Source organism: Barbus barbus (genome assembly GCF_936440315.1).
Source record: "Barbus barbus genome assembly, chromosome: 5".
NCBI lineage: Eukaryota > Metazoa > Chordata > Actinopteri > Cypriniformes > Cyprinidae > Barbus > Barbus barbus.
Window position 1 is genome coordinate 12,417,767 of NC_136733.1, and position 576,716 is coordinate 12,994,482.

General features: G+C 39.0%; 19 protein-coding genes and 1 long non-coding RNA gene across 35 annotated transcripts; 9 read left to right on the forward strand and 11 right to left on the reverse strand.

Annotated features, from left to right (window-relative positions):
* Positions 1 to 6,074: 6,074 nt before the first annotated feature.
* Positions 6,075 to 25,331, reverse strand: LOC306869648 (rho guanine nucleotide exchange factor 15-like). Its single transcript, XM_079416494.1, has 15 exons — positions 24,582 to 25,331; positions 21,464 to 22,195; positions 21,014 to 21,056; positions 20,284 to 20,348; positions 17,936 to 18,183; positions 17,649 to 17,809; positions 17,371 to 17,523; positions 17,033 to 17,162; positions 16,849 to 16,923; positions 13,339 to 13,431; positions 10,811 to 10,965; positions 10,439 to 10,606; positions 10,244 to 10,323; positions 9,826 to 9,930; positions 6,075 to 9,750 (listed from the first exon to the last, which is right to left on the reverse strand). The coding sequence occupies exons 1-15, from the start codon at positions 24,973 to 24,975 to the stop codon at positions 9,599 to 9,601; spliced, it is 2,754 nt and encodes a 917-aa protein (XP_079272620.1). The 5' UTR covers positions 24,976 to 25,331; the 3' UTR covers positions 6,075 to 9,598.
* A 12,878-nt stretch (positions 25,332 to 38,209) lies between these two features.
* LOC306869826 (ran guanine nucleotide release factor) lies at positions 38,210 to 44,731 on the forward strand. Of its 2 annotated transcripts, none has more exons than XM_079416747.1 (6): positions 38,210 to 38,312; positions 40,210 to 40,288; positions 40,629 to 40,745; positions 41,599 to 41,761; positions 42,278 to 42,372; positions 42,543 to 44,731. In XM_079416747.1, exons 2-6 carry the CDS (start codon positions 40,224 to 40,226, stop codon positions 42,652 to 42,654), a joined length of 552 nt encoding a protein of 183 aa, XP_079272873.1. In that variant the 5' UTR covers positions 38,210 to 38,312; positions 40,210 to 40,223; the 3' UTR covers positions 42,655 to 44,731. The 2 variants fall into 2 exon arrangements, with proteins under 2 accessions (XP_079272873.1, XP_079272874.1); XM_079416748.1 differs by having other exon boundaries at positions 38,214 to 38,259.
* Positions 43,570 to 48,805, reverse strand: LOC306869824 (solute carrier family 25 member 35). The gene is made up of 5 exons (XM_079416746.1): positions 48,148 to 48,805; positions 47,368 to 47,433; positions 46,947 to 47,099; positions 45,508 to 45,642; positions 43,570 to 45,344 (listed from the first exon to the last, which is right to left on the reverse strand). The coding sequence occupies exons 1-5, from the start codon at positions 48,517 to 48,519 to the stop codon at positions 45,174 to 45,176; spliced, it is 897 nt and encodes a 298-aa protein (XP_079272872.1). The 5' UTR covers positions 48,520 to 48,805; the 3' UTR covers positions 43,570 to 45,173.
* Positions 48,806 to 77,352: 28,547 nt separating this feature from the next.
* Positions 77,353 to 88,180, reverse strand: LOC306870214 (zinc finger MYND domain-containing protein 19-like). 2 transcript variants are annotated; one of them, XM_079417342.1, is made up of 6 exons: positions 84,138 to 84,498; positions 82,606 to 82,665; positions 82,292 to 82,398; positions 80,850 to 80,990; positions 80,536 to 80,716; positions 77,353 to 78,863 (listed from the first exon to the last, which is right to left on the reverse strand). In XM_079417342.1, exons 1-6 carry the CDS (start codon positions 84,186 to 84,188, stop codon positions 78,720 to 78,722), a joined length of 684 nt encoding a protein of 227 aa, XP_079273468.1. In that variant the 5' UTR covers positions 84,189 to 84,498; the 3' UTR covers positions 77,353 to 78,719. The 2 variants fall into 2 exon arrangements, with proteins under 2 accessions (XP_079273468.1, XP_079273469.1); XM_079417343.1 differs by lacking the exon at positions 84,138 to 84,498 and adding an exon at positions 87,979 to 88,180 and having other exon boundaries at positions 77,355 to 78,863.
* LOC306870213 (B box and SPRY domain-containing protein-like) lies at positions 87,340 to 92,697 on the forward strand. The gene is made up of 6 exons (XM_079417341.1): positions 87,340 to 88,057; positions 88,962 to 89,060; positions 89,369 to 89,599; positions 90,434 to 90,459; positions 90,559 to 90,683; positions 91,479 to 92,697. Exons 1-6 carry the CDS (start codon positions 87,659 to 87,661, stop codon positions 92,012 to 92,014), a joined length of 1,416 nt encoding a protein of 471 aa, XP_079273467.1. The 5' UTR covers positions 87,340 to 87,658; the 3' UTR covers positions 92,015 to 92,697.
* A 6,196-nt stretch (positions 92,698 to 98,893) lies between these two features.
* Positions 98,894 to 107,059, reverse strand: LOC306870218 (ubiquinone biosynthesis protein COQ4 homolog, mitochondrial-like). Of its 3 annotated transcripts, none has more exons than XM_079417352.1 (7): positions 106,825 to 107,045; positions 105,929 to 106,075; positions 105,216 to 105,312; positions 105,009 to 105,111; positions 104,794 to 104,923; positions 100,726 to 100,819; positions 98,894 to 99,706 (listed from the first exon to the last, which is right to left on the reverse strand). In XM_079417352.1, the coding sequence occupies exons 1-7, from the start codon at positions 106,898 to 106,900 to the stop codon at positions 99,514 to 99,516; spliced, it is 840 nt and encodes a 279-aa protein (XP_079273478.1). In that variant the 5' UTR covers positions 106,901 to 107,045; the 3' UTR covers positions 98,894 to 99,513. The 3 variants fall into 3 exon arrangements, with proteins under 3 accessions (XP_079273478.1, XP_079273477.1, XP_079273479.1); XM_079417351.1 differs by having other exon boundaries at positions 99,063 to 99,706; positions 105,929 to 106,117; positions 106,825 to 107,059; XM_079417353.1 differs by having other exon boundaries at positions 99,063 to 99,706; positions 105,929 to 105,967; positions 106,825 to 106,933.
* On the forward strand, positions 105,935 to 149,298 carry LOC306870217 (TNF receptor-associated factor 2-like). Of its 4 annotated transcripts, none has more exons than XM_079417347.1 (11): positions 105,935 to 106,068; positions 131,023 to 131,243; positions 137,051 to 137,129; positions 137,288 to 137,386; positions 139,291 to 139,452; positions 140,030 to 140,104; positions 140,279 to 140,353; positions 142,941 to 143,294; positions 144,625 to 144,802; positions 146,082 to 146,230; positions 147,444 to 149,298. In XM_079417347.1, exons 2-11 carry the CDS (start codon positions 131,023 to 131,025, stop codon positions 147,660 to 147,662), a joined length of 1,611 nt encoding a protein of 536 aa, XP_079273473.1. In that variant the 5' UTR covers positions 105,935 to 106,068; the 3' UTR covers positions 147,663 to 149,298. The 4 variants fall into 4 exon arrangements, with proteins under 4 accessions (XP_079273473.1, XP_079273474.1, XP_079273475.1 ...); XM_079417348.1 differs by lacking the exon at positions 105,935 to 106,068 and adding an exon at positions 125,223 to 125,338; XM_079417350.1 differs by lacking the exon at positions 105,935 to 106,068 and adding an exon at positions 125,257 to 125,338 and having other exon boundaries at positions 131,023 to 131,473.
* On the reverse strand, positions 149,102 to 169,032 carry LOC306870215 (F-box/WD repeat-containing protein 5-like). 2 transcript variants are annotated; one of them, XM_079417345.1, is made up of 11 exons: positions 168,876 to 169,032; positions 167,084 to 167,152; positions 161,988 to 162,183; positions 161,533 to 161,690; positions 158,466 to 158,649; positions 158,232 to 158,380; positions 157,538 to 157,861; positions 153,896 to 154,079; positions 153,642 to 153,789; positions 152,839 to 153,051; positions 149,375 to 151,045 (listed from the first exon to the last, which is right to left on the reverse strand). In XM_079417345.1, the coding sequence occupies exons 3-11, from the start codon at positions 162,172 to 162,174 to the stop codon at positions 150,775 to 150,777; spliced, it is 1,818 nt and encodes a 605-aa protein (XP_079273471.1). In that variant the 5' UTR covers positions 162,175 to 162,183; positions 167,084 to 167,152; positions 168,876 to 169,032; the 3' UTR covers positions 149,375 to 150,774. The 2 variants fall into 2 exon arrangements, with proteins under 2 accessions (XP_079273470.1, XP_079273471.1); XM_079417344.1 differs by lacking the exon at positions 167,084 to 167,152 and having other exon boundaries at positions 149,102 to 151,045; positions 168,876 to 169,012.
* A 6,717-nt stretch (positions 169,033 to 175,749) lies between these two features.
* LOC306870331 lies at positions 175,750 to 176,856 on the forward strand. Its single transcript, XR_013784250.1, has 3 exons — positions 175,750 to 175,889; positions 176,391 to 176,471; positions 176,561 to 176,856. It is a non-coding gene; the product is annotated as an uncharacterized lncRNA (long non-coding RNA).
* LOC306870330 (delta-aminolevulinic acid dehydratase-like) lies at positions 176,785 to 198,008 on the reverse strand. Of its 3 annotated transcripts, none has more exons than XM_079417541.1 (12): positions 197,851 to 198,008; positions 188,370 to 188,492; positions 188,191 to 188,241; positions 184,786 to 184,882; positions 183,561 to 183,696; positions 182,675 to 182,758; positions 182,469 to 182,557; positions 182,326 to 182,381; positions 182,096 to 182,183; positions 181,836 to 181,922; positions 177,523 to 177,652; positions 176,785 to 177,314 (listed from the first exon to the last, which is right to left on the reverse strand). In XM_079417541.1, the coding sequence occupies exons 2-12, from the start codon at positions 188,486 to 188,488 to the stop codon at positions 177,256 to 177,258; spliced, it is 996 nt and encodes a 331-aa protein (XP_079273667.1). In that variant the 5' UTR covers positions 188,489 to 188,492; positions 197,851 to 198,008; the 3' UTR covers positions 176,785 to 177,255. The 3 variants fall into 3 exon arrangements, with proteins under 3 accessions (XP_079273667.1, XP_079273666.1, XP_079273665.1); XM_079417540.1 differs by lacking the exon at positions 197,851 to 198,008 and adding an exon at positions 190,625 to 190,834; XM_079417539.1 differs by lacking the exon at positions 197,851 to 198,008 and adding an exon at positions 190,255 to 190,390.
* Positions 191,486 to 192,186, forward strand: LOC306869230 (transmembrane protein 203-like). The gene has a single exon (XM_079415904.1). It carries the CDS (start codon positions 191,627 to 191,629, stop codon positions 192,050 to 192,052), a length of 426 nt encoding a protein of 141 aa, XP_079272030.1. The 5' UTR covers positions 191,486 to 191,626; the 3' UTR covers positions 192,053 to 192,186.
* Positions 194,088 to 221,011, forward strand: LOC306870329 (taperin-like). Its single transcript, XM_079417538.1, has 4 exons — positions 194,088 to 196,224; positions 215,861 to 216,059; positions 216,756 to 216,871; positions 217,919 to 221,011. Exons 1-4 carry the CDS (start codon positions 194,245 to 194,247, stop codon positions 217,979 to 217,981), a joined length of 2,358 nt encoding a protein of 785 aa, XP_079273664.1. The 5' UTR covers positions 194,088 to 194,244; the 3' UTR covers positions 217,982 to 221,011.
* Positions 221,012 to 221,311: 300 nt separating this feature from the next.
* LOC306869407 (microtubule nucleation factor SSNA1-like) lies at positions 221,312 to 224,842 on the reverse strand. Its single transcript, XM_079416175.1, has 3 exons — positions 224,588 to 224,842; positions 222,755 to 222,954; positions 221,312 to 221,434 (listed from the first exon to the last, which is right to left on the reverse strand). Exons 1-3 carry the CDS (start codon positions 224,637 to 224,639, stop codon positions 221,339 to 221,341), a joined length of 348 nt encoding a protein of 115 aa, XP_079272301.1. The 5' UTR covers positions 224,640 to 224,842; the 3' UTR covers positions 221,312 to 221,338.
* Positions 224,843 to 225,235: 393 nt separating this feature from the next.
* LOC306870268 (anaphase-promoting complex subunit 2-like) lies at positions 225,236 to 239,554 on the forward strand. Its single transcript, XM_079417434.1, has 14 exons — positions 225,236 to 225,484; positions 225,682 to 225,931; positions 227,236 to 227,560; positions 228,573 to 228,705; positions 229,577 to 229,778; positions 229,872 to 229,991; positions 230,069 to 230,186; positions 230,285 to 230,463; positions 230,811 to 230,952; positions 234,331 to 234,406; positions 234,553 to 234,756; positions 235,229 to 235,361; positions 237,274 to 237,515; positions 237,629 to 239,554. Exons 1-14 carry the CDS (start codon positions 225,419 to 225,421, stop codon positions 237,839 to 237,841), a joined length of 2,403 nt encoding a protein of 800 aa, XP_079273560.1. The 5' UTR covers positions 225,236 to 225,418; the 3' UTR covers positions 237,842 to 239,554.
* Positions 239,555 to 241,853: 2,299 nt separating this feature from the next.
* On the forward strand, positions 241,854 to 304,818 carry LOC306870269 (atrial natriuretic peptide receptor 2-like). Its single transcript, XM_079417435.1, has 22 exons — positions 241,854 to 242,802; positions 251,641 to 251,828; positions 253,378 to 253,491; positions 254,730 to 254,865; positions 256,049 to 256,143; positions 258,265 to 258,388; positions 259,073 to 259,157; positions 271,164 to 271,284; positions 272,762 to 272,836; positions 274,616 to 274,693; positions 276,256 to 276,360; positions 279,052 to 279,123; positions 281,851 to 282,010; positions 282,142 to 282,297; positions 282,378 to 282,546; positions 294,110 to 294,256; positions 294,853 to 294,976; positions 297,961 to 298,029; positions 298,119 to 298,293; positions 298,759 to 298,857; positions 303,447 to 303,538; positions 304,304 to 304,818. Exons 1-22 carry the CDS (start codon positions 242,115 to 242,117, stop codon positions 304,364 to 304,366), a joined length of 3,135 nt encoding a protein of 1,044 aa, XP_079273561.1. The 5' UTR covers positions 241,854 to 242,114; the 3' UTR covers positions 304,367 to 304,818.
* Positions 304,819 to 307,931: 3,113 nt separating this feature from the next.
* Positions 307,932 to 312,429, reverse strand: LOC306870521 (sperm-associated antigen 8-like; the record flags this gene model as incomplete). Its single annotated transcript, XM_079417826.1, has 6 exons — positions 307,932 to 308,051; positions 308,138 to 308,200; positions 308,325 to 308,439; positions 309,467 to 309,512; positions 309,957 to 310,116; positions 312,361 to 312,429. The coding sequence occupies 6 exons, from the start codon at positions 312,427 to 312,429 to the stop codon at positions 307,932 to 307,934; spliced, it is 573 nt and encodes a 190-aa protein (XP_079273952.1).
* A 47,563-nt stretch (positions 312,430 to 359,992) lies between these two features.
* LOC306870443 (pro-MCH 1-like) lies at positions 359,993 to 360,367 on the forward strand (the record flags this gene model as incomplete). Its single annotated transcript, XM_079417721.1, has 1 exon — positions 359,993 to 360,367. The coding sequence occupies one exon, from the start codon at positions 359,993 to 359,995 to the stop codon at positions 360,365 to 360,367; it is 375 nt and encodes a 124-aa protein (XP_079273847.1).
* Positions 360,368 to 378,511: 18,144 nt separating this feature from the next.
* Positions 378,512 to 381,692, reverse strand: LOC306869217 (G2/mitotic-specific cyclin-B1-like). The gene is made up of 9 exons (XM_079415887.1): positions 381,560 to 381,692; positions 380,984 to 381,124; positions 380,799 to 380,897; positions 379,928 to 380,110; positions 379,658 to 379,816; positions 379,340 to 379,576; positions 379,116 to 379,256; positions 378,925 to 379,035; positions 378,512 to 378,820 (listed from the first exon to the last, which is right to left on the reverse strand). The coding sequence occupies exons 1-9, from the start codon at positions 381,578 to 381,580 to the stop codon at positions 378,719 to 378,721; spliced, it is 1,194 nt and encodes a 397-aa protein (XP_079272013.1). The 5' UTR covers positions 381,581 to 381,692; the 3' UTR covers positions 378,512 to 378,718.
* A 3,712-nt stretch (positions 381,693 to 385,404) lies between these two features.
* Positions 385,405 to 404,393, reverse strand: LOC306869823 (proton-coupled zinc antiporter SLC30A5-like). Its single transcript, XM_079416745.1, has 16 exons — positions 403,978 to 404,393; positions 403,097 to 403,219; positions 402,923 to 402,989; positions 401,878 to 401,963; positions 401,692 to 401,779; positions 401,301 to 401,388; positions 397,988 to 398,064; positions 397,671 to 397,841; positions 396,836 to 397,124; positions 396,443 to 396,651; positions 396,054 to 396,211; positions 387,080 to 387,209; positions 386,672 to 386,909; positions 386,304 to 386,530; positions 385,849 to 385,977; positions 385,405 to 385,631 (listed from the first exon to the last, which is right to left on the reverse strand). The coding sequence occupies exons 1-16, from the start codon at positions 404,046 to 404,048 to the stop codon at positions 385,461 to 385,463; spliced, it is 2,322 nt and encodes a 773-aa protein (XP_079272871.1). The 5' UTR covers positions 404,049 to 404,393; the 3' UTR covers positions 385,405 to 385,460.
* A 66,291-nt stretch (positions 404,394 to 470,684) lies between these two features.
* Positions 470,685 to 498,179, reverse strand: LOC306870010 (phosphatidylinositol 3-kinase regulatory subunit alpha-like). 6 transcript variants are annotated; one of them, XM_079417024.1, is made up of 16 exons: positions 497,820 to 498,179; positions 496,353 to 496,893; positions 486,903 to 486,998; positions 486,729 to 486,803; positions 482,649 to 482,780; positions 481,067 to 481,268; positions 480,903 to 480,985; positions 475,359 to 475,461; positions 475,152 to 475,250; positions 474,853 to 475,033; positions 474,608 to 474,733; positions 474,333 to 474,475; positions 474,067 to 474,243; positions 473,864 to 473,938; positions 473,607 to 473,777; positions 470,685 to 473,431 (listed from the first exon to the last, which is right to left on the reverse strand). In XM_079417024.1, the coding sequence occupies exons 2-16, from the start codon at positions 496,681 to 496,683 to the stop codon at positions 473,242 to 473,244; spliced, it is 2,184 nt and encodes a 727-aa protein (XP_079273150.1). In that variant the 5' UTR covers positions 496,684 to 496,893; positions 497,820 to 498,179; the 3' UTR covers positions 470,685 to 473,241. The 6 variants fall into 6 exon arrangements, with proteins under 6 accessions (XP_079273150.1, XP_079273151.1, XP_079273153.1 ...); XM_079417025.1 differs by having other exon boundaries at positions 475,152 to 475,246; positions 475,355 to 475,461; XM_079417027.1 differs by lacking the exons at positions 480,903 to 480,985; positions 481,067 to 481,268; positions 482,649 to 482,780; ... (2 more) ...; positions 496,353 to 496,893; positions 497,820 to 498,179 and adding an exon at positions 478,073 to 478,494.
* Positions 498,180 to 576,716: the final 78,537 nt, after the last annotated feature.

Here is a 576,716-nt window from a genome sequence, read left to right on the forward strand (position 1 = left end):
CCAATCCAGTTCTACTAACAGCAGAAATGAGTCTTCATTAGAATTAGTTGATTCTGCCGGACATGCGAATAGAATGAAGCACTATGAGAGCGGAGGATCCATGATCCCATTCAGAATGATTGACAGTTGAGTCAAAGTGCCTTTAGGTGGAGGCAGTGGCTTGCTGCCTTAAAAGTGAGCCTTAAAAGTGTGACTGCGTCTGTGTTGGGCCTCCGCTGAGGCCAGGGTCTGTGTAAGTGTGTTTGCCTGTATGTCGGTGTGTTTATAGACATGCATGCGTGCTTGTTTCGATGAAGTAGATCTAGTGTCTGCCAGCTGGACTGATCGCTATATTACACAGAATAGATAATTAAAAGTTAATTCATTTGTTGGATAATATGTCATGGCTCCTAAAAGCTTCTCTCAGTTCTGGAGGTTTGTTTTTTGCTAGCGCAGAAATGGCGGTTGGATTCTAGCACTCCCTTTCAAAAACAGATCGATATTTGTACATAATCAGAACTCTTTGACCATAAACAGAATCAATATCGTTATATATAAGGCCCTAAAATGTCTTAAACTGAAGTGTACATACTTCAGGGTGATTAAAACAGGCTTGTACGTAGATTCTGATATTTTTTTAGGAGCCTTTGTGAAATACCCTAAAGAGAATTTAAATATGCCCTAGTAAAGTGCATTCAGGATATGTTTTGCTTATTCTGTCATTTTGTTTTTCTGTTGCTATAATTATCTGAAGATTTTGATGGAGTCTTAGAATAGAGCTGTGTCAGTCTCATAATGTAATGCTTGGGTTTGATTTTTATTTTTATTTTTAATATAGTTACTGAATTTGTGTAGATTTGATTCAAATGCAGAATTGACCTACACTACACCTAATTCCTGCCTTGCTGAGCGTATTTCGTTTGGTAGCGGGTGGTGATGGCGCAGTGGATAAGACGCATGCCTTCGGTGTGAGAGACCCGGGTTCGAATCCACTGTGAGACACCAATGTGTCCCTGAGCAAGACACTTAACCCCTAGTTGCTCCAGAGGCGTGCAAACCCCCCCCCCCCCAGAAATTGATCAAAAAAGAATAAAAAGGAGTTAAAGGCAAATCTTATTTAATTATATAAAATGCTTTTTAAAGAGACCTTGTCCTCTGGTGTGACATCTTTTTCCTGTGGTGTGACAGTACAGGCCTCACAACACAGAGACGTTTCAGCCTTTTTCTGTCAATTAATGACCTTGCTATACCAAGCTAACCTGTCATTAGTGGTTAGCAAGACATGTTTGCATAATTTTCCATGATTATGTAGTTTAGCATGCAGTTTTTGATTGGTGTGGCACCCCTAAATTATATTTTTAATTAAAGGACAACAAAACGTAACACTTTTGTAGTGGTTCCAAAAAAGTTAAACATTTGAACAATTCTGACTGAGACAAACATTTTCCATGTGCACATGTCACGGGCTTTCACAGGGGGCTTCAGTAACATGACCATGAATGAGGTCCTTGAACTAATTAAAGTTTTCTGTGGAATTGGCCGATTTAAAATCAGGATATGGTGTCATACCAGAGGACATGGTTTTCAGAGACAAAATGTATCAAGTTTGTAAGCTTTCAAAGATATATGGATGAAAAAAAATTATTGCCATTTACTAAAATAGACACTTGTACAATTATGCCGGAGGCATTTAGTAACATTTTTATGCTTTTCTTTTTAATTTATAAAAGTTGTAATTTACTGAACCATGCTTGGGACAGTCACCATAATTTTGACATTTGGCTAAATTTTTATTTTTTTTAATCGAATAACACTGTCCAACATGGACCTTTTGTTATAAAAGCTGCAAAGAAATGTTTAACCATTTACTGCCTTTTAAATAACGACAATATTAATTTTTATCTTGTGGGACAGTGAAAATGCCATGTCACGTCAACAACCCATTTATATATACAGTCATGGCCAAAAATATCGACACCCTTGGTAAATATGATCAAAGAAGGCTGTGAAAATCAATCTGGATTAATCCTTTTTATTTTTTTTATTTTAAAAATTCACAAAAATCTAACCTTTCATTGGATAATAAGAATTTAAAATGGGGGGTGGAGATATCATTATGAAATAATATATGGGGTTAATAAATGTTTTTTCTCTAATACACATTGGCCACAATTAACGGCACCCTTTTATTGAATACTTTTTGAAACCTCCATTTGCCAGTTTAACAGCTCTAAATTTTCTCCTGTAATGCCTGATGAGGTTAGAGAACACCTGACAAGAGGTCAGAGACCATTCCTTCATCCAGAATCACTCCAAACTCTTTAGATTCCCAGCTCCACGTTGGTGCTTCTTCTCTCCAGTTCACCTCACTCATTTTCTTCAGGGTTCAGGTCAGAGGACTGGAATGGCCATAGCAGAAGCTTGGTTTTGTGCCCAGTGACCCATTTTTGTGTTGTTTTTGAGGTTTGTGTCTGGATTATTGTCCGGTTGGAAGATCCAAACATGGCCCATTATAAGATTTCTAAAAGAATCAGTCACTTATTGATTTTTTTATCTGTTGGAATTTGATAGAATCCATGATGCCACGTGACCATAGAAGCCAGTCCCATTTGAAGTTCCAGTTGTGTCTGATAACTGAATATGCTGGAGTTTGTTTTTGGATGAGTGAGGAGAATTTTTCTTAAAACCCTCCCAAACAACATGTGGTGATGTAGGTGCTGTTTGACAATTTTTTTTTTTAAAGGTTTTCTGACCCCGAGACTCAACAATTTTCTGCAATTCTCCAACTGTGGTCCTTGGAGAGTCTTTAGCCACTCAAACTCTCCTTCTCGTCGTGCATTAGAACGATATAGACACATGTTCTCATCCAGGCAGTTTGACTGGAAATTCTTAATTATTGCCCTGATGGTGGAAATGGGTATTTTCACTGCTCTAGCTCTTTTCTTAAAGCCACTTCACTAATTTGTGAAGCTCAATTATCTTTTGCTGCATTCTTTGGTTTTTCTTATTGTGATGCATGATTAGGGGAATTTGGGCTTTGTTTTTCCCTCTTATTTATATTTCTGTGAAACAGGAAGCCATGGCTGGCTAATTTCATGTTCATAATCACCCTGGAGTGCTCAAAATTGTGAATATGAATGGGAATATATTTCAGAAATATTTTACTCATAAGAATTTCTAGGGGTGGCAATAATTGTGTCCAATGTGTATTTGAGAAAAACATTTATTTCATAATAATATTCATTAATCGACTGTTCATCGAACAGCACTTTTAGAGTTCATCCCACTCATTGATGTGAGCATAAGTATTGGGACAGTTGAACATAAGGCAGATATAAAAGATTAAAAGCTATTATTTAGTTGCAGATCTCTTGCACACAATCACAGCAGTGAGTCTGTGACCCATAGACATAGACACTTTAATGCAGCCAATTCCAATTGTTGCTTGTTTTGGGGAGTTTCTGCCTTTACTCTCCTCTCCAGCTGGTGAAATTCATGTTCAATCGGATTTAAATCTGGAGATTGACTTGGGCAATCTAAGACTTTCCATTTCTTTGACCCAAAACGCCCTGCCAGTTCAGTCAAGGAATTTATAAGGGCATTGTCCTGATGCAATATGAAGCACTTCCCAATGAATCTGGTGGCATTTTCTTGAATTATTGGAGGGCAAGATGGTTTTGTACCCTTCCAAATTCATTCTGCTACAGTCATCATACATTAAGTCATCAGTAAAGTTGAGAGGGCCTGTTCCAGAGGCAGCTATGCATGCCCATGCCACGACACCACTTCCACCATGCTTTACAGATGAGGCCGTATGCTTGGGATCATTGCAGTTCCCTTTTTTCTCCACATATTTGCTTTCCCATCACTTAGATAAAGTTTCATCTTTGTCTCATCGGTCCATAAACACAGTTCCAAAACTCTTCTTCTCTGTTTTGCAAACTGTAATCTTGCCTTTCTATTTTGGTGCTGGTCAGAGGTTTGCATCTTGCTGTGTAGCATCTGTAAGTCTGTGTCAAAGTCTCCTGAGGACAGTAAATTTTCAGAGCATCACCCCAGCTTTCTGGAAGTTGTTGGTGATTTTACAGACATGTCTTTTAGGATTCATTTTCACAGTTTTTATGATTTGTCTGTCATCAACTACTGTTGTTTTCTCAGCCAATCAGGTCGTTGTTGGTGTCGCTGGTGGTTTCCAAACTCTTGATTTCTCCATGCCCTTTGTTTTTGCAAGAGCTCTAACTGATTTCCTCTTTTCTTTTAGCATCCAAATTGCTTGCTTTTCTCTCAAAGTCAGCTCCCTCGCCTTCATCCTGGTTTGTGTGTGTCATCATCGAATGCAAGATTCAGAATACAGAAGTAATGGATATAACTGATACAACACATTCCCTGCTTTTAATATATGAATAATTAATGCAAAATGACACAGCTGATCACTTAGAAAGACCTGTGAGGCAGCTGTTCCAATACTTATGCTCACATCAGATAGAGGGATGAAACTCTAAAAGTGCTGAACTTCTTAGCTGGTAAAACATCTATGTGTTGAATCACCCAATAATAAAATGTGACATTCTGTAGTTTTGTCTCATATTCATCTTTTAATCAATTTTGAAAATGTCTTGACTCCACAGCCAACAGAGCAATTTTGTCTTTACTGTTCCAATACTTTTGGAGGAGTCACCATGTGTGTGTGTGTATATATATATATATATATATATATACATGCATGCATACATGTACCTAAATCATTGTGGCAATCACATGTGTTGGCAACACTAATTACAGTACAGCTAGATTTAAAATCCAGAGGATCACCTGTATCATTTGTTCTATTTTAAGGTGTTATAGATATAGCATTATGACTTTCTGTAAAGCTACTTTGAAACAAATGCATATTGTTGCTTTACAAATAAATTGATTTGACTATGTTGGGCCACTCAAACAGATTGTAGTTCATTTTGTTTCTGCTGTTGGTGCACATTTTACCTTTAAAGTAACAACAATATCAAAATGGACAATTATTTATTTTTATGGAATATTGAAGTGTGTACTATAAATAATTTATCAGTGCACATCATTGTTTTTAATTCATCTGCCTTCAATCTTTACTCAAAATAACTTGTCCACTTTGCTACCACATCTTATCTCTTCTCTGATAGCAGGTTCATTGGTGTGTGGATGGGACAGTAACCTGTCACTCAAATCTAATAGCAAATGACAATGTCAAGTCAGGTCACCTTTATTTATTTAGCACTTTATACAGTACAGATTGTGTTAAAGCAGCTATACAGTGTCAAACATGAAAATTGTTTTTAAATAATGCAAGAGGAAAATTACAAAGTAATTTTTCAGTTAAAGTCAATTAATTGATGATTCAGTGACCTCATCCAGTTCAGTTATCTTACAATAGTGTCCGTGCAATCAGTCACGCGCCCCCAACTAAGTAAGCCAAAGGCAACTGTGGCAAAGAACCAAAATTCCATCCATGACAGAAATGGAGAAAAACCCTTAGGAGAAACCTATGCAGGCAATGCAATGGCAAAAGCTAAACAATCTAATCAATTCCAGATGGACACCCAGATGTGTCACAATAGATGACAAGATGATCACAACTTTTACTGTGTTTTTTTTGTGTGTGTGTGTGTGTGTGTGTGTGTTTGTTGAGGGCCATAAGCTATCAATTCATATGATGTTTTCTGGTATTCTTTGGAATTGGGTGAGGATCTGAAGGAATGGAGGGTGGTGTTCTGTATACCAGCGCTCAATCAGGAGGGTGGCATGAGGGAGGAGACTGTTCCATTAAAAATAGCACACTTGCTGGGCTACCATATTAACATCACCAGCTCTCTCATTCTCCTACGTTGTGCCTATGGATCCAAACTGGCATACACGCTACAGGTCAAGAATAAAGCCAAGGATAAAGCAGAGATTACTAAAGTCATCTAGACACTGACTCCAGTTAGATGACTTTTCTCCACTTTTTTGACACAATTATTATTTTAAGGATGAAAGACACAACACTTTTTGTAGTCTGGATGTGATTTTCTGTGAGAATTAGTTCTGGCGGACACCTCTTTTTTTCTTTTTCTTTTTTTTTTGTACAGAAAATTGTGTAGTGTATGGTGAACACAGACTCCAACATTTATACATAATTGCATTTGGAGGATAATTAAACATGTTTGAAATCTAAAGCTGATTTTAGACACATTGTTTTCATTTAGCATGCATTTTCTTGCAATGAGGTCAATGTCTAGTGTCAATGTCTAGTGTTATCTAGGCATAACAATAAATCTGTTCTGATTTTAAAAGTTGTGAAGTGTATTCTAGCCTTAAACTGATACAATTAATCATATTCAGTGTCTGCATAATTTTTAAAAGTACAAAAATGGTAATTTTGAGTTCATTGAACACAATTATGACTGTTTATAGTGCAGTAAACATTGGAATGTATCTTGGAGGAGCTGGTTTCCTCTTTTTGCTTTGTTTCGTCTATTACAGTGTGTCTACTTGATGGAAGAATGGTGGTGATGGTCGACACAGATGGTGTTTCACCCCCAGTAAACCTCAATCACACAGCTCTGTTGGATCCTGCCTGTAGACCACTGGAGACTGATAATTCCAGAGCCATATTCAGTTTCTCCATAGACTCATGTGGCACTTTCGCAACAGTAGGATTTTAATATTTTGTCATCCTCTATATATAGAGAAATCTTGAGTAGTTTCTAGTTTATGCAAGGTCTAATGGAGGGCTTGTATTAATATAAGCCTTTAGATATTTTTTAATGGAAGAACTTTTAACTTGATATTTTGAATATCCTTGGGTTGTAGTAGCTATTTATTCAAAATGATGCTTCCTCTACTAACCAATTTTTGGGTTTCAGCAGTTATGTATAATATCAAGAAAAATATTTAGCTTTTTGACAATTATTATTGTTATTAATAGATATATCACCTATTTATAGAAATCCTTCATAATTTATAAACTTTATCCATAAAAATCTGTTTTACCTGCAGCATGATGGTGATCAAGTGATTTATAGAAATGAGGTGAGAAACATGCCTTTTCTTCCACACCTGAGACCCCTCAGCCAACCTCAACCACATTATAGGTAAAACCCCTTTATAATAATGTAATCATGAACTCATAGTACACAATTTGAGAGATGGATACTGACATCTGCCTAATTTTTGGGAGAAGTCACAGAAAAGACTAGAAGTGCACTGCAGAGAACGTTATATACACACTGAACAACTAGACGGGGCTTATGAGAAAGTGTATTTAGTAAACTATGAGAAGTATTGACTGTGGAGCCCTGACTAATTAGGCTAATTCTTTAGTAATTCTTTATTGAAGATTGGAATTTAGGTATCAGAGAAAAATGCTGTTTAAGTGTAAATGTGTCGCTCTGATAAAGTTTATTTATCTGTATATCCCTCTATTTACATTAGTAAGATTTCTGTATTTTTCTTGGGTTCAGGGTTCCTCTTGGGGTGTCCATCCGAAAAATGGAAATCGCACTCTTGCCATCTACCTGCCGTCCCATTCTCCTACATTTCTACCTATGAAACACACACACAAAACAGCCTTGCACTCACACTCAAGGCATCATGAGGGCAGAGGTGAGGAACAGATTAGACATTGACAAGATACCAATTTTAACAGGTAAATAATCTACTGAGATTGATAATTGGGTGTGAGGATGTCATGCTCTCGACAGGCAATATTTAGTATTAATATTTAGTGAAACACAGACATCACAGGGCATGTCACATTTTGGCATCTGCCTCCTTTGCCAAGTGCTAGATGAACTGACACCAAAGTACTGTTGTGTGTAATTGACCCTTCGACGGGAGTTGGACTGACATTTGATCTGAACAAATCATAATTATGAATCTACCATTTTTGTCTGACAAACAAACCAGACAGGAATGTAGATTAACATCGGTAGACTTTGAAATTGAAAAATGGTGTGTATTGATGTGTTTCCGTGGTGAACTAGATACCTTCTGATGTTCATTTGTTTATTTCGTGCTATAGTTAAGAGGAAGAGATGATCAGTTTAAGTGCTGCTTGAACTGAGGCTCTACAGCTGTCAGGACACAGATTAAAGAGCCACAATATGGTATTTATTGTTTGAATTTATTAAATTAAAACGAATCAAATCAAATTTAAATTCAAAATTTGAAAGCTGAGACTGTTTCACACCAAAAGTAACTTGCTCTGTCTTGTCTATAGGTGCATTGTCAGTGTACTCGTTCCTCCGCTATGTATCATTCACTCCATGAGAACATGTGTGGTGTGAGTTCACCAACACGGGCGGCTTTTTGTGAAGGGTCAATTGGACACACAACCTTTACTGTCCGTAACAAAAGATATGGGAAGTTTTTCCCTTCCTATTTGAAAGCTGATTAGTCAATTTATGTTTTTATCCTAGTTATTTTGCTATATACCATTATTTGGTTAGTTTCGATATATAAATCTCATGCTCCTTTAGTATTGTGTTGTGGGATATTCTATTGTGCTCTCACAATGTAAAAAAGATTACGGGCTAACAGGCTGTTGAGATTAATATAAGTTTATATACACCCATACTTAAAGCATTGATTTCTTTATTCGCTATGCTCTTACAGATCAAAAAATGCACTCATTGCCAGTTGGAGGATGACACCCCTAAAGGTAATTGTTTATACTTTTTTGAGAAATTATTAAATGTGCAATCAATATTTACAAAGGTAAAGGTAAATCTATCCCTTTTTTAAAAAAAATAATACACATATGTGACCCTGGACCACAAAATCAGTCTTAAGTTACTGGGGTGTATTTGTAGCAATAGCCAAAATTACATTGTATGGGTCAAAATTATACATTTTTCTTTAATGCCAAAAATCATGAAGATATTTTGTAAATTTCTTACCGTAAATATATCAAAACTTCATTTTTTTGTAATTTGCATTGCTAAGAACTTAATTTGGACAACTTTAAAGGCGATTTTCTCAATATTTAGATTTGTTTTTTTTTTACACCCTCAGGTTCCAGATTTTCAAATAGTTGTACCTCAGCCAAATATTGTCTGATCCTAACAAACCATACATCAATGGAAAGCTTATTCAGCTTTCAGATGGTGTTCAACATAGGCATTGATAATCAAAAAACTTTGTGTTCTGCTTTTATTCAAGGCGATAGGTCTCAGTAAAGTCTAAGACGTTTTATCAGCCAACACAGGCATTATCATTAGGATAAATGTGAGGGGAAAAATACTAACCGTGTGTTTTGTTTTTTAATAAATGTAGCAATAAAACTTGCCTGCACTGTTTCTACGGAGCTGAAGGTGGAGCCTGACAGCACAATGGAAGGGGTTCGTCCTGTTCGTCACCTCATGACAACAGCAGATCTGTCTAATAAAATTTATTTTTCACAATCCAGGCTTCCGTTTGAACATTTTAAAACTTCTTGATGTTTTTCATATTCTAAAGATAATGATACTAATTAGCCCCAGCTTCCAGCTTCTATAGGAAATAAGTGTTTATGCCAGACAACTTCAGAGTTTCTTTGTGATTGTGATTGTGACAGGAAGCTATTCAGGAGTGAGGGCGAATGAGATGGGCAGCAAGTATATAGGAGTCAACTTGGAGTGTTTTGACTGGTTGCTTTTGCGATTTGGTACTTCTCCCTCACGTTCCGCCGTCTCTGGTGATCAGTGGTTACTTCTGATATATTCTCTGCTGGAAACCAGCCCTTCTTTCCATCAGAGAGACGCATGCCTTCATACCAACCTTGACGAGCGAAATGGAAATCAATTTTAGTTTTGAGAATTTAAAATATATTAAGTGATTTTATTTTAACTGTACCTTCACTGGTTTTGCGCAGCACATTGATGACATCAGATGGCTCCAAGCTTAGCTCGTCTGCCTGTTTTGCTACATACTGACTGACGCAATGCACTTGAGGACAGTCTGATTGACACACACACACACACACACACAATATCATTTAAGAAGCTTCCTCTGTGTTTTTTTTTTTTTTAAACAGACCCATTTTTCAGAGCTTGACAGCCACAGGTCACCATTCACTTTTATTGTATGGAAATCAACAGTTCTGTTAAAGAAGTCCTTTTGTGTTACAGGGAAAAAATTGGTCATATATAGTATTCGATAGCATGAAGGGGAGTAAATGACCAATGATTTCATTTTTGAGAGAGCATTCCATTGCTACTACATTATGTGATATTTCCCACAGTGTCTGTGAGATAATGAATGGAAAGCTCACCCCAGTCCTCATAAATCTTCTCCTCCCCGAGGGCTGCTTTAATCGATGGGAAAGCAGCCGTCCACCTATGCATGTCTGACCTGGGGAGAGGGTGTTAAAAAGAATGAGAGAGGTCGGAATTATAAAAATTTTAAATGTCAGTTATTTCTGTCTTTGACTAGTATGAAAAAAACTGATGAGCTACATGTATCTTACTCTGTATTAGCCTTGAGCAAGTGTTCACAGGTGTTCCCCCGATGGTTTTCCAGGAGGGTCAAACAGAAACAGTGATCCAAGTGTGGCCCAAGTTGGTTTTCTGTGGCCTGTACCTGAACCAGAGACCGATGCGCATGATCGATCACTACAAAGCGGTCTGGACAAGCACTAAGAGGAGAGGGAGGCCAAAAAGGACACCACATGAGGCAGAAGATTCACTCACTAACTTTTTGTGTGCTCTTGCAGATTATTTTAACTCAAACTTTCCAACTGTAAATGAAGATGTTGATGTCATATGACTATGGGGTAAGAATTATAACCTTTTTTCCCCTTTGTTTTGAAGGTTAATCTCAATAACCATATGCCTCTAACCTTTTCTTTGTGGTGAGAATGAGAAGGTCATTGAAGAGGAACATGTATACAGGGGTACATTTGTTGCGGATGCTGAAGAGAGACCCTCTTTTACTTAGCTCTTGAAGTTCTCCCTGTTTTTCTAGACAGCGTGTTTTAGAAACAATTGGAATTGCCTGTAGAAATCAAGAAACACAAATAGACAAAAACTGAATATTTCTGTTTGCATATTGAAATAATATATTATTACCACAGAATTATTACTTGCGCGCACACACACACACACACACACACACACACACATATATACATATATACAGTGCTGCTGGAAAGATTGTGAACCCTTTAGAATTTTCTATTTCTGCATAAATATGACACCAAACATAATCAGATTTTCGCACAAGTCCTGAAAGTAGACTAAGAGAACCCAATCAAACAAATGAGACAAAAATATTTTCTTTGTCATTTATTTATTCAGGAAAATGATCCAATATTGCTATATTGATCGAATATTGATATCTGTGAGTGGCAAAAGTATGTGAATCGCTTTGAAATTAGAGTCCATCTGTGCAGAAGTGTTTTCAGTCAGTGCAATGACTATCAAATGTCAGTACGTGACCTGTTTTATTCAAAGAACAGGGATCTATCAAAGTCTGATCAAATTTGTGGAAGTGAATCATGTCACAAACAAAGGAGATTACTGAGGACCTTGGAAAAAGAGTTGATGTTGCTCATCAGGCTAGAAAAGTTTACAAAACCATCTCTAAAGAGTTTGGACTCCACAAATCCACACTCAGACAGATTGTGTACAAATGGAGGAAATTAAAGACCACTGTTACCTTCCCGAGAAGTGGTCGACCAACAATGATCACTCCAAAGCAGAACGTGTAAATAGTCTGCAAGGTTGCAAACGTTCCCAGGGTAACTTCTAAGCAACTAAAGGCCTTTCTCACATTGGCTAATGTTAATGTTCATGAGCTCACCATTAGGAGAACACTGAGCAACCATGGTGTGCATGGCAGAGTTGCAAGAAGAAAGCCACTGTTCTCCAAAAAGAAAATTGCTAGCTAAAGATCATGTGGACAAGCCAGAGGACTATTGGAGAAAGGTTTAATGGATGGATGAAACCAAAATAGAACTTATTGGTTTAAATGAGAAGCTACTATGTTCGGAGCTTAAGAATCTTATCCCATCTGTGAAACATGGTGGTGGTAGTATCATGGCTTGGGGCTGTTTTGCTGTATCTTGTCCAGGACAGCCTGCCATCATTGATGGAACAATGAATTCTGAATTATACTAGCAAATTCTAAAGGAAAACGTCAGTACATCTGTTTAAGAACAGAGTCTCAAGAGAACGTGGGTCATGCAGCAAGACAACAAAAGCACACAAGTCATTCTACCAAAGAATGGTTAAAGAAGAACAAAGTTAATGGGGTCATCGGATGCCCATTTTACGCAAGTTGATATGATTCTTAATGAAAAGTCTATAACATACTTTGGTTAAAATTTCTCAACACATTTACCCTGAAAAAATCAGCTCTGTTTTCAGCACGCTGATCTAGTTCATGTTTCTTTAAATGCTAGTGAGCTCTGCTGACCCCGCCCCTCTCTTCTGTAGAGTGACCATAGATATGTGTAGATTCAGGAGTAAACGATGACTGCTATATCCATTATTACATCCAACAACTAATCCCTTCAATCGCTTAATCGGAGACATCCTGTCTTCCCCTGCACCGGAGGTGGACAGCTCTCAGCTCACTCAGGGCGGGTCGAGGTAAGACGACCTCGTCAATCAACTCTCACTGGAGGGGCCTGTACAGAACTACATCATTAGGGATTTTAAAATAGGGATAAAAAAAAAAAAAACACTGGGTGGATTTTTATAATTGTAGGATGGATGTGTACACACACTTCCAACACACATTTATGTTCAAACAACTTTAAGTGAATTTTGCATCCGATGAGCCCTTTAATGTTTTGGAATGGCTGAGTCAAAGTCCAGACCTTAGTCCAATTAAAATGTTGTGCAAGCAGTTCCATAGGAGGAAACCCAACAACGTCACAGAGTTTAAGTGGTTCTGCAATAAGGAATGGGCTAAAACTCCTACATGTTATTGTACAGGACTGATCAGCATTGACAAGAAACTTTACCATCAGTTACTGCAGCAAAAGGGGGTCACACCAGATACTGAAAGCAAAGATTCACATACTTTTTCAACGCACAGATATGTAACACTGGATCCTTTTTCACAATAAATAAATGACAAAGAAAATATATTTTTCTCACTTTTTTGATTCGGATCTCTTTGTCTACTTTCAGGACTTATGAAAATCTGATGATGTTTTGGGTCATAAGTATGCAGAAGACAATTCTAAAGGGTTCACAAACTTTCAAGCAACACTGTATGTGTGTATATATATATATATATATATACATACATATATGTGTGCGTGTGTGTGTGTTTCGATGGCATTGGGCTATACCTTTGTTGAAAACTCTAATTTAAGAATATTTTTCATTTGTCTAGTTCAGTAATGCATTTACAGACCTTGAGCTTGTCAAACTCCAGTTTGTTAGAGATCTGAATGAGCTCCTCCATCTGTTTCATCTGCCCCACCTGTGTGTTTGCCTGTGTGATTAGCTAAAATTAAGAATGATGACAAGTGAAAATCAAAGCTGGATATGAATGACAGAATAAATGCAAATGGAGATATTTCACATTTCTGAATCATATTTGAAAAAGGTGGGGTAGATTTTGTGTTAGTTGCCCATTTTACAGTTATTTTAATACAGGGACATCAATAGGCATTATGTGAAGCTGTTATTAGATCATCAACATGACACATATGAACATTAAAAAAAAAAGCCAGGGCAAAACAACTCATATCAGAATGAAGACAAATTTAAGGAATGAAATTTGGGGGGTTGTGGGCAATCTGACAATCTTTTATTCTTTCACTGCTTATTAATATTTGAAAATCTTTTTTCTGCAAAAAATTAAAGTTTATAGTGTGGTTCAACTAACTGTCACAATTCTCTGGAGTGAGGAGGCGAGGAACTCTTCAAATAACAGACTTTTTTGATCCAAACATAGGGAACGCTGGAAACACAGATTGAAATTCAAGACCGGACCCCAGAGACAGGAAACACAGGGCTTAAGTAAGGGAGACTAAACGAGGATAAACTAGATAATTAATAACACACACCTGGAACTAATGAACTAATAAAACTAAACAGGGACAGGAACAGGAACTAACCAAATACGGACAAGAGAGGAAGAGAAACACAAGACACAGGAAGACAGGACTGACATACCCCCCCCCCGGCACCCATTCCAGGATCCATGGCGGGTCCGGAGACTCGGGAGGCCATGGTGGGTCAGGGAGCCTGGGTGACCATGGCATATGTAGGAGCTTGGGTAGCCATGGCGGGTCAGGGGAATTGGGAGGCCATGACCGCCTCCGAGACTGAGGCCCCAGCCCCCGGCCTCTACAGCAGGAGCCCTACTACCCTGATCTGGCTGGCGTTCTGGAGGAACGGGCACTTGGGGGCGCTCTGGAAGTGCGGACTCTAGAGGAACGGGCCCTGGAGAGGAAGGCACTGGAGGAACGGGCCCTGGAGAGAACGGGCCCTGCGGACGACGGGCTTGAGAGAGCCTCGGACGGCGGGCTTGCGTTGGCCACAGGTGGCTGACTTGCGTTGGCCGCGGACGGCGGTGGGCATGCGTTGGCCACGGGCGGCTGACTTGTGTTGGCCGTGGACGGCGGCGGGCTTGCGTTGGCCAAGGGCGGCTGACTTGCGTAGGCCATGGACGGCGGTAGGCTTGCGTTGGCTGCGGATGATGGCAGGCTCGGACACTTCCCAGAGACCTTCTCTCCAAGTTAGTCCAGTGGTGTCTGGGAGGTCTACGGGGTGATGGAAACTCCCCGGCATAATCATAAAAGGGGAGATTCAGATGGGCTAGGGCGGCAAAATGGGTGGCGGCTTCCATGCCGCGTGAGAAAAAGGGGAAAACAAAAAAACTTTCTTAAACGAAAACAAAAACGGAACGAGGGACGCCGCTTACTGCTGTTGGGTCCGGTCTTCTGTCACAATTCTCCTGAGCAAGGAAACGAGGAGGCGAGGAACTCTTCAAATACAGGACATTCAATAAACCTAAAGGGGGACAGGAACAGGAACTAACCAAATATGGGCAAGAGAGGAAGGGAAACACAAGACACAGAAAGACAGGACTGACACTAACATACAGATCCATGGAGAAAATATTAAATAATTGGACATTTTATAGACAATGATATTTTAGGTTGTAAAAATGGATGAATTAATTCATATTTGTAAAACATTTAATGATATTAAAAATATTTTAAAAGGATTTTGAAAATAGTGATTGTGACATGTTACTGATTCTTGAGATATGGGACAAAACATGTTTAAAAATGAAATTATTTTCAATGGTAAATGTTATGAGGGATTAACAATAGAATGTATTTAACCCAATTATTCCCTTTAATTGAATTTTATCATTATATCAAATCTATGACACTTATTGTCTTCTCACTACATCTGTAACAGTGTCCACAGAGAAGGGTTCAGTCATTCATATGCTATTAAATGGATAAAAGTTTTTATGATGAAAAATTGTTTTATCAAAAGTAACACTCAATATCTTGTATCAAATGTTTTTCAATGACACATGTGTTTCATAAGGTTCCAAAGTTGTGTCCCAGATTTTTGTCAATACTGTCTGTCATTAAAATGTAAAAAAAAATCAGGGTATTTCAGGGGCAGCTGTCACTCTAATGAACCCCCTTGCCATAATTCACCTCTGCAGAGTACATCAATGTCAGACAGGCTATGGTTGGTTTTATATTTTTAGAATATTATAAATCCTAATGTCAATATTTCCTGTGTCACAACCATGATTTGTCAACACCATCTTCCGATTTCTGAGGAAATTATTTGAAATGTTCAGATCGTTTTATTCTCCTGAAGCAGGTTCTATTAGCATCTAGCATAAACAGAGAAAACAAAATGGCTACTACATGAACTCCCTAATGTTTTGTGAAAGGAATGCCAAATTGCTTTTGTGGATTGATAGTCATCACTTCTATCGAGTTAGGGTGGAGGGAACATAAGATTCAGGGAACATACAGTAAGGCTGAGGGAACACAAACTCTGTCAGGTCTATGTCGCCTCCGTCAGAAGAATATTGTGATAATATTTGACTATGATATTTTATATTTGTTGAGGAATTGTTGGACACATGTGAAAATGTAATCTGTCTGCTATGAGAATGTGTTTTGAAATGTTAAAAACATCTTGATTGCTTGACTGCAAATAAAGTGATGGCAAGGTAAAAAGCACATTTTGATAAAAAAGAGAAAAGTTGAGAGGTTGCATCAAAGCATAGCTCAGTAGTTTGGTTCATTCAAGCGGCTGATTCATTCAGGAACAAAGCATTCCACTGTGTTAATGAATGAATCACTGAATCATTTTTTATCATCCGAGTCCTTCAAAATGCTGATTCATTCAATAAGTAAACACCGTCCATTGCTCAGAGACGCAAAACAGTGCTGTGATCTTTGTTTGGAACTATTTTAAGTTGGTAAAATTTAGCAAAAACAAGCAATATTATGTCTAAAATGTAAGTCACTTATTGCTTTACTGAACTTGAATTAATGATTATTAAATGTGTTATCATGCTGATGTCTGCAGAAAAACGGTTCTCTTCTGTGTGATATAGATTAAGTTAACTATATTAAATTATATAAATATAAAAGGCATACAGAAGCATTTTTGCCATCTAATTTAGAATTACTTCGTTACAATACACCACTGCTTGTTGCCCACAGGAGCTCACAGTTGTGCTGATATTTAATACAAAAGCACAATTGTGAGTGTGATAGCCTTAAAACAGTTAATATTGATATTTCAGACAGAAGTTGCTAAAGAAGCAAATTCGAAGTAGCAAACGCTAAAATGTTTTACTGCTGTTATACTAAACATTAGCACTCAGTCACTCAAACTCAAGGATCAATGCTGATTTTCTTCATTCTACCTTGGAGACTGAAGCCAGGGCCTTGGAAGCTGTTTCCTCCTCTTTAGTGCCCTTTGCAGTCGGCTTTTGTATATTCTACAAAAGGTTGAAATTAATCCAATTATTATTGTCTTATTATTTCACATTTAGTGGAAAAATTAGAGGAGCAAGTATTTTTTGAGAACATTAGCAGTGTGTATCTCACCTGTATAAGGATTTTGATGCGGGTGATTCGTTGAAAAGGCAGAAGCATAAAGGATGTGAAGGGCAAACGTTTACAGAGTGGAGATGACTCTAGCCGCCTCATCACAAGAGAAAAATCTCTGTTACTCTCCCTGCCAGGACCACACATACACATAAGTAACATGCCCTACAACACTGTTTAATTATCACTAATATATATATCTGTTTTTGGTCATCCTACTCCAAAAGTAAATGTATTGTAAAATGTATTTTATGCATTTTCAAAATGATTTACATTAAAATTATTATTATTATTATTATTTTATTTATTTATTTTGTAGGTACGGGTAAAAATCTCACATCAGTCTGCTGTAGGTTTTCTCTTGGTACTGCTGATTTCGGACATAATCAATAAAGACTGAGAAATGGTTCTCTGAGTGCTCATAAATGATATCACACACGTCAGATATCACCACACTCTCATCTACTCGCTTTAGCAGATCCCCTATAAACCTGAGAACAACAGAGATGTACATTCATGCCTGTGGGGTAGTACTTTTTTGGCTGAGAGTAAATAAATGATAACAGAACTGTCATTTCTTTCGTGTCATGCTCTTGAGCTTGTCTCTTTTTCTCACCTCTCGCTGACTTCATAGACCTGCAAGAGGTTGGAGAAGAGGGCCCTTCTATCATGAATGACCAGAGTCTCATTGAGTTCCCGTGACCCCAGGAAATGATCCTTCAGAACACGCAGGGAGCGCAAGTAGGAGGCCTCAGAAGTGAGCACCTCAAACATGCTCTAAAAACACATGATTAGTTTAAAATAAAGTTTAAAATAAGTTTAAAATAAAAATATATAATAAAGCTGAATTTGGCAAAGAAAGATGTTAAGATGTTTCTAATAATGGTAAACTATTACTCTCACCTCTTGTCTCTGTTTATCATTGCGAGTGAGTTTATGCAACACTCCACTTTCCTTCACCACTGGTAAATCTTGCCAGAGTGTAATCTTTTCAGGGCCTCTCTTGAATCGGGTGCCAACCACCCCAAGCCCTCCGGGACCCTCAAGACCCAGGGTTTCGCTAACACTCCTCCTGTTGCAATCAGGACTATCAGACTGGATCTGACTGGCTTCTTTCAAGACCTTTGCCTGGTAGATCTGATATAGAGGTTCTGAGGATGACACATTGTTTTCGATAATGTTTAGTTGAACAGCAAAAGATCCAAAGAAATGTTATTGCACCTAATGTTCATTTAATCCTGCTCCAAAATCTACCTTGAAATTCTAAAATAAAACCAGAAATAATTGTTTAACTGTTGTTTTTAGAGGTCTGAAATGGATGAAAATTTTTCGGTAACACTTTGTATGAAGCCCATATTTATGATACATTATAAGTGTATTCTTAAGGCATTATAATGAATGCATAATGTATTATAAAAAAACCTTATAATATGTTACATCATCTTATGAATATTCATAAAAACAGTTTTAATGTATTATAATATTTACTTATTTGTGGTAATAGCTTTTAAGAGTATGGAGATTTATAACAGTGAACATGTTGCATCCACTTAAGTTATAATGTATTATAAGTCTCATATCTTGCCGTCTGAAATGGATGCTCTGTTGATTCTTCGTCATCAGTTAGGAACCTAGGTGTGCTGTTTGAAAGCAATCTTTCATTTGAAAGCCATGTTTCTAGCATCTGTAAAACTGCATTTTTCCATTTCAAAAACATATCTAAATTTAATTAAAATAAAAATTTTAATTAAAACAATAAGTAAACAATAAATAAACAATTATCTCCTGGCCAGAGGAGAACTGGCCCCCCAACTGAGCCTGGTTTCTCCCAAGGTTTTTTTTTCTCCATTCTGTCACAGAGGGAGTTTTGGTTCTTTGCCGCTGTTGCCTCTGGCTTGCTCAGTTGGTAGCACTTAATTTCTAGTGATTATCGTCAATTTGATTTAGCAGATACTATTTAAACTAAACTGATCTAGACAATAACATCTCTGAACTCAATAATGAAATGCCTTAACTGACAATTGAGTGTTTAATCTTATTTTTATACATTACTGACACTCTATGCTCCAATTTGATACTGTTAAGTGCTTTGACACAATCTGAATTGTTAAAAGCGCTATATAAATAAAGGTGACTTGATTTGCCATCTTTTTTATGCTAGTTTACTTAAAGCAATCAAAGGCCACTTATAAGTATAGTAATAATAATAATGATAATAATAATAATGTTTTTTCTCAAACAGCCATAAGATCAGATGAATGTGTATATGACACATTTGTTTTGAACTATTTTTATTGTAATATCAGTTTAATTATTTTGATGGAACCCTTTAAACAGCTGTTTATAAGTAACTCTGCAACTACATGTCAACTAGCAGTCATTAGAGTATTAGTAGTATGTCTGCTAAATATATGCTGACACTTTATTTTGATGGTTCCCCAGCAGACAAACTGGCTATAAGTACATTTGCAAGTACGTCAACATGCTACCTACCCTAACCTTAACCTAACCCTACTAATACTCTAATGAGAGTTAGTTGACATGTAGTTGCAAAGTTGCTTATAGTCAATAAACTAAGGGGAACATCAAAAGTACAATTTTCAAGTAGATCAAGTAGATTTAATATGGTGTTCATTGTGTATTATAAATAATCATAATCTTAAACATTATAAGCAAAATTGTGGTTTCGTTCCTGTTCTCATTAATCGCCTTCATTTTGTTCACCTGTGTTGTATTAATCATCTCGTTAGTTCCCTTTGTTTGGTTCTGTCTTATAAGTCCTCAGTTCTCCCTTAAGGTCATTGCACACTGAGTCTGAAATTTTCAATCAAAATGCATGCTACGGATGCAAAAACGCAGAAAATCGAACCTGATCCAAAAAAATTTTCACGGACGAAAGTTTTGGAGGCAGTGTGCAAACATGATTGACACAACGTGAGGTTGTATTTATTTTTTAACGTGCGAAAATTTCAAACGAAAATTTCGGACTCAGTGTGCAGTGACCTTTAGTCTTTGTCCTGGATTGATGTTTATGAAATGGATTACAAATTGGAATTAAAGAATCTTTACGTTTACTTCTTCGTCGTGCACTATTGCTACAACCACGTCATGTGACAGATATAACATAAGGTTTTTTTTTATAATGCATTCATTATATTGCCTTAGGAATACCCTTATAATGTATTCTAAATATGGGCTTCATAGAAAATTTCCCTCTGTTTGTGTATTATACATTCACTTAATTATCTCACCATAGTCACTGTTTGGCTCCCAGTCACTGGAGATTCTCCGTGGGCTTCCTGTTTTGTCACACAGCCTGTAAGAAACCCACAACAGCTTAACCTGGCCACACATTACTAGGCTCAAGCGAATATCTATCAAAGATAAGGCCTAATGAAAAGACTGCCATTTTTAAAATGTCATTGGGAAGGGAAAAAAACTCTGGATATGTTGGGAGACAAAAAAGGGCATTCTCACCACTTCATATTTTCGTTTTGACCACCCTTTCCGGCTAGAAGTGAGTTAAAAATAAAACCTCTCTTTTTCAAATCCGTAAAGGTTGGTATGTCAGATTTTTTTTTTATTTCAGGGAAAGAGGATGTGTAAATTCAACTCTTAGCCTACTACTTTAAAGATGTTGCAATACAGTATGAAGGAAGCAGAATAAAAAGTTGTGGGGGTTTACATTTTACATTTAAGTAACCACAAATGTTAGTTTGCAAATTGCACCGAAAAGACAGTCACGAATGGAAGTCCTGATCATGTGAGGGGATAATTATAACTACAGACTGTCTCACTTCCCATTAGTAAAGATGTATTTGAGCGTAAATCAACAAAATATAAGCAGTCATTTCATTATAGATTTTAACACAATATCAAAAACCTTTAGTGTTTTCCTTACAATGTCTTTAAGGTACTCAAAAAAATCATTGGATAATTTGTGTACTTTTTAAGAACATCTTTTTGATGCTGTAAACTTACGCTTCCGTGTCAATAGACTCCCAGTCGTTAGAATCACCATTACCTAGAAAACAAACACAAAACTTTTCATATGTGTTTCTGAATAAAGTATTTCAAAGCAGATATTTTAAATATATACTCATGACTGATAGAGTACCTTGATAAGTAAGTAGGACATATTACTGGATCAACATTATAGGATAAGGTCAGGACTGGGGCTGAGGTTAGGGGCTTAGTGTTTTGGTTTAGCACTATATGTTTATATGAAACTGTTTATTTGATAAGAATGTTGTTTTAGGATCACGTTGATCCAAGATATTGATCCAAGAAGATGCTTGGCAAAATCTCTGCCATTTTTAAAAGAGCATGGTTAAAATATGGTCATGCACAATTTATTTTTCTCTCTGATGAAACTGCTTTGTGTACTGTACTTTAGTAAAAAGCAGTCTTTGCAAAGTCTTCTGCACTCACCTGATGGATTTTGCAAATATATGGGGCGAGACGAATTTCCTTTCTCACTGCTGCTGGTGTTTCTGATTGGTGGACCGCCGCCTCGAAGAGAGACTACACATGCCAGCGCTGGTTGGGAAGACCGTTTCTTTGTCTTTTGGTGGGACTGAGGATGTAGAGGAAGTCGTGGGGGAGGTCGAGGGGGGACAGCAGGAGGGGTAACTTTATTGTCATTTGATGGCAAAATATCCAAATACATATGAGCATCAGTGTGCTCCAGCTGTGCATACTGTTGGGTATTTTGATACTCAGATGACTGATAAGTCCTTGGTGGTAAAGGGGGTTTTGAATGGCTTTGAAAAGACTCATTAGCATATGCAAATCCATTTCCTGATAATTTGTGAGGGCTGTGGTGAAGCAGAAAGCTTTGGCAATTTATACATGGAGGCAACACTTGGGGTTTTGAATTGGGAGATGGGCTGTTTGGTGGCCAACTGACTTCATTGCTGGTTAAATGTAAAACATCCTGATTTCTCTGACCTCCTCTGTTTCGATGTTTGTGATTCTTTTCAATTGCAGTATCCATGTCATTTTTCTCCTCATGTAGAGGTACCCAGACTAGTTTCATACCAGGCCTTTGAAGATGGCAGAGGCAATGACAATGTTTCTGCTCTGAGTGGGTAGGTGGCGCAGTTGAGCCCTGATGATTCTCTATGGTGCCACTCACAATATTCACCTCACTGCCATCAGGAGCTGAGAGAAAGAAGGGTAGTCAGGTGCAATATTCAGCTTATCAACAGGCTCAGACAGAATCTACTTTTTTTCTCCCCACATTTTATTTTTTGTGCTGGTAAAATGGTATAGTGTGTTAAACAGAGCTGAGAGTTCTGCATCCTTTTCGGTAGGTGAGAGCATAATCTGATTAGCCAAAATATTTAATAACTGACAATAGAATGGGGCAGGGGTTTGTGATCAGTTGCCTTCTACAATGCTCAAAGCCAGTGGCCCTTAATTGATTTCACTTTAAGACCCACATTTAACATTTATCAAGTTGCAACCCAACAAAAATTTTATGTTGTACAAAAGCAAACAAAATTAAAACGTCTCTTGAATTTCAATGGTTTCATGCTCTCAGTAACCAATTCACTGCACATAACATGTTTATTCTGCTTGCAAGTTAATCTGCATTTGGGTCAATGACAAAAACAAGGTTTTTAAATAAAGAAAATAAAAATCTTTTGAAAATCTAATATAAAATTACAAACAAATCCTGTACTTTTTGTATTTATATTGATTTTATATGGTTTTAATTGAATGGCTCTAAACCAGGGGCATAGCAGCCATTTTAAAAGTGGGGGGGACAGCTGTCAGGTGATGTGACCCTCAAAGGCATAGAAATTACGTACATAATGTACAAAGTAAGTACTTGTAAGCACGGCCATTGCTAGTGGGGTGAAAGGTGGTGACGATTATAGGGGCCCACGGCTGTGGGGGGCCCCCCGGAGATCTCAACCGACTGGCTGAGGCCAACCTAAAAAGATGCTCAGGACAGCTGACAAGATTGTCCTCACTGCAGAACACAAGATCCAGGGAGCGTTGTTGGATCTAGATCCAACTCCTCCCACCTTACATATACTTGAACCTACCCGTCTCCACCCCCTGATCCCTAAATCCACCCACCCCCACCCCTAAACATACCCATCTCCACTCCCTAGATGTGGATCCAACCCCGCCCCCTGGATCTTTGTTCTGCAGTGAGGGGCTACTGCAGTTGATGGGCCACTGCTGCGCATCGTCACGAAAGCTTATCATATGTTCGTGTTTTTTTAAGCCTTGCCAATTTAAAAATTAAAAAGAGTTTAAAGCATTCAAACACAAGACGTGGAAAAACTCAACTGAGTACTCGCGTGCCATGTTCAGTGTGCACGCAGAGAGCTGCGTCTCACAGACAGCAAGCTCTACTTCACGGCCTCCTGCGCCTGAACGAACAAATACAAATCGCAGTTTAAACTTGCAAAAAGAAAAAGATGTGAAAGAGCCCAATTCAGCACCCGCCCACGGTTCTTCATACAGTTGCCTACCAGTAAAATTGATATAAAAAAATTTGGGACCAAAAATTATTCTGACACTTTGACCTGACCATGTTTTGCTTAAGTGTTTTTTTCTTTAATTGCTAATGCAACCTTTTTACACCACAGACTGAACAAAATGAAGAATTGCTTGGTAATTGGTCAACAACGTATTGATAGTTGTGTAAATATCGTCCTACTAACAGTTGTCTGAATTTTTGGTTGATTGTAATCTGTTACATACCTTTCTATCAAAGTTATGTGTCTGAATAAATTTTGGTTTGACTGTATTAATTTTTACAGTGAAGACTATGCAGTGCTATTTTACATTTGATTATTCGGTTTCTGTGCCTGGACACCTATTTAAACATTGTGTAACTAGCACAAATAAATAATAAGAACAAACATACAAATTAAATAATTTCAAACAGGGCCCACTGGTACAACCTGCACCGGGGCCCCGCAAACCCCAGCTACGGTCCTGCTTGTAAGTACTTATTCATGTTCATATAATAAATTCGAAATAGAATACCAATTGGCGTTTTAGAGCACCCTGGTTGCACTTTTGCGAAAATGCCATGATAGCTTACAGGAACCTATTTTGTGATATTATTTTCACTTTATGTCGGCACACTGCCCACAAGGCTCTCGGCGCTGACATAAAATATAATTTTCATGAAATAAAGATATTTTTGGACAATATTTCACTTACACTACACTTGAACAATAACTTTTATTTTAATTCTTAACAGTTGGACTTGGGAAAGGATAATTCTACTCCGGACGCGAGCAGCACGACGTGACAAAAGCGACGCGACAAGGTTCTTAATGGGTTCTATTGTCTTTTGTACCGTCGCATGATCGGCGTTACAGTAGGTTAAATCATGCAAGTGCCCCTCACCCCCTCCCCGCTACACCCCTGCTCTATCATGTGGTATCTACATGACATAAACCTACATCAAGTAATAGCAAACACAAAGTAAAACAATCACTGAGTACCACTGTTTTCAGCATAATTTCATATTTAGGCATATACATATGTTAGAAACAGATTCCAAAATGTTCACTACCTGATCGACCTACATCCACATCATCTATTGCCAGTTGAAGATTTCTTTCCCCCAGCATCTGTCCACTTTTCCCAAGTCTTGAAAATGAAGATATATCCTCTGCTTGGTCCTTTGCCCTGGGTGGACATGACAATCTAGGTCCAACTACCACAGACCTTCCATCTTGGCTCATATTTTTTGAGTATTTTCTCACTTTACTGTTGTAGTTTACTGCCGTTTGCTTGCCCGTTCCTTGTTCCAAGTTACGCAAAGCATGAGCCACTCTGCTAGAGGAACCAAAGTGGCTTGACTGGTGTGAAGCATTAAGGTTTGGTTTCGGTGGAATGGTAGGTTTTCCATTGGATGTGTTAAGGATTGACTTATCCATAATTTGATGCTCCAAAATAATTTTCATGTCCAAGTGAGAAAGATTTACACATCAAAATCCAGAGACACACAAATGCACCGATATTCAAGTGCAAAACGTAGACACTGATACAGAACAATCCCTGATTGTGCTGATTTCATAAAAAACAGTTTAGTGTCTTCTTGGTCAGTGAAGCAATGTTGTCACACTGTTCTCTTGTCATATCAATATTTTTAAAAACAAGAAAAGAAGCTCATTTACCTTTCATTGAGCATTCAGAGCTGCCACACACAATATGTAAAGAAATAATTTCCATCCTCCTGTGTGTTATCCTTGTGAGCAAAGTTGTTATGAGTGTTGTTAATAAATGTCACTAATGATGGTTACTTCTCCTTTCAGATCTTGTCCTCTGGTCCCTCACATGGCTTAAGAGGGAAGTAGGTCACCACACCAAATGGACTGTTGAATATTCAGTGACATACTGTAGATGCTGGACATAAGTTAATGCAGTGTTAAGGTCATTGCACACTTTGATTAGAAAGATTATTTCATCCATCCATCCATTATCTCCCGCTTATCCGGAATCGGGTCGCGGGGGCAACAGCCTAAGCAGGGAAACCCAGACTTCCCTCTCTCCGGCCACTTCGTCCAGCTCTTCCAGGGGGATCCCAAGGCGTTCCCAGGCCAGGCGAGAGACATAGTCTCTCCAACGTGTCCTGGGTCTTCCCCGAGGTCTCTTCCCGGTGGGACATGCCCGGAACACCTCCTTAAAGATTATTTGATTATCTCTAATTTCTAAGCAATGTAACACATAACGAAGTTACCTGCAGAGGTTTTTGGATGATGTTACTTGTATTATATTATAATGTATACATATTGAGTTATACAAAGACTGCTGTGGGAACTGAATACCACAAAAATGCATGAATTCCCATGTCTCGCTTTAGCTTTAAACAACTGAAAACTTCCAGTTCAACATTTCAGCAAGGCAGCTGATTCCAGACTTACCATAAAAGCGCAAGACTCTGCTTTCCTACATAAAAATATTTTGTTATTATAGTCAAGTTTAACAAGACTACTATTCAATCAAATGTATTATAAAAAAAAAACAATCTGTTGACAAACAGTAAACAGAATATGTTTTGAAATGTCTAGAAAAATATATTTTAACCATAAGCGTAAAAAAGGATCTCACTTCCTCTATGACATATAAGCTGATATGGGTTACTTTTTCAGTTCCTTTATTTTCCATTTACTAGATTTAATTCCTCTTTTTATGCTAACATCCTTCATGACCAAACATTCCCTCATGAAACTGTAAACGTACAAACACACGTAACATAAGTAATTTTACCTCATGTATATTACAATAATTCAGCTACATTGTAAAAAATCCAATTAACAAAACGTTGGAAGGGCAAAAATATTTAAATTGAACTAATTTTATAGCTTGGGCTTAGTTCAGAATACATACCATATTAAGTCTGCACATATTTTAAAAACATTAAATGAATGGTTATTTTCATATCCAGTTTAACAGTTATGTTTATACACAAACGTACAACATATAAAAACATAGAATAAGCATTGAATGATATGAGAATTTTAGTGAAGGGAGTGTGGTCTTTCACCTTGTTTAATCCATAAAGCACTCTCTTTTAACTTTAATGTCAACGTTAATGTCCAAATTTGTGTTACAATAATTAATTTTAGCTCATTTTGGCGTGTTGTATGATTGCGCGGTCTTGCTCTCTTTTATAATTCATTATGCTTAATACGACTAACGTTAACCGAAATCTATGAAGCTTGTAACTTAATGTAAACAACAGTAAAGCTTATTTGAAGTTAACATGGGCGTGTTGAATGGGTTTTTACGTGTGTAAACTTTTGCAATTTGGCCTTTGAAGTAAAAAGACGACATTAAATGTGATTAACAACAAGCCACGGAGAAACAGGGCGGATTACACGCAGTGTTGCCAACTTAGCAATTTTTTAAATAAATTTAGCCACTTTTCAGACAACCCTAGCAACTTTTTCTTCCAAAAGCACCTAGCAACAAGTTTAGCAATTTTTTATATTTATTTGGCAAATTTTGATAAGTGACTCAAACAAGTCAAGACAAGTAACAATGTAAATTGTGTCAAAGCAACTGCACAATATCAAAAAATGAAAACATTTTTGCAATCAGGTCGACGATGTCGCTGGAAATGAAGCGTCCCCAACTAAGCAAGCCAGAGGCGACAGCGGCAAGGAACCAAAACTCCATCGGTGACAGAATGGAGAAAAAAAACCTTGGGAGAAACCAGGCTCAGTCGGAGGGCCAGTTCTCCTCTGGCCAAACGAACCAGTATTTCAATTCCAACTGCAGCAAAGTCAGATTGTAAGGGCTCAACTGGGTCCAGTGGTCTTTCCCGATGGCTGTCTAAGTGGCGGGGTCCTCACTGGGGATCTGTCTCTGGTGCTCATCTCGGTGTCCTGGTCTCCGCTGACGTTCAGCGCTGTAGAGGTCGTCTCTGGGTGCTGATCCACCATCTGATCTGGATACAGACTGCATCTGGTGACTGCAGTGACCATCTGGGCTGGATATGGACCAGATCGGGTGGCTACAGTGACTGGGGATATGTCCCCAGGGCTCATCCAGGTGTCCGGCCTCCGCCGACGATCAGGGCCACATACATCATCTCCCGGCTCCGATCCACCATCTGATCCGGACACGGACTGAGAAACAGAATAGAAACAGACAAATATTAGCGTAGTGTCAGACCTCTGTTGTGTGTGTCTTGTGTTTCCACGTGCTCCCTGTGTTTTCATGCCCATATTTGACTTACGACGTGTTCCTTGTTCCTCCCTGCTGTGTACATCAGTAACGAGTACATGTGTTATGGGGAGTGTTCCCGGTTCCGGTTGATCTAATTGATGCAGCCTAACAATCCTTTAACGGACTTGATTAATAGAAGTGTATTAGTGAGTTATGTGTAAGCCAGGTTAAAGAAATGTGTCTTTAATCTAGATTTAAACTGATAGTGCGTGTCTGCCTCCCGAACAGTATTAGGTAGATTGTTCCAGAGTTTGGGTGCTAAATAGGAAAAGGATCTGCCGGCCGCAGTTGATTTTGATATTCTAGGTATTATCAAATGGCCAGAGTTTTGAGAACGCAGCAGACGTGGAGGACTGTAATGTGATAAGATCTCGCTCAAGTACTGAGGAGCTAAGCCATTCAGCGCTTTATAAGTAATTAACAAGATTTTAAAATCTATACGATGTTTGATGGGGAGCCAATGCAGTGTTGACAGAACTGGGCTAATATGGTCGTACTTCCTGGTTCTAGTAAGGACTCCAGCTGTAATTTGTTGATCAAGCGTGCAGAACAACCACCCAATAAAGCATTACAATAGTCTAACCTTGAGGTCATAAACGCATGAATTAGTATTTCTGCATTTGACGTTGAGAGCATAGGTCGCAATTTAGATACGTTTTTGAGATGGAAAAACACAGTTTTACAGATGCTGAAATATCATCAGCATAACAGTGAAAACTAACACCATGTCTCCTGATAATATCTCCCAAGGGTAACATGTAAAGCGTGAAAGGTAACGGCCCTAGTACTGAGCCTTGAGGTACTCCGTACTGCACTTGTGATCGATATGATACCTCTTCATTCACTGCTATGAACTGATGGCGTTCAGATAAGTACGATTTGAACCATGCTAATGCACTTCCAATAAAGCCAACAAAGTGTTCTTGTCTATTTAAAAGAATGTTGTGGTCGATAGTGTCGAACGCAGCGCTAAGATCCAGTAGAACTAATAAAGAGATACAACCACAATCAGATGATAGAAGCAGGTCATTTGTTTCTCTAATGAGAGCAGTCTCAGTACTATGATACGGTCTAAATCCTGACTGAAATATTTTTCTCTAAGAAAGAATATAACTGCGAGGATACTACCTTTTCTAGTATATTTGACAGAAAAGGGAGACTTGAGATCGGTCTGTAATTAACTAGATCTTTGGGGTCAAGTTGTGGTATTTTAATGAGAGGCTTAATAACAGCCAATTTGAAAGTTTTGGGGACATATCCTAATGACAGTGATGAATTAATAATAGCCAAAAGAGGATCTATGACTTCTGGAAGCAGCTCTTTTAGTAGTTTAGATGGAATAGGGTCTAACATACATGTTGTTGGTTTAGATGATTTAACAAATTTATACAATTCTTCCTCTCCTATAGTAGAGAATGAGTGAAATTGTTGTTCATCTATAGTGCACTGATGCGATACTGTAGCTGACGGCTGCATGGTTACAATTTTATCTCTGATAGAATCGATCTTGGAAGTAAAGTAGTTCATAAAAGTCATTACTACTGTGCTTTTGGGAAACGCCAACACCTCTTGATGCTTTATTTTTCGTTAATTTAGTGACTGTATTGAATAAATACCGGGGGTTATGTTTGTTTTCTTCTAGAAGAGACAAAAAGTAATCAGATCTAGCAGTTTTTAATGCGTTTCTGTAGGATAGGGTATTTCCCGCCAGGCTATACAAAATACCTCTAGTTTTGTTTTCCTCCACCTCCATTTTCCGGGCTGTTCTCTTTAAGGTGCGAGTGTGCTCATTATACCACGGAGTCGGACTGTTGTCTTTGATCTTCCTTAAGCGTAAAGGAGCAACTGTCTCTAAAGTGCTAGAAAAGAGTGAGTCCATAGTTTCTGTTACATCATCAAGTTTTTCTGCGCTGTTGGATATGCTGAGGAATTGATAAATCAGGAAGATTACTTACAAAGCAGTCTTTTGCGGTAGAGGTGATGGTTCTACCATACGTGTAACAAGGAGTAGAATTTACACAAGTCGAGTTTACACAAGACTAGATAATGATCTGAGATATCGTCGCTTTACTGCAGAATTTCAACACCACTGACATCAATTCCATGTGGCAGTATTACATGTAGAGTATGATTTCGACAATGAGTAGGTCCGGAAACGTGTTGTCGAACCCCAATAGAGTTCAGAATGTCTATGAATGCTAATCCTAATGCATCTTTTTCATTATCGACATGGATATTAAAATTGCCAACAATTAAGACTTTATCTGCAGCCAGTACTAACTAGAAAATCAGCAAATTCTTTAATAAAGTCTGTGTGGTGCCCTGGTGGCCTGTATACAGTAGCCAGTACAAACATCACAGGGGATTTATCACTAACACGTGTTTCTCTAGATAATGTTATACGCAGCACCATAATGTCAAACGAGTTATACTTAAAGCCTGCCCTCCGAGAAATACTGAGAATATTGCTATAAATTGTAGCAACACCTCCCCCTTTACCTTTTGGACGTGGCTCATTTTTATAGCAGTAATCTTGGGGGGTGGACTCATTTAAAGTAATGTATTCATCTGGTTTTAGCCATGTTTCTGTCAAACAGAGCAAATCTAGATTATTATCATTGATCAAATCATTTACAAAAAGTGCTTTTGTAAGCCAAGCTTTATCAATTGTTTCTCTGTATTGTAAAAAAAATTATTTGTTGAACATCAATTAAATTGTTACTCTTAATTTGGTTAGGACGTTTTCTGTATTTTCTAGTTCGGGGAACAGACACAGTCTCTATAGTGTGATATCTGTCAGATCCCTCTGGCGGATCTAGGGACTCGGGAGGCCATGGCAGATCTAGGGACTCGGACACTTGGGGGCGCTCTGGAAGCGCGCTGACACCTGGGGGGCGCTCTGGAAGCGCGCTGACACCTGGGGGGCGCTCTTGAGGAGCTGAGCTGGACCATCGGAGACGTAGGAGAGCTGGACGGGACCAGCGGAGACGTAGAAGAGCTGGACGGGACCAGCGGAGACGCAGGAGAGCTGGAGCAGGCACAGGAGGGCGCTCGGACAGCGCGGATTCTCGGGGGCGCTCTTGAAGCGCGGATTCTCGGGGGCGCTCGGATGGCGCGGATTCGCGGGGGCGCTCTGAAAGCGCGGCTTCTCGGGGGCGCTCTGGAAGCGCAAACAGCGGCGGGCTCAGGAGAGCCACGGACAACGCGAGCTGGCTCGGCCCTGGACGCTTCCCAGACACCGGTAGATATCCTTCTCTCCAACTCAGGCCGGTAGTGTCTGGGAGGTCCACGGGACAGTGGTAGTTTACCCCAAGCCAGAACAGCTTGTTAAGAGTGGTGTCATCCCACGCCATCGCCGCGGCGATCTTGCGGAATCCCTCCGCGTAATCATAAAAGGGATAATCCCCGCGGATCAGTGCGGCGAAGCGGGAGGCGGCGTCCATGCCGCGGAGGAAAAAACAAAAAACATTCAAAAAACGAAAACAAAAATGTCGGACGCCGCTTACTGTGTTAGGTCCGGTCTTCTGTCAGATCCCTCTCGGGGCACAAGGAGCGAGGAGACACGGAGATTCCAAAAGTAATCCTTTATTGAAATCCACATAAAGAAGATGAGCTTGGGGAGAGACGAACATTGATGACAATCAGACCGAACACAGAGGCAGGGAAACACAGGGCTTATAAACATGGGGAAATCAACGAGGAACAGATGAGGACTAATCAAACGGGGCTCGGCACTAATTAACTAATGATCACAGGAACGAGGAAGGTCAAATAGAGACACGAGAGGAGGGGAAAACAAGACACAGGACTGACATAGGTGAAGGAGTCTCTATGTGCTGAGAATTAACTGACTTCTGTGATGTGAGGCGGCTAGCAGACGATCGGTTTAGCCAGTCTGTCTGCTTCCTGACCTGGGCCCCAGGGTAAAATACACACACACACACACATGTCATGTTTTGTGGAAATGTTCTATAGACATAATGATTTTTCTACCAACTATTTTATGCCATAACTCTACCCCTAAACACAACCCTAATACAAACATTTATATATACAAACATTATTATAAGCCAACAAGGTCAAAAATGTCAGGTTTTACTATACTTACTGTTACTTACTATACTTACTTGATTTACTATACTTGTGGAGACATAACATAGGGTTTACCTGGACCCCCCACCCCACCCCACACACACACACACACACCCACACCCATGCTTAATTACCTAAATGAGGACATACTATAGGCTCTTGCTGTTTTAATACAAATAGTGCAGGATGTGTTACATACAGTTTCCCACTATGTAATACATTTCATACCCCCATTATTTGTATTGCTTTCTTTTAAAAATCCAAAACTCAGAATCAAAATTGTCACAAAATGTCTCAATGTAGTTTGTGGTATTTACTTTGTCACACAGAAATTAAAGTATATAAATTGATACTATTATAATTGCAAGAGACGGTTAATTTAGATAACCCCCTGATGTATTGTGCACTAACTGTCAAGCCCTCAGTGAGCGTTGTTTAACTTTATATTTACAGGCTGTTAATTTTCATTAACATAATTACCCTAACATAATTTTCATTATGTTAGGGTAATTTACTCATTTCCCTACGAATGAGTAAATAATTGAGGTGTTTAACAATTACAGTAATTTGTTCTTGAGCTGCCGAAACGTGGTGTCCTATGGTATCTAGCGCCTATACATTAGCAGCAGATTGGGTGTCCATGTGATGTAAAAGAAAACAGTATTCATCAGACCAGATGACCTTCTTCAACTGCTCCATGGTCCAGTGTGCCCATTCTAGAAGGAAGATTGTTCAGTTGCTTATATGCTCTTAGAAAAGTCTGTAAAAAATACAGCCCAATATACTGTGTCAATAGGAAGGATCATTCCATATTGATTTTTACAGGTGTTCAACCCATATTTCGAATTACGTATTGTATTTTGCTGTGGTAATATATTGGTAATTTTCTGCAAGGTTATTATCCGTTGTTCTATATATTTTTATTCTCACAGTGTAGCCTTTGGCTTAGCTCAGAATCAGAATCAGAAAGAGCTTTATTGCCAAGTGTGTTTGCACACACAAGGAATTTGTCTTGGTGTATGAGCTTCCAGTACAGAAAGTACAAACATAGTGCAGACAACATATAATTAAGGTGATAAAGAACACTAATGAAGAGAATATACAATAATTAAGAATAACAATAGTAATAAAAATAAAAATATACAGAAAAGAGACATGACCATAGACAGAACTGTGAATGTGCATGTGTCCTATGTACAGATGAAGGTTTGATGAGTTATTTACAGATGTACAGTACCGGGGTGTGTTATGTGTTGTTCAGGTGGGATACGGCCTGGGGGAAAAAACTGTTCTTGTGTCTGGCTGTTCTGGTGCTCAGTGATCTGTAGCGCCGGCCAGAGGGCAACAGTACAAAGAGAGAGTGAGCTGGGTGTGAGGGGTCCAGAGTGACTTTCTTAGCACTTTTCCTCACTCTGGAGGTGTAAAGTTCTTGGAGGCTGGGCAGAGGGGCACCGATAATTCTCTCAGCAGTCCTAACTGTCCGTTGTAGTCTTCTGATGTCTGTTTTGGTAGCTGAACCAAACCAAACAGTTATAGAAGAACATAGGACAGACTCGATGATTGCAGAGTAGAACTGTTTCAGCAGCTCCTGAGGCAGGTTGAACTTCCTTAGCTGGCGGAGGAAATACAGCCTCTGCTGGGCCTTTTTCGCAATAGAGTCAATGTGATTGTCCCACTTCAGGTCCTGGGAGATGGTGGTTCCCAGGAATCTGAATGACTCTACTGAAGTGCTGTTCATGATGGTGAGTGGGGGGAGAGCAGGGGGGTTTCTCCTGAAGTCCACTATCATCTCCACAGTTTTGAGCATGTTCAGCTCCAGGTTGTTAAGACTGCACCAGACAGCCAGCTGCTCAACTTCCTGTCTGTAAGCAGACTCGTCACCGTCCTTGATGAGGCCTATGACTGTAGTGTCGTCCGCAAACTTCAGGAGCTTGACAGAGGGGTCCTTTGATGTGCAGTCATTCGTGTAGAGGGAGAAGAGCAGTGGGGAGAGAACGCAACCCTGAGGGGCGCCAGTGCTGATGGTGAGAGTCCTGGATGTCAGTTTGCCCAGCCTCACTAGCTGCTGCCTGTCTGTCAGGAAGCTGGTGATCCACTGACAGATGGAGGAGGGCACAGAGAGCTGTCTCAGTTTGTCTGAGAGAAGGTCAGGTATGATGGTATTGAAGGCCGAGCTGAAGTCCACAAATAAGATCCTTGCATAATTCCCCGGTTTGTCGAGGTGTTGCAGGATGTAATGCAGTCCCATATTGACAGCGTCATCCACAGACCTGTTTGCTCTATAGGCAAACTGAAGAGGATCCAGCAAGGGTCTAGTGATGTCCTTCAGGTAGGCCAGGACCAGTCTCTCAAGTGACTTCATGACCACAGACGTGAGTGCGACAGGTCTGTAGTCATTAAGTCCAGTGATTTTGGGCTTTTTGGGAACGGGAATGATGGTGGAGCGTTTGAAGCAGCAGGGAACTTCACACAGCTCCAGAGATCTGTTGAAGATTTGTGTAAAGATGGGGGCCAATTGATCAGCACAGACTTTTAGACAGGCAGGTGAAATACCGTCTGGTCCTGAAGCTTTCCTAGATTTCTGTTTTCTGAAGACCCGGTTCACATCCTCTACACAGACTTTAAACGCAGGTAGAATGGTGGGGGAGGGAGTAAGGGGGGTTGCAGGGGGGGAAGGTGAATGTGTGAAGTGCAGATCAGAGCGGGTGCTGGGTGTCAGTCTGGCCTTTTCAAATCTGCAGTAAAACACATTGAGATCGTCAGCCAGTTGTTGATTCTCCACAGACTGTGGGGGTGGTGTCTTGTACATGGTGATGTTCCTCAGACCAGTCCATACCGACGAGATTGTTGGCTGAAAGTTCTTTTTTCAACTTCTCAGAGTAGTTCTTTTTAGCCACTCTGATCTCCTTTGTTAGTCTGTTCCTGGCCTGGTTATACAAGATTTTATCCCCACCTCTGTAAGCGTCCTCTTTGGCCTGACAAAGCTGTTTGAGTTTCCCAGTAAACCACGGTTTATCATTATTGAATGATAAGAATGTCCTGGTGGGGATGCATATATCCTCACAGAAACTGATATATGATGTTACAGTCTCTGTGAGTTCATCCAGATCGGTGGCAGCGGCTTCAAAAACACTCCAATCAGTGAGGTCAAAACAAGCTTTTAAATCTTGCTCTGCTTCATTAGTCCATCTCTTAACAGTTCTTAATACAGGCTTAGAAGATTTGAGTTTTTGCCTATACGTCGGTATGAGATGAACCAAACAGTGATCAGAGAGCCCCAGAGCTGCCCGTGGGACAGAGTGATATGCATCTTTAATTATTGTGTAACAATGATCCAATATATTACTGTCTCTGGTGGGACATGTAACGTGCTGTCTGTATTTTGGCAGTTCGCGGGAGATATTTGCTTTATTAAAATCTCCAAGAATGATTAAAAAAGAGTCCGGGTACCTTTGCTCTGTTTCAGATATTTGTTTGGCCAGCTGTTGCATCGCGGCGCTCACGCACGCGTCCGGAGGCACGTACACATTCACGAGAATGAAGGAGGAAAACTCTCGGGGTGAATAGAACGGCTTACAGTTTATGAAGAAGGCCTCCAAATTAGGAGAACACATCTTCTTCAGAGTTGTTACATCTGTACACCAACCTTCATTTATGTAGAAACATAGTCCACCACCTCTCGTTTTCCCCGTTAGCTCCGTGATGCGGTCTGATCTGAACAGCTGATATCCCGGCAAATGAAGCATGTTATCCGTGATGTCTTCACTCAGCCAGGTTTCAGTGAAGCACAATGCAGCAGAGTTTGAAAAGTCCTTATTTGTGTGGGTGAGGAGAAGTAGTTCATCCATTTTGTTAGGAAGGGATCGGACATTCGCTAGATGAATGCTTGGGAGCGCAGTTCGGAAGCCGCGTTCGCGGAGTTTAACCAGAGCGCCGGCGCGCTTCCCTCTTTTCCGTCTGAGCGCGCGTTTGACTAGGACCGCTGCCCCTCCGACCAAAACATCCAACAAAGCGTCTGAATAATCAAAAACCGGAAAAAAAATTGTCCGGTGTGTGTTGCCTTATGTCCAGTAGTTCGTCTCTGGTAAAACTGACAGTAAGAGAATGACTAAACACAGAACAAACAAACAAAAACAACAAAAGTACGGGAGCGTTCCACACCACAGCAGCCATACGCAGCGCCATCTTGTAACAAATCTGGGTACCAGTTCGGTTACTGCACCTTGGTTTCCAACATTCTTCTCTATTTTCTTTCGTGTTTAACAGAAGAAAGAAACTCCTATATTTTTAGAACAAACAATGATCATAGACATTTTGAGTGAACTATTTGTGATGAGAACATACTTGGAATTTGTCTTCTGCATTTATCCCATCCGAATTCACACACAGCAGTGAACAATTGGGTGCCTTGTTCAAAGGCACCTCAGTTGTGGGCATTGAATGAGGAAGAGAGCTGTTCACTTCCCCCACCTACATTTTCTGCTAGTACTGAGAATCAAACCCACGGCCTTCAGGTTACAAGTCCTCTCTAACCATTAGGCCAAGGCTGCCTAACTGGCAGATAACACATCCAGGTTCCTTGATGTTCTTAAACATCTTAGACTTGACAGAACATCCATCAAGTCAGTATTCTAGCTTATTGCATGTGAAGGTTTTTGGTCCAACAAATACAATTAAGCAGCAGGAAGTTACTAGTTATCCAGTTTTTAATATCAACTCTGCATTCCATTAGTTTTGTAAATTGATATGTTTTGTCAGGCCTCAAAGAAAAATAGTTTTTTAACAATACTTTCCCAGAGGTTCCACTATATACCCATTTAGTCTTTCTGTCATTTTATATGTTAGAGGGCTCAGAAGCTAAAATAGAAATGACCCTGTTTCTGCAAAATATGTATGTTTGTGGATGTATGTGTATGTATGGTAAAGACAGCTTGAAACTGATGAATGAAACTGACCGTCACTTACAATATATGGCATGTCAAACAAAAGTTGTAATTATGTTGGGAAATTCTAAAAGTATAACGACCTAACTAAACATGATGAGAAAGGCTGTTGCTTTGTTTCATTTCTATGCTCTTGGCAAATTCATGTCAGATTTTATGAAGGAAGTATGTTTCATTTCCACTTTATGTTTCATGAACTGAATCCTGATGATGTCTCCCACCCACATAAGGGACAGGACAGCCTGGTGAGTGTTTAGAAACTACAAACAGGTATGAAAACATGTCTGTGTGCACAGTTAACTCCAGTGAAGTGATTTGTTCGGACAATTCATGTAACGTATTATTTCTTTATTCAAAGCAGCCAAACGGGGCTTCTCTAAACCAGCTTAATGAAATGAATCCTGGGAACTATTATAACATATGCCTTAACATAAAAAGGTAATATTAATAATCATAAATTTAGTCAAGTATGTCCAAACATTTTTCAAAGTGTACAATATTCTTCTAATTTATCTAAATATAAGTATTGCATATGCATTCTCGACATCATCAATATACATTTAGATATTGTGAAATGGAGCTAAATAATTGGTACTCCTTCACAAATGTATAATTTTGTCAAATAAGTTCAGACACTCCCTGCGTCCCAATGTTCATACTATCCATCCTAAATAGTATGTGAGATCATAATGAGTGTGTCCCAAAGCATAGTATGTTGAAAAGAGTGTGCCAAAGGCCCCCGTATGGTCTGCTATTTCAGGTCGATTTTTGAAGTGTGGATCCGTGCGCACTCTACTGGCTAGTAATTGCCCACAATCCATTGCGCATTGGCAAAGGATTCGGTCCAGAACTACAAACACGAATAAAACGCGTTAGAAAAAAACTACAAACGTGGCGGATGCGCGCGATCGATGGTTAGCTAGAGAGGTTTGCAAAAAGGGGGTTGAGTTACTAATAATCAACATTTAACGTGATAAAATATTTATTTATTGTTATCCGTGTTATATTTAATCTGCAACAGCAATGTGAACTTTTATAGACATCCATATGGTCGTTAACTTTTAAATGCATCATTATGGAGAAGATATGAGCAGACTGGCAGATCAACGAGCTATTCTTTTCTCTCTAATACGGCAGCAGGTTAAATGAAATGAAATGTGGAGGATGTTAACTGTGACTAGATTATTGGCAGGCCAGTTTACAGTGACAGGGGGGGTACAGGTAAAGACGCAGTTGTGTGACATCATGATAGTCCTAAAGCTTGCCTGCTCTTCTACACACTCAAAAGTGTGTACTTTTTCTTCACCAAAAGAGTACCTACTTTTAGGGCGTAGTATAAGTAGGCACATTGGGACGCAGCAATAGTTCCATTATTTCAAGTTGATATTTTGTTACACCCCACTAGAGGGCACGCTTGACCTCAATTTACATCACATCCGGTATCAGCTGATGGAGGGAAGTCAACGCGGCTTGTCACTCGTGAGTCCTCTGAAGGGTTTACGTTGAAAGTATTGTTATGACCTAATTTTATTGTAAGTTGAAGTCATATACTTATCTTACTTTGTGATTAAATTACGATGTGTTCAGTTAAAAATTTGACGTTGTGTTGAGGACTTCAATGTTGGTCATTGAAAGCACAGTAGACTATACTTTTCTTTGATGAGTGTTGTAACGTTACATAAATTGTTAGTAAGGATAAAATCTTTGTGAGGCAGGGGGAGCTCAGACCCCAGACCCCATCACTCCTAGTAGCGCTGCATTTTGGGTAAAAACGGCGGAATTACATAATGAGTACTTCTCAAAGGAAAGGACGCATCCAATGTTGCCAACTAATTTTAAGGGAACGTTGCTAAAGGCAGGTTTTTGTTTTGTTTTTTTTGCTAAAGGCAGGTTTGTTTTTTAAAGGGATGACGTCATGTAACTATGACTCAAATCTCAGCCAAAAAGGTTTATTTATATTTGTTCGTAATGTAAACTATTTGTAAAAGTAATATAAACAACGAATTTTTATTATTAAATATTTTATTTTTCATATACAACATTGAATTGTTGAACAATTAGATTTGATTTATTTTCTTATTAACTAGTAAAACTACACATTATGAACAATTATAGTTTTAGCAGTGTTAGTACAAGTACGGCTCGCTGCAGCCCACAAGATCCAGGGGGCGTGGTTGGATCCACATCTAGGGGGTGGAGATTGGAAGGTTTAGGTAAATGTTAGGTGGGAGGAGTTGGATCTGGATCCAACCACGCCCCCTGGATCTTGTGGGCTGCAGCTAGACGCTGCTCAGTTAGTATGCTACACTACAGTTGGAAAGGGCTGGATTAAACTTCAAAAGGCAATGATGTCATTGAATAAATATGAGCGCTGCACATTTAAAATCAAAACACGACACGGATGTCTTTGTGTGAATGTGTCTGAAGGGAACCGGCTGTCTTCAGAAACGTGTTGGTGGCATTTTCATTTTATTTTACCTATAATGCCTGATAAAGCAGCGTTTATGTGGAAACTGCTATATTAAGCCGCTCCTAAAGCGCCACCGCGTGGCAGAGAATGAATTTGCATTTCCAATAAGCCTTTCCTGTATGGTCGGATCAATGCAAATATCGACCATTGTTTTTAAGCAGCAAGCACATAGAAGTTAATTTGATATATGTTTAAATAAAAAATGAAAAAATGTTAAATTAATGAATAATGTTCTAGCAGAAAATTACCTTTTGACATATGTTTTTCTTACATTGTACCTAACTGATCAACAATTATAGGTACTAATAACAAGGTGTAACCAGAGGCATTGAACGTATATCCTATAACATGTCTACAATCCTTTGCACAGATTCCAGTTCACTAAAAACGAACTAGCTGAAAATGAATTGACACTGAGCTTGTTCAATTTCATTGTTATGCGAGACAAAAATAAATAAATAAACAAAAATGAGGTGAAGGCATTAGGTTTTGTTTTGTTATAAATTAATCACATAATTCTAAACTGTGTGTAATGTGAACCACTGGGAAACCACAAACAGTGGTCATTACCTGTACTGCATTAATTGAAATTAAATTTAAATATAAAGTATTCTTCAAATTATAATTTTTATAATATTTTCGTGCCATGACTGCAGGAGTGGAAACATTTATGACGAAGCCATGCACACTTACTAGATCGTCTCATTCTAGCATTGCATTTAGTGATGCACCCTTCAGTTTGAAGGGTACCCATTGTATAAGGTGTCAGACAGGTTAAAGAAAAAAAAAAAGAATTGAAGGAGACCTGGGCTGCATTGTCTGTTTGTTCACACTCATCTATCAGATTGGCAGGGGTGGCAAGTTTAGGGGTAGCTGCTTTTAGCGCTGGCAGGTTTTGGGGCAACTCTCCCTGCCTCACAAAGATTTTACTCCCTCTCTAAATGGCATTATCATTGCAGCAGTGAGCACAGCTATGGCTCGGCCTCTGTTTGGCGGTGCATTATCAGCTGTTATTCCCCATAGTGCCCAGGATGTCAGGTAATTATATAGAAGCAAACATGAAAAAAAAAGTGTAAAGTAACATCTGGTGCAGTACTATGCACATATGTCACAAAGTGTCTGTTCTACATTAATCTGTCAAGTAAGTCATTCAGTTGCTTGAAAACCGTAAACAGCCCACAGCTGACAAATTAATTGTTATTTTGTGGAATAATAGTTGTTGTGATTATTTATATAATACAAGTCGACACTATGATTGTCTTTTATTCCATTGAGGTTGCCGCCATTTACAAACCCACCCCTGTGTTTGCATGTTGTGGCTTGAATTTATCTGATTTGTATATTAAAAACCCATATTTCTCTTCCCTATTGTTTGCAGTGAACTGAGACAGATCCCTGATAATCAAGAAGTGTTTGCTCACTCTCAGACAGATCAGAGTATTATCATTGAACTGCTGGAGTATCAAAGCCAAGTGCAAGATGCTGATGCAGCCAGGTAACATGTGGTCTCTTAACATTACAACATATATTGGTCTACATCTTCTATGTGATTGGTTGCTTGTAACAAAAGCAACTACTAAATGCTATGTAGATTTAATTAGTAAGAAAACAGCACACAATGAAGTCAAAAGATTTCAAAAGGTCAGACAAATTTAGATTTGAACTCCAACCTGCCTGCTGCCACCAACATTGGGGCTTATTTCTCAGTGTGTGCTTTTTATATAATTCATAGTACATTAGTCCATTGCCAGAATGGTTGCTTTAATCAAGTAATCAAGTCAGCTTTATTGTCAATTCTTCCACATGTACCGCACATACATACAGAGAATTGAAATTGCGTTACTCTCAGACCCTTGGTGCATACAATTAACATTAAACACGTTCAGATACAGATAAATACAGTTTAAACATATGTACATACAACTATACAAATATACAAATGAGGATATTGTGGAAAAAAATAAGAATTAGATCGATAAAGTGGCATAAAGCGCCTGGCAGATAGAGTGCAAAGAGTCAGAGTTCCTAGTGTGTTGCTGTGTTAAATGGGGGTGAAAGAGGGGAGGGGGGACAAGGACGGGAGGGAGTTCAGCTTCCTGACAGCCTGATGTATGAAGCTGTCCTTCAGTCTGCTGGTCCTCGCCTGGAGACTCCGCAGTCTCCTCCCTGATGGCAGCAGACTGAAGAAGCTGTGTGTCGGGTGGGTGGGATCACCTGCAATGCGGAGGGCTCTTTAAACTCACTATTAACTGTTCTCTGTCTGTTCACTGGACACATCAGGAAATAAATTATTGAATTACTTTTTAATAATGGGAATACACAAGTTTTTCTTGTTTTTGTTGTGACAGGTATCATTTTGAGGATGTGGCTGCAAGTAACAAGGCGGTAGAGAACAGCTCCTGGGAGGTCAGAGGAGCGGAGCAGGTCCTTCAGTCGGAGCTATCAATGCAGGAATGCAGCTCTGCCTGGCTGCTGTCTGGAGCTCAGCTGATCTCTAAATTCAATGAGGAGGTGTGTCTTTACTACATTCCATTTGCAGTGGAAATGTTAATGTGTCCCAGACAACACTGAAGTCAGTGACCATAATTATTTTACTAAAAACAAAGGTTCTAAATCTAGCACTGTGTACAAATGACTGTCCATTTAAAAAAAAAAAGGAAAAGGCCATACATATACACAAAAATGCTAATCAAGACGATTAATCAGTTAGACACGGTAAATCTTCAGTGTGTCCAACACCAACAGCATTTACTTTCTAGTTCACTCACTTTTTTTTCTAGTTGTTCTTTTGTTTTTTTTAATAGAAATAGAAAGTCCTTCAAAAGAAATGCAAAAAGAAATCCCTTAACTGAGGGTTTAAGATCCAAATCTGTCACAGATCACTTTTGCTTTGACCTCATGAATTTCCTCATCCATAAGTGATGATTCACCAGCTTTCTGTGGGTGGTTTAGGGTTATTTTGGATTGCAAAACCATAAGTTATTAATATTTGTTCCTTTCATCAGCTTACATTACATTTTTTCATAGGCCAAGAACACTGTGAACATTCACCTGTGCTTGTTTCGTCTGCCGCAGTACACCACTGACATCTTAGTGACGTTCAACGATCCTGTTTGTATCAAGTGAGTTGGTTAAATATATAGAGGTTAAACCAATAATTTTTCCCCATACACACTAGTATTACCCAGATGCTGTATAAAGTTTATACTTGTGGTGTTAATAGATGCTGAAATATAATCATTATCCTAATATGTATAGTGCGAGAGGGTTGATTTAAAATCTTCTCTCTCAGTCCCCTCAGCAGCAGTGCCGTTGAAAATGTGGCTGCTATACCATGGACACTACAGGACTTCAAGGGTGTTCTGCAGTCATTCTGTCTACTTGACCCTGGAGTGTTTGGGTAGATGCTTAACGTTTACATTTAAATGCAGTTGGTTTCCATTAAAAAGTTTTTTTGTTTTTTTTTCACAGAAGCTTTTACAGTTATGCCTTTACAATGACTGAACAGATTGAAATACAAAGTTAACAGGTTAAACAGGCTAAACTGGTTAAAACACAGCTAGAAAGCTAGAGTCTGTATAAAATATTTTTTCTTGTAGTGCAAGGCTTAGCAGTTGTCTGATTCATAAGACTGTACAAATATAGAATCTTGAGTTATTGGTAAAAAAACAAAAATAAATCATTTTTATAAAGAAAAACATTGTCTTCCTGAAACTGACTCGCATTTGAAAACCAGTGTTTTTACGCAACTTGTCGCATATTTATGCTGGTTCTTTCAGGAAAATTTCTCTGGAGTTTTCTTAAGGTTCTCTCAAAGGTTTGCAGTCTTCATTGTCTTTTGTTTGCAGATTCAAACATCTCCATTACTTGACAACAAAACTAATGTTTAACAACTTTACTGAAACTCTGTGTTGAAAATAAGTTTTTCCTGAAATGTAAGACACTTTCACTGACTTGTCTTTAACTTGTAAACACTAAGGCATATATAATTTTGGGGCCTTTATTTAAAAAAAAAAAAGCACAATCAGAACCAACAACAAGGTTATAAATCATAAACCTATAGGTACAGGAATCAAAATGATAACAAAATGAATTTTGACCTTGGGACCAGATAATTAAGTAAAAAAAAAAGGTTTAGGCTTATTTTCTTGTTGATGCCATTTGATGGTTTGATTAATACAATGACATTCAGACATTTATAAGTGTGAATTGAGTGTCCAGAAACTTTTAATATGAGATTATCAGTATTGTGTATTTGTACACTATGGATTTATTGCATTGTTGATGTCACGCTTATAGAAAACACAAGTCATTCTTTTAAAAATAGTTTATTCTCAAATTATATATTATCTTATGTTACAGAACCAATATGTACCTATACAATTTAAGTATTTTAGTAAATAATTTAATGTTACATTAATTTCTCCAAAGCATCAAAGAGCTCATTCAGTACAGCACATGTAATGTAAGGCAAATGGTGACCATTGTTCTGGTCCACTGAATAGTGTCTTATTCTCCTAATATTCTCTGCAAATAATGTCATGTTCTCAAAGAAGCTTGAAGAACATGCAATGAAACTGTTAATTGTACAACCAAAAGTGATAAGGTTTATATCTATTGCTTTGTAGATTTATGTTCCACCCAAGGAACCAAGTTTGAAACAAAGACATTTGAAAAGACATTCTTACATTAAAGGCATTGGCAAACAAGACAAAAATAGGTTGAGAAAATACTGTTGTTATTATTTAACCAGTTGAGTGCAACTTCATTCCAACTTCTAACTACTCAAAAGTCAGTCATATTCCTTCCATCATGATTAATAATTATAGTTGTCCAGTCAAAGGAAAAACAAAAAAGCAAATGAAAAAAAGTTGTGTTAAAGTCATTCCACGTAATCTCTGTATGAGAATTAAACATTTACAGTACATCATATGATTAACACTAGAGTAAAATAAATTTGCTTAGCCAAGTGATTCTGATGCAGCGGATTACATTTAATCTTTAAGAAAAGTGTCATTTTTAAAAAAAGCTGATTTAAAAAAAAGCAATGACATAAGTTCACCCTGAAAACCCATTTTATGCATAAGTATGGATTGTGCATTAATTATCAAAAACTTAATTGTTCAGAGTTATTCCACTTTATCACATTACCAATGATGTAACTGTTTGTAGAAGTTTCCTCTTTAAACACTCTTTTTTGCAGAACTGCTTCCTCAAAGCATCTTTCTCAAGATGCAAAACGTTTCATGTGATGAAATCATCTTGAACTGTAATGTTGTCAATAATTTAGAACTACTTTGTAGTCATAGAAAATTAATTACGCATTTGGAACATGAGCCGATCAGAATCAGGAATTCAAGAAATTAATTTGTATAATTAAACAGAAGTGTACATGTGTTCTGTCTCTATAAAACCATATGCAAATTTGCTGGAGTGTGATTGTATAACAGCATACTGATCAACTAAATACTCCATCCTACTACATTACATTCTAATTGAGTTTTATTAATATTATTATTATTTGGAAAAAAAATCATTCCACTTCTGGTCAGTGCAGCCTTCCAGCTGTTTTATTTGATCATATGATGTATTGTAATGGCTCGGTTTACCACATCACTGCACAGCTTGCACATTATTATTTTTTTGTTGCATAGCAACATTGTTATCAGGAACTATATCTTCTAGTGGAAGGCTGCCACATGAATGCTTAATTAAACAATGTTTTAATAAAAAAATCTTATTTTATAAACGCAATTAGCACTCTGCTGCACATTGTATCTAATGTCAGCATTTAGCTGTGACTATATTCACAATACAGCACAGGCCTATTGTATTCCTTAGTGCTCGACTGCTTCTTTAATCAGCAAATCAGGGAAACATTTTTGTTTGTTGATGTTTTGCTGTTGCAGGCAATAGCGAGATGCTAACTGTAGCTATGGTACAAAGTGCGCAGCTCATTCCAGAAAAGTAGAGAAAGGATGGTATGGGGTCCGAGGCGGAAGTAGGAGGCTCCGAGACCTTTATACAAACCAGTCATACCTTCCTTCTTCAGCGTCTTAGAGAAACAGTCCACAAACCCTCGGTACAATATGCCCTGCAGGAGAAAAGTACAGAGAGTGAAATAAATTCTGTATTTACCAGCTTCATCAATATGTGGGTGAAACTAGTTATGCAAGTGCTTAATGACACCAAGGCAAATAACTGCAGTAAAAGTTTGTGAACAAATTTTTATATGTTGATGACATCTGGTAGATCACCTTGCCAAGATGATCCACAGGCTGGTTGTAGAGTCGAGTGCTGACTACATCAAAAGGAGTCATAGCTAATACAACCACTACACTACTGATCATACCAGCACTCAGAGCTATTAACCAGCTGCCCTTAGAGAACACCTACAAACACAGAAAAAAATAAAACTGATTACTAACAAAACATGTCACTGTTTTCCCATAAATGACAGTTATTGTCATTGTCATCATGTACTCATGTTGCTTGCCTGCCACACTTCCTTTCCAGTCTTCTATGAACTGATGATGTTAATAAAACTGTATCTGTGGTGTAATTCAGGTGGTTTGTTTTTGCAGATTTCTTCAATTCTGAGGTCATTCTCAGAAAACCCAATAATATTTTTAGATAATTATACAGCAAACAGTAACCTTTTACATAAACATAAAAATCCCTAGTTGTAGTAAGATCAAGCAAGTGTTAAATTGACTGTATCCACGGCATAGCCTAATGCCCTAAATACAAGGTTTGCTTAAAGGGATACTTCAACCAAAAATGGAAATTCTGTCATTAATTACTCACCCTCATGTTGTTCCAAACCCGTAAGACCTTCATTCATCTCCAGAACAAGATGAGAAGAAAAGATGAAAATCGAGAGCTTTCAGACCCTCCATAGACAGGAAGGGTCCTACCACGGTCAAGGCACAGAAACATATAGTTAGTACTTTTTTATGCGCAAAGAAAACAAAAATAAAGATGTGGGTCATGGTACTCTCGATAATGGCGGAGGACTTTCCGGGGAGAGAAGAAATCATTGAATAAAGTCATTTTTGTTATTATTCTCATAGCTTCATAAAATTCAGGTTGAACCACTGACGTCACATGGACTATTTTAATGACATCCTTGCTACGTTTCTGTGCCTTGAACGTGGTAGGACCCTTGCTGTCTATGGAACGTCAGAGAGCTCTTGGATTTCATCAAAAATATTTTAATTTGAGTTCCAAAGACGAACAAACATCTTACGGGTTTGGAACGACATGAGGGCGAGTAATGGATGACAGAATTTTCATTTTTGGGTGAACTATCCCTTTAAAATATGTATTTCATGACGTAACTGTCTTTCCATTGTTGACATATTTTCAAAAGGAAGCTTTGGGAGGACATATCAAAGGACAATATTTCTAGTCACAATTTTGGCATGGGAGTTTGATTTAATGCGGTCCAAGGCTAAATAGACATCTCTACTAAGAGGCATTAAGTGTTTAAAAAAAACAGACATAATATGACTGAGTTGGATCGCTAAGGCTACTTCATGCAGTCAGTGTTTTGAAACTGACAATCATATTTATTAACAGGTGTTGCTCTGTTGAGTTTATGGGAAAAGCTTAGTGTCTGAAGAACAGATGTCAACCCCCTCTTCTATTCTTACTGTGAATAACTCTCAGCTGAAATTAAATATCCTATGCTCACCTGTAGGTCAGTGACCAGCTCTTTAGAGGCAGAGAAAGTAGAGAGCTGAGCAGCTGACCCCACACTGACCCTTGGGACTGCAGCACTGGCACCCCTCCACAAACCCAGAATTCCATGCTGTTTGTGGATGGCCAATAGAGCATGCATCATTCCCTGACACAAAGAAAAAGCAGAGATATACATTAAATATATAACAAACAGTCACAGTGTGATTTTTAGATTCAGACTGGTTCCTATTTTGCAAACAAAACTGCCATCGTAGTACATTTCCACATATGTGATGGGATCTAGCTTAAAAAAAAAAACCTCCACAACCCTAAAATCAGTTGACTTGAAGATCAAAGTTCTCAAGTTACATTCAAAGAAAGAAAGAAAAAAATCAGTCATGTTATATGATTCTGTGAGGTGACCATTAACTTACCCTGTGCTTATATTGGTGTCCAACTGCAATAGAGGAAGTAGATTGACTCTGGAGATGTGTTTTTACCTAAAGGAAATAACAAATAGAAAGTCGGAAACTGAAGCTACTTGTCGCTTTTTGGCCATTTTGGACCTTGGCAGTATAAATCATCTACTCTCAGCGTATATGGAACCCAAAAGTATGGAAAATGTTCTGAATATATTAAAATATTTATAAATAATCACATGTATAATTATCATTACTGTTTATTATAAAAATCATCATATAATGAATAATAATATAACAATTTATTCTAATTATAGAATGCATGAGGACCTTGGCAGTACAAATCATCTACTTTCAGTGTATGGAAACGTTCTGAATATATTAAAATATTTATAAATAATCACATGTATAATTATCATTACTGTTTATTATAATAATTATACAATAATTAAAAACAATATTAATTAATATTTTTTTCCTAATTATAGAGTGCATTAGTCTGTTTACGGTTGCTAAGCGACGTGCGAACTTGGAGCAATATAAAATACAATTCAAATGACATGCATTAGGTCACAGGTTTGAGTATATTGGCTATTTTAAAGGCGTTTGACTTCTTTCTCATCCACTCAGAATTCTAGACTCGAAATTGTCCATTTCGTTCACACCACTGATGCATTCTGTTCTTTTGAACAATTGTGCTGTCTTTGCGTTTATGATATTTAGATTGGCTGTCACTAAACACGTGCTTAATCCGTTGTTTACTAGACAGAAACGGAGACTATTCTCGTTACTCACCAGGTAAATCGGGCTGCCCATTACAGCGCCCACCACACCGGCAATGGCCCCGGACACGATGCTCTTCGTAGCGCTGACCCTTCCGTCCGTGTGAATGTAGCCCAAGGACTCGATGATGGAGTACGACCCTAGCCGGACCCCATTCATAAAAAACTGATAAACCAACCCGGGGACCAAACCTTTCTGAAGACCTGCCAGCCCATCAACTTTGCCTATCGTGTAAAAGGCGTGGAACACATTCCTATAATACACTTGGTAGGTTCCTCGGCTTTTAAGCTCTCCTTGCAGTTGCATTCGAGTTTTGACCACTTCCAGAGGGTTTGTAAAAAAGCAAGCGCCACACGCAGCGACGCCGCTTAGAACGAAATCCATGTTTCAATCGCGGAATTCCCGGAAACAGGTGCTGGTCTGGTCAAGTTCTTTAATTTCACTTTAAAAAATAAATTCTAGGCCTACTTCTTTTTTTAGCAGCCAGTGAATGATGCAGCGTATTAATAAAGTATTTGTTAAGATAATTCACAAATACCTTTACAATATCATTTTTCTACAATTACAGTAAACAGCAGAGGCGTATCTTCTGTAATCCTCCTCCGTCATGCGATGCGCGTGGACATTTTACCGAGTATGAATGTCAGACTGTATTCGCCGGTCCCAGCCTGACCTCTTAACCAATCAAAACAGAGGCATTGCCCCATCCTTTGTTACATGTCCTCTGATTGGATGGTTGTAAATAACGTCAAGTGACACCTTCAGGCAGTTGATGTGCACCCCAGCTGTGTTATAACCAGACTGTTAAAGGTTATAACACAAAGCTTCCCTGTGTAAAGAATATTCGGTTATTTACAATGTTCTTGTTGCAATTTATTGTTACTTAATAACAATAAATTACACACACTTACAAGAAACTAACCTGAAAACAAACCTTAATATTATAGTAAAGTACATGTTAAGTAATATTACTCACTAGTCTACTTAGTTGTGTTACACTGTAACAAGGGCACCTTACAATAAAGTCTAACAAAATGCTAATTATTAATGTTTAATAAATGCTAAATAGTAATCCTGATGTATTGAAATAGAATAAATTACTGTGAAAAACTATTAAACTGCAAAAAAGTACAGTGGCAGCTGATAATGTTACCAACTCATAAATTAAAAATGTATCCAATAAAATACAGCAGTTGAGTAAAGTTGAGTAGATACATATGACAATTGTCCACAATCCTGGGAGTTCAGTTCAACCTGGCACAAACAGCATCTTCCTATGATGTTATCTGTCTTTTTGTTCCTCCACCCTTCTCATCTTTCAGGTACACTCTTAGAATAAAAGCTCCTCTGTTTACTGAAAATGGCAAAAAAAAAAAAACCTTGCCACTGTGGTGCCGTCAACTTGAGAAACAGAGTGGTTTCTTTAGATAAAGGAACAAAAATGTGCCCCTGTAGCTGACTGATCCTATGATGGACTGCAAGGTAATTTTGACAAAGATCTTCAAAACTCGCTAACTAAAATCAAACTAGACACTCCTTTCATAGAACATTTGATTAAGCCAGTTGAGAAAGCAAAACAATTCTTAATATGAATTATTTCTTGACACACACAGTATATATTTAAATAGTTTTAACCAGATATAACAGAACCAAAATCACTTTTAGTTAGAAAAGCTAAACATTATTAATAAATTAAACATAAATTAATAAACGGTCTTCTTATTGGCCATTCAGGCTATTACACAAACAAAGGTTTGAGCTCATTCCATCATATCCACATATTGTGTGACTTTGGGATCTGCAGGTGTTGCAGGATTTTGTGGTTCTTCCTCTGAGTGTACAGTAAAGAAACAAATGGTCAGATTCTTCTGTCATGAAGTCCAAAATATAATGTAAAAAAAAAAAAAAAATACCCAAAATGGTATTTATATACAGTGGGGCAAATAAGTATTTGATACACTGCCGATTTTTCAAGTTTTCCCACTTACAAAGAATGGAGAGATCTGTAATTTTCATCGTAGGTACACCTCAACTGTGGGAGACAGAATATTTAAAAAAAAATCCAGAAAATCACATTATATGATTTTTGAATAATTAATTTCCATTTTATTGCATGAAATAAGTATTTGATACAATAGAAAAATAGAACTTAATATTTGGTACAGAAACCTTTGTTTACAATTACAGAGGTTAGACGTTTCCTGTAGTTCTTGACCAGGTTTGCACACACTGCAGCAGGGATTTTGGCCCACTCCTCCATACAGGTCTTCTCCAGGCTAGGCCACTCCAGGACCTTGAAATGCTTCTTACGGAGCCACTCCTTAGTTGCCCTTTCTGTGTGTTTGGGGTCATTGTCATTGCCACGATCCATCTTCAATGCTCTTACTGAGGGTAGGAGGTTGTTGCCCAAAATCTCGCGATACATGGCCCCATCCATCCTCCCCTCAATACGGTGCAGTCGTCCTATCCCCTTTGCAGAAAAGCACCCCCAAAGCATGATGTTACCACCCCCATGCTTCACGGTTGGGATGGTGTTCTTGGGATTGTACTCTTCCTTCTTCCTCCAAACACGGCGAGTGGAGTTTATACCAAATTTATCAAGTTCTATTTTGGTCTCATCTGACCACATAACCTTCTCCCATGCCTCCTCTGGATCATCCAGATGGTCTTTGGCAAACTTCAGACGGGCCTGGACATGTGCTGGCTTGAGCAGGGGGACCTTGCGCGTGCTGCAGGATTTTAATCCATGACGGTATAGTGTGTTACTAATGCCATTGAGACTGTGGTCCCAGCTCTCTTCAGGTCATTGACCAGGTCCTCCCGTGTAGTTCTAGGCTGATCCCTCACCTTTCTCAGGATCATTGATACTCCACGAGGCGAGATCTTGCATGGAGCCCCAGTCCGAGGGAGATTGACAGTCATCTTGAATTTCTTACATTTTCTAATAATCGCACCAACAGTTGTCGCCTTCTCACCAAGCTGTTTGCCTATTGTCCTGTAGCCCATCCCAGCCTTTACAGGTCTACAATTTTGGCCCTAGTGTCCTTAGACAGCTCTTTGGTCTTGCCCATAGTGGAGAGGTTGGAGTATGATTGATTGAGTGTGTGAACAGGTGTCTTTTATACAGGTAACGAGTTCAAACAGGTGCAATTAATACAGGTAATAAGTGGAGGATAGGAGGGCTTCTTAAAGACAAACTAACAGGTCTGTGAGAGCCAGAATTCTTGCTGGTTGGTAGGTGATCAAATACTTATTTCATGCAATAAAATGGAAATGAATTATTCAAAAATCATACAATGTGATTTTCTGGATTTTTTTTAATATTCTGTCTGACAGTTGAGGTGTACCTATGAAAACTACAGATCTCTCCATTCTTTGTAAGTGGGAAAACTTGAAAAATCGGCAGTGTATCAAATACTTATTTGCCCCACTGTATAAATATACCAAATTAAAACAGTCTGTTTAAACCATCAGGTATCAAAGCAGGAATAAAATATATACATTAAAATGTACAGTCAGCCTGTCATTATCATAAAATAAACACTTACAGGGTGATCAGGACCCTTCTAAAAAGCAGAGACATGGAAGTTTATTTTGTGATGACAGGTACTGACAGTGCATTATCTTACACAGCTACTAAATAATTTTAGAGACATGAAATACTGTTTTAAAAATATTTATCATAACTACTTGTAGATTATAAGATTCTAACATAATCCAGTACTAGTAGAAATTGCCCTAGCAATCCAGATAAACACTAAAACACATTACATTTTAAACACGTTACATTTTCTAAGGACTAACTTACATTTAGACACAATTTAACCTGTAATCTTCATCTGTTATTCATCTTTTTATTTTCTTCTGTATTAAAGATTTTGTACTCACTGTAAATGGCACCTGGTAAAGATTAACTTAATACTTATGTCCATGGTGCCAAATATATTGAGAGACATGAAAGTAAAGAGTCAAAATAAAGTTAATTTTTTACTGCGCAATGCCACTTTTGGCCAAGTATTTTATGAGCTAGATTGTGACCTACACAACCATTAAAAAAGAGAAATCTTTGTTAAAATTGTGAGATTGATATTTCAGTCAACATTAATATATCCATTCATAATTTTGAATTACTAAAAAAAAACAAGTAAAATTTACTAGGAGTGTTTCTGTCAGGAACATTTCCTGTCTCAAGAAATAACCACAAGTCTGAGCACTTCATGGGTTCCCAGCGAGTTACTGCATAGCTGAATACTGAGGAAAAAACTGTGCAGACCAAAAGAGAAATCATCTTAACTCACATAAATTATTTTCTTTTTAAAGAAATACTGCATTAAGCCTATTGTGTTTATAACACAGACACAAATAGTGTAATTTTAATGAGTTTTATGAGTCTTCTCTTGCATGATGATGAAAATGCATCAGGCTTACCAACAGACACTAGAAGGTTCTTTTCTGAAGTGCTCACTGTGCAAAAAATAAACCAGCTGTGCCTGGTTGAGAGGTGCAACATTTTCACCCAAAGCGAAAATAACAAAATTAGTTAATAAAATAAAATTATTAATCAGAGGTTGTATTTACACAGCTCACACTCAGATATATTTCAAGTAAATTTGCTCAGATGTTTCTCCCTTATAATTTCCTTATGAGAAATAAAACAGACACAAATAAGACAATTGTTACTCACATACACCAAAGTACTGATTCAAAAATAAATACGGATGGCATAATTCATATAAAATGACCAGAAAGAATTTGACAATAAATAAATAAAAAGTAGTGGTGCTCATACTGAGATCTTTGATTGGATAAGGTATCTTTGCAAATCCAAGTATGAGACAGATAGAACATAAAATTAAGATTGCTAATTTGTTCTTTCTCAGTAGAAAAATGTCATTCACAAGAGAACTTTGGCAAAATCAGTTTGGAGACCAATTCTCACAATATATATATACAGTCGTGGTCAGAATTATTGGCACCCTTGGTAAATATGATCAAAGAAGGCTCTGAAAATAACCCTGCATTATTAATCCTTTTGATCTTTTATTTTAAAAAATCCCAAAAATCTAACCTTTCATTGAAGTAAAACAATTTAAAATGTGGGAAAATCTCATTGTGAAATAAATGTTTTTTCTCAAATACACAATTATTGGTACCCCTAGAAATTCTTATGTGTAAAATATCTCTGAAGTATATTCCCATTCATATTTACAATTTTGAGCACTCCAGGGGGATTATGAACGTGAAATTATCCAGCCATGGCTTCCTGTTTCACAAAAATATAAAAAGAAGGGAAAACAAAGTCCAAATTCCCTTAATCATCCATCACAATGAGAAAAACCCAAGAATATATTTCTGATGTGCAGCAAAAGATAATTGAGCTTCACAAATTAGTGAAGTGGCTTTAAGAAAAGAGCTAGAGCCGTGAAAATACCCATTTCCACCATCAGGGCAATAATTACGAATTTCCAATCAACAGAAAATGTTATGAATCTGCCTGGAAGAGGACGTGTGTCTATATCGTCCTAATGTACGGTGAGAAGGAGAGTTTGAGTGGCTAAAGACTCTCCAAGGACCACAGCTGGAGAATTGTAGAGAGAGGTTGAGTTTCGGGGTCAGAAAACCTTAAAAAAAAAAATAGTCAAACAGCTCCTACATCACTACATGTTGTTCGGGAGGGTTTCAAGAAAAATTCTCCTCACTCATCCAAAAATAATCTCCAGCATATTCAGTATCAGACACGACTGGAACTTTAAATGGGGCTGGCTTCTATGGTCAGATCACCATGGAGTTATTGTAATGTAAGCACAGGGGATTCTGGGGCTAGTTGTCACAACAACTATATCTCAACAGCCTAGTCTTTAAATCAGAAGTCTAGTAGCATAAATGTGTTTCTTAAGCAGTAGTTTTGTATAATTGTTTCAGAAACCTCATTATTAAGCATAATTTTGTCCATTTTCCAGTAAATTGATTTTAAATAAGAGGTTTAACAGTTCAATTCGAACAACAGTATATTTCATAAACGTCAAATTGTTTGAGACAACACATGTTGTGTATGTTTACTGTATACAGGAAAATGGAAAGCCATTGGCCTCAATTTTAAATATAGATAGTTTGTCGACAATGGCTTTTTTTTCTACTCTAGGTAGTATTTCAAAGTACAATTTTCAAATGTAGTCATCTATAAACTGTTGTTTTGCATCGTGTTAAATGAACTTCATAATTTGTACGGGGCAAGAACTGTGGAAATAATAGTTTATTTCTTTAGTTCATTATATGTCTATACATAAAGTGGTTTTCATGAGACATACCATTAAAAAACATTCATTGAAGTAAACAGTGACAACATGCCCCGGAATTAAGATATGAAGGACATTTATGGCAGTAATTGAGGGTGAACATGTCACATCAGTATGGTAGCAGTTATGCATTTTGATATATACCCACCGGGTGTCATCATCAACTTTAGTGAGACCGAGGTTGAACATCCTGCTATAATTATGGACTATATCCTTCAAACTGGTGTAACAGTTTCAACAGCTTCACTTTGTTATTGTTGTTGTGAAACTTCCGCATGTGCAGCGAAGAAAATGTGAAATGAGTAACAAGCCAAAGATTCTCCTCTTATGGACTGGATACATTAATCCACTCCACGAATGAACAGACATATTAATGCAGGGGACCAATAAATTAAACATAAAACATTTATTATGTTTATATATATATATATATATATATATATATAAAGCATTTATATAAACATTAATTTAGGTAGTCAAGATGTCCACCATTTATTATGTGAGTTTGGTTTGTGATGGTATTTGATATCGTCTTCCTTTTTGCTGACTTTGGACCTTCAAAACCGTTTTATTTCTGAAAGTTAAAATGTATATATATTAAATGAGTATACTATGTAATACATGTATTTTGTGTTATTTTTATTTTACTAAATATTGATAAACATAGGTGAATCTGTATATTGTTAAACACAATTGACAAGCATGTTAGACAATAATTAAAATTCTCAATATGACGTTTATTAAAATAGGCTATGTATTATGTTTTAATAAAAACAGATATTACTATAGATCTCATTAGATTCGTAGATGGCTGTTAGTGGATCCCATTAGGATTAGTTACAAATTATAACAGAAATTCTATTAGCAATCCTTATGAAATATGGACTAGTTGATGTTGTTTTGTTCATTCCAGATTAGACCAACTAAACGAAACAGGCTGAAGCAGTCTCACATCCTCTGCTGGATTTAAAAGGAAATTACAGCTAAAATTAAATGAAGTGATGATTTAGTGGTTACATCTTAAGTCTGAGAAAACATGTCAAGACAAACTCACAGATTTGTTTGCTGATGCCTGGTAGTTTCTCTCTGGGACCTTTTCTGTCTGAGTTCCATTGCAGTCTGCCTGTAGGTTTAGCATTTAGATATTAGTAAGTATTAATGTGCATAAATTATGATTATTAAATTATGATCATGTTAAATACGAATTCAGTATTAAAATATTTTATGAGATGACACCCATATCTGGTACTTGCCTAAAAAGATGGGTTTATGATGTGTGTAGTTAATAGATTACACAAACATCTACTTTTAGCCTAATGTGCACATCAGTGCTTTCATTCTCTTCATTTTAATTAGTTTTCTATTCATGGTTTATCTCATAAAAATTACTCGTGGAACTGTACCTGGGCTGATCTTGGCCCTAAAGTGTCTGAGGTCCTCTGGAGTTGATGACATGGTCAAGGACCGGAACATGTGCTCAGAATGTTCCTGGTTAGGAACCGTAAGACAGTCAGTAGAGCTCACAGGAAACACACCAGCTGGACCCTGTCTGTATCTCTTTTTCAGAGAGTATTTAAAACAAAATCTTAACACCACTTACAAACCATTTTGTATTAACATTACATCAGAACAACAAGAGTTCCCTGATCTACAAGTTTAAGATTAACAGGAAAACGTCATTATAGGTAGTTGTCGCAATACCTTAGATGTGTGACTGGAAGATTGAATTCCTTTAGGACTACAAATCTGAACTGATGTTCGCCTTTTAAACACCAAAAAAAAAGGGATGCGAAAGTTTGGGAACCCCTTGCAGAATCTGTGAAAATGTGAATAATTTCAACAAAATAAGAGAAATCATACAAAATGCATTTTTATTTAGTACTGTCCCGAGATAGATATTTTACATAAAAGATGTTTACATATATTCCACAAGACAAAAACATAGCTGAAATCATTCAGATAACCCCCTTCAAAAGTTTGGGGACCCTTGGTTCTTAATACTGTGTGTTTCTATTATGTGGCTTCTATTATGATCTACGACGGGTTTTTGTTTGTTTGTTTGTTTTGTGATGGTTGTTCATTAGTCTCTTGTTTGTTCTGAACAGTTAAACTGAGCACTGTTCTTCAGAAAAATCCTCCATGTCCTGCAGATTCTTCAGTTTTTCAGCATCTTTTGCATATTTGAACCCTTTCCAGCAGTGACTGTATGATTTTGAGATCCATCTTTTCAATTGAGGGACTCATACACAACTATTAAAAAGGTTCAAACACTTACTGATGCTCCAGAAGGAAACACAAAAGTACTTCAAATAATACTTTGTAAGTTTTTCTCCAGTGTAGAGGAGTTTTTTTTTCTCTCTCTCTCTCTCTCTCTCTCTCTCTCTCTCTCTCTCTCAGTGGATGCATAAAATGTCCTGGCAAAAATTAAGAAATTACTGTTAATGATTTTTAATCATAATCATTTATAATAAATCATTTCTAGTTATAGGCCTCCTGCATGTTAACAGGTCATGCTGCAGTTTTCTGTAAAATATATTAATAATTATTATTATCAATAATTATTACTTTGTTTAATGTTTTATTTAGTTATAACTATAATCAGAATTATTAGTAGTCATATTGATCTATAAAAAGAACAAAATGTTTTGGTCAAATTGTGCAAATCTACAAACAGGCACAGCAAACTTAGTGTTCTTTATCGTTTCTGGCAAATAAAGAAAAGGTTCATCTGAAAACTTTTCTAGTTACAGTTCAGATTTTGTGTGCAGATTTTGCTGGTTCAGATTTTGGAATTGAAATGAAAGAATTATAGCGAGATTAAAATGAAATTGTAGTAGAAATGTAGTCCAAACGGGATCTTTATGGAGCCGAACAAAGGATGTTCTGAGTGCTATACATAATATTTATTGCTGTAGTATTAGTATTTGTTTTATAAATTCATGCCCATGATCACAGAGAGACTTGTCATATGTTTAAATTGCTATGACATTTTTTACACTAGGGGGGCCTATTTTCATTATCTTGCCTAGGGCCCCACAACCCTATGGGCCGGCACTGGTGTTATGAGTTTCTCAATAAAAATGTACCTATGTGAGTGAAGGTATTCATCCCGTGCTGTCTTCTTTGTGACCGGACTGCTTTGACAGCGCTCCCTGGAGGTGATGGCTGTCAAAACACAGGTGTATGCCATGTTAGCAGACAGGCGACAAGCAGTGTATGACCTTTCTGGGCCCAGGTACACCACACACCCATTTAGACTTAGCTCATATGTGAAGAGTCTCCCCAAAGGAGCGACTGGAGCTCCCCAGCTCTGCAGTTCATGTCGTCCCAGGACAACTACAGCGACTACAGATGGAGCATGATCTTGATCTTCTGCTGTCATCACCTCAGTTACTGCTCTAGGACCCTCTGTGTCCCCTGGACCAAGTGAACTCACACTCAGCTGATAGGAGGTACCAGGAGATAAACAGCCAACTGTAGCCCTGTCAGACAAAATAAATAAATAAACAAACAAACAGTAACACTGCAGTAACCCCACTATATTAAATGATCATTGCAAGAATATAATGATTATGCAAATTGCAGCATAATAAACAAAAACAACACTGAAGCAATGTAACTTACTGTAAAGGTGAAGTGTGTAATTTTAGTGTAAAACACATGAAATGCCTTTGTAAATGATTTTAATTCCATAAGTTTTTTTTTTTAGGACTAATAATGTCAACAGATGGGTCAAACATAGCCATTGTTAAATGATTTGTGAATTGGGGATATGGATGCAGACTTGACACACTTCAACTTTACATGTTATTATGAAAGACTAGCCTGACCCACCCCAGCAGAGTAGTGGTCTTCACCAGTGTGTCATTACAGTAGATCTGGTATGATTTGGGTTTGGCTCCTTTCTCTGGCTCTATCCAGCACAGGCGTACCTGTGTAGCTGTAGAGCCAATCACACAGAGCTCTCGTGGAGGCTTAAGTCTAGTGTCCAGCTGCTCTGGAGTAATCACCACAGGTTCACTGAAAGGAAATGTCACCATCAGGTGTAGACAGGTTGAGCTGTAGGGAAAGGGGCTCCATAGATTGCTTGGGAGAAACAGGTATAGTCACCTGACACAACAGGCCATGGTACAGCATGACATATTGTCAAAGAGACTATAGAAACCCAAAGAAAAAATAGTGATTATTAAAATATGCGCTTGTAAAAAAATTTAAGTAATCTAAGCAGACTGCATCCATATAGAATCAGTAAACCACTAATAGCTCCACGATAATGTTATTCAAGATCAAAATAGCAGCCTCTTTGCAGGTCTGCATTACATTGTTACAGGATCACAAAACAACCCAAACTGTAGTATGCCATGCAATATGTTAAAGACATACTATCACGTTTAGGGGATCTTTCAGAATAATCTGAATAGCGGCAGGTGCTACACAAGTTGCAGTTCACTTTAACACCAACTAGACCTTACTATTAAATTACACTCAAACAGAGTGCTGCAGGGATTACATTATTTTGGCTAACACAGAAGTTAGCATCACTCTGGTTTCCTCAACAAAAATATATATTTCTTTCCATCTGCATTTCAGTTATTGCAGAAAGCAAGCTCTGTGGCCAACAAAGTTAATGCTTCTTACACAAACTGTTCATCAAGATAATCTTCACAAATGAAGACAAATTTTTCAGAATGTTGAAGCCTAAACACAATTGGCACAAGTAAAAATCTAAATGTAGGCTTGTAAACAAACTACACGCTAATTACATCATGTACTTCAATGTCACCATCACTAAGCTTCCTACAAATCTTTAAATCTTAATTTAAAAAACACAAGATAAAAAGTTCGAGTTAGACTAGTTTGAAAGAGCATGAGCATAACACAATGAGACTGTGAGACTGTGAACTGTTCTGACATTCTCTGTAGTCCCATTTAGAAGTTCCATTTAAAATGCAAAAATATCTTACGGTTTTTTTTTTTGTTTTTTTTTACCACCTCATTTAGCTCATTTTCAGGTTTTAGGACTCAGTCCTGCAGCACTTCATGGTCTTTTTAGATTGGGGGTAAGAGAGTTTTGAGTTGCACAGCATGTTCTATAATACAACAAAAGAATGATTTCTTATGATAGGAAATAAAAGGAAAATTTGAAGTATTAAGAACTGTGGACGTTTAACCTGTATATGACCTCCAGGCCGCTTTCAGGCTCACACTTCTCCCATGATACAGTGCAGCTCGTTGATGAGAGGTTTGTAACCATCACTGGATGTGGTTTGAATAAACGCTCCAGTTTTCTGAGACACATGTTGACCTCCTCCTGCAGCTCTAGCCCAGTGGATGGTGACATAAAGAGAAACTGACAGCAAAGCAAATGACAGTTTTATCATGAATGTAATAAATACACAATACGTCAAAACAACATGCAAATGAGCACTGTTGTGTTATGAACCCAATGATCATGAAACCTTTAACTGCTCATGCAGAGGACAATGCATCCTGACAGGAACCACTCCACTCGGCCGGGACACCAGCATTCGCACTGTCCTGTTAGACAGAGGGTGGATTGAGCCTTTTAAAGTGAGTGTGATGTATTTTTATGCTACTTTTAATATGAATAGTTTCCCCAAAAATTAACATTCTGTTATCATTTACTCAGACTTGCATCGTTCCAAACCTGCATGACATTGTACATAACTAAATCTTTAGTCAAAAAGGTGGAAAATTAATTATCTAAACAAATACTGTCTATTTAATTATTCATGTGCTTTGAACAGTGGCAGAATGTGAGTTTAGATTTGCCTTAAAGGGGTCATCGGTAGGGATGGGCGGATCGATCCTAAAGTATCGATACTTTCGATACTGATGTTGTATCGAAATGATCGATCCTCACATAAAAATATCGATTCTAAAGTGCATTTTGCATTTCCTGAGCAGCAAATTATATTAGATTGATTTCTGAAGGCTTATGTGTCACTGAAGCCTGGAATAATGTTGCTGAAAATTCAGCTTTGATCACAGATGCATTTTAAATTACATTTTTAAAATAGGCCTACATTAAAATAGAAAATAGTTATTTTAATGGTTATATTTCACAATATTGCTGTTTTTACTGTATTTTTGTTCAAATAAGTGCAGCCTTGGTGAGCATGAGACTTATTTAAAAAATATTACAAAATCTTACTAACCCCAAACTTTTGTGTACATGTAATATTTATTTTAAATAGGCTAGTTTGTGTAAGTGTAACGCCACACCAGCAGAGGGAGCTCTTGCCCTAGTACAGACTGTTACTGCTCCCTTCTGCTTCTATGGTTACTTCCTGTTTGGCGGCCATATAAAGAGGGCCATGCCAAACAGGCCTTTGCGAAGTCTTGTTCCGCTGTATCTGGACATTTCTGAGCGTTGTCATTATCTTGTTTTTGCCTTGCCTGTGTTTTGGACTCTGGACTGTTCTCTTGGTTATTGATTGTTTGCCGCCTGCCTTGACCATTGCCTGTGTTTCTGTTTACTCTCTTGCCTTGCCCTGGATGTTATTGTTTGCTGGTGATCGACCCTGCCTGCCTTGACCACGATCTGTATAATAAAGCTTGCGTTTGGATCTTATCCCTGTTGTCACGCTCCAGTCCTCATTACAGAAGACTTCGCCTACCACAGATCCAGCAGCTTTACTATCAACCATGAATCCTGAGGATTGTCTCGTGCGCCTCCATCAAGGTGAGCTGCCCATTGAAGATTATGTGGCTAAGTTTTGTGAACTTTCCTACCAGACAGACTTTAAGGAAAGCTTCTTGAAAGACATTTTTCGGTTTGGATTAAGTAAGGAAATATCACGCTTAATGCCACGAAATACCCCTCACTGGACTCTTACTCGTTACATTGACTTTGCTTTGTGTTTGAGTGGCTCTGCACTTACTGTGGGGACTGCTGATGAGGAACCCGGCTATCCTCCAGCATCCTCCGCACCAGAGTATTTGAATGTCATGTCTGGAATTATTCACGTTGTGTCAGAGTCTACACAACCTGCTCATGTCATTCCTGCCAAGCCAAGGCGAGCTCACGTCAAGCCTAAGTCTACTCACGTCACGCTTTCCAAGCCACAGTCCGCTTACGTCACGTCTGCTAAGCCACAGCCTGCAAATGTTGCGTCTGCCAAGCCAGGACTTACTCACGTCACCTCTGTCAAGCCAAAGCCTGCTAACGTCATGCCTGCCATGCCAAAGCCTGCTAACGTCATGCCTGCTAACCCGAAACCTCCCAACATCCCGCCTGCCACGCCACAGCTTGCTAATGTCATGTCTGCTACACCAGGACCTACTCACGTCATGCCAGTTAAGTCACAGTTTACTCCTGTCATGTTTAACACGTCACCGTATGATTACATGTCTACCAACCCAGAGTCTGATAACGTCATGTCTGCTACCCCAGGGCCTGCTCACGTTATGCTGGCTACTCAGGAGATTATCCGTAACATGGCCGCTATTCAAGAGCTCCATCTTAAGATAGCTGCAACACAAGAGTCTCTTGGGAAAATGGCCGCAGTTTTAAAGCCTGCTCCCGTCATGCCTGCCCAGCCAGAGCCTGCTCCCGTCATTCCTGCCCAGCCAGAGCCTGCTCACGGCATGCCTGCCCAGCCAGAGTCTACAGGGCCTACTCCCATCACGCCAGAATACCTGGCCAAGATGGCCACCATGCCTGAGTCCTCTGCCAGGATGGCCACCATGCCTGTGCCCAGCCATGTCACGGCTGTCAATCCAAAAACTGTGTACAAAATGGCCACCATACAAGAGTCACATCACATCTCAGACGATTTTCCACAGTCTTATCAAATCACAGCTGATGTTAAAGAACCAAGTCAAGTCATAACTGCTACCAACAAACCAAGCCAAGCCACAGCTGATCATCACGAATCAAGCCAAGCCACAGCTGATCATCACGAATCAAGCCAAGCCACAATTGATCATCACGGGTCAAGCCAAGCCACAATTGATCGTCAGGAGTCAAGCCAAGTCCCAGTTGATCATCCCAAAACAAGCCAAGCCACAATTGATTGCCATGAGGCAAGCAAAGCCACAGTTGATCCTCGCGAGTCCAGCCAAGGCACAGCTCTTCAGCTAGAGTCACACCACGTCTCAGTGCTCCAGCCAGAGTCACTTCACGCCTCAGCTCCTCAGCCAGAGTCTGTTACCACAGATTCAAGGTCAGTCCTTCGAGTTCTGATATCCAGTGTGATGGACCCACCACTGATGTCGGTGCGAGTAGCTGGCATTCCCAGGGCCTCAACCTTGGCTGTTACAGAGACTGTTCCCCTGACCTCAGTGCTTCCCGTTATGGCGGTTGCCATTTTGAGTGTGTGGGCTGCACACTGTGCTCCTGAGGCCTCTCCTGTCCACGAGTGTGCTGCTGAGGCCTCTCCTGTCCACGAGTCTGTTCCAGTGCCTCCAGAGGTGGCGGCTTCCGCTGAAGAACCTCCCGAAGTGGTGGCACCTACTCCTGACCTCATGGTCTGCCCTGTCACGGCCATGGAGGTCGTTCCTGAACTCCCTGTCTGCCCTGTCACGGCCACGGAGGCCGTTTCTGTACTCACTGTCTGCCTTGTCACGGCCACGGAGGCCGTCCCTGAACTCACTGTCTGCCCTGTTACGGCCACGGAGGCCGTTCCCGAACTCCCGGTTTACCATGTCACGGCCAGGAGTGCCGATCCCGAGTCCCGAGAATCCAGTTCTCAAACTACGGCCAGGAGTGCCGTTCCGGAGCCTCAAGTGCCCGCTTCTCCAGAGCGCCCTCAAGTGCCCGCTCCTCCAGAGCGCCCCAAAGAGGCCGTCTGTGAACTCACGCCCTGTCCTGTCACGGCCAAGGAGGCCGTCTGTGAACTCACGCCCTGTCCTGTCACGGCCATGGAGGCCGTCTGTGAATCCTCGTCCTGGCCAATCACGGCCATGGAGACTGTCCATGAACCTTCGACCTGCCCGGTCACGGCTCCTGTGACCATGGAGACTCTCTCTGTGTTGTCTGTCTCTGTTCTCCCTGTGGTGTCTGTCTCTGTTCTCCCTGTTCATCCCTGATCCTGCCATGGCTTCCTGACCAGTCCGCTTTACCGTGGAGATACTATGCCCAGTCTACGCCACACTGGTGGGCTCCGGCTCCGTCTACTCTGCCGTGGTGGTCAGCTGTCTGGCTCTGGGGGTCTCCTGCTCCGCCCAGGTGGAATCTGGTCCTGTCCTGCCCTGCAACGAAGACTCTCCCAGTGTTGTCTGTCCTTGTTCTCCCCAGATCCCAGTCTCCGTCATGGGTTCCTGCCCTGTCTGCCTCCCTGTGGTGGTCTTCTGCTCGGGTCTGGTGGTTGTCTGCCCCGCCGTGGTGGTCTTCTGCTCCGGTCTGGTGGACCTCTGCTCCGCTGTGGTCTTCTGCTCGGGTCTGGTGGTCATCTGCTCCGCCGTGGTGGTCCTCTGCTCTGGTCTGGTGGTTGTCTGCCACGCCGTGGTGGTCTTATGCTCGGGTCTGCTCCGCCCTGGTGGGCTCTGGTCCCGTCTGCTCCGCCCTGGTGGGCTCTGGTCCCGTCTGCTCCGCCCTGGTGGGCTCTGGTCCCGTCTGCTCCGCCCTGGTGGACTCCCGTGCCGTCTGCTCCGCTCTGGTGGGCCTCTGCTCTGTCGGTCCTGACCTGGCCTCTGGCTCCGCCCTGGTTTCCTACCCTACCAGCTCTGCTATGGCTTAACCTGTCGACTCCTCCATGGACACATGCTCCACTGTACCACAGTTTGCCTTTGCTCCATGATCCAGGTCCTCCATTGCTCCATGATCCAGGTCCACTCCCTCTGCATGGACCTGGCCCTCCGTCCCACCCCCTGGTCTACTTCATTCCCACCACCCTCCTGGACTGTTTATTTTTGAGCGCCAGGAGTCGCTCCTTGAGGGGGGGATTCTGTAACGCCACACCAGCAGAGGGAGCTCTTGCCCTAGTACAGACTGTTACTGCTCCCTTCTGCTTCTATGGTTACTTCCTGTTTGGCGGCCATATAAAGAGGGCCATGCCAAACAGGCCTTTGCGAAGTCTTGTTCCGCTGTATCTGGACATTTCTGAGCGTTGTCATTATCTTGTTTTTGCCTTGCCTGTGTTTTGGACTCTGGACTGTTCTCTTGGTTATTGATTGTTTGCCGCCTGCCTTGACCATTGCCTGTGTTTCTGTTTACTCTCTTGCCTTGCCCTGGATGTTATTGTTTGCTGGTGATCGACCCTGCCTGCCTTGACCACGATCTGTATAATAAAGCTTGCGTTTGGATCTTATCCCTGTTGTCACGCTCCAGTCCTCATTACAGTAAGTAAATTTAAACTGTTGTTAAAAGTTCAAATGGATTCTGTTATGTTCTGTAATTGCTGTTAATACATCTGTCAGAAAAAAAAAATATGCTAAAGTTTCATCGTTAGGAGTACAGCATTCTGGCAGCCTTTTAAAAATAATTTACCATGGTTTTATTACAGTAACCACAGTTTACCACAGTATTTGTAGTAAAACTGTAGTAACCACAAATTTACCATGGTAATAATAATAATAATACATTTTATTACTTACTGTATGTAACACCATGTTTATTTTTTATGAGGTACCCTCAAAGGTGCACCTTTGTAACTTATCTATACCCTTAAAGCATGCATACTTGTATGGTACTAATATGCTCCCTTTTAGGGGTATAGGTGCACCTTTGAGGTTACTGCTCCAGTAAAGGGCTAAAATACAATTTTAGTATTAGTATTTATTTGTATGACATACAATTTAGTATGTCAATTTAATTTCTGACAACGTAAACAAAAAAGTGAAATGTAAAAACAACAACAACGTGGCTTTAAAATCTAATATTAAGTGAGTATAATTATTGATTATATTCTTTTAATAATTGAAAAGCTCATTTTAGTTTACAGGTATCGATATCGACGATACTGGGCTTGAACATATCGGTATCGGATCGAAAATAAAATAAGAGGTATCGCCCATACTTAGTCATCGGATGCAAATGTCACTTTTACATGTTGTTTGAACTGAAATGTGTGTTGGCAGTGTGTTTACACAACCACCGTATAACGATAAAAAATCCACCCAGTGTTTTTTTTAAAAATCCAGATAAATAATATTCCCTTTTTCAAATCAAGCTATTCTCAGATTCTTGGCTGTGTGACGTCACATGGACCCAGGCCCCTCCCACGATTGTTGATTTATAAGGCTGTCTTACCTTAGACCTGCCCTGAGTGAGCTGTCTTCAGTCCACCATTGTTTCGACGCCAGAGCAGATGTAGACAAGAATGTCTCCTAAGCAATTGAGGTGTTTTGTTGTTGGATGTAATAGCAGTCGTCATTTACTCCCGACATCTGAGCTGCTGAAGAAGCAGTGGATTATGTTTGTTTTTGAAGGGAATGCGTCCCCCCGATCTGCCTAAATGCATATATGTTCGCGCAAATCATTTGTGATTCAGCTTCACCTCCAGAAGAAATGAGTATAAGTTTTTTCAATTAATTTTGCAAATCTCCTTTCCTAATAATGTGCTAGTTAGCAAGTTTCACGATGAATGCAGCTAAAGTTTACAGTCTATCAGAGAACTATGCGTCAACCCACGGAGGGAGAGGTGCAGGGATAGCAGAGCTCATTAGCATTTAAAGGGAAATGCACTGAAACGGCTTGCTGTGAAAAGAGCTGTTTTACAGAGGTAAAAAAAAGTGTCGTTTTACTCTACCATTGAGAAATTTTAACCAAAGTATGTTATAGACTTTTCATTAAGACCCTAAAGAATCATATCAACTTGTGGAAAATGGGCATCCGATGACCCCTTTAAATATTTGTGGTATGCAGATTCACTTATAATAGAGAAGTGTAATTAGTGTTATTGTGCATGATATGCTACATATTTTTTGTTACTTTTTTGAACAATATCCTTAGACTGTCATTGCATACAACACTACAACTACAGTTAATTAAATAACCTACATAGCAGCAAACCAGATACTGTCTGGGTCTGGGCTCTGCAACAGCAGTAAAAGACCATCAAGCAATGCAGGGACAGAGGTGCTTTCCATCAGCAGAGCATGGCCATCTTCATCATTTGCTAAGAAGCTCAGAGCAAAGCACACTGTTTGGCCCATCTCCACTCCTGACCCACTCAACAGCAGAGCCTGCAGTCAACTAACCTTGTGAAAAAAAAAATAAAACAATACCCATAAGTGATGTTTAATTGATTTAAATCTTTACATGATCCAACTGCCAAGCAATCAAAACCTACGGAGAGAGTTTATAAGATTTCTTACCAGCTGACGCTCTTTGGCCACTCTCAAAATTAGGATCTTGGCTTGTCTGCTACCACATAGACAGCCAACAGCAAATGCTGCATTCATGGCTGTGTCTGCAATAATACAATTTTAATTTGATGTTATTGAATACTTTCACATTTTACCAAGCAACAAGATATTCAAAAAACAAAAACAATTAATGTGGGGTAATATTAGTTTAATCTTACAAATGTTGGGCTGTCAATAGATGAATCTCATTATTGATTTGGTATCGTTCATATGATTAATGTCAAATTTATCATTCTGAATATGTAATTACAGCATAAAGAGTACTGAATGATTTCTTTGTTTTTCTTCAGCAAAGAACTAATTAGGGTAATCAGGGTCCATTCATTTTTTAATTTATATTAAAAACTGGGAATCATTCGCACAGTGGTTCTGTGTCTTTGCTTTAAAACACCATTTTGTGAGACATCAATTAATGCTCAATATTAATTAAATAAAATCAGCGTATTCTTTAAAACAAAAGCTATGACTGCTGTGCATATACACTTAAATTGATACTGGTCTGCGCTCTACTACGCAAAATGCTTTGGCTCCGCGCTGTCCTTATCATTACATCTGTTTTATCTAATTATCCATTAATGAAGTTGTTGTTACTCTTCATTACAAATCTTTCTTTCCTAAATGAAGTAGGACACTGCCCTTTGTGGCTACACGATAAGCATTGTGTCAAACATCTGAATATCTTGCAGGCAGATGAATGGGATAAAATCTTTTCACAGGTTTCTTCACACAGGGACAGTCGAGCAAGAATGAGTGCTGCAGAGTTAACCGTAGTCTCTCTCTCATTCTCTAGAAGAACCGATAGGCTCTCAAGGACCTCACTGAACACACTTTGGATCTGAAGGAACCATGTCCGCCCTGATGTGGTTTCAACCTAACACATGAAGAAAGAGCTTTAGGATAGCTTTTAGGATAGACCTAAAAACCAGAAATGTGCAACAACAATTCGTATGGGTATTTGACTTATTTGAAGAGATTTAGATTCAATTTGATATGAATTTATAGGAAAAATGTACATATTTTATTATATTATACATTGCTTGTATATTGTAGATGCTGTAAATGATCACTATTAGGGTAAGATGGCGGAGAAGCCCCCCGGGGTCCTTTAATTTACCTCTTGTCCACAGTGGTGACAAAACTCACTTCAGCATATTTATAAATTGCATGCGCACTAATTCATTTTGACATTGATCTAATTTTGTGATATTTGTAAAAGATTAGTTAGTGTGCTTACATTACATTGAATATTTGTTCACTGCAGACTAAGGGTATAATAATTAACTTAATTAAAATAAATAACAATAATTATCCTGAGGAAAGAAATATATATATATATATAATTAACTTAAACCTGAGGAAGGTGATTTTACTCAAACAGGCTGAAAAGTCATAAATTAAATCATAATATGATTTAATGGTTTCTACACTAGGTAGATAACTGCGCAGGTAGCCTCAGGTCATGGTTGTCATAACATACACCAAGTTTGGTCAGAATATGCTAAAGCATTGTGGATATATAGCCACAATGCTTTAGCATATTCTGGTCTGGGATGCACTCGTTTTGCATGCTCTTCATTGTATTCATTTGCACTTTGTTCGAGAATGGTTTGACAAATCAATTGAATCCTATTTATTGGCATGTTATGAAGATGATCTGACCCAATTTTGGTGAAAATCAGACAAACTGTCTAGGACAAGTTTGAAAAAGTAGAGTTTTTTAAATAATTTAAAATGGCAAAAAATCTTGACCCATAGAATTAAACATTTTAGTATGTATTCGACTTCACATAAGCCAAGAAATCAGAGGGAGAAAAAAAATAATTTTGTGTTATTAGCATAAGTTATTAGCATGAACATGAGTGCAAATTTGAGCTGTTGGTGGTGCTAGAGGATTTGATTTAGAGATGTTCACTATGGTTAATGTCTTGTACCAAATTTCATAACTTTCCCGCAAGCGGTTCTATGGGCTATAGACTTCCAGAGTGGAAGAAGAAGAAGAAGATATCTAGTGGTTACAATAGGTGCACCTTCGGTTCTTGGCTCCTAAAAACAAAGAAATAAAATCTAAAAACACAGAAAAAATTCTTTGAGGGTTAGGGTTAGGTTATAGTCTTTATAATTAGCTCAATATAAAAACAAAAGAAGTCTATGAAATGTTCTCATTTAGATAGCCGCGCGCGTGTGTGTGTAAACTTCAAAAGTCATAACCTAAAATTGAGTAGAATAGTTCAGTCTCACTGCATTATAACCGTTGCTATATTGTGAGATGTTTTCAGTTTGTTGGTTTAAAAAGTGTTGAATGTAATTGCCTTTCCTGTAATTGATTCCTCTCTCTGTAACTATGCTTCTGCACTTAATTTGTCAATATGAAACATTCCATTTTAGTAAATGTATTTGTATTTTAGTAAATGCACAATTTTACCAGTTTAGTTAATGCCATTTGTTTTCCTGAAAACAAAAATGATTAGGATTAATTTGGCCTTCAGATAAAATGTTCTGTTAAGGTTAGATATAATATAAAGTTCCTGTATAATACAGCATGCATTATATCGTCAAGCAACCATACAAATAAGGCTATGGCTCCAACAGAATTCATCACAACATCAGGATCGTCTTCAGTCAAGATCTGAACAAGGTCAAATATGAGGTTGCTTTCCTCTTTAGTCCCCTTCTGAAGTTTGAGCACCATGGACTCATTTTCCAGCAGGACCCCAAAGATACAAGCTCCAGTACTACTCAGCCTGTACAAACACAGACAGAATAACTTGGACACAAACACAGAACTTGGTCCAATGACTCAACCATTTTCAAGAAAACACTGCAGCACCACTACAACTGTAGTGACAAATGCTAACTTTGTACATGTAAAGCAGGGCTCGCAAAATCGCTAGCCCAACGTCCCGGGGCTATTGTGTTTTCCAGTCGGGCTACCAAAATGTATCACTGCCCTGTCCGACGGGCTACCTTAAATACAGGGCTCCCACGCAGTGTTCCCTCTAAGCTGAGCGCACGCGCGCGACCGAGCACTTCTTCCACCACGGCCGCCCAGAAGAAATAATGTGCCTCGCGCACACAAAAATTAGTTGGGAAGCCATTTGATTGAATGCCGCCAGTAAAAGGGAAAGAATAGCAATGCTCGGGCAAACCGCTATAGAGCTGATGTCATGACAGAGTTAGAACCAGTGAATGCGGTTTACAGGTTTCATAGAAAGAGAACGATATGCATCAAACGAGTCGCTGTAGAAACTGAATACTTCAATGGTTGCGGTGCACTCAACACGAGAGCCAACGCAAACGCAATGACGTGAAATAAAACGTCCTCATGTATTAAAGAAGAGTGGCTTGATTAAGTGCTGGAAATAGTGAAGGACGGGCAAATAACGGTAACAAAACTCTGAAACATGTACAGTCACACACAAGAGTATTGTACAAACTGTACTTCATAACGATGTTTAGACAGCTAGAAGAATTCATGTTCACATTTTTTTTATATTTAACTTACAGATCTCAGCTTAAGTTTTGCTTCAGTTTCTATTCTATTCTATTCCATTCTATCAGTTTAAATAGTTTGTTTTGATAATATATTATGTTAGGGCTATATTATAAACCTGATAAATAATTAACCTTGTTTTTGAGTCTTTGACTTCGAGTCTCTTGCTCATCAAGGCTGTATTCATTTCAAAAATACAGAAATAAACAGTGATATAGTGAAATATTATTGCAATTTCTAATATTGGGTTCCTATTTTAATACCTATACTATAAAATAGCATTTATTCCTGTGATCAAAGCTGAATTTTCAGCATCATTACTCCAGTCTTCAGTGTCCCATGATCCTTCAGAAATCATTCTAATAATCTGATTTATTATCAGTGTTGAAACTGTTGTGCTGCTTAATATTTTTTTGGAACCTGTGTTACTTTTTTCTTTGATTAATAAAAAGTTTAAAAGAACAGCATTTATTCAAAATAGAAATATTTTCTAACAATAGAAGTCTTTACCATCAATTTTATCCATTTAACACATCCTTGCTGAATAAAGTTTATTTGACTTTCTTTAAACTCTTTTAAAGTATCTTTAAAAAAGAAAGAAAAACATTTCTGACCCCATAAAATAAAATAAAATAAAATAAAAAAGCAGTACAACTGTTTCCAACATTGATTAAAAATCAACATATTAGAATGACTTCTAAAGGATCATGTGACTCTGAAAATACTGCTTTGCTTCACAGGAATTAATCAAATTTTAAAGTATATTAAAATAGAAAACATTTATTTTAAATTGCAATAATATTTCACAATATTATTTTGTGAAATAATATTCAGTATTTTTTATCAAATAGATACAGCCTTGATGAGCACTTTTGAACTGCAGTGTATTGTACAGTAAAAATGTTTACTCAGATAACCTAAAATGTACATCATTTAGTTACAGCAAGGGCCAAATCAAATATAAATAGCACATTAAAGTTAAAAGTTACACACTTTTTTGTGTGCACGCTGTACAGGTCTGGTATAAAGAATGCTTTTGCTCAGGTGCCCGAAATGTCCACCCAATAGAGAAAAGTTTTGCTCAGCAAGAAAAAAAATTAGAGGGAACATTGCTCCCACGGGTCCTTAAATTTGATGCAACTAAATTGAAGAGTTTTTAAAGCCTTAGACAGTTTTAAATACGTTAAATGGTATAAGAAATAATTTTTCAAATTTTTAAGAATTGTGCAGATACCTTGTAAACAGAGGTGGGTAGAGTACTCAAAAACTGTACTCAAGTAAAAGTAAAAGTACTTCTAGAAATATTTACTCAAGTAAAAGTAAAAGTAATCGTCTGAATAGTTACTTGAGTAAGAGTAAAAAAGTATGAGTAACTACTCAAGTACTTAGTTACTAGTTACTTTGGGTCATATAGGTACTGAATATAGTCTATTTTTATTTAGATATATAGATTACATTTATGTAATGTGTGTGTGTGCCGTTCAAAATATTTTTATTTTTGTTTTATTTTTTAATGTAATTTATTTCAGTGATGCAGATCAGAATTTTCATCAGCCTTTTTCGCCAGTCTTCAGTGTCACATAAGAAATCATTCCAATATGTTGATTTATTATCAATGCTGCTCTTTTTAGCTTTCTATTCATCAAAGAATCCCGAACAAAATGTCACAGGTTCCAATAAATATTAAACAGCAAAACTGTTTCAAACACTGGTAATAAATCAATATATTATAATGATTTCTGAAGGATCATATGACTCCGAAAACTGGAGTAACAGCTGATGAAAATTCTGATTTGCATCACTGAATTAAATTATATTTTAAAGTAAATTAATTATGTATTATTCTATAACCTCTGACACTGAAACCTCTGAAAACGCCTCACATGACTGCTCTGAACATAACGAAACAAATGCATATTGACGGATCTTCTGTTCTGCAGAATGTAAACAAATGTAGCCTATATTTTTGCAAGTGTAAATATTGTAAAAATATGAATATTAATTGTGTCTAGAACAGGTCGCGCGCCACTGCGCAGAGCTAATGCGGGTTCCGCGGGTGTTCATTTCATACTCTGTGACAGCTTATTTAATGTATAAATTATACATTGTATTTAATGAGACTCTGCGCGTGCGGCAGGGAACTGAACAAATCATTCAAACTGATTCGCGAACCGATTCACTGGTTTGCCAACTGATTTGATCAAGCCTTCGAACAGAATCGACTCAAAAGAATGAATCATTCGCGAATGGGCATCGTTCATTGCCCAGAGAAAAGTAGACGGCGCGTTTGGAATAAACTTAAGCATTTTTAACTTGTATTTCATTAAGATACAGTAACGAGAGGAGAGTCGCCCACAGTAACGAAGTAAATGTACCGTTTTTTCTCTAAAAATATACTTGAGTAAGATTAAAAGTACCCATTTTAAAATATACTCTAAAAGTATTAGTTACCCAAAAAATGTACTCAAGTAAATGTAACGAAGTAAATGTAACTCGTTACTACCCACCTCTGCTTGTAAATAGTAAAATAAAACTCTTTCCTTGATATTCGTTGATATTTGTGTATTGAAAAAGTTTATGATTTACATTTATGGTCTTTATTTTATTTGGGCTAGTTAAATTAATTTTCGGGCTACCAAAATCTGAAGAGTACCTGCCCGAAGGGCTACCAGGGATTTAGAAATTTTGCGAGCCCTGTAAAGAAAATATTTTTTTTTTCATTTTTATATAATTTTTTACTAAAGTAGGTACACTGCTCAATATCAAACTGTAGATCAAATCAAACTGTAGAGGCAGCAACAAGACAACCCCCAAAAAGGCAATTGTTTTGCAGGTGGTTTCCAAAGACAATCGTTCTCTCTTTACCCTTCCTGACTGAGTTGTCACTAGTTTTGTGTTTGTCGGGGTCTTTCTCAGTACTTGTACCAAGAGGAAGTACCTGCAACCCAATCAGGTTGCACAGGTAGTCCAGCTCCTCTAAGATGGTATATGCATACGTGTCATCGCAAGGACATTTTGTGTGTCTCCCAGCATAATTTCAAGAGCATGGAGGAGATACCAGGAGATTACACGAGCAGAGTTGTACAGGGCCATAGAAAGGCAACAACCCAGCACTGCCAGAGCAAACTGTACAAAACAGACTCCATGAGGGTGGCTTGAGGGTCCGACGTCCTTTAGTGGGACCTGTGCTCACAGCCCAGCACCATACAACTCGATTGGCATAATTTGCCAAAGAACACCAGAATTGGCAGGTCTGCCATTGCTGCTCCAGTCTCCTCATGATTGAGAGCAGGTTCCCATTGAGTACATGTGACAGATGTGAAAGAGTCTGGAGGCACTGATGCCATTGACTGGCCCTTATGTTCCCCAGACCTGAATCCAATTATAGACATTTATGTATCGGTGCTTGAAGCTGCTATAGCTCACTGATGCCTGATCCAGGTCTCGGAGGAGATCCCTCCCAGACACCACCCACCATCTCATCAGGAGCATGCTTAAACAGGAGTGCATATAGTAAGCACTTCTTTCTTATTCCGAGGTCACCGTAGCCACCCAGATGCAGACTGTATCCAGATCAGATGGTCACTGAAGCCAACCGGATCCAGTCCGTATCCAGATCAGATGGTGGACCAGCACCTAGAGATGACCTCTACAGCCCTAAACGTCAGCGGAGACCAGGACAACTAGATGAGCCCCAGAAACTGATCCCCAGTGAAGACCCTGTCTCCTAGACAGCCATTGGGACAAGACCACATGCACCAGATGAGTCCTTTGCACAATCTGATTCTGCTGCAGCCTAGATTTAAACTGCTGATTTTGTCTGACCAGAGGAGAATGACACTATTTCGACACACTATCTCGCCGTCTAAATACTGTAAAGCTGATGTAAAGCCACCCAGCTTTATATCAAGCCGATGTAAAGCTGCTTTGACACAATTTGTATTGTTAAAGGCGCTATACAAATAATATTGACTTGACTTGACTTGACGTGGGGACGATACATAATACTGATTTACAATATGAGTTGATAAAAATTTGTAATATTACGCTTAACTTTAAGTTGTAACTTTTTAGTTGTAAACTTTTTAGTTTACATAACATAACAGATATTAAATTAGTCTTAGCAAGACAAAGAATTGGCCAGATTATTCCAGCAATGGAATAAAATGTAATTTCCATCACAAAAGGAATGGTGAATTGAGATGTGCTGTAAATGATGTTTGCTCATGATGCATGTGGCCCAAGACACTGTGGTTTCAGGATACTTGTTACCCAGAGGATGAGCAGTTTCGAGAATGGATGGATAGATGAAAACAATAAGACAGTAGGTATGGGACTGAGCACTTGCTAAAAAAGACTTCATGCAAGACTTCATGTGCTTCATGCATAAACCGTCTGACATTTGATCTAAGATCATTTAATTAATGTCATTATTATATAAAGAGCACCAGCCAATGTCCAAATCCTTTACTTGAGAATGGCAAGTGGCAAGACTCTGCCATAAGGAAAAGTGTGTATTCCTGCTTAGAACCTGACATGGTGCTAAGCACTTTTTCACGTCAAAGACCGTTTTTATAAATTTCAACATTGGCATGGATTTTAGCGCACAAACATTTTGTAAATGAAGGCCCTGGTTACAGAGCAGGCATGGACTGATCCTCTCTGGTGGGTTGAGTTCAATCCGAGGACACTATCAACAGAAAAGCAAAAGCAAGTTGCTTGTGCCTTTTTAATCATTTCACCCTTTCAGCAGAGAGAAAGACACTCATTATGCTTTGACCTCCTAGAGGTCTGTATTTGTAAGAGGTATTTGTAAGGAGAACCATTGAGCAAGATGACTCTCATAAATCGAACTTTATAGGCCGAACACAATAGGCTTTTGCTGTTGCTGAGGTGACCATTTCTAATGACTTGAGCTGAAAAGCTTCCTAGATGACATTTTGCCAAGCATTTTATCCTAATTTAATGTAAGGTTATCAATGCTGAAACAATCTGAGAGAAAATATTAAAAATGGCAAACACAATAAGGCACACTAGGTATTTTATTTAAGGTTTGTAGGCTGATAAGACGTCATTCTCAAAAGTTTCAAAATACTAATAATTTCTGTAGTGGTAAAACATTTTTACTGTATATACCTTTAAAAGAATGGTGTTTTGTTTTTAATAGCAGACCACTCTCATGTTTGTATGCATGTCAGGAAAACCACTAATCTGTGTGAAGGATCATTGGAATCACTCTTTGACCTCCATGAGAATTTGATTTATAATATTAGTGATATAAGTGATGTTGTGCAGTGGTAGTCCACATTTACACCATCCATGACTATACACATTAACTGCAATTGGTCAGTAGTGTGAATATTGTGTAATGTTAATGCACACCATCATTTCAGTTTTAACAGGTGTAATTTATAGAACCAATATTGTTTTAACCTGTTTGATGATTAAGATTGAAGTACTGACCATGAGGCAGTTGACTTCAGCAGCTTTCGAAGAGCACCTATGCATAATTCTGGGTTGCAGTGCTGAAGAACCTTTTCAACAAGTTCACCTTTGTCCTCCTGAGCAAGGTCAACAAGAATTTGCAATGCAGAGGACACATGATCAATGTCTGGACATAGAAGCCAGGTCAAGGCATTTCCATTATGACATGGAGCTGGACAGCATGCTGTTGATGTCATCCTTCAAAACACCCTATTATACAAACAAACAAATTAAGTAGTAAAAGGAGAAAAGTAACAGTTATTCTCACACTGCCTTAGAAATGTACTGGGGCCATATCATGACACAATGACATCGTATGTTGATGCTGTTACCTAATAACAGTATTAGTGTCATTATACGCTAATGCCTTGTAAAAATGTACTGTCACATGATAATAGTATGGTTATTTGATATATACCACAGTATTAAATGATTACCAATTATTTACATTGCATTACTCTACAAAGAATAGCATGGAAATCTGTAAGCACCTCTACTAGTAGTACCCTATGAGCAGTTCCATGCATGTCCAACAAATTTTGTGATTTGTGGAAAATAATTTTTTTGTTTTTAAGAAATTTTTTCCCTCGAATACAGTTGACTTTTGATTAAAAATTGCTATAATTCCGCACAACTGACAAAATAAACACTCACTGAGCGTCATAAAATAATTAATCTTACTGGCCTCGACGTTAATAAACTGGACGTCATCTGCTTTGTGGAGCTCCTCGTACCGTTAGCTTCTATTAGAGGTATGCAACTTACTGCTGGTTACATTTAGAGACCTCGAGACGTTTTGAAAACGTTTGCCTAGAGATACAACGAATGAAATAAGCACCCCTCAAGCTCCCATGGAGACGTTTGGCTAAAGGTTATTCACGACATCCTTTTTAGACACACATTAAACTGCAGTGCTTCTTATGAGAGGGTTCGTTCTGTACTTCAACCTACATCAGTGCCAAAAAAAAAGGAATTATGACACGTTTGTCAATATTTTGACTCAGGTATGGCAGAAACGAGCTTCCATTAACACGTAGATATTTTTCAAAATAGAAAGTCATACAAGTTTGGAACAACTTGGCATTATCTGATAATACATTATCAAACCAAGTGACATTAATAAAAGATCAACGCAATGAATTAATCAAAATGAAGACCAGATACGTGGTACGTGTTGTCAAAAGTCAGTTGAACGTGTTAATAGTGAATATGATGAACTTGGGAGTACTGACTTACATCGTATGCAAATTTCTGCCACAACAGCTATTTAAAAAACATTATATTCATTTAAAAAAATAAACTAGCTTTGCCATGTCAGGTACCACACTTCTAACATGAATGGCCATTTCAAATGAGTGTTTCTTGCAATCCATGTACCATGCTTCTTATCCATTTCAGGGCCACTGTACTTACTTTTAAAGCTTGGTTTTGACCCTTGACTCAGCGCTTTAAATGACACTCATACCAAAATTATTAAAATTGCACAGAATGTACACATCTTAATGACAATATTGTCCACATTTTTGGTTCAGTGGAAAGAAAAACCAAAGAAAAACAGTTTTAGACTCCTAAGACAACATTATATGGGCAAAACAGACACCATGCAAACAAATTAACCTTTACACATTTGAGATTCATTAATTTTATTCTTATATATTACAGTGACAAGAGATGGTCAGTTATCACAAACTTTATCCATTCACATATTTATGCATGTTTGTATGGTAATAGCTTAGAAAAAAATAAAAAGAACAGACACCCCCAACCTACACTAAACTCCCATTTCTCAGAAAAGAACAAGGATCAAAGTGAGGATATTCAGTGCACAGTGTTCAACCCCAACCAGATAAATAAATTATTTAGAATACGAACACAGACAAACGTCACATGTATGCATCTATTATACATGCTTATTTGTGAGTGCACGTCACAGTTTGGTAGTTGCCCTTGACGTAAGAGGAAGACACACTTGGAACTTGTGTGCACATTTTTGTATCAAGAAGAGAAACAATAAAAAATAAAAGAGTCTAACAAAATTCATGTGTTAAACTCACTTTGACAAAGATTTTAAGACAAACAAGACGACTAAACATTGAATGACTGGGACCCAAATGACAATTTTAGACATCCAAGAGCACGTTGACAATACGAATCAGTCAACTTTCCATGTGGGTTTTCAAGTTTTCCCAGGACATCCCTCTAACGGAGTGCTTGTAATAGTAAATTAAAATAAACATGAAATGAGTGTGAAAGGTAAATAGGATTGTAATGCATTTCAAAAACAGGTAGACGGAAAGGTGACATCCCCCCCCACCCCAAAGGCATTGTCCCCAACACTGCAACCCAAAAACAAAAATCCCATAAAAGGAAGGAAAAAGATTAAACCACTTTATCCATGTCCTTCAGTCAATAATGGCATTGCACACACAATACTGGTGGTGTGGTTTTGCACAGCTATTGGCTTTATACTTGATGAAGGTATGGCAGGTGAGTGACTATGTGCTAGGTTATGTGCACAAGAAGTCCAACTGGGAGAAGAGGAGGAGAAAGGGTAGTACAGTGAAGAGGTCCATATTCCATCTCATCATCTGTTGTACAGCAGTTTTGTCCCTCGACGGCTAATACTTCATGACAGAAGGGTGGATGGAACAAGCGAGCGCATGACTGTCAATACTCATATGCAGTCCACAGAGAAAGAGTTATGACGGCATGGTGTTTTTCTTCATTAAACACACATCCATAGCAGCAGGTGGAGCCTTTAAGACCTCCCTCTGAACAACAAAAAAAAACTCCATTTCCCATAATCCCCATAGGCAAGTTATGGAGATATGAAAGTTCTGGGAAGTATGTTTTTCCCCCCAATAGGCCCATCCAACCCACCAAAATTGTCCCCTATCCTACCAGTCAGTTTTTGAATTTCAACTCAGTCTCACCCCACACCCCCTGTGACCATCATTCTTCAAACTGGGATTGGGGTGGGATCATCGTTCCGGCTCAGACTCCAGCGCCAGAACTCGTTTACGCTCACGGCACTGCTTCTTATGGGCTGGCCAATCTCGCTGTTGGCACTGTGAGCCACAGTAGCGTGCCACTTGGCATCGTCCGCAGATGTTGAACTCCCTCAGCTGCAAAAGTACAAAGACAGAGAAGACACTAGTAGAATTGTCACAACTCAAATAAATGAGATAATCCCAATAAACATGTTAAAGTGAAAACTGTTTGGAATACGTATGCTCAATATTAGCTAATTAGGAGTGTAATTCCTTTGAACATGTTGTATACTTCTGTCCAAAAAAAAAATATTCATTTCCATACACACAGTACATGCTGCCATGCTTCTTGTGCTATTTTGCACACCAAGAGCATTGCGTTTTTTAATAAAAGTCTTATGTGAGGATTATGTGGCTGTGTTCTGTTCCAAAACTTTAGTCGCACAGGTATATTTGTAGCAATAGCCAACAATAAAGTTTTTGGGTCAAAATTATCCATTTCCCTTTTATGCCAGAAATCATTAGGATATGAAGTAAAGATCATGCTCCATGAAGATATTTTGTTAATTTCCTACCGTAAACATCAAAATTTAATTTCTCAATATTTTTTTTTTTTTGCACCCTCATATTCCAGATTTTCAACTAGTTGTATCTCCTAACAATGATAATATCCTAACAAACCATACATCAAAGGAAAGCTTATTTATTCAGCTTTCAGACGATGTATAAATTTCATAGTATTTAAAAAAAATTGCCCCTTATGACTGGTTTTGTGGTCCAGGGTCACATACAAGAAAAGCACCAGCATGTTGATCATAGTCAATCACCAGTCTCAGTTATAAAACGCACTGGCTATAAAAATGACTAGTAGGGTTGGGTATTGAAAACTGGTTCCGTTCACATTTTAATATGATTTAAAATTAAAGTGCAGGAACGGAAAGAACTTGCGCCCTGTTTGCGTGCAGCACAGACGTATGAAGTGCAAGCACGAGCACAGAGAACAACAGTGTCTGGGTTCCCAGTCTGTGTCCATTCTCAAACCCTTCCGTGCATTTCCACTGCAGAAAAGGTTGTTCTGGGCTGGAACTGGCTTCTTTCATATTTATTGACTAGTAGGCAGAAAACTACATCAGTATATCATCAACACAGCCGGGGTTTTTTTTGTCTTAAGTGAACATAAACAGATGAGAAAGAAAACACATGTACAGTATTTTTAGATCTGCGTGTTCAGTGTTAAAGAGACAGCAGTCTAATAAACATGCTGCCTGTCATTAATGTTAATCAAAGAACAGAAGAAAATCATTCACTTTAATAACTTTAATCTGTATTTTATATACAAAAAGAAAACTATGCAGTGTTTTTAAACTTTTAATTACAGTTTCTGTATCTGAAATTGGGGTCAGCTGTATTTATGCTATTGCTAAATTGATTAGTTTGTTCCTATTTTATTACTGACTTTACTTGTCTTTAACACTTTAATATTTGAAATTTATATTAAATCTAGTTGTTTATGCCATGGTAATATTGTTAAAACCATAGGCAAAGTTCCTCTTGTTGGCCTAAGTGTTCTGCAGGCTGATTTTTGCTTGTTATTCAGCAGCAACAGAATGCTTTGTAAAAAGACAAAAATGTTTGACTTCATTTTTTATATATATGATTTATCATCTTATTGGAATCTAAACTAGGAATCAATAAGCAGAATCTGAACCGATAAGATTCAAACAATACCCAACCCTAATAACCAGAATTCAAAAAAAAAAAAAACGCAACAAAACGACATTGAATGACTTCTCTACACCATACTGACCCTCCTCTCAATGAGCGAGCAAGGTGGGTAGTGACACTCGTAGTAGGTGCAGGAGCACTCCTCCTCTTCCACAAGCTCCCCGTTGGCATTGTAGTAACGTGTGCGACTCAACTCCAGGTACTGCTCTTCCACTGGGTCTGCTGGAACCTGCTGGATGGCCAGCCAGTACAACGACTGCTCTCTAGAGAGGACATTAGACAGGCATAATTTAGAAAGCACATCACAGCACAAGTTGAGCACAGTGGATAAGTTTTTTTGTTTGTTTCTTTAAAAGCTGTACGTCATAAAATCTAAATGTATTGATTATTTATTACCTTTGTTTGCTGGACAGTTCTTCTGGTTTGGGACTCCATCCCACAGGAACGAGACGCAAGTTGTCTAGACGGTTGTCCACTGTGACTGAGTTTATGTGAACTACTTGGAAACTTGGAGCAATTCCACCTCTGTGCTTTTCCCTGTGAACAAAAAGGTGGAGGGTACCTCAAAACACGCCATGACAATTAGTATTAAACAGATTATGAAGTCTGAAAAATGTGTCAAAAGGTGCATCTTAAAGGTGCCATAGAATGGAAAACTGAATTTACCTTGGCATAGTTGAACAATAAGAGTTCTGTGCATGGAAATAACATACAGTGAGCCTCAAACACGAAACACCTCCTCCTTATGTTAATCTCGTGAATAAAAAAAGACCACTGAAAAACAGGCGAATCAGAACATAAAACCGACTGTTACGTAACAGTCAGGATCACTAATAGTTATGCCCCCAACATTTGCATATACCCGCCCATGTTCTAGGCCAGCCGAACCATCAGAAGTTCTGCAGGTATTGTGAAGAACAAGCGAGGACAACTGCGAAAATGGCAGATCATGGAAATAAATGTTATGTTCCAGTCTGTGCAGGGGATGTGAAGTGCAGGGATGGGTTGGTGTCTTTATTCAGAAACGCACGGAAAGCAAACAACACGTTCTAATAAAATAGCACGAGCCACTAAAGGGACATGTTTAGCTCATTGCTAACTGTTGCCTGTTACAGTACATAAGATTTCACTTACCACAGAGATGATGACTGAGGATGATGGCGAATGATTTACAGATCCTGAGCACCACTGACAAGCATCTGATCATGTAAAATGTGTGGCAAGTACTGCCGCTCCATAGTATATACAGAGTACATGCGATCGCGAATCTCGAAACTGAAAGTAAAACGCAATCGTGCATTTGAAAACAGTTTCAATGCCCAGGCTCCCTGATGCCCGCATTTTATTTACAGTATAATTACCCAACGATATAACTGCGTGAGAAATATTTTCCCTGTGTTTCCTTCCTGTGATCTACTGAAATTAGCTGCACTGTGAAACAGCCAATCAGAGCAGAGCTCAACATTATTATTCATGAATCATGACCCTTCCACATAAGCCACATAACACAGATAACAGACCGTTTCATTCTGGGGAGAAATCCTAGGGTGGTAAATGGACATGCAAAACTGTTTCTGGAGAATTTTTGCTTTGCCGTTACCTAAGCCACATACCTTCTATATAGATATCAAAGAACAATTTAAAATATTGTATCAATGCATTCTATGGCACCTTTAAATATCGTTTTTATGCATTGCGTAAAAACATTTCATCATTAGTCATCTTTATGCATCAATCTATATAGATGTATCGTTACACCCCCATTGAGAAGGTTCATAAAAAAAAAAAACAGCGGAAAAAGCCATGGGAAATGCAGTAGGCTCTAACGGTACACTCACCAGAGTAACTCATGCAGTGGTCGACCAGCCCATCTACCCTTGCCGATGTCAAAGGCATAAGCAAAGATTTTTGCCCCATTCCCATCTGCATCAACTTCCATGCGTGCCTGAAAATAAAGACATTTGGGCATTCAATTTCACAGGACTAAATAATAGCATTCAAAGCATGTGACAGCAACAAAAAGAATCATTTGGGTAGTTGTTAAAGTAAAAGTTTTAAAATGTACTAGAAACACTAGAAATGGTCATAACACATAGGGTTGTTGGTTCAAACCCTAAATAAAATTCTCAAAAAAACAACAACGAGTTCTCACCTCAAAGGCATAGTTTTCCACCAATGGTATGTCTTGCTCATCAATCAAAGTGTACTTTGTCTGAAAGAACAAAATGGTGTTATAATGGAGAGTAAGTCAATTGAGACAACAATCCAAAAACATATCAGCTATTTTGCTTTCTCACTAAAGACTCAAGTTATACATAATGCGTTCCTTGGGGTTCCCACACTTTTTACCAAGTTTCTATTAGTTCGATTCGATTTTGAGAGAAATATGTATATAAAACGAAAAACAAACTTTAATATAGCATATACTTAATGTTTAAGTTTTCGATGCTCTTTGCGAATGTCAACCAAATGGCTGAACTATGTTGGTAACTTGCGACCATAATCTAACGATGTTTATGGGAAACGCACCCCAGACAGGTTTAACAAACCAGTTGAACCGATTATAATTGAAGAACAATCAAGTTTACAAATCAGACACTTGTTTCTATCTGAGAAACAATGACTACTCAAACCGCGCTTTCTGGTAATTATGAGTTTGTGGTCATTTAAAACAGCTTTTTCATCACTATATAAAAAGTCGATCCGTAGCTGCCTGTACAGTAATAAGGGTAAATATTTCAAATGTTATGCTTGCCATTACAGATTCCTGAATTTAATAAGCATAAAAAGCAGATGAAGAGTGCCTATGCAAACTTTAGCGATTATCACAAGAGAAACGCGTGAAAAGGCAGACCAGACCTAACCTATGACCGTCGACTAGCATGAGCTCTGTCTTATGACAACATAAAAAGGGCATCAATAAGACTGTATCGTATCTGCATCGCGTTTGTGCCTTTCATCCGACTTCTCACATGCTCCTATTGTTTAACCCCTAACGCTATAGATATCTGTTTACCGGCTGCCCTCTAGTGTCATGGCATGAGCGGCCTGGCATCCCAGAAACAGCTCGGATTTGTTCAGGATGACGCAAAGAACCCGATCAAAATAGTAAAGTTTAATAAACTGACAACATTTTGCAGAAGGTTTCGCGATGCATTCCAGATTAAGTGACTGCGCACATGTTTGACAGATAAACGGTGTAAGCACAGTGCTAAGGCTCATCACAGCCAACATGCCGGTTATCATGCTGCGAACGGTTCCTGGTTATGAGGCATTTTCAGACCTCTCTGAGCCATATTGGATGACAGTGTCATTACTGACGTGGATCAAGAAAACGCAGCAGTCTTGTGCTTAAAACCTTCTTAAACTGTAAACGGAAAAATAAAACTTTTACATTCCCTAGCTAACAAGCGAGCTCTCGCCCAGCCGTCTAGCAGCGCTGTAGCCACGCTAACTTAGCGGCACTACCACAGCAAAAGTAGGCGGCTCAAAAGGGACTAAAGCTACTCGGCTGATGAGCTGACCAGTTTAATTATAAAACCCACCCGTTTCGACGACAACTCTATGCCTATATTGCTCTCTGACCAAGGTCGATAACATCAACATTGACACAAGCATTTAGCTCACGGATCTCGGATCCCCTCCCCTTCGCGTCGCACATGGCAGCCCCAGGATTCAGCTCACCTTCCCGGCCACACGGCCAAGTCGAACAATCCCAAGCTTGAAATCCGACATTAGAGGGGATGTCAGGTCTGGGATGAAATGTGAGAGCAAGTACGACGGTATTAGGTTGGAAATCGGACCGGGCAAACCAACCCTGCATACAATTTTTAGTGTAATAGGGTCAGTCGTCGCCCGCGTCTTCCCCACCCGCTTCCAAACCACCGTGATGCACCGCTGAGAGGCGTTGGAAAAACCTGCCAGCTTCTGGGGGAGGGATTAACAGAACTTGGAACTAAACCAATCCTGAAAGAGGACTGACAGTGATTTGTCCAATCGGAGCTGTGCATAGTCAATACATTTGTGTTGGCCATTTAATTCTTATGCTGACGTATCACGGATAACCGTGCACGCGATCTGTCCAATCACAATACGACATTTCACGACAAAGCCCGCCCCTTGTATAACCACGCCTTTTCGTTACGTAACCAAAACACGACATTTTAGCGCGAAACGGTGCTCACCGGCAGGGCTGGTGTAATGGGAGCATTAAAATTATTCTTAATGATGTAGACGTTTAACTCTGTTGCGCCGCTGAAAGACATCATTTGTACAACTACATTTCCAGAAAAGTTGGGACATATTATAAATGCAATAAAAACAAACAAAGATTTCGTGCATTTATGCCCTTCAATCTTTGACAAAAGTTCAAAGAAATGATCTCTAATGTTTTCACTGACCAATTGAATTGAATCTGGTAAATATAAACAAATTTTGATGGCTCTAACACACTCTAAAAAAGATGGAACAATCCATGATCATCATTGTCTTATTATCTTCATGATTTTCAATAGCAAGATATATCTGGAAGGCAGGCAGCAGGCAAGTCAAGCAGACTCACTCTGTGTCTACGAAAATGCTGTTGTTGCACATGCAAATTGAGGCCTGGCATTTTCTCAGTCTAAATAACCATGGATTTAACCAAGACTCAATTCTGATGCCAGCATATGTCTCTGTTCAATCCCAATATATACCTCAATGGTACCTTCACACATGCAGTGGGCACTAATGCACCCCCATACGATGACAGATGTTGGTTTTTGGACCTGTCGCTGACAAAAGTCTGGATGGTCTCTTTCTTCTTTTTTTTGGCACAATAAACTCAATTTCTGTTTTCCCCCAAAACAAGCTGAAATGTGGCCTCATATGACCCCAGCACACAATTAGTTCTGTTCTTAGAAGAGGACTTGACAGCATCTCTGCATAGAATTTATGCATGACTTTCTTGCAAAACAGAGATTACAACTGTTACGTACAACCTGTATTTTTAAACCCCCAAAATGCCCATGTTATTGTATTTAATACAATAGCATAATGGTTTCTCATGCGGTGCCATCTGAGGGCTCATAGCACATTGAGGTTTCCTGCCTGTCACTATAATATGGCCTGAGATTCTTCCAGATTGCCTGAATCTTTTCACAATGTATGATAGATGTCGAAAGACCTAAAGACATTTTTGAATGGTTTGACAATTCTCTCATTAAGTGGCACAACACATTAAGATATGACCCATCTTTGTTTGCAAAGACGGAGACTTTGGTGGATGCTTTTTTACCATTATACCCTCAGTTCACTTATTGTGGAATGTTTTAAAACAGTTTAACTTGAATATTCTATAATCTTTTTACTTTTATTTTACTTCCATTCCAACTTTTTTAGAGTGTTTTCCAGCCATCAAAATTTGTTTATATTTACAAAATACAATTAATATTTAAAAAATGTTAAAAAGCATTAACATATCACATTTACATTACATTTACATTTAGTCATTTGGCAGATGCTTTTATCCAAAGCGACTTACAATTGGGGAATACAAAAAGCGATTAATCTTGAAGAGGCAATCAGACAGAGGAAGTGCTCGTAACACCAAGTCTCAGTCATTGTTCAAATAAGTACAAGCTAGTAGGTGGAGAGAAAGATAGAGGGAAAGTTTTTTTTTTTTTTTGAGTTTAGGATGAAGTCAAGTACTGCCGAAAGAGATGAGTTTTCAGTTGTTGCTTGAAGGTTGCCAGGGATCCGGCGTTCCGGATAGGGGTGGGAAGATTATTCCACCAGCCAGGAATGGTGAACGAAAATGTTCTGGAGAGTGATTTTGAGCCTCTCTGTGATGGTACCACAAGGCGTCGCTCACTAGCAGATCTCAGACTTCTGGAGGGGATGTAGGTTCGTAATAGCGAGTGGAAGTAGGAGGGTGCAGAGCCTGTGGTAGTTCTGTACGCAAGCATCAGTGACTTGAACTGGATGCGAGCTGCCACTGGTAGCCAGTGCAAGGAGATGAAGAGAGGTGTAACATGCGCTCTTTTGGGCTCGTTGAAGATCAGTCGTGCCGCTGCATTCTGAATCATTTGTAGAAGTTTGATTGTGTTTGATGGCAGACCAGCCAGAAGAGCATTGCATCACAATTATTTTTTTTCTGCATTTTACAAAATGTCCCATTTTTTGTAAATGGGGTTGTATACTCGTTATTAAGGGTGCATTATGGGATTGATTGAGTGCAATGTCCACTATGTTTCGGAACCCCTAAAATCTTGTCCCTTCAAATAGTGCAATATATATGTGTATAGAGGATTTGCTGACCGAGGGCTCATGTCTTTCATTCAGTTCATCATGTGAGACAGTGTAGTTCACAACAAGAGAAAGGTTGCGAAGTAACCTTGGAGCCTATGGATGTATAAAAATATCTGATGACCATGTAATTACCTTTAAGGATGTTATTAAAATTCTTAATTTATTTACGCTTTTATTGCTGTTCTATAGCTTAAAAGACATAACCAACAGTTTACAAGATAAAAAATATATTTGTTTTGTTGTCATTCGTGGAGAAAACACATGCTTAAACAATTGTTCAAGATCTCTTGCCTACATTTACAGAACTAAAAAAAAATAAAAAAATAGGACATGATGGATATGAGAATTGGACAGGACTTGTTAAAAAAATTTATGACTTGGTCCCATGTTGTTATTTGAAATACTATTACTCTAAATGTTCAATGAATATGGTTTTCCGTAATATATTTTAACTGTTTTTGTGATGACTGTGTAGCAAATAAACTCCTGGAGAGTTGGTGGAGAGTTACACTTTAACAGAACAGTGCTGTCCGGTTTCCAACCAATAGCCTACCAGACATGCTCATGCAAGATCAGATGACAAGCTAGCATATTGCTAAGATAGATAGATAGATAGATAGATAGATAGATAGATAGATAGATAGATAGATAGATAGATAGATAGATAGCATGTTGCAAGAACAGTTAAGTCTCAAGTTTAACTCGAGTAATAATACAGAAAAACGTATTTTCAGACTTGCGCATTCTACAACCAGTCCACTTCCGTGTTATACACCTGCGACAGGTAGGCAGGGCTCTAAAGCTGGATACACCTGCGCCACGGGTATTTTACAGATACATACATGAGCGAAACCAGGCAAACCCTTCGTATTTTATTCTGCCAAAAGTAACCAAACCTATTATTCTCTCTCGATACCATGAGCACGGAATACAGACTTTGTGAACTGGCAACGGTGTCCTTGCATGTCAATGACCCGGAGACTGACTCTCAACTGGACGACCCTTTAAAACATCAAGACCGAGTAGGAAATGTATGTGAAGGCGGCCGGCTGTTTTTACACACCAATGGCACAGTAACTGGAGAATCACGGACAAAACCTGTGCGTAAGTTTGAGAAATCGGATAACGCTGTAGGCAGCGGTGCTGACTGTTTATCATCGACTTCAGGAGAAGCGAAACTGTGTCCAGTACATGAACAAGAACTACAGTTCTACTGTGGTACAGAGGGAAGACTGACCTGCTCGAAATGTATGTCGGATGGATCTTGTCAGGGTCACAAGGTGACAGAGCTGGTTACTCAGGCAACTGTAGTAAGGGTGAGTCACGATTGGTTAAATAACATAATAATTAGGATTCGATGTATTAAACATTGACTAAAGAATCAATAACATAACACGCTCGCTATTCACGTTCGAAATGTGTAATGTTAGAATAACAGTAGAGAGTTTCAGCAGTAGGCTATTGTGTATGTAATTTGTATATTCATATGAGGAGGGCGTGGTTAGTTTCATTAATCAGAAGCGTTACACCCCGAGGTGAAGAAACTTCTAAGAAACTATATTTTTTTATCATTGCAATCAGATACATTTTATCTGTTCCCTTTTACAAAAATGTGATTATTGTTGTTATTATTATTATTTGTTTTGCATTTACATTTTTTCACAAGATTTATTCTGATTTCCTAACACTTTGCCTATTTGAAGTCTTTGCTGCAGATTTCCCATATTGTAAAATTATTTAAACTCATAAATAATAATAAAAATATATTTTAGAATTTACATTTCAATGCAGTGCTGTTCCTTGTTTGCAATTTTAAAAATACCTGCATAGCTCAAATCAACACTGGACTCACTTGTGTTATTCACTGGCCAGAAAAAAAGTCTAGTTAGATAAGAAAATATCAAACCAGACAGCATTTTTAGATAGCATTTTCAACCAAAAATGTAAATAAATAATAATTATAATAATAAAATAAATAAAAACAGAAATTCCAACATTTGTAAGCTTCCTTATACCATTGAGGACCTGTAGATCTGAAACTACTGAGCCTGTGTGATGAAACATTTCCTCAATACTTTTATAAACCCTTTTTTCAACAACAGATAAATTCAGATCATATCCACATGCCTTCACATTCCTTCCACGCACATACCACTAAACTGCTAGTTAAATGCCTCTTATGTGATTATTCCTCTTTGTTTCTTCTTTTTTTTTAAACAGAATCATTTGGTGGATGTCTGCGAAAAAATGCAGCTGCAAGCCCTGCGGATAGAACGATTCATTGACAGTACGCTTACAGCTAGAGAGAAAGCTGTACAGGTACCTGAAGAATTCACTAAATAGTCAGGACAGCTATATGCTATATTCTACACGCCGATGCTTACAAAATGTATTATTATTATTTCTATTACATTTACATGCGGTAGGCTATTTTTATTTTTACATAATAAGATATTAGACTGTGATATTATTGTAATTTTTTGGACATGGTAACTTATTCTGTGTTAATTTAAAATAATTTGTAATGGTGTTCTAAGATTACATCCCTGATGTCCAGATAAACTGTAGTTATAACAGTGTAATACAGTATGTTGTTGTAATTGCCTCTTGTGCTGTTTAATTGATAGACAGATGCAAACAGTGCAAGAGAACGTGTGTTGGCTCAGGTGAACGTGGTGCGTGAGGCTCTCGAGGAGGAGGAGCAGCGTCTCCTAGAGACCATACAGAGAGAGGAAGAGCGCGTGGAGCAGTGCCTGCTCACTCAGAGAGCACACTGGACTCACACTCTGGAGAAACTCACACACACACGCACCAGCCTGGTGCACACACTCACACACTCGACAGATACCATGATTGTGGTGAGTGAATGAAGAACCCAGGGGTGTAAAAAATACAGAGGATTTGTTCAATTTAACAAAGTATGGATACTTTGTCAACACTTTACACATTCTTCTCAATTACTAGTCAAAGAATTTGTCATATTAAAGAATTAGACAGTAACATAATATTTATGGGAAGATTGTTTTTTGTTGTTTATTTTTTGCATTACAGCAATGAGGATTTTGGGCAAGATGTGCGTCCATGCTTCCTTCTCTTTATGTATTCAAACAGTATAGTGTATAATTATGATCTTTGATTACATGTGGAATTCAATTCACAACTTAACCACTGTAAGTTAGATAAATAGTATTTTTTCTTGGCATATTCAAAATCAACTATCAAACTGATAATATTTTCAATACTCTATATTTTACTTTTCCCCATTTGTTTTTCGGATTAAATATAACCTGGATATTACTTGATCAAATTAGAAGAGGTGATCTCATTGAAGTAGTACACAAACTTTGTGTGTGTGTGTGGGGGGGGGGGATTACAAATGTGTTTAATCACAGTTTTCCCAGTGCTCAAATTTTCAAACTCATTTAGGAAGACAAATCAGTCAAATTAAAAGTAACTTGTCTTGACAGCATATCAACAACTAAATTGACATTTAATAAATAGAATAAAATAGTACTTTACTGAGTAAATTACAAATTACAAAAATAATACTTAAAATTATTAGCAAAGTATACACTTATGAATCCGTTTTTCAGTCAGTTTCTGAAAACTAGTATGTTTAGATGTTCATAATCAATTAATAAATAATAATGTGATATTCCACTGATTGTTGTATTTTTTCTTTATTTTTTCAGAGCTCTAATGAGGAAATAAATGACAGGTAATTTCAGTTGGGAACAAATGTAATAATATGCTCACATAAATACATTAAATGAGATAAGCTGGATATGAGAATTGATCGTGTACATGACTGCTATAGAATAGAGGATGCCGAGGGTGTTGGTGAACCTAGAGACACTGAGCAACTGACTTTGAAGAGAGGCTGCAGTGACAGTAAACTCATGGTGGGTTTATGGGCCAGTGCGTTACTGCTAGGACCATCTGGTAAGTACATTTCCATTTCCACAAGACAGGGATTCATTTAAGACAGATTCAGTGTATCACATGATCACCATACTCATGGGTTTCAAACATTTCGGTGCCGCAGACTCTCAAATATGATGACTTCCTTTCTAAAAAAACAAACTAACACAAACCTTTATTTTCATGTATAAATATCCATTTATATTGTGTAAATAAAAATATTATAAATATGCATTAAATATAATTTTGTTAGATGTATATACCTAAAGGAAAAAACTAATTGTGGCTGTCAGTTGAACAGAATAGTTGTGATTTATCTCATAATTTTTGTCCAGAAAGTATGTTGCTGATTAATAAAATATTTTAAATATATTAAAACATTTTGATAATTTTGCATACTATTTTTCCTTGTATTTTTCTGTGGACCCCCTTCTTACATGTTGCTTATACTGGAGAAAAAATGGTGTAAATAAAATTTTCATGATTTGATAGTACAATTGATAGTACATATTACACAACTGATAGTACATTTTACCCCAAAGTGGGAAGTAATACATTGAATTAAACATGACATTTTGAAGTAGAAAAACTGAAAAAAAAATTTCTTCTAAAATGTACTCCAATGATCTTTACAGTGTACAGTGTACTTTACACTGTTTCATTTTTGCAGTGTACATATGCTTTCCAGATGGGTAAAATCCAGTCTTTAATATTTATTAAGCGTTATAAGGGTAGTATAATATTTTGAAGCACTGAAATTCAACCTCTAATTTTCTTGGTCTGAACATTTTTTCAACATATTCGTCTTTCCTTTAGCCCATAGATTAACTGCACTACGCTTTGAAGCTCAGACGGTCAGTCCTCTTCTCTCCCTCTCCAACGACCAGTGCACCTTAACTTTCCTGCCCAAACGTCAGCGTCAGTTACCCCCCTCTGACCCGGCGCGCTTCGATAGCTTGCCTAATGCCCTCTGCTCCCCTCCCATGTCCTCTGGTACTCACAGCTGGTTACTTGATGTGGGCACGAGTGCTGCCTTCAAAGTGGGGGTATGCTATTCCAGCGTAGAACGCAAAGGGTCCGGCAATGGTGCACGACTTGGCTACAACACAAAATCGTGGGTGCTCTCGCATTATGATGGAGACTTGTCTTTCTGTCACGATGGATGTAATGTGGGTATCACAGTGGCTAAGAAGCTCAAAAGAGTGGGACTGCTTCTGGATTGGCCCAGTCAGACCCTACTGTTCTATGATCCCGAATCTACGTCTGTGCTGCATGAAGTCAGACATGCTTTCAGTGAACCGCTGCTGGCCGCCTGTGCTGTGGCTGATCAGAGTGTCTCTATACTGCACTGAACACACGATGAATGTTAATGAAGGCTCTGAAGATCCCGAGGACTTGAAGGGATGGTGGATGTAACATTATGCAATGTCATTTGAACCAATGATCATTTTTAAACATGTTTTACATTATCTATGCCATTGAAGACCAATATATGCAAACGTAAGAGAAAGTGTGATAAAATCAATCACATTGTTTAGTTATAAAGAAGCTAAGTAATCAGTAATCAGTGATTCCTTGATTTTGCAAACTTGCTTAAAAGAACTACAAGCTAATGCCAATGATTTTTTATATTTATAAATTATTTAAATAATTTTATTCTCCATCTCTTTCAAAGTATTTCATGTTTACGTGTTAAAATTATTTCAATTATTGTTTGACTGTTTATATTTATTGTCTGCACATCATATGAAATACTTGACAGTACCCAACTGATACTGATATGGCTGATATTGATATTCGGAGCAACTGACATGTAAAAGAAAATGTGATGAAACTCTAATTATCAGATTTTCACATGGTTATCGTTAAATCTGTCATTATGGTAACAATGTTCTGACCTTTGTGTGATGAGATGTTTTCATGCAATAAAATGTGTACTCATTTCCTGTTATCTCATCTTGTTAATTCTACCTATATCTAATTTTTCTGGTCTATGGTGGAGGAAAACACAATAAATGGCAGATTACCATAAATCACTCTAGAATCTACTCTCCCTTAATGTTCCTTCCTTCCTTCTCATCCATAATTGCATATATCATAGATTTAGATTTTATTAAATTTTTTTAGAATTGTTTGAACTGAAACAGAACTTGTTAAATGAGTTGAATAACTTTGTAGAAGAACTTTGAAATCCTATTATTAGTATTACATACAAACTGTAATGCCAAGCCAGCAGAGGGAGCCCTCACCCGAGTACTGACTGCACGCTCCCTCTGCTGCTTCTACAGTCACTTCCTGTTTGGGATTATTTAAGCTGAAACCATGTGCTTCCTCTTCGCGAAGTATTGCCAGTTACCTGTCTTACTGAGCGTTATTCTGATTGCTTTCACGTGTATGTTTCTGCCTCGTTTTCTGACCATCGATTTCTCGGATTACCCTATTTGGATTGTTTGCTTGTGTGGACTGAATTCAAGGTTTGACATTATTGCCTGGCTTCTCACTTTCTATTTACGGATTATCCCCTGGACTGTTGAACGATTGGACTGCTCTTTTGGTTTTGACCCACTGCCTGATTACACGTGTATGTTTGTTGCTGTTTGTAATAAACTTCCGCACATGGATTCTAACGCCGCCTCAGCGTCTATGTTACAGAATACTTCGCCTACCATGGATCCAGCGGAGGTTTCCAACTTGCAAGCAGCATTCGCTTACCAAAGTGAACTATTGAAGAGTTATCAAGAGCAGCTCACTAAACTACAATCAGTCAACGAACACTTGACGCACTACGTACGATCCCTTCCACCTCCCATGCCATCAGTGGTAAGCTTCGCTCTTCCTAATAAGTTTGATGGAACTGCTGAGCAATGCAAGGGTTTTGTTCGTCAAGTGAGACTGTATTTTGATCATCAAAGGGATCGATTCGAGTCTGAGGAAAAGAGATGTGCTTTTCTAATGACTTTGCTCACGGGAAGAGCCCTCGACTGGGCTTCAGCTGTATGGGATACCGATCCTCTATTCAAGACATCTGTCGATTGTTTTTTACAACAAATTCATGAGGTCTTCGAATATCCCGCAGGGGGCAGGGATATTTCGACTCAAATTATTCATGCTAAGCAAGGTAACCGAACTGCAGCTGATTATGCTATTGAGTTTCGTACTCTGGCAGCCCAGAGCGGGTGGAATGATGTGGCGCTCAAAGCCATCTTTTACAACAGTCTCAATGTTGATCTGCAAACAGAGCTCGCCTGTCGTCGAGAGAACTCATCGTTTTCAGAACTCGTTAATCTCACCATTAAGATAGACAATCTCATGAGGCAGACACCAAGGCAACGTATTAAATCAAGTGGTCATCGCAATTCCCCGATCTGCATTCCAACAATGGAACAATCATCTGTTGAACCCATGCAACTTAATGCTTCACGACTGTCTGAGGAAGAACGAACAAGACGTCGACAAAATCTTCTGTGTTTTTACTGCGGTGAACCAGGCCATCGTAGTGTGGGATGTCCACTCAAGGTCAAACCTTCATCAGGGGTAAATATCCACAACTTCTCTGTTCTAAGAAATAAATCACTTACCTTACCTGTTACCATAAGAACTGATACTCTGTCTCTTGATCTGACAGCGATGATTGATTCTGGAGCCACATTGAATCTCATCAATAAGGACATCATCAAGAAATATAACAACCCAACCATGCATTCCACCCATCCAGATCAAAGCTATCAACGACTCTCTCATCGATCATGGTATCCACTGCCAGACAAAAACATTAAAACTTCAAGTTGGTCTGTTTCACCAAGAAAATATCACCTTGTATGTGGTAGACTCACCCAAATACGAAGTCATCCTAGGATTTCCCTGGCTCTCCATCCACGATCCGTCCATTTCCTGGTTTCAAGGGGAACTAATTCACTGGTCACCATTCTGTGAGAAGAACTGTTTTTCCAGCCTGTTACAACCCTGTCTCACCACAAGCATTGAGAGCCCTGAGACACAGGTAAAAATAACCATCCCCAGTCATTATCAAGATTTATCTGAAGTTTTTAGCAAAACCAAAGCCACGCAACTCCCTCCACATCGTCCTTGGGACTGTGCGATTGATCTGCTTCCCAACGCCATGCCTCCTAAAAGTAGAGTTTATCCTTTGTCCAGAACGGAGGATCAGGCTATGGAGGAATACATTGATGAAGCTCTAGACTCTGGTTTCATCCGTTCGTCCACATCCCCTGCCGCAGCCGGATTCTTCTTCGTGAGCAAGAAGGATGGTGGTTTGAGACCCTGCATAGATTACCGTGGACTCAACCAAGGTTCAAGCAGTCACGGAATGGCCTCAACCCACTACCATCAAGGAGCTTCAAAGATTCCTGGGGTTTGCCAACTTCTACCGCCGCTTCATCAGAAATTACAGTACCATAGCTTCTCCACTTACCTCACTCCTCAAAAATAAACCTAAGAAACTCTGTTGGACAGAAGAGGCAAGTCATGCTTTCGTCACTCTCAAGTCAAGCTTCACCTCAGCCCCCATCCTTAAACACCCTGACCCCGATTTACCATTTATTGTGGAAGTGGATGCCTCAGATTGCGGGATAGGAGCTATTCTCTCCCAACGGCATGGTCAACCAGGCAAGCTTCATCCATGTGCCTTCTACTCCAGGAAACTCACTAGTGCAGAGAGGAATTACGACGTGGGAAATAAGGAATTGTTATCCATGAAAGCCGCCATCGAGGAGTGGCGACACTGGCTGGAGGGTGCTCGCCATCCTTTCCAAGTTATCACTGATCACAAGAACCTTGAATACATCAAAGGAGCCAAAAGACTTAACCCTCGTCAAGCTCGATGGGCCCTCTTTTTCACTCGTTTCAATTTCACAGTCACTTATAGACCAGGAAGCAAAAACAGCAAGGCAGACGCTCTCTCCCGCAAGCATGATCCTCCTATGGACAATCTCAAACCTGAACCCATCCTACCACCCACTGTCATTCTGGCTCCAGTCTCATGGGACATCATGGACGAAATTCATCGCCGGCACGAACAAGATCCACCACCACCACAATGTCCCCCAAACAAACATTATGTACCCCAAGAGATGCGTCGCCAAGTATTACAATGGGTTCATACCTCCCTCAGTGCTGGTCATCCAGGTATATCACGCACCCTACACCTGTTAAAAAATTCATTCTGGTGGCCATCTATGACCAAGGACACGACCGATTTCGTTAAATCATGCCAGGTCTGCGCCCAATCCAAGACCCCCAAGGAATTACCCTCAGGCCTACTCCAACCATTACCTATTCCACAACGACCCTGGTCTCATCTTTCCATTGACTTTGTCACTGACCTGCCACCTTCCAATGAATTCACAACCATTCTAGTAATCATTGACCGTTTCTCCAAGTCATGTCGTTTAATCCCTTTAAAAGGATTACCCACAGCCATGGAAACGGCCTTAACTCTCTTTAATCACGTCTTCCGTATCTATGGTTTACCTGAAGACATTGTCAGTGACAGAGGAACTCAATTCACCTCTCAAGTCTGGAAAGCCTTCTGCAAACAGCTGGACATTAACGTCAGCCTCACCTCAGGATATCATCCTCAGAGCAATGGTCAGGTGGAGAGACTAAATCAGGAGATCGGCCGATACCTACGTACTTATTGTAGTCGCGAACAACATAGGTGGTCAGAGTTTCTCCCCTGGGCCGAATATGCCCAAAACTCACTCACTCATGCATCTACAGGCCTCACCCCCTTCCAGTGCGTCCTGGGATTTCAGCCCCCCATGTTCCCGTGGTCAGGTGAACCTTCCTCGGTTCCGGCTGTCGACGACTGGATTAAGCGTAGTGAGAGGGTGTGGGACAGTGCTCATGTGCGTCTCCAGCGGGCTGTACGGGATCAGGAGATCCAAGCCAACAGACGCCGCCGTCCACACCCTCCCTACCAACCTGGACAGCGGGTCTGGCTTTCTACGAGGGACATCAAGCTGCGGCTGCCCAGCAGGAAGCTCAGCCCAAGGTATTCAAGATTCTTAAAAGAATTAATGAAGTAACCTTCCTGCTAACTACCGTATCTCTCCCTCTTTCCATGTGTCCCTCCTCAAACCGGTCCACCCGGAGGCTGACCCCGGCCAGCTTGCCCCAGAACCACCGCCACCCCTGGATGTAGACGGCATGCCCGCCTATCAGGTAAAGGAGTTACTGGACTCTCGGCGTAGAGGGGGTCAGCTCCAATATTTGGTGGACTGGGAGGGCTATGGACCTGAGGAGAGGTCATGGGTGGCCGCCAACGACATTCTGGATCCATCTCTCACCGAGGAGTTCCATCGAGCCAGACCCGACCGTCCAGCACCACGACCACGGGGACGTCCTCGCCGAGCTCCAGGAGTCGCTCCTAGAGGGAGGGGTTCTGTAATGCCAAGCCAGCAGAGGGAGCCCTCACCCGAGTACTGACTGCACGCTCCCTCTGCTGCTTCTACAGTCACTTCCTGTTTGGGATTATTTAAGCTGAAACCATGTGCTTCCTCTTCGCGAAGTATTGCCAGTTACCTGTCTTACTGAGCGTTATTCTGATTTTTCTGATTGCTTTCACGTGTATGTTTCTGCCTCGTTTTCTGACCATCGATTTCTCGGATTACCCTATTTGGATTGTTTGCTTGTGTGGACTGAATTCAAGGTTTGACATTATTGCCTGGCTTCTCACTTTCTATTTACGGATTATCCCCTGGACTGTTGAACGATTGGACTGCTCTTTTGGTTTTGACCCACTGCCTGATTACACGTGTATGTTTGTTGCTGTTTGTAATAAACTTCCGCACATGGATTCTAACGCCGCCTCAGCGTCTGTTACACAAACGTACTAAAGAAAGTCTAAATATAAATAGGAAGTCTACTTACTGTTCAAGGACACTTTTGCATACAGACATATGGTTGGTCTCTTTAAAAAACAAATCTGTTTTCAAAAAAAAGTTTTGAATAGTTACAGAAGTTTAAGTTTACTGCAAGAAAAAGTACTATACTAAGTATTGTGCTATAAAATCAAAGCTGTATGTCTAAATAAGTAAGCTGATGATAAAAAATGAGGTTCCTGTGAGATTTAAGCGTTATAACAAAAAATTGCCAGCAGATGACACCAAAACTCTTGCTGATTTTTTAAATGCATTTTCCTTTAACAAATTTATAAATTTCTGTAATATTATTTCTAATTACAAACTAACCACCAAATATGGAACCATGAGATGCAGAGCTTTCCAATAATATGTATTTGGTCAAAATTATTAAAACATTTAGATTCTAAAATATTGTAGTAAATTTTGTAATAGGACATATGACATCGCCTAATATGGGGAAGAGCCCGCTAAAAGATTTTAAGTACCATTTCCATGGTAACGCAATGGCCAATTTCAAAACGTTTTTCACATGAAGAATTTTGAGTGTTTAAGCTTTCAAATGATATCTATGATGAAAATATGTGAAAAAAGACAATTAAAAAGAGTGCCAAGAGACACTAGCTGGATTAAGATATCAAGTTTGAATCCAAACTTGTCCAAAGTGTTTGAAAAGCTACAATGTAAGGGAAAATCTGCATTAAATACCTGCATGTCTTCAGAAGATATGGATAATAGTGCATGATTTGTATGGGCAACATTTATAGTACCTTTTATGGTATTTAGTTGAAAGTTTTGGAACTAAACAGACAAAATCTTATAAATATATTCTGTTATGTTCCTCAAATAATAATAATAATAAATTAAAAAACAGTTTAGAAAGCCCTGTGATGCACTGGCCACCTGTGCGGGGCATTTTTCTGCCCTTGGTTCAAGATGCTGGGATATAGGCTCTAGAACTCCAGTACTCCTGCAACCCTTCAGGGCTGGAAGGATGATTGTTTGAGCCTCAACAGGAGTCATCAACTGTGGCCTTTAGCAAGACAGTTATGTGTTACCATCATGATGTAAAACTTCTCTTAATCTTTAAAAATGCACAACCAAGCTTTTGGCCTCCTGGGAAACAACAGTTTGCATGTAACATAATGATTACACTTGGTAATTCAGACTTTAAATAAGTTAAATATTTAAAGTTATACACTAAAACTCTTGGCAGGCACCTTCCGATTTAAACACCTATGCCCCCCCTAGATGGTAGCAGAGGACAATATTCACTTTCTTCTGGTTCACCAGAGAACAGACTTTACTCCACTGCTGCAAATTCGAAATGGATGCAAAATACATGGGTTATATTATAAAAAAATGTATTTATTGTTATATTATGCATCTTTATGTTTATTGTTATCTGAATGCAGACTACTTTGCACTGTTAAATGTATCAATATTAATTTGACAAATCCAAGAATTTAAAGAAATATCTGATCAAACTGACTGATTATTATTTTTCTTTCTTTATTTTGAGATAGTATTTAATTATAAATAAACAAACAAAATTACAAAATATAAGTAGCACCAATATTTCTAGAGGTACTATTGTCATCACTTCCACATATTTCATTTAATATGTTTAATAATGTTTATTATTATTAAAACATAAAAAAATAAGGATGTCACAATTTTGTTCATGTGCTGGTTTAACTCCATTGTAGTAGCAACAATGAACATTCTAGTATCAACAGTGAATAGATGCTTACAAAATGTTTTATATTAACTTCCTTTCTGAACAACCTAATTACTTCCCTATTCATGCAATAGTATTCTTACATTGTTTTTTTGAGGCATCATTTCCCATCATAGGAGGAAGAAGAAAAAGGTGAACTTTGTTGCCAATAGAATGTATGTAGATTCCTTGTGGGGTTCTCCCACAAGCTAAAACGTACAAACTTCCATCGGTTACACAGGTGAGCGTACTAAGAGTTTGAGGATGTATTCTTGTTGGATGGGATCAGATTGACAGGTGGTGGCTCAATGTTCAAATCTTGTATCAATTCATCAAGGTTCTGCTCCCAGCGCTGTTCATAGAAGATGCTCAGAATACATCGGGCACGACCGCCATTGCGCAGAGCCCATGGTCCCAGAGACTGAACCAGCAACTGTAGACGACTGACACCATCAACAAAGACACACATCAAATTTTATTTATTTACCCATACTGTAACATGATTTTATTTTTATTAAAAACAGCACAAGTTAAATAATATGATAACAAGTTATTATAACATGATTGAAGTTCTTGACGTTTTTTGAGTCCACACGTTTTTTTTATGGCAAATTAAAATACAATTAATCAAATATACTAGAAATAACATCACTTTTATTGCCCAGATACATTAATATCATTATTTTAGTAATATCAGGAAGAAATACAAAATTAACAAATATTTATTAGGATGTTTGTAATATCCTTGAGCTAGTAAAACTCTAAAACTGGTCACAGTGTACAGTATTAGATGAAAGCAAATAATGACAGCACTTGGATGTCATAATAATGAAACCATCTACTGGCCATAATGAAACATGAACATAAGAATGGGAAATACTCTGTGTGAGGTGAGGACAAATGTTGGTTGTAATCTCAGAAAATTTCAGCAGAAGGAATTCCTGGTATACAAAGTTTTACAGTTTGAGATGCAGTTGCAGTGATTAAGTGCTGAAGTGTGTTCAGTCATATGATATTAATATTAATTAAACTGATTTGAACTTGTCACTGGTTGCATATCTCCATAAAGGAATCTTCTTGTTTAATTGCAATTTAACCTCTACAGACCACATCTCTGTCATTCTGTCAGTTACCACAGACAACAATGTCAATCGCTTGGACAGTATGAACTTACAATCAAAGTCTAAGGGGCAAGACATTCTATAGGTTTACAATAAGATATGTGAAGCTTGTATTTTTGTTAAAGCATTTATATTCATTCTTCCATATCAAAATGTGTTATTAAGCTCTGAAGTTGTCCTTGTGGTTAGTCTTTTAAAAAAACAGGGTGTCTTGCTCCAATGTAAGAGCATTACAAGCATAAAGCATTATATGTTTTATGCTTGTTTGTTAAAATGATAGACCGTTTCTACAGTAACTGACATCATACTGCTGTACACAGACAGATAGCATGTTAACTCACCTGACAGACAGACGGAGGGGTCCAAGTGTTGCACCCAGAACACACATGGGCAGACCAGTCTGTGCAGCTTCAAACAATTTCACAACAACCTCACCTGTGGGTAAGAAATAACAGGAAAGTTTTTCACGAGCTGAAAAATGCATGCTATAATGCATTTCTGAAATGTACCGAGAGAAGAAAAAAGAAACAGTAACAAAAAAATCTTTAAAAAATATATTTATTGATAACGATCTAGGGCAGGGGTGCCCAACACTGTTCCTGGAGATCTACCTTCCTGCAGAGTTCAGTTCCAACCCTGATCAAACACCTGTCTGTAATTATCAAGTGCTCCTTCAGATCCTAATTAGTCGGTTCAGTTGATCACTGTCTAATACTTGATGGCTGCTCTGTAAATTCTTCGTCATCAGTTAGGAACCTAGGCATACTTTTTGATAGCAATCTTTCCTTTGAAAAACATGTTTCTAGCATTTGTAAAACTGCATTTTTTCATCTTAAAAATATATCTAAATTACTATGCTCTATGCTCTCAATGTTAAATGCAGAAACATTAATTCATGCATTCATGACCTCGAGGCTTTAGAATACTGTTTCTTACTTACTGCATAACTAATAAGGAATTATTGAAGAACTAATTAATTCATTAACACTTAACTCACTAATGTTAACTAAGGAAGATGTGTTAACTAATCAGTATGTAATACAATTTTATGATTGTGTTAAGTAACAGTTAGCTAATCAATTACTAATGTATTCTGTCATAGCTCCTGAAGAACTACTATTAATTATCCACTAGTTAAGGTTCAATGAAATTACACTGTAAAAAAAAAAAAAAAAAGTTGAGCCAATTTAAAATTTTAAGTTGGCTCAACTTTTTTTTCTTTTTTTTTTCTTACAGCGTACTACTACTGAACAGTTATACGCAAATAGTCACTTTAATAATCTGGTCTATGGTGTGGCCCACAAATCAAGTACTTGAGTAAAAGTACAGATACCCCAATAAAATATTACTCCAGTAAAATTATAAGTAGGCCTATTCATTTTCAAAATTACTTGAGTAAAAGGACAAGTACAAAGTACTACTACATTGGCAACTTTGTTACAGTCCACTACTACTATTATTAGCCTATAATGGAAATGAAATATGCATTTTGTTTGCTGCACATCCAAAAGGACTCATTACTATAATTGTACATACGTTTTTGCCTGTATGGTAAATAATTGCTTAGTGCACATCCGCTTCGGAAAGGAACCCCAACTCCACTGTCTTGCCATAACTATCCAACTTACTAGAGATACAGTACACTCTGTAAAATGGTGGTTTGTTTATTTATTTATATATTTATTTACCGAAACACTGGGATGAAGCTGTTGGGTCATATTTGTTATTTTTGTATTTTAGTCTTGGGTAGTTTTGTGTTAATGCCTAACAGCCCTCTCCCCATTCTCACTGAGCGCGGGCATTATTTCATCCTCTTCAGGAGAGGGAAGCTGAATTGGTGAATTTCTTTGGTGAAATACAGGTTTGTGTACATTTTATTTAATCTATAAAATCATTACTGTGCTGTAAATCAATTTATGTTCTGCAAAACAACGGTACACAATATCAGTTGCACATGCCTATTTCGTTTTACGTGATGGAAATGCCTGATCCTTTGCATAAAACAAATTATTTTATTTTTAAAGATACTAAATCAATATGCTTCGGATGTTAAAATATGTTCTCAGAGCTGTACATTGTTTGTTTATGGGCAGGTTACAATCAGTAACAGCATATTGCAGCTACGAGTGAAACGCAGAGCGGCGGTCTGCAGTTTCCCTGTGCCCAGTTCCCGCACGAGATCCAGCACCGCTACCGAGGAAACAGGAGACCGTTTGATTACACTTGAATTGCTTTTATGTTTAACTTTATTATAAAATGTTTGTTAAATTAGTTTAAACGTGGGCAGTATACATGCTAAATAAAGATCGTAAAAAAGTTGTTGTGTATTTTACAAAGTTTATGATTACTTTTATAGGTTTTTTTAGAGTGTAAGTTTGATTTGAGTCAAAATGATGTAGTAATTATTATTTACTAATAGGTTCACTTTAGAATGCTGTATCAGGTTCTAAGTAATTCTTGCTGAATTATCTAATAATTCTTTATTAAATAGGCTACTAATGGGTTCCCCTATTGTCACTTTAGAATAGGCCTACTGTCTCAGGCTCGAAATAAGTCCTGCCGAATTATTTGATAATTATTTTTTTAATTACTAATTGGTTACCTGTATTTTCACTTTCCCTCAGTCCTTGCCTTGCATACAGGAATTGAATTAATGGTAATGTGGTATATGCTGAGGAGGCACACATCCAGTACTGTATATAAAAAATAAAAACTAAGGTAAGTTATCGCATGGCACTGGAGTGGTGGTGAGGTTCCTATCAGAAGCTGATTTCTTAAAACTCACAAAATTCACTACATAGGCAAAACCTCTATAAACTTTATTGCATTTATTAACGTTACATTTTCATACTACTGCTACTACTACTGCTGCTAATAACATTTATATGAAAGGGTCACAACTCAATGTAATTGTGTATGACTGTTCATTAGTAGTTACTTCATAGTTATTTTTCTTGAACCTTAACTAGTGGATAATTAATAGTAGTTCTTCAGGAGCTATGACAGAATACATTAGTAATTGATTAGCTAACTGTTATTTAACACAATCATAAAATTTAATTACATACTGATTAGTTAACACATCTTCCTTAGTAGTTAACATTAGTGAGTTAAGTATTAATGAATAATTACTTCTTACTTCTGTTAGTTCTTCAATAATTCCTTATTAGTTATGTAGTAAGTAAGAAGCAGTATTCTAAAGTGTTACCGATTATTGTAATGTTTTATTGGGTGGTTGCTCTGCACGTTTAATAAACAAACTCCAGCTGGTTCAAAATGCAGCAGCTAGAGTTCTTACTAGAACCAGGAAGTATGACCACATTAGCCCGGTTCTGTCAACACTGCACTGGCTCCCTAATAAACATCGTATACATTTTAAGATCTTGCTAATTACCTATAAAGCCCTGAATGGTTTGGCACCTCAGTATTTGAGTGAGCTCTTATCGCATTATAGGCTTTCACGTCCGCTGCGATCTAAAAAATCTGGCCATTTGATAATATCTAGAATATCAAAATCAACTGCGGGCTGGAGATCGTTTTCCTGTTTAGCGCCCAAACTCTGGAACAATCTACCTAACACTGTTCGGGAAGCAGATACACTCTGTCAATTTAAAGACCCATCTCTTTAACCTGGCTTACACATAATACACCATCACATTTCTATAATTCAATTCTGTTAAAGGATTGTTAGGCTGCATTAATTAGGTCAAACGGAACTGGGAACATTTCCCAAAACACCGAATGTACTTGTTAAATCGTTACAAAAATGGTATCTACGCTAATATTAGTTTCTTTCTTATTCCGAGGTCACCGTAGCCACCCGATTCAGACTGTATCCAGATCAGATGGTGGATCAGCACCTACAGATTACCTCTACAGCCAGGAAACCTAGATGAGCCCAGAGACTGATGCCCAGTGAAGACCCTGTCTCCAAGACGGCCATCGGGACAAGACCACAGGAACCAGATGAGTCCTTTGCACAATCTGACTCTGCTGCAGCCTAGATTTAAACTGCTGATTTTGTCTGGCCAGAGGAGAATGACACTATTTCAACAAACTATTTCCTATTTCTGATGTAAAGCCACCCAGCTTTATATCAAGCTGATGTAAAGCTGCTTTGACACAATTTGCATTAATTACAAATAATAGTGACTTGACTAGTGACTTGAGTTGTGTTTGATCAGGGTTGGAGCTGATCTCTGCAGGAAGGTAAATCTCCAGCAACAGGGTTGGGCACCCCTGATCTAGGGGGCTCAATGTACTTCAGTGGCAAAATAGCTCCGATGCAGGATCATATTTACACAGAACCAAAAGCTTTTGAGGGAGTTATATAGGCATACACACTACAAGTGGTAATTATACACACCTGAAAAGTGCACATATTTTGTTATGATATATCAAACGCTCACCTAGCATATTGGTGGGCATACTAAGCAAGGTATGCAACAGGTCATGGACCTCACGATATCGTTGCATGACATACGCTAGCTCCTCATCGTCCACAAACTTTACATCAGCTCTTGAGTCAGGGGTGACTCTCTGAAAAACGTTGAGATGACAATGGTTAATTTGACCTATTGGTAAATGCTACAGTGATAATTTCTGTGTTTTTCATTTGTCTTACATTTTCTTCTAGGAAACGGAGATACTCTCTTCCTAAAGTCCCATCTGGCAAAGCAGACATTTGAGTGAGGTCTAACGTAGACAGACGGATCCTTGGACGCTCTCTAGAGACAAAATATGAACATAAAGATAGTAGTGAAGTTTGAATAATGAATGATGGAGCCATTAACAGTTTTAACAGTAGTCAGAGTAAACATATGAGACATACTTGAGAATAGTGTAACCTTCAGGGTCAATTCTCATCCGATTCCTTAACTTGATCAGGGCCTGGTGCCCTGTGGTTTCCCCAAGCACTGCAACCATATCTGTTTTGGTAAAACATGTCAGTATATATGAAAGTTTTGAATTATGGAGACAGAACAGAATTCCAGCTCACACAATTTAGAAAATATTATCCTCGGCATAAACAAAAACACCTTTGGGCCTGTTAAAGCAGGATGATGTTTGGTTACAGTTGGCACCAAAGCTTATCTGCAAATTCCCCATCTCTTGTGTTTGTATATTAAATACTTTGTCTACTTTGAATGCACGATCAATCACTGTAACTATGTAAAAATAAAACTTTTACGATGTTTAAATCCATTCCACCAAATTCTGAAGGTTTCCTTCAAACAGGTCTGCAGATTACATTTAGGTTGACGAGTCCAGGAACCAAGAAAATTAATGTTATAGTAAGAAGTTGGAATTCCTGACTAACTCTTTCTGGCCTGTGTTATTAATGAAAAATAATTACAAAGAGTTCTTATTTATTAAGTATCTTTTTCACCAAAACAACTGGACTTTCCACCGAGACTGAAAAAGAAACTAACACCTGTTAAAGAAATTTTTTTCAGGAAGCGCGATCATCACTTGACATTATGCAAAGTTCACAATCAGCCTAATATTTAGGCTAACATAATGACAATTAAATAACAGCCTCACCATGTCTGTAGGGGTTCTTCAGAGCAGCCACACCAGAACCTAAAGCCAAAACAGCCTTCTGTACAGAACTTGTTGGGATATGATTTGGATACAGCCTTCCATCGTATTGCTTTGAACCTGAGCTTGTGTACTGCTGTCCGGTGAGTACTGAGTGTAGGAGAGAGAGTGATTGCTCTTGAAGTTCAAATCCTGAGACAGCAATCACAGTTAACAGACTCAACTACTCTAAATCCATAGTACTGTGATTAACTATCACTCTGCAACCTTACTCATCGTGTCATGAAGCTATAACTTAATTTACTACAAAATGTAGACTCAGAAACCTTGCTGATGAGGGTACAAGTTTATGCCTTAGAGTAGGTTACACTGTAATATATCATAGGCTATCATATTTCAAACCAAAATAAAACAAGGAACAGATTTATATTTTGTATAACGAAGCATGTTTTAAGACCATTAGAATTACTTTTTTTACATAGTGAAATTATTTCCATGACAGTTAGCATATCTGCCGATATGTAATTAGTTAAATGAATAATGACCTGTTTTGGAATGACATTAGAGTAAGTAAAATGTTTTTTTGTTTTTTTTACTAAACCGAGCTGAAATAAGGTCGTAATAAAATATATTATAATTTAAATAAAATAAATAATTTGGTGCTGTCAGCAGCTGTATCGGTGAAATGTGTTTAAAGCTGTCGTTTGTTGACATGCAATAGTATGCAACCCCAAACACGTTGTGCTAGATGAGAGAGCATATAAACGCTTTCACAGTAACATTACTGGTTAGCCAATAAGCTACTAGCAAGGTCAGATATTTTTGCTGTAAAATATGCGTATTCTATGCAGATGAGCAGATTATATATAACTATGGAACTATTTAAACTGTAAAAATACCTCCATATGAACGTCGACAATAATATCCACAAGAGGTTTTGAAAAAACTAAGAAGAGCACCCGACAGACCGCGCATAATGGATTACAGGGGACTGCACGTGAGGTTGGTGACAGAGCGTGTATGGCAAGCCGTTTTAACGTTTAGCAGAATTCTTAAAACATACTAGCTAATAGAAGGCAAGCCTGCAACCATTAGCCGAAAAAGCGTAACGGCTAAAGCTAACGCTTCCGGTCTGGCTGTTTGTGGGAAAGGAGACCAGAGGCCGATTTTTTTTTTAATGAATGTCAATGGAGGAGAGGCTTCACTATGCTGAATAAACACCTCTTTAGAGGAAACGGGTTAAAGCATCAGGATCCATCTGCTCTCTTATGGCTCTCGTGGTACTGTGATGTCATACACTGATCATTCTGCGCAGTGCCGCTTCAAGTCGAACACACCTAATCTCTAGTACCAGCCAACACATCCTTGTGGGGCCCATAGGGGTTGCAACTGGGCCGATATGTGGGGCCCACCTGGGCTAACCAACTGGGACCCAGCTAATTTTGTCCTCAGTTTCCATGGTGGTCCTACATGTTAACCCAGATGGGCTGACGATGAGGTCCATATAGGGCCCATATGGGTTAACCAGGTAGCTCCCATTTGGTGCCTACATGAGTCTGCCTACATGGGTTAGTGATGGGACCCAGCTAGGTCTTATGTAGGTCTCACATCTTCCTGTGGCTCAGTGGTAGAGCATTGCGTTAACAGCGCAAAAGGTCATGGATTCAATTCCCAGGGAACACACATACAGATAAAAAATGTATAGCCTGAATATACTGTACATGTAATATATTGTAAGTCGCTTTGGATAAAAGTGTCTGCTAAATGCATAAATGTAAATGTCTTATGGGCCATAACAGGTAATCACATGGGCTAATATATTTGTCTGCTTGGGTTACCTTATTTTACAGTAAACCCCTAAACACAAACATAACATTAAATCCACTAAAATGCTAAAGGTATTCAATAAACAGAAACCAGTACAGTAGTTCGTCCTTTTAAGCAAAGTTTATTGAGAATAATTTAAACTATCATACTATCATAACATCTATAAATAAATAAATTAGTTATTTTTAAGCTTCCTGAAAAACTACAGTATATAACTTTTATTCTGAATGCTTTAAGCAAGGTTTCGTTGGAATAATTTTAACATGACCATTAAAACTTGTATATTTACAACTTTACAAAACATAAGTATCTTAAAGTTAAAGTGAAGCTCCTGACAAACATTTGGCATAACTTGTATCGTTTGTATATTCATATCTGAAAACTGTAAAATGCATTTCACAAACAAACAAACCAACAGTGCAGCTCCTCACTCCTCGCTCTCACAACGGCCCTTTGAAAAGATAACAAATAATCAACCACTGTGCCACTTTTTCAGTTAAAACAGATGTTTCTTGTCTTTTTAAAGATTATATTTCCATTTAAAAATCAAGAATATCTTAAGACTTACCCATCTTGCTCTTCACTACGTGACTTTGCAGAACAGTTTCCTCCCGTCACCGATTAACCACTTTGACACTGACTTTTCTGCCTCTTTTCTGGTAATTTGCTGTGTTAGAGATTTTTTTCAAGCTTCCTGTAAAACACAAAGAGCAAAGTTGAAATTCAAATCTGAAATTCTTTTAAACAATTATAATTTTTATCAGGTATATCTATGTCCTTTTCATTGCCATTACAGTGAAATAACTGAACAAACATAAGAGCCTGATAAAAATGTTTTTAGAAGAAAATTTCAGACGGTTTTTGCATCTGATGTCTTCATTTATTCTTATTTTAGTATCACTTCACTTGTATTAGTGTACACTCTAAAAAAATGCTGGGTTAAATACAACCAAGTGCTGGGTAAATATTGGACAGAACACATGCTGGGTTGTTTAACCCAACCTTCTGAGCAGTAACCCAACCGCTGGGTTGTATTTAACCCAGCATTTTTTAAGAGTGTACTTGTCTTTAATAAAGTTTGAATTTTATTATTTATTATAAATAAAATAAGCAGTACAGCTGGTCTATATTCTCATAATTTGGGGTATTGTTTGTCCAAGTATGGATAATTATTTGCATACAATCAAACTCATTTGATGCCACTGATTTATGAAGAACAAACTCAACTCTACCGAATAACCTCTGTTTGCACATGAATGTTATAAATAATCCAACAGCAAGTAAACATACCTTATACAACCTCAAGCAGTTTGAGCCCCCGAAACTCTTGCTTTCCATGCCAAAATTGAAAATTGAACTCTCTTGATAAGGGGTGGTCCAAAAGGAAGGCCATTCTTCTTGTGGCTTTATCCACAGTACTCCCTCCAATTTCTGCCAACACAGCAACCTAACGGAAAACAAGATTATCATTATTATGGGAGACAACACAAAATAATTAACCCGAATAATTGCAATTACATTTCCCCCCAAATCATGCAGCCATAGGTTAATCGATGGTGCACTGCTATTTTACACTGGAAGCAGGAGTGTGCAACGAGTCCATACATATATATATATAAAACTCACAATTCATATGGAACACTCCTATAATTCCTATGCAGTTGCCTCCGTAACAGATATTTTACACTTGTACTACCTGTGTTGCCTGTGGTACAAAAACATTCAGCCTCTGTAGCAGAAAAGCTACAGGACTGTGAAAATGTCTTAGGCCACCCACCATTATATTTGTTGTTTTAGAAATGGTATAATGACTATACCGTTAGAGTTCAGCCCTGCGAACCTGCTAAATGGTCATGTTAGAACATACCTCTTGTTTCTGGAAGGTGGGGTCTGCCAATTTCTGCTTCACTGCATCAACAGCCAATCCAATTACTTTCTGTAAGAAAAATGCTTATTACTTGAAAAAACAAAACAAAAAAAACATTATATTCTAATTTAGTTCATTTGTATGATTTGTAATAACACCTGAATGCAAACGGATGCAGATTTATATGAGGCAGAAACTCCTGTTTGCATGATAAATATGAAATATTGTTGTAATATGGTATTTTATGTATTGTTAAACTTACAACAGCCTTATTGTTTACTCTTCAAATAGAGATCTGTCCCAGACTAACATACCTTATTTACACTAGCTTCTCTGTTATTTTAGCCATTTGACCTCATCATTGTAATCTTCCTGTATCGTGAGCACACAGCCAGGTGCCAAACTTTGCAGTTTAAGTATGAGCTTTTTTAGTGTCTTTTACTTTTAGAGGGCCGTAGGAAACGCCAAGACATACAGCATTATCTGAGTATGATGTCTAAAATATAACAAGACAAAAATCCAAACTATGTCTCGGTTAACATTATGGTTGTTGGTAAACAATATCATTACATTTTCAGTTTTAAAAATTGAAATTCTTACCTTGAAGGCAAATGTCTTCTCCAGAAAATTAGTGAGTAGTGATGGCGCCGGCGCGATGCAGCGCATGGGGGATGAGAAATGTTGAGTGAGATCTCACGGGATCCACTCTGCTTGCAGCTCGAGGCAGGGCTGCATCTCGCGGTAGTTTGATGCTGTGGGGGATGGGATTGCGAGAAACTCTCGTGTCTGCACAATTCAAGTGGCTGAATTTTATTTATTTTATTTTTTGCTAAATGTCAGTGGAAATTGGGTAAAAATGCATGAGTGTTGGAATCATAGACTGTAAAAAAAGTTTTTTATTAAATTAAGTAATCCAAGTGTCAAAACAACAACAAAAATAATTTTAAAGACACATGTGTGCACTATAAATCCATGTAATCACCCTATATGGGATTAATTATGTTTGCACTTGTATATTTGATAAAACAAATAGGATCCCATGTGTAGCCCATGCACACATTTCCCATTAATTACCCATCTGGGAACCACATGGGGAGCCCACCTGGGTTCACCAATGTGGGTCCTAGCTGGGTCACCCAAGTGGGCCCCAGATAAAATGCCCATCTTGAGCCCATGCCCACTCTGTACCCCTGTAGCCCATGTGAAACCCATGTGGGCCCCACATTCATGTGTTTGCTGGGTCTCTATTTTCATGCTGCTAGTATTTAGGGCTGTCACCGTGAAGAAATTTTCCTTCCGGTGATTTTGAGTTGCTCAGTATCACAAAATGCGATATATGCATTTATGTATGTATTCATTTAGCTTTATATTTAAAGCTGCAGTCCGTAAGTTTTGCCTTTTTGTCGTCATCTATGTTTGAAAACCTGGAATTGCAGTTACTTATAGAATTATCTTGCTTGCGTGGGGTTGTACTCTGGCACAACTCCAACGTGGATGAATCTAATGTTTTGAGGTGAATGTGTTGCTGTCAGTCACCGCACCGGTGTGGATATTTACTGTACTTCGCAATCACAGATTAGTCTGCGTCTTGAAATATATGACCCAAATAAGAATTTTACCCAACTGAGGAAAAATGCTTTACCATAAATCGCGCTACCAATGGTGATTTAATCTAAAGACCGGTTAGCTCATATCACATCAAACCGTGCAAATTATTATTATTGTTGTACTTTATTCTCAAATGAACAACATCAGCATTGCGTGACTATGAGTATGTGTGTATTAGCGTGTAGATTTCAATTTCTGTACAGTTTAACCTAATTGTCATACCATTCAAATTTCATATTAAGAAATTCTTTTAACCCAAAAAGCAAACTATGCTCCCTTCAAACTGGTTTTCTTTAAAATCCAAATCTTGTGTAAACTCAAGCTATCTGTAATCAGAAGCACATTTAAAACTGGAATATAATTTAATTTCATTCACATGTGTTTCATAAACACATAATACTTTCTGGATTACAATCCGCTATCAAAATGATACATTTAATAATTCCCAGCTGCTGTGAGAAAAGGCTATAAACGATGCGTCACCTGCAGCATCCACACGTGCTATAGCCTTGTAATGCCAAACCAGCAGAGGGAGCCCTCACCTGAATACTGACTGTGCTCCACTCCCTCTGCTTCTCTTATCACTTCCTGTTTGGAACATTTATAAGCATGCTGACCTTTTTAGACCATGCGAAGTATTGCCAGTTACACTGCCTTACCGAGCGTTCATCCTGTATTTAGTTTGCCTTGCTGTGTATGATTCTGCCTGTTTATCTGACCACGATTGTTCTGGATTCTCCCTTCTGCTGTGCCTGCCTGATTCTTCTGATGTTTGTGTTTGGACCTTATGCTTGCCTACTCATCTTTGTCTATTGGATCAACCCTGTACTTGTCGACGGATCGGACTGCTATCCTGGTATTGACCCATTGCCTGAATTCTCGTTTCTGCCTGTTAAAAGTCTGCTTAATAAACTTCTGCTTATGGATTCTAACTCAGCCTCAGCGGCCTCATTACAGAATACTTCGCCTCCTATGAGTCCAGCGGAAGTTTCAAACTTACAAGCAGCGTTTGCTTATCAAAATGAGTTGCTGAGGGGTTATCAGGAACAGCTCTCTAGTCTACAATCAATCAACGAGCACCTGACGAATTACATACGGGCACTTCCCTCACCAACACCTAAGGTGGTAAGCTTTGCTCTTCCTGATAAGTTTGATGGATCTCCTGAACAATGTAGAGGCTTTATTCGTCAAGTGAAGATCTACTTAGATCATCAAGATGATAAGTTTGAATCGGAAGAGAAGAAATGTGCATTTTTGATGACTTTGTTGACCGGTAAAGCTATCGACTGGGCAGCCGCTGTTTGGGACACAGACTCACGGTTTAGATCCTCTGTTGATTACTTCATTCATCAACTCCAAGAAGTGTTTGAGTATCCTGCTGGAGGGAAAACTGTAACAACTCAACTCCTACACATTTCACAAGGTACTCGTACTGCCGCGGACTATGCTGTGGAGTTTAGAACACTCGCTGCCCAAAGCGGTTTTAATGATGTTTCTTTAAAGGCCATATTCCAGCAAAGTCTTAACATTGATCTGCAGGCAGAGCTAGCTTGTAAAGGGGAGGATCTACCATTTTCAGATTTTGTTACGCTCGCTATTAAAATAGACAATCTGATGAGACAAGCACCCAAACGAAGAGGCAACAGAGGCATCCGACACGACTCAATAATTCCACCCCGGGATTCGTCTACAGCAGAGACCAAGGCGAACAGTGAGCCCATGCAAATTGGTGTTTCTAGATTGTCTGAAGATGAAAGGACAAGGCGTAGACAACTTCGATTGTGCTTTTATTGTGGGGAGGCAGGCCACGTCAGCATGGGATGCCCACACAAGTCTCAAACCGCTCAGAGGGTGAATATTGAATATTTTTCTCTGCTCGATAATAAATTATTCTTGCTTCCCGTTACCATTAAGACTGAACATATTTCTCTTGAATTAACAGCGATGATTGACTCTGGAGCCGCTCTTAATCTAATCAGTGAAAACATCATTGAAAAGTACAGCCTTCCCACCCAACCATGCAACCCCCCAATTAAGATTAGAACCATCGACGAAGCACTTATTGGGGAAGGAATCACTCAAAGAACACAAACTCTCACTCTGAAAGTTGGACTGTTTCATCAAGAATCCATTACCCTGTATGTTGTTAACTCTTCTAAACATGAAGTCATTCTCGGTCACCCCTGGCTATCCATCCACGACCCGAACATTTCCTGGCATCATGGTGAGCTCACTCAATGGTCCACGTTTTGTATGAACCACTGTTTTGATTTACTGCCGCAACCTTGTCTTACAACCAGCATCGAAAGTCCAGAAACTAATAAGACTGTAAACATCCCTTCTTGCTACCATAACTTATCTGAAGTGTTCAGTAAAACCAAAGCCACTAGTCTACCACCACACCGACCAGGGGATTGTGCCATTGATCTTCTTCCCAATGCCATGCCACCCAAAAGCAAAATTTATCCCCTGTCCAGAACCGAAAGCCAGGCTATGGAAGAATACATCGATGAAGCTCTAAACTCTGGTTTCATTCGTCCTTCTACCTCACCAGCTGCCGCAGGCTTTTTCTTCGTTGAGAAGAAGGATGGCGGACTAAGGCCTTGCATCGATTATAGAGGACTCAACAATGTCACGGTCAAGTTTCGCTACCCACTCCCTTTAGTTCCATCAGCCCTAGAACTACTTCGTGAGGCCACCATATACACCAAGCTTGATTTAAGGAGTGCGTATAATCTTATCAGAATTAAGGAGGGAGATGAATGGAAAACAGCCTTTCTTACCACCAGGGGGCACTATGAATATCAGGTCATGCCTTATGGGCTTGCGAACTCACCAGCTGTTTTCCAATCGTTCATCAATGAAATATTCCGAGACCTGCTTAATAAGTATGTGGTAGCCTATATTGATGACATCCTAATCTACTCCAAATCAGAAGAAGCTGATACCGCCTTCACTTCCCTGAAAGGAAAATTCACCACAGCACCAATCCTGAAACATCCTGAACCCAATTTACCATTCGTGGTTGAAGTCGATGCCTCAAACTGTGGAATCGGAGCTGTACTTTCCCAACGTCATGGTCAACCAGGCAAGTTGTTCCCATGTGCATTTTTCTCAAGAAAGTTGACAGCAGCAGAACGAAATTATGATGTGGGTAATAAGGAACTTCTTTCAATGAAAGCCGCTATTGAGGAGTGGAGACACTGGCTAGAAGGAGCCATCCACCCGTTCCAAGTCATTACTGATCATAAAAATCTTGAGTATATAAAAGGTGCCAAACGTCTCAACCCACGGCAAGCACGCTGGTCCCTGTTTTTCACCCGATTCCAATTTACAGTCACTTATCGACCAGGCAGTAAAAATAGCAAGGCTGATGCCCTATCCAGGCGTTATGACCCTCCTAATGAAAATGTCTCACCAGAACCGATTCTTCCTCCTTCTGTTATCATTGCTCCCGTAACCTGGGATATTATGGAAGAGCTTCAACGAGAACAACAACACGATCCTTCACCTAATAACTGCCCACCAAACAAACAATATGTACCACACAATCTACGTCAACGAATTATGCAGTGGGTCCACACCTCCATCAGTACGGGTCATCCTGGGATATCTCGCACCCTCCGCCTAGTTCAAAATTCATTCTGGTGGCCATCCATGACCAAGGACACTACCATGTATGTCAAGTCATGTCAAGTCTGTGCACAATCCAAAACTCCCAAAGAACTACCATCAGGGCTACTTCATCCATTACCCATCCCACAACGTCCCTGGTCCCATCTCTCCATCGATTTTGTAACCGATCTTCCCCCATCTGATGGCTTTACCACCATACTTGTAGTTATAGATCGATTCTCCAAATCCTGTCGTCTAACACCACTCAAAGGATTACCCACAGCTATGGAAACCGCACTCGCCTTGTTCCATCAGGTCTTCAGAGTTTACGGCTTACCTGAAGATATTGTCAGTGATCGAGGCACTCAGTTTACCTCCCAAGTCTGGAGAGCCTTCTGTAAACATTTGGACATTAATGTGAGTCTAACATCTGGTTATCACCCTCAGTCAAATGGCCAAGTTGAACGCCTCAACCAAGAGATTGGCAGATATTTACGAACCTATTGCATGCGAGAACAACACAGATGGTCAGAGTTCTTGCCCTGGGCTGAATACGCCCAGAATTCCATCACGCATCCCTCTACAGGCCTAACCCCCTTCCGATGCGTCCTAGGGTTTCAACCCCCACTGTTCCCATGGTCTGGCGAACCTTCTTCGGTACCTGCTGTGGATGATTGGATCCGGCGTAGTGAGGGGGTGTGGGACAGTGCGCACGTCCGTCTTCAGAGAGCCGTAAGAACACAGGAGTTCCAGGCTAACAAACGACGTCGCCCACATCCCTCCTACCAGCCGGGACAGCGGGTCTGGCTCTCAACGAGGGACATCAAGCTTCGGCTACCCAGCAGGAAGCTCAGCCCAAGGTATGTTGGCCCTTTCAAAATTCTTCGAAGAATAAATGAGGTCACTTACCAGCTAGAGCTTCCTGCTAATTATCGTATATCTCCTTCTTTCCATGTTTCCCTCCTCAAACCGGTCCACCGGGATGCTGACCCCGGAACCGAGATCCAAGAGCCACCACCACCTTTGGACATTGATGGAAATCCTGCTTATCGGGTGAATGTGTTGCTGGATTCAAGGAGGAGAAGGGGTCAACTCCAATATTTGGTGGACTGGGAGGGCTATGGGCCTGAGGAGAGGTCCTGGGTATCTGCCCGGGACATTCTGGATCCATCGCTCATCGAGGAATTCCATCGAGCCAGACCCGACCGACCAGCGCAACGACCACGGGGACGGCCACGTCGAGCTCCAGGAGTCGCTCCTAGAGGAGGGGGTTCTGTAATGCCAAACCAGCAGAGGGAGCCCTCACCTGAATACTGACTGTGCTCCACTCCCTCTGCTTCTCTTATCACTTCCTGTTTGGAACATTTATAAGCATGCTGACCTTTTTAGACCATGCGAAGTATTGCCAGTTACACTGCCTTACCGAGCGTTCATCCTGTATTTAGTTTGCCTTGCTGTGTATGATTCTGCCTGTTTATCTGACCACGATTGTTCTGGATTCTCCCTTCTGCTGTGCCTGCCTGATTCTTCTGATGTTTGTGTTTGGACCTTATGCTTGCCTACTCATCTTTGTCTATTGGATCAACCCTGTACTTGTCGACGGATCGGACTGCTATCCTGGTATTGACCCATTGCCTGAATTCTCGTTTCTGCCTGTTAAAAGTCTGCTTAATAAACTTCTGCTTATGGATTCTAACTCAGCCTCAGCGGCCTCATTACAAGCCTACTAGCGGGACAACTTCTTTATGTTTACAGACATGACACAGTGCCATGCTCGAATTTCCTACGAAAACCTACTCATACCACTCAAATTAGAAAACATTATTATAAGATAACCGTTGTGAATCGGGCTAAAGTAAGACAATAGTTTTGAACACTGGCTGGTTATGTACTTGCTCAAATATTGATTTCGGATCATTTTTTAACCAAAAAAAGTTACGGACTGCAGCTTTAAGATTATTGAGAAATGTATAATTCCGATTCTCCAATCTAATTGGACAAGAGGCTTTCTAACAGTTTTGTTGTACCAGAATTCAGTACAGCTACTTGTTTATCTCTGTTCTCCTTACACCGTGTCCTAACTACATGCGCCGCGACACGCGGTAAGGGGTATCTTTTCCATGTTAATAAGAGTTTTTGTCCTAACCAGCCACTATTTTAGAAATGGTTTCTATTTCCGCGACGTCGCAGCTGGAGCAACAACATACAAACTATGACAGTGATAATCTCAAGTACTGATTATGTGCTTTATTCTAATTAAAAGTGTCTAATGTGAGTTTGAATATCATTTTGCTTGACCTTTATAGCCATATTGAAAGCAACAATAGATCTTGAAAATAAATTAGATGTACATTAAACTGTGAGCTCAACTGTGAACTCAGTGCAAACCAACTTGCGTATGGCAAAGATGGTATGGGTCACTCATTTAATAATTTTAAAAAGGTTTAATATTTATGAATTAGATTATAAACTTATCCATTTTATTGTGAGTGCAGTACTCTCTTCCAGAGAGAGCCCACACGCTTTTGATTGGCTGTGATATTTGATTGATTCTGTCGTGTCACGTTTTCTTGTCAAGTTTGGTGTGGACAGTCAAATTGTTTGTCGCTGGAATCTTGTCGCGTGTAGTTAGGACATATTAGATGTTAGACAGGCTGTCACTCAGTGCAGTTATATTGTTAATGAGTGAGTCAACTAATATGTTAAAAATGCATAATTATTCATGAATGTAAAAAATGTTAAAAGTAACAATAAAATAGTTACTAGCCGCTATTGAAAGAAGTATATTGTATCCAATGAGAATAAGTATTATCTAATGAATAAGTACTATCAAATGAATAATTACTTGTATATATTTAATAGCTACTAAGCTACTAGTATCTAAAGAACAAGTACCCATAACTAGTAATAAGAACTAGTAGGTCTACTTAATGGATAAGTAGTATACATAGCAGGTTTCCGCTGTTCAACTAGCTGTTGCTGATGCCTTTGACAAATGCAAGATGATTATTATTATTATTATTTATTGTCTGTCAAAAATGCAGTAGGCGCCTACCTTTAGCGATGCAGCACAGAGATGCTTCAGAAACGTGTCGCGGCGCCACTGGTATAAACATAAGCATTGACAAGAGTGGCCACGATCAGCTCCGGTGGCTGTGTCGGAGCTGTAACGCACTGAAGACATGTGCAGTTAGTGTATGCATCATGCAGCTTCACTGTCAACTTTAACTTTCCATAACTTTTATATAACTGAGGAAAATATAATTAGTAACTGTGGCATCGTGAGAGGTTGTGTCATAGAGGGAAGGTATGTGCCATCTAGATGACTACAAACCAAGATGGCCACCTGGTCCCGAACTACAGTTACCATGTTCCTCAACGGGGGAGCCACAGCTGTTGAGAGTGAAGGAAAAAAGCTGATGATGAGCTGGGAACACAGGGACTTTGGCCGTTTCTCAATATGCGTACTTGTCTGTACTTGTGTTCTTGTGGACTTGTGAAACGTCATCAGTCGCTGCCCAAGTACTGTTCCAATTCAAAGTTCACATCTAGCCAAGTCCAGTTCAAATCCCCGGATGTGTTCTTGATCCGCCCCTTTTACCGAGGATGCATCGAGAGATGACTTGTGCGGACTTGATACGGGCCATAACCCAGAATTCAGTTCGTCCTCCCGTCCTCGAGAGTTCGTTCTTCTGAGTCGAACTTGGCAAGTCCAAACTCGAAAGGACGAAAGTCCAGACTCTGCGAACTTGGTATTGAGAAACGGCCTTTGATTCTCCTTGTGTGCGAGTGTGGAGAGAAGCTGGAGGAGGTTTTCCTCTGTTGTAACTTTTGGCTTTTGGAGTTGATGATTAAAAGAAAAGAAGAAACTTTTAACTTGACCTCAGCCTGGACTCAATTTGTGAAGCAATCCCCACTTTGATGATACCCTACCTCTCACAATGCCACATAACTTACAATGTTTCTATTAAATTGTTATCATGTTAAATACTAATTTAGTCATATTAAAAACATTAGGCTGCTTTTAGCCTTATGCTGGAGTTGGTTCACTTTCCAGTAATGAAACTAAGAAAGTAAATAATTAAATAAATAATATAATATAATGTATAATTAATATAATACGATAATATTGTGTATCAGCGATCTCACAGGCTGACTATAGGACGATATGACAATTGAGCATATCACCCAACACTAGGTCAGTTAACACACACCGGTTTAAAATCTGGATATAAAGCATGGTGAAAAACGTGTTTATCTTTCATTTTCAATGTGTATATCATAATGTATTCTCTTGAAAATTCTTTATTGGCAAATGTGTGTTGAATGTAAACTCCTCTTAGGAATTTCATCATTCCATGTGAATTTATCTAAGAATATTCTTAAATAAGGAAATCTATTCAGTGATTGGTCCATGCCTAAGTTGTCATCCAAAATCCCATTTGTGGCACAGCAAAGTGTTGTGAATCATCTCTAAGACTGACACTTAAGATTTAGTCTTACACTTCACTTAAATTATGACTGAGATGCTTGACAACTAACTTTTAAACTTTGAAGATTTTTTATTTTTACACTCGTTTTTACGTCAATTCTTAGCAGTGCTCTTGTGAGTAATTCTCAGAGGCTTGATAAATACGGGCCAAGAACTTCAAGCCACAATTTTTTTTTTTTTCCCATCTGCAACTGCCCTCAACAACAATTCCAATGACCCATCACCTGTTAAACACTGCTCACAGGTGTATGTTCACTACTGTGTGTACACTTGGATGGGTTAAATGCAGAGCACAAATTCTGAGTATATTTGGCCACACACCACTTCCCTTTCCTTTTCCTTTTCCCTATATGTTTATACGTGAAATTCTGGAGGGCCATTAATCGATCTATGTACTATAACGCGGGGGGCTCCAAGATGGCGGCATGTTAAGATAGTAGCTCTGCTGACATAATATTATAACTCATGTAAACTGTCTACTTTCAACTGGTTACCTTACACATCCATTGTGTGTTTTATTAAGGCTGTAATTGTGGAATAATTATGCCAAAAAGTGCTGAAAAACGTAAAGAACGGGCGAAAAGTCTGATGGATGTATCTGTAGATATGCACAACTACGCACTTTCTGCTGTTACTGATCCCGGTCCTGGACATACTCCGGATACTCTTTGCACAACTTATCTTCGCGACACTCCAACTAAGCCTACTTCTAAGAAAGGGAAAATGGAAACTTTGGAAGACGTGGTCGCGATGTTATCATCCATTTCATCACTGATCAACGAGCACTCTGATTCTCTTGAAAAGTTGGTGAGTAACAACACTGTGAAATTTGAAGGCTTGAAAAAGACTGTGGACTTTGTCTCTGCTGAAGTCAAAGATGTGAAAGTGAAAGTTGACCACCTAGCTTCTCGGTTGCAACTCGGGGAGCAGCGAATTGAGAGTGAAACTCATTTAGCTGACCTGGAGAGATACTCGAGGCGCTGGAATATTCGGCTGAGAGGGGTTCCAGAAAAGGAGAGGGAGAACATCAGGGATGAAGTCATCCGCATATGTGAACAAACATATCCTGAAGGGAAGGGCAAATTCTCCTTTGCTATAGACTCAGTTCACAGATTGGGGAAAAAGCAAAATGAAATTGGCAACAAGTCTGTCCCTCGTGCTGTCATAGTGCAGTTTACCTCACGCTTTATCAGGGATGCTGTGTGGAAGGCAGTGAAGTCTTCGGCTTATCTAAAGGAAAATGGGATGCGGTTTATGAAAGACCTTACTCCACTGGACAGAGAAAGATGGAAGAAGTTGTGGCCTATGGTAGAAGAAGCACGTGCAGCTGGAAAAGCTGCCTACTACGTCGGTGCACGTGCCTTCATTAATGGTACTGAGATCCGTTTGCCTGCGTCTGCTGAAAAAAAAAAAAAAAAAAAAAAGAAGACTCAGACTTTCTTTTACGAACATAACTCTCTTTAGCGGACCAGTTTATCGTCGACGAACTTTACGATCTTTATTGAAGTTTTCGATTACCAGCTACCATCACATCTACAGATGATGCGTCTGTATTATTACAGCTCGGGTTTTTGTTAATGTATGTTACTTTCTTTCGGCAACCAGTTGTCATGTCTTGACGGTAGCACTTTCTCTCAGTATGTTCAGCTGAGCTAAGTTTCTCAGGTTTATACTTACTACTTGTTGTGCTCTTTTTGCACTTTAACTTGTTTTGTTCATTAGCTTGTTTATTATTTCTATTTCTGTTATCTCTCTAAATGCCAGGGATTTGAGAGATTCTGTGAAGCGTAAAGCTCTTTTTCTTTTTGGGAAAAAATACAATACCGACTTCTGTTTCTTTCAAGAGTCTCACTCAGCAGTTAATGACTGTAACTTCTGGAAATCACAGTGGGGAAATGATGCATGGTTTTCTCATGGATCTGAACATTTGGCAGGTGTTTTAACACTAGAGAATAAGTTTGGTGGTGATGTTCTACATTATTACTGTGACCCTTACGGGCATTTTATTTTTTTGGTTCTTTACACTAATAACATTTAATTTTTTTTGATTAACGTGTATGGTTACAACTCTTCAAATGAAAACAGGGCTCTTTTTGAGGTGATTGAAAACAAAATTGCCTTATGGCTAAACAAATATCCATCTGGTATAATTTGTATTGGAGGAGACTTTAACATTGCTCCAGATAATATGCTAGATCGTATGCCACCAAAGAACACTCCATACTTGCTATTAAAAAACTTTATGGAGAAATATGACTTAATAGACATCTGGAGGCAAAAATATCCAAATAAAAAAACATACTTGGTGTAATACTGATTTCTCCAGGCAATCAAGAATAGATTTTTGGCTTATATCTAGGAATGTTGACTTACATAGTATTTCTGTTGTGATATTTCCAACCCCTCTTACTGACCACAAAGCAATTTTTCTCAATATGCAGATATCCACTTATTATAGTCCTGCAAAATCATCTTTTTCAAAATCATCAATTCTTTACTGAAAATCAAATCAGTAAAAATAGAGATTACACGTCTCATTAAGTATTTAAAAAAAAGGCTAATACAGAAAAATTATATTGCACTAATTGGGAACTTTTTAAATTTGAGGCTTCTAAATATTTAAGGCATGTTGGCAGTCATCTTGCTAAAGTTAATAAAGAACAGGAAGATAAAATTATATTTGGAATTACCTCACTCCTAAACAAAGGGTCTAATAACTTTTCAGATATAGATAAAACAAATACGGCAGAATTACAAAGCAAACTAGACAACATCTATAAAAAAAAAAGGCTGAAGGAGCCTTTATAAGGTCTAGGAAAAGATGGCTGGAGGAAGGTGAACAGAATACCTCCTACTTCTTTAGATTAGAAAAGAATCACGCTATGTTAAATACTATTCATCAATTAATAATTAATGATAAAATATTAAAGGACCCTAACGAGATTTCAGAGTATTGCTCCACCTTCTACTGTAATCTGTATGCGTCACAATATGATGCTAATCTTTTCCTGCTTGTAACCCAGTTATTATCTATGCATGTTAAAAAAAAGTATTCTAAAAGGTATCTCAATTCCAAATAGAGAAATTACTATAAGCCAGTTAGCTGATGATACGACCCTTTTTTTTAAATAGTGACCAAATTCCAATTGCAGTTAATGTTATTAATAAGTTTTCTTGTGCCTCTGGTCTCTATCTCAATATCAGTAAGTGTGAGCTAATGGCTGTTAAAGACTGTGATTTAACAAGTATTAGTAACATTCCTGTCAAGGATAGTGTTACATACTTGGGTATCATTATTGTTAAAGACCAGCTGAAAAGATGTTCTCTGAATTTTAACCCCATAATAGATAAAACTAAAAGAAAATTCAACTTCTGGCTTCAAAGAGATCTCTCCTTAAAGGGAAGAGTTCTCCTTACGAAGGCTGAAGGTATAGCCCTACTAACATATGCCTCCTTATCTTTGTTTCTTGATAACCTTACTAGTAAAAATATTGATAAAATGCTATTTGATTTCTTATGGAAAAGTCGTTAAAAAGACTGTAATTATGAATACATATGAGAATGGTGGCCTTAATTTCTTAGATTTCACCACAATGAACCATACCTTTAAGATTAATTGGATTAAGCATCACTTAAAAAACCCTCACTTCTGTCTGGAATTTTATCCCTCACTATGCTTTTTCAAATATTGGTGGTCTTAGTTTTGTTTTGTTGTGTAATTATAATATAGATAAAATTCCAGCTAAGTTATCTGCTTTCCACAAACAAGTGCTCCTATCTTCGTCATTAATATATAAGCACAATTTCTCTCCGCATCACTGTTTCATCTGGAATAACAGAAACATTCTTTATAAACACAAATCTCTTTTCTTAAAGAACTGGTTTGACAACGATATTAGATTGGTTAGTCAGTTATATAATAAAGAAGGAACACTCTTTTCTTATGATGAATTCCTTTCTTATTATAAAATACCAGTCACTCAAAAAGAATTTGCAATGGTTTTTGTTTCCATTCCTTCTGGTACACAAATGCTATTTAGAGGTATTGATAAAGACCATTCTCCCGGTTCAGTGTCTTTTGATGTTACTAAAATTTATGTTGGTAAAATTAGTTTTTCATCATACCTCAAGAGTAATAATAGAGCTATTCGTACTCTTTTCCAAAGAGAATTTGTTACTGTACCTTATATTTTGTCTCACTGGGTCTCCTTATTAAATGGGAAATTGATTTGCTGGAGGAAAGTGTGGTTGTTACCACAAAAATATCATCTTAGAAATAAGGTTAAAGAAGTTTCCTATAAACTTATTCACAGATTTCATCTGTCATTATCAATCATTATTTGCAAAAATTTAAAAAAGGAATAAATGTAAATTGTACTTTTTGTAATGAATATGAGGAAACTGCCTTGCACTTATTTGGGCACTGTACATACTCAGTTACACTATGGTGTAAGGTCCAAAAGTTTATTAGTGAGAATATTCAGTGTTTAAAACCTTTTTCTCTCTTATGGGAAAATGTACTTTTTGGCTTTACTGACTATCCTGACCAAGAGGAACAGTACTTTTACTTAATTAATTTACTTGTTCTGTTGGTTTTGTTAACTGAAATATGTATTTATATCGACAGTATCAGAGACTGTGAATAAGTATATATGTATTTCTTGTTTTTTTTTTAAGTTTAATACTTTCCTCCCCCTGGCAAGTGTTTTGTTTGTTGTAATTTGTCTTTCTATCTCTTTCTTTTCCTTTTTTTATTATTTTGTTTCTTGATAACGTTGTATGTTATAGTTCTTCGAATAATAATAATAAAAAAAAAGTATTATAACATGTAAAAAGGGAACATGAAAGGATTATTCTAAAAGAAACTCATGTAAACACCATAATCATTATATGGTCTTATTCAGAATAAGGTAAATAATTAGATTACTGATGCCTAAACGTAGTCATTGGTTGCTGGTGCGCTACAGAGGATTTTAACATTTTACTTTTTGTTTAAAAATCATTAAATGGTATGGCTCCATCTTACCTTTCTGTTCTACTGACTGAGCACCACTCAACCAGATCACTCAGGTCATCAAAACAGAGACTTTTGTGGATTCCCAATAAAGGTTGAAATGTAGGGGTGACCATGCTTTTTCTGTAGTTGCCCCCAGATTTAGGAATGATTTGCCCATCTCGATTAGACTGGCATCATCTTTGTCTGTTTTTAAATCTAAGTTAAAAACTTTTCTGTTTGATAAAGCATTTTGTATATTACTGTTTTTATTATGTTGAAGCACTTTTCTTTTATGTACTCTATTACTGTTTTATACGGAGCCCCTTTGAGCTCATGGTGGTGGAAAGATTTCGGGGTGGGTGAAAAAAATTCGGGCTGGGAGGAAAAAATATTTTTCAAATCTTTTGCGTTCTCTTGTGTTCCCTCCAGAAACTTTGCGTTCTCTCGCAAATATTTAGAGAACGCAAAGTTTTACGAGGGAATGCAAACATCTTTGCAAGAGAATGCAAAGTTTTGCAAGGGAATGCAAACATCTTTGCAAGAGAACGCAAAAGATTTGAAAAATATTTTTTCCTCCCACCCCGAATTTTTTTCACCCACCCCGAAATCTTAACACCACCATGAGCTCTTCTTCTTCTTCTTCTTCTTCTTGGTTTTTAACGGCGGCTGGCAACCAACGAAAATAGGTGCATTACCGCCACCTTCTGCTCCGGAGTGTGGAACAGATTTTTATATTCTGTTAATCAATCCCGTCTCTCCCACCATGAGCTCTAAGGGGCACCGTAGTTTTAATTGTTTTTGTCTTTTGTTTTATTCTTGTTGGCAGCTAAAACAGGAGGTGCCCGAGCGCAGAAATAGCACGCTAAATACTCACTGCCAATAGAAAACGAATGTTAATATGGCGTGCCATAAATGGCCTTATCTATGCTGGCGTGTACATTGACGCTCACACGTACTGACACAACCACTGACGCTTAGTTTTTGGAAGTAACGTTACCCCCGTATTTGGTGAGTAACTTTTATATTCTTTTTAGTTGCTTTGAGATTCACGTTGACCGTATTGTTTGGAATTTGTAACACATTGCCTGTAGTTGGGGGCAGTGTATGCGTACTGTGCGGGTGCTCGAGTGAGTTGCCATTTTTTCTCTCACTGGGAGAGAGACAGGAAACAAAATACACTGCTCTCAGCTGCCGTTTGATTTTCTTTTTTTAATCGGTTGATTTTGTGGTAACGTTAGCTATAAAGACACTTGATAAATTCCTCTAGCGTAATCTGTTGGTTTTGATCATTAATAACGTTGAATGTTTTAGTGGCTGTAACTCGGCAACATTGTCAACACAAGGTGAACATGTAACCTTTAGGCCTAGACTAGATATGACTTTGAACAAACACGGAATTTTTGTTATTTTATTACTTCAATTGAATCAAGTTGTGGGCAATTTAAGGTTGAGAAAGTCTGTCAGTTGATACGTTGCGGTTTAAAACGGAGCTGATCATACTTCCTACATCATACTTCCTTTAGTGATTAAAAGTTCATTGTAATGGGTAAAAACGTACTATTCAGTGCACAGCTTAAGATCTATAGCCAACACTTTAATTATGCACTTTCTTTATAAAATGATGTTAGACTGTATTGAACAACAGTGTTACTTTACTTCAACAAATTGGCTAATATAGATTAAGAAAGGGTTTGCTAGTTAAATTAGAATAAAAAAAACACATGAATTTTGGGAAACACACAAGGTAATATTTTACTAAATGTTCAAGCTGCTATTTTACATACAGTTGAAGCAGATAGTAACTTGCAGAGGTGGAAAGAGTACAAAAATATTTTACTAAATGTTCAAGCTGCTATTTTACATACAGTTGAAGCAGATAGTAACTTGCAGTGGTGGAAAGAGTACAAAAATATTTTACTCAAGTAAAAGTAGTAATGAAATTTTACTTAAGTACAAGTAAAAGTACCAGTCTAAAAATCTACTCAAGTAAAAGTAAAAAGTAGCTCATTTAAAATTTGCTCGGAGTAAAAATTACTTAGTTACTTTTTAACAGTGGGAGGGATGCACAAATAGGATAGGCCAAGGGTGCCAAACTCCGTTCCTGGAGGGCCACAGCCCTACAACAGTATAGATATAACCCTAATTAAACACATCTGATCCAGCTAATCTATTCATTTAGGCTTATTTGAAAACTACATGGTATGTGTGTTGGAGCAGGGTTGGAACTAAACTCGGCAGGGCTGCAGCTCTCCAGGAACTGAGTTTGACACCCCTGGGATAGGCCTATAAATCTCAAACCAGTTGTTTTTAATTAACGGAATCAGTTATTTAGAATAATAAGACATTTGGGCTGTTACCAGGCAAATTAAATCAATATCAACAAAATTCGTCTTTGCAATGCAGAGGAAACACAGAAGCTTCATCTGAAGTGGCATTTAGATGCATTTACACCGTTTAATGCAGGACATGAATGCATTTAACCTGCAGTTACAAATGCAGAAATAATGTTTTTATATAAGACATAAAATGTTGAATACTCATAAAAAAAAAAAAAAAAAAAAAAAAAAGATAATTTAAATGTGAAATTAAAACCAGCAGTAGGTGTCACCAAGTCACTGTTAATAAGTGAGTCATTACGATTGAACGGAATCATTTAAACTGTTGAATCCTTCAGGAACTGAACACCGTCATGTTGCTCAGAGATGCAAAATAGTGCTGTGGCTGTGTTTGGAATTATTCTTGTTGTCGAAATAGAGCAAAAACAGGCAATATGGTGTCTAAAACGCAAGTCTCTTAATTAAAAATTTGAACTGTTGTTAAAAAACAAATACAGTAAAAATCTATATGCAATCATGCTGATTTTTGGAGAAAAACGGCACTCTTCATGTGATATTGATATATTATATGAAATGATATAAATATACATTTTCTGCCCCTATATCTTCAATTTTGTGATCATTTTAACAGACTGAAACACGCAGTGAAAGAACGGACTCTAAATGCGCACGCACCAGTCTAATCTACTAGACTTCAGGGCACTCTGTCAGTGTTTTGTTTGGTTTTTGGCTAAGTACTGATATTCAAATCGCACATCGTTAAAACAACAATTACGATATTATCGCAGACGATATGTATCGTACACCCTGCACCACTGTCTTTTTGGCTAATTTGTGCAAAACCTTTTGCTAAACTGCCAAAGCTTAATTTTAACCACCAATGCAATGATGCAAGTATTTAGCTTACATGCTTGCGAAGGGTTGATATCAAAAATTTTTAAGATGCTAGTTTGGTCTCCCTAGGCAAATACAGTTTACACTGCATAATAGAGCATAAACATGGTCAGGGGTTCACTTCATTTCCTTCGAGTTCAACTTCAGCAGAATACGACGGGGTTTGGTTTTCAGCTGGGTCTGCACCACTAACGCCTGTCATTTCCATCTGCATCTTTCTTGTGATTTTAGCGCCATTTTGTTCTCCTGCCCATTATTTACTACAGTAGTTTCCAGGGAGCGGTTTTTTTTACTCCGTAATTAACGTGTTTTAAAATGTAGCGAAGTACAATACGTCAAACAAAGTATACTTAAGTAAAAGTAAAATTACAGACTTGAAAAATTACTTTAAAAAGTAGAAGTACACAAAAAAGCTACTCAATTACAGTAACGCGAGTAAATGTAATTCGTTACTTTCCACCTCTGGTAACTTGTGGCTGACAAGCTCCAAAAAGGCCATACAAGTACCAGTTTAACCCTATTACACTCGAGTGGCCCGCTACCAGGTCAAGGGGGTAGTGGCGAAGATTTGTTAAGGCTAGAGTTGGTCATATTTGTTATATTCACTGTAAAACCAAGCTGTATAGGCTAGTTATCATCATGGCACTTTATAAGCACTTGCTTGACCAATACAAAATAGGTGTCATTTTAAAGCTTTATGACCAGCTCTTAACAATTGCTTTTAAATTTGAAAATCTGAAATATTAAAGGTGCTTCATTTCCATAACGTGAAAAAATTACTCTATCAACTTGAAAACTGCAAAAGAATCATACATAACAGATAGTCTTGTGTCATATATGGTTGAAAAGTTCTCAATCTCCAGAATATAAAAATTATACTTGTTTGTTATTTGTTTCACACCAAACTATATTGAGTTGTTGTCTGAAAAATCGTGTGGTTTCGTAAAGTATCTACTTGAAGGTTTTGCACCACATATTGGTTTAAAATATTGTAAAACATTAGTAAACTATAGTACAATCCCAATTCCAGAAAAGTTGGGCTGTTTTGTTAAATGCCATAAAATCAAGAATGTTATTTGTTCATTCTCTTTTACCTTTATTTAATTGACTAAAGTACAAGGTCATGTCATGTACATTACCATGCCAGTCCCCCCAAGAGTTGTCATGACAGAACTAAATTCTTTGCAAATTTACAGAGCCGAATGGGAGGAGCTGGAGCTCTAGCTCCCCCTTGCTGGAGGTAATGGGTGGAGATAGACACCTAACCACACCCTCACCTCACCCTACCCCTTACCCTATCACTAAACATAACTCCACCCATTACTTCACACAGAGGGGGAGCTGGAGGTCATTTGGCTCTGCAGTGAGCAGTACTTGGGAAATTTGGCACTAAAAGTGGTGAGCCACGATCCCGCTTTGCTGGCAAAGACAGGATGCTCCATATAAACCCAGTCATGATACCCTGACCTATTACCAATTCATCTGCTTATTGTGGACTGTTTCAAAACAGTTCAACTTGGTTTTACGAGCCCAAACACAACATAAAATGATACGTAGGCCTAGATCATGAGAGAATTCCTACGGAATGGCATGATATGCTACTTGGCTAAAGCTGTTGGACATTCTCCGTCAAAGTTCAACCGTTGTTAGCTTAATTTTAGGTATGGTGGATGGGTATGGTGTGTAGGGACCAATCAATGACACTTTTACTGAGGGAGCGCGCTTGGATTGGACTGATTGCTCAGATTGGCTGGCCTTGCTTTACCATGTGCTTAATAATAGGAGTTCATTTTTATAAAATAAAATAAAAATGAACTCCCAAAACTTACTGCCAGATTCTGGAAGATAAATTCTTGAAAGCATGGTACAAGAGGATGTGGTGCTGCTCTTTCAAGAATCCCTCAACTTTTCTGTCTATAAAGCCTATTAAAAAATAAGTCTTCATGGATTTCACAACACTTCAGCATGTTATTTTTATTAAGTTAGGGTAATTTTTTAGGATTTTTTACCCAAGCAAAGTCTCTGAGAAACTGATACATTGCACTTCTGGAGATTCCAGGTATGGTTGCAGTTCTGGAAAATGGTGGCACTGGAGACTAAATGGTTTCTGGTGGTTTCCCACCTAATTCTTTTGCCGTTGTTAAACATGTCTTTTCGTTTATATATAACACCGCGTCACCGCCGGCAGTTGGTCCATTACCACCGCGGTAATCGAAAGCCCTAATCAAAGTATTGCATAAGAGGTAAAGTTTAAGGTCCTTAAAATTTAAGGTCATCCTTTCCTATCAAAACGCTTGCAATTGATGCAAAAACGCAGAAAATCGAACCTGATCCGAATTTTTTTATGACGGACAAAAGTTTCGGAGGTAGTGTGTAAACATGATTGACACAATGTGAGGTCATATTTATTTCTTAACATGCAAAAATTTCGGACTCCGTGTGCAATTACCTTTAATCGCACTATTGCCAAAATCTCATTATAATCGCATTAAGAGGGTGCATGTAAATGCACTGAATGTGAGCCTCTGTTGTTGTTGCAGTCTCCACTATTTTGTTGTTGTTCTGTCTCTTTAGTTTTGTTTTCTATCGTGAAACAACAGGGCTAGTGTTGCCAACTTGTGGAACAACTGATTACTGCAAAACAAATTCAATGCGCATGTGCGACCTGCTCATACAAAGTACGCACGGTTATAAAAATTGGATGGTGCACATACAGTGCACGTGTACTATTCTAATGACAAAATTCGCATCACGCACACTGTATCCTGACCCTTGCATATGTGTAAAAGGTGAAGTATACTTTGGACTTTAGAAAGAAAATCAGAATTGGCAAAAAACGTAAGGTCAGGCATACAAAAAATCTGAATTTGGAATTGGTCAAGAACATTGCAATTGGTGCATCTCTAGTCTTGGATGAAAGTCTTGATGGTTCATTGATTCGATGGTGTTGGAGTCAAGTTCTTCTGGGCTGAAGAGTGACGAACTCCAAAGATTATTCTGACTTGGTGGTGGTTGGGAGAGTTGCTACTTTTGAGTTGTAAATCTTATCATTTAATGTTTCCTTGCTGCTATGGTAACCAGTGGCCTGGGTGTAGTTCACAGACATCCTGGCACCAATTCCAGTGGTTTGGTGAGGAGTCTATTGGGCTATTTGTTAAATATAACGTAAGAATGTGTCTGATTTGTCCAGCTCTTACACTGTGCACACAATAATGCAGGCGTATTATATTATATTTTCGAATGAAGTAAAAAATTAACATCAGTTTCACATTCTGGTGTGACTCCCTTTCCAAGTTTTTTTTATATGGTTGAATGTCCTCTTTCACTCATAAATATGTTATATGGAAGATAAATTAATTGTAAATTTCATGTTGATTTTAAACAAAGGTGTTAAAACGCATCTGCCATTTTTCTGATAATTTGTGCTTATTTATTTTTATTTTATTTTATTTTTTATTACAGATGTTCAGCACTGCCGGCACTGTGGGTAAATGGAAGGCAATGGCACGTCCATCTTTACCTTCTTCATTGGACTCCACATTACCTGGGATATCTCGAGAAGTGCTGTCTGTGTCCATGGAACCAAAATATCAATGTCAGCAGTGCAAAGAGATTCTTAGGAAACCTTTACAAGCACAGTGTGGACATCGCTTCTGTGTGTTCTGTTTCAAACAACTCACCAGGTACCCAGGGCAACCCTCTGCCTCTTGCTCCGCATTTATTGCCACCCTCTCCATGGACATTCCCAATCCCTTTAATCTACCACTGCACTGTAGCTAGATGGAAAATATCCCTCCTTTCGCTTGATGTTGATCCACTCTTTTGCCTCTGAACCCAAAGGGTTCTCCTTCAATCTGGATATACTATCTTCACTTACCTCTGTGGATATGTCCTAGGATATTTTCAATCTTTGGTGAGCTTTACCTTGCTGTCAGTCGTTTGGCTATAGTTTTTTGTCAACTTTATAGATTTTTTACTATTAGGACAAGTATTTTTTTGATACAACTAGTGCTGTCAAACGATTAATCGCGATTAATCGCATCCAAAATAAAAGTTATTTATTTACATAATATATCTGTGTATATAAAAACACACAAACATACATTATATATTTTGAAAATATTTACATGTACCGTATTGACCCGAATATAAGACAATGTTTTTTTTTTTTCTTGGAAATACATCTGAAAAACCTTGGTCGTCTTATATTCAGGGTCTAGACCAGGGGTAGGCAACGTCGGTTCTGGAGTGGCGCTGTCCTGCAGAGTGTAGCTCCAACCCTAGCACTCCAGGGCCGACGTTGCCTATCCCTGGTCTAGACTTTGACATGTCAATTATACACCCACAACAATCAGTGGCGCTAAATACACGTAAAACTAGTGTGCCATGAAATACGTGATGTAACGTGTGTCGTAAAAATCACGAGTGAAAACAAAAGAAAAAGAAAAGCTTACAGCGGCACGAGTCGTGACTGTCATATTATCCTGATAGGACCAAACTTCCTCTGTAAGTGATTTTAAAACGTAAGCTAGTACCCAGATTTGAAGATTACAATAAGATTTCACTTCTACTGTTAATAAAATGGTAGGCTACTATGAGATGGATAGCCTAAATGTTATATAATTCAGATGGGCTACCTGTTATTTTTATGGTATATCAAAAAGTGTATATTTTTTAAATGTGATTTGTTGGTACATTTTACCAGTATTTACCATATTTTCAAAACAAAAATTAAAATAGGAAAAATAATTTAAGAAAAATGTGTTTTACTGAGAAAAAAAAACAAGATTTGGTTTTCAAAAAGCCCTTTTCTAAAAGGCACATCTGGAAAAAAGGGGGGTCATCTTATAAGGGTTGACTTATATTCGGGTCAATACGGTATTTATAGATGCATAGTATATGTGTGTGTCCTGTGTATATTATGTAAACAAACTTTTATTTTGGATGCAATTAATCACGAGCAATCGCTTGACAGCACTAGATACAACTAATGTTATGTCTGAAAACAAGTTATGTGCTTAAAGAAAACTCATGAATGTGAATTACATTTTCTGTTTGAGAAGCTATAAAAGGCTATCTAGTATGAACAAGTGGAGTAATACACATTTTAAAATGAAGAGAGATTTATTTTCTATTTCAAATAATTTTCTATCTTTTAAAATAATGGATTTCATGAGAATCTGTATAGAAGAGTGATATAGAAATAAATTATTAAATTGTTGATAAGCATTAAACGAAGACTTGTCTTAAGTGGAAAAACATGTAATGCTCTGTCTTCCTGTAATCATAATTTATAAATATAAAGAAAAGAACTTAAAGCTTATAAGGATATACCACTGACTGCTAACATATCTAATATGTCCACAAAGAATTGAAAGTCATATAAAATGCATTGCCTAATTCAGGGGTTCCCAAACACGTTCCTGGAGCCTCCCCAACACTGCACATTTTGCATGTCTCCTTTATCAATCACACCTGATTCGACTCAGCTCATTAGTAGCAACTCCAAGACCTGAAATGGGTCTGAAATTTGTCAGACAAAGGAGACATGCAAAATGTGCAGTGTTGGGGAGGCTCCAGGAATGTGTTTGGGAACCCCTGAATTAATTGATTGTGCTCAGAACATATCCTTTGAATTCATTAACTTTACCCACCTACAAATTTAATTGTGAAGAGAAACTGGGCATGCTGAGGGGAGTGGGGGGGGGACATTATAGGGACTGTAGGGCTGTTTTCCATGTTTCCATAGGGGGAACAAATTAAAATATTCAATTGACTAATTTTATGATTAATATGATAACATTTTTAAAAAGTGTAAATAAAAAAATGAATAACAGCACTACCTCTCTTCCACGTATTCTAATATTCTGTGTTTTGGAGCAGCTCAAACTGTTTCTCATCACGCTGTGTGAAATACACTGAACAATGCCTCAAAACACCAAATCGCTGCATGAGCCTATAGGGCCTTTCGCACCGCAGGAACCTTTTCATAGTACCTGAACTAATTGTGGAACTACCCACTTTTTGGCGTGTTCGCACCACGGGAACTAGGAACGGTTTTAGTTCCAGGAACTCTGTTTGGAGGAACTAAATTAGCTCCTACTTCAGAGTAGGTTCTAAAACAGTTCTAGTAACTATCCGTGACATAAGTGTACGCTGATTGGCTAAATGCGTACAAAAACACCCTCACCCGCCATGATCTAAAACACTGTGTAAACATATACTGTGTAAACATTGTATCATACTGAGAGCATTTATAAACGGCATTTACCTGAAGACTTTGTATACAGCGTTTTGTGCTTCTATCAGCCTCAATGAAATGTAACACTGCAAATTGTTGTTGGAGATTCTTAGTCATCCTTTCCGTTCTTTCAATCGCTTGACGTATACGTCGAAATTCCATGTCCATTATTGTGAAACCCGCGAGACACAACAAAAACACCACTCCGATCACAGCATCCTCAATCCTCCTCTTGTTGTTCTTTGTTTACGTTGTTGAACGCCGCGTACAAATGACGTCGCTGTCGACCGGATTACCCACTGTCGATGCGACTGCAACCCTTTAAATGGTACTGGGAAATATAGTTTGTGCAAAATCGTCCCAGTACTTTAGTACTGTACTTATAGTTCTGGAGCTAAAGCAGTGCGAAAGGCCCTTATGATACGCAAACTACAGCTCTTGGCTGGATACAGCAAGCCAGTGTCACGCTAAAAGACGATTATAGTTGTATTTTAAGCACTCGTGTCCTAATTTGCGCTGTCATCACACTGATCACTATAACATCAAGTCAAGTCAAGTCTGCTTTATTGTCAATTCTTCCACATGTACGGCACATACATACAGAGAATTGAAATTGCGTTACTCTCAGACCCTTGGTGCATACAGTTAACATTAAACACGCTCAAATACAGATAATCAGTGATCAGTCCAATGCTGCACAAGTGACAGGTGCTGGTCACAGTTTTTAAGTTGTTGGGGGGGGGCAAGGACGGTAGAGAGTTGCCCCCCCTCATAGTGTCAGAGTTCAGTGTTGCATGGGGTAAAAGAGGGGAGGGGGGGCAAGGACGGTAGAGAGTTCAGCTTCCTGACAGCCTGATGTATGAAGCTGTCCTTCAGTCTGCTGGTCCTCGCCTGGAGACTCCGCAGTCTTCTCCCTGATGGCAGCAGACTGAAGAAGCTGTGTGTCGGGTGGGTGGGATCACCTGCAATGCGGAGGGCTTTGCGGGTGAGACGGGTGCTGTAAATGTCCTGGAGGGAGGGGAGAGAGACACCAACGATATTCTCAGCTGCTCTCACTATGCGCTGAAGTGACTTGCGGCAGGATGCGTTGCAAGCGCCATACCACACAGTGATGCAGCTGGTTAGGATGCTCTCGATGGTGCCTCTGTAGAAGGTGCACATGATGGGGGCAGGGGCTCTGGCTCTTCTCAGTTTGCGGAGGAAGTAGAGACGCTGCTGTGCTTTCTCATCATATTTGTGCTTGAGAACAGTTCAGTATATTCACGTAGTTGTCAATTATTTACAGTGAGTGTTTTATAGCTGATGCTCACCGAAGAAGCATGTTTTGAAGAAGCTTGAGGATCAGTGGTGTTTATGTACATATGGGCATCAGACGCTACCAACACAGACATGATCGCTTGTTGTGACATAGGAACTATTCATTGATGACGACCACCTTCATATTGCTGAGTTTCTACACATTCAGAATGTTTTCATTTTTAATTTGTATTTTGGTTTGTTTAGTGATTCTGAATGGATCTGTATAGTAGTTAATAAGCAGTCCTTTGACATCTCCCTGTGGCTTTGTGTGGAATGGCAGGTTGACTTGTACTTATTTGATAAAGTATGTTTGCAAAAAAGAACACTGAATGTTGAACAGTTGAATTTGTTTTGTTTAAAAACGGTTACATGGAATTGAAAAGTAAAACCCTAGAATACAAGGGTTTTTGTGAATAGAACGGTTGGGGGCCCTGCAGTATTGATTCTGAGAGAAGGTGTGCTTTGGAGTAAAAAAGATTGAGAACCCCTGATTTAATAGATTTTAAATTGGAAGGCAATTCACATATGTGTAAATTAGGTGGGCATAATAGGGTCAATTCCTACACCTCCTTTGCAATATGAAACATCATAAAAACATGGTAACAATTTAGTTTAGGGAACATTTCTCACTATCAACTAGTTGCTTATTAGAATGCATATTAGTGGTTTATTAGTACTTGCAAAGCACATATTCATGGCTTATCCTGCATGACTATATTTTAGATTCCTTAATCATACCCCATACCTAAACTTAACAACTGCCTTACTGTTAATAAGCATAAAATTAGGAGTTGGAGGCAGAAGTCATAGTTTATAGTTAGTCAATGGTGAGAGTTGGTCCCCAAACTAAAGTGTGACCATAAAAAAAAAACTCAAAATTTAGAAGTAATAGGTTATTTTCTATCCTGCTTTTGACCCTCTGAAACGTACTGTTTTGATAGGCATTCCGCATTCAAGACTCGGATGTAAACACCTAATGCTATGATTGGGTAACAGTTTTGCATATTAAAATAATAGATGGGTGTTGTCATCGACACTCCATTTGGGCTAGTTAAATTAATTTTCGTCCTACCAAAATCTGAAGAGTACCTACCCGAAGGGCTACCAGGGATTTGGAAATTTTGCGAGCCCTGTATTTGTTTTACCATTTTATTGCCTTTTACGTTGAAAAGTGCCTCTGGCTGTACTGAAATGGGTACAAGCATGGAAAAACTTTAACCAACATTTACATGTTGCTCAGATAAATGTCAGTTTGCATACCGCCTTTGAAGCTTTTTACATTATGTCAGCCAGTAAAGGATGTAAATGAGAACATCAAATTTGGTGCTATACGTTTATCCTTCCTCATGTTTCGCTTTTAATTATTATTGCGCACATGCTGCTTTCACTTCAATCTTTCCATTATCAAAGCACTACTTTCTTGTTGCAAATTAAGCTTGAAAACTTTCTTTGGGTAGACTTAATAAATAGCCCTCAGGTAAGAGAAGGCTGTATATTAATGCTTTCCCAAAACTGTGGTGTTTATAGTGTGCTTAAAGGGATAGTTCACCCAAAAATGAAAATTCTGTAATTTACTCCCCCTCAAGTAGTTCCAAACCTGTATGAATTGCTTTGTTCTGCCAAATACAAAGGAAGATATTTTGAAGAAAGTTTGTAACCAGGCTGTTTTGGGGCACCATTGACTTCCATAGTAGGAAAAAAAAAATACTATGGAAGTCAGTGGTGCCCCAGAACTGCTCTGTTTCCCACATTCTTCAGAATATCTTCCTTTTGTGTTCAGCAGAACAAAGACATTCATACAGGTTTGGAACTACTTGGGTGAGTAAATGATGACCAGAATTTAATTTTTTTTTGGGTGAACCATCCCAGTTCGATCTTGCCTTGCTCTGTTTTGAAGGCTGCACTGTTAAATTTAAAATGTTTACTGTTAAAATCTTTCCTCTTCATTAGCTCGGGGCCCATACCCTGCGAAGCCTGTCGTGCTGAGGGTATATTTGAAGAGGCAACGTCTATGCTCAATATTGGAGTGGTAAGTGCTATCGTTCTTATTTCCTGGTAACTCTTATTCAGTGTATACATTCTTGGCAAATGTACATGCACTGGTGTAATGTTTAACAGTTATAAGAATACAGTTTCAAAAGGTATTCATTAATGAAGAAAATTCCATGGTTTTTGACTACCCCATAGGCCTTTCCTGATAATGCAGCACGAAGGGAAATTGATAGCTTGCCAGCCAAATGCCCAAATGACGGATGTAGTTGGTCTGGAACACTGAAAGAGTATGAAGTAAGAACATTGTTCACCTGGCTAGTCATATCCCTCTTAAAATGTTTTACATTTCTAAATGCCAACTATTATGATGACATTTAACATTAGCTTATTTGCTTAACTGTTGGGTTAGACTTGAAGAAATATATACTGTCAGTTTAAAAAAAGAACATCCGCCCATGTCTGTCAGTATGAAAGTCAGCATTAAAGATGCGGGTTGGGTGGAAAGTCCCAAGGCTGCCTGGAAAGTACCGTGTTACCATGAATAGTGTAAAAGATAGGCTTTTGAAAATTGCTAGTGTAGTACTTGTCTTTTTAAAACTATGTTAAAAGCATAATAACCTATTACCCTTTTGTGTAAAGATAATGAAAATAATTTAGTTTATTTTAAACTTTTAAGCTTGGAAGGCTTTTTTGTATTGACAAAGGGTTTTGTTTTGTATTTGGTGAACTGTTTTCAGAGTTAAAAAAAGATGTATTGATTTAGTTTAAGGCATTTAGAGAGCTGGTGGTTATATAGTGTTATAAGTGTATGTGATTGTGTAAGATGAGAGTAATGCTTAAAGTTAAAGTTATTTATAACCTGTGAACCTAGATATTTTGGTTGCTGACAAAAACTCTTGCCAAAAAAACTCTTCCATTCTGACTTTCAGTCTTGTTTCTGGAAACCTGAAACCTTTTCAAGTTTAACTTGTTTTTTGTTTTTTTTTAACCTCCATTTAGCTGGTAAAAGTGTCGGTATGACCCACATTTTTCCCTTGTGACTTTGACTAACACTTAACAAAGTTAAATCGGTTCGAGTCAGTGATGATTCATCTGGTGACTGAACACATGGTAACTAAAGAAGTGAAGCAAGAAATTCCTCTAAAGTCTGACCATGTTCTTAGAATATTTAGAAACAATTCTTAGCTTGTTTCTTTGATATGTAGATTGATTAACTTACTTGATTCTGACCTTTTCTTTTTTCTCACACCCTTCTTGTTTAAAGACCGGTTCACACTGCACTGACAGATGCAGACAAATGGCAACAGACACGTTTGCCAGGTTTTGTCTGATCAGTGTGTTTCCCCTGTATGTTGGTTTTGGTCGACACTTATTTTCACTGAGTATGTTGAATCGGTGTTTGCCCGGTTTTGGAATGTCTGAGAAGTGATGCACTGTACTTGGTCGTCTGTCAGTGTAGTGTGAATTGGCCTCGTATATAAAGTTTGCATAATTAAACAGGACGTTTGCACAAAGACACACCAGCGAAATATGTTTGACCTTTGATTTAGACAGAGAATGACAGCTAAAAATATAAAGATGTAGTGAACTACTTAACTGTACTTAACTATACATAAATTATAAAACTTTATATTGGTTTTCTGTAATAGCTGTGGCTTTTCTTGTTACTTAAATGTTCATATAATAGAAAATAAAGCATATACACTGTGCATATACATAGTCATACATTTAACTTTAAAATTTTAATAAAGATTAACTAGAACATTTAAATGTCTCCTGTTCTGTCAGTAATGCGGGTTTTGGAACAACATAAATGTGGGTGAAAGAATTAGTTTTTTGATGAATTGTCCCTTGTGTTGCGGTTTACCCCAATTCACTCTACATCTCAGAATTTTGAAAATGCAAATCTGTATAAATTGTACTGATGAACTTGTTCTGTCTTGTGACTGTCTTGTCCACAAGGTTATTATGTGCTTTCAGACAGTTATGTCTTGTGATCATTTAGTAACTTAAATACAGGAAATGCATCTCATAGGAATAAAGGGCATGAATAACAGCTATAAAAAGCTTTTCATATTCTCAAAATAATACTGAATGGGGCACAATGTAAGAGTTGATTCGTACACAACAATGTGATACTTTTCCTTTCAACATAGCATTTAATAGAGAGATTTACAGATGCTTCTTTTCTTCACTAGGGCCAGCATGAAGGTCGTTGTGAGTTTGAACGTGTTAAATGTGAAGCATGTCAAGCACTCATCTTGGTCAGTGAGAAAGACCGCCACAATGAGCGGGAATGCGAGGCCAGAACCCTGAACTGCAAATACTGCAAGGTCACATTCAACTTCAAAGAAATTAAGGTAATCCATATCCTAGAAGTGGCCTATCCTTAAGTTTACCACTGATTGGTCTGTAGTTTGTGTACTTTTAATGTATTCATGAGTAAACATAGTCAGTTGGGGGATCTGATGTGTAACATTATATTAGGTCCGTGCATTAGGTCTTAATATAATAAACCTGCTGCTGTCTGTGTCATTAATGTTTACCAAACAACAAAAGAAAAGGGAATCACTTACTGAGCTTTAACTTTTGTCGTTTTAATAATCAGTTTATTTATAATTGATACACTAAGACTATGCAGTAATTTTTACATTTGAATATTTGGTTTCTGTATTATTTCTTACTTGAATGTTTTTGTTAAATAGATGAGAAATTTATTACATTTAATTTGTTTCTTATCTTTGTTAACAAACAGTATAACAAATACAATATAAAATAGAGCTATATTGTGATTATTAAAATAATAATAATTATTAATAAAACAGAGGAAATGCAAATGAAATGCATGGGGGTTGAAGCACAAAGAGTGAGCGAAGTAGTTGTCGATATCATAATCTTTACTGATTCTCGTTCCTACATTACTCTTTTGTGTCACAGGCCCATGATGAAATATGTCAGAAATTCCCCATGCAATGCAAAGACTGTGGTAAAAAGAAAATCCCCAGAGAGAAGGTTGGTCTGCGTTTTCAGCCGTACATTGTTTCTCCTTGAATTACAGTATTTGTCAGTATGAATGTAAACACTCTGTTAAATTCATATTAGCCTCTTTTTATTCACACAATGCTTCTAATCATTTGTTGTCATAATGTTGACTTTTTTTCTATGATTTTCTCTCCTTTTTTTCAGTTTCAAGAGCACATCAAATCTTGTGCAAAGTCTAAGTTGGCGTGCCAGTTCCGTGAGATTGGCTGCAGGGCGGTGGTATGCATTTGTTTCTCATGAATTTAGTTAAGTTCAGAATAGAATTGAGGTTGTGCAAGAAATTATTGTTCAAAGGAGATCTACGGCCTATTTACAGCACAGAAAAAATGCCAAGCATTGCTGAGTTGCTCAGTTAATTTGCTTTTTGAGAAATAATTGTTTTTGGGTTCTATCATACACTTGGTGCAATGCGGTGGCAGGCGTGACGCAAGTGTTTTTTGCTAGTTTCAGCATGACGCAGTTACCATTTTCACGTCCTGCACAACGTTGTTTAAATAGCGAATGCATTTGCGCCCATGGGAGTGCTGGTCTGAAAAGGAGGTGTGTTCAGGCGCATTGTTGGCGCGTTGCTATTTTGAGGCAGCTGGAATAGGGTGCGCCATTGACAAACTGAAACCTGGTCTAAAGTCAATTTGTTTTTTTTTTTTTTTTTTTTTTTTTTTTTTTTGAATTTAAAGAGCGCGTTAGTACTATGCGCCTATATGCGTGTTCTGAACTACACAGCACGGAGTAAATGCGTCATCTGCATCAGAATGTTATGATTGAATTATGAATTTCAATGGCTATGAATTGGTCCAGAGTAGGCGTCTTATGTCACCATGTTCTGAACTCGTACATCCTCATACCAGTAATCTTCATTCTGCATTCACACAGAGCAGATTACCGGTAATTTACTGGGAATGTTTCAGCTTCTCATACCAGTAAATTGCCAGAACGAATTTACAGGTAATTTTGAAAGGGTCCATGATCTCTTAATGGTAATTTACCAGTAAAGACTGTATGTGTGACAGGGGCTAATGTGTTTGTAATTGTTTACTAATGAACTTATTAAACATTACCTGATGATTAACATATCATTATTTAATGTAAATTACAATGCTTACAAATGTCATGAAATGCTCAATTCTTATGATCATGCACTTTTAAACAAATCTACAAATGATTTTAATGAAATTATACAATGATTACAAGCTTATGTTTAATGTACTTTTAAATGCTAAGAAATGTCATTCAGCTTCAGTTCACATATTAGCTAATGCTCTTAGCTTAATTAGTAAATTTAAGCACTTTACAAACTTTTCATTTTAATATAATACTTATTAACTCATAATTAAAGTCTGTAAAGGTCATATATTGGGTCTTAGTTTGTTGTGTAGACTTGTATTTACACACATTTACAAATCACATATTAATAAATGTTTTTGCAGTACCCAGTGAGTCTAAAGTTGAGACTATTCATTATTTTTAAGTGTTTATAAATATTCACTAATCATTCAGTACCTTTATGGGCATTGGACTTTTAGCTGCTGTAACAACACTTGTGTAAAGGGTGGTTATTTAAGTTTACTAAACATACATACATTAAACATAGATGCCAACGCAAGGAAGGCATGGAGAGAGAGAGAGAGAGGATTTGCACATCAACTAAACACAACCTGTTAGAACCATCAAAGAATTACATCACCTTAATCAAAAAGGGTCGAAGCCTAGAATAGTTTCAGCGAGAAAGTGTTTCTTTGTCTCACTTACACCTCATTTGCATGTTTTATGACTGTTCCGCTCAATCGGTGTAATTCTTCCCACAGTACAGTAAAAATCTTATGATGTATTTCACGTTCACATAGTGTACATCATTGTTTGAGAAATAAAGAGCAGATCATTTTGATATCAAGAAAGAGACATCTAACATATATTAAACCAGAGATCCATTCATACACTTGAAAATTAGTGTTTACAGCTTACTAATACAAATAATGAGTGGTCACTAGGCTAATATAATAAGGAAACACACAAACAACACATGCCTATACCAGATACCTTTGTAACTGAATAATTATGGTCTAAGTAAAGGAAATATCTCTATGCGTGTGTGTTGTACTCGTGGAGTTATTCCACTGGTCAGCCAGGCCTGGTACCGATGGTCATTTAGTTCTCTTGGAATGTGTTTGAAGTCCGATGGAGAGAACAGATAGTCAATTCTGCTTAGCATCTGACAGTGGGGGGACAACCACTGGCAATTAAGCACCCATGTAAATGTAGAATGTGGGGCCAGGTCTGTGAATTATTTAGCCAATGCCTAAGGCTAAAAAGGGTCTCTTAAGACATAAAGCCACAATGACCATCAAGGATCATAAACAGATGCTACACATACATTAACAGAAGAAAACAAATCAGAAAATTTGTTCATTTATCGAAGCAATGGTTCTCTTATAGTAATCAAATTGATCCCTGTACACTGTTGACCCCTTAACCAACCCATAAACCTACCCATACTACCAAACCTGCCCCTAATATTATCCGAATCACACCTCAATAGCAGCAACATTAACAAAAGCTTTTAATTATTAGATAACTACTGTTAAAATCATTTGATTTTCAAGAAGGCCTGCTAATAAGCAACTAGTTAATAGTGAGAATTGTGTGTTAATAGTGTCTTGCTTCAATTATGTGTTTAACCCTTTATTTCTCTGGTAACCACAGGACATTTTTCAACATAAATGAATAAAATTATGTAAAAGCATTTCTTTGATGTTAAAATGTATGTAACCCTTTTTAATATAGTATTAATATAAATATTTTTGCATAGGTTGACAATGGTAAGCAGCAGGAGCATGAGCAGACCAGCATGACAGAGCATTTGCGTCTCATGCTAGCCGTGCTGTCCTCTGCGCGCCTGTGGGCCGAGGGGGCTGGAGAGTGGCAGGAAGATTCCGGACTGGGATTGTATCGGGGACCTGAAGACGCATCTCCAGCGGGGGCTCATGCTGCTGGCCATAATGCAGGAAGAGGAGGCAGTCCTGGTGTACAGCAGAAAGTAACAGCATTGGAGAACATAGTGTGTGTGTTGAACAGGGAGGTTGAGCGCTCGGCCCTCACCCTTGAGGCACTATCCCGTCAACATCGGCTAGACCAAGAGAAGATAGAGAACTTGTCAAACAAGGTACTACACACACTTTGCAGAAAATTATACACTTAAATAGTTTTGAAACTATGATACGAGTAACTGACTGGAATTTTAAATCATTCGCTGAAAATCAATACATCTTGAATATTCAAGCATTCCTTTTAGATAAATGTGCAACAAATGTACCTAAAAGGTGCAGATTGGTGCCTATATGTACTACTATGAAACTTTTACAGGTAAAAAAGCTTCAAAATTGTTGCTTTAAGCGCACGCTGTACCCCTAATGGTATTTTTATCTTAAGCCTTGGTGCGTTACATTCGGGCGGGACATTTCTGCATCTTCCATGGAAAGAACTAAGTCATACAGGTGTTGGAACAGCATGGGGGTGTGTAAAGACGGCAGCGTACAAAACAATCGTTAGCAAGATTTGCTTCTGTTTGGCTGTTACTTGAGAAACGAGCGAGTGTTTTTCCTCCTCCAGCAGAAGAGCCTCCGCTGTCTCTGCCATGAGTCTTCATTCACATGGGATATAAAGTGGAGACCATCCAAGACTTTCTAATAACTGATCAGTTGATTAGGGAGTTAAGAGTAAATTAAGATGAAATGATGACAGAAATTGTCCTTTTTAAAGGAATAGTTCAACCAACAATGAAAACTTGCTGAAAATTTACTCACCCTTAGGCCTTTCAAGTTGTAGATGAGTTTTCTTCATTGGAACCAACTTTACGAAATTTAGCTTTACGTCACTTGTTCACCAATGGATTCTTTGCAGTGAATGAGTGTCCTCAGAATAAGAGTCCAAACAACCACAAGTAATCCAGTTGATCAGTTATTGTCCTACCTTTACCACCAAATGTAATTTGAAAGGCTGCTTGTTTGTAAGAAACAAATTCCCTGTTGTCCTAAATCAAAATCCAGATATGCTTATTTAGAGCTTTTTTGTGCTTGTAAATGTCCAGATTTAGAAGAGATTACGTCACAAAACTAACATGGATAGAATATACTCATATTTTAGCTGGAAGCAATGGTTTAAAGTTAAAAACACCTTGGCGATTAATTTGTTTATTACAAATGCATAGCTTTTCATTGCTGAAGATGTTAATTGATGGACTAGAGTCGTGTGGATTACTTCTAGATTATTATATGGTGTGTGTGGTAATTATCATAGATTTAAGTAAGTTAGCGACACTGGTATCGACAAATTATCTTTGGTTCAGTGGTGTCTATGGTTCTAAGACACACAGAATAAAGGATTGTGTATATATATCCTTTAAATGTTAGTATCTAATTACATTATTACAACAACATTGCTGTTTGGCAGTTTCTTAACCATGTTTCTCGTTTGTGTTTGGTGACTCCTTGAAGGTGCGACAGCTAGAACGGACTTTAACCATGCGAGATCTGCAGTTAGCAGAATCAGACCAGACCTTGCAGGAGCTGCAGTTTTGTACATACGATGGAGTTTTCATTTGGAAAATAGCAGACTTTTCTCGTCGCAGACAAGAGGCAGTGGGGGGCCGGGCACCTGCCATGTTCTCACCTGGTAAAACTAAAATCAAATTAAAGGACTGTTACAGGTTAAGCTTGATTGACAGCATTTGCTGCATTTAGTCGATTCTGTTTATTATTGGTATTTTAATATTTCTATGTGTTATTGTTGTTCAATATTTATTTATTTTTATGACCAAGGGGTGATTATTGAGAATTATTTTCAACACTGTTATCACATGCTGATAATTGAACTTTACTTGTATCATGGGAATGTTCTAGGGTCAATACAAAATACTTTGCATTTTGTAAATTGAAAGTACAATTTGTCTTGCTGGTCATCTTTGAGTGAGGGGATCATCAGTTTCATTCTGAGGGCCTTGAGCCTTTGTGGTACAATGCCCTGACTTGGAAATTTTTCAAGCTTATGTGAAGGTTGTTTATGTAGCAGACTAGTCATGGTCCTTTTATGACATTTGGAGCTTCCCTCTATTTCCAGATCTGCTCACTTTCACTTTTTTTTTTTTTTTTCACATTGAGAGCCCTGTGGTCTCATTAACCAATCTGACATTTACTGAAAAAAGTTGGGGATTTTTTTTTTTTTTTGTAAGAAATACAAAATTGTCATTTTTTAATGTTACACGCAGTTTAAAATGTTGAAAAAGATGCATCACAGTGCTGTGCTGCTTAATATTTTTGTGGAAACTATTTCAACATTGCTAATAATGATTTGTTACTTGTGCCTTAAATTAGCATATTAGAATAATTTCTTGTGACACTGAAGACTGAAGTCATGGCTGCTGAAAATTTAGCTTTGCCATCAAAAATAAATGAAATTTTAATGTATATCAAAATAGAAACAGCTATTTTAAGCTGTAGTAATATTTTACAATATTGTTTCAAGTAGATTTTTGAGAATATTACCTACCTCAACTTTTTAACGTGTGTGTGTGTATAAATACAAACACACTTGATAACTTGATATAATTATACCAATTAAATCATTCAATTATATAAATTAATTTTAATTATTTAATCTTGGTATAATTTATATTTTTTATTATATCATATATTATATTTTTAACAGTGTAAAAACTCAATATTATTTGTCTTATGTCAAAGTAAAGTTCAGTTCAATCTGTTAATTAAAACTAATTAACAATCTGAGAAGCAGTTTTAAATATTTGTGAGTTGTTGGGAATGATTTCTTCACATTGAGTGTTCAAAGCTGGTTTTAGTAGCATATTAGCATTTTAGTCTTAATATTTTTTTTTTCCCCTGATTTTATTTTTATTTTTTTAACCCTGCTTTTACCATTTTTCTTATTTTTCTAGCGTTCTACTCCAGTAAATATGGGTATAAAATGTGTCTGAGACTCTACCTGAACGGTGACGGCACAGGTCGGGGCACTCACCTTTCTCTATTCTTTGTGGTCATGAGGGGCAAATATGATGCACTGCTGAAGTGGCCCTTTAGCCAGAAGGTAAATGATCTGATACTATTTTACTTTCTCTTTTGGGCCTTTACTTACTCTTTCCTTTTCATCTTTTATTTAGTGATGTGATACCGACTAAAGCATCACAGTACCACTTGTGTTGTTTGGATGCATTGCAAACTTTTATAGCCGGGACTGAATGTTGTGGCTATTCTGTTGTACTATAAATATATTGTATTGAATATTACATGTACAATTGACTGTTACGGAGAATTAAGGTGGTGGAGGTTGTTTTAAGTAAGGCTTAGTATGCTGGGTTTTACCACCATTTTAAGGTGATGCTGCTACAGGGTAGGCCTACACATAAGCAGAAATATTATTCACTACATGTAATTAATATAACTACATGCACTTGCTATATGGTTAATGCAAGTGGTAGTGTTTGGTTTATGGTTAGTTACTTGTAATTGTGCTTAATTTACCATTATTTCTAAAGCAAGTACGGGCATGAAATGTCTAATCTTTTAGGCCAGTTTCACACCTCATGCATAAGCGAAGTATAAGCAGCGCATATTTTTTTCTGCACCTATTTTAAAAGGTTAGTGCATTTATACCACATGCAGAGCAAAAGCAGGGGCATGAGCAAAGCAGAAGTGGCAGTGCTGTGATCGTCTTTGCTGCACCGCTCACGCAAAGCCACATTGCATTGTTCTTAGTTTTCATGGCAGCTGAGCTCTATTTTAACCAACAAATTCACAATAAAATCAAATAAGTGAGGTGTTCTGTGTTTCACAATCACCCAATGACATTCAGCGCTGTGGAAAAAAAAACAAAACATGAAAACTCATCATTGCCAGGAGTTTTTGCCCAAACTTCAATGGCCCGTTTTAAAAGATTAAAACTAGAGGGTATAAATTTAAGATTACTTAAATTTAGAAAACTACATACATACAGCATGTTATATGCATTTGTCTGCGCCGGGGACTGTAGTAAGGGAACATGTTCGTATCACAGCAAAATATGCTGCCCATCAATCAAGAACACCTGAAAAACCGAATGGAAGATACTCCATTTGCAGTACACTGCAGTTCAGCTGCGAGCGACAAACGCTGCCAGTGTGAAAGTGTGCTGCTCCCGCTCTGCTTACGTATCCAGTGTGAAACACGGTTACTCTATTCTGTCATGTAATATAACTTTTAGAACATGAGCTTGGCATTACATGGATTGTAATTCCTATCACTCTCCTGTTCTTTCCTCCCAGGTGACATTGATGTTGTTGGACCAGAACAACAGAGAGCACATCATTGATGCCTTTAGGCCTGACGTGACCTCCACATCCTTCCAGAGACCCATCAGTGAGATGAACATAGCCAGTGGTTGTCCTCTCTTCTGCCCTTTAGCCAAGCTGGCAGGCAAAAGCTCATATCTGAGAGATGACACCATATTTATTAAAGCCATAGTTGACCTCACTGGCTTATAAAGCACTGGAATTACTCAATAATAATAATTGATGATTATTATTACTATTATTATTATTATATCTCAGCTGCGGAAGCCAAACAATTTAAATATGATAATACAAATGACAATAACATTTATATTTATATATTGATTTATTGTGAGAAATGTAAATTCAATTATAGCAATATTATTATGTGCATGTATGGTGTTGCTGTGCTCAAACAGACTTCCACAGCAATATTTGCACTATTTTGGTATAACTAAATATTTATTATAACATTAGTACACATTATATTATAATATATACATAATGTATTATGATACAGGAGCTTTCCTGTAGCTCAAATAGTAGAGTATGGCGCTAGCAACGCCAAAGTCATGGGTTCGATTCCCAGGGAAAGCAAGAGCTGATAAAATGTAAGTCGCTTTGGATAAAAGTGTCTGCTAAATGCATAAATGTAAATGATATGCTCTGCGACCTTAAGGTTTGGCTGTTTTATGCATTTAAGACCTAAACCTGTAATGAAAATACATACATTATACACATATATGTAATATATGTTTCATGTAAAAAGAAGAAAAAAAATCATCGCTATCATAAATATTTTTATTTAACATTAACTTTTCATATCAGCCGAGAATATTCCACACAAAATATCCCCTCAAAACTACCACATCACTGAGGTTTTTGGTAGTGTAATAAATTATTCTAAAGCAATATTTTCATTAGTGTTCTATCAGTTTTACATACTTAAATCTGCATATTTTTATTTACCTTTTATAAAGCCCCTTTTTTTTTTTTTTTTTTTTTTTTACTTAAATCACCTTTCATGCCAAATTATTACAATTTATCAATAAATTAAAGTCACTTAATGAATGGGTCATTGAGTCACATCGCGGACACCCTATTATAGAAATCAGCTTATAGAAATGAATCATTGTGTTGTTTGTTCTTGGATACCGCATGTGCATGAGGCCACACTATTTAAAATTTCACTTAGAAAAAGTCAGAAACCTTAGCAGGACTGAAAATACATCTGGACTAACCAGTGCTTAGCTTCACTGTAGTACTGGCCCATTTGTAAACATCATCTGATCTTGGGTCCAGTTCTTTTTGTTTGGGCTTGAGCATTAAATGTCTACAAAGGATAAGAGATGCAGACGTTTAATTCGCTTCAAACCCTGATAAAAGGGACCAGCATTTTTCCTGTAACGTCATTATACACTAGGTTAGCATGGGATGTTAAAAGGTGAATTAGATGCAGTACAAATCCTACTGCAAGTACTTGTTGCTTGGAATATTGGAAACATGGTTGTTTTGGTGGAAAGAAGAAAAAAGAAAGTGATAAATGTAACTTTAAAATTAAATTCTTTACTATTTAGCTGACATTTGTATTTTATCTATCAATCATATAGCAGATTAGTCAAATGGTGAGTTTTTTTTTTTTGTATTTGTTTAGATATTAATATACCCTTTGTATTATAGCTCTCTAGTACTGTAAATCATGCTAACAAAATGTGACAATTGCTCGTTTCTTTTCCTGTCATCTTAGCAGTGTGACGGGTTCAGTATCTAATAATTCTTAAATTCAATGCTGTATGATTTGTTTGAAATGCTATCCATTTGTGACATCAATAAACAGCTTGTGTTCTCTAAAGAGTTATGAATATTGTCTTAGTCTTCAGTCAAAATACAAACGTGGGATATAAAAACACTACGAAATTCACATTGCATCTGGTAAAAGAAAAATATTTAATGGGCCAAACAAATTTTACACATTCCACAGTACAAGACCTACTGATGTCCAATAGGCAAAGGGCAGATGGGAAAATCAGATGCACAAGCTCAAACAAACGTCACACAGGGAATCAGGTCCATTAAAAACAAAACAACTGATGTTCTCACAACTACAGAGATGAATGCTCCAACTACATTATTACAAGGAGATCAAATGGAAATCACTTGATGTGCATAAAAAAATGAACAAAGTCACATGCATGAGTAACATTACAGCTGAGCTTTACATACGTAGATCACATATGTGAGGCATGGGGGAGCATTTTAGAGTCACGTTTTCATGACATGGAGACTTAAACAAAAATGAGCACCTTTGCTGAATATTTAATGCTAGTAAACAATGCAAGCTCATGACACAGAAAGGTGAAGTGCTGTAGGTGATGGATATGAAGTAGCAAAGCACCCTGATGCTGCATAGTATCTCAATGCTGTGAAGTCACAAAGCTCACCAACATGAACATGTAATGGAAAATGAAATGGTTGGTGTTTGAGCTTTTTTTTCAGCTTTTTGGTAGTTTTAATGGTCCAACCAAAACAAAATCTCTTGAAATATGTCATACTAGATAAATATAAAATAAATATGCAACCATAAGAGAGGTGCAGCAAACCAAATGCTTGTAGAAACTAAAAGTTCAACATGAAGGCTTTGAATTTCTTTGGAATTTTTACCTTTTCAATATCGTATGATATATGTTAAAACCTGTATGACACAATCCATATGCACAGTGGAAACAACTGATTTCATTATATATGGGGTAACTCAGGAGTAAACATCTACATTGTCATTCTGTAATGAAGTTAAATCAAACTGCTCCTTTACATAAAACTGGAACAGAGATGAAACACCAGTGACACAAAATTGTAGCTGAACGTAGATTTTTCTCTGTTAGTATTTAAATACTTTGACCATGTCCTTTGTTCTGATCATCAGGTTGCTTGTATAACATCTACTTAAAAACTACAAATGTGCTTCATTCATTATGACAGGGTTAAATAGGCTTTCAAAGTACACATGCGACACGTATATATGAATGTGACCTTAATATCCTTGGTTCTTTGCTCTTGAAGTCACACGTCCTTTTAATGGCCGTCTCCTACATGTTCATGTGCATCAGCGATCTCTCACCAGTATGGAGTTCCAAAGAGACCATTTTCTTTTGTTGCTTCTCATCTTCTGGCTATCTGTTGGTCACAGCACATCCTGCAAAAGGGCCACACAAGAATGCACGTATCCTTGTTCTTCTCATAGAAACCTTGACCTTACGTGTCCCTCGGTTCATGGAGTGTCCTTCTGTGGTGCTTTCCTCTTGTGTTATGCCCGCCAGGGTCCAGGTCAGGGTTTAACATTCAGATTAGCACTTCTGCGGCCAAGCAAGGAGGAGAGCAGTTTGCGAGCCCAAGGGGGGCGCTGGGGTGCCTCTGCGAGGCGCACCATGCGTGGTGAGCGCCACACTTTAATGGTGGAGTCATCACTGGCAGACAGCAGCAGCTCCTGGTCTGCTGTGCTGAAGGCCACAGAGTTGACCACGTCATCGTGTTTCAGGCGAGCCAGGCAGATGTTGTAGTGCCTGTCCCAGACGTAACCGTGCTTGTCCTCTGCACCGCTGCACAGACAATTACATAAATTAGACAATTAACATTTCTAGGGCAGTTATTATGACTCAATAGTTGAGCATTTAATAATGGTTCAGATGATATATATATTTGTAGTAGTAGTCTGTGTGAGGCAGGGCAATGCTGCCATGATTTTTAAATGCATGATTACTCGTAAGTATGACAGAGATATTTGGATGATACTGGGAAGTTCAAATTCATTTCTGTGAATCAGTTATTTAAATGATCCATTTAAAATAAGTTCGATGAACAGTTATTATAGTGTCATTCAAATATTGATATTTATTCTAAAGGATGAGAGACAAATGAAAACAATGTGTTCTAAAACTGAAACATATCAAACATATTTGATACCCTCCGACTTGTTACTCCACACAATGTTCTGTGAAATCTGTCCTAGATAAAAAACAGATAAAAAATCAACAAGTGACTGACTCTGTTAGAAATCTTATAATGGGCCATGTTTGGATCTTCCAACCGGACAATAATCCAAACACAAACCTCAAAAACAACACAAAAATGGGTCACTGAGCACAAAACCAAGCTTCTGCTATGGCCATTCCAGTCCTCTGACCTGAACCCTGTAGAAAATGAGTGAGGTGAACTGAAGAGAAGAAGCACCAACATGGAGCTGGGAATCTAAAGAGTCTGGAGAGATTCTGGATGAAGGAATGGTCTCTGATCTCTTGTCAGGTGTTCTCTAACCTCATCAGGCATTATAGGAGAAAATTTAGAGCTGTTAAACTGGCAAATGGAGGTTTCAAAAAGTATTGAATAAAAGGGTGCCGTTAATTGTGGCCAATGTATATTTGAGAGAAACATTTATTTCATAATATTTCCCCCCATTTTAAATTCTTATTATCCAATGAAAGTTCAGATTTTTGTGAATTTTTTAAATAAAAGATCAAAAGGATTAACAATGCAGGTTCATTTTCACAGCCGCCTTTAATATGCATTGTAATATGCATAGCTAAGAACTTAATTTGGACAACTTTAAAGGTGATTTTCTCAGTATTTAGATTTTTTTTGCACCCTCAGATTCCAGATTTTCAAATAGTTGTATTTCGGCCAAATATTGTCCTATCCTAACAAACCATACATCAATGGAAGGCTTATTTATTCAGCGTTCAGGTGATGTATAAATCTCAATGTCGAAAAATTGACCCTTATGACTGGTTTTGTGGTCCAGGGTCACATATTCTGGTGCAGTAGAATTTCAGCGTATCTAATCATTTCTATTGGCTTAAATAACAGTATGGAGCCATATTTTACTGGTACCCATCACTACCACATCTAGCACTGTTGATATGACTGACTGAGGTTTTCAGAACCTCTAAAAAAAAAAAAAAAAGAAAACACTGAAATTCGCCTTTACTTTATATATGCATTCATCATGTCAAAACCTGAATGTAATTACAAGCTTACAATGACCTTAAAAGCTTAATTAGACATGCAAACATTCCTGTTATTAAGCACTCAAATGCTTTGACTAATTTAATCCAGTCAATGGCATTCCCACAACATAAAAAACCCTGCTTTTCAAAAACATTTTCCTGATGCTGCACCCATGCTGTTTGCTTGTCGGTATAAAGTTCAAGACCAGTGTTGTATAAGCCAGTGAAAGAATTGACTTAAGAAGAAATTACTTCTAGTGCATCTTTACTCTGGTTAATAGCACGTACTGTATTCCAAATGTCTGCCATTTGGAGCACTGGTTAACAGGCCAAAAAATCAGTCCACTACTGCGAATAAAATGTGCACAGGTGGCTGGGCTGTAAATTACCTGGCGACAAAGTCTCGGCTGACGTCAAGGAAAATAAAGAAGCACTCATCGTTGGGTGTGAAGGCCCGGTGGGCTCGAAGGCTGCGGCGTTCCTCTCTAAGACTCTTCAGATCAATCACATGCAGGTCTATCTCCTCTGCAATGGGTGGAGGGGACATGGGGTCAGAGATCACACAGCCTGTCGGCCACGCTCGACTGTTCACGTACAAGTACCTGTGAACATACAAACATGGTTGTTTTCCTTGATAATGCTTTGATATCAGCAGGGTTTTCAGGAGTTGTTGTCCATGATTTTCCATGGCCTTTTAGACATTTTATTTAAAACACTGTAGAGACTGATGAAGGGGAAATGAATAGACTGAAATTATTACACTTTATCAGTATCTTAAAAAGGTGCTGTATGTCATTTTTTTGACTGTACTTAAGAATACCATAACATGTTTCCAGGTATTTAGGAAACACTGCTAAGTCTGAGGAAGAGAGGGTGGGAGAAACAATACTCTCCAATATGTTGAATTTGGACTGCAGTACCCATTTTAATGGCTAGCTGTCAATATTACTTACTGCACCTTAATAATATGAAAAGATATAGCTTTCTAAGCCTGCTTGCGCCCCCTGGAGGAAGACAGTGTGACTTTGTACCCTATAAAAACACAAGAGCAACATCCTAGTAATCACTCACAGTACCACAGATAATATTGTACACAAAGCGATTATCTTTTTAGAATTTGAAAGGCTGTATGAACTTGCTGAGTAAACTGCATTAGTCCAAAATTAGTCCTCAACCCCTGCACAACACACACCTATGGTCAGGTGACAGACCCATGCCAATGATGTGGCCGTGTATGTCAATCACATGATCCAGTGAGTCGAAGAATTCATCTGTACTGCGCTCCTCTCCTAACACAGGACCGCACGTTGTCATTTGATCAGGCATTATCCGCTTGATTCCTGAAACAAACAAACACAGCAATTCAGGAATCCAGACATTTGTGGAATTAGCAGGTTAAGTAATCATTCATACAGTGTCCCATTAGAGACATAAGCGCATGCTCACCTATTTGGTGAGGCGAGTAGGTAAGGCTGCCAGTGGTGAAGAGGAGGTAGGTCTTGTCCTCTCCTTCTCCAGGAGCTGAGGGAGACACCAGGTTTGGATCAGGAGCTTTGGTGCGTCTGCTGCCCATCAACCTGGCCACCTTTGTCTCCAACTCTCGTTCACGAGCGGCTATGCTCTGACGACCCTAACGCCAGCAAATACAGAAACTGCACATGTAACTGACAACATACAATAACAGCTGAAGAGACGTTTTTAAAACATGGCTTATTGAAAGTCACGTTTAATCTATTGATATAATATTGATGGCTGTATATTTAATTTCATTATTACGTTTTAATTAAAAATTATGAACAATTTTGTTCACACTTTAGTTTGGGGATCAAATCTTACTATATTAACTATAACTTTTGCCTCAAACTCCTAATTTGCTACTTTTTAATAGTTGCTTGTAGTAGTAACTATAGTAAAGTACTTGTTATTTAGGTATGGGGTAGGATTAAGGGATCTAAAATACTATGTGCTTTATAAGTACTAATAAACAACCAATATGCATGCTAATAAGCAACTAGTTAACGGAGAGAATAGGAACTAAACCAAAGTGTTTCCACAATTAACATGTACAGATTAACTGCTCAGGGAACACTTAAGTAAATAATGTCAATTCAGATTTTTTGTTTTATAAATGCTGCTAAAATTATCTTTCACTGATAAACATTTGAATATTTGCAGTCATCTTTTGATGTGCATCCAAAATACTATGCACAATACTTAATGATTTTAACTTAAACATTTCCCATTTTCCAAGAACATCAATGATTTCTATATCTTGTAAGCATGGGAAAACTGGAAACACAATAGAATTCTTAATGAGAGATAGATATATATATATATATATATATATATATATATATATATATATACACACACACACAGTCATGACCAAAAATATCGGCACCCTTGGTAAATATGATCAAAGGTGGCTGTGAAAATGAATCTGCATTGTTAATCCTTTTCATCTTTTATTTAAAAAACAAATCCCAAAAATCAAACCTTTCATTGGATAATAAGAATTTAAAATGGGGGGGGAAATATCATTATCAAATAAATGTTTCTCTCAAATATACATTGGCCACAATTAACGGCACCCTTTTATTCAATAATTTTTGAAAGCTCCATTTGCCAGTTTAACAGCTCTAAATTTTCTCCTATAATGCCTGATGAGGTTAGAGAACACCTGACAAGAGATCAGAGACCATTCCTTCATCCAGAATCTCTCCAGACTCTTTAGATTGCCAGCTCCATGTTGGTGGTGCTTCTCTTCAGTTCACCTCACTCATTTTCTTCAGGGTTCAGGTCAGAGGACTGGAATGGCCATAGCAGAAGCTTGGTTTTGTGCCCAGTGACCCATTTTTGTGTTGTTTTTAAGTTTTGTGTTTGGATTATTGTCCGATTGGAAGATCCAAACATAGCCCATTATAAGATTTCTAACAGAGTCAGTCATTTTTTAATTCATTAGTCATTATCTGTTGGTATTTGATAGAATCAGTGATGCCATGTGTCTAAACAAGATGTCCAGGACCTCCAGCAGAAATATAGGCCTACAACGTCAAAAATACAGCAGTATATTTCATTGTACACATGGGGTACTTTTTATCCCTGTGTTCACCAAACCCATCTTGAGTGTTTGTTGCTAAAAAGCTAATTTTTTAGTTTCATCTGACCATAGAAGCCAGTCCCATTTGAAGTTCCAGTCGTGTCTGATAACTGAATATGCTGGAGTTTGTTTTTGGATGAGCTAGGAGAATTTTTCTGATGTAGGGGCTGTTTAACAATTTTTTTTAAGGTTTTCTGACCCCGAGACTCAACTATTTTCTGCAATTCTCCAGCTGTGGTCCTTGGAGAGTCTTTAGCCCAGGGGTGTCCAAACTACGGCCCGCTATCACTCCTGTGGTGGCCCGCGAGGGATTTAAAAAAAAATACCCTCCGCCAAAGATAGGCGCCAAGTCTAGCGTTCAAGCCGCAGAGCAAATACAAAATAAAAAATCTAAATAACTATATACACTACAAAACTGGCTCAATTGTAAATAAGTTACATGTTTTAAAAATAAGAAAGTGTTCATTTGTTTAGAAAAATGCCTTGTATTGGAACTGTTTTAAAAATGATTAAAAGACTATCCAGTATCAAAACAAATGCCAGTGTTATCCTGCTCACGGGTGCTGTAATTTTTTGAGGAAAACATGGAAATAATTTGTCGTTTTATCTTGCAAAGATATGATTTCTTCTTGTTTTCCACACACATTTTTATGAAAATGGATATAGCTATTTTTCTGGATTATAAATTGCGTTTTTTTAATCTGAAACGTGCCGTGATTTCCAAGGTGACTTATATAAAGTAATCAAGGTCAAGCGCAAAGCGCGCACATTAGGATTGGTGATAAATGAGAAAAGGCAAGTGATTTTGTATTGTACATTTTCCTGCAACCACGCCGCTCGTTTCAGTTTCGCTTCAAATATTTAGGCTGGGCGATTATAATATATGTTTATGGTGAATGCCACTATTTCGTTCTTTTTTCTATTCTGAACACGGCTAAATTTACAGGATTTTTTGTGGAGTGTAGGGGATATAAATACATTTTTCTAATGTTTGGAAACTTTCGTTTATTTTACATTATTTCTGAATGAAATGATAAAATGTGTCTTATACATTAATCGACTTGTACAACAATGCAGCTGATCTGTGTGTCATAAAGTGCTCATAAAAATAGGTAGAGACGGTACAAGAATAGAAGTGCCATGGATGTACAAGTATACATAGTACAGTAGTAAGTGAGTGTCAATTTAGAATAAAAAAAAATAAATTCAAAGCTTCATTTCTCATAAATACATTATGCGGCCCCTCACTTAATGTGGAAAACTTGATGTGGCCCTCGAACCAAAAAGTTTGCCCACCCCTGCTTTAGCCACTCTCACTCTCCTCCTCACCGTGCATTAGGACGGTATATAGACACACGTCCTCTTCCAGGCAGTTTCGTAACATTTTATGTTGATTGGAAATTCTTAATTATTGCCCTGATGGTGGAAATTGTTATTTTCACTGCTCTAGCTCTTTTCTTAAAGCCACTTCACTAATTTGTGAAGCTCAATTATCTTTTGCTGCACATCAGAAATATATTCTTTGGTTTTTCTCATTGTGATGGATGATTAAGGGAATTTGGGCTTTGTTTTCCCTCCTATTTATATTTCTGTGAAACAGGAAGCCATGGCTGGATAATTTAATGTTCATAATCACCCTGGAGTGCTCAAAATTGTGAATATGAATGGGAATATACTTCAGAGATATTTTACTCATAAGAATTTCTAGGGGTGCCAATAATTGTCCAACGTGTATTTGAGAAAAACATTTATTTCATAATGATATTTCCCCCCCATTTTAAATTAGATTTTTGTGAATTTTTTTAATAAAAGATAAAAAAGATTAACAATGCAAATTAATTTTTACAGCCTTCTTTGATCATATTTAACCAAGGGTGCCGATATTTTTGGCCATGACCCTGTATGTATATATATATATATATATATATATATATAAATAAATCTTTAGTGGCTTAAAATGTAGGTGCAGTGATCCCTATGTTTCTTACATGTATAACATGCTGAATCCCAGACGAATTAGATGAGGGCAGATGTGCGGACACTCTTTTTTCTCCTCGCTCCTCATCCTCCTCACCCTCCACGTCCTCATCCTCCTCCTCTTCACTGTCTGTGTTTCCCAGATCAAAGAAGAGAGGCTGGTGCTGCTGTGTCTGCTGACCTTGAGCCTTTGACTGAGCTTCATAGTCCAGAAGGAGGTCAGGAGAGTCGTGTCGACGGCAGTGGGCCACCATCACTGTGCGGATAGTGCTGGCATTGATGTTCTGGATCTTAAACAGACGCTTCACCACATTTACATTTTCTGACTCAATGTCCTAAACATGGAGAGTGAATTAGAGTGAATAATTAAGAAAAAAGAAAATCTGATAGCTACATAAATCCATACCCATTAGATGTTTAGCTATTGTTTTGTGTCACTGGCATAATTTAATTTGGCTACAGATTCTTATAATTAATTAACCAAAATGAAAATAAGTGGAAGATTATGATGGGTCTCATAAAATATTTTTTGTGACAAAGTCTATGGAATGAATGGAAAACATTGTTTTATCACTGGTTAAAACATTGTTTAATGAAATTAAATACATTTCATGGTCAGTAGGAAATATTTTTTTAAATTCATCAACTACACAACTACATCATGCACATCACTTTAAGAAATTAGAGAAATAAACACATCTGGACCTGGAAGGCTTTGTTGAGCCAGAGCACAGAGCAGGAGGTCATGTTGCCAATCCAGTGCAGGTTACCAGAGATTAGGTGAGTCTCATTCAGCCAGCAACCGAACACATCATATGGCTTGTTTCTCACACGGGACAGCAGAGTGTAGTTCTCTACGGATCCAAAACAACAACATCAATCAGAAATCTATTTACAGTGGCTGTGTGTGCAGTTGGTGTATGTAACAGCTGTTTCTACCCAAACTGATGACTGCAATCTCTCCAGAAGAGGAGTGATGTGGGCCCAGGTATACCCCTGACACCAGCAACAGTGTGTCATCGGCGTTAAACTGGGAGAACTGAGTGTAGCCCCAGTTAAACTGCCGCATGCTGGAGCTGTGAACCAAAGAGATGGTGCCATCTGATCGTTCCGTGTCCCAAAGCTGTAAAAGCACATTATGTGAATTTTTATTATTCAGTGAATAACAAATAACATTATTATTTTTTTTATTTATCATTTATCATGATTTTAGTCTAAAAGGTGACATATTATGAAAATCTTTTTCCATGTTTAAGTGCTATAATCGGGTCCCCGGTGTATCTACCAACCCAGAAATGTGAAAAAGAACAAGCCAGTAAATTTTTTTGGAAAGCCTTTCTCTGCAAGCTTGTGAAAAAACGAGTCACTTAGATTTCGCTCCACCTGTGACATAGAAAAGGGATCTTCTTATAATATTACCGCCCCTTAATCTGCAAGTTTCCACCCACGGCACTGCCATTCTGTTTTTGCAAGGTGTATCAGTTCTAACGCCACAGCGAAAGTGGAGCAGCAGCTCATTTGCATTTAAAGAGAAATGCCCGAAAACAGCTTGTTTCTGCTTCCACTCAAAATAGGCATTTTCATCTTGCTGTAAAAACCATTAATTTTACAATTTTTTTAAAACAAATATTTAAGTTAAATAACACTTAAAATATCAAGTAAAATATATTTCCTTGCACCCTAAAACGTGAATGTGCACATTAAAACCATTATTTTCAAAATCTTAAAAATACATTTTTCAAGGTAAAATGTATTTACTACAAATATCATAACTTACGAATTATCATAACTAAAATATCATTACGTTTTTGGGGTGTGGCACCACATAACATTTTATAACCTAAACTAACACTGCCTGACACAAAAAGGTCAAATTATCTGTTATTTTTGACCCCAACACAGTCATGACAGTCTACTGGGATTCTCTCTATGATATCAACATGTACAAGTTTTTTTTTTTTTTTAATTAAATGTTTTTTCTTCATTATAATATCAGAAGTTAAGTCATATGAATGGCATTTTCTGGGAATATATCTGGAACAAAAAATTTGTTGTCATGTCACTGACCTGTTAGAATTGCTATTATTTGCTTTGAAAAATTATTAAATGCATAACATGTCCTCATTTGTGCTAGGAACATCAAATTAATCAATTTATTAATATGATGTCGTATTAGGTTGAATAATTATTAAGGATTATAAAAAAAATTGTGGAACAACATCAGTGTTATGCAGTACTGTGACATGCCAACTATCCAGATGTTCTTTTTTTTTTGCATGTAACTATAGAGATTGCTTGTTATTATTACTGCCATATGCAAATAATTTCTGTCATTCAGACATTTATCTGCTGGACTATAAATAATAAATACTGTGTAAACATTTGAAATTCGAAGAAAAAAAATAATTAAATCTTGTTTTCAGCTTTATGAAGCGAACAGTAGGCAGTAGGAGTGCTCCGATTGATCGGGTATTGATCATTATCGGCCGATAATCGCTTTGGGATGTTTGATCGGCGGTCTCAAAAAAGGCGGATCTCAAAAACCGATCTCAAGCTGATGACGAGCCTGCTGTGAAAGGTTTGGCATGACATTCAGCAGCACCGTCTCAATCTCTGTCTGGTGCGGGTAAAATAATTATTATGCAGAAGGTGAGGTACAATTAATATTTACTCATTAAATAACATTAAGTAATTAGAAAATTTCTGTGAGACATAATTTCATAACCAGCCTGTGTGAATCAGCGCGCACTCTCTCTTTCCCTCTCAAAATGCGCAAATGGCTTCAAATCACATCGCGTCTACACTATAAGCTAGCTGCAGGCTGCATAGTTGACAGGAATTGTCACTTGCACAATAGAGGCAGTGTCGCATCGTTAATAAAGTTTATAAATTGTTTTTCTTGTTAATTCTTGCCAGTGTTTAACCATTCAGCACTCGCATGCTCTCCTGGAGACTGTACGCTCGAAGCGCACACACATAACTCCAGGTTCACATTATTATACTCCGTTTGCAGTGAATTAAAGTGACAGCGCATTGTTTGTGGTAAATATGAACATGGATTGACACGAAAATGTAGTAATGGCACTATAAATGCATACAATTAAAGTCTACTGTGTTTCACAGTCAACACATATGGCTTTTTGGCTAGGTTTAAAGGAAAAGAGCACTTTTAGATACACAAGGCAATAATAGATGGAACTTCTGGAAGTATGGAAAGCTAAGTTCTTTATGAACTGCAGGATTGTTTATAATATAGATTTAAGATACAAAAAATATTTAAATGCAAATGAAAATGCAGCAGAGCTGACTGTTTCTGCCAGTCATAAGTTAATTTAGAATGTTTGTGATAACATAAGAAAAGTAGTTTAAATGTTTGCCACTTGCTTGAGCAACTTAACATATAAATCTAGAAGTAAATGCAAAAGTAAAAAGCACTGAATTATGTGCTGCTTATTTTGCAATTAAACACGTCTATAAAGATTGTATTACTGTAAAAAAAAAAAAAAAAAAAAACTATGAAAGAATTTTCAGTAACAATGTTTGGATTTGAAATAAAAAAAATGGATAAATGTTGTGTTTGTGGTAAACAGATGGATCAGTAGTGGACTCCTGTGTGAAATCAGGCTTGTGCTGCGTGTAAGCTTTTCTGCAACAACTGCGCGATTGTAAAAACAAAAATTCACTGGATGATCAACCATTTAGATGAGATAAAAGTATATTTTTGAAAAAAAATCATAAAAAATGCCTCCCTCCACCCCTCAAATTAAAAATCCTCTCTCACAAGAGTCACCTAAGAGGGTAATTCCCCTAATTTTCAAAAAATTCAGGCACTCATTTATTGAAATGAAATTCAGGAATAAATGTCTAAAAATACTGATTGGATTATCAATATAAATAATTCTACATGAGAAAAAGAAGGCATTAAAAAGATCGGTATCGGCAGATACTGCTTTCTGTGATCGGCCTCAAAAATCCTGATTGGAGCACCCCTAGTAGGCAGTCTTACCTTAACGGTACAGTCTTTGGAGCAGGAAGAGAAGCGATGTCCACGGTGAGAGAAGGCCAAATGCAGGACCTGATCATGATGCTCCTTCAGAGTCTGAACCTCCACACAGGGAATGCAGTCATACAGCCGCTTGAACTCCCTGTACCACGACACAGCCGCTGCACACACACAGGAAACGCACTTTTACTTTCAAAATGTTCAGGGAGTGCTGCCACAGTGCGGCATTCATACATGAAGAGGGTAAAAAAAAAAGTGGCAAAATTTAAGCACTGTCACTTTTACCACTTAGTGGATTAGTAGTAAAAGGCCACATGTATATATTCCACTTTGTTTTAGCAAAATAAACACTTTATTACTTTTGGCCACAGATGTGAAGGTGTGTGCTTATTTATTTTACACATGAATTCATTGCCTATGATGCAGTTTATATAAAAGTTCAGCTCCAGCTGCAGTACCAGGGTGGCGAGGCACCGAGCGTGGGATGCAGTAGTAGTTGTAGAGGAGCTCCTTCCAGAGAAATTCATCCCGCGACACAGCAAACCACTGACGACAGGTGAACCCTGCGCTCAGCACTGCCTTATGAGGGAGATGCAAGAAGATTTCCAGCACCAGGCTGTCCGGCAAGCCAGGGCCACTTGCCATCCTGACATCCTGAAAAAACATAACATTAACAATGACTTTTAACTGATTACATCAACAAAGGCTATTTTGCTAGTGTTATATTAACAATGGCTAATGGCTATTCATCCAACCATTAACAATAGCTATTTTGCACTACTAAACATAAATAATACTAAACATGAAGGCCCACAATAGGACTCAGTCCACTTCCAAAGGAACACTTGTGCGGTTTGACTGAAATATGAACATAACACAGGCTAAAGAAGTCTAAATGAACAAAAACTCATATTTCACTACAGGTGTCAGAACTGCTGTCTCATTGCAGCAGATTTTTGTATGTGCAACAGAAGAATCCCTGGCACTGTTTTGACTCCTGTACACATTTTATTAGCTATTCTTATGTTCACAGCTGGTAAAAATATTGTCATAAATAAGCACATTTAGCCCAGCATGCATGGTTTTGGATGTTTGGGTAGTTACTGTCACAAAATATGTCATCAAAGCTGTCCAATCAGGCTGTGACCTTATCCTTACACCTTTTGTTTTGTATCTTTCGGTTCGGTCCATTTAAAAAAAAAAAAAAAAAAAAAAAAAAAAAAAAAAAAAAAAAAAAGACAGCGTGAATGCAAAACGAACCAGATGTATCAGGTCAACCCAAACTACAAGAGTGAACATGCCTTAGAAGCAATTGTTAACCGTTTCTGTTTTTCATTAGCCGACAACATTTTTTTTTTAATGTAATTAAAAACAATTGAAATTCAAATATTTTGTATTATTTTGGGACAAATCCAGTGAACCCTTCCCAGTGAAGCTTTGAGCAATCTTTATCATTACATTTGGACTGAAGTTCTAAGTCTAAGAAACAAGAATGTTTATATATGTCCATATACCATGTTTCCTATAGACCCTTTTTCTGTTAGTAAACATTGTGACGTTTTTCTGTGGGCGGAGCTTAGCTGGAGGCAGAAAGATTCCTCTGACTGCTTCACTAACGCTAGCTATGAAGCCTGCAGCTTGTATTTTTTAAGAATAACTGGAGAAATTCCGATTTTACCTGCATATGTAAGGTCACTCACTGTCCGGGACCATGATTGTTATTTGAATAGGTTAACTTTAACAGACGAAACCAGATCTGCCAACCCGTACATGCTCACTCAAAGCTTGGCCAATCTGACAGGATTCCCACCGGTTGAGTGACTCACATCTAACGTGTATAGTTAAGACAAACTCAGTGTCTATCTAGTCATGAAGATGTATATATTTTTCAATTTCAGCAGACAACTATTTTTACAGCTACATTATTATTCCAGCCACAATCAATCACAACAATATATATACAATTACATATGATTAAGCATATAAATTGCCAGTTTGTTGTTTACACACATGCACACAGACATTATTTCATACACGACATAGTGAGATGCATAAGAAATCTTTAGACGCGCCCATAACGACAAAAGACAATGCTCTATTTAACCTTTTCTGATGCGAGCATTTTTTTTACGATCGTTTCTGTCCAGTCTGCTCGTTTTATCGTGTTTAACCACAGCTGTCGTCTGTTTTTTGTCTGGCAGTGGCATCAGGTATGCCTTAAAATTTCAAATTGTAGCCTCTACAACATCGATTCTGGCACCCAACATCACAACAAGATGATATTTAAAGCTCCTTATGTTGCCGAATCTGTGCTGGTTTGAATTGGCCACCTCCAGTTTTCGCTTTGTTTTGCCTCCAGCTAGTGCTGTGACGTAATTGTGACGTCGGCACAAAAAGGGTTTATAGAGATCAACGAGCTAGGTGTCGGACCATTCTGAGATGAGACGTTTTCATAAAGAACTGTAAAACCCAAATTGATTGTGCACCATGAAACTGTCACGGCGTGAGTGAGGAAGGTGCAGAGTTGAGAAGGTGCAAACTTTTATTTTGCCACCAAAACACAAAATAACAAACAATATATAAGTGGCTCAAGGAAGCGGAGATTCCAGAGCTGGCCGGCAGCGTCTGCGGACCACACAAGCTGCTGGATCTCTGTGCTACGAGTCCTGTAGCACAAGGGAATAGAGGGTCAGAGAAACGAGAAGTGAGATTCTCAAAAAACACATAACACGAGTACGGACAAAATAATCTACTCACAACGAGAAACGGAAAAACAGGGACATATATGGGAGTGGGGGAATGAGCGACAGGTGGGGGAGAGTCAGCTCGTGATCCGTGCCCTCCCGCTGCACGATCAGCGCTGATTGCCCAGACCACAAGCTGCCGCACATGACAGGACAACACAGACAGCACGAGGAGCCGAGAAGGCACCCTGAACCGTGACAGTACCCCACACCTCAGGGACGCCTCCTGGCGTCCCCGGAGGACTCACCATGACGCTGATGAAACTGATCAATGAGAGCGCGGTCCAGAACGTCACGAGCCGGAATCCAACATCTCTCCTCCGGACCATAACCCTCCCAGTCTACCAGGTATTGGTAACCTCTACCCCTACGCCTCACATCGATGAGCCGCCGCACCGTATAGGCTGGTAACCCCTCGATGAGTCTAGGAGGCGGTGATCAGGGGCTGGAGGGGGGAGCGAAGGACGGGCTTAATCTTAGACACAAAACCGGGTGGATCTTTTTAAACTGTGGGGTTAATTTGAGCCGCACCGTCACCGAACTGAGCACTCTAGAAATCATACACGGTCCAACAAATTTGGGTCTCAGTTTACGCGAGGGAAGTCTGAAGTTGATGTCCTTAGAAGACAACCAGACCCTCTGACCACACACGTAAAGTGGGGGCTTGGTACGGTGACGGTCCGCCGACGCCTTGTTCCTCTCGCCAGTCCGAATGAGGGCTTCACTGGCGATCCTCCAAGTACAGAGGCATCTCTGAATAAACGCGTGCGCGGAAGGAACAACGGCATCGGATTCTTGAGAGGGGAATAATGGTGGCTGGTAGCCTAAACAGCACTGGAAGGGAGATAAACCCGTAGACGACACAGGGAGGGAGTTATGCGCATACTCGGCCATGGTTAACCTGGAACTCCAAGATGACGTTTCAGCAGACGCCACACAGCGCAGCACACTCTCCAAGTCCTGGTTGGCACGCTCAGCCTGACCATTAGTCTGCGGATGATATCCGGAGGATAGGCTTGCAGTCGCCCCCAGTTGTCGACAGAACTTTGCCCAAAATTTAGACACAAACTGGGGAACCCTGTCAGAAACCACGTCCACCGGGAGGCCATGAATACGGAACACGTGATCCAAGACAATAGTCGCCGTCTCCCTCGCTGAGGGTTATTTGGGGAGGGGAATAAAGTGGGCCGCCTTTGAGAACCTGTCCACCACAGTGAGGACTACCGTCTTGCCATTAGAAGGGGATAAGTCCATCGCTATGTGTGACCAGGGTTGGAAAAGGGACCGACAGCGACTGGAGTAGCCCTACTGGGGGTCGATTGGAGCCCTTACCCGCAGCGCAAATTACTCGACACGAACCGTCGAGTATCCCGCGCCGCGGACGGCCACCAAAAACGCTGCCTGTAGCACAAGGGAATAGAGGGTCAGAGAAACGAGAAGTGAGATTCTCAAAAAACACATAACACGAGTACGGACAAAATAATCTACTCACAACGAGAAACGGAAAAACAGGGACATATATGGGAGTGGGGGAATGAGAGACAGGTGGGGGAGAGTCAGCTCGTGATCCGTGCCCTCCCGCTGCACGATCAGCGCTGATTGCCCAGACCACGAGCTGCCGCACATGACAGGACAACACAGACAGCACGAGGAGCCGAGAAGGCACCCTGAACCGTGACAGTACCCCCCACCTCAGGGACGCCTCCTGGCGTCCCCGGAGGACTCACCATGACGCTGATGAAACTGATCAATGAGAGCGCGGTCCAGAACGTCACGAGCCGGAATCCAACATCTCTCCTCCGGACCATAACCCTCCCAGTCTACCAGGTATTGGTAACCTCTACCCCTACGCCTCACATCGATGAGCCGCCGCACCGTATAGGCTGGTAACCCCTCGATGAGTCTAGGAGGCGGTGATCAGGGGCTGGAGGGGGGAGCGAAGGACGGGCTTAATCTTAGACACAAAACCGGGTGGATCTTTTTAAACTGTGGGGTTAATTTGAGCCGCACCGTCACCGAACTGAGCACTCTAGAAATCATACACGGTCCAACAAATTTGGGTCTCAGTTTACGCGAGGGAAGTCTGAAGTTGATGTCCTTAGAAGACAACCAGACCCTCTGACCACACACGTAAAGTGGGGGCTTGGTACGGTGACGGTCCGCCGACGCCTTGTTCCTCTCGCCAGTCCGAATGAGGGCTTCACTGGCGATCCTCCAAGTACAGAGGCATCTCTGAATAAACGCGTGCGCGGAAGGAACAACGGCATCGGATTCTTGAGAGGGGAATAATGGTGGCTGGTAGCCTAAACAGCACTGGAAGGGAGATAAACCCGTAGACGACACAGGGAGGGAGTTATGCGCATACTCGGCCATGGTTAACCTGGAACTCCAAGATGACGTTTCAGCAGACGCCACACAGCGCAGCACACTCTCCAAGTCCTGGTTGGCACGCTCAGCCTGACCATTAGTCTGCGGATGATATCCGGAGGATAGGCTTGCAGTCGCCCCCAGTTGTCGACAGAACTTTGCCCAAAATTTAGACACAAACTGGGGAACCCTGTCAGAAACCACGTCCACCGGGAGGCCATGAATACGGAACACGTGATCCAAGACAATAGTCGCCGTCTCCCTCGCTGAGGGTTATTTGGGGAGGGGAATAAAGTGGGCCGCCTTTGAGAACCTGTCCACCACAGTGAGGACTACCGTCTTGCCATTAGAAGGGGATAAGTCCATCGCTATGTGTGACCAGGGTCGCAAAGGGACCGACAGCGACTGGAGTAGCCCTACTGGGGGTCGATTGGAGCCCTTACCCGCAGCGCAAATTACTCGACACGAACCGTCGAGTATCCCGCGCCGCGGACGGCCACCAAAAACGCTGCCTGTAGCACAAGGGAATAGAGGGTCAGAGAAACGAGAAGTGAGATTCTCAAAAAACACATAACACGAGTACGGACAAAATAATCTACTCACAACGAGAAACGGAAAAACAGGGACATATATGGGAGTGGGGGAATGAGAGACAGGTGGGGGAGAGTCAGCTCGTGATCCGTGCCCTCCCGCTGCACGATCAGCGCTGATTGCCCAGACCACGAGCTGCCGCACATGACAGGACAACACAGACAGCACGAGGAGCCGAGAAGGCACCCTGAACCGTGACAGACACAAGGTGGTCAGTCACCATGTTTAAACCAAGTTAAATAAAAAAATACCAATGCAGTGGTTGCATATGCAACTGAAAACGACTGTCTCCGACTGTGAAAAATACTATCAATGCAAGTGACCTGATGAACACATCTAAATAGTCACACATTTTATGTTTATTTCATGGTTATGTCTAACAGTATATGTTAACTAAAATACTGCATATTTCTCACTTGTGAAAGACTGGCAGTTACATATAAAATGTTTACTAATTAAACAATATATCAAACAAGTTTCTTTACCTATTGATAATTATTGTTTCCTGTGGAAGGCACAGCAGTACAACATTGTTTTTTTTTTGTTTTGTTTTTTAATCCACCAAATGGGATTTATTGGTTGACTTGATAATAAATAACTGTATCTAGTCTTTGTAAGTCTATCTTACAAGAACAGCCTACCTGCAAATCCATCCACTATAGTGGGTAAAAAGTGTGGCTCACCCCTCTCATTTCTCTATTCTAATTTAAGATTTGACAGCTGTAAATTAAGACTGTGTAACACAGTCTCTCCTTCTCCACCCAGATATTTATTTTTAGATGCATTTTTTTTAGCCGTAAAAAGAGTATGCTATCACTTTTTAATCTATAGTGTAGATTGTTGTTGTTATTATAAACTGATTTGAATCAATTGATCTAAGAGCATTTAGCACATAAAGGATACTTTTTTTACACACAAAAATAAATGAGTATGGTATGCATACCCTTTCACTACTGAATGTTGAAAGCTAAAACAAAAGACAAAAAATATTTTTAAGGGATGGATTATTGCACAAATTCTGATAAGTATTTAGTTTTGTTGTTTTGTCTGTTTTTAATAAGAAAAAACTGCATTCACACAAACTCAAACCTACAATTGAATCAACTTAGACTTCAAACTATAGATCAAAATGCAAAGTTTTATCATGAAAGATAAATTATGTATAAATAAATAACTGTAGTTTGCAAGCATGCAGTGATACAGAAATTCTGGGTTACCCACACATCCAAATTTATTTATTCATTCATTCTAGACTAAGTTAGAAGATCCAAATTAGAGCAGATTTATAAAATGAGATATATTATATGTTATTTTCTAGCAGGGCACCCATATACACATTTGGTAACAGGTTTTGATTATTGTTTTTATGTTATGGCAGATAATGAACATCTAAACTTGTATGCCTGTTTTTAAATGTAATTCGTTAATCAACGTTAACCTCGCATTGATGGCAATATACAGTTTGAAGTGCACATAATAAGCCTGATATAATGCAGCTATTTTAATATTATTTTTTGTTTGGGAGCTAAAGCAGCTAACTTAATAACATAAACTAAGCTCATTACCGAAGCTTAAGATAAACAAATAAGGGCACATTTTGTCAATGTATATTACAGATAAATGTTTAATTAAATTTTACATTACCTGCCAAAGACCACAACCTGTGGAAAACTCTGCAAGTTTATAGCTAAGGAAAAGATATCATCCTCGATTCGTTTCAGCTCCGGTGTTATGGATCAACTGGGAATGCGCGCTCGCACGCTGATAGTTTTACCTGACGTGCACGCAGATATTGACCGTCGACAGATTCGTCACAGGCTATTTTCTACAGAACAGATTTAAACGCTTTCCACATTATACGAAATGTACGTATCGTTATTGGGCTCTGTTGTTTCCTCTGTCGCGGTTCCAAATGTATCACATGCCGTTTAAGGGAAGTTAAAATTAGTTTTCATGTTGCTTCACATTATTTTGCTACATTCGTTTCAATGGAATTAGTTTCTGATGGCTAATGTAAGTCAGTTTAATAAATGGTTTTAATTTGTTTCTTTGCAACGTGTGTATATGCAGTTTTCTTTAAAATAATAATTAATTTGAGCACCAATTCTGCTGTGGTTAAAGGGATTTCAAGCATTTTTTATTCATTTATTTGGTTAAAATGCATACTGAAAAACACATCAATGTTCCTACAAGAGTGTACAGTAGTGAAAAAGTAGTTTAAATAAATTAAACATTAAATAAAATGCATTTTTCTATGTTACTACGAAGACAAATCTGAAAATGACCATCAATGTAATGTTTATATGGCAGAAATGAACACTAATATAAAAGTCTGCAGCATTATGTATTCAGAACATAAGGCAATAATTTGTGATCATAATTATTACAATGAACAGGATACATTTGCAGTTCTGTATGTTAATTCAAAGTTAGTGTCATATGAAGTTTAGGGGTTGTCATCTCTTCTGGGTGCTGGGGTAATCTGAAATCTTCAGCTGGATCCTGCAAATTAGTTTTTAGCTCTTCTCTATTTGCTTGTACCTCAGGATTCCCATCCAAGGTGAAAACAGAAAAGCAATGAAGGGTTAGCATCGCTGCAGTGTGTAGCATTTTAGGCAAAAGATAATTAGCATTTTATCACCAAGTACAAGGTTATGTGAATGTTGGCTAAATAGATGCTTCTTTAATCTAGATTTAAAATGGGAGAATGTCTGAGTCCCGAACATTATCAGGAAGCCTATTCCAGAGTTTAGAGGACAAATGTGAAAAAAGCTTTACTAGTTTAGTGTATTTATTTATAAATGTTTTTACATGAGGACACTGGACAAATGCATTAAATGCATGCAGGACAGATGTATTTGCCAGCTGTAGAGGGCCTGCCCACACAGTCCCAGTGGTACCACCTTCCACATTCAGTACATTCAATCTAAGGAGGAACAAACAAATACAATAGGTTACATGTTATGTGATGATTGAAAACAATAGGATTTTCGTAAACCAATTTTAAAAATGTCTCTTTTTTTTCTTTACATTTGAAGAGATGCTGCACAATCTAAACCTGCATTTGGAGACAGACGATGTTATCAGCTGCCCCCTGGTGCCAGAGACCTAGCACTGCGGGCCTGTGTAAGAGAAAATCATTCAAATTAAATAACTTTTTTTTCCCCAGTGTTCACACATTTCCTTTTAAAACATGATCTAAATTCAGAAATGGGCACTTTGACTAGACCCGTGTTTTTTTTTATTGTATGGAATGCTCCAATTGAAGTATTAGCATGGTTTTCTTTCTTTGCTGGTAGGACCGGGATGTGAAAGAAGGTGCTGACATGCTGATGGTGAAACCTGGATTACCATATCTTGATATTGTGAGAGAGGTTAAGAATAAGGTAATAACGTTTTTGCTACTTCATGTTATATTCTATACCTTCTGTGTAGATATCAGAGAACAATTTAAAATACTGTATCAATGCATTCTATGGCACCTTTAAGTGATTTCATAGTGAAATATGTTATGGCAGTACATGGTGTCACAAAAAAGAATTATAAGACGATTTAATAAGAAGTTACGAATAATAAGAAGAAGATTTTGTGCTTGTGTGAGCTCAGACTGTACCCTTGGAAAGTTAAATGTTGACTTGTGGTAATTTCCAGATTAATACAATTTGTGTACAATTAATCAGAGCACTTAAAGTTGCAAATATTTAAGCAAAATGCACTTTGTTATAATGCACTTTTGTCTTCATTAAATTGAAGAAAAATGCAGAGTTCTGTTTGTTGAGTAAATGTGTTCAGCATTAACTAATTGGCTCTGGCCCATGTATTTTTATTGAATCGTATCGAATCGTGTCACATTGTATCAAATCGTATCGAGACAGCTCTGTATCGACGTACGTATCGAATCGTGACCTGTGTATCGAGGTATGTATCGTATCGCCAGGTTCTCCAAGGTATACAGCCCTATTGACAACCTATTTACAAAGAGAATGAAAAGTAATGATTAGATTGCTAGCACAAATAACCATAACAGAGGTAACCATGCAAAAATTGACAATAAATCCTACCTCACTTTCTAGCTGTTTGCCCGGTGCCAGACCCATCATGTTGTTTGTGAACAACTTGTAAGGGCCCATTTTGCTCCACAACACTTGCTGTTTTTTGCCCTCCCATATCTCATTTATCACTAAAAGAAATTATATCACAGAGTAAAATACTGAGCTGTGGCACGGTCAAATATCAAACCACTTAATATTTACCATTTTCTTCTGAATTTGCTGATGCATGGAAGGTGTCTGGGGAGCAAGAGTGGGTTGATGGGCCCGATGGGTTCACTTGAGTCGCATTGGAGCTATCAGTGGGTAGCGGTATGCCGAGGTGAGGAAAGTACCTTTAAACATGGATTGGTGGAGGTGCTGTTTGGGGCTGACAGACCCTTAGTGGAACTAGGAAGAGAGGCAGGAGAAGGAAACCTGGGAAGAGGAGGACTGGCAGGAGGAGGAGGAAGAGGAGGACTGGGAGAGTTTGATGGCATCCATTTCTTGGGAATGTGGGGCTCTGGCTCAACATACTTTATCAAGTGATCTGTATTAAATGTCATTGTTTTTTTTTCCTTTCTTTGAAACTACATCAATTCTTTTTTCTTCAATTTTTACAACAGTAAATGGACCAAGCATGTCTGGGTCCATTTTTCCACCTTTTCTGTTCTCTTGTCGCACATTCCTCACCAATACCTTGTCTCCAACCACAAAGTTGTCCTCCTGCCCTCTTTCCATTTTCCTCTTCCGCACTTTGTCCTGGCTGTTTGAGATGTTCAGTTTTACAGCTTCCATGGTCTCCCTCCTATCACTCAACCCCTCAGAAAGTTGCTCAGCGGCAACCATGGCTTCCACTTTTCCATGACAGATATAAGTAAAATGCCTTCACAATAATTATTCATTTCTTTGTAGATCGTGTTGTTACAAAAACAAAGTAAACAAATCACTAACCTCATAATCCTTCGGTACCTCACATGGATACCGTGCCTCTCTCCCAAACATTAAATAGTATGGGGAAAACTTGGTAGTGATTTGTTTTTTTGTTCTTAGTGCAAACACTGTAGCACTTAGGTGTATGTGCCAAGATGAAGGATTTTCCCCAACCATTTTTGTCAGACTTCTGAACATGAGGAGTTAAAAAGGAAATCATGAAACGTTCAAAAACTACTCAACTTGTCATTTCATATTTAAAACACCTTTGAATTGTTCCATTCAGTCTCTCAACAAGGCCATTTGTCTGGGGATGGTAGGGTGAACAGAGACTCCTGGTAATGCCAAGTTTGTCACACAGGCTAAAATTGAGCTTTGAAAAAAAAAAAAATAATAATTACACACACACATATATACATATACATATATACACATATATATATATATACATATATATATATATATATATATATATACATATATATATATATATATACATATATATATATATATATATATATACACATATATATATATATATATATATATATATATATATATATATATATATATAAAGTTTATGGCCATATCAATACATTTTGAATTGATTTGTGTTAAACCAACCTTACAAACCCTCTCCCCTGATCAGTTAAAATTAGTTTTGGTGCCCCAAATTTGTAAAAAAAAAAAAAAAAATAGAATGCATTGCGACCTCCTCTGCATTTTTTTGTCTTGAGAGGATAGGCTTCGGACCACTTGGTAAAATAGTCCACCATAACACATATGTACCGGTGGCCATTTTCAGTGGGAGTCAACTTGCCAATAAGGTCCATCCCAACTAATTCTAGAGGTTCTGTGACCTGAAATGGAAATCAGTTTTATAAACACTCAGACTAAAAAGTAACAATAATTATTAATTTCTTTGTAGATCGTGTTGTTACAAAAACAAAGTAAACAAATCACTAACTAAAAGCTACTTTCTTGAATGTATCATACTCACAGCTATAGGATTGTATGCCACCTTCTCCTTTATTGACTTTCTCCTGGTCTGACACTGAGCTATCTGAAACAGAGGTGGGTCATAACCATTTTAATGCAATATTGCTTTAATGTAATCGACAACATGTAATGTGTCATTTCTAACAATTAACTTACCCATTTGCGGATGTCCTGCTCCATGCCAGGCCAGTAAAATCTAAGGATTATGGCATTATGGGTTTTCTCCACCCCACAACGACCACCAAGAGGGTTGTGTGTCTCCTTCGGTGAAAGCACAACTTTAGCCAAATGTTGGCTCTTGTCTTTTTTTCTTCTGCATATGTAATGCAGCACACCATGATATTTAAATAAAATATTGCATAAAAGTAACAGCTATATTACCTGTATGTGGTGAGACCAACTTAAAACACCCTTACCCTTCAGTGTGAAATTTTCACATCGTCTCTTTATATGATAGCGCTCCTTACTTGAGCAACTATCTGGATACTGGTTATCCTGCAAAAATCTTTTGATCTCTTGAACTTTACTTGGCTCCATTTGTCTGGCCTGTATGTGGCGTAGTAACAATGGTGCCAATTACTACAAAGACACTGTATTTATAGACTTTTTCATCTGTTCCTAATTATTAATAGACGAGAACACTGAAAGCACATGATGTGATTAAGTAGGAGAGAGAATATGTTATTACCACTAGGTTGATATCACTCAAAAATATTACTGGCACAATCCAAAGTTATAGTTCATATAAACAGACCCCCACTCATTAAACTGTATTTATAAATCTGACAGACTATTGTGTCATATTTTTAGTTTAATAAGTCTGCAAATAAGTAAATAATAAAGCTTTTCTTGTTCTAATTGATGTTTGGAGAGGCATGGTATTCATGTGATAAATGGTGATAAATGATTGTAAATGATTATGATAGTAAATGATTATGAGGTTAGTGGTGTCTTGTAGAATATCAGCCATATTTAAAAAAAAACAAAACAAAAAAAACATTATCATATCATATATTTTACTTATGTCATGAAAAGCTGGGGTTGCCACTTAGTGGTTGTCACAGGACTTACAAAAGACAATACAAGACTAAATGGAAGCTGGAAAAACAACCAGTCAGTAAAAAAGATCTCATAGCATGGTTCAGATTTAATTGTTAAACAGTTGTTAAAGACTTTATTTTGTCACCTTCAAAAAGTAAACATGACGTAGATGTGATGTGACATACAATCGAAAAAATACCTTCCTGTGTTCATCACACATATTAAAGTGTTTGGCTTACACTGTTGAATATGTGTTTTCTACTCTGTTCTGGCGAGAGACCAGAATGTAGGATGGAGAATAAAAGCAAGAATCATGAACTCGGACAAAAGACAAAGTGTTCTCTACATGTCCAATAAAAGACATCTGATTCACAACATTCAAATTCAAGCACATAACTGAGCATAATGTACAATAGACATTATTAATATATAAACAAACAGAAAATTCAGGTAATTTAATTGATTATGATTCTAACAAACTGCAATATTAGATCAAATTTGTTCTAATCATTCAGTTCTGTCATAATTTAGGCAAAAAATGAAATAATGTTCTGTTATTATTTCTAAGCCAAAGTGTAGATTTCAGATCAGACATAAATCCAGGATGAAGATTCCTGGAGTCCACTGGCATAAACAAGCCCTGCAATCACAACATCAACAGAACAAGCATTTTTCCCTCGTCAAGGTTGATTTTTCTAAGTGCCCAGAAAAACCTTTGTTCAAAGATAAGAGATAAGAATAATCCTTTTACACATAATAGAATGTGACATACATGATTCTGGATAAATCAGTTGCAAATGTTATCAGTGCATGTATAGATACCTTCATGAATCTATAGGCATTTTGTGTCCAAGGCTTTATGTCCAATGAAGAGGATAGGCATCAGAACTTCTTTAGGAACAGGCTCTCTCTCTCTCTCTTTATTATGACATCAATTAGAAATAACTTGATCACACACAATAAATTACAATTCAAATAAATCCATATGACGTTAAAATGGAAGGACTTTGCACTTCATGTGTTCTTTAGGTAGTCTACTGCTAATTTGAATTTAATATAGGTCTGTTGTTTATTGTGACTACAGAAACATGCCCCAAGGCTGAAAAGAAAATTCTTACAGATTTACTTCAGCGTGCTGGCAAGTTTGATCACTCATTGAAACGAATGTCCCATGTTAACGTGTGTTTTGTGAGCATGACATGACAACACGGTAAACTTTCTTGAAATTGCGTCAAATACGCAGGAACAGCCACTTCGAGTTCAAAGAGCTTTATTGTGCACAATGTACACAAGTGGTGAAACGTGTTTTTTGTACTATGATCCGCGTGGAATATGGCATGTGACGAATCTGTCGCAGTTCAACATCTGTCGGAAATTCAGGTAAACATGTTGCGTGAACGCGCATGTCCCCAGTTAACACGATCCCCAGTTGATCCATATTAACACCTGTTCCGGTTAAACGACTAGCACAATCCCTAGTCTACATGAATCGAACGTCGATGCAATACGTGTTGAATAGGCAAGGTCACAGTAGTCGATCACAGAAAATATTTACGTGCAGTGTGTCGTAGAATATCTCAGGTACATTAGATTATGTATTAGAGCACCCATTTGAATAAGACAAAATAAGCTATGTTACTATGACTGATTATGAGAGGTAAGTTAACCCTAAATTTAGCTCTCTAACAGTGTAATTATTTTTCTTTTTAATTATTAGAAACTTTAATCTTTCGAATTATATTATCTACGCAGGTTTACATATAATGAACATGTAAACAAACTACTAAGACTTTATTATTATTGCAACATCTAACTTAATGGCTTATTAAGAACATGTATGCATAAGAAATCTGACACTGCTCATATCACTTTACATGAGCAGGTAGTGGAAAAAAGCACAATAAGCCAGTCTTAATAGATGTGTTAAGAACCACTCTATAACTTATTGTATGTTGTCCCCCTAGTATAATGTACTTTACGACTGCATCCAAAATATTCCAATAGTACAGTACACATCGTGTCCATTTATTTATTTTCATTGTTTTGTTTACTCTTACCCAACAGTTCCATCCGTGTTCTTTTATCAAATGCGGATGTAATGGTGCTAGTATGAACACACAGTTGCTTAATAATGTGAAATATTATTTATGTGCTCAAGGGTTTTCTTACCTGGCTGAGAGGTTGGCTTCATGTCTTACATCCTCAAAAAGAGCCACAAACACTGGGAGACATGCTATCAGTAAGTAATATATGGATATTACTTTACAAATAGTCAAGAAGGATTCGGATAAAAGTTTAGGTACTTCTAATTTCTTTTTTGTTCTGCAGGACACCAAGTTTGGTCAGTCTCAAGGGCACCTCTACCAAGTCACCCTTCCTCATTCAGTATGGCTCCTATATAAGCAGCACTTTTTAAAATTAGAATTAAAACACTTAAGATAAATTCATATTTCCAATATTTTTCATATACTGACAGCAATGATGAATTGCCTGTAAACTCTTTGAAGGGGAGGGGCATTTCTGATAACCTGTTCAGTAAATAAAGCATAATAATAAAAAAAGATGTTTACTTCTTGCTTTATTCGTATCTTTTTAGTTATAAACATTTAGAAGATGCACTACATGAAACAATGTAAAACTTAAAGTGGAAATGCCAACAGGACTTCATATGTTAATGTGATTATTTGTACACTGATTTGAAAACTAAACAGCTGTAATTACAAACCTGAGGTCTATTTCCAGTGTTATAGAAGCACATTAAAATGACAACAAATCCGTGATGTAATCAAACACATTTAGGAAATAAATGACCGATTTAACATCTGTACACTACAAAAAAGACTAAAAAAATCTTGCCAAAATTAGAGAAAAGTATAAAAACCAAAGCTGATTGAATGTGTTTATAACTAGATACATAAATCAAATAAAAAAAATTGGAAAAAGTTGTTGATTTGTGTAGTAATAGTTGCTTTCAATGTAGATTTGGTATTATCCAAGTTCATTCATATAGCAGAACCAACATATTACTCTGTTAACCATGTGAGTAATTGTGGAGTGTAGTAGGTGATAATGATGTCAGCTCCTGAAAGAAAGAAAATAGTGTGAAAATACTTAAAGAGTATTTAGTATTACCTGTAAACCATCCATTTTTGAGGCATTAAAAAACATTAAAAAGTAAAAGACACCAAGGTCCTGCCCAAAAGCACTGCAATTGTTATATTCATGCATTTTATGAGAACCTGGCCTCAACAGATTCAAACAATTTACTTTATCCCTGACCCCCTTCTCACCTGCTCGACGGAAGGCAGTCATAGCCTCCATAACTGCAGTGCGCAGGTCAAAAGCTCCAGCTTCAGCTCCATGCCACAACATGGCAAACTCGCCTGATACATTATACACTGCCAGCGGATGAGTAGGGTGCTGATGGGAGATAGAGAACTCAAAAGTATTAAGACTAGCAAAAAACATTAGGCAAATAAATGACATTGTTTAGTTTTTGCGGCAAACTGTTTGGAGTGCTTTGAGGCACTTTGCTGTTAGAGGGCCACTGTCCAGATGAGCTCAGTTTCAACACAACTTCCTGTTAAAGTAAACTTAAAAAAACAGTGCATCCAAAAATGCTGGAAATTTACTCCCCTCAGGCCATTAAAGATTTAGATAAGTTTGTTTCTTCATCAGAAATGAGAATCCAAATAGATGATAAAAACATCACAATACTTTGTCGCGACTCCAGTCCATCAATTAATGTCTTGTAAAGTGAAAAGCTGCATGTTTGTGACAAACAAATGAACCATTAACTTCTGGCCAAAATGCAAGACCATAATCCGTAATAACACTTCCTCAAGTGAAAACAGCATCCCCTTTTTGCATTTTACATCAAAATTCACATATTTGTTTAGAACGTTTTTTGCTTATAAAGTGTGCTCGATTTGTGCATATTTCTATCCTGATTCAGATGAGATGACTTGCAGATAGCAATATTATGAATAATATCAGCTGTTTGGACTGTGTGTGTCATTTTGACGACACCCATTCACAGTAGAGGATCCTATGAAAATCTGTTCCGATTAAGAAACAAACTCATTTACATATTGGATGGCCTGAGGGTGAGTAAATTTCCTGCAAATATTCATTTTTGAGTAGGGATGCAACGATACCATTTTTTCAGAACCGATCCGATCCCGAAAATTCTGAGTATCTGCCGATACCGATCCAATCCGATACCAGCGTGTTTTTTTTTTTTTTTTAAATCGATGTACAATTTCTATACTTCTCTGTGTTGACCTGATCGTCACTCTTTTGTGTGTTAAACACAATTTACTAGATATAGATAACTTCATTTTAATGAAAAATAACAAATGAAAAAATTATAATCTATGACAAAAATACTATTATAAACTAGGTTAGTGGATAATTCAGCAGCAAAAGATACTCTAGAAAAATCACGGGCGCACAATAATTTGATAAAACCTAGTGAACCAAGTGAATAATTGTAGGACTAAATCTGATAAAATGGTACACATTGCTCTTTGTATTGTTGTAAAATACATACATGAAAAAACAAGCAAATAAAATTAAATTAAAAGACATTTCTTTTAAATCTATAGAGGTGGTTTCAATCCTGGTCCTCGGGACCCACTGCTCTGCACATTTTGTATGTCTCCCTAATTTAACACACCTGATTCAGATCATCAGCTCGTTAGGAGAGAGATCCATGAATTGACTTTGAGTGTGTCAGATAAGGGAGACATAAAATGTGCAGAGCAGTGGGTCCCCAGGACCAGGATTGAAAACCATTGATCTATAGCACAGTAATGAAGGCAGCAACATATGATAGACAGGACAGAACAAGAAAGACTTTTAATAATCGTTCATTGCGCAAAAGTATTATAAATAGTGCTGTCAACCGATTAATCGCATCCAAAATAAACGTTTTTGTTTACATAATATATGTGTGTGTACTGTGTATTTATTTTATATATATATATATATATATATATATATATATATGTATAAAAATACACACACATGCATGTATCTATTTAAGAAAAATATGTTACGTTTATATATTTATATATGATATAATGTATATGAATATAAATATATACATGCAAATACATGTAAATATATGCTGTATGTGTGTGTCTTTATATATCCTCCTGAGACCCAGCTATGGAGTTTTTGCCTCTGTAGTGGACATTCTATTTCAGTGAATTTCTCTGAGACCTCACATGTCACAGTTGTAAGTCTGGATGTCCTGTACAGAGCACATTCAGGGCTTTACAGAGATACTAAATGATTGGAAGTTTCACCATGACCACTCCCTCTCCTCGGTCTTTAAAGACGGCTAAATTTCATTTAGTGAAACATTTTACATCCTTACGGAAATATGATTATATTTTGTAAATGTCATTTAAATCTGAATAATTTTCTAATTGTTTGTCATAAAGCAACATCTCAGGAAAATGTTATGGGTTTTCAAATTCAAATATGACTTCCTGTTATGAAACAGGACATCATTTCATACATGTCCACTGTAGAGGACACCGGGACTAAAATTATGTTTATTATGCATTTTGGGAGACATTACAATTGAATAGGAAAATAAATTATATATCTATTTTGTTATTAAATATTAGATATTATTATGAAAATCTGGCCAATTATTACTCCCATTATGACAATTCTTTTTTCAACATCCTGTCCCAACAGCAACCCATTAATATGCAAATTAGATACAGTATAGATACACTGTGTTTAATGGGAAAACCAGTTTATGGAAATTTGTACAGACATATTGCATAAAACAAAATGGTATATCAAATCATTCTGTCATATATTTTATAACATAGTTGAGAATCATCCTTAAACAAAGTTTATAAGAAAAAAATCCTGAAACCTAAAAATGTATTGGTGATTTAAAACAAAATCCCATTGTTTTAGCCTTTTTGATGTCTATTCATGACATTTTATTTTTAGAAAAACTTAGTCCTAGTGTCCTCTACAGAGGACATAGAAAAAAATATTAATAAAATATAATTTTTCAAAAATGTTAATTTTAATTTTGTTTCTAATGCTCTAAACAATGTAATGACATGAAAAAATACTAAATTCACAAAGCTTTTTTGGGGGGGGGGGGGTCCCATATACATAATAAATATGCACAGTACACACACATATTATGTAAACAAAAACTTTTATTTTGGATGCGATTAATCGCGATTAATCATTTAACAGCACTAATTATAAAACGAAAGGCTCCAATACAGAGTGGCGCAAAGCACCGTGCGCGGAATGATGCACTTGAAACAACACGGAGTCACAGCGCGCAGGCTGTGCAGCCCTCCGAGTCCACACAGAAAAGTTCAAAATACAAAGGGAAAAGATATTGATGCGTAGTGTATTAAATCTGTGCGTTAGTTTATTAAGACTTTTCTTTTAGCAGTTTTAAACCTCAGTTACGGTGCGCTCTTGAAGAGAGTTTGACTGTAGTAACCGAACGCAACACGCAGTTTGAATGCTGAATGGAGGATGATGACAGACAGCCGCAGCAGAGAATAAATTCAAGTTAAATTCAAGTTTACCTGAACTTGAATTTAACGATTTAAATATTCATTTGTACCTCAGATTAAACTATGGAGCAGCTTCAGAACACTTGAAATATAGTGCACAAAAACTTTATGGTGCTTTATAATGTTTTTGTGCCTTTCGTGGGGCTCAACAATAACACTGAATAGTATACGCACAATATCGGATTTGGATCGGTCTCGTCTGATCGATACCGATCCGCAGAAAATGACCATATCGGAGCCAATACCGATCCTGAGTATCGGATTGATGCATCCCTATTTTTGAGTAAACTACTCCTTTAAAGATCTTGCTGAGCTGGTTCATGCGAGTTTCATCTGAAGCTGAACCTGCAGGAAAGTGGCCCTCCAAGAGCAAGAGTCTCCAAGAGTTTGCCATCCCTGTAGGCCTGCTAAGTTTACAAATACTTTTTGCATTCAGAAAGTTTTGTGCTATATTTTGTTAAACATAGGTTTGATATTTCATTATAAATTGCAAAGACACTCATGCATTTTTAAGGATGCATTAAAGGGATACTCCACCCAAAAATGAAAATCAGTATACAGGACCTCCAAAGTTGATGCTTCAAAAACCACACAAAATGAACATGACAGTAATCCATGTGACTCACTGTCTTGAGAAGCAAAACAATAGGTGTTTGTGAGAAAATACTAATATTTTTAACTATAAAGCACTGCTTCAGGCCAATGGTCATACTCAAGTTCATGAGTTCATGCTTGATGTAAACATCAGCACATTGTGAAGCGTGACGCAAGTATATTCTGAAGCTTGTATGAGATGAGTAATATGGAAGTTTCGTTTGCCTTGTGTGGTTTTTGAAAAATCTTCGTGTTCAACTAAAGAAAAAAGTCATACATTATGTCATGATGGTGAGTAAATGATGAGAGTATTTTCATTTTTTGGTGGAGTATCCAAAGTGTCCAAATACTTTTTGGCACTGTACAATGTAAAATAAGATTTTCTGAGCATGAAGAAAATGTTCTCAGAATATAACATGAAGCAAAAACGTTATTACCTTATTCTTAACCTCTCTCACAATATCAAGATATGGTAATCCAGGTTTCACCATCAGCATGTCAGCACCTTCTTTCACATCCCGGTCCTACCAGCAAAGAAGGAAAACCATGCTAATACTTCAATTGGAGCATTCCATACAATAAAAAAAAACACGGGTCTAGTCAAAGTGCCCATTTCTGAATTTAGATCATGTTTTAAAAGGAAATGTGTGAACACTGGGAAAAAAAAAGTTATTTAATTTGAATGATTTTCTCTTACACAGGCCCGCAGTGCTAGGCCTCTGGCACCAGGGGGCAGCTGATAACATCGTCTGTCTCCAAATGCAGGTTTAGATTGTGCAGCATCTCTTCAAATGTAAAGAAAAAAAAAGAGACATTTTTAAAATTGGTTTACGAAAATCCTATTGTTTTCAATCATCTATAAATTTATAAAAACTAAGAAGGTGGTCCACTATTACATTCTAAAGGGAATCATTAGAAGTACACTACCTGAATGGTCCATAGTAGCATGAGGCAAATTTAGCACTGTAGCTCAGCACTGACACCTAAGAAAGGACAAAGAGATTGAGTCAGTATCTGCTGTTTTCAATTTAACACTTTTGTTTGCACCCAGAAGTGAGATTTCTCTCAACCTTGTTGCCAAGATCATTGGCAATTAGAGCTTGCTTAATGGCTGCAATCCGTCCATCCATCATATCTGAAGGGGCGATGATATGGCATCCTAGGGGAAGAAAAAAGCATTGACAGAATGTGATGAAGATGACTTCTTTAAACCTATTACTCAAAAATGCACATATTATGTGTAATTGGCTACAGATGAATAGAATTTAGAACTAACCTGCTCGAGCATAAGCCAGAGCTACTTCAGCTAACCTCAGACAGCTGGCAGCATTATCCAAGCTGCCATCTTCACGCAGGATTCCTTAAAGGTGCCATAGAGAAAGTCACAATTCATAGACTATGGTAGTATCACCGTAAAGAGTTTATTTAAAAATACCAGGCAATTAATTATTTATGTTTAAAGGTGCAATTTGTTGTTTCACTGGCAGTTACAACAGTGCTCTTGGGCTCTATACATGGATGCTGCATCATGCTTAAGTAATGCTTTTGGTTAAAAATACGAATAGAATGAAAAATAAGACATTATAAGCCAGTAGTGCTCAGATGGTCATGTGATCTCAACATGGCAGCCACCATTATAGGGAGTCTTCATCTTATGTGAAAAAAAAAAATGTTAAAGAAGTACTAGTTGCTTTAAAAAAAAAAAAAAAAACTGGAATGCACAATATTGATTATTGGTAGCCTATTAGTTATCAGCCAATATTAAAGATTTATTTCCTTATTGATTGTTTATTAATGTTAATTTCCCCTATTTTTACAATTTGATTGCCTTTGCCATAATCAAACACTTCTTTAAGTAAGTTTTTTAAAAACAATTATAATTTAACAGCACTTTTAAATGTATGTTTAGAATCTTAATGTTTCTTTAGAATTTTAAAATGAACATTTTTATTTTTTTAATACTGTGCATTATGATGCCTAAATTCACCTGATGTATTTTAGCTTTTAGTGTTTTATTTTTAATTTATTAAGACAAAGTAGAATAGAAATTGTATTATACATTTTTGGTTGTAATCCATAACATGAAATAATTACTGTCTTACAATATTGGCCATTTCAATTGAGAAAAAAAAACGGTAAACAGATCCAGTACTGAAACTAACCACAGTGGCCATGAGAGGTGTAGGGGCAAAGGCACACATCACAGGCCAACACAAGATCAGGGAATGTGCTCCTCAGTTTCTTCACAGCCAGCACTGCAGGAGTGTCATCTGTGTCCGCCCCAGAGCCCCTCTCATCCTAGGAAAACAAACAAGACGACAAAATCTAGGGCTATCGATTCAGTGTTAATTTAATTAGTTCATTTAATCAATTAGTTATGGAAAAAATATCACATTGAAATTATTAAAGGACATGAAACCCCCTGTTTCAGAACCGGTTAGTTCCCATTACATTATTGAAAAATGCTACAAAAGAGAGTGCGGTGTGCTGTAGAGTGGAGGAGAGAAGAAGAGACAGACAACACAACAGCATCTTCGGATTCAGAGATTTATTTCACTCTCATTGAGTTAAAAGCATAAAGGCATGCTGTGATTCACTATTACACTGAACAAAATGAACATATATTTTAAACAAATACACACATATATCTAATTTAATGCACAAATAAATGCATAGGCAAAAAATTTCACCCTGCATGGAAAATATAGAATGCTGCACCCGCCACCAGTGATTTGGACGAATCGGGTAAACCAATAGGCTTGTTCAAAATCTGCACAGAACCAGTAATCACCACAAAATGCCAGTTAGAATTGTGAAGATATTTTGAAGAATATTGTTAACCACATTTTTTTGCTTACCATTGACATTCATTGTACGAACAAAAAAAATAATATTTTATGTTCCATAAAAGAAAGTCATACTGGTTTGAAACAACAAAATAAATGACGACAGAATTTTCATTTTTGAATGAGCTCTTTTGAATGAGCTACTCATTTAAAATCCATTAATCTCATGGAATTATTTATGCAATTGTAACAGCAGTATGCACCTATGCTGCAATAAATATCTTATTTAGATGCAGTTTCTGAAAAAAAAAAAAAAATAAATCATGGGCATTGTAGCCTAAAACTTTATGCGTAATAAATTCTATGTTGAATCTAATAAAATCTTTCTTTCTAAAGCTACTTTTTGTAATGTCTATTTGATGCCTCTCTCATTTAACACAATAATGACATTACATTTTCTTTTGGGGGTAAAGTGTTAGTCAAATTTGATGTGCAATTAATTAAATTAATCACCACATTGTGTAATTAATTTGATTAAAAATAGCTTTTAATAGCTTTACACCCCTAATATAAATGAAATTATAACAAACTTCTCACCGACCTTCACAACTTTTGCTGGAACTCCAAAAATCAGCACACACTTCAGGCCTTTATCCACAAGGGGACGAAGTAAACCCACTATCGTATTTACACCATATCTGAAAAATACACAAAAACATCATGTGTCATAACTTGACTAAGATGTCTTAACAATACTATGGTATGAGTTTTTTTCTATATATATATATATATATATATATATATATATATATATATATATATATATTAGGGCTGCACGGTTATGACAAAAATCATAATTGTCGATTATTCCCTTGAGATTGCGATTATTAATAACGATTATTTTTTAACAGATTTATGCCATTGTTTGAAGCTGCATGCCATATTTTTATATAATATATATACACATATATATATATATATAAAAGAAGGCTGAAAACACTCTTCCTGAACTTTTCTATAGCATTGAGCCTCAAATGTCAACTATACATTGGTTTGGTTTCTTCTTTAAACAACAACAAAAAAAAGATAAAATTATGCATGGTATAATAATGTTATACTAAAACTAAAAGAAAAAGAAAAAATGGTTTACTAAAGCTATACATTTAATTTACAATTAAACAGACAAATGAAACAAATTTCAAATTACAGTAACATTTTACAGTACAATTGGTATTATCAGGGCTCCAGACTAAAAAACATTGGAGAGCGGTGGCACCAGCACCTGATTTGGTAGCACTGAACATGTAAGATTACAAGTTTTGTCTCTTAGAAATGCACATTAGAACAGGATCTTGAGTTCAGAGTAGCAGGAGCTTGAGTTGGGATGCAGATGTACATTTGACAGTACCATTGTGAAAACTGTAACAGCCTCATCTTTTATACATAACCAAAAGTACAGCACCTCATTACCATGGTAAAAAAGTAGCCTAACTATATGGCTTCTATGATGTTTGCATTGATAAACAGTAGCCTAAAGACATTCAGTCAATTACAAATCCACATCAACTGATAGAATAATTAACACAATAATGTAATTATATTCCATTACTCCTTTAATATATTTAGTATATTAATAATAATCAATATGAATATCCTACTTTTCTGCCACAGTACCATTGTTACCGTTAGTGTTACTACAGTAAAACTATGGTAAATGTGGGTGATTTGTGGATCGTTGTTGCACTGTTTATGCATCAGTGTTGATGAGAATAACAGCTCGGATTTATTTGGCTTTAAACTAGTTTAAATTAAAGAGACGTGCTTTGCACTGGAGAACTCTGCGCTGAACTCGAGTGCTTCTTACTGGATTTCACAGCGTTGTTTAGCGCGTCATCGCGACTGGTCACATTCGCTCTAAGATCGCGCTGCTTTAGAGGCGAGCGGATATAAGTACCGCTATTTTGTTCCGCATATCTATCAAGCACAACAGAGTGACAACGACTATCAGTTAGACAAAATGTATTTTATCCAGTGTGTTTGAGTTTGTTAAACCCCGCGCTGCAAGCCCCAAGAATAATCCAAGTAGGCATCTTTAATTGTTTATTTATTTTTGTAATCGCGGCTTTGAACGATTATGTAAATTAATCGTGGCATCCATAATCGTAATCGCGATTAGAAATACGATTAATTGTGCAGCCCTAATATATATATATATATATCAGTGGCGGCTGCTGGTCTTTCAAAGAGGGGAAGCTCATTTTCGGCCTACATCATAAAAATTGTCCATTTATCTATACGTAAATTCTGCCCTACGTGTGCAGTTTGCTAGCTGGCTAGTTCACCCCTATGACGCTAGCCTGGCCTACTGTATGAATGAATGAACAAACGATCGAAAAAAAGATATTAAACTCGACGGAGGAAATGTGGGAATTAAGTTAAACTGAAACAAGGAATTTGGTGTATAATTGTGTGAAATGTATAATGCAAATTGGCTAGCAATTTCGCCAAGCAAATACCAAGAAATAGGTTGCAGCAGTTTGTCTTTTGACTACACTTGCAAAGTCCACTATGGGACTGAGCTGGAATAGCTTCAGCATCAGCGACTTCTTATAGTACAAAATCGCTGTCAATCAAAAGGAGATGCAGTCTTTCGACAAACCCTCCAATCATCACGCAGAAGCCCGGAGTCCAGCCCCGCCCACTCCTCCATTCACCCCCAGAGACGCTGAGCGTCCGGGGGCGGGACATAATCGCAGCATTTATCCAATGACCGTCTAGTTTCGAAGCACTGAAAAAAACTGTTCAAAGCAGCCCCATTGAAGTCAATGGACGCTAGGCTTCAACAGGGAAATACACTGAGACGCTACGGGAATATATGAGCTGATTCTGAACGAACTCGTCTTCGAGATGAACGTGTTCTAACGCATTTTTAATCAATAAAATGTTAACACAATAGTACATATTTGACCATACATTTTTGACATTATAGGGGAAGCCGAGCTTCCCTTGCAGTCTTAAAGAAATCCCCACTGATATATTATATATATATATATATGATACACTAGAGTTATGTGCCGTTCTAAGCACAAGTTTTAGGATATTACCCATTTTCTTCTAAAAGCAGCTGTAATGACATGATGACTTTTACAATTGCCAGCTGGCTCTTTTATTTCGAAGATTTACTAGAGCTGCCATATAGGGCATTGCATTCATAGTAATATGGATGAACCTCTTAGTATGGCATGGTCTTTGATGTTGAATTCAAAATGCTGTGGTTTACTAAATGTTAATTGCTGCATAATATGCATCGTTTCACATAGCAGTTAGTTTCAAAAAGTATGCAGTAACCAGAATAACAGCATCCCATTCTGAACACAATCTATATTACATGACCAAACACCCAGACCTCCTGACACTCACTACTTGTGCAATGCAAAGGGACTTAACCACCCAGAATAAACGGATCCTTGGTTTATCTTTGTGCTTTGTTGGCTACCTCCAGCTCCACCCTGCCTGAAGCTTATCTCAGAACACCAGCCCAACTTTACATGCATACATCTTTGTTATATCAACCATACACATCTTGTACATTTAAAAATGTTTACTTATAACCTTCCTTAGAGTCTATTATGAAAACTGCATTCAAAACATCAAAATTAAGATAACTGAAAGAAATATGATTAAACTAATATACATTATGAATTAATTAATTGCATAATCATAATTCATAGCTATTAAACTTGCTACCCCCTATCAAGTGATAACCTAATTTAGGTAAACTCTGTAAAAGTTAAAGTCCTCTTGATACTTTAAGAAAAAACTCTATTAATAATCCATTAAATTTCTTTAATCCAATAGCAAATTCAATGATACTTGTTACTACGTTAACAGATTACAGAAGTAGTAGTAGTTCAGTAGACTAACTGACACGAAACAGGAAGTAACACAAATCACATCTCTAAAATGTCAATGAGAAAATGTGTTTGCTAGCAGTGAAGAATGATACCTCGCTTGACCAGGTAGACTTGCAATTGGTTCCACTGCATCAGGACTGTCACTGTTAAAGTCATTCAGAGAGAGACATAATAACTATTTCTATTCATTCAAACGAACTAAAAATAACAAAAACATAACTCCTGAACCTATATACCATCATCAAATAAATATATAGAGAGAAGTCATTACGTGATGAAGATAGGATATATGAGGTTATCTGGTCTGAGGTCTGAAGCACAGGTCTGCCAGTATCGGAGAGTGGGGTGAAAGTAACCGCTGTGTAGAATTGAGTCTGCCGGCTGTGACATTGTCCTGTAGATTCAAACAGAAGACAAACAATTACTGACACAATCTACATAACTGCAGAATTATGAATCATAGCTACATATGTAACAGAAATAAACACTATTAATCATTTGCTTAATCATTTGCAAACAGCACCTACATCACTACATGTTGCTCGGGAGGGTTTCAAGAACAATTCTCCTAGCTCATCCAAAAACAAACTCCTGCATATTCAGTTATCAGACACGACTGAAACTTCAAATGGGACTGGCTTCTATGGTCAGATGAAACTAAAAAATGAGCTTTTTAGCAGCAAACACTCAAGATGGGTTTGGTGAACACAGGGATAAAAAGTACCCCATGTGTACAATGAAATATACTGTTGTATTTTTGATGTTGTGGGCCTATATTTCTGATGGAGGTCCTGGACATCTTGTTTAGACACATGGCATCGCTGATTCTATCAAATACCAACAGATAAAAAAATCAATAAGTGACTGACTCTGTTAGAAATCTTATAATGGGCCATATTTGGATCTTACAACTGTACAATAATCCAAACACAAACCTCAAAAACAACACAAAAATGGGCCTCTTCTATGGCCATTCCAGTCTTCTAATCTGAACCCTGTAGAAAATGAGTGGGCTGAACTGAAGAGAAGAAGCACCAACATGGAGCTGGGAATTTACAGGGTCTGGAGTGATTCTGGATGAAGGAATGGTCTCTGATCTCTTATCAGGTGTTCTCTAACCTCATCAGGCATTATAGGAGAAAACTTAGAGCTGCTAAACTGGCAAATGGAGCTTTCAAAAAGTATTGAATAAAAGGGTGCGGTTTATTGTGGCCAATGTGTATTAGAGAAAAACATTTATTTCATAATGATATTTCCCCCCCATTTTAAATTCTTATTCTCCAATGAAAGGTCAGATTTTTGTGAATTTTTTAAATGTTCAAAGCCTAAAATTATTAAATTATTCATTTTACTCAGACGTTTACATCATTAAGCATTAGAAATAGTGATAATGACAATGAAATATTGATTTGGGGAAAAAGAATCTATTAAAAAACTATATTCACATTCAGAGTGGTTGGGAGCAATTCAGTTTTTCTGTCCGATGTTTTTATAAATCTGAATGAATGAGCAAAGAGACTCTGACACGTTCTAGCCATACAATAGACGCAAGCATGCAGAAATGCTCTCTTTGCAGACAAGAACCATTCATTCACCCGCTTAAGAAAACATATTTAAAAGAAAGAACATCTCATTTTGCACATAAAAAATATTTATGGTCAATCAATTATCTACTCAAACAAACTTGAGATGTACATGGTATGTATAACTTACTTAAGTGTTTTGGAGTTTGGATGCAACCCACACCAATTTTTTTAATATATATATATATATATATATATATATATATATATATATATATATATATATATATATATATAGGTACACTAATAATAGATGTATGTAAATTAAAAAATGTATGCAATGGTTAAGCAGGAGATCTTAATAATGCAAGCATGCATATTGCATAAGTTGAACTCGTGACTAATTTTTCATAGCTAAATGTTGAAATGTCAATAATCGTGAAACGGTTAAACAATCGTCTTACACTCTCGGTCTAACATCTCTAAGTTCCACTTAGTTAATAGTGATCGTTCTCAACACTGCATATAAATACTGTATAATGTAAATGTTACAGATACACGAAGCTTGTAAAAGGCATAATAATTCAAGCATTTCTTAAAAGACGTAAAATTATACAACTGAGATTAACTTACTTTGTGTTTTGTCACCGCTAATGGATCTTGCTAACTAAAGTATTGCTCCTCGAACCTCAAACGCATGTGCATTTCATTCTGAGAGGAGAAGGTTGCATGCGGTCAACTGTTTCCTCTCAGAAGAAACTATTCCTCCAGGTGGCGCTTGATGGCTCAAAAAGGCAAATTCTTCATTTAGCTACAAATTTCAATACGTTTTTATACTATTTTTTAAATATATATCTTATAAATATTTAAATGCTATGCTCTTGTATCTGAGATATAAATACAAATATCCTCCCGCAAGCTTTATATAATGTTTAATCTTTATAATTAAATCACACGCCTGTAACTTAATTGATAGCGCGGCGAAAAATAACAGGTAACTTACCAGAGTGATAGCGCTGTATGCGTTTTATTTCAGCAGTGAACTTTAATGATGCATCATAGAAAAGAAAATACAGAGTTAAAATAGTAAACTAGCTGGGACAGATAAGCCCCGCCCGTTGTCTCATTCCTCAGTTTCATGCTAGTCATTCTGGCGCTTATCCCTTTTCTGGCATTTCAGTACTCTTTCTGCCTCCGTAGACAATACTCTTTCAAGGATCTCGCGATATTTCTCACGACTCGCATTGGAGATCTCGCGATATTTCCCCTTCCCTATTGGAAGGTAAATAGCTCATCTCAGCTAGCTTGTGTTCTTTACAGCTGCTTATCCACCGCTGTCAACCCACCCGTTCATGACCGAACCTTTGAAAATGTAGCTTGCGGTTATATATTTGTCTTTAACCATCACCGTGAACGATATCTGTGAGGTAAAAGGTTTTTTCAGTATATTATTAGCACATTTAATACTCGTCATCATATGCTAACTGACAGCTCGCTTGTTTATACTTAACGTTACACATTCAATTCAGCAAAATGATGGACGTTAATTGACTAATAAAGTGTTTATCTGCATAGTGTTAACCTGGATTATGATGTATATTAAAGATGCAATAGCTATGATGTTGAGGATAGTGACTGTATTGATTTAAATGTTAATCATAGTCACAGAAAACAGACAATGTGACTTAATCAAGTATACAATCGTATCAGTTGATTTACATACAATGATTTCCGAACTTGAATTGTAGTTGAATTGTTTTTGGTCTTGATAATGAACTCTTTTTCTTCCTTTTTTCAGGTTTTGACAGTCAAATGCATCAGAAGTCATAAGGTGGACCTAGTCCATCTTCAAAAGAGCATGATGCTGCCAAAATAGTGAAACACTCATAAGTGGAGGATTTTTCATAGACTTGAATGCCCCTTAAATGCTTCTCTTCCAGTTTCTTAGGCTAGTGTTTTGACCTTAGTCTCCTAGTAAACAACACTCCGTGGTGTCCCATTAATAATGCTGTTCTCTCTGCGAGAGCTGGTGCAATGGCTGGGCTTTGCCACATTCGAGCTGTTCCTCCATTTGGGTGCACTGCTGGTCTTCAGCGTGCTGGTGGCCCTACACATGGACGTGGACAAGCAGACTCTTGAGATGAGCTGGTGGCTTGTCTTCTCACCCTTGTTTGCAGCTGATGGCCTCAGCACTTACTTCACAGCCATTGTATCCATCCGCCTCTATCAAGAAGGAGAGAAGCGGCTGGCGGTCCTGCGCTTGCTGTGGGTGCTGACCGTGCTCAGCCTCAAGCTGGTGTGTGAGGTGCTGCTATGTCAGAAATTGGCCGAACAGAACCAAGCACAAAGTGATTTGTGGTTCGGTCTTATCGTTTCCCCACTTTTCATCCTTCTGCAGCTGCTCATGATTCGTGCTTGTCGTGTCAATTAAAGGACAAAACGTCTGCACACATGCCAGTGGACTTGTGTGACTCCTGCAGGTGTCATTCAAACCAGGAGGAGTGAATCGTTGTGAACTGCAAAATCATTGTGAACTTTTTTTTTTTCTTTTTTTTTTGTATTCAAATGGCATCATAAACAATGCTTAAAATAATGTGCAATTTTGATTATTATTATTGTCCTTAAGTGCTGTGAGAGATTTGGTCTGGATTTTTTCTGAATACTGTCAATGTTGCTTTATCTGTGTTAATACATTCTATTGTTTGTACAGTTATAAATAAACGATCAACATTCAACACTTTTGAACTTCCTTGGTTTGTTATGACCATGCCTTGGAGTGACCAAAATTGATTTGTTTATTTAGAAAAGTTAGTGGGTTGATTGAGGTTTTTGAGAGGAAAATTCTAAATAAGCCGATGTGTAAAAAATATATGTAAATCCTATATTAATCACTAGATGGCACTATAGACTTATTTAATCTTGCAATTTCTTATTTGTCTCATTATAGGAGCCCCACTCAGGACAAACCATGCAAGTATACATTTATAAAATGTTATGATGTTTGGGGTACATTTATATAATTAAAGAGCAGCTAGTTTCAAATTCATCACATACATATCCTTACGGATGTAGTGAAACATGTTTTCTAAAATATATAATTTCTCAAGAAAAATAGAAAATGATCTCTAATTAAAATTAAAAAAGCAATATTCTATCGTAAACTAAAGGGATAAATAACATCTAATGCAAACAACACTCCTGTTACAGTGTCTCAATATTAAACAAAAAGCATAAAGGACATCTGATGAACAACCTTCCTGTTACTTTATATAAAAATATCATATACTCAGAAAGCATTTATATTTATTACCTGTTAGCAAGGCTGTGTTGCTGTAAAATGTTATTTTTTGGTTTGTGATAGCGTAAAATAATTTCCTTGAACATATGTTTAGGCAGTTTTGAAATCATGAACTGGACATGCAGTAGGCCTACCTACTGCAACCCATTGTGGCTGTAAATGCCAACAGCTGTACTAAAGGTCGTACACCCTAATCTTAAATGAACAATTTTTCCTGCCGTCCCTTCCTGATTATGAGGTTATCTAAATTTACAGAATGCTCAGGTGCATAATAGGCTACAGCCTATGAATAACTTGACGCGCTGTACTTATGATGCCTTGCTATAATCTTTATTTCTGTGCCTTTTAATTAATCTGATTAAAACCGGATTATGAGAGTGACGAGGACATTAGTCGCACCACGTCATTATATGGCATATTCTACTTTTTAAAAAATCTGATTTCTTTGATCAAACAATCCGTTTTCATCCTGTCAGTCACCTTCGTATTAGTTGCATTCGAAAAACAGTAGGTCTACTGTAATCATGTATTTACACATATATTTATTTATTTTGTTATATTTATTTTCATTTTTTTCGGATTAAAACTAGATTATAACAGCGACAAATAGTTGCACCACCCCATGGTCAAGAGAACATTACAACTCTCCGTATTTGAAATGTAGATAATAATAATAATAATAATAATTGTTTAACATTTCTTACATTTTATTGCTTTGTTTCTTATGAAAAACCTTATGTATAATTTATTGCCATTTATATTATTTTACATAACATTTAGAACAGATAATTTATTAAATTCAGAATGCGTTTTATTCCCCAAGTGTCACTTCATCACACACACACACACACACACACACACACACACACACACACACACACACACACACACACAACACACACACACACACACACAGGAAATAAAAAAATATTTTCCACTTAATGTTATCTTGCTTATTGTTTATTGCTCCAAACAGCTTGTAGTTTTGCCTCATAAACCATTCCGAAATAATGAAAGGGTTAAAGATATGAAATGGGCGGGGCTCGCTGTAATCTTCACAATAATAGAAAGTAGGGGGCGGGGCATATGTTAAAACAAAAGGTGTGCCTCAAGTCAAAATGACCAAATGAGGTGTCCACCCTGAGACGAAAAGCTGACGTCACACTCCGAGGGCGGGGTCGTGTCGGTAGACTGGTACATCATCATCATGCAGGATACATTGTTGCGGCTGCTATGATGTACGAGTACGAATAAGAAGAGGCGCTGCAGGTACGGCGAGAAATTATTTGGTTTCACACGTACCCTATAAAACCCGTTAATCCAATATGTCGGGCGGGGATCTTCGCGCTCTTCGCCAAGAGCCAGGGCAGGAGAGCCCGAGGATCCCGGCCTGGAAACGCGAGATCCTTGAGCGGAGAAAGGCGAAGGGCGGTGGGTCCGGAGCAGGTGCCGAGTCCGTCGCATCTCGACTTAACGGCGAGGTAACGGCCAGCAAAAGCAAGGATGATATTAGCAGCGCACATTCTAGCAGGAACTATACCATTACCGCTGCCAAGCGCGCGACCAAAAGCCCGGATCTGTCACCGGTGAAAACAAAAGAGCACTGGCCATCCGCGGACCCGAGCCGCACGGAGGAGAGAACGGCGAGAGACAACGGAGCGCACGAGAGCCTGGTATTGCAAGAGAGCTTGGGTCCGCTGCAGGAAAACCCATTCATTAAACTGGAAAAAGAACGCAAGAAGCGTCAGAGCCAAGAGAACGCCGCGCGACCGGTTCAGCACATCCTCGAGTTATACGGCGGCGTTCCCGGGATACGGACTATACGCGCTGAGAATATCATCATTATTGAATCCGACCCGGAGTACTTCTCGGAAGGATGTGGTTTGAAGCATGCATCGAAACTTCAGCAGAACGGCACGGTGAGCGGATACAGCTCTCTTAATGACCTGTTAGACCGGAGAGGTAGTCCGGTAACGGAGATACGCGCCAAGGAAGTGGTCATTTATGATACTGCGCTTAGTAAAAGCGAGGAGAACCTCAGCACGCTGGGACGACCGGCGTCCGCCCCGCTGGAGGGGCAAGGAAGGGTGAGTCGCATGTTACAGAAATTTGACAGGAATTATGGCAAGTTGCAGGCCAAGTCACGCAGCACGGAAAACCTCCTGGACTTGGACTCTAGTCCTATCAGGCCAAGCTCCAGACCCAAGCCAGATGTGGTGCCAAAATACCCAGTGTCTCCGCAAGCCGGCTCTCCGCACAGCAAGGTCTTCCAAAATGTCCAGTCTTCCATGAGCAACCATCACGCCTCTCCTTGTGACTCAGGGAGTAGTACACCCGTTTCTGGATCCCCTCAGTTAGTGTCTTCCGCACGTAGACATTTCGAGGGGAGCGGGGGACAAAGTGTTACTGTGTATCCCAAGGAGGACACTGAGAGGTCTCCGTCCAAGCCTGTTAGAGAACGGGACTGGGACAGCACAGATGGGGCCTCTAAAGCCAAGGTGCCATGCTCTCCGGAGAGCCACCGCTGGACTCGTGCCGACTGTACTCCTAGCCCCACATCACCCCCCTTATCACCCAGCTTTGAGATCCGCCCGTCCCCTCGCCCGGATCTTTCTCTCCTTCCGCCTGGTGATCTACAGGCCCGTGCACTCGCCAACTTGCGACTCCAGTCTCGCAATTCCTTTACCGTCGTTCCCAAAAGTCGCACAGCCATTTCGTCACCTGGCAGCACCGCCCCATCCAGCCCTGTCCTTTCCCCCCCATCTCCACGACTCCTGGTGGGTGTGGCAGCTTCAGAGCCTGCAGTGCCAACCCCCTCGCCCGCTTCCTTCATACCCTCCACACCAACGCTTACAGAAAAGGTGACCATAGAAGCCAAAACAGGGTCTCCTCAACATACCCCACCTGCCACACCCACCTCTCCAGCCCCAGTTTCTCCGCCCTCAATTGGCTCACCCGTCAAATCAGTCCCATCTCCAAAGGAATCTCCGGTCGATAAGCTGCCTATCACAAACATTGATGACATAGTCGTGGAGACCACACCACCCGTCCTGAGCCCTGCGGTGCAGAGGCGCAAAGGAAATACGTTTACAGTTGTTCCGAAACGGAAGCCTGAGGCCCAGTCTGGCCCTGCTGAGACCCCAGAAGTCGTCAGTGAGTCTCAGAGCACACCACAGGCCCCTTATGCCCATCTGGGAACCCTGATTAAAAAGCGTTACCCTGCTGCAGAGGAGATAGAGGTCATAGGGGGCTACCTCTCCCTTGGGCGATCCTGTCTCTCGAAGACTGGCTCAACAGGAAAAAAGGTAAATATAGTATCATATTTAACATAATATCTACATTGGTCATTTACTTTATAGACATGTATTAAAGAAATAGGATGTCTTTATGAAGTGGCTTAGTAGGTATCGTTTACCCCAAAACAAACATTCTGTCATCATTTACTCATCCTGATGTCATTCAAAACCTGTATCACTTTTTTCTTTTGTGGAGCACAAAAGGCAACATTAGGCACTCCCAGTCACCTTTCATTTTCATTCTGCCTAATATCTCATTTTGTGTTCCACTAAAGAAACAAAGTCATATGAGTTGTGGCACCACATAAGGATAAGTAAATAATAGCAGAACTTTATAAATTTTGGGTTAACTATCCTTTTAAGAAGAATGCACTTTCCGTCCTGGCAAGTGTCTTGATTAAATACATGTTTAAATTCTGGTTTAATTCTTGCCATTAACAAACTATTAACTATGACTTTTGCCTCAATAACTTCTAATTGGCTCCTTATTAATAGTGAGGTAGTTAAGTTTAGGTATTTGGTAGGATAAGGGATGTTGAATATGGTCATGTAGAATGTGCTTTATAAGTACTAATAAACAGCTAATATGTTAATAATAGGCATGCTAATACCAAGTAGTTAATGCTGAGAATTGATCCCTATACTAAAGGTTTAGCAGTTTGTTTTTAGGTTTGAAATTTGTGCAGATACACAAAAAAAAAGGCTTTACAGAGGTTTTTCAGACATGTTTGTTGGGTGTTTATGACCTGTTCAAAGGTTCACCGTATTCTTAACCACTGCATCATTCAAGACGTGTCAATATAGCTGTTTGGATGTTCCATACACGTCTCATAAAACATGGATTTTGTAGTGGTCATGACACATGCAGGTTACATTGAGATACCTGCTGCTTACCTCCTGCAAGACATCAGTCCAAACAAGTAATAACTTTTCTTGTTTGATTCTATGCTATCCATCTTATTTTGCAACACGGAAGTAAACTGTTTTCTGTGAATGTGCAAGACTTCTGATTTATTAGCCGCAATAGATAAATAACAAAGTGTATTAAAGAAGAAGAATAACAAAATGCATTAAACTGTAAAACTATCGGATCTACAAAAAAAGTGTGTTTATGATTATGATAATATATATTATGATAATAAATACTAATTTGCAATATCACTCAGCATAACACACTTTCAAGTTACAAATGGCAAGCAACATTTATTTGAAATAAAAACAGTATAAGCAAGCACACTTCTTGAGCAAAATGTTTCATTAAAAAAAAAGATATACCATTAAAAATCAAGACAAAAGTTGTCAAATGTTAATATATCATGTTTATACTTAATGTGATGAACTACAGTGACACCCATGTGAACTTGATAAGAGCTTCATATATCCATATTCATATGTTTCTTAGAAAACAATAGAAGCCGCTTGGTTTGATACTTTGTATCTAATGAAATGACATTCGCAAATTTAGAAGGACAATTTAAAGTGCAAAACTGTAGAACACAAGATAGAAAATGCTATCTGCAAGTAATATGGAAAATATAGTTTGTTATGGACACAGCCTGCAGTATATGCTCACATTGCAACTTTAGTTTATAACCAAATGTAAAGAGCAGTAAAAAAAAAAAAAAAAAAACTTGCCAGAGAAGGTCAGGTGATTTATGTAGGAAAATGAGTCACGTGGTCTGTTCGGAGTCCAGTCTAGGAGTTACTGAGGTCTAATAAAGGTCTTTGCAAGGCCGTACTTGAGATGTGTTTCTGACTTGTTACATAACATGCTGCCATTCACAGTCAAAATCGATCTCAAAACAGGAAACCAAACTAGCAGCAATGATCCGTTTCACTTCCTCTGCATAGTGGTTCTCAAACAGTCATGGAGTCTTTGCTGATTAATATCAAACAAGGTTTAGATTCATAGCATGTATCAAAAGGTGTAATGATTCCGGATGTTTGAGTTTGTCAGTTAGAGTTTCACATCTTTCTTTTAATTTTTGTGTTAGATTTAATATTTTAGCTCTACTGCCAATGGGAATGAAATAAGAAACACTGCTTCTCTGCAAGGATTTTAGCCTGCTGACAGCTAGTTGTGTTAGACTGTCTGCACCGTAAACTTTCTCTGATAAGCATCACTTGTACTGCTAAAGCAGCACTTTTGTGCTTTAACAGTAAATGTCAAGAAAATGAACATCTGACTTTCCTGTTATTGATTTCATTCATGTTGCATTATCCATATAGGTTTTGGTTTATTGTGTACTCTGATGATTTATGATGCTGAAGTCTTGCACCTTTGTTGTTTTTAAGACACTATGTCAAGTTTAAAGGAGTTTATATTTTTCTTTCTGTATAAGCATGCGTCCTGTGCCTTCAAAACGTGTCTCATTACAGTGTGGTGGACATCACCCTACAGGGCCGTTTACACTATAACTATAAAATGTTAATAATCATTCTAATTCCATGAGAACAGGGAAGTCCAAACCATAGCTATAACAAAAACGACGCAGAGTAATGATATCAGTTGATGAATGATGAACGCGTTGAGAATCACAATCCACCCGACTTTAAAGAGCTTGAGCATTTGTGGTTGCAGATGACAGAACTGCTGTGTGCAGAAACAGAAAGTTATCATCAGTTAGTGTGGCTGCTAATATAGTTTATGTTGTACTCTTCGTGGTTGGTGTGAATGGGCCTTGAAGACCTGAAGCTTCACTCACATTTTCTTCAGTTACCTCAATTTGAAATGGATTTGTGAGGTTACACTCTTGAAAATCTTCAGTTTTTTTTGTGTACACTTGAATCTATCATTGGCAGAAAGTCGTGGGCCTCTCCTCTGTGAAACATCCAGACGGTCAGGCCCATTTTGGGTTAGGTTATATGCTGCTTTTGTTCTCGCTCTCTGTTTTATTTGTAGGTGATTGTTACGTGTTTGAGGATTGGCTCATGCCACACCTTTGTGTGGGTTTCAGAGGTTACATTGAAACCTTTTCTGGTCTGGAGCTTAGACAGGGCAGCAGCAATTATGGCAACATCAAGGCCATGCCATTTGTTTGGAATTCGCTCACTATGACTGTGTGCATCTCCGTTTCTTTCTCTCTCTGTGTTGGTCTCTGTTGGTCCACAGTCTTTATTTCTGCAGCATTGAGTCTTTATGGCCTACTTACTCCAAAAGTTCCTTATATTCTTGAGGCCAGGGCTGTGTTTTTTACATTTCTAAATGAAATGGTTGCCTGTGTATACTCATAGAACTCTATTCGGTGTATGGTTTGAGTTTATTCTTGTATAGTGTGTACACAAGTGTAAAAATCCAAATTTGTCAAGTTAGTTCAGCTCTAAAAGAATAATTTGGCAATAAAAAACATGGTCACACTCTAGTTTGGGGACCAGTTCTCACACTTATTATTATCACTTTTGCCTAATTTGAGACTTATTAATAGTTTGTAATGTAGTTGTTAAGTTTAGGTATGGAGAGGGATCTAAAATATGATCATACAGAATAAGTGTCAGTCCTCTGTCATGTGTGTCATGTGTTCCCGCCTCTTGTGTCCATATTTGGTTCATTTCCTGTCCTTGTTATATGTAATCATTAGTTAATTCTTGTCCAGCTGTGTTTGTCTCGTTATCTATGATTTACATGTGTATTTATAGTCCTGTCTGTTGTGTTATATTTCGTCTGGTCTACTCGTTACTCCCCGGTGTTTGATGTCTGCCTTGCCTTGTCCTGCCCTGTCCTGCCCTGATGTCTTCATTAAAGACATATTTGAGTTTACATCCTCGTCTCCGTGTTCCTTGTTCCTCCCTCGTGTGTGCACCGTGACAATAAGGTATTAATCTGCGCTTTTTACAGTAGGTACTAAAGAACAACCAGTATGCTAGTAAGCTAGCATACTGGTTAGTAAGCAGCTAGTGAGAATTTGGCCTTAAAATAAAGTGTTACATTTCCAAAAACATTTTCAGGATAAAAAGATGCACTCCCCAACAAAATCACCCTAGAATAATTAATTCCTTCCAAATATAACTATTAAAGTATATTTTTATACTGTGAACAAAATATTGTGATGTATATGTAATGTAATATAATATCATCTGGGTTTTTTTCTGATATTGTACAGCCCTAACAATGTAATATCTTTTGTGTTATTACATAGTTATAGTACAGTGTTTTATCTTAGACTGTTAGCATCATGGTCTAAAACAGCCTGAGAAGCCTGGATGGGGTCTGTCAGGGGCTTGTCTTTTCTTTTGGGGCCTTGTGCCAGAGGTGTTGAGGAGGTTGGGCCAAAATCTCACCAATGATCTTAGCATATTGTCTGTCCAGGGTCAGTTCATTATGCTCCAGGCTTGACTGGATTCCACTGTTGTTTAGAATAGTCATGATGTTATGACCTTTAATTTTGCTTGTGCCTTGAAGTTAAACTTGCTTTAAGTAACGAGGGTGAATTTGTTCAAGAACCTATCTATAGATCCAGGTCTGTGCGGAACCATGGTAAACGTGTAATAATAAATATAATTAAAATGAGCTGATTGAGTTTCAGACTAAAAGCTCAGATGTCTTTTGCAGCAGATGTATGCGTGTAGCTTAGGAAGGTCTGATTTCATGGGAAAGATCATGTGATATTTGCTGAATCGGATGCCACATTTACTCTGTATTAATGGAATGGAAGAATGTGACAGGAGATAGGAGACAATAGCCATAAAAATGTGTGGATTGTTGACTGGAAATGATACATAGCAATTTGTCTGATAATGAATCTCTACATGAAATACTCCTCTGTGCTCATCAAACATTGCATATACAGGAATCCAGTCAGCATACAGAGAACATTTATAACTAGATCTTTGATCTGAAGATGAAAATGCTTATTTTTAATAGTGTGTTCAGAAAGTTAATATTATTAAAAGCCTGAGGCAGAATATGTCAGAGGATTTTCGCCATGCTTTAATAATACTAGCTTTTATGTCTCTCTGCTCATTCTTGAAGCCCTTGAAGAAGGAGTGTTTTAATGAACCTCTGAAGGTTTAATTTGACATGGCCCAGCTTTAGAAAATGTGCGGGGGCTTTTACGCAAGTGCTAGCTATGCTGATGTGCATAAGTGTTGGTTGGCCATTAGTAGACTCTAAGCGTATAACTCCCCATCTCTCTGTTTGTCTTTGAGGCTGTGGAGAGTGGTTTTATTAGTGTATTATTCACTTGCAGCCACAGCCTTTCTGAACAAGGTACTTAAAATCTGACTTATATAGGTACACTTACCACGATAATTGTGGTCATGAGCATGAATGGCACAAGTGTGGATTCACTTTTCTCAGCAATCAAACTTATGGGATATTTCAATCAAAAAGGAAACTTATTATGCCATTTACTCACCTCAAAAAAGTTTTTTTCATCTTTTAAAGAAAAATTAAGTTATTTTTAATGAAATCTGAGAGTTTCTGTCCCTCATTTCACCAAAACGTTCAAGCTTCAGAGAGTTTATAAAGACATCGCAAAAGTTATAATATCGAGCAGTTTAATCCATGAGGTTTGTTCTTGCAAGCAAAATTACTTGTTTTTGGGGGCATAATGTCAGCATGTCAGAATATCTCCTGATTTTAAAATGCCTCAGTTTTCAAGGTAATTCTCGAAAACAAACCATATTAAGTAGGTTGGAATAATGTACTTAAAAAACAAAACAAAACAGGAAATGATGTCATAAAGAGGACCCTATATAGGACAATATGTATATTAAAATGTCAGATAATTTGACCTTTTATGTTAAGGAAAGGTTAGTTCAGGTTGTTAAATGTCATGTGGTACAACTCCCCAAGAATGTAATAATATTTGCATAGTTCTATTTATGATACTTGTAAAAAATACTTTTGACCTTGGATTTTCATTTTGATTTTATTTTTTTATAAATAAGGCACTCGCATGGACCCATAACAACTGTTTGGTTTGGTCAACCTTTATTATGCAGTGTACAGTTAAAAATGTAATCCAAAATTTCCCTTACGTTCGAGGTTACACCTTTCCTTGCAGATTCTTTTAGCTTGCAAGATTTATTTCAATCCGTAAAATGTGTACTTTTTATGATGTGTGTCTTACAAACATACAAGGAGGTGGATGGAAACCCTCCTCTTCCCCTGTATGTCCTGCTACGAGTGTGAAAGTCCACCATGTTTAATTATTGACCAGTCAGAATTCCGTCTCCATCATGCCCCACACTTCTCTCTCTCTTCTTATCCTCACTTCCTCCTTTCCTCCCCCTCCCCCCGCCTCCCCTCTCTTAACCTTACTGGTGTCCTCCAGGAAGTTCTCCTTGCAGAGAGACACAGGCTCCTTGCAGACAGACACAGGCTCTTCAGCAGCTGTGTGTTTTTTTTTACTTTGCCCATAGTATGCACCATTGTGTCGTGGACTTTGAAGTTCAGATAATTGAATGATGTGTCCTACAGTCTTGACGCCATTGTGTAATCCCATATGGACCACTTCTGTGTGTGTGTGTGAGAGAGTGTGTGTGCGTACATGGCTGCAGTGTCTACAATAGAGTCGATGTAATTAGAATTCAGACTGCAAAGCGCCACTGTCACTGTCATGTTTAATTCAAGAGTCACTCCAGCATGTGTGTGAAAGACAGAGAGAGGAGCAGAGAGAACTTAAGAGAGAGAGAGAGAGAGAGAGAGAGAGAGAGAAAGTTGTAGTCTGTGTGAATGTGAAAGTGTTACAGCAGCGTCATTGTTGCTTAAGTTAATTGTATCCTTAAAGAAACAGTCTAAATCCATATGCTGTTAGTTTTTCTCTGGAACACGTTTTGAATAATGTATTGTGTGCTTGTTTCCATGTAGTAGCAGTGAGTGGGGGGACCAACAATTTCAAGCTTCAAAAATGAAAAAAAAAGAGAAAAGAAATCTATGATAAATAGGGTACAATGCAATGCCTATCAAAATTTTTTTTGGTAACACGTTCACTTAAAGCCTTTATGTATAATGCATTATAAAAGTAGTTTTAATGCAATAATTATGCCTTGTAATGCACCTTATAATGCATTGTACAATCTCATGAATAATTGTAAGCAGAATACATTGTAACACTTATCGATTCATTGTTATATTATGCATTTTAAATTGTTATAATTATTTACGAGAAGATATCATGTATTACAATGCACATTATGAATAATTATAATGCATTATAAACTTTAATAACTCTTTATAATGCAGCATACATAAAGGCTTGAAGGAAAGTGTTACCAATTTTTTTTTTTTTTTGTAATTAAGAGTTTTATTCAACAAGGACACATTAAAAAGTAACAGTATAAAACATTTGTATAATAATGTTACAAATCAAAAGCTTTAAAATTGAACATAATTGCTGTTCTTTTGAACTTATCAAAGAAAAACATGAATCAGGTTTCCACAGAAATATTAAGCAGCACAATTGTATTCAACACTAATAATGACTTTGCAGCCTAAAGTTATGGCTGCTGAAAATTCAGCTTTGATATCACTGGAATAAATTACATTTTAAAACCGATAAAAATAGCAAACAGTAACTTTAAATTGTAAAACTGTTTCACAATATTATTGTATTTTTGATTAAATAAATGAAAAAAAAATCAAATAAAAAAAATGACCGACCTCAAACTTTTGAACGCTAGTGTATATAAATTAGATATTGAATATATATTGGAACTTCTATTGTGCGCACTTATCTGACCTTATATTTAGATGACATTTTCTGTCATCCAAACACAAGTTAATCTTTGAAAACATTAATCATTTCTAAAAAAGTTATACATGTAACACATAAATCTTAAATGAATCTTAATCTCAAATGAATATACATTTTTTTAAATTAATTTTAATAGTGTAATGCCTAAATTCACTTTAGCTTTAATTATAATGGGAGTCCTAATGCCAGATTCATCCATGGGTGACTTGTTTCTTGAATTAATTTTAACCTGGAATATTCTTTTAAATGACACAAATTGAAAGACATTTGTGTGAAATATTTGTGCTTGTGCTGACTTGCATGTATGTTTGCACATATGCTAATTTGTTGTTTGAGAGTCAGACTTGAAATAATCAATGCAAATCTTATTCAAATAAACCTTGACCATAGGCTCAAGCTGCACAAAAATACCAGCTGACCACTGTAGGTCATCACAGAAAGAATGATATGACAGAGGATTTATGTCTTGATACAGGCAGCCGTGTTTTCCTGTCCTGGTTTTCTGTGATAAGCCTGTTGATAAGAATCTTCTTTCTCTGTCTCTCACTCTCCCACCGTTTACTACTGAGAGTATAGCATACTTGTATTCTCGCTCTTTGCATGCTCTCTTGCTCTTGCTATATTCTTCCTCTGCTCTCTCCTTTAAAAATAGCCGTGGTTCCTGTCGCTGAGCAACAGAGACCGCAGCCTTTCTATCCTGTCATTAGAAATCCCAAATTAGGTATCTGTGCATTTTTGTTTCCAAAACACTTCCTTCCCTCCCTCCGCCCTATACTTGCCAATGATTTATCAAACCACCCATATCAAGCAGTGTTACACACCATAACAACAGTTTTGTTCATGAGTGCTTATGTTAGGAATGATTAATATTTCAACCCTTTCCATAAATTAGAGCATGCCTCAAATCTAGGCCCACATCTATTCTGCACACTTTTTCACATTTTCTATGCTGATTGTGAGGGGAAATCTTTGGGATTCAGTAGAATCCAATAAAGCTCAACTTGACTTGACTTGAATACGTTTTTGTGTCTTGTGCACCTATTTCTGTAATCTAATGGTACACTTTCATTGAGTGTGCACAGTGGGGTTACATATCATAACCTGGAAATATACACTACCATTCAAAAGTTTGGGATCTGTAAGATTTTTAATGTTTTGTAATGACATCACTTATGCTCAGCAAGGCTGTATTTATTTGATCAAAATACAGTAAAAACAATAATATTGTGAAATATTATTACAATTTAAAATAATGATTAAATACTTTCAAATATAATTTATAAAATTTACAGTCTTCGGTGTCAAATGATCCTTCAGAAATCATTCTGATATGCTGATTTATTGTCAATGTTGAAAACAGTTGTGCTGCTTAATATATAAAATGATATATAATATATATATATATAGTAAGTATACAATACACAATCTGTATTGTATAAAATGTTGTATATATATATATATATATATATATATATATATGAATTAGTAAATGCTAAATAGAAATGGACTTTTACAGTTCTGGACTCTGGATTTTAATAAATTGAGCAAAATTGCAACTGAACATGCTAGCCACTGATCATCATGCATTTTAATTTTGTTTGAGCAGTTTTGAAATTTTGATGTAGGGATAGACTCCAGGGTCCCTTCAATCCTGAATGATTACATGATGACAAAATTGACAATTTAAAGAAAAAACAAAACAAAACTGTTAATAAAACAAACATGTAAAGCATTGTGGATGAATTGCATTTGACTTTTGTAGAAATCTGGAGATTCCATCAGACCTACTCGTATCCAATTTATTTTACAATTTAAAGAAAAAAACAAACTGTTAATAATTCAATTCAATTCAAGTTTATATGTATAGCGCTTTTCACGATGCAAATCTTTCCAAAGCAGCTTTACAGAAAATGAAAGTTTCTACATTATATTTAGTTATAGTATCAGTGGTGACTGTCTCAATTTAAGTCCATATGGCAGAAATGCACAGTAAAAATCAAGCAGTTAGTTAATGTCATGTTATCAAACAGACGGTGAACACTATTAACAGCAATGATTGTATGTTGCAATCAAACTTATGGGAAAATATGGTAGTTTTGTATGTTGTCTGAGGGTTAGCATCATCTGAGGTCTTCTGGGGGTTGGCATCATCTCTTCTCAGGTGTTCGGTCATCTCAGGTCTTTGTAAGGGCTGGATCCAGACTGAAGCTTGTGTAATTCCTAGTTACCACGGGCTAATCCAGTGTCAGAAACAGAGAAGGTAATAGAGACAACATTAGTGTAGCTGCTGTTACAACGAAGCAAAAAATTATGCGTTCAACCCAAGCAAAAGAATGTTAATATGCATTTGATCAGATGTAACTGAAGTACAAGGTTATGAGATACATTATGGGAATGCTGGGCTAAAGAGATGTGTCTTTAATCTAGATTTAAACAGATGTGTCTGAACCCCAAGCATTATCAGGAAGGCTATTCCAGAGTTTGGGAGCCAAATGTGAAAAAGCTCTACCTCCTTTAGTGGACTTTGCTATCCTAGGAACTACCAAGAGTCCAGAGTTTTGCGACCTTAGAGAGCAATGATGGATTGTAGCGTGACAGAAGACTAGTTAGGTACGCAGGTGCTAAACCATTTAGGGCCTTAAAAGTAAGTAAGTAGTAATATTTTGTAACTGATATGGAACTTAATAGGTAGCCAGTGCAGAGAATGTAAAATTGGGTTAATATGATGATATTTTGTTAATAAAACAAACATGAAGTACATTTGGCTTTTGTAGAAATCTGGAGATTCCATCAGACCTACTCGTATCCAATTCATTTATTCTGTGATTAATGTGTAGAAACATTCTTCTAATCCACAAACAAAACAATGTGTTGTAATTTCTGATGCACACCCAGAAGCTGTGTCCTAACCAGGCATGAAAAGATAAAGTGATAAAATCTCTTCCATTTCCATTTTTCATCTTTTAAGCTGTGACCACAACAACACACTGGCTATTTGTATATCTGTCCTATATAGTATGTGAAATTACAGTTAGCGTCTCCCAATTCATAATTTAGTGACATTGGCCAAAGTTGCCTAAATGCCATTAGCTTATTAGCTTACCCACAAACCCTTGTGCAATAGAAGATGAACATAGGAACAAGAGTATAACCTAGGTAGTATGCAAACTGTGGACACAGCTATTTTGTTGGATGCTTTTCGCTTTCAGTGAGAATGTTAAAATTATGTTGGTTAGAACACATACGTGCCTTTACAGTGCTGTTGCTCTTGAGAGGTGGTGTTCAATTTGATAAAGATTTTAAAAGCATTCCATCAATGAAAGCATGCACTTAGTCATTGATGCTGTGACTGCAACATTTCTCATGCACACCTTCACATTACCTGCTGCCAAACCATTTGTATAAGGGTTGTTGTAGTATACTATAATATTATACTTTTCATATATCTATATATATATATATATATATATATACATACACACTCACCGGCCACTTTATTAGGTACACCTGTTCAATTGCTTGGTAACACAAATTGCTAATCAGCCAATCACATGGCAGCAACTCGTGCTAAATGCATTTAGGCATCTAGATGTGGTGAAGATGACTTGCTGAAGTTCAAACCGAGCATCAGAATGGGGAAGAAAGGGGATTTAAGTGACTTTTTCAAAAACTGCTGCTCTACTGGGATTTTCACGCACAACCATCTCTAGGGTTTACAGAGAATGGTCTGAAAAAGAGAAAATATCCAGTGAGCGGCAGTTGTGTGGACGAAAATGCCTTGTTGATGTCAGAGGTCAGAAGAGAATGGGCAGACTGGTTAGAGATGATAGAAAGGCAACAATAACTCAAATAACCACTCGTTACAACCAAGGTATGCAGAATGCATCTCTGAACGTACAACACGTCGAATCCTGAAGTTCCTGTCGTTCCTGTCCTGCCGCTCCTGTCAGCTAAGAACAGAATTTGGCATCAAGAACATGAAAGCATGGATCCATCCTGGCTTGTCTCAATGGTTCAGGCTGGTGGTGGTGTAATGGCTTGGGGGATATTTTCTTGGTACACTTTGGGCCCCTTAGTACCAACTGAGCATCGTTGCTGACCATCCCTTTATGACTACAGTGTACCCATCTTCTGATGGCTACTTTCAGCAGGATAATGCACCATGTCACAAAGCTCAAATCATCTCAGACTGGTTTCTTGAACATGACAATGAGTTCACTTTACTCAAATGGCCTCCACAGTCACCAGATCTCAATCCAATAGAGCACCTTTGGGATGTGGTGGAATGGGAGATTCGCATCATGGATGTGCAGTAGGCTTGCTGCGATAGACGGTGCTGGCGGTGATACCGGTGTTAAGCCGCAAAACACCGGTTACTTCACTTGCCCACCGCGGCACCGCCCCTCATCGTAATTTAGATTTTTTTTTTAAATAGTAATAAAAATCATTTAGTTCAGTTAGAGAACAGACACTACAATTAAAACTGAACACGGCTGCTCAATGCAACACATCGAGCGAACGACAGTCGCGCATCACAGATCAGATTTCATTGAACACGTGAGGAGAGTGAGCCGAGGTGACTGACAGAAGAGTGAGGTGAGACAGACAAGACGATGGCAGAAGAATTTCAAAACGAAATGTAAAAGCGCCTGTTTAAAAAATTATTTTGGATTTTGAAAAGCCTGTTGACCTGCCATTTATCTAAAGTGATATTGGAAGTTTTTTTTTTAACATTCGTTTCTCATTTATTTGGTTCCACAGTATTTGCTAGTTTTTATTTTATTTAAACTGTGCGATTTTCCCCCCAAGTGAAAGTAAAATGCGCACGGTGCTTTTACAAGCAAAGGAAAGTGGGAAAACTCAAACAAACTAAAAACAAACAACTGCTTGATGCCGAATTGCCGCAAATTCGAGGAAAAGAGGGAAAACTCAAACGACCCCACCACCACCACGGTAATACCGGTATTACCGGTGTTGTCACACGTCGATTAACCGGTGGGAAAATTTCCTCACTGTCACAACCCTAATGTGCAGCTGACAAATCTGCAGCAACTGCATGATGCTATCATGTCAATATGGACCTAAATCTCTGAGTAATGTTTCCAACACCTTGTTGAATCTATGCCACGAAGAATTAAGGCAGTTCTGAAGGCAAAAGGGGGTCCAACCCGGTACTTCATTTCATTTCCAGCGATATCGTCGACCTGATTGCAAAGACACTATTTAAACTGAACTGAGCTGGATGATGAAATCATTAAATTCAATAATGAAATGCCTATAACTGAAAATCTTTTTATTTTATTTTAGATGAAACACACTATTTTCCTTTTTTTGATATTGTCCAGTTGCTTTGACACAATTTACATTGTAAAAAGCGCTATATAAATAAAGGTGACTTGACTTGACTAGCAAGGTGTACTTAATAAAGTGGCCAGTGAGTGTATATATGCAAGATCATGGGAGTTATGATCATACAACAAATGTAGGAACTGTTTTCTGACTGTGTGTGTGCATTGGATTTCTTGCACAGTTCTTCTATAGTGCAAATGAAATGTTTCAGACGTGAATGAAATATTCTAATCCAATATCATATGATACACACATTTACAGACATTTATCACACTGGATCGCCCACATCACACACTTATAGAACCATATGTGTGCGTGTGTGTTTATGTTTCGTAGGTCTTACCAGCTGTACTGTGCTGAAGGATTTCTAATATTAAACACCCTGGCAGCAGATTAGCTCTAATCAGGCATCTGCTCAGTCTGCTCAACACTTCAATGAGAGACTGCAACAATCCCCCCCTACACACACAGACAAACAGTTTCTGCATTTACAGTCTGCTGCCAACCAAGGGTTGTAATTCAGGGAGAAACCCCCAGTATGTACTGTGTGTTTATTTGTTTGTTTGTGTTTGTGTGTGTGTGTGTGTGTAGTTGTGCGGTCTCAACCTGGTTCAAATCAGGACAGAGTCTCTGGTAAAATCTGCTCTAATAGATCTGCTGTCTCTCCCTTTTTTGCTGTTTTAAAATGATTAATACAAAAGATACATAAACTTGATTTACTGGGAAAAACTGATAATATTTTATTAAATATTAGACTATTATAATTTATTATTGTTATTTATAAAGTAATAAAATTAATAATAATAATAAAGTAATAATAATAACAATTAATTAAATGATTGTTCATTTTAATTGCAATTAAGGAAATTTCTGAAATGGAATATCTCTAGTTGTTGAAAAACATTATATTTAAGTACATATTTATATATACAAACCTCTGTGATAATCTGAACATCGAGGATGAAATGAGCTGCTATCATGACTGCTATTTAGGGATGGGTATGGATAAGGTTTTAACGGTATTACTACTCTTACCGATACTGCTTATCGATCCGGTACTTTAACGGTATTCTTATCGGTACTTTTTGTTTTACTTTGTTTCTTTGTTCATATTCTTACAGTATCTTATCTTATGTATATAAAACACTAAAAATGCCTGCACTTCATCAATTTGTAAATGTACCAGTGTGCAGGTATTTTTAGTGTTTTATATACATAAGATAAGATACAGTAACAACATGAACAAAGAAACAAAGTAAAACAAACTGACAAATACAATAAAACAAACACACAAACGAAATGAAATAAACAGTGCTTTCATTTTTCCATGAAGGTCTACTAATATTAATGTTCAGGTAAGTAATAATTACAAAAGTAATCAAATGTAAATGAGCACTGCATAGTTTTCACTGTATGTACTGATAGATTTATGTTTATTAAAGCTATAACGTTGTTCAGATTAAGAGCTGTGGGTGATTTTCTCTTTGCATTTTGTTCTTTGATTAACGTTGATGGCTCAAGCTCCAGTCTGACACTTTAAGACAATATACTGACACGCATCGGATTTTCTCCCAACTGTTCTCGTCTACTTAAAACATAAAAGTGAAGACTCTCATAACCGGCCATTTTGACACATTGTGTGTGTATTTTTTGGCATATTTTTGTGTGTTATTTTGACGCGCCCGAAGCTCAAAGTGTACTTTGCTTGTCCGTTTTGGAGCACACCGCCGCGCAGGCACACGCGCGCACACAGATTTCAGCCTGGGGAACAGCATTACTTGTACAGATTGTACTTTCAACGTTTTACTATCAAATATGTCCTGCAATGCCCACTGCTCCGGGTGTGTGTTCACGGTGTGTGTGTGTTCACTGCTGTGTGTGTGCACGTTGGATGGGTTAAATGCAGAGCACGAATTCTGAGTATGGGTCACCATACTTGGCAGTATGTCACTTCACTTCAATGTAGCAACAGTAAAGACGGCATTTTATAACAATCACTGATTGAGCTGATTCAGATGTTAAGTTTTGGTTCGGAGGAACGAATCCGCGCCGCTATGAAGTGAAGGGAGTTGTGCTAGAAGAAATGCGGCTATAATCCTTGGAAGCCAAAATCGAAAAAAAAATAAAATACTTAGCTTAATATAACAGCCACAGGCCTAAAGTGTGAGCAGATGTTTGAATAGTTGCTTCTCTCTTCTATCATAATTAAACAGGACTTTCATGTTGCGTGTGCTGAAGCTCCTCCGCGTGAGCGCGATCTGGCTTCTGAATTGCACATAGCAAAAATGCATCATAGACAAATGTTTCAATATTATTGCACATAAAAACAGCTGGCGACATTATATATACATATATATATATATATATATATATATATATAGAGAGAGAGAGAGAGAGAGATAGAGAGCAACAATAAATGTATGTGTGTTTTCTTAATTTCTCCAATACCGACAGAAGTACCGATAACGTCAGAGCTTATCGATACTCCGGTCTTTCATAATTTAGCCCCGAGACGGATTTAATACCGAGTTTCGGTACCCATCCCTACTGCTATTACAGTTGTATAACTACGTCTATAAATGTAAACGTTAAAATAAGGAGAGTTTGAAATCCACCACTGTAAACTCTTTCTCAGTAATTCAAGCTTTTAGTTTCCTTGATATGCATGGAGAGCAAAATATGGAGTGGATATGGAGCATCCTTTCCAATGGTCCTTATTCTTCTCTGAAAATATTTTCATAATGATTGATCTGCTTGAATGGAATTTAACTTTTTCTCACGCCAAATAATTTTTAGATTTTTTTTCTAGTATATTTATAAATTGTGTTTCTGAATTGTGATGGGAAATGGTTGAAACTGCCTGCATATCATGCTGTGCTTAAATTTCGAACGCTGGCTGAATAGTCAGGAAATATGTCAGTATGAGCCAAGAATGACCAAAGAACTCCACACTGGAAACTTTGATTGTTACTGCCAGTGACTTATCCAGAGTTTGGGTAAATTGTGCCTCAGAAAGCAGTAGGTTTAGTAGCAAGAAACTACAGTAGTTGAATGGGAAAATGGCTATGGTCACATGTGTTTAATGCTAAGGCTAGTGCTAAATTTAAATACTTATGTAAATGTAATGTGATTGCTGCTCCAAAACCTAGTGAGCTTCTCATTTCATTTATGACAGAATAGATGCTTAAGAGACAATGAGTTTCAAAAGCTAGACATCTTAATTCTGTCTTCTAAGATACCTTGCATTGACTAATTCTGAAGCAGCATCACGTCCTTTGCAAAGAAGCCAATCACAGAATGCCTTGAGATAAACTCAGTGAAGAAATAAATCTATAGTGTCGGATGATTTGTTGTGCTGCAAAATCAAATAAAAATGTTTAAGTGGAATTTTTCCTATTTTAGTTTTGCTATTACTATTTCTTCAGGGATTTGGTCAAAGTATTAAACTTGTTAATTTAACTTGATTTTCGCAAAAATATGTATTATACCTCAGATTATGCAGCTTTTTGAACAGAGATGTGCCATTATTTTAAATTTTCTGATTTAATAAAGACGTAGAATATTGTTGCAGTGAGTTTTGCAAGGCTGTTTTCTTCAGGAAAACATTAATCTCTCTTTTAACAACCTTAAATTAAAAATCTCCGATAACGTAAAGATTTTGTTATAGGTGGAAACAAGTTTGTAATAGCACTTCATATTTGGGTGTAGCTAAGAAAAATGTGTTTGGTAGGCCAGCATTTTAGACCTTGAGGGAGAATGTGGCGAACCAAAAAAGTTTTGTGACCTGATGAGGCTCATATTAACGTGAGACTTGCATGTTTGGCGCAAAACAGATACATCTAAACAACCAAATAACACATTAACTATGGTAGCTACTGGAAGAATCATGCTTTAGAGTTGCTTTCTAGTAAAGGAAACTGAAAAGGCTGTTGTTACCATGGGTAACTTGGACACAGCCAAAATACAGGCAAATCTGTAAAGAAAACCTGATTCAGTCAGCCAGAGATATTCATTTTGGGTGGAGATTCATTTTCCCATAGGGCAATGACTCAGAACACACAGCAAAAGGCTGTGAAGGAATGGATCAAGGAAAGTGATTATTATGGAAAGCTTGAACTCAAATCTAATTGAAAATCGGTAGTATTATCTGAGAATTATAGTCCACAGATACTCTTCGTTAACTTTAGAGCTGGAACATATTTGCATTTGCCTGTAGGATTAGGCAAAACTTTCAATGTGCTAAACAATGTGCAAGCAAAAGGCTGCAATTGCTGCTAAAGGACAATGAACATAATTACAGACTACAGTATATATTTCAGGAAGCACAACATATAATGCAGAGAATTAATCCTTTAGGTATCATATTCGTTCTTGCGAAAACTTTATAAAAAAGAGAGACAGAATTGACACCTAGTCTATGTGCATTGTGTTATGTAACCACAATAAATTTTGAGACACTAAGTTACTAAAAGAGAGTAAAGGATAGAATGATGCTCAAAAGTCAATGGCAACCCTGTTTACTGCATTCAACCATAATTACATATGAGAATACAATTTGATAGTAATATGCTGATTTGAAAACAGCGGTAGAGCTTAATAATTTTACATTTTTTATACATTTATAAATATTTTTTACATATCAACAATATTTTTTGGCAATAATATAGCAGTCTTTACTGTTTCTGATCAATTTGAAATGTCCTTTTTGAATAAATAATTTTTCAATGGTAGAATATATTTGAAAATAGGCCAGAGAAACATTAAAAGAAACTGAAAGGAAACCGACAAGTTAAATTCAAAAACACATGATGGTTAACAATTAGATGGTATGTAATGTAATGTTTATTACACCAAATAAACATCACCCAATTACATGTGGCCTTTGTCCAGTCATTTTACTGGGTGTGCCATGTAGAGCCACGTTCACAGCCTTCGTAAATGAAGCGTGCGTATATGTTGTTGAGTAAGGACATGTGATTGAGATTAGAGTATATTTAGGACAGCGCTGACACACACACACAGGGCACAGACATTGACCAGGGTGCTTTAGAACACCATATACTTACTAGGGTATAATATCTTCTAGTTGCCCTTCGCATTAAATTTGAATCAGACAACACGGTGTTTATTTGTCTGATACGTCCTTAATAAGATTAACATAATGTTAAGGTGTTTTAGGTGGTTTCTAGAGCATTGATGTGGAGTCTTGAGTGTTTTTTTAGTATGTTGATATGTGAATGCTAGGCTGTTCTTGGTGGTTTCCAGGTGATAGTTTTTTAAAAGAGTCCCACTTTCAAGTCTATTGATATTTTTTTTTAAACCAGGGGTCTGGGACCCATTACGGGGCCTCAGGAAGGACCGTGGGATGCTTTAAAACTGTTCAACTGGTTCTATTATTAATACAATTAATATTAATTTAGCTATGAATATATAATTGCTCTTGTTTATTTCCCCATTTCTGTATTAACAAAAAAGATTAAAAACAAGTGTCATATTTATAGAAATACTGGCAGGTGTTTTTAACAACTATGTACTTCATGTAGGTTCATTTTTTTTTACAATGTATAATGTATAATGGGTGGTGATGGCGCAGTGGATAAGACACATGCCTTTGGTGTGAGAGACCCGGGTTCGAATCCACTGTGAGACACCAATGTGTCCCTGAGCAAGACACTTAACCCCTAGCTGCTCCAGAGGCGTGCGACATCTGACATATATAGCAATTGTAAGTCGCTTTGGATAAAAGCGTCAGCTAAATGTAAATGTAAATGTAATGTAGTATAATGTATTACCTATGTATTACATAATAGGTGCATTGTATCAGAGGATGAATTTAAATGTTAGTACATAGTATGAATATGGTGATCATTCAGTGTTATATTTGAAAGTATCATGATGCTTCTCCACTGTCACGCTATTTCCGTAAGGGTGCTTTTAGTTCATTTGAGTTTCCCAGCATTGATATGTGTTAGCATTTATGCTAGATATGACTGACTAGATTATCTGGCATAATCAAAACTGGTAAAGCTTAAATAAACCATAGTAAGGAGTGAGAAACAAATAAAGCAATAAGGAAACTATGATGTCTGTTAATGCTTAATTTGCCTTTCATTTACATTAAGTGAATAGTAAAAAAATGTCTGCATTTGTTACCATAGATCCCTGGTGTAGATAAACATCAAGTGCACAGGCCTGGTGAAGTTTTGCTAAACAAATGTTTGTTTTGGTCAGGAACTGCTGTTCTGCTATAGTGCCATAAACCAGATCGGACATACCTCATATTTCGTTATTACTAATTTACACATTTCATATTCATTTTAAAGTCCTCAATCTACAACATAACGCAAACAGGAATTATAATAACTAAGTAGTGATGGTAAAGGGATAATTCACCCAAAAATGAATAATTAAGGCGCATTTTTGGGTGAACTATCCCTTAAAAAAAAAAAAAAAAAAAAAAAGAGTTCACATGTAAGCTAGACATGTCCTTCACTATCCGCTCCAATTGTATGGAAATCTGCAGAGCATTAGTAGATTCCATGCATTTCTATTTATGATTGGTGTGAAACCTAACAAACTGTCCTCTGCTTCCACCACAGCTGAAAATATCCTTCAACGAGTCCAGTCTGCAGAGCACTTTCGAATACCCGTCTGAGAGCAGTGTGTGGGACAGTGGAGAGGATGAGGAGGAAGGAGAAGAAAAAGGAGGAGACGATGATGGAGGGATCATTGCAGGGAGGATAAGGATTCCTCGTGCCAGCTACACCAGCTCACCCACTCACTCCAACAACACCACGGGTGAGTAAGACGAGAAGAATGCCAGGAAATGGATAGAATGAGAGGAAGGCACAGAAACCATGGATGAGATGAACAGGAAATGGATCCCTTTCACACACTAAATATATGGACTTTTTGTCCTATTTTTTTGCAATGCAACTTTTAGAAGTCCAGCGAAGTTTACTATGAAAATTGGGTTCTGTTTCTTGTGGTCTTGCAAGAAGTTTGATGGAAAAAACTCTGTAGCAGATATACAGAGAAATGATTCACTTTCTATATTGTAGTAATGCTTGGTATAATGGTTGAATTGATGATGGTGATTGTTGAGATGATCTCTCAGGTTCATCCTTTCGATAAGGCTCTAGATTTGAACAGTGTTGACACCTGCTGGTCAGTCATGAGGTCACATTTATTGCATTTGGATAGTTGACAAATAACATGGACATGAGCTTTTTTAAGGTTAAAATGTATATAAATGTACAAGGGAAAATGTAAATTAGAGATATTTTATAATATTAAAATGTATATAATTGTGTGTATATATATATGATATATAATTTTGTAATGTATAACAGTAGATAAATATAATTTCTTTAAATGAATATTCTATTTTAATACATTGTATATTATTTTCTTTACATTTAAAGTGTACAGTAAATGGAGTAGTTTCTTTGATAGTCTGGAGTGACATTAATGCCTTTCTTCTCTTGTTCTCAGATCTTTCCAGTTACACACCTAAACACTCGATGGAGTTTAATGCCTGGCAAGAACACAAGCTTGATGAGTCTGCTCACCACGGGGAAGATACCTCACAGAGTACAGAAGAGGTCATGGTAAGAAATAAGAATATGTCCACAATTGTGGTGTAAAATGAGAAGAACATGATATTGGTTCCTGTCCATGTAAAATGAGGGCATTATGTGATCTCTGAGGAATTGCTGAGGGTTTGCTTTCTGGCCCAAGCGAAAATATCCCTCCCCCAATTCTCTATGGCCTCTATGGGAATGACTCATTAAAATCCCATCAATTATTATTATTGTTCTTTGCATCTACAGAACGCAGGAGTCACTCTTAAAATCACAGTGGGTAACAAAGATAACCATACAAACATTTAGTACATTTAGAAACTGCAAACAAGAAGCACACTACCGTTCAAAAGTAAACAAAGACAGTAAATACATTTATAATGTTACAAAAGGTTTCTATCTCACATAAATGCTGATGTTGTATTTGTTATTTTATTTATCAAAGAATCCTGAAAAAGCATTACAGATTCCACAAAAAATATTGAGCACATTAAGCAAATATTAACTGTGATAATAATAAACTGTCATAATAATAATAAAAACATCCTTGCGTATAAAATCAGCATATTAGAATACTTTGAAAATGTAGCTTTATTATCACAACAGTAAAGAAAGCAGTTATTATAAATTGCAATAATATTTCCAAGATTACTGTTTTTACTGTTCGATTAAATCAATGCAAATGTAATTTATTAATGCACAAATAAAACTGAAAAAAAATCTTATCAAACATACAGTTGTAGTGCCTAAAATATTAAGTATTCCTATGAACATTTTAGGGGTTGTGTTATTGTCAGTTATTTTTGACCAAACTAATATTAGTGACCACAGATGTATTTCCAGTCATTTTAGCACATCTCTCTTGAACAAGCCAGATGGTTTGAGGTATTGATTACTGTATTTCCGTTGCACAAATGGTACAAGACAGGTTTAAATACTTCAAAATTTCATACTTAGGTTCAGAAGTAGAACAAACCCCTGAGCAACAGTATAATGTTGTCCTGTAAAGAACCAAATCCTGACAAAATTCCATATTTCATCAATGCATACTCTCTCTCTTTTTTTGTTCACCAGCTGACACCTGCTGATAGCTCCTCTCTGTCAGACTTCAGCAGTGAACCAGCCCTCTACTTCTAAACCTTCCAGATGTTTGGAAAATACGGGACCAACCATTGCCTGCCAGCACCAGCCTGGATGCAAAGAAACAACTTCCAGAACAATGGGACCAGTAGCAACCAGCACGGACACATATACATTCCGTATTCTATGCTCATACACCATCATCGTCAACAGCAGGACTGTCCTCATTGCTGATCCACACAGCGGATGTGTCACTCACATTTAACCTCCTATTGCCACCGATTGTGATGGACATGGAAAATGGCTCAAACGGCCATTCCACTCTTGAATTTCACTCTTCCATCACATACTTGATCTACGTATGTAATCCTCACCTCATGAAAGTGACCAAATTTCTAAAAGAGAGAAAGATGAGAGACTTTTCTTAAAAACAGAGAAGGAAACTTGGAGTGTGTGTATAATGGGACTCCAGAAAGAGACAATATTAGGGTGAAGCAACATAAAAATGAAATAAGTGACTTACGTATGACTGGTAAAAGAGTGCCACAATCCGTGTTCTTTGTGATGTTTTTGTATGTGCATGTGTAGGTCTGTATTGACATGACTCCCAAACTATAGAAGTCCTCCACTTTAGTCTCATATGTTTGCTTTTTATGTCTGTGTTTCATTCAAGGTATGCATTTCTAATGCACATACTGATAGACTATACAGCTGAAATGCTAACAACATGCTAGTGTTGACTTAATGATCCTAGGTCTGTTTTAAAGAGCAGATTTTAATTGGCAAGCTGGTAAACACATTCAATTTTGCTTTTCTTTTTTATGGTAATGGAATTTATTAATCACTCAAAATTTTAGTCATAATTCTGATCACAAATGAAATCATAAATGCAAGTCAATCTTGTGAAGACATGCCCAGGTTAAATTTCACCCCTATAGCATAAATACAATGAAGTCTGTTTTTAGGACTACCATTGTGATATTAATTTTTATGACATTTTCCTTCCTTATCATAACATGTTTTTTCCCCACAATATTCTCAATAATTCTCATTATCATAATCTAATGTTTTTACAGTAAACAAAAATCTGCAATACAGTTTTCATTGTATTATTATTTTTTTAAATTATGGTAATGATAATTTCATTGGGATGGGTTGTACCTTATTCACCTTCTAATAATCCTTCAAATACTGTTTAAGGAAAATGTAACATAAGCATTATTCCCTCACTTTTGGAGTGCAATATGACCTGGAAGTGTTCTTGACAGGCTTTGTGAGATTTATGCTGTGCAAAATTGCATCAGTTTGTCAATATTTGTGCTTAGGTTTATGTTTTGAACTGGACATTCTTGCAGTACGAATGGGGAGTGGTCAATTTTAGTTATGATGGAAACATTAGTTTGTGGGTTTGTGAGTGGGCACGCTGTATGCATGGGCCACGTGTGTGTGTGAAACATGAAGACTACATACACACAATGCCAACTGACTTGAGTGTGTCATATCTGTTAAATGACTTTGGCGTATCTGTCTCCTCAGCCTCTCCGACCAGTATTGATGTATAGTTTGTACTCTCCAAGATGAAGTTTTCATAATTTATTTCATGCATCTTTTATCACTTTTTCATATTTGAGTCACAGGGCAAACAATAGCACCAAGGTGCTTTCAGATTTTTTTTTATTTTTTGATAATTTGACATCATCTACAATGTACATGAGTGTTGTTAGGACAGCTTACATCTCCTGTGCTTTTGTATTCATTCATTTGCACTGTTGTTTTTGCTTTATTTTGCACCTTATGCAGCTCTTGGTTGGAATAATGCCTTTTAGGGATTTAATATAACTTTCATATTGTAATTTATTTCACAAAAAAATAGCATGTGCATCCATTGGGAGCATAACTTGAAGCACCAGCTATCAGCTCAAAACTGCGGATCAATATTTTCTGCACAATTTTAAGACTCTGGCTTTGTTCACACTGCACATAATTCTTATTTGGTTTCCTTATTCAATCTTTAGAACCGATTGTCTGTGCTGTTATTTTGAAGGTGGTGAATTTGGATCCATTTGTTCAAACAGTGTAGTCAATATCTGGCATATCCAATGACATCAGCTTGTGTATGTCAGGTTTGGATTGTTCTTGTAAAAAAACTTTTTTTCCCCCCACAGACAAACGACTAAACATACACTGCCGTTCCAAAGTTTGGGGTCAGTAAGATGTTTGTTTTTTGAAAGAGAATAATACTTTTATTCAGCAAGGATGCAGTAAGTTGAGCAGAAGTGACAGTAAAGACTTTGAAATTTCTGTTTCAAACTAATGATATTTGAACTTTCTATTCATCAAGTATCATGATTAAGCAACAGTTCTCAATGACGATAATAAGAAATGTTACTCGAGAAGCATATTAGAATGTTTTCTGAAGGAAAATTTTGCTAAACATTTGGTTTATCATAGGAATAATAGTTTTTTTTTTTAAATATGCTAAAATTGAAAATAATTGCAGGTTGCAGTATTTCACAATATTACTGTATTTTTGCTAAATGCAGCCTTGGTGAGCATAAGAGACATGTTGCTTTTTTTTTGAACGGTAGTGTATTTGAAACTCGCTGCTTGTCTGAACAAAGCCTTTGAACCCATGGTTTTTCATGTCACATAATTAAGGGAAAATTTTATGCAAGAGAATGTTCAAATAAGGCTGTTTCACCGAGTGTTAGAATTCAACCATGTCTTACGGTTCATTCTAGTTCAGTATGTCACTGTAGCACATTCCAGTCTATAACAGATCCTCCAGATATTCTTTGCAAACATTAAATATTCTTGAGGGATGTATATTAGATGTTTAGAGGGTTGGGAACTATTGCTTTTGTGTCTTACAAAATGTAATGCCACTTCAAGTGCTTCATTAGTTCCTGTAACTCTAGTCAAGCTGCTCATTGCTCTGGTGGTTAATGTACTGTATGTCAAAACTTTTCTTCATCCTTTTTGTTTTCTTCATCAAGAGAATATTAAATGTACAATTTGGTTTTGATGAATTTAGAGGGGAAAAAATGTCAAAATACAAGGAAATGTCAAATAAACAAATGAAGGCTATGAAGTGTTCACAGTTTATCTTTAGTATAATATTTACATAAAGAAATTCCCTTTTAAAACATCAGAAATTCACAATATATCTTTATTAAAACATTAAATTTAAATAAAAACATTACATTAAACACCAATCTATATCAAAACAATTTATAAACCTATACATTAGATACAGAACTTCCAAATAGGAATGAGAAGTTACCTTCTGATTTTGTGTGGTGATTACAAGAGGGAAGGCTGATAAAGATGAAAGAAGAAGTGAGATATATATATATATATATATATATATATATATATATACACACATACACAAATAGAAACATTCAGCATTATTCAATGATCTTTGCTGCTTCTTGGTTCAGTGGCTTTGGTCAGATTCCCTGTTTCCTTCTTTAAAACACTCAAAAGTGTCTGAGAGCTTTCAAGAATCTGAGAGAGATAGAGAGGAGAGGTTTAGTCAAACTAGAACACCACACAGATTAAGAAAATGCACTGAGACTGAAGTTCATCAGTTTGGCAAATGCAAGAAAAGTATAATAATAATAATAAAAACTGATTTATGTAACTATTTTCTGCGGTTGTCCAAACACTGGCAACATTATTTAAAAACACACTAAAGAGGCTAGAGCTTTTTAAGATGTAGAATTGACTATATTAAAGTTTGAATATAATAGAAGTTTGGGATATACATATGTAATTTTATTATATTAATGAATTAAAGATGTTCAGTTTGGTTCTGTACACACTGAATAGAATTTCTGCAAATGCGGTTGACACTGCTTGCTTTTTTTGGAGTCAGGTCGGTTGTAGAATGCGGTTGTTGTTTGCGTAAATGGCTGAACTGCGTGTGTACAGAACAGGATTAAGCATTAAAAGGTGAAATGACAAGCGAATTTAGCTGAAGTGTGTACATGGCCATAATCAGCTAATAATCATGCTTAGCCAATTTTAGTATTGTATTAATTTGAAGTACCTAAATTAATTAATTTTAAAAAGTTTGTACAAGTTTCATTTAAGATATTTAGTTTAGAATTTAAAAAAAAAATATATTAATTTTCAAATCCTCTCACTGTTAAAGTGCCCCTATTATTGGTAATGAAAGGTTCATATTTTGGTTTTGGGAATCCCCAACAACAGGTTGACATGCATGCAAGTTCAAAAAACACTTTCATTGTCTTAAATTTTTTACCTTACTTGCTCAACGACTCCCAAACGATTCACTCAGCGATTTATTTTTCCAAACCCCTCCTTTGCGTGACGCTAATCTGCATGGTCCGTTTGTTCTCATTTCCATTTCATCTCGCCTGTAATGCCTGATAAAGCAGCGCTTGTGAGCACAGTGCTGCTTTGTGTACAGCGTTACCGGGGAAACCGCTATTTTTACCCTAGTGGCAAAGAATGAATTTGCATTTTCATTCAGACCAATGCGAAAAGACGTGGGCGGCCAATATGCGGCTTGGGATTTGTTTTAAAAACAACTCGTTTCAATGATTCAGAGTCGACTCTTTCTTTTGAGAGACAATAAGTTTATACATGGTGCACTTTCAGATTTAAAACTTTGCAGGATGTTTTCATTCACTTAGAGCTGTTTTACACACTGCATGAAAGGTCATTTTCAAAAATCCATAATAGGGGCACTTTACGTTCTCACCTGTGCAACATTATTAAAGCTAGTTGTTGGTTTTTCTGATCCCTCCCAATGAAGAGAAAATGAAATATTAAAAACAAGTTGACTGTGTCCTTCCTTACCTTCATGTATGCAGCCTCTGTCTCCGCGATGGTGCGGTCAAAGTCAGCACGGGCAGCGAGGCGGCGTGCCAGGCTCTCGTTCACACGACTCAGCTTCTCTGTCAGCACACGGATATCATGCTGCAGACGACTTTTCTCTGCTTCCTCCTGCTGGATCAGCCGGTTTAACTCTTCTCTTTTGGAGCACAGTTCCTCTATGCCTGAGAAAGACAAGGAGAATGAAAGGGGCCATTATTTAAGAAGACATTAAAAGGCAGCTTCAGGCACATGCCGAAAATATGTCTCAGTGTTTTCCTTGCATTTCTTTACATTCATGTTGTGGTAGTTGAAAGGGAGTGTGTATAAACTGCAGATGAGGGCTTGCTCAGCAGTTCCTCCTACTAATTGAAGCAATAATGTGCAGGACTTTATCAACCACTGATTCAAGCTGTCAGGTCACTCTATGTGAATTATAATGCATCACACCATGTTCAATAATTGTGAAACAAAAAATGTTTTGATGGACTGGCCATCGGTTCAGTGTGTTTCCCCAACTTGCAGCTCTAGACCCTACAGTTTGTGTGTGTATATATACACTGCTTTTAAAAAAAGTTTGTGATCAGTAAGGTTTTTAATGTTTTTTTTTTTTAATTTTAAACTCTCTTATGCTTCTCTATGCTTTATTTTATTAAAAGTACAGTAAAAATTGGAATATTGTAAAATATTATTACAGTTTAAAACAACAGTTTTTTATTTTGTTTTTAATATTAAAATATAATCTATTCCTGTGGAGGCAAAGCTGAATTTTCAGAAGCCAATACGCTGGTCTCAAGTGTTACAGGATCCTTTAGAAATCATTCTATTATGCTGATTTTTTATCAACGCTGGAAACACTTCATATTTTTTGGAATCTGTGAAACCTTTTTCAGGATTCTTTGATGAATAAAAAGTTAAAAAGTACTTATTTAAAATAGAAATATTTTGTAACAATATACACTGTTGTTCAAAAGTTTGGGGTCAGCAGTTTTTAGTAAAAAAAAATGAAAATAAATTAATACTTTTATTCAGCAAGTATATGTTAAATTAATTAAAAAAATGAATGTAATGGATGAAAAGTTAAAAGTTCAGCTTTGCCATCACAGGAATAAATAATATTTTAAAGTATATTAAATAAGAAAGAACACAGTTATTTTAAATGATAATATTTCACAATATTACAGGTTCTTTTTATGTATTTGTGATCAAATCAATGCATCCGTCATAAGCACAAATAAAAACCCTTGAATAAGCATAAGAGACTTCTCTTCAATATGAAATACAAAGTTTTTTTAAATCATTAAACTAGAACAGATGTACTGTTCAAAATGAATATAGAAAATGTTTTGTTACACTTTCTGCTTGTCAAATGTTGGTGAATCATGTTCCTAGTATTTGTGATGAACTGTGGTTACTCTGCTGGGAACCTGTGTTAACTTTGAAAAGAGAACTGACCTCAGCTCTGACTGACTTATTTAATGTAATGATACCGACATACACGTGTCCAAATACCTTTTTTAAACCACTGAAGCTTTAAAGGACACCATTTTTATGTGTCTCACAAAAACACACGTCTTCTTTGCCCTCAGTTAGTTATAAAAGCTTTTCTTTCGGGAAAAGAAGAAAGGCACAGGATGGCAGGTGCCACACTAGTCTTCTAATCACTACTAAGCTCGTATAATGACTACAAATGAGCTGCACAAGTTTCATCTACCTATGACAAGTACAAACAACTAGAATAAAATAATATCAAAAAGAAAATCTAACGTTGTGTTCCCCCGAAAGCAAAATCATACATCTTGGTCGATGGCTACTTACACTTGACAAGCTCATTGTTGTAGGTTTGCAGCGCAGCTCCTTGCTGGGTCATTCTGATTAGCAGGCTAGCTCGCTAACTACAAGAAGAGGCCCTCCTGCACTAGTTTAATCACTAAGAGCGTTTCATGCAACTTAGCATTGAAGTCTGTGTGCTGGTTGTACCTTCTGAGTCAGATTGTTGCTTGAATTAGCAAGCCGCGAACTTTACCGCGCGTTAAATGGAACACATCTGCGAGGGGAGTAACTTTAAAGAAAACATTCCAAAAACCCAGAAGCGGTTAAGTCAAGTCTCCCTCCTGTTTCCATGGGAACGTTCAAGAAGCATTACCACGTCGGTTTCCGTTAGACTTTTATTTTAGAATTTAGGATAAAGTTGTATAAAAAACAGTTTTCATTATTAAAAAGCTAAACAACAACAAAAAAAATACCATCAGATACATTTATGTATTCATCTCTGATAGTGCCAAATACCTGCGCACCACCTGTAGGTGTGATTATTTATTATTATTGTTGTTGTCGTTACTACTACCACTTTTATTTTTTAAATATATTTTTTAATGCTTTATTTGTTCAATGACACAAGACTACTACTTTTTTTTTGACTACTACTTTTATTATTATTACGATCAACGTCGGCGTGTCGTCATCATTGCGCGACAGGCGTTTGACTAAGAGAGCTATAATTTGTGAGACGGGTCTTAAATGGCTTTGATCATATGATTTTGGACTAAACAGTCATGGAGTAAAATGAAAATCCACGTATGGTAACAGCACAGACCATTATTCGTGTATCCCAGGATATATGTCTATTGTTTACAGCCTGAGAGAGGAATGGACGAGGCGCAGTCAATGCCGCAGGGACTTTCAGCAGCCTGGGACACAGTGACATCTGCACTGGTGAGTGTTAGATATAATACAGTGTAACTAGGCGGTAAAAACGAATGCTGAAATCACTTCCGATCCAAATTTAAGCTAAATTCAGCTTCTGGTGGTTGCTACATTAACAAGCAATTGCCTTGGTACTTGGACATGGTTTTAGATTTGATGAAGTACCTCTGAGTGCCAAAAGTTGAAACCCAACGGTAACTTTCTAGGTGTCTCCTGTGCCACCAAATGCTTCGACTGTTCTTTCTGAAGCCTTGGCCCTGCTGGCTGTACATGGACTGGGGCAGTATGTGGAAGGCTGGCTACTGGAGACTCTGCAGGTGCGTTTGTCTGCTTCTGTTGCTCCAGAGTTCTGGACGGGGCTCAAGCAGCCAGAGGGGGAGTCACAGGAGAGGGACAGGGCAAAGGCTTTACTAGAAGCCTTCCGAAACCTTCTCCAAGAGCTCCAACCTTTCCTCGGTATGTCACACCCTACTTGGTGGCTACTGTTTTTTTTTTTTTAATGTTTATTAGCATATTAACAGCCTATGTGTATTTGAAAAACAGATCTTAGACAGGTATAGTGTTTTCTTATTGTTGCAGTTGAACAGTTGCATTTTATTAGAAAAACTATACAAACTACACTAAACTACATTAAGTCAGTGTACTTTGTGTTGCTGGTTGATACACAATAATCAAGATGTATCTCTCTCTCTCTAGTAATACGTATTATTGATGTCAACTGGGAGTGTTAATATAGGCAAATTAGCCACAATTCAGTTCAGGTTTAAAGAATTGTACATTTTTCAATAAAAAACATTAGTTATTGAGGGGAAAAATAAATATGATTTCAGTTTACGTGTCCTGATTCTGTGCTTTTTTTAAATTAAGATTGTTTTAATATATTAATGCATTGTAATATCAATGCAAATTAATAATATTCATCCTGTAATAATAAGTCATCCTGTCGACCCTCTAGTTGGCCCTGCAGGTCTTAAAATTGTCTCAAAATGTTTAATACACTCTTCCACAAATTAAGGCCTTAAAAGGTCTTAAATTAGAGCTGAAAGTCTTAAATTCATAAAGTCGTGGCATTAAATGTTTCATTCACCACACACACACACACACACACACACACACACAAAAAAGTGTTTCCTCTTGTTTTCCAGAACAAATATCTAAACAGCCTTATACATTTACAAAATAAAGATATGAATGCTGAGAAACAGAACAATAGTAAGTGAGTTTATGCTTAAAACTAGAACAAATAAGTATCTGTCAGTGGGGTATGAAAACTTCATATTATAAACTTGATCAATTGAAAACAAGTAAATGTATCTTGATTTATGAATCTTTAGACATTTCAACTAGAAAACGACAAAAACACTGAGGAAAAACATCACTTTTTTGCATTGTGATCAGAGGGTTCAGTAAAGGTTATTTCCATATTGTAGTATTTGTGAGCAGAGCTATTCAAGTTTTGAGCTATTGTTTTTGTAAAATGAATAAAAAATGTGAAAAATGAGTTCTGTAGTAAGTTGTATTTTCAAACTTTTAAGGTTTATTTAAACAACTCATTGTTTTCTTTCTAGACATTGAGATATTTTTTCCTTGAATTTTAAATTTCCATAATGTGAAATCTAAAAAGTTCTGATGTCTTAATGTATTATTTATCATTTTTATTTTTGATTTTAGGGGGAATTGTGACCTTTTTGAGATTCATCCTGTCCAGTGTTTCTTGAGTCTACTGTGTAAATCTTATTTTCCCTCTTTTATTTTTCAAGATGGTCTTGAGAGACTGGGCTCATGGCAGGATGAGAGCCATGGGGGTCTGTCTGGTCCAGGGGCCCGTGGTCTGACAGAGAGAGCTTTCTCTGTCATTCGGGCCATTCTTCTGTTCTCCCCTCCACCTGTGCTGCAAGAGCGTGTGTTGGAGTTTTACAGTCGCACATTCTCCGTGCACATGAGTCAGGCAGGGGAAGCTGTGGAGGCTGAGGAGGGCACAGCGGAACATGATGAAGGCGGTTTGTGCCCAGGCTGTGCCGTCCTCCCTCACCTGTGTTGGTGTCAGGAAGCTCTAGAGCAGCTTCAAGAGCTCAGCCACATACTGTGAGTTGAAGAGAAGTACCATTCTGATAATACTACAGATCCTGCCCTTTCCTTTGTTGTTTAGTCATTACTTACATAATGCGGCTGTGGTGTAAGAGTTCTGTTTGTCTGTATAAGTTAAATTGTGGCAATGTTTGGAATGGAAAACTAGCATGCAGCATATTATACAGTACATACTGTTTACTACTAACAAGCTTTCCAAAACAGATTGTAATAGCATGCAGTATTCCAAGTAGTGTTTTATACAGTATGTTATATTTTACACGTTAAAAGAGATGTTCTGATTCCAACAACAGGAGAAGCAATGTGCTTAGTGCAAAATGTTTTAGTTTCACATCTTAATCAGTATCACAACAGACAGTAGTGCTATGGATTTTATTTATAGATGTATTTACAATATTATATCTAATGAAATGGACTCAAAAAGTTCTTATAAACTAATTCTTATAAACTAAATAGCATAAAACATGAATGTGTGTGCTAACATTCATAGACATCCACAGCTTTGTGGAATTAGAAGAATATCAAATACATCACGCAGGAGAAGTGTACACTGCATAGGTGTGTTTTTATTTGTTTTTTCTTAGTTTGTTTTTTTGTAAAACAAGTGATATTCTCAATAATGTTAGCTTGCACGTTATTAAAACAACAATTACTGTATTATTGTAAAAATACATATTGTACAACCCTACTTTTAATCCAGGTTTTCTTTTCTTTTTTTGTGAAAATGTTATGATGTGTTATGACAGTCTGATCAAATGAGTTAAGAGATGCTGATAATGGGTGATATTAGTTCTAGTTCATTCATCACACTAATTACAGAAGGTCAAGTTGAGCTGTTTGCATTTTTTCATTATTCCACTCATGCAGAATATTTGCATATTATGTGATATATACTTAATAGCATAAGCAGTGTTGTTGCCTTTCATATATCCCATTGTGACTTTGTTGGAGAGGTGGATTGCTAGTATATACAATGTCTTCATAAATGTCTTGTCTTTGTTCATTTTAGCTCCACACTACAGCTGTTGGAGCGTGTGAGCTCAGAGGCCGTGACCAGCATCCTGCACCAGCTGATAGAGCAGAGGATGGAGCAACGCTGCAGAGGAGAATACGAGAGCTCTTTTCTCACAGACTTCAATGATGTACGCACCTTTCATCCAGCTACACAGAAGACGTTTAATTTTATATGATCTCGAATGTTGATGCTTAGAATTAAGCACAAGGATCCATGTAGATTTGAAATGAGGTTGATTTGTCACCACAAAACCTCGGCCAACTTGACTAGAAGTGTGTGCAAATTCTGATGTGTGGCAGGTTTAAATAATGATAATTTATATCATTACATTAACTTTTGATCTTTTGAAAAGTTATACATGTGTAAAAACACTACAGGTTTTTTATTAGGGTTTGGGGATGTTCAGCAGACCCTGAACCCAAAGTATGAGCAGCAGTCGTATTCAATAGACCCCACAAATATGGGGTAGGGGTTGTCCAGATGTAAGAAGATAAGAATATTTAATTTCTTTATTCCACTACACAAATTAGTGAGACATTCTCTATTTAAAATGGTTGATTGGTTAAGAAACAGTCAATCGTAAGAATCATAGCTGCACTTAATTGTAAACTATGCTCATATAAAGCTTACTTAAAAAAGGAATGAAGAATACAAGGTAACTAATTTAAATTGAGTTTAGGATCGGGGTTATTACATAGATATTAAGATATTACGTCTTAACTTTTGTAAGTACATAATATGTGCCTACAAAACAGGATTGTGAAATAAAAACCTGCCAAAATCGTAACAAATTTATTAAATGTTCATAGTGGTTTGTTTTCATTTGTGAGCATAAGCAAGATTTTAAGCAAATTAGCTTCAAGCATATGGTGGATTTGTTTTTTGTTTTTACAATTTTATATTCAAGTGTCTGTTTAAAATAATGTTAATTAAGAAATTGTGTTTAGTCTCATTGATGGACGCACATCTAAATAACACTAAAAAATCACTGTTTCCAGTGGTTGGGGAAGGTTTTGGGATGGCTGAGCAGGGTGTTTGCCAGTAAGGTGGAAGAGGTAGGCAGTAATGGCACACCTACAGATGGCACAAGGGGTCAGCCAGCCAATGCTCTTCTCCAGCGCTGGCACTGTCACATGCACCAGTTCTTCTGTCGTATCTACGTAAACATGAGGATCGAGGAGCTCTTCAGCATCATACGAGGTGAGAACAAAACTCAATTTATATAGCATACTACATGTAATCTCATCTTGGTTGTTTCATGGGAAATTGTTTATTTCTGCTTAATTGGTGCAGATTTTCCAGAGTCTATTCCTGCCATTGAGGATCTTAAGTTCTGTCTGGAAAGGACCAATCAGAGACAGCAGCTTCTTGCCTCCCTCAAATCAGCCTTTGAAACACGACTGCTGCATCCAGGTCATTGATTCAGGACATTGCTAAATACTCGTGTGAAAATGTTTTGACTTTCATCATGTTTTCTTTTCTCACTTCAGGAGTCCATACATCTGACATTATCACGGTTTACATCTCTGCCATCAAAGCTCTAAGAGAGCTCGACCCCTCTATGGTGATCTTGCAAGTGGCCTGCCAACCCATTCGCAGATATCTCAGGTCACTGGGGTTGCCTGTCTCAAGATAGTTGTGCTTGATTGTAAACCAGTTCCATTACTGAAGTATTTAATCCTTTTTTGTAATGTTTGAAATTGCAGAACGCGTGAGGACACTGTGCGTCAAATAGTGGGCAGTCTGACGGGTGACGCAGAGGGTTGTACTGATCTAGCCAATGAGCTCTCTCGAGCTGACCCTGTTACCTTGGAGACACAGGATAGTGAAGATGAGGGGAGTGATCCAGAGGACTGGACCCCAGATCCCACTGATGCTCTCACAGGTTAGAGTTAGCTGGCAGCTGTTTTTTTATTTTATTTATTTATTTATTTTTTGAGGAATTTGTGACACATTTATTCAGGATTATTTGCTGAATAAAAGTATTTATAAAATATAATTAATATTAAAGTAAATAAATTCTAAAAAGTAAATAATGCTAAATGCAGTTTCATGGCTAGTTTAAGATATTTCTGGTGGAATATTTCTGTCAAATTTACCAGCCTTTCGCATGTGTGTAGCATATAGTCAATACAGAATACATACAAGTCAATGCAGTCTGCAGTCACAGAAATTTGGGTTCTAACAGGTAATCAACATTTCAGCTCTCTCTCACTGTCTTTATCTCTGTAGATAAAACTGGCTCTAAACGGCGCTCTTCTGACATCATCAGTCTGCTGGTCAGCATTTATGGGAGTAAAGAGATCTTCATTAATGAGTACAAGACTGTACTGGCTGACCGACTTCTGCATCAGCTTAACTACAACACAGCCAGGTAACCCACCTTGCACACATGAACATATACACTTTTCCCTCTATAATCCTTCACTTAATGCTCTTAAATCATCTTATTAACTTTGGTTTGGTTTAAAGCAGTCATATCATCCTCTCAAATCGTTTTTACTGCTGTAGCTTTAAGACATGTGAGAACACCCTTTGTTATGATTGAAATAATATAAATCCTTGCTCATTGACTGCTGGTTTGTTATTGCAGTCCAAAATAGTTTGCACTGCTCCGTCCTTCAGTACGAGCCTCTTTACTTTGCTTTACATTGATTGTGATCAAATTTTATTGAGAATTCACAACATTACAAACAGTCTACAAATAGGAAAAATACAATAAATAATTAGTATGAATACAAATAAAAGTAAAATAATGAAATGGGATGTTTTCAAATAAATATATATAAATAATATTTTGAAATCATTGAGTAAAGACCAGTCTTTTTTCTTCAATTCTTCAAAAAAAGCTCTCTTTCTTTACACTGCTTTTTAAAAAATATTAAGGAATGTTTGAAATTTAATTGATAATTTCATGTTCTAATGATCTATAACAAAAGATCAAAGACATTTTAAAGCAAAAGAGAATGAGAAGTGCTGTTTGTTTTCCAACCCGAATTCCGAACATTTTGGGATTTTTTTTTTTTTTTAATTTTAATAAAATGAAAACTTTCAAATCACATGAGCCAATATTTTATTCACAACAGAACATAGAGAACATAACAAATGTTTAAACGGAGAATTTTATGCACAAAATGAGCTCATTTCAAATTTGATGCCTGCTATTGATGCCTGCTTTGATTTCTGGAGTTTTGGTGTTAGAATTTAGTCCCATTCTTGCCTGATATACAGTCATGGCCAAAAATATCGGCACCCTTGGTAAATATTATCAAAGAAGGCTGTGAAAACTAATCTGCATTGTTAATCCTTTTGATCTTTATTTAAAAAATGCACAAAAATCTAACCTTTAATTGGATAATAAGAATTTAAAATGGGGGGAAATATCATTATGAAATAAATGTTTTTCTCAAATACACGTTGGACTCAATTATTGGCACCCCTAGAAATTCTTATGAGTAGAATATCTCTGAAGTATATTCCCATTCATATTCACAATTTTGAGCACTCCAGGGTGATTATGAACATGAAATTATCCAGCCATGGCTTCCTGTTTCACAGAAATATAAATAGGAGGGAAAACAAAGCCCAAATTCCCTTACTCATCCATCACAATGAGAAAAAAAACAAAGAATATAATTCTGATGTGCAGCAAAAGATAATTGAGCTTCACAAATTAGTGAAGTGGCTTTAAGAAAAGAGCTAGAGCAGTGAAAATTCCCATTTCCACCATCAGGGCAATAATTAAGAATGTCCAATCAACAGAAAATGTTTCGAAACTGCCTGGAAGAGGACGTGTGTCTATATCGTCCTAATGCACGGTGAAGAGGAGAGTTTGAGTGGCTAAAGACTCTCCAAGGACCACAGCTGGAGAATTGCAGAAAATAGTTGAGTCTCGGGTCAGAAAACCTTAAAAAAAAAAATTGTCAAACAGCACCTACATCAGAAAAATTCTCCTAGCTCATCCAAAAACAAATTCCATCATATTCAGTTATCAGACATGACTGGAACTTCAAATGGGACTGGCTTCTATGGTCAGATGAAACTAAAAAAATAGCTTTTTAGCAGCAAACACTCAAGATGGGTTTGGTCAACACAGGGATAAAAACTACCCCATCTGTACAATGAAATGTACTGCTGTAATTTTGATGTTGTGGGTCTATATTTCTGCTGGAGGTCCTGGACATCTTGTTTAGACACATGGCATCATGGATTCTATCAAATACCAACAGATAAAACATTAATAAGTGACTGAATCTGTTAGAAATCTTATAATGGGCCATGTTTGGATTTTCCAACTGTACAATAATCGAAAAACACAAACCTAAAAAAAAAAAAAAACCCCACAAAAATGGGTCACTGAGCACAAAACCAAGCTTCTGCTATGGCCATTCCAGTCCTCTGACCTGAACCCTGTAGAAAATGAGTGGTGTGAACTGAAGAGAAGCACCAACACGGAGCTGGGAATCTAAAGGGTCTGGAGTGATTCTGGATGAAGGAATGGACTCTGCTCTCTTATCAGGTGTTCTCTAACCTCATCAGGCATTATAGGAGAAAATTTAGAGCTGTTAAACTGGCAAATGGTGGTTTAAAAAAGTATTGAATAAAAGGGTGCCATTAATTGTGGCCAATGTGTATTAGAGAAAAACATTTATTTCATAATGATATTTCCCCCCATTTAAAATTCTTATTATTCAATGAAAGGTTAGATTTTAGTGAATTTTTTTTAATAAAAGATCAAAAGGATTAACAATGCAGATTAATTTTCACAGCCTTCTTTGGTCATATTTACCAAGGGTGCTGATATTTTTGGCCATGACTGTAGGTTTCCAGCTACTGAAGAGTTTGTGGTCATCTTTGACGCATTTTTCGTTTAATGTTGCACCAAATGTTTTCTATTGGTGAAAGATCTGGACTGCAGGCAGGCCAATTCAGCACCCGGACTCTTCTACTATGAAGCCATGCTGTTGTAATAGCTGCAGTATGTGGTTTTACATTGTCCTGCTGAAATACACTGAAATAGACGTCGCCTGTATAGCGCTTTAGTTGGCATCTGTAAAGATTGTGTTTACAGACAGTAGTTTCTGGAAGTATTCCTGGGCCCATTTAGTAATGTCAATGATAGAATCATGCTGATGAGTGATGCAGTGCCCGAAGACCACAGGCATCCAACAAAGGTGTTCGGCGTTGTCCCTTACACACAAGAGATTTCTCCAGTTTCTCTGAATCTCTTGATGATGTTATGAACTGTAGATGATGAGATTTTCAGAGCCTTTGGAATTTGACGTTGAGGAACGTTGTTTTTAACGTATTCCACAATATTTTTACACACTTTCACAGATTGTAGAGCCTCTGCCCATGTATACTTCTGAGAGACTCTGCCTCTCTAAGACATCCCTTTTATAGCTAATCATGTTACAGACCTGATGTCAATTAACTTAATTAGTTGCTAGATGTTCTCCCAGCTGAATCTTTTCTAAATTTCTTGCTTTTTCAGCCCTTTGTTGCCCCGTGTCAACTTTTCTGAGACCTGTAGCAGGCATCAAATTTGAAATGAGCTCATTTAGTGGATAAGTGTAAAATTTCTCAGTTATACATTTATGTTCTATTGTGAATAAAATATTGGCTCATGTGATTAAAGTCTTTTAGTTTTCATTTTATTCAAATTTAAAAAATGTCCCAACATTTCCGGAATTCGGGTTGTAATATGTACAGTACTTGCATAATTTAATTCCCTCTGTATTTGCTTTTATAGAGAGATTCGCAACGTAGAGCTGCTAAAACTGAGGTTTGGCGAGTCCCACATGCATTACTGTGAGGTGATGTTAAAGGTATGCTTCGTGCTTTTCTAAGCTCTAGTCCACATATTTACTTCTCTTAGTTATCCGTCATCCTGTTATCATGATATGTGACCTCAAATGCATTTACTTCCATTACGTGAGCTATTTATACTATTGAACGTGTCTTTTCTCTGCAGGATGTAGCAGACTCTCGGCGGATCAACGCTAATATTCGTGAGGAAGAGAGTCGCCTTCCTGTAGAGGAGCAGTCTACATTACCGCTGTCTTCCATGATCATCTCATCTGAGTTCTGGCCTCAGCTGAAGGAGGAGAAGATGGAACTGCCTGCGGTCATCTCTAAAGCCATGGAGGACTACACACACCGCTTTGAAAAACTCAAGGTACTCCCAGTCCATTGGTTCTCAACTGGTTTTGTGGTAAGACCCAGATACTATGTTGAGCATCAAGTGTTCACCCAATGCAGTGACAAGAGTTTGTTTAGAATCTTCAGTTCTTCATGATTTCCAAATCATGCCATTGATGATTTTTCTTTATTCCAATGTTCTGTTGAAAATGCTGGTCGCACTTTATTTTAAACTCCAATTCTCACTACTAACAAACCATTAATTATGACTTTTGCCTCAATAAACTCCTAATTTGCTTCTTCTTAATAGTTAGTAAGGTAGTTTTTAAGTTTAGGTATTGGGTAGGATTAGGGATGGAGAATATGGTCATGCAGAATATGCTCTTTATAAGTACTAATAAACAGCCAATATGTTAATAATAGGCATGCTAATATGCTATATACTAAATAGTATATGCCCTATACTAAAGTGTTACCAAAATGCTTTTCTATTTCTTTTTCTTTTGCAGGCCATGAGGACTCTGAGGTGGAAGCCTCATCTGGGTTCTGTTACGCTGGATGTGGAGCTGGAGGACAGAACCATCGCAAACCTCACAGTGACTCCCATCCATGCTGCCATCATTTTACACTTCCAGGACAAAGGTGTGACAAATTAATTCACCAAAATATTTTTTTCACCCTTAGGTTGTTCCAAATCTGTATAACCTTCATCTGTGGAACACAAAGAAAGTTATTTACCTAAATGCCTGCTATTTTCCACATAAAGTGAAAATCAACTCCCAAAATGACAAAAAAAAGTACTATAAAGGTTGTGTATAATATTCTCAGCTTTGTATTATCATACAGTAGTTTTTTTATGAAGAGCAGAATGAAAGTCATTATTCACTGAAATCTTTTGAAAATATGACAGAATTTTCATTTTGCGTGAACAACAATACAGTCAATACACTCTGACTTATGATGCATTTGGGACTTTGCTAGGATTTTAATACTTTATGCAACATGGAACTATTTGGGAGAAATCAATGGGAATGGGATCAGATACAGACCGGACTCAAACCAAAATAGGCCAACGCCTGGTTCCCTCAAAAGAAAACCTAATAGTGTTTTTCCATTTGAAAAATAGCTCTGTGACCAACAAAAGTTGATGATGATTCTTTCACATTTTGTTCATTTTGATAATCTTCACAAATGAGCATAACTTAAGATTTGAAGCCTAAATACAATCAGGTTCAATGTCACCATCACTATGCTTCTGACCATGTTTCAGAAACATTTGGCCTGAAAGCTTGAGGTAAAAAAGTTAGCAAAACTTTGATTAGAAACACAAAAAGTGTGTGAAAGCGGACAACTGGGTAGACTATATTTCTTGTTTGGCGTGATATCGCGTAATGTCCTTGACAGCCTCTAGTGTTCCATTTAGTTGCACTTATTAATAACGTTATTACTGGTGTATTTTATGTAGTACAATAAAACATGAAAATACTTTGATATTGTGTTAACCACAGACCTTATTTCCCTGTACTGGTTTCCAGGTTTTGAATGATAAAAATATACCTGCAGCAGTCTTATGCATTATGAGCACGTGCACCAGTGTTGGGCAGTAACTAATTACTAGTAACTTAGTTACTGTAATAATATTACTTTTTGCAATAACTAGTAGTGTAACTAATTACTAATAAGGTTTCAGTAATTATATTACAGTTACCATCCATAAAACAGCTTAGGTACTTACTTTTGATGCCTCAACCCTGCTGATTTAAAATCCAACAATCAAATAATTCCTTGATTTATTTTCATAATTTTCATGACTCGCACATACATTTGGCGTCCCCAGTGTAGCAGGCAAGCTTGGAATATGGAAAAGTTTACATTCAGCAGATATAAATATTGCATTATATTGATTTTGTCAGGAAAAAAAGATGATCTGAACACTGTTGTGTAAGTTGTGGCTTTACTTTACTCTGGCAATACATCCCACCCACGTCCCTCTGATCAGCATGTGGAACTATACTATAATTAAAAATATTTTTGAAAAATTAAACAGTTTCTTACAAACTTATGTGATTTGATAAAATGCATAATGAAATATTTGTATATGGGTAATGGAGAAATTACAATTAGCTTCAAGCTACATGACAATGAGATGAATATAACACTTCTACTTGAATGTCACTATCAATCACTATTGAGTGTTTGTAATAACTTCTGACTGTGATCCAATGTGGATTTTGGTCAAATGATGAGGTAGAAATATGTTATTAGTAACATTCTAGAATAATATTATGTGGAAGATACACAGTTACAACTTCTGTGGGGTGTGAAGAAAACGTAATGTAACTAGTAGTGTAACTAAGTCATTACTGTTGCCAGAAAGTAAGAATAAAAATAAAAATATTACTTTTGAAAGGAGTAACTAGTAAGGAGTAATACATTACATTCTTTGAGTAATTAGCCCAACACTGAATGTGCACTACCTAGTGTGCGAATGAATGCCACAATCTTGATTATTTGTTGGCTTGAAGTCCTATTACTATTTGTTTTCCTTCATTAGGCACATGGACATTGGAAGAGCTGAGTAGTGTCCTAGGTGTGCCACAAGAGATGGTGCGCAGGAAGTTGGCGCTGTGGCAGCAGCAGGGCGTGCTGCGGGAGGAAGCCGGAGGTCGATATACTGTGCAGGAGACAAGCTCCTGCAGAGAGAGATCAGACAGAAGTGTCATGCTCATAGACAGTGATGAGGAGGGAGACTCCAACACCGCAACACAGTCTGAGCAGAGAGAAGAGAAACTACAGGTGATTTTTACACTTACAACTCTTGTCATAACGCAATAATGTTACACTGCTCAGGACCTTTATTTGCCATGTAATGCTAAAACAATTCTAAATAGTTTTCCCTTATTTCTCAGCTGTTCTGGGCTTACATTCAGGCCATGCTGACTAACCTGGAGAGCATGACTTTGGAGAGGATCCACTCCATGCTGCGAATGTTTGTGGCTGCCGGATCTGGGGTCACTGAGATGGATGTGAATGAGCTGCAAGCTTTCCTGCAGAAGAAAGTCAGGGCCCACCAGCTTATTGTGTCCACTGGTGTCTACAGGCTGCCCAAGACCACTCAGTAGTCAGAAACCATTGACTGGAGATCAGAAAAACAATAATCAAGTACAATAATCTATTTTATTAGTACAATAATCTCATAACTTTTGTCCCAAAACACAAAATTATCCTGGTTGGTTCATTGTGCAAAATAATAAAATGACAAATTTTATAATCACATCTTGCAGTCTTTTTGGTATGCAAAATATAGTGATGTGAAAATGTTTTTGCCACCATCCAGATTCTTTTTTTCTTTTTGTGTGTATTTCATAAGAAATAGTTTTAGATTTTCAGATGAAATGCAAAATAAAACAAAGGCAAGAGTAAACATTTTAAACCTCTTTATTTGACCCTCTAACTCTACTCTCTATTCAAATTCTATTTTATCTATCTGTCTTCTTTTTATTTAAAAGAACACGCACACTTGACCTTCTATCAATTGCATATTTATTCTCTAACTGCTAGCTTTTCTTGAAAAACTAACACTAGCGTTCTTTTTTCTATTCTATCTACTCGTTTCTTGAAAAAAACACAACAACAAAAAACCCTAGGTTTCTTTTTTCTATACTTTTCTATATCTACTCGTTTTCTTTAAAAAAAAAAACTTGCTATGTGTACTGCGTTAGGCTAACCGAGACTTGTTATAGCCTTGGATGTTGTTGCTCTTTTGTTGGTTTTGATTGCTTCTATTGTCCTCATTTGTAAGTCGCTTCGGGTAAAAGCGTCTGCTAAATGGCAAACTAATAGAAATGTAAACAGCTTTTATTACTGATTTTTTTTTTTAAAAAAAGGTAAAAAAGTCAGCCAACACTTATCACCCATGTGAAAAACTATTTGCCCCTTAAACTTAAAATATGGTTGTGCCCCCTGTAGCAGCAATAACTGAAGATAAGTCTTTCATCGTGTTGTGTTGGAATTTTGGCCAACTCTTCTTTGCATAACTGCTATAGTTCAGAAACATTGGAGGGTTTTCAAGCATGAATTTAAGGTCTAGCCACAGTGTTTCAATTAGGTTCAAGTCATGACTTTGACTAGGCTACTCCAAAACTTTACTTTTGCTTTTTTGGAGTCATTCATAGGACTTACTCCTCTGCTTTGGATTATTGTCCTGCTGCATAATCCAGCTGCGCTTGAGAACCCTTCCCAGAATGTATTACAATCAGCTTCTACCTCATAATTTCTGAAATTTCTTTCACCTTTGGCATAGTGTGTTACTAGATAAGACATTTAAACCAACCTCATGCTGTTGAAAAAGTTCTGTTTAAATACTGATTTAATTAAACAAGGTTGTCAGTAATCAGACCTGATTGTGTCTAGTCCATCTGAACAGAATGGAATTTGTAACTACAGGAGCAAATATATTTTCACACAGGCCCAGCTGGTATTAGATAGCTTTTGCATCAATAGTTAATATGGTCATTTAAAACAGTATTTTGTGTTTGCTTAGGTTGTCTTTGTTTTATGTTCGATTTAGTTCTCATTTCTGAAACAATTTAGTATGAGACATTCACAAAAACAGTAAGAATTTTAATGTTTTTATTAAGAAAAAATCGAATATTTTGAACTATTATTGAAATTTTTTTTTTTTTTTTTCTGTGATACGATTTTCATCAGCTATTATAATTCTAAATCATTCTAATATGCATTTTTATTATAAGTGTTGAAAACAGTTGTATTGCTTAATATTTTTTGGAACCTGTGACACTTTTTTTTCAGGATTCTTTGATGAATAAAAAGGTAAAAAGAACAGCATTTATTCATGTATTATATTTTATTTCCTTTAAAAAAAAGAAAAAAAAGAAATGACTACTTTTATTCAGCAAGGATGTGTTAAATTTATAGAAAGTTATAGTAAAGACTTACATCGTTAGAAAATACTTCTATTTTGATTATATATCCTGTATAATTTGGGTTGTTCCTTTTTTGCTTTAATGACAGCAGCATTTGAGTAGCATAGCATGAATGTTTGTTATTGGATTGGGCCACCACTTGATGTTCAGTGTAAATCCAGCTGAGAACCACTGCTTTAAATGGACCCTGATGTCTTTGCGAAAAAAAGGCGGAGATCTTTTTTGCACTCTGTGCTCCAAAAGTTGCCCTAAAGGTTCAAATATATTAATCTGGTGATTCTTGAAGCAGCAGTGGATGACCAGCATGTGAACCGAAGGCCTCTTCTGACTTTCTCCCAATGTATGAAGCTGGATGAGAGCTGACTCATCAGACCACACTGCTTTTTCCACTGCTTAATGTCCAAGATTGTGCTCTTGACACCAGGTTATGCATCTGGGTTGGCCTTGGATGAAAGTGGATTCATGGCAAAGATGCTGCAGTTTCCATCTCTTTTTCTAGATCAGTGGAGTTTTTGTTGATTCTGGATCACAGAGGTGCTGTTTTAATTCTTTAAAAGACATGAAAATGATGTGAAGTGTCTAATTTCTCCATGACTGTTGACTTCGGACTAGTGATTTTTTAAGGTGTAGTTCATTATTTCTGAGATTGTGTGTGTGTATGGTAAAGGTCTTCCCTAGTTACAAATGAACTTGTCTGACCTCTCTTGGCAGCTTATAAAATGGCAATTCCACTGTTTATTGTTCAAGAGGGATTTGATCTCTTTTTGTTGCAAATTGTTACTTCCTCACCACCGTCACCATTTGATTAAAGAAAAAAAAGTCACATTAACATATGCACAAATGTAAGGGTGCCAACGTGCTCCCAACAACTGCAGTGTATAAGTAACGTGCCACATACAAAATGTACTGTAAAATGCAATATACATATAATTAAATACAATATAAGCGAAGGCAGGTTGTAATGTAGCATATTTTGTTTCAACATTTTGTGTCTCAGACTTTAATATAATTTTAATATATTTATCTTTTAAAAATAATTCAGAAATCTACAACAATTACCCATCAAACAGCTTTTTATCCCCATAATATTCTGAAAACATTAATTTTAGGTTATACAATTAAATCTAAATGAACCATTAGCTATGTTCTGTAGGATATAGTAATACAGTTAAAGTTTACAGTTTCTGCATGAATTTATTGTGATATTCAAATTTACTTGTCCAACTGAATAGCTATGTCATCACCCCAACCCACCTCCATTAAAGTTTAAGCGTTTTAATTGTTAAAAATGCTTTAATCATTTCCTCCTTGGCTTATTGATGAGTCAAAAAAAAGTTTGTTTAGGCTAATTGGGTGATCAAATTCAGTTCAATTCCATTCAAATTTATTTAGTGCTTTTCACGACGCGAATCGTTGCAAAGCAGCTTTACAGAAAATGAAAGTTTCTACATTATATTTAGTTATAGTATCAGTGGTGACTGTCTCAATTTAAGTCCATATGGCAGAAATGTACAGTAAAAATCAAGCAGTTAGTTAATGTCATGTTATCAAACAGACGGTGAACACTATTAACAGCAATGATTGTATGTTGCAATCAAACTTATGGGAAAATTTGGTAGTTTTGTATGTTGTCTGAGGGTTAGCATCATCTGAGGTCTTCTGGGGGTTGGCATCATCTCTTCTCAGTTGTTGGGTCATCTAAGGTCATCTCAGGATTGGCATCCCATGGCAGAAGCAGAGAAGGTAATAGAGACTCCAACTAAGCAAAAAATTATGTGTTCAACCCAAGCAAAAGAATGTTAATGTACTTCAGTTAGGCTACATCTGATCAAATGTACAAGGTTATGGGATAGGCTACATTATGTGAATGCTGGGCTAAAAAGATGTGTCTTTAATCTAGATTTAAACAGAGAGAGTGTGTCTGAACCCCAAGCATTATCAGGAAGGCCATTCCAGAATTTGGGAGCCAAATGTGAAAAAGTACATAAGTAGCCTATGCAATACAGCTGGGAAATTTAGAATCGCTGCCTTTTAAACTGTCATACAGTGATAAAGCCCTGAAATTGATGCTGAACATGAATATTTTCAATATTGAAATTCACCCTAACTCCCTGAAGGAGAATATATTTGACCTGCAGACAGAGGGAGCCGTTAACTAGAGGATCGGTTAGTAGCTGTCATGACGCGTAGGGGCAGCGCGAGGGCCGCGCGCGGTGAAGGTGCGCTCATCTGGCTCTTTACACGCGAGCACACGCGCGCTGACTCTCACCGAGGAGTCCATCACATAAAGCACCAGGAGTCTCTGCCAAGCAATATAGTTGGACTACAAGGCGCCACGAATGGATCGTACTCTTGATTTGACAGAGGATGTTTCTCATTGAACTTTGATTTGAGAAGAATACATCCTATTACCTGGCGCGCTTACACTTGATTTGTTTGTCAACTTAAGATGGGATCGGGACTTAAGATGGGAAGTAGTTTTTTCATTGCGCTACTTATATACGTACTCGTACAGGGATGCAGAACAGAAAAAGGGAATATTACCGTAGCGGTGATGCTGCCTGACAATTTGAAGTATTCGTGGGCATCGCCGCGCGTCCTCCCCGCGATCCGGATGGCGCAAGAGCAAATCCAGAAGAGCGGACTTTTAAGGGGATACACCATCAATCTCCTGAACTACAGCACAGAGGATTCCTCTGGTTCTTGCTCCGAAATCGAGGCGCAGATTATCGCTGTGGACACAAAACTTTACAACAAACCAGACGCGTTCATCGGACCCGGCTGCACGTTCTCGGTCGCGTCCGTCGGACGGTTCGCGTCCCACTGGAAGCTCCCCCTGATAACCGCAGGAGGACCAGCTTATGGCTTTGATAAGTCGGACGAGTTTAAAACTATCTTCAGGACGGGCCCGACTGCCATGAAACTCGGAGACTTTGTCAGTTCTTTGCACGCGTATTTTAACTGGAGCAGTCGCGCGCTGATGATCTTCCACGACCTCAAACAAGACGACCGACCTCATTACTTCCTCTCCGAGGGCATTTACATACTTCTGCGAGAGGAAAACATCACCGTGGAGGCTTTCCCTTACCAAGATCCGCAGACAGACATCATCAAATTTATAAAGGACAACGGGAGAAGTAAGTTTAGATTCAGTTCGACAAAGATTCGATTAGCCTATGTTTCAGCCACAATGTTTCAGTTCTTTTTTACTCCACTCCAATCAATGGCAATGGCCAAGTCAAAAATACAGGAAACATTTCCATCTGATTTATACTGTACCCCACAAAAATGTCAGAAACACAATATATACATATACACATATATAGCCTACATATGCATAATGTGTCGGTTTAACTTTATTTTTACCCAAACTGACAGTCAAGAAATTACTTTCATGTTAGGTTCATTTAGAAGTTACCACATTAAACGATAACATAAACCTTTTTATGTTACATGGCAGTAGGCTATATTTTATACGGTATATGTGTAAAATTCATAATTCTACAATAAGGCTTTATTCATAAAATTATCTCTAAACTTTTTGTTATAAAGATAAAAATACGCATTTAGATTCCGTTTATTTCTATTTTATGCATTTTATTCTTACTGTATCCTTTTGTACATTAGTACATCACATGATACTTAAAAGAAATAGCACCATATGGGTATTAACTTGTAAAATACCGTACATCAAAATACCACAGTATTACTATCTGTTTCGGTCACTGTTACCCCTTCCGCCCACATGCACATGCTTTACCTTCTTTAATCAATAAAGCGTGTTTGTGTTATTGCTTAAAGCATCCATCCACGGCAACCACATTGATATTCTTGATCCAATATATCTAAAATCTGAAGACAACAATGAGGCATTGATATCTTTGGTGTAGGACTGACCCCACCTGTGTTCCCCCGGGCTGTATTTTTGGCCCTGTGGTGCCCTGTGTGAGTTATTTACAGCACCACCAAAACAGGAGGGCATGCACCCTATTCACTGTTAATAAAGCAATGTAGTCAACATCTTTGGACACCTTGTGTACAGCAAACACTTCTTTTTACAGTTCTTAAAATTTCTTTAACTGAAAATTATTGAAATATGTAGGCAGAATTCAAAAGATACTGTATCTTTTCAGAAAAAAAAGAAAAAGAAAAAGAAAAAGTATTTCTTAAACAATAGAATAAATTAAGAACTTTTTTTATTTTTAAATTCCTTTCAAAACCACACATGAACTGGTGTTTCAAAGACCCCAGAAACCAAAATCCCAATGTTCTTTTTTTGTGTTAATTGAGACAAAATTAGAATTAAATGATTCTTAATAAGTAGAGGGTTCTCTGTTGAACTTAAGGTGATGCACAGAACTCTTGAAATTCATTATTTTTTGGCTTGATTACTTGCTTTGTTACAGTGCTTGACATTTTCATAACCCTTTGAGCTGTCAAACATAATTATTGTGGCAGAACTGCAATAATGCATAGAATGAGGAGAGTACATTATGTATGTCACTGAGATCTTTGTGTCTACACTCTGTCTGGATATTAGGGTCTTATTTTTATTTAAGTCTCTGACATTACAATATATTAATGCACTTTTATTAATTTCTAAAAAATAATTAATAGTAAATAAGAAAGCACACAGCTGGTCACTTTGTAGTGCGTCAACACTGATTGTGTAACGATACTAAAGGATATGACGCATTAAGTCCAGATTTCTTAGATTTTGTTTATATGCAAAATGCTGTTACTCTATAATATCACAGTTGAATAATACAACTAGACAACAAAATTTTTAGATGGAAGTGCTCAGAAGAAGAAGCACTCGGTAATAAAGGAGTGTTGCAACAAATAAACAGATTTTCACATTTAGACTTTTATATATATATCTTTCACTATTGTTTTTTCATATCTCTTGCTAAATATATACACAAAAATATAAAAAAATAAATACACGTAAAGTTGCCTTGGTCTTATAAACTTAATTTAGGCATTGCAAAAAACAAACAAATTATTCACCCCTCCTGGATATCAGATGCAACTAAAGTTTTTGTTCCCAGCATCAGGACAATTTTGAATTGATATGCAGTGTTTCTGTGATTGTAGAGCTGTACCAAATAATGATGTTTTGTCAGCTGAAAGTTGCTCAGATATTTTCACTTAGGTAAGGTAAGTTAAATGGGGCGTTTGGAAACTGGAAAGGTTTGGATGGGGCACCAGTGTTGCATGTGCCTAGTTTCTGTTATGACAAATATTTGTCAAATAAAACTTGTTGAACTGCGGACATTTAGGATACAACCCAGACACTGACATAAGCACAAAATATTTCATATTGATAAGTTTATTATCTCCGCAGTGCAGCTCTTTTGATTTCAGTGACACATAAAATCAATAGAAGATTTTGTCTGGTTAGAAGCTGAAAACAGCTGCAGCTAGCAGGCAAGATGCAGTCCATTCAGTATCAGACCACATTTACTGGTTAGATGTGTCACTGTTTCCCATTTTGTATTTCGGGTGATTTTAAAAATATGATTTTTTGTAAAAAAGAATTACTGATTGCATTGTATTTGCCAGTTAAGTCGTTTTCCATGAAATATCAGATGTGGGAAATGCTTTCTGCACACAGCCTGAATGCACTGACCTAAACGCAACCTCAGACTACTCATGAACTTGTAGCTTAGTTGTTTTAAAATGTCTGAATGATTCATGATTTGGAATTCCTCATAGTTTACGAAAAAGGTTTGCACAACATAAAAGACTCAAGTCTTACGTTTTAGTCATTATAATGTTACAAATCCAATCATAAGAAGAATGTTTTCATGTTCTATGCTAAGTGTCTTCGTCAAAAGTGTAGTATTTATTTGAGTTTGGGAGTATTCAGTCCTTAGTCTAAATAAGTCAGATCAATGACATTCGTAGCTGAATCCACACTGCCATGGCAACACAAATCCATGTCTTCCAGTGTCTCCTTTGAACATTCAAGGCAAAGGAAAGCCCCATGCATCTTACAGCTTTTAACAAAAACGTAATTGTCATTTACAGCCATGTCTTTGGCAGTGGTCGATAAAGAATACTTAGAATATGATCCCTCAACATCAATAGATAAAACAATTAAAGAAGGTTGTATTACAGCGATGTACAGTTTTATACTCTTACTAGACTGCCCCCAGATTACTGCTCTGATCATAATAACCTCAGTCTGTCATGTTTGGTTTATTAGTGCTGTAGCCTATGTTTACTAAAGTAAGTACGTCACCAAAATAAGCGATATCATCAGCACATGACTTTTATCTGATAATATTTACCTTATCGTTTAGTAGTCTTTGGGAGCAGTTCAACATACCTAGATTGACATTTAACTACCCTGTTATAGTGTGTGAAAATTTAGAACACTTTTATGGCTAATTGCTTGCAGTTGGCGTTTTACTGTTAGCTTGTTTGGCTGCTCGCAGATCCTGATTAGCCATGTCTTGTACTCACTGGTAAGATGCATTTATTAACATATTGCAAGACAGCGCCATGACCTTTTGCTCTGGATTTAACTTCAGTAATGCTAAGGTAATGAATCCAATATGAAATAACCTTTTTTTATTTTAATAATACAAGCTGTGTCAGGGCATGCAGTCGATGTATTTGTGACAGATAAAACACCGGCTAATGTGCCCATACAGTCTGAAACCTGACTTATTTCATGTCCTAATCCTACTCTGCCCCCCTCTACCCCATCTCTCAACAATCTCAAAAATAAAAAAAGTATAGAAAGTTATAAAAAGTCAGACTGGTGGTATAAAAGCAAGCTTAAGCATATTGTTATAAAGGGAATGGGCCATAAGGGGACACATATTAAAGTGTATTGTAAATAGTCCTGTGAAATAAATTGCAAAGGCATCTCAAAATAACAGTGGTTTACATCCAGAGACATCAAAATGTCTCTCTCCCCTTATTCCTCAATGAGTTTAGTTGCTATAACCCTGAGGTCAGATTAATTCATGTTTTTGGTTGTTGTTGTTGTTTGGGCTTGTTCAGTTTGTGATCTCACATTCCATGCATTGATGAGATAATGATCTGCCTTAGGCTGTGAAGTGTCATCACAAACCCTTTCTCCTTCTTTTTTTTTTGTTAACAACTTTTTATTAAATTTTCTTCCTGAAACGGCAGTAACAAACAAAAAACAACTGTCCAAATTCAGAACCCACCCCAACCCACAGTAAAATAATTTTCACATGGATTCCAGAAAAGATGACACAACATCAAATGCTGAATGACACAAACTTATAGTTTCCACACTAGATCCATGCACATGAGAAGTTGAGAGTTCCATCTAGACAATGTCCAACAAACACACAGTCCAGGTTCGTCCGTCCATTGTGTGAGGAGGACTCCAACGGTTGGCTAGCAATTTTTTGCTGCTGTGAGAGCAGCTAACAGTAAATGCCTTTGTTGGACGGACAAGGTGAAGTCCCAAAAGTCATTCATAAAAAATGGCGCGGAGTCAAACATATCTCAGTACCCAACAAATATAACAGGTCCTGTGAGAGCTGAGACCAAAAAGATGAGAGAGAGGGGCACTCCCAAAAAAAATGAGAAAACAAAATACAAGTTTGAAAATAAAACCAGTTGAGTCTGCCATTAAACCACCCCCCACCCTTCCCATCACTATAAAAAATATATATAAATACATTCCCTTTGAACTATGGCAGATCAAACCAAGAACAAACCTTGATCTGCAAGCACTCCTTAATATGGTCCGTGGCGTCAACAAAAACCTGCACATTACTGTAGCACCAACATTGGCCCCATAGTCACATAGTGACTAGGTAGTATGTCTATTTAAAAAATAAATAAATAAAAATAAATAAATAAATAAATATATATATAAATAAAATAGGGGGGGGGGGGGGTACAACTAGAAACATAAATAAAATAACATCATAATCAGTAAAAAAAATACTGTATGCACAATGAAAGCTTCTAGTAACTATGAATTAAGAAGTGAACATTAAAGTGAACAGTGAAAGACACAGTCACCCAACCATTTAGAGCATCTCTTCTCCGATTAAACAGCAAATGTCCAGCTGAAGTTCACTGAGAGTTGGTGGATGAATGGGATCTGAGAAAAACTCTTGCTTCTTCTGGGGAGTGTAGCATTTTAGGTTCACCTTGATTGAGAATGACCTTCAGCGTTGCAGGATAAAGAAGAAAATTCTGGATGCCAGCTTCTCTCATTTCCTTCCTAATTGGCGCAAATGCATTTCTTCTTTTTGCGTTGACCGGAGAAAAATCTGGAAAGAAAGACAGCGTTGCTCCGTCGGAAGTTTTCACCGGGGCATTAAGTCTGGCAGCTCCCTGTCTGTGTACCGCAGCAGTTTCAAGATGAAAACCCGTGGTTTAGCGCAATCTGAGGAGAGCCTTGTGTACACGCGATGCGCTCGCTTCACTTTAATCTCTTTGCCTGCCAGAGACGGGAGCCACGTCGGTAGCGATCTTTTCAAAAAGCCCAAAGGGGCATCCTTTTTGGAACCTTCAGGCAATCCAACCAGACGCAGATTGCTGCGCCTATTGCGATCCTGTAAGTCCACAACCTGTTGCTTGAGCGCGGCAATGCGCCTATCTGCAACAACTTTCTTTTGTTCTCTCATCTCCCCTGTAAGAAGATTTAGAGCATAGTGACTGAACAACTGACATGTGAGAAGCAAATTCGTTCCGCATCGCTGTCAACTCAGTTGTCAGAATGTCCTCAAAGTGTGTAACAGTGTTCGCCATCTTGTTCACCATATCGCTCGGGTTCGGTAACTTGGATTTAATCTTAATAGGAGAAGCCGACGGAGACAACTCCTGCTGTTTCCGATTGTATGCCATCAGTGAAAGTATTATTAATGAATAAAACTTCAAATGAAACGAAAAAAAAAAACTGCAAAAAGGGGCCAAACGTACGGAGCTCTATTTAAGTGCGACTAGGTTCATGAGCATATCACGTGACCCCCCCCTTTCTCCTTCCTTTTTTGTTTTTGTGGCCTTTTTGCCTCTTTGTTGGATAGTGAGACAGGAAGTGATGGTGAAATGCGATCAGAAAATATTGCGAGCTGGATTCAAACTCTCATTGCCTCAATGAGCACCACAGTTAATTTGGTCAGAACACATGCACCTTTTCCCATGTGTGGGATTTTGTGGTTATGGTTACTATTTGTAGACAAAGATTTCTGACTAAAGATTTGAATTTTGATCTGTTCCTTAAATGCAATAATATGGATCCTGAAAGTTGTTCTGAGTGGTTCTTAACATGTTACAGTGATCTTAGGTTGTTTTGGGTGGTTGCTAGGTGCTTATTTACTGGTTCAAGTAAAAAAAAAAAACCTAATTCAAAATCAAGCTGCACAATTTGGTATATTCATATCTGCAGCACAAACGAAATAGGAGGTACATGCCAAACTTAAATCCAGTTGTTCAAATGCCTATCCTTTAGTATGAGCAATAATAATAATGCCTTCCTGATTAATCTGTTTCTGAATCTTAATTTAAATTATATTTTTATAATGGGAAAAGTTCATTCTGACAATTAGATGTCATAAATGACTGAAAGCCTTGATAAGAACATTTCTAAAGGTTGCATTTCTCAAACCTACATATTTTTGCCTCTCAAATGAATGAAAGCTGATTAAAACCAAATGTCCAATAGCTGAATAGGAGACAGTGTGTGTGTGTGTATGAAAGAGCGAGCATTAGGTTGCTCAAACGTTTAAACGATCTATAACAGATGCGGGACGCTACACAAGCTCCAAACACACACCTAATGCACAAACAATAGACCAAAGTGTGCATGCTTCACTCTTGAAAAGACTGCAGTTAAGGGAATTATACCGTCCTTTTTAAAAATCTAACTCACGGCATATCAAATTCAGAAATGTCTGAGATGATCAAGTGAACCAATAACACATCTTTTATTTTTCTTAATTTGATACATTTTCAAAGAATCAAAAACACGTCAGTGTTGTTTGCCACCAGTTGTGACAATTTCGAATAAACTAAGCACCACTGAGCATCTTTTGTGCAGTTGACAAAACAAATAAATTATTTTGGCACGACCAACAAAGTGACCTAGTGCAAACATTCAACAAATTGCAAAAACCGCAAGCACGTTTCAGAACCTCATCATAGACTTTTTTGAAACAAAATGTTCTCCAACAGTTTTCATGGGCTTTGTATCAGCCAGGCCCAGGCCCATCCTTATAAATTCTACAACACCGCTGAACATTTTCCTAGCCTTTTTGTACATTTGTCTTGGAGCACTTCCAGGAGACAGCAGGACTACTTGGCATGCATTTGTCTACACTATGCTGGAAGAGCTGAGGATTTGGGGGCTGAGAGGCAGACTGGGGACGGCTTTGGTCTAACACTTAAGGAAATGTCTGCTAACTGGGAGTCTGGCCCCTGAGCTGGCAGAAGCAGTACCGAAAGACACTGCTAATGGAAATAATGCCCATAGTGTAGACGCCAAGAAAAACAACCCGGTCTCATCCCAAGTCGTCACATATTGACGCTTTGGTTTTGGCGTCGCTTTTTGACGCTCAAGGTACCCCTTTAGCATCACTTTTCGACGTGAAGGGAAGCGTAATTTTTCGGCGTCGATATGCTAACGCGCTATTGGGAATTTTATCGTCATAATAAGGTTGCCATTATTGCATATATGTAGAGGTGTGATTTTTGAATGTAAACAGTCAAAATAGTGACTTACCCAACCCCTGCCCCTAAACCTACCATCTGTGAAGAAAACGCAAGATATAGGAGCCAGATGCAAGTACTGGCATAATTGATTTAAAAATGATTAATATACGCTAAGTGTTTCCTATTTAAAAAAATTACCTTCCCTTCACGTCAAAAAGCGACGCAAAAACCAAGCGTCAATATGTGACGAGTTGGGATGAGACTGTGTTAAGAAAAAACATACACACACATATGTAGAAGATTTCATGTGTGCATCAATACGGTTTCATGCAGCAAGGAAGAGTACCCCTCTGTGCTTCGATCCATCCTCTTAAGAGCTAGGAGCAACCCACAAATCATTTTCATCTGTGCATCCAGCTAATTTTAGTGGTACTTTCTAAGGCGAGCATCAATGTAAAAATGAGTTGTAATTTTAACTGGAAAAGAATGCAGAAATTCTACAGTAAAAACCTGTTAATTGGTATGTTTCCTTTTTAGATTGGGGAAAAAAATTAATGCATCTAACCTTGTATTTAATAACATTTCATGTAATTTTACAGTAAAATATGTACCATTTTTGGATGTTAAAACTTCACATTTGATGTTATTTTGTTTTAAATAATTATTTTATTTAAATAATTATGTATATTAGGCTTTTATGTTACAGCTAATGTTGTTTAATTAATGTTTATTGCATTATTTGTTTGTGTTAACATTATGGTAACATCAAAGTTTCATAACTTGTGAAAAATTTACTTGTGATGAACTGTGATTTATCATGTGGCTTTCTCTATACTACCCATGATATTACGGTGGTTGTCAGTATGGTACAAAACAGGTTTTAGTAGCAGTGTGGGCTTTTTTTGTAAACTACAAATTTTTTTGTATAAATATGTTTAAATCTTTACAGTATTTTGACAGAATTATTCTTGCAACAGTGTACTGTTGCTCATACTTTTGGTAATGATTGCAAGAAACCCCCATACCCCTAAGTATTAAACTTTGGCGCAACTTGTCCCACAGCATTTGTGTTACAGACATCGATGGGACATCAAACTGTGGCACTGAGGTCAGGCATGCTATTACCTTTTTAAATGACATCTTCAGACAATTTTTTGCAAAAAAAAAACTGCAACGAAATTGGCAACCCAAATATACTTACACTGATGGAGGGAGCCCAAAAATGTGAATGATTTAGGATATCATAAGAGTAATAGTTATATTTATGTTAAAAAAGTAAACATTTTGTTTCTATAGTAAGTGTATTTTCTTTCCTACTACAGTTGTGTATATCTGTGGGCCTCTACAGACGTTTTTCCAAATAATGAAGCTCTTTGAGGTTGAGGTGAAGAACCCAGAGGACTACGCCATCTTCTACCTTGATGTGTTTGCAGAGAGTTTAAGTGGCGATGTTTTAGTGCCCTGGCAGGGTTCAGAGATACAGTGGAATGACCCCATCAAGCTATTCCAGGTATAATTAATAATTACCATAATAACCACTAAGCTTTAGCATAACAGCCCCAGTGGCATTTGTCTGCGTTGAGATTGCAATTTGAGTATTTTCAAATTGTTTTCTACCTTACATTATAATTCAAGGTGAGTAATTTATGTCACTTCACGTAATTTAGTTTTTTTATGTTAATGTACTTTTTTAATGCAGAATTAAATTTGAAGGTTTTTGCAAAGTTGTTTTGACAGGTTTTATTAATTTAACTAATACTCAGCTGAGAAGCCTTCCCGATTGCTTTGATTGTGAATAATCCATTAGGCTTCCATTTATTTAAATGAGTGTTATTGCAGTCATTTCTCTTGAGTTTGGTTAATGCAGCTAGACCAAAGAAACAAGAAATGTGTGTTATATAAAATATTACCTTTGGAAGAACAATTAAAAATGCTTGAATTAACACAATAAAACCAACAATTAAAATGAATATTGAATGGACACAATAAAACCAAGTTACTTTTTCAAATAATTAAGGGCAGAAGGCTTGGGTGCAATGAGGCCTCCAGATAAACGTCTTTGGGGCCACCCACCCCTCACCACCCCTACCTTACCTCACTTTAATTGACAATAAAAGATGTAACATTATATTTTCTTTTATACTTGCACTTAAGTACAACAGAGGATATATATGTGTTGTTGGGTGTAAACGTAAACATCAGCACCACCTTTATTATAATTATTACTTTTTTATTTATTAAAGACCTTTTTGCCTTTTTTTTCTTAAACCATCTTGAAAGATGCCATCAAAATAATTTTGTGCCATTCAGTAGCGGCTCCAGGATTTTTTTGTTGGGGGTGCTAACACTTCAGAGGGGGTGTTAAAAAAAAATAAACTGAGAGAATGTATGCACACTGAAAGTTAAAAATATCAAAAACAGATAACTCTGGTAGAAGGAACGCCTTCACATTATATAACACTTGAATCATACAGTAATATGCTAAAAGTATGACCAGATGAATTATGCACAAAGACAAAATGATAAATTTTGAATTACGTATTTTCAATACAATTACATGGAAAAGAAACAAGATTTAAAAAAAAAATGTGTCATAAAATGGTCTATATGACTATGTGCTATACTTTAAGGGCTCTGTAGACATGCAATATCTTAGTGTGAAAAACAGGCTACAATTTAACTTTTTAACAATTTTAACTCATTTTAAGAATCAGCTGATTTAGTTCACAAAACCAGTCTGAATGATTTGTTCACTGACTCAATGATTCAGTTTAACCACTTTCTGGAAGTGAGTGTTATCAGTGAATGATGACTTAAAATTTTGTCTGTCCATCACACTAAGCTTAAATTATGCACAAGTCAATAATAATGCACAGGACAAGACAATGTCAACATGAAAGTGAGTAAATGATGACAGAATAAATTTTTTTTGTGAGTTTAAAAAAAAAACAGTAGGCAAAATTCTCAGCGACTTCTTGTGTCAAGAAATGATCATTTGCCTAGGGGTAATCATGTTGTGTTCTTTTCATGACTCTTCTGTTTTTTCTCCATCTCTCTAGTCTGTGTTCATTGTAACGTACCGGGAGCCAGACAGCCCTGAGTATACCGCTTTTCGCAAAGAACTCCACAATAGAGCAATGCAGGATTTTAATGTAAAATTGGAACCCTCAATGGTGAGTTGCTCATAAACAAGATCATGTTTTGGCATATACGCACAGCCATCTGTCACATCAGATTTAATCAAAACATTTGTACAGACTAGCGTAGTTCTCTTTTGGCCCACTCCCTTAAAAATGTTGAGCATTCTGTTCAGCTCTATAGGCTTTCGGGAGCTAAACTGTTTCCTTTTACCGCAAGATCAGATATGACACTTAAAAGCACTTGAATCATAAGTTTGGCTTCCTCATGTCAGTCTCATTTTCCTGAATCAGCTGTACCCTTTGACAAAAGTCGGAAACAACTCCCTGAAACTCTAGATCCACACGTAGCTGCCAAATGAAAACATTCAGGAAATGAATCCTTAAAGCCTCTGAGTACATACTAAAATGTACTGCAATTTATGAGGACGTTAAAAAAAATCTAATTTCTGCTAGCAATAATTATACCAATTATATAATACTAATCCAGTCTATCATGAATTGTTTCGATGTCTGCAGTTTCTCTTAAATATATTTGGACGCATAAGCTCTTAAACACACTTAAAATATCTAAATGTCATTGGATTAGAAACAAAATTTGAAAGCAACTGGCAAATGCAAACAAATTCTAGAGCTAACTAACTTAAGTTTTACTGAGCTATTTTTGCAATGACTTTTAACCAGCCTCTCCAAAGGTGATTTTTAGTAGATGTATGAAGTTAGTTCTCTTCAAGATAACACAGTCACTGAGGAATTTTGAATCTGTTGCTTTATAGCTTGAAGCTTCATTAACTTCATTGGAATTTAATTTACTTTATATTTGTTGTCTAATGCAACGCCACTGTATGTCACTGTATGAACATTTGTGATAACGTGACAGTATTTTTAATGATAAAAAAATGAATAGATATTTTTATGCATTTATTTGAAATTACAGTTATATTTTTACTTGGAAAAGGTAAACGATTCAGCTTACCATGGACGTCTTAATAGCTGGGCAAGTTGTGCCATTGGACAAAATGCTTTTGACAAGTCATATTTCTATGGTTTAGATGCTTTCTTATGATATCATTTGATAAATTAGGTCTGTAAAATGAATAATTAATTCAGTTACATTTTTCATCAATGGACAGCCCTGTTAGTTTTACCTCATCTCATTTCTCCTTCACTGGCATATCTTACCCTATACGCTCCCCATGTCTGTACAGGATGACATGTAGTTTTAGATTTCTTGATGTTTTCCTGTAATAAATCTCTGTTTTCCTATTCCTCAGATGGATTTTATTGCTGGCTGTTTCCATGATGGTTTTGTGCTATATGCAAAAGCCCTCAGTGAAGCGTTAGCAGACGGCGTGTCTCAGAACGATGGAATCAACATAACTGTGAGAATGCAAAACCGCAGGATCTGGGGTGTGTTGAGTGTTCTCGATTTACCAATCCAAAGATATATGTTTGACAAAAGCATTCAGAATATGACCCTATAATGCTTTGACATTCATATCAATAAGATGATCGCAGATTACAACATTTAAGCCCTTCACAGTTTTGAGGATGTGATGAGTGTCAAGCTGGAGTGTTCTGCTAACTCCGCTCAGATTCTTTTTAAAGTGAGCAGAGGACTTGTAAGAGCTCTTCTGAGGTTGTTGTCGGTAAACTCGCAGCCTCTCTTGCAGGGAGTGTAGAGGTCAGAGTCCTTGATTTAAAGCATGTCCCAACTAGCTTGTGGATGGAAAATCTGTTTCTAATACACAACCCATCTGCTGAGCCCTCTCCCTGGAGGAAACTACACACACTGTGCCAAACACATACAGGAATAGGCAGAATACTGAATGCACTGCAAAAAGTATTTTTATTAATTAGTATTTTTTCAGTCTTTTCAGTAAAATGTTTAAACATACTGAAAACATATCTCATCATTTTGCTTCTCAACTAAATTGATCTTTATTTCAGCATATTTCAACAATGATCTTCACATCCACAATACGTTGTTTTTTTCCCTACGTGTAAGGGTCTCCGTATTTTTCAGTTTTCAAAAAGAAAAAAATATAATTCAAGATATATTTAAGAGTGATTCTCTTAATAATTAACAGGTCTTAATGCTTTTTTTTTTTTTTTTTACAATTTGGGTTCTTAACTTTTTTTTAAATACTGATAAAAGAAAAATCATAATTGATCTTCTAAAGAGTAATGGAATAGATATTAAAATTTCATACATCTCTTTTAGAAAATTTAAACGAGAGATTCCAGTGTCCACAAAATCTAATCAAATTCTTCCAGCAAAAAAAGATCTGAGCCATGCTACCCACATTAATTTGATCTCTATACTCATTGTATTGTATGAACAAATGTCTCTTTTAAATTTTTATTTATAAAAATATGAAAAACAGCTCATGCATAAAACAAATGAAAATTCTAGTAAATGCCCTATGAAAGTGCTTCCTCCCAGCAATTTTTTTCCCCCTTCTATGTCTTAGACATTTTTGTTGGCTAACAAAAATGGAACAATATGTGACCTTTTTACTTTATTACTTTGAAAGCAACACTCAAAAGTAAATGTTTATTTGATCCCTGGGTTTGTGTTTGTTTATCACAGGGGTGACTGGCCTTGTTAGCACAGATCGGAACAATGCCAGATATACAGACTTTAGACTTTGGGGAATGACTAACCTGAAAACTGGACAATACGCAGTAAGTACAATATCCACAAATTCAGTCGACTCATGAATACAGAACAAATGGATTCTTATTTAAACATAAATAATGACAAACTGCTCTGTTTTGGGAAATACAGTTAATGTTGTTTATATAAGAAATTGGCTGTTAGGCATCAACACATTTTCTAGTGTACAAAATGTTGTAAACATTTTTTTTTCTTCAACCACAGCAAAATACTGTAGTTTACCTTTGGAATTAAAAGGTCTCTGCTGCTGCCAAATAACATTTTCAGAACCCCTGAGTATCAGCAATAGTACTTGTGATGTCTGCTTTTGCAAGCATCAGAAGTAACATTATTAATGATGTAGCTTTCCTGTGGAATGTTTCCGTAATCAAAATCTTTTTGATAGAAATGGTGACAATAAATAACAATGGTTAAAGATTTGAGCATATGTACAACAAAGCATATGTCTAATTTAACCCACTTGCCACATTTTCCATAATTACTGTAAATGTGGCTGTGGTTGGATGGCTCAGCGTATGTCAAATAATGTATTGCTTGAAAATGAAATCATTTACTTGCCATTATGTCCTAATCAAAAGCATGTGTTTATGTGCTTGTAAGTGTTTTGTTCATTTTCCAGTTTGATTAATTCATAAATGTACCGGGAGGCCTGTTTGAGTAAGAGAGGTCTGTTGCAACAAAAAATGTAAAAAAACTAATGGTGATCCAGCTGGGAACAAAGCGATTGAGTTATCCATGCATTTTTGCAGTAGTTACCCCTTATGTCACCAATATGTTCAGTGTTGTATATTCACACTCTGAATCATGAGCAGAAAAACATCACATACCACAATCATATAGTTTAAATATTTTCCACCACAAACCATAGACTAAAAAAATTCTGATTGGCAGGTTTTGGTCTCTTTCTTTTATATACAGTATGTGCTGTAAAACATGTTGTTTTCTTAACCGAAATGGGTTACACTTTATTTTAAGGTTTCCTTGTTGCAGTGTAATTATTTTACATATAAGTACTGAGTAATATTAAACTACATGCATTATCTAAAGCAGGGCTGTCCAAACTCGGTCCTGGAGGGCCGGTGTCCTGCAGAGTTTAGCTCCAACCCTAATTAAACACACCTGAAGCAGCTAATCAAGCTCTTACTAGGCATACTAGAAACTTCCATGCAGGTGTGTAGAGGCAAGTTGGAGCTAAACTCTGCAGGACACCGGCCCTCCAGGACCGAGTTTGGACAGCCCTGATCTAAAGGGTTAAGATTAGGGTTTGGTTCAAGGTTAGTTGTGTGTAATTATACATAATTTACTGTTATTACTATAGTATGTATATGTAACATGTAACAAGGACATGGAAGTGTTACGCCTGTTTCACACCGCAAGCTTGAGCTTTGTGTCAGCGTAACTGCATCGTCTCATAGTCTCTGCAGACCAGTGAGAAATGGCTAATATTCTAGTAATATGCATGCTAATAAGCAACTAGTTAAGAGATCCTAAAATAAAGGGTTACCAAAAATATCACTAATGTCAGATAATAGCATAGTTTAATTATAGTGGGGCACATTGTAACGCAGTGTTACAGTGTTCCCCATCTGCGCAACTGAAATTCAAATTTGGTTGGTGTCTTCTGATAGTGAGCGAAGCATTAAAAAAAATCTAAACTGATAAATAACATTATATATATATATATATATATATATATATAAAGCAGATTCGAGATTAAAATAATAGCAGATTTGTCTCATTTTAAATGAATACTAATAATTTTGTGATATCTTCAAAAGATTTTAGAATTTTGGCTCTCTGTAAAGTGTTGATATGGCAACTAGTAAATGCCATAAATTTGGTTATGCTAGCATGTGTGGAAATATTTAAACCACGCGTGTTACAACTATACCCTGCGTTAGTTTGTGCCCCGCTCTTCACTATATATATTTGTATTCTTCATTTTCTTTTCTGATATACTCAAATTCTTGTTAAAACACACTAGACATGCTTATTGTGGTCATTTTAGCACTTTTTGTGTGAAATCATTTATTTTTATCAAAAGTGTGAAACTGGCCTTACCCTGAAATGTTTTCCACTTACTGTAAATGATACTGTAAATATGCTTATGAGTATTCTTTGTTACACAGATTGTTGGTCACTACAATGGGACCATTAAGGAAATCTTGTGGTCCCCAACAGAGAGAATTCAGTGGCCAAAGGGTTGCCCACCCCTCGACTACCCACCATGTGGATTCTCACCATGCAAGGAAGGTAGCGACCTTTTTCATGTAAACTCACATATCTGACACTTTAATCAATTTACAAAATTTTATGGGTTCAACTGAATTAAAATTGTTTTAAGTTTGGTTTTATTTTTGATTGACTCAACCTGTCACCTGTGGACTTTCTACATGATGTAGTTTTCAGTGTTCAGCGGGAGAGCAAGCACTTTACATGTCCTTTCTACATTAATCAGAGTCACTGTAGATTACATCACAAAACTGTATTGCTATTTTTTTTTTCATTGGAAAAAAGATATTTGGATACCTTTTCTATTCATAGTATCAGCAGTGATTCATCAAATGGTGGAAAAGAGTGGTATAACTTGGCATATTTCCAGATGCGCAATGTCGATGAGCTCACTTTCAGCATTTTAAAGAGCCAACTCAAGTGCCTGGATCGCAGTGGTGAAAAGATGCTTTGCAGTCCTACTAAAGTAAAACCTGACGGGTCTGTTGCTTCCTCCACAAGCTGGCACTTAGATCAGCCCCTCAAAATCAGGAATTGCATGTTTTCACCGATTTGCATAATTTCTTAAGTTAATCAAGCATCAAATAAATGAAAATAAATTCTATCAGCGGGCCTGATTTATTCTTTGTGAATTCTTCCTTAGCGTGCCCAACAAGTCAGTTATTGAATTAACAGTTTTATATAACTGTTGTTTGAATTCCGCAGATCATCTTCCTGTCCTTGGAATAGTGGCAGTTGGGTCTGGACTGGCCCTCATCATTTTTGGAATCTCTAGTTTTCTCATCTACAGGTATGTTCTTTTTTACTACAAGTTTTACTGTAATTATTTTAGTTTTCATATTAATGACAATATGTTGAACACAGAGGTGTTATTTAAGGGTTCACAGGGAGAAGACTTGCTCAAACCTGCAGCAGTTTCTTTTTTCAGAGGATTTACGGGAAGGGCTTCTATAGGCAGAGCTGGGTAGTAACCGATTACATGTAATCTGGATTACGTAATCAGATTCCAAAAATTAAGTACTTGTAATTAGAGTAAATTACATTTTAAAATACTCGTAATCAGACTACAGTTACTTTTTTGTTGATTACATATTATTCACACAATAGCAATAAATGATTCATCATTTATTGATTCTCTCTAATTCCCCTTTTTTATCTTTAAAATTTTCCTTTCTAAAATAGTCTACCGCTTATATACTCAGAAAGTCCAGTTTTGTGGACATTCACACATAGACACAGCATTTGACCAATGGATTTACAAAAATCAATTCAGGTTTAAGAAGTGTTTCAACATTGCATCAACTACTGATTCATTTTTATTTGAATTATCCCTCAGAAGATTATTTAACTATGCATTATTATGTATTATTGAAAGGCTTTTGTCTTTAAAACTCATTAAAATGCACAAATTCTTATTTCTTATTTGCAGACTCTCAAACTTTTTGTCATCTGAACCTCTTTCACCTAATATATTTACTGTAAAGGGGTGGCCAATCAGCAATTCTGTAAAAGACAATATCTCCCTTTGCATTGAACTTTGAGCATTGTAACTTTGCAGATGTTGCTTATGCTCAAACAGAAATATTACACACTAACTAAAGTTAAAAAAGCGAAATCATAATCAATGACCCCTTTAAGTACTCCTGAAATTTTAAAATAAATATTTTAATAATTATCACATTTAACAATAAACATAAACAATAAACAAAATATTTCAGATAAATATTAACAGATAAACAATAAAACAGATTGTTGCCAGAGCAACTGCTCAGCAATTGTTTGAGTAAAAACATTTTCTGAGGCAAATGCAGATAGTCTAAATATTTCAGTGCTTGTTTCACTTGGGCAACCAATATTTTCAATAAATACTGTCCTATTGACCTCATTGCCTCAATTATGACTAGATCCAGGTGGAATCTGTGGACGTTGCATTTTCTGAAGTGGTTTTGGGAGAAAATCTGTGGAATTGTGTGGAATGGGTTTTAAAAATGTGTTAAACAGTGCTGAGAGGTCTGGCTTTTCATTACCTGAAATAATAATGAAATTTCTGTAGGCAGTTTATAAAAAGAAAGGATTTGTACTATTTTATAAATGAAGGGCACTCCATTTCTACAGATATTTCTGGAGTTTTTTTTTTATTATTATAACTGATACAAGACAAGATAATAATGAAAAAAAAAATTACATACAAATTCACTTTTAAAATGACTTATTTTAGTTCGTTTAGTTTTAGTTAAATATCTGCAGTTATCAGTTAACCACAGATGTAATATTGATGTTTCCCTAAATAATAATAATATTATTATTAATAATAAATTATAGAAGAAAATTTAGAAAAAAAGCAAACAACCAACAACAACAAAAAAAATTAAAGTTGGTGAATAATGTGTTATGAATAATTTAATTGTTAAAAGGCTTTATGTACTTTGACTTGTTTAAGATCTATAGTATTTAGTCTTAAGGGTGGAATAATAAACAGACAGACACAAATAAATAGAAAACCCTGTTTATAGTCTACTTTCATATTATGGATATTATTAGCTCTTATGACAATTTTCTAATGAAGCTTCCCATCTGTAAATCACTATGGATTAAAGCGTCTTCTAAGTGAATAGGGGGTGGTTTGATTTTGTAATTTTGTAACTGCATGTATCACATAGTATGTCAGTTTTACTTATGTAGTGCAAAAATGAATTGTCAGCAGATAGACACAGGACACAGAGGTAAGTGCAATACAATCAACAGGTTTATTGAGTGGTAGCAGAGGGGAATGAGATGAGCAGAATGGATCTTTCCTCTGGCCCGTATCCCTCCCAGTCAATAAGATATTCCAGGCAACCACCCCGTTGCCGAGAGTCCAAGATGTCCTGCACCCTGTAGACTAGGGGCTCCTCGATGATCTCGGGAGGAGGAGACACTGCAGGCTCATCGGGTTCTGTGACAGAGGGAGAGACAGGCTTGAGGAGTGAGACATGGAATGCTGGATGGGTACGATACCGTGCAGGGAGTTGGAGATGGAAGGTGACCTCATTTATCTGCCTCTCGATGGAAAAGGGACCGATATAGCGGGGCATCTGCATAGGTCTTGTGTCTCCGCACTGCCTGCTGGAGTTGGATATGAGCTGAGTCCCAAACTCTCTCGCTCGCTCGGAACCAGTGGTTCTGGAGGGCTCTTCTATAGCCGAGTATACACTGGAAAGGGGTGAGGCCTGTGGTGGTTTGCTTGAGGGAATTTTGTGCATACTCGGCACACGGGAGGAAGCGGTTCCAGCTGTGCTGGTTGTCATGACAGTAGGCCCAGAGATATCTCCCAATCTCCTGAAACTTCCGCTCAGTTTGGCCGTTAGTCTGGGGGTGATACCCTGAGGAGAGACTGACGGTGACATCGAGGAGTTTGAAGAATGCCTTCCGGACACGGGAGACAAACTTTGGCCCACGGTCGGAGACGACATCTTCCGGGATGCCGAAGGTGCGGAAGAGATTATGGAAGAGGGCCTCTGCTGTTTCGAGGGCTGTCGGTAAACCCCGGAGGGGAATTGACTTGCAGGCTTTGGAGAATCTGTCAACTGCAACGAGTATGCAGGTATAACCTTATGACTTGGGGAGATCTGTGACGAAGTCGACACCGATGCGGGACCAGGGGCGATGTGGAATGGGTAATGGGACTAATTTTCCTGCGGGTAAGTGATGTTGAGTCTTGGAGATGACTCAGACTGAGCATCCACGAATGTACTGGGAGACATCCTGGGCCATACTGGGCCACCAGTACCGAGCTTGGAGCAGCGAGAGAGTATGCTGGCTGCCTGGGTGTCCAGAGTCCGGGAAGTCCTCAAGGAGGTAAGTTTTGCCCTCTGGGCCTCCCAGCGGAACGGGTTCGGTGATGGAGGCGATGCGGATCTGTTCATCCAGGGCCCACCGGATGGGGTCACAAGGATGGCTGGAGGGAGTATGGGTTCCGGTGTGCAGGGTTCGTCGGGGGCATGGATACATGAGAGGGAATCTGCCTTGACATTCTTATCTCCGGGTCGATACATGATGGAAAACTGGAACTGTGTGAAGAAGAGGGCCCAGCGAGCCTGCCGGGGTTTTAACCTCTTAGCACTTCAGAGATTTTCCAGGTTTTTGTGGTCAGTGATGACCATAAAGGTGTGTTGAGCACCCTCCAGCCAGTGTCTCCATTCCTCCAGCGCCAGTTTAATGGCGAGCAGCTCCCAATTTCCAATATCGTAGTTCTGCTCCGCTGGGGAAAGCTTCCTGGGGAAGTAAGCGCAAGGGTGGAGTCGGGGAGTCTCTCCGTGGTATTGAGACAGCACTGCTCCCACACCGGTGGTGGAGGCATCCACTTCCACTATGAATGGGAGTTGGGGTTTGGGATGTGAGAGGATGGGAGCAGTGCAGAAGGCCTCCTGGAGCTTCTTGTAGGCGGCTTGAGCTTCGGAGTTCCAGGAGAGAGACTTGGGCTTCCGACGGAGCATGGAAGTGAGGGGGGCTGAGAGAAGACTGAAGTTCAGAATGAACCTCCGGTAGAAATTTGAGAAGTCAAGGAATTATTGAAGTTCCTTTACTGACTGAGGCTGAGGCCAGTCCCGGATGGCTTGGACCTTCCCCTGGTCCATCTGGATCCCATCCGCACTGAGGATGTAGCCGAGGAACTGGACCGTGTGGTGGTGGATCTCACACTTCGAGCTCCAGGTAGACGTAGTGTTTCCGGAGTTGGTGTAGGACCTGCGTCACATGATGGCGATGTTCGACCAGGTTCCAGGAGTAGATCAGGATATTGTTTATGTACACGATGACAAACAATGAGGAACTCCCGGAACACCTAGTAGGGATGGCCATGGGACTGGCAGAGGCAGACTGAGGGAGTGTGACCGGAGAGAGGGCCACACCATCTCTTCGAGGGGATCAGCAGCGGCGGGGTTCGGGAACTCCATCTCGTTGTCGTCGGTTTGGGTCTGGTCTTCTGTCAGCAGATAGACACAGGACACAGAGGTAAGTGCAATACAATCAACAGGTGTATTAAGTAGTAGCAGAGGGGAATGAGATGAGCAGAATATCCAGGTAAGCAGGCGGGAATGGGAATGTCTCTATGGGCTTATCTGAGTGTGAATGTCCTTTTCCCTTTTCCAGGGGATCCGGAGGTAACAGTGGAGAGTGGAGACGGTGGAGAACAGGGATAGGAACACTGGAGCAACTGGTAAGTAGACAAAAGGTAAGTGGGTCAGGTTAGTCAACATGGAATGTTTGAGACCAGACAGTGAGTGAACGGGAGGAGTGCAGGGATATAGTGCTGCTGATTAGTACTGACAGGTGGCAGTGATCAGAAATTAGGGGATTGGGATCTGGTGAGTGTCATTGGTGGAGACTGTGGTGACTGTGGTGACTCTCTGACATGTATAGCCTAAAAAAAATCCACAACTCTACTTGAATTTAAATAAGTGCAAACATGGTGTTGCAAGCAGAAAGTTAATTTTTATTTAAGTCACGCTCCTCAGATGTGCATACTCCACTGTGTCAGACACGTGTCAAAAACTAAGGCTGCTCTCAACTAAAGATTTTTCTGGTCAACTAGTAGTCGTTCATTTTAAGCGATTAATCAACTAATCACACTTTTAATATTAATAAACCATATAGTTTGTAACAATGAGCCTTTAATTGCCTATAGGCTGATTATGTAAGCATCAGGAAAAAAACAGCAAGAAAACTGCCTTAACATTATAATAATTCATTGATATGTGTTTACTGTATTGATCAACCGAAATGATCGCACCGGTGCCTCCAAGTTAACTGTCATACAGTGAGCACGCTACTGTTCAGCTTCCACACTCTGCACAAACACTTTAATTGTGCACATTTTTCTAGGTTAATGTTAGAGCTAGCGGCCATGTAATGGTACTGCTGCTTAACATGCTTTAAATGATAAGCCACATTTGAGGCCGATGATCGAAACGAACATTTGGATGTTCTGACTGATGTACTGTATTTACCACATAGACCATCTGTCCGTCACGGACTATGTGACTTCACCACTTCCTGTGGATTTGTTTCTGCGATTTAGCAACTAATGAAATTTTGATCGACTAAGCCTCTTCTGGTCGAATAACGGTTAGTCAACTATCAAGGGGCAGCCCTAGTCAAAACTGATATCAGGAAAATCAAAATCTTTTGTGAAGTCTTGTGCGTGTTGATATATACTTTTCCATTTTTTTCAGTTTACTTCATTCCTTAAAGTCTGTTAAAACAGTCTACAATTTTAGTGCATTCCATTTTTTTCTAAAATCAGAGGATACTACTGAATAGTCTGGAACAACATCTTGTGGAAAAGGGAATTGTAGAAGCTGACTCGTTACATAAATGGGCTCATGTCCAGTTTAGTCAACACTATGAGACAAATATTGATGCTAGCTCCTCACGGCTACTAGAATAAATATTGCAGTTGCAGCAGAGGTAGACTTATTCTTGGACTTGTCATTCTCTCATCTGAACTTGGTTCAAAATGTCTCTAAAATGGAAATTATGTTTAAGGACCCCACACGTGCAGTACACACTCACACTCCATGTATATACCACCATATCAATAGCTATTCATAATTTTTCTCTACCTCATATTGTTGCTATTTAAATACCCTGGACAACTTTTTGCACATTCCTCTTATTACTATTTAAGTCAACAACATACTGACCTGTACTGACCTGCACATTTATATTTATATTTTTTTATCTTTTATTTTATTTTATTCTATTATTTTTTCTACTTTTCTTTTTCTTAATATTTGTATACATTATAATTGCACTGTCCTTGGAGCGGACCTGACCTACATTCCACTGCTGGTTATACCCTGTATAATTGTGTATGTGACAAATAAAAATCTTGAATCTTGAATCATAGCATGTATCAAGTAAGAATATAAGCTGATTGACATCATTCTGTTATGATAAAGCTTTGTAACAAGAGCAATAGAATTGCTATGCTGCTTGCTCTTGAATTGTCTGCTTGGTTTTTTGAAAGGAAACATCATAGATGTTAACCTTACAGTAATACATTTGGCAGATTATTTTATCAGAAGTAATATACATTGAATGCATTTTTTTGGAAATCAAATTCATGACACTCCTACCATGTTCTACCAAGAATGTATTGTCAATTATTAATGAAACATTGGCTAACTTTGGTGCTACAGTAGTTGGCAAGGGTATGATATAACCATATAACTAATGTAACATTTAGCAGGAAACCATTGATGGTTTTTTACATGGAAATCATGACCAAATAGGACTTGTGTGGAGTCCTGTAATTAATATCACATATTGCCTTGGCCTGAAAACATATTTTGATGTAACATTTGTTCTATTAATTACTACAATTCAATATTTTAGGTAAATATTAACCACAGGGTGTTTCAGTCTATATTTATTATGTATTTGGCAAAACCTTTATACAACCCGAATTCCGGAAATGTTGGGACATTTTTTAAATTTGAATAAAATGAAAACTAAAAGACTTTCAAATCACATAAGCCAATATTTTATTCACAATAGAACAGAGAGAGCATAACAAATGTTTAGACGGAGAAATTTTACACTTTTATCCACTAAATGAGCTCATTTCAAATTTTATGCCTGCTACAGGTCTAAAAAATGTTGGCACAGGGCCAACAAAGGGCTGAAAAGCAGTACATCTAGCAACTAATTAAGTTAATTGACATCAGGTCTGTAACATGATTAGCTATAAAAGGGATGTCTTAGAGGCAGAGTCTCTCAGAAGTAAAGATGGGCAGAGGCTCTCCAATCGGTGAAAGAGTGCGTAAAAAGATTGTGGAATACTTTAAAAACAATGCTCCTCAACATCAAATTGCAAAGGCTTTGCAAATCTCATCATCTACAGTGCATAACATCATCAAAAGATTCAGAGAAACTGGAGAAATCTCTGTGCTTAAGGGACAAGGCCAAAGACCTTTGTTGGATGCCCATGGTCTTCGGGCCCTTAGACGACACTGCATCACTCATCGGCATGATTCTGTCATTGACATTACTAAATGGGCCCAGGAATACTTCCAGAAACCACTGCCGGCAGATGCCAACTAAAGCTCTATCATGCAAAAAGGAAGCCATATGTAAACATGGTCCGTCGTGTCATGTGGGCCAAGGCTCATTTAAAATGGACTGTTTCAAAGTGGAAAAGTGTTCTATGGTCAGGCAAGTCCAAATTTGACATTCTTGTTGGAAATTATGGACGCTATATCCTCCGGGCTAAAGAGGAGGGAGTCCTTCCAGTGTATTATCAGCATTCAGTTCAAAAGCCAGCATCTCTGATGGTATGGGGGTGCATAAGTGCATACGGTATGGGCAGCTTGCATGTTTTGGAAGGCACTATGAATGCTGAAAGGTATATAAAGGTTTTAGAGCAACATATATGCTCCCCTCCAGACGACGTCTATTTTAGGGAAGGCCTTTTGTATTTCAGCAGGACAATGTATTTCAGCAGGACCACAATACTGCAGCTATTACAACAGCATGGCTTCGTAGTAGAAGAGTCCGGGTGCTGAATTGGCCTGCCTGCAGTCCAGAGGTTTCACCTATAGGGAACATTTGGTGCATCATTAAATGAAAAATACGCCAATGACCACAAACTCTTCAGTAGCTGGAAACATATATCAGACAAGGATGGGACCAAATTCCAACACCAAAACTCCAGAAACTCATAAACTCGATGCCCAGACATCTTCAAACTGTTTTGAAAAGAAGAGGAGATGCAACACCATGGTAAACATGCCCCCGTCCCAACTATTTTGAGACCTGTAGCAGGCATCACATTTGAAATGAGCTCATTTTGTGCATACAGTTGTAACATTTCTCAGTTTAAACATTTGTTATGCTATTTATATTCTATTGTGAACAAAATATTCACTCATGTGATTTGAAATTCTTTTAGTTTTCATTTTATTCAAATAAAAAAAAAAAAAACGTCCCAACATTTCCAGAATTTGGGTTGTATCTCACAATGTCAATATAAATCTTGTGGTTGAACGTGACTGAGATCCTTAAAAGCAAAATGTTAAAGGAAAAGTTTTAAATTAAAATACAAAAAAAAAAAAAGGAAGGATGGTCATGCAGGTTTTTTCCAAACAATGACAGTGGATAGGAACCCCCGGTGCATCCAGCTCCAAACATGACACCAATATTGTGGGATATATTTCTGTTTAGTCTTTTGAAGTACTACAATAAAATATATTTTTTAAATATTTTGTGTGAGGAACAGAGCAAAATTAAATCATTATTTGCTGTGATATATCTATATCTATATCTATCTATAGCTATATCTATATCTATATATATTTCTATATCTATATATACTGTATGTTTGAAAATTGATTTGAAACCAGTGTCAAAGGAGAAATAATCAATGACGTTGATTGTATGATTGTTTGCTTGAGTTATTAGTGTTTGTATTAGTGTTGTCACGATACTGGAATTTCTAACTTCGATACGATACCTTGAAAAATATCGATACTCGATACCATTTTCGATACCACGGAGAAAAAAACTGCCACAATATTAAGGGGGTAATTTTTTTAATTTAAAGATAAATGTAACAAGTCGAGAACATGCGGTATATTTTACATGAACAAAAAAATGTCTTGAGGTACTGCATTTGTTGATTTATTTATTAATCTTTTATTAATCTTAGTTAAATGTTAATTGAAACTAACGTTTACTAATACATGTACTAATTAAAATCCAAAGTTCTATTTGTTGATATTCTCATTTGCTTCATAACCAAAATATTTCCAGATATAGGGCCCTATGAAATCCGTTTTATTTTTCGCCAAATTCCGTTAAATTTTTTTCTACATTCAATTTTTTTCCATTTTAATTTTTCTGGACTCTTTTTTTTTTTTTAATGGTCAAATTAAATGCTATTAATCTAAAAGCATGTCTAATTCATTAAAATCATAAATTATACAATTTAACATTTAATTTATTAAAAGTGTAACAAAAATGACACGTTTAGGGCCGTATGAAATGTTTTATTTTTTTCTCACCTTATGTTTTATTGTTACCAAATTTGGTAACAATAAAAGTGTTTTAGCATGTCTATTAGGCTATTTGAATGCATACAAACAATTTTTATTTATTCTTACAGTAGCCTTATGAAATGTGTTTTCCCCCTCAGAAATTCTGTGTTGTGTATTTAAATTTTACTGGATATCAGATGAAGGCATAAAACAATTTTAATTCATTTATATTTGAATGAATGAAAATTAGACATTTACATTTTTGGCAAATGAAGGGGATTTACTATTAAAATTTAAACATTTTGTGATTATTTCTTTAAAAAAATTGACAGTAGTAGTAAGTAGTAGTATTATGTACATTCTACTAAATAATAGTAATATAGCCTATTTCTGGCACACGGTCTTTAATAGGCTGTTAAACTGAACGTTTATTTTGACGGGTTGCCGTGAATACTTCTAAAGTTCTGTGTGTGTATGATATGATGCTAGTTTTACTCAAATTAAATGGTAAAATGCTGGTAAAGTGCCTTTCAGATCAGTTCTGGAGATATTGTTGATGTATTTATGTCCTCATTGGGACGGCAGACGCTGAAATCACCGCGAGCGCCACATTAGTAAACACAACCGCAGGTGCAGCACATTCACACAGAGACGCGCAGAACATGCAGGATTCATATTTAAATCCACTTTTGCAGCTTAATATTTACAGATACTAGTCCATATCGCGATTTGATTTAAGTGTAATGACCTACTTTTAATTAATTCATCCAAACTTTGACAAATTCCGTGACATTCCGCTTTAAACGGTAAATTCCGTGTTTATGACTGGATTCCGTGCGCGTTCTCTGCATCGCGGAGATCATAGATCCCTACAGATAGCGCTCCTGCTGTGTTCTTTAACAACCAGAGCAGTCATCTTTCTATTCACTTCACTTTTGCTATTTAACCAGAGCGAAGGAGACGAGTGCGGTCACATGTGGTGCTTGTCCACGCGCCTTTGGAGAGAAGTGAAAGTGACAGCTCGGCTAGTATCGGTGTATCCATACTTCGGGAAATTAATATTGGTACCGTTCAGATATTTCAGTATCGATATTTATCGAAATATCGATATTTTTGACAACACTAGTTTGTATTAGTGATATTGATTATATAAAATTATTTGATTATAGTTAGAATGTAGCACACTAGTGAGATGGACTACTTTTGTAAAAATAAAAAAAACAATGTGCACATTCTGAAAGAAAGTCATGCAGATAAAAAAAAAAAAAACTGCCACAGATACACTTGTTGGTAGAAAAACAGCTTACATGTGAAAATGTAATATTCATAAGAGCTACACACACTCTTTCCACATCAAATATGAAGCAACACCAGCAAGCTTTCAAAACAGAAACATGCTGTTTGCATCCACTTTCCTTTACATTATTATATGGTTTATTTGGGATATTTCTACGGCTGTGCTGTAAAACCAATGATTTCTGGCCATTCAGTCCAAACAGTTTTTAATCTACGATGTTCCCTGCAGTCGACGCTTCAAAGAATTTCAGCATTTTATAACAAGAATTTACCCTTTGACAAACAGCTGAGCATAAATTTTTGAACCTGGCTCTTTAATATAAAGATCCTGCAGAGGTTTTTTCCACCTCTGCCTCCAAAATCTGGTCCACAAAAACAAATAAAGGTGCTTGTTTTGGGGCTTACCAGGGTGGCTCTTAAATCGAGTAAAACCCTGTTGAAATGCAGACGCTGCAGTACTTACACTCTGCCATCTGGAAGTGTTTTACACCTTTTAGATTGTAGTGGAATGTGTGGGGGTTGCTTTATTTTCTTGTACTTTGTTTTGAGTGCTCTGAAACTTAATTACGATTCTCTTCATTGATATCCTCCTTTCGCAACTCTCAGACCACATCCATGAAACATTCAGAGATTGATTTGTAATAAAAAAGGCAATCTTTGCTGTGAATAGACGCTGTTGAGAAATAGCAGGTCCTAAGAGAGCTCCTCCAGATGTGTTGATTCACTTGGAAGTTGCCCATGTATTTATCCACATGGCTGGCTGGACTGCTCGGTTTACTTGTGTTTAAAAATAATATGCTGGAAGGGGCACGACATCAGTGACCCTAAGATTGGCTCACATTTTATCACCACATCAAACTTCAACTCAGTCTGCTGCAAAAATTGTTTCCACCTTAGTTTTATCTTACACTGACTTTTAGTGTAAGGGTTATTTAAACTAATTGTGCAAAATGAAATGGTATTTCCAAAACATTTTCACGGTGCTTACAAAGGCACATATCGCTCTTACTATACTTTTCAAACCCCCTACCTAAAAGTATTAAACTTCAGCCTGTCACTCATCCTGCACCATTTGTGATATACAGACAAGATCCAAAATCTCTCTAATCCAGCATCTTATAATAAAACACACACACACACACACACACACACACACACACACACACACACACACACACACACACACACACAATTCCATAGATATTAAGGGAACGATTTGAACCACATCTAGAGACCATAATATCATGGAGACCTGAGAGTGGGATCTTTTGGCATGGGACAAAAAAATCATCAAGCATAAGCAACCATCAAGAACACCCTAGCAACCACATAGCAATACCTTAGCAACCACTCTGAACACTTTAGCAACCATATAACAACATAAAAACCACTGAGAAAACCTTTGCACCCGCATAACAACACTGGAAAATGTTTTCTATTTGCACTGGCCGTCCATTGCTTTAATTCGATCTGCTCTTTTCTAGGAAACTAAAGTTGGAGAAAGAGTTAGCTGGGATGCTTTGGAGGATACGGTGGGAGGAACTGCAGTTTGAAAGTCCCAACAAATATCACAAACGTGCGGGCAGCCGTCTCACTCTTTCCCAGGTACAAGTGCTCTCTGGTATTCTCATATTTTGGATAACGCTGCATAAAACTGATCTGTTTTCCGGCTGGCCACTTCTAAAACAAATCTAAAATTAATTTTAAAAGAGCAAGGATCAAATCTATATTTAAAAGATGAAATGTCTTTGAGTTATTGTTTTTGGTTAAACAACGTTGAATAAAAGAGGTTTCGTCCTGTTTCAGCCCATGTCCATATGGTTTTAATTTATCTCATAAAAATGCCTTTTTGTACTTGGCTGTAATTCCTGGCACTGTTTTGCCATATCCATTTAAAACGGCATTCCTTAGGAATTACAATGATGCCTTAGTTAGCTGGTCGTAAAAGGTAGACTGGTTTAGTTAATCTGAATTCTCTTCCTCCTTAAAATAGAGAATAATCAAATTCACGACAAGTTCACAGGTTTCGACCGAGTCTAATGGAGTCTGTTCAAATGCCAAAACATTTAAAAATGGGTTTAATACCCTGTAATATTTCAATGAATTTATATGACATAAATGGAATAAACTAGACACAGATCAGAAATCAAAATCTTTATAGTTTACACATTCTTGACATATTGCACATTCTTCAGTTTTATAGTAGCAGACTCAAATTAAACACTTGTTCAAATAAGCTCCAGTTTGACTGTCTGGTCTCCTACACAAAACACATCATGTATCATGATCTGCTGTGGATTATTAGCAGACTTATTGTTTTTCTAGTAAACACACACACATGCACACACACAAACACATATACAGTGGTTTTTATTAGGTTATTTTGGCCTCATACTTGGGACATGCGTTTTGAAGGCCAATGCATTTTCCAGACCACCGTATACGGTATTACACATTTTGGAATCCCTTTCCAAATTTGTTCCACATCATTGGACTGAGTGTATGATTCATTCTACTCCCCTGATGTTATTTAAATGAACCTTTTAATGCTTTTCTTCTCCTCGTACAAAAATGTCTAATTAAATGTTCAATGTTTTTCTTTTTTATTCTGTATATTAATGAGTGCCACTTTAACTCAATCAAGCTAATGTCCGTTTTCAGAGTCTTTGGAAAAACTTTTGGTGTGAAGCATTAAAATGCACCTTCAGATATATTTCTTGTATATTTTAGTCAACTAAAAAGTACCAGGATTCGTTTCCATTAAACCTAGAAGTAAAATTTAAATTAAGTTTTGTAAAATGATGAAATATTAGTATTAAAATGACCATATGAGCTTTATACAAAAGGAGGTAATTGTTCATTTTAACAATTAAATTTTAACAAAATTAAACTTTTCACTCCAAATCCTATGCTGATAATATAATTTGCAACAAACAATATTGTATCAAATCTAAATAACAGAAATTGTTGTCTCAGACATTTGGAGCCCACCGTATAAGTTTTTTTTTTCTGATGTGCATAATGAAATTACTTTGTGTTAAATGCATGTTAGTATTGCATTCTTTCTGTATTTACTTTTCAGAGAGGTTCCAGCTATGGGTCCTTGATAACAGCGCATGGAAAATATCAGCTATTTGCAAAAACAGTCTATTTTAAGGTGAACCTGAGTTCTTCTGACATCCTCCCTCTGCTGCACACCCACACACATGTGTATTCACTGGAGAAATGGAGAGTGGGTGCACTACCAACTCAATGTGTTGCTTTAAGATCACACATTAATGCAGCTTTGCAGCTTCTAAAGTCGATACTCATTGCTATGTGTGCTATGCTGCAAAAAGTGGATCACAAATGTTAAAATGGCTGTAACATAAGCTGGAGGAAAACGACTTTGCAGTGTACAGGTGTATTATAGGATTTTTTGTAATTAAGCTTCATGACACCTTCGTTGTTCTAATAATATAATATATATAATAATATAGTAATATAGTATAAGTAATGGATAATGTACATCCAGCTGGTTGTAATCGTTGAATACACCCTGACTCCGAAACGGTTTATTCTGTGATAGCAACCGGCTGAATGTACATTTTCCCTCTTATAACGTGACTACAGAAGTAAACAATTAGACACAAAATTTGATTTGTGTTGAAATATTTTAATAGCTCTTTAAATGCAAGGCTTTCGCAAAGAAAAACAATTCCTAGCACAGCTTTGAGACTAGAGAAAAGTTCAAATAAGACAGACATTTAATCACTAATTACACCGCTTTTCTCCACATAATTAATGACGAGGACATAAAACGCTATGTTAACTGAGGCGCAAGATGATAGCAGTTGCGTTTGAATGAAACGAGAGACAGCATGGTGGTGTAATATGACAGACGTGAAAGAAGTGCCAGCCTCAAATGCCCAGATGAGCGGTGCGTTATTTGGCATTGCTAATGACGATGGTTGTTTTGGGGGAAAACACACAGAATATTGCTACTGACAATATCTCTTGTCCCCATAATTATTTATGTGGTGAAAAGCTGTGTAATAAGTTGCAGGACTGTACCTTATTGTACCTGTTATTATGTTAATATTGTGTCAGACAGAGACAGTTTAGTGTCTTTATCGAAGAATATAGACTGCAGACTGCCATTACTGACCAATCACAGTTCTCAAGTACTCCAGAGAGCAATGTAATATGGCAGCATATTTTGTTACCTGCTTGTTTGGAGTGTGTCATGCCTAAAACTGTTGTCTAGGTAAGCAGCCCACTAGGTTTTGGAACGTAGCCCTTGTCTGAAAGCAAAATTAAATATATTTGGCTGGTCACCAACCAAGAACTATTAGAGGACTTCTCTGAAAACTTTGATTATGAGGAAATGTGAAATAGTTATGTACATTGTATAAACAAAGAAGTCACTGTCACCTCTTTGCCTCACAGTGTAAGCTAAAAAGGACACTGAGGCATCAAATGTCCACTGAGCCAGCTGAATATTTTTTGCTGTCACTGTGGCCATTGACAAGGACAAAGCAAATGATCAAATTCATTATTTTGCATGCCATTATTTCAGTATCAGTATAGACGGTCAAAGAGATACTTTACTTTGTTCACATACAAAGTGGAATTTTTTTATTGCTCCAAGGTTATTTTATAGGTCAGGAGCCTTAATGGAGTTCTCAGTTTCACTGACGTTTCATTCAAGTAACTTTGCCTCAGATGTTCTCCCTAAAATGCAAAAATAAATAAATTACATAAAATTACTTAAATGACTTAAAACTTAATTTTGTCTCATCAGCTATGAAAGAGCACCTCTGAGCAATAATGTTTTTGAGATCCAGCTATAAGTCTACAAGAAGATAAAAATGATATACTGTAAATTTTCCATCATGGCAATTTATTATTACCTTTCAGATCTTATTATCTTTAATACTTTTTCCTTTCACAACAGGGCAACCTGGTGGCTATCAAACATGTGAACAAGAAGAGGATTGAGCTCACCAGACAAGTGCTGTTTGAACTAAAGCATGTAAGAGAACACATTAAATCACAAAAGAGGTTCTGTGTATGTCTTTTGTTAAATTCCTGTTTGCATCAATATGTGTCTGTATTTTAGAAAAGAAGACAAGGTATGCATGTCATGTATGTGTTTAGACCATCGTTTATGACCCCACTTGACAGCCTTGCTGCTCAAGGTGGTTAAAACACATACCCACCCTCCCCCTTTTCTACACACATAAATACACACACATGCAGGAGGGGGCTGGGAAGCCAATATGAGGCTGTAGAAAGGGTTAGGCAATTCTTGGATTTCTACAAGGTGTTTTGGAAAGGATACACTGACTTTAGACATTGTCAGTAAATGGATGTTAAAGAAATAAAGCAAAACACATTTTGTTTTTAAATCTGAATGATATATATAGCAACTATATATATCATTAAAAAACTATTGGTCACAGTCATCAACTAGCCCAACAGCTGCTATTATTGTGATATTAATTTTTATCTAAACCCACCCCCCACACATTTTTATGGCTTTAGCAGTTAGTTTGTATAGTTTGTTTTTTAAATTAATGTTTTTTTTTTATTATTATTATTTTTTTTTTATTCATCCTCTTCAAAGCATCACCTCTACACTCTTATACATTCACTCTGAATAATTTCTGATAAACCACACAGCGCACCACAAACCATCACGGACCAAGTCATGGCTGAAATTGGCTACAGTTCTTTTGTCACGCTGGGTATGGAAGGTCAATACAAAGTTGAGTACATTGCATTGTGGGATACAGTACTACTTTGTTCTCAGTACTCAGTAATAGTGCTCTCTATACTTTTTGGATATCTAGGGTATTCTGTGCATACAGAAAATTCACATGCTATGCACAGTTTGTAGTAGGAATGATATTGTAGCATACTATTATGGTCATAGGCCAAATCTGTTCTTTCTGTCTATCTGAGACCACCGTGATTGAGTCTGAGCCTAAAAATAAATAAATAAATATGCAGTGAGTCCATGCTTCCCATAACAGGCTTATTTGAAGCCTAAGTTTATTATGATAGCCTTATTCTGAAGGAAAGCTGATAACACCGGCTGACTTGTGGCCAGTTCCAACCTGCTCAACTTTGGTGGGAAATGTGAGGGGCTGCATGGCTTGGTGCATGTGTGATAAAACAGCAGTCATCCCTGAAGTGTCATCCCTGCAGACCGTGGCCCTGGGGGTCTGATTAGCTCTTGGGACAAAGTGAAATAAATGGCCAGACAAAGACAAATGGGGGGGTAAGGATGGGGCAGTGGAAACTTCCTTCTTCGTTCCCACTGACATTTGCCCTCAGTGTTATGGAGGTCAAAGGTTACGCTAAGAAAAGTTTACATGACCACAGATTTTGCCACTCACTGTAGCTCCATGATCTCCATGGTCTGAAGAAAAAAAAAAAAAGAAACGTTGAGGAAACTTGAAAAACATTTATTTTATTTTATTTTATTTTATATTATTGTTAGCCATGGTCTTTGAGATTTTCAGAATGAGTGAAATTCTGTCAAGCATCATACAGATTATATTTCAAAATTAATTTTGTTGTTACTAATAGATGAGAGATGTGCAGTTCAACCATTTGACGAGGTTTATTGGCACTTGTATCGATCCACCAAACATCTGCATTGTGACAGAGTATTGCCCCAGGGGAAGTCTACAGGTAAATACCCTCAAGTTCATGCTTAAAATATTTTTTTTTGTTAACCAACAACATTATTGTTAATTATTTATTAGTATTACTCTGTGATCGCAGGCAGTGTGAATTGTTTATTAAAAGGATGACATTTACATTGCTAATATTACAATGCATTTTGTTTTGTCCATTTCTGGGAAGTAGGCAACTGTACATTTGTCACACCCCAGGACTGTTTTGTTGTGTTTTTCATTCCCCATGTGCTCTGTGTGACCTAGTTTCTGTCTCCTGTTAATTGTGTCATTTGGTTCAGGTGTGTGTCATTAATTATTGTCATTAGTTACCCTTTATTAGTTGTATTCAGTTCTCAGTGCATTTGTCCGGTCTACTTCGTTGACACTACATATGTGTGGTTCCTGCCTGTCTACCTTGTATTTGCCTTTATGTGGATTTATTAAAGACTATTTACATTGCAACTCCTTCTTCTTCGTGCGTTTATCCATGGAACCGTGACAGAAGACCGGACCTAAAAAGTAAAGTGCGCGGCATGCTTCCCCACGTTTTGTTTTTTCATTTTCTTGTCATGAGTGATCCTGCCTGCTTCCTCCTCATGCTGGAGCAGAGGAGCCTTTCCCTCGAGGACCATACAAGACTGTTTGTGGAAATCTCCAACTTTACCCACTACCCGGACTACTGCCTCTGCACATTCTACCAAACCAGCCTAAACGACGAGTGCAGAGCGCGGTTGTCCGGAGATGGTCCTCGGGGAGATTTTGCAACCTTTGTGGAGTGGGTGCTGGTGTCCTGTGGATCCCCACTGACTGTGGACTTTGAGGACGATGACACCAGCCCCACTCCTGACCCAGAGCCCACCCCACCATCACCCCGAGCCGCGGGCCGTCAGCCCGAGCCCACCACGGACGGAGAGCCAGAGCCCAAGGCAACCCACGAGCCATCGCAAGAAAGAGCGACTAAGCTGGAGATTGCCCCGGAGCCAGAGCCTCATGAACCATCTGATCAGGTGCGAGAGCCGGCTACATTGCACGTGACAGTGGAAGTTACAGTGGAGCGTGAGGGTGCTGAGGAAAGCCCCGCCCACTGCACCACCGCTGAGGGTGAGCAGTCGCAGGACTCTGAGGACTTAATAGATTGGGATACTTATGCAGACATGCCTGTTCTGCTTTCGCCTTCATCTGAACTTTCTAGCTACCCTGAATTGCCTACCTACCTGGATTTCCCACCCACCCTCCCTCTCCTGCCTCCTCCTGTCAGCCCTGCCACTTCAGCTCCACCACCGCTGCATCCTGGCAGCCCCTCTGCTCACCCTCAGCCCACCATCTGTGCGGTGAGATCGCTGCGGGTCTGCCTGTCTCCATCGGCGTCGTGGCTGGGGGATCCCTTGTCTTCACTTCCAGCCTCTGAGTCCTGGACTCCGCCTCGGCCCTCCGACCCAGCGACTCCACCTCGGCTCCTAGTTCCCTCATATCCACCGTTGCCCATCGGCCCACCAGCTCCACCGGCCTCCTTCGTCCCTCCGGCTCCGCCTTGGTCGGTCGTTATACTGCCATCACCTCAGTGCTCCGCTCATCCAGCTGCCCCTTGTCGCTCCGCCCCACCAGCTCCATTGGGCTCCTCCCTCCCTCCAGCTCCACCTTGGTTCTCAGTCGCTCCGGCTCCGCTGCGGACCTCCGGATCTCCTCCTCGGTCGCCAAAGCTCTCAGCTCAACCCTGGCGCTCCGGATCCTCGGCTTTACCCGGGCTCATCTGCTCTCCGCCTCGGGCTCCTCCTCCACCTGCTCTGCCGCCGTTAGTCGGCCCCCTGGAGTCAGCGGCCATTCCTCCTCCATGGCTCCTCCCTCCGTCGGCTCCACCATGGGCCGTCATCATGGCTGTGGCTTGGGTCTCGCCGGGCTCCTCCTGCTCCAAGTCCCTACTATCTCCATCCTGGCTCCTCCCTCCATCATCGCCACCCTGGACTATGTTAGTCGTCCTCCTCCCGGTGATCCGACCACCTCCTGAACCTCCTTCAATCACCTTTCACCATCCCACATCCAGTTCTTTGTCCTCCTCCATAGTCCCCCTCCGCCCCTCCCTTCTTCTCTTTGGCGTGAGATTGCGCCTTTCCTTCTCAACTGTCACATCCCAGAACTGTTTTGTTGTGTTTTTCATCCCCCATGTGCTCTGTGTGACCTAGTTTCTGTCTCCTGTTAATTGTGTCATTTGGTTCAGGTGTGTGTCATTAATTATTGTCATACCCTTTATTAGTTGTATTCAGTTCTCAGTGCATTTGTCTGGTCTACTTCGTCGACACTACATTTGTGTGTGTGGTTCCTACCTGTCTACCTTGTATTTGCCTTTATGTGGATTTATTAAAGACTATTTACATTGCAACTCCTTCTTCGTGCGTTTATCCATGGAACCGTGACAACATTTGTCTCTATTACAATGTTATTGCAATTCTTTCATTTCCATATTAATGACCTTGTTTGTTATGATCATACTATATTTGTGTTAATGTCTTGTGTGAATGTTTTATACATAATTACATCACAATTAATTTGGTTTATATACACACATACACATATATATATATACTGTGTGTATATATATAATCTAAATCATCAATCATATTTTTATATAAATTATTTGCGTGTACAAAAATGAAGTCTGTATATTCAGATGTTTTGCAGTGTTGAATTTCAGTTTGTTCTTTTATAGGACATCCTTGAAAATGAGAGCATCAACCTGGACTGGATGTTTCGATACTCACTGATTAGTGACATTGTGAAGGTTTGTGAGACCACTAATAACCTTTATAAATGTGCATACAGAACATACATCAGCCCTATTCATTCACACACATTTTTAATATATTGTTTAGTTTAGTCAAATTAGTTCTGGAACTAAAAACATCATAAATTAAAAACAACCCTTTTGTAATGTTGTGCCTTTTAAAATGTCTAATGTATTGTTGAAAAAGCCAGATGGGCAACAGAATCATAAAACAGTGTTGGTTTGATTATTTGCTTTTCTGAGAGGAGCCCCATTAGTAAAAGAAAATGGCCTGGCATCAAAGATAGCATGACATTGTTTTTGGAAAAGATATATGAAAATAATTTCTCTCTAAATTCTCCCTCCATTAAAGTAAACCAATCTTCTGTTCAGTGTCAAAGGTACTTGAGAGCCCAGGCACATAAAAGCATTTGGCTTTTGCTGGAAAATTGGCCTGCAACTACGACAAAGTAAACTGTCGCTTAAACGCACAAAACATATTTTGGCTTTTAAGATGGAAAAATGCTTCAAAAGCATTATTTGATTTAAAAATAGTACTTGTCTGAATTTAGTAGGCCAAGGCCACCTGAATTTATGGCTGACAGACATACTTGCCTTAAGTTGTTGATCCTGAGTATTAAATATGTATAGTTTATATATGTATTAAATTAAATACAGTTTAATGTGAAAGACAATAAACGTTAATCTGTATTTCTCTATTATGTCTTCCAAAGATAATGACGAAATATGTTATCTGGCTTCTATCAACCCAGTAATTTTCTTAAAGCTTTACGTGTACAAGGAAGTATTATTAAGAAATATAATATGGAATACACATTTAACAAAAAATGTGTATTCTGTTCTATTTGCCCCATAAACTGTGGGTAAAGACTTACCCCCGGTTTCACAGACGAGGCTTAAGTCTAGTCCTAGACTAAAATGTAAGTCTTAGCTGTTTCAACTGAAAGAAACGTGCACTGATTTATCTTAAAATACAAACCCGATTCCAAAAAAGTCGGGACACTGTACAAATTACGAATAAAAAGGAATGCAAAAATTTACAAATCTCATAAACTTATATTTTATTCACAATAGAATATAGATAACATATCAAATGTTGAAAGTGAGACATTTTGAAATGTTATGCCAAATATTGGCTCATTTTGGATTTCATGAGAGCTACACATTCCAAAAAAGTTGGGACAGATAGCAATAAGAGGCCGGAAAAGTTAAATGTACATATAAGGAACAGCTGGAGGACCAATTTGCAACTTATTAGGTCAATTGGCAACATGATTGGGTATAAAAAGAGCCTCTCAGAGTGGCAGTGTCTCTCAGAAGTCAAGATGGCAAGAGGATCACCAATTCCCCCAATGCTGCGGCCAAAAATAGTGGAGCAATATCAGAAAGGAGTTTCTCAGAGAAAAATTGCAAAGAGTTTGAAGTTATCATCATCTACAGTGCATAATATCATCCAAAGATTCAGAGAATCTGGAACAATCTCTTTGCATAAGGGTCAAGGCTGGAAAACCATACTGGATGCCCGTGATCTTCGGGCCCTTAGACGGCACTGCATCACATACAGGAATGCTACTGTAATGGAAATCACAACATAGGCTCAGGAATACTTCCAGAAAACATTGTCGGTGAACACAATCCACCGTGCCATTTGCCGTTGCCGGCTAAAACTCTATAGGTCAAAAAAGAAGCCATATCTAAACATGATCCAGAAGCGCAGGCGTTTTCTATGGGCCAAGGCTTATTTAAAATGGACTGTGGCAAAGTGGAAAACTGTTCTGTGGTCAGACGAATCAAAATTTGAAGTTCTTTTTGGAAAATTGGGACGCCATGCCATCCAGACTAAAGAGGACAAGGACAACCCAAGTTGTTATCAGCGCTCAGTTCAGAAGCCTGCATCTCTGATGGTATGGGGTTGCATGAGTGCGTGTGGCATGGGCAACTTATACATCTGGAAAGGCACCATCAATGCTGAAAGGTATATCCAAGTTCTAGAACAACATATGCTCCCATCCAGACATTGTCTCTTTCAGGGAAGTCCTTGCATTTTCCAACATGACAATGCCAGACCACATACTGCATCAATTACAACATCATGGCTGCGTAGAAGGAGGATCCGGGTACTGAAATGGCCAGCCTGCAGTCCAGATCTTTCACCCATAGAAAACATTTGGCGCATCATAAAGTGGAAGATGCGACAAAGAAGACCTAAGGCAATTGAGCAACTAGAAGCCTGTATTAGACAATAATGGGACAACATTCCTATTCCTAAACTTGTCTCCTCAGTCCCCAGACGTTTGCAGACTGTTATAAAAAGAAGAGGGGATGCCACACAGTGGTAAACATGGCCTTGTCCCAAATTTTGTGTTGATGCCATGAAATTTAAAATAAACTTATTTTTCCCTTAAAATGATACATTTTCTCAGTTTAAATATTTGATATGTCATCTATGTTGTAGTCTGAATAAAATATTGAAATTTGAAACTTCCTCATCATTGCATTCTGTTTTTATTCACAATTTGTACAGTGTCCCAACTTTTTTGGAATCGGGTTTGTATATCAGTGCCTTTGTTTCGTCTCAAGATGCACCCCAGTAATGTTTTTTTCTAAGCATGTTTATTAAAATTACTTAAATTTCCTAATTGAACTATGGCCTAATCCTGGTTTAGTCTAAGTCCTGTCTGTGAAACCAGGCCATAATGTTCTGTTTAATGCTTATGCTCCCAGGGAATGAATTATCTGCATAACAGTTACATTGGCTCCCATGGCAATCTGAAATCATCTAATTGTGTGGTGGATAGCCGCTTCGTTTTGAAAATCGCAGATTATGGTCTGGCAAGCTTCCGTTTCTGTTGTGAAAATGAAGACTCACATCCACTGTACGCAAGTAAGAATCTATTGAAGTTTTCTGTTTTGATGCATGTTGCATGTTGATGCAGTTGACTTTTGCCCATGCAGTGCTGATAAAATCACTAATGTGACCTGATTTAGTGACTGCTTACCAAACGGATTTTTCAGAAAAGCTATGGACGGCTCCAGAGTTGCTGATATATGATAGGTATCCGCCCCAAGGAACCCAGAAAGGAGATGTGTACAGTTTTGGGATCATACTACAGGAGATAGCACTAAGGAACGGCCCATTTTATGTTGAAGGCATGGATCTCAGTCCCAAAGGTAAAAGACTCAACGATCAAGTACATTTAAACTGATTTGTTGCACATGACTGACAAGGGTTTGGTTTTGTTTTGTTACAGAAATAATCCAGAAGGTGCAGAATGGCCAGAAGCCATACTTCAGACCTACCACAGATAACAGCCGGCACTGTGAGGAGCTGACCATCTTAATGGAAGGCTGTTGGGCTGAAGACCCTGCCGAACGGCCTGATTTCAGCCACATCAAGATCTTTATTGCAAAATTTAACAAGTAAGCACTACACACTGCCACACGTAACTTAGATTTGTAATATTTACATGAAGTAGAAGCAGCATTGTATCTTTAAACAGAATGCAGCATCTGTTCTAGAGCTGACAGCTCATTGATAAACAGCCTTTATTGATGCGAGTGAAGGCTTTATGGTTAATTCCCCAAAGGGGCACTTGACAGACATTGACAAAGCTCCACTAAAAAGCCTGGTATGTTTCATGTAAAGGAGGACCTTAAAGCCGAGTCTCCATTATATAAATGCATCTTGTTGACATTTTTAGACTTGTTAGTGATTGGACAAAGTTTATCCATCAGTTTATAAATATCAGATATCTAAGTATAAACCAGGGCAGGGTTTCCCAAAAGCATGGTAAACCATAAGTAGATCACAGAAAGGATTGTACGGGGCAACTTAAAATTATAGGCTGCTTCGCAAAAGCATAGTAACTTGAGGAGTACCTGAAAATCGTTGTCGATCAAGTGCTTAGGAATAATCATAAATAACTATAGTGCATTGCAAGGAGACAGACTTGTGCAGTCATCTGCAGGAAAACTACTATAAATTACATCTAAACTCAATACCGTTCCAATGCTGTCATGGTGGGTCGGGAAACGAGGATGAGAGGATCTAATTGAAACTAGACCTTTATTAAAGGGACAGTTTGCCCAAAAATTAAAATTAGATCATTATTTACTCACTCTCATGTCATTCTAAACCCATAAGACCTTTGTTCATCTTTGGGACACAAATTAAGATATTTTTGATGAAATCTGAGAGCTCTCTGACCATCCATAGACAGCAAGGGTACTATCATGATCAAGGTCCAAAAAGGTAACGTGTGTTCCGCGACAGCAGCATCACGTGCATGCGTTGTTTACGTGAAGGTAAAGGAACGTGCATGCATCATGTACTCTCCAAAATGGTGCCCTAGGATGACATGGAGGAGAAGAATTGTTGAATAAAGTTGTTATTTTATTTTTGTTTCTGGACCTCGATCATGGTACTACTCTTGCTGTCTATGGAGGGTCAGAGATAGGGATGGGTACCGAAACTCGGTATTAAATCGGTCTCGGGGCTAAATTATGAAAGACCGGAGTATCGATAAGCTCTGACGTTATCGGTACGTCTGTCGGTATTGGAGAAATTAAGAAAACACACATACATTTATTGTTGCTCTCTCTCTCTCTCTCTCTCTATATATATATAATGTCGCCAGCTGTTTTTATGTGCAATAATATTCAAACATTTGTCTATGATGCATTTTTGCTATGCGCAATTCAGAAGCCAGATCGCGCTCACGCGGAGGAGCTTCAGCACACGCAACATGAAAGTCCTGTTTAATTATGATAGAAGAGAGAACCAACTATTCAAACATCTGCTCACACTTTAGGCCTGTGGCTGTTATATTAAGCTAAGTATTTTTTTTTTTTTTTTCGATTTTGGCTTCCAAGGATTATAGCCGCATTTCTTCTAGCACAACTCCCTTCCCTTCATAGCGGCGCGGATTCGTTCCTCCGAACCAAAACTTAACATCTGAATCAGCTCAATCAGTGATTGTTATAAAATGCCGTCTTTACTGTTGCTACATTGCAGGACATATTTGATAGTAAAACGTTGAAAGTACAATCTGCACAAGTGATGCTGTTCCCCAGGCTGAAATGTGTGTGCGCGCGTGTGCCTGCGTGGCTGCGTGCTCCAAAACGGACAAGCAAAGTACACTTTGAGCTTCGGGCGCGTCGAAATAACACACAAAAATATGCCAAAAAATACACACACAATGTGTCAAAATGGCCGGTAATGAGAGTCTTCACTTTTATGTTTTAAGTGGACGAGAACAGTTGGGAGAAAATCCGATGCGTGTCAGTATATTGTCTTAAAGTGTCAGACTGGAGCTTGAGCCATCAATGTTAATCAAAGAACAAAATGCAAAGAGAAAATCACCCACAGCTCTTAATCTGAACAACGTTATAGCTTTAATAAACATAAATATATCAGTACATACAGTGAAAACTATGCAGTGCTCATTTACATTTACAAACCTTAACGATACCCATCCTTAGTGAGAGAGCTCTCGGATTTCATCAAAAATATCTTAATTTGTGTTCCAAAGATGAACGAAGTTCTTGCGGGTTTGGAACGACGTGAGGATGAGTAATTCATTATATAATTTTCATTTTTGGGTGAACTATCCCTTTAAAACAAAGAAGGTACTGCATAGATGGCTGTAAAATATTTTGTTCGAAGTGTTGAAGTTGACACTAGGGGTTGCACTTGTGAACTGAACGGGAGCTTCTGAAGGGCCTGGTTCAGCACCCTCATGGCCAAGATTGGTCTGAGTCCCCCACCTTTCTTGAATATGATGAAGTAGGGTCTGTAAAACCCTTTCTTCCTATCGGCCAGGGGGGCAGGCTCTATCACGCCCTTCGCCAGAATGGTCGGGACTACTGCTCGAAGAACAGCGGCATTCTCATGGTGCACTGTGGAAAACAGAATGCCACTGAACTTCGGCAGACGATTGCCGTACTGAATCGCATAGCCAAACCAAACGGTTCTGAGAAGGCACTGGGAAGGGCTGGGGAGCTTCAACTAAATGTCGATAAAACAGAACATAACCATCACTATAGCACGTTTTTTCTTGATGACCGTGAAATAAACTAAAAATGCTCTGTCATTTTTGATTGTACAGATAACAGTAAGGCACTGTTTGAAACTGCAAATGGTCTATTTTTATTTGTTTGTTTTAACAAAACAATGTGCTTTTGTGAAATAAAGAAAACAAACAGGGTGCACACTCTGCCGTCTCTCTGCTCTCTGTCAACTTTCTTCACAGAAACATACATAAAACAACCTAAATCTCAGTGAATACTTGCCTCACAAACATGATAAATGTGGGGCAGTCGTGGCCTAGTGGATAGAGAGTTGGACTTGTAACCCGAAGGTTGTGGGTTCGAGTCTCAGGTCCGGCAGGGATTGTAGGTGGGGGGAGTGAATAACCAACACTCTCTCCACCCTCAATACCACGACTGAGGTGAGACCCTTGAGCAAGGCACCGAACCCCCAACTGCTCCCCAGGCGCCGCAGCGTTGGCTGCCCACTGCTCCGGGTGTATGTTCGCTACTGAGTGTACACTTGGATGGGTTAAATGCAGAGCACACATTTCACTGCTGGTTATACTCTGTATAATTGTGTATGTGACAAATAAAAACAAATTATAATTATAAATTATAATTAAATATATGTATATAAAGCTTGAAATGTCTACTTTTAAATGAATATGTGAATGTAAGTCATGTTGAAAACAAATATTCTCAGATAACGTAATTGTATTAAACCAACGCAAGGCACAGTTTTCCCCATCTGAGCTCATTATCTGTAATGTGATCACGCCCACGCACATGCTATTCTTACGATAATCATCCAAGTGATACATGCGAATATGTAAACGTACACATCACCTCCGTAAACAAAGCAGAAATATTCATCAAGTTAATCTAGGATACTTTTCATTTTTGGAAGAAGATGCGCTGATAAAAATAAGACAGAATTTACCTCAGAAGAAGAACGCGATGCGAAGTGCTGCGTGGCGTGGCTTGAGCCAATTGAGAAAATTATTTCTGATGAGTAAGGCATTTTTTATTACTTGTGTCATTTCATTGCATCTAAATGTCTCACGACACCAGGATGTTTTTTTAATGTTCTATAAAATATAAAACAATACAATATAAAAATATTCGTCTCAGGTTATGCATGCAACCATCGTTCCTCTTCAGAAACTCGAGCTGCGTCCGAAAACGGTAGGGGAACGCCTGCAGCGTGACCGCGCTCTGATACAAGTGAAATCTGTCCAATGGATGTGCGAGACGTCACGTGCGGTTGACGTAATGGCCAGGAAGCATAAAAGCATGTGCGGTGGAACCGGCGTCAGCTTTTGTCATTCAGCAACCGCTACTCTGTGTGTGTCTGTCAATCTGTGTTGTGAGCAGTGTTGTGCAAGTTACTTCCAAACTGTAATACTTTACAGATTACTTGTTACAGTTATTTAAAAGTAATTCCTTACCTTACAATATTACTGTCTCAGAATTGTAATGCGTTACATGATTCCTGTATTACTTTTGAGTTACTTTCACCAAAATATCTACAGAAGTAGAACTTAACATTCTAAAATGACAAAATGTACTAGAGCCCTGCCCTAATGGCAAAGTGTTTATATTTCGTTCCTTTTTATTAAGTTAATTTAGAAAAAACGTTTGGAGCATTTTTTTTTCATTAAATAAGTTTTTTCTTTCTTAAAGTAACGACCAAGCGGCCAGCGGCAGACCGGCAAGCTGATCATAGCTTATGCTTGATAAGTTTAACCTTCTCAAATCATCATGACTTGCCTAACATAAAATCTACAGATATACTAAAACAGTTGAAGCATATAACAATGTTTAAACGTTAAACCTAGATAAATGTGCGCTGCATCAATAGTTTGTGTGGGGAGTGGAAGCTAAAGCGCAGGACATGGAGGCACCAGCGCAATCAATTGCAATTTTTTTTCAATGGAAACAACTTATGCCGTAATTTTTGCTCATAAAGGTAAGAGTAATACATCATTCGTAACTGTAAAGGGTCTATTTTTTATGTCTATTTTATTTGTGTGCACTCATAATGTCAACAAACCGTTGTGCTTTTATCTTGAACAGGAGTGCTTCACAAAAATTAACCGAAAGACAACGAATACATGCCTCACAGACATGATAAATATATCTATAGAAAGCTTTAAATTACTACTTAACAAAATAAATAAAAAGCAAAACAAAAATTATTTAATATAATCGTTATCTGTGAAGATGCACTTCTCTGTAAACATTGGCATCCTCTGAGGTCCTCTGAGGGGTTGGCATTATCTTTTCTCAGGTGTTCGGTCATCTCAGATCATTTAAGGGTTGGATCCAGACTGAAGCTTCTGTAATTCCTAGTTACCACTGGCTGTTAATCCCGTGACAGAAACAGAGAAACAAATAGAGACATAATTAGCGTAGCTGCTGTTCCATCTAAGCAAAAATGATTTGTTCAACCCAAGCTAAATAATAATAATAATGTACATTTGATCAGATATAACTGCAGTACAAGATTATAAAATGCATTATGTGAATGCTTGGCTAAAGACATGTGTCTTTAATCTAGATTTAAACAGAGAGAGTGTGTCTGAAACCCGAACGTTATTCCAGAGTTTGGGAACCAAATATGAAAAAGCTCTACCTCCTTTAGTGGACTTTGCTATCCTAGGTACTACCAAAAGTCCAGAGTTTTGCGACCTTAGGGAGCGGGTTGGATTGTAGCATGGTAGAAGACGAGTTAGGTACGCAGGAGCTAAACCATTTAGGGCCTTATAGGCAAGTAATAATATTTTGTAAATGATACGGAACTTAATAGGTAGCCAGTGCAGAGACTGTAAAATTGGGGTAATATGATCATATTTTCTTGACGTGGGGTCACCCTGCCCGTGGTCTGTGGAGTGGTTGCCGTCTCATGTGGCACATCAACTGCCTGGAGATGCTGACGGTGTTTCACCGAAACACTTTCTCCCAGACCTAAGAGATTGCCGTGTGTTGGTGCGATAGCACCGACAACACAGTGGTGGTCTCTTACATCAACCACCGAGGAGGTCTGCGTTCACGCCCCCTGTACAGGCTGGTGTACCAGATCCTTGGGTGGTCCCAGGACAAACTCCTCTCGCTGAGAGCAGTTCACATGCCTGGGCATCTCAGTATGGGAGTAAACATCCTGTCGAGGCAGGGGCCGAGGCCCGGGGAATGGATGCTTCACCCCGAGGTGGTGAAGCAGATCTTGAGAGTGTTTGGCCAGGCACAGGAGGACCTCTTCGCTACTCAAGTAAGGAGACAGCGCAATGTCCCCTCTGGTACTCTCTAATTCATCCAGCTCCACTGGGGCTGGATGCCATGGTACAGACGTGGCCGAGGCTTCGTCTGTACGCTTTACCCCGATCGCTCTACTCCCGGGAGTTCTGGCGAGAGTGCGCTGGAATGAGGTCAGTGTACTTCTGGTAGCACCATTCTGGATGGGCCGAGTATGGTTCTGGGACTTGATTTCTCTCCTCAACGGCTCTCCATGGGAGATTCCCGTCAGGAGGGATCTCCTCTCACAAGGAGATGTGGAAGTTGTGGGTGTGGTCCCTGAGGGGGTGCAACTCATAGCTTCCGGTCTCTCAACCGAGGTTGTTGAGACCATCCTCTAATCCAGAGCTCCCTCAACGAGGAAACTGTACGCCTTGAAGTGGAAACTAGGAACGAGGAACTAGGGTTACATATGCATAACCTAGAGACGTTCTCCGAAGGGAACGAGACGCGGTGTCGAAATGCTATGGGAACGTCTTCAGCGTGACCGCGCTCTGAATCACGTGTGTAATCTGTCCAATGGACGGGCGAGACGTCACGGGCAGGGTGACGTAGCGACCAGGAATCTTAAAAGCACGTGCGGTGGAACCGGCGTCAGCTTCTAGGAATGAAGCAAGCGCTCGCAGTGATGCCGGATGTTTTGTCCTGAGATGCAGTGTCTCGTTCCCTTCAGGGAACCATGGTTACATTCGTAACTTGAGACGTTCCCTTTCAGTAACTCGAGCTGCATCGAAACGCTATGGGAACGAGGTGCCCACGCTGCCAGACTCCCTGCCTAGTGTGGATGGAGCACAGCTAGGGCAAGAGAACAGAAGAGCCAGGAGTGACTCGCATATCTAGGCCATAGAACCTGACAAATGTCAGGGGAGTAGACCATGCCGCAATGTTGCATATGTCCTGCATAGAAACACCTGCCAAAAAGGCCTTGGAGGCCGCCACACCTCTAGTCGAATGAGCCTTGACCCCCAGAGGCAAGGGGAGGTCAGAGGACTCGGTATCCACAATCCACCGACTGAGGGTCTGTTTCTCGACAGGGCAGCTTTGTGCTCACACTGGACACATACAATTAAGCTTCTGCTGGTCGGGCTCCCTGAAGGGAGGAGAACAGAAGGCCTGGAGTATGACAGGCCGTGGTGTAGAGGAGGGGACCTTAGGGACATTCCCCGCTCGAGGGTACAGAAAAGCTTTGGCCAGACCGGGCGCAAAGTCGAGATAGGAAGGGGCCACTGAGAGGGCTTGCAGATCCCCAACTCTCTTAAGATGACGATATTGCCAGAAGAAAGGTAGTCTTGATAGTGAGATGGCGATCAGATATCTCAATAGGCTCGAAGGGAGGCCTACAGAGAGCTTCTAGCACCACAGCCAGGTCCCATGGAGGGACACGAGACCGTACTGGAGGCCTCAGCCTCAGCGCACCGCAGAGGAAACGTGTGACTAGGGGGTGTCTACCCACTGACTGGCTAGCAAGAGGGGTGTGGTAGGCCGCTATAGCCGCCACGTAGACCTTCAGGGTGGAGTGGGTTAACCCTGCGGATAAACGGGCCTGCAAGAACTCCAGCACTGTAAAGGACAGTTGACTGGGTCAAGCTGGCGGTCTCGGCACAATGAAGTGAAGAGTCTCCACTTCAGGGCATACAGTTTCTTCAATGAGGATGCTCTGGACTTGAGGATGGTCTCAACAACCTCGGTTGAGAGACCAGGGGCTATGAGTTGTGCCCCCTCCGGGGCCACACCCACAGCTTCCACATCTCCAGGTGGGGGTGAAAGATGGTGCCCCCTGCCTGTGAGAGGAGTTCCCTCCTGACGGGAATTTCCCATGGAAAGCCGTCGAGGAGAGAAATCAGGTCCAAGAACCATACTCAGCCCGGCCAGAATGGGTCTACTAGTAGCAGACGGACCCCGTCCCGGCGCACTCTCTCCAGAACTACACCCACGCAGAGGCTATGCGCTCACTGAGAGCATGAGTCTCGCTCTTCTCTGCCCGTGAATCGCCGCCTTCAATGAATGCAGGCCCACTCTGCCATTCTCCTCTCTCAGCGAGCTCGGAGTGATCTCATGCTGGCACAGGTTCCGCATGCTCACTCTCCCTCAGCACTTTGATTCACCTGTGTGTTTTACACTTTAGGATCAATGCCCCTCGTTACATTGAGCGGTTCAATCCTTCTAGGCTGCTTGGAGTAGAATGCTGTCAGCGATGCATAAGCTTCACATTTGTGTGTACGCCACTGAGACTGCTCGCTCAGACAGGCTGCTTTTACTGTGAAAGCATGAGTCTGTCCCTGCTTCGCTCGCAGATCGCCTTCTTCAGTGAAGGTGACCCTACCCCTCCCGCTCTCAAGTTTCTCCTTTCCCAGCTGCCTCGGAGGAAGAAATGGCGAAATGACAGGTTGAGCAATCAGGCTTAAGTTATCTTACGCCGGCACAAGTCCCGCGTGTGTCACAGGCTGAGGCGGCTCTCAAAGGGGCTGGCTGCTCTCACTGCAAGATTATTGAGTCTAGTGAAGCACTTGTGAGAGGAAAAGGAAAGGATCCGTTCTTGCTGAGGCTGGAACTCCCTTGAAGAAAGCTGATTCTCTCCATCCTTCTGTTCAACACTGAGTGATTGAAGTTTTATTCAGGCTAGGCACGTTCTTCTCATTCAGCGCGAGCCCAAGCAAACTACTGCTGTGACAGTGGACCCACATACTCAAAAGAGCTATTCTCCTCTTCTCATTACCACGAAAGTCAGTTCCCCGCCCCCTTGTGGCAAACAACCATTCATAAAGAGAGAACCACTTGCCATCCGGCTCCAGGCCATCCCACATGTTTCAAGCCGGGTTCTAATTATCATAAAATGAGGTTACTCGTTTCAGTTAGTGATTCAGAGGTATTACTCAGACTTCGGTGTGAGACAACGAAGCTCATGTTCTCGCTGCTTCCTCGTCCCCTAAAAAGATGGCGGGCAAAAACACATTCTCAGGCATCTGGCAGGCATCTCAGGCATCGCTCACTTATGAGACGCCCTTTCAAGATGTTACTCTGAAACAGATCCTTGCACAAATATGTCCCGAGGACAGGTTTCTGACAAGTGGATTTGAAAGTCGCTTACTTTCACATCCTCCTCTGTGATCAAAGCCTGTGTCCCTTTCCACGCCTGGCGCCTGGGCCGATTTTACATCAGGGTAACCCATCGCTGTATCAGAGCTGTGACCCCCTGGACAACTCCTCGCCTGTTTCAATCAGAGGAAGGACCTTCTCTTGGACACAAAGGGCATGATTTAGCACCCCTGGCCAGAGCTGTGGAGCCTTCATGTCTGGGCCCTTGACGGGAGCGTGTGCAGCTCCCAGTGAGTTAATTCCGATTCCGCGATTCCTTCAGTATTAAGTGGCAGCTCGCATCCAGTTCAAGTCACTGATGCTTGCGTACAGATCTACCACAGGCTCTGCACCCTCCTACTTCCACTCACTATTACGAACCTACATCCCCTCCAGAAGTTTGAGATCTGCTAGTGAGCGACGCCTTGTGGTACCATCACAGAGAGGCTCAAAATCACTCTCCAGAACATTCTCGTTCACCATTCCTGGCTGGTGGAATAATCTTCCCACCCCTATCCGGAACGCCGGATCCCTGGCAACCTTCAAGCAACAACTGAAAACTCATCTCTTTCGGCAGTACTTGACTTCATCCTAAACTCAAAAAAAAAAAAAAAAAAAACTTTCCCTCTATCTTTCTCTCCACCTACTAGCTTGTACTTATTTGAACAATGACTGAGACTTGGTGTTACGAGCACTTCCTCTGTCTGACTGCCTCTTCAAGATGAATCGCTTTTTGTATTCCCCAATTGTAAGTCGCTTTGGATAAAAGCGTCTGCCAAATGACTAAATGTAAATGTAAAATGTTCACTAACTTTAAGTTAATCGACAACGAATTGTGACTCTCGGGAAAAACTGGATGTCTGGTCGCCCAGTCCCTAACCCTTCGGGTGCTGAGGCCGTTGTTTCAGATCGCTAGTTCACGTTTTGGTAGCCTATCCGTCCACTGCGGCTGCCATATTGGGACTAGATATGCAAATGCCCCTTATCCAATGACAGAGATGCACATTTTGAAAGACAAGACAGTTAACTTAGCCTGTAGGATTTATTTTGAATGTCCGGTAGTTCTCAAATAACATTTAATCCCGACTCGTCTTGTTAACGAAGACGTGGCATAAATTTCATCACAGTTTTTATCATAAGATATTAGTTTTAGCTTGTCAACATCTTAGTCACAGAAAAAAAGTTTGTTGACGAATATTTTTTGTCGTCGTCTTCATCGACGAAATTAACACTGTTCTCGAAGCTGGCCAATCAGTTGGCAGAAACAACCTAGCCATTAAGTTCTTGAGGAGACCGACTCAGAGGACAGATAGCCTGCAAGCGTGTCCTCTACCCGAGGCATTGCCCCACAGTCCTGCTTCCTCAGCCCCACTATATTAGAATAATTTGCAGGAAGCGATCTTCCAACTTACTTATGGGGTATACAGTCACTACCTCCAGTACCTCCTAATACTGGATGTACTAGGGTAGCGAGTCCTCAGTCTCATCCTGGTCGATGCTCACCACATCGACTTCCTCAGAGGTAGACAGGTGAAGCAACAAGCCCTCCCTCTGGTGGGAAGAAACCATGGAGCAGGCTTCTGATCCCTGAGAGAGAGAACACTAATTCTGGTGGGTGAGGGCAAAGAAAGGGAAGCCCATCTCCAACCCATTCACCATATCCATTTGCGACCCCTATGACTGCAGCCGCAAGACTGCCGCAAGTCTGCTCTGACACTAACAACGCATAAATCATGCCTATCCCTGCCAGTGGGGCAGGGAGGAGCACACAAAGTAAAACTCTGTTTGCCAGCTTTCTTCTTTTCTACTGTTTACACCTAATGCGTTTTTCAGCTTCCTGGTCTCTATGTCACCCCGCCCGTGTTGTCTTGCCATTCCATTGGACTGATTTCAATGCAATCCCAAGGCATTTCTGATGCAATGCGAGTTCCCTAAAGTGGAAACCTTCCCCTAAGTATGAGCAATATATTATTGCCTGTTATTATTACTGTGATTAAATGTATTAATATCATTTTAGTGTATTTATATATTAAATTAATATTAATGTAATTATTAATATATCCATTTATTCCCCATTTTCAATTGCCTAAGGTTAAACTTCAAAAATTAAGTACTGAGAAGTGTGGCTCATTAGATGAATGCAGCCCTGCAGGTCTGTATGAGTGTGCTTCATGTAGGAGTGAGCACTGACCTCTAAATAGAACAATATGATTCATGAAACCACACACCAGCAGCACATGATTCAACCAGAATCGACCACACTTCATTGTAAGTGTTGCATTTTACCGCCTCATTAGATTCAACTATGCTATACTCCTCATGAATTACACTGCATTATAGCTCTTAAGTGCAGAACAGAGTACATGTTCCTGTTTTCTGTGTTCGGAACAATTCTCATGCTTTTTTTCAAATCCAGTCATATGCTGCAGCATCTCCAGTTCATCTTGTTAAATTATTAATGGGTTACCAGTGATTTCACATAAATGCAATCTTCTACTGTAATCTGTGGGCTGTAATTATAATCATATCTGCTGTAATTACACATGTGTGGAAGCAGGTGTCTAATGTTTTTTTTTCTTCTCAACAGAGAGGGTAGCACCAGTATTCTCAATAACATGCTGTCCAGAATGGAACAATATGCCAATAACCTGGAGAACCTGGTAGAGGAGCGAACACAGGCCTACCTTGAGGAGAAACGGAAAGCTGAAAATCTTCTTTACCAAATCCTTCCACAGTAAGAAATGTGTATAATATTTACTATGCAGTTTCCAAACTTTTAATTGCAGATTGAGGAAGAGATTATTAGTTCAAGAGTTCTCTTATTATTAGATAACTTGCATATGACGCAACTTCTACCATATTTTTCATCTAAAACTGGCTGACTGTTCTTTGAGTAAAGTCTGTTTTTCAGACAATTATGTAAGCAGTGAGAACTGTTAAGATTGGGTTAAGACGAAGCAGACAAGCTGACTAATTATAGAGTGCTAAACTCTCTAAGGGAATAGCTAGGAATTAACCAAGCTCATTCATTCTTTAATTAAATGAATTATCATACTAATTGATCTCAAAAGTGATCTTGGGTCTTATTAAGAAAAAGCTGCTGTACAAAGCTCCCATATTTCAATATGCTGTAAATCATTTTCGATTTCAATTTGTTTACACCTTTGTTTAGTTTTTAGATAAGGATTTGTTAAATGAACTTATTTTCTGTTTTCATCTATGAATTGTTAAAATAACTGACAGTTTGCCATTGTATGTCTGCTATTGTGTTTGGACTCGTGTATGGAAAACAATTTCATGGTTCACATCATAACCTAATTCTTCTCACAGTTCAGTGGCGGAGCAGCTCAAGCGTGGGGAGACTGTACAGGCCGAAGCCTTTGACAGTGTTACCATCTATTTCAGTGACATAGTGGGCTTCACGTCAATGTCTGCTGAGAGTACACCATTACAGGTCTGCATATTATTTTTCAATTATCCTAACATTTTCTGATTACATCTAGGTTTAAATTAGATTTTGAATACTTGATGTTCAATGTATCTTCAATGCTAAACTAATAAAAAATATATATTACACACTGTAAAAATTATTGTGATTTTAATGGTAAAAGACAGTAAAAAACCTACAGTAAAAATCTGTTAATTGGTTAAGTTTCCGTACAATATACAGTGTATAACTTGTAAAATACTGTAAAATGTACGATTTTTGGAAGTGAAAAAGAACAATTAATTGTATAATTTACAGTGAAGAACCATGAATTGACATTCCCAGAATTTCCCTTGTGACACTTCACATTTGATGTTTTTTTTGTTGAAATAGTGATTTCTATGTTTCTAAGTGACGTTTTTTTTTTACCGTCTTTACATTATATTATATTATATTATAAAACATTTTTATTTTATTTCCCTTCACTCAAACAAAAAATAAACAAGTATATTATAGTGGCATTCATTATAAACACATTTATTATAAACAGCAAACCTAAACAAATTAAAAAAAAAAGTGAAACTGAAACAACTGTAGAATGGAAAATGTGCCATACAAATACATTTGTGCCTTGTCCATGTTTTGTGTGATTGATGTTAAATGCATTATATACGCTAGCTTGAAGTAGCTGCTAGTTTCAGATGATTAAAAAAAATACTTATGATTTATTCTGAAAATCAGGGCATAATATTTCATTTAAATGTAAAAAAAAAAGCTAATATGTTAATTACAAATAATATACTAAAAGCAATGCTTACAATTAAGAAAAAATGAAACAAGACAAATAAAATACAGTCCAATTATATTGTATTAAGATTTAATTTAAACTTTAAACTATATATACATATATATATATATATATATATATATTAAAAAACAATCTTAGAGGTAATTCACTGAGAGTTAAGTTGGTTATGAATAGATTGTGGAAGATGTAGCACACTACCATGATCTGGCATTTTTCACTGGGAATGTTTACTCAGCGAAAACAACTAAATGAATGATCAGTGTGCATATATCATATTTTGTCTGATCTGTTTATCTGTGGTTGGAGTGAACATAACCATATTTAGTATGCAACTATCCTACAATATTTTATGATTATTTAAGCACTATGCATCATTTCTTTTGCAAGCAACATATCTAAACTTCATAATGTCAGAGAGACAGACTGCAGCATTCTTGTTTGGTCTGAACCACAGAAAAGTCATTCCTTTCCCCTCATTTGCCCCAAGATGGTCATATATTCTTACCTGATGATTGTATAGCAATACATTTTGTGCCAGACATCCATAATGTTTAGCAAAGAGGATATTTTAATTTAATTTGCAAATGTAAAGGCAGTTGTAACCTTAATTTCCCATAGAATAAATCTTGAAATATGCTTAATTTTGCCTAAAACATGGATTCTGGAATCAGTGTGAGAGATTAGATTAAGGCTTGAAACATTCCCTTTTTACAGTTGAAAACATTGTGACTTTTTATAAGACCTTTGAGACTATTGTTAAAGATTTTTTTTTAGACTTCTCATCTGAACTCACAGACCAACTGAGTTTGGAAAGTTACTCTGAAATTAGATCAAATGCACACAACTAAACTGAACCATCATGGTGATTGGAGCACAATGCAGTTCAACAGCTGTTCAAATATATAAATATAAAATCCAGCAATTTTTCAGTGATTAGGCTTATAGCATTATTAATAAACTTCATAATGAAGTTTCATAATGCCTCCATGGTTAATGCATCATATTTTCTGATCTATGTATGCAGATGTCTCTGTAAGGCCTCTTTCTGGGCGTACATCCAGGGATGGGATGGGGGAAGAGAATGGGGCTGGGGGGAGAAAGTATTTTAATTTGAGGGAACCATGGGGAGTTCAAGCAGAAACACATCACAGCAGTCATTTCTATCTTAACCTCCATGAGACGTGGCAGAGCTGCAGACACAATAGACTTTTATTATACATTTTATCATACATTCTGTTTGAACTAATTTAAACGGGGGAGGGGGGTACAGATGTAGAACTATTTCTGTCAAGGTTCTCATCATACCAAAAAAAGGTGGGGAAAAAACACTTCTGGAATAAGAGGAAGTCTCATCTGAATATTCACACTAATGAATTTTGAACTTATTTTGTATTATTTTGTATCAAAGAAATCCTCCAATCCTCCAACACTTTCAAAGTACTTGGATTTTAATTATAGATAGCGGGTTAGTGGAGTTATTGCCAAGTGTATTGCCTTGAATATCTCATAATTTAAAGGAGCATGCAACTTTTCTGAGCTTTTTTTTCTATAGATTATTGGTTTAAACACAAATACATAAGATCATCTTTGAAGCAATTGGCAGATGGCACAACATTCCCCTGTACTATTCATAAGTTCTGTGTAACTATTCTAAGTAGTTGACAGCTGTAATAAAAGCAAATGGTGGGAATAAAGATGCATATATACAGTATATATATATATATATACATTTGTGCTCATAAGATTACATACCCCTTGCAGGATATGCAAATGTGTTAATAATTTTAACTAAATAAGAGGGATCATGAAAATTGCATGTCATTTTTTTATTTAGTACTCTCCTTAATAAGCTATTTCACATAACAGATGTTTATATATACTCCACAAGACAAAATAATAACTGAATTCATAACAAATGACCCCGTTCAAAAGTTTACATACCCTTGAATTTTAATATTCTGATGTTTCCTGGATTATCCCCAGATCTTAATCCATTGTGTTGCCTTCTTAAAAACATATAATAAACAATAACATGCAATTTTCATGATCCCTTTTATTTTATAAAAAAAATAAATTATTAACATTTTGCACATTCTGCAAGGGGCATGTAAATTTATGAGCACAACTGTATATTCTTTATGTTTTTATTATTTTTTGTTAAATTGTAATTTTGTATAAAATACTTTTCTGTTATTCTATTCAGGTGGTAACACTGTTGAATGATCTGTACACATGCTTTGATGCTATCATTGATAATTTTGATGTATATAAGGTGAGTGTCTTTAATAAGCAGTGCAATCATTACATTTTTCCATAAATAATTGTATTATAATTGTGCAAAAACGTATTAAATTTTTGCAGGTGGAGACAATCGGAGATGCATACATGGTGGTCTCAGGTCTTCCTGTAAGGAACGGGAAGCTGCATGCACGTGAGATAGCCAGCATGTCATTGGCTTTGCTGGAACAGGTTAAAACCTTCAAAATCAGACATAGACCTAACGATCAGCTACGGCTGCGAATAGGAATCCACACAGGTATTATTACTGTTTCACAGATTGCATTAATAATATTCATTCATTTTAAGTCTTTAAAGTGTTTATTTATTAGTTTTGAGAAAATCGTGGCAAGTTAAGGCCAAGTGTATAACAAATGCACATGAATATTTGTACAGTAACCCATTTGAAAAGGTTGCTGTCAACTTTGTTTCTTAGTAGCCATAACTAAGGATTTGTATGTAAGGCTTTTTGCAGCATTAATATTTTCTGTTTCTGATTCCACTGGAGTGTCTATGCATCTCTTATATATAAGTAGATATGAAGTTGAGATATAAGGTGCTTATGTCATATACAGTATATGTGATCTCATTGCAGTGTTTTGCTTTTGTTCAGTTGATTTTTTTAACCTGTCAGGAAGCATTAAGATTGTGTTTAAGCAGTTTCTGGATTCCTGCCGTGTATTAATCCCCCTCTCTGCTGCGTGTGTGTGTGTATGTTGAGCAGGCCCTGTCTGTGCTGGTGTAGTGGGTCTTAAGATGCCCCGGTACTGTTTATTTGGAGATACTGTCAACACGGCATCCCGCATGGAGTCTACAGGGGAAGGTTTGTGTCAGAAATATGTTTTTGATCTTTGTTCAGAATGCAGATTTTTACTTTAGAAATTAATACTTTTGTTCAGCAAGGATGCATTAAATAGATCAAAAGTGATAGTAAAAACTTTTATATTTTTTCAAAAAAATAAAATAAGTGCTGTTTAACTTTGTATTCATCAAAGAATCCTGTAAAAATATCAAGCAACATTGATTATAATAAGAAATGTTTCTTGAGCATTAGCATATTCTGAAGGATAACGTGATACTGAAGACTAGAGTAATGGCTTGTAATAATTCTGCTTTGCCATCAAAGATTGTACTTTAAAGGTGCCATAGAATGGAAAACTGTCTTTACCTTGGCATAGTTTAATAATAAGAGTTCTGTACATGGAAATTACATACAATGAGCCTCAAACACCATTGTTTCCTCCTTATGTAAATCTCGTGAATAAAAAAGAATAGGCGAATCAGAACATAACACCGACTGTTACGTAAAAGTCAGGATCACTAATAGGTCCGCCCCCCAACATTTGCATATACCCGCCCATGTTCGAAAATGGCAGATCATGGAAATAAATGTTATGTTCCAGTCTGTGCAGGGGATGAGAAGTGCTGGGATGGGTTGGTGTCTGTATTCAGAAAGGCACGGAAAACAAATAACGCGTTCTAATAAAATAACGCCAGCCACTAAAGGGACATGGTTAGCTCGTTGCTAGCTGTAGCCTGTTACAGTACATAAGATTTCACTTACCACAGAGATGATGGCGAATGATTTACAGATCCTGAGAACCACTGACAAGCATCTGATCTTGTAAAAGTGTGTAGTAAGTACTGCCGCTCCATAGTATATACAGAGTACATGCGATCGCGAATCTCGAAACTGAAAGTAAATCGTGCATTTGAAAACAGTTTTTAATGCCCAGCATATTAATAGCGGCTCCCTGATGCCCGCATTTTATTTAATATAATTACCCAACGATATAACTGCCCAAGAAAGTATTGAAATATATATTTTCCCTGTGTTTCTTTCCTGTGATCTACTGAAATGAGCAGCACTGCGAAACAGCCAATCAGAGCAGAGCTCAACATTATTATTCATGACCCTTCCAAATAAGCCAATAACAGACAGTTTCATTCTGGGGAGAAATCCTAGGGTGGTAAATGGACATGTAAAATGTTTCTGAAGAATTTTTGCACTTACTTAAGCCACATACCTTCTATGTAGATATCAGAGAACAATTTAAAATATTGTATCAATGCATTCTATGGCACCTTTAATATCAGGGCTTGAAAACGAAAAAAAAAGTCAATCGGTTCACTCCGAGCAGAATCGATATTTTAACGTTTCCGTTCATGCGTTCCTCTGTATAGATGGTAATGAAGTTGGCCTCAGGTAATTGTGCTGTGGGATGTGTTTCACATACATTTATTTATTTGTGTCGACTCGCCATGATATCAACGGCGAGACTGACCGATTTTCCAAAAGGCTTCATTGAATAAACATTAGCACATAATGCACGTTTAAAAATCAAAACGAGGTGCGGGTGATTTTATATCACTGTATTTCTGAGGGAAGATTGTCTTTAGAAAATGTTCGATGTAATTTTCACTTCATCTTGCATGTTATATGCCTGATAAATCAGCGTTTGTAAGCTCAGCGCTGCTTTGTGTAATGTACAGCACAACAGCCATTTCCGGGAAAACCTCTACCTCTCCCGCTATATCTCCTGCTGACAGAGAATGAATTAGCATTTTTAAGTCCGTCCAAGTAGTTATCGCCACATCTCAGTCTGTCTGATTTACGCAGCGAACATATTTTGCTTGTTATCAAAAAATAATCTACTCTGTCTGTTGTTACGGATTCTATTTGGATGTCAACCGGAAGTTAAGTTAGGGCCACAAAAGCACGCATGCGCAGTAACGTTTGTTTATGTTGTTGCTGTTGAAACCGTCTATTATTACTGTTCCGAAACCGGTTCGAGTAGAAAGAATAATGGTTAATACCGTTATTTTTGAAATTGTCTTTGTCTATAATAATAATAAAGTTGCAACTTCTGTAAAAGCACAGGCACCTACCATTATATGTGGTACAATATTTGTTCGAAAACCTAGTGAGCTGTCTACCTAGACAGCATTTTAAGACATCATTGGTGTGTTCCTGGTGTGGCAGAGGCAAATCGGAAAGGGAGACTTTAAATTTAGCTGACTACGCCACCCTGTAAAACAGGGAAAATTATGAATTGATCACCTATAAAGGGCACACAGGAATGTGGTTTCAAAAACAGAGGCCGGAGATGTGAATACCAAAGTACAAAAGCTTTATTTCACAATATTCAAACACTAGTCTTAAAAACATTAGGTTGTAGACCAGAGTAGATTACACAAGAGAACCAGAAACAAAAGAAAGGAAACCGAGGCTTACCTATGGCAGGTAGGCCAGTTTAAGGAGCACAAGGCTCTTATAAAATTGCAAAGATCTTACCACCAGGTGCACAAGTCTCACTACACTCACACACACTAAGTGTGACAAAGTCCCACCATTGCACACAAGGGCCAACTAGCGGCCTGCCTGGGAGCCTCAGTTCCTGCAACAAAAGACAGAGTTAATCAAATAAATCTCAAAAAACAAAAATAGTGATAGCAAATTGTACAAATGCTTAACACTTAAATGAAAATGACAGAAAAATCAAGACACCTGCAAGGAGGTAAAAAAACCCCCATCTCATCCAACAGGTGGACGTTTACTCCAATTTCATATAAACATACAAATAGGTAAAGAAAAAGCAAATATAGACTAAAGAACAAAATAACAAAGCAATATAGACAAATTACTAAATAGAAAAAAATAAACAAATAGAAAAAAAGACAAAATTAGCAAACAAGGATGAATAAATCAACAATAATTAGCAGAACACATATGCGCAGGAGAGCTGGTCTGCTGGAGGATAACGATAAACTGCGTGGACCCATGCTGAAACGCAGGCTTAACTCTCAGGAAATAACGTCAACAAAGCAGCAGCATCAAAGATTGTTGCCCTGCAGGCTGCACTGAGTGCAATGGATCCTAGATCAAACTATTCCTCCTAAAATGATTAAATGTAAAATTATTTACCAGTTAAAATACCGTGCATGAACCGCAGTGGTTACACATACCTTCATGTTGTTGCTATAGCCACGAGTCTGGTCGCACACACAAACGGACATCAACACGGCGAACAGGCACAGGATTACAGCAGAAGCATGTTGAATGAGAAAGACATCCTCCAACCAACCACTATGATGTTTGTCCATCGGAAAACTACAATCCGAATAAAAACGAGTTACCTCAAGCGCACCTCTCGATGCTGACTAGTTAGCAGACACATACCTGTGAGACGGTAAGAGCCAAAAACCGGAATGGGCGGGCCTCGGGCAGACGCTCAATCGGTGCTCTAACACAGCGGTGCCTTAAAAGCCTACTTTTATACACCCGTGAAAGTATATGATTGGACAACTCATGCCTTCGTGGCATATTTAAAAAAACAACGCACCCACAGTTCATCCCACTACACTGGTATGTAGATGATGAGATGACTGTCAACAGAGATAAATTGTATTAATGGAACGCAGAGTTGAAAGAAATGTCAGTTATATAGTACCGTTCCCCATGGCTGCATTTATTTGATTAAATACAGTACAGCTCTGGTCTTCAGTGTCACATGCTGGTTAGGACGATGCTATAGAAGGTAGGTGCCTATGTGGACAGTAGACAGCGAGGCAGCTCACTAGGGTTGGAACAAAGCTGCTCAGTAGTGTTGTATACTTGTGTACTAATATGCGTTTCACATATTCGCAAGTAACAGCTGTTATTCATAACAGCTGTTATTCATGAGACTTACCACATGTATCGACTTACAGTCCACTTCCTGAGGTGGGCTTTATTAATAATTAATAATTAGTGACAAGGAACCAGTATCTGATATCCGGTTTGATTTATAACATGTAATAATATGTTTACTGCTTGTTGGAGCTTAATGCACAGTTAGCCATAAGGAGCCCACACATTATGGAGTGTATTTCAGATTAAGAGCATTATGTTGTTCCTCCTATAGACAGGACAGTTTGGTCATTGCTCTATAATTATCCATAGTGTGTCTGTTGCCATTCTTATAACTGGCAAATCATCTTTTATCAAGGTGTCGTCTCACTCACAGCTATGCATTTATATTGATTGGCCAGTGGCCACTGATCTCTATTATAGATCAGTGGCTGTGGCTCTTAAAGGGATAGTTCACTCGGAAATGAAATGACAGCATACAGTGGCCAAAACTTAAAGTTATCATACAGTAAAAGTAATCCACACAGTCTTCTGAAATCATACAGCAGTTTGTATGGTGCAATTTAAGCTATTATTCATTCAAAAAACCTTCCCACATCTCACCTCAGATCTCATTATTGAACATATTCACTCACTATGTTTTTGTTATATGGAAATGAGCAGCTTTTACATTCTTCAAAATATGTCCTTTTATGTTGTACAGAAAAAAAACAAAAAACTTGAGGTCGAGTAAATAATGACAATTTTTATCTTCCTGTTCATGATTATCATTTCCTCCACAGCTCTGAGGATACATGTGTCTTCAGCCACCAAAGAGGTGCTGGATGAGTTTGGCTATTTCGATCTCCAGCTGCGAGGAGATGTGGAGATGAAGGTATTAAGTTTCAGTTATGCTTGCTTTCTGAAGTGATAAACCATGTAAAAATGGGAAAGAATAAATATTTTTCATAAATTATTTTAAAATATATTTGTTTGTTTGTGTGAGCTATTTTGCATGAGTAATTTTCTTTAAAGGTACAGTATTCCTAAAAAAAAATCAATGGTAATTTTCTTTTTCCAACACAGAAAACAGACAGAAAACTACTAGTCAGATCATGTAGAGCATTTCAGAGCACAATCTTTCTTGATTATAAAACTCTTAATAGAATTATGATAAGATTAAACAATATCAAATGACAATTATTTTAAATCCTGCAGTATGTTAGTTCATCTAGTAGGATTTTGTTATTCTGATTGATTCTGAATCCTTGAGGATTGGCTCCATACTATGCTTTCAATAGAATTCTGTATATCTTTTAGGATTTTTTGAATAAGCAATGTTTTTCCAGCAAAATGAAAATAATAATGTTCCTATCACTTTCATATTTTCAAATGATGAAATATCCACATGCAATGCAACCTAAGTCCCGTGAAATCTGAACTTTATTGTATTGATGATGGCCTTTTATACCAATCTGAGTCTTATAATGCTTAGATCATCATAGAGGACTGTCCACTGTCTGTCTTTGCAGGATTCTTTATATTCTTTAGACTTTTCATTAAGAAAGAGCATGTTGCTCATTGTTGACTAGTTCCTCCAGCGAGCTGTCTGAGTGCTCATTGATGCATGCTATTGATCGGTGCTGTTCCTCTCTTTTAGGGTAAAGGCAAAATGAGAACGTATTGGCTTCTGGGAGAGAAGACAGATGTCTATGTTATCTGAGAGCACTGTTGATGACAGGAAGTTGTCAGGATCAGAGCCACTGTTTCATATATTTGTTCTGTGTCTGAAAGGGTTTCTCGCTCTTGCATGGAACAACACATTATAAAACCTTTTGAGGGAGGTCAATTCAGGTATATTTCATACCTGCTTTAAAACTGAAAAAAAAAAAAAAAACACAACTGTACAGTTTTTTTTTTTTTTACAGATGTTCTTGTTGTGCTGATGGTTAAGTACATCATTCCAGGTGAAATTCTTATTTTTTGTGCTTTCTATAATCAGATTTTTGGAGACTGGTGATGTGTATTTGAAATTTTCTTAACACTTTCAAGTGCATTGAATGATGGTTATCAAGACTGAGAACAGATTGAAGTTTTATCAGAATGTAATATTTGTATATATGTATATCCAAGACATTGTAAGATATTTTGTTCAATAAACTGAATTAAAAGCAGGTTCTTGTGTTGTCATTACTAGTAAAAGCTCTTGTAAATATAGACTCGACAGTTCTAAAGAATTGTGAATATTAATGAATCCTTCCTGAAGGGCTCTTTTTCACTCAACTCACCTTCCCAATGGGCTTTGCAGCTTAGCACAATAGAAAAAGAAAATTGCGCACTTGAATATCTCACTTTTTCTCGGAGCTCCATTAACTGCAACTCTCAAGCTAAATACTCCAGTTTTTTCTCATCGTTGTATTTTATCTCATACAGGTCAGCTTATAAATTATCCACACTTTAAATAGGATACAATCGTCTTATTGATCACAACCTAAAAGAAAACAATGTAGTCAAAACTATCTAAACTAAGTATATATATATATATATATATATATATATATATATATATATATATATATATACATATAGTATTTAGCAATGGCTTAATCTACAGTAATTACTGGAAGAAAGAACTGCCAATTGCTGGTTGGTTCCTACTAATGTAGGACAATGACCATCAGTTTAAAAAATTAATAGAACAACATTTTCAGTATTTCCATATTATAAAGTATTAAGTGTTACTCTCTCTTTGAAACCATACACTGTCTGCTCGTTAAAGAACTCCCTGATCATCACTGCTCACTCAACAGTTTGGTGGTAAATAGGGATGACGTCGTAGTCTGATCATTAAGAATCCATTTGGTATTTGTGCCTTCAGTGGACTGCATCTGTGTGTGTGTGAGTGCATGTGTGTGTGTGTACGCACTCATGTTCACAGACGCTTCCCACCCCCATGATTCTTAATTACCGCCCACTAGCAAGTTCTGTCACAGTCAGTCCTGTTGCCAAGAGGTCATCCTCCAAAGCTTTGCACTGATAAACTCAGTAACAAACATGCTTGGCCAGTGCTTTACGAGATATAATCGTAGCCTTCAATTTATAATCATGGTTCATTACAAAAAAAGCAATTGTTAGTTACTTATGTAAGGCTGGTGCCAATATGTCTGATTTACCCCTCGACGAAACAAAAGGCTCTCCTGAAAATTAACACTTGAACTATCTCCTGCAGATGTAAAAGGAACTTCAGAGATGCAGCACACAGTGCAGCTCACACTTCACACACACTATTTCCCCTTCACCCCCCTCCTCCTCCTCACATAAAATACACTGAAACCTATGCAATGTTAGGTATGCACAAGAAGTAACTATGCATGTTTGATATCATTTAAAGTGTCTCTGTGCGCCTGGTAAAATGGTCTCATTCTCCCAACCATAATGAAAAGCTAAAAGAAGTTATAAAATATGAGAAAAGTCATGTGTCTCTTAAAAAGGTGTTTCCCTCCCCAGATCCCCCATTCAGATACCTCCTGCATGTAAAACAAGAACCCATTCAAGTACAAATTCTGATCTCACAGCGTGAATCCCTCAACAGGGAACCAAATTGTAATTATAATGACAAACGCCACCTTTTGGTAAGAATATTGAATTAGCTGGGTATATAAGGAAAAGGTGCAAAAACGTTCGGGGAGTCTGTAAGCTGACTTCCCACACAAATGCTGTGTGTAGTTTTTGTTGACAGGTAATAATTTCTACAAATTCCTCTATTTCTGAATTGTTGTTATGACATGTTCAACTGATGATTTTATCCTTATGAATTGGATTTTGAATTATTGCTTCATTACCTGATCAATAAATTGTAAACGTTTGATTGTATTCTGACCGACTCTGAGATTTGTTTTCCCAAGTAGATTGTCGGATTCGTATATTTCCACAAGTTTGCGTCAGGGATTAGTGACGACTAATACCCAATACCTAAATTCACGTGTGCTTGGATGAGGAGACGAGTAAGTTTCTGACTAGAATCAGCAGATGCTGTTTGATCAGCCTAGATCTGAATGCGTCGATGACCTCTGTTCTAATTTAATGTTACTTTAGATAAGTTTACGTGGGAAAAGCCACGAGCTTGGCCAGACAAAGCCATTTTGAAGAAAGGTAAAGTTAATCGACTAATGTTCTTAAATGGTGGTCAAAAAGGAAGACTCTACTAAAGTAAACGATTGAATTAAGTTCCTGAGGGGCAGCCAAGGAGGCTAAGTATTACATCTTTGATTCTGCACGTGGGAATACGGCAAATCTCAGATATTTAGCCAAATACCTCTGTTTTGGGTCATTGGAACTGACAAAATTGTGCCGGAGACCTAGTGAGGAACTCGAAGCGATATAGTTTCCTGATCTAAGCGGGTAAAGTATAATCAGAGCTTAACAGAACAATCAAACATTCGTTCACTTTAATGATGCACAGATATCATTAAAACCTTTCATTTATGGAGTCAGATGAAACAACGAGTTATTATATGTGAAAGAAATATATTGCATTTAATCTTGTTGTGTTGCTAAAAGGAAAGACAAGCAATACGCAGAGAGACCTTCCTCGTTTTATTGGAAACCTCCATTGGACCTATAAACGAGCCTTACACTTAACTAAAAGTCAAAATCACTATCTGATGGTTTCAAATTAGGACTTTGGGAGTCAGTGTAATTCATTAGGAAGACGGTGTAAAAACAATGATACTGTTCCGGGACTGAATTTTGGAGAGGCACAAAAAACATTACAGAATAGATCTAAATGAACAACTTAAAAATATAATTTAAATGTATTTAACTTTTAAGCAACAACATTAAATTGTTTAGGAATTGAGCCAGTTCAAAGACTTTCTGTCAAGTTCCTCTGAGAAAACCAATTTTGTGAAAACAAAGGGAAACACTGAATTAATGAAGTCTAAAATGACTTGTTGCCACAGTTACCCAACGTTAATCCCTGCTGAAAGCGTGAAAGAGGACAGAACAGCTCTGATTGACAGCACAGCTGTGTGAAAGTAAACCATCCTGATCCAAAGAGCATCAGCAAGTGATTAAAGCTCTCCTCTCTCAGAGTGAAAAGGTAACCATTTTCTCCTTTGGCACACAAGTGCATTTATTTTATTAGAGAAGAATTAACTAGTCACTTGCTCTTCATTAAAACAAGTAGTCATACTTGGCATGGAAAACATGACACAACTTTATTGTTGGTTATAAACTTGACAAAAATGATGACATGAAAGAAGATATTTTACGGGATATTTTTACATTCATCTTTTTGATGGGTACAGCACTGTGTCGTCGAGTTGATCTAGTTGTTCGCCGATTGGTGTACTAAAAGTGGCATTTCTTTTAAATGGATGATCCTTAGTTTGAACTGCTGTCACACCCTGTAAAAAGAAAACATTACTCGTAAACCCACTCCAGTGCTGCAAGATATAAACATATTGACTGAAATTTCACAGTAGATGCTGACCTGAATCTTCTGATAGTTATCACTCCAAAATGGGATGGCTTTCTCAGCTGTGTAATCATGATCCTGAAACAGACAAGCTGTTTAACGCCGAAAGACCATAAATTCAAACACACCAGTGCACACATATGCAAAAGTATTGTCACAGCAATAATATTATATTTGAAGGTTACGGTGAATAGAAACAGACCATGGTCAGTGGTGCACGAACAAACTTAAAACCCTCCGCCTCGTAGTCTGCTTTGGTCACAGAGCACAACTCAGGGGCTGGAGGCTCTGCGTTCATCTCTGCATGTATCTGATCTCTGTAAAATAGATTACAGTGTTATGTTAAAAAACTGCATAGTTGGTTTGCATTTGTGATTCAATCAAGGACTTCTAATATACTTAGAGAGAGAAATCTGTTCATCTCACTGGCAGTTGTTCAGCTGACACATGTAGCCTAGAAGTACTCAAACTGCATACTGCCATCTTTGCTTCAGGCCCAAAAAGTTTCAAAGAAAATGTTGATACCCTGTTATTGAGTTTAGATGTTTAATAAAGCTTTTCTGCTTGAAAATGGTTTTAATATTGCAAAATACACAGTCACTATGATGTCTGGAGATGATGAAGTAATGACTCATGACTAAGTGAAGCAGAAGGAGTTTCTCTAAATCAACAGATAGTGGAAACAAAACAGATTGAAATATATGTATGCACGCCTGTCTAACATTTATTCACATTGACAGTGATCTGACATAGAGGAAGAGCCAACTCAGCCTTAATATATTACGATTATATAAAAACAAGAAATGAATTATGATGCTTAAAATGAGATTAAATATTTGTACTTTATGTTAGAACTGCATAAATAAAGTAGCATTCACCTTTAGATCCATTGACTGTTTTTCTAGAAAGTGAAGCAGTTTGGCTAAAATGGTTTAATGTGAACTTGCTGTTGATAAATGAAATTCTTCTATAAAAGTTTATTAGTCTTTTCATGCCCGCCTATACCAGCTCTATGGGTATGAGGTACTGTCTCACTTCAGAATGATATTTCTCTCTCTCTTTTAATTTAAAAACAATAATGCAACCACTTGTCTGGGGTCTGAGACTTTTTGTCAAGGTTATGTTCAAAAATGAATTAGAATGTTGCATAATAAATAAAAAATACAATTATTTAATTGAACTATGAATCTAACCATGACACAAACATTCTTCCATCACTCCTCTCCCACTGTTTCCTCTACTGACACATGAAACAAGAAATGTGGGAGGATCATAAAATGTAATTCGCGTTTTACACACAATGAGGTCCTTAAACATTAAGTAAATGTTTGTTTATTTAGCTACCTTATTCTTTTGATGAGGTCATTTTCCAGATGTTCAGCCCGGTTTCCTAAAATGAAAACAATAGTGAAGTTTACCAATACGATTTAGGAAGTAGAAAGAACAGAGGGCTTTTATTTGAAAGGACCTCTGTGGAGTACAGAAGAGCGAAAATGAATTTTAATAATTAACAATAAGTCAAATGAATTTAATAATGCAAATGACATTTTTTAAACCCTAGGTCAGCTGACAGAACTGTCACTATTCCTATGAGTCCAGTTCTGCATTTTTACTGTGTTACATTTGTGGATTATGCACATGTTTTTAAATGTTCTGCTAATTTACGTGCATCAGGTAAACCCTACTGGCTGACATAAGTTTTGTCAAGAATGCATCACAGAAGCATCAGCTAAAAACAGCTGAAAAAACATAAATTCAACATTCTGTGTCGTTTTTCAGCAAATGTTTATTTATGACTTTATAAAATCCTAACACCTGTATCATTTTAACCTACCTTTTTGTCGCACCCCAAGGCTTTTAGGAGAACTGAAAGTAGCTTTGAATGTACTGATCCCCTCTACTTTAGCAGCCACGTCCAAGGTAAGAATCCCTGTGTGTCCGTACTTATGAACACATGATCTAGGCCCGGTCCTGTCTAGCAATGCAGTAGCCCTCTGAAACGCATGAAAGAAGAAAAGTGAAAAGTATAACATGTCATTGTAAAGGTGAAGTGTGATAAGACATCAGCGTTCATACTGCAACTACAGATGTACCACCAAGATGACAAACAAAACTTCGCTAAGCCTCAGCCTGGAGGATAATTTAAACATGCTGTGTGAAACATAAGTTACCTCCTCAACCCAGTTTCCCAGTAAACACCTTCCACCCAGTTTATTTTCCTCATCCTCTGAAGTTATTGCACTCACGTTCTTTTGCGTTACGCCACTGTTTGATAAGCAACAGCCTGGGATAGTCTGAGGCTTAAATAATTAAACAGAGCTCAGTAAACAGAACTTTCTGTAACATTAAGATCACAACACAATCTTGGAAAAATTATCTTTTCAAACGATGCATGCATTTTATTGCATTACTTAGTTCTTATTATTTAAAATTTCTTTAAAACGATGAAAACCTAAATAAATTGTGTGTGTTATATTATACACACATATAAATACATAAATATACAGCGGGTAAAATAAGTATTGAACGTGTCACTATTTTTCTCAGTACATATATTTCTAAAAGTGCTGTTGACATGAACTTTTCACCAGATGTCAGTAACAAGTAATCCATACGAAGAAAGCAAAACAAATAAGTTCAGAAATTAAATTTTGTGTAATAAAGTGGAATGACACAAGAAAAAAGTGTTGAACACATGAAGAAAGGAAGGTTCAAAACAGCATAGAAAGCCAGGACACCAGCTGAAATCTATCAGTAATTAGAAGCAATCCTGCCCCTTGTCCGTGGAAATTAATATAAGCTGGTTCAGTCCCAATTGATGGCCTACGAAAAGGTGTCTCATTACCAACGGGTCACACAAGAAACATGTCATGATGGGTAAAATTCTCAAGACCTTCGCAACCTTATTGTTGCAAAACATACTGATGGCATTGGTTACAGAAGGATTTCTATACTTCTGAATGTTCCAGTGAGCACTGTTGGGGCCATAATCCGGAAGTGTAAAGAATGTAATTTCACCATAAACCGGCCACAACCAGGTGCTCCTCGCAAGATTTCTGACAGAGGAGTGAAAAGAATTATCAGAAGAGTTGTCCAAGAGCCAAGGATCGCTTGTGGAGAGCTTCAGAAAGACCTGGAATTAGCATGTACAATTGTTTCAAAGAAAACAATAAGTAATACACTAATCTGCCGTGGCCTGTATGCACGTTCACCAGGCAAGGCACTATTGCTGAAGAAAAAGCATGTTGAAACTCATTTAAAGTTTGCTGCACAACATTTAGACAAGCCTGTGAAATACTAAGAGAATACAGTCTGGTCAGATGAGACAAATACAGTCTGGTCAGATGAGTCACAATACACACCATGTTTGGAGGTCAAATTGCACTGTACATCACCCCAAAACATGTTGCACTGGCAAAATTCATGTAACTGAAGGAAGGATGAATGGAAAAATGACATTCTTGATAAAAATCTGCTGCATCTACCAGGATGATGAAGATGAAATGAGGGTGGACATTTCCAAGTAGGGCTCGCTACAGCCCACAAGATCCAGAGGGCGTGGTTGGATCCACATCTAGGGGGTGGAGATTGGTAGGTTTAGGGGTGGAGATGGGTAGGTTTAGGTATCAGGGGGTGGAGATGGGTAGGTTTAGGTATATGTAAGGTGGGAAGAGTTGGATCTGGATCCAACCACGCCCCCTGGATCTTGTGGGCTGCAGCGAGATGCTCCTCGACATTTCAGTGAGACAATGATCCCAAACACACAGCCAAGGAAACTCTCAGTTGGTTTCAGAGAAAGAAAGTAAAGCTGCTAGAATGGCCCAGCCAATCACCTGACTTGAATCCAATAGAAAATCTATGGAAAGAGCTAAAGATCAGAGTTCATAGAGGCCCATGGAACCTTCAAGATTTGAAGACTGTGTGGAAGAATGGGCCAAAATCACACCTGAGCAATGCATACGACTAGTTTCCCCAAACAGGAGGTCATTACCAACAAAGGCTTTTGTAGGAAGTATTAACTACATTTCATTAAGCGCGTTCAATACTTTTCCCCTGGGTCATTCCATTTTATTACACATAACTTTAATTTCTGAATTTATTTGTAGTGTTTTCTTTGTATGTATGGATTATTTGGGTTGTTACCGACATGTAGTGAAAATGTCATGTCAACAGCACCTTTATAAATATATTTACTCAGAAAAATGGTGACATATTCAATACTTATTTTACCTGTTTACCTGAGACATGAAATCATTGGCGTATTGTGGATCAGTTTTCACATCACTCAGTGGGATGTCACCAGGCATTTCCCCAAAAGATGGATAGGACTGGCATCCAGGAATCTGGAAAACATTTGGAGAACGTTGAACTGGTACATTCTGTTAAGTCACTTTCAGACAGTAACTTAATGTTGTACACTGTGCTGAATGTATTAGTACTTTCTCTGAACTTTTTCCCAAAACCACAAGTCAGACGGCTCCAGACTGTTGAACTGAGGTTAGAATAGTGACCAAAGTGTCATGCTTACTGAAGAAAACAAAACACAGAATCTATAAAATTCAGACCAATTAAGCCCCTTTTTATGTTTAGATGTAGGTTTTACATAAATCAATATCTTATTCTGAACTTTCAAAGACCACAGGGAAAATCTGTGCAAAATCTGATTTAAACTTGAAAACAAACATAATGTTTTCAATAAATTTAACCATTATGCTAAAAATATCTTTTAAAGATATGCATTAAAAAATTAAATACAAAATAGAAGCATTTTCACTAGCCACCTCAGACACAACTCTAAAGATCTTAACCATAAAGAAACAGATTTCCTCAATTGACTATACATTTAGGGTTTTGATTTTTGCTGTCTCATATGGAACAAAATAAGACACCCTAATTAAAACATATAGAAACACAAGGTTAATTATAGTGCTAATTGTTTGGTGTGCAGACTTCATTGAGTTCTCGTTTTTGTTTCTAATTTATCTCAGATATTAAAGAGATATGAAAGACAATAATTTGTGATTCTCATGAGATGCTAAATAAGATCATAATAAGAATCAAATCAAGTCAAGTCAAGTCGCCTTTATTTATATAGCGCTTTTAACAATACAGATTGTGTCAAAGCACTTAACAGTATCAAATTGGAGGATAATTCAAATTCAAAAATTCAAATTCAAATTCAAATTTTATTTGTCACATACATATACATACGTAGTACGACATGTAGTGAAATGTATTGTACGACTGTCCAACAAATTGTCCAACAAAATTAAGAAAAAAAGTTTACAAAAATACAAATAGAAAAAGTACAGTAAACATATATACAGAATAAACTAGCAATAAAATAAAATAACAAATAGATATGAGAATAAAAAATAGAATATGATTCTATATAGATTCTATAAAAAGTAAAGTGTATGTCAGTGATAAAGTGTCCGTGTGCTGTGCTGTGCAGTGCAGTAAAGTGTATAAGTGAGTAAAAGGATACTAAAGACAAAGACAAATGGTATGTAAGTCCCACTCATTTATCCTTTCGTAACCTTCTACAAATTAGTGCAGATTGTACTTGAAAAATGTGCAAAGTGGAAGTGTGGGGTGATGTGATTAGAGTGGAGAGTGGTTTAGACTCCGAATGGCCTGCGGGAAGAAGCTCCTCCTCATTCTCTCTGTGTTCGCCTTCATGGAGCGGAAGCGTCTCCCTGAACGCAGCAGAGAAAAGAGTCCATTGTTGGGATGGCTGAGGTCCTTCACTATCTTCCTGGCCCTGGTCAGGCACCGCTTGCTGTAGATGTCCTGCAGGTTAGGGAGCTCGGTGTGAATGGTACGTTCCGCTGAACGCACCACCCTCTGGAGGGCTCGTCTGTCCTGCATAGTGCAGTTCCCGAACCAGGAAGTGATGCTGCCCGTCAGGACGCTCTCTATGGTGCAGGTGTAAAAAGTCTTAAGCACCCGAGAGGGAAGTCTAAAGTCCTTTAAGCGTCTCAGATGGTACAGACGCTGCCTTGCCTTCTTCACCAGGGTGCTGGTATGACAGGACCAAGTCAAGTCCTGCGTGATGTGAACACCCAGGTATCTGAAGCTGTCCACTCTCTCCACTGGAGTCCCGCTGATCGTGATCGGCTGGTACGACCGCTCCTGCTTCGTACTGAAGTCCACTATCAGCTCCTTAGTTTTGCTGATGTTCAGGTGTAGACTATTCACCTGGCACCAACTCTCCAGGTTCTTAATCTCCTGTATGTAGGCCGTCTCGTCGTTGTCTGAGATCAGGCCCAACACAACAGTGTCATCAGCAAACTTAATGATGGTGGTGGAGTTGGAAGTGGCCACACAGTCATAAGTGTACAGTGAGTACAGCAGGGGGCTCAGAACACAACCTTGAGGGGCTCCGGTGCTTAGGGTGATGGAGGATGAGGTGTGTTTACCCATCCGTACGGCTTGCTGTCTGTCCTTCAGGAAGCTGGAGATCCATTGGCACAAGGATGTGCTGAGACCAAGGACCTCCAACTTGGAGGTGAGTGTGGAGGGAATTATGGTGTTAAACGCTGAACTGTAGTCCACAAACAGCATTTTTACATAATTCCCTTTTCTGCAGTCCAGGTGACTTGTTGTGGTGTGGAGGAGGTGTGAGATGGCATCCTCCGTGGAGCGGTTATGTCTGTATGCAAACTGTAGTGGATCCAGTGTGTCTGGTAGTGATGCAATGATGAAGTCTCTGACCAGTCTCTCAAAGCACTTCATCACCACTGATGTGAGGGCTACAGGGTGATAGTCGTTTAGGCAGGTGGGCTGTGGTTTCTTGGGGACAGGAACAATGGTGGACTGCTTAAAGCATGAGGGGACTATGGACTGTTCCAGGGAGAGGTTGAAGATCTCGGTGAACACCGGTGCTAGCTGGTCAGCGCAGGCCTTCAGAACCCGACCTGTGATGCCATCTGGTCCTGCTGCCTTCCTGATGTTCACTCTCTTGAATGCCCTCCTCACGTCATGCTCCGTGATGGTGAATACGTTGTCCTCACCGGCTTCCTCAGCGTGCATGCAGTTAGCACTGCTAGCGCCATTAGCGAGATTAGCTGCAGCCTCGAAGTGAGCATAAAAAGTGTTCAGCTCGTCAGCCAGAGAGGCGTCCGCATTCCCCGATCTGGAGAGTGGTGTTTTATAGTCCGTGATGGTTCTAAGTCCCTGCCACAGGCTCCTAGAGTCAGTAATGTATAAAAATAAGATCAAACACTCAATTTTCAGTTAAGGCATTTCATTATTGAATTCAGAGATGTCATTGTCTAGCTAGGTTTAGTTTAAATAGTATCTGTAAAATCAAATCGATGATAATCACTAGAAATTAAGTGTCCCCAACTGAGCAAGCCAGAGCCGTCAGCGGCAAGGAACCAAAACACCCTCTGTGACAGAATGGAGAAAACAAAACCGTAGTTGGGGGGCCAGTTCTCCTCTGGCCAGGAGATAATTGTTTATTTATTGTTTACTTATTGTTTTAATTAAAATTTTAAATGTATAAATGTATTTATTTCTATTTTATATTGTTGCAATTTCTAACAATAATAGTATTATGTAGTTAGGTATTTTATTATATGTTTAGTTATTTTCTTTTCTTTTTAGTTTTATTGTATTTAAGTTGAGGTCTTCACTGGAGATATGTTCCCAGGGCTCATCCAGGTGTCCGGCCTCCGCCGAGGATCAGGGAGACATCATCTCCTGGCGCCGATTCACCATCTGATCCGGACACGGACTGAGAAACAGAATAAGAAAGAAACAGACAAATATTAGCGTAGATGACATTCTTCTTACGATGTAACGAGTACATGGTGTGTTATGGGGAGTATCCCCGGTTCTGGTTGATCTAATTAATGCAGCCTAACAATCCTTTAATGGATTTGAATAATAGAACCGTATTAGTGTGTTATGTGTAAGAAGAAATGTGTCTTTAATTTAGATTTAAACTGACCGAGTGTGTCTGCCTCCTGAACAGCGTTAGGTAGATTGTTCCAGGGTTTGGGTGCTAAATAGGAAAAGGATCTGCTGCCCGCAGTCGATTTTGATATTCTAGGTATTATCAAACGGCCAGAGTTTTGAGAATGCAGCGGACGTGGAGGACTATAATTAACTAGATCTTTGGGGTTAAGTTGTGGTTTTTTAATGAGAGGCTAAATTACAGCCAATTTGAAGGTTTTGGGGACATATCCTAATGACAATGATGAATTAATAATAGCCAAAAGAGGATCTATGACTTCTGGAAGCAGCTCTTTTAGTAGTTTAGATGGAAACTATATTTAACAAGTTTATACAATTCTTCCTCTCCTATAGTAGAGAATGAGTGGAATTGTTCTTCAGGGGATCTATAGTGCACTATCTGATGCGATACTGTAGCTGACGGCTGCATGATTACAATTTTATCTCTGATAGTATCGATCTTGGAAGTAAAGTAGTTCATAAAGTCATTACTGCTGTGCTCTTGGGGAAGGCCAACACCTGTTGATGCTTTATTTTTTGTTAATTTAGTGACTGTATTGAATAAATACCGGGGGTTATGTTTGATTTCTTCTAGAAGAGATGAAAAGTAATCAGATCTAGCAGTTTTTAATGCTTTTCTGTAGGATAGGGTATTTTCCCGCCAGGCTATACGAAATACCTCTAGTTTTGTATCTTCCTTAAGCGTAAAGGAGCAACTGTATCTAAAGTGCTAGAAAAGAGAGAGTCCATAGTTTCTGTTACATCATCAAGTTTTTCTGCGCTGTTGGATATGCTGAGGAATTTAGATGAATCAGGAAGATTACTTACAAAGCAGTCTTTTGTGGTAGAGGTGATGGTTCTACCAAACTTGTAACAAGGAGTAGAATTGACAGTTTTAGCTATATGGAGTTTACACAAGACTAGATAATGATCTGAGATATCATCACTTTGCTGCAGAATTTCAACACCACTAACATCAATTCCATGTGACAGTATTACATCTAGAGTATGATTTCGACAATGAGTAGGTCCGGAAACGTGTTGTCTAACCCCAATAGAGTTCAGAATGTCTATGAATGCTGATCCTAATGCATCTTTTTCATTATTGACATGGATATTAAAATTGCCAACAATTAAGACTTTATCTGCAGCCAGTACTAACTCAGATAGAAAATCAGCAAATTCTTTAATAGAGTCTGTGTGGTGCCCTGGTGGCCTGTATACAGTAGCCAGTACAAACATCACAGGGGATTTATCACTAACATGCGTTTCTCTAGGTAATGTTATACGCAGCACCATAACTTCAAACGAGTTATACTTAAAGCCTGCCCTCTGAGAAATACTGAGAATATTGCTATAAATTGTAGCAACACCTCCCCCTTTACATTTTGGACGTGGCTCATTTTTATAGCAGTAATCTTGGGGGGTAGACTCATTTAAATAATGTAGTCATCTGGTTTTAGCCATGTTTCTGTCAAACAGAGCAAATCTAGATTATGATCATTGATCAAATCATTTACAAAAAGTGCTTTTGTAGAAAGGGACCTGATATTCAGTAAGCCAAGCTTTATCAATTGTTTCTCTGTATTGTAAAAAATTTTTATTTGTTGAATATCATTTAGATTGTTACTCTTAATTTGGTTTGGATGTTTTCTGTATTTTATAGTATGGGGAACAGACACAGTCTCTATAGTGTGATATCTAGGTGAAGGAGTCTATATGTGCTGAGAATTAACTGACTTCTGTGACCTGAGGCGACTAGCAGACAGTCGGTTTGCTTCCTGACCTGGGTCCCAGTTAGTCAAGTACGAACTCTAAGACTATGTGCCATATTTCTAGAGAGAAGAGCGGCACCACCCCAGGAGGGATGAACACCATCTCTTTTGAACAGGTCAGGTCTGCCCCAAAAACTTGTCCAATTGTCTATAAAGCCTATGATATTCTGCGGGCACCACTTAGACATCCAGCCATTGAGTGACAGCAGTCTGCTATGAATCTCATCACCCCGGTAAGCAGGAAGGGGACCAGAGCATATTATAGTGTCTGACATCGTACTTGCAAGTTCACACACCAAATAAAGTCAAAATGGACACAAAATAGGCACAATTTCCCCACAATTTCAGCTTGTTCAATATCTTAGCAGATTCTTATTTGATCCCTTTAGTACTGTTTCCAAGCTGCGACAAAACTGGTGTTCCTTTTTCGTAGTAGGCATTTCTAGGAGAAATGTATTGTGAAGCTTTTGATAATGTATGGTAATCAGTGTTGTGCCTGAACGAGTTCATTGAACGATCGTTCATGAACTCGTTCATATTCTGGGTGAACGTGAACTGAACGTGCTGTAAATCTGCCTGATGAATGTGCACGTGAACGCGCTCATTCTGGCGTTTATTAACGTCGTTCTCTCGTAGTTCAATTTTGTTCTAGAGAGTGCCAGATTTCCATGGAGCCAGGCAAAATCCCGGCTACAACCACTGACTCTACAATATCTAGGCTACAACCGCTACAACACAATCTAAAACGAGCCTTATTATATAGGGGGAGAGACCAGATCTGGCAACCCCAGCCACCACAGAGTCGCACCACGCATGCGTCATCAAATTGCGAAGAATGAATGGAGGCAAAATCCGATGAAGGCAGCGGCACTATTGCTGTCTCAATGATGAATGAAACTTCATATGTCCACCTAAAATAATTTTTAAAGGGAAAAATCTTACCTTTTTGTGTAAACTGTGCCCGCCGGGTCTCAAGAAGCTACTCCGCACATCAACAACGTCAACAGCAAACTTGAAACGGCATATTGAAATAAAGCACCCGTCTAACCTTTTAAGGTATGTGCAGGTCACTAAAAAATCAAAAGACACGGCAACGGCGTGCCAAAACAGATCCTGTTTTTTCCCCATTGATGATTATTATTATTATTTGAGTTATTTATGTCCATGGCCTTGGACTCTGATTGACTCTTTTTAAGTTATTGAGGGGTTTTTTTGTTTAGTTTTTTTCTCATTCATTTGGACTAAATATTTCACTTTTATTACCCAAGTTCTAGATCTGTTCTTTTTCTTTGGGCAAACAACTCAGAAAAAAATACATTTACAAAAAATTGAAAAGTGACTTACTGAGAAGAAAATCAATGTTTAAATGTTTTGCGCTTTGAGGTACATCCTTGTTTCCTACCTCAGCCTGGTTCCTACCTCAGATTGTTTCTTAATTCCTCATTAAAAAAAACATTCAAGCAGCACGTTCTTCCTCATGTTTCTGAGAATATACTGTAGGGTGAAAGCTGCAGCTGGATATGAGTGTGGACTGAATGGGGGGCAACAACTGGAAAATGCCAGTATTCTTAGGGTAACAGCTTGCAGCAACATACTGGAAAAAATAAAATAACTATGAACTAGTTCATTTTGGAACCTGCGAACTTAGTTCCAAAAATTTGAATTATGAACTATGAACTGAACTAGTTCATTTTAAAATGTGTGAACTGAACTTTGAACTAGTTCATGTAGAAAATGAACTTTCCCAACACTGATGGTAATGGGAGATGCAAACTAGCTTTAAGGGCTTTGTATGTTGTAATGGAAAGTATTTCCATGACCTTGGTGTTGTAATTCTCTCTCACCAAACAGCTACCATACTCTACAAGCCGTGTTCTCTAAAACTGTCAACACATCACTACCTCTGGGCCACTGTGCAGCTTCAAAACGTTCATTCTCCCAGTGACAAGGTTCTCCCAAAGCACAACGCCATTACTATTTGCCCAGTTTAAAAATAGCACGTCTATTAGCTAAAGAGTATGTGTAAGACTTTCTCAAACTGTACCATTTCTAACACTCACTGCTCCAGGAGCTTAAGACAACATTTCCCCACCCAGAATTCACAGTGTGTCCTATGTGTGGTCATTCACACTGGCAGGATTGGTCTGGGATCAGATTTAGCCAACCTTAATTAATTCTTCCTTAAATGGACAGACAGGTAAGAAGCTGATTGAGTCTCATCACCTGACCCCATCCTCTTTTCCTGAAAACCTCTTTTCCTGAAACTCAGTGTCAGACATTGAGAGGTATAATGATGCACACATACACACATAAATTCACCACTTACAGTTTTTTAATGAGTTTAGTCATTCTTACATTTACCAGACACTTTTATCCAAAGCGACTTACAGATGAGAACAACAGTGCAATCAAAACCAAAACAAGAGCAATATTATATAAGTGCTGTGACAAGTCTCAGTTAATCTAATGCATTATACGTAGCTTTAAGTGTTTTTTTTAATGATACATAAACAGAAAACAAGTATATAAAATAGAAAAAGAATAGAGAATGTTAGTGTTACGGTTGGTGGTTGTAGAAATAGGCGCTCCCACAGACGAATAATGAAAAGGTAAATTTATTAGCATCAACACACATTTAACCATTATAAACTTAAGAACCGACAAGGATAGGGACAAAACTGAATGCTTATAAAGAAACAGGAAACAAAGGAGCAAACTAGATAATTAATCAAACACAGGTGAAAAGACTAAATGATGATTACTAATTAACTAAGAACAGGAACTACCAAATAAGGTCAAAACAGAACTGAAAGGAAAACCGACATGTGACAGATATCGCCCCCCTCCCGGTAGGTGCGTCCCGCACCATAACAGTAACATCGGGGAGGGGGGGCGGGCGTCCCGCACCATAACAGTAACATCGGGGAGGGGGGGCGGGCGTCCTGGAGGCTGGCATAGGATCAGGACAGGGAGGAGAACAGGGAAGCCTCCAGGGCGGATCAGGGGCCTTGGGAGGCCATGGCAGGACTGGAGATTCGGGAGGCCATGGCGGGACTGGAGATTCGGGAGACCATGGCGGATCAGTGTCCTCGGGAGACCATGGCGGGACTGGAGATTCGGGAGGCCATGGCGGATCAGGGTCCTCGGGCGACCATGGCGGATCAGGGTCCTCGGGCGACCATGGTGGATTTGGATCCTCGGGCGGCCATGGCGGATCGGGGTCCTCGGGTGGCCTCGGCGGATCGGGATCCTCGGACGGCCATGGCGGATCGGGGTCCTCGGGCGACCATGGTGGATCTGGATCCTCGGGCGGCCTCGGCGGATCGGGATCCTCGGACGGCCATGGCGGATCGGGGTCCTCGGGAGGCCATGATGGATCTGGGTCCTTTGTGGCCTTGGCCTTTGGCCTGGCCACACAAACTGAGGCTATATGGCCCCCCCCCAAAATTTCTTTGGGAAAGTTCCCCTCAGGCGGCCATATTGGAGGAGAGGGCTCTTGGGGGCGCTCTGGAGGAGCGGGCACTTGAGGGCGCACGGGAGGCGCGGAGCTGGACGGAACCAGCGGAGACGAAGGAGAGCTGGACGGGACCAGCGTGGATGCAGGAGGGCGCTCTTGCAGCGCAGACACTTGAGGGCGCTCTTGCAGCGCAGACACTTGAGGGCGCTCTTGCAGCGCAGACACTTGAGGGCGCTCTTGCAGCGCAGACACTTGAGGGCGCACGGGAGGCGCGAAGCTGGATAGAACCAGCGGAGACGAAGGAGAGCTGGACGGGACCAGCGGAGACGCAGGAGGGCGCTCTTGCAGCGCAGACATTTGAGGGCGCTCTTGCAGCACGGACACTTGAGGGCGCTCTTGCAGCGCGGACACTTGAGGGCGCACGGGAGGCGCGAAGCTGGATAGAACCAGCGGAGACGAAGGAGAGCTGGACGGGACCAGCGGAGACGCAGGAGGGCGCTCTTGCAGCGCAGACATTTGAGGGCGCTCTTGCAGCGCGGGCACTTGGGGGCGCTCTGGCAGCGCGGATTCTAAGGGGCGCTCTTGTAGCGCGGACATTAGCATTAGAGGGCGCTCTTGCAGCGCGGACATTAGAGGGCGCACAGGATGCGCGGGGCTGGACGGGACCAGCGGGAACTCAGGTGGGCTGGACGGGACCAGCGGGAACTCAGGTGGGCTGGACGGGACCAGCGGGAACTCAGGTGGGCTGGACGGGACCAGCGGGAACTCAGGTGGGCACTTGCGAGGTGCCGGAATTGGTGGGCTCAGACGAGGAGCAGGCACAGGAAGGCACTGGCGAGGAGCTGGCACTGGAGGGCGCTTGCGAGGAGCAGGCACTGGATGGCGCTGGCGAGGAGCAGGCACTGGATGGCGCTGGCGAGGAGCAGGCACTGGATGGCGCTGGCGAGGAGCAGGCACTGGATGGCGCTGGCGAGGAGCAGGCACTGGAGGGAATGACATGCCCTCAAACTCAATTAAAATCCCCACCGGCACCTGTTTTTCCCCCCTCGGTGGTTCGGGGGAACCGTTATTGGCGGCGGAATCCCTTTTCTCCGCGGACGGCGCAACGTTCATCACCCCTCGCGGCGGAATCCTCCTCGCCGTGGGCGGAACATTCATCGCCGTGTACGGCGGGATCCTCTTCGTTGCCGACGGCGCAACGTTCATCGCCCCTTGCGGCGGAATCCTACTCGCCGCGGGCGGAACATTCCTCGCCGTCTCAGGCGGAGCGAATTTCATTGGGGCGGTGGGTAAGGGTGTGCGGCGAATGGCGACCCGTTTTCCCCAAAACGGGTGGCCAGGGTAAGCCGCTACAGGCAGCCCGACATCCCACGCAGCACGGGCAGGGGCGAGCCGCGAACGGCGGCGTGAACCCCCGCAAACAACGGGCACAAGCTCCAGCTTCCTGAGCAGATCTCGTCTTCGGTAAGCGGTCGGTTCTTCTGTTACGGTTGGTGGTTGTAGAAATAGGCGCTCCCACAGACGAATAATGAAAAGGTAAATTTATTAGCATCAACACACATTTAACCATTATAAACGTAAGAACCGACAAGGATAGGGACAAAACTGAATGCTTATAAAGAAACAGGAAACAAAGGAGCAAACTAGATAATTAATCAAACACAGGTGAAAAGACTAAATGATGATTACTAATTAACTAAATAAGAACAGGAACTAACAAATAAGGTCAAAACAGAACTGAAAGGAAAACCGACATGTGACAGTTAGAGTGTCATTAAAAAAAGAAAAAATAAATAGGAAGAAAGCAAGTTGAAAGAATAGAAAAAGAACCGAGAATGCTTGTAATATATGGTCATTTATTATATAGAAAAAATACAGAATGCTAGTGTTAGAGCATTCATTGTTTTTTTAAATAAAAATGAAGCAATTAGTAGAATACAAATAGAATAGATAAAACAGAAATAGAATAGAGAGTGCTAGTATTAGAGGGTCAAGTGTAGATGGAAGAGATGTGTTTTTAGCCGTTCCTTGAAGATGGCTAAGGACTCAGCTGCTTGGATTGAGTTGGACAGATTATTCCACCAGGAGGGAACAGTTAAAGTAAAAGTCTGTGAAGGTGATTTTGTTCCTTTTTGGGATGGTACTCCAAGGCAACGTTCACTTGCAGAAGCTTCTGGAGGGCATATAATTCCAAAGTAGTGAATTTAGGTTAGGGGTGCAGAGCCAGTGGTTGTTGCGTAGGCAAAAGTCAATGCCTTGACTTTTATGCAAGCAGCATTTAGTAGCTGCAGTGTACATTGATGAATAGAGGTGTGACATGCACTCTTTTCTGCTTGTTAAAGACTAATCTTGCAGCCGCTTGGAGGACAAGAATAGCTGGGTGTCATCCGCATAGCAATAAAAACTGACATATTTCCTTAAAATACAACCAATAGTAGTAAGTAAATGATAAATAAAAGCCAGCCTTGAGGAACAACAGTGGTCACAGAAGAAGAGTATGATCTGAAATGTTTTTAATTGGATTGAGTGCGCTCAGAGAGATAAGATCTGAAACAACAAAAGGGACACTAGTAATGCCTATATAGAGTAATTGCAGATCGCAGACAACTTTTACCATGGCAGTTCTATGCAATGGGTGGAAACCAGACTGGAATTTTTCAAACAGGCTATTTTTTAAAAGGTGGGAATGAACCTGAGATGCAACAACCGTTTCCTTTTTTTTATTTTTTTATTCTTCGTGTGGGTTACAATAGTGTATGGACCAATTCTGACTATTAACTAGGTGCTTATTAGCATACCTATTGTAACATATTGGCTGTTTATTAGTACTTATAAAGCACGTATTCTGCATGACTATATTCAACATCCCTAATCCTGTCCAATACCTAAACTTAGCAACTACCTTACTAACTATTAATAAGCAGCAAATTAAAATGAAAGTGACGTGACATACGGCCAAGTATGGTGAACCATACTCGAAATTTGTGCTCTGCATTTAACCCATCCAAAGTGCACACACACAGCAGGGAACACACACACACCGTGAACACACACCCGGAGCAGTGGAAGCCATTTATGCTGCAGCACCCAGGGAGCAGTTGGGGGTTTGGTGCCTTGCTCAAGGGCACCACAGTCGTGGTATTGAGGGTGAATAGAGCGCTGTACATTCACTCCCCCCACCTACAGACCCTGCTAGCCTGAGACTCGAACCGCAACCTTTAGATTACTAGTCCGACTCTCAAACCATTAGGCCACGACTTCCCTGAATTAGAATTTTATTGAGGTAAAAGTTGTAGTTAATGGTTCGTTAATGCCAAGAATTGGACCTTAAAATAAAGTGTGACCGAGTTGAGTGTGATCAGCATAGCAGTGATATGAAAAGCCTTGTTTCTGAATGACAGAACCTAGTGATGCCATGTAGACAGAGAAGAGAAATCGTGAGGCACCCCAGGAGCTAGATGTTGTGACTTGGACACATCACCCCTCCAAGATACATTGAAGAATCTATCTGAGAGGTAAAACTCGAACCACTGGAGTGCGGTTCCTGAGATGCCCTTTGCCAATAGGGTTGACAGGAGGATCTTGTGATGAACCATGTCAAAAGCAGTGGACAGCTCCAGCAAGATAAGTATTGAAGATTTGGAAGCTGCTACCAGTCTTAGGGCTTCAACAACTGAGAGCAAGGCAGTCTCGGTTGAATGTCCACTTCTGAAGCAAGACTGGTTGCTGTCCAGGAGGTTTTTCTGTATGAGAAAGGCAGAGACCTGGTTAAACACAACTGGAGTGGTGTGGAGAATTGTGTACTGATGGTTGTAATTTTATTAATGAAGAATGTGGGAAAATCGTCAGTTGTTAGAGTTGATGAAGAAGGTGGAGGAGGACAAAGAATAATATTTTAAAGAGCATACGAGAGTTAGAAGAATTTTAATTTTGTTGTGGTAGTATGTCCTTTTAGCAACTGAGATTAGCAGTGAAGGAAGAAAGAAGTGAACGATACACAGAGGTCATTAGGATTTTTTTGATTTGCGCCACACTCTCTCTACGGCCCTTTCAGAAAACATCAGATAGCCAAGGGGCAGAAGGGCTGGTATGGGTTGGCCTGGAAGAGAGGGAGCAGACAGTGTCTAAACAAGACATCAGAGTGAAGCAGAGAGTTTCAGTAGCACTGTGAGCATAAAGAAATGAGAACTGGTTAGGGGGAGGAAGCAAAGATGAAACCATAGCAGATAGCCTAGAGGGTGAGAGTGAGCATAGGTTATGTAGAAAGGTGACATGTGGAGGAGTATGTGTTGTGTCAGGAACCACGTTGAGGTTAAAAGAGAGGAGGAAGTGATCTGAGGTGTGCACTGGATTAACCACATGAGTAGTTTACATGCTGTTTTAGTTGAAGAATCTAATCCTCACATTGGTTGTAAATATTTTGAACACACCACAGGGTCAAAGGAGGGCATAAGCAGTAATAACAGGTTAAATGTAGAAGAATAATCTACTATAGTATAGGTTCTATTTCTGAAGATATTGTGAGTGGTACTTGTCCATGCAAAACTCACCACCATGATGCTAGTGTTTGTTAGTTGATTACCAGGGTACTTCTACAGTTCGTGGCTGCTAAGAGCTTGAGCTAACACTACACAAAATTGTGTGGAAATAATACTGCTTTACTTTATTGATAGTCAATTTTTTTTTTTTTTTACACAAAAACTTTGGCTTGGTCAGCTGGGGATTAAAACAATGAATAGTTATTTAATAGTTATGCTACTGGTTCAGCTGCACTGATGAGAACTGTTGGATGAGACCAACATTTGAACTGAATTCTGCAACATTAGCACTGTTATTTTCCTGTTTATTACCGTGAAGCTGCTTTGACACCATCTGTATTGTATAAATATATGTCATAAACACTATATAAATAAATGTGACTTGACATTTTTGCTATGTTGTAGTACTCAAGTTTAGACACTGTCTTGAGTCCGCCCTTTAGTCTTGTGGTTAGCATTCGTTAGCCGGTTAGCTTGTTACTCGCGGTTCCTTTCGCGTTTCTATTCGCGCCTATTATTGTTTTCTTTTTTCTCACTCCGTTTTTCACGAGTTCCTCAAACAACAGTGGTAAGCTAATCATTCTTCAATCACAGTGAGTAATGGCTTCTTCTCCTGCTATTGTTGTTTGCACTGTTTGCCACATGTACAGTTTATCTCTCTCTGTCTGCGACGATGGATTCACATGTGATAAATGCAAGGAAATAGTTAGGAATGATGTTCGACTTCACCAGTCGGAGATCACTAAATATAATGTTAAAGAGGTGTGTGAACTTGCAAGTACGATGTCAGACACTGTAATATGCTCTGGTCCGCTCCCCGCTTACCGGGGTGATGAGATTCATAGCAGGCTGCTGTCACTCAATGGCTGGATGTCTAAGTGGTGCCCGCAGAATAACATAGGTTTCATAGAAAATTGGAAGAAGACCTGTTTAAAAGAGATGGTCTTCATCCCTCCTGGGGTGGTGCCGCTCTTCTCTCTAGAAATATGGCACATAGTCTTAGAGTTCGTACTTGACTAACTGGGACCCAGGTCAGGAAGCAGACAGACTGGCTAAACCTACCATCTGCTAGCCACCTCACGTCACAGAATGAAGTTAATTCTCAGCACATATAGACTCCTTCACCTAGATATCACACTATAGAGACTGTGTCTGTTCCCTGAACTAGAAAATACAGAAAACATCCAAACCAAAGTAAGAGTAACAATTTAATTGATGTTCAACAAATAAAAAACAGATATAATACAGATAAACAAATGACAAAGCTTGGCTTATTGAATATTAGATCCCTTTCTACAAAAGCACTTTTTGTAAATGATATGATCACTGACCATAAACTAGATGTGCTTTGTTTGACAGAAACCTGGCTAAAACCAGATGACTACATTATTTTAAACAAGTCTACTCCCTAAGATTACAGTTACAAACATGAACCGTGTCCAAAAAGTAAAGGGGGAGGTGTTGCCACAATTTATAGCAATATTTTCAGTATTTCTCAGAGGTCGGGTTTCAAGTATAATTTGTTCAAAGTAATGGTGCTTCATATAACGTTATACAAAGAAACAAGTGTTAATGATAAATCCCCTGTGATGTTTGTACTGGCTACTGTATACAGACCACCAGGGCACCATACAGACTTTATTAAAGAATTGATGATGATTTTCTGATTTTCTATTTGAGGTAGTGCTGGCTGCAGATAAAGTCCTAATTGCTGGTGATTTTAATATCCATGTTGATAATGAAAAAGATTTGTTGGGATCAGCATTTATAGACATTCTAAACTCCATTGGTGTTAAACAACACGTTTCAGGACCTACTCATTGTCGAAATCGACCCAGGTTACGTATGTAACCCAGGTTCCCTGAAGGGAACGAGAGCTGCGTCGGAAGACGCTATGGGAACGCCATCAGCGTAACCGACGCTCTGAATATCGTCTACACCTAGTCCGATAGAAGGGCGAGGCGTCACGGGCGGAGTGACGTCACGACCAGGAAGTATATAAGCACGTGAGGCAGAGCCCGCGTCAGCTTCATGTCATGAAGCAAGCGCTGGCAGGGATGCCGGAAGTATGGCTGCGAGACGCAGCTCTCGTTCCCTTCAGGGAACCTGAGTTACATACGTAACCTGGGTCGTTCCCTTCCAGGAACGTCGAGCTGCGTCGGAAGACGCTATGGGAACGCTATACCAACGCCGCCAGACTGACAAGTCCCTGCCTGATGTTAGGCCAAGAGGACAGAAGAGCCTGTAGTGGCTCGGATGTCGAGGTCGTAACCTGGCGAAGTCAGGGGCGTGGACTACCAAGCAGCGTCGCAGCTGCCCTGATCGGTACATCTGTCCAAAAAGGCCCTGAAGGCCGCCATACCTCTGGTTGAGTGCTCTCTGACTCCCAACGGATGGGCAAGCCCAGAGGCCTCGTAGGCAAGATAGACAGCATCCATCATCCACCTACCACAGGGCAGCTCTGTGGATGTACGTGCCCAGTGCTCACACTGGACACATACAGTTGTGCCTCTCCTGGCCGGGCTCCCCGAAGGGAGGAGGACGGAGGCCTGGCGTACGACTGGCTGTGATATGACCGCCGGAACCTTCGGTACGTACCCCGCACAGGGGTAGAGAAAGACTTTAGCCGAACCGGGCGCATAGTCACCATCGAAGGGGCCGCAGACAGGGCCTGCAGGCCACACACCCTCCTCAGAGAAGTGATGGCCAACAAGAAGACGGTCTTGATGGTGAGGAGTCCATCTGTTATCTCCTCGATAGGCTCAAGGTGCTCGCACCGAACCTCAGAACCACAGCCAGGTCCCGAGTGGGGACGCATGATCGTACCGGAGGCCTCAGCCTCAGCGCACCGGAGGAAACGTGTAACTAGGGGGTGTCTGCCCACTGACTGGCCACCGCTAAGGGCATGGTACAAAGAGATAACTGCCACGTAGACCTTAACAGTGGAGTGGGTTAACCCTGCGGAGAAGCGGGCCTGCAGGAACTCCAAGACTGCGCGAATCGGGCAGTAGACTGGGTCGAGCTGGCGGTCTCCGCACCAAGAAGTGAAAGCTTCCACTTCCGGGCGTACAGTTTCCTCGTGGAGGGAGCTCTGGATTGGAGGAGGGTCTCGACAACCTCGGTTGACAGACCGGAAACTATGAGTTGTGCCCCCTCAGAGGTCATACCCACAGCTTCCATAGCTCCAGGCGGGGGTGCACAATGGTGCCCCCGGCCTGTGAGAGGAGATCTCTCCTGATCGGCACCGGCCACGGGGTGCCGTCGAGAAGAGAAATCAGGTCCGAGAACCGTACTCGGCCCGGCCAGAACGGTGCTACCAGCAGTAGACTGACCTCATCCCGGCGCACTCTCTCCAGAACTCCCGGGAGCAGAGCGATCGGGGGGGGAAGGCGTACGGACGGAGCCTCGGTCTCCACGTCTGTACCATAGCGTCCAGTCCCGGAGGAGCTGGAGGGGCTAGAGAGAACCAGAGGGGACATTGCGCTAACTCTCAAGCGGCGAAGAGGTCCACCTGTGCCTGGCCACAGCCTTCCAAATCTGCTTCACCCCTTGGGGTGAAGCATCCATTCCCCGGGCCTCAGCCCCTGTCTCGACAGGACGTCTGCTCCCATATTCGCACCAGCACGTGGTGATCTCTTGGGTCTGGGAGGAAGTGCCTGAGCACACGGAACATGGCTAGGATCTCTAGCTGGTTGATATGCCACGTAGGTGGCGACCACTCCACAGACCGCGGGCAGGGTGGCCACTCATGACCGCACCCCAGCCGGTGAGGGAAGCGTCCGTCGCTAGCGAAACGCGGCAACAAGGAGCTCCCAACACCGGGCCCTGAGACAAGACTCAAGGATTCCTCCACATGTCTAAGGCACGGACAGCGGCGTGACACTTAGACAGCGCGGAGCGAGTCTCCCCTCAGGGAGACCCCTTGGTCTTGAGCCACCACTGTAGGGGCGTCATGTACAGCAGGCCAGAAGGAATCACGCTGGACGCAGCTGCCATGAGCCCAAGCAGTCTCTGAAACTGCTTGACAGTGAATGGCTGGCCTTCTCGCACTCTCTTGACTGCCGTGAGGATCGACTCGATCCGAGCAGGGGTCAAACGAGCCTGCATCGTGGTCGAATCCCTCACTACGCCTGGGTAAGTGGTTCTCTAGCTGGAGAAAGCACACTTTCCTCGGCGTTTAGTCTTAACCCCCAAATCTTTTACGTGGGCGAAAACGACACCTCGATGCCGAATCGCCACCCGCTCTGATTGAGCGAGGATCGACCAATCGTCGATGCAATTGAGTATGCAGATGCTCTGCAGTCGCAACGGGACCAGTGCCGCATCCACACACTTAGTGAAAGTGCGGGGTGAGAGTGTAAGGCCGAGAGGAGGAACCCGATACTGGTACGCTTTGCCCCCAAAAGCGAACCTCAGGAACTCCCTGTGAAAGGGAAGGATGGGTACCTGGAGAGGTCTGTCGTGACAAATCAGTCCTCGGACCTGATTTGAGACACGATCTGCCTGCCAGTGAGTATCTTGAACTTCAGCTTTCTGGCTGAGTGGTTCAGAACCCCAAATCCAGTATGGGCCTCAGCCCCTCATCCTTCTCTGGAACAATGAAGTGCCGGCTGAGCCGCCGGCGTGGACTTCGTGAGGAGGAACCACTCGATGGCTTCCTTCCTTACTAAATTCTCGACTTCTTGTCCCAGAACCAGAGCCTGCTCGAGGCGGACCGTAGTCACGCAAACCCCGTTGAACGGCGGAGGTGGCCCATCGAACTGGATGGAATAACCATGCTCTACCGTCCGCAGGACCCAAAGAGACACATCTGGTAGCCGCTGCCTGGCCGCTAGATGATCTACTAAGGGAATCAGTCTCTCGAGACTGACCTCTGGTGTTAGAGATATGGCCAGACCACTGTCTTGCTGCGGAAGTCCGGAGGAGGACGCGGTCTCTGTTCTCAGGCCCGCAGTCACTACCGGCGGGGAATTCTGAGAAAAGCACTCGGTTGAAAAGCTGCAGGGTTGACAGACAGATCCCCGGAGGACACCGAGGGGAGACGGTCACCGTGTGCCGCGGTGTAAGCCGCTCCACCCCAGTAGGGGTCGTCCTCCGCAGTCCTGGGGCTCGCCCGTCAGGACCTCTGAACGAACCAGACCCTGCCAGGCAGGGCCCAAAGAGACGCATTCGGCAGCTCACTGCCCAATGGTCTACTAAGGGAATCAGGCTCTCGAAACTGACCTCTGGTGTCAGAGAAATGGCCAGACCGCTGTCTCGCTGCGGAGCTTCGGAGGGAGACGCGGTCTCTGGCAACTGAGGCGAGTTTCTCAGGCCCGCAGTCACTACCGGCGGGGAATTCTGAGAAAAACACTCGCTGGGACCTGCCGTGCCCTGGAACTGCAGGGTTGACAGACAAATCCCCGGAGAGCACCGAGGGGAGATGGTCACCGTGTGCCGCGGTGCAAGCCGCTCCACCCCAGTAGGGGTCGCTCTCCGCGGTCCTGGGGCTCGCCCGTCTGGACCTGCTGCAAAATTAGAGGTATTTCGTATTGCTTTTGCGGGAAAGTACCCTATCCTACAGAAAAGCATTACAAACTGCTAGATCTGCTTACTTTACGTCTCTTTAGAAGAAAACAAACACAACCCCAAGTATTTATTTAATACAGTGGCTAAATTAACAAAACAATAACATCAGCAGGTGCAGACATTACCCAGCAGCACAGTAGTAATGACTTTATGAACTACTTTACTTCCAAGATTGAAACTATGAGAGATAAAATTGTAACCATGTAGCTGTCAGACACAGTATCGCATCAGATAGTGCACTATAGATCCCCTGAGGAACAATTCCACTCATTCTCTTCTATTGGAAATGAAGAATTGTATAAACTTGTTAAATCATCTAAACCAACAACCTGTATTTTAGACCCTGTTCTGTCTAAGCTAATAAAAGTGGTGCTTCCAGAAGTAATAGATCCTCTTCTGAATATTATTAACTCATCATTGTCATTAGGATATGTCCCAAAAACCTTCAAACTGGCTGTTATTAAGCCTTTCATAAAAAAAACACAACTTGACCCCAAATAATTAATTAATTACAGACTGATCTCGAATCTCCCTTTTCTGTCAAAGATATTAGAAAAACTATGTTCCTTCTTAGAGAAAATTGATATATGTGAGGATTTCCAGTCAGGTTAGACCATATCATAATACGGAGACTGCTCTCATTAGAGTTACAAGCAACCTGCTTTTATCATCTGATCGTGGTTGTATCTCTCTATTAGTACTACTGGATCTGAGCGCCACGCTTGACACTATCGACCACAACATTCTTTTAAATAGACTAGAAAATTATGTTGACATTAGAGGAAGTGCACTGGCATGGTTCAAATCATACTTATCTGACCGCCATCAATTTGTGGCAGTAAATGAAGAGGTATCATACCAATCACAAGTGCAGTATGGAGTACCTCAAGGCTCAGTACTTGACCCCTTACTTGTCATGCTTTACATGTTACGCTTGGAGATATCATTAGGAAACATAGTGTTAGCTTTCACTGTTATGCTGATGATACCCAGCTCTATATTTATTCACGACCTGATGAAACTTACCAATTTTCAAAACTAACGGAGTGTATAGTTGATATCAAAAACTGGATGACTAGCAATTTCTTACTACTAAATTCTGAAAAAACAGGTGTTAATTATTGGACCAAAAACTTTTGCATGTAATAACGTAGATCACTGTCTAATACTTGACGGCTGCTCTGTAAATTCTTCATCATCAGTTAGGAACCTAGGCGTACTTTTTGATAGCAATCTTTCCTTCGAAGAACATGTTTCTAGCATTTGTAAAACTGCCTTTTTCCATCTTAAAAATATAACTAAATTACGACCTATTGTTACACGAGTACAGATCTGGACACAGGGGTAAGTATTAACAATGAACAGTTTATTGAATGGATAGGTCAGAATGGTAGACGGGGAACTTGAGGCGAGTAATTCAACGCTGAGTAAACCAGGGAGGTGAATACTGGGAGTAACAGGAATCCTTTTGCCTTTCAGGAGCTTGTGGAGACGGAGACCAGGAGAACAGAAGGACCGGAGATCGGGAAGCACACACCTCAGCGTGGAGTATGGAGTTGCAGATGACATGCACAACTGGAGGAAGAGAATTCAGGTAAGTAACATAGGTAAGTCACCTTGCTAGTATCAGCCGATAGTACCAGAAGATTGAGTTCACTTCGCATTAACAAGATCGGACAATGAAAGAAGCTGATGTGTGTGCTTTTGGACTGTGTCCGCTTGATGGGGTGATGTGGAACAGGTGCAGATGATTAGTACTCAGGAGAGGCTGTGCACTGTGACTGGCTGAGGGGAGAACCTGACCGACTTGTAACACCTATGCTCTCAATGTCAAATGCAGAAACATTAATTCATGCATTCATGACCTCGAGGCTTGATTATTGTAATGCTTTATTGGGTGGTTGCTCTGCACGTTTAATAAACAAACTCCAGCTGGTTCAAAATGCAGCAGCTAGAGTTCTTACTAGAACCAGGAAGTATGATCACATTAGCACGGTTCTGTCAACACTGCACTGGCTCCCTATTAAACATTGTATACATTTGAAGATCTTGCTAATTGCCTATAAAGCCCTGAATGGTTTGGCACCTCAGTATTTGATTGAGTTCTTATCACACTATAGTCCTTCACGTCCGCTGAGATCTCAAAACTCTGGCCATTTGATAATACCTAGAATATCAAAATCAACTGCGGGCGGGAGATTGCTTTCCTATTTAGCGCCCAAACTCTGGAATAATCTACCTAACACTGTTTGGGAAGCAGACACACTCTGTCAGTTTAAATCTAGATTAAAGACCCATCTCTTTAACCTGGTTTACACATAATACACTATCGCATTTCTATCATTCAAATCCGCTAAAGGATTGTTAGGCTGCATTAATTAGGGCAACCGGCTGATTGCCCTAGTGAAGACCCTGTCTCCAAGACGGCCATCGGGAAAAGACCACAGGAACTAGATGAGTCCTTTGCACAATCTGATTCTGCTTTAGCCTAGATTTAAACTGAAACCGATTTTGTCTGGCCAGAGGACAATGGCACTATTTCAACAAACTGTTTCCCCGTCTAAATACTGAAAAGCTGATATAAAGCCACCCAGCTTTATATCAAGCCGATGTAAAGCTGCTTTGACACAATTTGCATTGTTAAAAGCGCTATACAAATAATATTGACTTGACTTGCTAATTTGCTCTGTCCTATCAGATCTCTGAATCAAAGAACAGTATGTATATGTGGGCTGTGGAGGTTTGTGTGACATTGACATGAAACCAAGCTTCATTCACTTCAAAAGAAAGCTTATTCATACTTAATTCAGACCATAATCAGGTCTCAGTTTTGACTCAACCTACTCAGGTCTCGGTTTGGAGCTGGGGCCCGAGCTGGTCTTCCATACAAAGCAGGATTTTTGTTCCAAAATTTTTTTGCTTCCAAAAACATCAGTTCATATTGTTGACATGCACCCCACCCAAATGCAACTCTTGGAACCATTATCTGTTACAACAGCAGCAATGTGAATGATTCTGTTGCTTCCTGCTTCCGCTACATCCAGAACAATGTTTAACCATGAGTCACAGTTCATATGGTTAGCATTGACTGCTTATAATGTGGTTTCTTTCTGGTAACTACATCTTAAGCTGGTATATTTGTTTTTGAACATGGTTAATTTCTAGCTGATTTGATCTGATGCCACCATACTACGAACTTATACAGGATTACGGTTTGATCAAAGGTCTGCGCTAAATGTAAATAATAAAATGCAACTAAATACATGCTTGTGCATGATCTTTAAAATAAATATAAAATCTTTTTACTCTGTATAAATGTGTTTGGGTTTTAAAAGAGTAATGATTTTTTATTAATATGAAATCAAAACATTCAGTTTGAACTAAACCATACAATTTGAGAAATAATAATAATACATTTGCATATTTAACAAATTAGGATATTTTGCAAGTTGGTCCAATGTATCTTTTTTTTTCAGTGTAGTTAGGATAGCAAAATAGGCTCATTACCTTTTTTGTTGATGACAGCAAAGGCCATTAGTCCAATTAAATTCTGTTGTACTGCATCAGTATTAAATTGTTAAATTAGGCAGTGTAAGAAAAAGTGAAGTGGACGTTGAAGATCTTGATGAAAATGTTTATTGCAGCATAGCAGTGAGAAAGCACATGTAGTACCTTGGGTTCAACGGAATCAAAATGAACCCAGAACATCCTAAGTTCAAACCTTTTATACTTTTTCAGTTTACTACCCTTCATGTAAATGAAGTAGCTCCTGTTGTAACAGCTGTAGTCTGTATGCTAATTAAGTTCTGACACCCCTTTGTCTGAAGTGGTTCTCAGTGTCCCACACCTGCTCCCATTCTACAATTGGTCACCATTTGCTTCTGGGGGAAGTCGTGACCTAATGGTTAGAGAGTCGGACTTGTAATCCAAAGGTTGCGGGTTCGAGTCTCGGGCCGGCAGGGATTGAAGGTGGGGGGAGCTCTCTCCACCCTCAATACCACGACTGAGGTGCCCTTGAGCAAGGCATCGAACCCCCAACTGCTCCCTGTGCGCCGCAGCATAAATGGCTGCCCACTGCTCCGGGTGTGTGTTCACGGTGTGTGTGTGTTCGCTGCTGTGTGTGTGCACGTTGGATGGGTTAAATGCAGAGCACGAATTCCGAGTATGGGTCACCATACTTGGCAGTATGTCACTTCACTTTGCTCAGGATGTGATCATCCCAAATGGTCAACAAACAACATAACTGTTGACTTTCCTCTTCTCTATAATAATTAAGCCATTTTGGGAAATGAGCATGATCAAACATATTGTGGAGTGGAAGCTGGGTCGAGGCAGACTATAGATTCTTACAGCAGATTCCAAGAAAGACAGCATGTGTGACATCCCTTCATCTTCAAAAATTTCCTCATCCACAAAAACATGATTTTAAGTATGACTTTTTTGTTTACTTTTGTAGAATAAACAATTCTGGTTATATGTTGAGTCCGCACCTCATGTCCAATGTAAAATATATTCCCTGAACAAAAACCCATTGAGTTTTGAGTTGAGTTTCCATCAATGTGAATGGGCATTTTACTGTGAATATGCCTTTAATTTTGATTTTAGAGTCTCTGGATTCCACCAATGAAGGTTACACAAACATTATTGAGCAAACTGGAAAAACTGAAACTTGGAAAAGTATTTTATTACTTCACTAAACCACTGTGGTACCTATCTTCTCAGGGAGAGCTTTACTATGTACATTACTATGGACCATACTTACAACAGTATTTTTACAATTTCATTGTTTTTGCAAATGTCAGAATTGACACATTTATTATTGTGGTATAAATAAATATGGTCCCTAACCCAGCCTAGACAGTAAAATATTAAGAGCTCACAAAACACATACTTCTTAAAACATTATAACTTTTGAAATTTTTCTTTCACGCTTAAAGGACATAGCTGTGTATTTCCTCTACAGATATAATCAGAAAGTGAATAAAATGTGAATGTAAAAGAATGAGTTTGCTCATTTCCATACGCATTGGCTTTAAGCAAACTTCTGCACATGGATCTCAGTAACATAATAGAATTTTTGGCTGTTAATATGCGCTATTCATCACACGAAGAAGGGAGCTCTATTATTTACCTAGCTGGAATAGCACTTCAGCTCAGACGACAGTGCAGCCTGCTTCTTTGTGTTAACAAAGTTCTGCTGCTGTGGGCTGAGTGGTGGCTCAGGTTATGTGAGAAGCACTGTCTCCTCTCAAAGTGAGGCTAAGTTGCCTTTCCTCCGGCCCCTGGGCCAAGGTCTTGTGTTTTGCTTGGCAGCTACTGATATAGTCAGCTGGTGTGCACATTTCAGAGCAGAGTCTATGACCTTGGAGAGTCTTTTCTCTGGTTGGGATGGTGAGGTGTGGCGGTAAGACTGTTAAAGGGCCGATTCTATAGCACACAAACACCTTCAGTTGCGGTGAGTACTCAGGGTGCCAGGGAAAGCAAAGAGTGTGTTGTAAGCATTTAGCATGTGTTGTAATACTGTGGTGGAGGCAAACACAACAAGTGCCGCTATAGTGGCACAAATATTACAGACCATTAAATTATAATCTAAGTTATAATCAGTAACATGAGCTAATCTGATCTCAAAACAGATTGCAGAGCCCTGCTCCAGTTATGTTCACCAGAGGGAGGGTTACAGTCCAGTTGGCTATAGACAAACAGAGCATGGTTAAAATCCTTCAACTGTTCCATCCTCAATTTATAGTTGTTGAAACAGCTCTGTTATGAGCATATGGCCTGCAGCTGTCCTCAAATAACCAAAAACCAACCCACAAACACCTGCCCAGGACACACACACACACACACACACATGCGAAACACACTATTTTAAACATACTGAGAACTGTTGTAACAACAGTAACCATAACATGTCTTGATACACAGGGGTCAGTACCTATAAACCTCCCCAACTAACAAATCTATTCGACAAATAAGCCATTTGAACTAGATTACATTTTCAGAAGAAAAATAGTGTTTGTCCCTGCAAAACCTAAATGGCGGATGCAGTGTTCAGGTGTTTCTTATTTAGATCTTATTTTGGTGAAAATTTTTTATTTATATTTGAAATTATTATAATTGATTGTTATTTGATTTTAAAGTGATTTTCACATTAAAACATATTTGGAAACAATATTTAAAAGAAAATCTTGAAAGCAATGTGAACTATGCAACTGTTTAATATAATTTATTTTTTATATATATAGTTGATTGGTTATATGTACCCATGTAAGTACAATATGCTTGTGTAAAAGAATGATGTTCTAAACAATGTGTCTTCAAAGGGTCAAGGAAAGATATAAAGTTACAATATTTATTGGAAGTATATGGTTGCTCTGTTGTTCTAGGAGGTTCCTAGGAAGTATATTTATGTGCAAACTATGTATTTGAATTTTTAGAATGATAGTATTATCTCAAATTGAACTTTTTTTTCTTTTTTTCTCTCATACAGAAACATTCACTGTTTTCCGTGTCAAGGAAACCATAACTGATCTTAAAATTATGTTTGGAAACACACTACTTGCACAACTCAGTACAAAATGACATAGAATAATGCAAAAGTATGCAAAATGTAATGCAGGTTGTCAGGGTTCTGTCACTTCGGTCTAGTTTATTCATGGTTTTGTGACAGAGCCCTGACACTCTCTTCTTGTCTTGTTTTCTGGTGAGCGCGCGGCTTCGAATGTGTGCTCGAGCTGCGCGCTTTCTCGTCTGCGTGCTCCGTTTCATGTTGGGGCGTGGTGTTCGGATCCCGGCACCCCTGTCTTGTTCAGACTCAGTTCTGGTTTCGTGTCGGGGTTTGGACACTCACGCTCCAGGTTGTTCTTGCTGTGGGAGCGTGTGATTTCAAGTTCGCTCAAGCCATGCGCTCCTCTGTCCTCTGTATGTGTGTGTTTTGTTCGGCACGCGGTTCGGTGTCGGCCGCATGCTTTTTCTCGTTTTGTTTTACTCTGTGTTGCACACAGCTTGTGTTTTTTTCACTGGCTGCGTGCTTTCATGTTTGTTTGTTTTTTTGTGAGCACGGGGCTTATGAGTCTCCTCATTAGCTGCGTGTTCGTGTCCTGTTTTGCACATGGCTAGTGATTTTGTTTTGCTGGCCATGTGCTTGGGTTTTAGTTTTGTGTGAGCACATGGCTTGTCTTGTTTGGTTCTATGTGCCATGTGCTCTCATGTCAATTGTCTTGACCCCACCCACCTTGTTTCCTGATTATTGGTTAATTTTCCCCACTTGTGTTTATTCGTTACTGTGCGTTCACACCGCCGGCATCGAGAGCGTCAAAATTCGCCCTGGCCGCCCTGACTGAGACGCTGTAGAAAAGATTCGTGGACGCGCTGACGCTCTGACGTAGATCGTATGCTCGTCTTGTATTTAAAGGAGCCGCAAAAGAAACAAGTAGGTTGAGCCAATGAAAAGCCATTTGTGTGGTGTGGATTTGTGTTCATGGTTAAGTGCTAGTCTAATTTCAACATTATAGGAGACATTTACTAGCCTTGGTCTTTAATTAACATTAATTTGTGTGCAGCCTACATTACAAACTGTCCAGATTGAAGTGTAGCCTTAATGTAATTGGTCAAATCGGTGTTGTTTTGAGCAAATAAATTGCATTCCCGCTGAAAAACAAACGTTGTAGCGGGAAAATGTACCCTATAATTTTTATTTATTTATCTCCCTGTACACAAACAGGGACACGTCAAATATTATCGGGAAACCCGCCACAGCAATAACTAATCTCGCTTCCATTTTGCATGGGAACTAATGTGGTCGGAACCAAAGTTTACAGAATTGCGTTCTCTGGAACCCTCTCAAGCGGAGGACTTCTACATTCCGATTGGTTGCCGCCCAACCGCGTCATAGCTCATTACCATAAAGTTGACCTGATTTCAACTCTCCTCGACGCTCTCACCGCCCAAGACTCGCCGCGCCGCTCTCGCTGGAGCTCGCCGCCGGCTCTCATTGAAAATGAATGACTTCCGGCCGCTTTGACGCTCTCGCCGCCGGCGGTGTGAACGCACAGTTACACTCCTCATTTGCTCCCTTTATAATCTCCTTGTGTTTGCAGTCCTGTGCCAGTTCGTCATTGATGTTACCCGGAGTGGAGTGGAGTGGAGTGGAGTGCTGTCTTCCCCTATGGGGTAGTTTTTGTTATTTATTTAATTTTTTATTATTAATAAAGCCCTATTTCCTCCTGCAAGTGAGTCCTCGCTCTATCCCTTCACCCACACCTGACACGGGTGAGATTTTTTTCTCCTCCACAAGCTTCACAATTTGAGAGATGCACTACTGAGATGGCTTTAGTGCATTAGAAATGATTTTCTGAAAGAGAAAAGTGTTTGAGGCCAGTGAAAACCTCATCAGAATTTTTCAATTTTTTTCAAGTAAATAAAGCTGTATCATAGTGCTGTTTTGTTTCTCTATATTCGTGCAAGTTATGTCATCATGATTCAGTTCCACATTCTCACTTTTGTTGATTTTCCCATCAACAGTCAAGGGAAGACCCATCATGTTTATCTCCTTCCTCCTTCCTTTTCCTTTCTCTTCATAATTAGAGTTCACATTGAGCCTCATAGAGTGTAGTATGATTTGTTTATTCAAGCTAAATCAAGTGTTAATGGACAGGGACTTTTTTAGAGGAGATGACTGTGAGGGTTTTCACTCAGGATTTTCCCCAAACAATCCCCTTGGCTCAATCAACATCTGCCAGTATAACTTTAATCAGACTTGCCATTGAGTTCCTTAATGTGTTCCCTGAAGTAATTTAAAATAATGGTTGTACAAAACTGTGCCCAAACATCAGATCTGTGCACGAACTATACACACAGAGCTCTTACAATAATGCTTGTTAATAGCATAAAGAATTAACATAAGAATAAGATCAAGTAGCATAATAAAAATGTTTAATAAAGATGTTACAAATGTTACAAACATGTTCAATAAATATTTTTTAAATATCCTGATGAAAATGTAATAGTTAAAATATAAATAAATAAAACCTGGTGTTAAGGTGTTGTGGATGGTTGCCCGGTGAACAGCACATTCCGAACCCCTTCCGAACCCGAGCAGTGGAGAAAGGTTTGCTACATTTTGATTGGATTGTGGAGGACTAACAAATCAAGTCACCTTTATTTATATAGTGCTTTTAACAATACAGATTGTGTCAAAGCACTTAACAGTATCAAATTGGAGGATAGAGTGTCAGTAATGTATAAAAATAAGATCAAACACTCAATTTTCAGTTAATTCAAATTTCATTATTGAATTCAGAGATGTCATTGTCTTGATCAGTTTAGTTTAAATAGTATCTGCGAAATCAAATCGATGATAATCACTAGAAATTAAGTGTCCCCACCTGAGCAAGCCAGAGGCGACAGCGGCAAGGAACCAAAACTCCCTCTGTGACAGAATGGAGAAAAAAAACCTTGAGAAAAAAAACTAACACAAACAAATATCCAAAATGTCATCAAATAAGGATGCTAGGACAATGGCCAGACACCTCTTAGAGGGTAAGAAGACCTCTGTAGTCAAGCGGGACAGGATTTCTCACTTGGTCCACATGCCGTTTCTGCCTTTCACCCATCAAGAGGATAATTCCTAAGATTTTGGCCTGTGACCGCCATTAAAATTGCTTAGGACCTAAAGATGCAGCAGCAGTGGATGAAACAAAGGGAGGTCACAGTGATCCATTCCAATATGTATGTGAAGGACTGCGTTAAATGTAAGGAAATTGAATTCAATACTTTAGTGGCTATAGAATATATTGGTGTTACAATTGTTTTATCTCCATGTATGACCTTTACTGTAGTGGGCATATATAGACGTCTTTCATCAAGTAGTAAGTCATTTTGACCTCGTACAGTTAATTCAGGGCCCCACTAGAATCACCTCATCATCTGAAACTCAAATTGATTGAATATTTAGCAACAAACCAGAAAGAATAACTTGTCAATAAGTTTATTAACAGGGCTATCAGATCATAAACTTATATTAGTGGTACAAAACACAGGTTTTTATTTCAATAAGACAAAGAAAATGTGCTAAGTATCATTTGAGTAAAGACTTAAAAACGAATTTGAATAATAATAAAAAATAAAAAAAACTAGAAATAACATTGTCTACAGATAATTTAGAAGCTGCCTCTGAGTGTTTAATAGTAACAATTAATAAGATTAAGGGTGAATTTAGTAAAAATGTCACTTTTTCGAGAAAGAAGCAGCATTTGCCTTGGCTAAATGAATGATTATGGAAGTTAATGAGATAGAGCGACCATGCTTTAAAATTAGCGCTTAAATCAGGGTTAGCTCATGATAGAAGGACATTTCAGCACTTCCGTAATAAGATTCTAAATGAATTGAGAAAAGCGAAAGCAACATTTTTTTATTGACCTTATAAATTATGCAAAGGGTAATAGTAGATAAGTATGGTAGAATATCAATAGGGTACAAAAGAAAAGTAATACAAAAAATAAAGGCATTGCATTACAAGTTCATGCACTGCAAAAAAAAAAAAAAAGTTGAGTCAACTTAAAATAAGGCAACCTATCACAAGCGCTTTTTTGAGTAAACTCAACAAACAGGGACTGAAGTCCACCCAACTCAAAAGATTACATTAAGGTTACAAGTTGACACAACATAAATTGTCATGTTTACCTAATGAATTACAGAACTAAATATTTTTTGTTTACTGAACAAATAGGCCTAGACTGATTTATTATATATTATTTAAATAGTCTAATTAAAGAAGAGACCATAACATAAGTCAAATAATTTTTTTTATTTAAACATTCTGTGGCCAATGCACAGCAATGACATAACAGTATCAAGTATTGCCTTTTAACTTCTTAACATTATACGCTGAACTCAAGGCATACCAATGCATGTTAAAGAAATTCACAAAACCGGTGTTAATTATACCATAACATTAGCTGTCCTGTGACATGACGCACATTTGCAAATGTACTTAACATTTTTGGTAGATTTTTAAAATAACAATTATGTGAAAACTCCTATTCTGCATATTTTAACATCAACCTAAATGTTCCTCAAAAACAATTTGCCATTATATCCAAGAAAATATAAAGGATCTGAGTACACTTCAAACCCTACTCAGCAGCTATAAGTACACTGTACTTTTTTTTTGTCAGAACATGAACATTGAAACGACAATTACACTGATATGCCTGTAATCGAATCTTGACCTAGATCTTTGGAAGTAGAGTGTCTACACAGAAATAAAATGCAATTACTTTACTACAAAAAAAAAACACTAGGAGAAACTCAAGCCTGAAGAGATCGTTCACCCAAAAATGAAAGTTTTTTTTCATCATTCTCTAATTTACAACTGGAGTTTTTCTAAACCTGAGTTTCTTTCTTCTTTTGATCACAGAAGATGATATTGTGAGGAATGCTGGTAACCGATTAGTTGAAGGTAGTCAATGACTGGCTGCCATAGGGTTAAAATATTATGACAGTCAACCCTTTAGTTATCAGCTTTCTTCACAATATCTTCTTCTGTGTTCAAAAAAAGAAAGAAAATCACAGGTCTGGAACAACATGAGAGTGAGTAAATAATGAAAGAACTTTAATTTTTGGGTGAACTTTCCCTTTAAGGCAAAGGCTGAAACAATCAAACAAAGAAAGAAAAACCTTAGCAGTAATTAGCACACTGAAAGAAAACAGTAGGTGCTTTTTGTAGTCATTAACTATAAAAGTATAAAAAAAGCCAATGCAAGAACGTCATTCAAGTGGCTTCATTCATTTACCAAAGTTTGGATTTCAATGACTGCACTCTAGCTGAGCAGGTACCACCTAGATCCATGAAGACTTTTTGGATGACTTTAGAAAGTGTACTTCAGTTCTTTTGGATATTCCATGTTAAGTGCATATAAGAGGCCAAACAAATATGCAAATGCAGATGGAAGATCTTTAATGTCCTCAAGCACAATGGCCTCCTCCAAGATTATGGCCATGTTGATTACAGTGAGCTGCGATGTAACAGTGGCAACATCATCTTCCACCACAGTCAGAATTCCAATCTTTACACCTTTGGTGCAGCAGTTTACAGAATCCGTATCCTGGGAGAATAATGGATGGGAGGTAGGTATTAATGGAAGTGTAAATTTACATATTATTATAATAATAATAATAATAATAATAATTACTATTATTATTTAGAGGTGTAACGGTACGTGTTTTCGCAAATTCCAAATGGAAGTGATAATCCCTATGCCCTACTCCCTTCAAAAGGCAGAGTCCTTAGAGTGGGGACTTTTGGGTGAGCAGGGCACGTGCGTGCCCTTCCATTTGGAATTAGCCCGGTGAACCGTTCGGTACGAATACACGTACCGCTACACCCCTATTATTAATTATATAATTCTCGTTTGGCTCTCAGCGAAGGTGGACGCTTTTTCTCTCCTCTCCTCCCCTTATCTTCCCTGCTTGCTTCTCATCTTGTCTATTGTCTAACACTGAGAGACTCTTCTGCACTGCTCTCCAAACCGAAAAATCATGGATTTGATCAACTGGTCTCTCAACGCAATTGACAAGAGCCCTGGGGTCGGGGGAGCCCAATTGTCCGCCGGAACGTTCGCTACTGGCTACACGATGGACGCATGGGAGAGATGGCAGGTCGCGTGTCTGGACATTGGACAGGACATTGAAGACATCTACCTATTCGGAACCATGATAACGGGTTTTCTGCTGATTGGATTAGGCTTTGCCCTGGGTTATCAGAGAATTCAGAAGACGGGAACAGCTGTCCAAAGCCTCACAAGGCTGCCCGTCATGATTGAAGCAGTGGGCAGAGCGGTCAGCAATGAGACTGAAACTATCTACCGCAATATGGATTCTATCAGGGAGAAGCTCACGGCTTTGCTGAGAAAAATTGATGGATTTGGAGACCAGAATGGACAAAGAGAGTAGCTGTGAAATTAGTATGCAGCTGCCCGCACCAAGACCAAACAATTGCAATCTTATCTTCTTTCGGCTTCCCTAAACAACCTAGACAACTGGTGATTGTCGACTTCGTCTGGGTTCCGATCAAGGCCGTTTCCTTTGTCGCTAGCACAATCTGCGGACTGAGACAACTTGTTTTGAATACCAGCGTGGCGGATCTCCAGGCCTACAAATACACAAACTTACATACACACACACATACGCACATATACAGATATGCATTCACCTCCCAAACCCCCATCCAACGCCTTTGCCGCTTTGTACCGCCACTCTGACAAGCGGGTCTGTGATTAGCGCTGAGAGGCTGCAGGTCCGGATGGCTGCTCGTCTGAGCTGGATTACCCCCCCTCCCCCCTTGCAAGTCCTGTGTCTCTGTATTGATTGTGCTTTTGTTGCTGAGGTGTTTTTCCTGTTCTCACACTGTACTCCCGTAGGAGCATAGTGTGGGGATTCTTTTTTTCTCCTCTCCTTCCTCATGTTATGCTGTATTCTTCTTCTCTATTGTATTTCGTTGCCTTGTACCCACATGTGCAATGACAATAAAGTTGAATCTAATCTAATCGAATTATTATTATTATTATTATTGTTGTTACTGTTGTGTAAATAAACTGAATACATGTGAAATATACATAGTTTACAAACGGATTTGGAAATAGGGTATGAAAATGGTAATTTACCAGGCATATCTTGAGCAAACTTGTTGACTTCTCAAGCAGGAAAAGTGGCAATCCCTAATTTATGTTAATGTCACTCACCTAAAAAAACAAAAACAAACAAAGATATATTTTCTTTATAAAATCTGCATATGTTCTTTCCCTAACTGCTCAACTGCTTTATGAGGTGAAGGTACAGTACACCAAAAATGATTCTGTCATCTTTTACTCTAACCCAGGGGTTCTCAAAGTCTACATTCAAAGGTCCAAATCTGAATTTTCCTCAGTGTCAAAGGTCCGGAACAATTGGTTATTACAAAACGTGTTTTTAATAAACATACATAACATATAACAAATAAACACTCATTTTAAAAAAAAAGGTTCCCTTTGCATTCAAAATACTTTAATAACAAGTGCAAAAGTGGCAAAACAATTAATTTAAGTGTCAGCAGTAGAAGTCGACCTATAATGTTTTTTCTCTGGCCAATGCCGATATTTAGAAATCAGGGCAGCCTATGGCCAATATATGATGCTGATTTTTTGGGCTGATTTTCTCTTTTTTTCCCTTTATATCAAAAGAGAGTTTGCGTAAATGGTTATTGCAGGGCACAAGATAGTAATAGTAGTAGTAGCCTAATTCATAGTAATAATACATGGCTCAAAACTTAAGCACCTTCTCAAAACAGTTCTGAAGCATGCTTTTTTGTTTATGTTTGCTGACAGACACCAGTGTTTCCCGCAGACTAGCAAATGCAAGTTGATTCTCTGCCAGCAGGAGGCGCTGTTGGAGCGTGATATATAGCTGTTTCCCCGGTAACGACTGTAATCAAATAAGCGCTACTTTATCAGCCATTACAGGAAAGACCAAATGAAAATTCACATCAAAGCTTTTCTGAAGAAAACGGACGGTTCTTTTAAAAGATACATTCATATAAAAACACCCGCGCAGCATTTTATTTTTGAAACGCGCAGTGCTCAGTTTATTCAACGAAGTATAAGCCTTTTGGAAAATCTATTTGTAGCGGTCAGTTTTGATATTGTGACAAGCCGCCACAAATAAATGTATACACTGGGCACTGCTATAAGACAAATTGCCATAATATAAGTGATAGCAAAACAAAACAAAAAAATAAAAATATTAGCGGTGAAATGTCGCCCGATTACGTCAAACGTCATACACTCACTGGATGTCATGATGACAACAAATGTCATGATGGAAAAGTTTCAATATCTCGCCTGCAATTTCAGACCTTCTCCAAAAGACATAAAAAAATAAGAATAAATAAACAAATGATTTACAAGTTTAACGTGCTTTTATCAAAGTAGGAAATATAATTAGTGTTCTTGAAATATGAAATAGAAGCGGGTCCGGATTGAATTCCCTCCGGGTCCGGATCCGGACCGGAGTCCGGACTTTGAGAAGCACTGCTCTAACCCATGTAAATCCAAACCCATATAACTCGCTCTGTTTTATGGAACACCAAAGATATACAGGTGCAGCTGGAGTCAGTGCTTCAAGAACCACCACGCATAGACGTATGAAAGACATGGGTTTCAGCTGTCGCATTCCTTGTGTCAAGCCACTCTTGAACAAGAGACAGTGTCAGAAGCGTCCTGCCTGGGCTAAAGACAAAAAGGACTGGACTGCTGCTGAGTGGTCCAAAGTTATGTTATCTGATGAAAGTAAATTTTGCATTTCCTTTGGAAATCAAGGTCCCAGAGTCTGGAGGAAGAGAGGAGAGGCACATAATCCACGTTGCTTGAGGTCCAGTGTAAAGTTTCCACAGTCATTGATGGTTTGGGGTGCCATGTCATCTGCTGGTGTTGGTCCATTGTGTTTTCTGAGATCCAAGGTCAACGCAGCCGTCTACCAGGAAGTTTTAGAGCACTTCATGCTTCCTGCTGCTGACCAACTTTATAGAGATGCAGATTTCATTTTCCAACAGGACTTGGCACCTGCACACACTGCCAAAGCTACCAGTACCTGGTTTAAGGACCATGGTATCCCTGTTCTTGATTGGCCAGCAAACTAGCCTGACCTTAACCCCATAGAAAACCTATGGGGTATTGTGAAGAGGAAGATGCAATACGCCAGACCCAACAATTCAGAAGAGCTGAAGGCCACTATCAGAGCAACATGGGCTCTCATAACACCTGAGCAGAGCCACAGACTGATTGACTCCATGCCACGCCGCATTGCTGCAGTAATCCAGGCCAAAGGAGCCCCAACTAAATATTGAGTGCTGTACATGCTCATACTTTTCATGTTCATACTTTTCAGTTGGCCAACATTTCTAAAAATCTTTTTTTATGCATTGGTCTTAATTGATATTCTAATTTTCTGAGATATTGAATTTGGGACTTACATTAGTTGTCAGTTATAATCATCAAAATTAAAGGAAATAAACATTTAGTATATATATATATATACATATAAGTACCCCTAATTTTATAGAAAAGCTGGATCAATCAAGCACGACGCCACTCGTCCTTTACGTTAGCATCGACAACCACACAAAAAACAGAAACACGCTGCAAAATAGATTAGGTCGTAAGTTTGAGAAGAGCACAACATTCATTATAAAATATGATTACTACATACCAGGCACGATATCACCCCTCATCAGCATCAACTTTTTGAAATCTGCGTCATACAGCCGAAGTAGCTGAAGTATCAAAGTGCGCATGCGTTCAAGGTTCAAACGGCGCACGCGCTAACAAGAAACGTTAGATTCAATGAAAACTTAAACTTCTTAGTTAGATCAACTAAATATTGCATGTTTTTAACATTTAAGTAACGAATTTGTTGAATCAACTTAGTATAATGCATGAACACTCCAATGAAAATATTGTAATGACCTGGCAATCAGCGCTAGCAGCCAGGTGCATTATGGGTATTTGTTTAGAGTTGATTTATGCGTTATTTAAGTAAGATGGTTGGGTTTTTGCGTCAGCAATGTTATGTGTGTTTATGTTCAAGTCAGTTCGGGTGGGTTTGGTTCATTTACTGCCCTGTTATGTAAAGAGTGTGCTGTTACCGTCACAGAGAGAGATGTGTAGGGGAGGGACTTGGCAATATGGGCTTGTTTGTAAAAGTTCTAATTCTGTGTTCAGAATAAATGTGTAATGAAGACATTACTGCCTCCTGCTGGTTTGTTTTGCCACTGCTTTGGCCGACAGAGACACTCAAAATCGTGCGGTGTATGGGACACGAGTGCTCGCATTTCCTGCTAGTAATTAGTCAGTAATAGTGGAGCGGCCTAACTTAGCTCCGGCTAGCCCCACGTTCTACAGAACAACAGCCAGTTGTTACAGTGGTGTCAGAAGTGGGATTTGGGCTGTTTAGAAGACGCCAATATGGAGCAAAGTATAGGCGAATTAGAGCGTGCCATCCGAGACAACAGCATCATGTTAGAGCGCCTGACAAGTGAGACGACGCGGAGGAGCAGGGCTCCGCACCAACCTGACGGCGCCAGTGTTCCCCGGACAATGTACCGCGCTCCTGGTCAGGGGCGGAACGAACCACCGGCCGTCACACCGACACTACAAATCAATGGCCGCCCAGGCATCCTCATACGATCACCTGCCAAGCTGCCACGATACAGCGGGTTGACACCCCTGGAGCCTTACCTGGCACAGGTCGACCTGGCTGCTCTCCACGATGGATGGAGCCGCGAGGAGACAGCGACTCACTTAGCCCTCGCCTTGGAGGGTCCCGCGCTTCAGGTCCTCATCGATCTGTCCCCTGAAGAGCGGCGTGATCTCCAGGCCCTCACCGCTGCTCTCAACCGCCGCTTCGGGCAGAGAACCTCCGCAGAGCAGAGCAGGGAGGAGCTGACAAACCGACGTCGACGTGAAGGAGAGAGTGTGGGCACATTCGCCGCTGACATCCGGGTCTATGCCCGGAGGGGCTACCCTACCTTTCCGGCCACAGCGAGGGAAGAGCTGAGCCTCCACGCTTTCCTGCGGGGCCTTACACCTGAGCGGCTCCGCCAGCATGTCCGCCTGTTGTCACCCCGAGATCTGAGTGAGGCGCTGAGAGAGGCTGAGCGAGCCGAGGAGGTGCTACAGGCTGGGCCGATGACAAGTCAAGCTCCGCTCCAACGCCAGCTAACGAGAGCAGCCGAACGGGAGGTGGAAGGGGTCCAGTCTGAGGAGGAGGTCAGCTGGGTCCAACCAGCGGTGACCCCCCGACGGAGGTCCAGACTAGACTGCTGCTTCCGCTGCGGAGAACCGGGGCACTTCGCCAGGGACTGCCCTGCCCCGAGCCCCCGGCCCCGGGCAATGTCACCCCCGGGAAACGACCTCGGAGTGAGGCAGTGAGGGGACCCTCACCCCGTTCTATGGCACCCCTCCACAATGACTGCCCTACTGTGGGGCGCTGCGGGATTACCAGAGGACTGTACCTGGACTGTGTGGTTGACGGGCAGCCCTGCAGCGCCCTGGTGGATACGGGGTCCACCATTTGCTTGCTACGAAAAGGACTGTTGTCAGGAACGGCCGGTCCCCTTCCAGAGGACTGGACCCCCACCAATACCGAACTACTCACCGTCACAGGTGAAAGGACAGTAATGCCTGGGAAGAAGCTGTTGTCTGTGGTGGTGGGGACGAGCCAGACGCGCCACGAGTTCTGGCTCGCCGACATCAGAGATGAGTGCATTGTTGGCCTGGACTTGTTGGCCCACTGGGGAGCACGTGTCGACGTGCCAGGGGCTGCCCTCTGCCTCGGTAACGAGACCGTGCCGCTCCGGTTGGGCCGGAGCCGCCATGGAGAGGCTGCCGCCCCACAGCCGCCGTCCAGACATCAGTGCTCGCCGGCTCCAGCCCCCAGCCACCGCACAAGAGCTGCAGAGACTCAGGGGGAGCCCTGGGGGAGCATTGTAGCTCAGACCAGCACACCCCAGCCGTTATCACCACACACTCCATCCGCCCCCCCATCACCTGAGACTGTTGTTGCTGTTGAGGAGTTGGGGCGGCGAAGCGGTGAGCATCTAAGCACGTCGCAGCAGGAGCAGCTGCAACACCTATTGAGAGAATTTGTGGACATTTTTGCAGCCCGAGAGGAGGACTGTACCAGGACAGCTCTGGTGCAGCATCACATTGACACTGGCCCCGCGGCCCCCATTCGCTTGCGCCCCCACCGACTGCCTCTCGCTAAGCGCCAGGCTGCCGAAGAAATGATCCGAGATATGGCAGCTAACAGCATTATTGAGCCCTCGGACAGTCCCTGGGCCGCACCCATGGTCATGGTGCGGAAGAAAACGGGGGGGTGGCGCCCCTGCGTGGACTTTCGACGACTGAATGCGGTCACCCGCAAGGACTCATACCCGCTGCCGCGCATTGATGATGCATTGGATTATGTTGCTGGATCCTGTTGGTTCAGCTCTTTGGACTTGCGCAGCGGGTATTGGCAAGTAGAGCTGGCGTCAGAGGCCCGGCCCAAAACTGCGTTTACCATAGGGCAAGGACTGTGGCAGTTTAGGGTGATGCCCTTTGGACTGTGTAACGCCCCAGCCACTTTTGAAAGGCTGATGGAGCGTGTCCTTAAAGACATTCCCCGCACTCGCTGTGTGGTCTACTTGGACGATCTGTTGGTCCATGCCAGAGACTTTGACCAGGCTGTCCACAACTTATGGGAGGTCCTGACAGCCATCCGTAGTGCCGGGTTGCGGTTGAACCCGGCCAAGTGTAACCTGCTCACCCGCCAGACGCAGTTCCTGGGGCACGTGGTTAGCGAGAGCGGGGTGGCCACCGACCCAACAAAGGTGGCTGCGGTGAGGGATTGGCCCCCACCAACCAACATCTCTGAGCTACGGAGCTTCCTGGGCCTGGCCTCCTATTATAGGAGGTTCGTCAGAGACTTTGCAACCATCGCCAGCCCCTTACATCAGCTGACAAACAAGGGCCGGCGGTTTGGGTGGTCTGAGGACTGTGCGGCAGCTTTCAGGCAGCTAAAAGCCGCTCTCATCGACGCTCCTGTCCTGGCCTACCCTGATCCCAACAAACCTTTCCTTGTGGACACTGACGCTAGTAACGTGGGGGTCGGGGCTGTACTCAGCCAGAGGGGGGAGTCTGGGGAGCAAGTGGTGGCCTACTATAGCTGCAGCCTCAGTCGCCCAGAAAGAAATTACTGTGTCACCCGGCGGGAGTTGCTAGCGGTGATCCTGGCAGTCCGTCATTTCAGGCCCTACCTCCTGGGCACCAGGTTCACACTGAGGACCGACCACGCTAGCCTCACCTGGATGCTGAACTTCCGCCAGCCAGAGGGTCAGGTGGCAAGGTGGCTGGAGATCCTCCAAGAGTATGACTTTGAGGTTCAGCACCGACCAGGGCGACAGCATGCCAATGCTGACGCCCTCTCCAGACGCCCATGCCTCGCTGATGAGTGTCGATACTGTGGTCGTCAGGAAGAAAGAGGTCTGGGGCCATCGTCGGCGGCAGTAGGGCCGGGTGACAGTGGTGGAGATGGGGAACCGTTCACCACCGAGCAGCTGAGGCAACAGCAGGCGAATGACCGAGTGCTGGTAAAGGTGAGGGGTTGGCTGGAGGCCCGAACACGTCCAGACTGGCCAGCCGTGTCCTCCCAGGGTCCCGAGATCAAGTCGCTTCATTCTCAGTGGGGCAGCCTGGAGCTCCACGATGGTGTGATCTACAGGCGGTGGCAGGCACCTGGGCGGGGAATCGACCGTCTGCAACTCCTGGTTCCCCACACTCTGCGGCCGTTGGTCCTCCGTTGGGTTCATGGGGCAGCTGGATCCGGCCATTTCGGGAACTCTAAGACAGTGCGGCGGCTGCGGCAGCGATTCTACTGGCCGGGGTGTCGGCAGGATGCAGAGCTGCACGTTCACTGCTGCGATGTCTGCACAGCACAGAAAGGACCCAGCCGACGCTCTCATGCGCCGTTGCAGCAGTACCTAGTCGGGGCGCCCATGGAGAGGATCGGGGTGGACATCTTGGGTCCGTTCCCCATCACAGAGGCCGGCAACCGCTTTGTCCTGGTCGCCATGGACTACTTTACAAAGTGGCCAGAGGCGTATGCGGTGCCGGATCAGAGTGCTTACACATCGGCGCAGCGACTAGTGGATGAGATGTTCGCCCGGTTCGGGGTGCCGGACGAACTTCATAGTGACCAGGGGCGGAACTTTGAGAGCCGATTGTTCAGTGAGGTGTGCCAGCGGTTGGGGGTGAAGAAGACAAGAACCACTCCCCTCCATCCGCAAAGCGATGGACTGGTTGAGCGGTTCAACCGCACACTGGCGACCCAACTTGCCATTTTGACCAGTCAGCATCAGAGAGACTGGGACCAGCATCTGCCCCTGGTCCTGTGGGCGTATAGGACAGCAGTGCAGGAGTCGAGTCAGTGCACACCGGCGGCGCTGATGTTTGGCAGGGAGCTCCGCACGCCGGTGGACTTGGTGTTCGGGTCGCCCCCCGAGCCAGAGATTGCCGGTGGGCCAGAACTGGACTATTTCAGGCGATTGAAGGAGCGTCTGAGCACCGTTCATCAACTGGCCAGGGAGGCTCTAGAGGACGCTGGAGCCCGCCAGAAGCGGGCGTATGACGCCCGTGCCCACGGGCCTACCCTTGGGCCAGGGGACAGAGTGTGGGTGTTCTGCCCCCAAAGGAAGCGGGGGCTGTCACCCAAACTGACTCATCATTGGCAGGGACCTGGGGAGATTCTGGACCAAATTTCAGAGGTGGTCTTCCGGGTCCGAATGCCTGGACGGGGTAGACGGGTGGTGCTTCATAAGGACCGGTTGGCACCGTACCACCCACTGGCCCCAGAGCAAGAGACTGGTGGAAGCCTGGGCGGCTCCCCACCATCCACTCCCAGTGCCGAGATGGACAATGACGGACTCCAGACTGAGCCTGGCGCTGGGAGTGGAACATCAGGGAGGCCGAAGCGTGTTCGACACCGGCCAGGACATTTGCTGGATTTTGTTGTGGGAGATTAGGGTTGTGGGGACACTAACCCTCTTGTGGAGGGGGTTATGTAATGACCTGGCAATCAGCGCTAGCAGCCAGGTGCATTATGGGTATTTGTTTAGAGTTGATTTATGCGTTATTTAAGTAAGATGGTTGGGTTTTTGCGTCAGCAATGTTATGTGTGTTTATGTTCAAGTCAGTTCGGGTGGGTTTGGTTCATTTACTGCCCTGTTATGTAAAGAGTGTGCTGTTACCGTCACAGAGAGAGATGTGTAGGGGAGGGACTTGGCAATATGGGCTTGCTTGTAAAAGTTCTAATTCTGTGTTCAGAATAAATGTGTAATGAAGACATTACTGCCTCCTGCTGGTTTGTTTTGCCACTGCTTTGGCGACAGAGACACTCAAAGTCGTGCGGTGTATGGGACACGAGTGCTCGCATTTCCTGCTAGTAATTAGTCAGTAATAGTGGAGCGGCCTAACTTAGCTCCGGCTAGCCCCACGTTCTACAGAACAACAGCCAGTTGTTACAATATCATAGTTTAATTTACTGTTTTATGTTTATTAGGAGGACTTTTTTAAAGTTGGCTTTTTACAGTGTGGAAATTTAATCCAAGATAAGCATCAAATTGCTAGTGTATTTATTATTTTTTTATAGATTCAGTTCAAGATTTAACACAAGGATTTAGTGTGAGGAGCAAGGATATTATATGACCAAATCATGATCTTAATGTTTTTAATATTTCTGAAGTATCCTGAAGAGTCCTATTCAATAAAAATTAAGTCAATTTAAGAGTTCTAGGGCCAAATATGTTTTTGAGTGTGATCCTGTATTTGTAACTAACTATAGACCTATCAGTATTTTACCAGTTGTTTCTAAAGTAATTGAGAAGGTCGTTTGCAATCAGTTAGTAGTGCATTTAAATCTTGGTAATTTTCCATTACATCCTATGCAGTTTGGATTTAGGGCGCATCACTCTACGGTGACAGCAAACTTATTCTTGATAGGGGAGGTGTTGTTGGTGTTGTCTTCCTTGATTTTAAAAAGGCTTTTTATACCGTTAATCATAATGTTCTTTTATCTAAATTATCAAGTTTGAATTTTTCTACTAATACATTAACATGGATAGAGTCATACTTAAATTTAAGAAAACAATGTACAAGAATTAATGATGCATGCTCACCATTTCTTGACTGTAATATTGGTGTCCCACAGGGGTCCGTTCTTGGACCAATTGTTTTTCATCTTATACATTAATAATCTGACTACAGTTTGTCCAGAGGTCCAGGTTCAGATGTATGCAGATGATGCAGTCATTTATACTTATGCTAAGACAAAACAAGCTGCTATCAAACTTACTGCTGCGCTGAACAAAGTCTCTAATTGGCAAGGTAATTCTTGCCTTACTCATAACGTGAGTAAAACTGTGGGAATGTATAATTTGATCAAGAAAGTTAATGAGGTTGTCCAGATATTTTAGTTAAAGGAGAGATAATAAATAATGTTGAGCATTTTAAATATTTGGGTGCGATTTATGGATTCTAATTTAAATTTGAAAAAACATTAAAAATGTCTCTAAAAGTACTAGAGTAAGCTTGCTGATCTTCAGAAATATTGGGCACCAATTACCTGTGGCTGCTGCTAAACTCTTTATGCATACAATGATCCTTCCTCATTTATCTTACTGTGTGTAATGAGCAGTCCACTGAAGGCGAGCGTAGTGATGAACCCAAGTGCAGATTTTATTAAACAAAGTGCAATCCAAAATACAAACAAACGAAGACTTGACTGACTAAACACTCACCGACAGCAGGATAAATAGATACAATACATGACAAGGAACAAGGCAATGACAAGGCTTCTTATAACAAACAAGGAGGGTCACATGAACAAACCAATGGGAAACAAGACACATGACTAATACAACCAATCAGAACAATCAGCTTTTTCAGTTAGAGCAGCAGAAAGAAGGAATTTAATACCTGTTTATATTAGAGTGTGCAACATTTAGTATTTTTAAAACTACGCTTAAAAGCAACATCCTGCCCAGGGACTGCAGATGCATATTATCTTTATAGTTTGTGTGGTAGGAGACAGCAACAGACACACCACGCTCTGAGTCTCCAGCCTGTGTGGTGAGAGACAGTAACAGAGACAAGAGGTCTTCATGGGTCCAGCCTGAACCCGAGGAACCGGGAAGCTGAGGGTACGGTTTTGGGTCCATATTTTAAAAAGTCACCCAGGTCAAGGTCAGGTCCCAATCTATTACTTTGGGTCTTTTTAACATGCGTAATACCCAAGTCGGTCCAAGAAAACCCGCCTGTGATCAGAGTCAATCATCTGCGTGTTCCCGATTTTAGGACCATTTGGTGTTCCAGGAGGTCAGCATCCCACAGCTTTTTAAATTCAAGACTGTTGAAAAGGATTTCTGCTCCTTTCCTCACTGCATTGTTACCCATACAAAATCAGTGGAAGAAGTCACTGCCATTGAACTGCTCACTCGATCATGGGGGACATAAATATCACTTTGGCATTGTTGTATATTATCAGCATACGATTTATTTACAAATATACCCCAGCAACTTAAGACTGGTTTTGTGGTCCAGGGTCACATATTGTCATCCAGCATCAGTGTCTGAGAGCACCTCGCTTCCCGCAATTAAAGCTACACAAAGTGTTCAGTATTCCACGTTTATTTAACTTTTTTCAGTTAAATAAGTGCATCATCCAGGTGTTTAAAGTTAACCTTTTCTTGATGTATACTACAGTTTATACTACAATAGTCCATTAGTATGCAAATGTAGATGCATAAAGTGTCTTTTTACAAGTTTTTTCAAGAGACTAGTGTGTTTCCTGCATCTTGAACAACCAGTAAGTGATATCTTCTCACAGTACATCTGCACAATCAGTCAACACTACTGTGAATTTTTCTCTATTTATTTTGAGTAAGAAAGTACTTTTCGTCATATTGCCATGTACAGAAACACCCTGTGGGAGAGTGGCAAGGAGTCCAGCCTCGTTCAAAATCCCCCAAAACAAGAGGAAAGGACATTTAGAGCCCACAGACCATCTAGTAATAAAATCCACCCACCTTGTTCCTAATGCTCACCAGATGAGCTTGTTTGCATATTACTAAAACGGTTTAGAATGCTTTCAGGTCTTTTGTTTGAAACCAGTCTTTCTTATCCCAACTGTGATTACACTATTCCCATGGTTCCAAGCCTCATTATTGTTTCACAGTTGCTCTCTTTGCTCACCTCAGTGGAAATAATTGTTCAGTAGATAATCAAACGATACACTGTGGACAAACTACAGAGGAGGGAAATTATGCAGGAACTATACAGTGGTTCACTTTAAATTGACCTTTAATGTTTATGCAGTAGACATGAATCATCATATATTTCATACATTTTATTATTGGAGAGGGCGATGTATATTGGGAAGATATGAATCATCACACATTTCATTACTGGGGTGGGCAATGGAAGAATAATTAATTGGCCACTAAATGATAAATTTAGATGTTCTCTGGTGTTGTAGGATGTTCTGTAATATCACTTGTTTGTTTCTGTTGTCCTTGATATGAAAGATTTGCCTTAAAAATGCATATTTATTATTTTGTAGTCTTTCATCTTCTCAACGAGATGAGCCCAAGACTTTGCTCAGTTGAATAATCTCTTTAGATTCTCTTGTTCTTTTAGATGTCCTATTAGAGGCCTTGTTTCCAATTATATTTGACATTTCTGCTTTCACAGTACAATGTGACATGGCCTTTGATTACAGAAAATGACTAAGCCAGTGAGTCAACGGGCTAGAAGAAGGCTCTGTCTTAAAAACCAAAGTTGAATTCATCTGACACAAAAAAAAACGATTATCCTATTGAGAACAATTTTGAGACTACTGTGTTTTTAAATGAAGGATTTAAATTTAGAAGTCTTAAAAATCCTTTGGGTTTTGGAGATGGACCAAAATCAGAAGATAGAAGAAGGAAAGACTGGGTACATTTAAAAAATCCATGTATTATTTGTTCATTAGTTTTTTTTATTTAGTACTGAAAGTAGAAAAATTAGGAAAAAAAAAAAAAAAAAAAAGATTTCAGCTTAAATTTTCTTTTTTCGTTCAGGGATAGAAAAATGAAAAAAAAAAAACAGCTTGAATATTTGATTTATACACGTGGGCGGGAATTAAATGCCCCTTTCTGCTGATTGGTCAGCCAAAGATCAAACCGCGCCGTCATCAGTTCTTCGGCAGTGTCAGGCAGCAGAATAATAGTCCTCTGCTGCTGCAGTTTGACGGATTCCTAATACATTTATTGCAACTACATTTAATTTTTTTTTCATGAAACAGACCGGGGCCGGGGCAGAGTCTAGACAGGGCTTTCTTCTGTATAGACCAGCAGTTCTTAAAGTGATAGGGGGTCCGTGAAATAATTTGCTATAGCCTTATTTCCAGACTGTAAAATCGCTTTTTATCACGATACATAGGCTGTGATTTATTCCAAAGTGACTTATATGATGCATTTAATGTCAAAAAATCTAAATGAAGCCTTTTAAAAGACAGGTATTCGCTATGGTTCATGTTTGTGGCATGCGCCAAAGATGCTCAAGGAGACCGAGATGTGCTAAAGCAGCGCATTCTGTTGTTCTCTTTATTTTTCAAAGGCATGACATTTTGCAGTTATTTTGAACATAACGTTACACAAATAAAAATGTACATTTTACCATACGACTATAAATGACAGAGTATAAAGTTATTTCCCCGATGGGGAAAAAATCAAAGTGAACATCAATCAGTACTCAATATTAATTTAAACCGCTTTAAATATGACTGCTGCTTATTTCCTGTGTGCTTCAATTACTGGTCTGGCTTGACTGTAGTCGCGTCTGTCTGTTTATTGAGTTTATTTAACCCATCGCAATTTATGTGTGAACTAGAGTGACTACTCGCCTTAATGTTGTTCTAAAGGCTCATTACTTAACACAAAAATGTCCTGCTCACACTTGCCAATTTAATGGCAGAGAATGGAGACTTCAATTGTTTTTTTTTAGGCGGATGCATATCTGTCGTAATATAATCCTATGCATCTCGTGGCGTATATTCCAAGCATTCTGAAGGTATACTGTGGGTTTGGTGAGAAACAAACCAAAATGGCAAGTTATTATATTTTATGAAAATCTTACGTTGCAGTCCTGTGTGCCAGTGCACAGCAGCTCAAGCCGCGCACAAGTGCATATCCTTTTGAGATATAAATTTTAATAAAACACATGACTACATTATAAAACTCTAAAAGTAGGCTATTTAATATCCGTTGTTCTCCGGTTGTCAGTCAGAATGACAGTTCTTGCATGAATATTATTATTAGCAAACAGACTTACTGGGTGAGCAGGGTAGGCTATGACAGCCGTCAGCTGGGCATACCCTGCCATGCCCAGCTGATGCAAAGAATAGAATTTATATCTACACAGAAGGAAGCCCATTCTAGACTCTGCCCCAATATGAGTTGTGTCGAGCTATTCATTAGTATGTTTGATGAAAATAGATTAAATATAGTTGCAATAAATGCGTTAGGAATCGGTACAACTGCAGCAGCTGAGGACTATTATTCTGCTGCGTGATACCAGTAGCCCCTCACTGCAGAACAAAGATTGAGGGGACGGGGTTGGATCCACATCTAGGGGGTGGAGATTGGTAGGTTTAGGTACATGTAAGGTGGGAGGAGTTGGATCTGGATCCAACGTCGCCCCCTGGATCTTGTGTTCTGCAGTGAGGACCATCTCCGTGATACTGCTGATGACGGCACGGTTTGATATTTGGCTGACTAATCAGCAGAAAGGGGTGTTTAATTCCCACCCACGTGTAGAAATCGAATATTCAAGCTGTTTATTCATTTTTCTATCCCTGAACGAAAAACTAAAATTTAAGTTGAATTATCTTTTTTCGAAAAAAAAAACAAAAAACGAAAAAGGAGCCGTTTTCGAATTATTCTACTTTCAATATTAATAATAATAATTAAAAAAAAAAAACAATGAATGAATGATACATGGATTATTAGACATGGAAGTTTAAATTCTGACAGAAAGTGTTATCGAAATGAAAACTTCTCTTTTGGAAATTAGATTTTTTTTAAAGTATTTTTTAGGGTGTGATGTAAACAGGTAAACATTAATTTTACTCCTAAGAATGAAAATGTTTAAAAGAAAAATATTTCTAGCAATATGTTGTTTAGTAGGTGGTAAAATGTTTTGTTATTGTATGTACTAGAATACAGCATCCAAGGTATTACAAATCACCTGCTTTACCATGATAATTGTTTTCAATGAACAGCCAGTGTGGTTCATTCAGTGAGTTTATTCAGAGTACAATGAATGAATAGATGTTCTCTGTATCATGCAGCATTACCAGCGGGATCCCCATTCAGGCTGCACTGACATGATGCTTGATACAAATTGAAACACCTGCTACATTGTCATGAATCAGCAGCACTTTTCCAAATTAAATAATACAACCTCCTGCTGGGTGTTGATCTTTATTTTGAGCTACTAGGGCTAGAGCCTCTTTTGATGACTTTGTCATGTGATTCTAATGAGAAAACAGTTATTATTAACTTGGACTCTTCAACAGGTCTGTAATCCTCTCATATTGTTTCAAAGTGTGAGGATTCTGGAATTACATCCTGTCTTACGATGCCCACTCAGTGGAACCCTGCAGTCTGTGTGCTGAACACAAGCCACGTTGTATGAAATCTTAATCAACTTTCCACCAAACAAAACACTTGAGCTCTGTCAGTGGTCTCATCAGGTTCTCAATGAGATTTTGTGTTTTTGTTAATAGCCACATACTCATGAGAAACCAAGACAATGGTGAATCTAAGGATAACGTGGCACATTGCAGACTATGGCCGGTAGGCCTATAAAAATGAACCAATTTGCCACCATCATCAGACCAGCTTGCAAGACATCACAGGAGACAGCAGCTGACAACACTGAAGAAACACTTGGGATCAAGAATGAAGCTTTCCGTTGGTACCATCCTCATCACTGTTGCACTTTTGTCCGAGTGCTACTTTAGAGCCGCTGCCATCCCCATGACCAAAGCTGAAGACACGGAGCCAGATCTGCAAGGCTTGAGCGAGAGCTTGGAGGAGAACTCTCTGAGATCCGCACCAGGCAACTCCAGGATCATCGTGGTGGCCGACTCCAATCTGCTGAGGACCCTAACATCTCTGAACAAAGGACTCCCTCGTCTCAGTCTCCCTGAGAGCCTTCTCAGCACAGAGCGCAGAGATGTCGGAACAGACCTGAGCCCGAGCATCGCCATCATCAAAAGGGACACCATGAGGTGCATGGTGGGACGAGTGTATCGGCCATGCTGGGAGGTGTAGGTCTTCTGGGACGACGGAAAGAATGCAATCAGATTCGCCTTCTCTAATCTAGTGTTGCTTGTAAAGAGGATGTAAAACTTGATGCTATTTAATGATGCTGATGCTATTAAATGCTGAAAAGATTATTCTACCAAGGTCTTATGTTCTCGTCTGTTATAATTTAACATTTTCCTTTTTCATACTTCTCTTTCATTTGTGTTGCATTTGAATATGGGATCTGAGGGTAGCGTGATCAATGCTCATACCATAGATTTTTTGATTAAGTAAAAGTGATTATTTTTAGCATTATCTTTTTTATTTTTCCAAATTAAAATATTTTCTACAATGTTAGCTTATAATGCAGAGAGTTCTACAAGTCATATGTATGCTGAATTACCATAGTTCATAGTTATTATCATAGTTTAAAAGATCAATATTTTGTCATGCCAAATTCATTAATCTTAGTCAGTTTTGCTTGGACTTAAATGGCATCTCATTTTAGCTAATGAGAAAGTGTAAAATGAAATCCAACATTTTGTATTTTATTGTAGACAAGTATCAACGTTTAACAAAAACATTGTGAAAACTGTAGTTGTTTTGAAAACAAGCTCCTGAAATAACAACATTATATTAAGTACTCTATTATAAAACAGTATTTTGAATTCTTTATGCTTTAGTGAGTAATTTACAAAGACCACTTACATAGGTTTAGCAGTTTGGGAAACGGACAGATGTATAGTCATGATTCATGTTCACAAGTGTTTAAGTGTGTTGTTTACAGGAAAAGCGTGACACATTTTGACTATTACATAGTTCAATTCATTTATCCGTTATAATATTATGACAGATTCATCTCAATCTCAAGCAGATTAAAGGCTGACATTATTGACTTTATTTTATGAAACAATTACATTTTCCATCTTGTTTTTGGTATCACTGATGAAAAAAACCAAAAACAATTTCCATCAGTAATACACTGAGGTTCTGAGTAAACACTGTGGCCAGGCATTTTTAAAGCAATACTTTGCCTGGCTCAACCAATAGTGAGAGTCTGGGGGCAGGACTAACACTGTTAGTCAGAACTGAAGGATGGGGAGTGTTAGATTTTTCATTGTCTGAATCTTTTAACAACATTAATGGACAGAAATCCAAATTGTACTCAATGATGTGTGAATGAAAACTCTCTGTGAGTACACCTTTTGCAATGCAACAAAAGGGAAATCAACCTTTGCCTGTGGCCTTCTTCGTCATTTTATCGTTATAAGGAATCTATTATCCTTTTTGGCAGCATTTGTTCACACTTTCCCTTCCTTCACACACTCTTGGCTAACCGCTTTAACCTTATGGCTTTGATTAATGCCACACTTCTGTCCATCCAATTACTTTTCCTCCAGCCCTCACAACTCTTTAGCTGATTTGTAATCCGTTTAATCTGTGCTCCCTGTCTCCTGTCATTGGTTAGCGGTCAAACACAACAGTGGAGGTGAAGAATATAATTTTTCACCTGATTAATAACACATGGGGCATATCATGGGGAGGGGATGTTTATTATAAGATAACGAGAAAGGCACATTGATTGAGAAGAAAAAGAAGAAGAAGAACAACAACCACTATTAGTTATTCTGTTGTTGTAGCTCTCAGCCAATAAATGTGGTTTCACTTTGATGAAGATTATCAACACACTAGACATTGGAGGGCAGAAAGTGCTCTTTGTTTTAAAAGGAGTAGGCTATAGACCCTTTGCATTGCGGTCTCTCAGTTTTAAAGAATGGAAAAATTTAAACAATTCCAGTTTGAGTCTGAAAGGGTGAATGTGTATAGTAGGGACAAATGATAACCCTATGTTTAAAATATTCTCTTCAGACTCAAACGAGATATGATCAGTAAGGTTTAAAATTAAACTCTTCTCTGTCCCTATCTGGTGATCGTTTTTTTTTTACATTTTTCCTTTTTTTATTATTGTCTGAAATCAAAACTCAGTCCAACCATGCTAGTTGGATATTTACATGTGACCATGTAAAGCTAATTTTTATATTAACTGTCAAAACATTTTCACAATGAATACATTTTTTTTTTTTTACTTTTGGTTGCATTGAAACAAATACAGAACATTTTAATTGTGCATGACGGGGGTGTACTGAGAGAGGAATTAACCTTCTGTATCTTTCTAATTAAAATGTCTGTCATGATCAGACGAGAGTGACCCTTATCTGCATGTTGTGCTAAAATGCTAATCCTGTCAAATGCAGATGGTAAAAGAGACGACAGGCAACCTTAAATGGAGGTTCAGTATGCTGACTGAGAAAGAGAAAACACAACATTTCTGTCATACATATTTTGTGCAATAAAAATAATGAGTGGAGGATGATAATGGAAATTCTTACACTGAGTATGCTAATGAACAGTTGTTTATAGATCATTGTTCAATGAAGATAAAGAGGCATTTTTTCATAATAATTTCAAGTGCAGTCAGATGCAAATACAATTTGCACCTCATTGTGCATCTGTTGAATGTATTGTTCACTTAGAAATTCATTGTACCTGTGAAAGATATTGCTGCTTACTTATAAGGCCTAAATGGTTCAGCTTCTCTGTGTTTAACAGATCTTTTATCATGCTACAATCCATCACGCTCTTGGAAGTTGCAAAACCTTAAAGGTAGAAGGACATAAAGTCTACTATAAAGAAGGAGGAACATTTTTACATTTGTCTCCTAGACTCCTAAACAGGAATATCCTTCCAAATAATGTTTGTGGATCAGACACTCTCTCCCAGTTTAAATCTAGATTAAAGACATCTCTTTAGCCAGTCATTTACATCTCGGGATTTTCCCATCAGCTGACTAAACATTAATTGATGAGAAGGCTTAGTCGACCAAATATATATGTCATAGAAGAACATGCGAATGTTGTTTTAAATGAATATTACGACACAAGTTTTGTATGAAGCTTTGTTTACAAAAGAAATGTAAACACGTAAGCAACCATGAGCCCATAAATTTAAATATGTCCACCATGTATTCTGTTTTGTGATCTGGTTACCCTATTTTCCATTAATTTAACAACATGAGTTATTCCACTGAACAGGGAATTGCTTGTTTTTTTTCTTTTCTATCCCAAATCATATCACCCATTTTCGTAGGGGTTCATAAACTTTTTTTTTTTCCCTTTCGTTCACTTTTAATTACTATGTTTGCATACAGTACTGCAGCTCCCTATACGCAGAGTACGCAGTTTGCGTAGGGCACCAACTCCCAGGGGGGGCACCATCCGAGTTGCTAAAAAAACCAAAAAAAAAACACTTTCATTTATATTAGTAATAAAATTAACATATACATAGAAATAAATAAAAAATCTAAACATTAACATATATAAAAAAATGCATTTTACGGTGAACGTAGACGTAGGCAGTAGGCTAATCACACGTGACCCAGCATTTCTGCATCTGCGCCCGCGCCCGCCTCATGTTTGTGGCGGCTGAAAGCAAATGATCAGAATTGATGGATAGCTATGCCCGTGAAAAGACATCAGCAATCCGGCACTGAGAAAAGAAAAAGAAAAAAAAAGCCCGTGCATCACTTTAAGGTAGCCTGCATTCATAATGTCCTGTGAAACTTTTTTGGCTATTGATGTTAATAATGTGTTTTAATGTCGTAAAAATGTAACCACCAACAACGCATATAATATTCTCTCTGGCCATTTCTCAAATGGAGGCTGCATCCTCCGGAGGTCGCATTTGTAGGCTGCATACGTCATCAAGCCTGGTTTATTTCGGTTAACTGAGCATAACATTCGTGAGTCAAAAGCACATTACAACAATTTACACTTAACTAAGAATATGACGTATGCAGCCTACAAATGCAACCTCCGGAGGATGCAGCCTTCCATTTGAAAAGCGGCCTCTGACTTTCCATGTTCCCTTACGAAACTAGCCATGGATTTACTATGAATAAAACCAAAAATCATGGTTATTGTACCCATGGGTGGTAACCACAAATTAAAATGGTTTTGTTACTTCAAATAATAGTTTACAAAGATTACAAAGACGTATTAAGATAATGTTTTTTGTGGTTCTAAAAACAGACCTAAGCCAACAACAAGTCAAGTCAAGTCACTATTATTTGAATAGTGCTTTTAACAATGCAAATTGTGTCAAAGCAGCTTTACATTAGCTTGATATAAAGCTGGGTGGCTTTACATCAGCTTTACAGTATTTAAACGGCGAAATAGTTTGTCGAAATAGTGTCATTCTCCTCTGGCCAGACAAAATCAGCAGTTTAAATCTAGGCTAAAGCAGAGTCAGATTGTGCAAAGGACTCATCTGGTTCCTGTGGTCTTGTCCCGATGGCCGTCTTGGAGACAGGGTCTTCACTGGGGATCAGTCTCTGGGGCTCATCTAGGTGATAATTGTAGTATCAGGTTAACTACTGAGGTAGGAACCCTTTGCTGTTGTTTGTTTGAGGGGGGATATATAAAGCCGTGGGTTCAATGGACGTGCTGTGTGATCCTTGTGTTGAGCCTCCTATAGAGGTTATGGGGTACCTATAAACCACATAACATGGTGTCAGAAGCAAAAAATTGCATCTTAACGGACGTCTACAAATAGGAGATATCACAGGACGCCGGCAAGTTTTTTTTTTTCTCTCTCTTCGACGATTACCGAAAGAGGGGGACAACGCTAATGCTAGCGAGCTCACAGACGGCAAAATGAATCAGTTTCAAGTTTCTCCACCAGACAAGTTCACATTCAAAGCCGAAGACTGGACGAAGTGGATTAAACGCTTCGACAGATTCCGCATCGCATCGGGATTGGAGACACAAGCGGACGAAAATCAAGTGAATGCACTGATTTACACAATGGGGGAGGAGGCGGAGGATATACTAGTTTCCCTGCACCTCAGCCCAGAGGAAGCGAGTGAGTACGACACAGTTAAGAGGAAGCTGGATGCTCACTTTGTAACACGCAGAAATGTGATCTTCGAGAGGGCAAAGTTTAACCAGAGGCAGCAAGAAATGGGCGAGTCGGCTGACAGCTTTCACACAGCGCTGCACTGCCTAGCGGAGCACTGCGGATACGGGGCTCTGCATGACGAAATGGTGAGAGATAGACTTGTTGTGGGTCTGAGAGATAAACGCTTGTCAGAACAGCTACAACTCGATCCTGAACTGACTCTAGAGAAAGCAATTAACAGAGCTCGACAAAGCGAGCAGGTAAAGAAGCAACAAGAAATGTTAAAAATGAACTTTAAAGCAGATATCGCCAACGCTCAACTTGACAGCATGCACGCGCGGCAGCGCAATAGCGCACGTTCAAAGCAACCCAAGCCGCAAAACAAACAAATAGATAAAACAAAGAAGGAAAGACAGGCACAATGTGGAAGATGTGGTGATTTAAGATGGCATAGCCTACAACAATGTCCAGCTAGGGAGGTAATATGCAATAACTGCAGAAAAAAAGGACATTACGCCAGAGTGTGCAAAACCAAAAGAATGTGTGAAATGCATGTAGCTACAGTGGTTGAGGACACGGGTGAAGAAGTTGCATTTCTGGGTTCACTGTCAACGGACGCAAATGGCAGCCCATGGATGACAGACATACATGTGGAGAATCTCAATGCACGCTTTAAAATTGACACTGGCGCAGACGTCACCGCTATACCCGAAATGCTGTATAACCAGGGCCAGTTCAGCAGGCTGGAGAGGCCAACGAGGGTTCTGCTGGGGCCAGGAGGGACTCGTCTGAATGTGAAGGGCAAGTTCACAGCCACTCTCAGTAAGAACAGTAAAAGTACTAAAGAGGAAATATACGTTGTGGAGGGGCTGTGCACACCACTGCTAGGTGGGCTTGCTGCAGTGGCACTGCAGTTGGTCGCCAGAATAAATAACATTAGCCTGGACTCCAAAGAGACAGTAAAAAGGGAGTTCCCAAAGCTTTTCTGTGGATTAGGAAAAATGGAGGGCGAGTACAACATAGTACTGAAACCAGGCGCTCAGCCTTTCTCCCTCTCAACTCCCAGGCGCATCTCCCTCCCACTCCTGCCAAAGGTTAGAGAGGAACTGGACCGTATGGAGCAGCAGGGAGTTATCTCAAAGGTGGAGGGGCCCACTGAATGGTGTGCGCCTATGGTGGTGGTGCCGAAACGCACGGGCAAGGTGAGAATATGCACCGATCTCACAGAGCTGAACAAATCAGTTATGAGAGAGAAGCACCCCCTCCCCTCAGTTGAACACACTTTAGGACAGCTTGCTGGGGCAAAAGTGTTTTCAAAGCTAGACGCCAACGCAGGCTTTTGGCAGATTCCACTGTCCAAGGAGTCAACTCTGCTAACCACTTTCATAACTCCGTTCGGGCGGTATTGTTACAATCGCCTGTGCTTTGGGATCTCATCAGCACCAGAACACTTCCAGAAACGCATGTCACGCATTCTGGAGGGCCTGGTGGGTGTTCTGTGTCAGATGGATGATGTGCTCATTTGGGGAGCCACACAGACGGAGCACGATGAGAGACTGTGGAGAGTACTGTCACGACTGCAAGAGGAGGGAGTGACGCTCAATGACAAGTGTGAGTTTTCTAAGAACAGGATAAAGTTCCTGGGGCAGGTTATTGAGGCATCAGGCGTCAGCGCTGATCCTGATAAAGTGAGTGCGGTAAAAGCCATGCCAGCACCCAGTAACGTCAGTGAGGTGAGACGCTTCCTGGGGATGACAAACCACCTGGGGAAGTTCCTGCCTCACTTGGCTGAGAGAACGCAACCACTCAGAGACCTGCTGAGAAAGTCCAGTATGTGGGCCTGGGGGCCGCAACAACAGCAGGCCTTTGATAACATCAAAGAAGAACTGACGACGCCCCCAGGGCTTGCATTGTATGACCCTAACGCTGAAACACTTGTCTCCGCTGACTCTTCCTCATATGGGATGGGCGCTGTTCTTCTCCAGCGTCAAACAGACACAGAGTGGAAACCTGTGGCGTATGCCTCGAGAGCCCTCAGCAGCACTGAGCAGCGATACGCCCAGATCGAGAAGGAGGCGCTAGCATCAACATGGGCCTGCGAGAGGTTCGCAGAGTTCCTCATTGGAAAGAGTTTTCACATCGAAACCGACCACAAGCCTCTGATTCCTCTACTAGGCTCAAAGAGCTTAGATGAACTTCCTCCACGCATACAGCGTCTGCGCATGAGACTAATGCGGTTTGCCTACACCATATCACATGTGGCTGGCAAAGACATCGCAACTGCGGATGTGCTGTCCCGAGCTCCTGTCAGTCACACTGCAGAAGGATTGCAGGAGGAGGAAATCAACCTCTATGTTGACTCTGTTGTTGCGAATCTCCCAGCTACAGAAAAGAGGTTAAGGGAAATTCAGAGACACCAGGACGACGACCCCACACTCCAGCACTTGAAGAAATTCTGTGTCGAAGGATGGCCAGATAAATTTTCCATTAACAGAGTGTTCCAGCCATATCTGCCATTTTCAGGTGAGCTCACTATCCAAGATGGTCTACTATTGTATGGCAGCAGGATAATCATCCCCACGTCACTCAGGGCAGACATCCTGTCCAAGCTGCACGAGGGCCATCTGGGAATAACAAAATGCAGAGAGCGAGCTAAGCAATCAGTGTGGTGGCCTGGGCTCAGCAGAGAGCTGACAAACATGATAGAGAAATGTGATGTGTGTAGCCGAGAGAGAGTAAATTTCAAAGAAACGATGATGCCTACTGAGTTCCCGACAAGACCATGGTCCACTGTAGGAGCAGATCTGTTCCAGATAGACAACAAACAATACCTAGTCATTGTGGACTATTTCTCCAGGTATTTTGAAGTAGCCAAACTGACATCCACAACATCTGGAGCTGTGATTGATCACTTCAAGTCTATTTTTGCACGTCATGGTATACCTGAAGTGGTCCGCTCAGACAACGGGCCACAGTTTGCATCCGAGATCTTCAGACAGTTCGCACAGGATTGGGGCTTTAGTCATGTGACATCCAGTCCCCATTTCCCTCAGAGCAATGGGGAGGCGGAGCGTGCTGTGAGGACAATCAAAAGTCTCCTCAAGAAATCCAGCGACCCTTATCTCGCCCTGATGGCCTACCGGGCTGCTCCCCTGGCGAATGGATACAGTCCCACTGAGCTTCTGATGGGAAGGAAAATAAGAACGCCAGTTCCTGTCATTCCATCCAAGCTCAACCCAGGGTGCGCAGACATGGACAACCTGAGAAGGACAGAACAAAGGTACAAACAAAAACTGCGACAGAATTATGACCGAAGACACAGAGCACGCGACATGCCATACCTTCACCCCGGTGATCACGTGTGGGTTAAGGATACAGTGGAAAGAGGCACTGTGGTGTCTGCTGCCGGCACGCCAAGGTCATACATCATTGAGACGCCCGGGGGCACTCTGCGAAGAAACAGATACCATCTTTCGCCAACCCCTGTGGCTCCTGGAAAACCTGCCAGCTCAACTGAGCCAGCACCAGAGAGCACGGTTCCTGACGCCATACACACTCCTGTCACACCAGGAGCACAGTGTGTAGCCAGTCAGCAGACTCCTGCGTGTGAGAGTCGTTTCCCAGCCCGAATAAGGAATCCTCCATCTTACTTGAAAGACTTTGTTTGTTCTTAGAAATGGCACCTGAGTTATGGGAGGGGGCAGGGAGAAGTTGATTGCTGCAAATTTATGTTGTTGATTAAGTGTTTACAGACGCACATGTTCAAAGTGCTTCATAGCTGAACAGTATAGCAAAAGTTGAGAACCATAATTGTGTGTTTCTACTGTTACTGATCTTGATCGCATCTTAATGATGGAATGGGTTATATTTTGCAGTATAAGAAGTAATCGGAAGAGCCTCTGTTACAGTTTAGAAATGCTCTTAATGTTTATTCCTGCATCTGCACAAAGATTATCCTTTGTCTAGAAAGGGGGATGTAGTATCAGGTTAACTACTGAGGTAGGAACCCTTTGCTGTTGTTTGTTTGAGGGGGGATATATAAAGCCGTGGGTTCAATGGACGTGCTGTGTGATCCTTGTGTTGAGCCTCCTATAGAGGTTATGGGGTACCTATAAACCACATAACAATAATATTTGGGGGAGGGGGGCAGGGGGCACAACAATACAATTTTGCTTAGGGCACCCATTTGGCCAGCAGTGGCCCTGTTTGGATACCTTCCAGTAGTAAAGCAGAAAATGGCTGCTGTAGGACAGATACCTTTTTACTTGTATGGCAAATTCTTGTATGGAGTTTCTGCTTCTTATATGCTAAGACACGTCAACTTTATTTGTGTGTCCCACAGCCCTCTGAAAGTGCAGAGTGGTAAATATTACACACACATAATTATTGCACATTAAATTAATATCATTAACCTGTGAGACAGCTAAAGATTACACCAGCTCTAGTTTGTATCTAGCCTAGCAGGAGAGTAATAATATGTCCAAACTCATAGTATTTTGAATGACAATATAGACTATTGATATTGATATATTTTGCAGTAAAAAAAAAAAAAAAGATATAGTTTGCAGTAAATCTGGGGCCCCAAAACTTACTCTTGCCTATGTCACTGTAAAATCCAGCCCTGGATTCTACCAACATTTTTTGTGTAGTAGATATTTTGTATATTAGTGTTTTATATAGTAACCTTATATAGTAGCCAATAAAGGGGAAGTCACTTTGAAACTTTGAATAGCTTGTTGTAATTACTTTGAATTATATGTAGCTTGACAAAGTTAGCCACACTAAAAGGAACAAAAAGTAACTATATTGTTGCATTACAAAACTTAATCAAACATAGTGCTTCGGTAAGTTTCTGCTGGTTGGTAGTAAGTGTTCCTTAGGCAGTTGGTCAGCGTCTGCACTTCCGTTTGATAACCCCAAATCCCAATACTGCCCATATGCATAAAGTTAAACTCACACTTCCAGCAGTTGCTATTGCTCATGACATTGACGACTCATGATTAATGTTCAGTATGTGTTCAAAATTAAATTCTCAGATCTCTGAAAGAAATCTCTCAGGATTTCTCTCGTTGAAGAAAAAACCTAGAATATATAAATTGTGTGTTTAAAAGTAGATGAATGATTTGCAAGAATGCCAGAACAGCAAGAGTTTGTGTATGGAGATAACCTAAACACCAGTGCATGTAAAATGACTGAAAATGACTTAGAAAATGACCCCACATTTTTTCAAGTAATTATACCCTTTTTACAGTTTAAAAAAGAAAATCTGACATCTGGAAACATTTTATTCTTCTGTTATTCATCTGTCTCCTTGAATGAAAATGTAGAACTTTCTAGGAAAGCAATAATAAACTATTGTTAAAATCCGGCTAACGTTAAGTGAATACTAAGTACAAATGATTCTAATTAGGATGGCTGTGTGCCATACCAATAACTTTGGTATTCAACAGCTTAGAGCTGTGTTCAACAGAGGACTCCTGGAAATGCTCTGATATGCTATAATGACCAATAACGATATTATAAACATATTAATTTATAATGACAAATACTGTATAGTATTCGGTATAAAAAAAAATAAAATAAACTATACATTTGAGATTACATTCGCTAAAATAAGCATTTTCTCTGTTTAAAATGAGTGGTTATTTGTAACATTATCTTGATTTGTAATGTAATCGTACGAACACCATTCAAAACCCATTAAACAATAGCATTGCTATCTATACAGCTTCATTGGGCATATGGCACCACATTATTGAGCAACAGCCTGCGATTGAATATCCTGATTCTCTTCTAATAATTTTTAAATAACTCTTATTTTACTAACATTCCCTCTTAAATGTGTTCATAGCTGCGTTTATTCACAATACTGTAGACCATACTCTACAGAAAACCATGTGTTGTGTAAATTAAATGCTTAAGTTTCAACAGGTATTTCTGGGATTTGCTCTGCAGGTTAAAATTTAGCTCAAGTAGACTGTATGAAAGACAATGATATTTAAGCATTCAACAAAAATTGTTACATTTTTATTAAACCACTGGTATAAACTCCATGTGGGATGCACATAAAATGAAACAACTCAAAAGGTTTTCCAGGGTTTCCCGGTGATTCTAAAGAACAAGAACATGGATCACTGCTCAAGCCAATAATTTGGAGGTTCTGAGCTCTTAATGTCTGTCTGGCGATCCAGGGGCTCTCTGATTCAGTGGCAAAAGCTCCTGGCAAAATATTAGTCTTTTCTATGTTGATTTTCCATGTCCAAGAAGAATACTTTCAGCTGACTTCCCAGAACTCTAAGCAGACTGACAGATACAATTCATTCGGCTCTGCTGCTGTTAACTGTTTACACTACCATCTGACAGTCTGACTATCTTGCAAGATCTGTTGAATGACAGTGTTCTTAATATTTCGTGCAACAGTATAGAATGATAGAGTGATACAAATGATCAGTAGAAGGTATCATTATGACGAATCAAATTTAATGACCTTGTAGAAAACATTATTGTTTAGATAAGTAAAAAGCAAATAATTTGTTACCAAAGTATGTTTGGAAAGAGAGAGTCAATACCACCATACATTATCTTACACATGTTCAAAAAAGTAGAACCAGGACAAATCACAACAATTAATGAGGAGATTTTATAGAATAAGCTTAAAAATTAAATTTTTAGGAAAATATTTAGGAAAAGGTTAAAAAACAGCCAGACAAGATACATTGTTTGTGTTTTCAATATTGTTTATTAGAAATTAATTTTCTTTGTGTTGATTCATGTAGGTGTAGGAAATCTATAGCAGGCTTGGGGTCCTATAGATCAGCACCCCCACAGCAGCAGTGTCAAGAATAACATCCCACGGGACAGTGTATGGCTCCATGGGATTGGGTGACATCATTAATGGCGGCCTGAGCAGAAGCACGGCTCCTGAATAATTTATGTGCTCTGCATTCAGCTCTGTTATAACCTGCATTCATGCAGGCAGGGACCTTCTCCCTAAGTGCATTAGGATCAGAATAGAGGAAACTAGCCTTTATTGACTGAATCCAATCAATAAGTGCTGCTGCTGCTGTGTGCGTGAGGGGAAAACAAGACATTTTGGGAAATGAAGCCAAGGCTGGGGTATAACCGAATTGAATTAGCACCCATCCCTCAAATGTTTGACATGGTCATTTGAGTTTGGCGTATTAATGAAATCACGTTGGTGTGAGTGACAGAAGCTCCTGCATCGGGTTACAAGGGATATATGTCTAAAATAAGACAATGGGAGTGTACAGAAACAAAATACAGTCCAGAGGAAATTTGATTATTTTATAATGGTGTCTATTTTGAGATGGGTGTTTTACAAACGAGAGAGATTTTCTTATGTCTCATGAGAATAAACCTTGAGATGTTGTGTCTTTCAGAAAATCAATTCATGAATTAAGGATTGCATCATTCATGCTGGCACCTTTAGACAGAATATCCGTTGATAAATAATAAATTAATCTTTTGTTTATAAAAGGTAATAATTATTTTGAATCATGTCTGAATTTGTACGTATTTTACGAGGTGGCTAATTCATACAAATTTGTTTGACCTCACTTGTACAAATTTTTTATGATTTGTCTAAATCTCAGTTTAGGGGCGGGTTTAGGGGTAGGTCATTAATATGAATTCATACAAATTGGGGAACTCATTAAATACATACAATTTAGTAACAAAATCGTACAAATTTTTACGATTTTTGCTAAATCGAGTTATATAGCAAGGATGACCAATTGACCCTGAGTAGTAATTGACTGTATGGAAGTACAAAAGCTTCTTTCTGAAGATTGATGAAAGCAATGAGGTGTGTCAAGCAAAAAAAAACTTTGCTTTTCAACAATCACAAAAATATCAGGCAGAATTTGTGAGAACTTTGCTTTTCTGTTTTTCCTTTCACAGTCATTATCACTAAATACTTTTTTTGTCCATGAAGTGTGATGTTATGACATTATCATATCTCCTTATCATTAACATAGCTGCAGTAAATGTTTCTTCACCATGAAAGCAAAAGATGGTAAAATGTACATTTTGATCTAGAATATGATTTACCACATCTCAACTCACATTGAGGAAGAGGTGCCAGACATCTGTGTTTATATATTGTAGCTAAATGATTCAAGCTATGATTCAGCAATACATCCGTGATTGCACAACTCTTCATGGGGTCATTGCACAGTCAAAGAAGTCAATACAATGCCACCCATTTAGATCTATAAACTTTGCTGTCCTTCCCCCAAATGAAGGTTTTGGAACTGCACTCAGTTACATTTTGTTCAGTTTTCATGTATACCTTTACAAAAACACATTGGTAAACCATAGTTAATCATGTACATTGCAGTGGTATTCTCTTGTGCATGACACTAGGATGCTACTGCGGTTGATAAGGTGGTTATACGTGTTGCTATGCAGCTGCTTCTGGATGGTTGCTAGGTGATTACATATTGGTTCAAATGCAAAGCCCACCTTTCACTCTCTTTTATCATCTGGCAAGTGAAAAGGTCTGATAAAAGCATACCTCAATAGTCTGCACAGTATTAGGTATCTTTTACAGTGCATGACAAGATGCTCACACTGAGTGTTCAAATCAAACAAATACCTGCTAAGGTATTTCGATGCAATAACTCGATGCAATAGATCCTGTTAGTTACTACAGAAAATAATTTAGACAAATACCTCAAACAACAGATGTCTTTGGGACAATCATACAATGGAGTAGGTTTATATACATACATAAATATTAAAGTTCAAAATCAAACACTGAGGGGCCTTTTGCACACTCATGATGCTTCTGAACACAGCAGTCTTAATGTCTGTTCACACCTGAATGAAACCAAACACTGAGGCTTGGACACAAAAGAACAATTTATTCCCTCCATGTGCCATAGAACAGCAGAGGTATGTAAAGTTCAGGAAGAACATCAGGCTTTTACTTGAAAATATATAAATTGTGAAAATGAATGCCTCTGTGTTTATTTATGCATGGGGTTCCAGGCTCTGAGAGACTGCGGCCCAGATGCCAGCTGTGCTCTTATTAGTGTCTCTCTATCCACTCCACATGGTTGTGTCAGCACCTCATTCAAATGGGTTCCTGAGGTCTGTTTATAGATTGAGAGAAAAGAGGCACAGGTAGAGTAATCAATCTCATCTGCAGTTTTCTGTTCACTGAAAAAATATGGAATAACTTTTTTATTCCATATTTTTATCTTGTTTTTCTGTAAAAAAAAAATCATTTTAAAATCATTTAAAAATGTCACAATTACATGAAATAAAGTCACAGTTTTGACAAGCAAAGCGGTAATTATGAGACATACTGAAAGAAACAAATTCACAATTTTGAGAAATAATAAAAAGACAAATATTTATTTATGAAGTAAATTGCATGATATTTTAAGTGATTTTATTGAGTGATAATATTAATTTTTACATTTTATGACTTCCTCTAACTGTCCTCCAATTTGCGCATACTTGGAACTCGACGTTGTGTACTGAATATTGTTACCTCTTATGATAAGTTGTTTGCATTGTTTCTAATTTATAAGTCAGTTTGCATAAAAACATTTGCTAAATGACAATGTGAGGTGACTGTATTGTACATGTAACTCAATGTGGGATGATGGATTACAATTACATTATCGAGGTGCAATCTCTGGAAAGTGGATTTCATTACTTAGACATTTTAATTGAGATTCCAAATTGTCAGATGTACTAGCCTACATGAAGTGGGCTTGAATAAACACAATGAAAAGGAGTTGGAGTTTCTGTTGTTCTCGGAGTGAAATGTGATTATCAACTGAACAAGACACCTAAAATGTAACCAAATTGTATTTATTTTCATATTAAACATTGCAACAGACATTTATCACTAAATTTAGATGTCTTGAGTATGAAAAATTATATTAGTTAAAATATGTAATAATAATATTTATACCACTGGGCTTTTGAATGATAGATTCTGATTGGTTGACGGATGTTCCAAGTTATGTTCAATTGCTTTTCGGTAAACACACAACTATGAAGTACTTCCAGGTCTGTCGACTACATTAAAGTCTAAACATCACCCGGGCAAATTATTTTTGTTATACCAAAGTCCTTACAACAGCAAATGAACCAAAACCAACAAAGACAGTGACCAAGCAAAGAAATATGACTAACAATATGATAAAAATGTTTACCTTTTATTTATCTCCGGTAACTGCATAGTCAGCATATCAATGGCTCAGGCCTCCATTACTCCCTCTAGAATTACTTTTTAGAATTAGTAACGGAGGCTTGGGACACAAGAGCATTTTAATGATAAAAACCAGGCAAATGTTGAAATATAAACAATGATTTTGAGGTGTGGTAAGGATGGTATAAGCTGCACTTTGTGGCCACATCACGAGCTTGGGCGTGCATCTTTCAGCGTAAAATGGATAATTCCAGTCCTTAATTATGATTGGTTGAGCCGTGTTCAAAGCCATTCTGCCATCAGAAATACATTGCTTGGTGGAAGAATAAAATATATATTTTATGTATATAATCAGTCATTTTTGTTGCTGTGTGTATATTTTATGAATGAAAAATGTTTTTATGGATTAACCATTTTTACAAAAGCAATAAGCCCTGCAAAGCCATGGTTTACAATGAAGGGGGCTCTGCGTCGTGTTAAATAACTCCCCTTAGCTTTTCTAAATTCACCATAACCCATGGCTTTGGGCTTTATTACTTTACTAATTCAACGGCCCGATTATTCCTTAAATATATATATTTTAAAATCACAAGGCCAAAGGGTCAAACACGGGTCAGACTCATCTGATCATAAATGCCATTGTGTTGGATAACACATAAACTGCCAGGCCATGTGTGACAAAAAATATAAGTTTTATGGATTAATTAGGCTATATCCATGTTTTATGATGGCAAGGGTTAAGGATATGGTTAGAACTATGGTTCTTGGCAAAATATCCATGACCAACAAGAAAGAAACACATCGTACTCTGCAATATTGCTATTAACTGTTTCATAAAAAATTGTTCATAAAAAGTTGGATATTTTTAAAGAGTCTTTATTGGGCATTAACAATTATAAAGAACTGATTTCAGGGTCAAATCAATTTGTGAAGTAGCGTGCTTGTGCAAATTTCCTTTATATGATAATTTTGCTTTGGGAACGTTATTGTGATAGTGTAATGCAGACAAACAATGGTGCACAATAAAACATCCATTTTAGTGTTGGAGCTAAATAGTTGAACTACAGCCCTATGGCTCTTCTTTTCACAAGGAATCTGTCTCTCACTGGCCAGTCATGACCTCAGCGTGCAAGTATGAGTTCTCAGCCCAGACCTGCATTTACCAGCACAGCCTGCCAGAGAAACTGAGACTCATTATCACCGGTCCCTGAGGAGCACAACCACTGAGGGTGGAGCAAAGGAGATAAGCCCTTCCCTCTTAAAGAATGAAGCCTTATAATCAATATGGGAAGTAGCAGCTGTGTGCACATCCTAGTTCCTGAATGGGGGAGATTTTGATGAGCTGCCACATAGGTATTTAGATACAAGATTACTCATGGCAAACACTTTGTGGTTTTCAGCCAAAAACCCAAGTCAACTAGCCATATGAAGACAACAGATTTTACTTGAAAGTTTTTGGAACAAAATGTAAGGTCAGAGCAAGTTTGTAAGGATTTGTAATACAATTAATTTATTACAATATCGTTTGGCCAAATTAATGGTTTGATTTTGTGACATTTTACATTTCTGCTGCTGTCAATTACCACCAGTCTCTCCGGTAGGCTGTGTTAAAACTTGTACTTTTGTATAGCTTAATGCTATTGTATATCACACTGCACTTTTTAGATGAGTTTTCAACAGCAGCTAAAAGTTTACTGGGAAAAGTCAATATGCACATTTGTTTGTATAGTGTACATTTAGTTTGGTTACAATGCATTGCACGAATAGTTTATAAAAAACATTTTTAGCCTATATCTGACATTTTCAGAGTTGAGTGGATCACATGTGATGCTCACACAATGAAAGGAGATTTAGAAGTTGTGAAGAGCATGACAAATTCAATGAGAATCAGCAAGCACGTACATTTCATTATTGTGCAAATTGTACTTAATCTTTTGCACACGTGCCAAAACACAAATTGAGAAAATGATGCTTAAGCTTTTGATAATGCAGCCAACCCAGAGAGACAGTCACCATAAACCTGTCATAAATTTATATTTTCTGTGAGGTTCATTAAGGTCTTGAATGAAATTGCTCCACAGCATAGTATCCAGCATAGCTCCACTTCTTATGGCTTCCAATGAATGACTTGATCATGGAATAAAATTGTCTTTTGAGTCTGTCCATTCAGAATGACGTTGAATGCATGTACAGTGCATCTCATATTGCTCATTCAGCACTCCACTTACAACAGCTCACAAATGTGTAGGTTGAACTATACAATTGTTTTTAAATAGAATTAAACAGTAAAAGGAGACTTGAGCATTAAAACGACCCAAGCAATAAACGCAACAGTGATGTTCACTCAAATCATAAAATTGTAAAGAGACCCTTTGTTTACGTCTGGGAAACGCATCTCACATGATTAAAAGTGAACGGTCGCCACCTACAGGCCAATAGGTGCACTATGTCTCCGAAGAGCGCAGTTTAACCAGGAATGAAAAAGGTGACAAACTAAACAAGTCAAAATAATCTTGTTTTCGGTTTGAAAGGTAAGCCAATCAGAGGCAGGGTGGGTCCATTCCAACAGGGAAAAAAAAAAAATCCTCAGTTGAGGAAAAATTAATTTCTCTAGCAGACAACTCAATGTAAAATAATCTGGCATTAAATTTGCGCTTGCAGACAAGCTGTTGGATTTTGCTAATTGAAAGGAAACCTGGCCCCAATAAGTGTCACCTGATACAATAGAAAGGGCTATATAAATCTTAAGGAAAACCAATGTAGCAAAACACATGCTGGCTATTAAAAGTAGTAACTTGTGTCTAAAACTACAACCGACTGGTTTAAAAAAAAAAATAAAGAGCAAAGCATCAAAACAGAAAAAGCTGTTTTTCTTTAGAGAACACAATGGTAAGAACCAGGGGTCAGTGTTTAAGACTACCAGGTGCACAAAGTGCAGCAAAAAAAAAAAAAAAAAAAAAAAAAAAGCCCTCTATAAACAACTAGCAATTAAGTCAACTTAATGACTGTTATGAAAAACGTTGCTTAAGTTTTAAGATGTTTATTTGAAGTCAAATGTACAAAGTTGCATAAACACCGAATCAATCAATATTAAAAAGGTCCTTTACTCAGTACATGGCAGTGCAGATGAAATCTGTAAAACAAACGATAAAAGTCTCAATAGTAAAAGCATGCATAAGTTACAATTTTTACAAGGCAGCACATAGTGCTGAAGTCTCTCCAACAATCCCACACTATGAGGCCTGCTTGGCCAGGTCCTTGATCAAGGATGACTTAAGTTGAGAAATTGAGGCAATTCTCATCTGCTTCTGACTGGAGTACTTGTTCTTCACAGCCTGGAGAAGAAAGCACACTCTTCAGTGGGTCACATTAACAGGTCTCCTAGAAACAGCTACTTGAACCAAGCAGGTCAGCTTTGTGTCAGGCTGAATCCACTTACCAGATGCTTTGAAAGCCCCTCATTGACCCTCACAACATTTTTGGCAATAAGCTGCATCACAGGAACCAGTGCATCTTCAGTGTAGCCCATATAATGCTGAAGAGTAGGTGTCTGCAAGTGTCAAAGGGAACGTCAGGAGGGGGGTAAAAAAAAAAAAAAAAAAAAACCTAGAGGTTTGCCCAAGAACTCACCCAGTCACCACAGGTGAAGACCTTCAGAGTAAGGGCATAAGCTGCGCTAGCCACCTGGGAGGGAGGAAAGTGGACCATATCATAATCAACCATGGTAAGCTCCAGAAAGTACTTGGCCAACGTATGATGCTCTGCGGTAACCTGCAAAACAATTGGTATTAATGATATGAGAACATGCAACTTAACAGAAGCGCTTCTAAAAATAGACTGGTAAACTAGCTTACATCTCCAATCTTGGAGGCTCTCCTAAGGAACTGCAGAGGCAGAGGTCTCCCAAAACTGAAGTTGAGGACTCTGAGGATTTGCATCTCCATCTCCCTGATCTGACCAGTAGTATAGGCACGGTCAGTCACAAAGGCAAAGTCTGCAATCTCTGGTGGGTACATCTCTTCATACTTTGAGGCAATGAACATAGCTGTTACACCAACAAGCTGGAGCTGCTTCTTTGGAACTGGATGAGCCTGATTGAGGGACAAGTGGAGATCATTTAGGAGTGCTCAAGACAACATTACACCGTGAACCAAAACAGGAAGAGGACTCACCTGAATGAAGCGATCAATGATTGCAACAGTCATGTACATGGTCTCTTGAAGCAGCCTGAACTTAATTTGGACTTGTACAAGCCAGTCAATAAGAATTGCACGCATATTTCCTGTAACCTCCTTTCCTTCAAGATATTTTGGCTTAATAGCTTGCTCAGTCTACAAGAGAAAAAAAAAAAAAAAGGGGGGGGGGGGGGTGAAGAAACCCACCTCAACTCCTTGCCAAAAACAAGATTACAAGACAACCTGAAGCAGCAGCATATTTCAAACCTCAAGCTGACGCAGATACAAATAGATGTCCTTGACGTATTCACTGCAAAGCATGGGATTATCATAGTCATCTGCGTCCACATCCTTGATGTTAAGAAGAACGTCCGAGAACGCCTGACACAGATCATCTGAAGCACAGCCAGAGGTCTCCATGGGAACAGGAGAAGAGGGCTCAGACACAATCTGCAAACCGAAAGCTCAAGTGAATCTTCATGCAAGGTAACTAACACTTAGTTCACAACGCGTTTACAAATTGAAACGCTACACAGCCACAAAACAGTGGGCATTTTCCCCTGCTGGTTGATACTAGAGCTACACAAAAGGCTGAGTTGGTCTACTCCATTTAAACCAAACGTGCACTACCCACTGAAATATGCCAGAAGGCTTGGGAACTGATACTACGCCATTTAGGATTAGGTCCAAGACACCTTTTACTATACAAAAGGCAAAACCAGTCATAAGTAGCATGGGTATATTTGTAGCAATAGCCAAAAATACATTGCATGGGTCAAAATTATTCGTTTCATATGGGGAAAACAAAAGCCATTAAGTGAAGTAAATCAAAACTTAATGACTAGTAATATGCGTTGTCAATTACTCAATTTGGACCGCTTTAAAAGGCAATTCTCATTTGGATTTCTGCACCCTCAGATTCAGGTAGCTGCATCTCAGCCAAATATTGTCCCATCCTAACAAACCATACATCAATGGAAAGCTTATTTATTCAGCTTTCAGATGTACACGTCTCAAAAAACTAAAAACCCATGATTGTGACTAGTTGTGACCTTGTACCACAAAACCAAAGGAGGATCCCTCCCTTCAGTGTAGTTTAGAAAGCTGCTCTTTCCCATACATTTCGTCTACTGCTCACCTGAACGTCATGTTGAACTTTAGGAGACTCCTTTTTGGGCTGTTGAACCACAGGTGCTTTCTCAGCCACAACCTCCACCTTGGGTGCAACCTTCACCTCCTGTTTTTAAGAGTTGTACAACATAGGTTAGACAAAAAGACAGACAAGTGCAAATCCTCTTCCTAGAAGAAACAGAATGCGGTTACCTTCTTCCTCAAAGCCTGTCGTGTCTGGGGATTGTTGCCAATCTCCCCCAGCGCAGCCCGGGGTCTGAGCCCGGGCTTGTTGGCTACAGCTGCTTTTCCGGGCAGAGCGCTCTGATTCTCGCTGCTGGCCAGGCGAGTGTTCTGCAAGAGGAGCACAAACCAGTCTCGCATAAAGAGTGGATCACTTACATTCGCCATTTAAGATTCAGCGGGACCAGGGTAGAATTCTAAAGAGGGCTCAATCTTGATCTCACACCTACTAGTTACACGAGGACGCAAAGTATACTAGCACAAACCAATTACAACGCAAGCTACACATGCCCTTTAAAAACGCACGCCCTTCAAGCCTTACGTTTACGCAAAGCTTGCATAAGAAGAGTTTCCGAATATCGTGTACTGAACTATTAACAAGTTAAAACGCCACACTAACACATTAACGTGCGAGATAAGGGGCACATTTCCGGGATTACACCAATTAAAATCAACAAGAAAGGTGAATTTTATCTTCATGCAATAAATCCATTGTGTCTAAGCATAAATATCATAAATCCTTCTAAAAAAAACAAAACAACTTACCCTTGTGACACGGAGAGCCATTATTATCTTTTTTTTGGAAGCTCGTCACTGCGACTCGATGAACAAACTGGTTGATTGTACTCAAGCGAGCTCGATGTAATGCTGATTCTACTGTGGTTTAAATGGTCGCTCTTTCGAACGTGATTCGCTGGGTTCGAAAATCATTGAGATATGATTGGCTCAGTCGCAGCTGCTTTCAATGCGTTACCAAGACAACGAATGACCACGTGACGCCCAGGGGCGGGGATACCAGTCGAACACGTTCTTCTTGTAGTGTACTAGAGTTTGTGTGCTTTCCACTGCCATCTTTTGATGTGGAGAGCGTTGCTGCCTGCAACTGAGATGGGTATGAACGGAGGTCGGAGCCAGCAGCAAGTGTGTGGGACTTAAGCTGCAAGTGGGCTGTATAAACCAGTTCTAGACTAGAGGTAAGCGTGATGTACACTTTTTGTTTGTTTTGTTTTGTAAAAAGTATTACAAGCTGTGAAAAGTGCATTTTCTTGTTGGCTTTTGTACAACGTTTTCTTAGTACCTCACACAGCTTACAATCTGTAATGTGCCTGACAATATCTTTTTTTTATACAAACAACTAATTTGCTTTGCAGGTTATGGATACCGAAGACCATAAGCAGGTAATGTAATTGCATGGCATTGTAATTTTGGTAACACTTTCTATGAAGCCCATATTTATGATACATTATAAGGGTATTTTAAGGCATTATAATGAATGCATAATGCAGTATAAAAAACCTTATAATATGTTAAATCATCTTATGAACATTCATAAGAACAGTTTTAATGTATTATAATATTTACTTATTATTGGTTATAGCTTTTAAGAGTATGATGATTTATAACACACAGTGAACATGTTGCATCCACTTAAGTTACAATGGATTATATTTCTCATAGTTATAATGTATTATAAGCCTCATATCTTGCCACATTTCTTTTGCTACTTTAATTAAAGCCATCAATGACCACTTATAAGTATAGTAATAATAATAGTAATATTTTTTTTTCTCTCAAAAAGCCATAAGATCAGATATCAGATCAGATTGCTTTGAACTATTTTAATTTTAATATCAGTTTGATTATTTTGATGGTACCCTTTAGACAGCTGTTGTTAAGTAACTCTGCAACTACATGTCAACTAGCAGTCATTGCAGTATTAGTAGTATGTCTGCTAAATATATGCTAACACTTTATTTTGATGGGTCCCCAACAGACAAACTGACTATAAGCAACTTTGTAAGTACGTCAACATTCTACCAACCCTAACCTTAACCTAACCCTACTAATACTCTAATGAGAGTTAGTTGACATGTAGTTGCAAAGTATGTGCTTATAGTCAATAAACTAAGGGGAACATCAAAATAAAATGTAACCTAATATATAAACATTGCATTTTTTTTTCCCAGTTGAAATTATTAACTAGCTCACATCAAAATTAATATTAGCCTCACAGGGAACACATTTCCACACCTAACCACTTACAAGATGTACTGTAGTAAGATACTATGCAGATCTGAAATAATGTCAAGATATATAGTCCCATTATCAATGTAAAAGTAGATTTAATATGGTGTTCATTGTGTTATAAATAATCATAATCTTAAAAGTTATAAGCACAAATGCGTAAGCATTGTAATGTATTATAATTGTTGTTATGATTATAAGACGATAGAACATATTAGGCAAGGTTTTTTATAATGCATTATGCATTCATTATAATGCCTTAAGAATACCCTTATAATGTATTATAAATATGGGCTTCATAGAAAGTGTTACTGTAATTTGTTTTTACATTTTGGACTGCACTGATTTATAAAGTGTAAATGTCTTAAACGTTTGTAAATAGATACCTGTTTTTATTTAGTCAATGATAGATACACTGTAAAAAGTGAACAGTTGGATTAACTTAAAAAAAAATAAAGGTAATAAATTAAGTTTAAAAAAAAAAAAAAAAGTATTTAGGTGTTACCAATTGAATTTATTTTTTTAAGTTGATCCAACTGTTCACTTTTTACAGTGTAATTTTCTAAAGAATAAGGCACATTTTCAAAAGTATTAGAACACATCTCCTAACCTCCTAATCCACAATGTAATATAATTAAAACATGGTTTAAATACCATTTTTTTATTTAATACTAATAATAATCAATAATCAGTTTTGTGTAAATTAATGGTGAATAAACTAGGGTGTTGTCTAGTGGTTTTTAAAAGGAATAAAAATAGTAATAAAGTCTAATTTACTTGGCCTAATGCTCATTGTGCTTCTTGTGTACTCACCAGGTTATGTTGGGAAGGGCAAGCGAGGCGAGCTCCGTGGAATTTACTCGGAAGCAATGCATCCAGTGTCCACTGCATGCAAGTCTATTGTGCTGAATGAATGATTGTACATAATTTGATTCATCAGAAATAAAATCATTTACCCACCCTGAGATTTCAAATTAATACATTGATCTGTGTAACATGTTCTGAAGAACATTAGTCTGTCATTTGCTGTAATTTGATTTAAAAAAATATGCAAAATAAAATATGTGATTTCAATGTTGACAGTGAATGGTATTGGATACAAACAATAATGACAAAACTAAGAATTTCAGTTTAAACTACTATGAAACTGCATTATATTTATATCATTTTAAACTACGATGAAATCCAGCCTACTTGCGGCGTATGCTCCTCCCACTTGCTGTTCTTGGCGTAAGCTCCTCCCACTTGCTGTTCTTGTCGTAAGCTCCTCCCACCTTCAGGTCTCCGGGCTGCAGCGATAACTATACTAAGTGCAACTTCGCTACCTAAATAATGTTACACGTTCACCCCACAAAACAGGTTCCTAAATAATTTATATTTCTACAGTATTGCTCAAACTGAGTACACTGAGAACCCAATTTATACTCCTCTTATTTTTATAACTACTTGATACTTATTTCTACTTACTCTTAAAAATTCTCTGAAGAATATAATTATTTTGCTAATAAATATGTTAAGGGATTAATACTATTTACTGCTACTGTTACTATAATTTAATAATACAATTTGCATGCACCTAAACAACTGCACACACCACTCTACTGTATTTATTAGCATATACTGAAACACTTTATTGACAATAAGTGCTTCTGTTGATATGTTGCACATTAGACAAATAACATTAACATTTAGCTTTCTGACCAGTTCATTTGTCATGTATTGTTTTAATACTCAGGGCCCTGTAAACTGCAAAATGTGGTTCTGTCAAAACTATTTATATTTGTATCATCGTAGTAGTATATTGTGGTGGTTTGAGAGATGTATTCAGTGTCCGAGTTTCCTTCATAAACTTAATTCATGCTACTAGAAAACTGTGATAATTATTAATGAGTGATTTCATATTCCCAGCCAACCCACATATATCAGGACGAATGCCTTGGTTGCAAAGACCTTGCATTTAAACACTACTCTAACAAAAAAATATATAAAATAAATGGGTATTATGGAAGTATTTATGGGTATTTTTGTTTCTTCATTTATCTCTTATATGTAACTTTTGTCACGGTATTACAGTGTATCATTCAATTTTATATTTATGCGTGATGTAAAAAGCAAGTGATTGTCAATAGAAATCATTGGAATGTGACAAGAATGAAATTTAAAACATTTTAACAAAAATATTTTATTATAAAAAAGGAAAAGCAAATTTGTGTTCATAATATAATAATATATTTTATTGCGTTTATAACAGTTAGGAACAAGACTGTCGTAGACAAAAGTTCATTTTATATATATATATATATATATATATATATATATATATATATATATATATATATATATATAAAAAAAAAAAGAGGAGAGTAAAATTACACCTTCAATCCCTTTATTTCTTAATATTTATGTGTGTTAAAAAAGCAGTTTACATGATACATGTGCCATCTTTATAATATTTCATGGACTCCATCTGTTGCGTCATTGTTAGAACTTCGTGGAATCCAGTGCTTAGGCCTGACATGTGCTGGAAGTAGGCTTCTTTTTCCAACTGAATAGTCAGATTATTAACACCGGCATCTTTCAACACGGCAGACACCTGAGAAGAATTTCAGTAGAAACAATAGGAATTGGTCAGTTATTTTTATCCACAACAAAATATTAGAAATAACCAAAATAAAAAGGAAAAAGAAAATGACATCTAATTAAATTTCTAACCTTTTGGCAAAATGGTAATACAAATTTTTTTTTTTGAAAGCCTAAACAAATTGATGTAAATTTGCAAACAGGCCATGTATAAGATAAAGCATTCATACCTGCTGAATAACTCGCTGTTCCACTACATCTGACATGAGTTGGAGATGGATGGTTCCAGCAATGACACTGGCGGAATGTCTCCAGAAGTGTGGATCACGGTAGGATAGAACTCCTTCGATTTTCTGAATCTGTGACAAGCAAGCAAGCATTAAAACATATGTAATGTAAAGCAGCAAAAACAGTTTCTAAACCTGATAATGATAAGAATGAATATTAATAATTGAGCACCAATAATAACTGACTGCACAACATCTGTATATTAAAATGATCTCTGAAGGATAACATGACACTGAAGTCTGAAGTAATGGCTGCTGAAAATTCAGCTTTGCAATCACAGGAATAAAAGACATTTTAAAATAGAAAATAGCTATTTTTACAACATTACTGTTTTTACTGTATTTTCACTTAATTATTCCAGACTTTTGACCGGTAGTGTCTTTTTATTTATTTATACCTTTTCAAGTGCAAAGTTAAGCTCCTTTTCATTCTGAGGTGGCGTTCTCAGGAGAATAACCTCACAGGCGTCCTTTAATAAAGGAATGACACTGAGAAAAATCAGTGTGGCAATAAAGAGCGAACAAATGGGATCTGCAATCAGCCATCCAAACTGTCTGATGAGAATAGTGGATATAATCACACCAACACTGCCCAGCGTGTCAGCAAGCACATGCAGAAACACTCCTGCAAACAGGAAATGGGAAATGTCATTCTCAAAAGGCAGAAAATCATCAGGATTGATAAACGATTATAGACTTATCATATCTGGATGAACTAACCTTATCATGCATGTAATAAACACATACACACTCAAAACAGACCCACCTCGCATATTAGCATTCATTCCCCCTCCAGCAGACCCGTGGGAATGCCCGTGGCCGTGTCCTCCATGACTATGTCCATGTCCTCCATGGCTGTGTTCTGCACTTCCGTGCCCATGCCCATGGTGTGAGTGGCCATGGTCATGTCCAGAGCAGCTACCTTTGGAGGCCCCATGGGAGTGTGCATGACTGAAGGCACAGATGCCCATCAGATTAACGATGAGTCCACCAACAGACACCGGCTTTATGGGAACAAATGGATTAAGGACATGTATAAGCATGAGGTGACAGGATTCACATGAGAAACTTTACTTTGCCTTACTTTTGTATGTTCGACTTAAAGCAAAACCCAACAACTTGTAATATCTTTGTCAATCCTGACAACAATGTCTTGGAGGTTAGCTGTACATACCGTTAGCATGTCTGTGTTAATGTTTGGTGGATCCATGAGTCTGGATACTGACTCCACAAACACAAAAAAAGATATGACCATGAGGAACAGGCCATTGATAAACCCAGAGAGGATCTCCACACGACCGTACCTGAAATGAGACAAGCCGTAAATGTTAACATAATTAAAATGACAGAACACAATTGTATCATGTTCAGCAATCACCAATGAGTTTCCATGACTTTTCCATCAATCATGATTCCTGGATAATTTCTGTTTCAGACTAATTTGTTAATGAATCTTTCAGACTGTTGTATGAACCAAATTCATTGTAAAGATCAGAATCAGAACTGCCACTTCCTTGTTCACAGATTAAACACAGTTATGACCATAGATATATATAGATTCCCTATTCAACCCATAGACTGTAAAAAAAAGATGGACGACGCGTCTCCACTTCCTTCCAGTATAGAAAAGTGAAGCGAATACATCTCAGTATTTTTTTTTTAATTATTATTATGCAATTATGTACATATTAATACAAACATATACATCTCACAACAGTAGTAGAAAAGAAAATAAAAACAAATGAGAACGGGTATACAGAGAAAAACAAAACAATATATATATATATATATATATATATATATATATATATATATATATATATATATATATATATATATATATATATATATATATATATATATCTTTGCCAGGGAAAAAAACGATATACATATATATATATTAATTAACCAAATTAAACTGACATAATGCTTTATAGGTCTTTTTAGCTTTTCTGTTTCTAATATTGTGCAAATTGGTACCATATAGTTTAATTTCTTTAATAAAATGTTCACAGTTTGGCTTAGCTTTAGCCCATTTCTTTACATGAATATGATACTTTCCAAGTAAAATAATTAGTTGTGTAAGAAAAAAAAAAAAAAAAAAAAGTACTTCTAGAATCAATGTTATCTTGTACAAAAACAAAAATGACATCATACATTCCTATATGCATTACTGTTCCAAACATTCTAGAGATGAAGTTAGAGACATCTACCCAAAATAATCTTGAGTATACACACTGAAAGAAAAGATGAGTTACAGATTCTTTAACACCACCACAAAAATCACAGGAGTTTTCCATATCCAATTTGAACCGTTCAAATAATTCTTTAACAGGATAAATTCTGTGTAATATTTTAAGATACCTCTTTTACTTTATTACTGATGAAAAACGTATTTGTTATTGACCATACTTTCTTCCACTCAATGTTTTCATATTTAGATGACCAAAAGACTGATTATCACAATTCAATGGCTGTTGGTCAGCATTAATGTAGTGTGCAGAATTACGTAATAATGAAACAACTACTTGAAATTGCATCAAAAATAACAGCATAGTCTTTTGGTTTCACAGGGATTTTAAATTTTTTAAGAAATTCTGAGTATGACAAAAGCAAACCATGTTCATTAAACAACTGATTAACGGTAAATATTCCACTGTCATACCAAGACTGATTAAAGATACATTTTTTTATACAAGATATCTCTATTATTCCACAGAAAATACCGATGCGGTGTGAAATTGTGCTTATAGGCTAATTGCCAAGCCAGCAATGCCTGCTTACAAAAACTCGCCAATTTAATTGGGATTTTATCAACTGAAAAATTACATTTTAAAAGAAAATTAATACCACCCAAAGAGTTGAATATATAATTGGGGAATATATGCCACACAGTATCTTTATTTTTAATGTACTCGATTATCCATTTTATTTTAAATACCTCATTGAGGTCTGTAAAATTTAACACTTCAAGACCCCCAAATTCTCTACTATTATTTAAAATATCTTTTTGTAAGTAGTGAGTTTTTCTTTTCCAAATGAAGCCATAGAGAATCTTATCCAAATCCTTAACAACATTCTTTGGAACTTCCATTGACATTGATACATATACAGACCTTGAAATCCCTTCTGCCTTTGACAGTAAAATGCCACCCATTAAGGACAAATCTCTCATTAACCATGTATTACATCTTTTTTTCAATCTTTTCAACAATAGGCTTAAAATTTTATTCATTTCTTTGCATCAAATCTTTACATATTACTATACCAAGGTATGTTACAGTGTCTTTAATTGGTATTCCTTTCATTTCTTTCAAAGAACATTCTTTAAGAGAGAATAAAACGGACTTACTCTTATTCATCTTTAAACTAGAGACCTTAGAAAATTCATCTATACAATTTATAACACGCTCCACTTCTTCACTGTTTTTGACAAAAATTGTGGTGTCATCTGCTAACTGACTGAGTTTAATCTCTTTGTCAAACACTGAGATTCCATGAAAACTAGCTTTTTTGATATGAGTGGCCATCACTTGCACAGCTAATAAAAAAAGAAGAGGCGATACAGGGCACCCTTGCCTTATCCCACGGCCCATATTAAATCTCGGACAGGTACCATGAGTTAACTGGACTGAGCTATTAAAACCATTATAAAGAGTTTGAATTGCTTTTTGAAAAAAACATACCAAAGCCAAAAAAAATCTATAACTTTGAACATAAAAGAATGTTCAATAGTATCAAACGCTTTATAAAAGTCGATAAATAATATTAAACTATCATCTGATATAAAATGTCTGTAATCAATTAAATCAAGAATTAATCTAATATTATTTCCAATATAGCGTCCTTTCAAAAAACCTGATTGTTCTTCATCAATTATCATTTTTAGACATTTTATAAGTCTTTTTGCAAATATATGTGAATAAATTTTGGTGTCGTTGTTTAATAAACTAATTGGTCTCCAATTTTCTAAATAGAACTTATCTTTGTTAGGTTTTGGTATAAGTGTAATTACTCCTTGTTTTAGTGAAGAAGGAAGTTCTCCAAAATCAACTGATTCTTTAAAAACAGCAAATAAAAAAGGTGCAAGAATGTTACAAAAAGTTTTATAAAACTCCCATCAACCCGTCGCTTCCAGGAGACTTATTTTCTTTAAGACTGTTTATGCAATCTATAACCTCTTCAATATTTAATTCTTTATCACAAAAATGTCTGATATCTATAGTGATCTTATTAACATTGTCAGATAAGTTGCTAAGAAATAAATCTGTATTAGTGGGTTGATTAAGAGAACTATACAATTTACTATAGAATTGAGATACAAAATTGGATACATCCTTAGGGTTCTCATTAGTAGCACCGTTTATTACTAATTTATTTACAGAGGTTATTATTTCTCGATTTATTTTTCTAAACTGAAAAAATATTTGGTATTTTTTTCTCCTGCTTCCATCCATTTTCGTCTTGACCTAACAAATGCACCTCTAGCTTTCTCTTCATAAATATGATCTAAATCATTCTGCAATGTTGCAAGTTTTAACAAATCATTGCTTGACAGATGTTGGTCATTTCTGCATGTAATGGAAATAATTTCATTAATTATCTTGTTCTCATTTTCTTTTTTCTTTCTTGTAATAGATTTTCCACAGGATATTGCCAATTTTCAATTTGCTCCGAAATAAGCCAAAAATCAATACGTGATTGCAGAGATCTGTCCTTATTACTCCATGTATACGTGAGAGAAGTTGGATTCTTACACCTCCAAATATCAAATATATTTAACCTTAAACATACATTACTTAATACATTTATACTACTGTCAACTTTAGGGGGCCATCTATGCTGTCTTCCATCAAAAACGGTGTTGAAATCACCACCCCAAATTACTTCAGCAGAAGGGAATTTTGAGTGTAGACGATTAATATGTCCCTCAATATCTTGAAAGATTAATCCATTCACTTTTTTATTGTTGGTGGCATAAATTTTTACGATGACAAATTTAACCTGATTTATTTCAACAAGAATAATGATCCAACGACCTTGATCATCTGTCTTGTGACTTATTACCTTCCCTGAAAACTTATCCTTTAAAATAGCGACACCTGCTGTTCTATTTGAAACACCAAAAGAAAACCACATGTCAGAACCCCACTGACTTTTCCAAAATAATACATCTTCTTTGCAGGCATGAGTTTCTTGAATGAAACAAAAATCAGCTTCTTTACCTTTACAAAACAGAAACAAAGCTTTTCTTTTTAGCATGTCTCGTATACGCCTGGCATTAACAGAAAATATTGTTATTGACAAACTCGAACAAGAGAGAACAAACCTTACTAGAACAGTTAGGTGAACTGTAAGTGAATTAAGGTTGAAAGTGTTGAGTGTATAGAGGGTACTCTTACTTCCATCTTTTCAAAGATCAGTCACAGCTAGTCCTAAGATCCTGTTTGCTTCCATTTGAGTAATAAAATAAAATGACAACGTCTTGTAGGCTTAAGATCCCATTACACTTGAATAGCCTATTAGTATTAAGATGATGATAAAAACTAAAAACAACAATTTTTTTTTTCTTTTCACTTTTTAAAAGAATTATAGTAAAGCAAACAGTTTACGTATTACAATAGGATTCAAACCCCTATTAAAGAGAGCGATGATTTAAATCTTAATTTCTTTACCATCAACTATTGCCTTGATTCCAACAAAGAAGGCTCTTTTGCCTTCTTTCCGTGCTTTATCGATCCATGGCCAAAGGAGATTCCGCGTAGCCCTGTTTTTGACCGTGAGGTCTTCTTTGAAGTACAACTTGTTCTTCTTGAGAGAGTCATTTCCTTTTGCTCCTTTCCACACTCTAAAAAATAATTCAGTGGATCTGTTGCCACTGCTTAATTTCATGCATTGGTGCATGTTAAAAATTCCAATTTATTGATTTAATTAAACATCTTAAGTTGCAAACATTTGTTGTTGAGTTGTCCTGACATCTTAATGTTGATAATTACATCAACGTAATATTGTGTGTAACTTCAACTTAAATATTTGTGTTAGTTTGTTAACCGTCACCGTCCCGTATACGGGACACCTAACTTTACTTCAATATATTACCATTAAATCCTAATCTAATCATGACAAACTATATATCATTGGAAAGGTCTAAGACTCCTAAATAGATATTTCACCACTGTTTGTTATAAAAAATTATGTAGGAGCAGTAATAGATTAATTTATGACAAGAGCGAACCTCAAAACATATACACCATAATAGGAGCGCTGACCTTTGACACAAAAATTCTATTCGTTTCCTTTTTTCCTATCACGTTTTAGTAATCATCATATATTATATATCATTTGAAAGCTTAAAATCTCAAAATTCATGCTGTGAAAACCGTTTTGAAATCGGATATTGCGTCACCATAGAAATGGTACTTTAAAATCTTTTAGCGGGCTCCTCCCCCTTAGTGGTGACTAAGTGTATTACGGTCTTATAGAATCAAAACTTTTTATAATCTTGACAAAATACATATCATCGGAAAGGTCTGAGTCTCAAGATTCCATATTTGGTGTTTTTTTTGTGATAGGAGTAAGAGTGAGAGAGAAATTGATCCATTTGTTACAGAAAAGTGCATAAAAAAAACTTCAATGGGATGAATGGCACCCGGTGGCTGTTTGTGGTATAACGCCTAAACAAAATTGCATAGTAACCTCAATTTTTTTTATATCAACTTCAAATTTGGAACACAACATATTTAGACATATGGCTTTAATTTTATCCAAATTTGGATTAAAATATATTTAGTAAAATATTTATTTTATATAATATATAATAATAATAGTATCGTACGTTATTTACAGTAAATTTAAACTTATAACTTTTTTTACTTTCGTTTTTTGAAATTATTTCACTTCTGCAATAATCTGCTGATTGTCTTCTTTAAAAGGAGACAAATCTTAGGTCTGTATTCAAAAGCATTCATGAATTATTACAATTTAACTTTAAATAGTGCACTTTCAAAAAGTTTTCAAAAAGGGGGGGTGACAGTTAAGGGGTTAAAACATTATTTAAGTTGTACTAACTCAATGTAATTAGCTCCATAACTTCATTTTACAAGTTCACGTTTCAGGTTCCCAGCATGCTTTGCATGTGACTGAATAATGAGCGGTAATGTAGAAATAAACTAATATTTTATGCATTTCTATTCAAGATCAGAACAGGAGAAGATTTATTAATGTTCAGTGTTCTGTTCTTTTGGTATTTAAAAGTGTTTGCAAACTGTTGCGTTAATTTTTTTTTGTTGCGTCCAAAAAATATTTTTTTACAGTGTGAGCTCTAGGTCCCGCGCTGTCCTGGAAGTGAATCTTATTATCACCGGCCGTGATTTCTTTCCCTTGCCACTGTTTGCGTTGGGTCTTCCAACTTGATGAGCAATGTCCACATTACTGGTCACAAAGTTACGATCTTCCTCGACAACCACCTCTTTGCAAATGTCCATCACCCGAGTCTTGACGTTATCCTCTGCACATTCGGTCAGCCCCTCCAATCTTAGATTCCATCTACGACAGTACCGATCCTGGTCGTTTAGTCTGTCTTCCAATTCAGAGATGCGATTCTGGTTTACTTCATTTTTGCTTTTCAAATCTTCGTTCTCCTTACGAATGTCGAATATTTCTGAAAGCACCACTTCCAGCGCTTCCTTTAACAGGTTGATGCTGTTCGAGTTTTCTTTTACCATGTCTTTTATTTCTTCGGATGACTGTCTGATTATCTGAAAGATGCTTTGCTGCACCTGACTTAACGTTAAGTCATCCGTTGCATCACCTTTTGCATGTTTTTTCGACGGAGGTGCTTTGGATGGTGTATTTGGAGTCGAATCACAATCTCCTCCCTTTTTCCGTTGACAACTGTAGGAGTGAGTTTCACTAATAAGTCTTATTTCTGTCGCTCTTTGGAGTTCAGTATCCATCTCTTCAGGGGCTGACATGTCTATGATAACTTACAGACAGTTCTATTCGAGTAAAAAAAACCACAGAACTTGTATTCACTAACTGTAGTACTTTCTAAAAATCCAATAATACGTGTGACTTATTTCTTACATCAACTTTTGCAAGATATACCCGAGGTTATTTTCAGCGCTATAACATGTGCGTCTACTCAAGCCGCCATCTTGGCACCTCCCCGAATACATCTCAGTATGGCCGCTGCCATTGTGAGTAAATGACGTCATTTGGAGCCAGAGTCTGCGCAGTAAAGTCGTGAGGTGGAGCCGCGGAACCAAACTCCCGCAGACCCAATCAACCATAACGACACGCCCCGTTTTTATAGCATCAAATTACTAGCTAAAATCAAACTTACCACAAAAACGAACAATTGAACATATATCAGCATGATAACAACTACCTTAAATGACCAAAATCATATTTTGGAAAATTGTATTGGAAGTGTAATTAATTTTTTTGTTATGACTCAAGTCCCATTCATTTACATGGAGAGGGTGGGGTTTATGACCTGTACTGCAGCCAGCCACCAGGGGGCGATCAAAGAGCCCGCAGCTTCAGTTTCCAGTATGAGTGAGACACACCCGATTCAACCGCACCAGATACGTTGACGCGTTTGGAATTTGGGAAAAGTCAACTTGACGTCATTCACCATAATAATCAATATTCAAAGTTATACATGCGTATAACTTGCTCTTGTAGATGCACACAGTCAACTTGCACTCGATGGTTCGCAGAAGTTCCAAAATAGCAGATGGCTTACATATCGCGGCCCATAGAAACAGTCGCTAATGAGGCATCTACATATATATATATATATATATAGAGAGAGAGAGAGAGAGCTGCTGAAATCGCGTTTAGTCTCATACTGTATCGCGTATCTTGTCAGTGTCTGCACTTCCTTGGCCATTTTTAGTGATTAATAGGAAAGTGGGTTCAGCTGAATTCTAGCAGTGATTTGTTAGATAGGTATGAAAAAAGGTTATTATACCGCGGCAGCGGTCGTGTGAAGCCCTCTTGAAGACCAAAGAGTGTAAAGACCATCGACTCTACCGTGCGACTCCACCGGGCTAGGACACCGGCAAAAGGATATAAGTATCGCTTTTTATTTTTATTTTTTTTCCTTTATATGTTTACTATTGAAATATTGTTGTTGTATGCATTTGTCAATTTTATTTAATTGCTGTATTTTCTTAAATGGGTGTGTATAGAGTATTTACAGAGTGTTAACTTTTAGTTTTTCTTATTTGTAAGTCGCTTTGGATAAAAGCGTCTGCTAAATGACTAAAAGTGATAGATAGATAGATAGATAGATAGATAGATAGATAGATAGATAGATAGATAGATAGATAACTTATATATATATATATATATATATATATATATATATATATATATGGTCAATACTCTACAAAATTTACATTTTCAAAAGTGACGAACTTCAAGTATCAAATTTGAAAAGGGGAATTGGTTCATGAAAAGAAAAAACAATAAACAATTACACAAGCAAACTACATTTTGTGTGAGATCCACAAGTGATTCAAACCCCTCCGGGTTACCATTGCTATGCTACTGCTAAGTGTTCTGAGTGGCTTTTAGCACATTACAGTGTGGTTACTGATGTGTTCTAAGTGGATGCTTACTAAATCCACTCCCAAGTCTTAATGACAATCTATTCTCTCCCTCCTTCACTATAAAATCTGGAATACACAAAAATTCAATTTTGCCTCGAGTCTGTACTAGTTGCAGAAGGCAACTCTGCAGATTTTGCACAGGTTTCACAGATTATCAGGTAGTGTACAGCATTAAAACAAATTGTTGTCATTATCTACTAACAACTTGAAAGTCTGACAGTGTGTGATCCCCAGTCATTTCCATTTTCTCTGTAACCATTTACAAACTCAACAATTGCCCGTGTTTTAAAATTGGTTCAGCTGACACAAAAGTCATTTTCAAACCAAGCAGCTTCCTGTTGGTCAGTGTGACTAACTTGAAATCTGTAAATCATAGATTCCTATTTGAATGACGGGATTTTGTCTGAGAAATGTCACAGAGCAATAGTACATGTGGTTGCACCTTACAATCTATGGTATTTTTGAGTAATTTTATCGTCCACAAAACAAAACAAATTAGAATTTTTCTTCAAATTAGTACAACCTTACCCATAGGAATATATCCTGGTTGCTTTCCATCTGGTCATGAGGGCAGCAAACAATCCCAGAACCAAAGCCGAGCAATCAAACAGCATGTGGAAGCCATCAGAGATCAGCCCCAGACTGTTGGTCCACACACCATAGAAGAGCTCCACAAATGTGAAGGCCTGAACCAAGATTAACACGACTATTAATATACTGTTAAAATAGGTCATTAATTAAAATCTAGGTAAGTTAAAGCTAGTATACATTTCAATGCCACAATGCTCAATTTGAACCATACAATAATTTCCAGTAAATAGGACTTGTTTTAAAGAAATAACAAAAATTGTAAGGACTTAAATTGAGTGTCTTCTACACTCATTGACCAAATCAAATAATAACATGAGCTAACATACCAGATTGAGACATAGAAAGTAGAAGATCTGCCGTGAATCATATTCCTCCAGGATCTGTTTGAGCGATTCTTTGATGAAGCGAGGCATAGACTGGGACGTGTGCTGGAGCGCATCTCCCATGAAGTTGTACAGAGGAGTTCCTTCAGGTGAATAACCCACCAATGTTCCCTTCTGACCCTTTGAAGATGGGGCTGACAGAATGCTATCAGCTAAAAACATCAAATGGTTCATTCAGTTAGGAAAAAGTATTTAGTCAATACAGCAAATGCAAATAGTTTAACACTTACATCACTGTTATAAGGATTTCTACTTTGATTTTTCTAGCACAAACTCAGATTGGTTCTATGATGGGAGACATTCTTTACATTTTCTATTTCAGAGATATTGATTTACCCATGATGAAGAAGCAGGCGCTGACCAGCACTCCACCAGACAGCACATGCTCAGTGCTACTCTGCTGGCCTGGCTTACTAATGGCTCTGAGCTGGTCGGTTAGCGGGTGGGTCCAGAAGTTTGCCAGCAGCAAGCCACTGAGGAACAAGAAGATGGAGCCATATCGAGCGCAGCATGAGGTTTCCAGCTTTGCTGTGCAGATGGACTCCACATAAAAGTCCAGTATCATCACAGAGAAGATGATCATGGCGAATGGCAAGATGAGGCCAGACCAGGATTCCACCTTACTCTGAGGATTTTCATTTTTAAAAAGATCAACAATTTACAGAAATGTCTGTATCATTTAAAATGTTCGTAATAATATCAATATAATTAAATATGGTACACTATTTTGATTTTAATAATTTTACACTGATTTACACTCTCAGATGCTAACGGATTCCCACTGAAGTTTTGTGGCTTTTAGTCCATGTCTGTTAGTTTTGAGGTCGTACTAGTGTATTCCCTAAAAGTTGATCAAATAAACTTAAAACATAAATAAAAAAATGAGTCTTTCTCATGCAAAAAACAGAACCAAAAAATGCTCACAGTGGCATAAACAAATTTGTCTAACAAAAGGCTTTGTAAAATGAGGACGTAGCGCCTAGTAAATTATAAAAACGTACTGCCTCGGACTAGTAATAATAAGACTCATTGCAATTTGACACTTTCTGTAAGTATGTTGGTCATTTTCATGTCTAGAAATCACACTTATCCTACCACACAGTTTGGAAGTTTGCAAAGCCCCCAGATTGAGAACCACTGCATTATAAAGAAAGCTTCTGCTGGTTCTTACCTCAGTGGTTGCAGACAGCACTATGACCCAGGGCAGTAGAACTACAGAGGACACCAGGTTAGATAATGCATATAGGCGTTTTGCACCCCCAATCTCCACTGATAATTTTCTAGATGCTGTGTTGAAGGCCACCTTCAGGCACAGAGCTAGAACCAGAAGAACCACTCCACCCTGCTCAGAAAATGAAAGTTAATCATATTATCTTTCTGATCCTTCACCAGAGCAAATATCAGGTAAATGACTCTGTACTGCAGTAAACAATAACACAACACTCAGGAGCAGCATTTAAAGGTTAAAGATAGTGAACAAAAACACACCTTGTGGTCCGCCACACCTAAAAATGCAATTCCTGTGTACAGCGCATGGGTAAGAGCACTGTCATGGTGTCCCTCGGCTATAAGAAATAGAGTTCAGGAGTATACAGTTGTAGATAAGACCACATAAGTAAAAATGGCTAAATACTAGAGGTGTAACAATATATTTCAATATGAAAATGCAACAATATGTACTGTGAGGGTGACTCTCCCTCTCTCTATATATTGTGAAGTTCACCCAAAATTAAAGTTTAGACAGATTTAATTTAGCATCAAATATGGGAAATAAATAAATTCGACAAATACATTATTCAATAAAAAGCAATACTAAACACTTTTAAAATGTATGTAGTCAGGGGACCGAGTGCAAGCATGTGTGTATTCAATTCTGTATTTTTAGCTAAGCAGAATCATGAATATTTCTGTTCTGGTGTCACCATTGCCCTGTGGATGGTGGAGAAGGACCAGGGTCATCAAGTTCACCCTTGATGTAATACCAAATGTTGTTAACTTTTTATATATATTACAAATTAGAGATCGACCGATATATCGATTTGCCGATATTTTTCCCGATATTTAAGCATTTTTCCATAATCGAATATCGGTTTTGTAATATCGGATTCCCCGATAAACACCGCCATCTTGTGGACGTTTTCAGAATTGCGCGCAGGATCGCAATTGCAGCGCATCTGAGGGGAGACAAGACAGCAACGGCGTGCAGGTACTTGATTTGCTGTAGTTAGTAAACTATTTAATATTACAGGCATTAATGCACAAATTAGATGTATTACATAAATGCCTGATATATAGTTTAAATGCAACTTGGCTCTAAGAAATATGATAAATAAGATACTCTGTCAAGCCCTGTCCCTATAAAGATAGGCTATAGCTTTGCCTGAAATAACACAGCCATGAATTAGCACATGGTGGAAATAAAAGCACTGAATTTAATTCTCTCTGTGGTCTATTAGTCTCGTGAAGTCGGAGTCACATAGATAATCCGTCAAGTCCTCTCCCAATAAAGACGTAACTTTGCATGAATTAAATAATACAGCCATGAATGATTGCATGTTGGAAAGAAAAGCATTGAATGTAATTCTCTCTCTGTTGTCTATATGCTCATCATTAGTCTCGTGAATCCGCTTTCATATTGCAGTTCACTCAGCGGTTGATGCTCAAGAAATGCTCAGCACAGCCACTGCATGTAACTTTTAACAAGATTCACTTTTTTGAAGCACCCTAAATTGTATTAACACTTACTATATAACCATTATTTCGTTTATAAACATCTAAATTAATACAACTCTATGGAAATTAATTATTTATTATCTCCGCGATCGATCGCAGTTTGAGTAGCCTATAGTTCTGTGTAAAGGCATAGATAAACCGCGCTGTCAGCAGCATAATTTAGAGCATGCCAGTTGAGAAATGCAATAAAATACAATGCTTGTTATATTCCAATATTCCAGAGAATATTATTCCGTGAATTAACATTATCCAGTGAATTATTCTTCACTCTTTATCCTATTAAACAGCTTATAAACCTACTAAAACTGTAGTTAAAAATGAAGTTGATATGACTCCTTTCCTTTATTTTCTCCATTTGAAAACATTAGACTTTCTATGTTCATTTTGCTTACTGCTAATATTAGTGTTGCTGCTAAAGCTTTTTATAAATAAAATGTTTTTTTATTGTTGTAATACGAAGATTAAATTTAACATGACAGGGCTCTAGACTGCGACCAAAATGGTAATTTTTTGCGAGTTAAAATTTGACGTGGTCGCATTTGTACGAGTGCCAGGTCTGCGCTACTCCAAAGCGTCTGCTTCATACAGCGCGCGCTGCCAGCCGCAGCACATTATAGCAGGAGTCAGATTTCACTGATCACGTGAAGAGAGGTGCTTTCAGCAAGAGCGCTTAGTGGGTAGAGCCTGGTTTATACTCGCCGCGTCAGCACGAGCGTGAAGGTGAGCGTCGCGGATGGAGCGCAACGGATGGATTTGCTTTCAAACTAAAGTAAAAGACCGCTTCTTAAACCAGAGAAGGTGAACGTGGTGGTATTCTTGTAGAAAAAACATGCAAGTCCTGTCAGCTACAGCCAGTTTAGTTTTACTTTTCTTTTTGTTTTCGTTTTGAGAAGCTTGTTATCTTTGCTGTTTACCTCACGTTACGCTATGGAGGCTTTCCTTAATTAAAAAAATATATATATATTAATATTTATTTGCTTCCTCAGAGTTTGCTAAACATTCTGTAATATACTAGGTATATAGTACAGCATGTGATGTGTCCTATGCCATGCCTCTTCTTATTCGTTTTTGTTGATAAATGTTATGTAAGAGTTTGTCATTGTCAACGTACTGTTTTATTGTTGTTGCGCTTTTTAATTAAGAATAACAATGAATCCATCTTTTGTTTTAGTCTTAAAAAGTTAAAGGTGTATAGATATAAGCAAAACAGACAATGATCTTTTCTTGTAAAATGTGACACCAAGATCGCAAATTTGAAAGTAAAAAGCGCACGAAAAAAGGAATTCCTGTTCACAAAATTTAAATCACAAATAATACAGATGAAAAAGAACGAGTTGAATGTTGAAAACTTTCGTTACCATATAACTATAAACTATGATAAAAGTTCATCAGCATGCATTGATTAATCAAATGTTGTAGCAAAAACAAAAAACAAATTGCAACCAAATTATGTGCTCGTGCGCAAAAGTGAGATCAGTGGGAAGAATGAGTCTAGAGCCCTGCATGAAGGACTGCTAATTCTCAAAACATTTTTTGTTAAGATGACTAAAAGGAGGAAAAACCAAAGTGAAGTATGGACTTACTTCACGCAGTAATTTATTTACTTTATAACAGTAAATAAATATTGGTTCTGCATATCAGTTATCGGGCACATAGACATGCAAATAATTGGTATCGGTAATAAAAAATCAATATCGGTCGATCACTATTACAAATAATAATAATTTAAAAGCAACCACTTTAACTCTATTTTGGCTTTGTTTGAAAAGTACTGTGAGAGTACTGTATCGTGAGATCAGTATCGTGTATTGAACTAAATCGTGACTAGAGATGATTGTTACACCCCAACCAAATACACACTCATGATGGCATTGTTGAACAATTCAACTGTAAATGCCAATCCAAATAATAAAATGCTCAAGAAAATGTAATAACTTGTTCCACCTCTTAAATTACTTTCATTTTCATCTGAAAACAACAATTATTTTTTGACATTTTGCCTGCATGGTGTCAAAAAATTACACATTTCACCACAACAGTAAACACATTTCTGGTCCTTAAAGGATACGGTGCTCTGCCATCTTTGCCATGAGATCATCATTATCAAAGAGCAAAAGGCAGATCACAGCAATTATGAAGAAAGCAGCACCCCTTGTCTATAAAAAAAGAGCACAGGGAAATATATGACACATTCTACATTTACATTTATTCATTTAGCAGATGCTTTTGAAGAATACAAGCGATTCATCACAAAGAGGCAATAAACACGAGAAGCCTAAAAATACATAATTTCACACATTGTTTAGAATAGTATAAGGTAGAACAGAGAGGGATTAAGGAATAGTTAAAGGGAAGTTTTTTTTTCTATTTTCAAGAGGGTGTGGTTAGGTGCTGACGTAAGAGCTGAGTTTTCAGTTCATTCTTCTGATATACGCTTATGATTTCTCTAGAGTTCTGACCTTAGAAGGTCCCCCTCCAGAGCTGGTGAAGAGAACGCTGAGGAGAGAGATCACCACCACATCACTGTGCTCAAACAGCAAAAGGGTCCTGAAAGAAATCACATCCGTTTAGCCCAAATGTTTGTTAAATAGTAACACAGAGGGAGGAAGATGATTTTTTTTTTTTGATTTAGCCTAAAGACATACCTGAGTGGTCCACAGAGTGTCAGCCCAAAAAAACCCAACAGGGAGATGACACAGCTCATGACAGCATGCTTGAGGATTCTAATCCACTGAATTCAGAAGTTAAACAGATGAAATACCATGTTCACAAAGGAACAAAATCCACATGAAATGGCATTTTCAATCCATCTTATTCCATTACGTTTTGATCTAGAATGCAATTACATGCCATTTTTGCTGTAACATTTAATACAATAAACATTTAATGGTATTAAACAGTTGATGTCAGTTGAAAAGAAAAGCTTATCAGGAGGAAGGTATTTCATGACAAGTTTTTTTTTTCTTTGGAACAACCAAAACTATGAATATATAAAAGTAATACCAATCAACCGATGGGTCACATCTACATAGCACATTTAAAAACAAAACAAAGTGCTTTACATACCAGGATCTAACACATTCATACAACCTACAGTTATTAAACCAAGCATAAAATAAATAAAAAATGAAGTAAAATGCAAGTGAGAAAAGATTTTAATGAAATTTAAATGCATCAAGAGTGGCACAGGAGCTAATGTGAAGAGGTAAGCCGTTCCATGAGGCCTTTTGATTTTAACCAAGATTTATCACACAGAGCATGTAAAACATAGAATATGGAACCCTTAAATGTGCTTGCTTAGCATTTTTAGCACATTTTAAGACTGCACAAAAATCAATGAGGTTTGTTCTTGTACGTCAATGAAGTATGGTTCAGCTAGATGAATATAAAAGTTTTAATTGAATCAGGTCATCATATAAAGTGAAGTCTTGGATTAAACTACCTAATATAGATCAATCTTACAATGTTTTTTGTACCTTTTAATGTGTGAAAGTTTGAGTTTTGTGGACTTTCAATGGATGGACTAAAGAATGAGAGAATCTTAAAAATATTTAAATTTGTAATTCGAAGATGAACAAAAGAGTTATGAGGGCGAGTAATGATGACAGCATATTAAATTTGGCCGAACTAACCATTAACTTCAACACTGAGGAATTTAACAGTTAACCTAGAATGAGAAGAACATTCTACCTGTCTCTTGGGGATCATTTTCCCAGATGAAAACGGCTTTTGAAAGAAAACCAGTATCACCGCACACCTAAGCAGAAAAGAGGAGGTATTTATATAATCAAATACCGTAAATAAACAATCATGACATTTACTGTATATTCTTTAATATATTCATTATGTGATGTCATTCCTTACCCCATTTTCAAAATAAAGAGAAACTGTACAATGTGCACAACTTTGAGGAGATCATATGACTCAAATATCCCAAAAGCCTTCAGCAGCTTTGTAAAGTAGAGTAATACTATGTACCGCGTCAGTCTGGAAATAAGAAAACAAAACATTCAGTTAAAGAAGAAAAGTAAAAACAGACAAACAAAATTGTGCGGCTCTTACCAAAAAGTACAATGGTATTACCATAAATATAGCATGAAACCACTGATTTTGGACACTAGCATCATGGTATTCTTAAAGTATTCTCTAAATGTGGTAAAAAAAACAAGGCAAAGCAATAGAGTGTTGTGGCTATACCAAGGTACATTGTCTGTGATGCATCACAGTAATATTAAGGTACTTTGAAATTTCAAGAATACTTCTTTTCAGAAAGCCATCTATTAGTTGGTTCACTACATCAGCACTTACAAACCAGTAATTTTTTAATACATGGCAGTATGGAAAACCAGCGTAGTTTTTAAGCACCCTGCCAAACAAAGTAATTCCATAAGCAATTGATAATCCCTAATGTACATATAAATTATAGAGTATTAACATCACCACTATACCAATGTAGCATAAAAGTACACTGTTGAAAGTGATCTCGGAAGATTTTGGATAGACTCAATAAAAAGTAAGTTCTGAAAACATTATCCAGGCAATACTACATTTTGTACATTAACATGAAGGTAAAGTCATGTTATTTTTTAGGTACCATGTATATACTATTATTTATAAATACAGTGCTACAGTATATATCAAAGTAACTTGGTATCACCACCTCATAACATCAGTGTAATATAGTACTGCCACAGTACTTGTTATTTATGAGTATTTAGAGTGATATTTACAGACTCTTGTCTTACCTGGCATTTGGAACCTCAACTCGTCCCAGCTTCCCACCTGAGATGACATTACTACTGTATTTTTCATCCATGCTTCTTATGTGTGCGTTTATGTTTTTGTGAGTGTTATGATCTTTTACTGTTTATCCATTTGGGAGCTCATCACTGAGAAACAAAAGCTGTTATGTGTCTTTCTGTGCTAGCCTGTTTAGACAGCTGAAACCGATAATAACCGCACAACTGAAGGCTCTTTGGTGGTGCTAAAATCGCTCATGTACTGCTAACCCACAGCGCCGAAGCTTGAAATAAAAACCGTTGATTTTCGAAATACATATTTTATAAAAATCATCTATTTTCACTAGCTAGCAGCCACATTATGAAGAGAGGTGGTAGTTGAAATGACGTGAACGTTTCCCTACATATGGCTTCCATCTGTGACGCTTTTCAAAATAAAAGTCATGTTCCTTGTACCGTTCACTTTTACATTAAATTCTGCTACTATAAAAATCGGTGTCTAATCGTGTTTTATGCAAATATAATCTTTAACAGATAATTTTATATGTCCTCTGAATTATTATTATAATTTTTTTTTTTTGCGTTGACTTTTCAATTGTTTTGCAATTCGAGTGTAAATGTAACGCACGATCTAAGTTTTGGTAGTCTTGTGCTGTTATAACCAAAATATTTTATTCATTATTTTTTTTGCCTCAGTAAGAGAAACTTTTACTTAAAGTCGGCATGAAAATTCTTATATTGAATACTGTAGTTTTTATTATAAATAATTTATCTGTGCACTTCAATTTTTTTTTTTTAATTCATGCGCCTTTGTAATCTTTAATCAAAAATGTTAACCTCCCCTCCCCCTCAAACATATACCTATGCCTCATTAGCGACTATTTCTATGGGCTGAGTAAAGCATCAGGCCTGTTCATGAACCTCTCAAAATGTGAACTGATGTCCATCAAAGAATGTCATTTGTCAGAAATTTGTAATATTCAATTCAAAGATCAAGTATCTTATTTAGGTGTTATTATAACAAAAAAATGAATTAGAAAGAAGCTCCTTAAATTTTAATCCATTAATTGAGAGTACTCAGAAAAAACTGAATATGTGGCTCCAACGTGATCTCTCATTGAAGGGAAGAATCTTACTAGCCAAACCTGAAGGTTTGTCAAGGTTAACATATGCTGCTCTCTCTTTCAATGTTGACACTGCCATTCTTAAAATTATTGATACAATGCTTCTCAACTTTATTTGGAAGAATAAAACTCATTTTAGAAAATCTATATTTATGAACACCATTGAGACAGGGGGTTTAAACTTTCTTGATTTCACCACTTTAAACAACACCTTTAAAATAAATTAGATAAAAAAATTTATCAATAAGCCCTCATCTATATGGAATCTGATCCCTAATGTTGTTTTTTCCAAACTAGGTGGTTTAAATTTCTTATTAATCTGTAACTATAACATCATGAAAATCCCTGTCAAATTATCTCTTTTTCATAGGCACATGTTGTTGGCTTGGTCCAAATGGCTTTTTTGCGCCCTTGAAGGGCACTTCGGGAAGGTGACGCAATTTGTAGGGACGTTCCAAATGAAAGTGAGCAACTGGATCCCTTCAAGGGCCCTTCCAGAAGTCCGTTAGTCCAGATAACCTGAATGTCGTGGGTTCGAGTCTCAGGTCCGGCAGGGATTGTAGGTGGGGGGAGTGAATAACCAACACTCTCTCCACCCTCAATACCATGATTGAGGTGAGACCCTTGAGCAAAGCACCGAACCCCCAACTGCTCCCCGGGCGCCGCAGCAATGGCTGCTCACTGCTCCGGGTGTATGTTCACTACTGTGTGTACACTTGGATGGGTTAAATGCAGAGAACAAATTCCGAGTATGGGTCAGCATACTTGGCCACACACCACTTCTCTTTCCCTTCCCTTAGTGTATATAATCTAATTGCTTTTTACACTTAGTGTAAATAGCATCTATCGCTATTTACACTTAGTGCAAATAGCCCCTGCCATTATATCGTTACACAGTGTGAGGACACGTGACTGAGTGAGTCATTGAATAATTTATTCAACTGCTTGTTTGTTTGTTTGTTTATTTAACAGGGACAATACACTAGGTATTATTACACACAGACAACCGATGCCGTGTACATAGGGCATATAGCATAAAGTATGGTTGCCGAGAGAGCTCAACACACTGCAACTTCAGAAAACACATGCAAATAGAAAAAGCACCAGCAAATCAAGAAAACATCTTCATCAGTTTGACAGGTGGTGCAAATGCTCACAACGCAAACAAATAAAGAAAAGTGTGTTTCTTTGTTTGGTTGTGCTGTGAGTATTTGCAGTGTGTTTCTTTATTTGTTTGTATTGTGATGATTTGCAGCGTGTTTGTTGTCAAATTGATGAAGTTGTTTTCTTAATTTGCAGGTGTTTTTTTTCTATTTGCAGCACGTTGAGCTCTCTCGGCCACCGTAATAAAGCTAGGTTGCAGTCCTCATCCCTGGTTAGGCTATCAGATAACTGTGTGTGTATGTTGTACATATTGCCATACCTGAGCCCATATGCAACTTTATATAAAGTCACAAACATAAAATGTAAATCAACCTGCATACAGAAAGAAAATGTAAACTAAACCAACCTAAGCCTGAGGTACGTACTCAATGTTCACATTACTGTAAAGATTTCAGCCATTGTTTCAGCTTTGTAGAGAAAATTGTGAGTTCTGATTGCAACTTTAAATCAACAGGCATGATATTCAATAGATGTGAAACTTTTACTCAGAAGGATGACTGACCCACAGTAGTTTAAGAGATATACATGGTCTTACCATACGAAAACAGTTCAAATTAGTCTTGATAGACATTTTCTTAATATGGGTATCAAACTTTAAGTTTAGAGTCGACTATAACACCTAAATATTTAAATTCACTCACTTCCTTGATTTCCTTTTGGTCACTTTTGATTTTAAATACATCCAGTGCTTTGTTCTTTAATGAGAAACACATTGAAACGGTTTTGTTGTAACTTAAAGTTAAACAGTTATCCTGCAGCCATGGGAAATACCAGTTGCCTGGTTAACATTTCTGCAGCCATATGAGAAGTTTCTGCTGTTACATAAATAATTGTGTCATCTGCAAACATTTGACAATCAACTTCCTTGCAACTTTCAGGTAAATCATTTATATACAAACAGAAGAGCAACAGACCTAATATTGAACCTTGTGGTACACCTAGTTTGCATTTTTGAAGTGATGACTTCACACCATTAATTTTAATACATTGCTGTCTACAATCCAGGTATGATTTGAACCAGTTTAGAGCTTGTTGAGAAAAGTTAATTTGTTTAAATTTATTTATGAGTACTACATGATTTACAGCAGCTAAACTCTGCAGGACACCGGCCCTCCAGGACCGAATTTGGACAGCCCTGATTTACAGTATCAAAAGCCTTTTTAAGATATAGAAATACTGCTCCCACCACTTTTCCTTGATCCAAACTACTTTTCAGGTTATCTGACAAAAAAACTGTTCTTCTATCAAAAAACTGTTTCTCTGAGACACACAGTGGTTGTTTCTGCTTTTGGTGGAGCAAAAAGATAACAGGCAAAGTTGTGTGTAATTGTAAGTTACTTAACTACTTTTGTTTATTGAGCTGTTGTATAAAAAGCACACACTCCAACTGTTGGCCTGAATACAGCACTGCTGTGATGACCTTATAAGATGTAGTATGGTATGCCTATTCATATTTTAGTATGAACTATCTTTTTTTATTATTTGTTTATTTATTTATTTTAAAAATCTATTTATAATGAACTTTAGGCTAATTTATACATTTTTGTCAATTAGGTTTCAAATGTTGTTCATGGTTGATTGAAAAGCAAAATCATCGTGGGGATATTATCTGACATCTAATGAATTTAAAAGGTAGGCGTACGTAACGCTTCTGTCCACAATGTCACTGCCAAATCGTCTAGTGCATAAAACAAAGTTTATTTTTATTCCTACAAGGTGAATCATGTGTTGAATATGTTATTAGTTTAGTACAGGCTCCAGATGGAAGTCATAACATTAAGAGAGTACGTAAATTGCCATGACCTTCACATTGATGTTGTCCAGCACATATATCTCTATAATGTTCTCCATAGAAAAGGTCAAGTGAACAGATCGTCCCCTTAATTTCTACAATTGTCATCTGATTTTGTTGCCATGAGCAGTGGCCTTTTAGATATGGCTTGAGGTCTTGCTAAAGAGTCTACTGCACAGGAAGGAATATGTAATTTTCTTCTTATCTTAAATTTATTAAGATAAAAAATTATCTTAAAAGAGGTGTAATTCATGTATGTGCACTGAAATAAATGAAAATTAAATACACTATAGAAGAGTTAGGGTGATCCATGGAGTTCCTCAGTGTGCTCTTAGTTGAGAGACAGTGGGATAACATGATTCATTTTTCAACAAGGGAGTAACAGAGGTGATTACAACAGTCTGATTTCTTTCAATATCTTATTGCCATTATTGCTGTTGGTGCATATAGGCCTTTATGTTTCTTATATGAAAAAAGTTTAGAGAGATGTGTAATATTTAACAAATTGTTGGCTATATATATATAAACAACTATATTTTTATAGTTATCATGTCTCCTCAAAATTGGTTTATGTAATCATTTTCAAAATACAACCTCTAGGTGGCAATATGGTGCTTTTTATTTTTCAGATAAAAGAGAGCCACGTGTCAATCTGTGAAGTACTAGGCAAACATGAGGCACAGTCTATGTTCAAATGTGTTCTATAGATTATAATAAAATGAAATGCTTTGATACATTCTTATATCACGTTAACTTTTGTGTAAGTAACTGCAATATTTGCTTAGCACGAAAGAGACTATTTCATTTTGTGAAATGAACGTGCTGCAGCTTTTATTTATTCAGGGTGTATTCAGAGGCTGTTGAATACTATACCATTATTAACTCATGTCCCCAGTCAGCACTTTTTGTGCATTCTTGAATGATGTGACCACATAATTATATAAGATTGCAGTAAAACCGGTTTCTCCTGCCAGAACGGCAAGCAAAGGGACGCTGGGTGGAACAGCAATGACATCACCGAGTAAGTCAGCGTTCAGCATGCATGCAGAGAGAACAGAAAGGCAAAGCACACTAGAGGTTGTCAGAGGGAATTAGTCATTTATGGGGAGAACAGCTATATTTAGTGCACGGCAAGACTCTGCACTGAGTGTGACAATTCATGCTTCACACACATTAGCTGTATTTGGCAAGAGCCACAGCTTTCAGTGCCAAGATGGAAATGGAAAGGAAGAAATGAGAGAAAGCAGGGGTTGAATATGTAGTAATTAAGTTTTTCTTCCTCCCTTACCCACGTTTTCTCAGTGCTCTGCTTTTTGATTGACCTTTGGCTTCTTGGAACAAACTGTTCAAGGAACAGGCAAGGCCTCTGAAGACTGGAGGCCGCTAAGACAGAGCAACTGTATCAACACATTTGTAATGCTTAGAACAACGCAGAACACATGACATTCAACTATGTTTGCTTTCTCTGGCTAGGTAAACATTTTCTAGTGTGCCAGTCTTGCAGAGATCAAACCAGATAACTATATAAAAAACATGCTGGTTTCGAAAGAAGGCATCATTATTATTATTGCTCATATTCAATTTTCAAAATACTCCTAACTAAACTTTGGCAATTAACTTACATACCACACCATTAGACCTGCAGACATGGATTATTACCTAATATTGTCTTCTTGAGTAGAGTTGTACTATTACGTTTGCAAGTTATTTGAATTATGATTGCAACAAAACCACTCAGAACACCTTAACAATGCCCATGCAACCATCAACCATATGATGGACGATGAAACAAGACTTAAATATCTGAGTTTAGAGTGGGCTCTTTTGACTGACCAATAAGCAACCATCTAAGAGACCATAGCAACTACCCAGAATGCTAAGTAACTGCAAAGCAACATACTACAAAGCCACTCAGAACATCTTAGTAACTGCATAACAATGCCCAGCAACCACACACAATAGTGGTGGCGGTGGCTTCTGTATGGGTAAGCAAAAATCTAGATAAATCTGATATTATGTTCATTGTTTAGTTATGTTTTGACTACATGGACACTGACTGTCACATGACTTTTACTTTCCTTGATTTATGTTATTTTCTCTGTTTACACAGATGTGTGCAATGCCACATAATGCTGGATTATAAGATGATGCTTTCCATAGAAAGAGGTGTGAGGCAGATGGGTGGGAGATTGTGATGTGGTCTGGTTTCAGTTCTGTGACAGTTTAAGTAAGCGACTATGTAAAGATGGCTTTATTCTGGATGCTGCTTTTACTGGTCTTCAGTGACCTTCTCTGCAGAAAGACTAGAAACAGTTTACTTAACAGACTACGACTAACAGACTATGATTTCTCACTGACGTTTCAAAAGTGAAGCATCAGAGAATAAATTATGAATAAAAAAGAACCAGAATCAAAAAAGAAAAAACGCTCATAAACTTTGATCAAATAAAATAATTTTCTTTGCTTAAAATTTGGTCCTTTAAGAGACTGAGAAACATGATTGTTCATTAAAAATATGAATTGTTTCTATACTGATAAAATTAAAACATTTGATGAGAAACGTTCAACACAATCTCATGAGAGTTGGTGAATTCAGAACAAACATGGAGGTCCACCACTAAACCTAACCTTTGAATGATATTGTGTGAATTCATGCGATTTTGGAATGAATTCACAGAACATAAAAGTTATGAATTGCCATGAGAGTGTGTTGAAAATGTTTGCATTCAAATCTATGATTGCAGACTTTTGTATCTCGTATGTATCTAAACAGTGTGAGACATTGTTAAGACCTCTTCTAAGAAGCTGTAAAGGAGACACATGCAAGATTACAAATAGCTTTTTTTCTCAGGAGAAAAGGAGATTTCAGTAAAGTCTCCATTTGTTTTTATCTTATTGCAAAATACCTGAAGACATTGTCAGATGTTAAAAAATGTGTCACTAGAAGAGTCAAAGTTTACATTTTTAGAACCATTGGGATCATCAAGAGTTGAGGGCAAAGTTAAGTCAAGTAAAAAAAAATCTATGTGCCAAGTATCATGCTGTTGAAGTAATCATTATAATAAAGTAATGATTATTTACTCATCGTGAGCTTCTTCTGATGTGCCACAAAGTGAAAATTACAGAATGATGTCAGGATAATAAAAAAACAAAAATGAAATAATTAAAAAAATAAGTGACAGCTGGCAGGGTGTTCAGTGAGGTTGCTTCCATACATGACTTGGTGAGTCAAAAGTGCCCACCCTACTGGCCTTCAGATATGGCTTGGTCATTTTATCATTTACAAGGTGAAAATTGTAAGTAACAATAGCACACTCATTTGTGTCATAGCATCATTCATGTCTGTACCACAAACGATGTAGGACAAGGCTTGTTCAAATGTCTACCCCTAAGTGAGTAACAGTCATAGCTTGCCCTAGCAAGCACCGCTAATTAAATGTTATTCTGCAATGGTGGTAAGGTTGGGCTGTTCGATGTCATTATGTAAACAATCATTTTCATTTAAAATAGGTATGTTTTTATAATATTTGGATTAAGTGTTTGAAATACTCAATCCAATAATATCTTGTTGACAATATCTACAGATTTGAGGATTAGTGTTAATACAGATATACTGTATCTGGTATCTGTATAACTATTTATAACTATATTTAACTATATATACATATATACATGTATATACACACACACACACACACACACACACTGTGTTAACAAAGCCAGTTGAGTATCGCCAAGATTTTATTTTAAAAATATTATTACATCTGTGTGTGTTGTGAATAAGAGGTCTTAGCACTGTAAAGCTTTGGTTACTACCACACAATACAGGGCCTTGGAAATAAGGTGATTTCCAACTCCGTGCTATAAAAAGTAAGGGAGCCACAAACACGTCTGTTATTTGTTGTTTTGATCGCTTTGCATGAAAAAAAAGCATATGCTACTTACATGTTTCCACTTGTTTTTAAAAATCTGTATGCCCCCTTAAGAAATTCTGTATACGTTAAAAGTAGAAATTCTGTACACATTAAAAGTAAATTCATAAAATATCATTCAGGTTTTCACATAAAGGTTTGTAGATGGGTAAAAAAAAACAAAAAACTTTTTGACAATGGTTTAAAACAGCTGTGCAGTTCTTAGCAGTTTTTAGAAATGTACTCTTTGTATGTTGGTTTCACGTGGTTTAATGGGGTCATCGGATGCCCATTTTACACAAGTTGATATGATTCTTTAGGTCTAATGAAAAGTCTATAACATACTTTGGTTAAAATTGTTCAGTGGTAGTGTAAAAAATACCTTCTTTACTCTGTCAAAATCAGGCCTGTGTTCAGCCCTGACAAAATCGTGCAAAACATTTATTAAACGGAAACGGTGGTGCATTGAACCATTGGACGCCTCCGTTGCTTAAAACAAAGCAATAGAGTAAAATCTTTCCCCTGGGACGGCTCACGCGAGAGCTCGTGGGTGATTCCCGTTTATATCATTAAGCAGAGGTTCAAACTCTGGTCCGAACACCACTGACCACGAGCTTTGGGCTCTGCTCTCAAGTTGAATATTGATTTATATAGCATATTTTATTTTAGATAAACTAGAAACAATGTTTAATTTATAAAGTGTTATTTTGAAATGTAACTCAATAACAATTGGCTGAAGCCAGAGCCAACGGTGAAAGTTTTTGCGCGAAGAGACCCCACCCCATTTTGGAGGTTCTGCCCACTTTTGGAGTACATGCCCCGTTTTGGAGATCTTTGGTCTGTAGTTATACCTACTTGAGTTTAGGGGTTAGCATTTTTTTGTAGCATAGTGTAGGAAATTAAATTAACACTGTGATTGACACAACCAATAAAATCTTTAGAATCAGCTGTGGGGCGGAGTTTGCGCTGAAGTTGATTGGGGAAAAAAAATTGTGCATGCGTGTCATGTGCCTGTCTGTCAATGGGAGGAAGCCACACCCTATTTTGGAGCTCCCACCCCCATTTGGAGATCTCCAGGCTGCAGTTATAAGGTGTGTTTCACTTCATGCAGCGCCGCACAGACCTATCGGCAAGAGTAGCCGCTTGCAGTCGGGGGCGGAATTGAAAGCGGAGACGTGAAGTCGGACACTTTCTGCTCCCAGTCGTGATGCTCTCGCAGTGTTTGCATACTCTTATCACAGATGAAGTGAATAACATGCAATATTTGTCAAATGCACAGACATTTCAGAAAAGTTTTCATGAGCAACAGAAACACTTTTTATATATTGCTTAATACAGGGTCATCTGTTCAAGAATAAAGTTACAAGGAGAAACATGTGCCAGCTGAGTGAGCCGGCTGCTCTCGAAATGCTATCGCGGTACTTTGATGCCACACGTGACAGTGACGTGGCGTCGGTGCCGGTTCAAGTTGGACAAATTTTCAATAGGTGTGTTCTGTGAAGTCGAACAGACCTATACCGATAGGTGCGTTCGACTTGAAGCACGGCTACAGACGGTGGTAAACGAGAGTAGCCGCTTGCAGTCAGGGGCGGAGTTGAAAACGGAGTCGTCAAGTCGGACACTTCGGGGCTCTCGTAGTTTGCTGCATCTACCTCAGTCATGGCAGATCACGTGGCGTTTGCTTGCTTTATTGCAGACGAACTGGAAGCTATAGAAATGCCGTTATTGTTGTATGAAATTGAGCACAATGAGCAACGAAAGTGAGTAAAGGTTCAATGTAATAAATATTGTTTTAATAAACCTTTAAGATGTATGTAATATTTTGAAAGGGTGTCATCACGACAGAAACAAGTTTTAAGTAAATAAACAGAACATATTGAAAATTTGACTTGTGCAGTATGAGTCATTATGTGTGTTTTTGCTACTGCAACTTAATAAAAACAATCTATGAAGATAATGATTGTATGTACTAAATGTGGTTTTCATTACAGATAAAAGAATTGGGATGTTACATATTTGTTTACTTATTTTACTATTTCTCCAGTTAGGTAAGCACATTTTAGTAAGACATTCATACGTGAACACCATGAACAGGCCTACGGATAAGCCCAATTTATTTGCCTTTCTATTATGATTTATACCATCTTATGAAAGTGATCTGAATGTTGTATTAAGTTGACATCCAGCCAGAGTTGTTGGCAGTAATCGCATGCAAGTGAAGATGGATGAACCCAGCAACTAGACAATTAGTATCAATCAGAATCCATGATGACCACATTATATTAAAAGTCTGTAAGATTGACATTTGATTTATTCCATAACAAAATTATTATCTAAATAGGTTATGCAGCTTAATACTGTAAAGGGTCTGTATGAAAAAGGTCCAAAATAAACCTATGCACAAAACCTATATAAACGAATTAACAAAAAAGTGATTGCAGTAAAAATAATTGTAATCTTTTAATAAACATGATTTATGCGATGAAGATGACATGAAAAGTTAATTTAATTAAGTCCGTATATGAGCATTAGTGGGACTGAAGTTGTCAGAATAAACCCGAAATACAGGTCGTTGTTGTCATGTGGTGAATTTGGCCAATCGTGAAACAGCTGTGTCGTCATCAGCGCTCCCGCAGTCGCTCTGGAGAAATTGCGCCGGCTGAGTCAGCCGGCTGCTCTCGAAACGCTATCGCGGTACTTTGATGCCACACGTGACAGTGACGTGTGGTCGGCGCCGGTTCAAGTCGGACTAAATTTCTAACCGGCATGCACTGCTTCAAGTCAGCCGCCGATCGGTCTGCTAAGTGCTGCATGAAGTCGAACGCACCTCTTCTCTCTGTTTTCAGCACGCTGTTCTAGTCCAAATGCTCGTGAGCTCTGCTGACTCCGCCCCTCTGTTCCGTGGAGTGACGAGCAGACCATAGATATGTGTAGATTCCCGAATCGACTGCTCCAGATACGTTGACGCATCAGCCATCTTGCATTCACCATAATAATCAATGAATATTCAAAGATATACAAGCATATAACTTGCTGTTGTAGACGTACACATTCAATGGGCTCAAAGATTCTCAGACCATTCCAAAAATGGTGGATTTTCTTACGTATTGCAGCCCATAGAAACACTTGATAACTACCCCTTTTCCACCAAAGCAGTTCCAGGTGCTAGTTCAGAGCCAGTGCTATAGCCGGTTCTTAGTTGGCTCGACTGGCGAACCTTTTAAGAACCGGTTGCTTTTCCACAGGCTAGAGAGCCAATACAGAGCCAGGTCTTACGTCACTGAATACGTTTCATGTTTCGGTTCACTAGCGCGGCACAACAGGCTTGTTCGAGGTGCATCAGTGCCACGCAGATCGATCGGCACACAACACACTAAAGCACTGCGAGAGCGATCCAAAAGCATAAAGAGCCGTCTGCTTTCCAGTTGCTCCCGCAGCACCCTGATATGCCTCGCACCGACCGGTCCGCGCAGCGCCGATCTATCCCGGACAAGCCTAAACAAACTATCAGCAATGGCGGACGTTGCGTTGCTATTGATGTTCATGGCTTTGCGAACCTACATCGGCATCCAAACACGGCGAATTAAACGTGTTAGCGTTTAGCTGCTATTTCAAATATGGCAGTCCAAGTTTCTGTTCTTCTTGTTGGTCACGGTAACCCCACCCCCAGCTCCTGATGCAAGCGGTTCTTCCTTCTAGCCCAGCAATGTTTTGGTGCTACTTACGAACCACTTTTCCTGGTTCGGAGCTGGTGCTTTGGGTGTCGAAAAACAAAGAACCGGTTTGAAACTACGCTCTGGCTCCGAACCAGCACTGGAACTGCCTTGGTGGAAAAGGGGTAAATGAGGAATCTAGGTATTGTGGCGGGAGGAGCAAACGACAGACACAGTGGGTGTGGCATCAGGCCTCTGAGAGGTTTTTATAAAAAAAAAAAAATCAAATAAAGTGTCCAAAATAAACAGGGGATCTGGTGTCCTTGTCGTGCTGCGGGGTTCGTGAAGGAGGGCAGTGTTCGGAAAGGAAGGGTCCAGGTAAGGGGTGGAGTCCGGTGGCCGCACGCGCGAGTGGCGACGGCTTCTTTTCAGCGGCTTCATCCATCTTCTGTCCGCGGCACTTCCGGGGGATTCAACGGCCCGGCATCCTGGCCCGTCAGCCGTCTCACGGGTGCGGTATTCCATCCGCTCTCAACGCTCCCTTCCTGGACCCACGAGGACACCAGCTTGCATGCACGGGGAAGAGACCGGTCTCCCGAGGAGAGGCGCGCTCGGCATTTAAACAGCGGCGGTGATGAGGCTCTATTCGGATCAGGTGCGCCTCATCACACGCCGCCAGCCCTAGCTATTCAGCGCCCCTGCTCTCTCACACACCCACTCCCGTCGGGAACCTGGTGAAGGGCGGCGAATACGGGACGGGGGTGGCGATGATAATAAGGGGGAGGCAGCCGACTCGTCACAGTAGGCTATATATATCTATGGAGCATACTAAACTTCAGCTGCGAAACTGGCACACCAGCACATTATTAGGAAAGGCGATTTGCAAAGATTCATAAAAACCCACTTCTTCTGTAGATAAAGCTGGATCACGAATGATTCGTGCAAACATAGATGCATTTATGTAGATCGGGGATCGGTGCATTCTCTTCAAAATGAAAGTAACGTTAATCCTCTGCAGCTCAGATGTCGGGAGTAAATGACGACTGCTATATTCATTATTACATCCAACAACTAAACACTTCAATCGCTTAATCAGAGACATCTTGTCTTCCCCTGCACCGGAGTCGACACAATGATGGACTGATGACAGCTCACTCAGGGCGGGTCTAAGGTAAGATGGTTTTGTCGATCAGCTAGCGTGGGAGGGGCCTGTAAAGAACTACATCATTCTGACAGGGCTCTCAGAACAGACTGATTTGAGAAAGGATATTTTAAAATAGGGATTTTAAAAACCAACCCACTGGGTGGATTTTTATCATTATAGGATGGATGTGTACACACACTTCCAACACACATTTATGTTCAAACAACTTGTAAAGTGAATTTTGCATCCAAATGACCCCTTTAAAAAACTTTTTCTAAAAACATCCTGATTGTTAAAAATACATTTTCAAGAAAGGTTTAAATTCAGTGGCATGATTTGAGGTCTATCTTAATTATATAATGTCTGTCTTAAAATATATACTGTGACGAGTCGGCTGCCTCCCCCCTGTCCATCATCACCACCCCGTCCCGTATTCGCCGCCCTTCACCATGCTCCCGACGGGAGTGGGTGTGTGAGAGAGGAGGGGCGCTGAACACGCAGGGCTGGCGGCGTGTGATGAGGCGCACCTGACGTGAATAGAGCCTCATCACCGCCGCTGTTTAAACGCCGAGCGCGCCTCTCCTCGGGAGACCGGTCTCTTCCCCCGTGCATGCACGCTGGTGTCCTCGTGGGTCCAGGAAGGGAGCGTTGAGGGATTTCCTGCCGCCGCCAGAGACGCGAGCCGCCGGACCCGCAGTCCAGATGACGCCGCACTCGTGATACGGCCGACGGGCCAGGATGCCGGGCCGTAGAGTCCCCCAGAAGTGCCGCGGCCAGCTGAGGACGAAGCCGCGAGCAGAAGCCGCCGCCCCTCGCGCCCCGGACCAGGAGGGGAGCGCGTGCGGCCACCGGACTCCGCCCCTTCCCTGGACCCTTCCCTTCTGAACACTGCCCTCCTTCACTAGCCCCGCAGCACGACGAGGACACCAGATCCCTGTTTATTTTGGACACTTTTCCCCCTTTGGACACTTTATTTTAATATTTTGTTTAATAAAAACCTCTCCGAGGCTTGACGCCACGCCCACTGTGTCTGTCGTTTGCTCCTCCCGCCACAATACATATATATATATATATATATATATATATACACACTGTATATACACACACACACACACACAACTTATATAAATATAATTATAAATGTATATGTGTATATATATATATAATTATAAACGTGTATATATACAGTGTATATATATATATATGCTATTAAATAATATATATTCATATCAAATATATATTTTATTTTTTTTGTTTTACAAATATGAATTACTAATTATAATTCATCAAATTTTTGTGTTGCACCATGTTAGCAAAATTAACTGCTCCAGCGTCATGCCATTGACCCAAATGTCTTATTCTGTCAGCTGATTTAGAGACTCAGTGGAAATCAATTTCTTCCCAGAAGTCACAGAGTTTAAAAGAAATCCCTAACTTTACATATGATCAATGATAACAGATGTGCTTGCTTAGCATGCACCACTAAATAAATTGATAAGCTCCACCTTTCCACCATTTGTCCAGATTAGCAGATGATACATGGAACCATCAGCACACCACATTACAGCTGCCAGTGTTTGCTGTCAAATGTTATGTAATTATTTGCTCATTGAGTTTCATCCACTTTGTCCTCCCGTAATGTTAACACCACTGTAGTCACCAGAGCTATATGCTCTTAAGTGTCTGAAGATCAGAATCATTCTTGCCTGTGGGACTGAGAACACTGAGAATTGTTTGCTCACTAATCAAGAAGTCAGTTGCATTGACAAATGAGTAATAAAGAACGAAAGCAAATCAATTAGGAAAGGTTTTCATATGTCAAGGTTTACTGATGATGTAACCTTATATTGGTACATTTCCGAGTGGGATGTAATAAGGACTGGATCAAACTATTTCACCACACAAATGTACTTATGTACAAAGGTTGTGCAGTTACTTTTCAATGATAGCTAATGCCATTTTATGTAAACCAGCTTCCAGAAGAGATCAGATGATCACATTTAAATCCAGAGTCAAAACCCATCTGTTTAGCTGTGCATTTGTTGAATGACCACTGTCTGTGCTACGTCCGAACTGATTGCACTATATTTTATGTATAATAATTTTCTATTCTTAGCTGTTTATATTCATTTTAAATACATTTTTATATAATTTTAAAACTTTAAACAGAAGGTTAAAGTAAGTGCTGTGATGGTAAAGAGAATGTGGGCAAAGAAAGACAAGTGTTTTGGTTAATCAGTTGAAAATAGGACCTCTGAGTTATATTTGTTTGGTTTATGATGGTCAAAGTAAGTAGGGGGTGAAGTAATGGAATAGTTAGGTGTTTTGGAAGGTTTTTTCACTTAGTGCGGAAGAGTTTGAATGTTTGTTTTTAAAGTTCTTGTTTTTATTATTGTGATTATTATTATTATTAATTCCTTGTTTTTATTGCTGTGATTACTATTATTTTTAATGACTATTTCACTTCCTTTTATGTAAAGCACTTTCAATTTCCACTGTGAATGAAATGTGCTATATAAATAAACTTGCCTTGCCTTTACTCTGTATTTTATCACTGTGGACTTCCCTATTCTCATAAAATTAGAACAGATATTAAACTTTTTAGTTATACTTTATAATTACTGTCCCTGATGTGAAAAGGCCTTAAGTCTTGGTTATATAGTATCAGAACGTATATGGATCAGAACATTTATATGACAATCATCTAGAACAGTGCTATATAAAACGAAAGCTTATACCAAGAAAAACTATTTGGAATAGTTGACAAAACAATACTGCTGCTGCTAGTCGACATTGGAAATGAAGCCATTTACATTATTTTATTTATTTGGCACATTTATGTTTTGCTTTAACAGTTGTACGTTTACATTACTCTCATGTTAATGTTGCATTTAAAAATTAATACATTATATGAAGTGAGAAACATCCACTTGGAAGACGAGCAAGGTAAGAGAGTATTTTGACAAAACGTTTCTACGTTCGATCTACATGCCAAACTGGTATATAACAATTAGGCTTTAATAGGGTTGTTATACTACTGCTTATGAGGGACAATATATAAGAGATGAAACTTGCTTGACAACAACAGATCTTATATCAATACCCTAACTAACAGAATACTCTTAAATGTGTAGTTGCTGATGTACATCTAGCTTTTCTCGCGATTTTGCCGCCTTGCCTGTCATGTGTCTGTCTGTTCCTGTCTGTCGTGCTGCTGAGAGGTTTGCAATTGTAGCTCTGTGTAGCTTCACTTTTCTGTTGAATCTTTATCTTATTTTCACTCTCTGTTGTTTAAAGTGATAATATATAACTTAATTCCCACCATATTTCTGGTATTATCTATCAAACTAATCTAACTAATTTGATCGTTCGCTTTTTAAAACCGCCAGTGCAGCGCGTTAGCATTCGTTAGCCGGTTAGCTTGTCACTCGCGTTTCTATTCGCGCCTATTATTGTTTTATTTTTTCTCGCTCCGTTTCATTTCTCTCTCACTCCGTTTTTCACGAGTTCATCAAACAACAGTGGTAAGTGAATCATTCATCAATCACAGTGAGTAATGGCTTCTCCTTGCATTGTCACTTGCACCGCTTGCCACATGTACAGTTTATCTGTTTCTATCAGCAGCGAGGGATTCACATGTGATAAATGCAGAGAAATAGTTAGGCTGACGGAGAAGAGTTCAGAATTAGAGACACGAATCCAAACTTTAGTTGAGGACAGTAAGAATGTGAGGGCTAGTACTGCTTTGGATGCGACTAGCTCAGGGAGTCCTGCACATTGTTCGGTTCCAGTATTAGAGCCCGTGCAGCAGGGCAACTGGGTGACATGGGGAGCGGCATAGTCGCGGGTCAAAACACCGCTCATCCGTTCTGATCAAAACATCAAACAGGTTCTCCCCACTCAGTGACGCACCTGATGAAAGTGCTCTAGTTATTGGTGATTCTATTGTACGGAACGTGAAAATAGAGACACCAGACACCATAGTCCAATGTTTACCGGGAGCTTGACATCTTGGCAGATTTAAAAGTGCTGGCTAATTCTAAAAGTAAATTCAGTAAGATTGTTATTCACGTCGGTGCTAATGATGTTCGACTTCGCCAGTCGGAGATCACTAAAAATAATGTTAAAGAGGTGTGTGGACTTGCAAGTACGATGTCAGACACTGTAATATGCTCTGGTCCGCTCCCTGCTTACCGGGGTGATGAGATACATAGCAGACTGTCGTCACTCAATGGCTAGATGTCTAAGTGGTGCCAGCAGAATAACATAGGTTTTATAGACAATTGGAAGAATTTTTGGGGTAGACCTGACCTGTTGAAAAGAGATGGTCTTCATCTCTCCTGGGGTGGTGCTACTCTTGTCTTTAGAAATATGGCACATAGTCTTAGAGTTTGTACTTGACTAACTGGGGCCCAGGTCAGGAAGCAGACATACTGGCTAAACAGACCGTCTACTAGCTGCCTCATGTCACAGAAGTCAGTTAATTCTCAGCACATAGAGACTCCTTCATCTAGATATCACACTATAGAGACTGTGTCTGTTCCCCGAACTAGAAAATACAGAAAACATCCAAACCAAAGTAAGAGTGACAATTTAATTGATGTTCAACAAATAAAAAACAGATATAATACAGATAAACAAATTATAAAGCTTGGCTTATTTAATATTATCAAAGACTATAGAATACCCAAGACATGCCAGTTTTGAATGGGGAAAAATGCAACGCTCAATATGGCTGCTCAATCGCAGGAAGCCCCGCCTTCTGAATGAAAGAGCCAGTCGCCTAAACAGTAAAGACAGCGGGCCACTGCAGCTGCCGTTAAAAGTCCCGGTTGCTATAGAAACAGTTAGCATTCAGAGACGTGTGCTTAGGACTGCGCATGCGCATGGGCTGATCTAGCCTGAAAAATAAGCTTTTTATAACACTATTTGAGCAAAAGAAACAATATTTATGATAAAGATTTCTTTGGTGGTTTCAAATATGACATTTAATTGTAAGCTTAGTGAACAATATTGGAGAATTTTATGTTTCCCCATTCAAATAGATAGGAGTTGCACTTGGATGCCCGAGAGGTATATCTATATATGATATTAGATCCTGAAAATAACTGAAAATTTAGTGTTTAATCTTGTTATTTTACATTATTGACACACTATTTTCCTATTTTGATATTGTGCAGTTGCTTTGACACAATTTGTATTGTTAAAAGCTCTATATAAATAAAGGTGACTTGACTTGACTTGACAAATATGGTAGAACCATCACTTCTACCACAAAAGACTGCTTTATAAATAATCTTTCTGACTTATCTCAGTTCCTCAGCATATCCAATAGCTCAGAACAACTTGATGATGTAACAGAGACTATGGACTCTCTCTTTTCTAGCACTTTAGATACGGTTGCTCCTTTATGCTTAAGGAAGATTAAGGAAAAGAGTATAATGAGCACACTCGGGTCCTAAAGAGAGCAGCCCGGAAAATGGAGCGCAGCTGGAGAAAAACAAAATTAGAGGTATTTCGTATTGCTTGGCGGGAAAATACTCTCTCCTACAGGAAAGCCTTAAAAATGGCTAGATCTGCTTACTTTACATCTCTTTTAGAAGAAAACAAACACAACCCCAAGTATTTATTCAATAGAGTGGCTAAATTAACAAAAAATATCATATCAGCAGGTGCAGACATTACCCAGCAGCACAGTAGTAATGACTTTATGAACTACTTTACTTCCAAGATCAAAACTATTAGAGATAAAATTGTAACCATACAGCTGTCAGCCACATTATTGCATCAGATAGTTAGGCTGCATTAATTAGGTCAACCGGAACCAGGAACACTTCCCAAAACACCCGATGTATTTGTTACATCGTTAGAAGAATGGCATCTATGCTAATATTAGTCTGTTTCTTTCTTATTCCGAGGTCACCGTAGCCACCCAGATCCAGACTGTATCCAGATCAGATGGTGGATCAGCACCTAGAGATGACCTCTACAGCCCTGAACGTCAGCGGAGACCAGGACAACTAGATGAGCCCCAGAGACTGATCCCCAGTGAAGACCCTGTCTCCTAGACAGCCATTGGGACAAGACCACAGGAACCAGATGAGTCCTTTGCACAATCTGACTCTGCTTTAGCCTAGATTTAAACTGCTGATTTTATCTGGCCAGAGGAGAATGACACTATTTCGACACACTATTTCCCCGTCTAAATTCTATAAAGCTGATATAAAGCCACCCAGCTTTAAATCAAGCTGATGTAAAGCTGCTTTGACACAATTTGTATTGTTAAAGGTGCTATACAAATAATAATAGTGAATAGTGGAACAAAGCTGTTGCCATTATAAGGAATGAAATACCTTGACTTGGTGACTTTTATTTGAAAAATTATGTTTATGGCTGTTGAGTTTGTACTCACTGGTCACAAATTTGAGTTTGAATCTACAAAGGTTTGTAGACTTTGATCAAAACGTGACGATCGCTAGAGGAACCTGCGTCTTAACCTATACAGTCCAACTTCCCATGAATTGCATGCACTGTAGAATTCAGTTCTGGGGAAGGATACGGTTGATGACGCCTTAGCATAAAAGCTTAAGGAATGGCAACCTTGACGAAGGTAACGAAGCTGACGAAGGTGATAAGGCAAAAAGGTGATAAGGAAAGCACTTGGCCAGTGTCTGTGAGTCAAAAGTAAACATTATACCAGACCATACTGGATTGATCAAAGGTAACAAAGCTGGTTTTTGGAATGTGGTTTCTGGTTGATTCTTATCTAGTTTTGGCACCAGCTCTAACCCATCTTGACAAAGGTCTACCAGACTCACAGTCGAGTGGATATATCATCAAGATATCTAGACTGGTCAAGGAAATAAGAAAAGAAGTAGCCAGTGAATCTAGGACAAACGCCAAAGTCATTCTAGCCCATTCTAGCAAAATACTAACATATATACACATTATACATACACATTCATGCTAACCATTGGTCAAAAGTGGTGAAGTTCTTATTTATTTGTTCTTATTTTTCTAAACTGTTCTAAATTCCAATCTTAACCTGATTAGCAGCAAGATCTTTATCCAAATGAAGAGTTAAATCATATCATCAAAGCTCTAAAACTGGTTTGTCATCACCAAGGCACCTTGATTCAAAGTATAGTCCAAATGTAACATTCATGTGTATGCTAATACATTACCTGTAATTAAATACTAAACATCTACGTGCTAGGATTCAAGACTTCCAGCTCTAATTACCCAGCCAGCAATGACATGTGGGGCCCAGATGAGGGCTTCATGGGCGGCAAATGTGGGCCCCATTATGGGCTTGCACCCGGGATCCACATTGGGGCCAGCCGTGGAAGCCCAGATGTACTAAAAGTGGGACCTGTAAGGGTACTGCATGGGTCTTAATTGGGCAATTCATGTCAGACCGATTTTGGCCCCACCTGCCCAAATGGGTCCAAAGTGGGCTCTGCAACATGGCTACTCAGATGGGCTTTAAATGGGATCTGTAGGAGACTTATGTGGGTCCTAACTGGGCAATTCATGCCAAACCCATTTGGGCCCCACCTGCCCAAAGGGGTTTAAAGTGGGTTTGCACCCGGGATCCACATGGGGGCCAGCCATGGATGCCCAGGTGGGTTTTAAGTGGGATCTGTAAGGGTCTTATGTGGGTCTTAACCGGGCAATTCGTGTCAGACCCATTTGGGCCCCACCAGTCTGAAGGGGTTTAAAGTGGGCTTGCATCAGGATTCAACCGTGAATGCCCATATGGGCTTAAAGTGGGCTCTGTAAGGATCTTATGTTGGTCCTAACTGGGCAATTCATGCAAGGCCTATCTAAGCCCAACCATGCCAAATGGTTTAAGGAAACAATCTAAGAAAAATTAAAAACGAAGAATGAATACAAGTACAAGATAAATACAAGACACTTGATGCTTTGAACTGCAAGAAATATATTAAATTGAACAACAAAAATTATCTTTAAAAAACTGTCATAACATAAAGGTAAACTAAAAAATTTATTTAAAAAAACATCTCTGAAAAAAAGTTTAAATTCAGGAACCGACAAGGCCAAAATAACAAGCAAAATGTTCTGGTTTTTAAACCTCTGCCTTGCCTAATCAAAATAAAATGAAATAAAATACAATTCACTACCCTAACTTCCTAACACCAAAACAGAGAACAAAAGAATTCACAAACAAAAGAAAAATGGCATCAGGCTCCCTACTATCCCAATTTAGTATTTACAATATTAAAAAAGTATTTACAAAGCCAAGCAAAAACCAGGTTTAAAGGGCAATCCAAAAATCAGTGTCAAACAGGCAAAATGGGTCAAATAAACCAGTACATCTTCGATACAGACACAAAACGAACAAAGCAAACAGTACTCACAATGTCACAAATCTCTAAATACACTCTCTCACAAAAACTCTGCACTATACAAAACTAACTGCTCAGTTCACAAGATGGCGAAAACAATCATGCTCCTGAGGAAGTGATGTCGTGACTTTTAAAGTTCCGTCGACCAATCAGGAGACAGGAACAATCAGCCTGCAGGAGCCAATCGGATGACTTTCCCTAGGGGGGGGAGCAGAAACACAGACAGCCCAACACAGCAGAGGAAACAGAATAACCACAGGGTTGTAACATACTCATTCTCCTCAATCTAACCCATTCATCCATCCTCTCACTCATTCACTCACTCACAGACATTCTGTGCACTTGATTCACTCATTCGCTCATTCACTCCCTCCACCAAATTCTCTCACTCATTCCGTGAGCTCAGCTCACTCACTCCCCCCTCCCTTGACCCAACACACTCTCCTACAGTATCCTTGACTCACCCCACCAAACTCACTCCCCACACCACCCCGCACACTGACTTGCTCAACTCAACTCGCTAAACCACCACTTATTCGCCGACTCACTTTACCCAGCTCATTCATTCGTTGAACCTGCGACTACCGGCCAGCACCGGCCAGACAAGTACCAAAGGTCCCCGTCATCCCGACAGGACCCCGCACCACCATAGCCCCCCAGAGAGTCCCGCAATCACCGCACGCCGCCACCACCCTGAGACCGAGCCACCTAGAGGCGGTGGCCTCCACCCACAAGGTAGCTAAGGAGCCAACCTTACCCCCAGGACAAGCCCCCCACCACCACCCCACCAGGACCTGCAGATCGAGGTCCCTACACTTGTGTTCCTAGTTCAAACCAAACTTAGCGCATAAATATGCCATGCAGGACCCATATATGTGTTCCCAGATCAAACCCATCCGGCCATCCCCACTCAGCCCAAAAATATGCCATGCAGGACCCATATATGTGTTCCCAGATCAAACCCATGCCCACTTGGCCCATAAATATGCCATTCAAGACCCATATATGCATTCCCAGTTCAAACCCATGCCCACTTGGCCCATAAATATCCCATTCAAGACCCATGTATGTGTTCCCAGATCAAACCCATGCCCACTCAGCCCAAAAATATGCCATGCAGGACCCATATATGTGTTCCCAGATCAAACCCATGCCCACTTGGCCCATAAATATGCCATTCAAGACCCATATATGCATTCCCAGTTCAAACCCATGCCCACTTCGCCCATAAATATCCCATTCAAGACCCATGTATGTGTTCCCAGATCAAACCCATGCCCACTTGGCCCATAAATATGCCATTCAAGACCCATATATGTGTTCCCAGATCAAACCCATGCCCACTCAGCCCAAAAATATGCCATGCAGGACCCATATATGTGTTCCCAGATCAAACCCATGCCCACTTGGCCCATAAATATGCCATTCAAGACCCATATATGCATTCCCAGTTCAAACCCATGCCCACTTGGCCCATAAATATCCCATTCAAGACCCATGTATGTGTTCCCAGATCAAACCCATGCCCACTTGGCCCATACATATGCCATTCAAGACCCATATATGTGTTCCCAGATCAAACCCATGCCCACTTGGCCCATAAATATGTCATGCAAGACCCATATATGTGTTCCCAGATCAAACCCATGCCCACTTGGCCCATGCCTGTCCCTTATGGGGCCCATGTAATCAGCTCATATGGGCTTCCTATGTGGGACTCATACTACAAAACCTACATGGGACCCGCTGATTTCACCCAGCCAAAGCCCATGCCCACACAGTTCCCATGGAACCCGTAGTTAACTAATCTGGGCCCCACGTGTCATTGCTGGCTGGGTAGTTTACAAAGCAAGTGAGCATGACACTCAAAACACTTACAATTAGTAGTGTTGATATTAGATGACATCATATATGTACATGTATATGAGCTTTTGCGGTAATTCGACGAAATGTGCAAAGTCGTTTTTCATGACGATGAATAACATATCAATGATTTTGCACATGCTTTTTCTATGTTATGGTGTCATTACTTATAGACATTTAGATTTATACCCCTTAAAGGCTTTCATGGAGTCACTGCAGAGTTATGGTACTGCTTATTTAGTTAATTGCTCTCATCAAATATATGGATTCCACTTCTATTGTTTCTCACACCAAGAAGCGAAGCAATTTGCACACCACATTAATAGGATTTATTAAGGGGTGTATTCACAAGAGTAAGAACATTCAGATAGAGATAAATAACTTCATGACATTTAAAGTCATTCATATTATCCAAGGGCAGCTAGAACACACAGTGTGAGATTTTTCTTTTGTGCAATTAGTATTTTTTAATCCATGCTTTTAATACAAGGCTTGTGGTTTCAGGAAAATTGCTTTTTTTGGTGCCACAGAACACAAATTCTAATAAAGGCTAATGAGCTTCAGTTCATTACAATGTAAAGAACAAAACATACATTTTTATTGACTTTGTGTTTATAATGTATATTTTAGTATAAGACAAGTGCAATGAATAAAGCTTTCAGTAAAGTGTTCTAATTTAATACTAGAGATAAGATCATGCGGTAACACTTTAGTATGGGGACCAATTTTCACTGTTAACTAGTTTCTTATTAGCATGACTATTATTAACATATTGGTTGTTTGTTAGTACATATAAAGCACATATTCTGCATGACCATATTCTACATCCCTAATCCTACCAATACCTAAATGTAACAACTACCTTACTAACTATTAGTAAGCAGCAAATTAGGAGTTCATTGGGGAAAAGGTCGTAGTTAGTAGTTTGTTGATAGCAAGAATTGGGCCTTAAAATAAAGTGTGACCGATAATGCATAGTGCTTGCTTTAGATAAATTAGTGGCGGTTGAGGAGAGGTGTGCTGTTACTTTTCTAAATGACCACACTTCACAAAAATCATACATTGCGTCTGAATTCGCATACTGTCTGAGTAGGTACTACATTATTAATTTAAATTTAATCCTGCTCTGTGACCATTAAAAAGTATGTTCTACACCAATCAGGCATAACATTACGACCACCTTCCTAATATTGTGTTGGTCCCCCTTTTACTGCCAAAACAGCCCGGACCCATCAAGGCATGGACTCCACTAGACCCCTGAAGGTGTGCTGTGGTATCTGGCACCAAGATGCTAGCAGCAGATCCTTTCAGTCCTGTAAATTGCGAGTCGGGACCTCCATGGATCAAACTTGTTTGTTCAGCACATCCCACAGACGCTCGATTGAATTGAGATTTGGAGGCCAAGTCAACACCTCAAACTCATTGATGCTCCTCAGACCATTCCTAAACCATTTTGGCTTTGTGGCAGGGCGCATTATCCTGCTGAAAGAGGCCACAGCCACCAGCGAATACCGTTTTCATGAAAGGGTGTACATGGTCTGCAACAATGCTTAGTCATGTGGTGTGTGTCAAAGTAACATCCACATGTGTTCCTCAGGTAAGTGACGCACACGCACCCGGCCATCCACGTGATGTAAAAGAAAACATAATTAATCAGACCAGGCCACCTTCGTCTTACATTGCTCTGTGGTCCAGTTCTGATGCTCACGTGCCCACTGATGGCGCTTTTGGCAGTGGACAGTGGTAAGCTTGGGCATCCTGACTGGTCTGCAGCCATGCAGCCCCATACGCAAAAAACTGCGATGATCTGTGTATTCTGACACCTTTCACCTTTCTGACACCTGGACTTTCTAACTGGAAGACCTCAGTCAGTCCGTGTCGGCAACAACACCTCGAGCACTACAACACTGAGCACAGGTGCTCCACAAGGCTGTGTGCTCAGTCCGCTGCTCTTCACACTGCTGACCCACGACTGCACTGCCAAGTTCAGCTCCAACCACATCATCAAGTTTGCTGATGACACAACAGTGGTAGGTCTCATCAGCAACAACGATGAAACGCACTACAGAGAGGAAGTGGCACAGCTGGCTGAATGGTGTGGCACAAACAATCTGTCCCTCAATGTGGAGAAGACAAAGGAGGTTGTGATGGACTTCAGGAGAAACTCCGTTGACCACCCCCCACTGACCATCGACAGCTCGACTGTGGAGAGAGTCAGCAGCACTAAATTCCTGGGGGTGCACATCACAGAGGATCTCACCTGGACCACCAACACCATGTCACTCTCCAAGAAGGCACAACAGCGCCTACACTTTCTCCGCCGGCTGAAAAGAGCAAGTCTCCCTCCACCCATCCTCACCACATTCTACAGAGGCACCATTGAGAGTGTGCTGACCAGCTGCATCACTGTCTGGTACGGGAACTGCAGTGCTGCTGATCGCAAGACCCTCCAGCGGACAGTGAACACAGCTGCAAAGATCATCGGTGCCCCTCTCCCCTCCATCCTGGACATCTTCCTTACACGATGCTCCAGCAAAACCAACAGCATCGTGAAGGACTCCACCCATCCCTCCCACAGTCTCTTCCAGCTCCTACCATCAGGAAGACGGTACTGGAGCATCAGAGCCCGCTCCGCCAGACTGCTCAACAGCTTTTTCCCCCAGGCTGTGAGAGCCCTGAACTCAAACCACCCCGCCCCCCTCTGAAACCCCATGCAAACCCCTACCTCCTGAACATGGACCACCCCCCACCCCAAACCTTACCACACCATTATTTTATTCTTATTTTTCTTACACTATGGACACTCTCCTCTATGTGCACTATGGACACTTTACACTATGGACACTCACACTCTACACTATGTGCACTATGGACACTTACACTTTACACTATGTGCACTATGGACACTTACACACACTGCTGCGTGTGCACAATCTCACAAAAGACTCAGCAATATATGTATGTTTACATGCTCATGCACTACAAATCATCCTGCACTGTTCCCCAACCAGCTGCTGACTCAAATGTCTCTCTTTGCACATGTACAGTATTTGTGAAGCATTCGTATAGTTTGTATTTTTTATCTTCTATTTTTTAGTTTGTATAGGGTAATATTTATGTGAAGCATTCGTATAGTTGTATTTTTTATCCTTTTAGTTTGTATAGGGTAAATACTTATATATAGTATACTTATAGTTAAATCTGTTAGTAGTGTATAGGTTTATAGTGTTTTTTTTACTTCATTGTTGTAATGTCTGTATTTATGTAGCACCGTGGTCCTGTGAGACACGACATTTCGTTCCACTGCATGTCCCGGAGCGGAATGACAATAAAGCTCAACTTGAACTTGAACTTGAACTTGATACTTTCCATCAGAACCAGCATTAACTTCTTGAACAATTTGAGCTACAGTAGTTCATCTTTTGAATTGGACCACATGGGCCAGTCTTCGCTCCCCACGTGTATCAGTGAGCCTTGGCTGCCCATGACCCTGCCACTGGTTCACCACTGTTCCTTCCTTGGACCACTTTTGATTGATACTGACCACTGCAGACTGGGAACACCACACAAGAGCTGTAGTTTTGGAGATGCTCAGACCCAGTCATCTAGCCATCACAATTTGGCCCTTGTCAAACTAGCTCAAATCCTTAGACTTGCCCATTTTTCTTGCTTCTAACACATCAACTTTGAGGACAAAATGTTCACTTGCTGCCTCATATATCCCACCCACTATATCCACCACCTCATATATCCCACAGGCAGATCTGAATTTGTGGCCATGGGAAGCTCAAGGTCCCGTTCACATGCTGTTGGATGCGGGGTTCCACAAGGCTCAGTTCTCAGACCTATTTTATTCATTCTTCACATGCTCCCTCTTGGCAAAGTCATCAGTCGCTTGGGATTTTTTTCCCATTGTTATGCTAATGATACACAACTATATATGAAAACTGATACTCACTCATCATCGTCATCATCGTCATCATCATCAACAACTCTACCTACACTCACTGCCTGTCTGAAGGAGATAAAGGCATGGATGAATCATTCATAGCTTTCTTCAGTTGAACAGCTCAAAAACAGAAGCTATCCTCATTGGTTCCCCTCATCAGATCAGAACATCTACCATAACTTGCATTACATTCTCTGGCCAGGACATTCCTCTATCACCATTAGTTACGAATCTTGGTGTTAAGTTTGACCCTCATTTAAGCTTTGAGGTCCACATTAAACATCTCTGCAAAACATAATTTCATAACCTCAGGACTATAGCTAGACTTTGTCCTACACTCACTCTACATGAAGCTCATCCACACCTTTGTCTCCTCCAGACTGGACTACTGCAACGCTCTTCTCGCTGGGATCCCTAGCAATAGCATCCAGAAACTCCAGCACATACAGAATAGTGCCGCTAGGATCCTGATGAGAGATGTCATAAATACGAACACATTACACCAATTCTTCAATCATTACACTGGCTTCCTATTTCTGCCAGGATCGAACACAAAGTCTCCCTCCTCACACATCAGTGCATCCATGGCAATCCCCCCCACTTACCTTAAAGAACTTCTTACTCCACAGATCTCAGTACGTTCACTCCGCTCCACGAACACTTATCGTCTCCTCCCTCCTAGGACTAAGACCTGCTCCATTGGGGATAGAGCCTTTTGTGCCATCGCCCCTCGCCTGTGGAATGCCCTTCCTGAACATATGAGGGCTCCACAAATAACTGATGGTTTTAAAAAGGGTCTAAAAACGTACCTTTTTAAAAAGTCTTTTAATTTTTAATGTTTAACTTCTGTGTTAATGGTTGGCAGCTGGTTTTAATTTTGTTTCTTAATTGTTCTAATTGATTTATATGATTATGACTCTTTTTGTAGCATTTTTAAATTTTCTTTAAAAGGTAAGGTGCTTTATAAATAAAATTTATTATTATTATTACTTTTCTACTGTTTTTCAATTACTATAAATACGGACAAACTACTATTTTCGCATACTGTTTTTCCAGCCTGGTCTCATGTTTAAATTTTTGTACGTTTTTATTGTCAATTGCATAAGTTTTGGCACAGGTCTGTATTTTTATTGGAATTTTACTGTTTCACGTCCATTTCCTTTAAAAAAAATCTGTTTTGCACTAGGTACACAAAATAGTTCCTCTCAGGACCTTAAGCACAAAAATATCCCCATTGAAACCCATTAAAACTGCTATTTTTAATCACAGTGCCATTTAACTGTAAAATGTTTTGTTAATACGCTTTCATTCTGTTGGCAAGGCTTCAAAATTATTATTTTTTTATAATTTTTTTACCAGATGGTGCCATTTTTTCAGGTTTGGCCAGTAAAGCAAATACTCGCTTTATTCCTGTTTTCTGCTTCTACATATTATAGAGCCAATTGGAGAAATAATGCAGCTATAATTGTGTGGGTGTGTAGGTATGGATGTCGGAGTGTGGCTTGTATGTGTCATAAAAAACAATTGTGTGTGTGTGTGCTTGTAATATTTGAGAGAGAATAACTCTTACAAGCTCATTTTTTGAGATACCTCAAATTTGGAACACAACTTGTTTAGATTTATGGCTTTGATTTTCTAGGAGGTTTAGAGTTCAACATGTTTCATAAAATATATATTTTATATGAAATATTGTTCATAAATCATTTTCATTAACTTAAACCTCTATAACTTTTTTTTTGGTTGCACTTTTTAAATTTTTTTTTACTTAGACAATAATCTGCCATGGTTCTTCTTTAAAATGAGACCAAACTCTGTGCTCCCAAGCTTCACATTTTTGATTGATGCACTAGAGTTAAGTGTAGAGGAAAGAAAATTAACCTAAAGTATCAATCTAATCAGGGTAGTATCAATCCGATACCAATACCAACGTTGGTATCGATTCTATCGATATTAAGATCGATCTGCTCACCCCTACTTTACAGTTACTGGACTCGCTGGTCGGGATGGAGATGAAGATCGCCGAATAAAGGCTTGGATTTGAGTCTGTTCCTCACAGTCGTATGGATTCTGAAGATCTGGATTACAGCGCACAAATTTCGTAATTATGTTGCGGTTTTGGTGTTTTTTATAGTTCTATTGTCAGTCACAGCATGTCGGAGAAAACACTTGTTGTGGCCCATGGCAAACCAAGTAGACATTACATGACAAGTAAAGGTTAAACGATTTCAAATGTTATTTATTTTAAGGTTTAAATTGAAGTCTTGTTTAACATTATGTAGGCCTATTGGAAACGAGCTGGCAGCAGAAATCACACAACAAAACGAGTAAACAATTTAATGATGTATCTGAAAACACGGTAATTGATATGACAAGCAAAAACAACTAATAATAAAATGAATGCCACAATTTCAATATTCACACGGATTCATTTTTAGATGTCATCAATATGTCAGTTTTGTATGTACGTTTTAGAGAACCACATTTGACGTAAAATACATACGAATTAGATCACGTTGGTTTTTAATCAGCCACACTGTAAAAAAAAAAAAAAAAAAATAGTTGACCCAACTTAAAATTTTAAGGCAACCAGCTTCAGCAGATTTTTGAGTTTTCTCAACTTGTTTTAAGTTTATACAACAAAAAGTTGAGAATCTCCTACAAAAATAAATTGAGAGAACTCAAAAATCTGCAAAAAGCTGGTTGCCTTAAAATTTTAAGTTCGGTCAACTTTTTTTTTTTTACAGTGCATATAGTATGGAAGTATTCCATTTCGGCTGCAGTGGTAGATATACATTGAAGGAGGAACCCAGATTATCAAATCAAGAGATTTGGGGTTGGGCTCCTCAAGCAACATCCTGGCTAGCATTTTTTACATCAACTTACTAGAAGCCCCCAACAACAGCCTGGCAATACCTTGGTGAGCATCAGTGACTTTTATCTTCAGAAAATGTTAAATCTATATATGGCACATGTTAAAAAACCTTATGTCAAATGAACACTGCCGTATATGGTAAACCAAAAGTTGTGAATTTCAGCTCTTTTCTAATCTGACATAAATGCTGTGACATCATCCAGTGGGCCAATCTGGATAGTGGGGCACTTGGATTAAAACTCATTGCATAGTGAGTTTATTTTGGGACTACCAATGGATAAAAAACGGAGTGTCTATTTACACTAAGTGCAAATAGCCCATCTTGTTGGCAAAGGCTATTTACACTAACTCCGCCCACTAACGTGTGATTGCGTTAGTCAAAATTAAGAAAAGAAGCTAGTTCAACATCAGTTTCAGTGGCGTAGATGGTAAGGTGCATGCTTTTTGACGCGATCGACCCAAGTTCGAGCCCACCTTTTGCCAAACATTTTTTTCTCCCTTTTCAAATCTCATATCGCATCAGAAAGGCATTTATTTTCAATAAAAATGAAGGAAATAATCAAAAAGTTGAAAATAAAGTATCGGGTAGGTGTAGGGAGGGCTTTATTGTCCCAATAAGGTGGCATCCATTTAATAAATTTGAATTAAAATTATAATTTACACTCAGTATGTTATTATTGCGTACTGTTTTATAATGTACTACAATACTGAGGTGCAGATAATTGCCACTATTTGCAATAAATAGTATAAATAGCAGAAAATCTTGCTATTTTAACATAGTGTAAATAGAATCTATAGCTATTTACACTGAGTGTAAATAGCATCTGTCACTAAAAAAATATGCTATTTGCACTTTGTAACGGAAGAGGACTCAGACAGGATGTTAGCAAAAGTAACAGGTTTATTGACAGTTTTGATGAGCAGATGGGTGGTGATCAGGTAAGCAATGATACGTGGAATCCTGGTAATCGAGATGATCTGTGATGATGATGATGATGATGATGATGATATTTCCTTTTTCCACAGCGGAGTCGAAGGACGAGCGGAGCGCACACCTCACTTCCACAACGAACTCTGAAGCTACACACAGAGAGACAGACTGGGGAACACTGGAGCAGACGGCTAGGAGCAAACACAGGAGGTAAGTAGACAGAGCGGTGAGTATCATTAAACAATACAGAGTGAAGTCCTCTTCGTAAGGTACGAGACTGGACGTTGGAGTGAAGTGAGGTGTGTGACTATATGGGGTGCTTGATGAGGGTTCCAATGATGTGCAGGTGTGCTCAATGATTAGCGGAGGTGGAATCAGGTGCAGGTGAAAGTGATAGGTGACGCTGGAGACAGGCCATTCTGTGACATTACCTCCCCCTCCCGGACGGCGCGTCCCGCGATGTAGCAACAATCCTGGGGAGGGCGGGTGGGCGCCCTGGATGTCGGTGGAGGACATAGACACAGGGAAGGCATCCAGGGCGGAACCGGAGACTTCGGGAGGCCATGGCGGAACGGAAGGCTTGGGAGACCATGGCGGATCTAGAGATTCGGGAGGCCATGGCGGATCAGGAGACACGGGAGGCCAAGGTGGATCCGGGGTCCTTGGACTGCCATGGCGGATCGGGGGCCTTGGGCGGCCTTGGCGGATCGGGGTCCTTGGGCGGCCTTGGCGGATCGGGGTCCTTGGGCGGCCTTGGCGGATCGGAGTCCTTGGACTGCCATGGATCAGGGAGCTCCGTGGCCTTGGCCCTTGGCCTGGCCACACAGGCTGAGACTATATGGCCCCCCCCCCAAAATTTCTTTGGGAAAGTTCCCCTCTGGGGGCCTCATTGGAGGAACGGGTTCTTGGGGGTGCTCTGGAGGAGCGGGCGCTTGGGGGCGCTCTGGAGGAGCGGACTCTTGAGGGCGCTCTGGAGGAGCGGACTCTTGAGGGCGCTCTTGCAGCGCGGACATCAGAGGGCGCTCTTGCAGCGCGGACATCAGAGGGCGCTCTTGCAGCGCGGACATCAGAGGGCGCACGGGAGGCGCGGGGCTGGACGGGACCAGCGGGAACTCAGGTGGGCTGGACGGGACCAGCGGGAACTCAGGTGGGCTGGACGGGACCAGCGGGAACTCAGGTGGGCTGGACGGGACCAGCGGGAACTCAGGTGGGCTGGACGGGACCAGCGGGAACTCAGGTGGGCTCTTGCAAGGTGCAGGAATTGGTGGGCGCAGACGAGGAGCAGGCAATGGAAGGCACTGGCGAGGAGCAGGCAATGGAAGTCACTGATGAGAAGACATTGGAGAAAGAACGGGAGCCGAGAACTCCGGGGGAAGAGCCTCATCCATTAGCCCCTCGTTCTGCGTTGCCGGAGCCTGATTATTAGTGGGCTGTTGAATCATCTTCGCTGACTCGGGAGGTGGCGGAGCAAACATAGTAACCGGAGGCCGTTTGCCTGTAACAAGGGAAAATGACTTCAGAGCTGACCTAACAGAAATACCTGATGGATCCAAGACACTCGCCCTCAGATCAGCACTATTGGAAACCCACTTCCGGGTTCGCGGGTAAACGGGCCTCGTTGCGGGTGATGGACTCGAGAAGGCGGCAGCTACGGGACTGGGATCAGTAGGTGGCACATCCTCCATTTCGCCGACATCAAAAGAAGATCCCGCAATCCATAAAGCGAAGTTTACGTACTGCTCTAAAGACCAGTAGGGATCACTGTGTGGCATTAGACTCCGGATTTCCTCCTCCAGTCCAACTCTAAATCCCTCCATCAAAGTGACATCGCTGCACAGGGCCCGGTAACTGGAGGCGAGGAACTCCTCCGAATACTCCTCCACACTTCTGCCATTTTGGAAGAGGAAGATGATACATCCTCCAGTGAGATTATCCTCTTCCCTGGGCCGCACGTTAATGGAGGCAATCTCCAACCTCATCTTCGGTTAAGGTCCAGTCTTCTGTAACGGAAGAGGACTCAGACAGGATGTTAGCAAAAGTAACAGGTTTATTGACAGTTTTGATGAGCAGATGGGTGGTGATCAGGTAAGCAATGATACGTGGAATCCTGGTAATCGAGATGATCTGTGATGATGATGATATTTCCTTTTTCCACAGCGGAGTCGAAGGACGAGCAGAGCGCACACCTCACTTCCACAACGAACTCTGAAGGCTACACACAGAGAGACAGACTGGGGAACACTGGAGCAGACAGCTAGGAGCAAACACAGGAGGTAAGTAGACAGAGCGTTGAGTATCATTAAACAATACAGAGTGAAGTCCTCTTCGTAAGGTACAAGACTGGACGTTGGAGTGAAGTGAGGTGTGTGAATATATGGGGTGCTTGATGAGGGTTCCAATGATGTGCAGGTGTGCTCAATGATTAGCGGAGGTGGAATCAGGTGCAGGTGAAAGTGATAGGTGATGCTGGAGACAGGCCATTCTGTGACACACTTGGTGTAAATAGCATCTATTGCTATTTGCACTTAGTGTAAATAGCGTCTATCGCTATAGCCGCTGCCGATAAAAAAAGGATTAGAGCTCAATAAATCCCTGAGTGTTCTGCCTGTTGAAGTGCTTCAGATGTTTGGGAAATGGGGAGTAGGAGGTTACTAAAACTAAACTGATAGGAGTAAGCGGTAAAAGTTGATCTTCAAAGTTACATCTCATTAACTTGAATACACTGAATTTTTCCCAGCAAAAATGTTGGGACGTTTTTTAAATTTGAATAAAATGAAAACTAAATTGGGTCCCATTCTTGCCTGATATAGGTTTCCAGCTGCTGAAGAGTTTGTGGTAATCTTTGACGTATTTTTCATTTAATGATGCGCCAAATGTTCTCTATAGGTGAAAGATCTGGACTGCAGGCATCTACTACGAAGCCATGCTGTTGTAATAGCTGCAGTATGTGGTTTTGCATTGTCCTGCTGAAATACATGTCATCTGGAGGGGAGCATATGTAGCTTTAAAACCTTTGTATACCTTTCAGCATTCATAGTACCTTCCAAAATATGCAAACTGCCCATACCGTATGCACTTATGCACCCCCATACCATCATAGATGCTGACTTTTGAACTGAATGTTGATGACAGGTGATGGTCTCCCTCCTCTTTAGCCGGGAGAACACTTCCGTGATTTCCAACAAGAATGTCAAATTTGGACTCGTCTGACCATAGAACACTTTTCCACTTTGAAACAGTCCATTTTAAATGAGCCATAGCCCACAGGACACGACGGTGCTTCTGGACCATGTTCACATAAGGCTTCCTTTTTGCATGATGGAAATTTTGTTGGCATCTGCAGATGACACGGCAGATTGTGTTTACCGACAGTGGTTTCTGGAAGTATTCTTGGGCCCATTTAGTAATGTCAATGACAGAATAATGCAGATGAGTGATGCAGTGTCGTCTGAGAGCCCGAAGACCACGGGCATCCAACAAAGGTCTTCGGCCTTGTCCCATACGCGCAGAGATTTCTCCAGTTTCTCAGAATCATTTGATGATGTTATGCACTGTAGATGATGAGATTTGCAAAGCCTTGTTTTTAAAGTATTCCACATTTTTTTTACGCATTCTTTCACAGATTGGAGAGCCTCTGCCCATCTCTACTTCTGAGAGACTCTGCCTCTCTAAGACATCCCTTTTATAGCTAATAATTTTACAGACCTGATGTCAATTAACCTAATTAGTTGCTAGATGTTCTCCCAGCTGAATCTTTTCAAAATTTCTTGCTTTTTCAAACCCATGCCAACTTTTTTGAGATCTATAGCAGGTATCAAATTTGAAATGAGCTCATTTAGTGGATAAAAGGGAAAAATGTATCCGTTTAAACATTTGTTATGTTCTCTATGTTCTATTGTGAATAGAATGTTGTCTTGTGTGATTTGAAAGTCTTTTAGTTTTCATTTTATTAAAATTTAAAAAATGTCCCAACTTTTCCGAAATTCAGGTTGTAGCATTTATATGTGACTTGCAGTAACAAAGGGGACCAGGTGAACTTAATGATGGTCATTTCCATAGTGATTGACTGAAGACCCTTCTCGGTGCTTAAACGTTTGGTGCAACAATCATGTGAACAGCATGTGAAATCATGTGAAAGTTACAATTAGAATATGTTTTGTTTGTGCTTTAAGTGTGTGCCTTACATGTTAAGCTGCAGAACAGAGGACACACGTTTGACCTGCAAGCTTTTCCGATCACTTTTTTTTTTAAATTGTGCTTTTTATTATTTATTATGTATTATGAAGTTTAATAATTATTAATGAAAATGTGAAAAGGAAAACAGGCAAACATTCAGAAAACTAGGCAAACATTCAGAAAATAAAAGAAGGGAAATCAAATCTTGTTTTCTTGAGCACTCAGTCTCCATGTTCAGATGGTACAGATGTCCTTGTGACAAGTTACGCTAAATTATTCATAGCTTATAGCAGGGGTTCTCAAAGTCTACATTCAAAGGTCCAAATCTGAATTTTCATCAGTGTCAAAGGTCCGGAACAATTGGTTATTACAAAACGTGTTTTTAATAAACATACATAACATATAACAAATAAACACTCATTTAAAAAAAAAAAAAGGTTCCCTTTGCATTCAAAATACTTTAATAACAAGTGCAAAAGTGGCAAAACAATTCATTTAAGTGTCAGCAGTAGAAGTCGACCTATAATGTTTTTTTCTCTGGCCAATGCCGATATTTAGAAATCAGGGCAGCCTATGGCCGATATATGATGCTGATTTTTTGGGCCGATTTTCTCTTTTTTTCCTAAAGAGAGTTTGCGTAAATGGTTATTGCAGGGCACAAGATAGTAGTAGTAGTAGTAGCCTAATTCATAGTAATAATACATGGCTCAAAACTTAAGCACCTTCTCAAAACAGTTCTGAAGCATGCTTTTTTGTTTTTGTTTGCTGACAGACACCAGTGTTTCCCGCAGACTAGCAAATGCAAGTTGATTCTCTGCCAGCAGGAGGCGCTGTTGGAGCGTGATATATAGCTGTTTCCCCGGTAACGACTGTAATCAAATAAGCGCTACTTTATCAGCCATTACAGGAAAGACCAAATGAAAATTGACATCAAAGCTTTTCTGAAGAAAACGGACGGTTCTTTTAAAAGATACATTCATATAAAAACACCCGCACAGTATTTTATTTTTGAAACGCACAGTGCTCAGTTTATTCACCGAAGTATAAGCCTTTTGGAAAATCTATTTGTAGCGGTCAGTTTTGATATTGTGACAAGCCGCCACAAATAAATGTATACACTGGGCACTGCTATAAGACAAATTGCCATAATATAAGTGATAGCAAAACAAAACAAAAAAATAAAAATATTAGCGGTGAAATGTCGCCCGATTATGTCAAACGTCATACGCTCACTGGATGTCATGATGACAACGTCATGAAGGAAAAGTTTCAATATCTCGCCTGCAATTTCTGACCTTCTCCAAAAAGACATAAAAAAATAAGAATAAATAAACAAATGATTTACAAGTTTAACGTGCGTTTATCAAAGTAGGAAATATAATTAGTGTTCTTGAAATATGAAATAGAAGCGGGTCCGGATTGAATTCCCTCCGGGTCCGGATGCGGACCGGAGTCCGGACTTTGAGAAGCACTGGCTTATAGTGATCTCTGATAGGCTGCACTTTTTCAGTTAGCCACAATAGCCTAGTGCTCTGAGTAATTTATAAATAAGTGAGTAAGTGAATTAGGAGCCCTACGACTTCATCTCCAGGGATATTAATCTCATAATCCCTGGAAAGCATTAAACTTGATGTACATTTTCTGAGTCTGCTTGCCCATGTAATAAACATAGATTGAGCTTTGAAATGATTAACCTGATTTAACTTTTTTGACCATATTGCCATATTTATTTGTTTATTTTATTTTATTTTTTAATCATTATAAGGTAATTCCATGTCAAATCAACCAAATTTCTGAAACTTCCCTGGCTCAAATTTTTGATTTTGTCAATATTTTTTCTGAAGAAAGATATATATATATATATATATATATATATGTACAAATATGAAAGTCAAAATATTAAATGTCATTGATGTATATTTATTGAATAATTAACTTTTGTGGAGGGGGGTCAAAATTATAATTTTCAACTGAGATTCAGAGCCAAATTACAGGGGGTTTCAGAAAGATGCAAGATTCACTATGCTATATTTACACAGAGATTGGTAGGTCTATTAGTAAATCTGTTGCAATTGTCTTTGATAGAGGGAAACAAGATACATTTCTAGTTTCAACTTTACTTATTCTTCAGACATTCCCTTTAAATACAACAAGTTTCAGCAGTACACAGAGTGACCAACATGGGAAGTGAGCAACATGAAAATGGAAAATATTCAACAATTTGAATATGGAGCTGCATTGAGATCCCCATATCTCTGGGACTAAATGATGTGGGGCAGTTGTCGGCAACAGGCGGCCTGCTTTGGCCCGCCAGCAATAATATCTGGCCCGCGCCCGCCAGATTATTTTGATAGCGGCTGGTTCTGAAATACATCTGTCATGACAGCAACAGTTTTTCACAATCAGAGAACGTGAGCGGAGCAGAGATTTTGAATGGAGCGAGGAGCGGAGTTTTTAAAAGTCGTAAACCCTTGTTCTCTGAATAGGGAACGAGACGCTGCGTAAGCTAAGACGCTTTGGGAAATGCCCCTGGGCGTGCCAAATGTCTGAAGCCCTTGTAGAATCACGCCAATTGATTGACTGATGGCGCAGATGCTGTCTTCGACGTTCTTACGTCGCCTCCTTATACTGGCGAACGCGCCATCTGCTTCTCAGATTTCTCTGCCGAAAAGGTCCCTGTCGGCAGCGTGAGGAGCTTGGCAGCAAATGCAGCATCTCGTTCCCTATTCAGAGAACAAGGGTTACGCGAGTAACCCAAGAGTTCTCTTTCATAGGTTCACTCAACGCTGCATAAACTAAGACGCTTTGGGAACGATATACCAAACACGCCAAGCTAAAAACGCTGCCCTATCTGGCCCATTTACGAACCAGACAGCATACACGGCTGGTTCAAGCAGATAAAATCTGGGAACCCAGAGCCGTGTCAAGATCCAAGTATAGGACCTGATAAAAGTGTGTGGAGAGGACCATCCTGCTGCTACACAAATATCCTCTAGAGGGACCCCTCTAAAAAAGAGCTTGAGAGGAAGCCACACTCCTAGTAGAATGCGCCCGAACGCTGAGAGGTGAAGAAAGACCACGCACCTCATAAGCCAGTGAAATAGTGTCCCTCACCCAGTGAGAAATTCTGTGCTTCGATGTGGCAAGCCCACGGCGGCCAGCACCAAAACATACCAACATTGGAGATTTCCTCCAATGGCTGGAGTGGTTGACATAGATCTTCAAAGCTCGGACAGGACAGAGCATGTGAAGCCTTTCATCCTTGCCTGAAGCAAGGGGAGGAGGATGGAAAGAGTGAAGTGTGACCATCTGAGAGTGAAACGATGCGGATAAAACCTTGGGAACATAGCCAGGCCTAGGCCGTAAGGTCACCTTGACCAGACCCGGGGCGAAGTCCATACACATCTCGTGACAGAGAGAGCTTGCAAGTCCCCAACTCTTTTTAAGGACGTTAGCGCCAACAAAAGAGTAACCTTGAGAGTCAGAATCCGTTCTGGAGCTGACTCTAAAGGCTCAAATGGGGCTACCATTAGACCCTCAAGGACGACAGATAAGTCCCAAGAAGGAACTCCAATGGGGCATATTGGTCTCAGACACCGGACACGCATAAACGCTGAGACCATCAAATGTTTCCCCAGGGGAACCTCATCCAGCTCTCTCCGAGCGGCGATGGCCGCAACATAAACCCTTTAAGGTGGTAGCAGCTGCCCCTGCCGCAAGTTTCTCTTGCAGGAACTCCAGCACTGAACCAATAGGGCAGTTAACTGGGTCCACCGCGTGGGCTAAACACCAAGACTCAAAGACCTTCCATTTGGAAGAGTACAGCTTCCTAGTAGAGGGGGCTCTGGCACTAGCGATAGTCTCCTGAACCTCAGCAGGAAGACCAGAAATCAAAACCCGTGGCCCTGGATGGGCCATACCCACAGCTTCCAGATCTTGGGTTGAGGGTGCCAGATCTTACCCTGAAGCTGAGAGAGCAGGTCCTGCCTGATCGGAATCCCCCAAGGAGGCCGATACAGAAGAGGAATCAGCTCCGAGAACCACGTCTGGGATGGCCAGAACGGGGCTATGAGTAGAAGAGGGACACCGCTCTCCTTCACCCTGCACAGAACTGCTGGAATCAGCTTGACGGCTGGAAATGCGTACAGCCTCATGTCTGTCAAAGGGTGAGCGAACGCATCTATGCCCAGAGGTGCTGGGGAACTCAGGGAGAACCAAAGCGGGCATTTGGATGACTCCTGCGACCCAAAGAGGTCCACTTCCGTTTTGCCGAACAAATCCCAAATCTGGGCTACCGTTTGACGGTTCAACATCCACTCCCCCGACCTGAGCTTCTGTCTTGACAGAAAGTCGGCTGCGAGGTTCAAGACTCCCAGGACGTTTAGGGTGCGCGACCATGGACCCCCTTGGCGATTTATATGGGATACTACCGCCATGTTGTCCGTCCTGACAATCACATGACAGAAAGTGAATCAGTGCCAGGAAAACGGCTCTCAGCTCCAGGCAGTTTATGTGCCAGGAGAGAAACTCTCCTGTCCAAACTCCGCACGCCGGCCTGCCCTCGAAGACCGTGCCCCAGCCTGTCAGGGATTTGCGTCCATCATGACCATTTGCCGATGGTGAATCGCCCCCATTCTGACTCCACTCTGGAGAATTCACGTGCACATGCTCAGGTGAGAGAGGGAGAGAAAAGCAAGGCCTGTCTGCTCGCTCTCCATCGCCTCGAGCCCCAAGTCGTGGATTCGCGGAGGGCCTGAGTGGCCTCCGGAACGCGCCGGGGAAAAACGGATGACTCCTTCTCAAAAACCGCTAGCCTAGTTCGGAGGGTTTTGAGACGGAAATTTTCGCAGAATTTGCATTTCGAGATGCCGTAAACCGCCTCGCTTTTAGCTTAAGTTGAGTCAACCTATGAAAGAGAACGTACTATTTTCATCACAAACAAAATTTGCACTGCAAAAAGCAGCAATTATACCTTTTAATGCTGACAAACGTGTTTGTCATGTGGTAGGAAAAAACGTTTGCACACTAGTGTTCCAATAAGCCACTTTGAAACTCTCTTGTTATTTTATTTATTTCATTTTTAATATACGTTATGAACAGAGCTGCTAAGATAAATCATGATAAATTACTTCAAAATGACAACATTTATGACCAGATGCACATTTTTCCAAGAATACATTAAACAATTCTCAGTCTGGTTGGAGCATACCCTGCTGTTAAAACCAGCCTAAACTGGTCTGATTGGTCTTAGCTGGTTTAAGCTGGTCAGGTTGGCTGGTCTTAGTAGGTCAAATTGATTGATTTTGACTGACTGATTGATTGATCACATAGTGTTTGCCCCAATTTTCCTGTCAGTAGATATTGTGACAATGTAAATAATTCCAATTGAACTTTTAATAATGTGCAGGACCACAAGCAACCATTCAAACATTTTTTTTTATTTGATCTTGCAGGCACTTTAAAAAAAACATTGATATTCTAAAAAATATTTACAAAATAATTACAAAATGACTAAAATGCAATTAACTGTGAAGGTGAACAATAACAGAATTATAGACATATTATACATTTGAATTTTTCCTTTCTTTTTTTATGTATTTTTGGGATATGTAATACCCCACTTGTTTCTCCCTCTTCTCTCTCTCTCCTCTTTCAGGCTCCTTTTGTTTCAGCCAGTCACTGAAACAGACTTGAAAGATAAATAATTTATATTATTCATTTGTGAATTTTCAACTAATAAAACTACTTAAAAATGTAAATATCATGTCTTAGTTGCACATTTTGCTTTTTCAGACAGCAATGAAATTATGTAGGTGTTTAATTATGTTCTAGATATTTTATTGACTGATAAATGAGTATAAATGGATGAATATGAATGAGAATATCTTAGCATGAACAAATAATAAACTGATAAATTGTTTTTAACAAAATTGGTGGTGGTTAATGGTTACATACAGTGCATGCATGAATTAATAGAGAAATTAGATTACCTCTCAAAACTTGCAACTTGGAGGGTGTCAGGGTTTGGTGAATTTCAGTTTGTGGGACACTCCTTTCCAGACACACTTCTTCTTTGTAAAGTGGTTGTCCCCCACAATGCCACAGCCATCTCTTTTATGAAGAGAGAATCCCTTGTGGTTGACATAATTTTACTCCACACCTCTTCTCTAATCCAAATATTGTCTCCTATGTGGATCTTCAAAACAGAAAATAAATAAGCATTTGCTTTAGGCACATCTTAAATTAAAGGCCACTAAAATACAAGATATTTAGTAATTTTTTTTATTTCCGTTGACTTAAATTGTCTGAACAAAACCTCTCAAGGGTCATTCCGTGTCAAAGCAACTGAATTTCAGCAACTTTCCCACTAAAATTTTTTGATTTTGTTAATATTTTTTATGAAGAAAGACAAACATAAAAAGTAATGAAAGCCAAAGTATTAAATGTCACAAACATACAGATTGTGTACGTCAACGACCTCATCTTCTCCAGGAACCTGGCTGAACATCGACACCACCTGAAACAGGTTCTTCAGAAGTTGAGAGAGCACAATCTGTACCAAAAAACAGGAGAAGTGTGTGTTCCATCGTGATACCATCCAGTTCCTCAGTTATTATCGACCATCATGGCATTCACATGGACCAGAGGAAGATACAAACTGTCAGAGACTGGCTTCAACCTACCACCATCAAGGAGCTCCAACATTTCCAAGTGTTTGCCAATTTCTATAGCTGATTCATCTCCAACTTCTGCAAAATCTGTGCACCTCTCACCTCACTCCTCAGGAATAAACTCAAGTCTCTGTCCTGAACGCCTGATGCCATCAACGCCTACCATCAGCTCATGGAAGCCTTTTGCATAGCTCCTACCCTGGCATACCTGGATCCAGAACTCCCTTTTGTAGATGAGGTACATGCATCCATGGTGGGGTTGGAGCAGTCTTGTCCCAGCGCCACAGAATACCTCCCATCCTCCATTCATGTGCCTTCTACTTCAAGAAACTATCCCCGGCGGAGGAAAACTATGACATCGGAAACCGGTAGCTCCCCGGTGGAGCAAAACTATGACATTGGAAAATGGAAGCTCCTAGCTATCAAGCTTGTGCTAGAGGGGTGGTGATACTGGCTGGAAGGAGCCAAACACCCTTTCGATGTAATAACTGATCATAGTAATCTGTAATATCTTTGTGATGCTAAATATCTCAACCCCTGACAAGCCCACTGGGCTTTGGTCTTCACTCGATTCAACTTTACAGTCACTTACTGGCCCGGAACCAAAAGGCAGACGCACTGTCCCGTATCCATCAACCCGAGGACAATAACTCTCTCCTCCAGAACCCATCCTCCCTCCATTCATCATTTTGAGTCCCATGTAATGGTCCCTTGATGATCAGATCTTGGAAGCCACTCGCTCTGAGCCTGCTCTACTGGGAGGTCCAGAAGGGAAAGTTTGTGTAACATCATTCCTACTGCTAACCCTTCTGGATTCATTCATCTTGGGTTTTGACACCCAGGCAGCCAGCAAACCCTCTCGCTCCTCCAACATCACTACCAGCATGGCCCGGGAAGTTTGTCAAGAGCTGCTCAGTCTGTGTCATCTCCAAGACTTCCCAAACCTACCTTAAGGAAAACCTTACCTTTTCTGAAACATTGGACTACCCGAAGATATAAGTATCAAAGTACCACCAGCCTGACACCCTTCCAGTGCATATTTGGTTTCCTGCTGCCCCTGTTTCCCTGGTCAGGTTAGCCGTTGTTCCAGCTGTGAACCACTGGTTCCAAAAGAGTTAGAGGTTCGGGGACTCAGCACATGTCCACCTGCAAAAGGCATGTTGGAAAAAACAAAAGTCAGGCCACTGCTCGCCTCTCCAATGCTCCCCAATACCAACTGGGTCAAAAGGTCTGGCTTTCCACCAGGGACAGTCGTCTCTGCTTGCCATGTCGTAAGCTGAGTTCCCACTACATAGGTCCCTTCACCATCAGGAGGCAGATAAACAATATCACTTACCAACTCAACCTCCCCTCTTATTACCTCATAGCACCTACCTTTCACATCTCCCTACTCAAACCATTCACTAACTCTTTGGTCTCTCTTCCTACATGATATGGCTAATCTGAAATTCCTCTTTCAGCAGAGATTACAGATGAACAGCTCATCTATTGCATCAACACCATCCTCGCCTCCTTGGGAAGGATACGGCCCAGAGGAAAGATCGTGAGTTCCACACTCAGCATCCTAACCATCCTACACCCAGGAACCATGGCCATCGTGTGGGCATCTGGAGCCGCCTGAGGAAGGGAGGGTACTGCCACAGAGTCACCAATTCTGATACATTTCACCTATCAACACTAATCAAGTCACAGTATAAAGCCACCTTCCCATCACCACCACAGTGTCTGTTCTCGTTCACCATAGCTTGCAACAACTTACCTGACAACTTACCTGCTTCTCCCATCCCTCCCGATCATCAGCCATCTGCTTCGGATTTCCACCCTGCACGTTGTCTCAGCCTCACCATGCAAAGTAACCAACAGTTACTGTTCAGCTAAATAGAAATATCTCAAGAATAATGTTGAAACCAGAATTGTATTCCCTCTGTTAAAACAACTGCATAAAACATATGTGTCTGAGTGCTCAATTCACTGAGAAGGATGTTGAGACATCTTTAATACTTCCTGAGTTATAGGCATGCAAAACCTCAGAAGAAAACAAAACAAAAAACAAGTGATTTTTGTATGGCCACCATTGGCATATGATGCAACAAAGACAGCCAAAGTCTACAGTATTCCTTCATATTTTGAGGAATGAAGATTAACAATGTTTCAGGAAAAAAATCAAGTATTTATTGATTGTTTTCTAATTTTGATCTCCACTGTGTGTATTTCTTTTGCTAGGAAATATGGTTACACTTTATTTTGATAGTCCACTTTAGACATTCTACTAACTATAAGTAACTTTGTAACTACATGTCAACTAATTCTCATTAATTTGCAACTACATGTCTACTAACTCTCAAAGTAGACTGTTAGGGTATGTTTAGGGTTAGTAGAATAAGTTGACATATACCTGCAAAGTTTCTAATAGTCAGTATGTTGTATGTTGTGGACCCATCAAAATAAAGTGTTAGCAGATATTAAGCAGACAGTCTACTAATACTCTAATGACTGCTAGTTGACATGTAGTTACATGTAGTTGACAAAGTTACTTACTGTTAGGAGAATGTCTAAACTGGACTATCGAAATAAAGTGTTACCGGAAATATAGATATATATATATATAGCTGAGGACCTGTCGTTGACGTGGAATGACCCTCAAACAATCTTCTTTTGGTTACCACAGAAGAAACTTATACAAGTTTTAAAACAACATATGGGTAAGTAAATGACAACAGAATTTTAATTTCTGGGTTCAATATTCATTTAAGGGTAGCACAAATCAGCTGGAATGTAAAAGAATATGGTTGATCTTTGTTGACCAGTGATGGGGGAAGTTTTTGTTGGCCTATAGAATTACCACCCTTCACACCAGTAGCAAAGGTCCTGATATTGTTACAGAAGAGGACATAGACTGACGGAGGGTTCAGGTTTGTTTATTGATCACCAATAGACAACTGGAGATATGGCAGGTGCGTAGGGAACTGAGCAGATCTTGACCGGAACGAAGGGATGTTAACTTGCGTCTTGTCTTTTGCAGGAGCAGCGGCAAACACGGAGAGAGACAGCGGGCACACACACCGCCAACCAGGAGCTGATTCTCGGGAACACAGGAGCTGACTTGGAACTGGATCCTAGGAGTACAGAATTAGGGTAAGTCTATAAGCAGGTAAGTAATACTATCACAGTTGATACTAAGGCTTGTGGAAACTTTAGCAGTCCTCCTTCGATGAACGAGACCGGACATCGAGTGTTTGGCGGTGTGTGTCTTTATGGGGAGCGGTGACGGGGAGCGTGACGAGGAGCAGGTGAGTGTAATCAAAACACAGGTGAGAGTGATCGCTGTGATGGCAGAGCCTGGCAGATCTGTGACATTAGCTCCCCCTCCCGGAAGGTGCGTCCCGCACCGTAAAAACTACATCGGGGATGGAACGTCCTGAAGGCCGATGCAGGGCAGGGACACAGGGGAAGCCTCCAGGCTGGATCCAGGGACTCGGGAGGTCGTGGCGGATCAGGAGGTTCGGGGAGCCGTGGCGGATCAGGAAACTCGGGGAGCCGTGGCGGATCAGGAGACTCGGGGAGCCGCGGCGGATTGAAGAGCTTGGGAGCGGCCATGGCGGACCAGGAGGTTTGGGGAACCCTGGCGGATCAGGAGACTCGGGAGGCAATGGCGGGACTGGAGACTCGGATGACCATGGCGGATCAGGGAGCTTGGATGGCCATGGCGGATCAAGGAGCTTGGATGGCCCTGGCGGATCAGAGAGTTTGGATGGCCCTGGCGGATCAGAGAGTTTGGATGGCCCTGGCGGATCAGAGAGTTTGGATGGCCCTGGCGGATCAGGGAGCCCGGCCAGCCATGGCGGATCAGGGAGCCCGGCCAGCCATGGTGGATCAGAGAACTTGGATGGCCCTGGCGGATCAGGGAGCTTAGATGGCCATGGCGGATCAGGGAGCTTGGATGGCCCTGGCGGATCAGGGAGCTTGGATGGCCCTGGCGGATCAGGGAGCTTGGATGGCCCTGGCGGATCAGGGAGCTTGGATGGCCATTGCGAATCAGGGAGCTTGGATGGCCATGGCGGATCAGGGAGCTCTGTGGCCTTGGCCTCTGGCCCGGCCACCCAGGCCTTGGCTGTATAGAGGAAAAACATAAGAGGGCGCTCTTGAAGCGCGGACTCTTGGGGGCGCTCGGACAGCGCGGATTCCCGGGGATTGGGAACGGCACTCCTGGCCGTAGTCTGGGAACTGGATTCTCGGGGTTCGGGATCGGCACTCCTGGCCGTGGGCTGAGAGCTGAATTCTCGGGGTTCGGGATCGGCACTCCTGGCCGTGGCTTGAGAACTGGATTCTCGGGGTTCGGGATCGGCACTCCTGGCCGTAGTCTGGGAACTGGATTCTCGGGATTCGGGATCGGCACTCCTGGCCGTAGCTTGAGAACTGGATTCTCGGGGTTCGGGATCGGCACTTCTGGCCGTAGTCTGGGAACTGGATTCTCGGGATTCGGGATCGGCACTCCTGGCCGTAGTCTGGGAACTGGATTCTTGGGATTCGGGGTCGGCACTCCTGGCCGTGGTCTGGGAACTGGATTCGGGATCGGCACTCCTGGCCGTAGTCTGGGAACTGGATTCTCGGGATTCGGGATCGGCACTCCTGGCCGTAGTCTGGGAACTGGATTCGGGATCGGCACTCCTGGCCGTGGCTTGAGAACTGGATTCTCGGGGTTCGGGATCGGCACTCCTGGCCGTAGTCTGGGAACTGGATTCTCGGGATTCGGGATCGGCACTCCTGGCCGTGGCTTGAGAACTAGATTCTCGGGGGTTCGGGATCGGCACTCCTGGCCGTAGTCTGGGAACTGGATTCTCGGGATTCGGGATCGGCACTCCTGGCCGTGGCTTGAGAACTGGATTCTCGGGGTTCGGGATCGGCACTCCTGGCCGTAGTCTGGGAACTGGATTCTCGGGATCGGCACTCCTGGCCGTAGTCTGGGAACTGGATTCTCGGGGTTCGGGATCGGCACTCCTGGCCGTGGCTTGAGAACTGGATTCTCGGGGTTTGGGATCGGCACTCCTGGCCGTGGCTTGAGAACTGGATTCGGGATCGGCACTCCTGGCCATAGTCTGGGAACTGGATTCTCGGGATTTGGGATCGGCACTCCTGGCCGTAGTCTGGGAACTGGATTCTCGGGATTCGGGATCGGCACTCCTAGCCGTGGCTTGAGAACTGGATTCTCTGGGTTTGGGATCGGCACTCCTGGCCGTGGCTTGAGAACTGGATTCGGGATCGTCACTCCTGCCCGTGGTCTGGGAACTGGATTCTCAGGATTCGGGATTGGCACTCCTGGCCGTGGTTTGAGAACTGGATTCTCGAGGCTCGGGATCGGCACTCCTGGCCGTGACTGGAGAACTGGATTCGCATGTTGCGGGTGGCGGAATCTTCATCGCCGCGGGCGGTGACTGGAATGCAGGAACCTCCTCTACAGTAAAAGATGAACCCGCGAGGTGAAGAACATAATCCAGGTATTGTAGTAGGGAGCCCGGGGTAGTGGCAGGTGGCGCTCGGAGGAACAGGTAGTTATCCAGACCGCCCCAGAAGACGTCCCATCCATCCACGATGCATAGTGGGAGAGCCAGAGGAAATCCTCTACATAATCTTCAATGGGGCGGCCGTCCTGGGACATCTGGAGCAGTTCATCCTCGGGAGATTGGTAAGTGCAGTCCATTATTCGGTGTAGGTCCGGTCTTCTGGTACAGAAAAGGACATAGACTGACGGAAGATTCAGGTTTGTTTATTGATCACCAATAGACAACTGGAACTGAGCAGATCTTGACCGGAACGAAGGGATATTAACTTGCGTCTTGTCTTTTGCAGGAGCAGCGGCAAACACGGAGAGAGACATCGGGCACACACACCGCCAACCAGGATCTGATTCTAGGGAACACAGGAGCTGACTTGGAACTGGATCCTAGGAGTAAAGAATTAGGGTAAGTCGATAAGCAGGTAAGTAATACTATCACAGTTGATACTAAGGCTTGTGGAAACTTTAGCAGTCCTTCTTCGATGAACGAGACCGGACATCGAGTGTTTGGCAGTGTGTGTCTTTATGGGGAGCGGTGACGAGGAGCGTGACGAGGAGCAGGTGAGTGTAATCAAAACACAAGTGAGAGTGATCGCTGTGATGGCAGAGCCTGGCAGATCTGTGATAGATATGGTATAAATACCATTATTCCTAAAGACCAGAGGAAGAAGATACTATTATTCCCATTGATAGCTATAAATGTTGTGCTGTTCCTTGACTGTAGTACTTTGGCTACCCCATAAGATCTGCATTTGTTTTTGAAAGATTTCAATATTAAAAACAAGATGTAATTTTACTATACCAAGATTTCTAGTCATTGGATCTTAATGGTTTGACAGGAACCTTTTGGCAACTTTAATCAGTGTAGATGCCATATTTGCAATTGCGATAAATTATTATTTTTTTGGCTGTGTGGGATAGGCATATAGTCAGTTCAAAAGGTTATACCATCTAAATGTTCTAGATTATCACATACTTAATTGGATTTTTGTTTTGTTTTAACATTTAAATTTAGTCATTTAGCAGACGCTTGTATCCAAAGCAACTTACAAATGAGGACAATAGAAGCAATCAAAACCAACAAAAGAGCAATAATATGCAAGCGCTATGACAAGTTTTTAATAAAAAAATAAAAAAATAAATATTTAAAAAGTAAAATATATATTTTTACTATATATTATATAATATAATAATGTTTAATATAAAATATAATAATGGTAATAATATACTTATTAGCATATTATTATATTATATATTATATCATATAATAATATATCATATAATAATATTTTAATAAGTATTTTTATTACCTTTATTGGGGGGAAAGTGAACATTTTTAATGTGTGAAAACAAATGGTGTAAAAAGGCTTGACAATTACTCTAACGTACCTTGCCATACTTTATTTACTACGCTCACACTGCAACAAGTGAAGCCACCGCACCATGATTTTATTGAATAAACCTTTTCTAACATGTTCACGTATTTATATCCGAAGTCTCCCTGCACGTTCCCATGACAGATTTCTTCAAACAAACATTAAAAATGAAGGCGGCAGCTAAGTAAAATATAGGCCTAATGGATGTAATACAATACTTCTCTCTAGTTACTGTTTTAAGCTGACTATCGAGTTTATGTACAATGAATGTGGTACATTTTCATGAGGTAAATGTGACTTTATGTCAAGTCAAGTCAAGTCAAAGTTTATTTCTATAGCACGTTTAAAAGCAACAGAGTTGCACCAAAGTGCTGTACAACAAATACAAATACAATACAGCAAAAACTAAGAAAAAAAAAGGAAGAAAAAAAGGGCCTTAAGCAGGCATTATTCAAAAGCCAGGGATAACAAATAAGATTTAAGAGCAGACTTAAAACTAGCTAGTGAAGGAGTGAGTCTCACATTTACAGGCAGACTATTCCAAAGTTTCGGGGCTGCAGCTGAAAAAGCCCGGCCACCCTTGGTTTTACAGCGACAACGTGGGACCGTTAAAAGAAACTGATTACTGGACCTAAGAGCTCTATCAGAAGGTCACTGATATATTTTGGTGCAAGGCCAGCTAGCACCTTGTACACATAAACAGCTATTTTAAAATCGATTCTGAACTTTACAGGAAGCCAATGTAAAGATGCTAGGATTGGAGAAATGTGATCCTTCTTTCTTGTTCCAGTAAGAAGCCTCACTGCAGCATTCTGGACAGTTTGTAAGCGAGAAATCGCCGATTGAGGCAGTAACCAATAAAGGGAATTACAGTAGTCCAAGCGAGATGTTATGAAAGCATGTATTACAGCCTCCAAGTCTTTATGAGGCAACAATTGTTTCAACTTAGCAATGGATCTAAGATGGAAAAAGCTCCCCTTTACCACTGTAATAATTTGTTCATCGAATTTAAGAAACGAATCAAATGTAACCCCAAGATTTCTTACAAAGGGTTGAATACTAGCGGAAAGGGACCCTAAATTAAAATCAGATGAATATCTAGAGTGACCTAAAAGAATTGTAGAAAGTTATCATCCATCCAACCTTTTATCTCCTCAAAACAGTCATCAAGCACATCCAAAGAGCCACTGCTGTTAGTTTTTGCTGGAAGATAAAACTGTGTATCGTCAGCATAACAGTGGTAAGAGATCTTATATTTCTTAAAAATGGCTCCCTAAGGAAGCATGTATAGTGAAAAGAGAAGAGGTCTAAGATGGAACCTTGGGGCACGCCACATAACAAAGGAGCCGATGAGGAAGAAAAATTCCCAATATTCACTGAGAAGGTTCTATTTTTAAAATAAGAGGCCAACCACTGCAGAGCGGTACCCTCAATACCCACCCACTTTTCCAGCCGCTGTAGCAGAATACTATGATCAATTGTGTCGAATGCCGCACTAAGATCCAACAAAACAAGTACCACATGAGAACCAGTGTCAAGAATTTGCAGAAGGTCATTACTGACTTTCAACAATGCAGTTTCAGTGCTGTGGAAAGTGTCCAGGACATTGGACATACTAATGTAGGAATCCAACTGACTGTAGACAGCTCTCTCTAATAATTTTGAGATAAAAGGCAATTTGGAAATAGGCCTAAAATTACTGAAAATAGATTGGTCAAGATGAGGTTTCTTTAGCAGAGGATGGACTAGAGCATGTTTAAAACTAGCAGGTACAACTCCACTTTCCAAAGAGTTATTAATGATAGCTGTTACAGCCGGACTCAAGGTTGCAAATCAGACTCACAGGTGGACAATTTAACCTTAGAAACAATACCAGCTAGCTGTACAGAGGAAATGGGGTGAAAGCAGGTTAACAACTCTGTAGGTGAACAGCTCAATGGAGGATCAAATATCGATGGCTTAATAGAAGCTCTGATATCCAGTACTTTGTTGTCAAAATTTTTTAATAAGTTCTCACAGGTCTCCTGAGATGGATCAAGAGACGGGGCAGGTACGGGATTTAGTAGTAGATCAAAAGTCTTAAACAGCATCCTCGGTCGATTCACATTTTCAGTAATAAGTTTAGAAAAGAATTCAAACTTAGCCTCTTTGACTGATTTTTGATAACTAGCTAAACACACCCAAACACTGATATGAGACTTGGAGTTTGTCCCTTTTCCATTTTCGCTCTGCCTTACAACACTCCTGTCTGAGAGCACGGGTGTTTGCATTTAACCAAGGCTGAGAAATGTTGTTTCAATAGAAATGGAACAGGAATAAGTAAAAACCTGCAACATCTCTTCCGTGTTTAATTTGTCGAAAGAGGCATCTACAAAGTTTGCTAGATAGTGCTCTGAAAATAAACTGGCAGTGAATGGCTGAATAAAACGAGAGTAGCTTACAGACTGAGAGCAAGTAGGGGTGGTGGAAACACAGACAAATTCAAATAGAATTGGCAAATGGTCTGAAAAGGCAGCATCAATCACTCGCAGATTTGTTATTGGGAAGCCATACGACAACACTAAATCTAATGTGTGACTCAAATTGTGAGTAGGGCTAGACACAAACTGTGACAGATTCAAGGAATCAATAAGGAGTACAAACTCTTTCACCAAGGGTTTGGATGGACAACAGAGGTGAATATTAAAATCTCCTAGAATCAACAATCTATCACAATGAGACACGATATCAGCAAGAAACTCTGAGAATTGTTGAATAAAATCTTTGTTGTATTTTGGAGGCCTGTAAACCAGTGCACATAACACAGGGCCCTCTATATCAATTCTCATTAACTGTACCTCAAAGCTGGAGTACACATCAGTGTGCAATAACATTTAAAAACAGTAGCAACACCACCACCATGACCAGTATGCCTTGGAGTGCTAAAAAATTCACAGTCCGGAGGAGCAAGTTCACCAAGAGATAAAAAATCATTCTGTTGCAGCCATGTCTCAGTCACAAATAAAAAATCAAGCGACTTTGTAATGAAAAAGTCATTTAAAATAAATGACTTCTTTGATAAAGACCTCGCATTTAACAAGGCCATCTTCACCGTCCGTGGCACAGCATTTACAGCATTTGACGATGGTAACTTAATTGAACAGAGATTTAGTGGATTTACAGACCAGGATTCCGTCTTTGATGATGAACGACGTGAAGAAATGAATACTGGGATACTGTTACTGGAGGCGAACTGCGCGCCCTTACAGATACTGCGACGAGATCCTCGGTGGATATATCGGGGACGGCGCAGAACTTCCAAGGAAGCGCAGGATTTACAAATGTCCGTGGGATGAGAGTATGAACAGTTCAGTTTATGCAAATCCAAGGATGAGTAGAAAAGAATCATAACTACCCAGGGATAATAATCAACATCCGACACAACAAGATAGGGAGAATTAAAAGCATGTGCACCATACCAGAGCAGTGAGTAAGAAAGACTTCCTTACAAAATACCTCAGTCAGCACTGACTAGGCACGATTTGAGCCTCACCGCACCCAGCGGCACACCAGCCAGCCGAGAGCAGTAACCAAGGCCGTCACGAGTCGAACCTCGCCGCGTCCAGCGGCACAGCATTCAGCCAAGAGATTATAAGACATTGTGTGTTTTACTGACATCTTTCTGTGGCTGAAAAACCACATTTATAGTTTGTATTTTGTGAAAAAACTGACAGAATTTGAAAGCTGATACTTTATTTCTTATTAAAAGCACAAAGCACAAATCTTACTGCAATTATTAGATGGCAGGCATGCTACAAATAATTAATGGAATTAAAGACATGAAATATTAGCATTTCTACTGTGCTTCCAAGCAAGAGGTCGAATGGTGCAATTTCTTTTAATAATCCCAGATCATATGTAATATTTTACTGCATAATTACAAGCTGTACATATTAAATTTTTTTATTACTGTTGGCAGAGTGTTATAGTCAACACCAAGCTTTGTGAGTAATATCGCTTATCCTGCCTGAAAAGATTATAAACATTACAGTTCACGTCTGCAGAAATAATTAACTAACAGACATGAATCCTGAAACTAATAATGTCCGAGCAAATCATGACTTTTCACTTTACAACTACCTCTTGACTAGGCGTAAGATTTAGTGTCAGACGTAGCACTACGCCAAGATGGTGCAACAGGTATAAATTATATGCACGACTTAAAGTGCATTTTACGTCCAACCTAGTCTTACAACCGTCCACTGCTGACCAACCAGCTAAAACCAGCCTGGCCAGGATGGGAGACCAGCTAAAACCAGCCTGACCACCCTAGCCAAGCTGGGAGACCAGCTAAAGCCAGGCTGTCCAGTCTGGCCAGGCTGGGAGACCAGCTAAAACCATCTATTTCCATCTATTTTTTTTTTTTTTCAGCAGGGTATTAAACTCAACACAACAACGTAATCTAGATAGAATATAACAAAGCCATGAATCCGAGTCATCTCTTGTTTAATATACTTCCCAGGCACATTATACAACGTACATTTACTCCATCACATTAATGCAAAGGAGAACAAATAGAAAATACAACATTTAATAATAATAATAATAATACAAAAAAAAAAAATCACGTGGAGTCATAATGCACAGCCATCATCAAACGGACAGAATGACAAAGCTAACTAAATTGTAACTGCCACCATTTAGAATTAGACAAACTTGTATTTGTGATGACCCAAGCTGACCAAACAGTTAATTGTGAAATGTTTGTGCTTTGTAGAGTACAGAACTGGCAGTTCAAGCATTTTCATAGGATCTAATTTGTAAAAAATGACTTTGATTCTCAAATTCATTCTTATTCATTATGGCCGCTGTTTTCACCGGAAAAACCTTTGCAAGTGCTAATCCGGAAACCAGAAACGCGGAAGTGTGAAAAAGGCTAATCACTGCAGATTAGTGTCACGCAAAGGAGGGGTTTGGAAAAATTAATTGTTGAACGAAACGTTTGGGAATCGTTGAGCAAATAGGCTAAGGTAAAAATAAATGCATATAATAAGACAATGAAAGTGTTTTTTGACCTTGCATGCATGTTGTTGGGGACTCCCAAAACCAAAATATGAACCTTATAGGGGCACTTTAACAATTTACTCCTGGAGCCATATTGAAATTCCAATATCTCTGGAACCACATACAAAAAATTAAGATGCCAAAAGGAAAGTTTGTTAAGACCCAAAATCTAAAAGGGCATTAAGATAGCTTTGAAGCTTCTCGAGTTATAGGTATGCTAACTTTGGAGAAAAAACTATTTTTGAATGGTCACCATTGGCACGTAATGCCACAAAGATTGCTGAAGTCTTTTTACTAATAGACCTACTAATCTCTATGTAAAAAATGGCATAATCATGCTGTCATCTTTTTTTCTTTTACCCCCCTGTAATTTGCCTCTGAATCTCAGGTAAAAATGGTCATTTTGATCCCCCTCTACAAAATATTGAAATTTAAGCCGGGTTGAGTTGACATGGAATGACCCTATAGGACTTCAGTTATAGCAACAATTCCAGATGCTACGCCAAACAGAAATGGAAGAAAATTTCTAATATTTTGTAACAACAAAAGTATTATTCTGTATTTTATTTCACTGATTCTACCATGGGTATGGAGTGTTCTTATAGGCACAATGAAAAAAACGCAATAGTTAAATTATAATGTATTAATAGTTTATAAATTAATAGTTTATTATTATTTATTGTTAGTATAAATCAGAGAAACTGCGTACAGATGGCTTACAGTTGGCAAGTAACAGCATTTATAGAGGGCTGCAGGGATGACATACATTTGACATTTGTAGGCCAAAACCCAGAAATGATTTAGCATTTTAGCACTTCTGGTTCCATCTTCAAAGGGTTTTTGAATGGTTTTTGGTTTAATGCTTGAAAAAAGGTCTGTGGTTAACACAATTGATTCTGGTAATATATATACTTAAGTTTTTTTACATTTGTTTATTCAGCCCCATTAAATATAAATCCATTCAAAAATTATTTAGCATGCTGTGTCAAAATTGTGTCATCGTAATTATGCATTAAAAACGGTTAATTAATGCAATTTGTATTCATAATAGCATTGTTTTAAATGAAGGTTGTGTCTTATGTTATCATATCACATACAGACAAGGCACATTGCCAAAGATAAAGTGAATCATTAATCTATGTCATGACAGATAGCAGCAGGGTTACTAAAGGGCATGACTAATAGAAAAAGGAAAGAGAATCCTTTTTGAGCACTTTCTTTTTCTGTTCATGGTTCTTGATACAGTACTAGCACTGAAGTTTTTGCACCTGTTTTATATTTGGAAGTACATAACCTCACAGGCTAAGCAAGATTAGTGTCTTGCACAAGCAGAAAACGGCGTCAACCTAAATCCTTTTCCTAGAAGCTAGGTTCACCGGTTACACTGGTGTAATGACACACATAGAGCAGGCCATGGAATGATAATCACGGTTTATTATATGAGCTGTTGGAAATACTTGGCATCAGCAACCTGCGTAATCTAAACAGAACTGTCAATCTGTTGAAACAGAAGATATTCCTGATATCAAGTTTTCATTTACTGAAAGACCATAAGTGTTTAATGTATTGGTTTAGATATGCCATTTATTAATTCATGAGTATATTGTGTTGGTGACTTTGGGTTAGTTCACAAAGAATGCTTTTGATTTTTGTGACACCTACTAGGAGAAATTTTGATGAATGTCCTTTTACATTGAATAAAAGTAAATGGAGACTTGGGCTGTGAGATCCAATATGACAAATAAGCACCACAACATATGTATGATTGAATTTTTTTGCAAAAATTATTGCTTTTTCTCACAGAAAAATAATATTTGCCTTCAGAACGCTTGGAATACACTACTAAATATTCACCTTTTTTGCCACCCTTCATTTCATACATTTATATGGAAAAGATCAGCAAGGACTACATATGGAATTACTTCCTTAAGTGACCATGTTATTTAACTATTCATTTAAGGTTATTTTTTCTCATTATTCCCTAAATATACATAAACCCACAAATTTAGGGCTTCATCCTTTCCACGAGTGCTTTTAGGTAATTCTTCTTAGAGATACATTGATGGAGCAACATTTCAATATCACAGATATGCCTGGCAAACCATTAACAGCTTATTGCATAAGAGTAAACTAATGGTCTGAGCTCTTTCAGGTGTGCACTTTAAAACTTTATCTTATCTTTATAGCATACATAGGTACCTCAGGACCCTCAGTCGATTCAAAAGCACCCAATCCAATCAATGCCAGTAAAAGTCAATATTATAGAAATATATATAAACTAATGCATCTTGGCAGATGAAACAAAACTACTACTGATTTGACATTAGTTGCTAAATTATGTTTGAAGTAATTGACAAGCAGTTGGCTTCCTTTATTTGAGGCAAGCATGAATTTTCAATTGTCAATTGCTTTTTGAAATATAAATATTGTTATAAACGCTGTTCTCAGCATTATAATCAGATTTGTATTTTAACAAAGTCAAAAGCTTATTACTTGTGAACCCATGGCAGGGTTATTGGCATGTAGAAGATTAGAATGCATCTAGGCCAACAAGTGGAACAGCCAGGGTTGGCTTGACCTACAGGGGATATGTGAAGTTGCCTGGGGCCCCAAAGTGTCTGGGGGCCCCATAGGGAGATGTAAATGTAACTGTTTTACTGCCAAGTAAATATTCTTTGTTCTACATTAAAAATGTGATTTGCACTACGACCACACAGCAGATTGCATATATAATAGAACACAGTTCCACCAAAAAACAAACAAACAATCAAACAAAAAGTATAAAAGATAAGCTTGCAGTCACCAAATGACAAATAACTGACAATTAACTTAATTCACAAAGTGACAATAATTACAGCAACAGTATAAACAGACGGGAAAAAACAACAACAAGAGTCAAACAAAAAAGTAATTTCCAGAAATTACTTAATTAAAACTGCTTAAGTTAAAAATATACAAAATAGGTCACAGAAATGATTACAGGTATTCGTGATGCTTTCTGTGTTTCAAACATGTTTGAATGGAAGAAACAGCCCTTCTTTTGTCAAAGTCTTGACATGTTTTCTCAAGAATATTCTGTTCAATATATAAAAAAATTGTCAACATAAAAATGTGAAAAAATCAGGCAGTTAATTAATAAACTAATCCATCTACTAAAGATCTGGGTCCGTATTCATGAAAAATCTTAAAACTGTTAGGACGAGGACTTTTAAGAGGCTTAAGAGTTTCTTTTGCATTCAAGAAAATGGAAAAAACTTGAAGAGGGAGAAGAAATGTGTTGCACACAATGCATATCAGTGAGTTAACAAGACGCTACACTGTGACTGATTGTGACTGATCTTATTAGAGACATGCTAACATCTCTGACACAGCTCAGAAATGCCATAGCGCCAGAAATCACTACATTAATTAACATATTAACATATTTGGCAACTGGAAAAATGCAACTATGCAGCAGTGATGATTTGGTTCTGTCACAACCTTCTATTAGCAAAGTGATCACACAAAGAATTGTAGCACTTTCATAGTCTTATTGTGTCGCTGTTTATTTCCCATAAAATATGTTCAGTACGACAGCATGGTAAATAAAAAAATAAAAGAATATACAGTGGGGAAAAAAAAATATTTGATCCCCTGCTGATTTTGTACGTTTGCCCACTGACAAAGAAACGATCAGTCTATAATTTTAAGGGTAGGTTTATTTGGACAGTGAGAGACAGAATAACAACAACAACAAACAAAATAAATCCAGAAAAACTCATTTGCAATTGATTTGCATTTGCAAATAAGCATTTGATCCCCTATCAGTCAACAAGATTTCTGGCTCCCAGGTGTTTTTTATTCAAGATTCAAGATTCAAGATTTTTATTTGTCACATACACAATTATACAGGGTATAACCAGCAGTGAAATGTAGGTGAATTTATAGAATGTAGGTGAAATTATACAGGTAAGGATCTGAGATTAGGAGCACTCTCTTAAAGGGAGAGCCTTTAGCCTAAAGCCTGTTTATAGAGTGACTCCAATGGTTGCAATGTTGTTTTATTGGCTTGCGACAAGCTAGTTAAACAGTAAGAAAAATGTGAGAAGATCATCCATTGCAAGAAGAGCTTTGCAGCCTTCATTGGTAGGTATGATCTTATGTGTTTAAAATTTGCCAGGTTAAATATAACAATACTGGCAACCTTTTTTATATGCTTTTTAAATGAGAGTTGTGAGTCTAGGATAATTCCCAGATATTTAAATTCAGATACCACTCTAAGCTTCTCTTGGTTAACAATTACCTCGGGGTCATAAGTCACAGTAGTTTGTTTTGTAAACTACATACATACTGTTTTACTTATGTTCAGGTGTAAGCATGAATTAGTTAGCCATATAGATACCTCATGGCCTCAGTCAGTTGGTGTGCAGCTTGTTGTTTATTTTTAGCATGCACGTAGAGGACTGTGTCATCTGCATATATTTGTAAATGTACAGATGGACAAACAGTAGGCAGGTCATTTATATAGAGACTGAACAGAAGGGGGCCCAGTATAGATCCTTGAGGGACACCTATTCTACAGTTTAAATATGTAGATTGAGTGTTGTTAATGTGCATGCGTTGTTTTCTGTCAGTTAAGTATAATTTCATCCATTTGATTGCATTTCCACAAAAATTAAAATAGGATAGTTTTGACAAAAGAACGTCATGATCAACGGTGTCAAATGCGTTTTTCAAATCTAAAAATATTGCACCCACCACGCCTTCTTTATCTAGATTCATTTTAATATTCTCGATAAAAAAGCAGTTGGCTGTTTCTGTGGAGTGATTACTTCGAAAGCCAAACTGCATCGGGTGCAATGATGTAAGGCCTTTACTAAGATGAGTAGTCAGCTGTTTCACCACCCATTTCTCTACTACCTTGGATATTACAGGTAGTATACTGATGGGCTTGTAGTTCTCCACCAGTGTTTATGAGAATTAGTTGACAATTAATGAGAATTAGTTGACATGTAGTTATAAAGTTACTTATAGTAAGTAGAATGTCTAAAATAAAGTGTAACCAAGAGTAAATTATACAATGCATAGTTCCATTTGTGGATGCTGATTGTCAATAAAGCATTTCAGCTGTGCTGAAATACATTGTATAGTAACATCTAAAACAACTGTGACATCTGATCAATTGCAACTGTGTATATTTAAAGCACGTCACACATTGGTACATTAGTAACCGTGAATGTTGTATAGCACTTCAGGCTGTGCTAGAATTAATTTTTCTTTTTGACGCTGTCTCTGCTGTCATTTCCACAGTCCCCTGTGCAAGCCTGCCTGCCAATGAGCTGCCAACGAATTGGAAATGCTTGTTCAGTTTTTATCATTACATTCCAGTGTACATATGCAGTCATTCCAACCAGAGTTACTGTAGCAGTGAAATGTTTTATATTGAAAGTTGACACGAAATGTCATTCTCAACTGATTTTACTTCTTTAATGTGAAGTATTTCTAAAAGATAATACAAGATAATACAATAGAAAGAGTGTTATTGGGGTTTAAAGCGATAGTTCACTCAGAAAGGAAAATTTCCTGTTAATTTCCTCACCTTCAGGCTATCTTTTTTTCTTAAGTAAAACAGTAAAGAAGATTTTTAGCTGAAACCATGGTCCTTGGTGATTCATAAAATGCAGGTAAGCAGCTACTAGTTTATGAGAATAAAAAATAAAAGCATGTCAAGGAACACAAAAAGCAATGCAGCTTTTTGCAGCAAAGCGATGATATATCGATCATTATCTAGTCTTCTGTGAACTCCATATAGCTAAAGCTGTAAATTAAACTCCTTCTTACAAATATGGTAGAACCATCACTTCTACCACAAAAGACTGCTTTGTAAGTAATCTTCCCGATTTATCTCAATTCCTCAGCATATCCAACAGCCCAGAAAAACTTGATGTAACAGAAACTATTGACTCTCTCTTTTCTAGCACTTTAGATACGGTTGCTCCTTTAAGCTTAAGGAAGATTAAGGAAAAGAGTCCAACACCGTGGTATAATGAGTACACTCGCGCCCTAAAGAGACCAGCCTGGAAAATGGAGCGCAGCTGGAGGAAAACTAAACTAGAGGTATTTCGTATTGCTTGGCGGGAAAGTACCCTATCCTACAGAAAAGCATTAAACACTGCTAGATCTGATTACTTTTCATCTGTTTTAGAAGAAAACAAATATAATAACTTGTTGACATTTCCCAACAGCACAGCAGTACCATGTAGTACCAGTAACCAGTAACATGACTTTATGAACTGTTTTACTTCCAAAATTGATACTATTAGAGGTCAAATTGTAACAATGCAGCCGTCAGCTACAGTATCACATCAGATAGTGCACTATAGATCCCCTGAAAAACAATTCCACTCCTTTTCTACTATAGGAGAGGAAGAATTGTATAAACTTGTTAAATCAGCTAAACCAACAACATGTATGTTAGACCCTATTCCATCTAAACTACTAAAAGAGGTGCTTCCAGAAGTCATAGATCCTCTTTTGGCTATTATTATTTCATCACTGTCATTAGAATATGTCCCCAACACCTTTAAATTGGCTGTTATTAAGCCTCTCATTAAAAAACCACAACTTGACCCCAAAGATCTAGTTAATTACAGACCGATCTCGAATCTCCCTTTTCTGTCAAAGATAGGTAGTATCCTCACAATTATATTCCTTCTTAGAGCAAAATGATATCTGTGAGGATTTCCAGTCAGGATTTAGACCATCTCATAGTACTGAGACTGCTCTCATTAGAGTTACAAATGACCTGCTCTTATCATCTGATCATGGTTGTATCTCTCTATTAGTGCTACTGGATCTTACCACTGCGTTCGAGACTATCGATCACAACGTTCTTTTGAATAAACTTTGTTGGCATTAGTGGAAGTGCATTAACATGGTTCAAATCGTACTTATCTGACCGCCATCAGTTCGTAGCAGTGAATGAAGAGGTATCATATCGATCACAAGTGCAGTATGGAGTACCTCAAGGCTCAGTACTAGGCCGTTACTTTTCACGCTTTACATGTTACCCTTGGGAAATATCATCAGGAAACACAGGGTTAGCTTTCACTGTTATGCTGATGATACTCAGCTCTATATTTCTTCGCGGTCTGGTGAAACACACCAAATTAAGAAACTTATGGAATGCATAGTCGATATAAAAACCTAAATGATGAGTAATTTCTTACTGCTAAATTCTGAAAAAACAGAGGTGTTAATTATTGGACTTAAAACCCCCACAAGTAATAACCTAGAACACTGTCTAACACTTGCTGGCTGCTCTGTCGATTCTTTGTCATCAGTCAGGAACCTAGGTGTGCTATTTGATAGCAATCTCTCCTTTGACAGCCACGTTTCTAGCATTTGTAAAACTGCTTTTTTTTCATCTTAAAAATATATCTAAACTGAGACCTATGCTCTCAATGTCAAATGCAGAAATTTTAATTCATGCGTTTATGACCTCAAGGTTAGATTATTTTAATGCTTTATTGGGCGGTTGTTCTGCACAAAAATGCAGCAGCTAGAGTTCTTACTTGAACCAGGAAGTATGACCACATTAGTCCGGTTCTGTCAACACTGGATTGGCTCCCTATTAAACATCGTATAGATTTTAAAATCTTGTTAATTACTTATAAAGCCCTGAATGGTTTAGCGCCTCAGTACTTTACACTCTGTCAGTTTAAATCTAGATTAAAGACCCATCTCTTTAACCTGGCGTACACATAACACACTAATACGCTTCTAATATTCAAATCCGTTAAAGGATTGTTAGGCTGCATTAATTAGGTCAACCGGAACCGGGAACACTTCCCATAACACACAATGTACTTATTACATCGTAAGAAGATTGACATATACGCTAATATTGACATATACGCTAATATCATTCACTGAATTTTTTTTTTATTGAATTTACAATTTTTTGTTTTTAAAGTAAGTGGTTGCAATCAATTTATTTTAGCTACATTTAAATAAATACATTTAGTTGACTTTCAACATTTTTTTTTTTTTTTTTTTTTTATTAAATGTAGCTAAAATAAACTGTTTGCAACCACTTTCCTTAAAAAAAATAGTATAATTTGTTTTCAGTGTATATGCTGATATATTGCCTCAGAGTGACTGTCAGGTATGTCCGAGAGTGAGTTTGGATTGAGTAATTTGTTGATTATAATTAATGATTTGTTTCCAAACCAGACATGACTCCACCATTTGCCTGAGGCTGTGGATGACAGGTAATGATATAGTAAATAATGTTAGGTTTCTTGAATAGACCGATCATTTCGCTTCATAAGACCTCAATATATTGTCAGTAGCCACAGGTCTTAAATTTGTGTTACTTAATTAGATTTTTTTTTTATTATTCTCAAAAACCAGTAGTTACTGGGTTGCATTTTATGAATCATTAATGGCCATAGTTTCAGCTAAAATTCTTCTTTTCTGTTCTACTGAAGAAAAAAGTGACCTACATCTTGGATAGCATGGGGGTGAGTAAATTAACAGCAAATTTTCTTTTTGGGATGAACTATCCCTTTAAGAGGCCTTGGTGACATCAGCTGAAAAATAAATTTGTTTCAGAGTTGGAGCTGCATTTTGATTATCAAAAAGATTTCAAAAGACTTTTTGTAATAAATGAAAATGGTACTTTGAAAAAATTGTTGGATTTAAATGTGTTTCCTGACACTCAATGGTGTGTTGCTAAATTAAACATTTGAGTTGGTATTTGAACCTTTTATACGCTTTGGATTGATCAGTCCTTTTCAAGCTATAGTGAAGAGCCTCCGTTCTGAAAGTAGGTTGAGAGCTACCAGGAAGTGCAAAGTCTCTAATGAATATTTAACAGTGAAAGATTACAGCTCACACTCGTGCAGATCTGAACCTCAGCCTTACTAACAGATCAACAGCTTAGTATAAGATACATGATAGCAAACCAACCCTACAAATGAGATGTAGAATGAGCTCCAAATGTTGAGACATCTAGTTTGAATTCTATTTTCTAGTTTATACTTTAATGAGCACGTTTGTGTACAACCTGATGATCATGTTCTCCAGCATGTTCTGAGAATGATCTAAAAAACATTTGTACAAATAAGTTCACATGGTCAATGTCACAGATTTATCGCAGTGCCACAAACTTCACTTAGAAACAATGTTTATTTATTTATTTTCATATCAAACTATTTATTTATTTTTAAGCTTAAAATGTTCTATTTACAAATTTAAGTTAGACTGAAGTACCTAGACTTTGTTCATGAATAGTATTGGGTATACAGGTCAATAATAATAATAAAAAACATAGCATTTAACATATTATGCAAATATTTATTGCCAAAATATGATATTTTTACAAAATATACTTCAAAGGGCACACTTTTTTTTAATGCATTACAGATGTTGCAGGAAGTCCTGCCTATTATAACCTCCCTATTACAGTCACACATAATTTTCTTAGATTCAAAACAATAATCTGAAATGTGCAAGATGTTATCAACTGTAATCCCGTATACAATACACTATGCAGATTTATTATCCTCAAAAGTATGTGGGGACCTGAAAACCACACATTTATGATGTATTTGTTAATCAAATTAATGGCTTCCATTTTTAAGATGCAGTCACAATTTCCGTTGCTACTTCATACACATTTGCACTATTGAAAAAGGAAAATTTATCATTTTTGTCTGTGAAATTTTGCTTAAATTTTGCAAATGTATCTGTGAGTGTTCAGGCAAGTCAGGTTCTCAACAGACTTTTTATATGGACCGAGTTTTGTGCACAGGGCTATTGTCATGCTGAAACAAAAGGGCACACAATTCTTTCGAATGTCATAGTAAACTATAGCATTATTATTATTATTATTATTTTATTCAGTGGAATTAAGGCTCCTAGCAAACTCATTAATCAGAAGTGGGAATCCACACTTTTGTGCATAGTCTGTATGGTAACAATGTTGTTGCAGAGGTATGATATAAAGGTATTATATAAAATGTTGCATCACTGTGAAAAAGAAAAAGAGCGACATCTCCAATACTGACGAACACAGTCAGGCGGCCTCTATGTACATGTTGCACAAGTGAAGAAATGTCACAGTCTGTTAGTCATACTCTAGATTTTTTCTGCATGCCAATCTGAACCTGTTACAATCTACATGACATGGTGGTAAATGCATGTTATGCATGTATATCAGACGACTTTGTCGCTGTGGCCTGTTTTAATGATGTGAGAAGATGGTTTTACACTCTTCCCTTTTCCTGAGTGCATTTGAACAGTGCATTTGACACTGCTTATGACTGTGGTTTACTGTTTCCGTCTTCTTTTGCTACAGAGTGGCGTGATAAAGAACTGCATGGTCAACCAAATCCTATAGTACGACAGAAAGTAGGTCACAACTTTAAAAGCCAATTCTCAAGTCTTGCATTATCGATGTTATCATTTTCTTAAAAAGGTAACAATTGCAAAAATCATTGCTGTTTTGATGTCAGTCACATTTGATATTCGATTTTAGAAGGTACACTTTATTGTTAGAGTGGCCACAAATGCAGTGTGTGCTATATAGTGTCTCTTTCTCAAAAAAGAATCCCTCTTTCAGCAATTTATCAATATGACTACTGACCTCTAAATATTTCAGTTATGCAGGAAGTTATGCGAGACCATTTCTGCCCTTATGCACGTGGCAAACAGCTGGATGTTATTTTTTTTAAGTGGAGACAATATGTCTAATGTGTGTGACAGATTTTGTACCTTTTTTTTTTCTGAGAGTGTAGTAGCCATTGACATCCATAGCATTGATTCAAATCAATGGCTACCAGTGACTTTGGTTACCAACATTCTTCCGTTTTTCAAATTTACATTAAAATACAATGAGATCTATATAGACCTGTAGCATTTACATTTTTCTTTTTTTAATTATTATTATTCATTAAATATTTCAATATCGGCCATATCAGTCATGAAAATAATTATCAGGTTTTCCGGCCAGAATTTAAATTTTGGTACATTAGGCGCTTTAACTACTATGTACATATTTCAAAAATTTTACACTTTTAAACTAATATGTAGTTGCACTATTGTACATACTACTGAAAACAGGGACCCGATTTTAGGTCTATCAAGTCAAGTCACCTTTATTTATATAGCACTTATTTATTTATATTTAACCATACAGATTGTGCAACAAAGCAGCTTTACAGTATTAAAAATGAAAATAGTGTGTCAATAATGCAAAAGGACAATAGTAAACACTTAATTTTCCGTTAAAGGCAGTTCTGTATCATGTGCCACAAACCATATAACAGTGTATAATTAGAAGAGTACAATATATAGGCTTATTAACTTAACTTATTAGGGGGAGGACAAAAGTTTTTCTTTTGTTTTATTTTGTTTCTTTTGTCTCAAATCAAACTCTTAGATATTTTGGTGCAAGTTCATTTGAAGCAAATCACATTGTTAAATTTCCTATTCAAATTGTCATGACAATAATAATTGACAATAGTTTGGCATATTATTGGACCTATGCAAGGCATGGTAATGTCAACACATTTTAAAGTGGTCATATGATGCAAGTTTTCCTTTCTCTTTGGAGTTTTACAAGCTGTTTGTGCATAGATAAGATCCTTGAAGTTGCAAAGACTCATTACCAAAGAGATACTCTTTATAAAAGTTAAGACTCTGCCACGCACATGTCTACGTCACGATGTGGGAAGATTTGCAAAACACCTCCCAAATGTATAAGCAGTGAAAGAAGGCGGAACGTCTCGTTTGCATATGTAACCCTTGTTCCCTGAGGGAGGGAACGAAGATGTCACGTCGGGTGGTCGTAAATATAGTAGTGTGTAATGTGGCCAATGGTGACCCATACTCGGAATTTGTGCTCCGCAATTAACCCATCCAAGTGTACACACAGTAGTGAACATACACCCGGAGCAGTGGGCAGCCAATGCTGTGGCGCCCGGGGAGCAGTTGGGGGTTCGGTGCCTTGCTCAAGGGTCTCACCTCAGTCGTGGTATTGAGGGTGGAGAGAGTGTTATTCACTCCTCCACCTACAATCCCTGCCAGACCTGAGACTCAAACCCACGACCTTCAGGTTACAAGTCCAACTCTCTATCCATTAGGCCACAACTGCCCTGGCTTGCACAAACTAAGGCTGTTTCTATAAAGAGGGGCAATTCCAATGTAGCAAGGACAGTTTTGACGCTTCTGACTCACAGCCTGTAAGTATGTTTGCTTATTTAAAGAATTTGCCACTGATTATTCAAACGCGAGTTTTGAGCGAGTGTAGAGTAGTGCTTGTTGTTTAACATGTCTGCATTTGTGATTGGAGAAACGACAATGTTTACACCGCATGATGCAACGCAATGCGTAAAAAGACAGTATAAGTCATTATAATCAGTAATTATGTCCCCATTGGATGCAAGAAATGCCTAGTTTATAATGGGTTTTATTGTTTTTGCGTCGTCGCGCTGGGACAAGGCATCACAATACGGTGAGGGGCGTAACATTTCCGTCCCTCACTTGAGGCATTAGGCCAATCACAACGCACTGGATAGCTGGCCAATCAGAGAAGGATGAGCTTTGTAAAAATCGACCGTTTCAGAAATGCGGGGCATAGAAGAGCAACAATAATGTATAGTATTTGGAAAATAATGTGTTTTTTGAACCTTAAACCGCATAAACACATTGTATTACACCAGATACACAAAATAATGTTCTTTTTAGCAACGTTATATGACCCCTTTAAAGTTTTGAAAATCAAACAGTGTTTGTACTGTGTTGGATTGCCACCATTGAAATGTTGGGTTCTGAGGTAAAACTTAAGCTCTTTTAATAAAATGTCTTCATGATTTGTTAGCCAGGAAAGACCTAAAAATAAAGTCAACTAATTAATCAAGTAAACCTGTTGCATTTCTCAATGCGAGAACATAAAGTTCTGTAACCTTCAGCCCGTTTAGTGACTGATGACATCAATGCCGTGCCAACATATCACACCACAACATTTGCATAACCTCAAAAGTCTCTGAAACGGTACAGGGAGTTCAACAGTCAACTTTCAAATTATATAAATCTATAGACAAGACCAGACATGATCATAAAAACCAAAGACTTTTAGTTTCTAAAACATCATTTTATTTAACTTTAAAAAAAAAAAAAAAATCCGAATCTGAAGCATTTTAGAACTGGAACACACTGGTTAATCTCAATTTCAGCATTCTGGTAACAATGTCTGTAAACCAATGCTATACAAAAAAAAAAAAATCACAAAATACAAGAAATTCTGAGAACAAGGGCTGCAGAAAGAAGACTACCATGATAATGTGAAACGGAAGTTTGTGGCCTTTAAGCGAGAGGTGAAAAGAGTACAACGCAGAAGGGGAGACAAAAAGAAAGAAAAAAGCCACAGATAAATTACCATGAAAGTTTCTGCTTTTTTCATTGTAATTAAGTATAGGTTTAGAGTGACATTTGCAGAGATTCAATAATAATAATAAAAAAACTGGTTAAGAAGAATTTAAGAATTAGAACATGTAAACTTCCTGATTCTCAGATTTTCAAAATCACAAGCAGTAAAAGTTTGAAACAAATTGGCCTGTGAATTTCAAATATTTACTTCAAACCACGTGCTAGTTTACTCAGTACGAAGGGGACTCAGAGAGAGCCCATCTTATCATTTGAGAACTTTATGCTAACTCGGTGGGCAAATCATAATAGTATATGACAATTGTGTGTATAGACGTGGCAGAAAAATGCAAGAATTACCATTCCTCTTGAAAGTCTTACATTAAAGACCTTCTAATACTTTCAAAATGGTGAAATTTAGCAGTACTCTCTGCTTAAAAAAAAAAAATACATGACTCACTCATTTTAAAGTCAAATTCAAAATATAGGAACAAAGAGTTGACCAACAAAAGTGACATGAAAAATAACATTAATTAATGGTGCCACATTGATGTTTATTCATGCGGAACATCAAATGCAAATTTGCATGTGTCAAGTGTAACTGCAATGCAGATGAGAGGGGAAGACAAAAGCAATACTGATGTCAGTGATGATAAAATCAGAAATACTGTAGCGAGCTTTGAACGTCAAACTGGTAGGTTCCCCTAACTTTGTAGCATCCAAGTAATAAACTTTTTGTTTTTGTTTTAAAGAGACAAAACGTTCCAGTTTGTGGCGCAAACTAGACTGTTGGGTACTAGTCAAACTGAGTTGATCCATCTATGTAAAAACTATTAAGGATTTTCTGATACAGAAAAAAAATATGTTGACAAGGAATGAGAGGGAGTTATGTCACCGAAATGAATGTTTTTTTTTTTTTGTTTGTTTTCCATCATTCCAGAGGATCAAATCAATACTCTCGATTATGGGAAAGATATCACAAAATAAACATCTATATTGGATTAGGAACCTGCAGTATTATGTTGTCGTGACATTAATCATTCAATTGCAGTTATTTCAAACATCATGTTTTATTCGTTTATATTTGCTCTAGTGAAAATGTTCAGATATATATCACCATTACTGTAGACAGAAGCAGCACTAATGTCCTCCAGGCTCTGCCCAAGAGAAAATCAGCTCCAAGTGAAAAAGACTAATAAAATACTCTCTTTAATTTTTACCAGCGGTTGATAAAGAAATATGTAATAAAGTACTTTTTCCACACTTCTTCTGTAAAACTGAAGCCACTCTTCTTGGCGCTTTGACACTTAAAATATCCTCTTAGATACATAAAAAAAGACTTTAAGCATTAAAAACAAGTTTATATTATGGGTAGCAACATGTAAAATAAAATCACAACTCTGCAGAGAAGATGGAAAATACAGAATTTGCATAGCAGATTAGAATACAACTGAGAAGGAACTGCGTTTTTGGTACAATATGGTTGTCGTCACATAGCTTTTGATGCTATCTGTATGTACAGCATGAAGTCCGTTTCAGTTCCTTTCTTGCCAGTCCATAAAGCAGAAATGGATTTAGAGTCTGTCACTATAATGCTCACAAAAGAAATGCCAAGCATCTCGCTTCTCGTTGCTCCTTTCAGGCGAGACATGTCATATCAATGTTTGTGTAGGAGTCTCTTACAGGAAAACAAGTAGATACTGTTTCGAAAGTGCCATCTTGCTACATTTGATCAACTGATTCCATGGTCTGTTCGTGAAAATTAAACATCATGTCGAACATCCCGATAGCTTTCAGATACTGTGAGTTTTGGTCACATTCTCTCGTACACGCACACAAACACACACACATACATAAACACACATACATACACACAAATGGGGACCTGCATCGAGCAGGTCGGGGGGTAGAAGAGGTAAAAAAAGATGCACTCTAGAGGTTCAATCAATGTTCCACATTCCAGCAGCGGGTAAAGCTTTGAAATGAACAAGCACCATTTAGAAAAGGCCTCCGAAGTCCTCCATTTTGGGAGAGAGAGTAAAATTTTAGCAGTTTCCGCTCAATAAAGAAAACTACATTCAGACTGGCAAAAGTCTCAGTGGCTGAAATGTTCGTTTTGGGTTTTGCTTTCTTGGCTTTCCGACATGGTCGTTTCAAGGCAAAAAGCAGCCCTCGGTAGCAGCCTTACTGGAGGCGTCTCCATTCGAGGGGAGGCCCTTTCTCAACTCCCATGTTTGTAACGAGTCCCAAGGGTGTGTTCACGAGTCCTCACCGCCTCTGGTGTCCGTAGACTGGGTATGCTAACGTGACATTCAAAGAGTCATTGTGCTGAACAAGGGACGTATGCTGGTAGTGCAAGACAAGTTCTTTCAGAGAGCTGTAAAGGTTGTAGGGCTCAGCAAAGCCATATCCTGTGGGTGTCTTGTTGATGACGCAGTGCTTGACCTCGCCATCCACACTGTGAGAAGACAAAGAGATGGTTTTAGTCATCAGTGCCTTTTGCAATATCCCATTTCAACATGCAACTGGTCTAGTAGTCAATGAATTGCACAGCATGTCAAGAGATGTCTATGTAAGAACAACCAACATGTGAACTGATGCTGCCCTACAAGCACAAAAAAAATGGTACGTACACAACACTACAAGCGTAACATCCAGCTTTGCTGCTGTCCCTGACCAGGAATGTTCCGTCTCTTTTGCCCCGCAGCAGGGCCTCTGCCTGGTTGCGCTTAATGTTACCCAGCTTCCAGGAGCGTTCGTCATGGTGTGGCAAATCCTCATCGTCATCCACCATTGAGTATTGACTAGCGCAGAAGCGGAGAGTTTGATTTAGTAACCAGGAAATCTTTTAAATGTCAAGTGGCTATAATGCGATTCGCAGAATACTCACTCGTCCTGGTTTTCGTTTTTGATTCCCAACCATTCGTTGAGTTTCTTCTGTCGGACCCCTTTCTGTGTCAACCACCTGTGCAGCAAAAAAAGAGAGAATCGTTTAATACATTACATTGTCTCCATTTAGTCATTTCTGAATGCAAGATTGCATCCTGTGTGTTGAACTTGAAGCACAGAACCTATGGAGTATGAGCTACTTACATGAGATACTGATCCCTGGTCTTTCTGAGCTGGATGAGGTCAGGCTTAATGCTGTTCATCCGCTTGTCAATCTCTCTGTAGTCCGCTGCTTGCTTCTTCAGATCTTCCTCGAGACGCCGTTTGCTATCCACAATTTCACTGATGCGCGATTTTAACTTCTCATAGTTGACCATTATCCTGCATTGAAACATCACAGAGATGTTGCATTACACTTCTGAAATGTTTGCCAAAAGACTACTTTGGAAGTTCTCATCTTCTGGACTCACCTTTGGATTTCCTTCTCATTGCCTTCTCTCCTGAACTTCTCAATATATTCTTTGCTGTACCGTTCTTGTGTCTGGCACTGCTCTTCAAAGATCTTTATGGTCTCATTAAAAGCTTCAATAGCAGTCCTTTTCATTTGTATTTCCTAGTGAGCAGACAAAAGCATGTCAGAATGTGAGCTTTCCCCGAAGAGCTTTTCTTTAGCTCTGTGTGAAATATATACTTTACTGAAATACATACATTCAATCATCTACTATAAACACATTTAAGAGCACACCTGTGATGTTCTAGTGTATTCCTCATAGAGTCGGTCGTACTCTCTGTTCTTTTCTTGGTACTGCTGGTGGTATTCGTGCAACTTCTTCCCAACAGCTTCAATATTGTCCTCCTTTACCACCTGATCCTGTAAATACAAAAAAAACAAAAAAAACCATACATTCAATAAAATGTTTCCAAATGAAACGCGATCTAGAGTGAAGTTCTTCAGGACTCTATATTCCAGTGAAATGAGAGGATGATTACCTGTTGGTGTTTGGACACAGGATACAGTAGCTTCACATCTAGTTTGGGGTTGTACTGGGCGAGAGACTCGTGCGCATAATGGTTGATCAACTCAACCACAGAGTTGAAGGTCAGGGGGTCTGAAAAGCCGTATTTTCCATCACGATGGAAGATTTTGATCAGCTTGTTGTTACCTCCTTTCCTGTACGGCCAATAAAAAGTAGCATTTAGATCAATCCTTTGAGTCAAGGCAAGCACCCTCAATAAAAAAATAAATAAATGGTATACTTGCATATGGGTTTTTACAAAGGAGAACGTACCTCAGTGTCAGTGTGTAATCCCCATGCATTTTAGTGGAGGCATCTCTGACCAAAAATGTACCATCAGCAGTGTCCCTAAGCTTTTCGTTGACCTCCTCCCTGCAACAGAAAGGGAGTCAAACTTTTACAAAAAGAAACTAATGAGAACAATAAAAAAAAAAAAATGCATGCTTATCTGACCAAACATTAGGTTTGATGAGTACTTGCCTGGAGATGTCCCCCCAGTACCATTCAGCGTCTTGCAGAGCCATGTTGATGTTCATACCGTTGTTAGTGACAGACGTTGGTTTGGGTGGCTTGGGAGGTAGTGCTGTAAAGAGAAAAAGAGAGAAACTGGTTGAGACCAGAACTGCTGATGAACCAGGTCATTTACACAGACAACATGTGCAGGCATGCTCAAACCTGAGTGTCAATATGAAACAACAATATTACTAAAGGATGCTTTAATAAGATTAGGAGAAAGGAAAACCCCTAAAAAAAAAAAGAAAAAAAAAAAAGTGTGTTTTTCTGTCAAGTAAGCGATTAATGTTTTTTCCCCCAAATGTGACAGTCATGTTTTAAAAGCATGCAACGGTTACTGCAGTTTTCTCAAATTCTTGCCTCCTCCCCTTCCAGTGTTTTCCATTTCATTAAATACATCTGAGCACATGCCTCTCGAGCGCTCAGCGGGGAGTCGGATTCTTTACTCAGTGAGAATGCATTTCTGGATCTGGACAGAATTATACCACATAACCTATTCCTGAGAGGCCCAATCACACATAAGTCACGGAGATACAAGATGGGAATAAGGAGCTTTAATTTGGATTTGATAAAATCAGTTATTTGAAGCATCGCTTGACATTTACAACAAGTGTCTCAGAACAGAATTAACACCTTTTCTAGAAGCAATGACATCTGACAGCATGCAGAGACCCAGTGATGGGCTTTTTAAAGCATTGCAATATGCACATTCATGCAAGAATCCTTAACCATTGAGAACATGTTGCTTTGCTGGATAGAGGCAGAGGTTGCATCTGATTGGCTGCTGAGCCGAGTGACGGAAAGCAGCAGGGGCAGTGCAGTCTCCGTGGAGCATGAGGCAGAGCTGAAGCGGTGGGCTATTTTTATCTTCCAACACCGCCCCCCCACCACCACCACCACATGCACACTCACTGTCTCTCCTTTGTTCACTTCAGTCACTATCTTCGCTAAGCATTTTCCGCCTAGTTCTATCTATTTAAGATATTAAACCAGATACACCAACAAGAATCTATCCGCAAATCACCCAATGCCCTGCAGTACTTGCAGCAGATGCATCCTGCATAAAAGACACACACACACACAATCTACGCAACGATTAATGTATGTTTCACCATAAGAACAAGTCAACAGCAAATATTATATAAATCTTTTGAGATGAACGAATACATCCAAGACAACATACAGAGCTGTCATCCATCAAATCGAGCCTTAGGAAAGACACATTTGTTATGTACCAACTTCAACAGTTACCTGGCGTGTCTATTTCTATGTAAAACAGCAGGTCTGACGCAGCTCCTGATCCAGTGTCAAGTCTCAGGCTTTCTAAATCTGCCATGCTTAATGGTTTGTTGCATATCGGGAAGGATTCTCATATACAGTTTTCTTGACAAACCTCCTCTGAATAGATACTATAAATTCAGGTTCTTCTTGCTCATTGCTTCGAGATCAATTTTCAAAAAGCCTTGGAGAGTGGGGTCAGTGAAAAACATTACATCACTTACCCCAGCCAATGGTGCAGCGGGACTGTTGCTGGCCACTCCTGCCTCATCACCTGCCTCTATTTCTTCCAAGTCCTGAGTGCAGTGATGTCATTGCAACAATGCTTTGTCCATTCAAAAGAAGTCGGCAATGAAAAACGTAGCAAAGAAAGATGTATCTGCTCCAAGTATGTCATCCAGCAATTTCCTTTATCCGTGTGGAACATAAGCGTCGTCTAAGCCTTTTCAATGGTGCCAAACGCAGGGACGTAAATCATTGACAAGATGCACTGCAGCACAGCATCTTTCGAATGAGGAAAGGAACTGAAGCCTCACACTGTCTTTCTCTGTCACCCCCTCCCTTCCTGTATCTATGATGCAGCTTTGCTAAGCCCGCCTCTCTCTGAGCAGAAGCGATCAGTACAGCCCCTTTGCTGGTAGGCAGACAAAAGCAGAGCCCTGATCGCTGCTGCAGCGGCACGTAGGCAGTCCCTACGTCAAAGACAAGGCCGGGTCAGGAGGCAGGCACGGCTCGCAAATACTTCTTATAATCCCCAAATGCGACTCACGGAGGACCGTAGGAGGGGAGAGATCAGCCATTTGAGATTGAGAAGGTACCTGAAATAGTCGCAGTTCTAAGTAGGGTTAAAAACGGCTCCAGGAATGTGGGCTATTGTCATTCTCAGCACTCTAATGACAGGTCAGAGAGGCACTTCAGCTGGGGCGCTTAACAGTCATGCAGTAGGTCAAGTGTAACTGACTGTTTCTGGAAAAAGCAGCATATAAAAAAACCCTGAAAACTTTAGTTTTTAAAAGCAAGTTGACTCTTTGCGTTTTAAAGACATTTTATACCCTAACTTTTATTTTGGAGGCAATGAATAATACAACACGTTCACCTCGCGTGTTCAGACATGCCAGTGTCAGTCAAACAGGTTAACCCACTTTTCGTAGCAGGTTGCACTTGTGCTAGTCTTGATACACACGAGCACCAGCAAATCACACAGTGGAGAAGCATGGATATTCAAGTCTGTGAAAGAGCTAGAACAGGACACAAAATAGGACATCTGAGAAGAGCCACTATCATGCTCTCTGAAAAGCCCGGTAACTTCCCAAAGCAATGAAATGCTGCTTTGATTTGATGCACTTCTAAAAGTACCCAATCATTACACCAAACTTCCTGAGACACCAAAACCACACACTTACATTGCAAGTTGTGCATGTTCAGCAGAAGTCAAACAGCCTTTTGTTCAGCAAGTCCGCCTGGTAAGCATTTCTTGTGATTAAATCCAAAAGACCTTTTGAGAAAAATATTCCCACTTGACAGGCGCAGGAGTCTAAAACTCACTGTAGCAGTCTGAAGAAATTCAACAAAAATCCAAGTTGATAAAGAGAAGTTGAGTGCGATAGGTTGAAACCGTAGAGCCCGACGAACTAAAGCAGGTCTGAGAGGGGTGGAGAATGACGCCTGCTCCGGGACGGCTAGGTTAATGATTGCTGGGGTCGCACTGCTGCTAACCAACTCTCTCTCTCTCTCTCGCTCTCTCTCTCTGCTCATTCACTCCATCTGGCTCCAAGGGTTCAGTCTCATGATTAACTTGCTCAGGTTCAAATATTTGCTGAGCTGTGCACCCTTATGTTTTGGGAGGGGAATGTGGCACAGGCAGGAGGGGGCCAGTGGGTGGAGTAAAGTCCTCGGAAGTGAACATTTGCAAGTGTGCGAGAATGCACACAAGACAGAACAGCCGCCACTGCAAGGGAACAAGAGAGCTCTGTGGAGCAGACCACACATCAATCCAACCCAATCCAAGTGGGCCTTTTGCCACCAGTTTAAAATAGCCACCCAGTAACTAGGAACATGCGCGCACATGCACCCCTTGCACTCAAATTAACACACACATCCGCAGTTACCCACTGCCACATGTGCAGGAATCGTGTTTGAGCAGGTTGGTAAGGCAACAAGTAGCAGTTAAAGGTGGCACTTGTGTGATTCGTGTTTGTGTAAAAGCTTGCACATAAGGTACAGGAAGTATTCGAGCTGCCCGAGCAGAAAGGAGGCAAGTGTGCTTTTGAGTCTGGGCTCGCCCAACCCAGCCTCCTGCAGGTGCAAATTACTGACAGCTGAGCTCGCTCCATGCCAGGGCAAGGTATAATTAGGCCCTAACAGGTAATAAAACATTTAAACAGTCACCCAGCCAGACTTGGGGCCCCCAGCAGCCTGAGAGAGATAGACGGATAAAGACAGGGAGAAAAACTTTACTGCTGCTATAAAAGCCCAACTAGACAACTGGTCTGTGTTCAGGGCAGCTTACACACAGCAGAGGTGTCTCTGTGGTCTGTCCCATTCTAAATGAACCTGACCCACAAAAGCAATGGAGTGGAACACAGATTTTTCATCAGAGCACTGCCATCCATTAAAGGGGTAATCGGATGCTCATTTAACACAAGTTGATATAGACTTTTCATTAAGACCCTAAAGAATCATAACATACTTTGGTTCAAATTTCTCAATAGTAGTGTAAAATACACCTTTACCCTGTAAAAATCAGCTCTGTTTTCAGCACGCTGTTATAGTCGATGTTGCTTTAAATGCTCGTGAGCTCAGCTGACTCCGCCCCTCTCTTCCGTGGAGTGACGAGAAGACCATAGATATGTGTAGATCCCTATTCGACCGCTCCAGATACGTTGACGCTTCAGCCATCTCACATTCACCATAATAATCAATGAATATTCAAAGATACACAAGCGTATAACTTGCTGTTGTAGACGCACACAGTCAATGCGCTCAAAGATTCGCAGACCGTTCCAAAAATGGCGGATGGCTTACATGTCACGGCCCATAGAAATAGTCCATAATGAGGCATCTAGGTATATATATATCTATGGAGCATAGTAATCTTCAGCCGCAAAACTAGCTAACTAGCACATTATTAGGAAAGGCGATTTGCAAAGATTCATAAAAACCCTTATACCCTTCTGTAGATAAAGCTGGATCACGAATGACTTTGGCGAACGCCTCAATCGCTTAATCTGAGACACCTTGCCTTCCCTTGCACAGGAGGCGGACAGCTCACAGCTCACTCAGGGTGGGTCTGAGGTAAGACGCCTCGCCAATCAACTATCGTGGGAGCGGTCTGTACAGAACTACGTCATTCTGACAGGGCTCTCAGAACAGCCTGATTTGAGAAAGGGGATTTCAAAATAGGGATTTAAAAAAAAAAACACTGGCTGGATTTTTATCATTAAAGGATGGATGTGTACACACACACTTCCAACACACATTTATGTTCAAACTACTTATAAAGTGAATTTTGCATCCGATGACCCCTTTAAACATTCAGTGCTACACTGCAGCCAAGACTACACACAGCTGAAGTGAAGGGGCACAGCTACTTATAAGAATTAAGAACATCAATGGTGTTGTCTCTTTATATCATAAAACAAATCAGAACTGGACATCTCCCTTTTTTACAACTCTTTTTTTTTTTTTGTCCATTTCAGCATTTCTTTGGTGTGCAGTGTGTGCTTTTGATCTGATGTACAAGGTGTGAACATCAGTTGGATCTGTGGGCTAGCTCATGCAGTAAAACCGCGTTGCTAGTCCATTACACAAAATTTCTCAGTTACTTGACTTATCTTCTTTCCAATGTTGCTGACCCTCCGTCTACTCTAATACATTATAAAAAAGGTGCATGTGTGAGACATTGAGCCATAGTATTCAATGTTTGGACAACACTGGTTTGAATATAGCTCGTCATCGCTATCCTATTCCCCCCACCATTGTCTCTTGTCCTGTCAAAAATATTTCTATCAGTAAAAATCAGCATGACAACACTATATACAATGCCATAGAGCAGTTTTTCTAAACCTTTTGACTTCAATGCTGCATTTGAATATGGTGTCAAGTTTTAAGTATTACATATTCATTTTTAATTTGTTAACATAGCTATATTTCAATAAAGTAATTTAAAATAACTTACTGGTTGAGAACCATTGCTTTGTAATTTGTGGTTTGTACTCATTATAGAATATTTACCTGGAGCCGCCTGACTGTCACTCCATTCGCTGGTCACCAGGACTTCAATTATCCGGATGTGTGCCTCCGGGCTGGGCTCACAGCTGGAAAGGGAAATTAAACATCAGGGTTTTTCGCTAGCTGGCAACAATGTGATTCATCAGCATATATGTGTGAGGGTGTACCTCGTGGGCTGTTGTCTGAAGAGTGCTGGGCTGAAGATCTCAGCAAGGGCACGAGCACTAAGCAGGTTGGCCGCTGAGGCCTGGCAAACATGGGAGAAGTGGCGCAGCAAGCTCTGCAGGGTCAGCCAGTACTGTGGAGGACGTGCAGAGGAGCTGGCCACCAGCCGCAGGTGATGTGCACATTCGTCTGTACTCTGCACTTCTGAAGAGACCGAGATAGAAGAGTGTAAAAAACAAAAAGGGGCTCTCACACCCACTTCAATACACTTGGTGTGTCGTCAGAACATACCAATAATCAGCAAAGACATATGCAATAAAAAAAAAAAAAAAGTCATGTGGAAAATTGTGCTCAGTGCGCAGTGTGTAACTAACCGCACAAGATCTTAAGCGAGACAATGACAGAGTGAGTAAGGTACTCTGAGAGGTGATTGGTTGACAGCGCTGATGTCGCAGATAAGTTTTCAGGTTTGCTTTAGGTCTATTAACCACAGATATCCTGTTTCCAGCCATGTGACTGTACACTACCCAAAAGAGAACTGAGAAAAAAAACTAACAAAAAAAACAGTGTTCTCTTTCAAACTGGATACATGCTAGTTTACACCCCTAAAAGTATGTTCTGCACTTGGACAGAATGTTCAGTGACAGCGAGGGCAGATAAAGTTAACATCCTCAAGCCAACCACCTGGAATACATTTCATTGTTGAATTGTCTGGGGTTTGTAGACACAAAATAAGAAGTGTTGGAACATGTGCACTCATAAAATCACACGCTGTGATGATACCACACGATTTTGCTAGATGAGTCGGCACTGATGCTTTCAGAAGTTCATGGGAGTGTGCAAAAATTTCTTCTTTTATGAGGACTGTTTGTGTTACTTTATTACTATTGTAGGAGGCTCACGATCTGCCTAACACACATCAGAACAATAGCACCACCCTGTGGCTCTAATAATGAATTGAGATCAATGAAAAACGCTCTGATTATCCCATACATCCTTTGGTTTTAAGGCTTTTAAGTTTGATTTGATGGACCACAGGAGTTCATATAAGAGAGACAGACCATATAATGAATCAGACCACTAACGAACAGGAGATATCGGAACTCTGAACATGACAGTTGAAAGGAAGTCCTACTTTTCAAATGAAATAACTGAAAGCCCTTATTCTAAAATGTGCATTAACATAACCAACCTGATAAAAACTCTTTAAAAATACATATGTTAGCCTGATTTTAGCTAAAGAAGCTAATTTTAAGCTATTGTTACGGAGATCTTATTAGTGACTTGATACGTTACCAAAATCTGATCCGGTAACATAGCTGTACTTCCATAGCTAGAACATAGCATAGGAATGTTACTATGCTGAACAATGAATGAACCGATTTAAAAAGGACTTAAGCAACAGCATTTCATAGCAGTTTAAACATTAGCTTAGTGGCAAACAGAGAATTGGCAACTCATCCCACTGTAAATCCAATGATTATAGTTGTTTTAATATGGATTATTATTATATCATAGAAACCCCCTATGAATTTTAGGGCTGTTAATCTAATGCTGATATGCTGTAATCCTAAGGAAACCAACCTTGAGCGATGCGCATCATCTCGCTGTAGACCACAGAGGGGACGACAGGCTGAGGAAGATCTTGAAGATACCTCCTCAGACCATCGCACAACATCTGAAGGTCCATCTGCTCAAGATCCACCGAGGCAGGATCTATTTCAAAGAACACAAACATAGCTAGCACCAGGCACAAAGAGACAAGCATTAAATCTTTTCGATCTATCGATTTTCACCTTAACCAGCTTTTGCTTTGATTTCTATTTGTAGTATGTTGAAAATATGAGTGGTGCTCAATGTAACAATGGTTGCCAGGTAGGGATGGGCGATATGGCCTAAAAAATTACGATATATATATATATATAAATTAAGTTTTAAAGATTAAGATTATTTCATATAGTATTATTAATGCAATTAACTTGAAACTTTCTGTACACAGCCAACTTATCGCCATGCTAATTATGATCAACAGCTCATCTCCATTAATTGCTCTTATCAACCATAATAATGCGTTACGGACGCTTCATATTAAATCATATGCATAGGCTATTGGCACACGTTTACCACGTTGCTGATGACTGAAAGCCTGTGTATGGCTATACTGCTGTGATCTGTTTCAGGCTTTCCATATCATAACATTTTAGAAATTAATTCATTGTAATATCTCAGAAATGGCATATTTAACGAGAACATCGCGGAGATTTAGACTGCTAGGAGCACGGTCAAAAATTTAGCAGCACCTTCAAATCGATAATCAACAATTCTGATCAAAAATGAACCTTCCCATTACGAGGTGATATTTGACTCCTTAAAGTGATTTACAGGGAATTTTGTTTTTACCTTTGTAATGGCATTTTTCTAACTTTATTAAAAGTATGGCATCTTTTATGTCAAATTCAAATTGGACGTGTTTCCACTCTTTGTAACCACCATTTTTCTGTACACTTTGCATATTACGGTAGTTTGCTCCTCATCTGATTTTCTGTAACCAAACCAGTTGCAAATTGTGGAGGTAGCTCCTCCTCATGGTGCGTTCACACCAGACGCGAATGAAGCGTTAAGCGCGAGTGATTTACATGTTAAGTCAATGCAAAGACGCGAATAGACATCCTGCCGCGCAATTCGCGCGAATGACGCAGCGCGAATTGAGCGTTTAGAGCGAAATTCTATACATATGCTCAGGGCCGTAGCTAGAGGATTGGGGGCCCCCTGAAAAAATATTGATGTTGGCCCCCACATCAATACATATAGATGTATACAGGGGCGGACTGGGGCCAAAAAGTGGCCCTGGACTTTTTGGCACAGAGCGACCCACCAAACCCTGTCCACAACACACCACACCATAAATGAGTGGCATAATCTTGACATTATAATTTGTCTTTTCTGGTGTATATGGCAAATAGTAAATAATTTTAAAGAATTTTTACAAGGGACAGTTTAATATCACTAAAGTTAAATACCAATATTATCAGTCCAAATGACACAATGCTCTGGTATCGTCCAGAAGACTTAAATAGTGCAGAATGTGGACTGTTTTAATAGGCCTTTCTATTGGTCATATACAGTATTTGTCCTTTTGCAGGAGCTTGACATCTATCATTATAAGTAATAGAGCTCCAATTGTGGAGAAGAGTATACTAATTATTTTGATGATGAAAAATACAGTAAACAGTACTGTGAAATATATAATGTTACAATTTAAAACAGCTGTCTTCTATGCGAATACATAGTAAAATATAGTTGACTGTTGTGATGTGCAGCTGAATTTTCAGCATCATTGCTCCAGTCTTCAGTGTCACATGATCTTCAGAAATCATAATAATATACTGATTTATTGCTCAACAAACATTTCGGATTATTATCAATGTTAAAAACTATTGTGCTGCTTCATATTTTTGTGGAAAATGTGATACCATTCAGTCTTGGGTAAGATTAAAAATATAAATTAATATTTTTCTTCAACAATGTTGCATTAAATCAAAGATTATAGAATACAAAAAGGGACTTTGATTTAAATTGATTTAAGCGACAGTAAATATATTTACACTTATTACAAAGTACTTATATTTCAAATAAATGCGGTTCTTGAACTGAGAACCATTATACCAATAATAAAACCATTATTAATAACTGATAATTAAACCGCAAATTAGGCATCATTAGAATTATTTCTGAAGGGACACTGAAGACTGGATGATGCTGAAAATTCAACTTTGATCACAGCAATAAATTACATTTAAAATATCCTAAATAGAAAACCACTATTTTAAGTGTAATAATTCATTATATTTGGCTATTGTTTTACTGTATTGTTGATCAAATAAATTCAATATTATTTCAAATAAATAAAAAGCCTTATTTATTTCAAACTTTTAACTACCAGTGTGTATATAAAATATGCTAATAGTGTGTGATTAAGCAAATTATATTTTTATTAGGCCTATAATATAAATCACTTTCCTATGCACAGCACTCGAAAGCAAAAGTCTTCAGATTTACAGTGTTCTAGAGTAAGATTGAGAATGATTTTTATAGATTTTTAAACATTTTCTTAGACATGTAAAATCACGGAACAAAGCAGATTTACAAGAACTCTTATCTCGTGTCGACTGAAAACTGCATTATAGCCTACATAGTGACAATTCGAATAATGGCATTAAAATATGAGAATTTTGAAAAGGCCAGTAATAGTTTGCATTCCTAAAAATTAATGTCTGTTATTTAACTAAACGGTTGGCAAATATTGCTGAATTGTCTTGTCATGTTTAGCCGCTTACATCTTACCTCAGCTGGCATTCAAGTCGCGCGCAGCTCAGCATCTGTGAACAGTAAATCCCGCCTTCTGCACTTTGATTGGCTGTTTCAAACATTTTGACATTGACGAGCGCTTTTGAGCCGCTGCACTGAGCTGGAGCATGCTAAATTAATTAGAATGCCCTGGGCCATTCGTCTGGACCGATGGAAGGATATACGTACATTTACTACAATCCAATTTTTTTATATATATTACGCAAAGGGCCGGTCCACATTGTACAGCGGCCCACCGGTCTCAACTCTGATTGGACGTCTTGATCTCGATATGGGGTGGGACTTCTTAGAATACTTCGTATTAGACTAAACCATTTTTCGGGAGGGTAGAGGGTAGACAATTTCTTTAACCAAATTGCATGCTTTTTTGTGGTTTTCATAATATCTTAGTTATACAACTACTAAAATATTAGAATTATTCACAGAACATTGGCCTATATAGTATAATTCCTGGATTTTGTGGGGCCCCCTGGGCGGTGGGGGCCCCTAGAATTGTCCCCACCTTTCACCCCACTAGCGACGGCCCTGCATATGCTCTCTGTGGCAGTCATACATGTGCGCCTGGCAGAAGCCCCGCCCATGACACGAATTCAGGTCTGTTGTGCAGTGAATTTCACGCGCGAATGAAGCGAGTAAACCCAAAATGTTCACGCGTCCAACCACGCACGAATAGCGCGATTTATTCGCGCAAGTCGCGTCCGGTGTGAACGCACGGTCAGCCTCACGTCCGCCTTCCGCCATGCTTGTTTTCACTCCGCACGTGAACAGTGAATCGGGCGCGCACAAAACTACGTCATCAACTAGACTTATCGTTATTATCGTGAGGAGACAAATTTTTATCGTGAGGAGAATTTTCAACGGTATATCGCAAACGATAAGATATCGCCCATCCCTATTGCCAGGACATGGATGCGGTTTCTTAAAGTATTCGGAGTAGCTGTATGTGGTTGATAGGGTGTCCTGGGTCAAAATCCATTACCAAGTCTATATGACAATCGGGTCTTCAGATATGTTCAGAGTGCCTTCAGTGTAAGTCTATCGAATTTTACCCGTTTAAACATTTGCTGGTGAAAATTGTAAATCTGGCTGCTTAGACAACTGACAGAACACCTTTTCTCAAGAAGTCACATGTCTGTAGCACCAATTGTGCGGGAAGAGTTTTGTAAATTTTATTAAAAGAGCAATAGAAGTATCCAAAGGCTGTGTTTCACGTTCAGCGTGGACAGAAAGCATTTGTTGCATCGCACCAGTTTAAGACAACTATAGTAGCAACACCTAATGGAATGCATCACTTACCACTATCAAAGCACTGTCTGACATCCAGCCCTCCTCCAGCAGTGAAGTTTCTGTAGAGCGTAGGGTTGTCTAGACCTGTACAGAGTTTATATGCGAGTTAATACATGTAGAAAATGCAATAATTACGGTGTGCACGTATATGTGAAAGAAATATGCATGATGGATTCTATTCACCTTTCCTCTCGATGGCCTCGAGGAGCTTGAGCAGCATGGGCGGTGCTACCTCTGGAGGTGCGAACTGCTCCGTCAGGTCTACCAGAGCACTCGAGCCTAGAGGAGAGAAAGTGGACCGATCACATCAAAAAGCCGCCAGGTACCTTTGAACAAGTACTAGCTTTTCATTAAGCACCAAACGCCATCATTTCAAAGCCTCCAAGGAAAACAACTATTTTACACCATGACCCACTTCAGAGAGTCACGGCACGTTTAGATCAATAATGGTCCTCATGTATTTATGTGGTGCAGCAAGAAGCACATTTGGATGGCACATCTAAGCGTGGCCGGGGGGGTTAGGGCTGGTGCTGACCGGTAGGATATGATTAAGTGTGCAGTGAAGGTGGACGAGAAGGCTAAAGCAAACAGACCGCAATATGCAGCCGCTGGCGTAGGGTTACTGAGATCTACAAGTCTAGGTGTGGGCATGAAAGGGCTGCGGGCCTGGCTTGAGCTTTATTTGGATTCACTGCACAGTATTTTAAAAAGCTACGATTTCTAAAAGACTTGACTGTTAGCAGTGTCCGAGATCCAAACACAGCAGATTATGAATGGATTCTCTTTAGAGAGTCTTTTTTTATAAAAGGTATCAAGAGTTCCTTGGAAGGAATGACTCAAATTAAAAGTTTGGATACTGCCTAAATGGGGGGGGTTAAAAAAAAAAAAAAAAAAAAAAAAAAAAGAGGAAATGGAGGTTTAAGCCATTAGAACTAATAGTCTTGTTTAGTCCCAAGGCTCTGGGACTTTTTTTTGGGGTAGCGTGGGAGATAAGCAAGGAAAGTTGTAGATATCACACCGCTTCTCTTGAACTTCACTTTGAAAGACAACAGCCATCTGGAGTCCATTACTGCCAAGGCAACATCGAGCATAAGGAGAGTTATTCATTTTCTGAGAACTGCTGAACTCGAGGCAGGGAGAGTGAATGACAGATTCCTCATATAGAAATTTGGAGTGTAGTGTCACTTTGGTACACTGTGCTGAGTGGTAACCTTGTACCCAGACGGACACCTTATCCAGCCTACTGCTTCTTAGAATCCAGATTCAAAGTGCTGGGCTAATTTTACCGTAGCTCGAAATGTTCTGTTCAAAGGTGACAAATATGGTCTTTGAATTTAACAGATCCCTACATTTCCTACGTATGTTTGGTGAAACAGCTAAAATCACTGTTGTTGTGAGACTGAAACTGGCTCAGTGAATAACACTATGGTGGTCTGGAATCTCAAAATAAATAAACAAATGTCAGAACGCACACCCCATTTCAGGGTAGAAGTGATTATTCCAAAAGACTTGTTTATTTACATGTGTTGGATGGGCATTTCCACGGAGCCGCGAGACTGAGAGGGGAGGGGGGATTGAGTTGCTTCTAAGTAACTCAGGGTGACCTGATAGCACTGGCCTTCTACACAGCTAGATTGAATGACACTCAGGATTGATGATAGTAGAATAGTCCAAATGTTTTGGTTCAAGGTTCCACTATGTCCCCGAGACACCTTCTTGGAGTAACTACAGAGGAACTAGACTTTGGTTCTTAGGTTTTGACCATACAAAACACATTGCAATGGGTGGTTGCTCACATATCCAAGTCAAAAGAGCCCATGTCAGTGTTTTCAGCCTTGGTCTGTTCTTCAGTGTATTCAATGGAATTTCTTGACTATTTATTGTTCAATGAAAACTAAGTCTGACCACTCTCCAAAACAAGCTACGTGACGTGTAACATGCCAAGTATAAGCAAGCGTCACTAAGGCAGTCCAGCAAGATTGGATGCACTGCGCTGTGAACTCACACAATATTATACTCACGCCAAGTGCCACTGCGAGTAGTAATAGTGGGAACTGTGAGTGTTCCTGTGAACAATGCTCTAGAAAGATCCACATGAAAACACCCTCTGTTTTCAACTACTAGGCTTAATTTGGCCAAGCTGTGCAGTTGAGATCACACAATCAACCTGGCAATGGAAACAATTAAAGATGCATTCACGGTGAAGTCCAAGTGCTGTAAGACTTTACGGGTAAAAGGTAAACATTAGCAACATTTGTGTGTGAAAAACAGCTTAAAATGCCTCTAGTTCTCTGCAAGCAAATTAAACAAACAGAAAACAGGCAGAAAGCATCCCAGCTCAGATTCAGACAGCCAATCAAAGTGGGCTGCAGATTCTGGTTGCCGTAGCAACTCTTGGAAGAGGGAGTCAGTGGGCAAGTCTGAACATGCATAGTGTCTGAATGTGTGGCGGTCCTGTTGTTTCTATGGCATGGGATGCAAGGAAAGGGACCCCAGGTTAAGGAGGGGAAAGCAGCTGCCTGGGTTTGCAGAACAAACTCTGCACATCTGAACCACAGACTATAAATGTATAATTTGGAACAGTTCTATAAAATATTGTGAGGTCCAATTCATAAAAAATCTTTTTTTTCCCATAATTTAATAAATACTCTAAGGGAGAACTTTGAAACAAATCGCAATTAAGTCACATGACATAAGATATTAATTTTTCCCTTAAAGATGCTTGTAAATTTGCTAAACGTTATTAAACACCCATTAAAAACCTGTATGGAAAAAATGGACCGTTTTCTAGGAAAATCTTCCTTTTTTAAACAATCCAAAAGGAACTCAATTAGTGAAATTAACTTGAAGTTGGACTTCAACTCTACTACATGGGCTTGGAAAAAGGCTCTGCTGTGTTCTCTTCCACCACTGGTGTTTAGTTTGTATTATATACAAACACTTCCATGTCTCTTCACATAACCAACAATAAATGGGGGATGGGATAGCACCAAAACTCGGTTATCCCTTTGTGTATATTTCAGTTCTGCTTTTTTCAGCTGCTCTTGCTCCACCTCTTGCAACGTGTTTCTAATCCGCCAAGCAGACATGCTTGTCCTTCGGTAAGAAGATTTGCCAATTCAGCCCCGTGTCTCTGGAGGCGATCATTAATGAAGACCACATGCACACACTCTCACGCACATCCCAATAAACACCAGCTTTCACCACGGTACCACCTCCATTGCAACAGCCCTCTACTGAAGTCCAGTCCTTTCAGTTTGACAAGTTTCTTTTCCAGGTTTTGTATGATACTGCTGGTAACCTTATACAATTTCAATACACTTTTGACCCAGAGGCTCCAACAGATATGATCTCTTGTGACTTATGCAACTCAGCACTTTATTCTACAGAAAGAGCCACAGAGAGTTTTTTTGGCTTTATCTGGCATCAGAGAAGTCGATTTAAAACATAGTGGATGTGTAACGGCCATTACATACCCTGCCAAACGCATTCAACTGGACCAGCACAAGCTTTCCTTTTGAAAGAGCACTTTTCCGCCGCCTACCGTACAGCACTTATAGACGATTGTACTGATTCATCATGATGCTAAATGTGGTGACCAGGCACAAGCTGTTCAAGCTAAGCCACAGGAACGTGCACCATTACGCCCACATCCACAAAGCAGTCCTGCCCTGGTTACAACCACCATGATCTAATGAGAGCCATTGCTCTGCATAGGAATGATGCCTTTAGCAGGGAAATAAACTTGAAGAAATAGCAGGATGCACCTCAAAAATTTGTTTGAGAAAATGTCCTGTGCAGCATTCTAGAAAAAGTTGTTGACTTTGAAGATGTTTACATTTGTCATTTAAAATACTGTACATTGTAACTTTATATTTTTGAAGACTATATTAATATAATGCTAAATATGGGCAATAAAGAATAATATGTATAAAAATCTATCATTGTTTTATGGAACCTAAAAATATATTTAAAAGCATCTAAACAAATACATTAATAAATGTATTGTTTTTTATACTATTAACATTCTTTTTTAGATATATATTGATTTACTGCTTGGTTAGGGGAAAGTGCACACTCTTTACAAAACCCAGCAACAATTCTCCCTCAAAGAGCTGCTCCATGCAGCAGATGTTCAATCAAGAACTGAAGAGGCCCCAAAAAGGAGAGCAGCACATTATCTCAAACACCAGCAATGCCTTCCCCCTACTAGCTCACACTTTCAGTTAACTGCCACAGCTCTCCCTGGCAGTTTTCACATGTACTTTCTCACAGTCTGTGTGTGTGTGTTTTTTTTTTTGTCAATTCATTTGTGATGTCTTGCATTCTTTAGATAAATGCTCATTAACTGCACAACAACAACAAGAGACCTGTAAATAAGATTGAGATCAAATTAAAAGAACAAACAAGGAAATAACTACTCAGCACAGCATCACCTTTGCAAACTCGCATGCTGAAAGACTGCCATATCTCATGAAGCGCAGGAATGTGGGCCTTGCATGGACTTGTATGTACTAACCAGTTTTAGTCCAACCATGCACAAAGTTTTATCACATCTACAGTGTACTTTAATGAGCCATGGAAACAGAGAATCCTGAACTCCAGAATACCAGAACAAAGAACATTTAGTGGCCTTACTGAACGTTTTATTTCTAAAGCATGCTTTACATAATCTTTTGTTTTTATTGTTTTAACTTGACGAATCTTAAACATAACACGTGTGATGGGACACTCAAACATTCAGAAAGAATATTAAATTACTTAAATTGAATAATGTAAACCACATAACAGCTGCACAGCAAGCTAACTAAAGCACTGCTAAAAATGTCAACGCTAAAAGAAAACTCTTTATCAAATCACTAATCAGTTTTTGGATGACTTGTCCACTTTTGTAACCACTGCAGCTAATTTATTTAGCCATTTCCTCATATTATTGAATTATATATTGGCCATTGAAAAAAAAAATCGTTCTTTCCTCTATACAAGTTGATATGAAACTGAAGTTGTAATCGTCTTCCCTATTATGAGGCATATCTGAGTGAAACGGCTTCTTGAATGAGAAAAAAAAAAAAAAAGTAGTGCAGATTTAATTTGGTCCGAGCATTGATTTGATCATTTGATTTTTGTCGTTTGCTATTTCTGCAATCTGGTTGTCCCACCTTCGCACCATATGTTTTCAGAGAAAAGGTGTTGTTGCAAGAGGGAGGAGAGGTTACTTTGAATTTTATTATGAGGGCATATGAATTCCTTAATAAAATAATGATGTGCATGGATGAATCATTTATAATAATCACTAGAGGTCGACCGATATAGTTTTTTCTCTGGCCGATGCCGATATTTAGAATTAGAATTAGATATTACACAACAGGTAAACAAAAATCTAGGAAAAAGTTGTTTTTTGTGTGCACAAAAACTTACATAAAATAAATAAAATAAAATAAACCAGAGTAGTGTTACACAGTAGCACCCAGCAGCATTTCTTAATTTTTGGTCTGAAGTGAACAAAATTATATACAACACCTGAACTTCACTTGAACACTTGTTCTGAGTCTGAACTTTTTTTTAATGGGTTAAATTCCACATTTGCTTGTCTTTTGTAATATTCACTAATGTTGTATGCTTATGTGAATTACAAATGCTCTCTACTTATACCCATTCAAACATATTGACAGCGCGGAGTTGAGAGCTCCATAATCCACGTGACAGCGTGTCGCAGTTCTTTGGAAACTCGCCACTGCTTTCACAGGGATGTTCATTTTAACCGGTTAACCGACCGTAAGAATTTTGACCGATTAATACAATCAGTTAAACGGTTTAAAAAGTCATTTTGTTTTCAGTAATTGATCAAAATATTTAAAAAGGTTTGTTGCATGGTTAAAATATGCTATGCGTATAAAATTGTTTTTGTTTTTTTAGAGAGAGAGAGAGAGAGAGAGAGAGAGAGAGAGAGAGAGAGAAAGTCGCGTAAAAGTCACATTTTATTATTTCATTCAAAAATAGGCCTAATGCCGACGTGAAATGTTTACAAACATTATAATAAACACTGTAAACATAGCTAGGCTATTTTAGTTCCCATCACTCTACAACAAATTCTTTCAATTAACAGCATTTAGAAAAGAACAAGAATTAAAAATATAAGAAGCTAGCTATAAACGACAAGCCAAAATGAATTAATTTAGGCTAAAACGAAACTGAAACCAACGTTGGGTCTCATTCAACACAAAATCAAATGCTTCCGTATTCGCGATGTATTTGAATGCCAAAATATTATTTATTAATTACATCACGGGTACGGTGATAACGCAGATTTTACTACATATTTAAACTGAGCAGTGTGTTTTTTCCCATATGTTTGACTGACTATTTTATTATGATATTGAACAGGCTGCATTATTGTCAAGGTAGCAAAGCTTAACTGTGTGCGCGCATGTGCCATCGTTAGCTGAAGTTGTGTGTGAAACCGCATGGCTGCAGAGTATGAGTGGCTCAGTCTCACAAAGGAGAGAAATTCTCCAGTACAGAAACAGAATTGATAATGCCGGAGCTTATCTAAACAATGCATGCTACAATAATAATTTAGCCACTCGGCTCGTTACGAGGTTTTGGTACCCGTGCTTAAACGCAACGTTAGCCTAAACTAGAACTCATTGAAGGCTCGTTAACTATACAATTCCAAAAGGTTACTCACATTCTTTTTCCAAATGTTATTCTCATTCTCTCTCCAAAAGTAGCGTCATATTTAACCAATGAAATACAAGGCTAGACTAAGATTAAGAAGGATAAGAACTTAAGTTTTACCATTTTCTTGGGGAGTTACAAGGTAGTTCTCTCTTCAAAAAGTTAGCAGTCAGAGGGGGACATCACAGGGTTATCCGTTGTGCCAGTGGAATAGCAATCTGCTTGCCGCACGAGGCAGCGTCACAGTTGCTTGCAGACGCACCTGTATATTAATCGGCCTAATTTGCAGCACAATCGGCCGATGCAGATTAATTAAAAAATGCCAAAAATCAGCCGATCAATCGGTCGACCTCTAATAATCACTGCAATATTACATTAATAAAAATCGTCAAGTACTCATGCCATATGTTTACCAGCTCAGCCCCATCATTCTCTATGCAATAAAACCGAACAGTTGTGGATAAAGAGGAACTCTAATTTCCATAGAACAGAAGTTAAAGCCATAAAAGATCTCATTCCCTGTTCGAAGTCACGCACAGGAAAAACAAAATAATAATAAAATAAATAAATAAACGTCCAACTTGGAACCCAAGTGAAGGAAAAACTGAGCAAGACATTTTGTGGACCCAGAATGCAGTTGAAATCTTTATCAAGAACGGGTTAACAAATAAAACAAGAATAGTGCAAAAAGCTGGGCTGGGCACATATGGTTCCTCTCACTCCAGAGGCCCACAGAAAGGAGCATGTTAGTGTTACAAAAACGGAACGGACTGCAATTCCACATCTGCTGTTCTCTAAAGCGAGCCCCAGCGGCTCAAAAAGAGAGCATGCTAGAGGCCCCAAACTGAACACTCCCCCTTAATCCCCTCCGTCAGGTCTGACCCCAGAAGAATAATCCAAAAATTAAAAGCGGAAGATGGAGAAATGAGAGAGCTATGGAGGAGAGGGGATGAGAAAAATCTGGAAGACCATTCAGTAGCAGCTAATAAATCTGAAACACGACGAGGCAATGAGAAGTGAAACCTGGGTGCAATGCAATGGTTCCTATCACACATTAAATCACAGTCTAGGCTATTATATTGCTGTCTTTGTGACATTTTCCCATTAGTACCATGTTAATGTTGTGGAAACCACAATTTCTGTCTATTTTTTAGTTTAAAAAAAAAAGGAGAAAACACTTTCTAAAACTCAGCTGGCTCTGGAGTTTCACCAGAAATAACATTTGTCAAAAGGACATACATCAAGCATCAACATTGTGAATCATTTTCTGCCATTTCACGTCTATCTGTGCTGATTTTTTTTGCAACAGTAATGCAAATAGACTAAGGGAAATTCAAGAAAAAGTTAGTTATTTCAAATGAGGAAGAAAAAAACAGATTTTCTAGTAAGAATATAACCATCTACCTAAAAGTGTCCAGTGTAAAACAGCCTCAGCTTTCAGTCCTTTAAATTATCACTGCCAAGTCAGAAGTGTTTAAGCTTTAGAGCTGGAATTTTATTTGGTTTTAGTGGTGGTGTGGGGGATCAGGGTTTGAGTCCTGTTTCTACTGTATGAGAAGCATAATGTCAAGAGCTCTGGCCATCATCCAAATCTGCTTCTGGTTTACATTCTGCAAAACTCCGTTCTCTATATCTCCTCTTCCGTTAACATGGACACAAATCGGAATAGTTATTCAGAACAGAAAGGGGCCATAGTGTTACTTTAGCCACAGTCATGCTGCTTAAGCAATCTTGATCTCCGGGAAAAGTTAGTTGGGCTTCCTCAAACAAAAATAGCTCTCGTCATAGATATTTAAAAAAAAAAAAAAAATGTACGTGCTCATGTTTTTATGCATCAAACCACATAGGACAAGGAAGTAGCAAACACGTTTGCCACTGCTTTTCAACAGCAATTATTCTGAGTGGCATATCTCACTTATGATCTATGTTCCATAACCTGATAACCTGAAACACACATCAAACAGAAGATACTGACTGTTGACAAACATATCCACACAAACTAAACTCAAACAAATTAAATGGAAACTTATCAAATGGATTTGGGTCCCCAAAAGTTCAAGCATGAAAGAGCCGTTACAATCTGTATTGTATCATGTACAATAAATATACAGATGAAGCCTTTTTAGACGTTGCTGGTCACATCACTAGAAAAGAAGTGTAACAGTTGGCACAAGAAGTGGCACATAGACCAAAACTACAGATTAAGAGATCTGGGTGATATGTTAAAGGAGCCTTAGGGGGCTCTAAATGCTTATACTGTGGCTGTGCGAAAGATGCAGCCACGCCAGATCTCTTGTGACAAACTACTGTGTGCAGGCCTTCATCCAGATCTGGGCTTCCTGCCATGTTTGCAATTACGAATCATAGCCCAGTGCAAACCTAAAACAGCCTTAAATATTCAGGGGACATTTGTGTGCTGCAGCTATAAATCCAATCTCTTGATGAAATGGTGGTGTAAAATCTGGTCACTAGTTACGAAAATGGAAAAAGTGGCGAGTTGGTATTTTGAGAGAGGCACGTGGGTTTGGCATCAGCATGAATGGATCTAGTTAAGAGGAAAGAGAATTCGTTAAAATTATGCACCCTGAGATCCAACGAAACCGAGCTAAAATGGTTGACGACAATTTTTATACTGTAAATAAAAGAAGACCTGCTTTGTAACCACTGGTTAAGGTCAACTCTTGTGACCAAATATTAATCTAAAGGTTAACTATAGACAGCTTCTGTGGAATTAGGCAACTATCTAAACAGGAGCTCAAAGTTGTAGACAGGTAGAAGGTTTGAGACAAAAATATTTTGAATTCACAAGCTCATTCAGATCATAGTGCACCAAGTTGTGGTGCTTATGCAGCCAACGCAGGATTGAGCCCAGTTAGCAACATTTCCTGAAGACTCAATGTGGTTAAAATAATGCTGAAAATAACATTCATGGAAAAAAAAACCCAGCTCACTCACTTTGCTCAGTGTCCGAGTCTGGCCTTGCAGGCCCTGGGGCCACTGGTAGAGGCCTTGGGGGTCTTGGTTTGGGAGTTGGTGGAGAAATCTTTTTCTTGCCGATGAACTCCACGTACGTACCAGGAAAGTCCCCCTTTTCCTGAGTGGTTTCATTAAAGCCAGGCAGCCATCCAATTTCATCTGGTCTCTCCTCCATCCCCTCAGTGTAACCAACTGCGAGTAGTGCACCTTTATTGACTGTAAGAATGTCCCCTACATGCAGGTCAATATCCTCTTCCCTCTCTTTCTTATAGTCATACAGCGCTTTGTACTGATATCCTTCAACACTCATTTTGATGGTGTTGTCTCAAACTTTTGGTGTCACAAAAATGCTAATGATCGCTTACAAAGGTTCTTTGAACCAATATTTGTAGTCTCTAAGGATGAGTGGATTATGTAAAACTAATAGTCCAATGATTGGGAGCACCTTCAAGGTGCTTTATACACACTCTTCCCATCTGTGTGAGGCCTTATCCTGTGAATCTCACAGAGTAACTCGAACCTGAAACATAGAAGAGAAGCCATTTTACACACACCACAAAAAAGCACATCAACTAATTAAGTGTGCAGCTGTTTATTTTCTGTAGTTGCTTGATAGTATAAACAATGGGTTATAAATGTTGCAGCTTTAGAGTAAATGCTTGATGTTTTTAACAAAATTTTATATTAATAGTATTTTGAAAAATATTTATGGAATGCTTATTTTTCTTTCTCCGTCATGAAAAACTTTTCATAATTGTAAACACCATATGCATAAAAAAAATTTACAAACTGACTGAGAACCCATCAAAAGGATAACACTATACGCAAATGCAGATACACACTTGTTTGGACAGGTGCAAATAAAGGAACAAATGGCGCAAAATAAACTCAGAGTCGCAATGCTGATCGTGCAAAACTCTCGATTGAATTTGATTAATAATCGTAAACAATTTAGCCATGCATAAACTAACCCAGTGTAAATTATTTAAATAAAAAGACAATTAAAGTGCACTATTAAGACTGAAAACCACAATCAAATCAGATTCCAATCACTCACAACTGACTGTAATCTCATGACCTGTGGCGTTAATCGGAGACGCTTGTATTTATAGATTTATATTAATCTTGCGAGGTCGGGTTTAGCATATTTGCTAACGTTAGCCTTAAATAATATAACAGATTATTATTAGAAAGACAAACATCAACGTATACGCAAAATAACTTTAGAAAGATTATATCTTCAATTACGACGCTAAAACGCACGGTCGCGGTAGAAAATAAATGTCGAAGTGAAGTAAGCGCGTATAGAGGCTGTAACGTTAATAGGATGCAGTTGGGACACGCTGTACTGGAACAATCGATCCTATTAAACCTCCCGTAATCTCAACATTACAATACATACCAATCCTAAATACGTTGCATATTTCATAAAACAAACATACGTACCGGAATGGTGAAAATAGAGAGCAGCTGAAGTATATCTGTGAACTTTAGTAAGTTGTAAGGGGCCCGTTCATGAAAACCTGGGCCGTGAACATCTCCTTCGCTTCCCGTAACTCCAGTTTACGCAGCTCTCCAACAAATCCACTCACCACAACCGCTATAAAACACACCTCAAACGACGCGTCTTCGGGGAAGTAACATCCAGAGGTAAGATCAATTTCAACACACTTATTGAGTGTGTTTTTAAAATACTTTAACTTAATGATTGAGCTCGTTTCCCGACAGCAAAACCGACTCCACCCGAGTCACCGCACACTGAATCTCCTCAATAGCAGGAACACCAGAACACAAGCCACGCCTTCTGGGCTGCGTCAGCGACAGTCCCCGCCTCATGCCCCGCCGTTCTAGTTAATATGTATGTTCTCATAATACTACAGTATGTGCCAAACGGCTGGACATGCCTGGTTGCGCCCGCTCCAGTCGGTCATGGTGGAGTTAAATAACTTCCACATGTGGGGTGTTTCTAGAGCAAGATTTTAGCCCCGATAGCTATTAGAAAATAAACAATAGCTGTTATCCTAATCATATACGGCCTAGTTAATGTGGATCTTCTTACAAAAGTTACTTGATTGGTCCACAAAATATAAATCAATGACGTATCAGATGTCACAGTATTTTTATACTGTGGTACTGAATAACACAAAATTATGAAATTTTGTTGAAATAAATAACCCATACACATTTTTTTTTGGCCAATTGATGTCAAATGTAAAATCTGGGTTGTAAAATAAAACCATGGTGAGAACAACTTGGCTATCCAGCATGGTGCCAAAAATACAAGTAAAAATACAGTATGGTATTTTATGTACTTGATATAAATAATGAGGTGCATGAATGTGGTAATCATTTAGGCCTACTGTTGTTGTAAAAATCAAAGTAACAACTTTTTGTGTGTAGGCTATTATCAAAAAAAAAAAAAGAAAAAAAAAAAAGCCATTCCACATGATTCACATTTTTAAATTGTTTATTTTCCCATGTTTCGTTTGTTAGGTGCATTCTTGCAGTCTGGTGCGTAAAGCATAAAGAAAGATTGTAAGCATGAATCTCATGCAACATTTCTCTCTAACTCCCTGTTCCGTTTGCCTAATTAAATCAAGCTGAATTTCTGAGTTTCTCGTTACTGGAACACTTAGCGTTCTCAGAATAGAGCAGAAAATGTCCTCACTGTGCACTAAGGATGGTGCAGGAGGACGCTGTGAAGCAGTGATTTTAGACAACTGATGTTAACTTTTCTTTCTCTCAAAATAGTATAAGAAATTAGATTTCCTTCAGTCTTTTGTGGGCAGGTTTCATTCAACATCTACAAAATCTATAGCACTCCAAGATAAGTTTAGTGGTCATATCAAAGCAGGGGCCATTTCCTGTGTTCCATTATTCCCTGTCAGGCAGGATTCAATATGGAGTACACTGGACTCATTTAGAATGGCCAATCCCAGCCACATGACTGTGCATGTGGGTGGCCTGATCACGGGGGAGGTTAACTTGCAGAAATACCCTGTTGTGAGTACCATCCAAAGCATACAGAGAGAGCTTACAGCATTCTGTGCTATAGAGAATAATTGAATAAAGCTATGTTGTGAAAGAATTGCAACCAATGTTACTGTGACATTAGATTGTAAAGCAATATATTAATGTGTCACATTCTTCCAGTAGCCACATGGATCATCTATTTGGAGTTTGGCAAACCTCAGACAGGCAGTGGTGTTCTGTTTGGATAGCTGTGGTTTCCTCCTTGGTGCATTTCCATACACACCACCTTTCTACAGTGTTTTCCGAATGATGAATTCATGGACACTAATGTTAACTAGCGAGAGAAATGCCAGCACAATCTATTGGATTATTATACTGCTTATTCTTATTGAGTTACTTAGATAAACATATGAGAAGATTAGCAATGGTTTTGAATATATCTTTAAATATGGTGCTATATTGCACCTTAACCACCCCAAAGAATTCCTGAAGAACCATTACAGGTTCTTTATAGATGCTATCAATTGGTTCCCCTATGATTATGAGCCAAAGAAACAATTAGCAGTGCTATATTCTTCAGATCAAATATGTGACAATATGATGACAATACAGGCAAAAACAATTTGGGACGAGTTGCAAGTGTGTATTAATACCCATACTGAGTACAGTATGAACAGTAGCAGTAGAAATACATTAACATTATTATTATTATTTTTTTCTGACAAATGGCTGTAGAAAATAAGCATTAAAACAGCTATACAGCATACTTTTAAAAAAGACTTTTAGGATTTTATTTTTTATTAAATACTATTAGTTGAACTTGAGAGTGCTTCTTTGACCCACTTAAGTCTTGTTGTAAGTATGTTTAAATGTCATTTCAATTATTTCTAACATATGGATACTTTAAAAACTTTTGAAAGTGTACTCAAGTGTGTTAAGAAACATATTCATAAAACTTCCTTTAAATACATTTAAGCAGCCTTTATATAATTATAATAATAATAATAGCAATAATTGTAAATCTACAAATATAGTTTTTTAAATACTTTTAATATTTTCAGTACTCTACAAATGCACATTCTTTTTCAGAAGGGTATTTTTCGGTCTGATTTGCACACAGTGCTTTTCAAATCCAGCACACAGCTAGAGAAGACGCTCCACTCATATTGCGTAATCATAAATTAGCCAAACTCATTGTGACATACAAGTATCCCTCAGAAGCAGAAAAAAGTGTCTTTCTCCCTAATGGAAGTATGCTGATGTTGGCTGTGTTCCAGCCCATCAGCTGCAGGCTCTCAATTCGACATTACAAATCCAGACTTTGGGTCGCCCAGAAGCATCGTTACACTGATAGAGACTGTTTATGACTTATTGTGGAACAGTTTGTCCTGAAATGCTGCTGCTTTGTTTTGCATTTTCACCTATAACACTCTATGTAGAGATGAATTAGGCAATGGTAGATAGCAAGGAGTTACTGTAGATCACAAAACTTGAGCAACAACATTCACTCACGATTCCCGCGCTTTAGAGCTGAGCAGACAGACCTACAGGCAATATGTAATTGCAGGTAATTACACCTCTATCATCCCATCCACAGCTCTGAGCTTCAGGGTTGTTGCATAATGATTTGAATACTTTCTGTTTATTAGCATTATACCCAGCTCACTTTTTTCATGATTTATGTACCTACAAAACATGTTCTTGCAAGTATTGCGGTGGATTGTCTTTATATATACCATATCACTGATAATCACTGATAGTCCTCCAAGGTACTTGTAAACAATATCATGCAAGTTGTACCATATATGTCCATAATTGTTTACCATATACTTTTATGTGTGCACAATTACTTTGAGCATTTTCAACCACCCTGTCTTGCATTTTTTTTCTTTCTTTTTTTCTTTAATAGTTATTTTATACAAGCAAGTTACCATAATTTACTGACTTTCTCAATGTTCCAAAACCCTGTGGAGGAATGTGGTCGAGAACCACTGTTATAAAAGAAGGAGAATGAGGATAAATAATGACAGATTTATTTATTTTTTTTCTGTTCAACTATTCCTTTATTACCTTTTAAAATGAGATATTTGTAATATCTCATAATCTTAAAAAATCTCCTTTCATGGCCTTGAAACACTCTTGTATACTGAATGAGAACACTGGACTCACTCAAATGTGTCTCAGTGCTTTAAAGCAAGCTCAGACATGTCTAAAAAAGAAAACCCTCATCATGTTGCTAGCTGCAGTGCCTCTTTCTTTCTATGTTCACCTTTATGTTTACCAACCATCTGCATAGACATTAGCCCTTATAAATTTCTACATAGGATGCATCATTTACAGTTTTGAAAGAAACAAAATCTCATTCTCATTCAAGAATTTTCCCCATTCTTTCCAAATTAAAGAACACCTCCCCAGTTCACCCATCTTTTTCTCACAAGCTGAAAGCAAAGCAAATCAGTCCTGTTTGCAGACTGTTACTTTTGGCTTTTGGTTCTTTTGAGTTAGTGTAGTTTTAAAATGTGTTTTATTAACGCCTGTACATGACCACAGAGGGGTGTACCATAAGATTCAGTGTATGCATGTCTGACACTAAAACAGAATATACAGTGTATTTTTTATGGGATTTTGGATTGAAATAACTGTTCCAAAGCCTAACCAATTTTGACTGAAACTGTCAGTTGGTCTTTTGTTCTTGCTGTAGATTAGTTATGCTGGGGCTCCAAACCTGTGTGTGACCATCTCATAAAACTGGGGGGGGGGGGGGGGGGGGGGGGGTCCACCAAACCAGGAAACTCTGCAGCGATGGCTATTATCATACTAATCAAATATGGTCCAGCAGTGATCCTCACAGACCACCAACGGCAAGATGTAGATGGGAAGTAGGGCACAGACACAGTATGACGAAAGGCTGATACCTTAAAGAAGTGAAAAATGTTCTAAAGAGATCATATATATGTATATATGATCTCTTTAGAACATTTTTCACTATACATTTATATATATTATATATATATATACACACACACACAAATGTGTTTATGTATGTACACATACATACAGTAGTGGGATTTTCATGTTTAATACATGGGTGGTTTGTGAAGATTTTACAATTTAATTTTCATTTTCATTATAACACCTATATCTCAAATTATGTGACTTGTTGAAGAAAGGTGTACTATTACTCTTTTAATCAATCAAATTTGCATTTCTGTCTGATGGATGATGAAATGCCATAAAATAATCCCAAACTTTTTCTGAATATTATAGAGACTTGATGGGGTTGGGATGCTTTGATTTGGGCCACATGCAGCCACCTACAGTATATGCAAAGAACATCCTAACTTGAACAACCTGAACTGAAATTGAACAGCGCCTGCAATGCAATGATTGCAATTTCATCTGCACAGTAAGTACATATGTTAATTTGACACATTCCCAGAAGTTGCAAGGCATGTGTGTTCTGCACTCAGTAGTTCTGAGAAATGAGAGCAAAGTTCTATGTCTGCCCTCAAGCATATAGCACAAACTATTTGCACATTTGTTTTTCTTTCTAGGGTTAACTGAACACTACAGGTAGACAACAGAAGGTCCATTTACACCCCCTCAGTGAATGTCTAATCTACCTTTTAAAAAATTAACTTTGCACAAACTGGGCCCCCTAAACCATTTTATTGGACCCATTTAGTCCTTATTCCACCGCTGCAGTGACGGCTCTTTTGACTCTGTCCTTTCATTTAGCCTCCCATTCACTGATTCTCCCACTTTTGTGAGCAAGCTGAGAATTCTCACATAGTCTATCCCATAATATCCAGTGACATAAGAGGAACCTGTGAAATGCATCACCCACCAACGCTTATTTAAACAAACCTGGATAAGAGCCTGGATAAGATGCATTCTGGCTATGCATCTCTATCTATTTCTTTCTTTCTACCCATCAACCACTGCATTACTGAACATTATACATGCATGCCAAAGCTTCTATAAGTCCCATAATTCATGTATGTCAGCGCTTCCCCACACAGACTTTGAAACAACCATCCTTCTTGCAAGACAACACCTCGATTGTCAACTTAATATAATGAAGAATATATCATATGTTGACATTTATATGGTCAAATATGTCAAACAGGGCACTGAAGACACTGAACTTATCTTCAATAACATTACTGGCGGCAAAGTTCACAGCACAGTATGGAGAATATTTACTCCCATAAAACCTTTGGCTGTGTATCTATAACTCCAGACACTTTTATGTATTTACATACAGGGCAATAATTTTACTTTTGTTCCAGATCCAGGCTTTCAGTCTTGAACTATGAAAACCCATTATTATTATACAAACTCTGCTGCAGTTTTTACAAAGAGGTCTCTATAAAGAGTAACAGCAAATAGATAGGTGAAACATTTTTGAAACATTTGGTCTACATGACATAGGTCTGAATGTACTTCCCAGCACCACATATGAGATTGTTTCATTGCACATTTGATTATTTGACTGCATTTGCAATATAGTAAGACATAAAAACAGTATGTAACATTTATTAACAGAATATGTTTGCATAGGTATGCAGTTATTACTTTTACTTAGTTTCACCCTAGCACTGATCGGCCCTGAATACACAGCACTATTTACAACAGCATTTCCCTCTTTCAAGCTGGCCCATTACTCTGTAGTGTGCAGTGCGAACATGATACTTTAAACCAAATATCACTAATGATTTGCACAAAAAACCTTTAAAAGCAGGAAAGTACAGTGTTTTGAAAAAGGCCCAGATCAGCCGACTGTGAGACGCTGCGTTTAAAAAGACTCAAGGCGACAGTCTGGTGGGAACTATGTCTGATGGATCTTCTGTCTGTTCTGCTACCCAACAATTTTCTTTGAAAAGAGAATTTGAATCCTCTATTGATGTAGATAGCCATAGCTGCCGTGATTTAAATAACTGTAAGTCCTAAACTCCTAATCCTGCATTGGGAAATAATGGAAAGAGTTGCTTCACACAAGTTAATTTTTTTTTTCTTAAGCTTTAGTTCTGAATGTCACAGTGTTTTTGTACATTTAAATATGAATGTTACAGTGATACACACTGGATGTGTATAGATAGATAGATAGATAGATTCATGTATGTACGTATGCATGGGCAAAAAAAGAAAGGGTCCTGTTTCAGGATACTGTATTTAAAAGATAAGGTGGCAGGCAATTAAGGTCACAGTTACAATTACTTAGAACAGTAAAAAGACTTTTCTAGTGACTCTGAAAACACCAGATGAAGGATGCCCAGTGTTCCTGCTCAAATGCGTGAACATGCCATAATCCTGCTGCAGGGAGGCATGAGAACTAAGATGTAGCCAGAGCAATAAACTACAATGTCCTTATAAGATGCCTAAAACAGCACTACAGGAAAACAGGACAGCTGATCATCCTTGAAGATATTACACACAAACATTTCTCATCAAATTCATCTAATGATTGCCTAAAGACCTATAATGATCAGTTGCTCAGGTTTACTTTCCAAATCCATTGTATAGCTCTATTCTCTGATTTTATGTCAGAATTTGTTTTATGTTTCTCTTAAGGAATTCTTGGAGACAAAGTCTCATGTTATCCTGAGATTAAAGGGAAGTCGTGGCCTAATGGTTAGAGAGTCGGACTCGTAATCGAAAGGTTGCGGGTTCGAGTCCCCGGCCGGCAGGGATTGTAGGTGGGGGGAGTGAATGTACAGCGCTCTCTCTCCACCCTCAATACCACGACTGAGGTGCCCTTGAGCAAGGCACCGAACCCCCAATTGCTCCCCGGGCGCTGCAGCATGGCTGCCCACTGCTCCGGGTGTGTGTTCACGGTGTGTGTGTGTGTGTGTGTGTGTGTGCATTTGTTCACTACTCACTGCTGTGTGTGTGCACTTGGATGGGTTAAACGCAGAGCACCAATTTCGAGTATGGGTCACCATACTTGACAATATGTCACGACTTAAAGCGCAAATTTTGAGCAATAAAACTCTATTCTTGGTAATATATTCCTGTTAGAGAAGAGGGAAAAAAGATTTAAGCTAACGGCTAAAACTAAACCTCTATAGATTTGCTCTAAGCCACGATTTATGCTGTCCTCTGTTTCACCTTTCTCTTTTTTTTTTTATTAATCACACTTCATTTAAACTTTGACTTCATCTGTAACTTTAAAAGCAGGATTTTACCAACATACACAGATCAAATGGATCCCAAACCCATCTTTACACATTGTTCCACATGACATAAACTGGTGCAAGAACTCAATAAGGAACAACAAATCCTGCAAGTATATGAAAATGTAAAAACATAAAAATGTTCAACAAATTTAAATTACAGGGAAGAAATAAAAATAAAGTTTCTTTTAATTTATTCTAAAAACAAGTATACAGATTTAAACTGACAACATGCAGTAAATGAGTGGTTATACCAAAAAAAATAAAAAATAATAATAATAAAAGTAAAATATATTTTCTATAACTTTTCTATATTGCTTCTGGTCTCGGTAATAACAGAACAGCTCTTCAGATAAACAGTGGGCCTATTCTAGGCTTGAACATAAAAATCCTTGAATGTCACAGATATTGCTCTAAGAACATTTATCGTATTCATTTTCATAAGACCATTATTTTTGCTTCATAAAGGACTGAGAGGCCAAAATTTGTGTTTGAGTTCATACTCTAAGACCACCAAATGAAACTATTGGTTCAATAAATGTGGGGAATTCTGATATTTAAATGCTAAAACATCAGTAAGGCATTAGAGATTTATAATTATCAAGGTGGATGATATGACCCGACTACCAAATTCACACATGTAATGTGTGAGACTTTATAATGAAGTAATTACAAAATACAAATGTGGTAATACAAGAGATTATAAAGTCTTCACATCAAAGACATGAAATATGTGTTTCCAAGAAGTAGTCACAAAATATTTTTAAACCTCAGTTGTAATGCCTGTTCATCTGTAATGACACAAGCCTTTTTGAGCTGAATGTGTGGGTACATAATGTACTTTACAGTGTACCAAGCAGATCTGGCTTATAAAAGCCGCTGCGTTGAACCTGATGTAGTCGTAGCAGGGGAAAGACTACAAGTCGTCTCAGATTTTAAATATCTTGGAGTATGCATAGATAATAATCTTACTTTTAAATGACACATTAAGAAGGTTTGTAATCACATTAAGTATAACCTGGCAAATTTTAAATATGTCCGTGGCTGCATGTCAAAAAGGGCCGCTATGATGTTCATGCACTCAATGATTCTATCTCATATCACCTATTGTTTGACAACCTGGTCACATGCTAGTAACACCTCTCTCAAACCACTACTCTCCTTATATAAAAAAACTCTTAAAGTACTTGATAGGAAATCCACATATTATCATCATTGTCATGTTTTAAAAAAATATAATTTATTAAATTTCGAAAACTTGATTATATATGCAGATCTCTGTCTTATGTACAAAATTCTGCATGGACTGGCTCCTCCCGTATTGCGCCAGTTTGTAAGCACAGTGCCAAATGCTTGCAGATCTACAAGGAGTGCAGCAAGAGGTGACTGCATTGTCCCGTTTAGGAAGAGTGCACTTGGTCAAACAGCTTTTTCAATCAGGGCTGCTCGTGAATGGAATCTCATCCCAATTCACATTAGGAATTTCAAAACTTATGCTTCTTTTAAACTTAACTTAAAGAAGTGGCTAACAGGTCGTCAGGACTGTCAACATTACATTTGACATGAAATATTGCTGCAACCTTGTCTTCTCTGTCCTGCTTGTTTGTTTGTTTGTGCTTCTGGCTTATTGTTTTCTCTTGTGTTTAGATTGGTGAAACCTCTGTTGTTGGTTATTGTCTCAGTTATATTGTTTTTTTTGTGCATGTGTCCAAAAAAATGTTTGTTAGATGGACTGGCAGTCTGGCTTGTGTGTGTGTTGGTGTTGTTGTTATTGATCAATTGTTTTTTTTAATTTTTTTAATTTTTTATTATGTGTTTATTTTATTGATATTAATATGTAATATTTTAATCCTTTTGTAGGTGTGACTTTAAGATCTGTCCAGGGACAGCAGATGTAAAATAGCCTCCTGGCTAATTCTGGCACACTGTACATGTAATTATGTATTATTAGTGTGCATTGTCCCTGTTAAATAAACCTGAAATAAATAATAAATAAATATAAACCTGCTTTTGTACAAATGGGTATATGTGTACTTAATCAAATCAAAACTGCCTGAAGCTAATACATGTACTATTTACTTTTCTAATACTAGTACATGAAAATATGAAAAGACCTAAATGAAAAAAACAACAACCTTGTTTTGAATACTCCTCCTGTACTGTTCATGCCTTTGGCTCATCAAAGCCAACTCCTGAAGGTTTCGTTTGGTTTCAGTGGAAAACAGATTTACAGAAGAATCATAAGCATTATGTATAAACTTGTGTGGGTTTGTACATGTTATTTCCCACAGTTACTTCACGAGTTCGCCCTTGCGTATAATGAACAGAGTCAAGGTTTATGCGTATTTGGCGTGCTGTCCGGGGAGAGGGCTCCGAGCTCTGTAAATTACTCTCCCGAACCCGGGGCACTCCCCCTGTCCGGGGAGAGGGGTCCGAGCTCGGCATTTAGCCCAGACCCAGAGCGCTCCCCCCGAGCTCCTCCCCACGATGGGGTAGGAGCGGGCTGATGGTGAGGAGTTGGGGTGGAGGAGGGATGCTAAAAACTGTAGAGAGAATGAAGGTAGGATGGCTTGGTCTATTTATAGAAGTTCTCTCTCGGCTGATAGGATAGACTGAGTGATTGCTGATGGTGAATTGGCCGTGTTAATTATCTGCGCGTGCTCCTCCCGAAATTTGTTAATAAAACATCACTTAATGATACTATTGTATTTTTTTTATTATTATTCTTTTTTGCATCATGAGAAATGTAAATTCATCAATTTAAACATCTGTCAGATGTGTCCAAACTTTGGTAATGTAAAAGTATTGAAATGCAAGATTTTGAATTTAACCTTTTTGGGCCACCATATTTCCTATTCCTCGATGTGGCAGTACATTTTATTTATTAAATTTTTTTGTTATAAAGAATTATTTTGGTAAATTATCCCTGTAAGACAAAAAGGATTATGTCCTGGCAGACAATAACCAGTACAATCTATTCCATTAAGATCAGGGGCGTCCTGCACTCGTTATTGTTGAGTTGGGGGGTTGGCTCATCATGTGACACACAGCAGCCAGAACAGCACAATTTTTTCCTTTTTATTCGAAACATTCCCAAACGCATTAACTATATCATGAAATATCTTGATTCTCACCTTTATAGATTATGTTGATAGTGGGTGATGGTCAAAGTAACCTAATAATGCAATCTATTAACTATGCATAAAAACCTGTCTGTTTATGGGTGTCATGCCATAACATATTATTAATACGACTGACTTTATATTTAATGTGAATTTAACATTGAAAGTTAATTTGAATAAAAACATTGCAAGTTAGGCTATGTCAGGATTGTGGACTGTTTTGTGTGTGTTTTGCTCCCCGTGTGACCCAGTTTCCCCATGTTAATTGTGTTAATTTGATCCCAGGTGTGTCTCCTTAGTTCCCTGATCATCCTATGTTTAAAAGCCCCAGTCCTTCTATGAATGTTTGTCGGTCGTTGAATTGTCATCCCTGTCCGTGATGTGTTTCCTGTGCCTCCCATGCTCCTAGTTGGATTAAAGATTCTCGTGTTTGTGAATTCCTCGTCTCCTGGTCTCCGTGTCTCCGTGCTCCCGGGCAGAGTTGTAACAGAACGACCGACCGAAAACAGATACCTCTACGTTTACCTTCCGTTTTGTTTTCCGTTTTACCCAGTGTTTTTCTTTCCGTTGTGACCCATGGATCCCTATGTCTGGCCCGAATTCCTCCTCCTCCTGCTGGAGCAGGGGGACCGATCTCTCGAGGACCATACAAGACTGTTCCTCATGTTAGCTAACGCCACCAGCTACCCGGACGACGTGCTCTGCTCTTTCTATTATGGAAGCCTGAACACTGCGTGCAGAGCGCTGTCGTCCGAAGATGGTCCTCGAGAGGATTTCGCCGCTTTTGTGGAGTGGATTCTGGTGAGAAACGGATCGCCTCTCACAGTCTCCTCAGAGGATGATCTCGCCAGAACCACTCCAGACCCAGAGCCCAGCCCACCATCTCCCCACGGTGCGGAGCACCAGCCCGAGCCCACCGATGACGGAGAGCCATTTCCCGCCGCGATCTGCGAGCCAGCGCGAAGCCGAGCGACTGAGCGGATGATCGTCCCGGAAGTAGAGCCCAACCCGTCAGACCAGGTGCGAGAGCCGGCGTCAGTGTTCATCACGAGGGAGCAAGCCGTGGACGGTGTGAGCGCGGAGTGGAGCTCCGCCCCCTGCACCGCGGCTGAGGGTGAGCTGAGGAGAAATCTGGGACTGCTGGACAGAGAGGGGGCGTCCGACTTTCCCGTGCCGGCTCCCTCCAGCCCTCCTGAGTTCCCGCTGGTTCCGCCCAGCCGTCCTGAAGTCCCGCTGGTTCCGCCCAGCCGTCCTGAAGTCCCGCTGGTTCCGCCCAGCCGTCCTGAAGTCCCGCTGGTTCCGTCCAGCCCTCCTGAGTTCCCGCTGGTCCCGTCCAGCCCTCCTGAGTTCCCGCTGGTCCCGTCCAGCCCTCCTGAGTTCCCGCTGGTCCCGTCCAGCCCTCCTGAGTTCCCGCTGGTCCCGTCCAGCCCCGCGCTGCAAGAGCGCCCCCAAGTGTCCGCGCTTCCCGAGCGCCCTCCAGTGCCGGCTCCACGCACGTGCCCTCCAGTGCCGGCTCCACGCACGTGCCCTCCAGTGCCGGCTCCACGCACGTGCCCTCCAGTGCCTGCTCCTCGAAGATCCCCACCCTCCCACCCACTCCTGCCTCCTCCACCGCTGTCGTCTGGCAGCCCCCCCGCTCGCCCTCAGCCCTCTATCGGTACGGTGCGAGCCCCGTGGGTCTGCCATCCTCCAGCGTTGCCGGGGCTGGAGTATCCCTTACCTCCGCCTCCAGCCTCCGAGGCCCGGACTCTGCCTCGGTCCGTAGACCCAGTGGCTCCACCTCGGCTCCTAGCTCCCTCGCCTCCACCGTCACTCCTCGATCCACCAGCTCCACCGGGCTCCCTCGTCCCTCCGGCTCCGCCTTGGTCGGGCGTCGACCCGCCTTCGCCTCTGGACTCCTCTCCTCTGGCTGCGCCTCGTCGCTCCGTCCCACCGGCTCCGTTGGGCTCCTTCCTCCCTCCAGCTCCACCTTGGTCCTCAGTCGCTCCGGCTCCGCCGCGGATCTCCGGGTCTCCGCCTCCACCTCGGTCACCAGAGCCCTCGGCTCCACCCTGTCCCCCCGGATCCTCGGCATCCCCCTGGCTCGTTGGCTCTCCGTCTCCGCCTCGGGCTCCTCCACCACCTGCTCCGCCGCCGTTGGTCGGCCCCCTGGAGTCGGCGGCCATCCCTCCTCCATGGCTCCTCCCTCCGTCGGCTCCACCTTGGGCCATTTTCACGGCTGTGGCCTGGGTCCAGCTGAGCGCCTCCTGCTCCGGGTCCCTCCTGTCTCTTCCCTGGCTCCTCCCTCCTTCGTCACCGCCTTGGCCTCTGTCTGCCGGCCCCCTCCCGGGTATCCGTCCTCCTCCTGAACCGCCTCCCTAGTTCCCACCCGCCCCTCCCCTTTGGATGTTTCTACGGTGCGAGGACGCACCTTCCGGGAGGGGGGCGATATGTCAGGATTGTGGACTGTTTTGTGTGTGTTTTGCTCCCCGTGTGACCCAGTTTCCCCATGTTAATTGTGTTAATTTGATCCCAGGTGTGTCTCCTTAGTTCCCTGATCATCCTATGTTTAAAAGCCCCAGTCCTTCTATGAATGTTTGTCGGTCGTTGAATTGTCATCCCTGTCCGTGATGTGTTTCCTGTGCCTCCCATGCTCCTAGTTGGATTAAAGATTCTCGTGTTTGTGAATTCCTCGTCTCCTGGTCTCCGTGTCTTCGTGCTCCCGGGCAGAGTTGTAACAGGCTACTACTAAAAAAAAAAACAAAGGACTCTCTGTAGCTGCTTTAATATTGAGTTCATGTTCTTTTCCACTTTCTTCCTCTTTGCTCTGTAACGTCGAACCCATCACAACCCTTCTGGCCTCTTACTCTGCAGGCAGACAGTGTGAAAAATGCAAAGAAAGGAACGGTAGCAATGAAGTGAAGGTTATGCACACACACAGATTTTGTGCAAGGAATGGAAACAGGAATATATAGGAAAGGAAAGGACAAAGGGAGTAGTGAAGAGGTTGGGGGCTGAGTAAGACCCTGAAGAATAGAGCAGCAGTTTCACAAGCAAACTGAAGTGATCTGGTTGATCCGTGAAAGGATGGGTTGACCTAGTTTTGCTCTGGTGTGATTATGGGTGATGGGCACAGACTAGTGAATTCTCCAGCAGTCTTGCTCTAGGCATCCTTCTCAGTTCCAACAGCTACGCCTTAAAAAGGATGCGGAGATGACTTAAAATATTCTGGTCACATGGAAGAACTTGAGATTCATGGACAAGGCAGTTCAAATTATACTGTTAAGTCATATGTTGTATGCTGTGTGAAAACCTAGAACTGCAAACAAAGAAACATAACCCTGCTATACATCCCCCATCCCCCAGTGCATTTGAACTGCATACTGCAAGTACTTTCAAACTAAGATGCCTTTGCATGTTTGGTGTACCAAATTAAAACTAAGTGGCTAAAACACTGCTGACGTAAAACCTTGTGCGTGACCTTCAACTGACAAATTTTTCCTGTAAAAATGTCAATTGCAATTCACGGAAATGGTCAAGACATAAACCAATGTAATTTTTTGCGCAAATGAAAGTGACTATAATTGTGAGCTGTAAACATTAGCTTATTCAGGTTATTGCTCTTAATGGTGCACAGTCATTGTCTGATGTGGCTTAACTGATTAAAACCAGTACTGCATGTCATGGTCCACATGAATTGACAAGCTCCATGGTTTAAATCTTTTGACATGCAAATACTGAACTGTGCTTTGAAATGAGGAGCCCTTAAAAAAAAAGTGTCCCTAAATATATTGTTCCAGAGGGATTTTCTACACAAATAATTTTCAGTATTTTTGCCTTTAAAACAAGATAAGCATTAAGCAATATTTCAGAGAATATAGTTTGAATTAATTGTCATTTTCTTACTCCACTGAGGATACGGAGCAGAGACATACTGTACAGTTACTAGGGTAGCTCTTGGGTGATTACTTGCAAAAAAAAAAAAAATTGTCAAAAGAGTGCACCCTCAAATCAAAGTGAACTTAATTTATTTAACACTGCATCACTGTAAAAAATATTGTTTGGACGCAACAAAAACAATTAACGCAACAGTTTGCATCAATTTTTTTGAGTTAAGGCAATTTCTTCTGAAATTAAGTTAAACCAATAAACTAGATTGTGTTATGTATACTTAGAAAATTGTGTTAAAACTAACAATTATTAAGTTGAATACTCATAAAAATTAAGTTGTTCTAATTAGTTTTCACATCATTTTAAATTTGATTCAATCATGGACACTGGTTACAAAAATTACTAAAATATTCTTTTTTGATGAAACAGTACTTAATGCTGTCAGGAAACCAATCTTTTAGCATTTTCAGCCAAATGCTTTCTGATTTAAACAGCATATAAGACAATGCCCAGTGAGTCTGTTCTCAACCTAAGCAAATGCTCTACTCCTCAGCACAATGGTAATCTCTTAAAAACCACCAACATAACAGAAACACTTTTAAATACCAAAAGAACAGAACACTGGACACTAATAAATCTTCTCCTGTTCTGATCGTGAATAGAAATGCATAAAATATTAGTTTATTTCTACATTACCGCTCATTATTCAGTCACATGCAAAGCATGCTGGGAACCTGAAACTTGAACATGAAAAATGAAGTTATGGAGCTAATTACATTGAGTTAGTACAACTTAAATAATGTTTTAAACAAACTAACACAACTATTTAAGTTGAAGTTACACACAATATTACGTTGATGTAATTATCAACATTAAGATGTCAGGACAACAAATGTTTGCAACTTAAGATGTTTAATTAAATCAATAAATTGGAATTTTTAACATGCACCAATGCATTAAACTAAGCAGTGGCAACAGATCCACTGAATTATTTTTTAGAGTGCAGATTGGGTCAAAGCAGCTTTACAGTGTCAAACAGGAAAACAGTGCGTCAATAATGAAGAAATGGAGAAAAAAACAGAAATGGAGAAAAAAAACCTTGGGAGAAATCAGGCTTAGGAGGGCCAATTCTCCTCTGGCCAGATGAAACTAGAATGACGTGGTTTAATTCCAGGCTGCAACACAAGTCACATTGTGCAGAGGACTCATCTGGTTCCAGTGGTCTGTGCCGATGGCCGTCGAGGTAATGAGGTCTTCTCAGGGGATCGGTCTCTAGGACTCATGTAGTGATTGTGGTCTCCACTGACATTCAGGTCTGTAGAGACTGTCTCTAGGTGCTGAGCCACCATCTGGATATGGACTGGATCTGAGTGGCTACACTGACCTTATAAGAATAAAACAGACTAATAGTAACATAGAAAATAAGTTATAATATGTACGAAAAATACATTTACATTTATTAATTTAGCTGACGCTTTTATCCAAAGCGACTTACAATATATGTCAGAGGTCGCACGCCTCTGGAGCAACTAGGGGTTAAGTGTCTTGCTCAGGGACACATTGGTGTCTCACAGTGGATTCGAACCCGGGTCTCTCACACCAAAGGCATGCGTCTTATCCACTGCGCCATCACCACCCCGGTTTTTACATTTAGTCATTTGGCAGACGCTTTTATGCAAAGCTACTTAAAATTGGGGAATACAAGAAGCGATTCAGCTTGAAGAGGCAATCAGACAGAGGAAGTGCTCGTAATCCAGGAAACACAGGCAGATATCAAAACACAAGTAAACACACAAGGCAAGACTATGACAACTACGTGGGCTCAGTAGAGTAGCTATCGCTAGGAGAGTGCTATACGCTATACAATACTCAGCAATGACAGTGAGGAAGTCCAAGGCTTATAAAGCGTGTGTGATTGTGTGATCAGCTGTGTAATCATAGCAATGTGAGATTGGTGACAGCTGTGTGTCGTCAGTGCAATGGATGATGGGAATTGTAGTCCAATGGTGAAGTGCAACAGTGGTGTAGTGCAAGAGTCCATGCGGTGAGCAGGTGAACTCTGGTGGTGAGTGAACGGAGATTCATGGACCGGATTTGTGACAATCTTTACTCCTGGCATAAAGATCCATCTCTGATAATCTGATCACAAGTGGTCAGGCTAGACACGTCACTATTTACACCTAGTAATGTGTCTCAAATGTGTCTCGTCTGAACACTTCTGATTGGATATCTTAAAGCTGATAAATGTTGATAAAACCACAAAAATAAATAAAAGTAATAGAAATTAAGTGAACAGAAAATAGTTTCTCAATAGATTTTCATCTAAGTTATTTCAGTAGAATACCTGTATTAACTTAAACTTCAGGTGTAATTCACATGATCATTGCATGTTTATTTGAATCCTTAACCCTAAGCATAGCTATGATAGTAAAAAGGATGCTTGACTTAAGGCCATTAAGATAGCATCTGATCATATAGATGCGGATATGTTTACATCAGCTCTGCAATTTGACACTCCAGTGTATTCATGCTTTTACTAATGGCTGACCTTGATTGCCAAGAAATTAATCTGAAAAAGTTTCTATGTTAAAGAAGGTGGAGGCACCATTACATAATCATCTTGGACCACCAATGGCAGTTTGAAAGTGTTTAACAGCCAGCAAAAATTTTGTCTGGAAAGTTCATGCTAGTCATCTGTTTTGATCCAACTTAATTTTGAAAAGATTTTGTTTGAAATTATGTCACCCAAGTTAATTCCTTCATCTCTCTTTCAGTATCACCACTAATGCACATGCGTGCATTGTACAAGTTCAAGATGTAATGTACAAGATGTCTGACATAGTAATAAAAGACTGTGATTATAATATCCCTTCTCAAGTTAAATGTATAAAAGGTCAAATCTGTCAGTGGCTTCCTTCATGTTCTAAACAAGTGCCTTGAGTGATATTATTTTAAGCAATCAGAAGAAAGTTTCTAATGCTTGACACTATACTTGATAAAGAAATTACTAAAACACATCGGAACACAGCAAAGATAATTGCAATGACAAATGTTGGTGCCAGCATCTTGTTACACATGGTCCAGAGCTTGTTTGACCTTTCTCGCTGATTAAGCCACACGACTACTCTAAATCTTCTGATGTTAATCCTGCACACTTATGACAGAAATACTTCAGTGTGAGTGCTGATAGAAGACAGGAGACAGAACAGCCTCTGGCTGCATTGCTTAAAGAGACAAGGCACATACCACACTGATGTGCTAAACCTAAAGCTGGAGAAACAGCAAAGGTATTTTTCACCTTGTCCTCAACAACGTCATGAACCCAGTGCACGACACTGTAGGCAATCATCCAGTCTATAAGGTCAGACACTGAGTTGTGTCCTAGCTGTTAGCACACAAGCTCCAGACATATTAAGCAATGGTGCTCATGCAGGAAACACAGGATTGAATCCTGTGTTGAAATGAAAATACTGATTTCAGACAAACAGAAACACATAGTCCTGTCCAAAGTCAAGCAATTAGTTGATGCATGTTCCAATGGGCTCAAGGGGTCAAGGTTGTGGTGATTAGCATGGCCTGTAAGCCCCCAAGCTTGCACCTGTAGGTGCTGTAACTATATAGTTATAGTAGTCTGCAAAAAGAAAGAAAGTTATTCATGCAGGTTTAGAACAATATTGTCACAGTTATGGTTTGTTTTTGGTTTTGTTTTCCCTGTGTTCTTCCTGTGTTTCCTTTTTTGGTCATGTTCCTTTCCTCGTTTAATTTGATTATGATTGATTATTCAATGCACTTGTTTGGTTAATTATCCCTTGCAATTAAGTCCCTGTTTGTTTGGTCTTCGTTTGTCGGGTCTACTTATTACTTTCTCACCTTGTCTCCAGTTATGTTCATGAGTTTGTATTATGTTCTATGTTGGATTTTCCCCTGCGTGTGTCATTAAAGACTTTTTGAGTTATTTTCTGCCTCCTGCGTTCTCCCTGCTCCTACGTTACGTGACAAATATGAATCAATGACAGCAGAATTTGAATTCTTAGGCAAAGAATCCTTTAATAATAATGGTAAATATTATTGTTACCTTTTTTAAGTGAACAATGAAACTTACCCCTTAACTCTAAAGGCAATCTGGATCTGGATACTCACAGAAATAAGAATATAATTACGAGAAGTGTTTTCCCTGCAGTGCTGCTCACATTACATTATATGATTACTGTCACTACAGAACATTACAGAACTTTACTGTGACAAGAAACATTCTTATTCTTTTAGTCACATGCCTTAGGAAATACTAAGATAGGAAAACATAAAATATACCTACTGTGGTGGGAAGAGCAAACGACAGATACAGTGGGTGTAGCGTCAGGCCTCTGAGAGGCTTTTATTAAACAAACAATCAAATAAAGTGTCCAAAGGGGATAAAGTGTCCAAAATAAACAGGGGATCTGGTGTCCTCGTCGTGCTGCGGGGTTTGTGAAGGAGGGCAGTGTTCTGAAAGGAAGAGTCCAGGTCCGGGGCGCGAGGGACAGTTGCTTCTCCAGCGGCTTCGTCTACCTCTAGGTCCACGGTGCTTGACGGGACTAGTCGGCCCGGCATCCTGGCCCAACGGCCATATCACGGGTGTGGTTTCGTCCGGACTGCGGGTCCGGCAGCTCACGTCTCTGGCGGTGCGGGAGTCCCTGTACGCTCCCTTCCTGGACCCACGAGGACACCAGCGTGCATGCACAGGGAAGAGACCGGTCTCTCGAGGAGAGGCGCGCTCGGCATTTAAACAGCGGCGGCGATGCGGCTCTATTCGGATCAGGTGCGCCTCATCACACACCGCCAGCCCTGGCTATTTCAGCGCCCCTCCTCTCTCACACACACCCACTCCCGTCGGGAGCCTGGTGAAGGGCGGTGAATAAGGGACGGGGTGGTGATGATAATAAGGGGGGTGGCAGCCAACTCGTCACATTACACACTTAATGTGCACTTGCAATTGTACTTAACTGTACTGAATACTTTTCAAGTATTTTCATTTTCCACTGAACTGAATAAATTGAATAACCTCCATGTCACAAGGAGTTATATAATCCATAATCATACAGAGAATAGTGTACCGAATGTCGAGCAGCACATTACATTCTCTCTGTGTGTGTTCTGCCAAGAGAGCATTGGCAGAAGCACCACTCTTGTTAATGGAAGAAGCAAACGTTGGTTTTCTCAGTCCCTCAAGATTCTCTACACTTCCCCTTGTGTTGGAATTACATAAATTCTATACCAACTCAAAGCTCATGTTTCTCCTGAAACAATACCTGGGTAAATAGGTTACATACAGAGAGATCAATAGTTCACCTAAAACTCATAACTCATATGATATACTTCAGTCTGTGAAACACAAATTTTGAAGAACATTCCCATGAAAACATACTGTGACCATAGACTGTCATGCCTTACGAAAAATAAGTTTATTCAAGTGTGTTATTGGTATACTTCTTTTAATCTAAAAAATAGGTAAACTAAATACTTTTAGTCTACTTTTTAAGAATTTCTCACTAATGGGCTTTATGTACTTCTCAGAAATATACTTAAAATGACATTTAATATACTTGACGTACTTACTGTCAGGATTATGGACTGTCTTGTGTGTGTTTTGCTCCCCTGTGACTCAGTTTCTCCCCAGTCTGATTGTTTTAATTTGCTCCAGGTGTGTCTCATCGTCTTCCCCCATTACCCAGTGTTTATAAGCCCCAGTCCTTTCAGTTAGTGTTTGTCGGATCTTGAACGTCATTCCTCTTGTTTCCTTTGCCTCCCATGCTCCCAGTTGCTGATTAAAAGACTCGTTTGTGAATTCCTCGTCTCCTGGCTTCCTTGTTCCGTGCTCCCTGGCAGAGTGTGACAGAAGATCCGACCAAAAACAGTTACCCCTGCGTCTACCCTCCGTTTTATTTTCCGTTTTTTCCCTCAGTGTTTTTCTTTCCGTTGTGTTTCCCTGATGGATCCCTTCCTACGCCTGGAGCAGGGGGAGCGTTCGATCGAGGACCATACCAGACTGTTTCTGGCCCTCGCGGAACTCACCAGCTACCCGGACGACGCGTCCGAGGAAGGTCCTCGAGCGGAATTCGCCGCCTTCGTGGAGTGGACTCTGGCGAGAAACGGATCGCCCCTCACAGTCTCCCAAGAGGTTGATCTCGCCAGATCCACTCCAGACCCAGAGCCCAGCCCACCATCTCCCCGCGGTGCGGAGCATCAGCCCAAGCTCACCGATGACGGAGAGCCATTTCCCACCGCGATGTGCGAGCCAGCGCTGAGCCGAGCGACTGAGCGGATGATCACCCCGGAAGTTGAGCCCAACCCGTCAGACCAGGTGCGAGAGCCAGCAACAGTGGGCGGTGTGAGCGCGGAGTGGAGCTCCGTCCCCTGCACCACGACTGAGGGTGAGCTGAAGATAAATCTGGGACTGCTAGACAGAAAGGGGGCGTCTGATCCTCCAGTGCCTGCTCCTCTAAAATGCCCTCCAGTGCCTGCTCCTCGAAAATGCCCTCCTGTGCCCGCTCCTCGAAAATGCCCTCCTGTGCCCGCTCCTCGAAAATGACCACCCTCCCACCCTCTCCTGCCTCCTCCACCGCTGTCGTCTGGCAGCCCCCCGCTCGCCCTCAGCCCCCTATCGGTACGGTGCGAGCCCCGTGGGTCTGCCATCCTCCAGTGTTGCCGGGGCTGGAGGATCCTTCACCTCCGCCTCCAGCCTCCAAGGCCTCACCCCTCCCTTTTGGATGTTTCAACGGTGCGAGGACGCACGATCCGGGAAGGGGGAGAAATGTCAGGATTGTGGACTGTCTTGTGTGTGTTTTGCTCCCCTGTGACTCAGTTTCTCCACAGTCTGATTGTTTTAATTTGCTCCAGGTGTGTCTCATTGTCTTCCCCTATTACCCAGTGTTTATAAGCCCCAGTCCTTTCAGTTAGTGTTTGTCGGATCTTGAACGTCATTCCTCTTGTATTGACCAATTCCTCCAGCGTGTCAACAGCCGTGGGCGGCCAGGGCTCCATGACACGCGTACGGTCCTGGTCCGGTCTTCTGTCACGACAAAGGCTAGGAGACACAGAGGTATGTGGTCAAACAAGGATATTTATTTGAAAGAGACTGAGGAGTAACCAGGACGAACGAGAGGTGAGTGAAGCACAACGTGACAAGGTCCTGAGTGCCTGATTGCAGTGACTGACTGTGATCTCTTGCAGGAGTCCGGGGAGCGTTGGAGAACAGAAGCGGTGGAGAAACTGGAACTTCTGAGGTAAGGAAACACACAGCTAAGTACAAAGGGGTCTGGCTTGGTTCAGGAATGTGACCGGTAGACCGGACGAGGAAGGAGTGTGGAGGGTGTGCAGATATAGAGGGAGCTTGATTAGCTGCAGCAGGTGCGGGGAATCAGAACGCAGGTGATTGTGATCTTGTAAACGTGGGTGCTGGTGACTGTGGTGACTGAAACTCTCTGACATATATATATATATATATATTCTTGTGCAAACATTTTTCCTGGATTTGATGAACAGAAAGTTCAAAATAACAATTTATTTGAAATAAGAGTCTTCTGTAACATTATAAATGTCTTTACTGTTAAAGACAGTTAACAGTTTTTATCAATTTATTGTGTCTTTGCTGCATAAAATTATTTTCTTTCTTTTTTAAATGCTTTCATTGTATTGAAAATAGCAGTTGAGATATTCTTCAAAACATGTTGTTTTGTCAAAATAAAGTCATTATTGGTTTGGACCAGTGTTGGGGTTAACGCATTACAAGTAACGCGAGTTACGTAATAATATTACTTTTTTCAAGTAACTAGTAAAGTAATGCATTACTTTTTAATTTACAAGAAAATATCTGAGTTACTTTTTCAAAAAAGTAACGCCAGTTACTTTTTGGCAGCGGCTATTTGCACTAAGTGTAAATAGCGATAGACGCTATTTACACTCAGTGTAAATAGCAATTAGATGCTATTTACACCAAGTGCAAATAGCATATTTTTTTAGTGACAGATGCTATTTACACCAAGTGAAAATAGCAATATTTTTTAACGATATGCTATTTACACTAAGTGTAAATAGCTATAGATTCTATTTACACTATGTTAAAATAGCAAGATTTTCTGCTATTTATACTACTTATTGCAAATAGTGGCAATTATCTGCACCTCAGTATTTTAGTACATTATAAAACAGTACGCAATAAGGTACTGAGTGTAAATTATAATTTTAATTAAAATTTATTAAATGGATGCCACCTTATTGGGACAAAAAAGCCCTCCCTACACCTACCCTAACCCTACCCGATACTTTATTTTCAACTTTTTGATTATTTCCTTCATTTTTATTGAAAATAAATGCCTTTCTGATGCGATATGAGATTTGAAAAGGGAGAAAAAAATGTTTGGCAAAAGGTGGGCTCGAACTCGGGTCGATCGCGTCAAAATGCATATGCCTTACCATCTACGCCACTGAAACTGACGTTGAACTAACTTCTTTTTTTATTGTTGACTAACCCAATCACACGTTAGTGGGCGGAGTTAGCGTAAATAGCCTTTGCCAACAAGATGGGCTATTTGCACTTAGTGTAAATAGACACTCCGTTACTTTTTCCCCATTTATTGACTGACAGTGCGCTGTGTGAGCATGCTGTTACTATAGATCTAAATGCGAATGTGCATGAATTCATCCCACTCGCAAAAAACAGATTTAGTATTCATCAAAATGAATTAAAACAGTGAAATGCAAACTCAGAATATGACGCAAACTGCAATAATTAAATGTTAAACACAAATGTATCTAATCCCATTTTATTAACCAATGTCTTTGCTGCTGACCTTTGATGATCCAGTTCAACCATACTTATAAGCAAAAATGACTTTAGATAAAGCTTCATTGTTTTTTTTATTGCTGAAGAGTGTTAAACCTTCTTATCCTGAGTTTTACTTTACAGACGTGAATTTACTTTTCCTTCACAAGATACAGGGCTTTTACATTTGTATTAATGTAATTTATTGTATTAAAAACAATCAAGCCCTGCTCATATTTAAAAAGTAACGTAACATTACGTTCCATAAAAAGTAGCTAAGTAACGTAATTAGTTACTTTAGGGAGTAACGCAATATTGTAATGCATTACTTTTAAAAGTAACTTTCCCCAACACTGGTTTGGAGCAACATTAGGGTGAGTAATTAACAGAATTTTGAATCACTGAAGAGGACAATGTGACATAGGAAGTCTTTCTAGGGCACAGCACAATATTCAGATAGAAGAACAAAGGAACATGTCACTCTGCAGTCACTGTTACGTTGTAATCCAGGGAGGTAAACAAGACAAGGCAGGCAGGGATAAAATAAGCTTTACTTTCAACGACAATGAATGGTGTAACATATATAATCACGGACACAAACTGAACAGAAAGGATGACTTAAATAGTGAAGCTGACGAGGGATGAACAGGTGACGGGAGTTAACTAAATCAAGACTAATGAGCAAATTAATTCTAAACAGAGCAGGAACAAAACCAAATAAGGAAACACAGAAACAGATAGATCAACCAGAAAAACACAAAACTGAAGTCCAAACTCTTAACATTACTCCCGCAACAGTTCTACTGGGGAGGGGGGGAGGGTGCCCTGAGGCCAATGCAGGACCGGGACAAAGGAGGTCTCCAGGGCGGATCAGGGGGGTGCGGTGGCCATGGCGGGACTGAGGGCTTGGACAGCCATGACGAGAACCACGGAGGCGTGGATGGAGGGAGGAGCCAAGACGGAGGCTGCAGAGAGCTGGAGTAGGAGGAGCCTGACAAATCCCAGGCTGCAGTCCTCATGGCGGCCCCCGGTGGAGCCGACGGAGGGAGGAGCCATGGTGGAAGACAGGCTGACGACTCCAGGGAGCCGACCGATGGCGGCGGAGCAGGTGGAGGTGGAGTCCGAGGCGGCGACTAAGAGCCAGGGTGACGCCGAAGATCCGGAGGTCCAAGGCGGAGCAGATGGCTTCGGCGACCAAGGCGCAGGCGGAGATCTGGATGGCCGCGGCGGAGCGACAGAGGACTGAGGTGGAGCAGAAGGGAAGGAGGAGCCCAACGGAGCCGGAGGGATGAGGCACAGCCAAAGGAGTGTAGTCCCGAGGTGAAGGTAGGGGGACGACTGACCAAGGAGGAGCCGGAGGGAAGAGGGAGCCCGGTGGAGCTGGTGGACAGACGGGATCCGGTGGAGACGAGGGAGCTGGAAGCCATGGTGGAGCCGCTGGGTCGCAGGACTGAGGCGGCGTCTGGGCCTCGGAGGCTGAATGCGTAGTCAAGGGAACCTCCAGACTCAACGCCCATGAAGTTGGAACTGGGCAGACCGACAGTGAACCCAACCCTGCAGATGGGCTGAGGTTGAGCAGTGGGGCCGACAGGACCCAGCCGAATGGGGAATGACCAATCAGACGAGGTGGGAGAGGGAGGTTGGGTGGGATTTCTTGCCAAATTGCGATAGCCGATGATGGACATACTTGAATTTCTGTATACCAGTCTATTAAATCCTTCATATCCTCTTCTGACTCACCCTCAGCGGTGGTGGAATGGGCGGGGCAATCCTTAGCCCCCGCAATCTCCACGGTAAAGTCCACCGTCGCTAACGCTGTCGGCTCATGCACCTGGTCAGACTCATGAGGCTCACGCTCCGGGGCGATCGTCCGCTCTGTTTCTCCCGATGGCAATGGCTCGACGACCATGGCAGGCTCTGGCTCTCTGTCTGCGGTGGGCTCTGGCAGCTCCGTGTCGTGAATGGGTGTTTGTTGGATGGGCTCTGGGTTGTTGGCACTCACATGTGATGACCCTGGGCTGGAATCCGCTTCCCCCAGGGTGGATGCTGATCCGGCGATCCACAGCGCGCAGTTGATGTAATCCTTCAGCATCCAGCCCGGATCAGCTTGGGGCATGAGGAAGCGGATCTCGTCATCCAGCCTGCACCAAAATCCCTCCATTAGGGTGCGGTCATCACATGTGGCGAGATGGGCGAACTCTACGAACTCTAAAACATACTCCTCCAGGTCACGTCCGTCTTGAAATAGGAAAATGGTCGCCCCTGACGTGCTGACATTCGGGGCGACATGGATAGAAGCAAGCCTCAGCTTCATACTGTTTCAGTCCGTGATTCTGTTACGTTGTAATCCAGGGAGGTAAACAAGACAAGGCAGGCAGGGATAAAATAATAAGCTTTACTTTCAACGACAACGAATGGTGTAACATATATAATCACGGACACAAACTGAACAGAAAGAATGACTTAAATAGTGCAGCTGACGAGGGATGAACAGGTGACGGGAGTTAACTAATCAAGACTAATGAGCAAATTAATTCTAAACAGAACAGGAACAAAACCAAATAAGGAAACACAGAAACAGATAGATAAACCATAAAAACACAAAACTGAAGTCCAAACTTCTAACAGTCACCAACCCATTAGCTCCTTTTATAGATTCTTACATCTCCCTCATTTACATATTGTTGATTTTCCACCTTCATGGGATGGGATATGAAATCAAAGGTATTAGTTTATGCAATCAGCGCCTCCTTTCTGTGAGGAGCAAAGGCCCATCATTCAGTATAATTGTATATAAAATGGACAGATAAAGCCTCTTCCACTAGAATAAGGATATTTATATAAATTATGTGGCTGTTTTGCTTCACTGATCTACAGTGAAGCAAACAGCTTTGACAAATTTATTGTATTATAATGCAGGATTATTTTTGTTAGGAACAGTGTTGGGAAGGTTACTTTGGAAATGTAATAGGTTACAGATTACAAATTACACTATTTAAAATGTAATAAGTAGTGTAACTTTTCAATTACTTTAAATTGATTACTTTTTGATTACTTTTCTAAATTTCTAATATTTTCAACTGTTAATCATTTCGAATCATTTAAACCAGGCAGGTTAACCTTACAGTAGTGCTCAACACTGATTACTGTCAGACTTTCGAAATCCTTCATCACTTGAATTAAGATTATAATAAATAAGGGATAATGTGCATTTTTATTTTGCAATAACATCTGGCTGAATGTACATTATCCCGCTTATTACACGGCTGCTTGCCACACAATTAATTAGACATGAAACATTGGTCTGAGTTGAACTATTTGAACACAAAAGTTCCATGAAGAAAGCAGTTGCTAATAAGCAGCAAAGTTCAAACTAGATGGACATTTAAGGGATATGGTGCAGTCACACCACTTTTATTACACAACGTTTCATCACATAAATAATTAAGGACTAGTACTTACAGTACCAGTTTATTAGTTATCTAATGATCCATTACTGTGTAAAACAAAATGGCAGCAGCTGCGTTTGTATGAAATGAGAGAGCGAGTCCACTATACCAGGATGACAGAATGAAGAAATTGTATACACAATATTGAATTGAGTTTAATATTTAATAGGCTAACCAAATGCAAAGCTTCCACCAAGAAAAACTGTTTAGCAAGCGTATAGCACCGACTTAAGTTCCCTGGATGAGTCTGTGTTATTAGCTTATACCAGTTGTTATCGAGGAATAACAAACCTTGCAATGTCATGACTGACCGTGTAATAATTTAATTTAAAGCATAGCCGCCACAAAATCACTTAACACCTCTTATTTACTTTGAGATCTTTTGAGTTAAAGTACATGTAAGTACATGTAAAGTTATCTTTGATCTTTTTTGAGTTAAATACAGATTTAAATCATAATAAGAAATAGTTTAATAGCTACGATACTGGTTTTGAAATCAAATGTTTGCATTGTTATGACAGGAAACACTGGCATCTAACAATGCCTTGGAAAAAAAACTAACAATTAATCTTAAAAAATAAATCCTATGCATAAACCCAAATTAGAAATAAAACTGTTAAACACGTGTCCTTTTCTGTGTCCTAAACTCCTGAAACACTGGTGTCCCATTTTAGAGCAGCCAATGCAATTTATGAAAGAAGTCAATTAAATCATTATGTGGGTGTGCGTGTCAAAGTTTTGGCTCAGTTCTGGTTTTGTGTCGGGGTTCGGACACTCACGCTCCAGGTATGTTCTTGATGTAGGAGTGTGCGGTCTCGAGTTCGCTCGGGCCGTACGCTCCTCTGTGAGTGTGTGTGTTTTGTTCGGCATGCAGCTTGTGTTTTTTCACTGGATGCATGCTCTCATATTTGTCATGTTTTGTGAACATGCAGCTTGAGTCTCCTCATTAGCTGCGTGTTCGTGTCCTGTTTTGCACATGGCTAGTGATTTTGTTTTGCTGGCCATGTGCTTGTGTTTTTGTTTTGTGTGAGCACATGGCTTGTCTTGTTTGGCTCTATGTGCCATGTGCTCTCATGTCAATCGTCTTGACCCCACCCACCTTGTTTCCTGATTATTGGTTAATGTGCCCCACCTGTGTTTTCTCGTTACCCTCCTTATTTGCTCCCTTTATAATCTCCTTGTGTTTGCAGTCCTGTGCCAGGAGGTTGGCAACACTGGGCTGTGACTGAGGCTAAGATGGACAGACGAGGAGTAGAGTCTGGAAGTGATCTGGATTTGGAGGACATGGATGGCGGGGGAAATGAAAGGAACAAAAGTAGTAAGTGGACTTTAGTAGATAAGCGGAAGAGAAAAAAAAGATTGGAGCCAAACATCGGGAACAGAAAGTGAGAGAGTCATCAGTTAAGAACAAGAAAGGATGAGTTTAAGGTAATGGTGAAGTTTATGTTGGAATCAGCATCTGTGTTAAAGAAAGTAAGTGGCATTCAATCTCAAGCACTAAGAATAGGAAGTGGGGCATTTGGAACATTGCCATTTCCACCTGCATCGCTGAAACTGGCGGAGTTGCCTTTAGACCTCCAGAGACTTAAGTTAAAGATGACATACTGGTGTTCTGTAAGGGGGCATGTAGAAACCCATCTAGTCAAAGATGTATTACAAAAATGTTGGGAATATGAGTATGTAAACTATAATAGCTTTGGATGGAATGCAGATGCTAAGAAGATGGTAATTAATGATATAAAAAATAAGTTCAACTGTAGCAATACCAATAATACACCCTTGGCTGTTCCAAATGCCAATGGTAGAGCTCCATTGCATTTTGAAATAAATGAAAAGGAAAGGTGTATGCCAAAAAAAAATAGTAGTGGATCAATATTTGAAACAAAACTATTTCAATAGTATTCAAATATATACTGATGGGTCGAAAAATCCTGATTCTGGGTATACAGCAGCCATATATATCCTATTTTAAATATAGCACTGTTAAGAGGTTATCAAACGATGTATCTGTATTCCCAACAGGAATGATGGCAATTCTAATGGCTATGCAATGGGTGGAAGAAATTAATCCTATAAGTGTAGTTGTTTGTTCAGACTCGTACTCCGTATTAAACGGTTTAAATAGTGGTAAATCAGCAGCTAGACAGGATATACTCTATGAAATTTTACAAAATGTATATAGAGTAAATCAAACTGGAGTAAGAGTAGGGTTTCTATGGATACCTGCCCATGTAGGTGTAGAAGGGAATGAGGAGGTGGATAAGCTGGCTAAATCAGCATTGAGAAAAGAGATTGACATAGAAATTCCTTTTAAGTAAAACAAATTTTACTTAATAGGATCATTGAGTGTTGTATAAAAGCAGTGGAATGGTTCTCTGTAGTGCAGATTGCATTACTGCTGTATATTGAGTTATGTTGGGAACAATGCAGAATATATGCGTATGTTAAAAAGAAGGGTCACACTTTATATTAGGGTCCAACTCTTGCTATTAATAGGCCATTAACTATGACTTTTGCCTTAAGAAACTCCTAATTTGCTGCTTATTAATAGTAAGGTAGTTAAGTTTAGGTAATGGGTAGGATTAGGGATGTAGAACATGTTAATAAATACTAATAAACAGCCACTATGTTAATAATAGGCATGCTAATATGCAACTAGTGAAAAGTGAGAACTGGATACTAAAGTGTTACCAAAATAAGTTGGCAAGAGATAATGTTCAAATTTAGAGGAAAAAAATGTGTAGAGGACGTATAATTTGCTGGGGAGTATTTTATTATTCGAGGTCTTTATTTCAAAGCTTATGAGACCTCAAAATGAAATTCCTGTCATAATTTACTCACCACATCGTTCCAAACATTGTTTAGATCATTTCGTATTTTCTTGGAACAGTCTGATTTCAGACTTCTGTGAGATTAATAGTCTTTTTTTTTTAAATACATTTTTGTGACATTCTTGGTGACATTGTGACATTTTCAGTGACGAAGGCAAACATGTATCACAGTAAGAGAGAAAACATTATCAGTATTCATTCAACTGAAACTAATCTCATTCCTCTGTTGGTTTGTAATGCGAGAGTTCACAGTCTTGACAGTGTCTTGCTTCCTCACCTGCAGCACAGATGAAATCAAACACATGGCTGAACACCATTTATACATTCTGAATCCAGCGGGAGTGCAGACAGGGGAACTTAGACTGAAAAGACAGGCTGAAGCTTAAATTATTCAAAGAGAAAGCTCTTGAACCTTGCAAGCATGCAGCAAAATTAGATTGCTCTAATTATAATTGAATCGGTCTAGATTGAAAGAGTATGGCAATGGACACAGCTTTGTTGATGATTACAATGAAACTAAAATTTTGATGCAAATAAAAGTCTGTCAGGCTATATTTTTGCTACAAACTGTATTAATCTTTGATGTTAATTAAAAGTTAAAATGTTCATTGTTAGTTCATGACCATTAACTAATATTAACTTTTTCTTTTAATAATGTAACAATAAGGATAATGTTGAAATTAGCATTAACTGAGATTAATAAATGATTTAGAAGTGTTTTTCATTTCTAGTTCATGGAGGGCTAAACAGTAACTGCTATTTCCTTTTATTATTTTATATTTAAACTTTTATATTTTATATTTTCAGGGCATTTTTTAAAATATATTGTTAATCTAATAAATACATAAACATTTTTGCATTTACCCAAAATGCATTTTAAGATTGAAAATGCATTTTTGGTCCCACTTTATATTAAGAGGCCTTAACAACTATGTACTTACATCAAAAAATAAGTACAATGTACTTACTGTGGTTATATTTTATTGCAAAACACTTTTGCTGCTATTGAGGTGGATACGGGTAAGGTTAGGGACAGGTTTGGTGGTAAGGGTAGGTTTAAGGGTGGGTTAAGGTGGTCAACAGTGTAATTATAAATGTAATTACAGAAAAGAATTACAGATGTAATTACATGCAGGTATTTTTCAAATATAAATACAATGTAAAAACATGTACACAATAAGTGCATTGTAGTAAATTATTAATTTAAGTGTAAGTACATAGTCGTTAAGGCCACTTAATATAAAGTGGGACCGCATTTTTTTTTTTTTTGTCCATTGAAAAACATTTCTGAAAATGTATTACATACTATTACATATTTAAATAACATATTTTGGAATTTGTATGTTTAAACAATATTTTTAATTAAAAAAGAAAAAAACTAAATCATTAAGTCATGCTATTTACACCATATATTCGGCATGAATTTGAATTTTATCTTGGCAAAATAAAAAAAAAGTGCTGTATGGGAATATTATAATATTTATATATTAATTATATATTATTATTATTTTTATTTTTTTTAAAGCTGTATATGCTATGCAGTAAGTAGTACACTTCCATCTGAACATGGCGTACACAAGTGTGCTGTTGTCAGCCACTGTTTCTTAGGAAGGGCTGCGGTGGCTGGCAGACTTTATACATTTCTCACGAGGGAGGAGCAGCCTGAACAGGCAACACTGGTGCCTGCTGGCTTCCCACCTCCTCCATTTTCACAAGAAAGCTAAAAACTGAACATACAACAGGATTTGGAGGGAGATATATCAATTAAATAAGAATTTAAGATGACGCATTTTAAGAGAGAAATGTAAAAATGGCCATCTGGTCCCATCAAAGATGAAAACTGGCAACAGATAGACAGAAGCACAGAGTGCAGTCAGCAGTGAACCGACTAGCTGTGGTCATTATCGCGTGCTACACAAGCAAAGGCGGTCAAACTCCAACAGCTGTGGTGTGTGATTCATCCCTCTCATAAAATATTTAAGCATCCGTGTTCTTTTTTGTTTTCTTCCAAGAAAACCATCTAGAATAAATAACTTTAAAGCATTCCCTGTTTGAAACTTTAAAGCATTTTTTTTTTTTTACATTTAAGCAGTTCGGTGGAACAGGAAATGGGGCATACATGGTTTGGTGGGGGCTGTATAGCACCAAATCTTGGTGCTTCAGTGGTTCTGACTGAGGTTCTATATAGCACCGCTACCATATACAGAACCTGTTAAGCTCCTGTATGGTTCTTCAGAGGTTCCTCAGTGGTTCTTTGGTTCTTACGAGCAAAAGAACCACTGTTGGTGCTGTTTAGCACGATTTATGTTGAAGAAATACAAAGCAATATGGTACCTCTTATGGTTCTACATAGCACCATTTGACAAAGGTGCTGTATAGCACCTTTAAAGATATGGTGCTATATATAGCACCAAAAGTGGTTCACCTATGATTAAGAGCCAAGAACCACTTTTAGTGCTATATAGCACCATTTCTTTTAGAGTGTAGAAAGGCACCTATGACCAAAAAGTATAATAAAGTTGATTTATTTAATATACAGTGCCCTCCAAAAGTATTGGAACAGTAAAGACAAAATTGCTCTGTTGGCTGTGGAGTTAAGTAAGACATTTACAAATATGATTAAAAGATGAATATGAGACAAAACTACAGAATGTCACATTTTATTGTTGGGTGATTCAACACATAGATGTTTTACCAGCTAAGAAGTTCAGCACTTTTAGTGTTTCATCTGATGTGAGCATAAGTATTGGAACAGTTGCCTCACAGGTCTTTCTAAGTGATCAGCTGTGTCCTGTTGCATTAATTCTTCAGATATTAAATGAAGGGAATGTGTCATATCAGTTATATCCATTACTTCTGCATTCTGAATCTTGCATTCGATGATGACACACACAAACCAGGATGAAGATGAGGGAGCTGACTTTGAGAGAAAAGCAAGCAATTTGGATGCTAAAAGAAAAGAGGAAGTCAGTTAGAGCTCTGGCAAAAACAAAGGGCATGGAGAAATCAAGAGTTTGGAAACCACCAGCGACACCAGCAACCAACAACTACCTGATCGGCTGAGAAAACAACAGTAGTTGATGACAGACAAATCATAAAAGCTGTGAAAATGAACCCTAAAAGACGTGTTGTAAAATCACCAACAACTTCCAGAAAGCTGGGGTGATGCTCTGACAATCTACTGTCCTCAGGAGACTTTGACACAGAATTACAGATGCTACACAGCAAGATGCAAACCTCTGACCAGCACCAAAAATAAAAAGGCAAGATTAGAGTTTGCAAAAAAGCACAAAGGTGAGCCAGAAGAGTGTTTATGGACCGATGAGACAAAGATGAACCTTTATCTAAGTGATGGGAAAGCAAAAATGTGGAGAAAAAAGGGAACTGCAGTGATCCCAAGCATACAGCCTCATCTGTAAAGCATGGTGGAGGTGATGTCATGGCATGGGCATGCATGGCTGCCTCTGGAACAGGCCTTCTCAACTTTACTGATGACTTAATGTATGATGACAGTAACAGAATGAATTTGGAAGGGTACAAAACCATCTTGCCTACCAATATTCAAGAAAATGCCAGATTCATTGGGAAGTGCTTCATTATTGCATCAGGACAATGACCCAAAACACCCTGACAGTTCAGTCAAGGAATTTATAAGGGCAAAGAAATGGAAAGTCTTAGATTGCCCAAGTCAATCTCCAGATTTAAATCTGATTGAACATGAATTTCACCAGCTGAAGAGGAGAGTAAAGGCAGAAACTCCCCAAAACAAGCAACAATTGGAATTGGCTGCATTAAAGGCTAGGAAAAGTATTTCAAAGGATGAGACCAAGAGTCTGGTGATGTCTATGGGTCACAGACTCACTGCTGTGATTGTGCGCAAGGGATCTGCAACTAAATAATAGCTTTTAATCTTTTATATCTGCCTTATGTTCAACTGTCCCAATACTTATGCTCACATCAATGTGTGTGATGAACTCTAAAAGTGCTGTTGTTTTTATTTGGTAAAACATGTATGTGTTGAAACGGCTAATAATAAAATGTGACACTCTGTAGTTTTGTCTCATATTCATCTTTTAATCATATTTGCAAATGTCTTGACTCCACAGCCAACAGAGCAATTTTGTCTTTATTGTTCCTATCCTTATGGAGGGCGCTGTATATATAATTTTTATTTACATGATTATTCAAAGTTTTCTTTTAAAAATTACTGTAAAGGATGTTCGAGCAAGTAGAGTTAGTAATTTAGTAGACACTTCTATCCAAAGCGACTTACAGCTCTAATGAGCAATGCTTAGAGACAATAGAAATGCAGGAAAAGCAAGTTACATAACTGAAAAGTACAAGTGAGTGCTAGATGCAATCACAGCAATCCCTGTTTGAAACTTTAAATCATTTTTAGATGCATTCATGTGCACTGATAAAGCATTAACCTGCACTGTTCTAGTGAGATATGCAAACCTAAACCGACCACATCTTTTATCTACAACCCCACAGAAGAATGATTGACACCAACATATTGCTCAGTGTGTTTCTGTTGTGGAAATACAAAAGCTATGGAAAACCGTAAAAGAATTGAAAACCGTTCTTGTCTTCATTGGCATTGGAATTAGGTTTGTATGTTTGGTACAAGGTGAGCATAATTTCTTATGTCAAACCATCTGAAATGGAAGTTTCCCATCATAAACATGAGTTAGTGTGTAATTTCTTACACAGCAATCTCATGTTATAGAATAGATCACCATTGCATTGTCTACCTGTGTGTCAAATGCATAATTTGAAACACAAACACTGCAATTATGCAGCAGTCTCACCATGTGAGCATATGCAAGTGACCCACCAAAATATTTCATTATTTTTATTTTTGCCCAAAGATAATTCATTTTAAAGAAACGTAGCACGAACACTTTTCAATCCTAAAATTTAAATCCTAAAAAAAGTGTATTTTAAACAATCCGTGCATGTTAGTTGATCTTGTTCATTAGTAACGATAAGTAATATAATGAGCTGTGGCTACTCTGCTGGACACCCTCCAAGAAAACGTTGATTTAATGGCATTGCAAAAATGATTTGGAAAAACCTGACGTTCATTCTGAGAAACTTTAAGCATTTATTTAGAGAAGACACTTCCACTGCAGATAATATATAATGCTGACACTGTGAAATAGAATGACAACATAAAATATGCTGCCACTGGAAAAAGAAAACTGATGCTGTTCCTCTAGCAGATGATTGTGGGAGGTATTTATGGCTTCTGATGAAACACTTTGTGATTGGCTGCTCGAGACACACCCTCTCTTCTGTGCTTGTCCAGATCTGAATGAGCACTGACCTGCTAACACTGTTCAAAGGGCACATTCACAGAGTCACAGGAACACAACACAGAAAAAAAAAAAACACGCAGCACTCAAACACAAACAACAGTCTTATCAAATGTCTCTTTATTTCATGTTCTCAGGACAGAAAAGAACGGACAGATGCTTTTGCCTAAAAATCTGAATGTTATTTAAAAATCTAGGGTAAGAGGATAGCACAATGGGAAAGTGGTTTGTTTATATTTTGACTTGTTGATGCATGCATGTGAGATTGAATAACTCTCATGCATATCCTCATTTGACATGCAAGTTACTCCATTATTAAAGTAACAGAGGTAGAGTCTTATATAAGAAGTGCATTTTTGTAACAGGAGCTTTTCAATTAACATCTTGCAGTTTTAATAGCCTACAGTTGTGTAAATTGAATAAATAAATAAATAAATAAAAGGTGACATTATGATATGAATTATGAATTTGCCATAAGTATTCATGATTGTGAATAATGTTGACATTCATGTAATGTCACACACTCCATTTACCCATCATCTAATTTTTAGGTTGTACAGTGATTGAGTGTTTGTGTGTCAGTCACTCATCCTCTTTACCCACAAGTAAATAACATCTGCTAGCACAGATTTCTGACACTAATTAATATTTATGAATATACTTCAAAGGCACATAAAATGCACTCAGAATCGGATCCAGGAAATTGATTTTACTCTTCGCTGACTGGAATGAAAAGCCTGCAAATGAACCAGTGTGTTCACATCAAGTGATAATGCCAGAACACAAATATTTTTTTCAACTTTAATTTAAATAAATCTGAACACAAAGTGTCATTATCATGTATTTATTTCAGAATTACAAAATAATTATGCTTTTTTTTTTTTGCTAGAGATTTGACTAATTTTATTTAATTTTATTTATAAAAAATTATATTCTTGCCTAATTTTGCCTACTTTTTATTTACACTGATTTTTTTTTCTTTAAGTTTTGTATAGCATTGTGTGTGTGTTGTTCTGCAGGCATAGTGTAACATTTAGATTGAACAAATAATAAATTAGTATTTTTTTAAATACACGTTTCCAAGGAACTTGAAATACATATATGCTGACTTTAGCGTCCACAGTATTCTTTTCTCATGTCCAACCCTGCAAGTGTTATTTCTGATACAATCAAACAATTTGATAGTTTTCTTTCTGAAATGAGTGATGGAAATGCAATTTTCTGTAAATCTATGCAGTTTTCCAATAACTATGTCCAAATCCTCAGGCTTATGAATCTAATAGTAATATTGTATCTATCTAATAGTAATACTTTGCAACTTCAGCCAACTGTTCTCTTGTCTCCAACAGAACAAGACAGCTTGTTTTTGACTGTCTGCACATTACATCTGCCACAAAGCCCTATGCATACTAAGTAGCCCATCAGGTTGGAGCGGGGCCCTGTGTGTTATGGTCAGAGATAAGGCTTCAGATTGTTAGCACAGAGTATGTGTGGGCGGGCTTTTAAGAAGCAAAACAAGGTCGCTTGGGAACATTTGGTACGCTGCATGTTCTTGTCAACTAGTGGTAACAGAGCAAGTTGAGTCATCATGCAAAGATATATAATTGTCCGTCATGGAGACCGGTTCTGTGCAGAATCAGTGAAATTGGGAAAGTAAACATTGAACATCTGATATGCATCATGTGTGGAGACACATATATCAGCTTGTAGAGCTTGAGTATAGGGTTTTGGAGCATCTCATGTTATGACATGTTTATTGAACAATACAGTTGTCATCAGTACAAAGTATTTTATTATTATCCACTTTTTTGAAGGAATATATATATATAATGTAGACTATATTTATTAAAGCCACTCATTCATACTGTTCATTTTAGTTTGTTTTAGTCTTGCTTTATAACAGTCATTTGGTTTCTGTCAACTTGTTTGGGATATATCTTTAAAAATGCTGAATGAAACTGTTTCCTGGCATAGAGCCACTGTATAAAAACATTGGCCTTGAAACTGGCCCCAGAATGTGGAATTCAGTGTCCCCCCCCCCCCCCCCAAACATTTTTCAAGTTTCTTAATTAGACATAAAAAAAAAAAAAATTAAAAAAAATTCCTCTTTGGAATAAGTTTAAGCTTTACTGTGTTCAGAATAGAAATACTGGCTAACTTTATACTAAATACTGTGCAGTATTTTCTTTAAATATAGTAGAAAACAGTATAGGCCCATTATGCTATAACTATGTTTTAAAAAAGTAGTATGCAAGACTATCACATAGCATTGCATGTGATTTACTGGAAATAAATAGTTAGATTACAATTTATTGCAGTTTTGTGTAGAAATGAATATTTTCAGAATCAGAATCAGAATGAGCTTTATTGGCCAGGTATGTTTACACATGTGAGGAATTTTCTATAGTGACAGAAGCTCCACAGTGCAACAGAAAGACAGCAACTGGACAGGATAATAAAAGAACAGATAATAAAAGAATAATATACAAATAGGCAATGTAAAAAACAGCAAAAACACAATATATAATATAGACAATTATGTGTGTACAGGTCTGATATGTACAAATTTGAAATTAAAAAAATAAGTATGTGTGGTGAATAAATAATGTATAATAGTGTTATGTGTTCCACGTTTAATGTCAAGTGTTCATGAGATTAAACTGATTTTAAACTGTTAATAGCCTCCACAGTGGAAAGATTTAAGTTTTCTTGCAGTATACATTTTTGTATTCTGTACATTTAATAATATACACATTTAATAATAAATATAGTATCAAAGATTGTAGGTGATGGGCATTCTGAGTACGCATTTAAAAAAATCTGTGTTTACAGTATACTTGTTGTATACTTACTGTATGTCTCACTCAATATTTGTTTTAACTGTGCATCAGTTACTATGAAATTCTATACAGATCCATACATGACTATACATATGTAACGGAACTGCAGGACACAGAGGTGAGTGGTTCAAGTGAAAGGGTTTATTAACAGAGTTGGTGAACACACAGCTAAGGTGGACTACGTGGAAATAGGTGAGTGGTGATTCTCCGTGAGTTTGGTGATAGATCGTCAGGATTCTAACAGTCCCTTCTTTCTTTGCAGGTCCGTGGATAACTGGAGTACCAGAGAGCTTGGGGAAGACGGCGTTCACCAGGAGCTGGATCGAGGTCAGTCCTTGTAGTCACAACAGCTTGCAGCATGTTATTTCAAGATCGGACGAATGTGGTGACTGAGGTGAGTGCCTTTATCCTGCTCTGAATGACTGTGGTGAAAAGGATCAGGTGCGCATGGATTAATAAGGAACAGGTGAAAGTGATCAGTGAAGGTGAAGACGGGCCATTCTGTGACAAGTTTTTATTCAGTTGTTATTTTACTTCAGAAAAAGTAAAAGTCTATTTTTCCACCCTATTAAAGGAACACAATATTTCATTTCTGGTGTCCAAAAAAAAACAAGTTTCAGGTAGAAAATCACAGTAGTTGCCCAAATACCCAGTGCTTGAAATAATTATTTTATTTATTTATTTATCTATCTTTTCAAACAATAAAATAGGCTTCAATTGCCAGTGAGGCCAGCAGAGCAGCTAAATCTGAAATCATCCAGTGGGTTCAACATCTGTTTTCCTAAAAACATAAACTCACATTGTTACTTTTTACTTTCTCTCTTGCCCTTGACTTGACATTGTCACTTTCCTCTCATGCTACTTCAACTCTTCTCCTGGTACAGGTTCTGTCAGAGAAACAAAAATAGCAGAAATGGTTTCAACAGACATTCCGTGCCATATCTGAAGGTTGTAAACCAATAAATCTGTTTTTATCTTCTTTGTTGATAATAATTGTGGCAAACTTTAATTATATCAATCACATCAAGAGCATCATTCTTGATGGATCAAATTATCTGGACTGTACTTACTGAACTGTAAGTCTAAACTATAACTGTGCAGCGCTGCCTCATTTATTTATTTTTTTATTGCTCATATGGGCATTTTAAGAGAAGCATCTGAGACAAAGTTACTTAAACCATAGCTGAGAATTCCAGAGAAGTCTTATGAGCTATGAAAAAGCAACCTAAGTGCAATAAAGATTTCCTTAGCACCAAACATATGACAGCAAAGTCCTTCCTTCACATGAGTTAAGTATTCCAGTCCCATTACTGACACAGATCAAATCATTCACATTGGACAGAACATTTTCTGTGAATAGCTACAAAGTTTGTGAAAAGCCTTTTTAGTCATCCTGCCAATACTGGTGCCAGTGTCCATGTTCATGCAGAATATGCAGCAGCGAAAATTCTACTGATTTCCAACTATGTTTTTACACAGATGATTCCTTTAATCCTATAAATTTGTGATTGTGTATTAAATATTTTGGTAATACAAGTATAGCACCTTCAGCTCTATTTATCATGTTTACTAGGGCTATGACGGTCGCCTTGACAACTGCGCTACAGTGGACTGTTGTCACCGGCAGTAGTGGACATGACGTCACACACTCTATAACAAGCATAAAATACAAAGTTTTCCATACAAGTGTAATAATAGTGACATTTGCACTTTGTTTTAGGCCTATTTAAACTATGTCTATATGTTAATTCGTAGACAGCATCACTGATTATAATGGGTTCTAAAGCATTCTGTCGTGTCGCACCGCTCATGTCCGGTGTAGACAGGGTGTAGTTCAAGGGATAGTTCACCCAAAAATGAAAATTCTGTCGTTCCAAACCCCGTAAGACCATCTTCAGAACACAAATTAAGATATTTCTGATGCAATCCAAACAACGTATGTCCATGGTGCCGCTGCTTATACTTACTCCACAATGGCGATGCGTTGCAGGAGACTGGATGAGGAGGAGAAGAGTTGTTGAATGAAGTCGTTATTTTTGTTTTCTTTGCGCACAAAAAGTATTCTTGTAGCTTCGTAGTTGAACACCTGATGTCAGATGGACTATTTTTCTTGCTACATTTCTGGACTTGGGAACATTACAGTTATGTTGCTGTCTACGGAGGGTCAGAAAACTCTTGGAATTCATAAAAAATATCTTAATTTGTGTTCTGAAGATGAACGATGGTCTTATGGGTTTGGAACAACATGAGGGTGAGTAATTAATGACAGAATTTTAATTTTTGGGTGAACTATCCCTTGTTTTTCCCTGGTTGTTTCTGTCCGCAGCATGGAAGCCGCCACACGTGTCATTGCCCTAGCCCGTAGACATCTCCCGTTCATGGAGTATGCGCAGGAGTTCTGCGGGCTCGCCGCGGCGACGACATTCAGTGACTCCACCATCAACTCGCTGTTCTGACACAGGGCCAATTACCATCGCCCTGTGGACCTCCCAGACACCACAGGAATTAGCTGGAGGGAAGGGGTCCTCTGGTGTCTGGAGAGTGTCCTGCCCCGAGCCAGAACAAGCCCGCCGTCAAGCCCATCAGCCGTTTCCCAGTCAAGCTTGTCAGCCGTTCCCCAGTCAAGCCTGCCGTCCGCCACTCACTCCAGCCCGCCGGCCGTGCTGTTGTCAAGCCCTATGCCGACAGCAGCTGTGCCCCTCACCTCAAGCAAAAGGAGGAATCTGAGGAGGAAAAGGCTGTCGGCTCCAGCCCCAGAGCTCGCTCCAGTGTTGGCTCCAGCCCCAGAGTTTGCTCCAGTGTCGGCTTCTGATCCCCCGTTGAGCCCAGAGAGGGCTCCAGTCCCTGAGTTCAGCCCCGTAAGTTTCCCCAAGTATTTATTTGTTTGGGGGGGGGAGTAGGATTGCTCCTGCCGTAGAGGCGGGGGCTGGGGCCGTGGCCTCGGAGGCATATCCGCTATGGCCTCCAGAGTCTCCAGACTTGCCATGGCCTCCCGAGCCTCCTGATCCCCCCATGGCCTCCCGAGTCTCCTGACCTGCTATGGCCTCCCGAGCCTCCTCACCCGCCATGGCCTCCCGAATCTCCTGACCCACCATGACCTCCCGAGTCCCCTGACAAGCCATGGCCGCCTGAGCGCCCTGCTCCACCGTGGGTCCTGGAACGGGCGCCGCCCTGGAGGCCTTCCGTCCAGTCACCCTGTCCCTTGAGGCCTCCTTCCGGGAGGGAGGTGTAAATGTCAGACTTGTGTCCTCTATCGTGTTTTGTTTTGCTCCCCATGTGGCTTCCTTGCCCTAGTTTCTCCCTCTATGTCCTTATTTGGGTTCTCCTGTTCCTGTCCTCGTTTAGTGTGATTATTAGTTCATTAGTCTTCAGCTGTGTTTTATTAATTAGCTTGTTTAGTCCCTGTTTCTTAAACCCTGTGTCTTGCCTTGATTCCCTGTCCGGTATTGTTTCGTCAATGTGCTTTGTGTGTTCCTGTCTGCCCTGTGTAACCCCGAAGTTGTATAATTAAACACTGTGTTTGTGGTATTCTCCTGAGTCTCCACGTCTCGTTTGCTCCTCGCTCCTGCAAAGTAGTGAATAGTGACAGGTGTAGCATCTCCTCTTCTTTTCAAAACAGTTTGAAGACATCTGGGCATCGAGGTTGTGAAAAAGAAAGCCAGGCAAAGACTGTACCATCTGCGACAGCTGAGGAAATTCAGGGTCTCACCAGCAATCCTGAAAACTTTCTATTCAGGGACCATAGAATGTGTATTGACTCAGTGCATCTCAGTGTGGTATGGAAACAGCTCCAGTCAGGACTGCAAAGCACTACAGAGAGTTGTGTGCTTAGCTGAGCGCATCTCAGGGTCTGCTCTCCCCTCTCTGCATGCCATCTACCTCAAACGCTGTCAAAATCATCAAGGACTCAAATCACCCTGGTAACCATCTATTCACTTTGCTTCCATCTGGTAAGCGCTTCCGTAGCCTGATGGCAAAAACTGAGAGACTTAGGAGGAGCTTCTTCCCCCAGGCCATCAGGCTCCTAAACTCTAACTCTGTGTCATAACATCACTTGACTCCATGTTAATATCACTATCAATAAGCTATTCATAATTTGTTCTACCTCATATTGCTGCTATTTAAATACCCTGTACAACTGTTTTGCACATTCTTTTGCACATTCCTGTTATATTACTATTTATGTCAACAACATACTGACCTGCACATTTAGATTTTTTTTTATCTTTTACTTTATTTTATTCTCTTATTTTTTTTCTACTTTTGTTTTTCTTAATACTTGTATTCTATACAATTGCACTGTCCTTGGAGCGGACCTGACTTACATTTCACTGCTGGTTATACTCTGTATAATTGTGTATGTGACGAATAAAAATCTTGAATCTTGAATCTTGAGTTTCTGGAGTTTTGGTGTTGGAATTTGGTTCCATTCTTGCCTGATTTTGGTTTCCAGCTGCTGAAGAGTTTGTGGTCATCTTTGACATATTTTTCGTTTAATGATGTGCCAAATGTTCTCTATAGGTGAAAGATTCAGCACCAATTCAGGCCAATTCAGCACCCGGACTCTTCTACTACGAAGCCATGCTGTTGTAATAGCTGCAGTATGTGGTTTTGCATTGTCCTGCTGAAATACACAAGGCCTTCCCTGAAATAGACGTCGTATGGAGGGGAGCATATGTTGCTCTAAAACCTTTATATACCTTTCAGCATTCATGGTGCCTTCCAAAACATGCAAGCTGCCCATACCGTATGCACTTATGCACCCCCATACCATCAGAGATGCTGGCTTTTGAACTGAACGCTAATAATACACTGGAAGGCTTCCCTCCTCTTTAGACCGGAGGACACGACGTCCGTGATTTCCAACAAGAATGTCAAATTTGGACTCGTTTGACCATAGAACACTTTTCCACTTTGAAATGAGTCTTGGCCCAATGGACACGACGGTGCTTCTGGACCTTTTTGCATGATAGAGCTTTTGTTGGCATCTGCAGATGGCACGGCGGATTGTGTTTACCAACACTGGTTTCTGGAAGTATTCCTGGGCACATTTAGTAATGTCAATGACAGAATCATGCCGATGAATAGTGCGGTGTCATCTGAGGGCCCGAAAACACAATCTTTTTACGCACTCTTTCACAGATTGGAGAGCCTCTGCCCATCTTTACTTCTGAGAGACTCTGCCTCTCTAAGAAATACCTTTTATAGTTAATACAGACCTGATGTTAATTAACTTAATTAGTTGCTAGATGTTCTCCCAGCTGAATCTTTTCAAAATTTCTTGATTTTTCAGCTCTTTGTTTGCCCCGTACCAACATTTTTTGAGACCTGTAGCAGGCATCAAATTTGAAATGAGCTCATTTAATGGATAAAAGTATAACATTTCTTAGTTTAAACATTTGTTATGTTCTCTATGTTCTATTGTGAATAAAATATTGGCTCATGTGATTAGAAAGTCTTTTAGTTTTCATTTTATTCAAATAAAAAAAAAATGTCCCAACATTTCGGGTTGTAGATGCTCGAGCTTCTTTTATTTATGCTATTTTTATGGTATATCTGCCACTGTCTCAGCCCTAATATTTAATCCCACAAAATTACACAGATTTTCCCCCCAAAAGTCCCCTAATTCTGTCTACAGTTTTAATCAAATCAAATATTAGGATGTAATGAGTTTATCACATAACTTAGTTCTGTTCTCTTTGAAAATATGGTATAAGTTTGTATAAATATAATTCTTATATAATATATAATAAGGAAATACAAAACCTGTATATACTAAATATGTTTATTCAAAGAAACATAATAAAAAGTGCTCATATTACCACACATGCTGTTTTGATATAGAACTTACACTTTGACCTAAATAACACAATCACTAATTTCAAAATAAATAAATACAGAATAATATATCCTATTATGCAAAGCACAAAATGTGCTTTACAGTTTGTGTTTTCTTTTTTTTTTTACATTTCTTAAATTTGCAAAGTTAGCAGTAAAGCAGTTAGCCGTTTTGTGTTATCTAATGCAGCTTTCCATCTATGGTGGGTCCAAAATATTTGGACACTTAATTCACCTTTAAATATATGAATATCATTGCATTAGATAATGCATATGCATTCAAGAAGCTTCAAGAAGGTTAGACTTCAAGAAGTTAGTGGCCACAAATTTTAAAGCTAGTGGACCTCAGTAAAATAGGATGGACCTCAGAGCCAACTATCAAACTAAAGTATCGGCATTATTGGTTTTTGCCTGAAAGAGAAAAAGAACAAAAATATGAGCTGAAAATATATGCCTGAACTGAAAATAAATATGTGCCTTCACATGAATATGTGATATGTTACGCATCATAGTCTTGAGTCATATATTGACGAAACTGTCTCAACTAGCAGAATACAATAAATATACTAATTATTTCAGTAGACCAAACAATACCAAGATAATTTTTGGCCGCGTTTTGGTTTGTAGCAAACACTAGTAAACCATTGTAGATTACATGTATTTATTTAGAGCAGGTGTTCTAGATTCAGACGAGCCCAAACACAACACACGCACACAACACAATCACGTCATGCTAATGATGATGATGATGCTGCTTCCCAACATCATTCAAAAAGTTCAATGAAAAGTTGTCGGGAAGTTTAACAAATAGAAACTGGATCTCAGGTATTGTGGGCTGGGAAGGGATGATGAGTAAAGAAGGATATGACTGATTGCTCATCTTGACAGCTCTTGCATTTGCCATTCACTACAGAATAGAAGTGCACAACTGGAAGATTACCACTCATCCACCAGAATATTATTACTTACTCTTTACATAAATAAATTAGGTGGACCATGCAGCATCAATCTGAATGGGTCAGTGTGTAACCCTGGCCCGTATATAGCCTCGCCACTGGACTACATTGCATGCATTTTCCTTTGAGCCCATATAAGAATGTAGACAACATCCCAGAGTAAAATTATTTATAGCAATCAGTGTAAATACATGTACATATCATGGACATACCAAGGAGAGATCTTTACATAAATGGTATGCTGAAATGTTTGCAGTCCTTGGCATTGCTCCAAGCGTTTGATTCAAAGATACCCTGAACACTGCGTTCCAGCATGTGTCCTGTGCATGTCATTGCATGTAAATTAAAAATATGATGCTGCCCCAGTTACCAGGAAATTGAATCTTCTGGTTTCAAAGAACTGAAAACAACTGTGGAGAAAAGATTTTAAATATTCTGTGAATGCAAATCTTAACATAACTTTCATAGCTCTCTTCTTGCTGAGCAATACTGAACAAACACATAGGGCACACCAGGGCTGGTTGGCTTTAAAATACTCTGGCCACCATAATAATACAGATGGCCAGAGATGGCAATCTGTCAGAAGGCAACTTGAGGGTAAAGTTAATAAAAAAAAAAATGCCTAATAAATGCATAAAAATGTAGTACTTGAGCATATAGTGTTACCCATGCAAAATAAATAAATAAATGAAATTAATTAATTAATTAATTAATTAATAAATAAATTAATAAATTAATAAATTAATTAAATGATGCCATACACTAACTAAACTACACATAACTGCATACAAAAATAAAATATTATTACTTAAATATAATATAATAAAATATCATGCATCACATACAGTATTGAGTTTTCAGTCAGAGTAAAACTGAAGGTAATTTTTTTATACAAACAACATTTTAATGAAAACGTATAGTACCTGTACTGTCCTATTAAATATCTCATTAAATATTTCACTGTAAATTACTGTGTGATAATGAATACTTCTAAACGGCATATTTTTTATTAACTTAAATTTGTATTATTAAAAAGGCATATGTTTATTACTACTACATTCTACTAATTTGTATGATTATACTGTAGTAATTATAATTAATAATTAATTTAATAATCAAATAAATAATATCAAATAAATAATTAATTAATTTATTTGGTCATTATAACTCCCATAAACTTCCTTTTATTTTATTTCATAGTTTTAATGACTCAATGACTTTTACTCATCCAAAATTTTAACTGGTATTAGTACATTTAGTGTACATATTTTTGCCCATGAGATGCTGGTCTTACATCCTATGTCAACACTGCAAGATATAACAGTTGTCGTAAAACATTCATATTAGTAATTTACAGCCATACTATTATTTATGTTTTTCCATGTTCATGTGCCTTAGCTGTCTGACAAATACATTCTGTATGTAAACTGATCTTTAGGAATGTCTCCTAGTGAAGCAGAGATTGTTTGTTGCATTCTGAGAGTCACAGATCCAAAACTGAGACCCTGCATAAAGAATAATACAAAATTTCCGTTTCATCATCACAACCCACTGGGCCTCACTAGTGGGAACTCTGGTTGACCCTTACTACATAATATTGTTATTTTATAATAAAAACACATGTCAAAAAGCATGGTGGGCTGAAGAAGGGCCTCACAAGCTTTACCAGTCTGCTTAGTGTATAAAAATGTCAGTCCTCTAAACTGTAGAACATATTGAATTCATTACAAGTTGATTTCTGTGAAATTATATTGAAAAGAAACACTGAATGAAAAGACTAATTTCCAGGATAAATCTGACACTGGAAATTTCAGTGAAACTTAAGGTGTGCAACCCATGTATGAAAATGTCCCAGACAAGTGTGCTGAATCCATACACTTGAGATGCACTGAGATTTTTGGATACATAATATTTCTGATTACACACACTCAACATGTTCAGAGATTTCCAGTATACCAGCTCTTAAAATAATTTTGATATTTGAATTCAATTTCCAGCACATTTCCAACACAAAGCATTCATTTTCAAGGACTTTAAATAATTTTACTAATTAGTGATAAAAATATTAATACGGTTTATGATCTTCATGTCTTATTGTATATTTCATAAACAGCAGCACACAGCGCTAGCAAAAGCAAGGTCATACATTCAATTCCCAGAGAAAGCATGACGTAGCTGCAATGTAAGTCACTTTGGATAAATGCATCTGCCAAATGCATAAATATAAGCTATATTTATATTCTTATAAACATATAACTTTTATATATACATTTCCTTGTGTAAACCTGTTTTTTTTCTTTTGTAGAAAACAACTTATTTAGGCTAACAGCTAAAAATAAATTTTGTAAAATTTTATTAGTTTTTAAAAAATTAAGCTACACAGACATGTCCAGTACAAACCTTTGTCACTTTGTGACTTTCGGCAAATCTTGACTTAGCAGGTCAGAAGTACTTAGCCCGAATGAACCTAGTGGATTTCACACATATGGTGTCTTTACATGGATAAAGCAAAGGATAAGGTAAAGGAGAGGTTAGATGAGAATTAACACAGCTCATCTCCTCACCTGTAAACCTGCTTCCACTCACTGACCCCACTCTCCACAGACATGTACACAGATGGTCGGCTGATGCTACAGACCACACACATACCCTGAGCTGTAGGTGGAAGATGTAAACTTCAGTTGAATGCTTTGGCACAGAATATAAAGGAAGATTGAAATGTTTATGGCAACTCAGCCTTGAAGTTCCTGACGTCAAATGTCTGTTGAAGAATGGTGGTGTGAGAGGAACAGCCCATGGCGAGAAAAAAAAGGATAATTTTACAGTTTGACTTTAGACAGTTATTTTATATTTATAATTCACTACATACACTAGCGTTCATACTTTTGGACACATCTCATACTGACTCCAGTTATCAAAACTATGAAATAATACAAACAGAATTTCTCTCAACTCCGTTTTCTTCATGAAATATATTCCTGGATGCTTTTATGGGAGTCAAAATTTTAGACTGTTAGTGTATTATTTGTGAGTACATTTCCCTGTGTTTTAAAGTGCTAGACTCAGAAGCAGTAACATAATTGGTGACATAATCAACAAATAACCTGCAATGCTGTGAAAGCCCCTAAGTAGCTCAACAGCCCTGTCTGTAATCCTAGACAGGATTTGCATTATCATTCAGTGGAAAGAATGTTAAGAGTTTGGCTGGGCTGTACAGGATTATTTGTGCCCTGTCACCTATGAGCTTCGAAAGGGTTGATAACCAACCCACTATTATATTTCAGCTGGTTGGGTGGGTTGGGAGCAGGAGGAGGGGCTACTGAACCCTGGGTGAACCCATTGTGCTATGATAGCCATCAGCTTGGTCAAGGGAACATCCAACAAATGTATTATTAAAAGACCATCTGCTGAGTTTCACGCAATACGATAGCTATCAGCCTGCTTCCACCTTTGTCTGAACACTATACTCATCACTGCCTCATCACTGTCTGTTCTCACCCATTTTGGATAATACATTTTTGTATTTCCGTGTTTTTTTTTATTTTTTATTTTATTCCATATCCAGACCCCTATTCCATATCCAGACTCCACCCAAAAAATAGGCAAAATCCATTCACTTCAAAATGGTACTCTGATTGAGTAAGCATCTGGACTGAAATGAAATTACATAAACCAGATCGCCACTGAGTCAAGCCCGCCGGATCGCCGCTGAGTCAAGCCAGCCGGATCACCGCTGACTCATGCCCGCCGGCCGCCGCCGTTTCCTACTTCCGGCCAGGAGTGCCGGTTTTGTGTTGTGTCCACAGGAACAGTTTTAGTCATGTCATGTCGGTCGGTCTTGTCCATGGAGACTCGTCTGGGGCAGGCTCTTCTTGTAGTGGCCGCGGAGGCCATTTCCAGCCGCCTGCCCGCTTGTCGTGGAAGTGGAGGCGGTTGCTGAGGGACCCTGTGAGGGCCCCTGACTCCTTGTCATGCCCAGGAGAAGCCTCAGCTTCCGAGCTAGCCCAGGAGGGCTTCCTGTTCCTGTGGGTTGTCCTGTCCAGTCCTGTTCCTGTTCGTTTAGCCCATGTGGGTTGTCCTGTTCCAGTCCTGTTCCTGTCCTGTCATGTACTGTTTTGTGTGTCTAGCCCCGGAGGGCTCCTGATACCCCCTAACTTTCCCAGGGAAATTTTTTTTGGGGGGGGGGAAGGGATCCGGCTGTAGGGGTCGGGCCGAGGGGTCCGAGGCCAAGGCCCCGAAGACCATGAAGACTCTGGAGGTCCCCGTCCTGTGTTCCTGTCCGTGTCTGTCCTGAGGGGCCTCCAGAGCACCCACCCCCCTTCCCCAATGGAACTGTTAAGGCTCGGGACGAGCCTTTCGGGAGGGGGGAGTTATGTCAGTCCTCTGTCGTGTCATGTGTTCTCGTCTCTTGTGTCCATATTTGGTTCGTTTCCTGTCCTTGTTATATGTTATCATTAGTTAATTCTTGTCCAGCCGTGTTCGTCTCGTTATCTATGATTATCCCTGTGTATTTATAGTCCTGTCTGTTGAGTTAGACTTTGTCTGGTCTACTCGTTACTACAGTCAACTCCCATTTGATGTCTGCCTTGCCTTGTCCTGCCCTGTCCTGATCCTTCATTAAAGACATATTTGAGTTTACATCCTCGTCTGCGTGTTCCTGTGTCCTCATGTGACACAAGACTTGCTGCCATGATGCTAGTGTGTTGCCAATAGGTTTCTCCATGGTTGCTAAGTTGTTCTGGATGGATTTTAGCATGTTGCTTTGCTGTTGGTCATACATTCACTTCCCAGAGAAAGCATGACGTAGCTGAAATGTAAGTCACTTTGGATAAATGCATCTGCCAAGTGCATAAATATAAGTTATATTTAAATACGTATAAACTTATAACTTTTGTTTCCTTGTGTACACCTTTATTAGGCGACATTTATTTATTTTTTTGTAGAAAACAACTTATTTAGGCTAACAACTAAAAATAAGTTTTGTAAAATTTAATTACTTTTTAAAATATTAAGCTACACAGACATGTCCAGTACAAGTGCTAGGGTGTTCTGGGTGTTTCCTAGGCCATTTCTACGTGGTTGCTTAATGAATGTGTCTAAATTCTAGTCTCTAGTCATACTATCATTCATCAAGCAGGTTCATTTGTAGCCTGATATAATGTAATTGCCCTATTTTTGTCAAAAATGTTAATGGAAATGTTTGTGGACTCTCAGGGCACCACATGCCATGGGTGCAGGATCATGTTATGTGAGCTGTAGCCAGAGAGGAATGACAATGGAAATTAACCCGTTGTTCAGGAATGGGCACGCTAAATTCTCCAAAGCATGTCCAATTTAGAATGGATCAGTTCATCTGAGGAATCATACCTCTGGGCGACTCAGAGAAACCTGAGTGGTCGGGGGGCACACAGGCATCTTCCAGCTGCGCAGCTGGGCTGAAGTGTTGGCCTCTGGGTCACAGTTCGCACTGTTTCTCATAAGGGGCGCAAGACCTGGGAAAACCCTGGTGGAAAGAATTGGCATGCACTGCAATTTGATACTGTGTAGAAGTATTTATGAGCACCCCTCATAGTGTAACTGGAAGATTGGATTAGTTTTATATTTAGATATTGCGATTAACATGATTGACATTGAATGCTGCATCAAATAGGCAAGTCACGTATTAAGAATATAATACAGTTGTGGAACAAAAAGAAGTTTGGATGGTTATTTCCATACGTGTAATTATACATGTATTTCATGTTCACTATTTTGTTATGTTTTCTGTGCAAACAGGAAAATATTTTTATACTTGTTTTCATGGGACCATGAGAACAAGACCAAAATAGAGCCAAATTAAAAATGTTGTGAGAAACTTCAAACGTGAACTACTTCAGATAAAACATTTGTACAAGATAAGAGTAACTGTAAGAACATTTAAGCAATGTTTTTTTTTTTTTTTTCTTCTTTTACTTGCTGCTCAGATTAATGTGATTCATGGCTTCCTGTGTGAATGTTCTCCCTTGATCTGTATCTCAGTTAGGGCAATTGGATGCTATTTTCAGAGTTTGTTTAATGTCTACATTCTTGCTCATAAACCTTATTCATTTTGAGGAAGGAGTTTAAAAGGCATAATTTTACATGTTAAAATAGAAAGTTTACAACAGAATACAAATGCAGTTGCAGCTGTCACTATGTCTTAAAAACAGCTTCATTCAAGTGTATTATGGGATGCATTGTAATTGTATTGTGTAGATTTTCATGTATGCTGCATTTTACTTTCCTTCACTATCCAGGTCAGCTCATTTATTCATTAAATAATTTAAGAAATATTTTTTGACACAATTTATATTTTTCCACTAGAACTAATTTCAAGCATTTAAGCAAGCACAAGCAGTTAAATGAGGTTTTAAGATCATGAAATTCAGTCAAGTCTGTCCAAGCTTTTTGACTGGCAGTACTTGCTAGATTGAAACTGTTGACACAATGGCAGCAAGTGAAGCTGGATTACACGTACTAAAAGTTAAAATATACTGAGAATGATAACTTGAAATTTATTTACTTCAATAAAGATTTTAATTATATTTTAACTTTGCACATTTGTAATTTAAAGCATCAGCAATATTTTAAAAACATGAAACTCGGTGCATCTACACATATCCCTAATTATGACAGGTGACATATTGAAGAAAAGTTAAAATGTTCTTTTGTTAATGTACTAGTCCAATGAATTATGCTCTGAGACTATTTTGTTCATTTCTTAAGAACTAACTGTATTCAAATGCACCATCCAAATGCACAGACTAACTAAAATATATCACTTACTGATGCTTTATATGACACAGAGCGGACATGTTGAGAGGTTGCATTTTATTATTCCCTCAGTTTGCTGTAAAGCTGTGTGTGCTAAAAATCTTACAAAAGCGATGTAGTGTTTAGTCCAGGGGTGCTCAAACTCGGTCCTGGAGTCCTGCAGACTTTAGCTTCTAGTATGCCTATTAAAAGCTTGATTAGCTGGTTCAGGTGTGTTTAATTAGGGTTGGAGCTAAAGTCTCCAGGACACCGGCCCTCCAGGACGGAGTTTGGGCATCCCTGGTTTAGTCACACTACTTATTGGAAAAAGTAGTTAATGAAAAAACTACACAGTAGGTGAGCAACTGTCATGCTACTTACAATGCAAGTTCGTAGTGTCAATACTTTCCTTTAGTCACTCCCTAACATTGATTGTGAAATTTATTTCAGCATGAAATTCTCATGTAAAAAAAAAAAAAATGTAAACTTGAAGGTCATCCTTTAATATTTTACACAGGACAAGTGGTAGATAGAAAGAGATAATGAGAGTGATAGGCTGAAGAGAAGCAAAGCACATTTCCCCCTCAAGCTGATTAGAGCACAAGCCCATAATTACAGAACATCTGCACCCTGTGGCTCCTGTCAGCTCAGTCCCTCTCTCCAAACCAGCAGAGCTTCCAACCCGAGATCCAGACTACTTTCATTTTTTTCAAGGGTCTGTTCTTATCAAGACACACATCTGAGGTCCAAACTATTTCAAATACTGAATACCAGGACATTACACGGGCACATGCTTAACAGGATGCTTGGCCTGACATGTCCAAGCAAGGAAAAACATGCACAATGTTAAGTTACAGGAACAATAGACGGGTCTCCACTCTGTGTGCCAGCTCTGGGAAAGGGACGTGGACACTGCTTCTGGAATGTTTCAACATTGTAGATGGAATACGGCAGGTGACAGCTGTAATTCCTTGCTGTTAAGATTAAATGTACAAATAACACCTGTTGTCCTCTGTCACAATCTCTGATGAAAAACTTTATGTGCGGGAGTCATATGTCTGGACAAGCAAGATAATTTCTGCCAGATATACATTTCATCTCCTTTCTATTTCTGAAATCATAAACAACTATTGTTTGCATGAGTCGTGACTTGAACGTAATAGATAGCCTGGAATGAAAATACTGTTGAAATGAAAATCATGTGCTGTTTTATATATAAACATGTTGATTGATTTTACCACATTATATGTATTACTAAAATTAAAATATTCAGTTCCAAATATCTTTTGGACACAAGTTAATTGCAAGTAGTGAAATGTTTGTTTTAATCTTACCAGTGTTTCTTGAACTCAAACCAGTGTTTCTTGAACCCAAATGTGCTGATCTTTGGTTTAGAGTGCAAAAATGAATATAGTTGCATATGTTGCAACATAAACTGCATGTTTAGTAAGAGTGATACAGTTAGGAACAGCTTGACCACCAGCTAAATGTCATGTTATTTGGTACAACCCTCCAAATCTGAAACAATACCATTCAATAAAAACATAAGATTCTATATTCTGTTTCACAAATATGTGCTGTGGAAACAAATATGGCCACAAACACTATGCTCCAAAAAAAGTCGTGATTTGGATTTTCCTGATGTTTCATCATTATTTCCAAGATGGATATAATATAATAATAAATTACTAATATATTTAAAAAATAATATAATAATATTAACATATATTATGAAATGGATAGTTCCAATCCATGATTACGTTTGGTTGAGTGGCGTTTGAAGCCGCTCTGTGTCGTACCTAACAATGGCCCTTAGCTGTTCAACATTTACTGTAAACCATGGCTTCTTGAGTTTTATTGCTTTAATATGCAATATAGTATACCCACTGTGGAAAAACTGTGAAAAAAATAATGCCAACTATAGTTTGTTGCTTTTTGCTACACTGCATCGTGGATTTTTTTTTCCTGCAAATATGCCCATTAATTCTTGTAATGGTAATGGTAATGAATTATTAATGCTAACACTTACTATTGTAGGCAAGACACTATATATCTGTTGAACAGAATTGATGGAAATTTATGTGACATCTGTGCACTAAGAACCTTGCGACTGTGGAGAGAGTGAGCAGCACCAAGTTCCTGGGTGTGCACATCACAGAGGACCTCTCCTGGACTAACAACACTGTAGCACTGGCCAAGAAAGCACAGCAGCGTCTCTACTTCCTCCGCAAACTCAGAAGAGCCAGAGCCCCGACCCCCATCATGTGCACCTTCTACAGAGGCACCATCGAGAGCATCCTAACCAGCTGCATCACTGTGTGGTATGGCGCTTGCAACGCATCCTGCCGCAAGTCACTTCAGCGAATAGTGAGAGCAGCTGAGAAGATCATTGGTGTCTCTCTCCCCTCCCTCCAGGACATCTACAGCACCCGTCTCACCCGCAAAGCCCTCCGCATTGCAGGTGATCCCACCCACCCGACACACAGCTTCTTCAGTCTGCTGCCATCAGGGAGGAGACTGCGGAGTCTCCAGGCGAGGACCAGCAGACTGAAGGACAGCTTCATACATCAGACTGTCAGGAAGCTGAACTCCCTCCCGTCCCTGCCCCCCCCCCCTCTCTTTACCCCATACAACACTGAACTCTGACACTATGAGACCCCCCCCCCCCCCTACGGCTCCCCACACCCCCAGGACCAGCCACCCCCACCTACTTACAAACTGTGACCAGCACCTCTCACTTGTGCAGCATTGGACTGATCACTACCTCATCCAGCATTGACTGCAAACTACATCCTCGGATAGTCTGATAAAAAGACTGTTCTCCTGTCAATTTAACAGACTGACAAGCTCTTTTTGCACTACACACATATCTGCACAGTTTTTGTTTTATTTAACTGGTTTGCACTCTATCTATTCTGCCAAGTGTCACTTTATCTATCTTTTTTATTTTTCTACAATGTCCTCAGACTGACAAGCTCTTTTTGCACTATACATATATCTGCACAGTTTTGGTTTATTTAACTGGTTTGCACTCCATCTATTCTGCCATGTGCCTTATGTCACTTTATCTATCTTTTTTTTTTTTTTTTTTTCTACAATGTTCTCAGATTGATAAGCTCTTTTTGCACTACAAATATATCTGCACAGTTTTGTTTTTATTTAACTGGTTTGCACTATCTGCCATGCGCCTTATGCCACTTTATCTATTTCTTTATTTTTTTCTACAATGTCCTTACTTGTATAGCTATAGAGTTGTATGTACATATGTTTAAACCGTATTATCTGTATTTGAACGTGTTTAATGTTAACTGTTTACACCAAGGGTCTGAGGGTAACGCAATTTCAATTCTCTGTATGTATGTGCTGTACATGTGGAAGAATTGACAATAAAGCAGACTTGACTTGACTTGACTTGACTTTTAGACATGAAAAAAATCTCCATAATGGCCTTTCAGTTTTAGTCGCAGTGTCTTACAAATATGTCTTAGTGAAAAGAAGAATAAAAAAGAGTGGTCATCAATTTTATTAAGAGAGTTAACAATGCACATGAAAATGAGTGATGGTGTTTGACGTCCCATTAAAACTGACTGTCCTTTTCATTAACTACACACTACCTCTGTGTCATAATGCTGGGAGGTTAAGCTTTTTTGACCTCAATGGGCCAACAAATCATCCATACCCTCCACCTCTGCGTCCTCCATCTGACAATGGCTTATTAGTGTTGAGGGTATCAAAGCCTCTTTCACTAATGGCTCGGGCAGAGGCTGATGAAATGCACAGCTGTGGCCCACGTGTCCTTAGCCAACCCTAGTTATTCACTTTCTGACTATTTTCAAAATACTATTTTGTATTTAAATGCCTTATCAACCTCTTTATTAGACTACTTGTTTCCTGTATCAGCTAGTTCAAACATGCCACTTTCATGCATGTGAGCTGCAGCTGTATGACTCTATACTATCACAACTATATTATCATTTACAGTGCTATCTTTACAGTTAGCTTGTTGATGATTTTGGATTTTCAATCAAATACATGCTGTTTTGCTGTGTATCAACCATACAAAATGCTTGAAATGGTTATTTCACTACTATGTGCATGACTTTAACATTAAAACAAGGTGATCTTGCTTTTGTGGGAAAAACGCATACCTGTCCCAGCAGGTAAGAAAGAACACTAGCAAGGGGAACATAGCATTAGCACTAGTCAGTCTTGTTGGCCTACTAGCTAGTCAAATGTGTTCATTAAACTTTAATCATTAATGCTTGCTATGGCGATATGCCCATATATATGTCGGCAATGATATATGATGTAAATCGATTGAACTTTTTCTATATAATTTATATATCAATGTGGTATGCAAATATATCTGTGGAGCTTTTAGTGGGCCGGAGTTGTTGACACGTCAGAGTGATAAAGAAACATGGATAAATGAGTAAAATGAGCAGCTTTCTGTGTGTGTGTACCCCAAGACAAAGATAACTATAATGCTAATGATAAAGACATAAATAAAAATAGTTCTAAGGGTATACTCACACTAGGCACAGTTGCCTTGCACTAAAGCCCAAGCGTGATTTTCCTTTCACTAACAGACAGATATCACAGGATTATTACAGAGGCAGCTGAGGTTAATGGTGGAATTTGCAGCTTTACTCACAAAAAAAGAACATTACCTTTTCATCAATAAGAACCAGACCCATAATAAATCTAAATGTACTCAAAATTAAATTAATTGAAAAGTGTGATATCCAAGTAATAATAAATATTTTTGCTGTCATAATGATAACAGTAGCACATACAAAAATAGTACATTAACTGTTCCATGCTCCGGTGCGGTTAGTGATCACTCTACATGTGTACCGCATATTACTAGAATATTAGCCATTTATTAGTACTAATTAAGCACATATTAATGCCTTATTCTACATGGGGAAGTCGTGGCCTAATGGTTAGAGAGTCGGACTTGTAATCCAAAGGTTGTGGGTTCGAGTCCCCGGCCGGCAGGAATTGTAGGTGGGGGGAGTGAATGTCCAGCGCTCTCTCCACCCTCAATACCACGACTGAGGTGCCCTTGAGCAAGGCACCGAACCCCCAACTGCTCCCCGGGCGCTGCAGCATAAAATGGCTGCCCACTGCTCCGGGTGTATGTTCACGGTGTGTGTGTGTTCACTGCTGTGTGTGTGCACGTTGGATGGGTTAAATGCAGAGCACGAATTCCGAGTATGGGTCACCATACTTGGCTGAATGTCACTTCACTTCATGACCTTATTCTACATCCCTAATCCTACGCAACACCTAAACTTAACAACTACCTTACTAACTATTAATAAGCAGCAAATTAGGAATTTATTGAGGGAAAAGTCGTAGTTATTAGTGAATAAGTGTTCCCTAATCTGAAGTGTTACCTTATATACTGCATGCCACACATTCTTTGAAAGGCTGTGTAGAAATATGAAAATAGACACCAGAGAAGAAACCCCAAAATGAAAATTCTAAACCTTTCACATTGTCATTTCATCTTTGGAAATGGTATTCTTTGTATTTTTTTTTTAGAAAGAAAGAAAGAAAGAAAGAAAGAAAGAAAGAAAGAAATGTGTGTTGTATTTCTGTAGTAGTCAATTTGAAACCTAAAACTTCTGGTCAAATTGAGACCATATCCTCTCTGTACAGTAGATCGGGGCACAGCCTTCTGCTTTTGTTAAGTGGGGTAAAAGGTCATGGAAAATTTTAAAATGAAATGTGTCCATAATTCCAAGTCCAAAAGTAGCACAACCATTTAGAGAGCTCACCCGAAATTTCACAAGATTGTTTTTTTCCATTGAAAGCATAAAGTTAAGGCCATAAAGTGGTGTATGGAGGATTAGTTCATTTTCCAGCAGACATACTGTAGTACTTTGACCCAGGTATTTTTATGAACTGAGCTTTAAATCTGGGCGATCTCTTTCTGTCCCATAATTTACAGAAATCCAGGACAACGACCTCAATCAGGGCTAATCCACTCTGGGCAGCGGCAGGAAATATCACTGCCTGGGAAAGCTTAGGAAGGCATTGGATTGGCAGTGCTCGCTCTCACCACTTGATATTCTCTGACTCTTATGCAAGACATACCAGCTGTGGCCAGCGCATGTTGGGATTGGCTTTACATAACAGTCCTTGGGTTGCTTTCCTTTCTCCTAAACACAGACCACAGCACAAAGAATAACAGGGGTAGTGAAAAAGACAAGAAGTGGTTGTGAATGGACAAAAGAAGCATTGTTTCTCTACATACAAGTCTTTGGTTATAATATCACACAGACACGTTCAGAGGAAAGTCAGATTGGCTGTCCTATTCCTTCATTCTTCCTTCTGGAAAAATGTGTGGGCAACAGTTCAGCTGGAGTCACACTTTTTATGCCATCTTGATTATGCCTTCATGTATCTATTTTCTTGACTTACAACACTAGAATGGGGATTTCACAATACATAATTTTTAAAAAAGTACTTCACAGAAATAATACTTTAGAACAGGGCCGCTGCTGGCCAAATGGGTGCCCTATGCAGGAGTGTATTATTGTGCCCCCTCCCTCAAATATTATAGAAGTAAAAAAACAAAAAGCAAACACCTACTATTGTCAGGATTGTGGACTGTTTTGTGTGTGTTTTGCTCCCCATGTGTTCCCTGTGACCCAGTTTCTCCCTCATGTTGATTGCTAATTTGATTCCAGGTGTGTCTCGTCTTCCTCCCTGATTACCCTGTGTTTATAAGCCCCAGTCCTTTCAGTTAGTGTTTGTCGGTTCTTGAATGTCTTCCCTGTGCTCTATGTTCCCCCTTGGACTATTAAAGACTCTAGATTTGCTAAATTCCTCGTCTCCTCATTCCTTGCTCCGTGCTCCTGGTAAAGTGTGACAGAAGAACCGACCAAAAACAGTTACCTCCGTGTGTTCTCTCCGCTTTGTTTCCGTTTTTTACCCAGTGTTTTTCTTTCCGTTGTGTTCCCATGGATTCCCTCCTCCAGCCCGAATTCCTCCTCCTCCTGCTGGAGCAGGGGGACCGATCTCTCGAGGACCATACCAGACTGTTCCTCCTATTAGCTAACGCCACCAGCTACCCAGACGACGCGCTCTGCTCATTCTATAATGCAAGCCTAAACACCGCATGCAGAGAGCTATCGTCCGAAGATGGTCCCCGAGAGGATTTCGCCGCCATCGTGGAGTGGACTCTGGCGAGAAACGGATCGCCCCTCACAATCTCCCCTGAGGATGATCTCGCCAGATCCACTCCAGACCCAGAGCCCAGCCCACCATCTCTGGAGCATCTTGGAGCAAGCCGTGGACGGTGTGAGCGCGGAGTGGAGCTCCGCCCCCTGTAACGCGGCTAAGGGTCAGCTAATGAGAGATCTGGGACTGCTGGACAGAGAGGGGGCGTCAGATGCTCTAGTGCCTGCTCCTCGAATGTGCCCCCCAGTGCCCACTCCTCGAAAGTTTTCCCCAGTACCCATTCCTCGAAAATGCCCTCCTGTGCCCACTCCTTGAAAATGCTCGCCCTCCCACCCGCTGCTGCCTCCTCCACCACTATCGTCTGGCAGCCCCCCCCGCTCGCCCTCAGCCCTCTTTCTGTACGGTGCGAGCCCCGTGGGTCTGCCATACTCCAGCGTCCCGGGGCTGGAGTATCCCTCACCTCCGCCTCCAGCCTCCGAGGCCCGGACTCCGCCTCGGCCCGTAGACCCAGTGGCTCCACCTCAGCTCCTAGCTCCCTCGCCTCCACCATCACCCAATCGATCCACCAGCTCCACTGGCCCCTCATCCTTCTGGCTCCGCCTTGCTCGGGCGTCGACCCGCCATCGCCTCAGGACTCCTCTCCTCTGGCTGCGCCTCGTCGCTCCGTCCCACCGGCTCCAATGGGATCCCTTCAGCTCCACCTTGGTCCTCAGTCGCTCCGGCTCCGCCGCGGATCTCCGGATCCTTGGCATCCCCCTGGCTCGTTGGCTCTCTGTCTCCGACCTCGGGCTCCTCCCTCTGTTGGCTCCACCCTCTGTTGGCTCCATCTTCACGGCTGTGGCCTGGGTCCAGCTGTGCACCTCCTGCTCCGGGTCCCTCCTGTCTCTTCCCTGGCTCCTCCCTCCTTCATCGCCTCCCTGGTCTCTGTCATTGTCTCTGATTGATTTTATGGTCTCAAGCATACAGAAATCACGCGAAAGAAAATTAAGCAGTTTTACTGGGAAAACCATGGTTAATTTTTGTAAGTGTTGTGATGTCCACGTTTTTTTTTTTGTTTTTGTTTTTTTGTTGTTGAAGAAATTATAGAGGCTGTGTCATCTATAGCAAAAAAGTGACCAAAAATGAAAGATTAAGTGGATATTTGAATTAAATGTTTGGTCAATAGCCTATTAAACAAGGACATGATCATTCTGTAAGTGTAACAGCAGCAATGGCCAGGCCTTTGGCTTCCTTTGTAGGCATATGTAATAACATGTAAAGTTGAAAAAAAAGCAATAGACACCTTTAGAAAATTTGTAATGGTTTTAATGGTTATGATGGGACTTGTATTGGTTTTAATAAAACTGTAATGAACCCTGTTGGTCTCTACTTGGTCACCTTCTATTGGTGGCTTGTTAAAACCAATAAATCCTAATGGAATATGTCCCAAAACATACTACAGAAAACCATTTTTTTAACCGTTTTAATGGTTAAAAGTTGATGGCTTGTAATTCTTTTAATGATATTTGTGATTTATTTAGGATTCATTTGTTTTTGTTTTCTTTATATTTATTGTGGTATTTTTTTATTTTCAGACACATAAGCAGTACAATCGCAAGTCAGGACAAAATGCAACTACATAAGAAAAAAAAAAAAAAAACTCCTTCAATCAGAATAATTTTTTTGCAGATAACCAAATTACAAGTAAAGGCAAAGGGGGATGGTATTAGAATTTTCTGTGATGTTTGTATTGTTTTTTTTTATTTATTATTATTATTTTTTTTTTTCCGCTGGGCCGCCTCGTTGTTTTTATATAGCTATTGCATTTTAAGTCTTTTTAAAGGCTGTTGTTGGCTTAGGTTTGTTTTTTAAACCACACACAAAAAAAATTATATATATAAAAAAAAATATATATATATATATATATTTTTTCATATAATTTTTTTTGTGTGTGGTTATATATATATATATATAATCTTAATATTTCTTTGTATATTATTATTTGAAGTAACAAAACCATGGTTAATTTGTGGTTACCATGGCTACAAGAACCATGATTTTTTTTTGGTTTTTTTTATTCGTGTTAAAATGGCTAACTTTCATAAGGGAACATGGAAACTCGGAGAGAATATTAAGATGCGTTGGTCGTGGTGAAATTATTGCCGATATTAAAACACTTCATTAACCTCAACACCCAAAAAAAGTTTTAAAAGGATTATGAATGCAGCCTACCTGAAAGTGATGCACAGGCTTCGTTTTCAACTTCTTTTTTTTTCCTTTTGTTGGCGCCGGATCCCTGATGTCCATCAATTATGATAATTTGCATTCGGCCGCAAACATGAGGTGCGAGCGGTCGCAGATGCGGGAATGGCGCATCACGTTTTTTTTTTTTTTTTTTTTAAGCAACTGAGATGGTGCCCCCCCCTGGGAGTTGGTGCCCTACACAAACGTATGTACTCTGCGTATAGGGAGCGTATATAAGCCACTACACTGCATCATGTTATTAGTGTAGTCTTGTACTTCAGGTGCTTTGACTTTGACCTCGTTAAATGAGCTATTTCAGCTCTTTGTTCATTACATAAAACAAGTAGACAGAGATATTGTGATCTTAGAATTCATAAATGGTTTAAAACTGAAGCCTTTGTAAAGAATTTACTCAATCAGTCTTATCCAAATAATATTTTCTTTGGAGTCAAGTCATCTCACTCACCTCTGACCCTGCTTTACCCTGACTAATCACGTCCTTTGCAGTGACCTTAATAACACTGAGGTGACTCCTCTTTCATGGTCATGTAATTGCATCTGCAGAATGCTGCTCTGATCTGTGCTAAGCCTCAGGCCTAAATCCTCCTCAGTCTGTCTATATATACTTTCTGTGGGCCCACATTGGACGCTTGGTGCTCCTCTGGGCTAAAGGTCTTGGCCTAGTGTCTGAGAGGGTATTTTCCCCCCTCCTTCCTTTCCTGATCCCTCCTTCACTTTATTTTACCTCTACACTCATTCTAGCACAAAGAATAAATAAACAAATAAATAAACTTAATCACCGCTTCATCTTTACAAGCTCTGAAGAATTAACTCAAAGCCCTTTAATTAACATGATAATGCAGAGCTGGTGACACATATGATTACAAAATTAAGTGTTGTAATGATAAAATGAGGGCTAGCATTAGCACACAGCAACTATACAGTGGGGATCGAAAGTTTGGGAACCCCTTGCAGAATCTGTGAAAATGTGGATAATTTTACCAAAATAAGAGAGATCATACAAAATGCATGTTATTTTTTATTTAGTACTATCCTGAGTACGATATTTTCCATAAAAGATGTTTACATATAGACCACAAGACAAAAAAATAGCTGAAATTATTAAAATAACCACATTCAAAAGTTTGGGAACCCTTGGTTCTTAATACTGTGGGTTACCTGGATGATCTACGACTGTTTTTTTGTTTTGTGATGGTTGTTCATGAGTCCCTTGTTTGTTCTGAACAGTTCAACTGAGCACTGTTCTTCAGAAAAATCCTCCAGGTGCTGCAGAATCTTCAGTTTTCCAGCATCTTTTGCATCTTTTGAAGGAAACACGATGCATTAAGAGCCGGGGGTGAAAACTTTTTGAATTTGAAGATCAAGGTAAAAATTGTACTTCATTTGTCTTCCAGGAAACATGCAAGTATCTTCTGTCGCGTCAGAAGGACAGTACTAAATGGAAAAATATGATATTTCAACAAAATAAGAAAAATTTGGACATCTTCATCCTGTTCAAAAGTTTTCAGCCCCCGGCTCTTAATGCATCGTGTTTCCTTCAGGCGCATCAGTGAATGTTTGAACCTTTTTTAATTGTTGTGTTTGAGTCCCTCAATCATCCTCAGTGTGAAAAGGTGAATCTCAAAATCATACAGTTACTGCTGGAAAGGGTTAAAATATGCAAAAGATGCTGGAAAACTGAAGATTCTGCAGGACCTGGAGGATTTTTCTGAAGAACAGTGCTCAGTTTAACTGTTCAGAACAAACAAGGGACTCATGAACAACCATCACAAAACAAAAAAAACAGTCGTAGATCATCCTGGTAACCACACACAGTATTAAGAACCAAGGGTTCCCAAACTTTTGAATGTGGTTATTTTAATAATTTCAGCTATTTTTTTGTCTTGTGGACTACATGTAAACATCGTTTATGGAAAATATCTTACTCAGGACAGTACTAAATAAAAAATAACATGCATTTTGTATGATCTCTCTTATTTTGGTAAAATTATCCACATTTTCACAGATTCTGCAAGGGGTTCCCAAACTTTCGCATGCCACTGTAATTAAATCTCAAGAAAATAGAAATGAAAGTTGTTTCCAAATGACCATGCGAACTCTGCTTATTATTAGTTTAGGAGCCAAGCAGTATTTTGAAATGAAAATTTTTGGGTCGGTTTTGGGTTTGTAGAGCCATGCACACATTGTTCAGGCCAAACACACACACCACAGTTTCATTAAATTTCCTCAGCTTCCCAGGATAGAGCTGGTCATTGGTAGGTCAATGCATGGCTTCCAAGGCTTAGATAAACAGCCATTATTATTGTTATATTTGGCCCTTACCACGACACTCTGAAGAAGACTATGTGCACAGCTGCACCATAGGCATGGCCTAAGAAGTTGTTGAGCTTATGTCAAAAGAAGTCATTTATAAGCTTTAAAACAATACTGTATTTAGAGCAGCATCACTATTACTCTTGATCACACTTAGGATTTTTTTTTTCTTTTCATTTAGAGAACAAAAGATCAGTGAGTTTATTATTGTAACCATCTAACAACAACAGAAAAATGTATTTAGTTTCAGTTTTTACACAGTTTATTTCAGATAACAAATGTTTCCATTTAGCTTTAATTTCAGGTTTTGTTACAAATATAACACTGCAGAGAACACCTTAGCAACTGTACTGACTATTTTCCATAGGCAGGTGTAAATATCTAGGGACAGTCCTTCTGGAGCAACCAGTGGATTAAGTAGGCTACCTTGTGTTTCATACCTCACTCCTGCTGACAATCAAACTAGTAACCAGTGCCCTTCTGATGATCAGTCCTGAGTGTTAACTACTACACCTTGCCAGACAGACTGCAGTTGAGTTCTTGCAATTCACAGAAAACTACCACCTGATCAAGGTCAGAAGTTTGAAGTGTAGTTTTGCACCCTGAAATATATGGTCAATGGTTTTGGGCCAAGTCTAAGAAGAGGAAATAACGAAGAGCTTTCGTCTGCATTGTGGAAACTCAGCTTAAGCCCAGTAGGTCAAAGATTTCCTCTGACACTGCCATAACCGGTTTTCTTTCTTTAGGTGCATGACACCATTCCAGTGTTCTGATAACAGGTCGCTCATCGTGTGACTGTCATAGCATTTGAGATTTGTCTTTAAGAATATGCAGTGATCAACTTTATTTAAAAAAAACATCTTTTGTGTGCAGTTTAAGCAATGTGCTAAGACTGCTTAAGCCACACCTCAGGAATGAATGGGATGATCTACTGTGAGCCCAGTTCACACTGATGTATATATCGTTTTGGGATTTTCCTGATAGACAGCCAAATGAAATGATGAAACATGCGTGTCATCCACCACATGGTCTAAAAGATCACAGATGAAACACATCCCAGTGGCCAGTGGAACCCTATGTATTCAAACACTCTGAATGCAATTTAAGCCACAACAACCACTTTGATCTCTTTCCAAAATGATGACAAGCCCTTTCTCAGAGCCATAATAAAGATTTCGCTCAACAAAGGAAACTGTTTCACTTGCATTAGTCTTATCAGTCCAACATAGCCTTGGGCAACAGGTTGTATAACCTCTTTGAAATTAAAAGGTGTTTTCCTAAATAGACTATAAAGAGAACAAACTAGAAGCCAGGAAAGTATGAGAGAATAAAGAAATTGGTAAAATGCCATTTGCCCCAAAGGTAAATTCCAAATGTTTGTATTAAAAACTGGTAGCGAGAACAAACTGACGTTAAGTGACAATCGCATATCTTTTCATGGCATTACTTTCCAAAACAAACTCTTCAGATGATGTCGGTTGAACTATTTGTGAAGTTACAAAGGACACACATAGTGAAATATGTTCTCCATGTGACAGGTGTCATATTGTTAAGCAACACCCATCCTGTCAATCAAAAGGCAAGTGGCTGTTATAAAAAGTGTAACTGCAGTTTCAGATTCACATGCTACATTTGTTTTTTAACTAATAAACACACATCGATGTGTATTACATGGCATTATTATGACTCATTTATTTTTATTGGAAACTAATAGCAAAGTGTTGCTTAGTAAGTGTTTTGAGTGCATGGTGTTATATCAAAACTACCCGTCATGTAGATGCATGGTTTATTTGCATGTATGTTATCATAAGTCTTTATTTTTAGAAACACTTTTAAATCTCTTAAGAGCAAAAGCTGAATGTTTCCTAAACAATTGTCATTATAAACTAAATCTTTGTGAATTATTTTCCAATTCGTTGTGTTGACCTTCATTTCAAACACTAAATTCAATATTATATATTGATCCAATTGACTATTTTATAGTGTTTGCTAGGGGAAGCATCACTATTACTATTGCTATTACTTTTTTCAAAAGCATTGCATTTCAGACATTAATAATAATACCACAAATAATCAAAATGAGAGAAGAGGCAGTGCATTTCGAAGTGATCACTTGCTAATATTATGTAAAATGCTTCTGTTTTACATACTGTCAATATGCAAAATGTACGTTTACTAGAACCACACTTTGCATATGAAAAACTCCAAGCCAAACCTTGGCAATCATCCACCATCCATCATGGTAACAAGTTACACTAGCAAGTATGACTCATATTTTCTTCTTGAAAAAAAAATAAAAAAAGTTAACAAGAATATATATATATATATATACAGTATATATATTTATTTATTTATTTATTTTCATTTATCCATGAAATTGGCATTATTTGATCAGGCCGCTGATCGCTTGAAACAATTCTGTTCAATTAAATACAAACCATATAATAAGATGGGAAGTCTGCCAACTCCCAGTCCAAGAGCAAACATTAGATGAATAAATGGGATGAGTGATGGAAGCTCTTCCCCGTATGCATCTGGAATGTTTTCTGTGCTTTTCCAGCCAACTTAACACACATCGATCTCAGACTATTCTACACACTGCTATTCCTGATGTTAACATTGCCATGTGTTTTTCTTTCAAAACTCTCACATAACAAATTGTCTCTGATTGATATGCTTATTCTCGTCTTTTAGTATAAGAAGCCAGCGTTTCCATTTATCAAGACTGGAGCTTTGACTGTTAATTGCAACATAGGACTGTTGGGCTGAAGCTTGGCTTGCTCCCAGTTCACAAAATGTTCTTGAAATAATTCCATCTGAAGTTAATACAAGCGGAGGATTTATCTGTCTCTCGGATTGCTGTGTATACAACCGGTCTGTGTCGAGGTTAAGCGCTGCCTACTCTGTTACCAAATGTCCTGCATTTTAAAAATGCTTGTATACATAACTGTAATATTTATTTAACCAGTGGCAGAGAGAGAGGGAAGTGAGAGTTTCTTTAGACCACTTCATTCCATGAAAAACAAAACAGTTGATTCAAAACTTGTATCAGTTTATTCAGATATACAAAAGAGACGTTTATAGCACATGACTTAAACTAGATAGCAAAAGCATTATAGAGTTGACATTTTAAGTTGACATTTCAAGTTAAAAAAGGAGTCCAAAGAACTAATTATTTAGCATACGGTGCAAAAAAAGGCCTGTTTATAGAAGTTATCTGTCTCATACTAGTAATAGTTAGCAAGGACAATAACAGAATTTACATATCACTGAATGGCCATTGTAACCTGCAACACAATATAACACAGACAGATATTGTTGTCTTAATAATAAGGCCACTGTGCTGAGTCTCACAAGTGTTCTTGTCCACAACAATAACTTGTTTGATAGCTATTTGTTAAACAAATGTGCATTTTTGCTCCATTTTACTCAGCATTTTGGCTTTGCCAAAGGACATCTGCTACATATCACAAGTTTACATCAGCAGATTACATAAAGTCACCTATTTGGAACATACATTTACTCCTGGCAGCCCTGTGAAATGTGTTATGACATCAGAGTGTGAAATGTTGACTGCCCTATCTGATATACTGAGTGTGCACTCGCCTGTTCCATTTGCTTTTCTAAAATGGTGTGACTCTGTTCTATTAACCCCCAAACTGATTATTTGAAACTGCTCCGCTTGAAGCTGATTGTAATTTTTTGCATGGTAAATTATTTTCTCCCATCCCAGCTTGATTTTTACAACAGGTTGATTCCTGCTTTGCTATCATAACATTGTTCTATTTGTTTGAACATCGTAACCAGGGGTGTAATTCCCGACCAATGACAACTGCTACTTGACTACGATAGTATGATGCATTGTTGGAGAAAATAACTAGCTAGTCACAACTGTTTCCCAAAAATGTACATAACGTCTCTAGGTTAGGTATGTGCAACCATGGTTCCCCGAGGGGAACAAGACAATGTATCAGAAATGCTTTGGGAACGCCTCTGCATGACCGTGTCCTGAAGCATGTATTAAATTGGTCCAATGGAATGGTGAGATGTCAAAGGCAGTGTGATATAGAGACCAGGAAGCTTGAAAAATGCATCCAAAGGAGGGACACTGGGCCAGAGAGCCAATCTCGGGCCAGCCACTTGGCTTCTAGAAACAGATGGACCTCGTCCCGGCGGACTCTGTCCAGAACTCCTGGGAGCATAGCAATCGGGGAAAAGGTGTACAGATGCAGCCTCAACTGTGTCTGTACCATGGTATCCAGTCTGAGAGGAGCTGGTTGTGAGAAGGAGGCCTCAGACCCTGCCTCAGCAGGATATCTGCTCATGAGCTCTTCCCAGACCATAAGGGGTGCATCCGTCGAAAGCATACATGATGACATAGAGCTCCCATCACAGGGCCTTGAGACAGAAACCAAGGCTTCTTTCACATGACTAAGGCACAAAGGCATTTCTGCGTGATTTTGATCATGCAAAATGGGTTCCCCCTCTGGAACGGTTTTACAGCGAGTAACTGGCCTAGCTTCACACTGTTATGGCTATGGGAATCAAACAATACTAGTAGCAGACAAATGTACCTCTATTGTTGTTGAAATCCATATAACACCGAGAATAGTGCTTCTCTATACTGGAGAAAGCACACTCTTCTTGGCTTTCCAGCCCTTAACCCAAGCACTTTCATGTGCGCGAGAATGACATCTTGTTGCCGACTTGCCATCTCTCTGATTGAGCTAATATCAACCAACGTTGATGTAAATCAATACGTGGATGACCTGGAGTTACGGAGGTGCCAGAATTGCATCCATACACTGATGAAAGTGCGGGGTGATAGTGCTTGGTTAAAAGGAAGAACCCGAATATTGAAATGCTTTGCCCCGAAAGCAAACCTCAGGCACTTTATGTGTTGTGGAAGGATCAATGCATGGATGCATGCGTCCTCTATGGTAACAAACCAGTCCTCGAATCTGAATCGACTTGTTTCAACATCAGCATTTTGAATGTGAACATTTTGACAGAACAATTCAGTCTGCACAGACCTAGAATCGTTGGAGAGGAGGAACATGTTCTGAGAGGAGGACCCTTGAGAGGAGGAACATGTTCTGTGGCCTCCTTGCTCAAAAGAATAACTACTTCCTGTTTCACTATCAGAGCCTGACCAGGAAACACCAAATGCTTTCTGCTCATATGCAAGAGATTGCAGTGGCAAGTTCTCAATCTCTTTGATATCAATGCTAACAACATCAACCTCCTCGGAGGAATATAACTGCAGCTATCTGTCAGCTATCGAGCTCTCACTCAGAGGGGAAAGAGACCACAGCGTGGGCTTCCGAACGCTGAGAAAAAGTGATAGATGCAGGGGGTGAATGCGGAGAAAGGGCAGTGCTCAAGAATACTCAGGTAGGCTGTGGTTTAATTGGTACTAAGGCGCCCAAAGTGTGTCAAGAAAATATCCATGCTTTCATGTTGTTTACTCCAAATTATGACCCTACTATCCAAATGTCTCAGCAGAAATCAAGACACATCAAACCAGGCTTTTTCCAATATGCTATTGTCCAATTTTGGTAAGCCCGTGCAAATTGTAACCTCAGTTTCCTGTTCTTAGCTGACAGGTATGGTATCCAGTGTGGTCTTCTGCTGCTGAAACAATCTTCTTCAAGATTCGACGTGTTGTGTTTTACAGATGCTCTTCTGCATACCTCGGTTGTAACAAGTGATTATTTGAGTTAATGTTGCCTTTCTATCAGCCTATTGTGACTGTGACAAGACACAGGTGAACTAACTCAAGTAATCAAAGGGCAGACATCAATCATCCCTTGATGGTGACAAGGGATGGCAAAGGGCTGTCAGAAAGTTAGGCAGACAACCGGGGCGGCAATGACGGAGGGAGGAGCCAGGGTGGAACAGATGGAGGGAGGAACCAGGGAGGATCCCAGAGCAGGATGAGATGTGGGATGTTCCAGAGCCCAGCCAGAAAGACAGACCACGGTGGAGCCAATGAAGGGAGAAGCCATGGTTGAGGAAGGGCTGACAACTTCAGGGGGCCGACTGACAGTGGCAGAGCAGGAGGGAGAGAAGCCAAAGCTAAGACAGAGAGCCGACGAGTCAGGGGGATACGGAGGGCCAAAGCAGAGCATCTGGCTTAGGCGACCGAGGTGCAGGCAGGGATCCGAAAGGACACGGTGGAGCTGGAGCGACAAGGGACAAAGGTGGAATGGGAGGGAGGGAGGAGCCTGACAGAGCCAGAGGGACGGAGTGACAAGGCGAAGCCGGAGGAGTGGAGCCCTGAGGCGGCGGATGGTTGATGACTGACAAAGGCGGAGCCAGAGGAATGAAGGAGCCTGGTGGAGACGAGGGAGCTGTGAGCCATGTTGGGGCCGATGAGTCGACAGGCAGAGGCAGAGTCCGGGTCTCGAAGGTTGGAGGCGAAAACCCGGGATCCTCTGACCTCGATGGAGCTGGAGACTGAAAGGCTTGAAGCGAATCTGCTCCACAGATAGAGAGCTGAGGATGAGCTGAGAAACTGGCAGGATGCAGTGGGACAGAGAATCACGGAGGACACAGAAGAGGAGGCGGGAGCAGGAGGTTGGGAGGGAGCTCATGACAGACACTTTCCTCCAGGAAGGTATATGCCGCCCACACACCCCAAATTGCAACTCACAACACCGGGAGTGTGGTGGACAGGGGAATAACCTCAGTGACAGGGGTGACGGACGGTTCAAAACTGATCTCCATAGTTGTGACGGGACAAACAGGTAGTCCAGGATGGGCAGACAGTTCTGGACAGACAGATAGTTCGGGCACAACCTCCGAGGTCATGACGGGACAAACAGAGGTGGATGCCACAACTTCGGGAGGAACAGTGGTGGTGTGTGTGGCCCAGACACACAATATGGCAACTCCCATTAAATTAAGTGCCTCTGACAGGGGAACGACCTGGTGCAATTAATTAACAGGCGCAATTGATACAGGTAATGAGTGGAGGATAGGAGGGCTTCTTAAAGACAAACTAACAGGTCTGTGAGAGCCAGAATTCTTGCTGGTTGGTAGGTAATCAAATACTTATTTCATGCCATTTTTGGTCTCCTTTTTGTGATAGATGACACAGCCTCTTTAATTTCTTCAACAAAAACATGTGGATATCACAACCCTTACGAAAATTAACCATGGTTTTATTGTAGTAAAACTGTCACAAATGGGCCAGACACAAACAGGTAAGTGAAACACAGGCAGGTTTATTGAACAATAGGCAGATGGGATATCGTAGAGAGCAATGGCAGGTGAGGGAATGATACTGAATTCAGTCCTGGGAATGTCTTGCAGAATACCGACAGTCTATTTCCTTGCAGGATAGCGGGAGCTGGGGAGTCCGAGATCGAAGGAGAACAACGTGGGAGAATCACTGGAATATCTCTGGAGAGTAAACGGGAAACTGGAAAGTAAGTATATACAGGTTAGTAGCACAAGGGAGTCAGGTACAGTTGAATCTCAAACAGTGAATGAATGGTGGACAGTGAATGACTGAGTGCAGCGTGCTCTTGAGTGTGTCTTGATTGGAGATCGGCAGGTGCAGGTGATCAGAACCCAGGTGCAGATGATCAGAACACAGGTGAGTGAGATCTGGTGAAAGTGGTGGATAATGACTGAGGAGACAGAGGAGGCTGTGACAAAGTGACATCTTTGACGATAACTGCTTAATTTTCTTTTGCGTGATTCCTGAATGCTTGAGACTATGAAATCAATCAAACAACTCTATTAAAGGGGTCATATGATTTCAAGTTTTCCTTTCTCTTTGGATTGTTACAAGCTGTTAGTGCATAGATAAGATCCCTGAAGTTGCAAAGACTAAAGTCTCAAAACCAAAGAGAAATTATTTATCAAAGTTAAGACTCTGCCACGCCCCCCTAAAACGGCTCATTCAAACACGCCCCCACATGTCTACGTCACAATGTGGAAATATTTGCGTAATGCCGCCCAAATGTTCACGCAAAGAGAGAAGGCGTGGTTTCAGTAACCGCAGTAGTGTTGATGCAGCCAAGGACAGAGCCCCTGCCCTCTGGCATCAATAAGAACTGTCGCTCACTGGATATTTTTTTCTTTTTTGGATCTGTAGACCCTAGAGATGCTTGTGCGTGAAAATCCCAGTAGATCAGTTTCTGAAATGCTCAGACCAACCCCTCTGGCAACAACAACCATGCCAACCAAATGACCTTTTTCACCATTCTCATGCTCTGCTTCTTCTTCCCTGCCTAAATGCATTTAGTTGTTATCTGGCTAGATATTTGCGTCAATGAGCAGTTGAAGAGGTGTTCCTAATAAAGTAATTATTAACAAACTAAAAAGAGATAGAATGAAATGTATATACACATGGAATGAATATATTGATTGTATGTATTGATATGTTAGCTTGCTTATTTTGTTCAAGTGCATGATCTGTGTATGTCCACATACACTGTATAGACAAAAGGGTAACACTTTACAATAATGGTACATGAATAATCATGTACTAATAACTGAATTAATACTTACTTTAATATGAACTCATGATTAGTGAAGACATGAGCTAATCACGAACCAATCAAGAGCTATCCTTAACTAAGACTGGAGTGATAAGTATTCATGCATGAATAACGTTGCCTTAACTACATGTAAGTACATGTAACCCCTAATTAACATTTAGGGGTTAACTAAATCAAACCATTTATAAAAGAAGGAATAATAAATATTTAGACTTTCAAACATATGTAAACATTTTGACTTTTTTTTTTAAAGTACATTCTTGATCTGATCGGCTGGCTTTATACAACTTTTGTGAGTAAGCGGACACAGGGTTCTTCATCAGTCCACCTGGTAACAAAGTTGTGTTTGCAATGTGTAGAGCTGATGCAGTTAGCATAGATGACGTAATCACTGGATTTGCCAAAGTTTATCAGGCTAGTTGCATCAAATATTTGAAAGACATTCAGGGTTTTGTTTGAGGCAATTAGTAAGTAGATATTAACAAACATTTTATGTACAACCATTCACAATGTTTCCACATACACTGAACAAAATTATAATGCAACACTTTGTTTTTGCCCCCATTTTTCATGAGCTGAACTCAAAGATCTAAGACTTTTTCTATGTACACAAAAAGCCTATTTCTCTCAAATAATGTTCACAAATCTGTCTAAATCTGTGTTAGTGAGCACTTCTCATTTGCCAAGATAATCCATCCACCTCACAGGTGTGGCATATCAAGATGCTGATTAGACAGCATGATTACTGCACAGGTGTGCCTTAGGGTGGCCACAATAAAAGGCCACTCTAAAATGTGCAGTTTTACTGTATTGAGGGGGTCCGGGGGGTATCTGGTATGACCACCATTTGCCTCACGCAGTGCAACACATCTCCTTCGCATAGAGTTGATCAGGTTGTTGATTGTGGCCTGTGGAAAGTTGGTCCACTCCTCTTCAATGGCTGTGCAAAGTTGCTGGATATTGGCAGGAACTGGAACACGCTGTCGTATATGCCGATCCAGAGCATCCCAAATATGCTCAATGGGTGACATGTCCGGTGAGTATGCTGGCCATGCAAGAACTGGGATGTTATCAGCTTCCAGGAATTGTGTACAGATCCTTGCAACATGGGGCCGTGCATTATCATGCTGCAACATGAGGTGATGGTCATGGATGAATGGCACAATGCACCTCAGGATGTCGTCACGGTATCTCTGTGCATTCAAAATGCCATCAATAAAATGCACCTGTGTTCGCTGTCCATAACATACGCCTGCCCATACCATAACCCCACCACCACCATGGGCCACTCGATCCACAACGTTGACATCAGCAAACCGCTCACCGACATAACGCCATACACGCTGTCTGCCATCTGCCCTGTACAGTGAAAACCGGGATTCCTCCGTGAAGCGAACACCTCTCCAAAGTGCCAGACGCCATTGATTTTGAGCATTTGCCCACTCAAGTCGGTTACGATGATGAACTGCAGTTAGGTCGAGACCCCGATGAGGGCGACAAGCATGCAAATGAGCTTCCCTGAGATGGTTTCTGACAGTTTGTGCAGAAATTCTTTAGTTATGCAAACTGATTGTTGCAGCAGCTGTTGGGGTGGCCGGTCTCAGATGATCTTGGAGGTGAAAATGCTGGATGTGGAGGTCCTGGGCTGGTGCAGTTACTCGTGGTCTGCGGTTGTGAGGATTTTTGAGCCTGCAATCAGGAGCAACAGCCTTCCCTGGGCCGAACTTGGGAACGGAAGCCCTCTCTGTGTTGGACACGGGAACGGGAGCCCTCTCTGGGCCAAACTCAGGAACGGGAGCCCTCTCTGGGTCTGGGAACTGGGTCTGGCTGTGCTCTGGATTGAGGATAGACGCTCTCCAGACACCGGATGATAGCTTCCCTCCAGCTCAGTCCAGTGGTGTCAGGGAGGTCGACGGAGCAGTGGTAGTTTGCCTCAATCCAGAACAGTGAGTTCAGCACAGCATCGTCGAACCCCGTTAAAACAGTGAGCTGGCTGAACTCAACCACATACTCCACAATGGGCAGCTCCTTACATGCCAGGGAGACGAACAAAGCGGCAAGGGGAACATTGTACAAAAAACGGAAATCAAATGAAGGGAAAACACGCAGTTAAATTTTTTGTCTGGTCTGGTGTTCTGTCACGGTGCTACTGTGAGGAGCAAAGGAGTGCGGAGACGAAGGAGATTCAGGATAACAGTCTTTAATAGTCCAAAACAAGGGGTAACACAGGGCTCGGCAGGAACACACATGCAGCACATAATACGAACGACAACGGACAAGGGAATCAAGGAACAGATAACATTTTAAATACTGAACTAAATGAGGGTAATCAACGGGACACACCTGAACCAAATAACTATTCAAACGAGAGGGAGAAACTGGGTCACGGGGAGCACATGGGGGAAAACACATCAAAATATGTTTACACATGACTTTTTTTTGGACTATTGATTCCAAACTACCAAAAAATATTTATTCCAAAACTACCATTTTCTAATTTCTGCCTCTTAAATATCCAACATCTGGCTGTAGTAAATAACTTGTAGGCCTATAACACAAATGAAACACACATTTCCTCCAGAAGTCTTGGCCTGCTTAAAGATAGACAATCCCACGCATTCTTAACACATCTCATTTGTTTGTATGTCTTAAGCAGCCGAAGCAAACATATTCAAGGCTATGGGAAAGATTTTTCTCACAAACAGTATAATGGGCCTGGAGAGCAGCATATGATAGCACATGATTATAATTACAGTTCTTCATTGGTCAGTGCTATTTTCTGCAATCACCTTGATAAATTTGTGTAAGTGCATGTTTGAAGAACAGTGGGGGGTGAAGTGTTACATAAAACACAATATGAACAGTTCATAAAAGGCAAAATGCGCATGCGCTGATTTGTGACTGTGTGTTTTGAGTTTGAGCTCCATCAAGTTGTTTCTTTATCGTCTATTTTCTATCTTAAAAACAATTTTATACACTATCATTTTCGTTTCTATAACGTGTGAATATATCCCCTATAGCATTCTAAAACAAAACCAATCAGAGCGCCTTGTTATCACTAGTTTTATTTTGATTTCTCGAGTCTGCTATTAGCTTATAGCCTGTTAGCATCGGCAGCGGGGCTGCCGCTAATCTCGCTTGCATTGCTAATACTCTATTCCCACACATTACCATTGTTTCACTGTTACTTGCTTAAATGGCGGATTTGTGTCTACATTTGAGTGCAGGTCACCCTCAATACCACGACTGAGGTGCCCTTGAGCAAGGCACCGAACCCCCAACTGCTCCCCAGGCGCCGCAGCATAAATGGCTGCCCACTGCTCCGGGTGTGTGTTCACGGTGTGTGTGTGTTCACTGCTGTGTGTGTGCACGTTGGATGGGTTAAATGCAGAGCACGAATTCCGAGTATGGGTCACCATACTTGGCAGTATGTCACTTCACAGGTGAGGACACATTCAAGCTGCATTCGGCCCCGGGCGATGACCTCTCCACCGCCGCCGCCTCCGGTCTTCAAGATCTCCACCCGAAACCACTTCGCTCCCCTCCGCGAGACGGAACACGACGCTGTGATCGTCGGAGACTCCATCGTCTGTGCTACGTTAGCTGAAGGTAAAGTGCACACTCACTGTTTCCCTGGTGCTCGTGTTCTCGATGTTTCTACGCAGATACCCGCGATCCTGAAGGGCGATGAAATCATCGTGCTGTCGTGCTGCACGCGGGGGTCAACGACACCAAGCTGCAGCAGACGGAGACACTGAAGAGAGACTTCAGGAGCCTGATCAAGACGGTACGCAGCACATCGCCCGCTACGACGATCATCGTGTCAGGGCCGCTTCCCACGTATCGACGAGGACACGAAAGGTTCAGTAGACTTTTTGCTTTAAACTAATGGTTATTGTCATGGTGTAAAGAACAGAAACTGCTCTTTGGTAATAATTGGAATCTTTTCTGGGAGCGTCCTAGGCTTTTCCGTGCTGATGGCCTGCACCCCAGCAGAGTCAGAGCGGAACTCCTGTCAGACAACATCTCCAGGACGCTACGCTCCATCTGACTAGTAAGCCAATTCTCAAATAACTGCTATGATGACTTTTGTTCTACCCACTTAAAAGATAGAAGTACTTGCGTTGTCCAATCTATACAGACTTTGTCTGTTCCCCGAATAGCGAAGTCAAAGTATAAATTTAATGCAGGATCTAGAAAAAATCTGATCGTGATTAAACCAGAAAAACACAAAATAAATGAACAAAAACTATTTTTAAAGCTTGGGCTCCTAAATATTAGATTACTCACACCCAAAGCAGTTATTGTAAATGAAATGATCACAGATAATTATTTTGATGTACTCTGCCTGACTGAAACCTGGCTTAAACCAAATGAATATTTTGGTCTAAATGAGTCTACTCCACCAAGCTACTGTTATAAACATGAGCCCTGTCAGACTGGTCATGGCGGCAGTGTGGCAACAATCTAAAGTGATATTCTCAATGTTACTCAGAAAACAGGATACAGGAGGTTTAACTCATTCGAAATACTTCTGCTTAATGTTACACTGTTAGATATGCAAAAGAAATCTCTCCTATCTCTTGCTCTGGCTACTGTGTATAGACCGCCAGGGCCATATACAGATTTCCTAAAAGAATTTGCAGATTTCCTTTCAGATCTATTAGTTAATGGTGATAAAGTGCTAATTGTCTGAGATTTTAACATTCACGTTGATAATACAAATGATGCGTTAAGACTTGCGTTTACTGACCTAATAAACTCTTTTGGAGTCAAGCAAAACGTCACCGGGCCCACTCATTGTTTTAATCATACGGTAGATTTAATTATATCACATGGAATTGATTTTACCGATATAGATATCGTACCTCAAAATGATGATGTTACTGATCATTTCCTTGTATCGTGCATGCTGCGTAATACTGATATTAATTACATGGCTCCGCGTTATCGTCTGGGCAGAACTATTGTTCCAGCCACTAAAGACAGATTCACAAATAACCTGCCTATCTCAACTGCTCTGTGTACCCATAAATACACATGAACTAGATGAAATGACTAGCAACATGGGCACTATCTTCTCTAATACATTAGAAGCTGTTGCCCCCCTCAAATTGAAAAAGGTTAGAGAAAAACGTACTGCGCCATGGTACAACAGTTATACCCATTCTCTCAAGAAAGAAACTCGTAATCTTGAGCGCAAATGGAGAAAAACTAACTTGGGAGTTTTTAGAATTGCGTGGAAAAACAGTATGTCCAGCTATAGACAGGCTCTAAAAGCTGCCAGGGCAGAGCATATCCACAAAATCATAGATACTAACCAAAACAATCCAAGGTTTTTATTTAGCACAGTGGCTAGATTAACAAATAAACAGACGCCACCCGATCTAAATATTCCCTCACAGTTTAATAGTAATGACTTTATGAATTTCTTTACTGATAAAATACATAACATCAGAAATACAATATCAAATGTAGATTCTACTGCGTCTACTATTTCAGATTCATTCATCGCACCCAAAGAAAAACTGCAGTGCTTTACAACTATAGGACAGGAAGAGCTAAATAAATTTATCAGTGCATCTAAACCAACAACATGTTTATTAGATCCTGTACCCACTAAACTACTGAAAGAGTTGTTTCCTGTAGCAGAAGAACTGCTTCTCAATATTATTAACTCATCGTTATCTTTAGGTCACGTCCCAAAACCATTCAAGCTGGCGGTTATTAAGCCTCTTATTAAGAAACCACAACTAGATTCTAATGAACTGGCAAATTACAGACCCATTTCAAATCTTCCGTTTATGTCTAACATTTTAGAAAATGTTGTGTCTGCTCAATTGTGCTCCTTCTTGCAAAAAAAGATCTCTATGAAGAATTTCAGTCAGGTTTCAGGCCTCACCATAGTACAGAAACTGCACTTGTTAAAATTACAAATGACTTGCTTCTTGCTTCAGACCAAGGCTGCATCTCATTGCTAGTATTACTTGATCTTAGTACTGCGTTCGACACTACAGACCATGACATACTCATAGATCGATTACAAAACTATACTGGTATTCAAGGGCAGGTTTTAAGATTGTTTAGATCCTACCTGTCGATCATTACCACTTTCTTCATTTAAATGGGGAGTCATCTCAATTATCACCAGTAAAGTATGGAGAACCACAAGGATCTGTCGTAGGTCCTCTGCTATTTTCAATATACATGTTGCCCCTTGGTAATATTATTAGAAAATACGGGATTAGTTTTCATTGTTATGCAGATGATACTCAACTATATATCTCAACAAGACCAGATGAAACTTTTAAACTAAGCAAATAGATTGTGTAAAAAATGTAAAAGATTGGATGACCAATAATTTCCTCCTATTAAATTCAGATAAGACAGCGATATTACTTATTGGACCAAAAAACAGAACACAGAATCTCTTGGATTACAATTTACAACTAGACGGATGCACTGTTACGTCCTCTAAAGTCAAAAATCTGGGTGTTATATTAGACAGCAACTTGTCCTTTGAAAATCATATTTCCCATGTTACAAAAACAGCATTCTTCCATCTTATAAACATTGCCAAGCTTTGAAACATGCTACCTGTTTCTGATGCAGAAAAGCTAGTTCATACATTCATGACCTCTAGACTGGACTATTGTAATGCACTGCTAGCTGTTTGTCCTGCATCTTCAATAAACAAGCTAGAGATAGTCCAAAATGCAGCGGCTAGAGTTCTTACCAGGTCAAGAAAATATGATCACATTACCCCAATTTTACAGTCTCTGCACTGGCTACCTATTAAGTTACGTATCATTTACAAAATATTTTTACTTGCCTATAAGGCCCTAAATGGTTTAGCTCCAGTGTACCTAACTTGTCTTCTACCACGCTACAATCCAACCCGCTCGCTAAGGTCGCAAAACACTGGACTTTTGGTAGTACCTAGGATAGCAAAGTCCACTAAAGGAGGTAGAGCTTTTTCACATTTGGCTCCCAAACTCTGGAATAGCCTTCCTGATAACGTTCGGCGTTCAGATCTAGATTAAAGACACATCTCTTTAGCCAAGCATTCACATAATGCATCTTATAATCTTGTACTGCAGTTATATCTGATCAAATGTACATTATTATTATTCTT

Coding starts and splice junctions, on each gene's coding strand:
- LOC306870217 (XM_079417347.1), top strand. CDS start 131,023: ATGTTCAGCACTGCCGGCACTGTGGGTAAATGGAAGGCAATGGCACGT. Junction 139,453..140,029: donor TCAACTTCAAAGAAATTAAG/GTAATCCATATC, acceptor TTTGTGTCACAG/GCCCATGATGAAATATGTCA. Junction 143,295..144,624: donor TAGAGAACTTGTCAAACAAG/GTACTACACACA, acceptor GACTCCTTGAAG/GTGCGACAGCTAGAACGGAC.
- LOC306869824 (XM_079416746.1), bottom strand. CDS start 48,519: ATGGATTTCGTTCTAAGCGGCGTCGCTGCGTGTGGCGCTTGCTTTTTT. Junction 47,100..47,367: donor GACACCAATATAAGCACAGG/GTAAGTTAATGG, acceptor TCTTTGTGTCAG/GGAATGATGCATGCTCTATT. Junction 45,345..45,507: donor CTGTGGATCATCTTGGCAAG/GTGATCTACCAG, acceptor TTTCTCCTGCAG/GGCATATTGTACCGAGGGTT.
- LOC306869217 (XM_079415887.1), bottom strand. CDS start 381,580: ATGGCTCTCCGTGTCACAAGG. Junction 380,111..380,798: donor AAGTTCAACATGACGTTCAG/GTGAGCAGTAGA, acceptor TTCGGTTTGCAG/ATTGTGTCTGAGCCCTCTTC. Junction 378,821..378,924: donor AGGGGCTTTCAAAGCATCTG/GTAAGTGGATTC, acceptor TTTCTTCTCCAG/GCTGTGAAGAACAAGTACTC.
- LOC306869826 (XM_079416747.1), top strand. CDS start 40,224: ATGGCTCGGCCTCTGTTTGGCGGTGCATTATCAGCTGTTATTCCCCAT. Junction 40,746..41,598: donor CAAGATGCTGATGCAGCCAG/GTAACATGTGGT, acceptor TTGTTGTGACAG/GTATCATTTTGAGGATGTGG. Junction 42,373..42,542: donor AACGATCCTGTTTGTATCAA/GTGAGTTGGTTA, acceptor CTTCTCTCTCAG/TCCCCTCAGCAGCAGTGCCG.
- LOC306870329 (XM_079417538.1), top strand. CDS start 194,245: ATGTCGGGCGGGGATCTTCGCGCTCTTCGCCAAGAGCCAGGGCAGGAG. Junction 216,060..216,755: donor TCACTCCAACAACACCACGG/GTGAGTAAGACG, acceptor TCTTGTTCTCAG/ATCTTTCCAGTTACACACCT. Junction 216,872..217,918: donor AGAGTACAGAAGAGGTCATG/GTAAGAAATAAG, acceptor TTTGTTCACCAG/CTGACACCTGCTGATAGCTC.
- LOC306869823 (XM_079416745.1), bottom strand. CDS start 404,048: ATGGATGAAAAATACAGTAGTAATGTCATCTCAGGTGGGAAGCTGGGA. Junction 403,220..403,977: donor GTTGAGGTTCCAAATGCCAG/GTAAGACAAGAG, acceptor TCTTATTTCCAG/ACTGACGCGGTACATAGTAT. Junction 385,632..385,848: donor AACAGCGAGTTATTCAGCAG/GTATGAATGCTT, acceptor AATTCTTCTCAG/GTGTCTGCCGTGTTGAAAGA.
- LOC306870218 (XM_079417351.1), bottom strand. CDS start 106,900: ATGCGCGGTCTGTCGGGTGCTCTTCTTAGTTTTTTCAAAACCTCTTGT. Junction 104,924..105,008: donor TCCGTTTCCTAGAAGAAAAT/GTAAGACAAATG, acceptor AACGTTTTTCAG/AGAGTCACCCCTGACTCAAG. Junction 100,820..104,793: donor TATGCCCACCAATATGCTAG/GTGAGCGTTTGA, acceptor TCTTACCCACAG/GTGAGGTTGTTGTGAAATTG.
- LOC306869648 (XM_079416494.1), bottom strand. CDS start 24,975: ATGAAAATTATTTTGGAGCATCAAATTATGGATAAGTCAATCCTTAAC. Junction 16,924..17,032: donor GCATCAAAATCCTTATACAG/GTGAGATACACA, acceptor AACCTTTTGTAG/AATATACAAAAGCCGACTGC. Junction 10,966..13,338: donor TGGAGTTTGACAAGCTCAAG/GTCTGTAAATGC, acceptor TGATTTCTACAG/GCAATTCCAATTGTTTCTAA.
- LOC306869407 (XM_079416175.1), bottom strand. CDS start 224,639: ATGACCCAGCAAGGAGCTGCGCTGCAAACCTACAACAATGAGCTTGTC. Junction 222,955..224,587: donor CAACAATGAGCTTGTCAAGT/GTAAGTAGCCAT, acceptor TGTCTTTCTCAG/GCATAGAGGAACTGTGCTCC. Junction 221,435..222,754: donor CAGAGGCTGCATACATGAAG/GTAAGGAAGGAC, acceptor TATCTCTCTCAG/ATTCTTGAAAGCTCTCAGAC.
- LOC306870330 (XM_079417541.1), bottom strand. CDS start 188,488: ATGTCACAGCCGGCAGACTCAATTCTACACAGCGGTTACTTTCACCCC. Junction 182,558..182,674: donor TCTGGCTTATGCTCGAGCAG/GTTAGTTCTAAA, acceptor TTCTTCCCCTAG/GATGCCATATCATCGCCCCT. Junction 182,382..182,468: donor CCAATGATCTTGGCAACAAG/GTTGAGAGAAAT, acceptor GTCCTTTCTTAG/GTGTCAGTGCTGAGCTACAG.
- LOC306870215 (XM_079417344.1), bottom strand. CDS start 162,174: ATGGCAAGTGGCCCTGGCTTGCCGGACAGCCTGGTGCTGGAAATCTTC. Junction 158,381..158,465: donor GATTGCAGTCATCAGTTTGG/GTAGAAACAGCT, acceptor TTGGATCCGTAG/AGAACTACACTCTGCTGTCC. Junction 151,046..152,838: donor AGCCGAGACTTTGTCGCCAG/GTAATTTACAGC, acceptor TTGTCTGTGCAG/CGGTGCAGAGGACAAGCACG.
- LOC306870213 (XM_079417341.1), top strand. CDS start 87,659: ATGAGCACGGAATACAGACTTTGTGAACTGGCAACGGTGTCCTTGCAT. Junction 89,061..89,368: donor CTAGAGAGAAAGCTGTACAG/GTACCTGAAGAA, acceptor TTTAATTGATAG/ACAGATGCAAACAGTGCAAG. Junction 90,460..90,558: donor AATGAGGAAATAAATGACAG/GTAATTTCAGTT, acceptor TGACTGCTATAG/AATAGAGGATGCCGAGGGTG.
- LOC306870010 (XM_079417024.1), bottom strand. CDS start 496,683: ATGAGTGTTGAAGGATATCAGTACAAAGCGCTGTATGACTATAAGAAA. Junction 480,986..481,066: donor TTCAGACAACAGCCCACGAG/GTACACCCTCAC, acceptor TTCCCTTTCCAG/CTGTGAGCCCAGCCCGGAGG. Junction 474,244..474,332: donor AATGAGAAGGAAATCCAAAG/GTGAGTCCAGAA, acceptor GTTTCAATGCAG/GATAATGGTCAACTATGAGA.
- LOC306869230 (XM_079415904.1), top strand. CDS start 191,627: ATGCTGTTCTCTCTGCGAGAGCTGGTGCAATGGCTGGGCTTTGCCACA.
- LOC306870268 (XM_079417434.1), top strand. CDS start 225,419: ATGGACGAGGCGCAGTCAATGCCGCAGGGACTTTCAGCAGCCTGGGAC. Junction 234,757..235,228: donor ACCGCTTTGAAAAACTCAAG/GTACTCCCAGTC, acceptor TTTCTTTTGCAG/GCCATGAGGACTCTGAGGTG. Junction 235,362..237,273: donor TTTACACTTCCAGGACAAAG/GTGTGACAAATT, acceptor TTCCTTCATTAG/GCACATGGACATTGGAAGAG.
- LOC306870214 (XM_079417342.1), bottom strand. CDS start 84,188: ATGTCGGATTTCAAGCTTGGGATTGTTCGACTTGGCCGTGTGGCCGGG. Junction 82,666..84,137: donor TTGGCCGTGTGGCCGGGAAG/GTGAGCTGAATC, acceptor TTGTTCTTTCAG/ACAAAGTACACTTTGATTGA. Junction 80,717..80,849: donor GAACTGTCCAGCAAACAAAG/GTAATAAATAAT, acceptor TGTCCTCTCTAG/AGAGCAGTCGTTGTACTGGC.
- LOC306870269 (XM_079417435.1), top strand. CDS start 242,115: ATGGGATCGGGACTTAAGATGGGAAGTAGTTTTTTCATTGCGCTACTT. Junction 279,124..281,850: donor TGATTAGTGACATTGTGAAG/GTTTGTGAGACC, acceptor TTATGCTCCCAG/GGAATGAATTATCTGCATAA. Junction 298,858..303,446: donor CATGGAGTCTACAGGGGAAG/GTTTGTGTCAGA, acceptor TTTCCTCCACAG/CTCTGAGGATACATGTGTCT.